Raw genomic sequence first — 576,716 nt, 5'->3', positions numbered from 1 at the left:
TTTTAAAACTGTACAGTGTCTTTTTTCCTTTTTCTTTTTTTGTATAGTTCAAAGCTACCAAATATGTCTTTTGGTAGACTTGTCCTTTAGTGGTATCTCAGTGGCCACTAATGTTGCCTAGTACAGAATGGGGGTTGTAAATTGGCATGGAAGTTTAAAGCAGGTTCTTGTTGGTGCACAGCACAAATTAGTTATACATGCAGATGTAGTTTATTATTCATCTTGAGTTGTCTGCCTCATAAAATAATAGTTGTTCTGTTAACTAAATACCACTCTGTAATTGCAAAAAAAAGAAAAAAGTTGTAGCTGTTGACATTCTGATTGCTTCTAAGTAAATACATTTTTAAAAAAATTAGTATTGTTGTCCTTTTAATAGGTGCCCTTGTAAAGTCAACATTTCCCTTTTTCCCCCACTTCTGGAAACCTTTTTATGTTTCGCCCTTTTGGGATCACGTCAGAATTTTGTCTCTTCATGTAATAAGTTGATAGAATGATACAAGAGTTTTGAGCAACATGCCCTATATAATTATGATAGGGTAGGAAATAAATATTTACCGGAATATGCAAAACATGTTTTCCCCCATGTAACTGGTCACAATAAAAAAATGTTCTTAACCAATTTGTATTTGCTCAGCTTTTGCTATGTACAATATTCTACTGAGTTGTATAAATTTGCCAGTTATAGAAGGATGAGAATTAAAATACAATTTCTGTGGCATGAAGTACTTCTAGGAGAAAAATAATTTAGGGTGCTTCTGAGGCCACTAAGTATATTCTCACTTTGATGTGCAAAGAATTTACATGTATGATTTCATCGGCTAGTAGTAAGTTGAATTTGCAAATACTTTAATACAGAAGAGAGTAGTCTAAGCAGGTAAAGTTAAATGCTAAATTACTGTAATCCTTTTAGGATACCATGTCAAGTGATTGTGGGCTTTATGCCATGGATACTCCTGGTAGTAAACATCCCACAACAAAATACTTTACTTTGCTAATGTTTTTTATAAGTGATACCATTGATTGATTTGTATAAATTCATGTTTTCAATCCACTACTAGTTTTAGCCCATTTTCAAAATTTTGTATTGTCTCAAATTAAAATGAGATGTATCTTTTTCTGTTACCTTTTATAACATTTTTGATGTCTGCCCATTTTGTAAGTTAAAATAGTAGTGGGAAGTGCATTTTTTTCCATTTAGCTGTGAAATATAACATGGTATTCCAACAACCTCTGATTTGATAAAATATAGATTGCTTTGAAAACCAAAGTTAAATTTTTTGCATTTTCAATAAAAATGCTGGCAGTTATGAACTCGGCAGAATAATCTGGGGATTGATTGAGAATTCTGTAGTTATGAAATAATGGTGCCAGTGTTTAAAAAAAATAGCATTCTTGTAATTTTACACACTTTTTTGATGGAGTATTGTTTTGTTATACAATTTTGACTTTTAAGATTCTTACTTCAATTTTGCATTTTATGTATAACCTCAGGAGAATATTGAACATCTGATTTCCTGGTTGATACTAATAAAATAATAATTACAGAGGTTTTATATATTTAGTTAAGTTATTTTACTTAGAATAATTTCCACTGATTTAATCCATTACAGTATATACCACACCATTGAAATCCATAAGCACCAATGTTTGTCACTAACATGCAATAGCTTTATTAACCTTCAAAAATACAAAAAAAATGTTCAAGGAAGGAGTTTCATGACCCCAGAAATTGCCTCAGTGGGTCTAGTTTACTCTAATCAGGATTCTGGTGCGGAAAGACAAATATATTTTTATGTAGTTCCTGGACAATATAATCCTATGGATATGAGGTGAGAAAGAAGACTCAAGTCAACATTTTTCCAGATAGCTAAAAATTTCATTCAGGGTTAACTTAAAACCAAGCTTGATTTTATGTAATTTCCCTTTGCCCTAGCAGCTTGTTTATCTCACATTTAGGAAAGTCACCAGCTCTTATAAATACTGACATAAGTAATAGTGGTACTTGCTAATCAAGTCATAAATAACCCACTTAAGAATATTGCAAAAAACCTAACATAGTTGAAATCAAGTAACATTTTGATTTCCTAGGTTTTGTAAATGTAATCCTGATTATGCAGATAGTAAAGTATAAAAAAGAAATTAAAAGACGCTCCTCAGGAGGAAAGCCATGGCAAATCTAGACAGCACACTAAAAAGCAGAGACATCACCCTGTCAATAAAAGTGCGTATAGTCAAGGCTATGGTCTTCCCAGTTGCAATGTATGGCAGTGAAAGCTGGACTATAAGAAAGGCTGAGCGCCAAAGAATTGAGGCCTTTGAACTATGGTGCTGGAGAAGACTCCTGCGAGTTCCTTGGACTGCAAGGTGATCAAACCGGTCAGTCCTAGAGGAGATCAACCCTGACTACTCTTTAGAAGGCCAGATCCTGAAGCTAAAACTCAAATACTTTGGCCACCTAATGAGAAGGAAGGACTCACTGGAGAAGAGCCTAATGCTGGGAAAGATTGAGGGCAAGAGAAGAAGGGGACGACAGAGAATGAGGTGGCTGGATGGAGTCACTGAAGCAGTAGGCGTGAGCTTAAATGGACTCCAGAAGATGGTAGAGGAGAGGAAGGGCTGGAGGAACGTTGTCCATAGGGTCACGATGAGTTGGACATGACTTTGCAACTACAACAACAACAAAGTATAAAAAATTATGAGAGGATAAATTGTTTAAAAGATTAAGAGGCCTACAGCACATTTTTAGTTATAAAATGTTAAGACCAGCTGCATTTGCATAATAACACATTTTAGTCTAAGGTGAGAACCCAACCTGGGTTTCAGTGTTCCCCTAAAATGGTGCTGAATAAACCATGATTAACCTAAGTGTATCTTGTAAATACCTGTAGGATAAGAATGCTTGCATGTGCTATTTTTTGACACTAAAAATATAGCACTAGGCATTTTTAAAACATCTGGTCAGATTAAGTTTTTGGAAATGTATGCTCTTAAACTTCAGGTCTTCAATATGTATAGTCAGGCAATTTCAAAATCTGAAACTGATTTCCAAATTAAAGTACAGTACTATTTTAGCCATTTTTAAAAATCATGTAAGGTAAAAACTAAAGGCTTTCTGTCTCAAGTCACTTTTGTCTCAGTCTGGCTCAAGCCACAGGTTTCTGAATACAGTACTTGTGACAACAGCACATTCTGCCCATATATCCTTGGAAAGAATTTTTGAAAGATGTCTCAACACGAAAACTTGCCATTATATTTGTAGCTGATACCATTATCTTATATAATTATGTTTGATCAGTTATGAGGCTGTAATTCGTTCAGACTTAAGTACACAATTATTTTTCCATCTCAAATTTATAAATTCATTACATGATCATAAATTGTAGTATTCAATGGGAAAAATGTTTTCTCTTTTTTTGTCTGAAAAAAAAATCTCATGTCTGAATAGTTCTAAATATTAATTGTCCATATAGGGGAGTTTTATTGTCTTATCTCTTAGGTTGCCATTTTCTGCATTTTTCTCAGCTCTACAAAAGGTGACCTGATACTTAAAAATTTCCATTTCTTGAAACGCACGCATACACCTGCGCATACAAAATAACCAGGTGGAACTTTGATACCATATACTGGAAACCTTGGCCGGGCTTGAGTTTGTATTCTAGTGTGTCCCTTTGCACTGATGCTGAACTGCACTTGACTTTTTCCTATTTATTTTCCCAATGATACTTTTGGAGCTCTTTGTGATTTTTATAGCCTGAATAGTTAGGCTAAAATTAAAATATACTTTTTAGTGATGAAAGCTTTAAACTGAGGAAACCAGGAATGGGTTTCAGCAGTTCCAAAAGAGAATTTTACAAATGGTGATAAGGGAATCCAGTGGATTTTTAAATATTTTCTGTATATTTTGAACAAGAAATAGTTTCTTGTGTTATAGTATTTCCGCTCCCTAGAGTCCTTAACCTTTACCTATAGGAACTAGTTAGCTTACAAGAGAGGTGTAAAGTTAAAAAGTTTAATAGTTTAATAGAAAGAAAAAAGTTTAATAGAAAGAAAAAAAGTATTTGGCTGCATATGCAGAAGTATACTTGAAAAACAGCATGCTAATAGAATAAGATTGCTACATAATATATAAATGGCAAATGCCAGTTTTCTATAGAGATACCATGCGAATAGAATAGAATAGAATAGAATAGAATAGAATAGAATAGAATAGAATAGAATAGAATAGAATAGAATAGAATAGAATAGAATAACAGAGTTGGAAGGGACCTTGGAGGTCATCTAGTCCAACCCCCTGCTCAGGCAGGAAACCCTATACCATTTCAGACAAATGGCTGTCCAGTCTCTTCTTAAAAACTTCCAGTGTTGGAGCAGTCACAACTCCTGGAGGCAGGTTGTTCCACTGATTAATTGTTCTAACTGCCAGGAAATTTCTTCTTAGTTCTAGGTAGCTTCTCTCCTTCATTAGTTTCCATCCATTGCTTCTTGTCCTGCCTTCAGGCGCTTTGGAGAATAGCTTGAGTCCCTCTTCTTTACGGCAGCCCCTGAGATATTGGAACACTGCTATCATGTCACTCCTCCTCCTCCTTCTCTTCATTAAACTAGACATACCCAATTCCAGCAACCGTTCTTTATATGTTTTAGCCCCCAGTCCCCTAGTCATCTTTGTTGCTCTTCTCTGCACTATTTCTAGAGTCTCAACATGTTTTTTACATTGTGGTGATGTAAATGCAACAAAATCTCAGTAAAAATTCTGTCCGCTTCTTTGTTGCTGCACTGATTGTTCGCTTGCAGCATTCAAAAATGAAATTCCATATCTATATCTGAATTTACACTGTCAATTGGTACCATCTCATCTTGGTCACATATACTTAGGAGTTCACTCTCTATTGATGTTTATGTCTAGGCATCAAGAGAAATCTGAAGTGGCTGAGAACCAAAGGGAAAGATTCTAACCTTGGCTATCTTTTCTATTTGAATAAAGTTTTTCTTTTTTTTTGGCACAAAAACCTGACGCATGCGTGCGCTTTTCTTTTATTAGTTTTCCAATATTACAATAGTATCTTTAAAAAGCAATAGTTACAATAGTTCCATTTCAGACAAATACATATTATTACAAATCTCCAAACTGTTGTAACCAATACTTCCTCTCTCTTGTTTCCTTTAATACATATTATCTCTTATCTAAATTAACATACTTCTCATTGCTATCCATCAGTCATTTAATAGTTTTCTTATATTTGTCAATACTTTGGTATATTTTATATTTTAACATCCATCTTTAAAACATCAAACACCTTATATATTTTTCCAGCTTTAATTTTACATTGATATTAAAATTAAACGTTTAAAATTTCTCATTTTCATATTGCTAAATAACCTCCTTTCCCTTTTCACAATTTTCTCCAATACCTAGTAATGTAATACACTTCTTATTTATCTCATTTCCATATCAATATTAGCAGTACAATATTAGAATAGTAGTCATTAGAATACCAATTGCAAGGAGGAGAAAGAGGAGGAGGGCAATATAATATTCTTTTTTTTTATTGAAAAGTTTTAAAATACAATTTTCCTTTAAAAAAACCCCCCTTCCCCCTCCCTCCTCCCCCCCTCCCTCCCCCCTCCCTCCCTCCTCCCCCCTGCCTCCCCCCCTCCCCCCCTCCCCCCCGACTTCCCAGAGCTGAATACAAGGTATATATATAAAAAGAAAAAAAGAAAGGCAAACATAAGCAACCATGTACTAACAACTATAAATTCTAAAATCCATCACTCTCTAGCTTATTTAAGATAAAACAAACCTTAGCAATATTAAATATATATTAAAAACTAAAATAAAAAAGAAACACTTTCTAGCTTATATAGGATAAAACAAACCTTAGTAATATTAAATATACATTAAAAACAAGAAAAAAAACCCCAAAATAGAAAGAGAAAAAAAAACAGAAAAAAGGAAAAAAGAATTATTCAAATACTATATAATACTTCTCAACCCTATACTTGTCCTAAATAGACTCCATCCATTTTGTCCATTCCATAATATAACGTTCTTACAAATAATCTTTCAAATTAACCAAAATCTTCGCCACCTCAACCAAATCAGAAAACTTTAAAGTCCATTCTTCTGTAATCGGCCGTTCCTCTTCCAGTACCACATCTATAATTATTCCAAACAATAAAAAAGATTGCGAACAAAACTTTAACCTCCATTTGGAAATCTTCTATATATTCCACCAAACTTTAATCCAAAAAAACCTCACCCTTTCCACAAAACCACCAGATATAAAAAATATATTGCGTCTACACCCAAATCTTTTCCCACCTCCCATACTTGACTATGAATACGTCTTAGAAATTCCATAGACTTCTGCAAATCCTGCTATTTTCTCTTCTTAGATCGTTTTGCAGCAGCACGCCTCACCCTCTGTTCTATAGAATCATCCGACGAAGTTATATCTTGATCTCCTCCAACACCGTTGTCTTCTATCTGACCACCTTCGACCTCTTGATGCACTCCTTCTCCAGATCCCTTTTCAGCTTCCAGAAGTGTTAATGGCGTTGCATTTAGAACATTATTATAGAAATTACGCGCTTGCATCACAGTAACCAGACGGTACCTTTTACCTTCGTGCGTCACCATCAACCCAACTGGGATCTCCCATCTAAACCTTATATCTCGTTGCTTGAGCTCTTGCACAAGAAATGTAAAATCCTTCCTTCTCCTTAAAATCTTTGGAGGAATTTCTTTTAAGACCAAAACTTCTTGATTAGCAATCACAACTTTAGTATCATAAACAGCTCGTATAACTTCATCTCTAGTTTCCCTTTTTGCAAAATATACCACCACATCTCTAGGCAACTTTCTCTGTCTAGCAATCCATGAATTCACACGAAACACTTTATCCATGCCTCCTTTTATTTCAGATGCTGGCTGTTTCAACACTACTTCAAAAGCCTCAGAAACCAGCTGCTTTAGATCTTCCTTGGTATTCTCCTTTAAGCCTCTAACTCTAATGGCAAACTGCATCTGGTAATATTGAGCAAGACTCAGTTCCTTTTCCACTTTATCTTCATTCTCCAATACTTTTGCTTCTAATATAGCATTCTTTTGAGTCAAATCTTCTAGCTTTTCCTCCAATTCTTCCACACAGCGAGCCACTTTACACACTGAAGACAAGATGTCTGCCTTCATCACTCTGAACTTCTGTTCCATCCTCTCCTCCATTGTCTCCTCCAATTTCTCCAATTTCTCCTCCATCTGTACAAATCTATCATTAATTGATTCCAAAATTACCTGGGTGTGTTTTTCAAGAGCATCTTGTAAGTCCTTTGATGTCAATACATCAGGAGGATGCAGCGCCTGCAGTAATGATTGTTCCACAGGAGAAGTTCCAGCACTCCGAAGAGTTTTAGGGGGTGGTTTAGTCGCCATCTTTTACCAAATGTGACGCACTTTCACTTCAGATTTATAATCCAAAAAAGTCCATCAAGCTGGAGAGTAAAATATAATAATCCTCTTCACCTTTTCCTCTTGTATCGCTCTGCCTGCTCCTTTAATCCATAGTCATTCCTTCAGGCAGGGGTGGTCGCAGACGGCTGGCTCTGCTCCAAAAATCAGGAGCAGAGGCGCCGGCCAGCTGGGAGCAGCCCAGGCTACGGGGGAGTTCAATCCTTCAGCCGCCCAAGCCATAAGCTCAGGCGGCCCTGGAGAACTCTACCCCTACCTGGGAGCTCGCCCCCTCCTCTTCTCCCGAGGAGGGGGCTTCAAATTCGCCCAAACAGCTGATTGGCGCTGTTTCGGGCGAAAAAACAACAGCTGAGCCGCGGGCAGCCCGGGAAGGCTGTCTCCGTCGCCGCGGAGCCACCGGAAGTCGGCAATATAATATTCTTGTTTCTCCTTTATAGTTTCCACATATTAAAAATTAACCAAAATTTCTTCCGTTTCAACATTTAATACATCCTCTCATGTCACTACATCCAAGTATATTAATTACATTCTATCATTTTAACATATATACATCTTAATCCATATCATTTGAGGAATTCAATATTTCAATGTTAGTATTCATACATCTGTGTTTTATTTTTATTTTTTTTAATTAGTATTTTTATCTACTCATCAAAACAATCTCTCGTAATCCAAATACAATCCTGTCTATTTTGGTATTATCTATTTCAGGCCTCTTAAGAATGTCCATATTTCTTCAATCTTATTCTTGCTTTCTTCCTTTGCCATATCATTTTTCACTTCTTTGCCTCAGGATCATCAAAGCATTCTTGTGTTGTTATATCATATTGAAGTGGCCCTCCAGTCTCCACTTTGGAAGGATTGAGGAGTCTGTTAACAGCACCAAATCTTCTCATTATTTTTGCCTCTTGATATAATTGTCCTGGTCTGAATAGATTTTTTTTCCACCTTTTTTCCATTATAATCTTCAAAAGTCTGTATTTGTTGAATATTTAATTCTTCTGCCAATGTATTTGATTGTTCAATTTCTTCTGTTAAGTTCTGTCCCAATGAAATATTAGTTGTAGTCACAGTTTGAGTTTGTTTCTTCGAGATGCTTTCTAGTTCTTTTCCAAAAGCTCTTATTTCATCACCAGCTGAAGAAAGGAACTGATAAGTTTGGTAAGATATTTCCCACATAGCATAGATTTGTTTTTGAAACTCTTCCATAGTGAAGTTTCACATCTGGTGTTCAAGGTTAATCTTATCTTGTTTTTCTTAAATATTTTCTTTTTAAAGAGAAAGTCAGACTGCAATTTCAGGTTTAGCCATTGGGTGTCCCCCAAGTATTTTGAAATTTTTTTTCTTTTAGTCCGTTTCTTTTTTCAACTTTTTTTTTAAAAAAAAACACCCCTGGGCTTGCTCGCCGCTTATTTGAAGGGAGGGTTGGATTCCCCCCTCCCTCTCCATAGGGGGGAAGGTACTTAGCAGCTTATTTAGGTGGAAAGAAGAAGATTAAGGTATAAGAGAGGAATCTTACCCCCGTCTCTTCCACGCTGCTTTAATGTTGCCTGATGGTAAGTATGACTTCAGCTGTCTGCAGCCTAGTAACTGGCCATATTACTATGGCCAGTCTTTCATCTGCCGGTATGAAGGGAATGCAGGCACTAATGGGGGGGTTGTGGCTCCCCCGCATTTCTGCAAATGCCCCTTCTATCTGGTCGCCCCTCCAAGGCGGCTCTTCAGCCCTTTTAGGACCCCCCAGCGATGCGAAACTGGACGTGGAAGACGAGAGCCATCCTCCAGATGCCTAAGTCTGGACTTGGCAAACTGGAAGTTTGTATAAAGTTTTTCATGTATGCAAGTATTTAGAAATGGCTATCTGAAATGGTCTTGTCTTGTCTAGCTCATCTCAAGCTATTTCTTTCTGTTTTGTGAATAAAGCAGGTAAAGTACCAAGAAATTTGCAGAAAGGTAGCTGTTTAATGTTTTTGAATAAAAACTTTGGGAGGGGCAAAATACAGCACCCTAAGGAAACTTCTCTGTAGACTTCGGTCATCAAAAGCGAACAAATTCATTTATGATTGAAGTAACAAATTAGCTTGAGTAATATACCGTGTATAAAAAATAAGAGCTTATGGCATAAGGAATCAGTAGTATATATTGCAACCCATAGTTTGATAATTGGAACCAGAGTCATTGGCATATAACAATAATATGAGTTTTTTCTAGGTGTCAAAGTTTTCTCTGTTCTGTTTACTGCTCTGATAAACATTAAAGACTTTCAGAACAAAAGCCAATACGTCATGCACTGTGAACTAACTTCTAAGTGGAAATGTTCATCCACAGCTTTCAAATAATATTATTTCAGATTTAATATCCAAATTTATGACAAGTTCAGCAGTCTTTTTATGTGGGAGGCATCATATGCAATTTCATGCATTGCTGCAGGCAACCATATACTGTATAAATTACATTTTAAAGAATGTTGTTGTTGTTGTTGTTGTTGTTGTTATTATTATTATTATTATTATTATTATTATTATTATTATTATTATTATTATTTGAAGGTAAGGGTGTCATGAGTGCTAAATGACTTTGGACAACATATTGCTAATCCCTACTATATGGTCTCAGTCTGTTATAACATTTTTTCCTGACTATCAGAAGCTGCCTATTAAATGGATTGAGTCATAGAATATAGAATAGCTTGAGCCAACTTAGAGCAAATATAACATTTGTGCTGAATTTGCTTACATATAATGCTGGATTTGGAGTTCTATGGCAAATTTCTATAAAAGAATATCAGTGGAAGAAACAGTTTGGATTCTCCAGGGTACCGCAATATATTTTATCTACATTATAGTTTGTTATTTATCTATATCTATGTCTTTCTATTCACTTGCATACCTACCAACCTTCTGGCCACAGGGCATGCTTTGGTAAATGTATTTTGCATTTAAAATGTGACCAGTATATTATAATAAACAGAATTTTGTAATGGCAAGTTCCAGAAATTTTAACAGCTGGAAATCCATTGGTAATGTATACAACACATTTATTTTACAGAGATTATAGAACAAAGATTACTATTTGTTGTCTAGTTTACTGTATCCACATATGAAAAAAAGTTTTCAAATACACAGAAGAACTGCAGGAAGTTTTCAGGAAATGCAGAAGGAAATAGCAAGAGAGCAGAATGACCTTGCACTGTTTTAATGCAACTAAAGTACTTAAAAAAAACCTTAGTCATGATTGAATTTCCTGCCACATCTTTTACAAAAAAGGAAAGCTGCTAATTGAGCAGACAAAATTCACAATGAAAAAAAAAAGAACAGAAAATTAAATTTACAATATTTTTCTAGATCTCTCATACTGCCTAATCTTTAAGAAGTCATAATTATAGTTCTGGTCAATTTATTCCTAAACTTCTATACAGGACAAGCCTAACTAAATTCTATTTAACTCAGTTAAAATCATTCATAATTTTTTTTGGATAATTAAAACCTGGTTCTTGCCAGTTTAGGTTTGAGTAAAAGGCCAAATTCAACAGAATGAATGGGTGACAAGTATAATAATCAACAGGCTTTCATTGGAAAGAAAAATCAAATGCATAAGTAAATATTGATCTGGTTTGTAAAAGTGCATGTGAGATGGAAGTGGGCATTCTAGGGGACTATAGAAGGGTACTGTAGTTGCTTAAAAGTCCAGTGCAAATTTGGGATAAATTAGCAGAAGAACCATGCCCAGATTGCAGGATAGAACAGTCATATACGGTATTCTTAACTAATTAGACTGTTACAGGCAGTCCCTGGGTTAATTACTTAAGGCCAACTTGTACTTACTGACTGCCTATTGCTATTACTAAAAATGATGGACAGGGTACCCCTTTTTTGAGAAGACAAACTGCTGAAGCCACCCAATGTTTTCATGCACTTCTGAAGTTGCACATTTTAAATATACAATCCGTTTTCAGCAGTTTTCAGTGGTTTACGAAAGGAAGGAGGATGGTGACTACCATTTTTAGTAATAGGCAGTTAATTTGTAAGTACAAGTTCTAACTTATGTAAAAATTCACTTTAAAGACATTTAGGAATGGATCTTGTTCTTAACCTGGAATAACATATCTATTTCTGGGCATTATACATTAACAGATATGGTGAAACGTGAGAAGCTTCAGGGGAGAGTGATACAGTGTTTGGAAACTAAGGCTTATGATGAATGGTTAAAGGAACTGGATGTGATTAACCTGCAGAAGAGATATCCAAAGGAGAGAGATGAAAGTGGTCTTCAATATCTAATAGAATCCGCATGGATTGTGAATTATCACTTCGTAAAAATTAAGAGCAAGTCAAAGGCATTGAATTAAAGAAAAAAGGTAAATAGTAGGAGTAGTTTCCTGATGATAAGAGCTGTTGAAGGGTGGAATAATCTGCATGAGACTGTTATGGATTCTTCTTTGTTGTTGTTAGCTGCAAAGTCATGTCCGACCCATCGCGACCCTAAGGACAATGTTCCTCCAGGCCTTTCTGTCCTCTACCATCTTCTGGAGTCCATTTAAACTCACGCCTACTGCTTCAGTGACTCCATCCAGCCACCTCATTCTCTATCATCCCCTTCTTCTATTGCCCTCAATCTTTCCCAGCATTAGGCTCTTCTCCAGTGAGTCCTTCCTTCTCATTAGGTGGCCAAAGTATTTAAGTTTCAACTTCAGGATCTGGCCTTCTAAGGAACAGTCAAGGTTGATCTCCTCTAGGACTGACCGGTTTGATTGCCTTGCACTCCAAGGGACTCGCAGGAGTCTTCTCCAGCACCATAGTTCAAAGGCCTCAATTCTTTGGCGCTCAGCCTTTCTTATGGTCCAACTTTCACAGCCATACATTGCAACTGGGAAGACCATAGCCTTGACCAGGGCTTTTTTTCTCATAGAACGCTCAGAATGGAGTTCTGGCACCTTTTTTGGATGGAACCTTGTAGAGTAGGCAAGGTGGGTTGTATGACATGTGTGAGTTCCGGCACCTTTTTCTTTTACAAAAAAAAGCACTGGCCTTGACTATATGCACTTTTGTTGACAGGATGATGTCTCTGCTTTTTAGTGTGCTGTCTAGATTTGCCATGGCTTTCCTCCCAAGGAGCAAGCGTCTTTTAATTTCTTGGCTACAGTCCCCATCTGCAGTGATCTTGGAGCCCAGGAAAATAAAATCTGTCACTAACTCCATTTCTTCCCCATCTATTTGCCAGGAATTGAGAGGGCTGGATGCCATGATCTTGGTTTTCTTAATGTTAAATTTCAACCCAACTTTTGCACTCTCCTTCTTCACCCGCAACAAGAGGCTTTTTAATTCTTCTTCACTTTCTGCCATTAGAGTGGTAACATCTGCATATCTTAGATTGTAAATATTTTTCCTGGCAATCTTAATTCCAACTTTTGTTTCATATAGCCCCGCCTTTCTCATGATGTGCTCTGCATATAAGCTAAATAGGCAGGGTGACAGTATACAGCCTTGCCGGATTCCTTTCCCAATTTTGAACCAATCAGTGGTTCTGTGTCCAGTTCTCACTGTTGCTTCTTGATCCGCATATAGGTTTCTAAAGAGACAAATAAGATGGTCTGGTATGCCCATCTCTTTAAGAACTTGCCACAGTTTGTTGTGATCCACACAATCAAATGCTTTAGCATAGCAAATGAAGCAGAAGTAGATGTTTTTCTGGAACTCCCTAGCTTTCTCCATGATCTAGCATATGTTGGCAATTTGATCTCTAGTTCCTCTGCCTCTTCAAAATCCTGCCTGTACTTCTGGTAGTTCTCGATCCACATACTGCTGGAGTCTAGCTTGTAGGATTTTAAGCATAACTTTACTAGCATATGAAATGAGTGCAATGGTGTAATAGTTTGAACATTCTTTGGCACTGCCTTTCTTTGGAATTGGAATGTAAACCGATCTTTTCCAATCCTGTGGCCACTGTTGAGTTTTCCAAATTTGCTGGCAAATTGAGTGCAGCACTTTTACTGCATCATCTTTTAAGATATTGAATAGCTCAGCTGGAATACTGTCACCTCCACAAGCTTTGTTGTTGCTCAGTTTTTCTAAGGCCCACTTCACTTCACATTCTAGGATGTCTGGCTCGAGGTCAGTGACCACCTCATCGTGGTTATCAGGGATGTTAAGCTCGTTCTTGTATAGTTCTTCTGTGTAATTTTGCCACCTCTTCTTAATCTTTTCTGCCTCTGTTAGGTCCCTGCCATTTTGGTCCTTTATCATGCCCATTTTTGCATGAAACGTTCCCTTCATCTCTCCAATTTTCTTGAAAAGAACTCTGGTCCTCCCTATTCTATTGTTTTCTTCTATTTCTTTGCACTGTTCATTTAAGAAGGCATTCTTATCTCTTCTAGCTATTCTCTGGAATTCTGCATTCAATTGGGCATATCTTTCTTTTTCTCCCTTGCCTTTCGCTTCCCTCCTTTCCTCAGCTATTTGCAAAGCTTCCTCAGACAGCCAGTTTGCTTTCTTGCATTTCTTTTTGTTTGGGATGGTTTTAGTTGCTACCTCTTCTACAATGTTGCGAACCTCTGTTCATAGTTCTTCAGGCACTCTGTCTATCAGATCTAATTCCATAAATCTATTTGTCACCTCTACTGTATATTCAACAGGGATATGATTTAATTCATACCTGAGTGGCCTAGTGCTTTTCCCTACTTTCTTCAGTTTAAGCCTACATTTTGCAACGAGAAGCTCATGGTCTGAGCCACAGTCAGCTCCTGGTCTTGTTTTTACTGACTGTATAGAGCTTCTCCATCTTTGTCTGCAGAGCACATAGTCAAACTGATTTCTGTGTTGACCATCTGGTGATGTCCATGTGTAGAGCCATCTCTTGGGTTGTTGGAAAAGAGTGTTTGCTATGACCATCGTATTCTCTTGACAAAATTCTATCAGCCTGTACCCTGCTTCATTTTGTACTCCAAGGCCAAACTTGCCTGTTATTCTGGTTATCTTTTGGCTTCCTACTTTAGCATTCCAATCCCCCATGATGATAAGGACATCATTTTTTGGTGTTAGTTCTATAAGGTGCTGTAGGGCTTCATAGAACCGGTCAATTTCATCCTCTTCAGCACCGGTGGTTGGGGCATAGACTTGGACTACTGTGATATTTAATGGTTTGCCTTGGATTCGAACTGAGATCATTCTGTCATTTTGGGGATTGTATTCCAGTATTGCTTTTCCTACACTTTTATTGACTATGAAGGCTACTCCATTTCTTCTGAGGGATTCTTACCCACAGTAGTATACCTGATGGTTATCTGAATTAAATTCACCCATTCCTGTCCATTTTAGTTCACTGATTCCTAAGTTGTTGATGTTCAGTCTTGTCATCTCTTGTTTGACCAGCTTTCCTTGATTCATGGATCTTACATTCCAGGTTCCTATGGAGAATAAATCTTTACAGCATCGGACTTTCCTTTCACCACCAGATATATTCACAGCTAAGCGTCCTTTCGGCTTTGACCCAGTCGCTTCATTCTTTCTGGCACTACTAGTACTAGCCCTCTGTTCTTCCCCAGTAGCATATTGGACGCCTTCTGACCTGAGGGGCTCATCTTCCAGCGTCATATCTTTTTGCCTTTTGGTACTGTCCATGGGGTTTTCATGGCAAAGATACTGGAGTGGGTTGCCATTTCCTTCTCCAGTGGATCACGTTTTGTCAGAACTCTCTGCTATGACCTGTCCGTCTTGGGTGGCCCTGCACGGCATAGCTCATAGCTTCATTGAATTATGCAAGCCCCTTCACCAAGACAAGGCAGTAATCCATGAAGGGGGGATTCTTCTTTAGTGGAGGTTTTTGAATGTGAGCTGAATGGCCATATGTTGGGGATGATTTTTCCACCATTTCTAATGATTTAGTCAATTGTCTCAATGAGCAGAAGGTTGGATGAGATGACCTATATTTGTCCTTTTGTTATTTGGAGCAACATATCTGGAGTTCCACAGTTTCCTTACTAAGCAGCAACAAATAAATATACAATAATTTGTATAATTTTAACAATGTAATATTTATATAATTATAACATTGTTATTGTGAGCCCCCCAGAGTTGCTTAAGATGGGCAACCCTATAACTCTTCTAAATAAAAAAATAAATAAATATTTGTCTATCTCTTTCTCCTAGTCCTAAACCAAAAAAACACCACCCAAAAACCCAAACAACCCCCCCCCCAATCCAAATAATGAGACAGCTATTGAAACAGTATTTGTGGGAACAATCTTCTCCAAATTCAATCCAAGATATAGAATATCTAAATAATAAGTGAGAGAGAACTCAAACACATATGTTTTAGAACTCAACACATTTATTTGAGGTGCTTCAAACTACTATTCAGTGAATAGTAGCATACATAATTACAGATAAAGTATAAATAAATCAAGCTGACCTGAATTTATCCTTCTCTTGAAGATTTACCTTACTGTTTATATGAACAAATTTGGAACAGTAATCAGGAATTGACAGAATTAGGAGAGCAAACACACACACCCCTTGAAAACTAAACAAACCATCATTATCTAGAAAAATAAAAAGGGGCGTGAAAAATTGCTTGGCTGCAGATATGGATGTGATGATTATAATGGAAATAAAAATACAACGTATCACACTGTGACCAGGTGGTTTATTCATTCCACTGCCAAGACTCCAAATGCTGATTGATAATTTCAGAATCCCTTCTTAGGGCAGATTTTGAACGTTCCTTAAGACAGAGAGGACACTTTCAAATAAAGGAACATGGAAGGTGATATTTGGCTTGCCTACTTGGAATTCAATATTAGTGGAAAAGCTGGTAGATTGAAAGATTTAATAATGAGGATCCTGGAAGACAAGAGGGAAAGAGGAAATATGTTGAGAAAATCATGGCTAAGATGCTGATAGTGGAACCTTGTTAAGCAGACTTGCCTCTCTGGCTTTCCTATTGCTCGTTTTCTCTTTGGACTCTAACCATGCAGCCATTTAGAGTGACAACATAAGGCAAGGATATGAAATTTCCTTCACCTCAAGAATTGCACATATTGAAGGCTTCACTGCAAAAACAGGTGCAGCCCCAGCCCCTTGTGGTAGACAGATTCAGGGGTGCTAAAAATGAAATGGATGCTTGAAAATTATTTTAAAAGATCATCTAGTTTTGGGCTCTCCTGTTTTGGGAAGGCTTTGGGGGTTTGTGCAGACAAAAGGAGAGTATATATAAAGTATAAGGAAGTTGCTACTTTTACTTTCACTATTGCTGAGAGGGAGCAGGAAGTTATTGCAAGTGGGGAAAAGAATGTAAAAGCATTCCTAGGATATGAAAAGAGCCTCTTTGGGGGCGGTAGATCACAGGAGATGCACAACAGTATCTGCCCGAGACACCCAAACTGTAAGAAGCACACAATAGAAGGTGAAGATGGGAGATGGAGAAATATGAAATGAAATGAACCTTTATTGTCAAAGTACAACTATGTGTACATTGAGATTAGCTGAGCCTCCCTTTGTGCTCCCACCCCCCAACACACAGTGACAACAAACCCTCCATCTTACTACACCATGTGAACCAACTACACCACACACCGGCCTCCCAAGTAAATTCTGCATAAAATTCACAAAAGTTATTTCTCATTCAAAAGCCCAACAGCCCAGATAAAAGCTGTTTTTCAGCCTGTTGGTGTGGCTGGCTATACTCCTAAACAAAGAACAAAGGGAGATGGGCTGATGAAAGTTAAAAGGCACAAGTAAAGAAATTTCATGCTGAGATTAATGACGTATCAGATTTGTTAAAAAAATCCACCCAAAGCAATGTACATTACAGCATCAGCCTCCTTATATATAGACAGCTTTCTGGGAAAAAAAGCAAGCATATTTCCTGTTTATACGAGGGCAGTTCAGAAATAAACCTCCGTTTGAGCACATGTGAGAAATAGGCAGGGATAGTGATGCCCGTCCTATGACGCCATGCGCAGTAGTTCAGTAGGCAGTGAGGAGTGGAAGGAGAAGGTTGCGTTGCAGTTGACTCGTCCGCTAGATCAATTGAAAATGAACCCTGCCATAGAAAATCCCACTGAATGAGAAGTGCATGCAGTAATACGATTCCTGTGGGGGAAAAACATTCGGCAGCTGCAATTCATTGCAAACTGTGTAATGTTTACAGATCAACCGTGATGAGTGAAGGTGTACATCAATGGTGTCACATGTTTAAAGATGGATGAACTGATGTGCATGATGAGGCAAGAAATGATTGCCCATCTATAGCCAGTGATGAACTCGTTCAGTAAATTGACAAAAAGGTCCGTGAAGTCCGTTGGTTCATGATATCTGCACTTTCTTTACACTTTCCTCAAATTTTTAACCAGTTCTGTTGGGATGTTTTTGATCACCCCTCCCCCATAGTCCAGATTTGGTGCCGAGCGACTACCACCTCTTCAGGCACATGAAACAGGGGCTTGCATCACACCGCTTCGACAATGACAATGTGCTTCATGATGCTGTTACAGGGTGTCTTCATTCCCAGGAGGGAGATTTTTTTTGCAGAAGGAATTTCAAATCTTCTAAGATAGTATAACAATTGCCTCAATTTGAATGTCAAAAAGTAATGTAATATTGTAGTTTTCTAACGTGTATAAGGTAAGGTTCAGTGGGTTAGGACACTGAGCTTGTCGATCAGATGGTCGGTAGTTTGGCGGGTCGAATCCTGAGTGCCGCATAACAGAGTGAGTGCCTGTTACTTGTCCCAGCTTCTGCCAACCTAGCAGTTCGAAAGCATGTAAAAATGCAAGTAGAAAAATAGGGACCACTACGGTGGGAAGGTAACAGTGTTCTGTGCGCCTTTGGCGTCTAGTCATGCCGGCCACATGACCACAGAGACGTCCTCGGACAAGCACTGGCTCTTCGGCTTTGAAACGGAGATGAGCACCGGACCCTAGAGTTGGAAACGACTAGCACGCATGTGCGGGGGAACCTTTACCTTTTTAACATGTATAAAAAAAGTTCTGTATCTGCGAGTGTCTGTCATTGATAACCAAACAGAGGTTTATTTCTGAATTGCGCTCTATGTACAGTAGCTGACATTGGCTGCTGCAAATGATTTGGAATTAGCAAAAGTTGCATTTAGGAACATCTCAGAAAAGAAATTCATACATCAAAGAAATATGCAAATGTTTGTGGGCTGTATGAGGAATATTTTTTAATTATTTGAAAGAATAAAAATAATCATACAACATTGCAAAGTCAGAACTATTCCAAAATTTAAAATCTTGTATTATAGATACATGTTCACTTTCCAGATACAAATTGGCACTTCATTATTGCAGCTGAAACACTGATGAAAAATGCTTCATTTATACGTATTTGTAAAAATCATTAATGATTTTTTTAAAAATTGACTAAGCAATCTCACTATACGATACTATTTATCAGTCTGACTATCTGAATATGCATTTTGATGTGTCATTTTTCTTTTTTCTTCTTTTGTATAATAATGAAAAATAGAAGACATGTACAGTATTCTATAAATGTACCTTTTAATTTTTTTGATTGAATATTTTAGTCATTAAAAAAGAGAGTAAAGAATAAAAATAGTCCAATTTGTTTTTAACCTTCCAATGAATAGGCTTAAAGTCAATGTGACAAAGGGATATTATTAAACTGGTTTTCCTGCATACTCTGTTAAAAGGAAATTGTTAATACTTTTAGCATATGCTTCAGTTGTTTACTTTAATTACATGTGAAAAAAACAGCTGCAATCTTAAACAGGCTGTTAGGAAGGGTGAAAATCAGATTGTATTTATTTTTACCACATTATTCTTGTAATGCAAAAGTAAGATGGCAAACTCAAGAGCAGTCATGTTAATTACTCATGTTGCTCTGAATTAGAACTGGGAACATATTAATAATTATGTCAGTTCATTTCTAACCACAATAATAGTTTTAATTAATAAAGAAGCAAGTGCAACCAAATGTTGCGTTATAGTTTTTCATTTCATTTTCTTTTTTTTAATAGGAGAACTTCTGTTCAGTTTTATGGTCAGTTCAGCTTTCCCTGAGTTTATAAGATTCTTTGGATAGTGAGCTGGCCATAAACATTTAAAATAACTACTCCATTAAGCTCTTCTCTATTTGTTTGCATTCTATTGTTATTTTGCATTCCTCATTATCATTATATCACTTCTTAAGTTTTTGCTTTATTTATGGCACTTCAAGCATGATGTTTTAGTGGTTATATACTGGCTCCATATCCTTTGTCACTCATGATTTGAGCTTATTATTAAAAGAATGTACATGTTTGTATGCAATTAAAACATCAATATTGTAAAATTGATCAAAAATAATTGAATGATCAAACTCAATAATTATTTTGGAAAGCAATGGTCATTTTTCAAATATTTTCAGTTTTGGTCTCTATTACAATACCTCAAAGCCAAAGTGGGTTTAAGTGATTAAAACTATGGTATTTATGTGACAACCAAAACTTTAGTTAATCATTTTTACCATGATTACCATGTGAACTAAAGTAATAATGAAGATAAATATACCCAATATCTAAATATTTCCTTAGGTAAGTAAATATGATTTCCTTGGATAAGAAAATAAATCTATATCTTTTTTTAAAATGTCCTTGGGTTGGAGGGGGCGGGGGAGGGGAGGTGGTCCAGAAACAAAGTAGCCATTATTGTCATGGAAAAGAAGAGAAAAGAGACAATAGGTCTGTCATTAAATATGTCTGTATGTGTAAAAATTCAAATTTAAAAATCATTATTTTTATTGAACTAGAAATACTATACAGTACATCTCTCCAGTGCTTTTTTTTCTTAAAAAAAGGGTGCCGGAACTCTCATCTTGGTGGGCGCAGGAGGCGGGGGTGACGGTGCTGCTGTGGTCACAGATATGAGGTGTGTAGGTGGTGGGCTGCCCCCCGGGGCCGGAGCCGGCATGGCTGGTGCTGTGGGAGCAGCGGGGCCTGCTCTGCATGGCAGGGCTGCGCGGGGCGGGCAGTGGAGGCAGTGTAGGCCAGGCGCCGCAGGGTGGCCACGTAGGCATGCAGGGCAAGGCGATGGTGGCACAGGTCCAGCACCGGGTAGGCCACCAGCCTGGGTGATACAGGTGAGCACAAGGAAGGAGTGCACATGGACTCCACAGAACCCACTTCCCACTCCTTGTCCTCTCTTACTTACCTAGTTGAGATGGTGTAGTTGGGCAGCAGGGAGGGGTGCAAAGTTCCTGCCAACTCCCCTTCACTGCAGACAACTTGCCTGTGCAATGTTTGCCAGCTGGGTCTTTTGGTGCGCTCAGCAGCAATTCCTATTGGCTTTCGAAAGCCAATAGGCTTTCGAAAGCCAATAGAGGGAGTAGCACAGCTTGTGCAAAAGCTTTTTGTGTGTGTGTGTGCAAAAAAAGGTGCCAAAACGCCGTTCTGAACATTCTATGAGAAAATAAGCCCTGCATCTCTCTGGATTGAGAACAAAAAAAGTTGTGATCTTGGGAGCTTGCCTGACCTGCTGTCCAGATGCTAACTATTGATGATAAATTTCAAGCCTGATTTGAAAATCTGAACAGATTCCAGCATGTTTTGCTTCAAATTATTTTGTTCTATATTCCAAAATGAATGAAATACTGCACTTAAAAACAAATCAAAGCATCTGTAAATCTAGGGAAATATCTGTGTGATTTTAATATTCTCACATCTGATTGAAAGAAGCAGCTGCTCTCCAAAAGTTATTTCCTAGAGAGCTGTAGGAGGAACAGCCTGTAAGAAACTGCTCAACTTTTGAAAGATGACTTCACTTTTTTCATGCTTCTTTCCTCCATTTTCTTTACTGTTACCTAATGAGAGAGAAAATAATTATCAAGCTTCAAAGGTCCCCTCAAAAATCCTGATAGGTCCTGCAATTGTTGTGAGGGGCCTTCACAAATCCTGATAAATCCCACACACCCTATAGGAATATGTCTCACTGACTGAGAATTACTCCTATGCACTGGTCAGTGTAATATTTAGTATCCAGCATTGTAGGATGAGCTTATCAAACATATTTGGTGCTCTTATGTGATATAGACCAGAAGAGAATGTACTGTTTTTATTAAAAATTACAGTATACAGATAAAACTAATACAAACTACAAGGGAGAAAAAAGTAAAAGTAAAAGAAGAAAAAAAAAACAAGTACTTGCTCCTGCTTCCCAGAAACTACACAGAAATTTAACAAATTATTGTTTTGTGACTGACGTTATGACACTGAAAAAGTGACGTGATCATTTTTCATACTTATGATTATTGCAGTATCCCCACGGGCACGTGGTCAAAATTTGGATGCTTGGCAACTGGTATATATTTATGATGGTTGCAGTGTCCTTGGGTCACATGATCATCTTTTACGAACTTCTGACAAGCAAAGTCAATGAGGAAGCTAGATTCACTTAACAGCCATCTTACTAACAATTCCAGTGGCAAGAAAGGTCGTAAAATGGAGCAAAATTCACTTAACTGTCTTGCTTAGCAGCAGAAATTTTGGGCTTAGTTGTGAATGTAAGTCAAGGACTACCTGTAGTTCAATGGCTTAAAGCAGTGTTTCTTGACCTCAGCAACCCATCTCACTCTCACTTTAGCCAATGTATATTATTTTGGACAGTTTCATTAAAAACGAAAAGCACTATGGGGAAGACTTCAACTCCCAGAATTTTGGGAATTGAAGTCCACCCATGTTAAAGTTGCCAAGGCTGACAAACACTGATATAGATTCAGCATATAATATTTCTGGTTAACTGCAGGAGGGTCATATTCTACCATGAGTTTTCTCCTAACTCAGAAGTCATTTCATCCTTCTGCTTCTTGTTTAAGTGTATTTATTCATTCATTTGCCTCGTCCAAGGAAAAAGATTATGCAAATATTCCCAAACCAATCTGCTGCTGACCATGCAAAAGTATTCCTGTGATTTTCTAGGGAAGCACTCAGATATGTCTTGCCATTGTTTTCTACAGCAGTGACTCTCAACTTTGGCAACCTAAAAATTGTGAACTTGAATTCCCCAGCCAGTGTAGGCTGGGAAATTCTGGGAGTTGAAGTCCACATATTTTAAAAGTTGCGGAGGTTGAGAAACATTAATTTAGAGGGAACAAGAAGACAGGCTGATTGGAAGATTCATACTATTTTGCCACCAAAGCCACAGTGGCCTCAAGCACATTATCCAATAACCAGAAGGAGCACATAGAAGCTGGGCTAATCTCAACCGTTATTATGCCCCAGAGATGGCATGAGGCAAAGCATGTTTGATTATGTTCACACAGTAAATAAACTAACAGGAACAATTCTTGCACATAAGAACAACTTAGTCTTAGGCTGACAAGGATGTCACAGAAATGGAATGGGGATCACATGAAGGCAATGTCTTGAGGCCACAGGACGGCAGGAAAAATGGGTTGGTGGGACATATTTGTATCATGGTTAAATGCAAGTGTGGAAAGGCTCATGCTGACTGTGGAGGCTTGGTTTTTCCCTGTAAAGCTCCAGCCCCAGCCAAAGAACAAAACAAAAGCAGTAGCAGTGCTGTAAAAACAAGAGTAGTGGTAACACCCACTTGTATGCCAATAAGGATATTGCAAAATATGTCATTAGAGGGGATGTTTCTTCCGCAGCAACATACAATGAAGCTGCCTCAAAGAAAAAATGTTTATCCTCAGGGCAGGCCTGAACCATGTTTTTCTGATGTTTCACAGATTCAAAATTGATCTGCCAATGTCAGGTAGGGCAAGTTTGTGTCACCCTGATTTAGCAGCTTGAATAAGAAAGGTAACATAGGTTAATAACAAGCATTGGGGGTGGGGGTGAGGTTACGGAGGAAAAGTATTTTAAAAATCATGCTTCTTTATCAGTGACGGTGTTGAGTTTTTTTTTTGCTTTCGTTTTGTTGTAAAAGTTATCCAGCTGTAAGCAGGGCATGGACAAGCAGTGTATACACAAGATGCTGTTGCTTTGAGTTACTAAGTTTTGTTTTGTTCTTGTGGCTTTTAAAAGACATTTCCAAGTAATTTAATTTGTTTTGAATGAAGGGAATTCATTTTGCCTTACGTCAGAGGAAAAAGAATGGTTCTTTGAATGATCTGTTTTTATTGTGCAAGCAGCTATAAGATTGTTAAAGAATTTTCTTCACACTTTTGAAAATGGTTTAAGAAACAGAACGTCTTGCAACTTCTGTCTCTCTCCTTCACCCCAGATAAACACCTTTAACAGTGTCTTTCTTCCTTCTTTTAACTTTTGCCTGCCTTTTGATTTTTACCTTAAGTTTCTCAAAGAATATGAAGATCTTGTTTTCAAGCAAGTACTTATACAAGTCTCCTGTTAAATTATAACATTTTTGCTTAATTATACCTGTAAGGGAAGAGAATAAGATAACAATGGTTTTGTAAAATGTGCTTTTAAAAGACTATACAATATTAATTTGCATTTTGTTGGGAATTTTACTGTACCTTTTATAACCCATCTTTGACTCAAAATGCCAGAAAGATGGGATCCAAATTACATAATTAGATTGTCAGTTCAAAAGTATATAATCCATGAACAGTAACATTGATTGAAAGAAGGATAATATATATTAGATTCCCAAATAATAACCTTAAACATATTGTCTATGAGCATAATTGTCTTTGAGCATAATTCAGCCAGGAAATGTTTTGTTCATGTCAATGGGAGAAATATAAGCATATGTTTACTTAGCACTGGTCCTTATTCTTATTGTTATTTAACTTGTATTACTATAGTCTTCTCTGTCTAAACACAGTTTAGTGTAATAGTTAAGGCACAAGCTTGAATTGAGGAGACTATTCGAGCCCCACCTTTGGCACAAAGCCAGCTCAGCGACTGTAACCCTAAGGAGGCAATGGCAAACCACTTCTGAAAACCTTGCCAAGAAAACTGCAGCGACTTATCTGGCAACCTCCAAGAGTTGGACACAATTGAATGGAAGAAAAAAAGAATCTAATTTGTCAAGCTAATTGAATTTTAATGACTCCAGTGAAACAGTGCATAAGAATTATACTATAATATTGTCTGTGATCACTTTCTCCAACTTTCAGAGATCAAGATTACAACTTCCAGAATTTCTATCAGGCATGGTGTGATGTCTGGCTACTTTTAGAGGATTCCAGATTGGGGAAAGGTAGGTATATGGCATTCCAAAGGTAAAGTAAGAGACAACCAGATCGTATGGTGTACAGTAGCTCTAGGAGTTGGTGAGGTCTTGATAAAAACTTAATATTAGAAGACTCCTACTAGATCACCACAAGCAGATAAACCAGAAAAAAAGCTTTCAGGAAATCTCTAATCTGAAGACCAGCCTTCTCTAACACAATAGCTAAGTAAGCATTCAAAAATATATATAGTTTCTGAAGGTACAGGATCTCTTTTGACATCACAATTAATTGTTGCTAACAAATTCTATGAATTTGAGTTTTTAAATTTTCCTCCAAGTTGCAATCTATTATATTTTATGGAAACAATAGCCTTTATCAAATATTTATTATTTGAATGACTAAATACATCTCTGGTCTGGTGTATTTAGAAGGAAGAAACCTTAAATTTTAACAATGCCAGGAGAACATTGTTGGGAGCAAAGCATATTCCTTTCTACCAATTATTTTAAGGAGGAGAGAATCTGCAGTGGGAGACCATACCATACCTGTGTTTACTTGTGAGTCAGATGTTCTTAATATGCTCTTACTGTAGGAAGATGAACATATTTTTTAGTTCCTCCTTATATCTGTGCTGGTATGTAGTCTTTGTGTCAACCAATAAAATTATGACAGCATAATTTGTGCTGCCATTAAGGCCAAACTCCAAAGTGTCCCGTAATGAGGCTTGCAAGAGGCTTACAACTTTACTATGAGAGAACTTCAGAGTGAGTGGCAGATTCCCATCTAGTGATGCCAGCTATTGTCTTACAGTTGGATAAGGCATAAGTATAGGTTGGGAAGACAGTACAATAGTACAAGAAAAAAACACACCATCTAGGTGTACTGGTGGATCCTAGGATTTAAGCCATTACTGCAGGTGTATCTAATGGGCAGCTATGTAGAAATTAGGGTACAGGTGTTATTCCCCCCCCCACACAAGACAAGAAACAATGTAGTAATGGAATCCAATATTGGGCAGGAAATTGAATTAGTTGATCTCCATCTATCATTTCCCAACTCTTACATTCCATGAGTCTATGTCCAGATACTTCTAAATACTTGCTGCATCTATTTCTGTTATTTGAATAGATGTAGCAATTTTTCAGAGTTCAAATTTTAATTACAGGATAATTTGTGGAAAGTATGTCTTGGCCAGAACCAATATTTGAAAATATTATAATCATACCAATTGTATATTAAATAATGCAATTCTAATTAAATGAACTATCCCCATCTGGGGATTAAAAGACAAAGCAGGAAGCCAGCATTTACCTTAAGACTTCTATTAATCATTTAAAAATGAAATCACTTTAAAAATATTTTTGGTCATTTTATTTTAGAAACCAAAATCTATGCAGCCTTTAAAACCATCTGTTTTCACAGTACGTCTTGGCTTTATTCTTCTCTTATGGATAAGGAGCCAATACTTTAACACAAACACTGCATTCATGTATAATATTATAGCTTGGTTTCTTTAGCAAGGAATTATTTAATAAGCCACAATTGGCTAAGTTCACCATACGTGCTAAAACAATGTCTGATTACATTTTGTCTTACTTTGATGTGTAAGCCCAGCCCTAAAATGCTAACTATTAAAAGTCAACTTGGCCAAGATATAGTTTAAGATAGTAATTTCTATGGAAGGATTTTCTTACTACCTCTATTACTACCTTACTACCTCTATTATTGCATTGAGTTTACAATGGCCACAGTTACTTCAAGGCTGGTGAAAAAAAATAATCTCTGCCTTTGAAATATTTGATTGGGAGCACTGGAGCTGAAGCAAACAGTGGCTGGACTACAATCAAAAGTGTGGTGAACATCAGTCTTTTTCTGACATCTCTTTTTGATAATCTCCTCATTCTAATTCAAGCTGTAGACAGGAATAGATCCCTTTAACCAGACATCTTACTGATATGTTGAAATTCCTCATGAAATTAGCTTAAAAGATACATGTGGCTTGCAAGTTTTCCACCACCTAAAAACAAATATACCACAAGGATCCCCAAAAAATTGGTACTTCCTGCCTACATATAGTTCATTGAAACTTAAAGACTTCATGATTTAGCCAGGTGTACATATTTGCTTAAGTTTTGAGGGCTTTAGGGCAGATTATATGGCAAATTATGTGCCTCAAAACTTTCAGAGATTTCAGATATACTTTTCACTCCTAAAAACAACATGTTCCCCTTCCTGGGTGTGGCATCTGCACTACTGGAGAAGAAAATCATAAAATAAAAAAATTCCTGTAGGTCACATCATTTATTTAATTAAAAGACTTATAGGGCCACTGTCTTATGTAACAGTTCTAGGTGGCTCACAACAATAATAAAAACCAATCAATCAACCGCCCACCAACTATGACTACCTTGAGATGTTTTGCTCCAGGTAGCCTAAAATCTAAATTTATTTCTCCTTCTCCACTTTTAGTTTTAATTCAAAATGCACAAAGGGATCCATATTTTTCTTTCAGAGCAGACCTATCATTATTCAAAGTGAATGGTGACCTAAAGTAGCAGTTATTGAAAGAAGCCAGCACACTACAAGAATAAAATTGGTTTGAGTTTGCAGCCTGTCTTGCATTTCATAAGCTAGCTAGCCTGTTCTCCTTCGATGTTTCTTTAGGGCCACTGTGCTTCTTGAGATATGATAATCCAGGACCACTGATGAAGCAAAAGGTAACAGTGTCTTTAATCAACTTCTGCAGTTATAGATCTATTCTACCCTGCTCTTCCTGTGCAGTAGGGCAGCCAGATGTCTTAGCTGAAGTCATTTATCCAGTGGTGGGATTCAAATATGTGAACAACTGGTTCTCTGTGTGGATGCTGCTTCCAGAAGTCTATTCTGGGCCTGGGCAACAAAAAAATTTAGCTACCAGTTCTGCTGAAATGGTGCGAACCAGCTGAATCCCACCACTGCATTTATCCGATACTGCTACATGATGTTTATGAGTTCAGGCACTTAGGACTGAGGACAGGGTGTCATTCCTCTCCCACAAGGGGAAGACTGATCTTTTCTTCTTTTCTGGCTTAGCTGTAAAAATGGCCATTGGCCCGTGGCTGGGAGGAGATTCATTTAGTCAGCAGTACAATAGTAAAATATATGAATTGCATGTCAGTACACAGCTCTGCTGCATATCTGTACTTTGGATCACTGCCTAAACAGTCAACCTCTGTACAGTATATTCTCTCTGGGCGGTTTTTACCTAGAATCTACAGAGCAAAATGTTGCCTTAAAGCATATCTGCTTGTACTTATTGCACAACTATTTAGCATGGAACAGTGTATTCTTGCCTGCAGCTTCAAAGCAAAAATGAAGTTGTTGTTTTAAAAAGCCATTAAGCAGTATAGTAAGTTTATAAAACAAAACAAAACAGGGAATTATATTGAAAGCAAAACTTGCTCTCTGTAGTTGCAGTTAAGATCGGAACTTCAATTTAGGCTATTATCATACCACCACAATTTCTGTTTCCCCCTCTGTCAAAAGCAGTTGCAAATATCTTCATGTCTACCACAAAGGAGTCAATCAGCTGATCAGACTGCAAAGAACCAACCATCTTCCCTTAACCATTGCTAGACTAATGAAATCCCTTTGTTTTTACTCCTCAAAAAAGGAAAAACATGGACCACAATGTTGCTTGTTCATGTATTTTTTATTTGTCTGGTCAAACACACCTGTTATTCTCTTTGCTTTTTGCCACTTATTCTACTTCTATTTACAGATATTTATATTTTGAGATTTTCTCCTTTCTCTTCCATTCTGCTGTCTCCTGTTACTGCAGTGTATACTATTCAGACTTTTTAAATCTTTCTTATCAATAATTGTTAAGGCTGGTGGTATTCTATGGTAGATTGTCTGCTTGAATTCTAAAGTCTCAGAACACTTTAGTTTCTTCATGTTGTATTACTTCATTAATAGTGATCCCACCGGTTCTTGTTTGCGGGTAAATAGTATTTCTTGCAATGAAATGAAGTCACGTGACTTCATGTCTGCAAGCTGACTGCAAAAAACCTCAGTTCCTACCACCAGTTCACAAAAAATAGCTGTCCAGAGTATATATGGATGATCTCAAGATCTCTTCTTTTTCCAGAGAGATTTCCAAAGGCAGACTGGATCCAGCATCCTTTTGCCAATTTCAGTTGTACAGGTAGTCTTCAACTTACAACAATTCATTTAGTGACCATTCAGAGTTACAAGAAAATTGAAAAAAGTGACTTATGACTGTTTTTCATTCTTACAACCATTGCAGCATCCCCATGGTCATGTGATCAAAACTCGGATGCTTGGCAACTGGCAGGTATTTATGACAGAGAAGCCAGGTCAATGGGGAAGCTAGATTCTCTTAACAACCGTGTTACTAACCTAACAACTGTAGTGATTCACTTAACAACTGTGGCAATAAAAGTTGTAAAATGGGGCAAAACTCTTGGTTATTCCAGCCAGCTTGGTGTCATCTGCAAATTTGGTGAGTTCCCCATCTATCCCCTCATCCAAATCATTGATGAAGATGTTGAAGAGTACAATGCTTAAAACAGAGCCTTGGGGTACCCCACTGCATACTTCCCTCCATGTAGATGCAGTTCCATTGAGACTACATGTTGAGTGCAGTTGGTCAGCCAGTTACAAATCTATCTGATGGTGATGCTGTCTAACCCACACTTTTCTATCTTATCAATTAATAGGTTGTGGTCTACTTTATCAAATGCCTTACTGAAGTCCAAGTAAATTATATCCACAGCATTTCTCTGGTCCACTAATTTTGTCACCTTGTCAAAATATGCAATAAGATTTGTCTTGCATGATCCGTTTTTGACAAACCCATGTTGGCTTTTGGTAATGACTTTGTTTGCCTTTAGGCATTTGTTGATTCATTGCTTGATTAACTTTTCCAAGATCTTCCCAGGTATCGAGGTCAGACTGATAGGTCTGTAGTTTCCTGGATCCAATTTTTTCCCTCTTTTGAAAACGGGAACTACATCAGCTATTTTCCAGTCCTTTGGTAGTTCCCCAGTGCTCCAGGATCTTTGAAAGATATAGTTTAGTGGTTCTGAGATCACGTCTCCTAGTTTCTTCAGAACCTTGGGATGTAATTCATCTGATCCTGGTGATTTGAACTCATCTAGTGTGGACAGGTAGAGATCACTTACCATTTTCTTGCCTATTTTAACTTGTGTTTCTAATCTGTTTTTTACAGTACTGTTTTTGATAGGTTGGATTGTTTTTTCCCTTTGTGTAAAGACGGATGCAAAAAATGAACTGAGTAGTTCTGCTTTCTCCCCATTGCTTGTCACCTTCTTGCCACTTTCTCCCACTAATGGACCAATCATCTCCTTGACTTTTTTCTTGTTTTTTACATGTTGTCCTGCCTGGGCACGTAGCAGGGCTCACCGATGGCACCCTCGTTCAACAGCCCACGCCCTCCTGGGATCCCCCCATGGCCTGGCACCAATCGCTCCAGCTTTACTCTCAGAAAGCCTGGGAGCCCTGGTGGGCAGCCAAGCTACCCTGCCCGAAACCACTGCCAGCAATCCAGATTGCAGCTGCTGAAGGGCTGATGGGAAAGTGATGGAAAACCAGAGCTTGTTATGGTTTTTCTAGCAGCATTATGGTGACTTGACAGTTGACATTTTATTTCTTTTATTAAACGTGATGTAATGTATTGGGGTTTTTTGCTTGTACAGATTCACATGTCTAGTTAGCAGGCAATGACAAACCACACCTTCCCTTCAGAAGTTGTGGGTGCTTCATCCCTGGAGTTTTTTTAAGAAGGGACTGGACAGCCACTTGTCTCAAACTGTATAGGGTCTCCGGCGTGAGTAGGGGGTTGGACTAGAAGGCCTCCAAGGTCCCTTCCAGCTCTATTCTGATTGAGAGTTGTATTTACTTCTGAACATTTTGCCAAGAAAACTGCAGGGACTTGTCCAGGAGTCAAGACTGGCATGAAGGCATGCAACGATATCAAAAAATAACTCATGATTGAAGATCATTCAGTTATCTCTAATGTGATTCACAATATGGGTTTGAATGCATGGCTAATCCAACTCATAATGCAGTATAAATGAGACTTGCCACCAAGTATTTTCCTTGTGTTTGCTGCTGGGCAAACTGCTTGGAGCTGGCAGTCAATCGGAGGTGTTGGCGCCTTGCCAGCAGCAACTGTGCTTTGTTTTTTTCATTGGAGGACTGCCTGCTTGCCATGCCCCCCCTGCTCGCCCTCCAATCCCAGCTCAGATTTCACATCCATTCATCCCGTGAAGTGAACTGCTGAAAACATCTGTGATCTGATATTGGTGATGACAAAGCAAACAAAAAGCAGAATGCGTTTACAGAGCATTGGGAATGGCTTACGGTATGGCAATGTTCATAGTTTCCATTCATTTTTTTTCGGGCTGCTTTTTTATGCAGACTGGGAACAGAAGATCACAAGCAGAGGTATTGCTTGTCCTACACTCTGGGCACGAACCCAGGAATTTATTTTTCAAGGCCTTATTACATCTATTACCAGTAAGTGCTGTAAGTGTCATCTGTTCTCATTTGAAAGTTTACTTTTTCTGCGAAGTGGAATTGCTGTATAAGGGGGTGGGTTTATCAAGTTAGTGAAGTGAGCATTAATTCTCTCCCTACATGCTATATAATTGCACACCGCTCTCTGCTATAGCTCTCCCCTACAGCAATTAAGTTTAAGAAAAGCATTCCATTGGAAAAAACGGAAGACTTTTCTCTGAGCCTAATTCTGTGGGTTGTGGGTAATTTTCCCTGGGAGGGCAAATAAATTATTGATTACATTGCACAAGTAAAAATTGTCTTGACTTTAGGATAAAAGAGTTATTTGCAAAGTAGAAAATTGTATGTTTTAGCAGTCTATCTTTATACTGCAAATGTGTTTATGATACTACAGAAATAGGAAGTGGCTGAGTGGAGGGGGGGGAGATTACTGTCTCCAGGGATTATACTAGTTTAAATAGCTTTCCTATCCTGAAGTGCAATGAGAAACCTCACTTTCTCTTGGGAGAAAAATGATCTATTTGAGGCAGTATCAGAAAATATATCCAGATGCTTGATCGTTTGGCAAGCAATTGGGATTTCAGTGAAGTTTGTTTAGTTTCCAGAAATCTGAGTTGAATGTAAGCAATGGTTACTCCAATGTTTATCTTTGTGGTTGAATTGGGCCTATGAGTGAGAAATATAGAAAGACAGATAGATAACTAACTGACTCTCTTGGACATCAAAATGCAGCTGCTTCTCTGTGGAATATTCCTTACTTTTTAAAAACATGATTTTGAGCTGTTTTCTATCAGATATGTTAGCTCTCCCACAATTCAGATCTAACATGGCCGAAGGAATTCCAAAAGTCCTAATAAATCTAATGAATCCCAGTACAAAAAGGCTGATTCAGAGACATTTCACCTCTGTTTATGTAATTCCCCTCTTGTTTAATGTTTTGCTTTAACCATGCCCTCTCTTGTCCCCTCCCCCAATTCTTCCCAAACTTGGAATAAAGTTCCAGAAATCCTAGATTGTGTGTTTGAATTGTTCCTGAATATTCTGAGAATCTGGCAAAACATTTGGGGTAATAATTGGAAAAATTATGTTTTAAAACAGTGTTTTCAAATTTGCCAACTTTAAGACATGTGGATTTCAACTCCCAGAATTCCTCAGCCAGCCTGCTGGGGAATTCTGGGAATTGAAGTCCACACATTTTAAAGTTGCCAAATTTGAAAAAGACTTCTGTAAAAGCTCCAAAGTCAGTTCTTCATCTATTATGGACATTTGCATCTATGGTGAATACTTCATAGTCTGCTTCCTTGTATATTTATTACTTTAAATGTGTATGTGATTAAAGTGTATGGAATTCCGTGGAAGTAAATTGTGGACCGTTATCAGAGACTAACATTTCAGGGAGGCCATGTGTGGCAGAGTTCCCTGAGCACTTGGATCATCCTCCCCATGGTCATGCTACTTACTGGTACCACCTCCAACCACTTCGAGTGGCTGTCCACTACCACTAAGAATGTTTGTTGCTGAAATGGTCCCGCATAGTCAATATGGACTCGGGACCAGGGAGTGTGTGTGTCCTCCCACTTGTGGACTGGTGCATGGGGCTGTTCCGGCCGGGACCTCTGGCAGGTATAACAGCCAGCTACCTGTTCCTCTATTGCCTTATCTAACCCTGGCCACCACAGGTAGCTCCTGGCTAAAGCCTTCATTCTCACAACCCCGGGGTGCCCTTCGTGGAGAGATTGTATGAGTCTGTCCCTCATCTTCTCCGGGATGATTACACGGCACCCCCATAACAAGCAAACCTTGTGTGTAGACAATTCGTGTCACCTGATGAAGTATGCCTGGAACTCCGGGCCTGGAGACTTGTCTTGCCACCCTGTGCTCACCCACGTCTGTACCCTACTCAGTGTTTTGTCAGCAGGCGTTGCTGCTGCAATGTCCTTTGCACTGAGAGGGCACTCAGGGAGATCCTGCAATGCTAATATTTGAGATGCGGGAGCTGGATCAGGTTCAGTGCTGGCTAAGAGCAACCTGCTTAACCCGTCAGCGTGGCCCATTTCCTTGCCTGGTTTATGGACCAGCTTGCAAGAGTATGCTGACAGGAAAATGGACCACCTGAGCATTCTGGGTGGCAGAATCTGGGGGGTCTGTTTATCTGTGGTAAAAAGACCTAGTAGAGGCTTATGGTCAGTGAATATGGTGAATTCTCTACCATACAAGTAATCATGGAACTTCTTCACTCCAGCAACTATCGCCAGGGCTTCTTTGTCTATCTGGGCATAATTCTGCTCTGCCACTGACAATGTTCTGGAGTAGTAGGCAATGGGAACTTGTTTCCCATTGTCTTCTAAATGGCTTAGGACAGCGCCCACTCCATAAGGGGATGCATCACAAGCGATGCAGATGGGCTTAGATTCTATGAAATGAGTGATTGTGGCATCACCCGCTAAGAGGTCCTTTAAAGCCTGGAAACTTTTGGCATGAGTGCTTGTCCAGTTCCATGCAGTGTTCTTATCCAGGAGTCTGTGTAAGGGTTCTGCAATGGATGCCTTATGGGGTAAGAATGCGTGGTAGAAATTGAGTAGACCTAAGAAAGCTTGTAGCTCTGCCTTGTTTTTGGGGGTGGAGGCTCCTTTAATTGCCTCCACCTTCGATGCTGCAGGATGGATGCCCTGAGCATCTATCTTGAATCCCAGGAACTCAGTTTCTGTCACCCCAATGCTGCATTTGTCTCTTTTAAGTTTGAGGCCTGCAGCCCTGAATCTTTCCAACACAGCCTGTAAACGCTCAATCAATGCCTCCTCATTGTTCCCTGCAATAAGGATGTCATCGAAGTATTACTCCTGGGATGCCCTTGAGCGTTTGCTCCATGATCTCCTGAAAGATGCCTGGAGCTACACTAACTCCGAACTGCAACCGGTCTACCCGGAATGCCCCTTTGTGGGTGACTATGGTCTGTGCATTGGCTGTTTCCCTGTCGACTGATACACTTGCGCGGGATCGAGGTTGGCAAAGATGGCGCCGTCCTGCAAAGATGCGAGGATGCTGCTGACCGTTGGGACTGGGTAAGCATGCTGATTTAATGCTCTATTTATAGTGCATTTATAGTCCGTGCAGATCCGCACCTCACTGTTTGCCTTGAGTGGGGTGATTATAGGAGTCTCCCACTCGGCTCCCTCAACCAGTTTCAGGACTCCCTGCGCAACCAGTTTGTCCAACTCCCTCTCTATTTTATGTTTAACTGCTGCGATGTGGCTGGTCTTACTGCACGCCCTGCACTTGGCTGTCCGGAACTTACAGGTAGACCGGGGGTGGTTGCCTCTGCACCCTGCACATTTCGGCTTGGTGTTGCAGCATGTGCATCCAGAGCACTTCTTCTCTGGGTTGATCGCTGCCGTCCGTTGTCCCCTCTGGCTGTTGCGTCACGCAGGTGGCTGGCTCGGTTTCGTCTGAATCATGTCCACTCCAGTCTGGTCGTTGGTGTCGCCGCTTCCCCCGAACGTGTTCGCCTGGTGTACAGCTCCCCCCAAACTACTGGTTTGGGGTTCTGACTGTTCTGGTCATTTGGCCATTTCGCGGGCCAGGACCTCATCCTGGAGCTCCTGCAGCGTCAGCCTGGGTCGTGCGAAAAGTTTCTGCCTCAGCTTTCAGTCCCGGAGACCGAAGAGGATTCTGTTCTTTAACTGCTCTTCCAGGTTGTCGAACTGGCACAGCCGGGCCACTTGCCGGACCCCAGCGATGAAGTTAGTGGCTGACTCGCCGGGCCGCTGATCTCGCTTCTCAAACTGGTATCTCCAGGCCAGCGCCGACATGCGCGGGTTAAAATGCTGATCCAACTTGGCCCGGAGATCGCTGTATTCGGCTTCGTCTGGGGCCGTCGGGGCACACAACCCTACTGCTATGTCATAAACGTCTGGGCCACTCATGCAGAGTAGGGCTGCCACCTTTAACTCATCGTCCCTGATACGGTTCATTTTCATGAACAGTTCCACTTGACCCACATGCGACTCCCATTGTTCTGGACGCGTGATATCGAACACAGGTATCTGACCGATTTGTGCCATTGTGGCCGATCCTTCCATTTTTCTGCTCCTGGGTTCCGATCCTGCTTCAAGCATCCGCTGGGTTGACCGGTTGAGTATGGGTGCTTCTGCGGTGGTTGCTGGGTTGACCGGTTGCACGTGGCTGCTTCTGAACATCCGCTGGGTTGACCGGTTGAGTGTGGTTCCCTCTGCGGCGGTCGCTGGGTTGACCGGTTGCACGTGGCTGCTTCAGCGGTTGTCTAGCGGCTACCGAAACAGGATCCCACCTTCGTCGCCACTGTTAAATCACGGAGGAATGAGACGCGTAGGCGATGGCTGCAAACAGAACCTTTATTGGATGGCAGGTTGTAGTAACAAAGACTGGGGAACTGGGGTTACCTGGGTCCTCTTATACCTGTCCAGGTGGGCACTGACCAATAGGTTCAAACCTTGGTTTCCTGCCTGGCGGTCAGCCAATAGTCTTTCGTGGTTTTCCCGCCAGTGCTGCTCCTTACCGGAGCTGTCTAGCAACAGTGCCTCCTGTAGTTCTTGTACTGTAACTAACCCATACATTACAAAAGTGTTGCATTTTTTTATATATATGAAGGGAAAGAAACCTAAGGGCCCTAATCTTCAGTGGTAGGCTCCTGATTTGGATTTGGCCCTGTTCCATTTTAATCTTTACTGTTTCCTTTCCTCTTTAACCCAAAACTATTGCTTTAGGTGTAGCAACTAGTGCCCCTCTCTCACTTAATTATCAGTGATGTAGGAACTGAATAGGAACATCAAATATATTCAACAGGTATTGGATCTTCTGCCTGTCCACACAGCTAACAGCTATTGCTAAAACAAGAGTAAACATTGCTATTTGATTTAGTCATTTCAGTGTGGTAAGTAACCTAGGAGAAAGCATTCCAAACTTTTCAGACCAACTATGTTTCTTAACCAGCAATTATATGGACTTCTTTCAGTAGTACACCTGAACTCAGCTAAAATATCAAACTAGATTTTTAACCCCCTGTGCCTCAGCCCTTTTCTGCCTCTCTTCAAAGCCTATAAAGATTATAAAAACATCTCTTGTGTGACTTTGATTATTGACCAAACATATTTCCTCTGAGCATAATTAACTTGGCACAGATATGATCATAAAGGCTTCTGTTTCTGAGTACACGATAGGTGTTGGGAAGAAATTGAGGTTTATTTTGTAAAGCAAGTGTCTAATATTTGCATCAGTAATTGTATCTATTACTTCCGGGAAAATACAGATTTCTCTATCTTTTAAAGGTACATTCAGGTATTAGAAGAAATTATTATCTCCCTGGCACAAACCAAGGGCATGTAGTAATGACTGCCTTCTGTGTTAATATCTGCAACCTCAAGTGAAAATCATCATTTCTTTGGGAAAATACAGATACCTTTTAGCCTGAGAAAAAGGGAAAATGCTATTTTGAGCAGCAGGAAAATCACCTTTCCATTTGGTACTGCAGGCATTAGACATAGTAAAACAGCCCATCTAATTCCTTAAGGTGCCCTCATTATTTCTTGTCTTCCTCAATCTTTTACACTCTTTGGATCTATACCAGGAATTCAGTACCCAGAATTCTCTAGCAGTAGATTCAATGACTTCTTAAGCACCATAAAAACTATCTATATCTTCAATCCTCATTGATGTTCTTTGTACAATGCCTGTTTATTTCTTATATATATTTCTTGGTTAGGCTATGACATTCCTGAAACAATTCTGCTAAGTGGTTGTACATATAAGTAGTTATGTTTACTTTTTCTTTATTTATCAAATATAGATTGATGCATTTATTTATATTGAAAGACCTTAGCATAACCCAGGGAGTGAAAAGGATAGAAGGTAGAGTTTATTGGATTTCTCAAAACTTTCCTCCTGCAGGTCAAAGCCTTTCTGGATGATTTAGACATTAGGACTCACACTTAATGCTAATACAGGATTTTCAAACTATAGTTCTTGAAGAATCTATAGATTTTTGGTTCACATTTAATGCTAAAATGCATATGCCAAATCAAAACCAAGCTGCAGCATGGTTTAATTCAGGAGCTCAATGCAGGCCCCACATGGCTTCCTGGTTCATTTTCTTAAGGCTACAATAATATTAAGAGGAAGTAAGACCCACTGGGTACAAGTTTCTCAGCTGCTGAGGTTACCCCAAAAGAAGGCAGAATTCCTCCCTGCCCATTTTACTTGATGTAGCAAATGAGGCAAAGCATACTATACCAAGCATAAGTGGGAGAAGAAAACAAGAAGGTCCAGAATAATAGAAAGCACTTTACTCACACCATAGCAGGAGAGTAAATGTGCAAACTGTGGTTTTTGGCTAGAATCTATAATACATCTCTTAGACTGATAGCAAACAATGCCCAGAGTGTGACTGACAAAGGGATAGTTGCACTCCTAAGCCCACACAGAGATACCATTAGAGTCAAGCCAGGCCAGTTCTTCTAGCCAACATCATAACTGCTCCTTGCCATGGCTTTAGATGGAGAAGAAAGGATGAATTTGGAATGGGCAGGGCAGTTGAAAGTATCAGCCCTTCTAGTTCTGCATCAAAATACCCCAGAGGGTCTTGAATTGTTCAGACCTTGTTTTGGGTGAGATGGTTTTGTTCCTTTGCCCTTCTAAGAAAGGACATGCTGAAGTAGAAATGGGAAAATATCTCAGTCTGGAGCTTCAGTGGTACTACATTACTGTGGGGTTTCTAGACTTTCTTATGGCAGAGCCAATGGGTCCAGTGCTTCTAGAATTTTTTTTCAGTACATAAAATGTCTAGTGGCACACATTGATAAATTGAATGTGAGACTTCTGGGGTGGCATGACCTGGAACAAGCCCATTGACTTTTAATGGCCTTCTGATAACTTAGTTAGCCTAGATTATAAGAATTTTATTTTAACTCTTGATTGGAAGAGTCTTTGCATGGACAATGGAGGACTAGAATTTCTAAAATGTTAAGATGGCAAAAAGACAGCTAGCATTGGATTATTATGAAATCCATGTTAAAATCTATTTTGAGATGATAACACTGTATATTATTACATTCGTATACCAATTTTTCCTTTGTGTGATCCATGAAGAACGGGAACTGTCTTCAGTTTTTGCTAGGGCTTGGCAAGCAAAATTACTAATTTCCCATAGTTGGAATAAAATCCAAATGTCTAGCTTCTTGAAACTTTTTTTAGAGAAGCTGTTGCTAATTGTTTGCTTGCAGAAATAAATGCTGTTTTCTGTCTTCCAAGAGACAAGAAGCATTGCAACATATTTGTGTTTCCTATGCTGATTTTGGATTATGCTTTGACAACTGTGCATCATGAAAGAAAAACTTTTGTTTTGATTTAGAGTAAGAGGTTACTTGATTACATTTTTATACCTGCACTGAAGAAAGTCAGAAATCATTCTTTTTGTTTTTCTTTGTTTTTCTTGTCACTTTTTAATTCCCCCCATTGATCCTCCCACTCTTTCAATTTTTTTTCTTTTTGTTAATTTGCATTTTATCTTTCTTTGAAACTATTGTTTGAGGACTTTTGAGGTTGAACTTGATTTAGAAAGTTGTGTTTATAGCTTGCCAACGAGTTATCTTAATTACTGATATAACTAAACACATTGCTAGATTTTAATGCCAGATTGCAGAATTTATATCAGATAAAATCAACCATTCGCAAATATTAGGAGGAAAAAAACACATTTAAGACTTTTCAGTTGGAATGTAGCTGAGTCATAATGCACGAGTCTTTGAAGCTATTGTAATCCAAAGTACACTGTTTTCTTATATAATTTTTTCTATCCAGCACAAAGTGCTAGCACAGAATTGGTTCTAAAGGTATATTTATTACCACATTTAAGTATAAATGTTGGGGACTTAGTTGTACAAATCACCAGCAAAGCCACCTCAGGAATTGAGTATATTTCTCCTAAAAGATAAGGATTTTGATTTTCCATTGTAAATGGTAAATCAAAGAGCATTTTGAGTTTGATTCAACCAGCATGTTTTTCTCAAGTGACTCTGGACTCTTTAAAGCAGGGCTGTCAAACTTGCAGAATCATGTGACGTGTTGCGATGTATTGCAACTTTTTTTCCACTGCTGGCAATGGGATGGGTGCGGTTTTGGTATGAAGCATCTGGCCCTTGGGACGGCAGTTTGACACCCCTACTTTAAAGCATTATTAGAAGGAAAATAATTCATCTAAAAATAGAATTCTGAGATTAAGTAAACAGAATAAGCAAAAAATATTTTTCAAAAGCATATAGAGCACATTACAGAAGCCCAAATGGGAGGTGGCTAGGGTGGGATTGGGTTGGTCTGGGGCCGTGCAACCCTATCCACAACCAACAATGGTAATTCTCCAAGAACCAAGTAGCCCCAAATCCAAAACCACTCTATATTGTTAGGGTTCAGTTTTAGCCTGTTGCACCGTATCCAGATTTCCACACCCTCCAGGCACTACAAAAAGCAACAGCAACATTGCTTAACTCAGCACAGGCAGAGATGTACAACTGAGTGTCATCAACATACTGATAATCTCACCCAATGGCTTCAAGTAAATTTTAAACAGAAGCAAAGAGAACCCCAAACACTGTGAAACTCTCCAACGCAGGGGAAGAGGGTCAGACCCATTCCTTTTTTTTTTTTTTACAAATTTTATTGATTTTCTAATATTACATTCACATATTTGAAAAGCAATGTGGTGGCTGGGTAGTAGTAATTCAATTACATACAGATATCATTAGTACAGATTTCAAATTGCTACCATAAACATTTTCTTTCTTTTTCCCTTCATGTGATGTCCCGTTGCCTGGAGGCGGTACGGGTCTGGATGGGGAGGAACAGGCTTCAGCTCAACCCTGACAAGACTGAGTGGCTGTACGTGCCGGCATCTCGGGAAATGCAGATTATTCCATCTCTTACTATGGGGGGTGAGTTATTACCCCCCGTAGATCGGGCTCGCAACTTGGGGGCCCTCCTAGATTCACAGCTTTCCTTAGAAGACCATATAGGAGCTGTGACTAGGGGGGCCTTCGCCCAGGTTCACCTGGTGCGCCATTTGTGGCCCTATCTAGACCGGGATGCCTTGCGTACAGTCACTCATGCGCTTGTGACCTCTCATTTGGACTACTGCAACGCTCTCTACATGGGGCTGCCCTTGAGGACCACTCGGAGGCTTCAGCTGGTGCAAAATGCAACCGCGCAAGTTGTGTTGGGGGTCTCCCGATACTCCCATGTTACACCTCTGCTCCGTGAGCTGCATTGGCTTCCAGTTGCCCTCCGGGTGAGATTCAAGGTGCTGGTGATGACCTATAAAGCCCTACATGGCATGGGTCCGGATTACCTATGGCAACACCTGCTGCTGGCGTCAACCTCCCTCCGTCCAGTGCGCTCCCACAGAGAGGGCCTCCTCAGGGTGCCACCGGTCAGAGAATGTCGACTGGTGACCCCCAGGGGGAGGGCGTTCTCTGTGGGCACGCCAGACCTATGGAACCGCTTGCTGGTTGAGCTCCAGACAGCCCCCAACCTTCGCTCCTTCCGACGCGATCTAAAAACTTATTTATTTGAACAATCCGGCCTGGTCTGATGGGGTTGGGGTTTGGATTTGGTTTTAACATTGTTTTAATCATTGTTTTATACTGGGCATAATTATTTAATTCTTTTTAACTTTTGTATGTATATTTTGATATTTATTGCCCTGTACACCGCCCTGAGTCCTTTGGGAGAAGGGCGGTATAAAAATTTAATAAATATAAATATATAAATATAATATATACTGTCTATTTGTAAATTTAAAGACAAGATTTATCCTGTCAATCACATAGAAAATAACTTTCTTACATATATCCATAGTTTTTAGTTTACACATATTCTAATTGTTTTAACATACAGTCTTTTAGACAATCAATGACCTAATAGGTTTTTCAATTTTAATTTCCACTAACATTTAGATTTAACGTTTGATATTTATCGTTCTCAAGATTTTTAGTATACTCCCAATTCATCTATCACAATTCCTCATAAAATCTAATATTCAAAATACACATCCCATTTACTTAACTTCTCACCCTCTATGTCAACAAATTAAGGATACAATATGATATCCTTCCTTTTTGCTAATTTTCAGTTGTTTTTTTTAAGTAGTAATCAAAATTTCTTTTTATTTCAATGTTTAATACTTCCTCTCTTCCTCTTTATATCTGCTATCTCTTGCTTAAACTGATCATTTTCGTTTTTAACACACCATATAGACCTATTTATTACTTTCAACAATAGGTTTTTAGCTTGTCTACATCAGGGCTTTTCAACCTTTTCACCCATTGTACCACTTTTAGGATATGGCAACATCCGAGTACCACCAGTCGCCTAGCAAGGTGTCAAAAACCTGATGACCAAAAAAATAAATAAAAGTACAGGTAGTCCTCGACTTACAATAGTTCGCTTAGTGACTGTTTGAAGTTACAATGGCACTGGAAAAAGTGCCCCCCAAGCCACAGCCGAGCAAGACACCTGCCTGCCTGCCCAGCGGCGCTCTTCCTCCTGTCCGAGGTTTTCATTGTTGTGAGTATTTCTGTTGACGATTGGCAGCGGCGGTGGGGTGGGGGTGTTTGGTTTTTTATTCCCCCCCCTCTCTACTGGGTGGTTGCAGCAGGTTTTGGTCACTTCACATGACCCTGGAACACTGTGACTGTCATAAATATGAATCAGTTGCCAAGCATCTGAATGTAAATCACAAGACCCTGGAGATGCTGCAACATTTCAGCTCATCGGCACTTCTTCTGGGCTTAGCAGAAGCACCAGGATCAGTGCTGAGCTCCAGCTGGAGCCTGGCACTGATCTGGCACTTCCACTGAGCCCTGACAGCCCTGAAGAAGTGCTGATTCTGGTGCTTCTGCTGAGTCCTGACAGCCCCGCAGCTCCAGCCATCTCTAGCTCAGGCTTGTGCGGTGCTGCCACCGGTTCAGCTCATTCCCCTCACCCACTACCACTTTTCTAGGGTGGTCGCGTACCACCTGCCACATGCCAATATACCACAGGTGGTACCCGTACCATTGGGTGAAAAGCCCTGGTCTACATTATTCACCTTTACATGACCTTTATGCAAAAATCAATATTGAAATTAACTGTTAAAATTTATACTGCTAAATTTTAATGACCAATTTTTTTTCTTTATCTCAGTTCATAACAATGTCTTGTGTTCAACATATACATCTTATCTATTTAAGTACATTCTGTTTCAGATTTCAATAAGATGGTCGAAACTCCATTCTTCTTGAATCTTATTCTGGCTTTTTTCCTTTGCCAAATGTTCTTCCTTGTCCTTGTTTTTGGTTCATCAAACCAATCTCCTTGTAATATCATGTATATTAATTGATATTGGCACAACCATCAGATCACCATTTTTTCGAGAGGACTTGTAGGTCTAGTGGGTCATCTCTTTATTCTTCCATATCGACATGGTTGTTCTGAATTGTTTGTCTTCTCATTCAACTGTTCTTTTTCTAGATCCTCTAGTTCCTTCTGAGTTGTATAAGAAACCTTTTCCTTTTTCCAAGTTGTCAATGTCTTTTCTGGATTTTCAAATATCAGTATTTGTTTAATAGTAGATTCTTCTGTCATCGTACTTGAATATTTCATTTTTTCTATTGTATTTTGTATGGATGATTCTTTAGTTGTGGTCAAAGTTTGGGCTTTCATATCTGGGCTGTCTTCTTGTTCCTTCACGTAGCCTCTTAGTATTTCATTGGTTGTGGTAAGAATTTGGATTAGTGTTTTCAACATAGAAAGAGTTTGTTGATCTTTCTCCATAAATAAATTTTGTTCCTGGTATTCTTCTATATTGGTATTTTAAGCTAAAGGTTTTACACTTAGAAAATCCAAAAGAGAGATTTCTTTTTTTCTAGGTAGGGAACACAAAGCCTTTTACAGTTGTTGTTTCAAAGTTCTCAAGATTATGTATCTTATCTATTTTCCTGGGCAGTCAGCCAGGCCCCTTTTAAAGTTTCCCTTTGAGTCCCGAAGTTGTCTTAATCTTTTCAGTTTTTCTTTTTTTCTTTTTCATAAGAAAGAACCCAGATTTCCAACAGAAGTAGACAATGAAAAATAGGAAATAAAAAAATATTTCAATCCACATGCTTTGAGAAATAAAATTCCAATTGAGATTCAGTTGCTTTTTCAATGTTTAAAACGCCCCTGGGTATTTAGTCACCGCTCTTTCTGGAGGGAGGGCAAAAGTCCCCCTTCCCTCACCGCAGGGGGGGAAAATGCTTAGCAGCTTAAGGAGGTACAGAAAGTAATTAGGGTGTAAAAGAGGTAGATCTCACCCAGTCTCTTCCACACTGCTTTAAGAGTTGCCTGGTGGAAAATGTGACTTCGGCTGTTCACAGCCTAGGGACGAGCCATAATGGCCAGTCCTTTTGTCTGCCGGTTTGGAGTGATCGCCAGGTCTAATGCAAGAGTTGCGGCTCTCCCGCAATCCAGCAAGTGCCCCTCCTTGCTGGTCGCCTCTTCGGGGTGAATTTCGGCCTCTTTCAGGGCCCCCGAGCGATGCGAAACTGGACAGGGGAGAGAGAGCAAGTCTCCCAGCCAGCCACAGCGGCTGTGAGACAAACTGGAAGCCTGGGTCAGACCTATTCCTGATTAACACTGATACTATCCCCATCTCACTCACTCCAGAGTTCATCTAAAAGTGCAATTAATGCTGTCTCTGACCCATACATAGGTTTGAATTCTGACTGAAAAGGGTCCAAATAATCCATTTCCTCTTGGATTCTCTGGAACTACTGTCTCAACCATCTCAACAATCTTCCCCAGGAAAAAAAAGTTAGAGATAGGACAAAAATTGTCCATTAGGGTGGGGTCTAACAATGGCTTCTTAAGAAATGAGTGAACCACAGCTTCTTTAAATGACTGGAGCACCAATCCCTCCTCCAGAGATGCAATAAGCACCATCAGTATCCACCCTTACATCACCTCCTGGGGCACTTTTATCAGCCAGTGGGACTTGTGTCTAAAACACAGGTGGCTGAGCTCACATTTCCTAGGATCCTATCTACTTATTAAAAAGCATCAAGGTCAAACCATCCCCACAATATTGGGCAAGGACCTATCCCATTCTACTCTCCAGTGACCAGTGTCCATGCTACCACGTTTCCCTGAAAGTATGACCCAGTCTTACTTTCTTTTCGGCTCTGAGGTAAGCACTAGGATTTACTTTCGGGGAGGGCTTACTTTTTGCCGGTACCAGTAGGCCACAAGCATGTGGGGATGGGGAGGGTCCTGTGCATGGGGTGGAGAAATAATGCAGTGGCGAGAGCATGGTTGTGGACCAGGTATGGTACTGGGGTGGACGGACAGGTGGGGTTCATGCCCTTCCTGTGCCAGGCCAGCCCCTGCAGACCCGGGGTGGCCATGCTGGGCAGTGGTGGGGCTGCGCTTGGAACCTCCGGGAGCTGCAGGGATCTGTGTATGCCCTTTTCACGCCACTGTTTTTGGCGTCATGTCTGTGTGCATGTTTGCTTCACTGTTTTTGGTGGTGCTTTGGGGGAATGGTCTATCCCCATTTACAGCATAGCCAACATCCAAACGCCACGCCGCCTCTCAGGAGGGCAGCGTCAGCGTCAATGCAGCAGTGGGGAAGACAGAAGGCAATCCTGCCCACCAGATCAGCCTGGTGGAGGTGGGTGGAAAACCAAGCAGTGCAAAAAGCAGTGCTCGGAGCCTCCAGGAGCTGCAGGGATCCAGGTGCTCCCTTTGAAGTTGTCCTCCTGCGATGCGCAGCCTCTCCCTATAAGCAATCTGGCTTGTCCAGGGTCAGGTTGGCTGTCATGGGAGGCTCATTCCACATGTGCAGCAGAGCTGGAGGATGGGGACGGGTTACGCCTCCTGTGATAGCCAACCTGACCCTGGGTGAGCCGGATTGCTTCAGCTGCAAGGAGCCTGGCCTAAGGTTTCCTGAAGCTGATGGGAACTGGGGTCCACCGCAACTGAACAATTTAGCCAAGACACAAAATTGAACTTGCAGCAGCGGCACCAGCAGCAGGATAGACAGAGGGAGGCACGTGATCTGGCCTGCCAAAAAATCTATGGTGGGACGTAGTGGGCAGGGTAAAGTAGGGCTTACTTTTGGTGTAGGGCTTATATTAGCCCAAATCCCCAAAATATGCTAGGTCTTATTTTATGGCTATGTCATATTTTGGGGGAAAGACGGTAGTATCTAATAGGAACGAATCCTAGTGACTTGTATTTGCTAGAGAATCAGTACATTCCTCAGTGCACCCCTGCAGATAGACCTCCAAGTCCTCCTTACCCAAAAGGATCTGGTCATCTTAAAAAAGGGCCACCAGGCAATTATCTGCAGATGTAATTTTTGTGAAGAAGTATTTCTGCTTCATTGCACCAATCACCACAAGGTAGTCTTTAATAGCAGCTCTTACACCATATTCTGTCAAGTTTGTTCTTCATCTTTTGCCAGTGGCACTCTAGATATCTCTTGATCCATTTCATCACTCTCAGTTCCTCTGTATACCATGAGACTTCATTAGATCCACTTGGCAGGAGAGATCACTTGGGTGCAATCCTATCTAAAATTCTAGTCTGTCTCTTATTTCAGGTGGCAACTAGGGTCTCAGGAGGACTACACAGCACATCTTTAATTATAACCTCAGCTCCTTCTGAAACCCAGCAAGGCCATCAGTTCTCAGGAGTGAACTGATCTAATAGGTTCCACTTCCATGAAAAGAGTTGTAGCCATAGAAAAGCTCATAGCTACCAGGCTGCGACGTGATCATAACAAGGAATAGGTCCACCATTTCCTGATCTTAAAGGCACTACTCTGACAAGAACATGAAACTGAGTTTGTGACACTATCCCTGTCGGGTCATGGATGATTGGGACAGGCCCATGGAAGACATGGTTTCCATAAACTCCCGAAGTACTTCTGAAACACCCCGTTTCCCATTATTATATCTCCTCATACACATTGCCACTGATATGCACTGCCCTACCATATTCACACCCACTCCCCCACCAATCTCTACATTCCTCTCAAGGAATCCCATTCCAACCATATACATCAGGATAGAGGTAATGCCCAACAGGTACTATTGTGCAGGTAGTCCTCAACTTACAACAGTTCACTTAGTGACCACTTGAAATTATAACGGCAAAGAGACTTATGACCATTTTTCACGCTTATGACCATTGCAGCATCACTATGGTAACATGATCAAAATTCAGGCACTTGGCAACATAGTCATATTTATGACAGTTGCAGTGTCCCAGGATTATATGATCACTTTTTTGTGACCTTCTGATAAGCAAAGACAATGGGGAAGCCAGATTTACTTAACAACTGCAGTGATTCGTTTAATAACTGTGGCAACAAAAGTTGTAAAATGGGGCAAACTCACTTAGTAAATGTCTCACGTACCAACAGAAATTTTGGGCTCAGTTATGATTGTAAGTCGAGGACTACTTATAATAGCTCTCAGGGCCATCGAGTAAAGCCCCCCCCCAACTCTAGCCAGCCAGAGTACCCCCTACCTGGTCACTCTCACCTACCCAGTAGGGACTCACCCCCATCAGCCCTCCTACCTGGCTCTCAGCCAGAGGGGGAGATCTGATCCCACCCACCACACTCTCCACAACTCACCTCATAACTTCTAGATCCTGTTAAAAAACCCCTCTTCATAATATAAAATCACATGATCCAACACAGGGTAGTCTGGGAATAGCAAGAGCACATAGACTTACATACTGCTTCACAGTGCTTTACAGCCTTCTCTAAGCAGTTTACAGAACCAGCATATTGCCCCCAGCAATCTGGGTCCTCATTTTACTGACCTTGGAAGGATGGAAGCCTGAGCCAACCTTGATCTGGTCAGGATAGAACTCCTGGCAGTGGGCAGAGTCAGCCTGCAATACTGCATTCTAGCCACTACGCCATCATGATTCCACAGTAGCTGCCCACAAGGTTGGCAAGATGAAATGGCCGTGCATTTTCTTCCTCCTTTTCTGACTCTTATCAAGAGCAGAGACTTCTCAATATCATTCTAATATTTTGGTAGGGTACAATATCCTCTACTGTTTATAATATCACTCCCCCAACAGGTGGCACAAATACCTTGGTAACAATAAATTAATGAAGATAGTCGTGAGATAAACTATCTTCACAGAAATTAACTGTCATGCTATTCAATCCTTAGGCAGCAGAAGTGATCTCAGTTTCTTAATTGATAACCTACCCTTTATACAGGTGAAACTCGAAAAATTAGAATATCGTGCAAAAGTTCATTTATTTCAGTAATGCAACTTAAAAGGGGAAACTAATATATGAGATACACTCATTACATGCAAAGCAAGATAGTTCAAGCTGTGATTTGTCATAATTGTGATGATTATGGCGTACAGCTCATGAAAACCCCAAATCCACAATCTCAGAAAATTAGAATATTACATGCAATCAATAAAACAAGGAGTGTACATAGAACAATAGCGGACCTCTGAAAAGTATAAGCATGCATATGTACTCAGTACTTGGTTTGGGCCCCTTTTGCAGCAATTACTGCCTCAATGCGGCGTGGCATAGAGGTTATCAGCCTGTGGCATTGCTGAGGTGTTATGGAAGACCAAGATGCTTCAATAGCAGCCCTCAGCTCTTCTGCATTGTTCGGTCGCATGTCTCTCACCTTTCTTTTGGCAATGCCCCATAGATTCTCTATGGGGTTCATGTCAGGCGAGTTTGCTGGCCAATCAAGCACACTAATCCCACGGTCATTAAACCAGGTTTTGGTGCTTTTGGCAGTGTGGGCAGGTGCCAAGTCCTGCTGGAAAAATGAAGTCAGCATCCCCATAAAGCTCGTCTGCGGAAGGAAGCATGAAGTGCTCCAAAATCTCCTGGTAGACGGCTGCGTTGACCCTGGACTTAATGAAGCACATTGGACCAACACCAGCAGATGACATGGCTCCCCAAATCAACACAGACTGTGGAAACTTCACACTGGACTTCAAGCATCTTGCAGTGTGTGCCTCTCCATTCTTCCTCCAGATTCTGGGTCCTTGGTTTCCAAATGAGATGCAAAAGTTGCTCTCATCAGAAAAGAGGACATTGGACCACTGAGCAACAGACCAGGTCTGTTTTTCTTTAGCCCAGGTAAGATGCCTCTGACATTGTTTGTTGTTCAGGAGCGGCTTGACGAGAGGAATACGACATTTGAAGCCCATGTCCAGGATCCATCTGTGTGTGGTGGCTCTTGATGCACTGACTCCAGCCTCAGTCCACTCCTTGTGAAAGTCCCCAACACTTTTGAATGGCCTTTTCCTGACAATCCTCTCCAGGCTGTGGTCATCCCTGATGCTTGTGCATCTTTTTCTTCCACACTTTTCCCTTCCACATAACTTTCTATTAATGTGCTTTGATACAGCACTTTGGGAACATCCAACTTCTTTTGCAATTACCTTTCGAGGCTTTCCCTCTTTATGGAGGGTGTCAATGATGGTTTTCTGCACAACTGTCAGGTCAGCAGTCTTCCCCATGATTGTGATTCCTACTGAACCAGACTGAGAGACCATTTAAAGGCTCAGGAACCATTTGCAGGTGTTATGGCTTAATTAGCTGATTAGAGTGGGACACTTTGAGCCTAGAATATTGCAACTTTTCACAAGATTCTAATTTTCTGAGATTGTGGATTTGGGGTTTTCATGAGCTGTATGCCATAATCATCACAATTATGACAAATCACGGCTTGAACTATCTTGCTTTGCATGTAATGAGTCTATCTCATATATTAGTTTCCCCTTTTAAGTTTTATTACTGAAATAAATGAACTTTTGCATGATATTCTAATTTTTCGAGTTTCACCTGTACCTAGCCAATCAGATTTTTAAAAATTTAAATCCATCCCTTTTCAAAATGAGGAATTTTAAACTAGAGAAAACACAAAGAGAGAAGTTAACTTCTTAACAGCTGCAAAAGATTGTTTTCTAAAGCAATCCTTTCTTAGAATGATTTTGTGAAATAAAACACAGTCATGTAAAGCTTCCTGCAGGCAACATCAAGTAGCTTAACATGCCAGAGCAGTGAATTGTGCCTACATGTTACATAGACATGTTCCAGAAGCTATAGATTTCATCATTCTGTCTGAAAGCAAGTAGGAACAGCTTGATCAAGCCACAATGGCACAAGGAGCAATGAAAAATGGTAACAGTGCAATTCAAGCAAACGTTGCTTCCTTTTTTAATAAGTAGTCTGCAGCATGCTATTCACTTGTAATTCACCTGTGGTTTTTTTTTCTTTTTGTGCAGGTGATTTTACTACTGCAGAAAGATTTTTTCTTATATTGGAAGAGAAATACACTCTCTACAAATGTGAAATCCTTGACATCCTTTGCTCATTTCAGAAATGTCTCCTTATTTTGATATTTGCACTGACATCGTTATTATCATCGTTATTATTATTATTGTCCCAGGGACACACTTTTTTTAATTTGAATGATTCTGCACCTGATCATCTCGCAGCTATTCTGGATTGGGTTGCAAACTTCTTTCCTCACAAATAACTGGGAAAGGTAACAGGCACATGTTGAAGTATTTCCTGGAAGAATATGAAAACTTAATTCACTATCATTTTTCATATTAACTCTGCAGTTAATTCACATCACTCTCAATTGATTGAAACATAAAAAGTATTTCCCTAATATGTTTTATTGTGAACTGCAATGATTGTAAACCTATGTCTTTAACAGGTAATTAATGATTCAAAGTTTTTCAAAGTTGGCAATTTTAAGATAAGTGGACTTCAACTTCCAGAATTCTCCAACCATCATGAGTTGGACTCAGCCTAAAAAGCTCTTTCCAGTTATATAACTTTACAATTCTGTGTCTTTTGTTCACATGATGTACATTGTCAGATGGTTTTGAAAAAAAAAGTTGCTATGAAGGGAAGGTTGCAAAAGATGATTTAAAAGGTGACATGATGCTCTGGCAGTTGAACCAATACAGAAGAGGGTAGCAAGAGAATGAAAAAAAGCCTCATCCAGCAACTCAGAGATAAATTAAGTTCTAAAAATGAAAGTAACTAGTCGTCAAGATTTCTGTAATTTAATCCCTTTTCTCTTTTACTAAATCTAATTACAGAGGCCTTTGTAAAAACTGTTTTCTATTACCAAGAGCTTGGAAGGAAAGAGTATGAAACATACTTTTAAAAACACAGATTTGGTGCTCTTTGAATGAGTCCTAGTCCTATGCTGTACAGAAGGTTGACTTAAACCAGGAAAGTGAGTCAGATTCTGCTTGCTATGTATTTGTTATAGCTCTGTCATCATTGGATTTTCCACTGCTTCTGCCAAGAAGGGTTGTTTTTTAGTGTTTTAATTACTTCTGTTATTTCTGAGGTCTCTCACCCAGGTGCTGTAACTGTCTCTCAGATTGATCAATGGTGCTTGGACTAGCAGTGTGTAGTCATAGTTCCTAGGTGTGCATCGCACCATGGCAAAGCAGCACCAATTTGTATACTCCACTTTGATTTCAGCTGCACAAGGTTCCATGGTGATGACTATTGTTGCGACACAAAATGCAATCACAATTTCAGTTTATGTGGCCAGAACTAGACTTCTTGATAACCCACTAACAGAATTGGCATTCTTGTGCATTTTTTCTTGGTGGAATTTAATCATCAATCATATTCTTGGTTTCTCCTATGCAGGACAAAGGTTGCACCAAGCAGGAACATCAGGTGAGCTCTTTCCCATCTTAGCCATGCTATTCTTCTGTGCCTACAACCTAGAATAGAATAAAATAAAAACTTTACTGTTACTTTAAATGTACACTAATCAGCATACATTAAAATGAAATTTCATTTCATTCAGGTCTAAAAAAACCCATTATGCATACACACACACACACAAACACACACACACACACACACACACACACACACACAAACACACGACACAGAGAAACATCACAGTCTAGTTTGAATGTATACATATACATGGCGGGGAAAAAAGAATCCTGAGAATGTACAGATGGCATAAGGAACTAAGCTGTTGCAGAATCTAGTAGTTCTCCTATAAATACTTCGAAACCTCCTCCCAAATGGGAGCAATAGAAACAGACCGTGAAGTGGATATGTGGGGTCTCTAACAATGCTTTGAGCTCTAAGCACATAGTGCTTATAAGCAGCATCCTGAATGACGGGAAGCCAGCTTCCTATAATCTTCTCAGTTGTCCTTACCATTCTCTGTATCTTCTATCTGAGGCTCTGCTACCACCAAACCAAACAGTAAGGCAGTTTGTTAAAACACTCTCAATTGTGCATCTGTAAAAAGTGGCCAGGGTGGAAGGAGAAAGATGTGCTCTCTTCATCCGACGCGGAAATGCAAATGCTGGTCTACACGCTTCACTAAAGATAATGTATGAAGAAATCAAGTCTGATTGTCAGTTATCTGCAACCCCAGGTACTTAATACTATTGGTACAGGTTTCTTTATAACAAGGATTTGGTGCTTTTTTAGAAGAGTGCTAACAAAAAATAGCCCAATAGACAGATAACAGGAACAGAGAAGAATTGTGCTGAGCAAGAATACTGGGACAGCTCTCTCCCACTTTACCCCTCTGTTCCTCCTTGTACTGGCTAGTTGTTAACCAGGCAGTTTGACAGGTAATTGAACCTGTCATCCACAGTTGTCCAGCCCTACCCACTACAGCAGGGGTGTCAAACTCAATTTCATTGAGGGCCGCATCAGCATTGCAGTTGCCCTCAGGGGGCCGGGTGGGTATGGCCTGGGTGGGCATGGCCTACTGGGTGGGCGTGGCTAGACTGTGTATGGCCTACTGGGTGGGCGTGGCCAGCTCTACATCGTTCGCATCAAGGGTGCCTATGGGGGCCTGGGCAGGAGTGGGAGAGATCTGAGGGTCTCTGGCAGAAGGAGGGTCTCTGGGCCAGGGCCAAGGCAGTGGGGGCCGTTCCCTCACTGTTTCCAGGATGGCTTCACGGGCCGCATGAAACCACTTCGCGGGCCGGATCTGGCCCCCGGCCCTTGTGTTTGACATGTCTGCACTACAGAATGGACAGAGCAATTGGTACAGTACTGATTTACTCGTATCCCTCTCTGGCAGATGATGTTTGATGGGTAGGAAAACAAAACCAATGCAATCCATTATAGATAGTCCTCAACTTAATGACCATAACTAAGCCCAAAATTTCTGCTGCTAAGTGACACATTTGTTAAGCAAATTTTGCCCCCTTTTATGACGTTATTTGCCACATCTTCATAGACATCTCTCTTGCCACAGTTGTCAAGTGAATCACTGCAGTTGTTGGGTTTGTAATCCAGTTGTTAAGTGAATCTGGCTTCCCCATTGACTTTGCTTGTTATAAAGTCACAAAAGGGGATTGTGTGATCCTGGGACACTGCAACTGTCATAAATATGAACCAGTTGCTCAGCATCCCAATTCTCATCACGTGACCATGGGGATGCTGCAATGGTTGTAAGTTTGAAAAATGGTCATAAGTCATTTTTTTCAGTGAACTTATAACTTTGAACAATCATACATGAACTGTTGTAAATGGAGGACTACATGTAATTGCTCTCCTGAAATTGGCCTGCATTAAATCTGTAGTGATAGGCCCAATTTCTATGAGAAAATAGGGGTAGCACCATTTAAGTTATCCTACTTTTCTGGTATTTCAAAGGATGAGAACACTGATCTGGCTGGTTGGAAGAGCCCATTGTAACAATACTTTTCATTCCAATTGGTACTTCTTGTAATGTTTTCTTCTGTAGGGCTACCTTTCTGGACTGCAAATGTCTGGATGACCCACCAGATTGCAGCAAAGACATATTGTTATTAGGTTATTAGGTCATACATGTCTGCAGTCCATATCTGGGAGCCCTACTCTTCCAAGCAAAAGATCTTTTGCTAGGGTCAGATAATTTTGAAAGATATTGGGTTTGTTGGAGGTGAAAATGCAAGTTTCAGGACTCCTGGAGAATTTGTAAAAACGTCTCAGTTTGGCTTAAATAGAATCCCGTCTTTCTACTATTCTAATTGTGTTGTCCAGCTGCTAATTAACACATGTTTAAAGTTAGGGCATTCCCTGTCTGAAATTGAATTAGATTTAGCTAATGCCCTGGTGTATATGATAAACTATTTATTATCTAAACTATTTATTATCTAAGGGACGCGGTGGCTCAGTGGGTTAAGATGCTGAGCTTGTCAATCAGAAGGTTGGCAGTTTGGCGGGTCGAATCCCAAGTGCCGCGTAACAGAGTGAGCGCCTGTTACTCGTCCCAGCTTCTGCCAACCTAGCAGTTCGAAAGCACGTAAAAATGCAAGTAGAAAAATAGGGACCACTACGGTGGGAAGGTAACGGCGTTCCGTGCGCCTCTGGCGTCTAGTCATGCTGGCCACATGACCACGGAGACGTCCTCAGACAAGCGCTGGCTCTTTGGCTTTGAAATGGAGATGAGCACCGGCCCCTAGAGTTGGAAACGACTAGCACGCATGTGCGAGGGAACCTTTACCTTTACCTTTATTTATTATCTGGAACACAGACTTCCTTACTGAATTCAAGATCTTGAACAAATAAATGTTCTGATCCGGTAACAAGGATCCACATCACCCCTCTGGAAAAGAAAGAAGAAGAGGAAAACCCTGTATTTGGACTGTAGAATTGGTTATATACTCACTGGCAGACACTTTTCTCTTTTCCTAAATTCTTTTCTGTTATGAAATAAAAGCCTCTGAGCAAAATCCTGCTGCTCTGCAGTTCTCGTCTGCCTCAGAAAACCTAATGGTCTGATTTCTTGCTCCGAAGAGATTGGATTGTGTGTCTTAAGGGAAATAAAACAACTACCACAAAGCACTCTGCCGTTGCTCAAAACTTCCGCTTCTCATTTGAGACTTTAAAAGGGAGGGAAAGAAAAGACAAAGGAGGAAGCTCCAGGCTGGTGGTTTGGCAGGTGCAAAGCTTTTTCAAGCAAACATCTGGTTTGGTAGTAGTTCTGAAGCAGGGCATGAAATCGGAAAGTCAGTCTTTCCCCTCTGCTGTTTTTTTTAAATGTTATTTTACGACATCGAGCTCTTTGTGGTAGGGAAGCACCCAGGCTCCTGCTCATTGAAGCTCGGCTGCTCAGACTTTGCACTGTTATATTTGTACAGTGAGGTTACCAAGGGTGAAGTTTCTTTCCTGTTGGGCTGGTAACTGTTTCATGCAGCTTTTCCACACTCCATAATACACTCTGGCTATTGTTTGTATACTCAGGAAACTGTTGTTTTTTAAAAAAAAACTGAAGAAGGTTTGTAAAACCTGTTTGTGAAACTTATTTGTAAAACTCTGTGGTGCAGGACAGTAAATTTACTGTTTAAATAATTAATTTTTAATCCATTAATAATACTCAAATTAATTAATTATCTATTAATCTTGGCAGCCTTTTGTATAGCCTCTGAAAAGATGTATGATTTTTGAAGACTAATTTTCATAAGCTATTATAGATCAGCTTAGTAGTTGTAAGCCACCCAGAGTCTCCTCTTTCCGAGATTGGTGGCAAATAAATTTAATAAATAAATAAATATTCACTACATACCAGACAATTATTCTTAGCAGAAGGAACCACACTTTATCATATATAAATTTAGAAAAAAATGCAATATCAAAAGTATGAGCAGGATTTCCCTACCATTATCAAAAAATTTTTTCACAGAATGGCCAATATTTCTTTAGTGCAATTACTGCATATCAGAGGTAGTATTCTTCTTGGCTATATCCTCAATAATTTGAAATTATATAAGGAATTAAGAATTAATGGGTTTTTCATGATTTATGATTTGATAAAATAGTATTTGATTAAATATTATTATATAGCTCTGAAAGGAGAAAATTCTCTCTGAAGTGCATGTGGACCACTGGTATTTGTGTCAATTGTCCACATGCATTTTTTTTCTGACAAAAAACAAAGGAGAAAACTTTTGAGCAATCTGATTGCATTTTTGTGAATTGTTTTATGTGTGGTGCACCTATCCTACTTATCCAGCTATTTTATTCTTCTCCCAGTTCTTTTTAAATGTAACTTTATATTATGAATCATAATTTACAGTACAGGTAATCCCCAAGTTACGAACATTCTTAGTGAACCTTCGAAGTTACTTTATAAGCGCCCCCTAGTGTTTATGAACAAGTCCCGAAATTATGAATGTTGCAGCACCATGGCAGTTGTTCACCCTTACGAATGACTGCAGAGGCACTGCAACATTCACCCTGGCTATTCCCTCCTGCCCCTCTGCCTCCGGGACTCCATAGGCACTAGGCCTGTGGATACTCACCTTGCGAAGATCTTAAAGAGCCTTCGCTTTCTTGGCTTGTTTCAGTGCTTCAGGCAGGCCCTTGGTGCATTCTCAGAGAATGGAGGCCTAAAGTACCGCAAGATCATGTGGAAATCAGTAGTGCGAGATCTCAGACTACTGATCTTGCATGATCTCATGCTACTTTAGGCCTCTGTTCTCTGAAAATGGAGACCTGGACGAGTTCTTTGGCAAAAGGGTTTGCAAATGGAGGGAAGGCCTGAAACATCAAAGCCTTCCCTTCACTTACAAAGCCTTTTGCCATCTTTGCTGCCAAAAAAATGGAGCCCTGGATTGACACACACATCGCTTCTATCCTCCGTTTTTGGTGGCAAAGGCCTTTCCTCAAGCACATTTTATACAGAGGGTGGAAACCTGAAGTCCCACGAGATCACAGCACCCAGAAGCTTCCACAGAGCCCAAAGTATTTGCAAGCTGGCCGGACACTTTGAGGCAGCGATCTTGCTGACCTAAAGCCTCTCGTCAGCTTGCAAACATTTTGTGCAGACACTGGAAGCTTCTGGGTGCGGTGAACTTGTGTGATAAAGAGGCTGGAGAAAAGACAGCTGGAGAGGAGGCAGCTTGCTAGATCTTCGCAAAGTAAGTGACCCGGGGGAAAGCAATTGTGGGGAGCATGAGGTATCTCAGTGCATTGGGGGAGGTCTTGGGTAGTCTGAAGCAAGTGGCCTGTTCCATCACTAGGCCCCCTTAATGAGCCATGCATTCAATTAGCGAATGTGTGGGGGAAAGCAGGGAATGATCACATTCAAGGTACGCCATTCACTCCTACAAATCCTTGAGTTACGAATGGAATGGGCAGGCTCCATTACATTCGTAACTCGAAGACTACCTGTGTGGAATACAAAGTTATCCTAGGCAGTTCTCATGATCACTCAGAAAATATCCCTGCCTGCAAAATCTGAGCATTACAGGCATATATCTGAGTTGAGGGCTATGAAGGAAGTAGAATGCTAGCTAGAACACAAGAGGAGAAAAATCTATGCTGAATGCAATCAAGCTCAGCTTAGAGCCCATTATCAGGTGTACGTGATAGTGATAGCAACAGCTGTGAAAATTTTTTTTTTCTTATCCACTTCCATTTCATCTTCTCAAGGTTGTCTAGTGGAACTTTGTCAAATGGTAGAGGGTCTGTTGCAATCTGGGCCAAAGAAAGAGACTGTTGTACCTTTGGCAGCCCATTAGGAGATATGTGTGCTACCCCTTGGGGATAAAAGTTGCTCACATTTTCATAACTTTCTCTGCAGTTAATAAAACTGTAGAAGTGGAACTGTCCAGAGTACTGTCTTGTCCTATTTTATTGGACGAATTTCAGTTGTTGATGCCTGAAAAGGTGGACAAGGGACTTGAACGTGCTTGATTTACCACTTGTGTACTCAACCATTGCTTGTTTTGGCTTATTAAATCCAGTTGGGAGAGATTGTCCAACAAGTGATAAATGTCTCATTGAGAGAGGGGCTGTTTCCGTCTTTTTTAAAAATAGTTTATTTTATTTTATTAATTTTATCAAAGTATAAAATACAAGGAAAAAAGTGTAGAAAACTAAGAGGGAGGGGGAAAGGGGGGGATAGTGTAAAGGAGTAAAGATAAAAGAAAAAGGCACTGACATCTGACTCTTTTCAGCACAGTAAAAGGTAGAAACATTACAACCACAACTTTTTGCTTTTACACATTAGATATACAAGCCATTTCTATAACAATAAGCCTATCTGGTTCACAAAAACAGAATCAAAGTTTCTTTTTTTTTCCTCATTGCAAGCCCAAAATCAGGAAGCAATTTCAAAATAGAGACAAGATTAAATATATTCTCTTCTTTGGGTAAAGGAATCAGTTTAACCATCTCTGCGTCTCTTTGCTGTGGGGAATAATATATCTTTTTTTTTTAACCCTAAAGGAAGAAGACACTTTTTTTTGTTTTAGTAATTTACTACTTCTAGGGCAGGGGTGTCAAACTCAATTTCATTGAGGGCCGCATCAGCATTGCGGTTGCCCGCAGGGGGCCGGGTGGGTGTGGCCAGGGTGGGTGTGGCCTACTGGGTGGGCGTGGCTAAAGTGCATATGGCCTACTGTGTGGGCATGGCCAGCTATACATCATTCGCATCAAGGGTGCCTATGGGGGGGCCTGGGCAGGAGTGGGACAGATCTGAGGGTCTCTGGCAGGAGGAGGGTCTCTGGGCCAGGGCCACGGCAGTGGGGGCCGTTCCCTCACTGTTTCCAGGATGGTTTCGCGGGCCACATGAAACCACTTCGCGGGCCGGATCTGGCCCCCGGGCCTTGTGTTTGACATGTCTGTTCTAGGGAGTACTCAGGTATTATATATAAAGAAGAGAGAAAACCCTTCATTTTATAACCCAAACCCAAAGTTAGCTCATTAAGTTCGACTCTCTCCCTTGAGTTTAATCCCCATAAAATAGATATTTTTCTTCTCATATTTTCAAAACCAGTCAATAGTATTTTACAAACTTTGGAAATGGTTCAACATTATTTTTTAAAAAATCAGAAAACATGCATTTACACACTTAATCATTTTATATATACAAAACTAACTTAAAGCTTTCTTTCAGTACATATATCAAGCATTTTTAGTCTTTTTAAAAGAGTCAGTGATCAGGCTTCTTCTGAAGCAAGTTAACCTGGATACCGAGGATGGAAACAGCTCTAGGCTGGTGACTGATATTCCCTTTCTTGGCAAGAAGCTTGAGCAGATGGAGGCTGATCAGTTCCAGGCCTTCTTGGTTGAAGCTGATTGTCTAGATTTACATGAATGAAGTGAAATGAATATTATCTGAATGTGGGACATAGTTCTGTGTTCACTGGAGCTAAATCGGGGGCCAAGGGTGTAGCTTATCAGAGGTCTGGTCATACTATGGCTGGTGTTTCTCCACTAGTGGTAGCTTTCTGTGGCCAAAACCTGGTGTTGTGCCCAGCAAGGGGTGCCATGTGTTTACAGGCTTTCTTGCCCAAGTAAGTCCCTAAGCACAGTTCGTTTGATCACTTCTCTCCATTGTGATCATTGGCTTGGGCGGAGATTCATTTGAAGAAACAGAAAATAGTAAAAGTCTTGTTTTTGTGTCGTCCTGGCTACAGTAAGCTGGCAAGGATATGTATGAGGTAATTATTTAACAAAGTTTTCCCCACTCAAATATGCACACCATACCTCTGTTACATGTGAGAAGATGCTGTATGATGTCATCCACTGCAGTGCAGACCGTTGCTTGCTTTTTATCATTCCTTTATGTGTATTTGTTTACTGCAAAGAGGTGAAGACAGGGTAAAAAAAGGAGAAGGAATAGTCAACATGAAACAAATCTTAGATATTGCTGACTTTCATTTAAGAAAATAAAGCAAAGGAAAATATTGAAAAAGAAAAAAAAGCAAGGAGCAGGGGTCTCAATATTTACATAGCAGTTCTAACAAAGGATGAGCATATTTCATTGTAATTATCCATACATAATCTAAATCTATCAACAATTAAATTATTTGCTGCATGCTATATCAGATCTTTAATCCACTAAGTAACTGGGCCATAAATTTATGTTTCCAATGTTGAAAGACAAGTTTCTTAGCAATACGAGTGGGGCAGATGTTGTCCAGTATCATTTTTCATGTAAATATTATGGATATCTGAAAATATTGAATCCTGTCTTAACATCAGATTAATATATCTACGGTAATTACTTTTTTCATAGAACAGAACAACTATTGCACATTGCAAAAGCATGGATTTTAATGAAACATTTAAGTGGCAATGAAAAATCTTTCATACATCACATATATGAAAGAAAAAAATGAACAGATTAAACAACAGCAAAGTTAAAATTCAAGACTTTCTGTTAATAGTTTGTCATTGTAATTTACTTGTAAAAAGTCTACATTGTTTCTTATTTAACACAAATCATCCCAATCATTATCTCTGATTTGTCCAGGATCAAATACCCTCCTTTGGCTCTTAATAACAGATCAGTTGGGTTACAAATACATGTAGAAGCTAATAAATTTTAGACTTGCTTTGTGAGTGGGGGGAAGCTATTATTATTGCAATAAATTTTTCAGCGTTCAACTAGGTGGGGGGAATAATATGTGTTTTTTGTTTTGTTCTTTTTAATTCACATGTTTAATGTTCTTGTCTATTTTTGTTTGTTAATACAAAATTAATACAAAAGGATTTTTATTTTACTCTTCTGAATAAAATAAAAAATGAAAAAAAAATCATCATTCAGACTGGTTGTCCTGCATTGTGAAACGGATTGGGATATAAATTTAATAACTTGATGAATGAACGAATGAACGAACAAACAAACAAGCAAACAAAGCAATTTGTAGCATAGTGTATGAGCCAGTTTGGTGTAGTGGTTAAGGCATCAGACAGGACACCATAAATTCTAATTCTGCCTTAGCACAAGGCTAGCTGGGTACCTTTGGGCCTCTCAGCCTAGGAAGATGGCAATAGCAATCCATTTTTGCAACATTGCAAATAAAACTGCAAAGACCTGTCCAAGCTGTTGCCAGAAGTCAAGACTGCCAGAAAGCCACTTTTTAAAAATATATTGTTAAGATAAGCATTCTTCTCAGACTACATTTCTTGTTCACACCACTAGGTGGTACATAACTATGATATGCAGTTGAAAGATGACAGGAATACCCAATGGAAGTCAGAGCCAAATAAGACGTGAGTTTGATTGAATGCCATCAAGTGCATTATCAAAACTGCAAATAGCAAATAGCAGCTGCAATCAGTACCATTAGGGGGAAGGGGAGAAGTGCCGGAAACCAGTGAGAACTTCCTGCAAAATGCAAATAGGAGCTTCTGACTCTGGTTGGAAGATAATTTGTCAAAGAGTTAACATTACCTTTTCCCAAGCCTCTTCCCTGTTACTGAGGCTGCTCACTTTTTCTGTAAAAAATGTACAAATATAGGTCTTGAATAGGCATTCCGCCCTTCTTCTTTTGGGGATCTTAAGCTTCCTTCAATCCTAGTCAACGTAGTCAAAAGTAGAAAATGTACTCTAAGTCAGGGCTTTTCAACCTTTTCACAGATTGTATCACTTAGGACATGGCAATATTTGAGTACCACCAGTGCTTAGCAAGGTGTCAAAAACTTGATGACTGAAAAAAAAAGGGATTTTGGGTTTTACTGGTTAGATTCATTTGTTGTTATAGAAATGGCTAGTTTATACTATTATGGGAAAGTAAAAAAGCTAAGGTTCAATGTCAATGCTTCATTCTACTGCAACGGAGGAAGTTGGAAGTCAGTGTCTTTTCTTTTCCCCTTCTCCCCCTCACTTTCCACCCCACTTCTTCCTCCCCACTGTGTCCTACTATTTGCTTTTGTATTTTATTCCATAATCTAATAATTTAATTTAATTTTTATACCACCCTTCTCCCGAAGGACTCAGGGCGGTGTACAGGGCAATACAATAAAATACAGTATATAAAAATTAAAAAAATATTAAATACAACGGCCCAATTCAATAAATTAATACAAAGCGTTAAAATACCCCTAAACCCATCAGACCAGGCCGGCTAATTCAAATAAATATGTTTTTAGGTCACGTCGGAAGGAGCGAAGGTCGGGAGCCGTCCGGAGCTCCACCAGTAAACAGTTCCAAAGGTCTGGCGCGCCCACAGAGAACACCCTTCCCCTGGGGGCCACCAGTCGACACTCTTTGACCGACGGCACCCTAGGGAGGCCCTCTCTGTGGGAGCGCACTGGACGAGGGGAAGTTGATGCCGGCAGCAGGTGCTCCCGTAATAAAATGTTACAAACTGTAAAAAAAAAAGGGAAAAAAGTACCAATTTTAATTTCTTTAGTGGCGATTCCTTTGCTCTCAGGCCATGCGGAGAACCTCCGGCGGTGCAGGCTTCCCAGAGTCCTGGACAATGGACGGCAAGCACCCAGCTTAGCCCAGCCTTCCCCAAGGGGGTGCCCGGCTGCGCTTAGCTTCTCCTCGAGGCTGCTGCTTGGCTTGCTCTCCTTGGCCAGGTTGCTCATGGTGTGTGCAGGAGGGCAATATGTGTGGGTCAGAGGGAGGCCCATTCCCTCTCCATGCGAGGAGACCCAGCTTTGTAACCAAAGCATCCTTGGCGATAGGATGGGAGACCACCAGGAGAGTCAGGAGGGGGGGAAAGGGCAGCATGGCTGGTCGTGGCCAAGTGCTAAGGCAGGACTTCCCTCAGACCCTCTCATTGTAATTTCCTTCCTTCCTTCCTTCCTTCCTTCCTTCCTTCCTTCCTTCCTTCCTTCCTTCCTTCCCCCTTTTCTTCTTTTTCCTTCCCTCTTCATTCTCCTTTCCTTTTTCTTCCTCCCCCTCTTTCCTCCTTTTTCCTTCCTTGCTCTCTTCCCCTCTTTCCTTCTTTTTGTTTGTCTTTCCTCTTTCCCTTTCTCCTTTCCTGTCCCTTCTTGGATGCTCAAATGCAAAAGGGGAAACATTTCTCAATTCCTCCTTGCCTTCTGATCAAATGCCACTTTTGCTAGTATTTTGTGGTCACTTAAAAGGTTAAGAACAAATAAAGTTCAGTTTATCCCATGTTTGCATTTAGTGGGGGCATCCACAGACAACAGTAAAGCAAAACTGTCAAAATGGTGGCTGTCACAGTTGATCAGAGCTCGTCCATTTTTTATGTGCAACAGCTTTAGCATTTAGGAACAGAGGTAGCTTAGTTGCTTTTTTATTAATACATAATCCTTAAAAGGGCTCTCTTGTAGGGACCCTGCCTCGTCTAACTGAGACTGGAAATATAGCAAGGAAAAATATTTTCCCCCACTCTTCTTTGTTCTGTTTTCCCCACTGGAAATGGCTGTTAGCAACACACAAAGAGGGGATACTTTCCTAAGAGCTCACAATTGAAGAATACCAGTGTTAACTTGGATTGCCAACAAAGTTCTGTCTGTGACAAAACAGAACACAAAACTGCTTTCTCCTTTGAACTGAGGCATTTTCAACCAAGTTGGCTCTTCTCCCTCTCTCCCTCCCCCTCTCCCTCCCTCCCTCCCTCCCTCCCTCCCTCCCTTCCTTCCTTCCTTCCTTTTTTTTTTAGACTGCCAGAGGCTCTGGGCAGAGGTGGCAGCAGGCAGGCAGCGGTGGGCAGAGGCTTTACATTTTGACCCCTCCCTCCTGTCTTTGCCTCTGCGTGGATCTCAGGTCACCTCTCCCACACCTGCACACGTGTTTGTGTGTGTGTGTTTGTGTGTGTGCGCACACGGGTGGGAGGGTGGGTGGGGGAGGGTCTCACACCCCTTGCAGCCCCGCACCCTCAACAGAGACCTTCTGCAATGGCAGGCTGCAAACTAATTAAAGCTGGGTTTTTTTATTGAAAAGTTTTACAGTACATTTTTGAATACAAAACCCCTCCCATCCCCCTCCCCTCTCCCCAAACCTCCCCAACTCTCCCCTCCCCTCCCCCCCTCCCCGACTTCCCAGAGCTAAATACAGGGTATAAAAATACAAACAAACATAATCTAAAATATGCAAACAACAATAAAATATTAAATTCTATCGCACTTTAACTCTTAATAAAATAACTACAAGCTAGTTATACATCATATAAATCCACTACTTATTCAAATGCTAAGTGAAACTTTTTAGTCCCATATTTATTCTGGATATACTCAATCCATCTTCTCCACTCCACAATATATCTCTGTTGCGACTGGTCTTTCAAATACGCTGAAATCTTTGCCATTTCCGCCAAATTGGAAACTTTTAAAGTCCATTCTTCTATAGTCGGCAGTTCTTCCTTCTTCCAATATTGCGCTACTAAAAGTCTCGCTGCCGTAATTAAATTCAACATCAGCTTATGAAATGGTAATTATTTTTTAAAAATCCATAATAAAAATTCGATTAAATATGCAGATATGTAAATGACTCTAAACATTAAACAAAAGACAAACTGTACATTCAACCTGGTTGGTCACCAGTCAGTTGAAAAATGCTCTATGGAAGAGCACAGCCCAAACAACTTTCTGAATGAAATTAATGTGAGGCATGCCTGATCTCACCAAGAAGACTATTTCAAAGGATAGGTAGTGCTAACATAGCCAGTTTGATTTCCATCTGCTCTGTCTGGTCCATGTCTTTAGGTATCATTTTGATTGTCTGAAGGAGATGTAAGGCATGAATAAACCATTGGAATCAATGGATTGCCATTCTCCTGTATCATTTCTGTTTTAAGGCCATGCAGTCCAACTAAAGTTTCTTCTTTCTGTTTCAAACTTTGGCATTCCTGTCTTCAGTGAGAATCAGCAATTCTTGCTAGCATGTTCTGTCAATTTCAGAATGAACTCAATGTCTTCTTCTTCTGCATTAGTGGTTGGAGAATTGAGTTGTATAACTATCATATTAAAGAATTGTTCACAAAATCTAATTAATATTAATTTTACTGCAGTGTTTTTTCCGACTATCCTTTTTGTTTTTCATATCCTGTGTAGCAAGCAGTAGGATGTTCTGGCTGAAAGTGTCTGTAGAAAGTTATATGGCAGCTGTTACAAAAGTGTCAACTTAATCAGGAAAGACAAGGGCGGGCAAAGAAGAAACTCAAGACTACTCCAGCTTGAATCTCTGTGGTATAATTCTCTATTATACTCTGTCACAATATCTATCTATCTATCTATCTATCTATCTATCTATCTATCTATCTATCTATCTATCCATCCATCTATCTATCTATCTTCCTTCCATCCAGGAGCTTTAATAAAGGTGAAACTCGAAAAATTAGAATATCGTGCAAAAGTTCATTTATTTCAGTAACGCAACTTAAAAGGGGAAACTAATATATGAGATAGACTCATTACATGCAAAGCAAGATAGTTCAAGCCGTGATTTGTCATAATTGTGATGATTATGGCGTACAGCTCATGAAAACCCCAAATCCACAATCTCAGAAAATTAGAATATTGTGAAAAGTTGCAATATTCTAGGCTCAAAGTGTCCCACTTTAATCAGCTAATTAAGCCATAACACCTGCAAAGGGTTCCTGAGCCTTTAAATGGTCTCTCAGTCTGGTTCAGTAGGAATCACAATCATGGGGAAGACTGCTGACCTGACAGTTGTGCAGAAAACCATCATTGACACCCTCCAGAAGGAGGGAAAGCCTCAAAAGGTAATTGCAAAAGAAGTTGGATGTTCCCAAAGTGCTGTATGAAAGCACATTAATAGAAAGTTATGTGGAAGGGAAAAGTGTGGAAGAAAAAGGTGAAAAAGCAGCAGGGATGACCGCAGCCTGGAGAGGATTGTCAGGAAAAGGCCATTCAAAGGTGTTGGGGACTTTCACAAGAAGTGGACTGAGGCTGGAGTCAGTGCATCAAGAGCCACCACACAGATATGGATCCTGGACATGGGCTTCAAATGTCGTATTCCTCTTGTCAAGCCACTCCTGAACAACAAACAACATCAGAAGCGTCTTACCTGGGCTAAAGAAAAACAGACCTGGTCTGTTGCTCAGTGGTCCAAAGTCCTCTTTTCTGATGAGAGCAACTTTTGCATCTCATTTGGAAACCAAGGACCCAGAGTCTGGAGGAAGAATGGAGAGGCACACACTGCAAGATGCTTGAAGTCCAGTGTGAAGTTTCCACATTCTGTGTTGATTTGGGGAGCCATGTCATCTGCTGGTGTTGGTCCACTGTGCTTCATTAAGTCCAGGGTCAACGCAGCCGTCTACCAGGACATTTTGGAGCACTTCATGCTTCCTTCCACAGACGAGCTTTATGGGGATGCTGACTTCATTTTCCAGCAGGACTTGGCACCTGCCCACACTGCCAAAAGCACCAAAACCTGGTTTAATGACTGTGGGATTACTGTGCTTGATTGGCCAGCAAACTCGCCTGACCTGAACCCCATAGAGAATCTATGGGGCATTGCCAAGAGAAAGGTGAGAGACATGCGACCGAACAATGCAGAAGAGCTGAAGGCCACTATTGAAGCATCCTGGTCTTCCATAATACCTCAGCAGTGCCACAGGCTGATAGCTTCCATGCCACGCCGCATTGAGGCAGTAAGTGCTGCAAAAGGGGCCCAAACCAAGTACTGAGTACATATGCATGCTTATACTTTTCAGAGGTCCGCTATTGTTCTATGTAAACTCCTTGTTTTATTGATTGCATGTAATATTCTAATTTTCTGAGATTGTGGATTTGGGGTTTTCATGAGCTGTACGCCATAATCATCACAATTATGACAAATCACGGCTTGAACTATCTTGCTTTGCATGTATTGAGTCTATCTCATATATTAGTTTCCCCTTTTAAGTTGCATTACTGAAATAAATGAACTTTTGCACGATATTCTAATTTTTCGAGTTTCACCTGTATAGCTGTGCCATAAACATCACTAGTATTGAGAAAAATTGTTCCTCAGTTGTTCCTTAACAGGATGTTCAGTGCCATGTGACCTGAGATGCCCACAATTTAGCATTATATCAGCAACTGATTTATCTTGTCTCTACTCATGCGGTTTTCTTGGTAAAATACAGGCATGGTTTTCCAGTGTATTTTCTTGCACAATATGAAATGATACTTTGCAGTTGACATTGATGTGATAATCTGCCTCTAGCATCTTCCTCTGTTGCTGCTGCCTTATATAAATGCCAGCTTGCTGGGCATATGGAATGACCTTCACACCTTGTCTGACTCTGCTGGGAGAACTCTACTCTCAGCATTCTTTTTGGGTCATTTATCTTTTCCTTCAGGGAACCTTTAGCTCTTAAATATTTGCTGGTTGCTAGATTTTCTGTTTTGCCCCTCTAGGAAACCAGTTTTGTGTCTAAACTCTTGAATTTAGTCTGATAATGTTTTCCATGTATTTTCTGTAGCCTGATAAAACGTTAATGAATAACTGCCTTTGCAGAGAGATAGTCCTGATAGTATTTGTCTCACTGTGTCCAATAAAGACTACAACACAATATGCAACGTAATATGGATAATAACACCAATTAATGTTTAAAGTTTTAGTCAAAGATGTGTGTCTTTGGCATGTTTTAACTAAACTGTCTTTACAAATATCTGAATGAAAATGGGAGTCAATTGCTAATTTAGATTCCTTCACCTGTGCCAGAAGAACAAGTCGTTGAGTATCTTTAGAATGGTTTCTCCTGTAGATCAAGACAGCCAGATGGATGGATTGGTAACAGGAGAGACTCAATTTTAGATATTCAGGGTATAAACTGCTAAGAGTTGAAAAATTTAGCACATTTAAGTTGTGCCTGGTAACAACTGGCAACCAATACAGACCTTTAAGCAGAGGCATCGTGTGACTACTGTTATTTACACCCTACTCTTGCATTTTATATGAGGTGCTGCTTTCAGATACTTTTTATATAGAACATGTTATAGCAGCGGTTTCCAACCTTTGTGGCTTGGTGGCGTGGCTGGGGAAGGGGAGAGGGGAACCAAGCCGTGTGAGTGGCGTGCCGGCGTGCACATGTATGCGCACAGCTCCACTCACACAAGCAGTGGGTCAGCACGCAAGCATGTATGCGCCAGCCCACCACTCATGTGAGTGGAGCTGTGCATGCATGTGTGCATGCTGGCCCTCCATTCATGCGAGTGGAGCTGTGCGTGCGCACTGCCCCAGTTCTCATGCTGCCCAGTTCCGAATAGGCCATGGCCCGATATTGGGCTATGGCCTGGGGGTTGGGGACCCCTATGTTACAGTACTTAATTCAGGAGCAATGTGTGAATAATTATTGCAAATGATTAGCTGGCACAACATATATAATTATAGAAAAAGATGCCTTGCCACATCTGCCATGTATCAGGGAGATTTTCACTGTGCTTTGTTCCTTGGGACAAATGGAGCTTTATCCAAAACATGAACTCCAGTCTCTGGGCCCAGTTTCTTGTTTATTAACATAATCTCCATCTTATCTGGATTTAATATCAGTTTTATTCTCCCTCATCTAGATCAAACATCACTAATCGTCGAGGTACCAACTACATCCTTGGAGATAAGAAGCAATAGAGCTGACATTGAAGAGAGTCCATTTCAAAACTCTGAATCACCTTCTAGATGTTGACGGAGCCCTCTCAAACACATAAGAGGTTACAAAGCCAACAGCGCTGACTTTTCAGCACTTCCTGATCTATTGACCACCAGGATACGTAAAGACATGGTTAGAGATTAAGGATTTACTCTGGGCCCCTCTTTGTCTATTCTCTACTTGCTCTTTGTCTAAAAGATGGGTAATTTGAGGTCACTTCCTTCTGTCTTTTTATTCAAGCATGCATGCACAGAGCACATAGAAACCTTTCTCTTGTAGGATGTTGTTAGCTAGAGTTTCCCTATCTCTACAATATATTTTCTGTCAATACATCTCCTTTCTCTTAAAACCTACTTCACTGATCCTTGTTCAGATTAGACTCATGCTCTAAAGAACATTTGCATACGATATGCATATAAAAAACTTCAGCTTCCAACAAAACTGAAACAGCATCACTTTCTGAAGAAATCTAAACAGGAAGGACTGGATCACTGCAGAATTGTACCCTTAAGGCACACTTTTGACATAAGTGCAGATGTGGATGGTACTAAAAACTGTCAAGAGAGCAGAACTAGCAGGGCTGAACTCTTCCCATCCATTTTCTGGAACAGGTTATGTACTAAAAGGCAGTCAAATCAGTTTCATTGTCCAGATAATTAGTATAATTCAGATATCCCAGAAACTGTAAGGCCATTATCTTTCCAATTATATTTTCTCAAAATACAATATTTGAGATATGTCTATAATTGTATAGCTCTCCCAAGCTAGAGAAAACTTTTTAAAATAAACAGTCTTGTAACTTAACTATCTCCTTGAGCAATGCTTAACATGTCACATCTCTTCACATGGAGCTAATCCTATCCCAGCTAATTTAAATAAGCAGGAAGGACAAGGCAATAAGCAAGAATATACATAATTCACTCACTCATTCATTCATTTAAATTTATACACCACCCATCTCACTAGTTAAGTGACTCTGGGTAGTTTACATGTAAAAAAACTCCATTAATATCCACACAAAAATCCATACAAAAATAAACAATGTTAAAAAGATGGAGAGAGAATCCTCAAGCCATAGCCAATCCCAGGGTTGCATCCTACTGTTGGATCCCCATTCTGGTTGACAGCATATAGGGTTCCCTCCACTTCTTTTGCCCACATCCTTGGATATACAAATTGAAAATAGTCCTAAAAAGTAGAACCAAAACAAAACTTTGAACATGTATTTAATTTAAAATTTAAATTTGAATTTGAATTCCTTTTTGAGAAGTATGAGAGATACATTGATGTTATTTTTAAAAACTATTTTCCTTGCTGTCTGTCTCAGAAAGACTGCTATCAGTTTTCTAGTATAAGTGATATCATTTTGAACTGCAGTTCCTGGCAGATCAATCACTTTTCTTGACTCATTGTAAATTTCAGACAACTTTTTATTAGCTTTAGTTTTGAAAAACCTTCACTTGTCAAAGCAACTGAAATAGACATACACAAGAAAATCCTGATTACAGTGGTTACATTTTGAAAATTTAAAATCAGCAATTTTATTCAGAGTATAATAAGACAGTTATTTACCTCTTTGGGCATCATGCATGACAATGCTATAATTTCTTCCTCTAATTAATTTACATCTACTTCTGATATTTTTGTCTTCAGTCTTTTGCAGTCATTCTTCAACTTCTCCTTGTCTATATGTTTTGTTCATTTATATATAACCAAAAACTAGATTGCTTCTATCTGTACATCTACGGGTTGTCCTTGTTTACTGACTGCATGGTAGAGCAACCATTTGAATTTACCCCAGTGCTGAAAAATAACTTTGTGACCAATCCTTGCATTTACAACTATTGAAGCATCCCACCGTCACGTGATCATCATTTGCTTGCTTTGCAACTAGCTTGTAACAAGCAGAGTTAATAAAACAGGTGGAAGTAACATAGGTTGCAGTCAAATGAATTTTTGCTCAGTAAGTGTTAAGCAAATTTAAGCTCACTTTGCTTAACTACGGGGGGGGGGGGGATAAAGTCATAAGCCTGTTGCAGTCATGTGATTTTCCACTTAGCAACCGTGGTGTTTGGTGACTTGAGTTGCTGGTCCTAACTGTGGTCACTAAGTGAGGGCTATCAGGTATTTTTATCCCCTAATTCTCCTCTCCCTCTTCAGTCAGACAGCAAAGGAGAAACTACAAGGATCCTGCCTAGCCTGTGATGGCATTTTCTGGCAATGCAGAATGGCATGATAGCATGTTCCACACTTCTTTTTTGCGTTGTTTCTTCAGTCATAACAGGTGTCAAGGAAGGGTTTTGTCTGCAGTAATGTATGATGGTAGTAGAATGAATGGCAGGAGTGGAATGGCTAGGTCAGGGGTAGGCTGTTCTGTACCAGCCTGCTACCGGCCCTGCAGAAAAGGCAGGGACAACCCCTTTACAAACGGCAAGAGGCTGGAATTACGCCTGCCAAATTTATTCACATAAAACAGAGCAAGACAAGACACCAACCATAAAACACGAGCTAAGAAGCAGGAACAATCCAAGCGGTTGCCTTCAGCAAACCAGCCCTCCCACACATTCCCCTTAAATACAGTTCAGGGCGTGGCCTCTCTGTGCCTCCTTCCGAGGTGCCCCATTGCCTTCCTCTGTTTACTCCTGACTGACTGCCTCCTGCGTCGGGCGTCCTTGAACAGGGCCAGCTGTGGGTCATCTTCATCCACGCTGTCAGGCTCACACAGCTGGGTCTGCATCGTGACCAGATGAGAGGGGCCTTGCTGGGGGCTCTCATCAAGCTGTCCAATCCCCTCAGCAAGCTCTTCAACACCCCCCTCCTCCTCCTCTGAGTCGTCCGACCCAACTGCCGAACCCACAGGCTGACCCTGAATCACAACATAGGCAACCTTGGCTCTTTTATGACTCGTGGACTTCAACTCCCAGAATTCCTGAGCCAGCTATGCTGGCTCAGGAATTCTGGGTGTTGAAATCCATGAGTCATAAAAGAGCCAAGGTTGCCTACCCCTGGGCTAGGTTCTGGTTTGGCACTGGGTTGGCTGGGCCAGCTAGACAGCTCTGAGTTTCAGTGGGCCTTGAGAAGGAGGGTCAGCTCTGCTCACGTACTTCAACAGGCAGGCAAGATAATATGTTCCCACAGATTCTCAATAATTGCTTCCAGAGTGGAGTCTGTTTCTCTAGATGCCCTATCTTTATAGTAGCAGGTGCCATCATAGCTCCCAGTGTCCTGCTAGCCAGACCTTACACATCTAGACTATGCAGGGAAAGAGGCAGGAATGGGCATGATTGTCAGCTTATCTAGGAAAGGCACGCAAATTCAGATCCAGAGATAGCAGGGATAGCAGGCAGAGAACTATTATGGTCCAGAGACTGCATGGAGGGAAAGATGTGAAGAGGGAGAAAAATCTTTGCATCAGACTCCCCTTTTTTTCTGGGGTTGATGAATGAGCACCAGGAGGAAATAGGAAAGAGGAAATCCAAGTATCTCATTCTATGGGATGCTGCTGCAGCAGGATGAGGAGAATTTGAGACCTGTCCAACTTCTGAACTACCATTCTGTTTATACAGAAAGTATTGACCTTATTTTTTGTTTCTTGGAATATGATAAAGAAATTGTTTTTAGCTGTGATCATCCTTGTTTTAGTAAGAGCCCAATACATTATGAAAACTGCTCAGATGTCTCTGTATTTTGTAGTTCAGTCAGGGTGCTGACAGCATCGCCGATAGGCAGTGTAAGAAATTCCTCAAGTGCAATAAGGAAACTCAGAGAGCCAGTATGATGTAGTGGTTAATGAGCCAGGCTAGAAACCAGGAAATCATGAGTTCTAATCCTGCCTGAGGCACAGAGCCAGCTAGGTGATCTTGGTCCAGTCAATTTCTCACAACCTAGGAAATAGGCAATAACAAACCACTTCCAAAAGCTTGCCAAGAAAACTGCAGGAATTTGTCCAATCTCCAGGGGTTAGCACTGACTTAAAGGTATATAAACACACACTAAGGATTTAGGCCACATACAGATGTTTTGTCCTATTTCTTTTTCATCCTAGACCGCAAAAGAAAATGTAACCCTAAATTTTGCTGCCCCTCAGTATGCCTTTACACATAGCAGAACATACGTCCCTATAATTTTAACATGCAGCATTCCAGGATCTGTGATTTGGGGTTCTCTTTGTGGAAAATTCCAATTCCACTTATCAATACTCAGCATAAAAATCCCTCTTCAAATGGTGTAATCAATGCTTTGATTACTGTACCTTTTCCTCTTTTCTTCTTTCCCATTGTATTATCAAGTGATGGATTTTTTTTAAAAAAAAATCTGGACCTGGATGCCTTGCGTACAGTCACCCATGCACGTGTGACCTCTCGTCTAGACTACTGCAATGCTCTTTACATGGGGCTGCCCTTGAGAACCATTCGGAAGCTTCAGCTGGTACAGAGTGCAGCTGCACGAGTTCTTTTGGGGGTCTCCCGATACTCCCATATTACACCTCTGCTCCGTGAGCTGCACTGGCTTCCAGTTGCCTTCCAAGTGAAATTCAAGGTGCTGGTGATGACATACAAAGCCCTACATGGCATGGGTCCGGATTACCTGCGGGAGCACCTACTGCCGGCGTCAACGTCCCTCTGTCCGGTACGTTCCCACAGAGAGGGCCTCCTCAGGGTACCACCGGTCAGAGAATGTCGGCTGGTGACCCCCAGGGGGAGAGCATTCTCTGTGGGTGCACCAATCCTTTGGAACCGCTTACCCTCTGAACTCCGGATGGCCCCCGACCTTCGCTCCTTCCGGCGTGATCTAAAAACTTATCTATTCGAACAAGCCGGCCTGGCCTGATGGATTTGGGTTTTAAAATTATTTAACTAATGTATTCTTATTTTATTGCCCTGTACACCGCCCTGAGTCCTTCAGGAGAAGGGCGGTATATAAATAAAATAAATAAATAAATAAATAAATTACAGGTAGTCCTTGATTTTATGACTGTTGCTTAGCAATTATTAAGTTATGATGGTTCCCCAAAAAGTACTTACAATCTGATTTTGAAGAGACAACAGCTGCATCCCCCGTCACATGATTGCAATTTGGTCACTTTTACAGGTGATTGCAAGGACCTGCATCACATAACCATGATTTTCAATGTTTGTTGCCAGTTTCTCATATTTACTTCTGATTTCTGGCACAAAAACCCCACCCATTGATATAACTGATTAATTTAAGGAGCACTACATTCACTTAACAACCATGGTATTCGCTCAAGGACCACTGTAAAAAATATTATAAAGTTGGGTCTGGTCACATGACCCACTTAGCAAATGTAAGAATTTATGACTATAATTCTGGGCTTAATTACAGTATAAGTCAAGGACTACCTATTCACATCATCTGATCCATTATTCACTCTGTTTATCTCTATGAGACTGCAAAGAGTTATGACTTTTTGGCTGTCATCTAGAGATTGTCTGAATTTATATATCTAAGCTGTAATTGAATGCATAACTGCTTCTGATGAGAAATCTCTGTGGGGATTGGTGTGACAGCTATAGGTTCCTCTAAGAACACAATGTGAAGAGAGAAAATGAGGATCCAGGGCTTTTCTAGGAGCAGTAGCCACTGAAAATAGAATTGCCTATAGGCAAACAAGCTACAGAAATAAAAAAACTGATTTTTTTCCCAATTACATGCATTAAGTCAGGCAGGGATCGCTCAATTTCAAAGTTTCACAAATCATCATCATTTTCATTGTGGTCATCATCGTCGTTGTCCTGGTTGTTGTTGTTAAAAGTGGCTGTGGAAGCGGGTTCCACAGTGGTAAGTGAATTTATAGGAGACCAGACTGAAGTAAATTAGCAGAACTACTTAGAATCTCAACATTTCAAGCACAAAACATACTATTAAAGGCCTGACTGCTTCCCTGATACATTCATCTATTGCTAGCACAGTGTTTAAAGGTGAGTTATTAGGGAAAATACCACTTCAGAGTATGGTATTTTAAGCTGTCTCAGATGTGGGGTGTCACTGAGATTCCAGTAGAGCCAGATGGACATGTGTCAGGAAGCAATTAATGGGTTGAGATCACTTTAATGAGACATCTTCTTTTGCAGAGGTATCTAACAGTTGTCAGGCTAAAACTAAGGACTAACTTGTTCACTGCAGGTACATGGCTCCGCAGGGTTACAGATTCACCCAAACAGAATATCAAACCCAGCCTGGGCCCTGCTTCAGGATGGTGGAGAGGGGGTCAGCAACTGATTAGGATAGGTTTGTGGTCTTCACAGAGTACAAAAAGTCCTCAGCCCTTCTTCTCTGGATAAGCTCAGCATAGACATTGAAATCCCCCAGACAAGAATTGTCTGGTAATTCCAAAGCTTAGGCAGTTCAAGAACAGCGACTGCCCATTAGGCAACAGAGCAGATAGCACTGTAACAACATAAATTGTCTTGACAACCTAAACATAGTTCTATTTACTCAAAATTGGCTGACTCTCAAATGACACACCTCTCTCTCCTCCAGTCCTAACCTGCTGAACCAGGTAGAAACCTAAAGGACAGATCTGCAAAAAACAATTCTTTGTCTTCTGCCAGCCAGATCTACAATATGCACTACAACACAAGTATCCAGGATTAAGTCCCAGATAACAGATGTTTTATGAATTACTTTGCCCTAATTTGGAATGATTTTCTACTTTGGAGGAATTTTAAAGAGCAAAAGGGGAAGCAATTTCACTCTTTTAATTTCTCCCAGTCTGGAAAACATTTAATATTTCTGTCCAGTTTGATAATATGATCACGTTACCAGTCATATTCCCTGAGGTTCCTAGACAAGAAAGAGGAAGCATAGCCCAAAGCTAAAAAAAATGCCTGCTTCCGATCTTTATTTTATTGAAAACCTTAGGTTAAATACAAACCATGGCTTACGTGATAGGTAAACGTGTACACGTTTCTGAAATCAGTGGGACTTAGTTCTGAGTAAACATGTCTAGAATTTTATTATTTTATTTCCAATTAGTGGGTATATTTGTAATTATTAAGTGTATTATTATACCTTTATTATTTAAAAAGCAATTAAAATTATATTAAAAAGTCTCTGATTATAATTTGCAAAGACATTTAAAATTATTAAATGCAGGATTCCATTCTGCTTCGGGGGAAATTTAAGTAATAATGGTTAATGAATTAATTATTCATGTACTGTACAGAATTTATATAGTTCCATAAAGAAACAATATTTTTACTGTTTTTACAGTAAATCACATGGAAAGTTCACCACAATCCTTATGATCCTATTAGGAGGCAGACTGGATGTTGAAATTAAATGTAGGATGGGTATACACATTGTACAATCATCCTGTGGTTTGTTTGAATTTGTTTGGGTTTTGCTTTGTGTCCTGTGTGATCCCAGTCTTGTGGGTTTATTAAAACCTGATGCAAAATCTGAAACTTCCATTACATACTTGGCATTTTGTGACCATCTGTTCAAAGGTTGGTGTGGATACTACCTGTTAAGTCATGGGCTCTTATGAGCAGGAATGATGACACGAAGCTGAGTACAGGAAAACTCATTCTTTTATTCTTGCTGGAACCGTAATGGAGCTTGGGCCACAACCAGCCACAATATATAGCCTAGCCCAGGGGTCAGCAACCTGAAACAGTGAAAGAGCCACTTGGAACTGGTTCCATCACAAAAGAAAAAACTGGGAGCTGCAAAAATTGTGTGCGCATGCACATACATGTGCGCATGTGCAGAACAGGGTTTGACTGAAGAGTGGAGACCAGGCAAGATATGCACCTACCCTGCATATTTGAATTGATTGGTTGAACTTTTTTAGTCCCACTTTTTTTTTGGGGGGGGGGCTGCACATGGCAGAGGACTGAGAGCCGCAGGAGATGGTTGAAAGAGCAACATGCAACTCCAGAGCCACGGGTTGCAGACCTGTTGCCTAGCCCCTAGGTGGCAGCCAATAGGTTTGAACCTACGCCTGCCGCCTGGGGCTGACCAATTGCAGGACCGGAGACGGCCTGCCTGGGTTGCTGGAGAGCCGTTAGTTCCTTCAGCAACGCACTGGTGTAACACCACAAGCCCAATACATAACACTACCCAAAAGAGGAAACCTCACTTTTGGTTTAACATAATTACTGTTTTTTATTAGTGTCAACTCTGTGGCGGTAGAAGCAATAAACAGGTAAAGAACATTAAGGAGATTGGGCCGTGTTGTATTTCAGGGTTAAGTGACCTTGATTTAAGAATAGATTTCTTGATGTTTCACCAGCAACTGTGGCTGGCATCATCCTCTGAAGATGCTGGCCACGGTTATCAGCAAAACATCAAGAAATCTGTTCACTAAACCCTGAAGCCCAATACTGCAGAACAGAACCAGCAGTAAATGCCTGTTTCAGTGCATTAAGGGGATTTTTGTGTATGGTCATCTTCAAATGCTGAAAGAATGGGTTTATTTGTTAGGTGTCAAGACGAGTTTAACTGTTGCAGGGTTTATGCATTTGCTCATTCTGGTTTGCTGCAGATGCCACCCCATGGATGGACTGAGAAGACTTTTATGCTATCCAAGCCTGGTTTGAATGGGGCTCCAGATACAACATTTATTTTACACTCCTAGTTTAAGGTACCATGAGCCCAGCCAACTATGAATTATTCAACAAACCCTGAGGCAAAACGCGACCTCACTGATTTCATTCCCATATTGTGCTTAGTTATAGTTTATTTTAATATGAAGAAGTTCCAAATGAGTACGGTAGGTGCACAAACCCCCCCCCCCAATGCTTTAAAGCAGTGTGTATTTACACACCAATAAAAAGGAGCAATTTTCCACATACATGCGAAAGTTTTTTATTGTGGCTTGAAAAAGTTGACACGAGTAGTTTACTTCAGGCAGAAGGAAAGAAGCATTTAGCGAGGAAAAAAAACAACCCCCGGGAACGACCAATCTCGGACGATGCCGGGAAGCGCCTCCACTTCAAGGATTCGGCTGTCCCTCCCACCAATAGGAGGAGGAGCGCCAGGAGCTTTCATCCCGCCTTCCCTCTGCCTCCATGGTAACCAATCGCCACCGCTACTGTCTCGCACGCGCGCCAACGGGCTGAGGGACCCAGAAGGCGGTGCCCCCCCCCGCTCTTTTCCGCGCCCCGCGCGCACGAGCACGCGAAGGCGGGAGCCCCTCCCTGCGGTAGGCCCAGCAGCTCCATCCTTTTTTCGCTTTAGAGTTTAGACCCAAGCATTAGCTTCCAAGACGGAGGATGCGGTACCCGCCCTACGCGCTGGGAATCGCGAGCCCCCGGAGTTCGTAACGGACGCTCTTCCCCAGGTGAGCAAGTCGGGGGTGGGGGCTTGGAAAGAAAAAAAATATTTTTTCTTTTCGAGAAGCATGATGGGAGTTGAAGTCTCGCCGGCGGTGGATGTGCATGGCTGCTCGAAGAGAGCGGGCTTCAAAGGACTACAGATGCCGGCGATTCCCATGTGCCTGTGGGGGAGGGGAGATCAGGTTTGGGATGCTCAGTTGCTTATTCTAAGGAAGGGTGAGGAAAGGCATGTTTTACCGGTGCAATGGATAGAGTTGGGCGCGGAGCAATTGTAACTAGGATTGGGTCCCGATTATAACGGCGCAGAAAAGTCCCTCTTTAGTGATAGGGGGAGGGTCAGTCTTAAGGCCTGATCATTTGAGATTTCCTCCTCCAATCTGACGTCCTATAAATCTATGGAACTCAGCTCCCTCCATTCTCAGCTAACGGTACAGTATACTGAGGGTGATGGGGCTGCCAGTGCAGCACCTTTGAGGGAGGCTCCTGTGCTGCAGGATCAGAGATATCGGGATAAATGTAATGCAGTGATAGTGAGGAGACAGAAAGTTAATGAGCAGTATTGCAGTGGCTGCAAAATCAAAAGAAATAGTGGGGACAATAGGATGTGGGGGAGGATAGTGGGGACAAAACAATCACGATGCTCACTCTCATGATAAACAAGGTTATATGAAGCAATAAATACATAAGAAGAGTGAGCAAAAGAAATTAAAGGCATGATATAAGAAAGGAAATTCTGTTTTTCACTTTTATTAATTTATGTATCATATTTATATCATGACCCGTCTCATAAAAACATTCATCTGCTCCATATTTTTCTCTCTTTGCAACTATCTTTTATTTCACCCCTTGGGTCGCTAGGTGTCTGAAATGATTTTCTAGCATGTAATCTGTCAATTGATTTCACCATATCTGTACAACTTTATACATCGCCTTTTGTTCTGTAAAAGTTTCATCTCTTTGAGGATATGAACTCGCATCTATTATTTTCTGTCTTCTCCTTTCCCTTGACGTATTCACTCCTTCCTAAGCCAAGTTTACAATTTGGCCTTTTCTTCAGTACATTTTTTTCATGCTTGCTTGCTCACTATTGTGTCCATTCATCACCCTTTCATTATTGAGCCTATGTTTTTTACTTCATCTTAAATACTCTATTCTCACTGCATTCAATTTTTTTAATGTTTCTCCTGACATACCCAACTGTCACTTCCATGTAACAGAGTGGGCAGATGTTCTATGTAGTACAGTGGACAGAAGCACTTTCTTGCATACAAGAACTTTCAGCTATACACAACGGATCACCAGCATTTTACTTGTTCTAGTTTTTTGCCTCATTTCTATAACATGCATTCATTGACTCCTTTTTCCATCAATCACAATTAAATTGGTCTTTAGTACATTTAGTACATTTAGTACTTTGGCCATCTAATGAGAAGGAAGGACTCACTGGAGAAGAGCCTAATGCTGGGAAAGATTGAGGGCAATAGAAGAAGGGGACGACAGAGAATGAGGTGGCTGGATGGAGTCACTGAAGCAGTAGGCGTGAGCTTAAATGGTCTCCAGAAGATGGTAGAGGACAGGAAGGCCTGGAGGAACATTGTCCATAGGGTCGCGATGGGTCGGACACGACTTCGCAACTAACAACAACACATTAATTTTCAGATCCATATTTAATGCATTTAACATCTGTTGCCGATTATTTGGGTTCCCAGCCAACAACATGATACTGTTTGCACACACAAATACATCTACATTTATCTTCCCAACCAAAACATCTTTAAACATCACCACAAATGATCCTTTTGTATTTGAAGGAAATACACTTATATGTATATATAAATACCCTGATTAACCCAGGACACCAACACACTTTAGTATTTTGCTCCCACTTTTATAGTGAAACCATTTGCTAAGCATTCTATTTATTAACAGATTTGTTTGACGTCTATCACATACTGTTTATTTTGTATTCAGCATTCAAATTTCAATTTCCCATTTTAATAAAACTTCATAATTCAAACCTATTTACTTTTTTATATCTAAATCAACAAACATATAATACTTTTCACATAATGCATTTTAGGAAGATAGAGAAAGTGTAAACTAACAGTTTTGACTTGTACATCTGACTATTCAGCAGCAATCCCTGCTAAAACTAAAGAAAGTATTGGTCAGTTTTGGTGCATTCTGGCTAGTATGCCACAAGTGCAGCCCATCCTAGTTTTACGCCAAGTAGCTCATGCGTTCTAGGAAAGGAAAGAAAATTGTGCTTAGAAGAAATTTATGAGTTCACAAAGAGAGTCAAGAAAGGCAATGCATAAAACAGATGTGGTGTAGTGAATGCAAAGATGGTTTGCAGTGGTAGAAAAATAAGGAGAGTATGGCAGTTTTATAAGCTATATTTAGCTAGAATCCTTTCATCCTTCTTATTTCATGTCTTTATGTGATAGTGCTCTGGTCATGGAGCTTGTGATCAGTCTACCCACCCCTCACTCTCCCGTAATTGATCCTGATTTCCCGTACAAGCCAGAATCTGCCGCGATCTTAACGCTTTCCCTCCCCTCATCTGCCCTGCCTACTGGTCATGTTCATCCCGTGGTGCGCAGCTATTTGGCGGTGTTGCCGGATCGTTCTCCATACCATCCCTTTTGGCAATGCCATCAATTTGCCACGCAGTCGTGTCTGCTGGCAATGCTGTTGCCGCATGTCTCAACCCGATCGTACTGGTCTGCTGTCTTTCTTTTGATTCTGTAGTGGGTGCTGCCCGTGCTTCCATCTCCCCACTTGTCGCACAATGGGTAAGCGACTTGACTCTTTCATGTTTCTGTTCATCTGATACAAAGGTGGTAAAAGGCTTGCCCACTCTGATTCCTTATGCAGTTGTTCGTGTCTTCTCAATATTTGGTATGGAGGTAGTAATTCCACATGTCGGTTGATCGAATAGCGATTGGATAGCCAAGCTTCTTTTAATGTGGCCACCTTTCGTAGAGTCCTGGGCAATGACCTCAGCCCCCGCAAAATCAAATGTGTGGTTGTTCTCAGCTACATGTGACCATACCTGGGAGCGCTGCTTATGTCGTGTAACCACTAATTTGTGCTCATGGATTCTAGTCCGGAGCCGTTTAGCGGTTTTGCCAACATAATTGCAACAACAATTAATGCAATAAATCCTATAGACTATAGATGACATATTGCCTAGGGGCAGTGGTTCTTTTGGGCGCATCATTTTTGCGCGCAAGGTCTGGCTGAGCTTATGTGCCACATTAATATTGTAGTGTGCAAGTATCCATGCAGTCACTTCGGATACGTCGTTAATATACGGAAGCGTCACCCAAGTCATTGTGGTAGGCCTATTGTGGATTAGTTGTGGTTCCTGATGTTTACAACAGCGCTGGATGAAGCTCGCCGAGTATCCATTTTGCCTACATAGGCAATGGAGAATATGCTCGCTCTTTGGTTTGTGCTGCAATGAGTGTTAATTCTTTTAGACAACGTTCGAATGCAGCTGGCCTTATGCGCAATGGGGTGATTGCTGTCATTGTGCAAGATCCGATCCGTGTGTATTGCCTTGTGGTAGACAGCCGTGTGTGTGTGTGTATACTGCTCAAAAAAATAAAGGGAACACTTAAACAACACAATGTACTGTATTTAATAGTAGGATGTCTTATCTTGTGTTCCCTTTATTTTTTTGAGATATATATATACATACATATACATATATACATATACATACACACACGCACACACACACATGCGCGCACACACACACACACACATATATATACATATATACATATATACATATATACATATATACATATATACATATATACATATATACATATATACATATATACATATATACATATATACATATATACATATATACATCATATATACATATATACATATATACATATATACATATATACATATATACATATATACATATATACATATATACATATATATATATATATATATATATATATATATATATATATATATATATATATATGGATCCTTGGTTTTTCGGGTTTTTCCCCGCGTAGAACTAAAGGTGTGGGCGCAACGTTTCGACGGAGTCCCATCCGTCATCATCAGGCTTTAGCTTCCTTTTTCTGGGAGAAGCATGTGGCTGTTACTTCCTCTTTTTTAAACTGCCAGAGGGGGTGTGTTCTGTGGAGGTGTGCTCTGATTGGGTAGGGGACCAAGTGTGTTCTGATTGGGTGGGAGTGTGTTTTGAATGGTGGGTGTGTTCTGATTGGGTGGGGGGGTGTTCTGAGTGGATGGGCTGGTCTCAGCTGCCAGCCTTAGACCTGAGCTGGTGAGTTGTGCTGCTTTTGTTCGGCTTCGTGTTTGTGGTGGTGCCATGTTTTTATAGTGGGTGTCAGTTTGCTTATTGTGTGGTTTGGAGGGATTTAAAGTGGCTGATGTTGCAGCTGTAGTTAGGTTTCTGTTTTGTGGTTGTGCCTCGTTATCATTGTGGGTTCGGATTTGCTTTTTGAATGGTTGTGTGGTGGTGATGTCATGTGGTGTTATCATGACTTTGGGTTTATCATTCTTGGTGGTTGGGACTCGTCTGTCAATCAAGGCGGGTTTCCAAATGGTTGGTAGGCGAGAGGTATCATCTCGTTTGTTTATGCTGTGGGGGCGTTTTTCTATCTCAATGGCTTCTCTGATTATTCTGTTGTTAAAATGTTCAATTTTGGCGATAGTTTTGGTTTTTTTAAAATCAATTTCATGTCCCGTGGCTTCAAAGTGTTGGACCAGGGATGAAGTTTGTTCTCCTTTTCTGAGTGAGTTTTTGTGCTCTTCAATGCGTGCACTTCTGTTGGTCTGTCCGATGTATGTGGTGGGGCAGGTGGTGCATGTTTTCGTACATACATACATACCCACACACAATTTAGGTATGTTATTAGAGATCATTGTTCATGTCTCAATTTCCCACCCTGTTATAAATAAAACTGTATTTTGAAATTATTATTTCTCAGATGACATCTTAAAGAACTTGACAATTAATATAATTGTGTATGTGCTAATTCATTTTGTGTTGTTTTTTCTCTAACATCTAATGTAAATATTTTAAAGATCTCTAGATCAGGGTTTTTCAACTTTTTCACCCATTGTACCACTTTTAGGATATGGCAACATCCAAGTACCACCAATTGTCTAGCAAGGTGTCAAAAACTTGATGACACCCCCCCAAAAAGGAAAAAAGTGATGAAGTACAGGTAGTTCTCGACTTACAACAGTTCACTTAGTGGCTGTTTGAAGTTACAATGGCACTGATAAAAGTGCCCTGCAAGCCACAGCCGAGCAACATACCTGCCTGCCTGCCCGGCGGCGCTTTTCCTTCTGTCCAAAGTTTTCATTGTTGTGAGCATTTCTGTTGAGGATTGGCAGCGGGAGTGGGGTGGGGGGTGTTTGGTTTTTATCCCCCCCTCTCTGCTGGGTGGTTGCAGCAGGCTTTGGTCACTTCACATGACCCTGGGACACTGTGACCATCATAAATATGAATCAGTTGCCAAGCATCTGAGTGTAAATCACAAGACCCTGGAGATGCTGCAACATTCCAGCTGATCGGCGCTTCTTCTGGGTTCAGCAGAAGCGCCAGGATCAGTGCTGAGCTCCAGCTGGAGCCTGGCACTGATCTGGCACTTCCACTGAGCCCTGACAGCCCTGCAGCTCCAGCCATCTCTTGCTCAGGCTTGTGCGGTGCTACCACTGGTTCAGCTCATTCCCTTCCCCTGCTACCACTTTTCTAGGATGGTTGTGTATCGCCTGCTAGGTGCCAATGTCCCACAGGTGGTACCCGTACCACTGGTTGAAAAGCCCTGTCTTATCATATGCTCTTGCGGTTTCAACTAAAATTATCACAGGAATTTTAGATTTATATCTGAATCTTAATTGGATGTTTTTGTGAATTTTTTCTTTTGCAGTGCCCAGGGCTATGATGCCCTAAAGCAGGAGTAGGCAACCTTGGCTCTTTTATGACTCTTTTATGACTCGTGGACTTCAACTGGCTCAGGAATTCTGGGAGTTGAAGTCCACGAGTCATAAAAGAGCCAAGGTTGCCTACCCTTGCCCTAAAGCAAAATTTGCTAGTATTCCTTTTCTCATCCTGGGTCCTGACAGGATTCCAAATCATATTTACATAGTCTTTTGATGTTGCAATCTGATTTGGTACAGGTATTCTCAACTTATAGCCATTCATTTAATGACCATTCAAACTTACAACAGCGATGAAAAAAGTGACTTATGACCAGTTCTCATACTTATGACTATTGCAGCGTTCCCATAGTCACATGATCAGACTTTGGGTGTTTGGCAACTGACATGTATTTACGATGGTTGCAGCATCTGGGGTTCCAAGGATTGTCATTTGCAACCTTCCTAGGAACCTCTGACAAGCAGAGTCAATGGGGTGAAGCCAGATTCACTTAACAACCACATGATTCACTTAATAACTGCAGTGACTTGCTTAATAACCATGGCTAAAAAGGTTGAAAAATGAGGCAAGACTCACTTAACATCTGCCTTGCTTAGCAATAGAAATTTTGGGCTCATTTGTGGTCGTAAGTCAGGGACTCCCTGTGCCTAATATTTACAGAAAACAGTGTAACTATTGTACCAGTTTAGAAGCTTCACAGTAGGGAAGAGATAAGAGAGCGTGTAGCCCACAGCTGCATAATGGGCAGAGAAAGAAACTCAGGAACCTCCCTAACTGCTCAGGCTGAAAAAGAGATGGTGGGAAATTTGGACTATCAGACTTGCTAGAGTTTGTTAATATAGCCTTATAATAAAGTAGAATTGGCTTGTCTGGTCACGTCTCCTGTCTGATGTAAGTAATCCTCGATTCGTGACTGGTCACTTAGTGACCGTTTGAAGTTACGATGAACCTCCCCAGGTTCCGAAATCTCCCCGGTTGCTCCCCATAAGTCCTGCCAGTTGTTCCCAAAGCCGGCTGTTCCTCATCATCCAAGCTGGCATCCGAGGGAGCCATCATTTTTTCAAATCACACTGTCAGAATTCTGTGGAGTATCCTAAAAATGGGTGGCATAATTTTCTGCAGTTTAGATCCATGAAGTATAGTATACAGGAACCTAAAACTTAAAAGTTTCATTTTTGAAAAAAGGATTTTGATGTTTTGATTTGCATCATTTGATCATTAAAAAAGGTCCTAATGGAGGCTTAATTGCATGTAAGGTAAGAAATAGAATCAGATGGGAACCAGTGAGAGGGAATGCAATTAACTGGGGCAACTCTTTTAACGCTGATTGAGAGGTTTTTGACATGGATCTTATTGCAATGTATGATTTGTCAAGTCTTTGGTCTAAGTTAGGGGTAGGCAACCTCGGCTCTTTTATGACTCATGGACTTCAACTCCCAGAATTCCTGAGTCAGCTATGCTATGCTGACTCAGGAATTCTGGGAGTTGAAGTCCATGAGTCATAAAAGAGCTGAGGTTGCCTACCCCTGGTCTAAGTTGATTGATTTAGTTCCAACATGTAATATGCATGTAATTTATCCACTAACAAACTGAGAACTACCTAAATTGTGTTATGCCAGTTTGAAAAGATACAGTTACTACTAGAAATGAACCTAACGGGGAGAAAGTATTAGCAAACAGGGATCAAAGTAGTCATTGTGTAAGGAGATAGAAAATGATTAGTTTGCTTCCCATTGCTCGAGATTTCAGGGAAGTACATTTTTAGGTTCCAAACATGCATGTGCTCCCCCCCCCAAGCTCTGGAGGGGCTCTAGGGAATAAACCCCATATCAAACAAATTGCAACATTTATTGTCACAGGAAAGAGGTCTAGAAAATACAGAGAGAAGAATCATACAACTGTAACTGCCTGCACTCTGTTGGGTCTGATTCCTAGGATGTAACTATGGTTTTATGATGTTACAATTTTATAAATGTATTTATTTATTTGCTGTAGTTGCTTTATTTTTTATGTTTATTACTGTAAACCCCAGAGAATCTTGGCAATAAATAATGTAATCCAGTAAATAAATAAATAATCCACCCAATTTAATTTTGTTTTAGCACTGTTTGTTGAAGGGCAGCCCTGACACATTCCTCAAAGGTTACCTGGGTCCTCAGCCTGACTTAGAACATTTCTTAATATGGATAATATTCTTTCTGAGACAAGAGAATCTTTTTTTTGCTGGAATGTGTTGGTTGATGGTTCTTGAACTATACGAATCTTTGAGGACATGTTTCCTGTTGTATCACGTAAGTTGTAAAATGTTGAATTGCGTTGCCTTATACCAAATATAAGTGGGTGACAACAGCTTTTCTTCAGCCATACACTGAGAAATTATCTATATGGATTTGCTGTATTTCAAGTGAATTAATTTGTTTGGATCATGTTCTGAACAGATGCCAGCTACCAGCAATTAATAGTTCAGTATATTCAAATGAAACAGCTTTGTTTGCAATAACATGTTGCTCATGTTTTGAGACTTTTTTTTTAAGACTAAAGCATATATACAAACAAAATAGGGCAAACTTATTGGCTTTTGAAATTGTGAGGGGTTTTTTTTACCATCTAGGATTAGAGGAGATTGAAGATTATTTTTATTGAACAGTTAAGTTTTAGAAAGAAGCTGTTAGTGTTTGTCATTCAACTCTATTTATGTATGAATCCTACAGCTGCTTATCCTCATGGTGTAATACGTTGTTTATACATTAAGGTCATTCACATATTTATGAACATTACCTGTCCCCAATCATAAATTGTGTTGCTAGTATTTAGCATTTTCATGAAAAAATTCAAAGTGATTAAATAGAAATGTCAACATTATACAATTAGTGCAAAAATATAAAAAAGCAAAACTAATAATGAATGAAAAGAGATAGGGGAATCAGAGAGCTAGAACTCACTATAACTATTATCACATTTCTTCTTAGTTATAAATCCATGATTTTTCTGTACTGAGCTGAAAAATCCATTTCTTAAGGATGTATTATTGTGTGCATTGCAATTTGGAAGAGGGAAAGTGAAGAAAAAGTGCAACATACAGTTTTAAGAACTTAGCTGTCGTTTTTATTTCAGAAAATCAGATTTCTAGTTCTGAATATATAGTAGTGGTAGCAAATATGTGGCCAGTTCTTGCTGAAATTTTAAAAGTAAAAAAATGATTGTACAGCTTCTCCAGAATGATTTACAGGTTTCATAGCTATAACAAAACGATAAAATAAAAACAATAAAATGGACTTTAATAAAAATTACAATTATGGTTCTAAGTGAAGGAAAGTTTCTTGTGCCAAAGGGTAATTTAATTTTTACTGTGTTGTTTCACATTGTATTGTAGATTTCTCAAAGAAGATGAATTTGGCTGAGATTTGTGATAATGCTAAAAAAGGAAGAGAATATGCACTTCTTGGAAATTATGACTCTTCCATGGTTTATTACCAGGGTGTCATCCAGCAAATTCAACGGCATTGTCAGTCGATCAGAGACCCAACATTAAAGGGCAAATGGCAGCAGGTATAATAACAAAAGGTTTGAGTGCAAATGTTTAAAGAAATTAATTGCTGTTAAGGTTTCTTATGTAGTAGAATAACAATATGATAATGGAACTCTTCGAGAGACGATATGACTCTGTATAATGTTAACAAGTTAAGAGCAGAACATGTCAATTCTGTTACTAAATGTCCTTGACCATCAGTCAAATTAAAAATTTTCTTAACAGAAAAAATAGATTATATTTTCTTATCTGAACTCACTTGATTTGCCTTGCCTAATAAGGAACCTCTCTGAACAGGAAGTGCTACTTGGAATATACAGTTCCCTATATATATTACATAATACATAAACTGAGGAGGACATTTGTAGAAGGTGCCCTTTCAGCTGTTCTGCATCCAAAATTAGAAAGCAGGATTTCATTTAGCAATGATGTAGAGCTGGACTTTTTTCCTAGTGATGCCTGCTCTGTGCAGAGTGACATCTATGATATGCCAGAATCCAATACCAGTTTGTTCTAATCGCTTTTATCTGTTTATGCTGGTTGTTCTCCAGCTTCTTTTTCTGATAAATAATGTTAATCCTTTTATGAATTGTTTTATTTTATAGCATTATTTGATGGTATTGCTGTTGATCGCTTCAAGAATTATGCAAATTATGGAAATGTGGGGTTGGAAGGACTCATTTATTTATCCCATTTGTGTGTTGCCAAATCTGCCATAGATATTCAGCAGTTAATAATCATAAATAAGTAATTTAAGTTTTCATTATAAATATCATCAGTAAAAGCTGTTAAGACATCCATAATAATCAGTTACCGGTAAAAATCAGCACCATAATGAAATAATTATACTGCTTATTATTTTGTATAATCATTATAAAAAATAACACATAATAAAGATACTGAATATGGCAACAAGAGGGTAATACTGAATGCCATCCATGTGGAATAACTTCTCGAATCTGTAACAGGAGGGCCATACTTCACTTTCAAGGGGACTCTTACATAAGAGAGACAATTGCAACAGAAGCATAGTACCTATGAGGTGCAAGCAACCAAGTGCTTCTCCCGAGCTAAATATACAATACAGACTGATTCTGGTTGGAGAAGGCAACCTGCAGGTGGGCACCAAGCCATATAGGTCGTTGCCAGTACTTTGAAATATCTGTTGGCAGTTGGTGATTGATATCTGCCAGTAAATGGACTGCCACATTTTGAACCAATTTCCAAGTGATTTGGAAAGACAGCCCCATGTAGAGTGCGTTATGGTAGTCCAACTGGTTTGTAATGAGGGCCTGACTCATAGTTGTGAGATCCTTGAGGTCCTTGGGGTTGCAAACAGTGTATCAGCCAAAGCTGGATAAAGGTCCTTCTGACAACATTTTTTACCTTTCCTCCAGTTGTAGACATGAGTCCAGGAGAAACTCCCCAAGTGGCAGATCAGAGCCTTTGGTTTAGGGCTTCTTCTCAAGAGGCAGTACTGGAGCCGACCAAGAATGTTGTTGAATGAAATGTAACTCCATCTTATTTGGGTTAGATTCAGCCTCTTTTGCCGGTGGCTCAGTGGGTTAGGGCGCTGAGCTTGTCGATCAGATGGTCAGCAGTTTGGCAGGTCAAATCCCGAGTGCCGCGTAACAGAGTGAGTGCCTGTTACTTGTCCCAGCTTTTGCCAACCTAGCAATTCGAAAGCATGTAAAAATGCAAGTAGAAAAATAGGGACCACTACGGTGGGAAGGTAACAGCGTTCCGTGCGCCTTTGGCGTCTAGTCATGCCAGCCACATGACCACGGAGACGTCCTCGGACAAGCGCTGGCTCTTCGGCTTTGAAACGGAGATGAGCACCGGCCCCTAGAGTTGGAAACGACTAGCACGCATGTGCGGGGGAACCTTTACCTTTACCTTTACCTTACCCTCTTGATACTAGGACAAGACTTCCATGGCATCATCACTGCAGCCTGGGATAGCAGCATGACTATCATCAGCACACTGATGATACCTCACCCTGAACTGACAAGTGACTTCTAATAGCTTCATGCAGATGTTTGAAAAGATTTGGGGGTGGTGGTAAAAGAACCTAACCCTGCAGTACCTCCCTAGGGTTCACTAAGCCAACTGAAACTGCATACTAAGGAAAGAGTGATACTTCAGAATAGAACCCCTAGCTCCCACTCCATTACAGTTCAGAAGATACTACAGGGATTGATGGAATTGAAGGCTACTGAGAAATCCAGTAGGGCCCAAAGCTTTACAGTACAAGTCCTCCTAGGGTTCATTCCCCCAATATTATCAGTTCTGTTCCTGTTCCTTGCATGAAAGATATTGAGTGACTTTGGGGAACCAGTTACTCCCTGTGGAACAATAAATCAGTGACAGGGTTTCTGATGAGCTGGCTGATAAACTAAACCTTTCATTACAACATGAATGATAAAATTTGCTGTAAGAAGTAGGCAAGCAGAGTACAAAAACAAGTGGTAAACTGATAAAACTCCTATTTAAATTGTTTACTAGAACATTAATAATTTGAAATAATATAACAGTGTAAAGATGTTTCCAGTTGATCAAACTTATAAACTTCCTGAAATATTTTATGTGTAATCCTTTGATGTTTTTAAAAACAAGTGTTGAACATTTTAATGGTGGTTCTATATAATATGAATTCACTTAATAATAAATAACACATTACAACACTATTTTGAACAAGTGTATTTATTTTTATCTCATGTTTATTATTTTTTAAAAATAACTGAAGGCCGCAAGCATACCTAATATACCTTCCTCCTATTTTTACAATAATGTCAACCCTGTGAGGTGAATTGGTCTAAGAGAGAATGGCTGGCCCAAATTCACCCTGCTATCTTTCATGCCTGAGGCAGGACTAGAACTCATAGTCTCCTGGTTTCTAGCCTGCTGCCCTAAAGAGTAGACCAATCAGGCTTCTTAATAAATATCTGTTCTAAAATTGTGATAACTTTATTTATTTATTTGTTACTTTTGTTTGCTGCCCATCTTTTCAAGGCAGCTTACAAGATAAAAATAACAGTATAAAACTTCAAAATATTAAAACAAAAAGGTAAAGGTTCCCCCGCACATGCGTGCTAGTCGTTTCCAACTCTAGGGGCCGGTGCTCATCTCCGTTTCAAAGCCAAAGAGCCAGCGCTTGTCTGAGGACGTCTCCGTGGTCATGTGGCTGGCATGACTAGACGCCAAAGGGGCACGGAACGCTGTTACCTTCCCACCATAGTGGTCCCTATTTTTCTACTTGCATTTTTTACGTGCTTTCGAACTGCTAGGTTGGCAGAAGCTGGGACGAGTAACAGGCGCTCACTCTGCTACGCGGCACTCGGGATTTGACCCACCAAACTGCCGACCTTCTGATCGACAAGCTCAGCGTCCTAACCCACTGAGCCACCGCGTCCCTTATATTAAAACTATAAACGTTAAAATTAAAATTAATAAAATTGGCTAAGGAAGCAAGTGATATACAATACGGTAGAAGTAGAATTGTCTCTTAATCCACTAGCCACCTCAAGCATGGAATGTCCCCATCGAGACTCCAGGCCATTTGGCTCTTCCTGAGGGCCAAGAGGTAGAGGTGGATCACTCCTTGAGGTGAAATAGGCTATTATGAAAATAAATATATAGGCTGTTATGGAATAATATTCTTACAGTAAAGAGTTTCACAGTCCCTGAGTCCAAGCCCTTGCTTGTTGCAAAAATCCAATTAAGGCATATACAGTAAAATAGAAAACTGTTTAAATTCTGTTTAAATACATCACGGGAAGGAGATCCAGCATCTCTGGATAATTAAGTCCTCCTACTGTTACAAACAGTAAAAGCGTTCCATGCGCCTTTGGCGTCTAGTCATGCCAGCCACATGACCATGGAGACGTCCTCGGACAAGCGCTGGCTATTCGGCTTTGAAACGGAGATGAGCACCGCCCTCTAGAGTCGGAAACGACTAGCACGCATGTGCGGGGGAACCTTTACCTTTACCTTTTTACTGTTACAAAGTTTTTCCTAGCAAATCCACTAGAGTCTTTTACTTGTAAGTTAACATTACAGCATTTTGTGTGTTCTGCTTTCAGCTACTTTAGCTATTATAATATCTCCCCTCACTTTTCAGGTACTTTAGCTATTGTAATATCCCCCCTCACTTTTCTCAAAGCTAAACAATCACAATTCATTCAATTTCTCCTCATAGGAATTATGTCTAATCCTCTCTTCATCCTCATTGTCCTTGTCTGAATCCTTCTTAAACTGAAGTGCTGGAAGGATACAGTATTTGAAGTGGGGGTCTGATCAAAGCAGAATAAAATAAAATAATTTCTCTTCTTGACTGGCAAGAATGGCTGCAGAAGAGACTTGTTTCCTTCTTGTGTACAGAGAGAAGAAAAAAATGACAAAGGAAGTCGTCCTAATGTACACATAGATATTGGTTCTAAATTGAAGATAATCCACGTCTTGGAATTCACGTATCACTGCTGCTTTCATCTGAATAAAGCTTGGAAAAACACAATAATTCGTGTTGGGTGAAGAAAATCCCTCAATTCAGGGAGCTAGCAAAGGTCTGACCACTGTGCTCTGACATCAGTGGTTGCAGTGGAGGGGAGAAAAGAGAAAGCATTTGGGATTTGGGGAGCCATATTAGCTCAGACATTGGCAGTGGCTGATGGGAGGGAAAGGAAGGCATTGGGATTGACAGACTGGTGGGATTTGCGGCTCTGGAAGCTGTTCAAAAAAGAAGAGAGAAGTGGAGACGCACATCAGCCTACTGCTATAAAAATGGTTCTCAGGTTATGAGCTGTTTCCAAAAAGCCAATAAGTGCAGGCTGCCTCCTTCACAAATAAGTTTCTGATTTGAAAGTTCGCTATTCCCCAGAATTCTTTTCATTTCAGCCTCCTTAATAATTGTATTAATTTGAAGTCAAACTTGTTGGAATTACAATAATCAGTTTCAGTCCAGGTTGCTGCCAGAAGCCTGACATCTGCCTCATGAAATCACACAAGGCTTCCCCTGGATATTGGTTATCCAAAACCTGGAACAACAAATAAACTTTGGGATTTATGTCTACTGACCTGTATTTATTTATATAATTACTTGAATTTATTAGCCTCCCAACTCCAGTGAACAAAACTGTAATGGTTGCTCCAAAATGGTTTGGCAAAACAAGATTGCAATGATTTCTTCTAGATTTGAAAGAAAATATATTCTCCTTTTTGTGCATAGCTATAAATGTAAATCTAATAAAGTTAAGATTTAAATGCCAGAAAGAAATAGAGATGAAGAGATGAACATAAGTTAAGAGAAAATGTAATTGATTGCTTTGATTAAAATTGCTTTGATTAGGAGTGAGAATTAAAGGTTTAAGGCAGGGATAGGCAGTCTTTTCAAGCAATTGACATCAAATCATGGTTATGAACCTGGGGGATACAGAGAATAGGAACATCTGCCACTGAGCTCCACAAACGAAAGCATATGCTTGTACATTTACAATGTGTAACCTAAAATGTGTAACCTCCCTACATATTAATATACATGGAAATACAAAAATGTATATGCCACAAATATATAGTCATATATTTATACACCAGGGTTTTGCATAAACAGCCCCTGTCTTACAGACTTCTGGGAGCCTGAGAAAGCAAGTAACGCTTCTCAATATTCACTTAAAAGATCTGAATATTCAGGAAAATGCTCAGCTACCTCTCTACCTCTCAAATAGTTACAAGGAAGAGGACTAAGCTCTACTGCACTTAGCAATACATTGGGCTACATGAAAGAAACCTATTGAGGTCTTTGTAACTGAATCTCTTTTTCCTTGCAAAAAAATTATAAGGAAATTTATGTGATAACTTCATAAGAATCTTTTCTGCTGCACTGGACCATTGGCAATAAAGCGAGACATTTTTAGAACCTCATAACTTTATTTTAGAATAAAGTTATGGGCTCATTTTTTTCCTTCTGGGGAAGGGGGAGAAACTTGCTATTCTACTGTAATTGGCAGCAGTGCTGTGGCAATTTTGATCTGCTGGCAAAAAGGAGGGCGGTGGGGTTTCTGGGGTACCTAGCAGGGGCCTGGTGATTTGAGTTTCTAATTGAAAATTAAGGGTAAGGTTTTATCTAGCAGAATTGTAAAATTCATTTTATAGTCTAAACCTCTCAGCTCTGCTGCTTAAAACAAACAATAAGCAAACAGGCAGTCCTGTCTGAATGCTCATATGAGGTGTATAAAACACAAGTATGATGCAGATCTTAGACTGGCACAGCCCTTGTATTGGGAGTGACTTGAGTTTTATCCAGATTAGTTTGCCTTGTGCAAAGAATACCAGAAATCAACAGTTTCCCTCCAGATTGCTTTTGTTTATACCAACAGCAGTTTTATCTGCTCTGCTTTAAACTGCCTGCTATAATACCTTGCAATTTAATTTTTGAACAGCTTCACATTTATTTGTTTTTCAGATTCGGCAAGAATTATTAGACGAATTTGAACAAGTAAAGAGCATTGTCAACACGTTAGAGAGTTTTAAAATAGACAAGCCTACAGATATTCCTGTTTCTTATCAAGATGAACATTTTAGAGATCCAATTGTGTGGCCACCTCCGGTTCCAGCTGAACACAGGTAATTGGGTTTAAATAGGATGGATGTTTACTTGCAGGCAGTAGCAACCACATTTTTGAGAGAGAAAGTAGTACAACGATTGAGAAAAGAGCCGTTTTACCTTATTCCTCGTTTTCACTTTTTAAAATGTGAGCATTGACTATAAAATCACATTTGAACTATTATTCATACCTTAGTATGCTAGTTTGCATTACAAATATAACATTAATGTCTGTTCTTTTTCTGCTGACTATTGATGTTAGTATGATGGTCACTAAAAACAACTTCAATTATAATTACAGATTTTCATGGAAGACTACCCAACTACAATTATTTTCAAAACCACTTCTAACCATAACTCCTAGATTCCAGTATGCTGGACTGTTAAAAACCTTAATTTGTTTTGGACTTCACACAGAATTGTAACTAAGTTTCCTTAATTGCGATTTTAGTGCAATGCCTGAATTGAGCTTCTCCAATTCTTTCTTGCAACTGTTGTTACCAGACTGTATTGCTAACTCCTCAGCCTTATTTTTTTAATCTTTTTACTTTTTCCCCCTAGCATCTGTCTCTGTCTCTACAATTTCCCCAATTTCCTAGTTCCTGCTCTATTTTGCAAGATGCATATGTAGTTTTTAAATGTCTTCACTTAATTTCTATCATCATCATCTGCACAGCGATGAAAAGGGAGGAAAGGGATATTATGTGGGTACAAAGGATTGTGTAGCTGTGAGGTAGCATAGCCCAAAGCGTAGGCATATACTGGCTCCTTAGAGATCAAGATATGCAGTTTGAACATTAGCTTTTCCCCCAGAGCTGAGCAGCTTTCCTCAGTTTTGGCACCTTTCAAAACCAAGTTCATAAAAACTTTCAGTAGTCGCTATGCTGTTTTGAAATTCTGAATATATTATATACAGTATGTACCTGGAGGACACTGTGTTGGGAAGACTGAAATTGAATAACAGTACAAGATGGAAATAATTTTACTCATCTTAGCATTTTCTTGTGTGCTTCCTTCATGTGACACAGAGTCCCACCTCAGATAAAACGACCCAATCGAGAAGTGAAACCTCTGCGGAGAGAATTGCCAGGATTGCAACGGGGACCTGTGGGCAGAGCTCAACCAATATCAAAAAATGAAAAATCTGCTAGTAGTCGAGAGAGGGAATCTAGAGGAAAAGGGAAAGATGAAAAGGTAAGGGTCTAGAGCAGAGGTTTCCAACTTATATCCTATGGCACCCCCAAGATATTTTTTCTGTAACTCACAAGAATACTTTCTAAAGGAAAGAATAAGCCTTACAGGCTTATCTTACTGGTGAGATCAAGGTCAACAGAAGGAGGCATTGCTCTCTGCCCATTTTTTTTTATGATAATGACATGCGGTAAAGCAGACTAAACAGAGGAGCAGTAGACAAGAAAGGAAAGAGACGAAGGGTGCCACCTTGAGTGTAGTCCAGAACAATAAAAAACAGCACACTCATTGCACACACCGAGAGAGCAACTGTTTGAATTAGGGCAGCAGTTTGTCAGATTCAGCCAGGTATAGGCACAAATTGTAAAGTTGTGATGTTCACTGGTTCATCACAGATACTAAGGCCATTGGCTCTAGATTGAGAAGAAATTGGGACTGCTCTCAGCGTGGGTAAGCCAGAAAGTATCTGCACTCTTAATCCTGCACTTAGATGGTGTCACAGACAGGGTGGGGGTGGGGGTAGGGCCAGTGCTTTATCATTTAGCTACTTTACCAAACTTTATCCATCCCTCCCTCCCTCCCTCCCTCCCTCCCTCCCTCCCTCCCTCCCTCCCTTCCTTCCTTCCTTCCTTCCTTCCTTCCGTATTTGCCAATGTTGGGTGGATCCAATCTTCCATATAGCAGACATTTATGTTTTTAAACTAACTCAAAGAAAATGAAGTCCCCAGACAAAAAAGAAAAATAATTCTGTTCTGTTCTGATTAAGCTGGGTATATCTAAACAACTCCTGAGTGCTACTTATTCTCTCTCTCCCACAATGGTCATCTGGCCTTCAGATCTCCTTTCAAATTTCCATTTTTCATGAAAGATAATATTGGAAATCCCTGGTATTTATGATGGCTAGTTACTGGTTTTGGTTCCTTCATCCCACAACTACAATTCATCAAATTTATCTGAATAGAACCCAGATAATTGTTTAAGAGAAGAAAAAGAAATATAGATGTATACTTACATGCTTCTAACTCCTTTATCCAGGGAAAGAAGGTCCCCCAGGATGGTGGTGGTGACAGTGAAATCCAGAAATTTGATGGAACAGGATATGATAAAGATTTGGTTGAAGCTCTTGAGAGAGACATTGTGTCAAGAAATCTAAGTATTCATTGGTATAGTTATTCTTTTGTAAAATGAGATATATTAATATTTATTGTGGATATATATCCAGAAAATGTTGACATGTGGGTAATTATTGTGGTTATTTTGTAGTATGCTGATATTAAGAAAAACTCAGAGATATTTTGCACATTATAAATTAATGGTTTTGTAAGGCTTGATGGATTAGATGGATGCAGAACAATAAACTGAGAGTATAATAATAACTTAATAATAACTATTTCATATCTGGAGTTATTTTGGATAACACTTTAGATATCTTTGCAGTACTTTTTCTGTTTTAAAGGATAGAATAATATCTCATAGATGCATGACGTTTAAAATAATTTAAGAGTGCTAATTCATAGCAAATTATTGTCAGGAGATCAAAGAGGAATAGTCTATTATCAGGTAAAATCCTTTGGGCAGTTTGTATATTGAGAATATGTTATCCTGAAAATCTTGCTTTTTTAATAAGAGAAGTATGTATAATAGAATTTTTAGATTTGGAAAACTGATAATTACCAAAAATTTTCTATATCATTACATAAAATATGATTATGTTAAATTTTAAATGTGTTATTGCACATTGTTTTATGAAAGATTGTGCTGTTATAAGCTGTTTATATAGCTATAAATACCTACTTGGAGAAATCTGAAAGTTACAGACACCATATGGAGATACATTAGCTTTAAAGCATTATAGCTCCTCACAAGGCACCCATAATAGTACAATAATTACTGTTAAGTCTAGATGGGATCATAAACATTTGAAACTGGAAAAGTGTTGAAAATAGCTTAAATAGGATTTCCAGAAATAGCTTTAATTCTCAAGTTATTTTAGCAGCTATTACGATTCTAAGTTAGCAGATAAGTTATGTGAGCTCCTAAAATCTTTGTCTTTCATTATCATTTCCCATATTGTGGATCACAGAGAACTGGACTTTATAGTGTTTTAAGGAGCTCACTGAAAAGTAGCAATTCTGTCATTTGAAATTCTGAATGTGATCCAGGGTTTCCTCCTATTCATTCTGCCTGTCCTTAAAATAACAATATGTTCTTAATTGTCTCTAATCTGCAAAACCATTGCCAGTTTACTGTACTCATTTATTGGGGTACTGGGCTGCAGATGTATGCAGATTTCCTGTCCTTGACTAAAATAACTATTATGACTAAAACAGAGAATTACTGAAAGACTAAGGAGATACTTGAGATAGGTGTTTCAAGTGCTCAGTAGATGGGTCAGCTTTGAGTGTCGCCCTAGACTAGAGTTTGGAGACTGTAGCCAAATCTAGATGGTTGAAAACAGACAGGAAGCAAGTCCGTATGGCGGACCCATATCAGACTAGAGTTGTTCATTCCAGTTCTGTTACAGCAGAAAAGCTTCTTGAGCTAATTGTGAGTGCTATTTTGCTTATGAAGCACACTTCTTGTCTAAATAGTACCACGAACAAAAGGCTCATTACAGACACTCATTAAAATGTGCAACAATGCTGAAAAGCTTTTTAGGTGTTGCCTTGATAATCATGTTTTCAAGAAAACCTATTTTTAAACTGAACATTCTGTTCTGCGATTAGCTGCAAGTCATTTTCCGCATGTCTTTTAAATGGAAGGTCATTTTGCAGAACAATGAATTGTACTAGCATCCTGTGCAAGAACTTGTCATCATATATTTTATCAATAAAGTGCAAGCACTTAACATTTATTTATATATTTGTTGTTGGAAAAAAAGAGAGATATTCTTCTAAATCTGAATTTTATTTTCTATAGGGATGATATCGCAGATTTAGAAGAAGCCAAAAAATTATTAAGAGAAGCAGTTGTTCTTCCACTATGGATGCCAGATTTTTTCAAAGGAATCAGAAGACCTTGGAAAGTAAGAACCCTCCAGCTACTATATCTCTGTGTTGTCCTTATCAAGATATACTCATGTATAACATTGTAGTACGGTATATATTCAAACATTTTTTCTCGCAATAAATCTACCAGTTTTTGGGGGGGTATATATTAAATGTGATATTTTCTATTACTTTAAAAAAAGGAAATGAAATGTTCCATATAGAGAGGCCTTGACTTCTTAGTGAATGTTCAAAGTTACCAGGGATCCAAAAAAAGGGACTTACAATTTGGAGCTGAAGTTCTAATTCTTTCCTCCCCACAGACATATATTCTTATTTTGAACATTCGGCAGCTGTCTCACATTTATGGCTTGTTTGCTGTGTCCTGTCATCAAATGACCTTGAATTATGGGGGTTTTTTGCTGGAAAATGGTGTTTGCTTCTGGTTTCCAGCAAAACAAAAAACAAAAAATCTGCCCATTGCAGACGTGTTTGCTTAACAGACATATATTCACTTAACGACCATGATGATTCACTTAAGGACCACTGGAAAAATTGTTTGTAAAATGGAGTTGGTCACTTGATGGCCCATATGACTTACAACTGTAATTCTGAGCTCAATTATGGTTGTAAGTCGAGGAATACCTCTTTTGATATAAAGAATTTACTTATTGGGTGTTATCAGATGATACAAAACCATCGTAGAAGATCTGTTTGAGGCTCTTGTTCCTCCTTTACAGGACATAAGGTTAGCATTTTGTTCATTTATTTATTTGCTGTGCTTATTTCATTCTACAGTAGTTACTGATGCCTGTGAACATCGTGTATGGCCTCTGTAAATCAAGTTAAAACTAACAAAATTACAATACAAAAATCAGAATATGTATGTAGATATAAACTCTGGAAATATCAATTGTACTGAACAAATACTCCAAAACCAAAGGGAATAACATTAGGATAACCCAGCTCTCTGCTGGAAAATCCACTTTTTAATAGCCTTCTTAAAACTCCAAAACTATTTTTTTTTGCTTTTTTCCTTTTCTTTTCTTTTTGAATTTCAGGGGGAATGGTGTTGTATAGAATGGGCAGCAATTGACTTCATGATGTCTTTTGATGACATTCCCAGAATGCACACATAGAAATATTATTGGATGAGTAGATATTTAGGTGGTCCCAAAGATACCTGGTCCTGAGTCATACAAGGCTTTAAAGGTGTCAACCAGAACCTGAAATTGCATCTAAAATCGAATCCCAAAGTAGTGGGATTATATGACTGAATTAAGGTATGCCCATGACTACTCAAGTTGCTGCATTCTGAATCATCTGTAACTTCCAAATATTCTTTAAGAATAGCCCATGTAAAGTGCTTGCACAGGTCCAAGCAAGAGATGACTAAACCATGAGTGAAGATGTCTTGATTACTACACATAATGGAGCTGTGTGATGGCCCGGGTAGAAGTTATATGATAAGGTCACCAGAATGGCTGTTTCTAAGATAACATCAGATTATCTTGTTGCTGTAATAGTATTAACAGCTTCTCCATTGCTATTTACCTAGCAAATCTCATTCAGTGGATTTATTCCAAGTAAAATGTCCTAATACCCTTCCCCCAAACCATTTCTAAAATATATCTTTACTGCAGATGAATTTGCAAACCTTTTACATTGCTCACGTTTGATTTTATTTGGGGAGTGCAAGTTTGCAGAGGTGGCTGAAATTATGAGACATATCATGGCTCAAATGTTTTTATTTGGAACAATTTCAGTATCTTGTCTTCTGTTGAAATGAAGAATATGTTTGGGAATATGGTTATTATTAATTAGTAATTTTCTTAAGAAAACTGGATATTTTTTTGAAAGCTTTAATTCTGTGGCTGCATATTCCTCTCCCCCAATATTTTGATTTTAGATTGAATTATTGCTTCACTGAATATCTTTCATTTTAGACAATGTTAGCCAAACAACCCTGTTTTAGATGTAGCTACCATTCATTTCCCAGACACCTGCCAGTCTAATTTTCAGGCTTTTAAAATTACTGCTTTATTATCTGATTCTGTAATGGGCATCTCCAGCAGGCCAAGCTTCTAGAGATCTCTATTGTATCCGAGATGTATCAGAGTGAACATACAGTGTGACCTGTAAAGTAATTAATTCTACCTCTGGTTAATAAGCCTATGAAGGTCATTTCACTAAATCAAAGCAAATGCAACTTACCTCCACTTAAGCTTAAGTAGTTAGGTAGGCATTTGCTGGGGCTTTTTCCTGTTTGGATTTAAAACAAATGTGGTTGTAAGGATATAATTATAGATGATATATTTGATGTATTCTGAATGGAAACTGAAGCATACAGTATGCATGGAAATCTATAGACTTCCTGTATAACCTGGTGTTTATGTGCCCAATTTCTAGTTTTGCCATGATATCATGGAAGTGGGCTTGTTCTGTAGATAGATTGAGGATGAAAACTATTGTGGTGTGGAAGCTGTTGAAACAATGAAGGAATTTAACAAGATACTCATTTTCATAGATCCAGAAAATTAAATGTCATCAAGGAATCTCACGTAAAGGATTTATTTGAAGAATAAGAATTGAGAAAGTGTTGTTCTAGGTAGCTATGAAGATGTTTGAATATCTGGGAGCTAGGCATGCATCTAATAGTTTTTTCACTAATCTGCAGTTACATGTTATGCCAAAGGTGAAGTTATTATGAGTGAATACAAGGGCACACAGTCCAGTAGCAAAGCATGTTGTGTTTTGTATTGTGTTGACGTGAATTATGATTTAAACATCTGTGTGTTTTTTAAAAATGTATTTGGCATTTGAAGTGATCTGCAGTTGTCTGCTTTCCCAGGATATGAGGAATATGATAAAATGTCTTGTCTTGTTTCTTGCTTTGAAAGTATTTCTTATGTCTGAAGTGGAGAAAAATCTTCAGCTTGGCTGAGCATATGACTGGACAGATGTTCTGGTAGATCAGTGGAACCTTCTCATTATGGTGAATGGTTTGAATAGATCAGACACGTCAAACTCGTGACGTCATGTGATGTCATGTGACGTATCAGAACTTTTCCCCCATTGCTGACAATGGGGTGGGCGCGGTTTCCTTTTGATGTGTCTGGCCCATCGGCTGGCAGTTTGATACCCCTGGAATAAATGCTTGGAAATTTTTCCCCTTATTTTTCTTCCAGAAGGCAAGCACTGTGGTATAGCTTTGTTGCCTTGATTTGGCAAAGTCCTGATGTAGATTGGGTTCCAGGGTAGACATAGCATCGGTGGTTAATTTTTGCTTGTTGTGAAGAATAATGGCTTAGGAGTTTCTTGTGGAGAATCCAACATATTATGGACATGGTTTTTGAATAGTTGTATTTTGTCAGATTTATTTTTATAATTCAAAGGAAGTACACATTTTGCAAAATGTGTTCATTTTAGTTTTAATTAACTGTTTTATTGTGAAAATATGTAAGCCAATAATGGTATAAACTTCATTTTGATGTCTGGTGTTAATCTGATTATCCTAAAAGTACATTTTTTCTTTAGAAATCTTTTGATAGTAATTTTCAGGTAGATAAAAGATACTCAGTAACAGTAGCAAAACTGATAAGTGTGTATTGTCTTTATTCATTGCTTTCTTCTTATGAAATAATGTAATGTCTGTAATTAAGAACCTGGTTTTGCACAGAAGCAGTTAACCTTTGCTTCATGAATTATATGTAACTTTTCAACAGCTCTGACTATGCATTGATGAACAATATGAATGAAAAAAGATAAAAGATCATGAAACTCTCATTCACAACAGACCAAGATGGAAAATTTACCTTGCACAGTCAGAACAGCAAAACTTTAAGGATTATGGTTAGAGCAGTAGACAGAAGGATGTAATTTGCTCTTTGGGTTGACCAGATCAAGAAATAGATACCTCAGGGATTTAAGGAATTTATCCAAATTTTTCTCTGTCCCATTTTATGTAAACAAAATTGGGAGTCTGAGTAGGGATCTTGCCTGACAGGAGGGTAGCCAGTGCAGAAATAGGATTTTAGTTGACATTTCTTTTAAAATTATAAAGTGCATATAGTTCGACGTCTGAAGAAAGAGGTCTGTAAAATTTAGAAACTGCCAGGTCAAATGAGGCAGCTTTCTCTCCCATTTCAAGGCTTCAGATTCTCATTGTTGTTTAGCACATCTATTTCTTGTATTAACAAGTAGATAAAAAGTATTATGTTTTGTCTAATGCTTAGTCCAATTGGTCTGGTGGCTAAGACACCAGGCTAGAAACCAGGAGAATGAATTCTAGCCCCATCTTAGACATGAAAGCCAGCTGGATGATTTTGGACCAATCACACCTCTCTCAGCTCAACCCACCTCACAGGGCTCTTGTGGGGAAAATAGGAAAAGGAAGGAATATCGATTTGTTTGCCGCCTTGAATTATTTATAAAATAAAGGTGGGATAAAAAATAAATAAATATAAATTAAACATAATATGGTTGCAATGCTGGAGAAACATGTTTGAAACATTCAGTTTTTATAGAAAGATGTGTTGTAAATGAGTTAAATTGTTGAAAATATGCAAGCAGTTCTTTCTGTGAGCAGTAAGAATCAGAGAAATTCCATTTGGTCCAATGTATAATTATCTTTAACTGCTCACAAGGCAAATGGAAACACCAGGATCCAGGAGTGAATGAGTGATTTTTATATAGTTGCCCATTTTGCGAGACACAACTCTTGAGTTGCTAACAAAGTAATAAAAATACAATAAAAATAATACAACATAAAGAAGAAAAATCATAACACCTGGTCCAATAATTACATTCATCTCGCAATGTAATCTCCTGGGCTCTACCCTTGCTATCTCAATGCTTGGAGTTAAAGCCACCTCTTAATGGCTTTCTGGAAGGTTAAGTGGGGAGGGGAATCCTGCCGGATCTCAAAGGGATGGGTGTTCACTGGCAGGGGCTGCTATGACATGCTTCCTAGGTTCACTAAAGCTGGAGTCCCCAACCCCTGGCCACGGGGTTGCAGCCTGTTTGGAACTGGGCCGCACAAGCAGCGTGCGAGCGCAGCTCTACTTGAGCAAGCAACTGGCACACATGCCCGCTGCTTACGCAAATGGAGTTGCGCACGTGCATGCCTGCTGCTCAGACAGAACCATACTCTTTCCCCCCTGCTGGTCTTCCAAGCCGGAAAGGTTGGGGACTGCTGCAGTAAAAGGCAACATTTAAGGGAAAGGACCTGGAGTATGCCCACTTTATCCAATCTAGTGAGACAGGCATATATCCTCAAAAAGAGGCAGTTCCTCAAATAACCTGGCCCTGGGTCATAAAGGGCTTTAAAAATACCTTGTATTGCACCCAAAAAGAAGCACAGTCTCCAGACCCTCACAGCCTCTAGGCACTGGGTAAGGACTGTGATGACATCAGCTGGGTATCGTTACTGGATATAATTTGCTGTTGAATGTTGACCTCCATGCCATTGGATGGCTCCACCGATCAGTTTTGGTAGATGTGTTCAACATTAAAGGGGCTTAGGACTGGACCTCTCCCTTCCCACCAATACCAACTGGCGACATAGGAAGGAGGAGAACCACTGCAAAACTGCCTCTTACTTCCAGTCCCTGCAGGCAGTCCAGAAGGGTACCTACCACGGCTGCCAAGAGATCCAGGATATACAGAATTTGTATATAGTCAAGCCTCATCACATCATTTTTGAGAAAGCCTAAGTCTGAGGATCCACAATCTAAGTTATGTTTAGATTGATTTAATTGTATTATGTTGTTATATGCCTGCATCGGGCTTGTGGTTTCTTCAATTGTTTGGATTTTAATTTCAGGGAGTGCTTATGGTTGGCCCACCTGGGACTGGTAAAACCATGCTAGCAAAAGCTGTCGCTACAGAATGTGGAACTACATTTTTCAATGTGTCTTCCTCTACTCTCACATCAAAATATCGAGGCGAGTCTGAAAAATTAGTTCGTTTGCTGTTTGAAATGGTAGGTATTGTTGATTCCCTCAGATATATTACTCTTATTTGCATAATTTGTTCTTGGCTCCTTTTCTTCGTAAAATGATTTCAGGTCAGTCAGTGTACCTTACAATGAGTGTATTATACTATAAATGTCCACATTGAATTGGTTTGGGGTTGGTGGTTTAAATGGACAACATCAACTATTTCCTGCATATCTATGTCTTAGCTTGGTATACTATTTGTTTTTGTGCATCTGTAGGACATTCCTTAAATTCACAACTGTCTCAATTTAGCTAGAAACATATAGGGTCTTTAAGAAAATTTATTGTTATCTATCTTTGTTAAACATGACTGTAACGCTGAGGGTATTGTATATGATTTTTTTAAAAACAACTTACGAATCTCTATGTCACATAAGAAATATTTGTCTTTGTTTTAAGGCCAAGTTTTATGCGCCTACGACCATTTTCATTGATGAAATAGACTCTATTTGTAGTCGCAGAGGCACTGCGGATGAACACGAGGCAAGCCGCCGAGTCAAGTCAGAGCTGCTGGTTCAGATGGATGGTAAATAGGGTTTGTTCTGCCTGCATTGTGTGGGGGGGTGCCTTTTTCTTGCTTTATACATTGTTGTAGAATAGACCTAGTGAAGGAGGGAAGGACTTTAAAGGGAAAGTTCCATAGGGTCATCCTTTAAACTTGGTTCAGGCGACTTGTGCATCCAGAGACCATTTTTTAAAAACTGACCTTTGGAGATTCTGAGAACTGTAGGAATTTGGAGTCCCCTGAAGAAATGGGGCTGCAAATGTTGTCATTCATCGAAGCCTGGCTTTCTACAAGCAATTCCATCAACAGACATATTGATCCACAACCAGCATATGAACCCCTCAGAATCCAGTTTAACCGAACAGCCATCCGGAGACAGTACCAACCCTCAAGCCCCTCTTCCCCCCCCCTCCAGCAGTTCACCTTCCAATGTCCCTGACCTGATATAATCTGGTATAATCTGATATAAGCTCCTGCTGGCTCCCCCATTGTTTTTGTTGTGGGAAGGTTGAAAAAGGAGATCATGAGACTGTGGGATGCTGCAGTCGTAATTGCAAGCTGGTTGTCAAGCATCCAAAGCACAGTCATGTGACCACAGGGCTACTGCGATGGCCAGAACTTCAGGGTCCTGTCAAAAGTCTCCCTCTTTCAGCACCTTTGTAACTTGGAATATTTGCTAAATGAGTGTTTGTAACCCGAGGACTACTTATATTTTAGCTCTTACACTATTGTTATTTCAGTTTTGAATTATATGTCAATGTTTTGCTATTAGGAGCACAAGCAGGTATCAGGATTTTATGTCCATCCCAACTAATACAGATTTGCGGACATAATGTGGAGGGCCCTCAGGAGCTCCAAAAAACTCACATATTCCCCCCCTCCCCCAGGTTGCCCATTGTTTTTTTAAGTATACTGGACAGTGGTCAAAAGGCATGGTGGCTGAGATTGGGTTAGTGCTTGACACCTGGAATTCCAGTCTTGAATGATATAAATAAATCAATGCAGACAGAAGTTAGAAAAATAAAGACCCATATACAGTTTTAGAGAAATTTGAAAAATGATATATAAAGTATGCATGAAAATCATAAAGACTGCAGTGAACATGATGCAGAAAGTGTGCAGTTAATTTTTCTTATGCCTCAAGAGCTTGCTCTGAAGATCAGATTGGAGATGGAAGAGAAAGGGATGGATAATGGCCATGTTTCCTTTCTGAGCTGCTCTGATGCTCGTATGATTTATTTTTTTTAGAAATCACAAATGATTTAATCACACATTTCCAATCATTACTTGCATTTTGCTGAAAGTTAATATTACAGTTCTTAAGGTGGTTTTGAGACAAATTCTGATATTTGTCACATACTAGTTTTTTTAAGGTTTTAACATCATATAATAATTCATGATGACTTTTTTGTTCCAAAAATAGATAATGACAGTTACAGTGGCTTTTTTAACATAAGTTAGACTGCAAAAGGATACCGATGGGTTGATTGTGCAAAACAACACCATCCTGGCCATTAGGGAATAAGGACAACAAAAAATTCTTCAGTGGAAAATCTGCTGCCAGTTCCATCTGCTTGCAGTTGGTAGGGTTGGTTTCAAATGAGGGTGGGTTTTGCTCCCATCTTTCTCAGATCCAGGGCATTTCAAGTACATCACCTCAGGCTGTTGCACATATTTTCCCTGTTATTTTCTTTATTTAGATTTTTATCCCACCTTTATTATTTATAAGTAACTTGGGGCATAATTTATAAGTAACTTGGGGCAGAATAACAGAATAACGGAGTTGGAAGGCACATTGGAGGTCTTTTAATTCAATCCCCTGCTTACAAAGGAGACCTTAACAACATTTCAGACAAATGGTTGTCCAATCTCTTTATTAAAAATCTCCAGTGATGGAGTAGCCACAACTTCTGAAGGCAGACTGTTCCACTGATCATACTACTTCCTCCTTCCATTTTCCCCACAACAACCCTATATAGTAGGTTGGACTGAGAGAGAGAGTCTACCTCAAAGTCACCCAGTGAGCTATGTCTACAACCAGAAAGCATTAAAAACAGCTTGAAAAGGCAGGAAAAATGTACACGGTGTATGAGATAATAAAGCTTTGACAGAAATATATATTACAGGATGTCTCTTCTTTCCTACTGTATTTAGGATTGGCCTCTGAGTTTTCTTTGCCCTTTCTAAATATATGGGGTCTATCATTCATTTCCCCCCCCTACATTATGTGATGTTTCTGAAACTAAGATGTGACATCTTTTGCTTCCAAGATTCAGAGCACAGTATAGTGCATGTAAAACCTCAAATTAATGTGAACAACAATAGAAATGCACCATGTGCTCTAGCTGTATTATTGCTCCTTTAGGTGTAGGTGGAGCTCTGGAGAATGATGATCCTTCAAGAATGGTGATGGTGCTTGCTGCTACAAATTTTCCGTGGGATATTGATGAAGCTTTGAGAAGGAGGCTTGAAAAAAGAGTTTATATACCTTTGCCAACAGGTGGGTTTCCTTTTTAAATGTGCTTGTCTGGCACTTGTTATTTGACACTTCCTCGGGGAGCTGTTAAAGAACCCATTGAAATTTATGCAACAACACTGGATTTTCAGGCTTTAATAATTATCTTGATCATTGGAGGGGAAAAAAAGTAAAAAGTTGCTGGCGATTGCAGAATGAAAGAGCTGTAGCAGTCTTTCAGCGTAGACTCAATGAGGGGGATCAAGCTTTTTAATGAACTTGTAAACTTTTTGAATGTTTAACAGGCATTCCTTAAATGAGCATAGATTGAGCCTTGTAGACTTCTTTAAAGAATTACTGCCAATGAATTTTCCTATGTGTCTATTGCTGAATAGAAAAAAGTAAGGCCATTAATTTTAACTTTCAAGCTTGCCATGTTGTAAATCTTCTGCCTGAACTTTATGACTAGATTTTGAGCTCTTCATTGTTCCCTGCTTGAGGAATCTCATTGTAGAATGACTCTCCAGGTTGTCAGTCAGAACTGCTATTAACTTCAAGATTCTGTATCATCTTAGGTTTGCTTTTAAACTGTCTTTTCTCTTGATTTAGGGTAGTATACTACCTGCTTTTTACCACTTGACTCTAAATAAGAACACAGTGTGACAGTGGTTTTAATGAAATTTGGTGGAAAGGAGGACTGTCTTAATCTTGATGTATTATTTTTCCTGCTTGCTAGGGTGTGCATTTAATGAAAAAAAGCAGTTTGTTTCAAGGTTTGGACAAAAAGCTTTACATTCCATTGAAATGTTCTCCTTAGGTTCTAATGAAAAAAATGCCCCTAAGAGTGTTTCAAGTAGGGAACAGTGAGAAGCTAAAACAAGTGCATCGTTCCCTTATTTTTTTACCTTAAGAATATAGAATTGGGCAACCTGGAAAAATATGTCAAAGTCCTGGTCATATACAGAGAGGCTGATAGCCCTTGTGCTATTTATCAGGGTATTCTTTAAAATAGGATATAAAAAATGTAATCTGCAAACTCTAACTTCTCCATAGCTGTTAGAAATAAACACAGCAAACGGCAGGCAGAAAGTGGATAATGAGTCTGACAGTTTGGGATTGGTCATCCTGAATTGCTTCTGAATGTCAATAAAACCCAGTCTGACCTAGATGAGTCCATGACAAGGCCAGCACAAGTATCTCTGAACACAACTGCTTAAATAATTGTTGCCTTTTTTCCACCTACCATTTCTTCTCTTGTCACCTGGTCTTGGCTCTAATTTCACTAGCTATAAAGCAACAAAAGAACAAAAATCCATAATTTTCCACATAAGGACTCTGAAGTGAATTTCCCTACCCCATTTCACATTTGTTATTGTTGATGACATGAGGAATTCTGTATCCCTCTTGATAGATGATAAATTATTCTTATATATTCATATAGTCATTCATCTGTATGTTTGCTTGGTTAAATAGGAGCAGTAAAAATGACATTGCTTCTTAAATTCTTACTTCTTTCTTAAACACCTTCCTCCCTGATGCATACATATATATCGCTGGAAAAAATGGCAGAAAATGGTTAATAAACATATGTGCTGGGCAAAAAAACAAATATTCAAATATTCTCTATAAATATGTCAATGAAAGTAGCAATGGAATTCCAATATTAAATAACAACAACAATAACAACAACAATAATAATAGAGTTGGAAGGGATCTTGGAGATCTTCTAGTCCAACCCCCTGCTCAGGCAAGAAACCATATACCATTTCAGACAAATGGTTGTCCAATTTCTTAAAAATTTCCAGTGCTGGAGCATTCACGACTTCTGGAGGCAGGTTGTTCCACTGATTAATTGTTCTAACTCAGGAAATTTCTCTTACTTCTAGGTTGCTTCTCTCTTTGATTAATTTCCATCCATTGCTTCTTGTTCTGCCTTCAGGTGCTTTGGAGACTAGCTTGAGACCCTCTTCTTTGTGGCAACCCCTGAAATATTGGAACACTGCTATCATGTCACCCATCATCCTTTTCTTCATTAAACTAGATATACCCAATTCCAGCAACCGTTCTTTTTATGTTTTAGCCTCCAGTCCCCTAATCATCTTTGTTGCTCTTCTCTGTACTCTTTCTAGAGTCTCAACATCTTTTTTACATCGTGGTGACCAAAACTGGATGCAGTATTCCAAGTGTGGCTTTACTAAGGCATTGTAAAATGGTATTAACACTTCACGTGATCTTGATTCTATCCCTCTGTTAATGCAGCCTAGCACTGTGTTGCCTTTTTTGACAGCTGCAGCACACTGCTGGCTAATATTTAAGTGATTGTCCACTAGGACTCTGAGATTCCTCTCACAGTTACTACTATTGAGCAAGGTACCACCTGTACTGTACCTGTGCATTTGGTTTTTCTTGCCTAAATGTAGAACCTTCCTTTTTTCACCATTAAATTTCATTTTGTTAGATAGCACCCAATGTTCAAGTCTGTCAGGATCCTTCTGTATCTTAAGCCTATCTTCTGGAGCATTGGCAATTCCTGCCAGCTTGGTGTCGTCTGCAAATTTGATGAGTTCCCCATTTTAGGATGCTAATTACAAAACATTTCTAGGCTGATAAATTCACAAGAATTTTAACATCATGACTAAAAATGGAATGTATAAATATCAGTGAAAATTAGGTCATTTCTTTTTCCCAGAAATATTTATTAAGAACTGGAACTTACTCAGAAATAATTTGTTAAGATTATTTTCAAAACTTGAAATCTTTTACTGATTCAACTTTTTATATTTCAACATGATTTTATGATGAAGATAGAGTGTTGATAAAAAGAAGGAACTTTATTATTTAGAATATGTATATGATGGGAAAAACTCAAAAATAGGGAGCAGTTATAAATGTTTTTGGAATGTTTGGCTCATTCAGTGTTAAATACAGTTCACTCCAGTTCCAGAAACTAATACAACAACAATTGCTGAAGCTGAAGTTAAGGTAAATTCATCACCTAACAAGAAGAAAGGGTGAATTTCAAAAAGTTACAGTATATTAGAAAAAAATAAAATATTTTCAATAAGTTAAAAACCATATGAGAGTAAAATATAAAAGCCCAATTTATCTTTGACTTTATGATGAACCAAATAATATAGAAAACTATTGAAATTGCTTTCAGCCAAAATTGAGGAAACCATAATGAAAGAATTTTATAGAATTTTAATATAATAAATTCTGGTAAAAGTCCCATGTTTGGAGAAAATTTAAAGCAATATTATCATATGTAGGGATCTTTTAAACTTGTCCAAAACCTTAGTCAAATAAGATAGATCACCACACAAGCCATTATATCAAATCCAAAATTGGCCTTATTAAGTTTTTTTTAAAAAATAATTCAAATGTCACCTTGAAACATACACTAAAAGTTGTTAGTTTTCTTAATGGTTGCAGCCAGAAAAGTAGTAGCAACATTCTGGAAAATTTGAATTATTCCATTTGGTGGCAAATATGCTGGAAAACAGTTTTGATGAAAGAGCTGATCCCACCAAATTATTACCACATAGTAACACAGAAGATGATTTTTACTTCAACTTGTTTAAACTTATTAATTATTTGCAGCACATAACTATTTTCCAGCTTCCTAGATAATCTAATGAAAGAAGGTTATCTATCTTTTGTTTCTGCATATACTCCACTGTAATGTTAATTGTTAATAAGTTTTAAGGGGGGGAAAAGAATGTACCTGTTTTTAGACAACTCTAGGTAAATCCACAAAGCTGCCAGTTATTTCTTTCTGAAAAAAATGGTTAAGCGTGCCTCACAGTTTTAAGAGAGTTAGAACCTCCCCTCCAATTTTGGATTTGGGACTGACTCTTAGAGCATGCAACCATTGTGGCCTCTGTAGCAACCCTGTATCTCAAGAGCACCAATTAAGGGAAGAGAATTCTAGAGCCATTAACCAAATTGCTTTCAAAATTCCTTTAATCAAGAGGCTCTTTTCTCTCCAGAGAAAACCAAATTATAACTTTAGATGTGGTAGAAATATTGACTTGTCAGTTTCCTCTAATCAGATTACATTTATTTTTACAGCAAAAGGCAGAGCGGACCTGCTTAAGATTAATCTCCGGGAAGTTGAACTGGATCCTGACATTAGTCTGGAAGAAATTGCTGAGAAGATTGAAGGCTACTCTGGTGCTGATATCACTAATGTCTGCAGGTATCCTTTTTTTCCTGTCTAGACCAATCAGAATACACAACAGCCTTTTCCAAGAACATTGCTAAACTTCGTATCTTTCAAAATTTACATTTTTCATACTTTTCTAGTAATTCCTGCCCTCTCAGTTTTTGCACAGGAACAAGTATTTTTTTTAATATAATATAAAAGTGGTACAGAAAATCTGGGATTCTCTTAGGGTATTCATTTTCTACACAAAGGAAATTGAACAAGCTTACCAAGTGTTATTCTTGCTTATTATGAACAGTTAGTGAAGTATATTCATATTTCTCTGTATTTCTCTTCTAACTGAGGGCTCTCTAAAATATTTTTGAGGAAACACAAACCTCACCAACATATTGGTTGGATTCAATTAAAAATAATATATCTTTAATATATCTGCAGATTCTGCTTTATTTAGTGAAATGTTGAATTCTGTAAAATTCAGAATTCTGTAAAATTCAATATTTGCAAAAACTGTGTAAGAGTAATAGGTTAACTCAGTTTTTACTAGTCATACTACTTTGCAAGGTTGAAAATAAAGAATAATCAGATTAACAATGTTTTATGACTAAAGCCAAATGGTTTGATCTTGGTAACAGGAATTTGTTTTTATATTATTAATTATAAAATGGCTCCTGAAAGTCATTGAAATTGTTGAGATTGACATTTTGTCAAGTGGTATGTTTTAGAACTAGGAAATGAAGATTTGGCATATTTTTGTCAAAGTTCATACATGAGTGATAAGTAAAATACTTAGCAAGATTAGAAAAAAGATCATTCCCTTTGAAATCATTAGTTTTAGTCTACTTCCACCATTTGTTCCAAGAGAAAATTTCTAGTGGAAAATGTTATTTTCTGCTACAGATATTCAGTCATCTATATTGTTAGATACTGGGTTCGTTGCGTGATCGACGAGATGAGGCGAGTGAGTTCAGCAAAGATCATTGTTTATTGGTTGCAGGGACTGAACTGAGAAACAGGGCTGCGAATGCAGCAATTTATACCCTGGCCTCTAGGTGGTGGCCAATAGGTTTAAAGTAACATATTGCCGCCCTAGAGGAAGCCAATGGCAGTGCTGGAGACGGGTTGTCTGAGGAGCTGGGAGCCGTCAGCCAGCTTCCCTGCTTGAGCAACCTTCCAGCAATTAACCTTACGTGATATACTTAAGTCAAACAAAGCCCAATACATTACATCCCTCCCCCCTAGAATGTACACACATTATAACAACAAGGGAATGATTACAGCAATTACAAGTTGCAAAGATACAACAATAGTATGCACGTACATATTATCATACTTGCTAATATAGAGGCTCTCCTGGCTAGCAGCATTTCAAAACACATACAACATTATGGCTCAGTTATTTTGGAACAAAATCTTGTAGATACGCAGGAGGCTTGCGAATCCTTGTAGAACGCCTGGAAGAGCCAGGTACTCCCCGGTCTACCAGCTTGCCCGCCGGGTTGGTTAGACCAAGGTCCATAAGATCAAGCGAGTCTGGTTGACTCCGAATTCTCTGGCTGGCCATCTCTGGTCAGCCCACCCCAGAGTCCGATTGTTCTGTGGAGTTAGCACAGCAGCTGTAGTGTTCTGGTTGGCTTTCTCTGTCAGGAGCCCCATGTTGCACTCCTGGGCTTTGCCTCCTTATGGCCAGCTCCCTATTGCTCTGACTGCTTGGGACCTCAGAGCCTATAGATTGGTTGGCCTGGCTGCCGGTTTGTGGTCCGTGGATGGGACCTGGAATGAAGTCCTCGCTTTGTGGCCATTCTGGAAAACGCTTCCTAAGTTGCTCAATATGGCGATGAATGACTTGCCCGCCCTCTAGGCCCACTTCGTATGAGAGAGGGCCTGATGTTTTGGTGATTTTCCCTGGCACCCACAAGTTCCCATGCCCATAGTTCTGGGCCCACACCCCATTGCCCACTTGCAGCACCCTCAGGGGTTTTGGGCAAGGGGCCTCAATTGCTACCCAGTCTGGGTGCAGCCTGTCCAGTTTCATGATTAGTCGCCTCCCCCAGCGCAGCTCTGCTGGGCTTTTGCCCATTGCTCTGCACGGTGTGGAATGTTGGCAGAGCAAAAAGTCGGCCAGTCTGTGGTGCCAGTCCCCAGTCACTATGCATTTCAATGATTCTTTCGTGGTGCGCACCATTCATTCGGCTTGACCATTACTAGATGGGTGAAATGGAGCCGATGTCGCATGCCTAATGAGGTTTGCCTTCAGGAAAGCCTGAAATTCTGCCGCAGTAAATTGGGCCCCGTTGTCAGACACTATGATGTCCGGTAGCTTGTGCGTTGCAAGGAGTTTCCTAAGCACCTGGATGGTCCTAGCAGGGACTGAACTGAGAAACAGGGCTGCGAATGCAGCAATTTATACCCTGGCCTCTAGGCGGCGGTCAATAGGTTTAAAGCAACCTATTGCCACCCTAGCGGCAGCCAATTGTGGCACTGGAGACATGTTGTCTGAGGAGCTGGGAGCCATTAGCCAGCTTCCCTACTTGAGCAACCTTACAGCAATTAACCCCACGTGATATACTTAAGTCAAACAAAGCCCAATACATTACATATATATTTCTTACATTTATGTTAATTGTACTTCTACTATGCTTAAGTACTAGCTGAGTAATAGGATGTCTGCTTGTTCACAATGCAGTAAAAATATTTTCCCTCAAGTAGCTTCATTTAAACTGGGGACCAGGATGCACTGCATTCGAACACAAATTGGATTATTGACAGTATGGAAGAGAAAAAAAACCCAGCCTAAACAGAGGTGGCATTATAGTCCCACTTTAATTTAATTTAAGCAAAAGAATAAAGAAACAGTTTTCCATGAACATGGTTTCTTTTTAGAGAATTTCTCAGAGCTCTGTTCCTTTCCAGAATTTTTTCCCCAAACTTAGCACTGATTGGCCCTCTGAATGTCCTATAGCTAAGCTGACTATAGTTTTCTTGGGAAAGTGTTTTATAATGGAGCAGTGACCCAGTTTGACACCATATAGCTAAGCTAGTGCTTTTTTTCATGGGAAGACGTCTTTGGGTTAGGAGCTTTCAACTTGGTCCTTAGAATTCCACTTTATTGTAATGATATTTCTAGGTACTGTGTCACGACGTCCTCTGCCAGGAAACACAAGCACTCCAAAAGGAACGGGTGACCAGGTTTATTTCTTGCACAAATCAAACCGCGGTAAAGTCAGCGTTGAGGCACCTAGCCTCAACGCTCTTTTATCATGTTACCACACCCTAACCCCACCCCTTCAAAGCAAACCGGCATCCGCCCGCCTCCCCATAAACGCCGCACCCATCACCTTGCATAGCCACCACCCATCGTGTGCACTGCTGCGGCCCGCCAAGCCCCCTCTCAGGTAAGCCCTGTCCTTCCCCTCCCTCACGCGCCCCAGTCCGTGCCGGCGTTGCGGCTGTTAGCTCCCCCCCGAGTCCATCCAAGCGCCCAGTGAGAGAGGGTGGCAAAACGGGCACAGCCACACACCCCTCTACGGTTTGCTGGGGCGGGTCTGACTGTCCGTTCGGCCCTTCGTCGCCTCCAGTCCGTTCCTGCCCGGGCGCCGCCCGCAGCTCAGAGTCCTGCCGCCGAGGAGCTGAAGGGTCCTGGGCAGACGCCAGCGCTAGTCCGGTGGGCGCCCGGCACCGTCCTCGCTGACGAGGCGAGCGCGCGTCCGCCGGCCGTCTGGAAGCGGGCGCGCCGATCAGCTGGGCGCCGGCCAGCTGCGCGGCGGGGCTGCGGTGCGTTCCGCGGAGTCCGGGCGAAGCCACGCCCACCAAACGAGTGTCCGGAGGCCGACGGAGGCGATGTCTGGGAGCGGGCGCGCCGATCAGCTGGGCGCCGGCCAGCTGCACGGCGGGGCTGCGGCGTGCTCCGCGGAGTCCGGGCGAAGCCACGCCCACCATCCGAGCGTCCTGGGCTCGACGGAGGCGATGTCGAGGCCCGAGCGGGCGGCAGGCCGGCGGGGCTTGACATACTGTTCTTGGAGGCCATGTAGACTTATTTATTTATGAGATTTGCATGGCTGCCCATTTCAACAACTGTGATTTTGGGCAATGTACAAAGAATAAGAAATAGAATTGGGCAGTAGATATCAAACAAGTACAAATTACAGTTAAAATCAAAACAGTTGGGAATCCCCAATATACATTATACTCCTCCAGGTAGAAAGTCCAGTCAGCCTGGCCTCAACACTGGAGGAAAGAGGCATGTTTTTAATGTTTTAGAGGCCAGCAGGGTCAGGAGAGATCATTCCAGATACTTCAGGGAAGAGTTATGCTTTCTAGGTCCCATTGGACAGCAGCACCTGAAACACACCCATCCATTTAGAATATACGGGACGAGAAGCTATCCCGGGAGAAATTTTACTGCTCCATCTACTTTTCCTTCAGATTCTTTTAATGAAAAAAATAAATAAAATAACCATATTGTCAAGTGCCAAATTCTAGCTGTCATTTTTATTTCCAAGAATATATTTAGACTACCTAACATTTTGTTGAGAGCTACTTTAGTGTAATGGTTAAGGCATCAGGCTAGCCCAGGGATCAGCAACCTGAAACAGTGAAAGAGCCACTCGGAACCGGTTCCCTCACAAAAGGAAAAACTGGGAGCCGCAAAAAAATGTGTGCACATGCGCATACATGCGCACGTGCACAGAACAGGGTTTGACTGAAGAGTGGAGCCAAGGCGGGATATGCACCTACCCTGCATATTTGAATTGATTGGTTGAACTTTTTTAGTCCCACTTTTTTTATTTTGGACTGCACATGTCAGAGGACTGGGAGTTGCAGGAGAGCCGCATGCGGCTCCGGAGCTGCGGGTTGCAGACCTAGCTGGCTCAGGAATTCTGGGAGTTGAAGTCCATGAGTCATAAAAGAGCCGAGGTTGCCTACCCCTGCACTAGGAGATCAGGGGTTCTAGCCCCGCCTTTGACATGAAGCCAGCTGGGTGACCTTGGACCAGTCACTTTCTATCAGTCCTAAGGAAGGTAGCAGTGAAAAACCTAGCTCTATTACATTCGTAAGGAGAACTACCTGTACTTGTTTGGAAATGTTCCCACATGGACAGAAAAAAAAGTTAAAATGGAGCTATATTGAACATCTAGGTGAAAGTGCCAGAGGAGAAGATGGAGAACAAATCTCATCCATTATGACTTATGATTTGTCATCCCCATCGTCCTCAGTCATTTTGTGAGTAGGCAGAGGTCACAGCAGTCACAGTATCTGATGTGCCAACATTGCAATTTGGCTTGCATATATTTGAGGAACAGGTCAAGTATCTGCTAAGTCTCTAGTACTGGCAAGATTGCCTGGCTGAACTTTAATTCTGTCTATAGAAGTGTTTCTCAACTTTAGCAATGTCAAAATGTGTGGATTTCAATTCCCAGAATTCTTCATCCAGCTTACATTCAGCTGAAGTCCACACATCTCAAAGTTGCTAAAGTTGAGAAATACTGTTTTGTAGTACAGCTTAATTTTATATAGAAGAAAAATTGCCATAGGCAAGTGGCAGTGTTTGTGGCAGTAGAAAGAAGTTTTTTAGAGTGGCATAATAGGCCTAAAACTGTTTGAAGGAGTGTAATCTGATGGATCAGCTTATATATAAAGCTGGTCTTTAGGCTGTTTTGTTCTTTTGGTAAGTTACCTTCTACATTTTGCATCATCTTTGGCCTTTTTTCTTTTTTGACATACAGTATTAGCAACAGCTTTGTGATGTAAAGCAATTGCTGAGAAAGATACGATGCCCAGAAGGAGGTGCAAAAGGTTTCTTTTAATATTTAAATATTTAATATTTAAATCATATTTCATCTATCTGTATCTAGCTATATATATATAGCTTGAGAAATACTTAACACACATTTGCCTTGCCTTCTAGCTAATAAAAGAGAGAAAGAACCTGTGGCTCAGGAAGTTAAAACAACTGCCTAATATATAATCAACCCAGGTTCGAATCTCAGATAAAGGGTATGACTGACTGATGAGAACATAAAGTTTAAGTATTTGTCAAGGCTTTTTGAATGGACCTTGCTAATTAACTCTTTCATTCCTGTTTTGGCCCGGCTCAGGGCTTATCCACAGGAACTAGTCAACTTATGACAGCTCATTATTTGTGCAAATTATTCAAATTGCTAATAAAGAATTTGGGAGGCTAAGATGATCATTTCGAACTGTTTATGTTCTCATCAGTTAGTCATACCCTTTATCTGAGATTCGAACCCGGGCTGATTATATATCAGGCAGTGTTTTAACCTCCTGAGCCACGGGTTCCTTCTCTCTTATATTAGCTGGAAGGCAAGGCAAATGTATGTTTAAGTATTTGTCAAGGCTTTTTGAATGGACCTTGCTAATTAACTCTTTCATTCCTGTTTTGGCCCGGCTCAGGGCTTATCCACAGGAACTAGTCAACTTATGACAGCTCATTATTTGTGCAAATTATTCAAATTGCTAATAAAGAATTTGGGAGGCTAAGATGATCATTTCGAACTGTTTATGTTCTCATCAGTTAGTTATACCCTTTATCTGAGATTCGAACCCGGGCTGATTATATATCAGGCAGTGTTTTAACCTCCTGAGCCACGGGTTCCTTCTCTCTTATATTAGCTGGAAGGCAAGGCAAATGTATGTTTAAGTATTTGTCAAGGCTTTTTGAATGGACCTTGCTAATTAACTCTTTCATTCCTGTTTTGGCCCGGCTCAGGGCTTATCCACAGGAACTAGTCAACTTATGACAGCTCATTATTTGTGCAAATTATTCAAATTGCTAATAAAGAATTTGGGAGGCTAAGATGATCATTTCGAACTGTTTATGTTCTCATCAGTTAGTCATACCCTTTATCTGAGATTCGAACCCGGGCTGATTATATATCAGGCAGTGTTTTAACCTCCTGAGCCACGGGTTCCTTCTCTCTTATATTAGCTGGAAGGCAAGGCGGATCTTGTTGCTGAGTTTGAGGTGAAGTGTGAGGAGGTCTCTGTTGATTCGGTCCAGGAGGAATCTTTTTGTGTGGAGTTCATTTCTGATCCACCCCACACTTTGGGACAAATTCAAACAAATCGCTGTCTGGAGAGCTGAAACAGAGACTGCCTACAAAACAGACACACACACCAATAAACTCCGAAGACTAAAGGAACGCCAGAAACAAACCCCTCCTCTCTCACAGCAACACATGAAACAAACTGTGCACAACATCTCAGATAGGATTCTCACCAAAGCCGAAACCAACGTCCTGTCTAAAGGATTTAATTTTGCAGTCGCTCCCAAACACATTCCCACGGAAACCATTATATGCGGAGTCGAATCCAGCCTGACCAAAATTAACCCTGATGACGCCAACAAAATCAGACTCGAAGTGACCAACATCCTCTGCACCAGCAAACCACCCAAAAGCAACTTACCCAAAGAGGAACAGACAGCACTACTTAACCTAAAAAATGACACCAGCATAATCATTCTGCCAGCAGACAAAGGCAACGCCACAGTGGTAATGAACTCATCTGACTACCATACCAAATTATCCAACCTACTCCAAGACTCCACATACAAACTCCTCAAGACAGATCCCACCACCTACCTGGAAAAAACCACAAAATCCAAAATAAAAGCCACCCCCATCAGTGAAGAGATCCAGAAAACAATCATTCCCAGAGAAAAATCATCCAGATGTCCTAAGCTCTATGGTCTGCCCAAGATACACAAAGAAGGAACCCCACTCAGACCCATAGTCAGCTCCATAGGCTCACCTCTACAAAATCTAGCCAAATTTCTTGCCAAACAACTACAGCCTTACGCAAATTCCATCACCTCACACGTACAAGATTCATTCCAATTCATAGAGATCATAAGTAAACTAAACTTACAGCCCTGCGACCTACTTGTGAGCTTCGATGTCGTATCCCTCTTCACCCAAGTGCCAATCAAAGAAGCCTTGACAGCTATCCTAAATAAATACAACCCCCCAAAACACATCCTAGATCTGACCAACCACTGCCTATCTAACACATACTTCATCTACAATGGACAAAGATACAAACAAATGGAAGGAGCACCCATGGGATCACCCCTTTCACCTGTCATCGCAAACCTCTACATGGAACACTTTGAAACCCTCGCTCTAGAAAAATCCAACCACAAACCCAAACTCTGGCTCAGATACGTAGATGACACCTTCGTAATCTGGCCACACGGCAAAGAAAAACTGGATGACTTCCTCACACACCTCAATAGCCTACATCCCAAAATACAATTCACTATGGAAACAGAAGCTAACAATCAACTTCCCTTCCTTGATGTCTTAGTCTACAAGAAATCCAACGGCTCCCTAGGACACACTATCTACCATAAAAAAACACACACAAACCGCTATCTGAACGCACTCTCACACCACCACCCAGCACAGATCAACTCCGTAGCCAAGACACTCATCTCCAGAACAAAACATCTAGCTGACGAACAACACCAAAAAACCGAACTACACACTCTCACTAATGTACTAACAGCCAATGGATTCCAAAGAAACACGATTACCAACTTAATCCGAAGAGAGACACCCACAAAAACCCAAGACAGAGAACAAAAAAATGGCAAAGCCCTCCTCCCATACTTAAAAGGGACCACAGACAGAATCAGTAAGGTCCTCCAAAAACACAACATCAAAACAGCATTCTACACAGACAGAAAAATATCCACCATCCTAAGAAACCCCAAGGACATAATTGGCTTAGAAAACCAAGGAGTATACGAAATCCCATGCACCACCTGCCCCACCACATACATCGGACAGACCAACAGAAGAATAAGTGCACGCATTGAAGAGCACAAAAACTCACTCAGAAAAGGAGAACAAACTTCATCCCTGGTCCAACACTTTGAAGCCACGGGACGTGAAATTGATTTAAAAAAAAAACCAAAACTATCGCCAAAATTGAACATTTTAACAACAGAATAATCAGAGAAGCCACTGAGATAGAAAAACGCCCCCACAGCATAAACAAACGAGATGATACCTCTCGCCTACCAACCATTTGGAAACCCGCCTTGATTGACAGACGAGTCCCAACCACCAAGAATGATAGACCCAAACTCATGATAACACCACATGACATCACCACCACACAACCATTCAAAAAGCAAATCCAAACCCACAATGATAACGAGGCACAACCACAAAACAGAAACCTAACTACAGCTGCAACATCAGCCACTTTAAACCCCTCCAAACCACACAATAAGCAAACTGACACCCACTACAAAAACATGGCACCACCACAAACACGAAGCCGAACAAAAGCAGCACAACTCACCAGCTCAGGTCTAAGGCTGGCAGCTGAGACCAGCCCATCCACTCAAAACACACCCCCACCCAATCAGAACACACCCACCATTCAAAACACACTCCCACCCAATCAGAACACACTTACTCCCCCACCCAATCAGAGCACACCACCCACAGAACACACCCCCTCTGGCAGTTTAAAAAAGAGGAACAAACAGCCACATGCTTCTCCCAGAAGAAGGAAGCAGAAGCCACCAGCCTGATGATGACGGATGGGATTCCGTCGAAACGTCGCCCCTACACCTTTAGTTCTACGCGGGGAAAAACCCGAATAACCAAAGATGCACTAGGAAATGAAATGTAATAGAATTATTGTTGGCAATGCAATAAACCCCTGTTACAAATAAGTCAGATAGTATTTCAGCCTTACTGTTATACATCATTGCTAATATGTAGTGTTTATGTGTTTTATTTTTAGGGATGCCTCATTGATGGCAATGAGGCGACGCATTAATGGCTTGTCAGCAGAAGAGATCCGAGCCCTCTCTAAAGAAGAGCTTCAGATGCCTGTCACGAAGGGGGACTTTGACTTGGCTCTGAAGAAAATCTCCAAATCAGTTTCAGCCGCAGATCTGGAGAAGTACGAGAAGTGGATGTCAGAGTTTGGATCTGCTTAATCCTGGAGACATCTCTTTGTGAAGGATTTTAGATTTTTAATTATAAAATATTAGAAGGATTTTGAAACCTTTTAGGCTTGTGGTTTTCTTATGGACAATATTCCCCCTTTTTTTCCTTTTTGCACTTTTAGGGGAGCAAATGAGAATGTAATGTAATGAGGTTATAATTTTCCATAGAAACTGAGAAATCCTTGTCTAGTTTTGGTGTTCTGCACTTTAACAGTGAATGCTCGTGTCCTATTTTTGTTGACATAGTTTCATTTGCTAGTCAGACATGAGATTGGATGGGGAGAAATTCAAATAAGTCATACTGCATCCTTAATATTAGGCTATATTTGCCAGATTAACATCAGACCCTGACTTTCTTGAATGTGGGTAGAAGGTTTTTATCTTGCCTTTCCCCCTTTTTGCAGAGATTTATCAGTAAGATCTAGACCAAAAATATTGGGGATCTTTTTCTGCTGCATTCAGTTGCTATGGCTACAATGATATTTGCTAGAATTCAGTAATAAGGCAAAACTGTTTTAGTTTTCTCTATCTGCTGCACTCTTGATATATCAGGACTACAGCTCCCAGAATTTCCAGAAACCTTTGGGAAGGCTAGGAATTCTGGTGATTGCATTCCAACTGCATCTGGGGGGATGTGATTCAGGAAGAATTAACGTAAAAGGAAAAGGAGATATATGTCTCCAAAGACAGCTCTTGGCATTATACCTATCACTTGTGGAAATATGAAAAACAATTTTGATCTGTGCATGTTTGCTGTAGCCAGCAGTAGATTAAATGCAATTAGCTCAATTGCTGCATCAAAATCAGAAGCATTGGTATTTGTCTACTTGCTCTATACATTTTCTTATTTGAAATTTCAGAACCATTGTTGTTCTTGTTTGTGCTTTACACCAATATAAATCTATAGCAATTTCTTTGTACCACTGTGAGTAAAATATTAATTCTTCAACTGTCTTAGTCATTCTAATACCGTATGTTTGCGTATTTCAATGGCTAGTGATTTAACTTACTTTAATTTATATTTTATAAACACTAGTTGTGTGTTTGCAATATAGGATATTGAAGTGGAACACAGTGGCACTCCAAACTTGAAGCTATAGAATTATCATTCTTGAAATCCAGAACTACTATGTTCCTTTTTTAGAAAAAAAATTCTTTTAATATTTGTCTTTGGTTTTTGTATAACATGCTATTTGCAGATATAGCACTGTATATTCATGCCTGAAGTTTTTTTTTAATAGTGCTCATGAGAAGTGTCACAAAACTGTCATCATCTGTGAGGTCTATGTTGACAAGTAGTACAGCTGAGGTCTTGAAGTGATCTGTATGGGTGGATCTGATTTATTTATTTATTTATTGTTGAAGAAAGATGTGTGATAATTCATGGCAAGTTCTGATTTTGAATGTGGCTTTAGAAAAGTTAACATGGATTGGGAATTCCAACTGTCTACATGTCAAGGGATCACATCTTCTGAGTTTCAGATGTTATGAAAATCCAAGGTTTCGTTGTCAAAAAATTAGTTATATACTGTGTTCTGATTCTCTAGGTATTTTTGCACTTGGAGGTAAAACACCGCAAATCTGTCCTTTTTTTGACATCAGCAACAAAATGGAAATAGATCCCTGGCAGCCTTTCTGCCCTCCCTAGCATATATTAAGAATTAGCTGACATCTCTTCTTTGTTGATATACTTTAGGTTCATTTTAGTTTAATTTAATTTTAATTTTTTTTAAAAAATTTTTTTTTACCTGAACTGCCAGTTAACCCTTAGCCTTTACTTTTGCTTTACAATGATGTCATGTGTCATTGTTCATACACTGTGATAATCACCTTTTCAGCAGGATCTTTGGCCATATCTACAGTTATAGAACAGTATTAATAATATTATTTATACAGTGTATTCCTCTCAGGAAAGAGAGAAAATAGCTGAGATAAATTTGGTTTGGCTCAGTAGGGAAGGGAAAGACCGGCGCACAAATGATAGAGACCTGTCACGCTACATATGACAAATTATGCAGGTTGTGTTTACAAGATATTGCACCAATTTCCACTTAATATTAAATGTAAGTAATCTGGAAAGTTTGTTGGTATTTGGTTCCTGCTGCCAGTAGGAGCTGGTAAACAAATCAGAATGTCCTATCTGTACATGAGTATGAGAGCAGAGAATTGTCGTCTTCTCTCTTAAAATCCATAAGCATAACCCAGGCTTTTTCCAACTAATTTCTTTCACTTGCTAGAAGAAAGGACCATAATGCTAAATCATCCTAGTTCAGGGGTAGGCAACCTCGGCTCTTTTATGACTTATGGACTTCAACTCCCAGAATTCCTGAGTCAGCTATGCTGTCTCAGGAATTCTGGGAGTTGAAGTCCATGAGTCATAAAAGAGCCAAGGTTGCCTACCCCTGTCCTAGTTGGAGTTCCTGATTTGTTTAGCCACACCCATTTGAGGAGGAGCCAAGTAGGAATGATGAAGCAGCGTAAGTATTCACAGGAGGAATCAGTTCAAGCCAGAATTTTTCCAGTTTTAAATGCAGTTGAAGTCATCTTGTGTCAAGACTGTGAATGATGCATTGTGTTCATTTCCAACAAAAGACAATGTTTACCTTGAACAGAAGAAGTCGTAATAAATGTCCTAATGATGACTCACTTTTCTTTCATGTGGCAGCTTTTTGTTCCGTGGACAGATTTTGCACTCCTTCTGTAGCTGAGTTGGCAGCGATGCTCTGAAAGCATATGAGGAAATCAGTACAGTAGCTCATATATTTTCCAGTTTTAAACAACTTTACCTCTTTTAGATACATTCATTGTTTTCCTTTGTGAACAAACAGGCCTGGCATTATGATTTGCAAGGAAAATAAGGACTCTCATAGGAAACATACAATTCTTTTAGAACCCACTGCTGTTTTCTTACCAGAAGTTGCATGCTTTTTTGCTATCACATTTTCTGTGCTTCAGAAATAGAAGTACAGAACAGATAGAGGAAATCTTTGAAATCTTTCTAAAATACCAGTGATAGTTTCAGCATGATAATTTATTCAGAATACATGCACATAAATATTTTTGGAAAGCTAGATGCTACAATAAATAAGTTGAACATAAAGTACTGATATGTTAAAAGTAAAAAACAATTCTGAAAATTTTACCTGCCTAATTATTTACTGTATTTGGCAGTTTTTGCTAGTTTCTCCCAGTTGATTTGGATTACTCTGTTGTGTTTCATCTTCTGAAAAATCAATTGTGTACTCCAGATGTTCTGGATTACCACTTTAGTCCCTTCCTAAAGGAATAATAGGAAGAGTTAGCTATCCATATTTCTTTGATGTAGTTGGGAACACTATTAAATACTGATTCAACACAGGTGGAATAGTTTCTTTGCTGGGGTCTCTGCAATTATTCTACTTCTGATGATAAGATACTTTAATCTGAAAACTCGAGACAACTGTTTTCCTGATTCTATAATGAAGAACATTTAATGAAACCTCATATTATTTATTTTATTTATTCATTTAAAACATTTATATATGGTGTCTAATCAAGATTTAAAATCATATTGGCAATAAAATAATAAACATAAAAAAACAAAAACCTGGCACCAAGTTATGTTTTCAACATGCAGTTCACCTCATCCTCTCCCAGCGCTTGGGGAAAAGCCAGGTTTCCAGTGCTTTTCGGAAGGCTAAGAGGGTGGAAGGCCTGCTGAACTTTAGGAGGAATGTTCCCTAGTGCAGGGGCTGCGATGCAAAAGGCGTGCTTCCTGCGGTAGCTCCCATAAGGTGGCAATGTTTAAAGGAAGGCATTTGGACCATGCCCACCCTATGTAGCCTGGTAAGACAAGTAGATGTCCTTAGGGAAAGCTGGTTCCACAGATAACCTGGTCCTTTAAAGCTCATCTTGAACCAGCATCTTCAAATGCACCTGGAAGGAAACTGGCAGCCAGTGCGGCTCATGCAATGGCAGTGTTACATGTATAAATCTAAGAACGCACATCACTCTATACACCACCATATTCTGGACCAATTATAGTTTTCAGGTGGTCTTCCAAGGGCAGCCCCATGTAGAGTACATTGCAGTTATGTAGATGGCAGGTGACCAAGGCATGAGTGACTGAGCAAGGCTTCCCAGTCAAGGAAAGGGGCCCAATTGGCACACCAGATAGATCTATGGAAAGAGCCTTCCTAGCTGTGGCTACCACCTTTCAGGATAGGACAGGGATAGACAACCTTGGCTCTTTTATGACTCGTGGACTTCAACTCCCAGAGCTCAGGAATTCTGGGAGTTGAAGTCCACAAGTCATAAAAGAGCCAAGGTTGCCTACCCCTGGTGTAGAAGGATCCATTAAATTGCATACCAACTCATCTGGAGGAGTGCTGAACCATCTAGAGTCTGGGCCTGATCATTACGATTGCTTGCACAATCAGCCAGATATTTAGACTGGATTTGGCATTTTTTATCCATGAAGTCTTTCCCAAGGTTCTGGGATAGGCAGATGTTGATGTTTGATGAAACATCAAACTCTTTCACATATTTCACATATTCACAAACATCAACATATTTCACAGGGTGAAAGCTGCTCCAACATTAAGCTGTCTTTTGCAATTATGGTGCTTTCGTCAATAATGATGGTGTTCAAATGGTGCTCCAGTTTTGGAATTGCATCCAAGTCACTTATTAGTACCAATAGTAGTAATCTTTTCTTTTTTAATTTTTTAACTTCTTTATTGTTTTTATTTGCATTTTAGTGCAGTTTTGAGAACAATTTCAAAGTGTATCAGTGTGGAATGGAAAGAATAAATATCAGTACTAGTTTTTTTTTAATTGTGAAACATTATAGAACAATGTTTAATATTATTAACTGCCAAGAACAATATTTCCTTATTTGCATGGGGTTGCACTTTCAAGGTTTTCATAAAACATACCCAATTTTTTAAACACATGGTATCATTTAGAATTATTAAACATTTATTCCATGTGTCTAGAATTTTTCACTCCTGTTCTCTCCTTTGTTCTTGCTTTGCAGTTAATTCTACTTTATAGAGATAATGAAGTTCAGCTGAGAAACAATATGCCTAATATTACTAACGAGTAAATTGTTGAGCCAAGAATTAATGTTCTTATAGCTGTTGATAATGTCACAGTATGTCTGTTAAAAGTAGGTTTGGGCTGAAGTAGATATTGGGCAGGAAACCAATAATTAAATGTGTGATTTTTAAAATTAAAATTACTTTCTTAAATTTGATAGCAACTGTTAAAGACTGCAGTTTAGATTACAGCAGAAAAACAATATGTTTTTTCTCTGCGTTATTCTCTTTAACAAATGTTGGTAGTTTTGATTATTTTATTTGAAAAAAATATCTTTAAAAAGAAGCAGATCTTCCCCTTAGCTTCTCAACTACTTAACAAAGGAGGTGCAGTTGCAGTATATTATGCTGCAGCTTATAATGATACATAAATCTCAAGTGACATTGTTTTAATTAGAAGAAATTCGTCCCTTTAACTTTACTAGGTTTGGTCAATGAATGGGTAAGAGTGTTGCCCTTTCTCATTATGGCTGCCTGAAATTACTGTTTTAATGGTTTTTCTGTTTTACTGTTCTAATGCTTTTTCTGCTGTCATTGGCTTAATGGGGATTTTTAGTCCATACTGGTCTGGAATGACACAAATTATAACTAAAAAGAAATCAAATTAAGATTGTAGTGATGGAGATAAAGGAAAATTAGCAGGGGGTGAATGTAATGGAAACCATGGCAACTCTTAAAAAAGAGTTATGAATATAAGTAATTTGAACTAAATAAATTACACAAAGGACTTCTGGGCAACACTGCAGTATCCAAGCTAAGAAACCACACAACAGTATGTACATGAATACTAGTCATATTTTTTCTTTTTTTAAAAAAAAATATATGGCTTTTGTTTGAACCAGTCTTGTTCTAAAACTGATGCTCCCTAGAATTTTGGACTTTCATCAACTCCCATATTTCCCATAGGAATATTGATTGGAAATTATGGGAGCTAAACCCTAATACATTCCCAAGTTGCTTTCCAGAGAAAGACAGAAACTCTCTTGTATATTACTTTGCCAACATTAGATACAGAAGAGTCAGAGACAGATTTTCTGCTCAGAGGAAATTGCCGAAAATCAGGCAATTTCTTCCTCTAGGCTGGCATATTTTCTCCTGACAGAGGTTCTCAAATCTACAGATGAGCTCTCAGGAAATTGCTGAATGAAAATTTCTGGAAGGATCACTAAGGTAAGCATGCTGCAATCTCGGGGGGGGGGGAAATGTTTCCTGACCCCCCCAGTTCAGAATCTCAGGTAGGGAACCCCTCTTCTTCCCTTTATTCTTTCTAACCCAATGAAATGATGGAAAGAAATTAAGAGGATGGAGACCCGGTTAATCTATTCGTCTATAAGAAGAGTAACAATGAATTTGGTTTTGGGGGGGGGGCAGAGAAAATGAACAAAAGAATCATCACATTTTTTAATGGACCATATCTGATGGGAGTTTTAGAGAAAAATATTTCAGAAAAAAATCTTCAAAATATTCTGGGAGAGATAGCAGCTTGGATGTTGGGATCTGTGCCATTCTAAGCCCCCCACCCACCCAATCTTGATCCTGTGATCCAGAGCAGAAAATGTAACCTATACTGTGTTTCCTAGCAGATCCCTGTTTTCAAATAAAAAGATTTTTTTTAACAAAAACTAATAATTAAGATAGAAAAGAGAAGAAAATAAAGACTAAAAAAGAAAGCCAAAAGTGCAGAGAGAAAAAGAAATTCAAAGAAATGACTTCTTTTTTTCTTTTACCACAGATATAAGTATAAATTGGCATTAAGCTATTACATTATACTTTTTTCTATTATATACTATTTTTTCTTAATCATCAAATCAATATAATTATATTTTTCCCCCATTTCAAGCAAAAAGTCCAGAATGATCTACTAATTTTATTTTATTTTTTATTTGAAAAAAATCTAATACAATGGTTTAAAAAACCCAGAGCATTCTTGTTCCTGTTGAGATCAGGGCCAGGTTTGTGTTAGAGCCCAGCGTTTTCTGCTTTCTCCCATTATTCACCACTCCCATTGTGGAACTCCTCACTTCTGGAGATCCAAATGATGCCCTCCTCTACTATGGGATGGCAGTCAAAACCAAAGTCCTGAGGAATTTTTGCTGTGGAAAACTTGCATTCAGATTTTAGTATGATTTTTTCCCCTTTAATGCTTTATGGATCTCATAGGTTGTAAATATCTGTAAACTTGTTGGAGTCTAAAGATAACCATCGTCTCAGTATTTATGCTGGGAACTGAATGCTGAAAGACTGCAGCAAAATTCATGCATTGTGGAAAAGTTTGAAAAGGTTGCAGTGACAGTGACATTTAAATCATCTAGGGATTTTCCAGAATAGACGCAACAGCACAGAAAAAGCTCTTTATTGTTGAGGCATACATTATGACTACACAGGCACAGATACACACATTGTATTATGTTTTGAAATATGTATTTTCAGAGCAATATCTAAAATTAATATTACGTGAGTTAGATATGTTTGCCACCAAATGCTGTTCATAATGAGTATGTCTGTGAAGGCAGAAGCCACATGCTGACTTCTAACTGTGCTCATTCATGTTTTCCCCGTCATATCCCAGGGGCTTTTTTTAAATAGTTGTTTTCTTATTAATATTATTCAGAAATAACATGGTAGTATATACTTTAGCAGAATTGGGTTGAATAACCTGAAGCATTTCTGCTGAGCAATAGCTTAGAATTCCTATTGTTTGCATGTTTAATAAAATGATATTAAATGCATCGATACACATAACTCATTTCTCTATTGTCTAGTAATATAATCACAGCTTAACCTAATGGACCAGATTAGCCCTACAGACCTTAGGTCCTCAATTCACGCCACTTGTAAACCAGTTATATGTAAGATGTTTCCATGGACACGTGGAAGGGACGCTAATGTTCAAAGCTTATGTCTATCATTTGATTATTGTTTTTTTTTTAAATCTCACAAAATTTCTTACCCTCTCCAATTAATTAACTCTGATTTGTTCAATTCCACTGAGCACATGCAAGTCTTAAGTGTTGAGGAATCTTCATATTGTGAAGATTAAATGCTATGACAATTAAGATGTAAAGCATCAGGATTTTGTATTTTCCAATAATACTCTTCTACTGCAAATGATACAACAGATGTGTGAATGTCTGTTGGCTCTAAATAAATCGGTTGCTTCTTTTCAGAAGCAGCCTGGGTCTTGTAATGTCTCATATTGTTATGTTTCATATTTTCCAAAGCAATCTCCTCTGAAAATGTTCAGTTGCAAATGTCAACAATTGCTTCTCAATGTAACTGGAAGAGGACAGCCAAGGCAGTGGGGGTAACCTGTGGGGGATGGAAGACATGCTGTATGGAACATACAGTCCCTTGCCAGTGCTCCTTCCCTCCCTCCATTGAAATCTAGGCAAGTAATTCACTCTGCCTCATGGTAAGGCGGGACTGATATGAATATTTTGCTGTGCGTAATTTCATGAATGCAGCAGAATAGAATTAACTCAATTGACTCTTTCAGGATTGAAAGCATTGATTCTTTGTTGAATCAAAGTGACTGGAGCCTTTAATCCAGTTCTACTGATTCTTGTTTTTTAGGGAGCAATAATTAAAATCTATTACTTGGGACTCCTCCGCAGCTCTCAATTTATATTAGGTAAAGGTAAAGGTTCCCCCGCACATGCGTGCTAGTCGTTTCCGACTCTAGGGGCTGGGGCTCATCTCCGTTTCAAAGCAGAAGAGCCAGCACTTGTCCGAGAACGTCTCCGTGGTCATGTGGCCGGCATGACTAGACACCAAAGGCGCACGGAACACTGTTACCTTCCCACCGTAGTGGTCCCTATTTTTCTACTTGCATTTTTACGTGCTTTTGAACTGCTAGGTTGGCAGAAGCTGGGACGAGTAACAGGCACTCACTCTGTTACGCGGCACTCGGGATTCGACCTGCCAAACTGCCGACCTTCTGATCGACAAGCTCAGCATCTTAACCTACTGAGCCACCGCGTCCCGATCAATTTATATTACACACTCCCAATTATGCTTTGCCATCACTTTTTCTGATTTTAAGAAAGCACTCAAAAGAGTTTGTATAGATATTGGATGCATTTCTTTACATTGTTATTTATCTTGAGTGCTTATGAGGTAAAGGTAGAATATGAATCAGTAGGATTTGTTTCATCATTTTGGTCATTGATAGCATGATGTGCATTGATCAGGCTTCCATGGCTTATTTATGTACACAAGCTATCTTCAAGGGACACTATCAGTACTGTTATGCATTTTCTTTCCACTATGCCATGAATGTGGTGGCCACCTAATTGGAACAGGTTTTCTTCCTTTATATCCAAAAATATACTGCTCAAAAAAATAAAGGGATCACTTAAACAACACAATGTACTGTATTTAATAGTAGGATGTCTTATTTTCTGTTCCCTTTATTTTTTTGAGCAGTATAGAATGGTTTTTGAAAACAACCCTTTCTTGAAACAATTGCTTCCAACCTCAAATTCTAGAAGGGGGATCAGGTAATATCCAAGAGACCAGGACTAGACTAGCCACACAATACTTCTTTTGGCTGGTTAATTTGACGGCAGTTGCAGGCTTTAAGGTAGACCTGGACATTTTATGTCTCACAAACCACCTCTGTCTCTTTGACTGCCCCTGTTCAACCTATGGTGATCGTGGCGGGGGGCAGTGGCGGCAGTCCTTCATGACAGTCCTAGTTGCTTATGTGGCTCTTTGGGGAAATTAATTGCCAGTTCCTACTTTTAAGGGATTGTATTTGGTGGACTTGCCATTGCTGACATTTTGTAGCCATTTTGAATGGCATGGAAGTGACCTTTGACACATTGGCTGATCACCATCATTTCTGAATCGAGAACAGGCAAATGGAAGTTATCAAAACTGGGAGGTAGGTGAAGAGCTTTTCTAAAATGTCTGTTGCTATTGGGACATTGAAGGGGCAGAAGTTAAAAATGTGACTGTTTGCTGGCATGGCAGATAATTGGAACCAATCTGGTTCAGTGCAAAATGTGGCTGCAGTCGAAGCTAGTTGCTAAGGGGTGCATGTGTTCTCTTCAGAAGTCTCTTTAATGTGAAATGGCTTGTTAATTTTGTGTAGAAATATTTAAAAGTGCTTCACTGAGCACCCATATAATGCACTATGGACACCTCTCTGATTAATCAGCAAGAGAACAAACTTCCTGTATCAGTCAGAAGAATGTAACAATGGCATAATGGCAAAGTATCGCTTCATTCATATTTTTATTCACGATAGTTAGAAAACTGATCCAGTTGAAATGTAATTTGGGCTTCAAATCCACAAAGATGAAATCTAAAGATACTAAAATGTCTTACTTCCTCTGTACAGTTTTTCCTATCCCAGCTACTCTACCAGTGTGTGCTATTAACTTTCTCTCTTGTAGGTTGTCATGACAATTGAAGATGTTTTTCTGTGAAAAGGTGATAGCATCAGAAAACTCAAGAGACCACAAGTGGTTTGTATTACATTCAGCTGTGTGAAGGTGCTGACAGCAAGTGATAAGGTGCTCTCTGGAGGAGGTGGGTGCACTGCTGGCACCTCTTTGAAATACATGTTTTTCTAGGATTGTAGGGCTACCATTTGAGCCCAGGGAGAAAGATGCTGTTTCTTTAAGCAGGTACTGACACGTGTGGCACAGGCCATTCCAAAACACCTTTTTGTCTTTGGATCTGAATCTAAAGTACAACATTTCAAACTAATATCATCATCATCAACAACAACAACAACAACAAGAACAACATCTACCCATCTCAGGTCTTTGGGGAGGAATCAGTAAGTGGACAAAATGCCAAATCCAGTCTAAAGATTGACTGTGACTAAACTCAATGATATAATTATCTTAGGAAAAGAAAGAAAATAAATTATCACACATTAATAGTTCTGACTCAATATTTGTTTCCTCAGGCAAAACAAAGAGATAGTATTTTGGCCTATCCCTGATTCCATGTACATAAGTCCAACTTAATCTTATTTTGTTACATGCAAGTAAACTTAGGGGGACCACATGCACTGTTCAATACGAACCTTCTCATCTAATGCTGGACCAGAGGAGAACAAAAGGAAGTTTCTATCAGGATAGATTTTCTTTTCACATTAGTCTAAGTGCTCTGCTTTACCATATTCATTTGTTTAAATTAATTTGAGAAAGTTCTTCACACAATGTAATTATTTCTAAATTCCATGTAAAAACCCAGGGACATTTCACAATCCTACAGAAATCTATTCAGAAGTCCTTTCACTTATGTTTTATTCTCAGTAGGTTTACAAAAGGATTTATACTTTTACAAATCATACTGGGACAAACAAATATATAAGGTAAAGGTAAAGGTTCCCCCGCACACGCGTGCTAGTCGTTTCCAACTCTAGGGGCTGGTGCTCATCTCCGTTTCAAAGCCGAAGAGCCAGTGTTTGTCCGAGGACGTCTCCGTGGTCATGTGGCCGGCATGACTAGACGCCAAAGGCGCACGGAACGCTGTTACCTTCCCACCGTAGTGGTCCCTATTTTTCTACTTGCATTTTTACGTGCTTTCGAACTGCTAGGTTGGCAGAAGCTGGGACGAATAACAGGCGCTCACTCTGTTACGCGGCACTCAGGATTTGACCCGCCAAACTGCCAACCATCTGATCGACAAGCTCAGCATCCTAACCCACTGAGCCTCCGCATCCCTCTAACAAATATATAGACATTGTTTATTTTGGTACTGGTAGTAGGTTTTATATAATGTGTAGAAAGCCAAAAAATCAGGAATGGACTTGCTCCGTACACCAAGCGGGTCACATATGTAAAATAAATAGGTGTCCTCAATCTTTCTGTGCATTCCAGTCTGGTCTACTATTGTGAATAATGAAACCATAGACAATGAGACCTAGAGTCTATGAGGAATGGGGGTTAGATTCCAGAGCTCTGGAAAGTGTTCAAAAAGGCACTGTGAGGAAGAGTGGACTTATAGTGTGAAGACTGAGGCTAGATGAGCTAAAGGAGGAAGAAGTGCTTAAGGATTGCAGGGTAAACAGGAGAAAGAGCAAGGGTGAGTGGGTTGATGGACAGATTGGCAGCAGATCGTTGAGAAAATGGGATGGGTGTTTGATTTACACTTTTATGTAGAGACAAATGGCAGATATAACAAAACATGTGTTCCTAACTGCAAATATGCAAAATCCTTTAGCACAGAAATTGAGGTCTCAACCACATTAGCTACAGACATTCACAACTATGAATAACAAAATCATGGATAAGGAGGGCTACTTGTCCTTCCTTCCTTCCTTCCTTCCTTCCTTCCTTCCTTCCTTCCTTCCTTCCTTCCTTCCTTCCTTCCTGTTTAGAGGATGATTGGCTCTCAATGACACTGGATAGCTTACATTAAAAAATTAAGAACAATTTAATAAAAGAAAACATCCAGATCATAAGTGTTTTAAAAAAAACCTATTATATTTATTCTAATTCTCAAACCATATAGAACATGTTTTTATTTGTTTGTTTGTTTCCTGTACAAAGTCAGTAAGGAGTTTCCAATCATCATTACATTTAGACAAATGAGCAGCATGGTGACCTAGTTGTGAAGACACTCACCTCCCACTTGGAAGATTAAGAGTTCAATCCTAGGTAGTGGCAGATATTTCTCTCCTAGGGCGCAAATAAAAAAAATATCTGCTGAGAACTCTGTGTAGCGTTAGGAAGGGCATCTGGCTAGTAAATGCTCAACTTCATCCAGTCACCCAACTCTGCTATGAATTAGGGGATTACAGGGTCATAAAAAGGGAGTATTAAATTTAGACAATGTGGTATCTCTAATTAAGGAAGTAAATTTGGCCCTCTCAGCAAGTTCCAACATCTCTAGTATCCATTCCTCTATTAAAGGTAAAGTCAAATCTTTCCATCTTTGTACATATATATTAGTCTTGCTGCAGTTGTCCTGTATAAAAACAAAGTTATATTTTTTTCCATCTGCTTACAAATCAATTCCAAAAAAGGTTTGTGGTTTCAGTTCTGCATGAGTCTTTTAAATCTTCTGTATTATTATATGTAATCCATACAAAGTTTTGCATATCCAAAATTTTCTGGTTTCTTTACATGTCTGCCAAGCATGTTAAGATGTCCCTTCTTGATTTCATTTCCACCATAAGTTTGAAGAGCCTTTATATATTGGCTTGGGTCCGGGATATCTGAGGGAACACCTGCTGCCGGCATCAAGTTCCCTTCGTCCAGTGCGCTCCCACAGGGAGGGTCTTCTCAGGGTGCAACCGGTAAGAGATTGCCGGCGGGTAACACCCAGGGATAGGGCCTTCTCAGTGGGGGCGCCTGCCCATTTGAACCAGCTGCCAGTGGAGCTGAGGACTGCCCCCGACCTCCGTTCATTCCGCTGGGGCCTGAAGACCTGGTTCTTCGAGCTATCTGGCCCAGGCTGAGGATTAATCTTATTTTAACTGGGGTTTTATTTATGCAGGGACAAATATAATTTTTTAAATTTGTTTTTAACTTTTGTATCTTGGTTTTTTTTAATCACCCTGTAAACCGCCCTGAGTCCTTCGGGAAAGGGCGGTATATAAATGTAATAAAATAAAATAAATAAATAAAATATATTCTAAATATAAATTATCATTTTTCCAATGATATTACCAATTGTACATCTTTTCGTAAACATTTTATTTAAGATTATAACATAGTGTAAATTTCAATACATTCGACCACCTATTTTCCCACTGATCCATATGTATATTATAACCCAAGTTTACAAAATAACATCTGCTGCTATAACTGGACTTCCAGGGTTCATTCAGGGCTTTGGAGAAAGATGTCCCACTTGTGAATTCCCTGGCAAATGAACTAGAAAACTGTTTGGAATCCAATACCAAACTAATATTCATCAATAATAAAGAGCAGTTCAGGAGGCTTCAGATTTGTCTTAAAATTGGCTAAGGAGGATCATATTTGGACCCTAAGGGGGATGTTCCATAGCACAAGGGCACAACCAAAAAAGTCTTGACCCTAATTATTTCTAGCTGGCACCGTTACCAAAGTAAATAGAGCTTCTGATTGGTAAGATACTAGGAAGGTATTCTTTGAGGAATACTGACTCAAGCAATAAAAGGATTTATATGTTACAACAAACACTGACGTTAACCTGAAAAACTGTGGGAAATCAGGCAGTGTATTTCCGATGAGAAACATCACATTGATCAGAAGCCAGACTAGATCACATTCTAGATCCAGTGGAGTTTCGGAGTTTCCTTCAAGGGCACCTGCATGTAAAACTTATTATAGTCAGTGCTTTTTTTCTTAAAAAAAAAAGTGCTGGAACTCTCATCTTGGCGGGCGCAGGAGGTGGGGGGTGGGGGGGGTGCTGCTGCAGTCACGAGTGTGAGGGGTGTTGGTGGCAGGCTGCCCCCCGGGGCCGGAGCTGGCGTGGCTGGTGTGGGGGCGGCGGAGGCGGTGTGGGCCAGGCGATGCAGGGCGGCCACTTAGGCACACAGGGAGAGGCGACGGTGGTGCAGGTCCAGCACCAGGTAGGCCACAAGCCTGGCTGACATGGGTGAGCACAAGGAAGGAGTGCACATGGACTCTGCAGAATCCACCTCCCATTCCTTGTCCTCTCTTACTTACCTAGTTGAGATGGTGTAGTTGGGCAGCAGGGAGGGATGCAAAGTTCCTGCCAACTTGCCTTTGCTGCAGACAACTTGCCGGTGCAACGTTTGCCGGCCAGGTATTTTGGCACGCTCAGCAGCAATTCCTATTGGCTTTCGAAAGTCAATAGGCTTTTGAAAGCCAATAGAGGGAGTAGCATAGCTTGTGCAAAAGCTTTTTTTGTGTGTGCAAAAAAGGGTGCCGGAATGCCATTCTGAGCCTTCTATGAGAAAAAAAGCCCTGCTTTTATGTTTTAATCTTATGATTTTAAAAATATTGTAAGTTGCCCCAAACCTCGCATGCCAAAAGACCTGGCCTTCCTTGTGCCTGTGCCACCATCGCCTCGCCCTGTGTGCCTAAGTGGATGCCCTGCATTGCCTGGCCCGCACCGCCTCCGCCACCCCCACAGCACCAGCCACGCCGGCTCCAGCCCTGGGGGGCAGCCCGCCATCAACACCCCTTGAACCTGTGACTGCAGCAGCGCTGCCCCCCCCTGCCTCCCCACCTCCTGTGCCCACCAAGATGAGAGCTGCGGCACTTTTTTTTTTTTTTTTAGAAAAAAAGCACTGCTCATACCCAAGATGATGAAATTCTTTCCAACTGACTTCTATCAAACCACTCCTTCCACTTCTAACAACAATCCTATGCTTCCTTCTTTTCATCTTTTCTTTTGCAAGTATCTCTCTTTTCAGTTTTTTAGCAATATTCACTTTTGTCTTCTCACATTTTCATTTTATCTCTTTGCTCCCTTACCCCCTCCCCAGAAGACTTCAGCTACATTCCAAAACATTCTCTCATCTTACCATTCCAATGCTTCTTTCTGTTCCTTTTTTTCCCCAACACAGTCATGTATTTTTCTGCTCTTCCATTTTTTTTCTTTGACATTCTGATTCCAGCCTAACTCCTAAGTTTTTCCCCAGTTCTCCAAGTCTTATGGACCTTATTAACTCAGTTCAGTACTTATTCTCCAACCAATAGTGAAGGAAGATAATTCTGTTGCAATCTCAAAACTTCCACGCCAAATCACAATGTATGTTACCTGTGGTAGGAGCTATTTAACACAGCACAGAGAAATGGAAGCACTACAGATTCTTTTATAACATGCCAATTTGTAATATTTAGGTAATTTTGCAGAGGAAAGCATTCAGAAACAGGAAAAAATCAGAAATCTATACCCTGAAAACCATGACTGTGACCATCATGTTTTTCTAACTTGCAGAAGCCTCCTTGGAAAATTGGGATGAAGAAAGTGCTGACCTCAGGAACAAGCTCTGTAGTACTCTAATGGAAACAACATTCATATAATACTGTTTAATAGCCATCAGTGAAGAATAAGCTTTGGCATATGGAAGTACAACTTTTTGAACATATAAAATGTACTTTTGCATGAACCAATTGCACCAGAGCATGAAGGGGGATGTACATACAAATGTCCAATTTGCCAAGAAGAGTACTAAGAAAACATATCTGCTTTTGGATTCATTAGGGAACCTTCTTGACCTCTGGTGCTAACAGCTAACAACAACAGCAGCAGCATAATCAGCCAGATGTTCAGACTGGGTTTGGCATTTTTGTCTACCTATTGAGTCCTTACCAAGGACCTGGGATAGGCAGATGTGGCTGTTTGAATTGATGGTATTATAGATATCGTCGCAGGATGGAAACTGTTCCTAATAAGGCCACCTTTTACAATTGACTGATGGCGAATTTGTCAATGCCAATTGTGTTCAAGTGGTGCTCCAATTGTTTTGGGATTACACCCAAGGCACCTATTACTATTGGTACTACCCTTGCTTGCTTTTGCCACAGTCATTCTATTTCTATTTATAGGTCTTTGTATTTTGTTATCTTCTCCAGCTCTTTCTCATCTATTCTGCTGTCTCCAGGCACTGTCACGTCCACTGTCCAGACTTTTTTGTCTTTCCTATCAACAATTGTTAAGTCTGAAAGAAATTATTATTTTATTCACACACACACACACACACACGACTTCTCAGCAAATTATCCTTTTTTATTGAACTTTACCAAGATAAAATTAAACTGGCTCTAAAGTGAAGCCCGCTGGGTCAGTCAGTTTAGAGAGGCAGAAAAAAAAGTATGAGTTCATGATAAATTATTCCTTTAACCTTTTCAAAATATTGTTTTAGTCTTGGAAAATGAGGGGGTTGGCTTTCATGGATCAATCTCTGCAACAGGCAGCAGAACATTCCGAGTTTGCATTAAGCATAATAAGAAAATGTTTTGAGCTTTAAAAGTGATTTTCATCCCGTGGCCAAGCTGCATTTAGCTTTTTATATGCAAAAGAGGAGTTATAGCTGCTGAAGCTAACAAATCTGGAGTTATTTCTAAGTGAAGCTTTTAAGATGTAATGTCCTGCCTCATTCACAGAAGGGCATGGGAAGCCCAGACAGTGTTGACATCCAGATGTGACACTCCCAAGTTTTTCTACAGCTGTATCTGTATTTCCTCCCCACCCCCTTACATAATAAACCCTTTTAGGATGAGGAGAATAGAACAGCTGTCAACCTTCTGACTGGCAACACAGTCCTGTCTGTATGAAAGCCTCCTGCATCTACTTCACTGGAATAACTACTTCCTAATCCTATTAAAAGAGATTTAACCTGATTTGTAACCTGCTGTAAATAGCTGTTGCTCCATAAACAATTATTCTTTATGTTTTTAAAATATGGTGGAGCTGCCCTCTACTGGTTTGGCTATGTAAGATGGTGCAATTGTTTTTTGTTTTGTTTTTTAAGGACATAGCCTCTATCATTTAACAAACTACTACTGTCAGCATGTACCGTCAGTAAGTTGCTTTCCTAGAACAAGAGATATTTTTCTTTTAAATTTTAATTTTCAGCCTCTGCAAGAAATGTGATAATGACAAAATGTGGCAATGGCCCCAACATTTTCAGTCCTTTGAGAGTCAGGACAAGGACAATAAACTTGAAAAGGTTTCATGATTAATTCATCAGTGAATATCAATACCAGTTCTTGAGGAGTTGTGGGGCCACAAAAATGAGATTGTGTTTATCTGTGGCCCTTGGATAATTTTGCCCACTTATATCTTACTTAAAGGCCAGTTAGTGGTGTGCAGTCTTAAAATTGTAGCAATGTCAGATATCCAATATTGTTAAATTGAATTATGGCATTTTAAAGCATATGTAATTTCTGGTGAAGGGAAGAACAAAGACCCCTCATTCTAAAATTTTGTGAAGTCATCAGTGATTTGTGTCTTGTAAGGAAAAAAATGATGTATTATGCCTATCATAAGTTCCTTGGGTTTACCTCTAAAGGTAAAAGTAAATGGCTAAGAGGGAGAAGGAGAATTTAATATAGAACTGCAAGTTTTATTTATCTTCTTAATTTCTCCCCCCAAAGTTTCATTATTTTCATAATAATGAAAATAGGTATAAAATGAGAAAAAAGGTATAAAAATCTCTCCAGAGAGAAACAGTGCTAGAAACAGATTCACAGGAAATGAAATGAGAAAATAAAAGATTTTTGTTAAGACAATTTATAAAGAAGCCTGCAGCTATTATAGGGCTGAAAGATAAAAGTAAAAATAAAAGGACATAGAAATTATTTTCCAAGGTAAATCTTTAAAATGTAGGCTTTAATGGGAAGTGGGAAGATAGTTTGGTGCCAATATCATATCTTTTAGCTATGTATATATCTTTGTTCAAAAACCTCATTTAATAAAGATAAGCGAGAAACTGTTATCAAAAATGTTCACATTTTCTCCAAGAAACTGTAGAATTACAACTAAGACAACATCAGCTGGAATCAGATCCTGTAAAATTGTATGAATAAAACAAGACAATAACATACCTCATCTTGAAACAACCTTAACCCAGAATTCTTATGACTAAGTAGCTTTACAATATCTTTTACTTTGAGATAACATTTGTTCGTTCGTTTGATTTTAATTCAATGAAACTAAGCATACCAGACCATCTTATTTGTCTCTTGAGAAACCTATATGCGGGCCAAGAAGCAACAGTGAGAACTGGACACGGAACCACTGACTGGTTCAAAATTGGGAAAGGAGTCCGGCAAGGCTGTATACTGTCGCCTTGCCTATTTAACTTATATGCAGAGCACATCATGAGAAATGCAGGGCTAGATGAATCAAAAGTTGGAATTAAGATTGCCGGAAGAAACATCAACAACCTAAGATATGCAGATGATACCACTCTAATGGCAGAAAGTGAAGAAGAACTAAAGAGCCTCGTGTTGCGGGTGAAGAAGGAGAGTGCAAAAGTTGGGTTGAAACTTAACATTAAGAAAACCAAGATCATGGCATCCGGCCCTCTCAATTCCTGGCAAATAGATGGGGAGGAAATGGAGGTAGTGACAGATTTTATTTTCCTGGGCTCCAAGATCACTGCAGATGGGGACTGTAGCCAAGAAATTAAAAGACGCTTGCTCCTTGGGAGGAAAGCCATGGCAAATCTAGACAGCACACTAAAAAGCAGAGACATCACCCTGTCAACAAAAGTGTGTATAGTCAAGGCTATGGTCTTCCCAGTTGCAATGTATGGCAGTGAAAGCTGGACCATAAGAAAGGCTGAGCGCCAAAGAATTGAAGCCTTTGAACTATGGTGCTGGAGAAGACTCCTGCGAGTCCCTTGGACTGCAAGGCGATCAAACCGGTCAGTCCTAGAGGAGATCAACCCTGACTGCTCTTTAGAAGGCCAGATCCTGAAGCTAAAACTCAAATACTTTGGCCACCTAATGAGAAGGAAGGACTCACTGGAGAAGAGCCTAATGCTGGGAAAGATTGAGGGCAAGAGAAGAAGGGGACGACAGAGAATGAGGTGGCTGGATGGAGTCATTGAAGCAGTAGGCGTGAGCTTAGATGGACTCCAGAAGATGGTAGAGGACAGGAAGGCCTGGAGGAACATTGTCCATAGGGTCGCGATGGGTCGGACATGACTTCGCAACTAACAACAACAACAACAAAGCTTTAAACATGCTAACATAGTAAGGTGTAATTTCTGGTTAAATTGAAAACCACAAAGTTTTTAAACAAGACAATGGTCACTACTAGGAAGAATTGCTACAGTTAAAATGAATATATTGCCTAAGATTTGAGTTTTATTTCAAACAATTCCGATAAAACTTGAGAAAAAATTCTTCCAAGAGCTGAATTCATTAATTTTGAAGTTTGTATGGCAAGGAAAGAAAGCTAGAATAAAGATGAAAACATTGCAAGATGCTAAAGAATATGGAGGCTTTGGTCTACCCGAGTGGGCTTTGTATTATCAAGCATCTGTATTAACATGGGTGAAAGAATGGATAACTCTTAGGAATAAAAGGTTGTTATATTTGGAGGGACATGACATACATTTGGGGTGACACACTTTTTTGTGGTACGGTAAAAACAAAATTCATAAGTATTTCCAAAATCACTGTATTAGAAATGCTTTAATAATAGTATGGGGAAGAATCAAAACTAAAATATATGTAAAAATTCCAGGGTTGTTATCAACGATGGAAGCTTTCTCACACCCAAATTTGGTAGATTTTGAAAAAAATTGGGCATACAGAGATATTTTAAACACTGATGGGACATTAAAATCAAAACAAGAGCTGGAAAATCAGGGCATCAACATGTCATGGTGGGCACTGTTACAAATACAAAATAGATATGAAAAAGATGTGAAACTGTATGGATTTTACAAAGAACAAACTGTATTTGATAAGATATTGTTAACCTCTGATGAGAAATCAATTAAGAAAATGTATAATTTTTTGTTAATTTTGGAGATGGAAAGTGAACAAACTAAAGAGACAATGACAAGGTGGGCGAAAAACTTTGGTTATAATATAGAATTAGAAAAATGGCAAAAATTATGGGAAATTATAAACTGACAATGTCAACTGCGTATAAAGAAAATTTATATAAAATGTTTTATAGGTGGCACCTGCCACTAGCAAGATTAGCAAAAATGTTTAAAAATATGTCAGATAGATGTTGGAAATGTAAACATAATTCAGGCACATACTATCATATCTGGTGGAAATGTGATAAAGCAAAGGCCTATTGGAAAAAAAATACATGCTTGGATAGAAAAAATATTGGGAGAACATGTAGTATTTAATCCTGATTTTTTTCCTATTAGGTATAATACCAGAAAAGATTAATAAGCAAAATTCATATTTGGTTCTACATATTACAACAGCAGCAAGAATAATCTTTGCGCAATACTGGAAAAATGAAGGAATACCATCAGAGGAAGAAGTAATTAAAAAAATACCGGAATGCGCTGAGATGGACAGACTAACTATGAGGCTGAAAGATAAAGAAGAAACAGAATACTACCAAAGCTGGAAATTATTCTACAAATGGCTAGAGGAGAGAACCAAAGAGTAGGACTTGATTAGGTATTAGCATTTTTGAACCCAGACCACACGCTGGTTGAAAAATTAACATATGTATGTAAAGAAAATAATAATAATAATAAAAAGCTTAAGCTTAAAAAAAAGACATTGTTTGCTGTTGCATTTCCATTTACATAGTAAAAAAAAGAAATCACCACCCAAGGCAAATACTGCTTTTCTCTCTAAACAACAAAACAGCAACACTCTGATAAAATTTGATGTAGATGGAACAAATGGCAGTTTAGTTCTTGGAGTAAGTGTAGACATAAATAGGGACACCATCATATGTTTAAAAGAACCAAAATTGGTATTTAAATATTTTGTTTATAAATGTACAATAAAGGTTATGCTTGAATACATCTAAGAACTGTACGCTAAAATAAACAAACAAGAGAATAACCAAAGAACACCCTTGCGTTCCTATTCTTCCATAGTTGGTAGGTATTCTGCCTCTGAGACTGGAGACAAACTTGCTTCAGATATGATTAATAAAAAAATAACTGAATTCACTTACCTAATACCTACCAGGAATCTTCAATATATTTAGTATTAGTGTACGCCAGGGGTGTCAAACTCAATTTCATTGAGGGCCGCATCAGCATTGCGGTTGCCCTCAAGGGGCCGGGTGGGTATGGCCAGGGTGGGCGTGGCCTACTGGGTGGGCGTGGCCAGCTCTACATCGTTCGCATCAAGGGTGCCTATGGGGGCCTGGGCAGGAGTGGGACAGATCTGTGGGTCTCTGGCAGAAGGAGGGTCTCTGGGCCAGGGCCAAGGCAGTGGGGGCCGTTCCCTCACTGTTTCCAGGATGGCTTCGTGGGCTGCATGAAACTACTTCGTGGGCCAGATCTGGCCCCCGGGCCTTGTGTTTGACATGTCTGGTGTACGCCATCCTTTAATTCTGCAATGTATGAAGAGAGAAATTAATGCCCCACCGGGAGAAAAGCAAACCTTATCAAGAGTTATCATTGTCTTTCCTTGGAAGACAGGGAGAAGAAGAGTCTTTGATTAGGATCCTCCTCATAGCTGGAAAAGTTTTTATGGAGATCCTTTTGGGTAGAACTACTGGAGTAATTAACTCTTTAGCCATCTTTTTCTCAGTTTTTGTGGTTGATAGGTGATTACACGTGAGTAACATGCCTCTGTGTCTCTATCTTTTAGGGATGACACGTTGACACTACAAATATTTGAGGGATTTTTTTTATTTCAAATTCACTCTATTCCTTATGTCTCTAGGACTGACTAAACAGACTTAAAGAAAAATGAGATGCTAATGTTTTGTTGGCCTGTTCAAGGGATGTAGGATGGTTTGGGGTGGGAGGTCAGTCATTTAATTGCAATGACTTGGTGATCTGAAAGATAGCTTTGAACCCACACTTTTCCATTATATGACACCTTATCTGGCCACCTAGAAGCAGCTTTTACTTACCAAAGCTGGCACAACTTTGAGCAAAACTGAAGAAAACCAGATTGATTGCTCCTTTGTGTTCCTGCCTGACTTACCTTTATGTCTGTACCAGCAGAACTTTAGTTTTGGATTGTCTTCCTATGCCCTCTACATATCCTTCTAAGTAATCCCACTGAATATCTATGAAAAATACCTGCTCAGAGACAATTACCGGACTGTTCTCAGTTTGCATCATATGATAAATTTGTTCTTACGTGAAGTTCAGTGCCCAGTCTCCCATCTTGAAGATTGTTTATACTGTCCTAAATTTGGCAAAAGGATACACACACTTTGAAGCTTCTGTCACTAATTAGAGGCAGTCTGGTCACAATCTGGGTGAGCCAGAAGGGAAAGATCCTTCTTTATTGCTCAGTTGGAAATAGAAATAATTCAAAGCACGGGTGATCTAATGCCATCAGGGTGGCATTGGAGGTTTGGCTTTACTTGTTTAATTTTTCCTCCGTTGATGATAATTGTACGGGCTGTCAGCTTGCTATAATTTTGGAGAAACACAGGAATTTTCTATTATCCCTGTCTGCCAAATCGCCCAGCGTTGCTCAGAAGAGAAAACAGACATTTAAAACATTTGAGGGCTGATTCCCAACTCATTTCCCAAGGACAGCAGTGATTACTGTTTTGGGAAATGTGTAGAACTAAATTTAACTTATTGGAGAACATTTTATAGAAACCCAGTTAATGGCTACATTAACCTTCATTATCATAAGGCTAATTTTAAAAAATCCTAGCGTGTTACTTTGATTAATAGTTATTCACATGCATTATTAATAAGGTACCAACATTGCATTTTATATGATTCATTAAGGCAGATTCACAGCGGAAGAGTATAAATAAAATAAAAATAAATTGTAAATTTAAAAGAGGGACTGTTGTGTTGATATTATGTTTAGGTATGCTAAGCCATCCAGAGTCTATTCTTTTGGAGAGGCCTAAATAAATGAATAGATAAATAAGTAAAGGTAATCCTCCACTTAAAATCGTAACTGAGCTCAGAATTGCAGTTGTAAGATGTGACAGTTGTTAAGCAGGTGATTATGTGACTATGACCGTGTTTTTTTTTGTGGAGGTCATTAAGCAAATGGGCATTTTTGTAAAACAAAAACCTGGAAATAAAGGCCACAGTATATTTTGCCAGTAGTGCTGTGGAACATCCAGGTGCTCTTTTGCAAACTTCAAATGTGGACAGATGAAACCAAAATTGAGTTGTTTGGGAAAAACACACAACACTATGTGTGGAGAAAAAAATGGCACAGCACACCAACATCAAAACCTCATCCCCACTGTAAAACATGGCGGAGGGAGCATCATGGTTTGGGGCTACTTTGCTGCCTCAGGGCCTGGACGGATTGTTGCTATTGATGGGAAAATGAATTCCAGAGTTTATCAGGACATTTTGCAGGAAAACGTACGACCATCTGTCCGCCAACTGAAGCTCCGCAGAGGATGGGTGATGCAACAGGACAATGACCCAAAGCATACAAGTAATTCAACAAAACAATAGCTTCAACAGAACAGAATACGCCTTCTGGAGTGGCCCAGTCAGAGTCCTGACCCCAACCCAATTGAAATGCTGTGGCATGACCTTAAGAGAGCGATTCACACTAGACATCCCAAGAATATTGCTACACTGAAACAGTTTTGTGCAGAGGAGTGGTCCAAAATTACTCCAGATCGTTGTGCAGGTCTGATCTGCAACTACAGGAAACGTTTGGTTGAGGTTATTGCTGCCAAAGGAGGGTCAACCAGTTATTAAGTCCAAAGGTTCACATACTTTTTCCACCCTGCACTGTGAATGTTTCCATCTTATGTTCAATTAAAACATGACAACAGCTAATGTTTGTGTAGTATTATTTTAAGCAGACTGTGTTTTTCTATTGTTGTGACTTACATGATGTTTAGAGCGCATTTTATGGCCAATTCATGCAAAAAATACTTTTTCTTGCAACTGTACAAAGAATGGGTCAAGCCTGCTCTGTTGCAGCTCTACTTCTTGGGAATAGTGTACTACCTGAGATCAGTGTGGGCCCCGCTGTGTTGTGGTTTAGGAAAGCTGATAAATTTGGAGGACAAGAAAACCTTATGGAGGAATCTAATATATATTAGATGAGTTATGCTTGGATAACTCCTCTCACTGGTCTTGGTTTCTTTTCCATTAATTTTCTGTAGGTTTTTGTTTGTTTATTTTTGTGCCTTTGAATCAGTGCTGATGCTTGAAAACTACCTGGACAAGTCCCTGAATTTTTCTTGACAAGATTTCAGAAATGGTTTGCCATTACTTTCTTCACAGAGCTGAGAAAGAGTGACTGGCCCCAAATCACCCAAGGTATAGTTACTGCCTAATGGTGGGAACTAGTCTTTCAGTTACTAATGCCTTAACCACTATATCAAACTGGCTCTCTACTAAATTACTACACTATACCACATCACAGCATTACCATTACAACACACTAGTGGTTTGATTACTTTATGTTACACATCTTTTTAATTTTAATCCTATTACTGTAAGAAGAGAATGTAAGCCACTCAAAGTCCTGCTGGATTACAGCAGCATTTAAGCTCCAGGAAGGATAGAAGTAATTACTTGAGGACATTGCTAGTTAAATTATTATTCTGAACCAGAATAATATATTATTAGAAGCTTTGCTCATTCCTTTTCTAGTAATGTTTGATGCAATGTCTGTTTCTTATGTAGTCAAATCTGTACTACCAACAAGAGCAATTATTTGCAGACTCAAGGTAACCCCATGATTTGTTGAAGCACATAAAATCTTTTCCCACTAAAGCAGGTGTCACCAATCCCTGGGCCAAGGCCCACTATTGGGCCGTATCCTGTTCAGAACTGGGCCATGCAAGCAGCTGGCCAGCACATGCATGTGTGCATGCAGCTTGACTTGCGAGTGGCGGGCCAGTGTGCACACGCCAGCCTGCCACTTATGTGGGTCAGTTCCCTTCTCCCCACCATGCTGGGCCACCAAGCCGTAAAGTTTGGGGACCACTGCCCTAAAGATAAAAAATAATAATTGTTATGTACTGGGCTTTTGGTACCACACCACGTGCGTTGCTGGAGAGCTAACGGCTCTCTAGCAACCCAGACAGGCCGTCTCTGGGCCTGCAATTGGCCAGCCTCAGGCGGCAAGTGCGGGTTCAATCCTATTGGCTGCTACCATAGGGCTTGGCTATATATTGTGGCTGGGAGCGGCCCAAGCTCAAGTACAGTTCCAGCAAGAATAAAAGAATGAGTTTCTATGTACTCAGACTTGTGTCTTCATTCCTGCTCATCAGAGCCCATGACTTAACAATAATAATGTCCAATACTCCATATTCTACCTCCAATGCCCCATGGACACAGAACATTGATATTATTTTTTTTTTGGAGGAAAAAAACCAAGGTAAAATGAACCAAGAGCATTTGCAGGAGTATCAAAAAGGCAGGCTGGTAGTTTCGAACATGACACTGAAGGAATCTTATTTATCTGTAAATTACTCAGAGTCACTCTCAGCATGAGATGAATGGGATCTAAATTTGATGAATAAATACATGCACTTAAAAATATGTCAGGGCTTTGATCAGACAGGCACCATCTCAATTTTATAAAAACAACCCTTCCCCAGTACTGTTTCAGTGTTAGTACATGTAGGTCCAGATAGATTTACAAAAGGTTTACTTGTGAGTAGGAAGTAGTCATATAAACAGGCAGGCAGATTCACTGTGCTTGAGCATACCTGTGCATGAGCATACATGCTCTGGAAAAGAGCAAAGTCTTGGCTGAGAGTTCAGACTTAGTCAGATGGAGCATAAGTTCCATGAAGCAATTTAGCCTGTGACAATCCTAGAGTCAAATGACAAGCAGATTAATCAGCTGCTCCAAATCAAAGAGCTGAAAATCAAGAAGCAGAGCAGGAAGTAAAGACACAGGAACACAGATCTGATATTGTTGAGTTGTTCCCAGTGCAAAGCCGACTGTTCTTAAATGGCCAGATACAGATGTGATTGTTGTGGGCTTTGGCATTCTTGTTTCTCAAAGAGACAAAGCAGAATATCTCTATAAAATGCAGAGATTTCCCTGACCCTAGAATGTAACTACCTAGGGATTTGGATTCATGTAAGTGTGAACCAAAGCATTGTCCCAAAGATGCTTTTTCAAAAGGCAACTGGACCTCATTTTTTCCTTGAAGATGTTTCCCTTCTCATCCAAGATGCTTGTTCAGTTCTCTGAACTGAAAAAAGTTCTTGGATGAGAAGCGAAACATCTTCAAAGAAAAATCAAAGTCCAGTTGCATTTTGAAAAAGCACTTTTGGGACAACCATGACTTGGATGATTGAGAATCTCTGTAGACATTGAACCAAATAATTGTTCTGATTCTGGAATGTTAGCAATATTAAACAGCTGACAATCTGTGAATGGATAGGAAGACAATACAGAGTTTATAGCTACCCTTCTTCAAATCCTATACATGATTTTCTTGTGTCCTATGCACAGAGACTTTCCTCTTCTGCTGCTCCCAAATTTCATTAGTTGATGATGGTTGCCTGTTTACACTGTCTTCATGCCTGCTGTCCACTCCAGACCCCACCATTCTGCTAGCTATCCTGGAGCCCTGACAGTGTGAGTGGGCACAGCCATGGGGAAATTTGCAGTGAAGTCGAGCATGATATTGGCTGGGTATCCCTGGGCAAAAAAACCCTGTCTACAGAGGGCTCTTGGGTGCTAAGATACTGTTCTGGACTTCTTGGGAAAATACATGTGAAATAAAATGGCAAACAAAATCTAGCTATTTTTAGAAAATCAGACTTAGTTTTATTTTTAGAAAATTAAAAGTAGCTGTTTAGACCAGGTAAGCAAACTAACATTACTTTCTCAGTTATCCAATTTCCTTGCTTCTGGACTTTCTTCTCCTTTTTTTGTGCTACAGAATCAATTTCATCTTGAGCTGAAGAGGTTGCTGAAGCATTTTCCTTGCATTTTATTTTTAGGTTTGTTGTATCAGAGCAATTAGTTCCTCCTGCATAATTCCTTTTTCTTATATTTTTTATCAGTCGCTAGATTTTGGAGGACTATCACAGAATTGTGGACTAATCTTTAACTTTTTAGAAGTTTAAGTTTTATATACATTTTGCAAGTAGACTCACTCAAAGGAAAGAAGGGTCCTGTCAGGACTCACCCCAATCCACGTCTTAGGAAAACAAAACTCTTGGAGTCAGTTCTAGTCCAAAAGGAATGTTTACTAGGACATGTTTGGTTGTGGAAATACAAGACAGGACCTGGTATTGTTTTACAGATTGAAACTTTATAAAGAGTTCCAGGTTCAACCCCCCTTCCCTCAACTCCATTTGGTCAGCCCCCCATCATTTACTTCGTGTCATCCCTTTCGTGGGAAAAAGGGAACTTCGGATCTTTACGGTTATTGCCTTCTTCCTTTACAGATTCAAATGGAGACACAGGCCAGATGCCTTCTTCCCTAACCCTCCCCTTTGTTCCCCCAGTTCAAAAGGTTTCCCTTGGTCTTTGAAATAACCTAAGGCAGGCTGAATCCACATCCGCTCCTCCTTCCTCAGGAGATGGCAGAATCCGGGGGGGGGGAAATAATGTTTTAAACATACATTTATAAATGTGATATAAATGGATTCTGACAGGTCCTTTGGTTTTAGAGCTGCCCCCTTTTATGACTGCAGAGCTTTCTGAGCAGGTTATATGATGACAACTTCTGAAAGTATCATATCATTTTGAGGTGGGAACACATGAAAGCTGAAGCCCCCAAAGAGGCTTAAAAAGAATTAAAAGCTGCCCTTCCCCAAACTGAAAACCCAGTTACCTCTATGTGTGTTACAACCTCACCCACATTACATCACACATTACTCACAGAAGCCCTTCTTCCTGAGGAGGGGGGGGCTGACTTCCCACAAGTGATTATTAAGTCAAAGATGACTTGTACACATATAAACACATGGGACTCATCTTTTCCATCTTACTATAAAATAATGGAATAAATATATGCATATCCAGAAAATTATTACTATAAAGATTGGACCATAGAGAAGAAGTAAAAATACATTGAAATGCATTGTAATATCTCCAATATCACAATTAAATAACAGGGAAATAATATTGACTTTAACAATTACAGGAGGTCTATATTTTCAAAAATGGGGGGAACTATCTTTGCTTTCTTGTTCTCAGCAAGTCTCAGGAGGATCCAGATAATAGAGATGAAATGACTGGAACCAAACCTGTCTCCAAATTAATCCCACAATTCATCTAGAATTGTAAATGGCTGAAGATGTGATCTCATCACTAACTAGTTTGCTCCCATTGCCCCCTTCCCTCATTTATTAGGCTCATGAAATATTTTGCCTGATACAGCATTATGGAAACTCAAAAGCTTGCAACTGTTTTATATATTTTCAGTTGATCTAATAAAGGTCCTCAGCCTGAATTTAATATTTTCTCATTCTGACTTTATGAGAAAAAGCAAAAAATACTATCCAATTTCTTTATATGTTTCATGAATGTATCTACAGAGCTATAATGGCTAAAGTCTCTTTTTGATCTTTTACTTTTAAAAACAGATCTGTTGATACTGCATACTGCGTTTAAATCTGCCATCAAATTCCAAATGTTTGCTATCACCGAAAAGACGGCTTCTGCTTTTCCAACTCATTCTCAAGATGCCTTCGAGATTCTTTCAAATTTCTGTCATTCCTGTTTTGTTACTGATGCTGAGACTCTGATGAGGCAGATTGTATTGGTGCTATATTTTATCATTTGCCCATAATTTCCTAGCCTAGTTAGTATCTGTAATCAAATGCCGCAAAGAGCAACAAGTAATGGTTTCTTTCATATTGTTTCATTTGTGAACTTTCCACTTGGTCTCAAGGTACACAAGGAAAGACTCAAAGTGAGCTGCAAACCAGATATTTTGTATCTGCAATGTCCTCAGCTCAGCCTTGTCATTTACACATTGAAGAATCTCAGATAATTCATGAAAGATCTTACCTGAAACCTTAGACCTTTGTTAGCTATCAGAATAGACATCACTGGATACATTCCATCTTTAGTTCAATTTAGCAATACAGTTGTTACTCCACAAAATAAATATAAAATGCACAGGATGCTGACGCCGCCTATATTTATCTGTTTTCTTTCACCACTATCAGATTGTCTGGGCATCTATTTCCCAAAGAAACATTTACTTCTGAAAATGTCTATGCATTTTTAATCACAGCTCTCTATTATTGAGACCACATAGTTGCCAAAGATAATTTGAGAAGGAGAGGGTGAGTGGTTCTTGTTTTATTATTTTGATAAAGGAGGCCAGGTAGCCCTTGTTCTGGCAGTACGCTACCCCCCCCCCCCAATAAAGAGCTGAACACATACTCCGGCTGGCGTCTCTTCCTTGCGTCGGACCCACTACATTACAAAGCATATTAAATGTAGGATTTATTCTGTGATTATTTAAACAGAAAGAGCCTGTCTGGGTGGACTGACCAAAGTTCTTTAGGCTGAACATTTTTGTTGTTGTTGTATTGTCATTTACTCTTTAATCAGTGGCAGGGAATCCTCTTCTACTGTGTGCACCATTCCTTCTAAGGCAGGGGTCTTCAAATTTGGCAACTTTAAGACTTGTGGACTTCAACTCCCAGAATTCCTCTGCCAGTCCACAAGTCTTAAAATTGCCAAGTTTGAAGACCCCTGTTCTAAGGTAACTAGTCAAAGCCAGGCCCAGTGCTTTTTTTGTAAAAAAAAAAAAAAAACTGCCGGAGCTCACACATGTCATACAACCACCTTGCCTACCCTACAAGGTTCCATCCAAAAAAGGTGCCAGAACTCCGTTCTGGGCGTTCTATGACAAAAAAAGCCCTGGGAAGAACTGAAAGCAAATCTGTAGATCACATTCACGGCTCTGCCTCTTTTCTCTATATCCTCTTTCATATTCACTTCCACAAAGGGAAAAGTGCCATTTGCATTTCAGCCTGAAGGCACTGGAAGATGATCTACCCTTCCCTAATTAAACATTTAATCAGAACATTCTTAGAAATTTCCCCTTTTAGTCCAACTTCAAACATGTCAACAGGTCCTTTTGCAATGAAAGTAGACCTTTGGATGAGAAGAAAAGCTTCCGTTTCAGTAAACAAGCAAATCATTGAGAAAGTTATTTTCAAATCAGCATTATGGCTAATTTGGGGATGGGGGCTGTAATATGGGAAGTAAGTCCCATTGAACCTACTGAACCTTCATTTTCATAGGTATAAATAAGGCTGTATTATTAGAGGGCAGATCAACACTTGGAAATTGGTCTCACCGAGTTCTGTTTCTGAAAAAAAACATTATGATGTGCTGGCAATTACCCCAGTCATAGTGGCACTTTGCCAATAGAAGAGCCTGACTGATTATCCAGCTGAGTCAACCTTGAGCTGCTCAGGATCAAATTCCTGGCAGTGGGCAGAGTCAGCCTGCAATGCTGCATTCCGACCACTGCACCAACACAGCTTATTAAATCATATGTACAGTGAACTTTCTTTCCCATATATGGAACCATTGCAGCAACCTGCAAGTTCTAAAAAAATATAAAACGAATTAGACAGATGTTCCCTGAGGATGGGCTCCAGCACACGTCTGAAAGCTCGGAAAACAAAACTCCTGGTCCCGGTCACCAGGATCCTGCATAAAGAATAATACACATGAGATAGAGCATTGTTGAAATCAAGTATCTTGAGACTGAATAAAAAAAGGAATCAGACAATTTTCATAATCAGTAGAATATCATCAAGGCTGGTATTCACTGAATTTTCCAGCTCAAGGCATTTCAGGGTCAGGGTGCTATGACAAATCCTCCATTTTGTGAGTCCAACAATGGAGCTTCTGATAATGGTAGAACATAGAATTTAAGGACCTGGGAAGTCAAACAGATAAATGTGAAGTTATTTGTGCCAATTATAATTTTTGAGTTCTTTTCAAATACTGCCTCTTATAAAGGGCATTGGAGCAGTTCAGCCCCATGTGACTAAAATAGCCAAATATTCTTTCTTCGGGAAAGGATGTTGGTGGCAATCAGCTACTATGTTGGGGCTTCCTTATCCAGTAGTAACAAAACATTTCTATTAAGTCTTACCTTATTTGACCACATTTAATCCTTCATTGATCTTAATCATGTGACCAGGACTTCCAATGCCTCACTTATTGAATTACAGGTTTTATTAAATAAATAATTTGGTACAAAAGGACAAGAGTACAATTATTAAATGAAATGTACGTAGCTTCCTATCTCTATAAAATGTCCTGTTAAAGGTATGAATCTGAGAGATCTTCAAAATTAATTTTGCAAAGTATTGGCAAGATAAAAAATATATCTAAAACTGCATAAACATTGGAAAAGTTTAGAAACACAAACAAGTCAGGACTCTGAACACATTCTATCTATCTATCCATCCATCCATCCATCCATCCATCCATCCATTCATCCATCCTTTTGCAAAACCAGGTTCACATTATAGGTAAGGAACATTTCTGTCTCCATTCTTGCTCGAAATAATTTTTCTGATGCATGTAAAATGACCTGGAAGATCTAACAAACTTTTTAATATATACATTTATTAGTAATAACTGGGCATCTCTCTCTCCCAAGCAGCAGCACTATCACTATTATCATTCATTTAAATAGCAGCTTGAAACCATCTGCCCCCACCCTCTCAGCAGCTGTCTATATACTGTTACTTCAGCAAAAATACAACCTTGGAAGGAGTTTCAGAAGAACGTTCACAGCAAAGCATAGATCAGCTGATAGGCTTTTTGCTGTGATTAATTTGGCCCTGGAAAACAGATATTCCCTGTTGGCTCAGCTCAGCTTCTCTTTACTTCTCCCTCTTGTCAGCATAGCTGGAAACTCAATACCAGGTCTCTGCTGTTGTACATTATTCTTTGCAAAGGGTGTACCTATTATGAAAAAGAGGAGCAGTGATTTATCTCTGATTAGCCTGGGCAAGAGAGAGACCTGCTCAAGGAGTTATTGCCCATCATTTATAAATAGCCCTTCCTGCTGTGATAAACCACCCGGAATAGCTTGAAAAGCACGGCACCACCCCATCACGGCACCTCTGTTTCCTGCCTCCTACACTACACTTGGTGACAGCTTGGTACTTAAGATTGATTTCCCACTGGCTTTCTGATAGATGCTTCTGTAATAGACACATTGCTTTCAGTACAGACAGCAATCCAGCAAGAGAAACATTAATCACATTGCATAGATTGGACTAGAAGACGTTCATACATTCGTGGGGAACTTTCAGGTATCATGCTGAGCTGAGTGACAAATAGGTAAGGAACTTGGGAACCACACTTGGGGCCACTTCAGCTTTTAAATGTCATAACTGGTAAAAAGGTAACTATAACGTGTCCTTGAAAGATTTTTCCATTACCTTCTTATAGTGTTACATTTCTATTATAATTCAATTCTCCCCTACTTTTGAAGGATTTCAAAGTCTTTCTTCAGTTTGTTTTGCAAAACCACATGGACAAGAATGCAAGAGGCAGTATTCACATAATGGACTGCACCATTATGGGCTGTACCATTAACCAGGTTAGTTAAAACTCTAGCAGTTGCATTTGGACAGCCTGCTAAACTTAGCTAAGTTTAGCCTTGTTAGATTTTTCTGTGGCTCAGCATGTTGTGTGAACCAAGCCCATTCAGTAAATTTTGCCAGCTGGAAAACAAGTTAATTCAGTAATGAGGATATAAACACATTGTGTAAACATGCCCCAAACTTTTTAAAATGTATTTTACTACTTTTTTCTCAGATATTCAAAGGAAATTATTAAATCTAGTTAAGAAAAGTCTTTACAGCTATGTTGATTTACCATGACACTGTGGGGAAGAACTATAGCTCAGTTTTAAGCTACCTAATTGTATGTAGGAGATGCCAAGTACAGTTAATGCACTATTAAACTGTCAAATTTGCTGCCATCAAATTTAATAATGGTTATCAAGTAGATAATACTTCTGAGTCATGCCCAGCTTTCTGCCAGGTGTTGCATGTAGTATATAGTCCTAGATGTAGGACCAGTAGCTCAGTATGATGGACCCCAAAAAAAGCTACTTCTGACTTGGATTTGACATTCTGCCATCCACACCCCATGTTACATGACCACATGCTGGGTGCTCAATAACCAGCCTGAATTTATGGCCAACTGCAGTACTCTGAAGTCCCATGACTGCAATTTAGAACATTTTGCTGGAAACCAGTATTTATTTCCAATTTCCTGCAAAAAACATCCCATAGCAAACAATGGGTTTATTTAATGTTCACTTAACAACCCTGATGTTTGCTTTACACAACAGTGTTTGCTTAATGACTGCCATGAAAAGCTAAGATTGGACACAATCGCATGGTGACCCACTTTATGACCATCACAAATTACTACTGCAGTCATAAGTCAATAACTCTCTGTATTTTTTCTCCAGTTTGTTCCCCAATAATAAACTTGAAAAGGAGGTTGGGCGGAAAGAGAGTAGTAGCAAAATCACTCATTGAGCTTTCAAAGCAGAGAATGGCTTGAACACCGCTCTCTCTCTTCCTAGCCCAGGGGTAGGCAACCTCGGCTCTTTTATGACTCATGGACTTCAGCTCCCAGAATTCCTGAGTCAGTTGACTCAGGAATTCTGGGAGCTGAAGTCCATGAGTCATAAAACAGCCAAGGTTGCCTAGCCCTGTCCTAGCCCATTGCTTTAAACACCAGATTTAAGCATGACTTCAAAAGAGAATTGGACAAACTCATGGAAGATTGAGATAATAGCTATTAGTTCTAACAGCTGTTCATTGCATACTTGTTCACAAATAGTATTATTTAAATATTTGCTCTTAGGAAAAGAAAGGAGTGATCACTCCTCTCCTCCGCCCCTCGGCAATCCTGTGTCCTGAATGTATCCCTTTGCTCAATATTGCTGGCTCTGGGATTGATTTGTCCTTAGGCCTGACTTGATTCAGGCAGGGCTCTCATTTCTCCAATCAGAGGCATCAAATTGTTGCGCTGAGCGGTTGATCAGGGTTCTGGCCTCAACTCTTAGAGCCCCGTAACAGGGGTGAGAATTTAGAGGGACCCTCGCAAGGGTGAACACCTTGAATATGGAAGGATCTTGCCCTTTGCCACCGACCCAGTGTGCCGGACGTTCCAACGGTAGCAAGAGAAAGAGAAGAGATTTGTCTGAGATCTTGGACAGCTGCTGTCAGTAAGAAGAGCTTCCTCAATGGCCAAGGGCCATGCAGTCTATCAAAGATGAGAATTGTGGTTCAGTGCCTCCTGACAGCACCAAATTGGTTGGAGTATGTTGGAGATTGGATAATGCTAGGCTAAATGATGTATAGATAAAGCTATTCTAAAGCATTAAAACTTGATAGAACATAAAAAGGAAATTTGATCATAATGATACAACTAAATTCTTTTAGAATCTGAACTTGGTAATTTTACTGAGCTAGTTACTATATCTAGACAGTGTATTACTTCCCTAAGTTGGAGACACAGTAAATCGGCTTGCATATATTTGAGGCTCCACTCTTACATGGGGCCCTGGAGCTTCCTTCCAAACACCTTCTTTGTTGGCCCCACTGTAAATTAGAGAAACATGTAAAATGGTTTCTCCAGGTCTTCCAGTTTAAAAGGAGGATCTTATGAGAAAATAATGCATTACCAAGGCAATGAAAGCAGAAAAGACTTTATCTATAGCTCTTTTGGAAGACAAGAGCTTTGGTCAGGAAGTCTACCTTGAATTAGATTTTCTTCTAAATGTCTTTTATTTTAATTAATGAACGTTGCAATTCCTAGTAATATTGTGGTGTTTCTGTGAAACATCCATCAAATTTAGTCGAGGTTACATATAAAGGTAAAGGTAAAGGTTCCCCCGCACATGCGTGCTAGTCGTTTCCAACTCTAGGGGCCGGTGCTCATCTCCGTTTCAAAGCCAAAGAGCCAGCGCTTGTCCGAGGACGTCTCCATGGTCATGTGGCCGGCATGACTAGATGCCAAAGGCGCACAGAACGCTGTTACCTTCCCACCAGAGTGGTCCCTATTTTTCTACTTGCATTTTTTACGTGCTTTCGAACTGCTAGGTTGGCAGAAGCTGGGATAAGTAACAGGCGCTCACTCTGTTACGCGGCACTTGGGATTCGACCCGCCAAACTGCCGACCATCTGATCGACAAGCTCAGCGTCCTAACCCACTGAGCCACCGCGTCCCTCATGAGGTTACATATACTTATATACAATTTTTCTTCTCCTGAAATAACCAGAAACAAACTTTTATCAGCAAAGCTCAGTTGCAAATTTTGTTCTTATCAGATGGCGTTACAAAAGAAAACATTGTTTTGTTCATAGCAGCTGCACCCGAGCATTTATGTGGATTTCATTATGCTCAGTTTTTTGTACAGCTGTATCAACGGTTTTCTGATGGACACTATAAAAAGATTCTGATGGATACTAAGTGGAAAATTTGCTTTCAAGAACAGCAAGAATAAAGTAATGTTTATGAGGTAAAATTCATCTGGTATGAAAAAAGCTCTGTATTTCTTTACTTGTGGTTTTAAAGGATGAGACTCATTATCATCTCATGACCTGCTTGTAAGAAAATGCCAAGGGTTGATAGACAAGTCATGAATATTTCCTCAGCTCTTTATAATAGAGATGACTTGGAATTCAACATGAATAGCAGGATCAAAGACTTGCTTAAAAATGGTAGATTGTATGCTACAAAGCTATACCACATGTTGAATGACGTCTGCCTCTTCTATCTAGGACAGAACTGAATGTGAATGGGGGAGGAGAGGAGGAGAGGAGAGGACCTGGAGCTTATGGAGTGAAGGAACTGGATGAGGCTGTCGGCAGGCCCAGAGGAAGAGAGAGAGGCTTTTGGAGGAGTTTGTGACGGCGGCAGCAGCGTGCTCCAGGGGCGAAAAGAAGCAAGGCCTCTTTAAGGAAAAGGTGGAAGAGTCAGGATCAGAAAAAGGAAAGAAGGCGAGGTTGTCAGAATACAAGCGAATTTGAGGGCTAATCCACATGGAGCCCCATTTCCATCTGTCCTGTGTGCCATTGTTCACTCCCTAGAGACTAAAATGGACAATGTGAAATTTGAGCGGGCCACGAACAAGGAGTATATATCGGAGGTGGTGACCCTTTGAGAGCTGTATGCAACGAAATTTCATTTTGATGTATGCCGATTGTTCAGTTTTCAGTTTCAGTTTTATTAAATTTTTATACCGCCCTTCTCCCTAGGGACTCAGGGCGGTGAACAGGGTAAATGATAAAAGTACAAAACTACAAAAGTTAAAATAGAATTAAATTAATGCCCAAGATAAAACAATAAAATATACAAATATTTAAAAACCCAAATTAACTCCCCATCAGGCCAGGCCAGCTTGTTCAAACAGGTGGGTCTTTAACCCGCGCCGGAAGGAGCGGAGATCCGGTGCCATCCGGAGCTCCACCGGCAGTTGATTCCATAAGGCCGGGGCACCCACAGAGAAGGCCCTCCCCCTGGGGGCCACCAGCCGGCATTCTCTGACTGGAGGCACCTGTTCTGAACCAGCCCTCTTCTCGCACCCCTAATCAAAAGAAGAGACTGGAAAGCGTCCAAGACCAAAAGGCTTCTGCCAAGTTTTAATTACACTGTTACAAAAATACAAGAGCTTGACTTCTCAAACGGAAAAGAGTTGCTTTCAGCAACCAGCCCCTCCCCAAACACTCCTTTTATAGAGAGCTCAGGGCGTGGTCTCCCTGTGCCTCCTCCCGAGGAGTCCCATAGCCTTTCTTTGTTTGTCCCTGCTCGTCTGCCTCCTGCGTCGGGCGTCCTTGAACAGGGCCAGCTGTGGGTCATCATCCTCCGCACTCTCGGGCTCACGCAGCTGAGCAGAGGTTCCCGGCTGAGGACTCTGCAAAGTCTCCAAATCATCATCAGCCGGTTCGTTTCCCTCCTCCCCCACATCTGAGTCCTCCGATACATCGGACCCGGCTGTCGGACCCACAGGCTGGCCCTGAGTCACAACACTATCCCGCACCGCAGGGCCCTTCCCCCGGGTCTGCCGATCCGGATGCGGTCGGGATGGGAACTGTTCGTGAAAAGCAGTCACCAACGCAGGGGCATGAACGGCGGTCGCGTCTTCCCATGTGAAGTCCTCCGGCCCGTACCCTTTCCACTCGATCAGGTACTGGAAGCGACCTTTCAGCCAGCGGGAATCCCTGATGCTGGCGACCTCGTACTCGGGGGTGCTGTCGCCATCACGAGGTCCTGATGGGGGAGGTTCCGCTTGGCGAAGTGGACAAGCCGGTTGTTCGGGGACCAACAAGGACCGATGGAAGACGGGGTGCACGCGCAGGGAACGTGGCAGAGTTAAACGATAGGCGACCGGGTTGATGACGGCCTCGACTGGGTACGGTCCAAGGTAACGGTGGTCCAGCTTCCTCGCCGGCCGAGTGGATGGTAGGTTCCTGGTGGACAGCCAGACCCGATCCCCCACCGATAATGGAGGCGTATCCCTTCTCGACCGATCGGCGAACCTCTTGTAGTCGGCCTTGGCCTTCTCCAGCTGCCGTCGCACCAACCGATGGATCGCCTGTAACTCCGCCATGAATTCGTTCGCTGCCGGCTCCGGTGAGTCCACGGGAGAAAGGGGGAAAAACCGAGGGTGATAACCCACATTGGCCAAGAACGGTGTCATCTGCGTGGAGGTGTGCTGCGAGTTGTTAAAGGCAAACTCGGCTATGGCCAAATAGTCCACCCAATTGTCCTGCTGCAGGTTAACGTAGCAGCGCAGATACTGCTCCAAAATGCCGATGACCTTCTCGGTACCCCCATCGGTCTGAGGATGATGCGCGGACGAGAGGCAAACCTTAATGTCCAACGCCCGCATCAACTCCTGCCAGAAGCGGGCTGTAAACTGGGCCCCCCTATCGGAGACGACTCTATCGGGAAGGCCGTGCAGCCGGAACACCTGTTGGATGAACATGCGACTAGTGGCGCGAGCTGACGGTAAGCCGCGACAGGGGATGAAGTGCGCCATCTTGGTCAACATGTCCACCACCACAAACACTGTCGTGAAGCCGGAGGATGGGGGTAGATCCGTCAGAAAGTCCATGGACACAGCCCCCCAGGGTCTCTTGGGCGTTGGCAAAGGCTGCAGTAAACCAGGCGGGGCCCCTGTCGCTGACTTGGCCTGCCTGCATGGGACGCAGGAGGTGACATAAGACTGGACATCGTGTCGGACTCGGGGCCACCAGAATGTACGGGAGACCAGGTTCAGAGTCTTGAACAGGCCAAAATGCCCCGCAGCCGGGTTATCATGACATTGGCTGAGGACGAGTCCCCTGAGTGGCCCTCCTGGAACATAGAGCCGGTCACGATAATACAGGAGTCCATCCGTGACCGACCAAGGCGAATCTGGCCCCACCTCTTCCTTCCGCTGAGCCACCCACGCCTCCTGCTGCTGCGCCTCCCGGATCCGAGCCCGTATATCCACCGGCTCCCGCACCGCAGCAAAAGACTCGACGGGGATCACGGTCCTGGGCGGAAGCTTGTCTTCCACTCGGGTGTACTCGGGCTTCCTGGACAGAGCATCCGCTCTCTGGTTGTGCCCGCTTGGTATGTACCGCACCCGGAAGTCAAACCTCGCAAAGAAGAGGGACCACCGGATCTGGCGTTGGTTCAAATTCCGAGCGGTCTGCAGGCTTTCCAGATTCTTGTGGTCCGTCCGGACCTCGATTTGATGCCGCGCCCCCTCCAGATGATGCCTCCAAGCCTCGAACGCCGCCTTGATGGCCAGCAGCTCCTTCTCCCAGATGGTATAGTTGCGCTCCGAGGGATTCAATTTCCGTGAGTGATACGCGCAAGGGAAAAGGGTACCGTTGGGCGTCGCTGCCTGGAGTAACACGGCCCCAATGGCAATGTCGGAGGCGTCCGCCTCCACGACAAATGGCCGTTGCGGGTCAGGATGCTTCAAGATGGGCTCCTTCATGAAGGCGTCCTTCAAAGCTTGGAACGCCTGTTGTTCGGGGGCGTTCCACTGGAACCGAGTCTTCTTCTGCAGGAGCCGGGTGAGGGGGGCTGTCAAGGCAGCAAAGCCAGGGATGAATGTCCGATAGTAGTTGGCAAATCCAAGAAGTCGCTGAATATCCTTCACGCGACGCGGGGGTTGCCAACTCTGCAACGACTCAACTTTACTCGGTTCCATGGCGATGCCCTCAGGAGAAATGCGGTGACCCAAGAAATCAATGGTCACCTGGTAGAACTGGCACTTCTCCAACTTGGCAAACAGCCGATGTTTCCGGAGGCGCTGCAGGACCTGACGGAGATGCTGATGATGCGCTTCACGCGACGGGGAGTAAATCAGGATGTCGTCCAGGTAAATCACAACAAACTGGTCCAACAGATCCCGAAAGATGTCATTCATAAAATGCTGAAACACAGCGGGGGCGTTGGTCAGGCCAAACGGCATCACCGTGTACTCGAAATGTCCATAGCGAGTACCAAACGCCGTCTTCCACTCATCACCCGGCCGAACCCTGACGAGGTTGTAAGCTCCACGCAGGTCCAGTTTCGTGAAGATCTTAGCCTCCCGGAGTCGGTCCAAGAGCTCGGGGATGAGGGGCAGCGGGTAGCGGTTACGCACCGTGATAGCGTTGAGTTTCCGGTAGTCACAGCAAAGCCGTAACTCGCCCGACTTCTTTTTGACGAAGAGCACGGGCGCAGACACTGGCGAGGACGAGGGCCGGATGAAACCACGAGCCAAGTTCTTTGTCAGGAAGTCCCGCAATGCAGCCAACTCGGGCTCCGACATGGAGTACAAACGCCCCACTGGGAGAGGCGCATCAGGGACTAGGTCAATGGAGCAGTCGTAGGGCCTGTGCGGGGGTAATTGGTCCGCCTCTGACTCGCTGAACACGTCAGCAAAGTCGGACAGTTCGGGAGGCAAGGAAACCCCTGGGGATCCCTCCACCTGGCCGGCACAGATATGGCGGGTGTGGTCCACGCACTGCAAACTTGGGAAGGTGACCAAGTTCTGAGACCAATAGATCTGTGGATCATGCGCCCGGAGCCACGCCAGTCCCAAGACCACGGGGAAGTGCAGATCCGAAGTGACGTAGAACTGAATGGCCTCCACATGGGTACTGATGGCCATACACACGGGTTGCGTGGCGGCCGTGATAGGCCCGGACAGGAGCACTCGACCATCGATGGTCTCCACAAGCATGGGCGGATCCACTGGACACTGGGGAACAGCCCATTTGGCCACAAAGGCCGAATCCATAAAGTTAGTGGTAGCCCCAGAGTCAATTAAGGCATGGACCGGAATCCCCTCTGGCTTGCCAGGGAGGATCAGTCGTGCCTCCAAAATCAAATGCCGCGGAGGTTCACAGGCACCGTCGGAACAACGTCGCTCGGTGTGGATGTTGTGGGTCGCCCGATCTTTCACACCGTCTAGATCGGGCTCGGGCCGTTTCCCGATAGCAAAGCAGGGGACTTTCTCGGGGCAGGCTTGGTCACTGACGCCCGCTGACGCTTCTTCGGGCAAGAAGCAGCCAAATGTCCAGGGTCCCCACAGTAAAAACACAACCCCTCCGATCGTCGTCTGTCCATTTCCGTCACCGATAGACGGGACCTGGCGGCACCCAGCTCCATTGGCTCCTCCCTCTGGACTGGGGGCTCACGCACAACAGGGGCGGCAGGGGTCTGTGGGGTGGCACGGCGACTCTTACGCTGCTGCAGCCGGGCATCGATCCGCAGACAAAGATGGATCAGCCCATTCAGGTCTGAGGGAATGTCCACGCGGGCCAGCTCATCCAACATCTCCTCTGACAAGCCATCCTGAAAGGCATCCACGAGCGCAGCCTCATTCCAGGCGGAATCCTGGCTAAGCAGCCGGAAATCGCTGATATAGGCCTGTAGAGGGCGCTGACCCTGCCTCAAAGCTTTCAGGCGTCGGGTGGCCGTCTGCGCCTTAATCGGGTCCTCGTACATGAGGCGCATATGGTCACAAAACCCCCCAAAGTTATCCAACAAAGGGCTAGGCTGTGCCAACAGAGGCGTGCCCCAACGAGCTGCATCTCCCGACAGAAGGCTCAACACGAATCCCACCTTATCTCGGTCAGTGGGGAAATCAGCTGCTCTCACGCTGATATAAAGCTGGCATTGTCCCAGGAAGGCAGGAAACAGTTCTGGATTACCAGCAAATTTATCCGGCATAGCTATCTGACATTTCCTCCTGGGTGGGGGGGCAGCATGTACCTGAGCCTGCAGTTGTGCCACCTGAGTGGCCAGCAAGGTGAGTTGCTGGTTGAGCTGGGCATTCTCGGCAAGAAGCTGCTCCATCGTAGTATTAAGGGGTGGGTGGCTGAAAGCAAACTGTTCTGAACCAGCCCTCTTCTCGCACCCCTAATCAAAAGAAGAGACTGGAAAGCGTCCAAGACCAAAAGGCTTCTGCCAAGTTTTAATTACACTGTTACAAAAATACAAGAGCTTGACTTCTCAAACGGAAAAGAGTTGCTTTCAGCAACCAGCCCCTCCCCAAACACTCCTTTTATAGAGAGCTCAGGGCGTGGTCTCCCTGTGCCTCCTCCCGAGGAGTCCCATAGCCTTTCTTTGTTTGTCCCTGCTCGTCTGCCTCCTGCGTCGGGCGTCCTTGAACAGGGCCAGCTGTGGGTCATCATCCTCCGCACTCTCGGGCTCACGCAGCTGAGCAGAGGTTCCTGGCTGAGGACTCTGCAAAGTCTCCAAATCATCATCAGCCGGTTCGTTTCCCTCCTCCCCCACATCTGAGTCCTCCGATACATCGGACCCGGCTGTCGGACCCACAGGCTGGCCCTGAGTCACAACAGCACCCTGAGGAGGCCCTCTCTGTGGGAACGCACAGGGCGGAGGGGGGTTGACGCCGGCAGCAGGTGGTCCCCGAGGTATTCCGGACCCATGCCATGTAGGGACTTAAAAACCATCACTAAGACCTTGAACCTCACCCGGAAGACAACTGGTAACCAATGTAGCTCGCGGAGCAAAGGTGTAACATGGGAGTACCGGGAAACTCCCAAGACAACTCTCGCGGCCGCATTCTGTACCAGTTGGAGCCTCCGAGTGGTCTTCAAGGGAAGCCCCATGTAGAGAGCATTACAGTAGTCAAGGCGAGAGGTCACGAGCGCATGAGTGACCGTACACAGGGCATCCCGGTCCAGATAGGGCCGCAACTGGCGCACCAGGCGAACCTGGGCGAAAGCCCCCCTAGTCACAGCTGCTACATGATCTTCCAAGGTAAGTCGTGAATCTAGGAGGACTCCCAAGTTGCGAGCCCTATCCACAGGGGGTAACAGCTCACCCCCCATAGAAAGGGATGGAACAATTTGAATGTCCCGGGATGCCGGAATGTACAGCCACTCAGTCTTGTCCGGGTTGAGTTGAAGTCTGTTCCTCCCCATCCAGACCCGAACCGCCTCCAGGCAACGGGACATCACAGCGTCCTAACCCGATTGGTGTACATTCGAAGTGACAATAAAGTTATCATCATCATTAAGGGACTAAAACACAATCTGGAAGGGTGCTTCAGTCAGAAACTGTAGAGAAGCTAAGCAATGTTTAGTTTTCCTTCTCTTTTATATTAGAAGCGTGAGACATAAAGCAAATCATCTTGACCTTTTAAGGGTTCAATTTAGGTCAGGTGGGCAACCTGACACCTGAAGGGCTCATTTCCTTAAATGGGCTCCTTGTTCTAAATTTCGGAAACTCTACAAATATTTAATTTAGACCTTTATCCTAGAACTAAAAGCACATGTTGTAGTAAACCATATTTATGCAATAAATCACAGTTGGCTGAGTTCATACAGCATGCTAATCTATAAGCCATGTTTCCAACCCCTGATCAAATTCACACAGCAAGGCTAAGTCATATGCAAGCAAGTCACATTTTGGCTTAGTGTTGTATGTAAATGCAGCCACTGATTGAAGAAAACAGAGGGGCTTGTGATCAGTTTGCAATTTTCCATGCAACAAATAGATTATGCATATAATCCACTCCCCCCAATAGTCAAGTGTTGAGAAGATTAGTCCAAAATAATAAAAAAAAGGGTTAACTCTCTCCTCTTCCTTAATTTAGATGAGTTAAGAGGAGTATTTTGTCTTGCGTCGTGTCCTGATATGAAGAAATAAAAGCATGCTAGCTGACTGTGTTGTGGAAATGTTCACTACATATGGATAATTGGAATAATCCTTAAATTATACTAGACTTTTTAAAAAGGAAGTATATGGGGTGAGAAATTAAAACAAAAACAAACAAACTTCTAAAACTAGCCAATAAGAACAAAAGCCTGAGACAGTTATATTGATAAACATAGCATAGCATGCTAGGGGATACATTGAAGAGGGAATTTTGCAGAATTGTTATAGCCTGCTCTGCCTTTTACAGCCCACAGACTCGATATGATAGAATTGCCTGCAAATATGTTAAAGAATTGTATGTTTCAAATGACAAAAAAATATGTTGCCAGATGTCAGTTATTGTTCCAATAAGAGCTATCAAAAATAAATGCTCTTCTATGCCTACTATGATAAATGCTTAGAGTTTTTTTCCTAGAGTTTCTTGTATCCCTCAACCACCTCAACCCATCTTTTCTGCCAGTCTTCTCCTTGTCTAATAACATCTTTAGACAAGGACCGTATGCCCCTTCTGATCATATGATACTGGCTCATTTCCAGAATCAAGGATGACAATGATGATGGCGGTGATGGTGATGATGATAATTTGGTTCTGCACAGCTTTATTTGAAATTTAAAAAAGCCAGACTTTTCTTTGGCAACTGAAGATACTTTGAGTAGTTTGCAAAGTGTGAAAATGACTTGTGATCCTTGGAGTGAGGTTCCTTGTCTAATGAAGTTACATTGCTTCATTCTTATTGATGCAGCGAAGTGTCTATCTCAACAAAAACTCAACAGCACATTGGAGAAGCCATTTTTTCCACCAAAGCGGTGATGCTAGTTCACTGCAATGAAGAAAAATCCTTAATTTTATGCCTCTACTTCAAAGGTGCGCTTGATTGAAGTCTCAGTGGCGTACTTCTTTGAAGATCTGCATGGTACCAGTCCATTTGCTTCTCACATTTCACGAATTCAGAGAAGCTACTATATTCAAGACAGTCTGTGCAACTCCCCACCTCCACACAAAGCAAGGTGCACTATTCTTGTCAATTTCATCCTTGTCCTTATGCCTGGGCTACTGCACATCTGGACATGCTGCAACAATCTGAAAACAGTGAAAATAGCCTGTATCAAGCTGGCTGCATTTTGAATTCTGTCTGGATCATTCATGCTTATCTCTCCCTCTCCTTTCTCCAGATACTACTGAAGAATTCAACTCTGACCGAGTTATCGGAAAACAGAATTGTCAATATAGAACCACCTGATGGTTTTACACTCAGTGTAGTAATGGTGCCCCATTGGATTGGAAATTTCCTGCTCACTGTATAGCTCACCATTAAAGCAAAATGGATGGACATAAGGGGGAGGAGAGGAGAAAGGATGTGTGTTTCTCCAAGACTTGTAGCAATTGATTGATGAGGACTGGCTGCAGTCACCTATGACACTCCTCAGTTGGAGAGAGCAGTGATGGGGGTCTCAGCTGTCAGGCACAAAGACAATTCTAAATCGATTTCACACTGCTTTGATGGAATTGAGGAATTGTCATCAGTAACTGGCGAAAGAACAGAAAAGAGATGCAATAGCCACACCTTTTCCTGTTATTTCAGAAATGTTAGAACGGGGATTTAGAATCTAAGATCCTCCAGATGTTGCTGAACTGTACTGCAGGGAATGGCTGTGTACCCAGAATAGGCAGTGGCAAGGGATTTGGGGCATTGTAGTTCAGCAATACTCAGAAGGCCACACAGGGTTCCATACGTCTGTTTTAAAGACAGTAAGACTTGAGATCAACCAGTTGGTACATTGTTTTGCAGAGTAGAATATTTGTTTGTTTGATTTTCATCCCACCTTTATTACTTCATAAGTATCTCAAGATGACAAATATACATAATATTTTTTCCATCTCCTGTTCCACCCCTCCCCCCAAAATCAACGCTGTGAGGTGGGCTCGGCTGAGAGAGAGAGGGATTGGTCCGTAGTCTGGCTTTCATGCTAATCTATTTTCTAATCTAATTTTATTTTAAATCTAATTTATTTTAATTTCTTAATGACTGGCAAGGGGCCGTGTCATCTGGAAGCAAAGTTGAGAGCAAAGCTACAACAAAGAGGGAGTCAGGCTATTCTCCAGAGTGCCTGAAGGCAGGACAAGAAGCAACAGATGGAAACTAATCAAGGAGAGAAGCAACCTAGAACTAAGTAGAATTTTCCTGATAGTAAGATTAATTAACCAGTGGAACAACCTGCCTCCAGAAGCTGTGAATGCTCCAACACTGGAAGTTTTTAAGAAGAGACTGGACAGCCATTTGTCTGAAATGGTATAGGCCTAGGCATTGGGTTAGGGTAGAGATTTAATTGGGAGGATGTTTGGACTGGTGCCTGGGAAGAAAGTTTTTTGGTTTTTAGCCATGTTTTTCTAGGTTCTTATGAACTGCCTACAGTATATGAGATAGGCAGGCATATAAGTCCTTTAAAAACTAAATTAACTTTGAGTGGCATATATCCTAAACATAGGTAAATCTGGCTAAAACATAAAAGACAGAAAAAAACAAAACAGCATGCAACTACAATGGAAACCATAGGAATATTTAAACACTTGGACAAACCCAAGAAAAAACAGAGGGCAGAATTTCACAGCATCCTAGCCCCCAAAGCCTGCTAGCACAACCCCATTTGAGCAACCTTCCTAAAATCAGCAAAGGATTGCTGATCCACAAAAAGGGAGCTGTAGTTGAGAAGATTTATTTTTGTTTTTGTGGCCCCTGAAGATAGCATTCTCCGTATTAAAGAATATGAAGGAATGCCTCTGCCGCAGATATTATAGGATGGGCATGTACTAGTGAGGACAGATGGTTTTGCAAAAACCAGCTCTTGAACCATGAAGGGCTTTAAAGGTGACAACCAGCACCTTGAATGGCACCCAAGTTTATAGATAGCAAGTTTTCCTAGCATTAAACCTTCAGAAACAAACAAACAAACATTGACAGATGTAGTAACTCTTTATCCTCCTCTTACATCTAAATGACATTTGTGTAGCTCTTGAGACATAGATATTAAAAATACAAGAATGAAAGCAGGCCAGAACTGATGAATGGGAGAGAGTTAAAGGGAGGAATTTGAGGAACAACAAGAAGAGGTTGTAGAAGTATTGCTTGGATGTAGAGTTCTGTTTAGTAAACAGATGGTTCAAGACATAGTTCTTACTCTGGAGGCTTTTAGTGAGTTAACTGCCATCTGGACTCTTTGGTGGTCTATACCCAACTCAAATTTAGCAAGCTGCCACTGACGATGCATTCGCACACAAAATCCCTGGATACATTTTACTTACATGGAGTTGAGGCAATCCCCTATTGTGGCAATGCTGACGCAGAATAGTACTTGCTTTGTTAATTAATGTTCCAAACATCTCTATGGAATATATTTGGTGACTCAAGAGGGACTAGGAATTCTCAGGTTCCTTTCATCATTTCTGCCCAAGATATTTTCCAGAAGACTTTTTACAAATTACATACATCTTGGATCTGTGCATCCTTTTAGCTCTCAGTAAGCATTTAGCTGTTAAACCATTATATAAAGAGTACCAAGGCTGGGGGGCAGGGAGGCAGTCTGTCCATGTGCAAATAATATGATCTAGGTTTGCTTGGTTTTGGGTGGTAAATCCATCTGCATTCCATCTCTGAGCCAGTTTTAAAACAGATACTGAACTTCAAAGCCAGCAAGTTGGTAAAGCACTCTTTCGTCTAGCTATGTAAATAACTTAGGCTGATTAGCTGCAGAGATATTATCTCTCCCAGTTAAGCAAAATATATATTCAGATAGCAAAGAGGATGTGCCATTGGCTGATAAGGAGTGACTCATCCTGCTTTTCCTAACACAGCCTTAACTCCTGAAGTGCCTCAAATACTTACTTGGATTCTTGAGAGAGACTCTCTCATGCCTATGGTAACCCTCAGGCTACTCCTGTTGCCTCATCCTGTAAAAGAAAAAAAACAACCTTCCTTGCCTCTGTTCACTTACCAGTAAACCATTGATTAAGGTTCAATTGGTTTCAAAACTATACTAGGAGAGCAGTGATTTTGTCGCTTTTACACAAAGCCGGGCTTGCCTATGCTTGCAGTTAAAAAGTAAAGACTCCCTCAAGTTCATTTTTCTTTTACCTTGACAACAGTGTGGAAATGATTTGCTACCATCTTCTTCCAAGATATATTTTTGAATTTCAGTCTAGAGCACAGCTCTAAGATATATCCCATCCAAATATTACCTAGATTTCCTCCCTCCCTCCCTCCCTCCCTTCCTTCCGTTAAAAACATAAAGCAGAACATGATAGCCCAGACTAAAAACCATAATAATAAAAACACAACAGAGCCCACCCAGAAATACCCCAAGCCTGGGAGCAAAACCAGACCCCAAGGGTTTTCCAGAACCCCAGGAAAGTGGGCACCATCCATAACTCTGAAGGGATACTGTTCCAAAGGGTGGGGAAGTGAAAGGAAAGACCTGATATCAAGATATCAAAGTATGATTGAGAGGCAGTGTAGTACATCCATTCTTCTTAAGAAGAGTGGACAGAAACAATTGGAGATAGACAGTTCTTCAAATGATGGTGATGTTATCCATTCAGTTGTGTCTGACCTTTGGCAATTCTATGGACCAGGCCTCTCCATATCTTCCGATCTTGCACTACTTCTTCAAGTTTTTCCATGGTCTGGCTGGTGTCAGTTTTGATGGTGGTTCTTCAGGTAACCAGGCCCTATGTCATGGAGGGCTTTATAAATTATCATCAGCAATTTGAATTAGAAGCCAACTGGCAACTCTTGCAGCTGGCACTGCAGTGGTGACACATGACCACACAAGAATGCTTGTTGTTGCCTGCCTGCACCGCTACTTCTTGAACCAATTGTAGCTTCAGGATGTTCAGCAAGGAGTAGATCAGCAAGGTCAGCTAGGTGCTGTTGCTGAGAATAATAAAGGACTTCTCAAACAGATAGCAGCTTTCCCATCTGAGGAACGGTTATCTTTTTGGTTTTGTAGCTTAGTAGTAAATGTTGAGGGACGTGGTGGCTCAGTGGGTTAGGACACTGAGCTTGTCAATCAGAAGGTCGGCAGTTTGGCGGGTCGAATCCCAAGTGCCGTGTAACAGAGTGAGTGCCTGTTACTCGTCCCAGCTTCTGCCAACCTAGCAGTTCGAAAGCATGTAAAAATGCAAGTAGAAAAATAGGGTTCACTACGGTGGGAAGGTAACAGCGTTCCGTGTGCCTTTGGCGTCTAGTCATGCTGGCCACATGACCATGGAGACGTCCTTGGACAAGCGCTGGCTCTTCGGCTTTGAAACGGAGATGAGAACCGGCCCCTAGAGTCGGAAACGACTAGCACGCATGTGCGGGGGAACCTTTACCTTTACCTTTAGTAAATGTAGGGGCATGATTTTTTTTCTCCTTCTGTTATAATATTAGAACTCAGGATCATCCAACGAAGCTAGATAAGACTTCTTTGCACAGTATATAGTTAAACTATATGCTATCCTGAACAACAACTTGGTCATTAAGAAAAGCAATCACTAAGTGAAACTGTGATTGCACTTATGATCTTACTTCAGCTTTTCTTTACAGTCTTGCAAAAATAATAAATATGAGGATTGGTCACCAAGTTACTTTTTTATCACCATCATAACAGTGATTGATATCTAAACAAGGCAGTCACTAGATGAGGACTGTATCTATGCCTTTATAGGGAAGTACTCATACTCTAAATTGGGCCTGGAAACTTATTGGTAACTGCAGTAATCACCACCCAGATGCAGAACTGCTGAAATGGCTTGCTGCTGTGACTTTACTCACTAAACATATCAGAAGGACTATATCTCAAAATATTAGCTGCTGGAAAGGTGGTTTTTGCTCATATACTTCTTGTAGGTTTCCTGAAGTTTTAAGATCCAAACCTGGCATATGATCACGAAGCACTTCCAAGAATGACTAGCTTTCCTACATCCATTTCCAGGCATTCTAGGTTGGTTGCAAAATTCTCTGCCTCTGTCTCTCTTTCTCTCACACACACATATACACATACAAACACACACACACACACCATTCCCCATGTTCTCTTGTAATTTACTCTCTTACCTTTGTCAACAAGCCTTCCTCTACTCTGCTCCTCTCTATATTATCCAGGTTCTCATTTCTGCCTAGAAAACCACAGAAAAATCTTCCAAGATCTTCCAAGATGAGTTAGGCCAACACAGAGTGATTTGTCCCAGATGCGAAGTCTACCATGTTTTGCATCTCCAACATGGAAAAAGTTGTTACGTGAAAGTGTAAGGACAAGTTTAGGACTCTATAAGATATATACAGTACCAGGCTGGTTTAATTTTGCAACTGCCTGTGATATACTGTACCACTGATTTTCTTCCCAAATGTAAAGGATATTAAATAGTTCTCAAATATCAAAACTATTCGAGATAACATTTATTTTATTAGATAGCAAGTTTTGTACTAGTAATAATTTGTTTCAGTAGACTCAGCAGTCATGAGCATATTGTGGAAACTAACAAGGTTAGTAGAAATTAAGTGTAGAACTGTAGAAAATAACTACTTATACTGTATACGGTACATGACCTAGGCCAGGGGTTGGGAACCTTAAACACTCAAAGAGCCATTTGGACCTTTTTCCCACTAAAAAGAAAACACCGGGAGCCACAAAACCCTTTTACTTCCTCCCCCACCAGCATGGAGTGCCCTGCTGCCACTGCTTCCCCCCCCAATGGAGTGCTCCACTGCCACTGCTCCTTCCTCCCACCACATGGAGCACCCCGCCACTGCTTCCCCCAGGGTGAAGGTGGAGTTTGGGAGGCAGTGGCAGGGGGTAGCCCAGGCATAGCCCAGCAGCAGCAGCAAAGCTCGTCCTCCCCACTCAAGAAGCCACCAGTGGCTCCTCAGCCACTTGAGTGGGGAGAACAAGGAAGAGGAGAAGAACGGTGAGGCTTTGTGCCAACCGACCAGCCAGGCAAGGAGTAGGTCGGGCAATGGTGGCTGGCTGGGGAGGGGGGATCATGGGTGCTCAGGGGGGACCTGCAAAGCCTCATGGCAGCAGCATTGGCAGTTCCCCACACCCAGCTTGTTTTCCCAGCTCCGTACAAGATGCTTGGCAGAAACCCCCCTTCCCGCCCCTGATCAGAGCCACGCGGCACCTTCTTTCCAGCTCCGACACACAGTCTTCCGTCACTTCTTCCGCTGCCGTGTGCAGTCCCACGAACAAAAGAAGTTTGTGGGACTAAAAAAAAAATCACTATTTTTATGAACTTTTTTTTTAGTCCTACAAACCTCTTTTGTTTGTAGGACTGCACACAATGGCAGAGGACAGGGAGCTGCAGCAGAGGGATGAAAGCATGCGGCTCTGGAGCCATGGGTTGCTGATCCCCTGACCTAGGCCAGGGCAATCATGACTGGGTTGCAAAATTCCATATGGCCACTAGATGGCAGAAGGGGATAGTGAAGTCTCTTGGATGTCCTCTAGTGGTGAACCATTTTTTTTTTTTGTAGTCAAGTTAGTAATTAGTACCTTAGGGTTAGGGTTCTTAGGTTCCATTGTATTTATTATATAGTCTGCCAGGACTGCCTAACAGATAATTCTCATCTGTATTAGAAGCACAAGGTTGGAATCAGATCTGTCATTTACTTATGTACCCCCTTCTGTGACAAATCCATAGAGTACTAGAACAGAACAGAACAGAATAGAATAATTTTATTGTCATTTTGAATGTACATTAATTGGCATACATTAAAATGAAATTTCATTGCATACAGCTCTCAAAGGGTCACCACCACCTGTCATAAATATGACAAAAATAAATAAATACAAATATTGTGCATATATCCACATATATTCTATGACACAGAGAAACGGCTCAATCTATTTTAGATTATGTATACATGTGCATGGCAAGAAAAATGAATCTTGCGAGTTTACCAGATGGATGGCATAGGGAACAAAGCTATTACAGAATTGGGTATTTATTTATTTATTTATTTATTGATTGATTTATTGATTTATTGATTTATTGATTTGATTTGATTTGTATACCGCCCTTCTCCCGAAGGACTCAGGGCGGTAAACAGGGACATAAATATCAAAATACCCAAAATACAGAAATTAAAACAAATTAAACCCTAGTGCCCAAATGTAGAAAATAAATTACATTAAAACAATAATTAAAACAAAACCCATCAGACCAGGCCGGCTTGTACAAACAAATAGGATTTTAGGTCGTGTCGGAAGGAGCGAAGGTCGGGAGCCATCCGGAGCTCAACCGGTAAATGGTTCCACAGGTCAGGCGCACCCACAGAGAACGCCCTCCCCCTGGGGGTCACCAGACGGCATTCTCCGACCGGTGGCACCCTGAGGATAGAAATACTTTGAAACCTCCTCCCAGAAGGGAGCAACAGAAACAGACAATAGAGTGGCCCTTTAACATGCTTTGAGCTCTAAGCACATAGCGCTTATAAGCAGCATCCTGAATACCAGGAGCGAGCTTCCTATGATCTTCTCAGCTGTCCTTACCATTCTCTGTATGGATTTTCTGTCTGAGGCTCTGCTGCCACTAAACCAGTCAGTGATCCAGTTTGTTAAAATGCTTTCAATCATGCCTCTGTAAAAGGTGGCCAGGACAGAGAAAGTAAGATGTGGTCTCTTCATCCGACACAGGAAATACAGACACTGGTTTGCATGCTTCACTAAGGATGATTTGTGGAGAGACCAATTCAGATTGTTCATTATCTGCGCCCCCAGATACTTAATACTGTTGATCACCTTTACAGCTGCATCCTTGATACTGAGTGGAGTATGACTATGCCATCTCTTTCTAAAATCTACAATGATCTCCTAACTATTTCTATATGCTAACTATTTTAACTATTTCAGCTAAAATAGATTTTCCCAACTTAATGTCCTCTTGGATCTTCAGATGCAGTTAAAAGGCCATTTGAAGGGACTGGCTTTTGCCTGGTGTAAATATCCCCAGGGCAACAATGACTGCTGTGACCTTAATCCTCGCAGATGTTTTGTCTAGATTCTTTCCTGAGTACATGACTGGATGTAGTCCTTGCCACTCTGCAGGCCCAAACTGTCTCAAACTCATTTTCTTTTGTATGTGCCTCATACAACTTTGTTCCTGTTGTCTTCTGCTGCACTTTCATGATTCAAAGGTCTTCTCTGAAGCTTCAGTGGATGAGAAGGAGGAAAAAAAAGAGCTTCCATCTGATCAGCAGGGGAGTGCGAATTTCTCTGCAAATCTGAAACATTTCTTCTGCATCATCTTGAGCTTGCATGGGTCTTCTGAGGATGTGGCTCACAAATACTTCTAGCATTAACACTATTAATTAGGGTTATTTTAAAGAACTCAATAATATTCATTTGAGCCCCTCTGCCTCTCATACACTCTTCCACTGGATCCTGCACCAATGTATCTTTTTTTTCTTTAAAATTTTTTTGACCACTGACATCAGTGACTCCACTTAAAAAGACTTTTAGAGAATACATATTGAAATAATTGCATTGCAATTGATGTGTCTGAATGCCTTGAATAAATTAGAAGTATTGATCCACATATGCATTTCAAATATTGATCCATAACTTTGATGGGGGGGGTCTTCTTCTTCTTCTGGGGACACTATTGCAAATGTATAAGATAAAAAGAAAGCCAAAACAGAATAAAAAATGTATATATATATACAGTATATATATAAAACAAATACAGGAGGAAGAGTTAACGGCTGGGTAAGACCAACATTTAAAAAAAACCCACCTAAAATATATTAGTGTAGGAACTTGACAGATCTCAGGCAAAAGCATTGCAAGGGCAATTTCCGTTATAGATAAAGCTTGCTCTGTGTGATTGCCATATGGTAATCAACAAGCAGTTGTGTAAACATTTTTTAACCATGTGCAAATGTGGTCTTACTTTGAAGTGTCTTCATTTTCCTGAAGTCCTCCTCCCTCATCAATGATTCTCTGAAAAGTGAAAGCAACTTTGTCTATATGGTGAGGGTAGTTTTCTTAAACCAAGTTTAGATTTGACATCCCATCTCAAAAAAAAGGGTGCTTATATTTAACATATTTATAAGCCACCCAGCTCATCATGGCTGTAGATGACATACAAGTTCATATCTGTAAAGGGCTGTGGAGACTCACCTTGAGGAACACAAAGAAATCCTGCAACTAAGGGAATGGTGGTCAGAGAAGAGAAAACTGTGTCTAAAAGCAGGTATGTAATTCAAGAAAGCATCTCGGACCTGCCTCTCCCTAGTTCTCCTGAATGTAAAGGCAGGGCTGGGAGATGTGCCTTTAGATCTGCAAGATTTTGTTACTGAGACCTTAGGATAAAAGTAGCGTTAGCATTCATAACTTTGGAGTTGCTTTGAGTCGGTTCCAAACACAGCTGATCTTCAAAAGATCTTTGTAAAACTTTGTAAAAAAAAAAAAAAGAAAGATCCCAGAATGTCTTACTTGGGAGGTGCATAAGCAATATGGTTGGTATCCTATGTGGTAATAAAAGAGTGCTTAGGTCTTTACTGAAGTACTGTTTTCAGGAGCAGAACTGGAGAGATTAGTCACTTCTGGAGCACTGGGGCAGATTTCCTTGCTAGACGTTCTGCTTGCTAGGACACCCACATTTGGCCCGTTATTTCATAAGTAGGCCATTCCTTCTAATGGGTTGACAGCTTACTGTAGATGATTCCTTAATTGGCCCTTCAGAGGATAAAAATGTGAGGGAAGCTGCTTTCAGGAGATAAGAGTGAGAGCAAGAGAGCATCTGAAGCACATCTTTGTCCTCATCCCCCTCACTCTCCTCCGTTTCTCTCTAGAGATTTTATTTAGTTCCAACTACAGGCAGAGCCGATAGGTATGTTCTGTCACCACCTGAAGTACCGGTACAGAGAGTAGCTTTTTAGAAATTTTACTGTATCTCGTGTTGGGGGTCTTCTCTGTTCACAGAAGCAATATTCATTTTCCTATTCTCAACCTAACCCTGATCATTTTGGAGCAGGGCATCCACAACAGTGTGAAAACTATTTGGGGAGTGTGGGAAGCCAGCTTCCCAGAGAAGGAAATATTAAAAGGGCAGAAAAAATATATTTTCTCAAAGAATCTTGAAGAGGCAGGAAAGCATGCCCAATTTTCTTAATAGTCCCAGGTCTCCCTTCCCCAAGCAAGGACCAGCTCTTTAGAGATGCCGATGTAAATCCAGGGAGCTAGGAGATTAAGAAGACAAAGACCTAAAATCTACATACCCCATCCAAAGAGTCATCAGCCCAGCCCCGAGGAAGCAGGACATGACCTTTGGACATAATAGGATTACCCATCACCATCAGAATACCAGAAAGGCACACTCAGACTCAGGTCAAAAGTTCATAACACAGGAAATAGCCTCAAACAAGAACAGGAAATCATTCCAAAGGGTATAAAAACCAACTCCCTACATGTGTTCATCACTCTTTTCTGCCAGCCATATTCCTGTCTGGTTCTCCTTTTCAATAAACTACAACCTTCTTCCTAAAGCAGTTGCCATGTTTGTTCCCAGCTTGGACTGAACCACGATGAAGACTTTTCTTCCAACAGGAGATAAAGTTCATAGCCAAATGGATGAAGACTGAAATACAAATGGGCTGCAGAGAGTGACCAGCTTCACACACTGCAGTAAGCTATAATTTGCTGAGTTGGCACAAACCCAAACCAAGCCATTTGCATTGGAATTTAGCCTTGCCTTCCACAGGGCCAAGCTGCATCACTAACTAAAATGCTATTTCACCTCCACAAAAACCAATATGTACTTTTTTAAACATCAGTTTATAGCATTTGGTTGCAGGCCTGTTTATTATGCAGCTTTGCAAAAAGCAGCAGCAGGCATTTTTCTCCAAGAAGAGAACTATAGCAATAATAAATTAAATAGGAATCTGCTGATCTTCCACAACACCACAAATAACTGCCTGATGCAGCCATTTCCCTTGACCTAAAGATAAGAGCATGCTGAGGACTACCCACAAGCAGGGGATCTGCATTGCAAAAATAAAAAAATAAAATCACAGAGTAAGTTATAATTTATATCTTTTACTGATAGTACATCTCACCTTTTCCTCTGATAGTTTAACATTGCATATATGGGAGTGTACAGTATCCTAATATATTTCCTGTAACAACATTATTGTGATTCTCATATACCCCCTTTTTGTGAGGTAGGTGGCCATATACATTTGATTAATAAAGATTAATAAATGAATGAACAATCCTATGAGCCAAGTTGGGCTAAAAATGAGAGTGAGAGCGACTGGCTATAAATGATCCAGGGTGGCCCAAGAAGACCATAAATCTGACTCTTTTTGATCTAAGTCTGGCACTTTAGCTACTCTTACCTTACACTGGACATCATTCTGTACTTCTGCCTTATTAGTGGGCACTGCAGTCACAGCCAGACGAGAACAACACTGGCCTTACTGTTGTTGTCGTTTTTAAAAAAATCACAGTTTTGTCAATGGGCTTGGGGATCCTATGAAAGCGTGGAGCCCATTATATGGTTGATAAACGTTTGATTGCATTCTTCCTTATTTTGTTATTAGAGTTTTTAATTATTTTAGCTGTTTTAATGGATAGATTATATTGATTAGTTTTTTAAAACAATTGTGTACACCACCCAGAGACACAGGAAAGTGAGATGGGTGGGTGGCTATATAAATTCAGTCAGACAATCAATCGATCAATTGATCAATCAATCAATCAATCAATCAATCTAAAGCCAATTGTTCCTCCTGACTTCTAAGTACTTAGTGATGGAGAAGATTTTCTGTCTGCATGTCCCAAAAGTGCTTTTTAAAGAGGCAACTGGACTTTCTTGTTTTTCTTTGAACACGTTTCGCTTCTAATCCAAGAAGCTTCTACCACTTCATAAACGCACGGCAGAACATAGGAGAACAAACCCATCAGGACAAGATTCAGCAGTCCATCTGCATTTAAAAGACAAAGGCCATTCTTTTGAAGACAGCAAAGTCCACATTTTGGACAGAGAGGACCAATGGTTTGAAAGAGCAGTCAAAGAGGCCATCTATGTCAAAACTGAACAGCCCTCTCTCAACAATGGGGGAGGGATACAACATCATCTGTCTCCAGTTTACAACATAGTCTTTGCAGCAGTTCCAAAAAGGCTCCACACCCATTTGAACCACTCAGGACACAGATAAACCTCCAAGTGGCTTCAACAACTCAATTCACTGTTAAACTCAGTTCACTGAGGGCCACATCAGGGTTGTAGTTGACCTTGGAGGGCTGGAGGGCATGACAGGGTGGGCGTGGCCAGTGTGAGCATGGCCAGCTCAACGTTGCTTGTGTCAGGAGGCACCTGGGTGGTCTTGGCAGGGCTGGGGGGATCCACTGTCTCCAGCAGAGGAAGGCAAGACCAGGGCAAGTGCCAAACTCTTGTCCACCAGAGGAGCCTTGCTGTCCCTCTAAAGCCATGTGGAGGATCCCTGGATGGCAGCACAGGCTGCCCAGAGTCCTGGGCAGTGGAGGGCAAGTGCCAACTCGGTCCTCTAACTCCCAGGGCACCAGGACCTCACACTCCAGCCCAGCCCAGCTTCCCCAAGGGGGTGCCCGGTTGCGCTTACCTCCTCAAAGCTGCTGCTACTGAGCTCACTCTCCTTGGCCAGGTTGCTCATGGTGCATGTGGGAGGGCAAAGGGTGTAGGTCAAAGGGGACCCCACTCCCACTCCATGAGAGGAGACCTGGCTTTGTAAGAAAAGCATCCTCAGCGATAGGATGGGAGACCACCAGGAGAGGTCAGGTACAGGGGACAAGGGGATGGCAAAATGGCAGCAGGGCTGCTGGTGGCCAAGTGCTAAGGCAGGACTTCCCTCTCATTATAATCCCCTTCCTTCCTTCCTTCCTTCCTTCCTTCCTTCCTTCCTTCCTTCCTTCCTTCCTTCCTTCCTTCCTTCCTTCCTCCCTTTCCTTCTTTTTTCTTCCCTTTTTATTCTTTCTTCTTCCTTCCCCTCTTTCCTTCTTTTTCTTTTTCTTTCCTCTTTCCCTTTCTCCTTTCCTGTCCCTTCCTGGATGCTCAAATGCAAAGGGGCAAATATTTCTCGATGCCTCCTTGCATTGTGATCAAAGGCCACTTTTGCTAGTAGTTTGTGGCCAGTCAAAAGGTTAAGAACAAAACAGGCTCAGTTTATCCTGTGCTTGCCTTTAGTGGGGGCATCCACAGACAACAGTAAAGCAAAACTGCCAAAATGGTGGCTCTGATGGTTGATCAGGGCTCCTCTGCTTTTTATGTGCAACAGTTTAGCATTTATGAGCAGAGATAGGTTAGTTGCTTTTCTATTTACACATAATCCTTAAAAGGGCTGTCCTGTGGGGGCCCTGCCTTTGTCTAATTCAGACTGGAAATATAGCAAAGGAAAATATTTCCCTCCACTCTGCTTTGTTCTGTTTTCCCCACTGGAACTGGCTGTTTGCAACACACAAGGAGGGGATACTTTCCTAAGAGCTCACAAAGAAGAATACCAATGTTAACTTGGATTGCCAACAAAGTTCTATGACAAAACAGAAAAACAAAATTGCTTTCTCCTTTGAACTGGGGCATCTCCTACCAAGTTGCCCCCCCCCCTCTCTCTCTCTCCTTCCTTCCTTCTTTCCTTCCCTGCTTTTTTTAAAAAACTGCCAAAGGCTCTGGCAGAGGTGACAACAGGCAGGCTATGGTGGGCAGAGGCTTCCCATTTTGACACCTCCCTCTTGTGGTTGCCTCTGTGTGGCTCTCAGCTCACCTCTCCCAAACACGTGGGTGTGTTTGTGTGTGTGTGTGTGTGTCTCACCCCTTGCAGCCCCACGCCCTCAACAGAGACCTTCTGCAATGGAATGGCAGGCTGCAAACTAATGAAAGCTGTTTTTGGGGAGTACTTGTTTCTTTTTCTCAATGTACCGACGATCCCCCCCTCGGCTCCCACCCCCAGCCATGTGGAAAGTTGCAAGAAGCTCCCATTGCAGCTTCTCTTATCTCTCCCATTCTTTTCCTCCCTACCTACCCCCTGCGCATGTGCACACACACACACACACACACACACACACACACACACACACACTCTCATACAAACATGTGCCCCGGTCTGGGAGAGGTGAGCTGAGAACCATGCAGAGGCCTTCAGGGGGAGGAATCAAAATGGGAAGCCTCTGCCCGGAGCCTCTGGCAGCTTAAAACAAAACATGCAAAGCAGGGGCTTCCCTTTTTGTCCACCCTCCCCTCCATTGCCTCCACACCTGGATTGATTCTATGCCTGCCGAAAGGGCAGTTATGCTTCTGACCTACCCCACATGCCACCACCATTCACCTGCTGCATCCCCCCTCACAGCCCCTGTGATCACCTATTGGCCATCGCATGCTGGCAGGCAGAGGCCCCATGGCCTAAAGGTCCCATTCTGTCTCCTCCGATCTCAGGAAGGGGCTGGTGGAGGGGGAGATATTGACAGCATTGGCAGTAGCCATGCTGCCACGAGCTGTGGCTTTCCCACTCGGGGGCAGGGCGATCCCAATGAGAGGCTGCAAGGCCAGGCCAGTAAGTAGGGCATGGAGGCACTGGTATGGGCAGGACGCTGATCTATAACTTGGTGCGGAATGTGGTCAGCCGTAGATCCATGGCACTGCCCTGGAGCCAGTGAGGAGCGGCCACACTGCCTCAGACCCACCCCTTGGGCTTGTGCCCAGGAGGCTGCAAGAGCGTGAGGACTGGAGTCCTGGGTGAAAGGGAAGCGCTCAGAACGCACTCCCGAGAGGGTGGGATGGTGGCGGTCCCTCACGGGCTCCAGGGTAGTGCCATGGATCTAAGGCTGACTGCATTGTAGATCAGTGTCCAGGCCGGGCTGAGGTACTGTGGGCCTGTCCTTCGCCATTTCTAGGGTGACTCTGTGGGCCAAATCTAACTATATGGCGGGCCGCATTTGGCCCGCAGACCTTGTGTTTGATATGTCTGCTCTAAAACAATGCAAATGACCAGCTGTCTGCAAGGAATACAAATCCTTCTACTCCCCACCATCCAGTCAGAGCTGAAGAAGCTTCTTGGATGAGAATAGAATAGAATAGAATAGAATAGAATAGAATAGAATAGAATAGAATAGAATAGAATAGAATAGAATAGAATAGAATAGAATAGAATAGAATAGAATAGAATAGAATAGAATAGAATAGAATAACTTTATTGTCACTTTGAATGTACACCAACTGGCATACATTAAAACGAAATTTTGTTGCATTCAGCTCTCAAAAGGTCACCACCTTTGATATACACTACATAAATATGACAAAAATAAATACAGAGTTGTGCATATATCCACATATATTATATGACACAGAGAAACAACAGTCTAGTTCGGGTTATGTATACATGTCCATGGCGAGAAAAATGAATCTTGTGAGTTTACCAAACGGATGGCATGGGGCAGGGGTCCCCAACCCCCAATCCGTGGACCGGTAGCAGGCCGTGGCATGCCAGCAACCAGGCCACACAAACAAGCAAAGCCCCATCCATGGGATGCAGGCAGCACAGAAAACCATGCCCCCTCTGGTCCACAGAAAAACCTCTCTCCACATAACCGATCACTGGTGTCCAAAAGGTTGGGGACCTCTGGCATAGGGAAGAAAGCTATTACAGAATCAGGTAATCCTGCTAGAAGCGAAACTTTTTCAAAGAAAAAGTTCAGTTGCCTCTTGAAAAGGCACCTTTGTGACAACCATGACCTGGATGGCTGAGAATCTCCATAAACCTTCCATCTGCATCTCCCCCCTTAAATAAGGAAATGTATTAGAAGTACCAGACAAGTTTAGTGCCTTTTAATGAGGTTTCCTTCTCTGTGGTGTACTGTGAAATGTAATAAGTTTGCCAGAACTCACACAAAGCAAGTTCCATTATGTATGTGTTGAAGAACACAGCATATCCTTCAGAGCAAGGAGAACAGATAACAGGACGAACTGAAGCAAAACTGATATGATGTAACAGCAGCCAACACAATAGAAACTCAAATTGTGTTCTCTTTCTCTTTCATCATATCTTGAAAAAAGACAGAATGGCTTATAATGTTTTTTGATAATTCATGCCTTAATTATTATTTTTTTTGGCTATACAGGTTCTTTCCAGTCCTTCAATCTGTCGCCCACTCTTTTTTAAAAAATAAAAATGGCGAAATTCTCTAGTGAGATCTCCCCTCAATAAAACATTATATGAGGACTGCATAATTTTATATATATCTGATAGGAAGAGAATAATGTTGATGCCAAGTGAAGCATTCGAGTCACGAAAATAAGAGAGCAGCTTCTCTTTAAATGTATGTACTCAGGCAGTATAATTATGTTGGCAATGCTATAACCATAGCAGGGTGATTTGTTAGCCTGTGGATTGAACTAAGCAAATAAAAAAAAACTATTTTATGGAATTGGGTACTTGTTAATTTCTGGGCTCCTTCCACACTTTCATTTCAAGCTTTCATGGGTATTCATTATAATAATGAGCCACTGAAGCACTGCTGCTAATCAGCAGGTAGCTCTCAATTCAGGAACCAGTTATACCTGTTATAATAAACTTCCTGAATTGATCCTTGAGCAATAACAAACAAGTCAACAGGAAGCAGAGAAGTCGATTAAAAAATTATGACTCCAGACTCAGGAGGATGTGAAATAAGTGCTGAAGAATGAAAGGCAGATTATCCTATGGATATTGGGCCCCCATAAAGGGTTTATTTGCCCATCAATGCTGAATCATAAAAAGATGATTAATTTTCAGGGAAGCTTTTGAAAGCACTGGGTTTTAGGTAGTTGAACAAGAACTTTAGTGGCATTTATTCAATGGATTGGAAAATTGACCTCGGCTTTTATCTTTCTCTCTGTGATGCAGTAAGGAGCACTTGAAATATAAGGCAGCTGAAGATTTTTGTATAGTCTGCTTATTTGCCAATCCTATTCATTTATTCAGTGAAGCTTTGCATCTGCTATATCTACCAAGCTCTTTTTAGGTCTTAAGATGATCTTAAGATACAACATTATAATAAACAAAAGAACACATGACTTTTGTTACTGTTCCCATGGCTATGAACTCAAGATTCCTCATGTCTAAATGTTAATATTTAACTGGTCCAAGTGCATTAAAAATGCACAAAGATAAAAGCATGTGCATAGTTTAAATGGTTTAAATATCTAATTGATTGTATTTAGTTTAGGTTCTCAAAGCTGGAAAAAGCCATTTAGCTCTCTTGCTCCACGTAGCTATTCAAATAAAAGCATCTATGATGGAAGGCTGTCTATCTCAAAGGGCAGGTTCATGGTTTCCACTGCTGAACTGCTTTTACTCTAATTCTTTTTTCCCCTAACACTGAAACAGAATCTGCCTTTTTGTAATTTTCATGTCCATATTTTAGTAAACAAATTAAAATGGCAAGAAACCTAACTATATGCTATGTAGTATGTGTATGTTTGTGGGTATGCAAAACATGCTTGTATTACAGTTAAAAATCCTCCTGGTATTTAGATAGCATTTTTACAGTCCCCAAAATATCATCCCAAAGAATCCTCAAAACTTTCCTATGCTAACTCTCTGATATTTCTTGCATTAATCTTTCTATCTCAGGGGTGTCAAACTCAATTTCATTGAGGCCTGCATCAGCGTTGCAGTTGCCCTCAGGGGGCTGGGTTGGTGTGGCCAGGGTGGGCGTGGCCTACTGGATGGGCGTGGCCAGCTCTACATCGTTCGCATCAAGGGTGCCTATGGGGGCCTGGGCAGGAGTGGGACAGATCTGAGGGTCTTTGGCAGGAGGAGGGTCTCTGGGCCAGGGCCAAAGCAGTGGGGGCCGGTCCCTCACTGTTTCCAGGATGGCTTCGCGGGCCACATGAAACCACTTCGTGGGCCAGATCCGGCCCCCGGGCCTTGTGTTTGACATGTCTGTTCTATCTGCTTCTTTTCTTTCAGAAGGGAGTTCCATTTCTGTTGGCTAATATCTTCTGGCTCTATGTGAGGTCCACTCACCTCTGATTTAGCCAAATCTGGCTAGGTTTTCCCAAAATATAGAGGAACTGAAATTCATATCTGGAAAACTATGCACACACACCATCTGAAATCTAAACATGAGTCAATTAAAGTGTATACTTACGTATGTAAGACAGGAATATAGTGCAGCACCCAGCCTGGCTGTTTTCTCTATCCCTTCCCAATTGTTTCTCTTTAACTCACATTTTTGTTGCCCTATCTCTACAATCCTCCACTGCTGTAGTGTCTGACATAGGTAGAATAACAGGCAGGGATTCTCTCTCCCAAGAAAGGTCCAGAACTGGATGTGGAGAATATCAACGCTGTGGTTTAGATGTGCAAAATCCTGGAAATTCTTCATCTCCTAGACATGCTGCAGCAAGAGCACAATCATATCATTTAATTACTGGACCCAAAATGGAATTTCCTCACTAAGTTAAGGCTGTACTTTTTAAACAAGGGCACATTAAAAAAATATATCAGGAGTTGTACGCTGCGATGATCCTTAAATTTGGCTATGTATAGGATCAGAATTTGGGACCACCCTGCTTGCTGTATATCTCTACCCCAACATCCTCTCCACTTTTCCACACCCCCATTCATGGTTGCTCTGTTTGCTTCCTTTGCTTTTGCTTATTTTTCTTTTTGACTCCCCCGGCTCTTTCATCTTTCTGTGTGTCATCGTTTCTCTTTTCCTTTTGCTGCTCCCTTTGTCCTCCAAGCGCCTGAAAACGGTACCCAAACTGTTGTCTCTATATAATGCAGTTCTCAAACATATTTGGTTTAAAGGTTTCCCCTGTCAAGTATTTACTGAATTAAGGGGGTGGTGCTCATCTCTGATTCTCAGCCGAGGGAACCTGTGTTATCTGAGAGATGTTTCAGACATCATGTGGCCAGCATGAAAATATGGAGTGCACAAATCTTCCCACCAAAGTGGTACCTATTTATCTACTCACATTTGCATGCTTTCAAACTGTTAGTTTGGCAAGAGTTGTGGCAAGTAATGGGAGCTCACCCTGTTGTGTGATGCTCAGATCTTGAACTCAGGTTGTCAGCTTTCCAGCTGACAAACTCAATGTCTTAATTGATGAGCCACTGCACCATATATTTAGTATTTTTGTCAAGGAGTTCAGCCAATCACAGTAGTTGAGTGCAGAGAACACCACCCAATCTCCCTAAGAATATGTAAAAAACAAGAAAAAAGTTAAGGAAATGATTGGTCCACTAGTGGGGGAAAGTGGCAAGAAGGTGACAAGCAACAGGGAGAAAGCAGAACTATTTAACTCATTTTTTGCATCTGTTTTTACAATGTTTACAATGCCATAAAAACAGATTAGAAACACAAGTTAAGATAGGCAAGAAAATGGTAAGTGAGCACCTGTCCAGCCTAGACGAGTTCAAATCACCAAGACCAGATGGATTACACCCCAAGGTTCTCAAGGAACTGGCAGATGTGATCTCAGAACCACTGAACTATATTTTTCAAAGATCCTGGAGCACTGGGGAACTACCAGAGGACTGGAAGAAAGCTAATGTAGTTCCCATCTTCAAAAAAGGGAAAAAAATGGATCCAGGAAATTACAGACCTATCAGCCTGACCTCAATACCTGGGAAGATTCTGGAAAAGATAATCAAACAACGAATCAGCAAACACCTAGAGGCACCATGGGTTTGTCAAAAGCAGATCATACCAGACAAATATTATTGCACTCTTTGACCAACTGATAAAATTAGTGGGCCAGAGGAATGCTGTGGATATAATTTACTCGGACTTCAGTAAGGCATTTGATAAAGTAGATCACAATCTACTACTTGATAAGATAGAAAAATGTGGGTTAGACAGCATCACCACCAGATGAATTCGTAGCTGGCTAACAGGCCGTACTCAGCATGTGGTCCTCAATGGAACTGCATGTACATGGAAGGAAGTGTGTAGTGGGGTGCCCCAGGGCTCTGTTCTGGGCCCAGTGCTCTTCAACATCTTCATCAACGATTTGTACGAGGGGATAGATGGGGAACTCATCAGATTTGCAGACAACACCAAGCTGGCAGGAATAGCCAATGCTCCAGAAGATAGGCTTAAGATACAGGAGGATCTGGACAGACTTGAGCACTGGGCGCTATCTAGCGAAATAAAATTCAATGGTGAAAAAAATAAGGTTCTACATTTAGGCAAGGAAAACCAAATGTACAGGTATAGTATAGTGTGCTGCAGCTGCCAAAAAAGCCAACACAGTGCTAGGCTGCATTAACAGAGGGATAGAATCAAGATCACATGAAGTGTTAATACCATTTTACAATGCCTTGGTAAGGCCACACTTGGAATGCTGCATCCAGTTTTGGTCATCATGATGTAAAAAAGATGTTGAGACTCTAGAAAGAGTACAGAGAAGAGCAACAAAGATGATTAGAGGACTGGAGGCTAAAACATATAAGAAATGGTTGCTGGAATTGGGTATGTCTTGTTTAATGAAGAGAAGGACGAGGGGGGACATGATAGCAGTGTTCCCATATCACAGGGGCTGCCACAAAGAAGAGGGAGTCAAGCTATTCTCCAAAGTGCCTGAAGGCAGGACAAGAAGCAACGGATGGAAACTAATCAAAGAGAGAAGCAACCTAAAACTAAGGAGAAACTTTCTGACAGTTAGAACAATTAACCAGTGGAATATCTTGCCTCCAGGAGTTGTGAATGCTCCAACACTGAAAGTTTTTAAGAAGAGACTGGACAGCCATTTGTCTGAAATGGTATAGGGTTTCCTGCCTGAGCAGGGGGTTAGACTAGATGACCTCCAAGGTCCTTTCCAACTTTATTATTATTAATAATATTGGGCAATCAAGGATCCTTTCCCCAGTCAAGTATGCCATTTCCTAATCCTAGGTTTTATCGTAGTCAGATATCATGCCATTTTTCATGGCTGCCATTTAGTAGACATCCAAGCTTTTTCAATACAGATATGACATCCTTGGAGCCCATTGGTTCCAGTGCTCCATATATTTATAAAGAATAAAAAGAGAAGCAAAAAGTTATAGAGCTAAAAAGATTTCAAGCATCCCTCCCCTCTCCATAATTCATGCACTTGTACCCATGTATTCGTTGCATTTCTTGTGGGTTCACAAAACATAGGGAGAAACTTTTGACATCGTACCTAGAAAGATACTATGGTGGACTGTTCGGAGATTTATCAGAAATACTAAATACCAAACATAATTTCCTTGCTTCATGAAAGCCAGTTTTTTTTTTGCTGGTGAAGTATTTTATGTATTATGCATTTTGTGAATTTTGGATGCTTGCTAGCACAGTTTTGTTCAACAGTTTATATTCAAGCTTGGTTGGTAAAAGCTTGAACTGGGAGGCCAGGAGAAAAGATATGAAGAGCAGCCTGTCCAATTAGGGGAAAAAATGCTAAGGGAACATGGAAGAATTTCTTTGCCTATTACAGAAATGAAGGAATAAAACTTCCAATTTTTAAAAGGTGTCAAAATATAGTATTTACGATTACAATTTCATACTATAATACAGAACATTATGATTCGGTTCTACAACCGGAGTGATGAAATCAAAGGCAGGGAGCCAAGCTACAGAAGGTTGTAAGCTTTAAGAATTCGTTAATGCTGACACAATACTGTACAGTATTATACATCTTGCAGAACAAGTTTGCAAAGCCTGGAGCCTCCGTATGTTATAGAATTTTACTGATGTAGAAATCATTAGAAAATTCCGTCCTTTTGTGTTTCTGAATTAGGGTAAAATTAGAAGAATCTATCCAAGGACCAATCAACCAACCACACCTTTACTCAATACAGTATCTGCATGGGACACATTAATCTGAAAGAAGTCATATCAGGCCTGGGGGCACAAGCAGTGAATTAAGGTCAAGCATCCATCCACTGCGTTCCCAATTTGAATTACCTTGCAACCCTACCAACTACAATATAGTAGGCTTCCCCAATCTGGACACCCTCCAGATGTATGAACCTCTAGTCCCTAGAATCCCACATAGGGTGATAACTATGCATTGTGAGATGACTATTATGAAAGGCAGATTCCCATCCTACCTCATGTGAGAGGTCCTTTTTCTTCCTCGGGTGGCTAGATCTCTTGACCTGCTGTAGACCAACAGGTCACGCTCGTCCCTTATTGCCTGAAGCTTCTCACATCACGCTGATACTACAGGAAGTAGCTGTAGCAGAGTCACTTGTTGAATTCCTGGCTCGCTGTCAGAAGCAGCAGCAGAAGCCAATAAAGGGATCCTCAGGAGAGAAAACATGTATTATTATAGATATGTCTGTCAGAACACTCTGAAGAGAATCGATAATAATTCAATTTCTTTTAAGGGGCAGGCAAGAGTGCATTGAGAATAGCTTCTGGTTCTTTTGCCTTCAGATTTCTTTACTTTTCATCCCAACTGTAAACTAGAAACATTAAGGTCTTATTTCCATGGTGCTGCTTGCTAATCACCTTTGAATGCATTGTGTTCCCTTGCTTAATTAGGGTCTGTGTGACTCAGTGGACTCCATGATTCACAATTGCAAAGCCTGTAGTAATAACAAAATGCTACTGTGTATTTACAGTTTATCAACATGGTGCTTCCAAAAGAAAAGAGGCAAATTGTTCTTTGTGTTCCAGAATATGTATTTCTTGTTTCCTGTGCAGAATAAGCCTGAAATATGAGAACCACCAGGTTAGCCTGCTGACAACAAGGCTTCAGGGAAGTGTCTTTGCAGATGTCCTTCTTTAACGATGTAGAGTTACCATGGAAATCTGTGACACACAGATTTGGTAGCTGTCAGTCTTTTAATGTATGCATTAAGAGAGAACCTTTGTGGCAAAGCCATTTCTTTTGCTCTGGAAGAAGATGAGAGAATATTCTCATGTGTATTATTAGGAACCTACAATTAGTTTCCATATTATGGGGGGGAAAAGATAGATAAGGGAAAGCAAATAACCTACGCCACTCTTTCCCTTCCTTTGGAACCAGACAAGAACTGGAGTGTAACTCCCATCATCCCTGGACGTGGGACATGATGATTGTGAGATAATGAAGGTTGTTGATTCTCAAAATATAAAACCATCAGAGGGTAAATATAAAACACACAGTTAGTAAATACTGTGATTTTTACCTTAAAAGCACATGTTCAGCAAAATAAAATTTAGGATGTTTAACAGCAAAGCTCCAACTTTCAATTTTTTCCTATCTTTTATAAATATGTATTTATAAAAGTTAGACTAGAAATTTAAAACAAAAAATATGAGCATAGAGTGAATATGCTCATTCAGATCCTACTTGCTCTTATTTATTTCTCCTCTAAGAATGTAAAAAAATCTGCCTTATATTAGTTCTTCATGGTTTTAGGTAAACGTTCAGCAATATTTTCAGGTTGCCAGAGAACATAATAGGACGTCACACAGTAATGCGATTTACTCTTCCCATCAAATTAGATCAAATAATGACATTGTCAGCAAAGCTCACAAAGATATGATGATTTCTCAATCTCCTGAAAGACTTCTGGAACCTTTTGAGATCTTATAGAAGTTCAGTGGACATTTCTGGGTTCTCATATAAGATTTCCATAACCTTGACAAAGTTCATCTGTCAGGATCATCATCTCCATTATCACTATTACCTTTCGGAAACTCTAGTTGATGCTCTACCTTGTTGCCATTCTTTGCTTTGGCCCATGGACCTTTATATCCATTTTCAGGTACATTTTTCATCCAGTTCATCCAGGGGGTTGGACTCGATGACCTCCAAGGTCCCTTCCAACATCATCATCATCATCATCATCATTATTATTATTATTATTATTATTATTATTATTATTATTATTATTATTATTATTATTACATAAACTGACTGGATTTCATAGCTGGAGCTTTCTATCCAAAACATTAATCTGCAGACTATGAAATCAGATCAGCTAAGGTTAGATGTATTTCTCTCTCTCTCTCTCTCTCTCTCTCTCTCTCTCTCTCTCTCTCTCTCTCTCTCTCTCTCTCTCTCTCTCTCTGTGTGTGTGTGTGTTTTCCCCAAATCCTCATTGTTTCCCCAGCATAGTTATTCTACTTCTGGGGCCTGCCATTTTGCTGGGGGGAGGGGGAGCATGCTTTCGCTTGGGATAACTTTCGCTTTCTACTTTCCCTCTCCTGCCTCTGTCATCTTGAGAAAGGAATGTGTCTCCCTTATCAGGGAGATGGTTACAGAGAAACGAAAGCTGGAGAAGATCTTGAGATGTGTGCCAACTGTACCAGCCAGCCAGACTTGGTGCCACCTGTGGATTGGCTGGATTTCAAATGGACATTATGACTTTGGTGGGAGGAGGAATATCGCTAGCTTAACTATACCATTTGCACAATCTCGCCTTGACTTCCCTACTGTCACTAACCCCTAATAAAAGTATCCTTTTGAGACAATGCCTGTTTCAAGAGTTCTGCTTTCTTGGGTGGTTAGTTGAAGTGGGTCTTTACAGTGTGTGTGTATGTGGGTACATGTGGGAAGCTAGACGGACCTGTTTTACCCAGAATAAATGACTACTACTTGCTGTGTATTTCCTATTCCACAATGAATGATCTGCTACTGAAAGAAGCATTTATGCCTCTTTCCAACAATGACTTTTCCCATCTGCAAAACTTTACCATATACTCATCCAACCTTTCAACTGTTCTCTCGCGTGGTCTTACAAAATACAATTTCATTACAAAACGTATAAACTTTGTTCACTTTCTAGATTCCAAATGGAGGGAGCATGGAGCTTCATTTACTGTCTGGCTTGATTAATAAAACTAATTTTGCTAATAAGAGATGGCAAGGCTGTTTTTGCCATTCTCAGGTTCTTAAATATGACAACTCTACTTGGCAAACACCCTCCAACCATCCACATGCTAAAACATTGCAGCCAGGAAAGAATTATTGTCCAAATATATACAGAGCCATTGATAACTTACAATCTGATCCTATCCCTATGTTATATTGCTGATGCAGATTGGATCATTCTTAAGTTTATGCCAATCTAGGACATTCTACTCCCCAAGCTACACCAGCAGTTAAATGACTACATTAAATGACTTATTTTCACCCACATAGCTGTCTTCCATCCCACAGGAAACAGAGCATTCTAAATTAAATATTACAGTTGTGCACATTTTGAAAAGAATTTAGAAGTGCTTTGAACCTCACATAGGTACAATACCTCTTTGCTATTGACTAAACAGTCCATGTTTTTTCATATGTCCTCAGAGTTCATTAAATCAATTAATAGCCATCATCTGTGCTTGATTCCCCAAATTTCTTGAAACCAATCAATAACTAACAGAGTTGGAAGGAACCTTGGAGATCTTCTATCTAGTCCAAGCACCCTACTCACGCAGGAAACCCTATATCATTCCAGACAAATCGCTGTCCAATCTCTTCTTAAAAATCTCCAGTGTTGGAGCACCCACAACTTCCGGGGAAAATCATTCCACTGATTAATTGTTCTAACTGTCAGGAAATTTTCCCTTAGTTCTTGGTTGCTTCTCTCCTTGATTAGTTTCCAACCATTGCTTCTTTTCTAATTTTATTGAGTCTATATGTTTATAAAGAAAAAATCCTGCTCACTGTTGGATACTATGTGTTGCCTGTCTCTTCTCAAATGATAAATAGAGGAGCAAATCTAAAAAGTATTTCTAGCTTCCTTGTATCTGGCAGAAAGCACTATGCACATTCATTGGGGGGGGATATATTTCATGAAAAGCTTTATTGTTTGACAGTTTTGCAAGGACAAATTTTTAAAACATGAGTGCCTTGTAGCCTTGAAAATGTCATTCCTGGATTGATGTCTTTGTCATAGATAATTTTTTGCAGATTTAAGTTGCTCACACTGTTTGAAAAACCAACATGTGTTAAAGTTTTTAAGCTGAGTGCAATGAGACTATGATACCTAAGTGTGTATAGTAAAAGAAGAAGAAGAGATAAGGTTAAAATGAATGGGCGCTAAATGAACATAAGTGACTGAAGTGAGTGAACCATACAATGCTGAGTAGAAGAACCATGTTTATTGTAAACATCTGTTGGGTGCCTGCTTTACAAGGAAGACATACCATGAACAATGGAAAGGGAAAGAATTTTATAGAAATTGAATGCTACAAGATACAGAATCCTAGGGATTTGATTGCCTAGACCAGGGGTAGGCAACCTTGGCTCTTTTATGAGTCGTGGACTTCAACTCCCAGAATTCCTGAGCCAGCCAGTTGTTCTATGTTAGGCAAAAAGACCCTTCAGGAGGGCAGGAGAGCCTCAATAATATTTTTGCCTCAATAATAGCAGAGAGACAGAAAAGATTTTTGATTGAATTTATTCATTCAAATCAAAATGGATTTTTACCTAAAAGTCAAATAAAAAATAATTTAAGAATTATTTTGGATACACTGGAGTATTACGGAATGCATCCAGGAAAACAAATGGTGCTAATTTTCTTACATGCACAGAAAGTTTTTGGTAACATAAATTGGCAATTCATAACGCAACAGTTAAATTGTATATTTATATATTTATATTTATTAAATGTTTATACCGTCCTTCTCCCGAAGGACTTTGGAGAAAAATTTATAAATATAATTAAGACAATATACTATAGACAAACAGCAAAAGTAATTGTAAACAGGGACTTTTAATATAAAAAAGGCACAAGACAAAGTGTCCACTATCCCTTTTTTTATTTATATTAACCTTGGAAGTGCCGAATAGAAACATTAGACAGGATCCAGAAATAAAAGGAATGGAGATAAAAGATGAAAAATATAAACTGCAAGCGTTTGCGGACAATTTGGTATTTATACTAGAGAAACCATTGGAGACAAGTCCCAAACTACGGAAAAGGATAGAAGAATTTGGAGAAGTAGCAGGATTGAAGATAAATAGAGAAAAAACTAAAGTTATAGTGAAGAAACTTACTGATAAACAAAAAAAAAATTAACTGTCAGAAAAAATAGGTCTCCAGATAGTTAAGAAAGTTAAATACTTGGGAATATATTGTAATGTATTGGGATTTTACTTGAACTGTTTCACGTGTCTATTTGAATGCTGCTTAAGGTTGCTCAATTGGTATGTCTGTGTAACGGTCACTGACTAGCCAGACTTGCTGTCTCCAAGAAGATCATTGGATGATTTGGGGCGGGAATGGGTTCCTTTAAACCTATTGGCCGCTGCCTAGTGGCCAACAGTATAAGTAGCTGCACAGAAGCCTCTGTTTCAGTTTTGTTCCTGTTTGCCTCAATAAAGCAATGTTCCTGTTTGCAACCTCTCGTCTCGCTTATTGCCAGCAAAGAACTCACTACACAACATATAGAGCCTTGGTGGAGCAGTGGGCTAATGCCTCCTTAAGTAACACCAGCTGCCTGCAATTAGTGCAGGTTCGAGTCCCACCAGGCTCAAGGTTGACTCAGCCTTCCATCCTTCCAAGGTAGGTAAAATGAGGACCCAGATTGTTGGGGGCAATAAGCTGACTTTGTAATAATGCCGCTTGGGGTGTTTGTGAAAGCCCTAACAAGCAGGCATATACATAGAATGAAGGCTACTGCTAAGCTTGTAAGCCGCCCTGAGTCTTCGGAGAAGGGTGGGATATAAATGGAATAAAAATAAAATAAATAAATAAATAAATATATCTAACAGCAAGATGCACAACAATAAAAGAAGCCAACTATACAAAATTATTAAAGCAAATAAAACTAGATTTGGAAAAATGGAAAAACTTACAATTATCAATGCTAGGAAGAATAGCTACTGTGAAAATGAATATTTGACCAAAACTACTTTTCCTATTTCAAACAGTACCTATAAAAATAGAGAGATTTTTTTGAAGAGTTAAATACATTGATTTTGAAATTTACTTGGCAAGGGAAACAAACTAGAATCAGAGTGAAAACGTTACAAGAATCTAAAGAAAATGGAGGATTTGGACTACCGGACTGGGTTTTATATTACAAAGCATGTGCTTTAACATGGCTAAAAGAATGGATAACTCTTAGGCATAAAAGATTATTATACTTAGAAGAGCATGACCTACAACTTGGATGGCATGCTTTTTTATGGTATAAAGGTATTTTGAATACTGAAGGGAAACTAAAAACTAACAAGAGTTGGAAGATCAGGGTATTGACTTATCATGGTGGCCTCTATTGCAAATGCAACTGAGATATGAGAAAGATGCTAAAATACATGGTTTCTATAAAGACCAGACAATGTTTGATCAGGTATTGTTGACATCAGATGAGAAACTGATTGAGAAACTGCTAATTTTCTATTAAACCTAAAAATGGAAGATGAACAAGTGAAAGAAACAATGATAATATGGGCAAACAATTCTGGGCACAATATAGAATTAGAAAAATGGCAAAATCTACGGGAAAGAAACTTTACATTGACAATGACAAATGCTTATAAAGAAAACTTATATAAAATGTTTTATAGATGGCATCTAACACCTGCGAGGTTAGCAAAAATGTTCAAAAGCATGTCTAGTAACTGTTGGAAATGTAAGCAAAAACCAGGCACGTACTATCATATTTGGTGGCTGGTGCAGAATGCAGCCGCGCGAGTGGTGGTGGGGGCTTCCCGATACTCCCATGTAACACCTCTACTCCGTGAGCTGCATTGGCTTCCGATTGCCCTCCGGGTAAGATTCAAGGTGCTGGTTACGACCTATAAAGCCCTAAATGGCATGGGTCCGGGTTACTTACGGGAGCACCTGCTGCCGGCATCAACTTCCCTTCGTCCAGTGCGCTCCCACAGAGAGGGCCTCCTTAGGGTGCCGTCGGTCAAAGAGTGTCAACTGGCGGCCCCCAGGGGGAGGGCGTTCTCTATGGGCACGCCAGACCTTTGGAACCGTTTACCGGTGGAGCTCCGGATGGCTCCTGACCTTCGCTCCCTCCGATGTGACCTAAAAACATATTTATTTGAACAAGCCGGCCTGGTCTGATGGGTTTAGGGGTATTTTAACGTTTTGTATTAATTTATTGAATTGGGCTGTTGTATTTAATATTTTTTAATTTTTATATATTGTATTTTATTGTATTGCCCTGTACATTACCCTGAGTCCTTCGGGAGAAGGGCGGTATAAAAATAAAATTAAATAAATAAATAAATAAATAAACAAATAAATAAATAAATAAATAAATAAATAAATAAATATTTTGGTGGATGTGCTCTAAAGCAAAATAATTTTGGACAAAAATACATGGCTAGAAAAGATGTTAAGAAAACATGTAGATTTTAAACTGGAATTATTTTTATTAGGCATAACATCAGAAAAATATGATAAAGAAAATATATATTTGATGTTGCATGTATTAACAGCAGCAAGAATTGTATTTGCCCAGCACTGGAAAAATGAAAAAATACCATCTGAAGAAGAGATTGTGCAGAAATGGACAGACTGACATTGATTAAAAAAAAAGATTTGGAATATTTTCAAATATGGGATGTATTTTATCAATGGTTGGGAAAACGGGATAGAGACAAGGAACTTAATGTGTATTATTAAGCAAATCAGACCCAGACAAGAAGTTGTTTACTAAGCACTTACAAATTGTAAATGCAGAAAATTAATAAAAAAATATTATAAAAAAAGGAGGGCAGGAGATCTGGGGAAGTCTATTTTTAAAAAAGAGAGAACGCTGAGGTGACCAGCTGATGGCGGAGGATGAGAAGTTGGGGTTTCTCTGGGCTGCAAATCCTTTGTAAGAGCTGCCCTTGGGTTGGACTATATACTGGGGAGGAAGCTTCTATGCTTTGTTCTAGATAGGATGGGGGAGGGCTTTGACTGGAGCAGGAAGGGTCAACTTGGATCTGGCCAGCTTAGGCAATGAGATGAACTGGGCTTGACCCTGATAATCTCCAAAGGACAGGGAGGAAAAAAGGGTGAGATCTCCATTTTCTTTTTTTGGTTTGTTCTCTCTGCTACGCTATTAATGTTTTAAATTTAAAATGGTGCAATATTTAAAATGAGTATAATTTATCTTTAAAAACACTATTAAAGGAATAAATGGTCTTCAAGAAGGAAGGTTGAGCTGGGATAAAAATCTGAAAGGGAGATAGGAAGTACTTGGGGAGATTATCCTGTCTATTTTAAACCAATACATATCGTGACTAACAGATCTGGCCTACAGAAATCCAGATGGCCACTAGCTGGTTGCAAGGTTTCTCTGTATTCTATTGCTTTGCTTCCAATTCTGCGGTTTTGCAGCCCAGAGAGGATATACTTAATAAATACAAATGTATGGTGCCTCATTCATCAAAGAATTTGCTAGATATGGACAGATTTATCTCTATGCAGTCCATGTCAGTTTTCATAAGCTCAGTCAAGCAACAAAACTATGCATTTATATTGCATGCACTTTCCCCTAGACCTGCACTTTTGTATACATTTTCTTCCACTACAGTATTAAATTTTTATGTGCCTTTGCCCTTGAGACAAACATTTTTAAAGCTGACAACAGCAGTGCAAAATTTAGGAAAACTATGTATTCTGAAGGATGATTGTGTCATATTCTGCACATTAGTTTGGGGAGTGTGAATGAAATCCACTTAAAAAATTATAACGATTTTCATTATCTCTAGTAACTTAGGGGTGTTTAGAGACCCTATTTAGATGACCTTGTAAAAGATAACTGAACAAATGACAATAATACTGTATTAGGTGGCAATAGTAAAACCAGAAAATAAAATTCTTGCTATTAATCATTTTAAGATGTTGATGACATATTTTATTTGTGGATCTAAATCACACACAACTGTAGATTATTTAGATTCTGACTCATTATGCACAAGGCATTATCAATCATATCAATCAAGATTTTACTAATTTCTTACTGGTCAGGGCAAACCAATTGTTAATTATTTCACTTGACTGTTAGCCAAAACTCCATCACAAAAATAGCATACGGTAATTGCAACATGGACCACATGTTATATCTGAGCCTCAGAAGCTATCATAATTACATAGAATGTCTTTAATATTTTAGATTGTTACAATCTTAGCCAATAACATCGTCAGGTAGCTAAAAAGCTGGAAAGTAGTTCAGTAATTTTGTTATGATAGATTTTCTGCTATGATTATTTCCTGATTTGCTGCAATCCTAACATTTTCCTGTTTTTGAATTTACCATTTTCATCCTAGCCTAGCCCTTCAAGCTCCTTCAATAAAATTTAACCAATTCTATTTACATCTATATTTTCTCTTCTTGATTAAAATTTTGTTTGGGGGAGGGGGGGAGGGGGGGGAGGTAGGGGGGGAGGAGGGAGGGGGAAGGGGGGATTTTTAAAGGAAAATTGTATGTTAAAACTTTTCAATAAAGAGTGATGCGTTTTCCCCCAAATATATGAAGCGAATGATAAGTTGATGGGAACAGATGCATCTGCTTAGAAAAAAACGTCTTTAAAACCCACAGCCGATGAACTGGATATTTTTTCACAAAACTTGTGAAAAAGTTTTGCCCATAAGTTCCCCTTAAGGACTTGCTGCTGTATTTGGTAGCGTATCAGGTATTCCTTGTCTGTTTATTAAATTTTTATACCATGTATCTCAACTATATTTTATACCATGTATCTCAACTGCAGGGAGTGTATAAAAACCACAATACATTAATACATCAATACACTAATACATTAATTACAATATGCATAATTTTTCAATACAAATTAAATCAGAATAAATTAAAGTAAGGATAAAACTGCAATCAAGTCCAATAAATGATAGACAACATCCCAATTAACTCCTTAAAATGCATCTGTAATAATTTACTTTTAACTTGGTTCTGGAAGGCCAGTAAAAGATGGAGACTGGCAGACTTCCAACAAGAGACTATTCCAGAGGAGCAGAGCTACAACAAATGCCCTTATCTTCCCCAAAACAGGCAATATAATTTTCTCCTGGGATAAGCATCTTGAATAGATCAGCTGCAGTTGAAGAAAGTGGCTTTCATGGTACTTAAAACCTCCAGGGCTCACATATTATATTATAGATCATCTGACATATTATACCATCTATATCAACTTGTGTTTCTATTCTGCCAGCACCCACTTTTAAGAGGACCATAAAGTTAGAGAAAAGACCATCTCCACTCTCTGTGTACTCCTCCAACTTTGCTAAATACTCTCCCCCCACCTTCCATTGGGCCACCCAACCAAAGACTCATTGTAATCAATTCCCCCCATAAGCTTCATATTCTGGCTCAAGTTAACATTGATCAGACATTGCAACTCTGCACCAGCAACTCCACAACAGTCTTCTCTATAGCCTGAGTTTTGCCTTCCAATCAACACTAAGGCTGTCCTCTCACCACTTCTGCTCTCCTAGTATGTTCACTACTAGCCTCTTGGTCCAGGAGCTGTCTGAGCTCTGGCCCAGAAGTCTTTCAGGAATATCTCACACCAGCCAGATCAGAGCTGCTCTTATAGTTGCCAATCTCCACTTTCACTTTCCAGTCATTGGTTCTTATGGTGATTTCCATGGGACTAGATCCAGTATCCTACCTGCCATCAACTCAGCCAACTGGGAGTGAAAGGTCCCTTTTACCACTCTAATCCTGAAGTCTGTATTGCCTTCAGCATCCCAATCATATTCATAGATGTATTGTCTCATAAATTTAGTCTAGATCAGGGGTCAGCAACCTGAAACAGTGAAAGAGCCACTCGGAACCAGTGCCGCAAAAAATGTGTGCACATGTGCGTACATGCGCGCATGCGCAGAACAGGGTTTGAAGAGTGGAGCCAAGGGGAGATATGCACCTACCCTGCATATTTGAATTGATTGGTTGAACTTTTTTAGTCCCACTTTTTTTGGGGGACTGCACATGGCAGAGGACTGGGAGCCGCAGGAGACGGCTGAAAGAGCCGCATGCGGCTCCGGGGCTGCGGGTTGCAGACCTGTGGTCTAGATCAAGTCCATCTATTTCCATTGTTTTTTTCAGCTTCTTCTTCCTCAGTCCTTCCCACTCTTTTCACTCACCATCTCCACATTTTTCATATCATATAGCAGGGGGTTGGACTAGAAGACCTCCAAGGTCCCTTCCAGCCCTATGATTCTAATATCAATATCTTTGACAACTTGCTTTTACCTGGCCATTACTAGATGTACTGATTGTTCAGTCATTGTCATGTCCTTGGCAGAATTGTCTTTCACTGCTCTCTAAAGCATGAATTTAGAGAGTTATCAGTTATCAGAATTGTAACAATACTTTCCAGGCAAGAGCTAGTGAGCAGAAAGACAAAGACATACTGCATTACAAGGAAATGCATATGGGAAGTAATAGTCTACCTAGAATTACGGTAGAATGTTGTTACCAAGTAACTCAGCAACTGCAACTCACTAGTATTGTCTAAATACTAGCTAGCCTTAGGAGGAGACCAGGAACTTTTGCAATAAAAGTTTTTGCCAAGAATTATTCAAATACTGTAACACTGTATCTGACAATTGACCAAGATTGTTCTGTTCCTTTAATCTAATCCTTGCTTTGACTCCTTGGATGACTCAGTTTCTACAGATCTCTGTACTTGCTTTGCCTAGAAGAGGAAAACTTTTTCTTGAATCATGGACTGAATCTTGATCCCATCTCTGTCTACTCTGCTGCTGTTGATCCAGAGAAGTGTGACTACGACTCTTGGATCACAATGTGAAACCTGGAAAGGGACAATTACTGTACAGCCCATCCTTATTCTGACTTTCCACTCTCTTCTCTTCTCTTGCTGTACAATCAGTGCACACAACCCTCCTTTTCTTTCTCCTATCTTTGTCACTATTTTCCTTGCCAGCCTATATGTGCCTCATATAATATCTGCTCTAAATGGGCAGAATGGCAAAGAATCTGATTTTCTGAATTATGGGAATAGAAGTTTAACACATCTGGAAGGGTGGGAAAGGTTGCAGTAGGTGGGTCTTTAGGTTACTCTAACTCAGGGGTGTCAAACTGCTGCCCCGCGGTCATGATACGTTGCAACATGTCACCTGACGTTGCAAGTTGGACACCCCTGCTCTAATGGCATTCTTCATATGACCCTTGTTCTAACTTACCCAAGATGTGTTCAATAAAGGAAACCATTAGTATTTTGCTTAATCTAGGAACTCAGTCTTTCTGAGCCTCTTACATTATATCAGCAGTTAATACCATCCAGCTTCTTCACTCAAGAAAGTTGGACCATTTCCATTATTTTAGCATTCTTTTGGCTCTGTTTCTGTACACAATAACAAAGAAAGATCAGGGTAACCTTCAAAAATAGCTTCTTGTGAGGAAGTTGCTTTCAGATGGATGGAACCTAGCCAGTTGGTATGATGTATGCAAACCAGCAGGTGCTAAAAGAACAAAAACATGTGAGCCATCAGCCTAATCACACAGCCACTAGCTAATTACATTTCAGCAAACATCCTCTTTGGAAAACACTTGAACTACAATTAGGTGTCGCAGGTTTATCTTGCTTATGCTGTTGGTATGTTTGAAGGAGGGAATCTTAACATGATACTCAAAACACCCAAGGCATATGTCATTCCACACACTTGAGCATCTGAACTTGTATGTCTTAATCCACTGTGGTTAAGAATAGCATGATATTTGAACAGCAGTGCAGCTACACTCCTGACTAAATTAATCATACACACAAAAAAATCTTCCTTTCATGCTGGGGAAGGAAGTGTATTGTATTCATCCTTTTCTGCATTGCATTTATCCTTTTAGATCACGCTGATTTTCTTAATCTTTCTTAAGCAGGATTCCAGCCTAGATTTGGCACTGAATGACACTGTTTACCATAATGGATGAATTTAGGAGGAAGATAGGGTGAATAAAACCCTGATAATTCTTCTATATCCCTCAGCAGCTTCGGAGATTACAGAATAGTGGCATCTGGCTGGACTGGCTGCCTAAAAGCTAAACTCTTAAGTTCTTGTTTCTCAAATTTGGCAACTTTCAGATGAGCAGACTCCATCTTCCACAATTCCCCAGAGCTGGAGCTTACACTTCTGAAAGCTGAGAAACACTACTCTAGGTAAATGTTATTTATGTATCTTGAAATATAAAACAAAAGTAGTTGCATAAGACACAGATCCGGAACATGCTCTGAATTCCAGTCAGGACCAGTTCATGGACTGGTGAAAATGATTTCACTTGATGGTTCTTTCTTCCTGCAAGTTGCAACATTGAGAACAGTGATCAAACAGCATAGCATCCTGATCCTACTGCTGTTCTGAATACTGTATTGTATTTTGCTTGCTTTCTTGCTGATTCAACCTGATAAGGGATTTTTTTCCCCACTCAAAGGAAGATTTAAGTAAAATTCTGATAGGAAGGGTATAGGGTAGGATTTCCACAGGCTGCCCATTCATGTCATATCATTCACTATGCAAACATTTCTGCACTGCTCTGCAGTTTCTTCGATTTGTTATGATTGAGTTTCATCTCAGGGAGAAATTCTGCGTGGGAGCTCCATGATGCCAGACTGGAAAGCAGGGCAGCCTAGAAGCTGACGAATAATGGAGATTATATTAATACACAATGTCACACTCTGTCAGTTTGCAGCAATAAAGTAAGCTCAGAAACACAGTGAAATAAATTCTAAACATCCTGAGACTGAAATAGAACCCCAGTCTGGAGTAGAAAACTTGGGGAAAACTACAGGTGCAAGTTCCCATCAAGCTATCTTAAGAGTTTTTTTCAGCAGATGTGAATATAGGTAGTCCTTGGTTAGTGACTACCATTGGGTCTGGCAACATGGTTGTTAAGTGAAATGGTTGGTAAGTGAAATTCCGACTGTATTCATGATCTTACTTCAATTTTCCTTTGTTTTACAGACCTGTAAAGGTTGCAAAAGCAGGGATTTGTCAGTTTAATATAATAATAATAATAATAATAATAATAATAATAATAATAATAATAATAATAATAATAAGAAGAAGAAGAAGAAGAAGAATTAGAAGAATTAGAAGAAGAAGAAGAAGAAGAAGAAGAAGAAGAAGAAGAAGAAGAAGAAGAAGAAGAAGAAGAAGAAGAAGAAGAAGAAGAAGAAGAAGAAGAAGAAGAAGAAGTTGGAAGGGACCTTGGAGGTCATCTAGTTCAATCCCCTGCTCAGGCAGGAAACCCTATACCATTTCAGGCAAATGGCTGTCCAGTCTCTTCTTAAAAACCTCCAGTGTTGGAGCATTCACTGTCCTAACTATGAATGGTCACTAAACAAGGATTATCTGTAATAGGATGTTTTGTAATCATTTGGATACAGATTAGAAGCCCCGTGTGAGTATCATTTCCTAAAAAGAGGCTGCCTGCTTACTGAGAGTGATGATTGCTGTGCCTCACAACCCTTACCCGTTTATTTCTTCCCAGCTCTAAAAATCTGCCAAATTGCAATTTTTATGTTGTGTCATTAAAAAGCAGTTAGGAACTTGGTGGTTAATCTGGAAGTTGCTTCTCTATAATTTTCTGATGTTTACAATAGTGTCTCTCTTGTATGTTTCATATGGCAGTCCATCACAACTAATTCACTGGAAGGTTTTTGGATCGTGTGAAGTTCAAGCTTTGCTTTCCTGACTTCCAGCTTCACCTTGGCCCATCAAATGCCAAATATTGATTAGGGTTCTTCTTGTACACAGCAAGTAGTATGATTTAAGAGAGAATATTGGATGTTACCTATTCTGTATTACAGTTCTAGGATGAAGTGAATAACTTTCTGCATTGTGCCTCAACTCTCACCTATATTGCAAAACAGAAATGGTAGGAATCAGGTGCTATTATTTTTTTAAAGATAAAAATCTGGCAGGCATTTTTACAGATTGGCATAAAGCCCTGAATAACTTTATACGCTGTAAAATGTGACGTCAATATGTGACGCCTTTAAAAATGCTACATCTCTGAATTCCACAGGGCAAAAATGCCAGGGTGGGCAAAACCAAGATAAATGCCTACTCAGGGAGGGAGCCAGAAACTTAACCTAGGTTAAGAATGTTAGGAAAAGCTCTGGCATAATCCAGAATAGTCAGTTAATGGGCTATTGTTGAAATGGAGCCTGTCAGAGGATTTTCAGACTATTTACAAAAGTGTTTTTCAAACTTGGCTACCTTAAGAAGTGTGGACTTCAGTTCCCAGGATTCTTCAACACTTATTCTATTGCCAGTGCCAAGTTCAGTTTTCGTAGCCAAGAGGCCAGGTTTTCCTAAAAATAAAAGACTTCTAAGGCTATAAAGGGCATGTCAAAGGGGTTAAATTTCCATTTTTTCTCTGCGTTGGAGGGCTGCCTGTTTGGACACATGGTGCAAATGCACATACACACAAAGGGCAGTTTTTCCATTGGATTAAAGCAAAGGGAAGGCTGTGGGGGGGGGAGGGCAAACAAAAATTGGGGGATGACTGAATTCTGCCTTTGGGTTAACATTGTCCATCTCTTCTATGTAGAACCTATGAATTGATTTATGATTCTTGTTTTTCCAAAAACAGAAGTTCCAAAACTCTGTTCCATCTAAACTGTCTTCTCTTAACAGAGATCCTAAGATGTTTTATATAATATTTATATTATATTATTTTCATTTTCAATTACTTAATTATTTGAAATCCACTTTTGGAAAATGATTATTCTGAAAAGTAGGATATAAATAATTGCAAATAAGGAAGCAAAAACTGTTTTTTTTAAAAAAAAAAATCTTCTTTTTATACCTTTAACTCTGTATTTATTTATTTACAGATTTTAACTTGCCTTTATTACTTTATAAATAAGATGGTGAAATAACCTAATATTCCTTCTCCTCCTATTTTCCCCATAACAACAACCCTGTGAGGTGTGTTGGGCTGAGAGAGAGTGACTGTCCCAAATCTAGCTTTCATGTCTATGGTGGGACTAGAACTTATGATTTCTAGGTCAGCATTTTAACCATTACTGCACATGAAGCAGTATACTTTACAGCTAAAATTTTACATATACAATTTTACATATTAAAATGATAGATATAAAAATAATAGTTTTATAATAAATAAAAATTGAGATACAGTATAAGATTTTACATATAAAAGCATACCTTACTTTTATGCCTTTTTATATTGTTTTAATAGCAAGCAGACTTGAGAGGTTTTTTTTACACAGGAGATCACAAGAGTAACAGGGGGAAAACAAGAGCCTTGGAGGATCCCATATCTTTGCAAACAAGGTATACCGTAATTTCAGGCGGGGCTGATGCTACAGGAAATTGCCGGACCAGCTTGCTTGATCCCTTTTCTAAATAACGATGGATGTGAAAAGTTGCTTCTGAGCTTCTTAGTGCATCTGGAAGAAGAGGACAAAACAATGATGTGTCATCCAATCCTAGAAAAACACATTCATACATAGCAGGAATCTTTATGAAAAGGCCACTTTAAGCAATTGCTTAAAAACAGTGAACCACCATATGATCTCGGCTCTTTGCTTTTGACCACTGACAATTTCTTGCTTGACTCATTTCCTTCTCCTGTTATTCTCCAAGTCTAATGAAGCCAGTTCAGCAAGCTGCAATTTAACTGTATTTACTTTCTGCTGTTGGCCTTTAATTTTGACCTGTGTCTGGTTGATGGTTAATGCATGTGCCAGGGGAAAAATATGTAGCACCAAAGGCTCCCCTAGAAGATTAGAATTAAATTTAGTGTAGAGAGAAATGCCGAGGCATTCATTATGCTGCACTGTGTTCACAAAAGGGCATTAACAAAACTGAAGTTTTTTCCAGTTTTTTTCTTCTTAATAGAAGTAAGCAGAAATGTCTTATCTATTGTGCGTCTGCCAGGACTCAGTGTATCTACAGTACATGACCGAATACTGTACATTTTGTGTTATGTCTAATATCCCAGCTAGCCCTATTTGCAATGTAGAAAGGACATCACATGCAATGTCTTTATAACCATTCGTGCTATTCTTTGGTACAAAGTGCTAGTTTTCAGTACTGATAGGAGACTATTTTCAGTCCATTCTGTTTTAGGACCATTTATGATCCCCAAACCCTTTTTTGTAGACTGCTGAGACTGGAGTGCAGAAATTTGTTGTCATTTCACCAAACATCAGCAGGAAAGTCAACAGACATATAAAGCAAAACAAAACAAAAACCCTCTATAAATCACAGAAAATTAGAACAAAAATGTTTTTAAATACTGAAAAATTGGGTTCTACACATGGTTCCTAAATACTTTCTGCCTGTCAAAAGACTGTCAAGTTCTGTAGCTGCTTAAAGGATTACGCACCTAAGGAAAGGAAGTAACTTGGATTACTGAACCTTCAGCTTTCTTCATATCAGGTTCAGTCTCATTGTATAATTTATTTATTTATTTATTTTATTACATTTATATACCGCCCTTTCCCGGAGGACTCAGGGCGGTTTACAGGGTAATTAAAAACCAAAATACAAAAGTTAAAAAACCAAGTTTAAAAAAAAATTAAATTTATCCCTGTATAAGTAAAACCCCAGTTAAAATAAAATTAATCCTCAGCCTGGGCCAGAGAGCTCGAAGAGCCAGGTCTTCAGGCCCCGGCGGAATGAACGGAGGTCGGGGGCAGTCCTCAGCTCCACTGGCAGCTGGTTCCAAAGGGCAGGCGCCCCCACTGAGAAGGCCCTATCCCTGGGTGTCGTCCGCCGGCAATCTCTTACCGGTGGCACCCTGAGAAGACCCTCCCTGTGGGAGCGCACTGACAAAGGGAACTTGATGCTGGCAGCAGGTGTTCCCTCAGATATCCCGGACCCAAGCCATGTAGGGCTTCAAGCATAATGCTTGAAGCAGTGATACAGTTGGTGATAACAAGCAATGGATCCTTTTTGGTGTTTGTATCAAAGTTCTGCCAGTGGTGGGATTCAAATATGTGAACAACTGGTTTTCTGTGTGGATGCCACTTCCAGAAGTCCATTCTGGGCCTGGGCAACAAAAAATTAGCTGCCGGTTCTGCCAAAGTGGTGCCAACCGGCTGAATCCCACCACTGGTTGCAGTGTCCCAGGCTCATGTGATTGACATTTGCAACCTTCCAGCTGGGAAGAAGCCAGCTTCTCTTAATGATTCCATGATTCACTTAACAACTGCAGTGATTTGGTTAAGAGCTATGGCAAAAATGTCATAAAATTGGGCATGACTCACTTAGCAACTACCTTGCTTAGCAACAGAAATTCTGGACCCAGTTGTGGTTGTAAGTTGAGAACTGCACATCTGTATATTATATGTATAATTATTGCTCTGTTTTGCTCCCTTGGAATAGGACATGATTGCATCACTATGGCTTTTTGGCCAAGAGCATTCATATGCATGGGGCATCCTTCCTTTTCTTCCTAAGAACTCAATTTGGCAGATACTTGTCTCATTGGGTATTTTGAGAGGACACAGTATTAGGCAAGTCACACTATCTCAGGCTTCTGACAGCTTCTCTTAAGCATCAAACAGCAGCTTCGGAATGAACTTTTTTTAAAATTACATTTTCTCTAAGAGAATAATATTGAACTCCTCCATGGAATTGTTGCTTTATTTTATATTTTATGGCTTACAAAAAAAGCATAATAACGGTGATCCTCTGTGCATTTTGATAAGATGTGTAAGTCTGGCTTTAGCCAGCATTTAGGTTGAGATAATAAATATTCAAACCTCTCAACACTTTTGTGTAATTAAAAATGTAGAAATAGTGAACAAAGAAGAGATATTTCTTTCTAGTTTTTGACTCTTTCTTTGTGTCCTAGCCAGTTCTAACCACACTGATGAATGTAGCTTTCCAGCTAAATTGAATTTTTGAAGAACTATTGGAGTGGCACAGTAGAAAACTTCATTTGATATACTTTATGTGAGTTTAAAATACAGCATTCCCATCTATAACAGCTAAATATATTGAATAAAAACTTTTGACTCCATGAATACGCTGGCTGGAGTGATGGGAATGATAGTCTTTTAAACATCAAACATTTCTTTTATCTGCTTTTTACAATTTTTCAAAAATAATGGCCTGCTAATTTACAGTAAGTTTGAATTGAAGAGAGAGAGATTATACAATCTCATTCATCACACAAGAATTGGTAGCAAAATCATACAAAGTCTTCAATGTCTTTTGTAACTGGTCACCTTTCATTCCTGTTTAGCACCTCAGTTATGATTTTGTGCTGTACTTAAAAAGACTCGGGGGCGGGGATAGCACTCTAGGTTCCCATACATAGGAAAAATAGATAGTTAGAGGGTAAGACTGACCACAAAGCTGAAAGCCTCTTCTTGTTAATAATCCAGGTTAAATTTCAATAAGTAAAGAAATGCTTTAAGAACATTTATTTATTATTTATTAAATGTATTTGACGCCCTTCTTGTATCCAATGACCCTATACTTTGCATCATTAATGGCCTGTCCATTTCTGCTGTATTTAAAACTAAACCAGCTTTTTCACAGCTTTGTGCACCCCTTAGCTTTGCTCATTCGTCTTTCAGTAAATACAGTTGTTTAATTGAGTGAGTTTAGATATAGTATATGCAAGAGTTTTATGCTAAGAGAAATAATAACCCCCAAGCCTACCATTGTAGGATTGAGGCAAGTGTGAAATTATGCACTGGGGCAGCATACAGGCTAATTGATATTTAAATCTAACCTTCAAAAGTTTTGGTTGATTTGTTTTTTTAAAATGTAAATATTATTTTAATCAAAATCATACAACATTTGAAGAGACGTTTTTGCTGCATGATGTAATATTCTCATTAACACTGAGCCTCCTGCTTCACTGGACAGCTCCAATAGTTGTGGGATGATGGAGGATACCAGTGGTGGGATTCAAATATGTGAACAACCGGTTCTCTGTGTGGATGCCGCTTACAGAAGTCCATTCTGGGCCTGGGCAACAAAAAATTAGCTACTGGTTCTGCCGAAGTGCTGCGAACTGGCTGAATCCCAGCACTGGAGGATACCCTATTTCTGTCACCACTCATCACATCAATAATCTGGCTATTAATGAAACATTTCCTGTGCCTTAGACGATGGTAAATAAAAAAAATCTTAAGCCACAGTAAGTTAGCATTTGTTTTAGCTTGCCTAGGAAAAGCCGCTTTGATCATCTTGCTATTTTTCATTTTGATGAGGAAGTATCAAAAGAAACTGGCACATAATTTGGGATTATACTGTAGGATGGACTCTTAAAACTGGATAACACACGTTATTTTAAGAAGCAGCATTACATTTCAAAATAACAGGGTTGGAAGGGACCTTGGAGGTCTTCTAGTCTAACATCCTACTCAAACAGGAGAGCCTATGCCATTCCAGACAAGTGGCTGTCCAGTCTCTTCGTAAAAGCCTCCAGTGATGGAGCACCCACAGCTTCATTGTTCTCATTGTTAGGAGGTTTCTCCTTAATTCCAGGTTGCTTCTCTCCTTGATGATTTTCCATTCATTGTTTCTTGTCTTGTATTCTGGTGCTTTGGAAAATAGGTTGATCCCTTCTTCTTTGTGGCAGTCCCTCAAATATTGGAATACTGCTATCATGTCACCCCTAGTTCTTCTTTCTCTACACTGGCCATATCCAATTCCTGCAACCATTCTTCATATGTAGAACTTAACTTTGGATTGGCTGGAGGAGACTGGCACAAAGGAGAAGGACATAGTTCAGTCTGAATCACATCTCCTAGAAATGTAGCCATTAAATTAGTATGATCAGACTTTTAAAGCATGAATGTTACTGTACTAACTAGTATGGAATCTCACCCTATGAAAAAAGAAATATATACCCAACTTATTGCATTTGCATAATTATTTGTCCCCTTCTATGTTAATCATAAAGGGAAGGGAGCATTTGGATCCTACTTTAATCCAATAAAGGAATCAGAATTAAAGCATTTCCAACAGACAAATATCTAATGTTCACTTTAACTCAGCCAGTAAATGAAAGCCCACCATGTCCTCGGATTACTGATTCCATCAGTAGTATCAAACTATTAGGATATCTTGCTAATTTTTAAACAGCATTTAATCAGATATTCTAATTAAAATTTAGCTACTGTAATGTAATTTTACATTAATTTTTGTTCTACTCTTTGAGATTACAGAAGAGATCTTAACCTTTGTGTAGTCTCTTTTCAGGTACCAGCAAAGGGCTAGATAGAACATGCAAATCTTATTTTCTCCAGACTAAACTTTCCCAGTTGCAACACAGGACTTCATTTCCAGCCCCTGATCATCCTTGTCCCTGAATATAGAACCAGGCTTCAACTCTAAATTTCCCTCACTGAAACCCTCAGTCGGTGAAACTATTGAAAACTAGTCATTCAATGTGACTTTGAGCTAGCTATGTATCCCCTTAATTATCATTCCCTCCAGCCTTCAGTTGGCTTGTTGGCTAATCAGAGTATCTTAAGTACAGGTACTTTGTCAAAAAGCTTGGCTGAAATCAAGATATTTTGTAACTGCAGTATTTCCACAATTCATTAAGGAAGCTTACCAATTAAAAAATTGAGGCAAGATTATTATGGCAAGAATTGTTCTTAGTTCCCTAGTTGCTCTTTTCTTCCCTTTTTGAAGGGACAATATTTACCTTTCTCCAGTGCTTTTTTTCTTAAAAAAAAAGGTGCCAGAACTCAGAGGTGCTGTCACTGGGAGCTATGCTGGTGTCTTGCTATGGCGTCGCTGCTCGTCCTTTGCACCCCCACCCCTGTGTCTCGGAGCCACATGCTGCGGGGATTCCCCTCCCCACAGCCGCCATGGGGATTCCCCTCCCTGCAGTTACCATGCTGTGGCCCATGCTGAGCCCCCACCTGGAGCTGCTCCAAACCCCGACCCAGAGATGTGTTCCTCATGGCAGTGGTCTCCGGTGCCAAACAGCTGATGGCCTCCGGCACTGGCACTCATTCACTTACTGCCCCATCGCTTCCAAATGCAGTAAGTGAGTGAGCGAGCAAGTGGTGTTTGGAAGCATTTGGAAGCGATGGGGCAGTAAGTGAGTGTGTGTGAATGAGCAAATGGCATTTGGAAGCAATGGGGTAGTAAGTGAGCGAGCGAGCAAGAGGCCTGTGAAAGAGACGGAGTGAGTGGGGGAGAGACTGAACGAGGTGCCTTTTAAAGAAACGGAGGAGTGAGTGAGAGCAACTGGAGGCTTTTGTGAGCAAAGTGTGAGTGAGTGGGGGGGCTTTTGTGAGCGAAGGGTGAGAGGAAAAGGGAAAAGTGAGGGGGAGAAGGGAAAAAGAAAAGGCACTTACCTCTGACTTCCTCTGTACAGAAGTAGAAGGAAGTATTAACAATGAACCTCAACTTTTTGCTTTTCTATAATATTATAAACTAGCCATTTCTATAACAATAAATGATTCTAACCAATGAAACCCAAAATCCCCCCTTTTTTAGTCATTAAGTTTTTGACACCTTGTTAAGCACTGGTGGTGCTTGAATATTGTCATGTCCTAAAAGTGATACAATTTCTGAAAAGGTTGAAAAGCCCTGATGTAAATGCAGCCTAAATTGTTTATTGCCATCCTATTTGCAAATAATATCTTACTTACCTAGTTGAGATGGTGTAGTTGGGCAGCAGGGAGGGGTGCAAAGTTCCTGCCTTCACTGCAGACAACTTGCCTGTGCAACATTTGCCAGCCGGGTCTTTTGGCATGTTCAGCAGCAATTCCAGGCGTAGGCAAGCTTGGCTCTTTTATGACTCTTGGACTTCAACTCCCAGAAGATGTTATATCAACTGGAAAATGTTAAACTGTCCTTCTGTTTTTTTCCTTCCCAAAAATTGTGTTAATGAGTCCTCTCTAAGCTCTGCTAATCAGCTTGTCCTGGATTGTTTTGCCGCAAAATGGAACGGTTTGCAAGTTGCAGTTGAGCCAGCCCATCTCATTTTAGATATATCACATATAATTGAAGATTGTAATTAGTTGCGTGTGCACGTTCAGCAAGTGTGATGTATTTGTGCTGGCATTTCTAGGCCTCTTTCCAACCACATCCAGAAAGATTTGTAACAAACATTGGAATTCTCAAGGCCATGTTTGGTATTTCCTCAGCAATCTGTTACTGGAAGGAAAAAGCAATCTCTGCTGCATTACTGATCCCAGAGAACCATTTGTATATATGCAGGTATCCTTAGGGTGCCATAGTTATGGATGAGAAATATTAGTTGCAAAGTTAGCATTTCTGGATGTAATACAGATATTTTGGACTTATTTTTTTGTTTCTTTGCATGTTTGATATTTTTAAAAAGGCATATGCTACTGACTACGCTTATGCACATATGTAACATCTTTTGCTAGGATACATGACCACTGCTTGTTCAGAATGTGAAAAGTGAAAGATTGTGACTAAACAAAATTTTAATGTACAGATAATACCACCAGAAATTATTTTAGCCTTTTTAATAAATGTTATTGATGTTAAGCTCACTGTGGAAAACATATATTGTTGTGTATATACTAGGTTAATTTTTTAAAGACTGAAGTGCAAGATAACTAGACTAAATAATCTATTTTTCAAAACACACAACAGTCCAAACAGTAAAAGTAAAGTCCAAATGAAGAATATTTCATTCTTAAGAATTGTTTAATTTAAAGTGGTTTAGTTGTAATAGATGGTTATAGATTCAAAACAGTTTTCAAGAGTATACAAAAGATACTATTTTTTTTCTAGCATCAGCTAAATTGAAATGTTTCTCATTTCTTTCCTGTTACCTTTATTGATTTCATTGCAGAGATGTTAACATAGGAAATAGATTATTTTGTTATCTAATTTTACCTTCCAAAAGACAGAAGCAGATGAAAAATGTGAGGTTCTTTCCTGTTGGCTTGTTTGAATTAGCTGTTTTAGATTCTAAAAGTTTAGTTCCTAAAGAAGTAACCTTGTAAATAATTTTAATGTCCTCCTCTAGTGCAGGGTAGGCAACCTTGGCTCTTTTATGACTCAAGGACTTCAACTCCCAGAATTCCTAAGCCAGCATGGCTCAGCTTGGAAATCTCACTCTTTCCCCTCAGCATGGCTGGCTCAGGATTTCTGGGAGTTGAAGTCCACAAGTCATAAAAAAGAGTCAAGATTGCCTACTCCTGCAATAGGCTTTTGAAAGCCAATAGAAGGAGCTTTTTTTTAAAAAAAAAAAAAAAAGGTGCCAGAACGCCGTTCTGAGCATTCTATGAGGAAAAAATGCCTTGCCTTTCTTCAATAATATGAAACTTCATTCTTTCTGTAGGTTTTCTTAAACATTATAGATAAAAAATTATTCTGGCCATCAGCAACTTCTTTGAGTACCAAGTATTGAGAATTGCAGCATTACTTTCCCCCAACATTCCTCCTATTTTGTTGACTAAGTCTTCTCTAATGATTAGCAGCAAGTTGAGAAGCTTATTTTTTCTTTTATCCTTTAAAGAAGAACATTGTCAGCAAAGACAAGTTTGGAATTTCCTGAAAGGATCATACATGGAAGAGTTTGTCTCTCAAAGAATATAAAAGTAATTCAACTCTCCATCACTACTATTATATGCTTCTTTGCAAAGGTCTGCTAAAACAGTCCAAATACACTTAGTCTACAATCTGTGTTAGTCAGTAGCTAACCAATGTGTTCAGCAACCTGAATTTATGTCTCTTCATTGTATCTTCCAGATGCAATCTAAAAGAACTCTGTGAGCTGAACTGAAATCTTTTGCTTTTCCATCTATCTTTAATTGACATAAAACTGATGAGGAAATGCATTCCACAATATGAAGTACAGACAGATAAAAGGAAAATCATGACCTGGAAGGATTTTGCTATTTTAGTCCAGTAAAATGTAGCAAGCCACTTACTGTACTTCTGAATCAACAACATGCCTATAAGAGAGAAGTTGTTTGAGACAAATTAAGGAATGCATACAGACAACATTTTCTTCACTCAAAAAAAAAAGCTTCTGTGAACTTGCTGCTTTAGGTAATGCAGATGTGGAAAGACTGTGAAGTGATAACATCTATGGCTGGATCACTAGGTGTAGGCTCATAGTTCACATTGCCTTGTGTTCCCCCCATATTCAACTTTACACCCAGCCATTTTATCCCATTGTGATCCCATTGCCACCAGGTCCACTATTAACCATAGAAAGATGGCTGAAAAAGAGAGGAACTCGGCACTAATGGGCAGAATGTGTATGATGCCTTCAAAGGACATTTTGCCACTTCTCCCCATAACTACTAGATGTGGCTTTGATTGTCTTCCATTCTTCTTGCTCTCACTATTTCAATATGTATGGTTGCTGTACAGTCTGCCTTAAAAACCGGCAAGAGTTTCACTGAGTTTGGAAGAATATGAACAAATTTCTCCAAATTTTTCAAGGAAAAGAAGAAAAGATTGGGTAATACCTTAATTTAACATGCATATGCACAGGCAATATTATTATTATTTTATTTCACAAATAGCTATATGCTGTAGAAAGCCATAATGCTTGCATTTCTAGGAAGGACAGAATATTATTCAGAATTATGGTTTCTGGAGCATTTTGAGTATAAAGCTCGGCTAACTAAAGAGTTGCCATTTTTCTGGGAATTTATCTGTCTCTAAACAAGCTAAATCTTTTTTTATATAATTTTTTATTGATTTTCTAATATTACATTTAAATGTTTAACAAGCAACATGGCGGCCGAGTACAATAATTCTATTACACATAGATATCATTAGTACAGATCACAAATTATTACTATCATCATTCCCTCTCTTTCTCGCTTAATAAGCTAAATCTTACTCTTTCATCAAACTGAGAGGCCTCTGGAAATAGAATAGGGATTTGCAGTTCAGGTTTTCATTGTGAAGTTGGATGATCTTCATTGGTCCTCACATATTAATAGCCTTTTCTAATTTCCCATGCATAAATCGATGTAATCTATGAAAGCACATAGTATTTTATACACATGTACATCTTCCTCTACGCAAACATGCATATAAATTTCAAATTAACATTATCTTTTAACCTCAAGGTTAAATTAAATGGAATAAACTTTTTTAAAAGTAACTTGTGTGATATTTCTAACAACAAATGCATATTTATCTGATGGTCTGAAATACAGTACATCCCTAGGAATTTTAGACATGAGCAGTTTTTCTGGAAGTCAGGATTCGCCCAACCACGCATCTTATAGTATCCGCTAAAGCTGTGTTGTGCTTTGTTCATTATCCATTCTATAAGCATCATAATTCTTCCCCTCTCTCCTCCAGAAGATCACACCATCAATACATCATTACTTATTATTATATATATATGTATTTTAATACATTTGAGTTTTCATACAGTATAATACAATAGATTTGAATATACATCTGAGAAAACTTTTTAGCTAGCAAGAGAGCTATTTTTTTTGACACCTGCATAAAGGTCTTAGAATCTGTTTGCACTATTCATGCATATATGAAAGTTTTGCTGATGTGAAGTAGGATGCTATGTTAAAATTGAATAGACGTAGGCAGAGATATTCTGCTCTTTTCTATTCCCATTTTCTATTCTCATTTATTTTAATGACATAGAATTTAGTTCCCTTACATTTCTGACTAAGGAAGAGGTGTGAATGTCCCATCTTTTTTTCTACATTCATTCTTTCAAAAGTCTACGGCCTCTTGGGTTTCAGGCATATAATTATTAAATTGCAAAGGAAGGCATCCTGAGAAAACTTTTTTTCCTATTTTTACAGCTACAGGGGAGTTTTCCTTCAGAAATTGGAGAAGTATTCCTTCTGTTCTGGGTGACATTGTTCATTCATAGGAATTATGGGCCCATTTTCTCTGTTTATAAATTTATTTATTTTATTTATTTAGTTACATTTATATACCGCCCTATTCCCTGAGGACTCAGGGCGGTTTACAGGGAATTAAAAAATCCACCATACAAAAGTTAAAAAACCAAATTAAAAAATATTAAATTGACCCTGTATACTTAAAACCCCAGTTAAAAATTTCTCCTCAGCCTGGGCCTGAGAGCTCAAAGAGCCAGGTCTTCAGGCCCCGGCGGAATGATCGGAGGTCGGGGGCAGTCCTCAGCTCCACCGGCAGCTGGTTCCAGAGGGCAGGCGCTCCCACTGAGAAGGCCCTATCCCTGGGTGTCACCCTCCGCCAATCTCTCACCGGCGGCACCCTGAGCAGACCCTCCCTGTGGGAGCGCACTGGGCGAAGGGCGTTTGATGCCGGCAGCAGGTGTTCCCTCAAATAGCCCGGACCCAGGCCATGTAGGGCTTTATAGGTAATAACCAGCACCTTGAATTGGACGGAGAATTTTGAAAGACCATCAACTTTAAAATAAAGCTTGTATATAGGGCAAAATAAAGATTGTATACGTAGTACACAATGGTTAGCATCAATGAACCAGCTTCCCCAGTGTCTTTGCTTGTAAGAAGCTGTTGGAAATTAGGATCATGTGGGGGTACACTTCTCTAGTCAGAGTTGGTGCAGGATTTGGGAGACCTTTGGACTAACCACTCCTCAAAAAGCCACAGGCAGTTGTGGCTAATGTGACCCTTGCAGAGGTTCATCCTATGCAACAAGCAACATGCAACAATCTGGGCCAGGAGGTTTCATACATGTTGATTCATTTCATCTAATTAGACTATAGGTAGTCCTTGACTAACAACCACAAAATATGACCAGCAACTTCATGTCCTGCTGCAGCTGTGTCTCAACTGACCCATGCTCAGCCAGTTGCTTGTCTGATCACTCCCCTCCCTGCCCAACGTGCCTGGGACCAGTTCATCCTTCTCCAAGCTGGTGTCCAAAGAAGCATCTGGAAAAGCATTACTTTAAAACAGATGCTGAACAGGAAAGTCATTAAGGGAGGACTATCTGTATTTTAACACACTCTACATGGAGATGGCCTTGAAGAACATATAGAAGCTGCAACAGATCCAGAATGCAGGATTTCAGGCATTTTTTTTTACATTTCTTGTTATATCACTACAACTTGCACTAGGTTCTCAATAAGTGCAATTTAAAGTGCTGGTTGTCATTTATATTGTGAATGGCATAGCTAGGCTACAGGATTGCTCCTCTCCTACTGTTTCTATTTGCCTTATTAGATGAAGCGGGGAGGGCATGCGCTTGGTCCCCCATATTAAACAATTTTACCTTATTGGAGCCAGGAGTCATAGCCCTGCCTTGTGGAATAGATGCTTCCCACCTTGTCAACCTTTTGCAAGTCTCTGAAAACCTGGCTATTTCTTAAAGCATTTGGACCAGGAAGCTAGACAAGCTCTATGGTTGATATAGTTTTATGATTGCTTACCTTGGGCATCTGGGGTTCTGGTTGGTAACTATTGATTTTTGTTCTTTGTGCTCCTCCCAGTGTTATTGTTCTGAGATGATCAGCTATATAAATTATTAAATTCCTAACTATAATCCTAAAGAACAGAAATAACATTTCCAATTGAATCTTTAAAAAAACATTCTAGTCATAAGGGCACTTTGACAGTGGAACCAATTACCTTAGGACATTTCCTCACTGGATGTTGAAGTATAGGCTGGACAGCTACCTGACAAAAATGTATTAATTTGGATTTTCATAGCGAGAAACGGGAAGCACTCAATGGCCTTTTAATTGCATGATTCTATAGAATTATGCACAAACAATTGCTTTCAACCATTTCCTTCCAATTATTTTCTAAATAATCCTGGGAAGAACTGATCTAGCTGACATTAGCAAATCAACAAATAATAATGAGGTTCCTCTCAAGATTAGAGCAAGATGCAAAGTTTGATTTATGTTTTCTGAGGAGAAACTTTGTGCTTAGTGATCTGAAATCATTATCTGCAATGGTTGGCTATTTTTCAAAATACAGTCTGAGCTTTCAGGCTATAATGGATTTAAGTAACAGCTCATGGTAAATAATCCAAGATAAAGAAAGTTTTTATTTGACAAACATATCAAAGGAAAAAATACCGCCAATTAAATGGAAGAACTATGTGATTTCTGCATCCGTTCCAGGACTACAGTATTTCCTCAGCTTTTCCGTTTTCTTTGACAATAGCAACAATACTCTAAAGCCATATTTAAAATTCAGAAAACCAAAGTCATTGTTACTTTGGGTAATACAAAGTTGTTTACACAAAAAACAACAACAGCTCACATGTGGCAATAAAAGGCTAATTGTGGGATTGGTTGTAGAAGAAAGTTAAGATTATTTGGATCAGGTCACTTGTAGCAGTGGCTAATCTAATTGTCAATTTTAAGTATCTTCACTATCAAATATTAGTCCTGAAATTTCACCATTGTTTAATAAAAAAGTACTATTCACAAGGCACTCCTAGCTCATTTCCTATGCATTGGAAGTATTCAGATTGGTTAGAATAAAGTTTAGGCTATTTATTAGTAAATTCTCTGTGATCTTCAAAGAGTGGGTTAGGACGCTGAGCTTGTCAATCAGAAGGTTGGCAGTTTGGCGGGTCGAATTCCGAGTGCTGCGTAACAGAGTGAGCGCCTGTTACTTGTCCCAGCTTCTGCCAACCTAGCAGTTCGAAAGCACATAATAAAAATGCAAGTAGAAAAATAGGGACCACTCCAGTGGGAAGGTAACAGCGTTCCGTGCGCCTTTGGTGTCTAGTCATGCCGGCCACATGACCACGGAGACGTCCTCGGACAAACGCTGGCTCTTCGGCTTTGAAATGGAGATGAGCACTGGCCCCTAGAGTCAGAAACAACTAGCACGCATGTGCGGGGGAACCTTTACCTTTACCTTTTTTAAGCTGTAAATGCAGTTTATTTGATATCCTGAATCAAACAAACTGTACTATAAACAGCTGATGTCAGCTACAGAGGATATGTCAAGTTAATGTTCCACTTTATAGTAGTCTTCTTTACCCGATCGTGGGTCCTGTTAATTATTCCCTAGATATGCTAAAATCAAAATGTAGTACATTGGCTGGGTTAATTAATATATTGGACTAAAATGGAATGTGTGGTATTTAGTTTTGATTTAATGCATCCTATGAATCCAGCTAATTTGGATTTCTAAATCATAACTTTTCATGCACATCTTGTCCCCAAAGTTTTGGATGCATTTTTCCAGGATTTTATAAAAGCTTCCACTAAATTGTCATTTTTAATAGGACATAGATGCAAAGATTAATTACACAGGCAGTAACATCAACAGTATTTAATTAACATAATTAAAGTTGAATTTTTGGAATGAATCAACTCATTTCTTTCTCTAGGCCCTACCCTACCATTCCCTATTTAGAATAATGATCCTGTCTGCCATTCAAAGATTAAGTATTTATCTGTCCCTAAAGCTCTGTTGCTGGCTAGGATAATATGTGAACCTAGCCAATGATTAGCATAGGACAAGACATGAATTTAGTTACTTCACTAAGGTTCTTAGAAATTTGCTTATCAATATCATTTTTATTAATTCTCTTTCTTCCTGACTAAAGCAGTGCAATCTGCTTTCACCAAATTTACTTTGACAAAAATGTTTTATTCAGAATATATGCATATGTCTGTCAACTATTTACAGATTCAGTTGGTATGTTCAAGCTTTGAAGTAAAGACTTGCCTCAATCTATAGCATCTGATTTTCAGCACATGGCTCTAAGTTTCAGCAGCCCATCACAATTGTTTAAAACGAGACTTCACAATCAAATTTCAAAATTTAATTGATGCTGATTTTACCCATGTTCATGGATTCCATAAGACTGGGCTGCCATCACTGACAGCCTTGGAAACTAGGTTTTTGGGTACAGGCTTTCTGTGTACTATAACTGTGACAGCTTAATGTGACATAGATAGTGTTATGTCGCAGGTTCTTCGCGCAGGAAAGAAGACGAGGCAAGTGAGTTCAGCAAAGCTCATGGTTTATTGCTTGCAGGATCTGAACTGAGAATTGGGCTGCAGCTTGCAGCAATTTGGCCCCTAGGCGGCAGCCAATGGGTTTAAAGCAACCATTGCTGTCTAGGGGCAGCCAATAGCAGCACTGGAGACCTGGAGTCTGGGTTGCTGGAGAGCCGTTAGCTGCTCCAGCTTACCACGTGATGCTACAATTGAGCCCAATACATAACACCCCTCCCCTTTTAGATCAGACAAACATCATAGCAATAATTGGCAAACAATACAAGTACAAGACTTAACATCATAGCAACCTTAGAAAAACACAATACAAGTTACAAGGGTTAACATCATAGTATCTGAATGAATAGGCTTTCATTGACAGCACACTAGACAGCTAACATCATAGCTCCAGTATTGTTCAGTACAGTGACAAGTTACAGTACAGACAACATTATAGTTCTTTTATTTTACAACGTAATCAGCGAGATAAGAAGGAGGCTTACGTGCCCTTGTGGAACGCCTCGGGGTTCCAGTCACTTTGTGGTCTACCAGCTTACCCAGCGGGCTAGGTAGACCATTGTCCTTTGATGCACCTGAGTCAAAGGAATTAGATGCCCTCTGGCTGGCCTCTTCAGGTTGGTCCACCCCAGAGTCAGACTGATCAGCAGAGTAGGCACAGTGGTTGTTGAAGTCTGGTTGGCTTGCTCCTTCAGGGGATCCATGTTGCACTTCGGGACTCCCCTCCTCTACGCCCAGTTCCTCATTGCTTACGAAAGAAGCATCTTGAGAATCCATGTAAGGGCTGGCTTGGCTGCAAGTTTGGGGACTTTGGGAGGGACTTATGACGTAGTCCTCACTTAGTGGCCATTTTGGAAACCATTTTCTGAGTTGATCAATGTGGCATCTGACAACTCTCCCTCCCTCAGCCCCACTTTGTAAGAAAGGGGACCAGATGATTTGGTAATTTTACCAGGAACCCACAGATTCCCATGTCCATAGTTTCTGGCCCATACTCAATCACCCATTTGCAGCCCCCTAGGTGGTTTTGGTCCAGAGCCTTCTGCTGCCACTCTATCTGGATGCAACCTGTCCATTGTAGTGATCAGTCGCCTCCCCCCACGCAGTTCTGCAGGACTTTTGCCTGTAGCAGTGCAGGGCATAGAATGCTGGCAGAGTAGAAAATCTGCCAATCTGTGATGCCAGTCACCTGTTACAATGTGCTTGAGTGATTCCTTCATTGTCCTCACCATACGTTCAGCTTGACCATTAGTGGACGGGTGAAAGGGGGCAGACATTGCATGTCTGATAAGATTTGCTCTTAGGTAGGCCTGAAATTCAGCAGCAGTGAATTGGGCCCCATTGTCTGAAACTAAGACATCTGGCAGCCCATGTGTGGCAAAGAGTTTTCTCAGCACCTGGATGGTCCTAGCAGTAGTCATATTTGCAACTGGAATTACTTCCAGCCACTTGGAGTGGCTATCCACCACTATGAGGAAGAGCTGACCCTAAAAGGGCCCAGAGTAGTCTATGTGAATTCTAGACCAGGGAGTGTGCGTCTCCTCCCACGTGTGAACTGGAGCCTGTGGCATTTCAGGTCTAGATTGTTGGCATGTATAACAACCATGGACTTGTGCCTCAATGTCCTTGTCAAGGCCAGGCCACCAAAGGTAGCTTCTTGCTAAAGCTTTCATTCTGACAATGCCTGGATGGCCTTCATGTAATGACTGTAAAACCCTGTCTCTCAGGGAAGAGGGAATTATGACTCTGTTTCCCCATAATATGTACCACTTGTGGGCTGATAGCTCATGCCTTCTGACAAAGTAACTCTGAAACTCAGAGCCTGGGCTTTTATCCAACTACCCCGTGTATACCCATGAAAGCACTCTACTAAGTGTTCTATCTGTAGCTGTTTCTGCAGCTATGTCCCCAGCATGGAGGGGAAATTCAGGCAGGTCCTGTATGGACAGAATTCTGGCCGCAGGGGCCAGGTCTGGTTCCGTGAGTGGCAGTGGGAGTCTGCTGAGGCCATCAGCATGGCCCATTTCTTTACCAGGTTTGTGAACCAATTTAAAAGTGTATGCAGATAAGAAAATAGACCATCTCAACATTCTTGGAGAAAGTATGTGGGGGGTTTGTTTGTCTGTTGTGAAGAGTCCCAACAGTGGTTTGTGGTCTGTAAAGACTGTGAAGTCCCTGCCATATAAATAGTCATGGAATTTTTTTATTCCAGCAACAATGGCTAGGGCCTCTTTGTCAATTTGAGTGTAGTTACGCTCAGCAGAGGACAGTGTCTTTGAATAAAATATCATGGGGACCTGTATTCCATTCTTTTCTAAATGACTCAAGACTGCCCCACCCTGTAGGGAGATGTGTCACATGCTAAACAGACTGGTTTAGACTCTCTAAAATGGGTTACAGTGGATTTAACTGACAACAGTGCTTTTAAGTCCTGGAAGCTTCTTTAATGACTGCTGGTCCATTTCCAGGGAGCTTTCTTATCTAAGAGCCTGTGAAGAGGCTCTGCCAATGAGGCCTTGTTAGGCAGAAAGGCATGGTAGAAGTTGAGGAGACCCAAGAATGCTTGTAGCTCTCCTTTGGATTTAGGACTGGGAGCTATTTTAATGGCCTTCACTTTGGATTCAGCAGGGTGAATACTGTTAGCATCAATTCGAAATCCCAGAAATTCTGTTGAAGGGACCCCAGTACTACATTTGCTCTTTTTTAATTTGAGGCCTGCTTCGCGAAGCCTCTGTAGGACAGCCCTGACCCTGCTGGCTAACACTTCTGTAGATTCCCCAGCAATTAGAACATCATCAAAATAGGGGCAGACACCCTGAATGCCTTTAAGTGTGCGTTCCATGATTCCCTGGAAAATGCCTGAGGCCACGCTGACTCCGAATTGTAAACGCTTAACTTTGAAAGCCCCCCTGTGAGTCACGATCGTCTGAGCCACGGCTGTGGCCTCATCAACTAGCAATTGCTGATAGGCCTGTGCTAAATATAATTTAGCTTAAATAGTGCCCCCTTGCAAGGAAGCTAAAATGTGGTTGACCACATGGACAGGGTAAGTGTGTTGCTTAAGGGCTTTATTAATTGTACATTTATAGTCTGCACATAACCTAATTTTCCCATTAGCCTTAAGCGGGGTGACTATAGGAGTTTCCCACTCCCCACCATCAACAGGTTGTAAGATGCCCTGTTCTACAAGCTTGTCTATTTCTGAGTCAATTTTATGTTTGAGGGCAAAAGGGACTCTTCGTGGCTTAACCCTAATGGGGACTATGTTGGGGTCTAGCTTGAATGAGATAGGCGGGCCTGTGTATGTTCCAAGGGCAGAATCAAAAACATCTGCAAAGTCCTCGCAAACTGATGAAAGGTTTGCAGCTTGTGTCCGATTGATGCCAGTTATCTGAATGCCTAAGGCATCAAACCAATCGAGTCCCACGAGACTTGTTCTCTGCCCCCCTACTACTATGACATCCAGGTGCCCATAAAACCCCCTAAATTTTACAGCCAAGATGGCTTCTCCCTTAACTTTAACTTGAGCATTTTGACAGTCAGTTAAGATTATGTCTGAGGGCCTCAGCTTGGCCCATTTGTTACTGTGCCTGCACATGAAATTGAAGGTGTCCTGGGAAATAATGGACACAGCAGAGCCAGAGTCCAATTCCATTTTACAAGGGACTCCTTGTAGCTCTACCTGCAGTTTGAGTTTAGGTTTGAGGGGGCGTCGAGCCCCTGTGCGGCATACACTTCTATGGCTTCTACAAAACCCCACACTTAATGGACCCTGGGCCCCAGTACCTCTCCTGGTTGGATCTTCTGACTGGTGTATGGGCGGCCAGTCCCTCTGGCGAGCTCTGCAAACCGTTGCAATGTGGCCTGTTTTGCCGCAGGCCCTTTACATGGCTCACCAGAATCTGCAATCAGCGCAAAAATGGTTGCCGCCGCACCCTTTACATCTAGGTAAGAGAACTGACTTGTAAGTGTTCTCTTGCTGTTTGCTGCTGTGATGCTGCACGTCGGTTTGCTTGTGGAGCTTGTTGACTTTGGGATCTTCCTCCTCTGAAGATTCCTCTGAGCGTTTGGCGTCCTCATGGTGGACTGTTTCTTTATGTTTCGTCGTTTTGGTGGGCTGGACTATTTGGACTGCACCCCCGGTGGCCTCATCTGCCATAACTTCGTCTTGAGCTTCTGAGAATGTTAAGTTTGATCTGGCAAAAAGTCTTTGTTGGAGCATTTGGTTTCACAGGCCATGGACAAGCCGGTCTCACAGTCGCTCCTCAAGGTTCGAAAATTTACAGAGGTGTTTTCTACCTGGGACAAGTAGGAAGGCCATCCCTCTGGGTGCTTGACGTCGAATTCACGAAGTCTTCTGACCTTCGGCATTCTGTCTTCGGCTGGTTCCTGCGGTTTTCAATCCTGCTTCCCAAGGCCCAGGGAATGAATCCACTGAGCACGTGGTCGCTAGCGTGGCTTGCTAGCCGACCGTTAGTGGGGGGAATGGTTTTTCCCTCCAGGCATGGGCTGCCTCTCTCCTAGTGGACTTCAGCTCTTTTTGGGAAGCAGGATCCCACCTTCGTCACCAGTGTTATGTCGCGGGTTCTTCGCGCAGGAAAGAAGACGAGGCAAGTGAGTTCAGCAAAGCTCATGGTTTATTGCTTGCAGGATCTGAACTGAGAATTGGGCTGCAGCTTGCAACAATTTATAGCCAGGCCCCTAGGCGGCAGCCAATGGGTTTAAAGGAACCATTGCCGCCTAGGGGCAGCCAATAGCAGCACTGGAGACCTGGAGTCTGGGTTGCTAGAGAGCTGTTAGCTGCTCCAGCTTACTACGTGATGCTACAATTGAGCCCAATACATAACAGATAGATAGATAGATAGATAGATAGATAGATAGATAGATAGATAGATAGATAGATAGCCTGCACTAGAAAATAAAGATGATCAAAGACTAGAAATTACATGTTATGAACAGAAATGGAAAAAATTACATAGGTTTAACAGTATACTGAAGAACAAATACAAAAGCAGTTTTTAAATACCTAGAAAAAATTAAATAAAGTTTATGTATTGGTCTTAAATTCCACACAAAGGAATAAAAGTTTTTTAAAAATTTAAAAGCAACGACGATATAGCAAACCATTTAAAAAATCAACAAACAACATCTACCACAATGAAACTTTTTAAAGGGTGAAAACAATCAAATATGTATCTGGTATTGGACTGAGGAACAATAATTGTATTCAGCTGCTTTAGGATTTCTGCATTTATCTTGATACTATCTGTGTGGCAAGGTTGCTGCTGGTGGTGATATTGTTATTTTCTTTATTTTACATGGAGAACTTCCTCATTACTCATATTTACCAATGGAAAAAAGCTTGATGTTTCCCCTGGGATTTCACTGAAATGTAGGATCCAAGGAGGCTGCAAATTGTTGGAATGATGATTGCATGATAAAAGAAAAGATATTTACCTGCTTTTTGCCCCTTGTTCACTAAATAAGTATAGGGATACTATTTACTTCAAGAATTTTACCAATTTTTTTTCTCAAAAGCAAATTGCCTATCCCAAAATTGAGTACTATTGTCTGACATCACATGAAACAAGTTAAGGGGCAAACAATGTTTAAAAGAATCCTGTAGTTGCCAGTTAATTTTGATGTAAATTTCAAGTAAAATACATACATATATATTATATTTTAAAAATTAAGTTTTGCTTCTAGCTATATATTGTTATTTTCAGTAAATAAAGATCAGCTTGTCTTTGAATCAATACAAATCTTTTAGATTTTAGTGGTACAATGTTAGATAGGTATTTAACTCTGCCATTAAGGGCAATAATATTTACTCACTGATCCTATCAATGAATAAACACACATCAGAACAAGATGTTAGGTTGACTTTTAAGTACAAGTATTCTGGCTATCAATCATGCCTTGCAAAACTATTATTTTTTTACTTCTTATTACAAGGGAATCCAGATTCTGCTAGACTAATAATATTCTATAAGCAATCTCTTACAAGGCCATTTTTCTTAAAAGTATAATTTGTACCTCAATCCTAATTCTAAATGACTGAAATGAGAAGGACTTCTAATGATACTCAGAAGTTAAAATTATAGTGTAATGACAATTTGTAGAACTGTAGAGAATAATAACCAGGTTAGGCATATTGCTTCTGAGTACAAGAATTTGCTTTCATCTTTTTTTGACTTTGGAGATTTTATGTTAATTAAAGGGAATAAAAAGGTATACATAAAACAAACAATATTTAAATTTTGGATGCAAACAGTTAAAATGTTCCAGAATTGTAGTACCATTTTCCCTCAATAATTAAGCTGTTTTTAAAAGTGAACTGTATACAATATTGTTAAACCAAAGCTGGGTATATGAGAATTTCTATTTTTTTTCTTTTTAAATTAGATCTTTGATTCCTATGAATCAAATATTTGCATAGCTCCTAAAGATGCTTCCCTCATTTGATATCTCTAGATTTATAGCTTTACAATTCCTAAATACCCTAATCAGCTTTGATTAATAGAAAATGATGTCATTATGATCTAACGTTGAAGGTTGGACAAAACGGAGGGAGAATTTCAGCTTACGGTAGTTTAAAAAACATAACTTACTGAATGAACAGTTAATGACTGGGCTTGCTCAGCATGTTCAGCTATGTTGTTAGGTTCACACATGATATGTTTGTTTATTTTTTGACCTAGGACCGTGGTGGTGAACCTATGGCACGTGTGCCACAGGCGGCACGCAGAGCCCTCTCTGTGGGCACGTGCGTCGTCGCCCCAGTCCTAGGCCTTCAGCTGGGTTTTATAAAACCTTTTCGCTTTAGGCCTCCGCTGCCGTGTGCAAAAAAAAAAAAAGTTCAATCAATCAATCAATCAAATCAATTTCAACCTCTCGCGGGAGAAAAAAAGATCTCGCAAAGTTGGAATTGATTGATTGAACTTTTTAGTCCCACCCAATCTGCCGTTATCACTGCAGCCACGCCCACCCAATGAGCCATGCCCACCCGGCACCTGACAATACATACCGTAAGTGGGTTTTGGATTGCAGTTTGGGCACTCAGTCTCTAAAAGGTTCGCCATCACTGACCTAGGATATTTGTGAACTCAACCTCAGAGGGGCAGATTTAATATATTAAAATAAGGTAATTAACTCAAGTTAATTATTCATTCACCAAGCAGAACTGACAACCCAGAATGTCTGCATAATATACACATCCCATATTTGATCTCACCCCAATTCATCTTAATTTATGTAGTAAGATAGGAATAGAGTTTTCTTAATTCTATAATTTAGGATTTTTTGAATGCTAAAATTGCATTTTTCTCAAAGAGGAGTTTAATTTACATACATTAAGAAATGCAGATTGTAAAGAAGTCTTTTAAGAAGGAAAACTTGCTAGCAAATTTTACATTATAGATTAATAGATATTGTCCTATAAGCTTCTGAGTCAGTAGTCAGATAGCTGAGTTAAATTTAACACACACATCTATGCAAATATTCTAACAGCATACCATGGTATACATGGAAAGGCACAATAATAATCATTAAAGTAATTGATAATTACATAGTTTATTAGATTTGTACTGCTGATTTGATACCAATGAAAAATATCAGTTCTTAGAATTTACCCATAAACAAATGTTATCAAACTGCCTGAAAATTTTGTAATGTGTCACATTACATTACAACATTAGTTGTATCACAGCTAATATAAAAATGCCAATAAAATAATAATCTAGATAAGGCTTAGTTTTCTGTCAGCATTTTGTATTGCATTTCACTTAATACTTCTTAGTAGACATAAAATAGTAAGATTTATTGTAATTTTTTTAAATAATTTGCATTACACAATTTTCATTTGTTTTAAAATTACAGCAATGAAAATGTTTCCTTCTGAATTTAATTTTATATTTAAAATGTTTTTGGGAAAACTAGATTTTTTTGTGGAAGATATTTTGAGCTTGATTCTGGTTTAACTGGCTCAAGCTAGTTTATTTTCATGCTCTAACATAAGCCAAAATGAAACCCAGCAATGTGAAGTCTACCCCATCTTACAATACACAATGTTGGCATGACAGCTTAGCAACTTGTTGAATCTCAAAATCTATTTGAGATCCCAAATAACTACTTTGTTTCTCATTTCTACACCTATATTTCAGGTAAAAACTAATTCTACATTTTCTTCTTTGAAAAAAAAGGTAAGTTTATCCATAAATACTCAAAAGAATATTTCATAGTTGTATTTTCAAGTTTATAGATATTGTGCATACTGTACATTAAAAAGGGAAGACAGTGATTTAGATCATAATGCGATGTCATTTAAGTCTAAAATAGGTGAAAACTTGTTCTACAATTATTTTAGTACATTTGTTGGAATATATGTACATGTAGTCAGTGATGGGATTAAAATATGTGAACAACCAGTTCTCTGTGTGGATGCCACTTTTGGACGTCCATTCTGGGTCTGGGCAACAAAAAATTAGCTACCGGCTCTGCTGAAGTGGCGTGAACTGGCTGGATCCCACCACTGTGTGTAGTGTATTGATTTATAATGTTTGCTTTCATATTAGAATGCTGTATATATTTATAAATCTTTTTATAAAAAATAAAATGGAGATGACAATTTTCTATGTAATTTAAATATGTTATATAGGTACATTTCAATTTATTTTACTATTGAAAACCCAGTTAATGATGGTTTAGTAAAGAAACAGATTTCCCCCCTCCTTATTTACAAAACACACATTGTTAATAGGAAAGAAAAATATCTGTTAATATGTTTACATACATTTTTAGCTTCACCAAAGATGCTTAAACCATATGTTATAGACAGGATAAAACTTGGAAGAGTTTCAGATCAATTGGTAATTTTTTATGAAAAATATGCAAATCAGCATTAAACACAATCCAATTCTCTGGAACTATCTGGGCAAAATTTAATGGAAAAGGGTGGAACAATCCTGGAGGCTGAATTTTTGCTATATATTTGACCAACTATATTCCTGATATTCCTGTTGGCAAAAAATGCTATCTTTGGACTGTTTGTCTCAGTGAGTGGGTTCTAATGTTGCTGAAGAACCCTAATGGTAACTTAATGAAGTTATGAGCTAATATATCTACCTCGGAAATGCTTCTGAGCTATTAAATATAACCTCCGTCTCTCCAGTGAAACATGTGGGATAATTAAAACATTCAAATAACTGGGAGTGATGTTGATGGATGAAAACGAAATAATATGCAGCTATATTCGTTAATCAGTATTGGGATAAGTCTGGGGTGGGGGGTAGATGATATTGATGTACCACATTTATTTTTTCCTTTTAGACTGACACCACCATGCAGTCAAGTAAACAATGTCTAGCATTCATTAATCAGGCACTCTTTTGTTCATTTAAGAGGCTTACAAAGATGAGCTATGTAGTACATGCAATTTCCAAGTACAGATGGCCTACATTTTATTCACCAAAAGTTTATTTTCCGTCCACAACAGCTGAAAAACAGTTATTTCTTGGTGAGAATGGATTGTACAGCTCATATCTTCATCAGTTTTTCAGACAATGAGAAGCTTTGCAGGCCAGCTTTTCCCATTCCAATTAGATTGGACTACAATTCTGGCTATACTTGTGAGTTATACTAATATATTTTCATGGCCTATTGCAGTTCTGTCACAGTGGCACATTCAGATGTTTGGAATGATAATTCCCAGAATGAAAAAGATTGAAATTGGTCAAACGTGCTTCCTGCAGATTTGCAAAATATTAAGTGTAAGTGCATTTTCACTCCAGGTGCATCATGAAATAATATATACTGTTCGTCTAGAAACTTGAGTGCAATTCATTTTCCTGAGTGTAATAACTGAAAAGTTTCAATCAACCTTTTTTTTTTGCATCCTTGAGAGGACTGGAGAATTCATGGGAATCATCATCTCAACAAATTCAAAGAATGGCAGCTTGGGGAAGGCTGCTCTATTATCAACTCTTTTTTCCAAGCTCCTTTCTTCTGATCTTTCTCTGACTGCATTCATTGAACTAACTCAACCTGCAGTGAATTGTTCTATTCATATTGTTTCCCTTTATAAAACTTCAGCCATCAGAATGTATAGCTGCTTTTATAAGGGACTTGAAATGAAGCCTATCAACTATTTTTCAAGCGGCAGGACACTTGAAAGGTCAAGGCTCAGTGTATAAGGCTGCACATCTCTCTGTGCTTATTTGGAAGCCAGACAGGAAATATGTATAGAATTATGTGGCAGTGGGAGGGAGAGGGAAATGTGGCATTTTCTTCAGTAAGCATCCCACCACTGGTATTCTTTCCTTCTGTAGATTCATAATTATCTTTCAGGATGAATTTTGAGGCAAGTAGGTAGAAGTTACTTACGTAATGGTGGTCTCTGTGAAATATGACAGCTTACTCCCTAATTAATCTTAGAAATGTCAGTGCCAGCTGGAAATAATCAGACCTGACAGTTGAAGGGCTAATTAACTTCAACCTGCCATCACCTACATGGCTTCATCCACACCTCTAAGTTGCTTGTTATGCTAAGTATAATGGTTAGGCTTCAAGATGCACACACAAGTTTGCACAGAAAGAGTGACCCTGAGATTTGTTTATCAAAAACACTGTCAGACTGGATCATGGCATATTGCTAGTGGAAGTCACAAGAATTCCCTGGGTAGAACCTGACTTGAAGGCAAAACAAAATCTATGGTAAGCTTAGAGCTACTCCTGAGGGAACAGCTCTGTGCAGGCAGCTGTTGCTGAGTAGCTTATGAAGACACTTTGTTCTATGCATCAATAGATAGGGGAAAAAAGAGCATAAAACAGATTAACTCCTCATTATCTGCCTTAACAGGAACATTTTGTCTGAGGCAACTTTCCCCAACATGGTGCTTCCAGATTTTTTGGGACTATAACTTCTGAAGTAATTTTGTTGGGAAAGGCTGGTCTGTGGTTCAAATGTAGACCAGTGTTAGAAGAAAAGTCTTCATCATGGTTCTATCCAAGCCGGGGATAAACAACATGGTGACTGCTTTAGGAAGAAGGTTACAGTTTATTGCAGAGGAAAGCCAGACAGAAAGATGGATCCAGCAGAAAAGGACTGAGCACATGTGGGGAGTGGGTTTTTATACCCCCTGGACTCTATTGTTTGGTTATTTCCTGTTTCAGGCTTTCTATTTCCTGTGTCACATATTCTGAGTCTGCCTTTCTGGTATTCTTGATGGTTGTGGGTATGTCCCAGCCCCTGCTTCCCTGGGGCTGGAGTATGTAGATGTTAGGGCTTTGTCTTCTTAAGCTTCTAGCTCCAACCTTCTTGATAGCTTACATTTGCATGTCTATAGAACTTGGGGGAGGGAGAGCTAGGGTTATTAAGCAAACTGGGCATGCTTTCCTGGTTCTTCAATATCTTCTTTTAGGAAATATATTTTTCTGCCCTTTTAATATTTCCTTTTCTGGGAGCTGACTTCCCTCACCAGATTTGCCAAATTTGGGGGAAGGGGTATTTCAGATATGTTGGAATCACAACTCCCAGAATTCCTGACTAGCATGAATTAGGGAACCGGGTCTCAACTACTTTGGGAAGATCTCAGGTTGGAGGACACTGATGTAATATTTTTTCTATCTATAAGGTTCAGCAACGTGGTTTAATGAGAGTCTTCTAACCTTAAAGAAGCCCTGTGGTTTATTGCAGGGCTTTGTATGTAGTAATAAGTGGGTTTTTTTAAAAAAAATCTGTAGGTTACCATATTTATTGCAAAGTTTTGGACCACAGCAGCAAAATTTAGAGATTTTTCTTATCTCTTTGCTGCCCTTCAGTAAAGATATGGATTTTTACAGCCCAGATCTTTTAGCCTAGCAAACATTTAAATTGAAAAACTTCAAGTTTAAGATTATATTTCCCAACCAGGTGTTCTTCCAAAGATTCCCCAAATTTATACTGCCTAGGAATTTTGGGAGTTGTGAACATGTGGTGTCATAACTACGGGCTTGCAATTGTGAAGGATTTTGATAGCCTGGGGTAAGGGGCATTTTATCCCTGGACTGAGAAATGCTGTTTTATGACTGACATGCTGTTTCAGAAATGGCAACATATGGTTATCTTGTGCTTGAAGGCATACTCTGTGCTTTCACAGGAAGGAATTTTTAGCTTGCTAACATCCTACCTCCTGGGATTCCATTATAGTAGCATACTGCATGATTAGCAAAGGAAGTATTGACCTAAAGGGGTAGGATGAGACACTGTCACTATCAAAAAGCAAAGTCTGATTGGCTGACAGTTTTATGCAATCAGATGCTGGCCAGAAAGTGCAAACACTGATCAGTTGCTGATTTTCTTTTATCCTAGATGCCCAAACATGAATATGTCCATGTTCACAGAATCCTATATGCCCAAATTATTTACACAGGTTTATTTTGATTATTTTCAATAAACTTTCTCCCACTCTACCTGTTTCTAAACTGGATTCTGAAATGTCCAAGGAAACTGGAAAACTGATTGCTTGAAAGGATGATTGCCTGAAAAAGCCCTAAAGCTACAGTGACAATCATCACTGCTCTTTTGATGTTAAACTCATTTATCAGAAAGAAGCATAATTGTGCAGTAGGAAAGAAAAGCCAGAGATCTGGATCTGAAAGGAAACATGATTCAGAGGATTTATGGGTATGCATATAGCATCTCTTAACACCTCTTTCAAAAAGACGTTCTATCTCTACTGGCCTTGTGAAGCCATTGATTGTAACTCTCAGGGGGAAAACTGCATTTGATTTAAGGATGTGCCAACTGGTGTTATGTATTTGCCTACCTTAACATCACCTCTTCCCCTATGAGTCTGAATCTCTGCACATCCCATTTTTCATGTGCGAATATCTATAGTAACCTCTCTGACTAGAGTATGTTTTAAAAATTAAGAAAAGATGCTGTGGCAACTGAGATACTCCTTGCAGTCTTCGGCATGTTCATACAGCCTAACTCATGACCTCAGAGTGATTGGCTCAGACCCATCTATTATTACTTTCTGGGGGCTATTAGAGTTGTATAGCTGTAAGGATCACCACATAAGCTCAAGGTTTGATTTTAAATATTTCACTACAATGTCTGCATGTCCCATTAATACTGGAAAGAACTACCTGTGGCTTTGTCAGTCCCTTAAGCACAATGACCAAAAGCACATTCATAGGTATCAACTCTATTGTAAGGTTAAATTAACAGACTCTTGAAAGATTGAAAGTATATCTTTCCTTCTCTCTTTTTACTTCCTGGAAGACATAGGAGGACCCCTTCTGAAATGCTTCCCATGCCTCACCCTGTACCGCTGTGGACTGAGATACCTTTTACATGACAGTTGTCCAGTCTGCTTGTTCTTCCTCCTGTCTCCCAAGGTCATTCCCACATACCATTACAGGAACTGCAGATCACAAATGATTCTGAGGCAGCTTTGGCTTGCTCTTCTTGAGGTCTCCATCGTTCTTCTGCCAAACTTTTGCAGATAGGCCTGTATTTGTAGTTCCATTTTCAGTACTTTCTCTGTCTTTTCAGACAAAATTTGCTCCACATTTGTCATCCCCTCATTAACATATTTTGGATATAATCTATTTATAGAGTCAGACATTATTTTTGACACCACTGATATTTTAGCCACAACTTTCTGGCTCCATTCTTCAAAGATCTCCTTTAATAATTTTCTAAATACCAGTTCTAACTGACACCAAAAGCAATCTTGCATTTTTCCCCGTTCTACTTAGAATCTTTAGTACCTTCTAATATTCAGTTTATAAATCATAAAGTCATTTATCTTTGTTATGACTTAGAATAACCTAAGAGAGCCAAAATAAAGAATCTATTTTTATAGTTAATTCCAATATCTTATAGTAAAAATCAATATTCCAAATTTAACTGGACCCTTAATCTGTTTATAATTTTCTTAGATCAAAACCTTACTGTATTTAGCTTTTTGCTGTTTATTTCAAATTCTTTAAGTTCTTATGTTTATAATTAAATTTTCTTTTGTTCAGAGATGAAGCTAAACTCATTTGGTGACTTTTGAAACGCGTTGTTCCAAAGTCGCTAGTAGTTTTCACTGTGATTAATAGGCAATTTCTGAATGGGATTAAAATATGAGGCTTGCAAACTTGGTGTCCTTTAAAAGATTCTGCTGCAGTTATGAGCAAGGTGGCTAATCCCTTTTGTGCTCAAACCTGTGGAATCTTGCAGAGTGTCCTTGTGAGGTGCAGCTGAGCAAACCACTTGTGAGTGATCTTCTTCTCTGGAGAGGTTCCAAAGGTCTACTGACTGGTTCTTGGGTCTTTGTTGTGTTCATCAGCTCCACTTTTGCTTCAGCTGGCCCTGCCTCCCCCCCAGAATTCCAAGTTTTCAGATTCTTGGTGTTGTTCTTTTCCATAGCAAACAACATCTTGAATCTCTTTAACAGGATGGCATTCCTGAAATGTGTTATTTGTTGCAACATTCAGTTAAAGGAATCTAAGACGGTGTTTACGTTGAGTGCAAATGAGTGGGTAAGCCTGAAACAAGGAAGGTTAAAAATGATGCTGCACATATTTCTGCCATCAGAACTTTGACCAATTGCTGGTACAACTTAATAAAAAAAAACATTTTAGACAATCAACTCAAAAAAGAAAAATATTCAGTGGGTTTTCTCTCTTTACCTTTAAAACCACGTTAGCCTACTGCTGAAAAACAGAAAAGGAGATCAAGTAATTATTCTAAGAAGAGTGAATTTCAAAAACAGCAATCGCCTGTCTCCCCTGCCCATCTCAAAAATAGCCCTAGGACAGGGATAGGCAACCTTGGCTGACTCAGGAATTCTGGGAGTTGAAGTCCACGAGTCATAAAAGAGCCAAGGTTGCCTACCCCTACATCTAGGATATATATACTGTATGATAGGTAAAGGTAAAGGTTCCCCCGCACATGCGTGCTAGTTGTTTCCGACTCTAGGGCCGGTGCTCATCTCTGTTTCAAAGCCGAAGAGCCAGCGCTTGTCCGAGGACGTCTCCGTGGTCATGTGGCGGGCATGACTAGACGCCAAAGGCGCACGGAACACTGTTACCTTCCCACCGTAGTGGTCCCTATTTTTCTACTTGCATTTTTACGTGCTTTCGAACTGCTAGGTGGGCAGAAGCTGGGACGAGTAACAGGCACTCACTCTGCTATGCGGCACTCGGGATTTGATCCACCAAACTGCCGACCTTCTGATCGACAAGCTCAGTGTCCTAACCCACTGAGCCACCGCGTCCCCATACTTAGATGCAATTCTTAAAAATAAAAGACTGTGTTTGAAGAAGATACTTTGTTTTGAATGGTACTACTTTCCTACTTAAAATAAAATAAAATCAGATGAGGCATGAAGCCAGCTAGGTTATAACTTTCCTCTTTTTGCTGGCAGAATCAGAAGAGAGGGCACTATTCTGATGAAAGTCATGCGTTGCTTAAACCCATAGGCAGAAGGAAGTGACATTAGGCTGAAGTGTGCGGCCTTTGCAGATTAGTTGCTTCTTGGTTTTCTTATTTGTGCCTTTCTAAAAAAAGTGCTTTTTAAATACAATATTATTAAAAGTGTCACCTGCTCATGGGTTTAAAAAAGCTACTGATTTGTCAACCTTGTTATAAGCAATTCTAATTTAAGATACCCATTTGATTTGTTTGTTTAACTACCGAAAAGGGACTTAACTGGTTCCAATGCCTGGGAAGAAAACTAGGTCTTACTTGATTTTCTAATGGCAAGAAGAGTTAGGCCTATCGAATATGGCATGGGGAAAGGTCATTCAGAGGATAAGGGCAGGTGAGTGGGTTAATATCAGGCTGAGAGATCAGGTCCACGTATGATTGTCCAATAAACTGATTTATCGCTAGTTATGCCTAAGCACAGGAATATTCCCAACTAATGGTTAGTACCTGCTAAGGCAGGGGTAGGCAACCATGGCTCTTTTATGACACATGGACTTCAACTCCCAGAATTCCTGTGCCAGCATAGCTGGCTCAGGAATTCTGGGAGTTGAAGTCCATGAGTCATAAAAGAGCCAAGGTTGCCTACCCCTGTGCTAGGGGCTAGATAAGGCTCAACAAAATTAAGGAAGGGGGTCTGGACTTAGTCTGCTTGTGGCTATGTAGAGATTCTAGGATGATCCCTCTTTTAACTCTGCTCCCAGGTTCTGCCACTCCTTTCCCTACAGTTAAATATAAATGCATTTATAACCACTGTCAAAATCATTGGAAGCTGCTTCTTTATAATCTTTTATTTTTTTCTTTTCTTCTTCTATTTTATTTCATAAATATTTACATTTCTTCTTTACTTTCCTTTTTTCTTTTCTAATATTTGTATTGCTTTTATCTTGCTAAAATGTCTTTAATAATAATATTTGTGTGTGTGTGTGTATAATTGAGGGCAGGGACAACCTTTGATACAATAATAATTTTGTCTGACTTTTGTTAGTACTTGTAAGGGGGTGGGGTGAGCTGCTCAGAACCTGGAGGAATTGAGCATCACAGAAACCATAGTAAATAAAGAAATTAATAATGGAAGACAGAGAATTAATGTTTTTCTGTACATTTCAAATCAGGCGACAAGGTTGCAGAGAGCATGAGTGAATCTCCAGTGAACCTCACATTCCATTATTCTTTGTGCTGACTAGGCACATTACTCTCTGAGTAAGTAAAGACTTAGGTAAATCATATATGCAGCCAGTCTCCTTCCTTGTAGCTATATGCTGTTCGGTTTCAGGGTTGAACGATTTTAGCATACACGTATAGCAGGAAAGAGACACATAATGAGAAAAACAGTTTACTTTTAAGATTTATTGCCTAATTATTTAGGTGGAGTAACTTGCAGGTTGTCTGATTGTATAATGGAAACCTTATCAAAGTTAATCTAGGAACAGCACATTGATCTATAATTGGGAAGGAACAGACCCAACTTTAGGAATGGGAAGGAATAAGCAAACTGCTAAGGGGGGACTTTCAGAAAAAATTGTTCTTGTAAGAAAGTCAAAATGTAAGAAAGTCAAAATACCCCCCTCTTGATTTTTGTTTGATATAAGATGGGATAGAGAGGTAGGCTTTCAAGATTCCACCATTCTACCCTACAAGGATAAAGAACCTTCCTGGAATTCCTGTCATGTTTATTTCTTTAACTAGCCTAATTTGAAGGGCTGGCAACAATTCATTTGAACGCTTTAAAAACAGTTGATTGATGTTCTTTGCTCCATCTCTGCTTGAATTTGAGAGGCCAGAGGAAAGTTGGCAGACCAATTAACATCTGAAATTATGAGTGACATAAACAGTGTAGGTTTAATGGTGAGTAGCAGGTAAAATAACAGTACGGGCAATTAGCAATTAATTGCATACATGATTGGTTCCCGAGAAACCGCTATTGTAGAAAACATGTGGAAAACAATAGCATAAGTTATTATGTGGGAGTGGGTGGGGCAACATTGTCAAAAAGCAGAATGAAATAAATAAACTATATCCAAACTCCTTTTCTACAAAGGAATTGAAATCCATTATGGATATTCTAACACTTCAAGTGATCTGCAACAAAATGCTCTTCTCACTGAATTCTATGGCAAAGTCAGTTTTTATTAACTATTTTTTGTTTATTAAATTTAATACCTCCCAAACAGAAGTGGATGAAATAACAGTTAATCATGTAACATAACTGGTGATTCATTTTATTGATCTAACTTATAATTGTTGACACTGCCAGTCACAACAAAACAGTCTTTGCATGGGCCTTGCTGCATGTCTGGAGCCTAGGCTTGGGCATTTTGTCCAAAAAAAGGTCTTTAAAAAGGTCATGAGGATTGTTCTCTTGGATCAAGCCATAAGTCCATCTCAGCCAGCACTGGCTCTCACTCACTGTTGGTTGGCTACATTTGGGAAACTCGTAATAATAGACTCGAGGACAGTAGCCCCATCTCTATGTCACCTTGCAGCAACCAGTAGTCAAAGCAAGCAGCCTACAGTTCAATTGTCAGAACATATCCATAAATAATAGTAACCCCTGACCACTTGATCTTCCATGATCTTGTCTTTTTTTTTAATACTATCTATATTGATGCCAGTAAATTCCATGTATGGGATGGGGAAAAGAATTCTTTGGTTAAATCTTGTCCTTCAGTGCAGTTTAATGTTGACCAAACACTATCAGAGAGGAAGAAGATTCTTCTCTTTGCATGTTATCTCTATCATGCATGATTATATGCATGATGACTCTCCTTTGCTCTCTTTTGTTCCAAATTAAAGAGTTCAGCTGCTACAGCTTTCAACATGAGGAACTGCTCCACTGCATTAATAAATTAGTTTCCCCCCCAATTTTGCATCTTTTCTACCTTTGTAATATCTTTCTTAAGGATATTGTACTTGTGTACTTTCTTCAAGGCTATCCAATATTGTAAACATTGTCCCATTATATATTTGTTTAAGGGCATTTTCACATCAGCAGTTCTTTCTCAGTTCCTAATGATTCAAAAGAGGGAATGAACCTTTTTTTTTCCTGACAGCAGCTGCATATCGAGCTGACACTTTTATTTTGCGATTCATTGAGAGTCCAAGATCCTTTTCTTTATCAGTTGCTGCTGGTTCAGATTTCATAGAGTGAAGTTTAGATTTTGGGGAAATAAAACTTGTTTCCAGTGAAGTCTATTTCTCACTTTGAAGCCATTTTATCTGGTTTGGAACTTTTCACCATGTCTTTTTAGTTTTACCAATCTCAGCAGTTTGCAAACATGACAACCTATTGCTCTGTCGTAACTCTAAATCATTTATATAAAGGTTACAATAAAAGAATATATATAGCTCAGGTTGAGCTATACAGTAGATAGATAATAGACAGAGAAACAAACCATATTTACACACCAGATAAGATAAGATAATCTTTATTGTCATTTTTTACACACTGTTCAAAAGAGAAAAGAAAAAGCCAAGAAGGAAACAAAAGACCAGACATCCCCTGCAATAGCCGGCACCCAGATAAGCAAGGATTAGCACCATACAAATAATCAAGTAGAAAACCATATCCTAATTAAGGAGTTGCCAAGTAGAAAGCCAATATTACACTGGCAGAACCAAACAGGAAGCAAACCCAACACTCGCTAGCACTGATGATGTTACCTCAGGGGTGTCAAACTCAATTTCATTGAGGGCCGCATCAGCATTGTGGTTGCCCTCAAGGGGCCGGGTGGGTATGGCCAGGGTGGGCATGGCCTACTGGATGGGCGTGGCTAGAGTGGGTGTGGCCTACTGGGTGGGCGTGGCCAGCTCTACATCGTTCGCATCAAGGGTGCCTATGGGGGCCTGGGCAGGAGTGGGACAGATCTGAGGGTCTCTGACAGAAGGAGGGTCTCTGGGCCAGGGCCAAGGCAGTGGGGGCCGTTCCCTCACTGTTTCCAGGATGGGTTCGCGGGCCACATGAAACCACTTTGCGGGCCGGATCCGGCCCCCGGGCCTTGTGTTTGACACGTCTGTGTTACCTAGTTGGGTAAGGAAGCATCAATCCCAAAACTGATTCTTGTTCAAGAGGATCTGACTTTCTCTTATTTGTCAGTATGAATTTCCTGCTATTAATTGGTTGACTTATCCATGGTAATTTAGCTTACTTAGAAGCCTTTAGGAGGGACTTTATCATTTTTGGGGTCACCATAGTCTACATGCTTAATAACCCCTAAAAGTCTAGACATTGTGAGGCAGGATTTTGCTTCTTTTCAGAGAGGCCCTTTCTTCTAGGTATTTTCTTATTTGCATGTTCATATTATTTTTAACCATTTTCCACAGAGCAGATGTCAAGCAAATTTGCCTATCGTTTCCTTTCTTACTCCATAAAACCCTTTTCAAAAATTGGCTCTTATTATCCTTCTTGTCTATATATTAGCATTGACCCATAAAGTATCATCTGAGACAAAGCACTGCTTGTTGGGAACCTTGGAAGTAACTTTCAAAATATGTGCATGAATTATGAAGCTAGCTGCAGTTTAGATGCTTAATCTGAACTGTGAGAGCATTAATCTTCTTGATAAGAGGTGGAAGTTCAAGCTATAATTTGGATTCTGCTTAAATGGTTGTCTAAAACCCCAAGCAATGAAATAAACATCTGCTAATGGGTTTTCAGAAAAAGGTGTCATCAATAATGCTTGAATACAGTGACTAATAAAATCTAAGCAAAAGAGAAGGAGGGAGAAAAATGTGTGTGTGTGTGTGTGTGTGTGTGTCTGTCTGTCTGTCTGTCTGTCTGTCTCTGTGTGAGTGTATTTCTTATAATCCCTCATTATAAATATTACAATAAAATTAAGATGACTATGAGGGGAAGAGGAAAGTTTTAAATCCAAACAACCTTTAAAGTTTTTATTTTTATAGGGATTAAGTCAATTTTGTGTTATAAAGTTTTTCACGATCAGCTTAATTCTATCTATTTATTGTCAGGGTTTTCTTGGATTGGCTTGTGTAAGGCACTTCTTATCTGGGCCCCTTCTTTTAAACATATGTTGATTGGCAATACCATGACGAGACTTTAATAAATTGTACTGTAGTTGAGAAACGGAAAGAGCTTGTTTGCCAGACGAAGAAATTAGGTTATTGATCATGGGGAGGAATCTGGGGCAATTGAAGTGTAGAATTTGGGGTAGTACAGGAGAATCTCAGAAGGCAAAAGGAGGAACAAACAAAAGAATGAAGAAGGTGGCTGCAATGTCGCGTGGTCGCACAGAGAGACGGACACTTGAGCTGGGTAATACTTCTTTATTTGGATCGTGAATGAAGCTGGGGCAAAGGGGTTTACCTGGCATCTCTTATACCTGCCCAGGTGAATGGTGACCAATAGATTTGAACCTGAGCTTCCTGCAAGTGCAGGTGGCCAATGGATTTAAACCCTGGCTTCCCGCCAGAGCTGACCATGCCCTGGGGCTGTCAACGACTCGCTCTATTCAGGCTTTCCCGCCAAAGCGGTTATAGCCTGGAGCTGTCCAGCCCCCTGCTGTGCTGGCATTTCCGTGTGTGCTTAACAGCATACACTACAGTGGCTGTTGCAGATAAAAGGAGGCAGACACTGGAGGGGGAAGAAATGTGGGTGGGAAGAAAGATGAGTTTGTTGATGAGAGAACAAAGGCGGAGGGAGTGTAGAACAAAGCATTATTTATATTATGTTGTGTTGAAGTTACAAAATGAAAAGATGAAGCATGTCATGGTCATTTCTTAAAATGAATCAAATCAGAACTAACTCCTCTGTACAGATAGAAAAATAGTCTTGATGGAGATTTCAGATTCAGAAGATTTACCTGCTACAATAAACAGCTTACTCAAAATTCCGGTTTGTTGTTCTCAAATCCAAGCACAACATTTGAAGAGAGAGAATAAGAACAGTTAGGTGTTAAAAACAAATATTTAGTCTGTAATGTATTTAAACATTCACAGTTTAGTCTACAAAAAGAGAACATACCCATATGTCTAGTTAATTTTATAGACTGCTTGGTGATCGCAAATAGAAAATTTAAAGTAAGCAGGTATCTGTTATGGAAAAAAGAAATCTCTATACTATGCCCTTGTTTAAAAGCAATTTCTGGAAGAATCAAACAATAGTTCATGATCTTTATCAACAGAAAAGACATGGGGCCATTACAATTCACAGTCTGAATGCAGTTTTCAGAATGGCAAAGCAAAATTGACCCACATCTGATCCAAATACTGCTTTCTCTTTCAGAAGATGAAGAATTAAAAACATGTGGATTTTAATTAATGCAGAGGAACATTAATTAAGATCCCATGTCAGGAAACCTAATGAGGTAATGAGTTCAAAATGGATCAGAATTCCCAAAGAAGCTATTAAAATCATAGTTGCAAACAATTTCTATGAGGAGAAGAAAATGGGAGCGACAGAAGAAGCTGATATGGCTACTCAAAAACTTACTGTAGTTCTGAAAGCAAAAGATATACAGGTTGTCCTCGACTTACGACCACAATTCAGCCCAAAATCTATGTTGCTAAGTGAGACATTCGTTATGTGAGGTTTGCCCCCATTTTATGACTTGTCACATTTGTTAAGTGAATTACTGCAGTTAAGTTAGTCACACGGCTGTTAAGTGAATCTAGCTTACGCATTGACTTTGCTTGTCAGAATGTTGCAAAAGGGGATCACATGACCCTAGGACACGGCAACTATCATAAACATGAACCAGTATATCTGAATGTAAATCACAAGACCATGGGGATCCTGCAATGGTCATAAGTGTGAAAAACAGTCATAAGTCACTTTTTTCAGTGCCATTGTAACTTTGAATGATCATTAAATGAACTGTTGTAAGTTGAGGACTATCTATACAGGAAATGGAATGAGGACCAGGTCACAAGGATAAGCTCAGTAGTCCAGAAATATAAGCATGACAATAAATGAAATCTCAGAATAAGCTATGGTTAGTGAAGGATGCTAAGAAAATAAAAAGGGCTTCTTTCAATGTGTTCAAAAGGGAAGGAAAAAAATTGGTAGATTAGTTGCTCAGTAAAGATGGTGACATGCTAACAGGTAACAAAGGGAATACAGAGCTATTCAGCTCCTCTTTGGTTTTCTCTAACAAGAAAAATATGTGTCTCAGCAGGTAATTATGAAAAGGGGCAAGGTTGAACACTGTAATAGAAACATGGACAGAGTATACTTCTTTACTTTGAATTAAGTGAAATCTCAAGCAAGCCAAAGGAACTGCATCCTATGGTACTGAAATAACTACTTGATGGTCTGTCCAAACCATTATTTCTGAAGGGTTTTTGGAGTGCCAGATGATTGGAGGATAATAACTGTTGAGAAAGACTAGTTGAACCAGAACAGTATTCTTTTCAATACCCAAAAAGATAGCCTCACAAAAAAAGGTCTATGCTAATACTAATCTATCCTGCATGGTTGCGTATCAATCAGTTTGACTACTCTAAATATATTACAGATATGAATATTCAGAGCATTGCAATGTCTCACTGCCCTTCTGGATTTCTAGAATTGCTATCCCCATAACTGACATTCTCCAGCTATGTGGAGACTGTGTCTCTCTACTACCTGGGATTTCTGGGGGTGTCAGTACTATATATCAGTGGTCCCCAACCTTTTTGGCTCCACGGACCAGCAGTGCCAGCGATGCCAGTGGGGGAGGGGATGATTTCACACACAACCAAATGCACCCATGTGCAAATAAAGCTTCACATACATGCCTGCCACTTGCGCACATGGATAGGTACCAGTCCACAACCTGGGAGTTTGGGGAGGCCCTGCTGTATATACAGTATATAAGAAAGGCACCAAACAGAAGAATATCAAATTAGGTCTATGTATTTATTAATTCATTCAATTTATGACCCAAATTCTGCTCACACTCAAAGTGTTTAAAGAAATATATAAATTATATTAATATTTTATATAGAGCGGCATGGTGGCCTACTGGTGAAGACACTCACCTCTCACTCAGAAGGTTGAGAGCTCAATGTTAGGTAGTGGCAGTTGTTTCCCTCCTAGGGTGCAAAGAAAAAATATTTGCTGTTAACTCCATGTGGCATCAGGAAGGGCATCTGGCCAGTAAACACCCAGCTCCATCCAGTCACCCCAACTCTACCCTGAGTTAAGGGATTAAAGGGCCGTAAAACGGAGTTGTTTTTGTATTTATATATAAAATATAGGGATATAGAGATATAAAGATATAGATATGTATAGAACATCTAGAACTCTCATGTCTGTTCGGGTTGTTTGTAGCCTTCAATTGGGCAAAATTGGAAAGCAGAGTGCAACAATTATTGAGCCAAGATAATTCAAATGGCTAATTTACAAAATATCAGGATCCATGACTTCAGTACCACCAGGCCTTTTGACTATACTTTCAAAAAGCCCATAGGTTGTGTGGTACAAGGGAAAGTTGTTTCCCCACCCTCTTCCTCACCTGTGCAATGTCACAAAGTATGTACAAAAGGAGCAGAACTTTCATTTTTAAGGTGTGGCACTCATTTCATCATATGTCCCTTTGAGCCCTATATGGAGATCTCACAGAAGCTATCAAAGTGTGTCTTGGCTCACACTTAGTTGTATCAGTTTAGTGGGGGTTTGTGAACATTGTAACACCTTTTACTTAGTTTGTCACATATGGCAGTTTTCATTTAGAAGATTTTTCTCACATTGTGTGCATTTTGTGGCAGGGCTGTACTGTTGGCACATAGCAGTAAACAATATTGATTGAATAAATCATATTTATACAGTTGTCCATCTCATAAAATGTGTCATTGAAGAGAACATATGCAGGCTGATAATATGTCTGCTGTGGCAGTGTTTTTCAAACTTGGCAACTTTGTGTGGACTTCAACTCCCAGAATTCAGCAGCCAGCATGCTGTGTTTATGCAGACAATATTTTTCTTTCAATTTTGAATCAACACAGCCCCTAATTAAACTTTAAAAATAAATTAAATTGGCTGCTATTATTAAATGCTCTACTAGATTTCATAGGAAGTTAATAGTGTAATTACAAAACCAAAACAAACCAAGAAAGATAATTCTCTAGGAACTGCCTGCTGATTTTAAAAGCAAACAGATAATGTTTCCCTTTTATTTTTTATATACAGTACATATGTGAGATACAATTAAAGCTATATGTGCATAATTACAAAAGACATAATTTGTGATTTATATCTTAAACAGTAATCTACTACTATACAATATAACATTAATACTTTCCACAAAGTAATGTATATTGATGTGGCTTTTATCATTATAGAATTTCTCTATTCTTCATTTTTGACCCTTCTTTTAAAAAAAAGAGTATTCAAAAAGCAAAAAAGGGCATATTCATTATTTCATATAGTAACATCATTCATCTTTGGGAAGTCTTTGTTATTTGTGCCTGGTATCTATCGTAATAAATGTAAAAGAATGAAAACTCTAGTGTTTCCATTTCCCGGAGAACACTAAACAATTGTTCTGCTACATTTAGGCTAAACAGTTGGAAAGAATCTTTCTCCAACAACAGAAAATGGAAATCATGTATCATATGATCCCTTGGGCCAATTAAACAACGCTATTGTCTTCATTTAGGAAGTGCTTATGGGAAATACGTGAAATCAGCTCTTGTTATAGATAGAAAGTTAGACATCTACAGGCATATCTTCTTTTATTGTGCTTCATTTAATTGTGCTTCACAGATATTATGCTATTTTACAAGACTCTCCACCAGTAAAAAAGAGTATGACTCACTGGAGGTTCAGATGATTATTAGCATTTTTAGTAATGAAGTATTTTCAATTAAGGTCTGTACAGGTTTTTTTTGTTGTTTTTTAGAATCTCTTGAGGATTACTGTTTCTTCAGCCAGGTCACGTTGACTGTATTTCACAACCAGGCAGAAGCTGCACCCCACAGAGGCTGTCAACATTCTTGTCAAAAACTAGAATCAGACTGAATGCTTGGATCTGGTCAATCGGCAGACTTAGCACTTACAACATTTTAAAATGCCCTCAAAGGTCCTTTCCCAAAAGCAAACAAATGAAGATAAGCTATCTGTGGTTGCATGGCTGTTTACTCTCAACACATACTTTAGGCAACTAATTGGGATTCGTCGACCCACTCAACCTTCTCTTAGGGCGGACTGGGTTGAGTAATTACGAATCTCTCACTTTCATGACCTTCTGCCCACAAAGATTGGGAGTCCTCTCCTTTGAACTGACACTGAATATTTCGGTTTTTCCGGTTGCCTGAAACGGCTATTGCCTCGGTTTGCAGCTCCTTGACCCAGTGAAACGTTTCTCTTTTTTTGCACGTATGTGTCAGATTTCGGATGGGAGAGAAAAGAAATGCGTTTAGTCCTATGACTGAAACCAGACAAATCGAATCTCACTCCGATCACAAAAAATGCACTTTTGACTTTAGCAGCAGGGTATTTCCAAGCCTTTAGCGACGGCTGTCGAAGGCGGAGCTGCCACAGCAGCAAGCAGCGGTCAACGCCAAAGTTGCATCACAATGAAACGGCGGCCGAGGTTTCTACACTTCCGAAGCTTGGAAACTACACTTCCTAGGATGCCGCGCGAGCGGCCTGCGCCGCTCACGTCTATAATGAGTGGGCGGTGCCGCACTTGACGCGGTGGCCGAATAGCGATCTGGAGGCGGAGCCAAAGCGGAGCGGGGGATGGGGGTGTCGGGACCGTCTTTCCCCTGCTGTGTCCCCTTTTCTCCGCTCGGCGCAGACGCCATGTTGGCTAGAAGGGAAGATGACAAGAGGCGGCTGCGGGAGTAGCGGCGGCGGCGGCAGGCGGTGAAAGGCTACCGAGGAGCCGAAACTGCGCTGAAGAAAGCCGTACCCAGCCCTTCTTCTTTCAACCGGCACTCTTGGCTGGCGAGAAGAAAAGGAGGAGCGGCTCCTCCGCCTCAGCTGCGGGGGGCTTCCGTTAACCGTCTGCTGCTGAGGGAGACCCCGGAGAAGGAGGAAGAGGAGGAGGAAGAAGCGGAGAAAGGGACTGGGGAGAAACGGACCGGCGGAGGCGATGAAAGCCGAGACCTGAAGGCGGAGGGGGCGGCGAGGACTGCTGCTGCGAGAGGCAGCTGCAGTTTAAATCCCCCCTTGAGCTGCTGCTGCTGCAGTTTGAGGGGGGAGGGTAACCTTTCTTTGTCCCTTCCTTTCCCTCTTTCCCGGCTTATTTTAATACATATATCTTAACGCAGCGTGGTAAATGCTGTAGGAAGCACAGCTTTGCGAGGGAGAGGGGAGACCACCCCCCCACCCCACTTTGACTTCACTGAGAATCCGACCAGAGCACCCACCCACCCACCCCAAGAACTTTGGCCTCAGGGAAAGAGGACGGTCGTTGCTTTACTTCGTTGAGTGCCTGTCGCTTTTTTTTTTCCTTTTTCTTCCCCCCCCCCTTCTTTTTAATGAGAAGGTGACTCGGATACAGAACTATCCTCTGAATCATCTTCGTCATTCATTATTGGTCTAGGCTGGAGAGGAAGAGCAAGAGAGGAAGAAAAGCGCTCCTACACAATTCATGTTGTTGTTGTTGTACGTTTTGGCCTGGTCTATCTGTGGCACAACTGGTGTTCGTGCTGCTGTTGACAAGAATCCGTTGCTGTCTCTAGTTTCCCTGTGGTTTTCTGATCCAGCCTTTTCAGACCAGTTGGATTCTTTGTCAGTTTTCTTGCTGCGGGTCAGGTGCTTTTTTACTGAAGGAAAGCAAAACGCACAGAACTTAACCAGGAACAAACCAAAGATTGGTTAGCTGGAAGATCTTTTACTGTACCTGTGTTGTCTTGGCTGGCTTTTACCATTTTTCCCCCCTTCTTTGTTTCTTGAAACTGACAACATAGTATCAAGATGTCTAGCAGCGTTCCCTCTGATATGGTAAGTTTGCATTTGACTTTATTTCCAGAAATACAAAGAACTGATTTCCAGAAAAAAGAAAGAAAAGGGTGTGTGTGTGTGTGTATTGGTTTGTGTTGCGGCAAGAAGTGTTTTTGTATATGGAAGGCCAGATTATTGTAAGTTTTTGTGGGTAGAATCTACTTAGTATTTATTAAGTTTACAGTTCACAGCCCTTTCTCCAGGAGTTCAAGATTGCTTACACAGGGTTTCCTCTTCGTTTTATTTTCATTTATTTTTACAACAAATAAATGATCTTGTGATATAGCTTGAGTTGTGAATGAGTAATTGGCCCAAACTTATCCAATTTCCTTTGGTGAGGGTGAACTTGATTTTGGATCTCCCCAGTTCTGTGCTACTCTGGTTCTTCCTATCATAACAGATCTGAAAGGAAGAAGCATGCTATTTTCAGTGTAGTAGTAGAAATAATCATCTGCTTTGGTTTATTATTTAACTTTTTATAAACATTTGAGATTTAACTTGAGCACAAGTATAAATGAAACAAAATTATGTTTCCATTAGGTTTATTTTATTTGAATTAATCAACATTTTGGTACTTTTTTCCTGTTACAGTTTTATTATTTGAATCCAATTACAGTATTAATAATTTCAAATGATCTAGAAGGCTACAATTTAATATAGTGTATTGGTTGCAACAAAACATTCTAGAAACTTTTCTTGAGCCATGTCTTTCAGAGTTAATATTAGAGGTTATGCTAATAAAGTGCTGAATTAATGATCAGAGTATATTTTAAAGTCTGGACAAAAGGAAGCAAAATCATATACTTTAGAGAGTACCACCTACAGGTATTCTTATGAATAAACATGTCTGTCTGAATTATTTCTAAACTTTGGTATATAATTAACTTGATTCATTTTTGGCACTAAATATTTTTGGTTTTCATATTTAAAGCATACGGTATTTTTTTTACTACTTGTGATTATGTTAAAAAATAAATGGCAATTGCTTTGGGATATTAGTATTCTGTATCTGCTATGTATACGCATACAGATCTCAGGTTTCAAAACTGCAGTTCATGCTTTGTAGGAGATTGTTTTGGGCTTCCCATAGCAGGAAAACAGTAATTTGTGACCACCACTATAATGAAGGTTGAACCATAGCTTCAAACTTCTGCTTAAAGTGGCTGAGCAAAGTATTAGAGAAAAAAGACAGAAAACAACGTTGATTTCACTTCAAATTGTTTTTATTTGATTTTCATTGTAACACTATGGCATCTTCTCTTTCATTATATTATACATTTTTTCTAAATGCTTCTTGAAAGTATGTGATGGTTTTGAAAAATACGCCCTATAATAAGATAATAAAATATATAGCAGTAAACTCTCAATGTTACCCATTTGGAATTTTTGACATTGCATTTTGCTGGAATTTAATTCTGAATGGACATCAATTATTTTATGAGAAGCACTATTTAGTAGGATAATTAAATCATATATAATGTCTTTCTATATAATGTCTTAATGTGTATAGAATGTAAAATGTGTTTTGTTTCAAACCTAAAGCACAGCCCGCATATTCTGGATATTTTGATGAACCATTATGGATTGGTTTCTGTTGGCAGAAACAAAACCTGGAATGTTTTTGTTCTGTTCTTCAGCTGAAACCAGTCCTACAGCAAACCCAGAGTGATTTTTGTAGGGTGGATAGGGCAGAGCTGGTGTTCACTTGCTTCTTTTTCCCCTCCTTCTGAAACAAGGATTACCTTGTGCCTCTCTTATTTTTTCCAGATGGCCTATGCACCCACTCCTGATTGGTCTTAGTTCCCATAGGCCCGCCTGCTCACCCTTATCCTTTCTGGTATCTTTTCCTCTCCTGCCCTCTCTCAGCTGCCATCACTAAGTAAAACCCTCAGCTTTGGCATTTCCCCCCACATTTCTTCCACTGAAACTCTTCAGCCTGGAACAAACAGCGCTTTACTTTGTATCTGGAACAAAACGGTCCTGCTTCATTCCATATCCAGACCAAAAACACATGTTTTATATTGGGTATAAGCCAGTCAAAATCAACTGTTCTGTACATGAAATTGTACATGTTTTTTTTCCATATTCCTAAGTGTTATAATTGAAATATGGAACTTAAAATGCTTCACTGTTAATGAACCTTTATTAAAATATATTAAATTATTCTGCTTCATTACCTTTTGCTCTGTTATATCTGAGTATGCAGGATGGGCTTTATATAAAGTAAATCATTGGCCATATATATATTTGCAACTATGTAGCAGTTTGCACATAACTGGTTCTTAAAATTACCAGTATAAAGCTATGGAATGCTTAGAAATTGTCCAGACATGATTTGGAATTAATATTCATTGCCTATTGTAATTTAAATTATTAAAAAAATAGGAAAAGTTCTTACTGAAACAATTGGTTCTTAAGTCGATTGCTTCAAGAATTGTATTTATTTGGGTCTAGTTTCTGTATTTCATTCTGTGGGACTTATACTCAAAAACGTATATTCAAAAATATTCTTATATTCTAAAACTATTTCTATAAAATGATATTGTTTTTCTTATATTAACTATGTTTGCTTAAAGAATACATTTTACAAATTAGCAATTGTACCTCTTTTTTAGTTTTCCAGGTCTGTATATGAGACGAACATTAATCTTGTTAGGAGCATTGGGTTAAAGTGTGGTATGTTAATGCCAACATACTAATAACCATGATATCATGGAACTGGAAGCTGTTGAAGATCTTGTAACCAGGGCAGTTAAGACTAGTAGCCCAACCCATCTTATAGGGCTGTTGTGTGTGTGTTTTGTAAAAAACTAGCAGCTGATTCTACCTACTCTAAAGTTACTACTCTACTACTACTACTCTAATTGGAGTAACATTTTGTCTTAACAAAATAGTGAGATGAGGGGGGTACCACTACTCACAAATGTCAATTAAATCTGAAAGCATTTCCAATTATTTAGTCTTTAACAATGCCATTATGTAAATGGTAACATAAATTGACACATGACACATAAATATAACAAAATGATGTACTTTTAAATGCTTTATCTAAATTTCTTCAGATGCAGTGGATTATTTTTATTTTGTATATTGTAATAATGTCTGGATGAAAATTGTGTCCATCTCATTCAAAGTTCAGTAAATAGGGATGAGGGATTATAGGTAGTTCTCAGTTTATGACAACAATTGGGACCCGAGCTATGTGGTAGTAAAATGTGGCATCATGTGCATTGCTTTGTGATGACACTTCTGGCAGTCCTGATTGCTGTCAATAAGGAAGGTTGTCACTACAACAACTTCTCTATTTCTGATTTCCTGCCAGCTTTACTGTTAGCTGTAGAAAGCAAGCAGGGAATGTCTGGAATTATGATCGTGTGACCATGGCTCACTGTGATGTTGTAATCATGAACCAAATATCCAGATTGTGACCATGGGGACACTATAATGGCCAGAATTCCAAGGACCACTTGTAACCATCATGTAATGGTTGCTGAACAAGTGGTCATTAAACGTGGATCACCTATAAATATTTTTTTCTTTATTATGAAACTACAGTAATTGATTTTGCACTAATACGTTTAAAATACCTTCATTATGTTGAAAACTTGATGTTTTCATGTGTCTGACTACTTCAACTACATAATCTAGCTGCTAAATATTTTAGTTAAAGGTATTAACACAATTGTTCTTCATCATTTCCTGATTAATATAATCAGGTTTTCTACACATTCCAGACAGGCCAAGCTTGTGTATAGTTGATGAAGGAAAATTGTTAAAGACTAAGGCCTAATATGTCTAATGGTTTGTTTCAGTTTTGTGTTAAAGGACCTTCATTATGGTACTTATGTACCAAGATAGCTACATTTTCTTTGCCTAAGTATATTTCCAGACACTAAAATAATATTGTCAACATTCCATGAAAAATAATAGTTTTCTTAAAATGTAAAAATATGTGGAACTAAAGAAATGTATTCTGTGAATAGAAATGCTGGCATCTTCATAACTGACTGAGAACATGATCAATTGCTATAGGGATATATGGTATATATACTGCTAAAAAAAATAAAGGGAGCACTTAAACAACACAATGTACTGTATTTAATAGTAGGATGTCTTATCTTGTGTTCCCTTTATTTTTTGAGCAGTATATTTTTTCTCATATTATCTAATGAATGAAACCCACGAGCATGGAATTTACAGTCTCTACATTATATTTGAAAATAAACAGAAATTGTATGTCAGACAACTTCAGCTAAAATATACATTAGTAAAGATATATCTAGATTTACTTCATAACACACACCTTAACTTTATAGAATCATTACTGGAGAAGAAGCAATGAAGGAAGTTTCTTTTAGTTAAGAGACAGTCATATGAAATATTTGTAATAGTGGCTCCTACACTTATGGATGAGCTTGAAATGTATTTTAGCAATCCAAACTACTTATGCTACTTTTTCATGAATTAATCTTCTGAGTTTATCTAAGGAGATAGAAATGTAATAAAAACTTTAGTAAAATGAAGTCTCTCTTGATTTGAATTTCATTTCTGGTGACCAAATAGATATGTCCCATGTTATTTTCTTGGCAAATACTGTTGTGGCATGGGATTTGTCTATTTGAGGGACCTCATCTCTGATTATATCTACCTGTCCCATTAGGTCTTGCAAAAGAGGCATACTTTTGTCAGGAAATATTATCTGGTGGAGCCGTGGATTACTCTTTTCTGTCATGGCACTCTCTCTTTGAAACAAGATCTCCCCAGAGATTAGATTGGATCCGATGCTACAGGTTTTTCATAAGACATGATTCTGTAGATATGTGGTAGAATTTGTAGAGTGTTAATTGATTGCTGTTGATTTCTTATATCTCGGTGTTGATTCTGCTGTATGTATTTAATGTGTTTTTTTACAGTATTGCTTTTTCTTTTATATAATTTTTAATTGTTATAAAATATGTATTTGAGATGGGTGGCCATATAAATTGAAATAATTGGATTAGTTGAAGTGATAGTAAAGTAATTCAGTGCAGTTAAATAATAGTTAAAGTTTTGATATATTTCACTGTTTACTAATTCTAGGTTTGAAATATTTTTGTAACTCATATTATGAATATAGCTAAAGTGTAAGGAAATGTATTCGAAAGTTAAGAAATTCTGTGAATTCAAACCAAGAATCCATTTAATTTCACAACATGTTTTGTGATGACCAAAGATATGCTTGTTACAGATTAGAAGTATCAGTTACATAGTGATATAACCCAGAACATTAATATTTCAACTCCTTTTAAGACTATAGTTGAAGCATCTAAGTCAGAGGTCCCTAACCTTTCAGACACCAGGGACTGATTCCCTGGAGAAAGGTTTTTCTACGGACCGGAGAGTGCATGGTTTTGTGTGCTGCCTGCATCCTGCAAATGGCCTTTGCTTGTTTGTGCGGACCAGTTGCTGGCATGCTGCGGACTGGTACTGGTCCACGGACTGGCGGTTGGGGACTCCTGATCTAAGTTACTCTGGATAATCTTGAGAAAAACAGCATGGCTGAATTTGATTAATTCCTGGATAAGAGATTCTCTAGACTTCATCCCACAGCTATAGGCTAGGTGAGAAGTTGCAAAAACAACCTGGAAGAAGCGAAAGCAAACAATTTTTGTAATAATCATTACAATATAGTAGTAGAAATAGTAATTTATTAAATGTATATGCTGCCCAACTCCCAGAAATCCTGGGCTATTTACAATTGTTAAAGCGTTTAATAAACAGAACAGCACCGAAAGCATAAGACAAAGGAACAAAATGGCAGAGGGGAACAAAAAGGAAGAAAGGGACATCAATCATCCTCTCCAGAGGACTAGAAAAGCCAGGTCTTTAAGGCCCCATAGTATCTGCCCTACTGGTTCAATCAGGCAGGATTGGTACACTCCAGGTTCCATTGATGAAGTAGGGTGGAAGCTGTTCAAATTTCAGGAGGAGCATCAACCCATGAGGCAGGTACTCCTACAGATAAGGCGCACTTCTAGGGTCTCAGTAAGTGGAATTGCTTCATCAACTGATATGTGAATTTCTTGTTTATCAATTTGAATAGTTACCCCAATTAAGAAAATATCCTTGTGACTCTTTGTGCCACACTCATTCAAGACCTGAGTCTTACCGTATTTTCCGGCATATAAGACGACCCGGCGTATAAGACGACCCCCCAACTTTTGAGAAGATTTTCAGGGGTTCAAAAGTCGTCTTATACGCTGGAAAATACGGTAATTTTCCATCTCTGTCATAATTGCTGTTGCTGTAAATTGTCGGAAACAAGTTTCTGTTCCTGTTTTTGTTGGCCAGACCCTAAATATGCTACTGTCAAAAATGTGATTAAGCCTCTGTAGTTACAGAACTGCTTCTGTTCCCTAAAATGAAATACCATGATTAAGAAAATAATTGGCAATGCAAGTAAATTAGAAGATTGATTTTTAAAAATAGACAGTAATGCTTATGATACTGTACTTATTGTATGCAGATGTTAGTTTGAACAGTGCCAATTGGTATTGGAAGAAGAAAATATCAACAGTGACATAATCAGATATTGCCTTGGACTCTTTGAGAATTTGCTTCAGCTATAGGGAGTTTCTGTTAACAGTGTGCTATTGAGAGATGTTCTACTAATGATTTAGCAAATTATGTCAAATATACTGAGGCATGAACATAGTCTTTCAATAGACATGTTTGTTTTTAGGGGTTCACCAATGGGAAAAATGTAACTATATCTGTTCCATCTTTGCTAGTTCTTGCCTGATATGTTAATAAGGAAGAAGCTTCTAAGTACCATTGTGACTTCTAAACACTAATGAATTTACATGGCAAATGTTATTTCGGCAAATAATTTCACTGAGACATACCCGCATAAAACAATTATCAACAAGCAGTTCAGGCTATCTTGTCTTTCAAACATATTTGAGCCTTCTGGAATCTTGCTGCTTTTGCATTTAAATTCTTCTAGGTTTTTGGTAGTAGCTATAGGGAAGTCTCTAACTTTGCAAAGGCATAGTCATGCCTGATTTTTTAATTTTGGGGTTAGTAGAAAACAAGCTGAACATAGATTAAATCTAAGGAAAACAAAGTTGCTGTTCATATTGATTTCCCAGAAACATCAGTTCTGGTATTAGCTCTAGGTGGTGTCATGCTCCCCAAAAGAGCAGGCCTGTGACATTGGAGCCTCCTGGAATTGTGATTTCTTTATGACTAGCAAGTAGAGGCCATAAATGGGGGTGGTGTGTGCAAGAAATGCTTAACTTTGGTTGGTATGTAGATATAGTTCTATCTGAATCTGGAGGTCTTGGCAACAATGGTTATGTCTATATTACAACTTGGTTGATGTGGAGTGTGCTTTACAAACTACAGTCGGTACAGAGTAGCTAGCAGACAAACACCCATCACTGTAGAATAATGCATGTTTTAGGGTTGCTGTTATTAATAGGTTTCTGGGTACAAATTGCTGGTTTTCACACATAAAGCTTTACTTGAAAAATGAAATGAAAAAGCAACTTTGGGACTTGGCATGGTGTGAGGCTACATTAGGGCTGACTTGTCCAGGATGAATATATTCATCTTATCTGGTCACCTGCAGAGGACTTCCTCAAAATTCCAACCCAGCAAACAAGTACTAAGGCATGCTTTAGCCAGAGGACGTTATTGCCTCAACATTCTGCTGTCCCCAAAAATTTGTTTGGTCCCTTTACTCTTGGCGTTCAGGGAAACACTTTTAAACATTCCTTTGTAAGTAGGTTTTTGATGCATGATACCTGATGGTGTTGAATGACAATCTTTTTCATATGTTAGTTGACCATTTATTGGTGGGATAGGACATTTGTCGTGACAGAATTTTTTTTGATTTTGTTTATACCATCCAATCCCTGTGATGTTGGCACTGTAAAAATTGTTATATAATATGGCACTTGTCATTGAATACAACATAATGTCTGCTGTGTTAGAACAGAGTGAAGTGCTACAGCTTAGTACATTGTAGAACACTTAACAAGAAATGATGTTCTATGTATTTTTAATGTAAACTGTGAGTATTGCTGTTACAGAAGTGAAGTATTGCTGCTGTTCCGAGTTATATTTTTTAAAGAAGTCTGGTGACTGCATATGTAACTTTGCAGCTGACCAGGAATGCAAGTAAAAAATAAGGTCAAGGAGACTGGGTAGGAAAAAATGTTGTAAAACAAGTTCTACTCTGTCTGAGAAGAGTTACATTGTTGTGAGACTGGTATACATAGCTTAGTAGTTGACAGAAATCACAGTCTTACTTCTTGTGTCACCACTCTTCCTCCCTGCTTCCCAGTATTAAGAGTAATTTGGGAGGAAAATAGAAAATATAAGAAATAGTTTTAGCAGAATGAGATAGGTGAATATATACATATTTTTGAGGAAACATTATAGTACTGTGTTAAAATACTAGCATAAAAGAACCATTATTTATTGATTTGATTTGTATACCCATCTCACCTGAGTGAATCTAGGAGGTTCACAGTTAAAAACAACTAAACTAAATATACAGACATAAAATCCATTAATAAACCATATTATAACAAAAACTAACCACAATCAGCAACAAAGCCCATCATTACATCACATTCAACATTTTCACAATAAAATGTTCGTAATAAAAAGTCTACTTCTGGAGGAGAGCACAGTGGTCTTCAGGGCCTTCCTAAAGCCCATCGGGGTCAAAATTTGGGGGTAATGATACTTTAAAAGGTACACACCTGAAAAAGTTCTCTTCCTGGATCCCTCCAGATGACATTCTTTGGAGGGTAGGATCTTTAATACGGCTTTCCTGCTACACCTGATGTGATGGGAAGATGTAACTGGGAAAAAGGCAGTCCCTCAGATTACCTGGTCCCATGCCATGTAACATATAGGTCATTTCTGGGATCTTGAATTGAACCTGGAAGCACACTAGCTGTCAGTGCAGCTCCCGGAGGGGTCCAGGGGTCACATTCCTGGACCAGGAATGAGTGCAACCATTCAAGACATTTTGCAAAGGCCCTCCTGGCCACAGCTGCCACTGCTCTTTAAATAGGAGTCGTGAGTCCAGGAAAACCTCAGTTTGTACACTGGGTCTGCTTGGGACAATGCCGCTCCACAAGGAGACATGGCTTTAAAACAACTTTCTAAGCCTAGTGCTTTCACAGAGATCCATTAGTAATTTGATTTTGTTATCTCATAAAGTTTTTTTAAAGGACAATAACATGCAAATGCAAAAATATTTTATCAACAAAATCTTTGCTGCTGCTGCTGCTGCTGCTGGGCTGTCCTGGGCCATGCCCCACAGCTGCCTCCCAAGCCAGCCGAGGTGCTTGTGCTGGCCACGCCCACCCCCAGCAGCAACAGCAGAATCCTCCCCCGAGGATGGAGCGCTCTGCCACCGCGGCTTCCCAAGCCAGCTGACACGCATGAAAAATCCTGGGTAGCAGGCGGAGGTGGAGCTTGGGAGACAGCGTCAGGGCACAGCCCAGGCTGGCCCAGCAGCAGCAACAACAGCAGAATCACCCCAGGACAGCCCCACCAGCGCCGGCTGCACGCTATTTAAACCTAAGCACCTAAACGGAGCCTCAGGCTGGTGAGGAGGTGGAGGCTCCAGGCGGGGATGGCGGCCGCCACGGGGCAGGCTAGGCGACGAGCTGAGCACTCCACTCCCACTGCTTCCCCCTCAGAGCTGCAAGCGCGAAGCAGTCTTCTTTAAACCTGCTGAGGCTCCAGTCTAGACACTTAAGAGTTAAATAGTGTGCAGCTGGCAAGGGCAAGGCCGTCCTGCGGGGATTCTGGTGTTGCTCGTGGCAGCAATGGCACCAGCGTGATGCGCCACATGGCATCCTGCCGCAAGCAGCCACAGAAGAAGTGAGACAGTGGCGTGACAGGTGTTAGAGGGCATGTGAGGCCTGGCTGCGGCAGTCCTGTGGTAAGTGGGTGCAAGGCGCGTGGGGCAGCTTTGCCCCACCTGCCTCACTTCATGGCAGCGGCAGCGGGCTCCTAGTGGATGGGGCTGTTGGTGCTGCCACCGCGAGGTGAGACAGGTGTCAGGAAAACAATAAGACACCCCCTGAAAATAAGACTTAGTGCGTCTTTTGGAAGAAAAAAAATATAAGACTGGGTCTTATTTTCGGGAAAACATATGTGCAAATTACACTAATCCATAAAACTTAATTAGTAAAAATGCTGCAGCTTGTCACCTGGGAGGTACAGCTAGTAAAACATCCATTCAGTTTGTTTAGAGATAAGCATTTTTGTTCCAGAGATGGCCAGAACAAATCCTAAAATAAGCCATTGTTACACACGGTGGTTACATCTCAATGCTTGTAGCTTGCTTACTGCTGGTATGTTTCAACAACGTATTTACTGTAAATAAATAATCAAGGACTGTTTGCTTATGGTTTAGCATGATTGTAAGCTGTTTTTATGTATCTGATGTGTCTGTAAAAGATACTAAAAATATTACATTTCTCCAAGTTTCCTTTTACTTAAAACATTTCCCCCCCCCGAAAACTAACAAAAATGTAACATTTCTGATTGAAGACAACATAAAATCTGAACTAAAAGAATTCAAAGAAAAATAATATATAAATAATATATAGAAATAAGATTGATATTTCTTCCTTTTGGTAAGATTTAAGTTTGTGCATGGCCTTATGACCTGTCTCTTTTTTTCTATAAACCTGTTGCCATACTATCTTCCTGACATTCTCTTACCCAATCTATTTGAACATGTTCCTGATAATTCATGAATCCACCCCAATATGTGCAAGAATTTGCTAAGTTTTTGTTGATAAATATTTTTGCATTTTATTGTCCTTTAAAAAATGGTATGAGATAACAAAATAAAATTACTAATGGATCTCTGTGAAAACACTAGGTTTAGAAAGTTCTTTTAAAGCAATGTTTCCTTTCTAAACTCATATTTGATTCCTAAGGTATTATTGTCCAAAGTAAGTAAGTGCACATTATACTGTTGAAAGGAAAGTATTTCTTTTCTGCTGTACCCTATTTATTTTTTAAAAAATATTTGTTTTTCAGAAAGTTTTCAGTTTTGAGAATGAATTTGAAAAGATAAGTAAAGAGCTGTTAATAATTAAACAGTCAGAAAAATAAATTCTGTTCACAGAATAGTTGTTGGAATCTATGCCTTATATATCTTAAATAGAAATCTATTTAAATTTTCCAGAACCATTATTTTTGATGGAGCGAGTGGACCTCCTTTTGGAGATTTATCTGTCTCTGAAGTTGCTTGCTTTCTGGAAAAAGCTGAGATTTTCTACAGGGCTTTTGGGGTTCTGTGCACTATGTTTGGGGGTTTTATTAATTTGAAGTTTATGTTTTATATATTATTATATATTTTGTATAATGAAATATCTCCTCTTCCTTTTAGTCCTTTAGTCTCATCTGCAGATCTGGACAGTTTAGATATTCCTCTTGTTTCTTTTCCATCTTGTCTTCAGGTCTGGTTTTCATGCATTTGTCTGGGATGGTATAAGGACTCCTGCCTTGGGCAGCAGGGTGTTGGACTAAAAGACTTTCAAGGTCCCTATGATTCTATAAACTATAAAATCATAAACCATAAAATACAAAACTCAGAACCTGGCACCGCAAACATCCCTTTTGGAGCCTCACAACCAGATCATTCTAATCCAGTGCCTGGGTAAAAAGCCAGATCTTGATGGCCTTCCCAAAGGCTAAAAGGATGGGGTCTGCCAAATCCTGGGAGAGTTCCATAAGACAGAGGCAGATACAGGAAAAGCATGCTTATGAGGTCCGATTAGATGGAAGAGATTTCAGGGAAGTGACCCTGCCTTAGCCAAACTGGTAGTCTGGACAGATACTCTCAAGAAGAGTAACCTAGTCACATCCTATATAGGGCTTGGCTTTAAAGATGAAAACCAGCACCTTGAATTGCACCAAAGGAAACTGGGAGCCAGTATAGCTCACAAGTATAACAAAAATGAACCTTGGAACACTCAAAACTGCTATGTTCTGGCCCAGTTTCTCTGTGGCCTTTAGTGGTGCACTGCGCTAATTTAAACAAGGGTCAGAGGCATGACTGGCTGTGAGCAAGACCAATATTAAGAATAGCATGTTTCCCAAATTTTGTCATATTTTGCTACAATTCAAGCCCTACTGGATGAGTATTACACTAGATAGAATCTTACATATTTTGAGGCTAGCATGTTGAGGAGAATACACTACAGGAAAATACAAGATTTGTCATTTCTGATTATCACTATTAATCCCATAACTTGTGGAACCATCTCACCCTGATGGGACTGGCCCGCCCCACCCACGCCGGCAGCGGGGGCATACTGTGGATCCCATCAGCCAAGAAATTTTAGCTGCCGGATTCCAGGAGAAGAGCCTTCTCTGCTGTGGTTCCTGCTCTCTGGAACATCTTACCTTCTCAGGTGAGATTGGCTCCCACCCTCCTGACATTTTGTAAGAGCCTTAAGACCTGGCTCTGCCAGATGACTTCGGAACCCAATGGGGGAGCTTCCTACTGGAGATGGATGATTAATTAAATTCAACCCCATCTCCCCCCTGTGTGGCTAGCTCCCTTCTTTGCCATCTTGTATCCATGATTTTATCTGTTAATGTTTTTATCCTTTGTGGATTTTTATGATGGAAGATTTTAATATTTTTCAATGTTATAGTAAGCCGCCCACAGTCATTAGATATGTGATGAGTGGCAGATAAATTTTATAACTAAATAAAACTCTGTAGTAACCAACAATTGTGCTCTGTTTGTATTATTAGTTGTTTTTCATGTGGTATAGGTAGTCCTTGACTTACAGCCATAATGGAGGCTGCCCATTATGCTTGCAAATCATGATGGTTGTTAAGCAAGATGCCCATGTGTTTACTGCACTTAATGACCGTGATCCTTGTTCTCTCTGTTGTGGAGCACAGGGTGCCTCAGATGGCAGAGAGTCTGAGAGGCCTAACAGCCCCTCCCCGGTCCACACTGTAGCATCACTCCAGTCCAGCTCAGCGTAGCCTGCCCTCAGCCTCCAGTTTCTCCCAAACTCCCCCACCCCTTGAGGTACCCCATACTCCTCTTCTGTCCCACTTGGGTTCCCACAGGCTTTTGATCTGCTTTTCCATCCCACTCGATTCCTGCAGACCTTGGACCTATTTCCAAGCCCGCTGGATCCCATCCCCTCCTCACGGTTTGGTCATTTTCAATTGATCTTCAGGAAGCAGTTGTTCCACCTCTCAGCCTCCCTATAGAGTGGACGATAAGTGGTACTGCCCTGGAAGTGTGTGCAATTTTTGGGAGTGGCTGCAATGAAAAGTGGCAGCCCCACCACAGTGCCTGCTTTCAGAACAGTGCCACATGGCCTCCACTGGTATAGGGAGGCAGTGCATCAGAATAGTTTGCTCTCCTTCCCAAACATGAGGTCTGGTGCTCTGGAGATCCCATTCAGGAAGTAGCATTAGTTGCTCAGGCCCTCAGTCTCTATATAGTGGGGACTGTGTGGCACCGCTCTGGAAATGTTCCATTCTCATGCTTGTACACATCAAAAATAGTGCGCTCATGCCAGCAGTTTAGGACTGGGAGTTGCAGGAGCACTACACAGATAATTTACATTGGTCTTTTGAAATCTCTTTCTCTCCAATCTCCCTTATTCTGCCCTGACTTTTTCCTGCTGCAAGTGTGGTTACATTGCCCTTGATGTGTAAAAAAGCAAACACTCTCTTGAAATATCTTTCTCTGCAATTTCTCTCTGCTTTGTGAGGACAGGGGAAGAAAAAATGTAAGCAATTTCTGTAGGGAATCTCTCCTATGCCTGACCCTTCCTTGCTGGCAGTGGGAAAGAAGCAGGCAAAGGAAAGATTACATATAGAACAGCTCTGCACCCCCAAACAGAATGGAGAGATTGGAGATAAAGGGATTTCAAGAGAATAAGCTGTTTGGCTTGTTCATGACTCCCAGTCGAGGGTTGCAGCACGATTATATTGCTTTCAATGTATACAGAACAGTAAGCAGGCACTTGAGCATTCCAAAGGATGGGGAGTGATTAATAGGCAATCAAAAGCAAAAGGTATGAAATTAAGTTGCCTCTTTCTGACTGGAAAGCTCTGTCACAGTCAAAGATTTCCCACTTAATTACTATTTTGCTTAGTGACAAAGTTTCTGGTCTCAATTAGGATTGTTAAGTGAGGACTGTCTATATTTATTATATCTGAGCTTTAGCCTGGATTATGTATCCGATTATTGGATCTTATCCAATTAGATTATTATTGGAGAGCATATAAATTTGATTGTATACCACTTCTTAGTGTAAATGGAAGAACATTTAACTAAATTTGTTAATCTAATGACTACTGAGTTGTGATATACTGTCTTGCTATTTATGCATTTATATAGCATTGCATTGGGTTTTACCTCTATTCCCAGAATATTAAATTAACATGATAGTGACTGCTTTCATTTCAACATATTTTGATGCAATGGCAATGAGAATATAAGCCCTATGTTCCCTTCCTTAACTGTTGAAAGTATATCCTCAAATACTTATTTTATATACCGTATATACTTGAGTATAAGCCGACTCGAGTATAAGCCGAGACCCCTAATTTTACCCCCCAAAACTGAAAAAAGTTCTTGACTCAAGTATAAGCCGAGGCTGGGATCCGCCGAGTGGCTTTCAGCACTGGAGAAAATGCAAAATCGCTCGAGACCAAACTCAAAGGAATCAGCTGCCGGTGGGAGCGAGGCGATCCGTGCGGTCCCGTGACAGCCAGTCGGGCAAGCAACGCGAAGAGCGGCAGGGCTTTATTTTTGCACTGTGGAGCTCCCCCTCCCCCTCCTCCCAAACTCCCCCTCTCTCCCCCTTCCCCCCACTTCCCAGAGCTGAATACAGGGTATTAACCGGCGGCGGAGGCTTGCAGAACGGCGGATCGAGCCTCTGTTGCCGGCGGCTGGATCCGCGCTCCGCAAGCCTCTGCCGCCGGCGGAGGCTGGATCCGTGCTCCACAAGCATCTGCTGCCGGCTGGATCCGCGCTCCGCAAGCCTCTGCCGCTGGCAGAGGCTGGATCCGTGCTCCACAAGCCTCTGCCGCCAGCTGGATCCGCGCCCCGCAAGCCTCTACCGCCGGCTGGATCCGCGCCCTGCCGCCGGCAGAGGCTTGCGGAGCGCGGATCCAGTGGGGGGGAAAAGCCCTTTACCAGGATTTGCCTGCATGCCGGCGGAGGCTGGATCCGTGCTCCACAAGCCTCTGCCGCCGGCTGGATCCGTGCCCTGCCGCCGGCAGAGGCTTGCGGAGCGCGGATCCAGTGGGGGGGAAAAGCCCTTTAGCAGGATTTGCCTGCATGCCGGCGGAGGCTGGATCCGTGCTCCACAAGCCTCTGCCGCCGGCTGGATCCGCGCCCTGCCGCCGGCAGAGGCTTGCGGAGCGCGGATCCAGTGGGGGGAAAAAGCCATTTAGCAGGATTTGCCTGCATGTCTCAAGTGCGCGCCTCCCCAAACCTCCCCAAATGTCGGCAGGTCTCCGGACCTCCGCGCCCTGCCTGCCTGCTTCTTTCCGCAGCGGAAGGAAGCAGGCAGGCAGGGCGCGGAGGTCCGGAGACCTGCCAACGTTTGGGGAGGTTTGGGGAGGTGCGCGCGCACCTCCCCAAACCTCCCCAAACTTCGGCAGGTCTCCGGACGGCGGTGGCTTGGGAGAGGTGCGCACGATCCCGGAAGCACCAAAGCCTCGGCCGCGCACAAGTCCTCGGTAAGTTTTTTTTGTTGACTGGAGTATAAGCCGAAGTCCAAACACAAAAATGAATATAAATGAACAATGAAAACAATACAATGAAACTTTGAGAAAGATGAATTTATTATAAAGTGCAACTAACAGGTTCTACACAGATTCCCTGGGCTCTGTCTGCATCTCCCCAAAGTAGGGACATTTCACAGTTTGGAAATCCTGGTGCAGAGACTGATTCCTATGAGGAGAAGAAAAAATGAGTTTTTGTATAAAATAGACTTGGCCAGTAGAGAAGAGAGTGATGGTGGTATGAAGTATTACCAGTAAGGTTTGAGGAATCATGTATCAATATTTCTTATCCTTATCAAGATAAAGTAGCTAGGTATTCAGTTTTTCAAAAATACTGATTTTTGATCCACTTAGTTTGGATGCAGCTAGAACTACAAATCATTAGGTTTGATTGGGTTAGTGTATGGCTAAGCTGAGTAAAGGTAACCCTGTCAGTTGTGTCTGATCTTAGGGCACAGTGCTCATTTCTGTTTCTTGGCTGAGGGAGCCAGCGTTATCCGAAGACAATTTCCATGGCCATATGGCCAGCATGGCTATACGCCAAAGGCACAAAGAATGCTGTTACCTATTAATCAACTTGCATTTGCATGCTTTTGAACTGTTAGGTGGGCAGGAGCTGGGGCAGGTAACAAGAGCTCACCCCGTTGCATGGAGCTCTGGTCTCGAACCCAGTCTGCCAACTCTCCAGCTGACAAGCTCAGTGTCTTTAACCGCTGAGCCACCATGCCCCCTCGGACTAAGCTAAGTATCCTTGCAAATAATTGTATGGGAAGGGAGAGGGCAATGTTTTATTTGATTGAATGCCTCAGTTTGATAATACTTTTAGTTCTCTCTCTCTCTTTCATAAGGGGACATCAGTAACTAATTCCACAGAGTAAAAAAAGTGTTAATTTTTCTTAGAAAAACCTTGTTCTTAACTTTCCTCCTTTTTATTTTTGGATAGTTATTTCAGACAGCATTTTAGAAAGCATAACTTTAGCAGTGCTTGTAGTTCTATCATAACAATTGCATTCCTCTGATCTTAGTTTTACCCTTTATAAGGTGTAATTGCATTCCTAGTACATGTTTATTATCATAGTTTAATTGGCTTTGCTCAGTTATATAGTTATGTTTAAATGCTAATTTCAAAATTAGCATCCCTCAAGGATTAATTTTGTTTTTTCTGTCCAGAAGTGGTTGTTCAGTAACTGTTTTATGATGATTGGTTCCAAATACATAGCTCGCTATTCTGTCTGAGAAAGTTCGGTTTGGTGTAGACGATGGAACACTCGGTCTCAATATGGATGCCCAGGATTAAGGGTCCTGAATGACATTATTGGCCTTGTAACTACCTGACTAAATTATATTGTGTTCATTTAAAGCTTTGATATTTGCTAATTAGCAATAAAACAATTCTGCATGTTTGTTGCAAAACAGAGATTGATTGTCCCAGTGAATTAACTATGTTTAAAGGTGTTTGTTTTTGTGATGCAGTAGTTAATGAATCATGCATGGAAGGGAAGAAGGTTACAGTGCTTTATGCACAGCTGTGAAAAAGCTGTGTCAAAGATCATTATTACAGTATTATTCCAGGGAATTGATCAACTCAGTCTTTTATCTTAAACATACATATGTTTGAATGTTTACAAAACTATTGAGAGAACTTCTTTGTTTTTTGTTTCATTCATGTCTAAGCTACTATTTCTGTTGAAGTAGAATCAGCTCCTTCAGACATGCACAGTAATGAGGGAAACCGTACTTTCACTCAGCAGACTCTTTTCTTGTGATAACACTATTTGAAAGTAATAAAATTTTATTAACAGGTTACTGCTTGTTATAAATGCTACTCACCAATGCCTTGCACTGTGCATAAATGTTCATGTGAATTCAAGCAATATCTAAAAATGGGTCTTTAGAGATTGATAGGGGTCTGAGGAGTGGTAAAAAATAGTCTGATAGTGACAAGCAGAGAGAGAGAATGATAACAGTAGAAGTCCAGTTGCTTTTGGGGAAAGATGGTTTGGTATCTTACAGCAAGTTCCTTTATGCTCATTCTGGTACTAGGTCACCAGAGTCTCAGTGGACCAGGTTTCCGGTTGTTGTTTGTTGGTGTAATGGAACGTGTGGATGAAGTTGGGGAATGACGGAAAGAGATGCTGTCTAGGAAACAATCTGCAAGAGAAGCAGGAACCCCCAATGGCCTAACAGTCAGAGAAAGAACTTAGGAAGGATTTGCCCTATCTAGCAGTTAAAAATGGTGGCGGCACATTTATACTTTCAGACTTGTAAAATTTGGTTAATGTTTATTGTACTTACAATAATATACAATTACTTCATCTAGTCATCTTTCCTGTATAGTTTACCTGGGAGGGTTGACAGTTGCCTATAAGAAGTCCTCCTTCATGCACAACTCATGGATGAGAGGCAAACCTCATGTGTACCACTGAGATCTGGGCGGGTCCTGCTCTCAAAGTAACGCCCATTGGGATATAGGTGTGATTGCTTTATATTGCTATTGGATTGCTCTGGAGTTTTGTAGTCTGATCATTCTGGGAAATTTCAGTCCACCTTCTCTTGGAAATAGGGCTGAAGCAGCTTAGGAGTTTATCTCATAACCACCAAAGATCTGGCTGAGTCGTTGAAGGCCCAATAGACACAGGTGGTCAAATATTCTGGATTTTTTTTAGAGGCAGATGAGACATGATCTGAAGGTGAGGGATATCAACCCTTATCCTTGTAACACCCATATCATTTTGGATATAGAAGTGTGCCTCTGGTCCCAGAGTAGATACTGTAATGCCAGGAATGAATAACAAAATATTGGCAGTATGAGAGAAACAGAATGAACTGAATGGCAAAATATCTTTTCAACCACCTGAAGTCTACATGTGGTTCTCTTAAGTCCTGTGTTTTGTACTTCTTAGAGCAGGCATGTCAAACTGCCGGCCTGCAGGCTGGATGCATCACACCAAAACTGCGCCCACCCCATTGCCGGCAATGGGGGAAAAGTCCCAATACGTTGCGTGATGTCACGAGTTTAACATGCCTGCCTTACAGCCTCCTGAAATTGTTCTGTCCTGGCAGGTAATCTATAAATAAGGTAAGATTTCTCACTGATTTTCAATGACCAAAAAACTCAAAAAGTCTATGCAGATGATTGGTTTAACATATTGAAAAAGGAACTTTCAAAATGAAAAAAATAAACCATTTTTTCCGAATACCACATCTTCGCACATGTACAGTATGATGACGTTGTATCACTTCCTTAAACACCATGATCCTTGACTGCTCAATATTTTTTAAAAGAAATTGTATCACCTATCTCCTGTTTATAACACAGTCCTTTCAGCGGTTTCAAGAAAGTTCCACAACCATTTGTATTCTGATTCAGGTGACCCTGATGGAACAGATAAACCTCCAAGGGGCCTCATAACTCTCAGAGAGAGAATGCCTACCTTAAAAATGCTAACAACCAGATGACTGCAAGGAATGTAAATCCTTCCATTCCCCAGCATTCTGTCAGAAATGAGGATGCTTCTTGGATGAGAGGTCTTCAAGAAAAAACAATGAAAGTCAGTTGCCCTTTGAAAAAGGACCTTCGGGGCAACCATGATCTGGATGACTGAGAATCTCCATAGACATTGTGCCCCTGTATCTTACTAAATACCGGTAACTGAATTCAAGGTTAGGTATAGAATATAGAAGACACACAAAATTATTTTGCTGACTTTGGTTGGAATTAATTATGCAACAGCATGCTTGTGTAATTAACAGAAAACTTTCGATTTTATGTTTAAGAATAAACATATATTCTTAACCACAGATAATAACACTGCAGCCAAAAACTAGAGCTAAGAATTTTTTTTAAAACCAGGACTTCGAATTGGCAATTTGAATTTGAATTGAATTATCATGTTTATGCTTTAGTAGAAAAGATGTCAGCATATATTGTAAATTGCCATACTTTATACTTGCATGGCAACGACTATTGATTAAATACAGTAAAGTACACATAGGATTATGAATTTAAGTAAACAAGATGCTAGTTAACAAGCAGCCAACTGCCTGGAAGATTTTGCTCCTAGCTTGAGTAGTGCTCAGATTGCTTCCCAGAACAACATAAATAATTAGCTAATATTTTGACTTCACTAAAATCTAATTCTCATTTCAACATGAAAATGTTTGCATTTTTTTTAGTATAATACTGTGTCTATATCTTCTTGGAATATAGCCAGTATAATTTAGGTTACTTAGATTCAGATTTAGATTATGAGATTTGGGCATTCCAAATATTTCAAAAGAAAATTAGAAATGTGTCTGCTATGCAAAAGCACATTCTGTAGGACTGTAGACTGCCTCTATCTTTCCCTCACTCCTTCCCAATATCTTGCATTTGAACGTTTAACACGATATCTGAAGCTAGGAATGTCTTCTACTTTATTGTAAAATTTATCTTTTTAAACTTATGATTACTTTTCGCTACTTTCTTACAAAATCTATTACTGTCTTTATGTTGGAGGGATTATATGTTAGTCAGTAAAAGCCAGAATGATTTCATGAACAGAGGGGAAAACTAATTTCCCACACAAATGCATTTCCAGTAGTGGCAACCAACCACCTTTTTTGTGGTTGGCAGCATAGGTTCCTGTCACTTAAAGGTGTTAAGTCATAACATGATGCTGCTATACTTATTTATATCATACATGCATACCTGTTTTTTATTCTGAAGTATTCAAAATGGCACATTTTATAGTTATAAGAACAGTTCCATTTGATTGGTTGGGCTGAGAAATAGTAACTGGCTCAAAATCAGTGAGCTTTGTAAATGAGGTGGGACTTAAACGTGGTCTCATTCAAGCCTAGCACTTTACTATATCCCAATTTATAGTACGTGCCTTCTGTTTAGTGCAGTAGTCTCCCCAATTAATTCTTGGGCTTTTCTTCAAAATTATTTTGATAGATAAAGTGAGCAAACCAGAAACCTGGGGGAGGATGTCATTTGAAATGAGGTTATAAGGTAAAAGTCTAGATAATGCAACCATAAAAATCCAAATAGATCTTTCTACTACATGATATTTGTACAATATAAGTTTATGTTATTAAAAATAATTCTTATAAGTAGTAATTGGTATAAATGGCAAGACTGAAGTGTATGAAAAAAAATCTTTGGTTTTAGTGTAATGCATTGTTTGACCCTGTCATTGTAGTTGTTAAGCCATATTATATAGTTTAGTACAGTGATGGTGGATCTTTTATAGACTGAGTGCCCCAAAACTGCCTTGCCCCTCCCAGTAGCGCCATGGTGGCCATGCTGTCTGCCTGCGCCCAGCAGCAGCATCTGCGCACGATGCGGGGCGAGGCTGGAATCTTGTCCCCGCTGTCTGGCTGCCATGTCCTTGGCTGCGCTGCTCCGTGTGGAGCGCACCCGGGGGTGACTGTCCTCCGGGGAGGCTGCTGGTGAGGAGGGGATCGGGGGGGAGGCGGGGCTGGGGTGACGGCACGGGTGCCCACAGAGAGGGCTCTGAGTGCCGCCTCTGGCACGTGTTCCATAGGTTCACCACCATTGGTTTAGTATGTTGCACAGACTCAGCTAATTTTCATTTAGACAGTAACTGTCATTAAACCTAACCTGTGATCTTGTCTTCCCTGTATTTTTTCTTAATTTCATTGTTCCTCTGTGAATACACTGTGCCTATGACAGTAACTGTCTGCTTACAAAGGCTCGGGAAGTATATTTTCCCAGGGTGTATAGATTAAAATGAACTGGCTAAACAAAATAATGATGCAATACAGTACATTTGTAAAAAGATATATCCTAGTATTGCGAGTTTTTTTTATAAAAGAAATGTGGCAGTAGCAAAAGAATGGGTTAACTAGAATAATATTTGACCTTTTGGATGATGTGCTAGGTTGGGGATTATGGTGGTTTTGCTCCTTCTTCAGGAATAATTTCACTTGGCCATCATGAGGGGAAAAAGTTCAGCTTGGTGGCCAGTCCTCTCAGTGTTTTTTTTTTAAACATCTGTATGATTAAAGTACTAGAAGAGGTAATCTGTTATTTCAAGGTAGGGTATTGTCTCTCTGCAAATGATACACAATTGTACAGCAGCATTCCAGGCCCATTTCTTAGCTTAATAAAAATTCCATAGAAGAAAATATTCTGTATGTTTAAAGACACAGAATTATTTTATGAAAATAATTGATTAATGTAAAAATACATTTTACTGTGACAAATTCCTATTAATCCTAATAATCAAAGGTGTTCGTTTGGATAAGGAAGAGGAATCCCTTGATTTTGAAAAATGACAGATTGGCTTTATTTTTTCCTGATCTAGAAGAATTGTTTAGTTTATTTGTTTAGCACCATTTTATATAGCTTGCAGTCTATTGACAATTCTAATTGCATGGAATATTATATCAGGGGCTCTCATCATTTTTTAAGATTTACAACCTTATATATTTAAACAAACATATTGTGCTTCTAATAACAATTTATAACTTTTAAGTTTTCCACTTAGACAAAACCTGTGAAATGAGATTTAGCTATAAAGATAAGGGAAGTTACTGAATAATTTGGATATAAAAATCTGTAAATATTTCAGCTACACATTTAGAGCTTTAGTTTTAATCCTCAGTGCCTTCAGAACCAAGTAGCAGGTTGATGGAAGGCTTTCTCAGGATCTTGGAGGAAATAGTTGTAGTTAACCAGACCAGGTCGGGTGTCCTGGAACCCAGTGATTTAAAATATTTTTATTCACCTCAACCTGCCTGTATTTAAGAATGAAATATTTTTTTCCATTTGTTCTTTTTTGAGGGCTGTTAAATTGATTAATAAAAAAATCAGTCTTCTACAATAGCTCTATGTCAGCTCTTTTGTTACAAATTTTGGAAATTTAAACTAATTCAAAGTAGAGAGTTGTTCCCTGATCATATTTCTCAGGCTTAAACCTTGCCCCTTCATCTTGCTTTCTCTAATTTTTCAATGAGACGCATTGTTTGTTGTTGCTGAAACTTAGTTGGGGTTGAGTATCTTTCTTCTTCCTTTGTTATCTGCCATATTAGAATGTTATCCTCTTTATTAAACAGCCAGTATACTACTACTTTCCCTTTTATTTTGAATCTTAAAGATGATTTTATTCTTAAGATTCTTCACTAACCTTGGCGGATTCTGAGATTTTGCTTTCCTAATATTATCTCAGTTTTGTGAACTACCTGTCTGTACTTCTTTCGTGACCTGGCCCTGTATATTTTTTCTTTTCAGATACTCCCTAAGATTTGGGTAGAATTAATAGCCACTTCCGCTGTCCTTCATTTTTTTTCCTTCTGACTGAAATTTTTGCAATCTTTGATAGTTCATTTTGAGCTCATTTTCCCATAAGTTTTTTTTTTCTGTCACGGGACTTACTTAGCATGGCTCTGATTTTATTAAAATCTACAGTTTATTCTAAAATAGAATTCAGTTTTAATTTTCCATTATATCAAGAACTCCATCATTAAAGTGTTATCCTATTGTTCCTCCTGCTTCCTCAACTAAGTGTTCTTTATTGATTAGCATTAAGTCAAGCATAAAATAACTGATCTCTGGTGCCTGTGAAGGAGAAAACTGTCAGCAAGATAAGTCTGGAATTTCCTGGAAAGACTTTGCTTCACAGTGGTTGTTCTCCACTAGATGTCAGGGTAATTAAAGTTTTCCATCACTGCAGCTTCATGCATCTTTTAAAGATGTGCAATTTGCTTTTGCAAGGACTGATCCACTTCCTCTACTTGGCTAGGCAAATAATAGTAGACATCAACAACAATATTGAACTTCTTTTTCCTCTTTCTCTTAGTTTAATCTGAATACTGTGTATAGTGTTGTCAGATTTATTCATTTGGATTTCTGAGTATGAATGGATAATTTTTAACCATCAGTGTTAACTTTTCTCTTTCTTTTGTTTATGTTTCCTTTGAACAAAGGTATTCTTTAATATTATAACTATCACCACATTTCTACTATTAAGTCATATTTGGCCTCATTTTATTTATTTCCTATGCTTCAGCCATTAGAATAAAGACAACAGACATGAATTTTATGACCCAATTTTCATTTTTCCTGATACTTGTTGAGTGGCTTCTTTCTTTTTCACCCACATTTCAGTTTCTTACAGAGCACATGTCTTTGTGGTCTTTTCAAGTTTTACCTTTCCCTCTTCTATAGAATTTGATTCAAACCACAGTAATCAAGATCATGATGCTTTGATCAAACACGTGTTTATCAGTCCATGGGAACTATAACCTCAGCCAGCAGTCCTTTGATATGTATCTTTTTCTACATGACTAACCATGGGAGTAAATTGGATTTTCTTTGCCTATAAACATCAATGTTGTATGATAAATTTCAATCAAATTGATATTTGTTTTTGAGCATAAAGGATGCATTTGACATGTTAAATAACTAGTCATTTAAACCCATTTTTAAAATAATTGGTGTTAATGTTAAATAATGGGTTTTCTGTATTGCAAAATTATATTTGATGTTTTGATATTATCTGTTCTGTGTCCTAAAATCAGTAAATCTCAGCATTTTAGACTATTCTTAGTTTTTTCTGATTTTGTTTTCTTAAAAAAATAGTCAATACTTTCTAATCACCCTGGATAGTTTTTGTTACAGTTGTCTCCTTCTTTTAGTCAATATGTAAACATATTATTGCATTATGTAGCATAAACTGAAGGAAAAAATAGGGATATCACTTTTTATGCAATCCTGTTTCATTATCATAAACACAAGCCTGTTTTTTCTTTTTTTCTGAATATAGTACATGTATTCATATGTAATTCATCTTCAGTGAATCCTTTAGAAACTTATAGCAAAAATATTTCTATACTTTAGTACAGATCTTCCTGATATTTTACTTTTTTCTGCAGATAAATTTGCGCCTCATTTTGGTAAGTGGAAAAACGAAAGAGTTCTTGTTCTCACCAAATGATTCAGCAGCAGATATTGCAAAACATGTGTATGACAACTGGCCAATGGGTAAGTACCAAAATATTAATGTTTATTATTTGATCAGTATTCCAGTCGACTGCATGGAATGGGGAGAAAGAATATACTCATCAAAAATAAAACTTTGAAATGCTAATATACACATTTCAAAATATATGTGCTTTATCCAGTGTGGTTTTGTTTCCCCCCTGTTTAAATCAGTGTTTAAATAATATTGAACGCAAATACCAGTAGAGCCAAAACTGTATACTAGAACTATATTTTTCATAAACTGACATTTTGAATTCTTACTAGCAGAAAAAAATGTCAAGAAGGGAAGGGCTATGGAATGCAAAATGTTTCAAATTCAAACCACCTCATTTTAAATTGTTTCACAATACAAAGACAATTTAATTGTTTTAAAAGAGTGTTTTTTAAAAAAAGGTTTTAAATGTGATATGGCTCACATTCATAACATTTTTCATATTAATAATTATACATCCATAAAATCATTGCAAATCTTATGAAATTATATTCTCCATGTGCTACTTGGAAATAGAAAAGTAGGAAAACCAGATCAAAAGATAAGTTGTCTGCTAGGCATTATAATTGTGACTGTAGGATTGATCCTGTGCCTCTATAAATGTATATTTGTGTGCATATTTATCAACAGGTAATGTTTATAATGTTAAAACTTTTAATCCTGAGTGCTTTTGTTGCATGGATAAGCCTTTAAAAATGATGGAACCTAAATGCATGTAAGTAACTGACCGTGTGATTGGAATTAGATTAGCATTGCTCTCTGCTGCACTTAAGAATAATTAGGAATGTAGTGACACTACCATTAAATCATATTTAGCAATATATATCCTGCTAATGTTATAATTAAACATTTACATAGAGGCTTGGGAAAAACCCCTCAATAATGACATTTTAAATAATTTGTAAAGTTAAAATGTCTGAGGTTGTAGAAATAGTAAAAAGAAAAATGCAATAGCTGTAGCAGCAGCAATAACAAAAAAAGTAATGAGCATTTTAGTGTGGTACCCAAGTTCATCAAATTTTGGAGGAGAGTTCTATTGGCAAAGTAATTTCAATAAAGATACTTTGCTTAATTGCTCTTATCTTTGTAATTTAATGATTGAGCAATTCTAAGCTTATGCAGTCCTTAATATATCTAGGCACCAAGTCATGTATGACTTAAAGCTATCATTATAACTCCTGTTTGTCACTTTGAAAACTAATAGAATTGCCTTTTAAGAAGATAAAATTTCAAGCAACTAATTATGGTCAGTTATTTAATTGCTATATGTTTAATGTTTTTCAAAAACTGCCCATGTATAATAGGTTGTAATGGATTTATGTTAATGTTACCAGTGGGTGCTTAATATTATTGAGAAGGTGTGCACTTGGGGAATTAACTTCTGTTACTGAAAGATGTTCTTATTATACATGTCTTTGGGGTGTTGTAATCCAATATAATGCTTCAAACCTAATCTCAGAGGTGGGCATGCAAGACTCTCCAAATGTTGGGCTGTAGTTCTTGCCATTCTTCACCATCATCCATGCTGATTAACACCTGGTGAGAATTGATTGACATCTAATCTGGACAATCTGTATTTGTTTATTGAATTTATACTCTGACCTGTTTTTTCAACTTTAAAGGGAACATGACCTACAAGCAGAGTCTTATAGTTAAAAAGAGACTGGTTGACTCATCAAGACAAAAGTCCAAAATATACTTCCAAATCAGTTTTGTGATACTTTAAAAAAGCAAGGCTCACTAGGCTATTTGGTAACAGAGTAGAACTGGGAAATGGAAAGGTGATATGGTGTAGTCTATACAAGCTCCAATGGAGAGTGTGCCAGTTCTGAGAGTTTCTTATTGTATATGGATGGTCAGAACTTTTCCTTGAACTAATTTTTCAATTAAATATCCTACCACAGGTACACAGTGTGTCTACTAGCCAGTCTAATAAATATCACACAGTGCAGAGAGGTTAGGAATATAACAAAGTTGCAGTTTGTCTATTGTCACATTAACTTAAATGCTCCAACTAAATGATTAGCATTGTTAATGTGCTAAACTTGAATCTTAGAGCTTTTGTATCCTGCAGTTTTAAGCTGCTAGGTTCTTATGAGTAAACTGGCTGGATATGAAGCTGGCTAAAGAAATAACCTTTCCAAACTTCCAGTTTGCCATCGCGGCCATCCCAGATGCTGGAAACCGAGCTCCGTCTTCTGTGTTTGGTTTTGCTCCGTTGAGGGACCCTGGAAAGAGTCGAAAGTCACCCTGTAGGGGTGACGAGCAAGAAAGGGATCCCCGCTTGATTGCGGGAGGTCAGCAGTCCTTCCGCTCGATCTGGGGCAGCCCTCCAAACCAGCAGAGGAAAGACCAACCATAATAATATGGCCCGCCACTAGGCTGCAGACAGCCAAAGTCAAACTTGCCACCAAGCAATTCGAAAGCAACACAGGTGAAACAGGGTGAGATCCGATATTCTCTTTACCCTAAGTACTTTCTTTTCCTGTAAAAGCTGCCTGAAGTATCTTTCTGTGAGAAGAGAGGGAAGGGAATTTCTATCCCCACCCCCTAAGAATAGCGGCAACTGACTACCCAGGGGAATTAAAGCACTAAAAGAACAACTTTAATTTAATTGGATTTATATGTTCCTGAAACTTGGGGACCAGAATTTTTCCTATTTTTATTGGAGACTTTTGCTTTTATCTACAAAAAAGAAATAAAATTGGAAAAAGGATTATAAAAATTTTGGACTTAAAAAACCTTAAATGGCATCGGTGACATCTTATGGCAAAGTTTGGTATTACAATGTTATTTCCTAAAAGAGACTTGGCTCTAAGCCCAGACCTTAGATAACCTTCTTACCTTGGCACCACCTGTGAGAAACTCAGCTGTAAGAGAACAGCTGGGCGGCATAACTGGCCTACTTGAATTGTGAATGTAAACCTTTACTGACTTTCAGAGTTGTATGTGGGGAATTGCTTTCCTATCTCTCTATTTGAGGAATATTGGTTACTATACAAGATGATGACATACCTTGGACTATAAAATCTTCCTTGACAAACAATTTCTATTATAAAGACTATTTATAAACATGTGAAAGAGATGGATGAAGACCAGGAAAAGATCCTTTCCATGTTGAAAGCAATACATGAAATCATTCTTTCAGCTTGTGATAAAATAAGACCTAATATAAAAGATCAAGACAGCAGCTTAGATATATAAAGCCAAACTTTGACTACAACCAAAGAACTAACAATGCAGAAGATAACAGAAGAAGTGGAAAAATCAAATATTAAGACAGAGGACTCAATTGACCAACAAATACAGTTAATGGAAAATCCAGAAAAGGGAGTGACAACACTGAAAATGGAAAAGACTTTCTATATAAATCAGAAGAAATTTGAAAAAGAACAGATTGAATGGAAGATAAACATATCAAGGCAATCATGGGGAATTGGAATAATAGAGAGACAACTTAATGAATACAAATGGGCTATTCCTTCCAAAAAAATGGCAATTAAATGGTCTCCTTTATTTCAAATAACATATATAATAATAGAGGGAGATCTATTTGATGATCTAAAAGCATTGATATGGAAGCCTAGTTGGCAAAGGAAGAAAGCCAGAATAAGGCTGAAGAAAATTGGGGTTTTGATTTATTAGAGGGGATTTCATATTACTAATTAGAGGGTTAAAGGGAGAAGTTGAGATAAGGGGAATTCTGGTCATTAGATTTAAAATATTTGGAAATTAGTTGAAACTAAGGATTTTATCTGTTTAATATTTAAAAATTAGACCTAAAAGAAAAAAAATAATTATTATAAATATGTTTGAGTTATTGATTAACCCTGGTAGTATATATAATGCTAGTATATATAATGGGGATATTTTATTATTAAGTAGATGATTTAATATGGTGGGAAATATATAACTTTTAGGAAATGGAACATGATTATATTCAAATAGATAAAATGTGTATTTTGGATATTAGATTCTGTTATGAATTGAGATAAGGGAAATCTTGGTTACCTAAAGCCTGAAAATTATAAATATTAAAGGTTGAATTGGAATATTGATGGGAAACTAAAAATTGGAGAAAAATTAATAACAGGATATGGATTGTTTATGAAGATTGAATGTAAAAAATAATTAAGATACGTATAAGCTAAAATTTATTGATAAATGTAATAATGTTTTCACTGAGTTGATATAATAAGAACTGTATTAGCTTAAATACGAGACAGTAAATGTTAAGGGAAAAAGAGAGGAAATATTTGATGTAACGAGATTTGTACTAAAGATTTTGTTATCGAACTATTGATTAACCCAGCCACCATATTGCCTTTTAAATACTTAAATGTAAAATTGGAAAATTAATAAAATATTTTATATATAAAATATTATATATAAAAAAAGAAATAACCTTTCCAGATATCAGTGCTTTGGCCGTGGTGATGGCTTGCCTAAACTGCATTTATCACAGTCTGTGATTAATGTATTCCCTGCTTCTTTACTCCTGAACTACCAAAAACACAAAAAAGACAAAAAAATAATTAATTATATAGATCACTTCTCAAGCAAACTCAGATTTGCTATTCAAACTATGGTAACCCTATTCACTTTAATAGCTGTATGTCAATGTCCAGAGTATGATCTTATACACAATCTCATGATGGAACCTTGATATTAAAGCATGAACCTTATTATCCCCTCTACTAAGCTGTATTTCTAATGTGTTTGTTATTAAAATAGAATGTAGGGATATACTCTAGTGTGTTTCTGATATTAATGTGAGATCATAACATTTCCCCCATATTGAAAACAAATTTTCATGCATTTATTTTTCCACTAACAGTAGAGCAGTAAGCAGAGTGTTTCCATATTATATGGAAAAATACAATAATTACAAGCCACACCTCTACTTCATGACTAAATTTGATAAGGACATTTTCATTTTTATAGCTGGCATGGAAAATATTATCCATGCATTCAGGTACTTCACTTCCTAAAGCTTGGGATTTGATCCTATTTTAATTAAAAAAAACTAATGGCTAAAATCATAAGCATTCCACATTTCACCACATACTTATTCTCCTACATTAGTTGACTACTCTTCATTTTCTTTTTGTTGTTATTTGTCTCTGTGTGTATATGTGCATGCACACACACTCATACCTGTGTATATGTTACTGAAATGTGTGTGTGTGTGTGTGTGTGTGTGTGTGTGTGTAAGTAAGGCCTACCCTGAAAATAAGCCCTAGCTTGATTTATGGGGATGGGCCTGATATAAGCCCCTATCCCAAAAATAAGCCCTAGTTTGGGGGTGAGGCACACACTTAAAAATCAAGCTGGGGTAAGGGTGTGGATGTGCCCTACGCGCCCCGCACCCACTTACCTTGCAGCCAGGCTTGTCCTCACCTGCTCACTTCCTCTGTGGCATCTTCTGTAACTAGGCCTGAATTTCTCAGTCACAGACCTTTCCGGAAGGCCATTGCAGCCAAGAACCAAGCTATGGATCCTTAGCTCGGTACTCGGCTGTAGAGAGGCCTTTCGAAAAGGCCTGACTGCAAAATGCAGGCCGGAGTGCAGCTGCTCCTTTGGCCCCAGAAGAAGTGGACCGAATAAGACATCCCCGGAAATAAGACCTGGTGCCTCTTTTGGAGGCAAAAAAAGAAAAAAAGAAAAAAAGACCCGCTTGGGTCTCAAACCTTGGCTGCTGGCTTTCCAGCAGACAAGCCCAGCATCTTAATCACTGAGTCACCAAGTCACCCCCCCTTTTTTTAATGGGAGATGAATCTGTTTTCTAAAAAAAATTTTGTACATACAGGACTTGTATTTTATCTACAGTCATTATACTTTTATTCTAGTGTTATTAGTTTCTTTTATTTTCTTTCCAGTCCATTCCCATTTTTGCTTTTGACTCAGGCAAATAATGATTTGGTCCTTAAAAGGTAAAGGTTCCCCCGCACATGCGTGCTAGTCGTTTCCGACTCTAGGGGCCGGTGCTCATCTCCGTTTCATAGCCGAAGAGCCAGCGCTTGTCCGAGGACGTCTCCGTGGTCATGTGGCCGCTTACTGAAACCTTTTTCACTTTTGTGTCGTTAGTAAATTATTTCAATGCTTCATCACAAACAATCAAATCAAGTGTGTGCTTTTAGAATCATTCCATTGTGGTGTGTGTGTGTGTGTGTGTGTGTGTGTGTGTAATGTATGTATGTAAATAGACTGATACTTAACCCATACAGTTGAAACAGATCTTTTTCTAAGCAGATATTTCTAAACAGTTACTATTCTGATTCTTACTCCCCAGATGACCTGCTTTTTCTATATTCTCATCTCATTTGCATCCAGATGTTAATATCAGTTACAAAGTAACTTGTTCAATATAAACAAGTTGTAATATTTACCTTGAGTATTTTTGGAAGGAATTGCTGGAGTTACTTTCTAGTTCAGTTCCCTTTGACTTGTCTCTTTAAGGTGAAATTAAAGACCTATCCATCTTCCTTATAACAAGAAGAAGAAAAACATATTCAAAAGGATATTTTTAAGCTGGTGTGTTTTAGCCTTGCTGGAAGTAATATATAATTTCAAAAGTAGGTAATTGAATTTTATTATTTTTCTTGTTACTTTTCCAGATTGGGAAGAAGAACAAGTGAGTAGTCCAAATATTCTGAGACTTATTTATCAAGGAAGATTTCTTCATGGCAATGTGACACTAGGAGGTAATGAATTGGCTTAGAGATCTTCTGAGTAAACTAAAATGAAAAAAAGATAGAATTTCATTGGTTTGGGAACAATGCAAAGTTAAAATACATTTTTTTGGAAAGTTTAGCAAATGGTATAGTTGAAACTGAAGCAGAATATTTTTTAATATGGCCTGTTTTTCAATTGAGGTTTATAACAGTATTATAGTTTTAGTTTTTATATTGCATGGGAATATTAGAAAATGTAATCCGAATGAAAGTAAGATTAAGGAAGTGTCCTAGGTCTTATAATTATGAGTAAAAAATGTTGATGGCTGATTCAAAACAAATTTTCTGATATCTAGCATTGCTTTTCAGGTAGACACTACTAGTTAGTTAGTTAGTTAGAATGGTATTATCTCACTTGGAGTAGAAAAGCTGTTCGGTTGTGCCCCCTTGTGGTGTTCCTCACTTATTCTTTTTAACTGAATGACATCTATCTAGTACCTGCCATGTTATTCTTAGATTGCTAATAACATCTCAAATGGAGTATAAATGTATTTGGATACAAACAATATACCTGATAAGCTTATTTCTTTTTTCTCTACTACTTTTTCTGCCACAGTGTAATGTGCAGGATTAAGACATTTTGAAACATGAAGAAAAATTATTTCTTGGAATGTTGGAAGTATTGGGATTCTTGATCATGATAGGTTTTTATCACTTATTAGTTTTCTATGAATAATTTGTATTCTTTCAGGACATTTTCTGCATTACATTGAATGCTTTTACTTGTAACATAGTTGATGTATTCTTGCCTCAGTATTTAAATCTGGGATTTTTTCCCCTTTTAATGGCTTCTTTATAATGATGCCCCACACAAGGCATTGTGATTCAGGTTTGAGAGGGACTAACAGATTAAATGTTTTTCAAGCAAGTCATCAGAGATGTCCATTGAAAAGCTAGAATTAAAAGAGCTCATGAGGAAATTGTCTCTGGCTCTTTCCTCTCCATTTATCTCACAGCAGGAAATAGAAAACCTGCTATGTAGCAATATAAATCAGTCTAGCTACAGGAAGTATAACAGATCCCTGTGTTTTTCATTTCTTTTCAGTTTTTCTAGTTGCTTCATCCTTCTTTTTTCTCCCAGCCAGTGCAACCTTTGAGCAGGAATCATGAAATCCCAATGTCTCAGTTTATAACAATAATCTGAAAAATAAACATCATGGAATTTTGAAATTACCAAACTTGTTTCCAGTGACATCTCTGACTGGCAGATACTGAAGAAGTTAAGATAGAGTAAAATAAATCTGCTGTATTTACAGTACATTTGGGTTGTGCAGGTATTTGGATCCAAAGTTTGAAAGGTCCTTCAGATCCTGTGTGCTATGAATGTTTTTCACACCAGATGAAAACATCTTTTCTTATTTGGATCCATAAACCTGCACGATAGCAGCCAGTGGTCAAACCTATTTCAATTTTAAAAGTTAAATAGGGTTAGCCATGATTAGGACTTCGTTGAGAAAACCTTCAGGAAAGAGCAAAGGTATAGGTTATGCTTGGAAATTGAAAAGTGTCTGAAGGCCATAGCAAGTCACTTTCATATTACTGACAAGAATACTAAATAGACAGGTCCATAAAATCAACAGGAATCAAGCTCAATTATAAAAGAGTTTACACGAACACACACACACGCATACACACACAGAGAGACACACAATCATCAGTGTATTATTGAATCTATAGGTGTATAAATTGTATTATGTATTGTATTACAATTTCTTCCATTCATAGTTGACGCAATCATTGACATAATGAAGGATAATACAGAGCAACTAAGGTGCAGTGAGTATGAAGTGAATATGAAGTGATATAAAACAACTATTCAATTCCACAGCAACCTCATGGACATAGAAATGTTTCATCATCTGTTATTTTAATTGAATCAGTTATGGCTACGTTGATTTTAATTTATCCTTCCACATGAATAGATTTACAAAAGTTAATAAAATATTTTACTCTCTGCTTTTGCAATTTATATTCTGTAAGTAGCTTGAGAGATTCAGTTAAACAAATGCTAACATTTTTTTAAAAAAAATGTGTACTGTGAATACTAGCAAAGTCAGGAAACCATTGTAATGCAGTTGAAATTATGGAACAATAATATGCATTATAGAGGAGCATTACAAACATTTTTTTTCTTTTTTGCAGCATTAAAATTGCCCTTTGGCAAAACAACAGTGATGCATTTGGTGGCTAGAGAGACATTGCCAGAGCCAAACTCTCAAGGTACGCTTTGCAAATTGCAACAGATTTTTAAATTGGATATTGTAGATGAAAATTAGGAAGAAAACAATTTTCGTTGGTTGTAAATATGTTACATTTATGATCAGTCTAGTGTTTTCTTGGGTTCCTTTGAACTATTTCATTTAAATTCAGAATTGGACATTTAATTTGCTGGATTAATCTGAGACCAAAACTCATGGAATTTGGCTGCCATGGAGACTTGAACAATACTAGCTGTACATATTGCTTCTGTTCCTACAGAATTTTGTTGGAATAGTGTGATGAGAAAGGGGCTGAGGTGACGTAAGGGTAGTCTGTTAAGGATTTATTGCTGTCTATCTGATATACTATTTTTAATTATTTTATTATTGGAAAACTAGTGCTCATAAACCTGCATTTTCTTGCTGAGTTTTATGTACATTAGGAAGCCTAACTGTTAGATTAAAGTGAAGAGAGAGACAGATTTTTTTTCTTCATACAGGCTACAAAAGCGCTTAACTATTGTTTATGTTTATAGAAACACACACACACACACACACACACACACACCTCAATATAATCTGTTGGCCAATTTTTAGTACATTGGATAATAGATAATAATCAGTGTGATCTACCATCTAATCTACTTTTGTATTCCAAGAATAAAAAAAACAAGACAACAGGGAACTTGTGGCATTTCCCATTGATTATTTTGATGGCCCTTATTCCATCAGAACATAGCCGATTCAAAATATTCCAGTGAATCTTTTGAGAAAACAGGAAAGCATTGTTTTCATCCCTTGCAAAACCCTATTATTCAACTCTATAATAATACTATAAAGCTTTTATAATGCATGTATGGAGGGTAGTGTTTTGCATTAATTATCTTGAAAACATTTTCTTTATTTTTCTGTAGGGCAGAGAAATCGTGAAAAAACTGGAGAGAGCAATTGCTGCGTGATCCTGTAGAAGTGCCCCTGTATCTGCTACTTGTGATGTAGAATAGTTTTTGTCTCTCATGCTGCAGGATTAGAGGAGACCAACATTGTTTCAAAAACCCTTTCTGCCTATCTGTGAATCCACTGAACTGAAATATTACATGAACCTGGTCATACTTTTTTCCTAGAACAAGGAATACTTTTTTATTTCTACTGTCTTATGTTGTTGAACAAGCTTATTAATGCATCATTTCGCCAATGAATTTTTCCACCAAGAAAAAATTAACTACTCTTCAGCAGAAATCATTTTGCTGTCATAAAATCATTCTTAACCGGAACTTTAACCAATCACAAATACTAGAGGCAATTTGCACTAAAATGGTTGACAATATATAGACCTCATCAACAAATGTTCTTAAGTATTTCCGACACCGAGAAATGAATCAGCACTGAAATATAATTCATAGTCTTTTTCTTAAATTCAGTCATGGCCAATAGAAAGCAGGGGGATGGACGGGCGGGAAAGAATAACTACTAAGTAAATTCTACCTAAGTCACCCTTGATGACCAAGTGGCACAAAACACTAATTATTAAAATTGTCTATAAATATAAAAAAATCTTACTGCAACAAACTATGTGCCTGTAATTTTAAAGCACTCTGTAGAGGGCTCTTGCAACTTTTTTTTAATTGATGTGCACTCTTCTTTCTTACATTTGTTGAGTGCTTGTTTAGACAGCACAAATAAGTGCAGAGAGTGCATTTCCTAGCCTTAATATGGGAGGGGTAATTTCCTGTAGTTCATAGGCTTTTATTATTGTGCATAAATATTAAAGACCTCATTTACTAATCAATTTATGTATTTGAATATCTACAATTGATGTTTTTCAGTCATCCTTATTCATCTGATCTTAGTGTTCAGTGTCATGCTTACTCAACAGTGACTTTAAAGAGATAATTAAACGAAAAGGAGGATAAAATAGAAAAAATTGCTAAATGAATTCATTTGTTTGTTATTTGCAGTTGATATTAGTGCTTGCAATTGTATTGGAAATCAAAAGCTGTTTTTAAAAGCATACATAGTTACAAAGGATGCCATTATTTTATTTCATGTAATTTTAAAAAAAGATATGCTAAAAAATTTGCACAGCACTAAAGCATGAGGTAGTTTCATCTAAACTTGTAAAAATTATATAAAGATTTTATATTTTTTCTACTAGGGAGAAATCTTCCTAGTTGAAAGTAAAACTATGTAGAATATATTTAATTAAAAAAACTATAAAAACATGGCTATAGAACTTAAGTATAGATTGGCGGGTAAAATAATACAACAATAAACTATATAAATAGATCTAGGCTTTTAAAGATGCAGACCAACATTGTGTTCTGTATTTGAGTCCATAGCCATTACAAATGTTCCGTGTTTTGAATGATCTTCATTTAAATGTAATCAGGTTACTTTATTCAATGTTACTGCTTTGAGAAAATGCTTTATATGCAGTAGGCCTACAAAGATATTGTTCATAATGTTCAAAATTAAATTTGTATAGAGCAGAGTTTTAAACAAATTGTAAATAGCACTAAACATTTTCCTTCTGCAACCTGTACTCATAGATTCTTCTGTAAACTAAATAAAAGAAGAATATTGTAGTGTACCTGGTTGTGATTTGGGGAGCTTGATCTAGCCTGCACCATTTTCAAATTAGTTCTATTGTATCAGAATTCTCCTAATTCTCTCTTTTAAATCATTAAATCTCTCTCTCTCTCTCTCTCTCTCTCTCTCTCAAATCAACTGTAACAATTCTAACCAGTTCTATGTGGGGACAATTAAAAACCAGGATCCACAAACACCAGCTGGCAGACAAATACCATAATCCTTAATCTCTACCCACACTGACACAAAACAGCACCAGTTTGATTGTTGTTGTTGTTAGTTGTGAAGTCATGTCCGACCCATCGTGACCCTATGGACAATGTTCCTCCAGGCCTTCCTGTCCTCTACCATCTTCTGGAGTTCATTTAAGCTCACGCCTACTGTTTCAGTGACTCCATCCAGCCACCTCATTCTCTGTCGTACCCTTCTTCTATTGCCCTCAATCTTTCCCAGCATTAGGCTCTTCTCCAGTGAGTCCTTCCTTCTCATTAGGTGGCCAAAGTATTTGAGTTTTAGCTTCAGGATCTGGCCTTCTAAAGAGCAGTCAGGGTTGATCTCCTCTAGGACTGACCGGTTTGATCGCCTTGTAGTCCAAGGGACTTGCAGGAGTCTTCTCCAGCACCATAGTTCAAAGGCTTCGATTCTTTGGCGCTCAGCCTTTCTTATGGTCCAGCTTTCACTGCCATACATTGCAACTGGGAAGACCATAGCCTTGACTATACACACTTTTGTTGACAGGGTGATGTCTCTGCTTTTTAGTGTGCTGTCTAGATTTGCCATGGCTTTCCTCCCAAGGAGCAAGTGTCTTTTAATTTCTTGGCTACAGTCCCCATCTGCAGTGATCTTGGAGACCAGGAAAATAAAATCTGTCACTACCTCATTTCTTCCTCATCTATTTGTCAGGAATTGAGAGGGCCAGATGCCATCATCTTGGTTTTCAACCCAAGTTTTGCACTCTCCTTCTTCACTCGCAACAAGAGGCTCTTTAGTTTCTCTTCACTTTCTGCCATTAGAGTGGTATCATATGCATATCTTAGGTTGTTGATGTTTCTTCCGGCAATCTTAATTCCAACTTTTGATTCATCTAGCCCTGCCTTTCTCATGATGTGCTCTGCATATAAGTTAAATAGGCAAGGCGACAGTATACAACCTTGCCGGACTCCTTTCCCAATTTTGACCCAATCAGTGGTTCCGTGTCCAGTTCTCACTGTTGCTTCTTGGTCCACATATAGGTTTCTCAAGAGACAAATAAGATGGTCTGGTACGCCCATCTCTTTAAGGACTTGCCACAGTTTGTTGTGATCCACACAATCAAAGGCTTTAGCATAGTCAATGAAGCAGAAGTAGATGTTTTTCTGGAACTCTCTAGCTTTCTCCATGATCCAGCGTATGTTAGCAATTTGATCTCTAGTTCCTCTGCCTCTTCGAAATCCTGCCTGTACTTCTGGTAGTTCTCAATCCAAATACTGCTGGAGTCTAGCTTGTAGAATTTTAAGAATAACTTTACTAGCATGTGAAATGAGTGCAATCGTGCGATAGTTTGAACATTCTTTGGCACTGCCTTTCTTTGGAATTGGAATGTAAACTGATCTTTTCCAATCCTGTGGCCACTGTTGAGTTTTCCAAATTTGCTGGCAAATTGAGTGTAGCACTTTTACTGCATTGTCTTTTAAGATTTTGAATAGCTCACCTGGAATACTGTCACCTCCACTAGCTTTGTTGTTGCTCAGCTTTTTCTAAGGCCCACTTCACTTCACATTCTAGGATGTCTGGCTCGAGGTCAGTGACCACCTCATTGTGATTGTCAGGGACGTTAAGCTCATTCTTGTATAGTTGTTCTGTGTAATTTTTCCACCTCTTCTTAATCTCTTCTGCCTCTGTTAGGTCCCTGCCATTTTGGTCCTTTATCATGCCCATTTTTGCATGAAACGTTCCTTTCATCTCTCCAATTTTCTTGAAAAGATCTCTGGTCCTCCCTATTCTGTTGTTTTCTTCTATTTCTTTGCACTGTTCATTTAAGAAGGCATTCTTATCTCTTCTAGCTATTCTTTGGAATTCTGCATTTAATTGGGCATATCTTTCTTTTTCTCCCTTGCCTTTTGCTTCCTTCCTTTCCTCAGCTATTTGCAAAGCTTCCTCAGAAAGCCATTTTGCTTTCTTGCATTTCTTTTTCTTTGGGATGATTTTGGTTGCTACCTGTTGTACAATGTTGCGAACCTCTGTCCATAGTTCTTCAGGCACTCTGTCTATCAGATCTAATTCCTTAAATCTATTTGTCACCTCTACTGTATATTGAACAGGGATATGATTTAATTCATACCTGACTGGCCTAGTGCTTTTCCCTACTTTCTTTAATTTAAGCCTAAACTTTGCAACAAGAAGCTCATGGTCTGAGCCACAGTCAGCTCCTGTTCTTGTTTTTACTGACTGTATAGAGCTTCTCCATCTTTGGCTGCAGAGCATATAGTCAATCTGATTTCTGTGTTGACCGTCTGGTGATGTCCATGTGTAGAGCCGTCTCTTGGGTTGTTGGAAAAGAGTGTTTGCTATGACCATCGTATTCTCTTGACAAAATTCTATCACCCTGTGCCCTGCTTCATTTTGTACTCCAAGGCCAAACTTGCCTGTTATTCCGGTTATCTTTTGGCTTCCTACTTATAGCATTCCAATCCCCCATGATGATAAGGACATCATTTTTGGTGTTAGTTCTATAAGGTGCTGTAGAGCTTCATAGAACTGGTCAATTTCATCCTCTTCGGCACTGGTGGTTGGGGCATGGACTTGGACCACTGTGATATTGAATGGTTTGCCTTGGATTCGAACTGAGATCATTCTGTCATTTTGAGGATTGTATCCCAGTATTGCTTTTCCTACTCTTTTATTGACTAGGAAGGCTACTCCATTTCTTCTGAGGGATTCTTGCCCGCAGTAGTATACCTGATGGTCATCTGAATTAAATTCACCCATTCCTGTCCATTTTAGTTCGCTGATACCTAAGATGTCGATGTTTAGTCTTGTCATCTCTTGTTTGACCACGTCCAGCTTTCCTTGATTCATGGATCTTACATTCCAGGTTCCTATGGAGAAAAAATCTTTACAGCATCGGACTTTCCTTTCACCACCAGTCACATCCACAGCTGAGTGTCCTTTCGGCTTTGGCCCAGTTGCTTCATTCTTTCTGGCGCTACTAGTACTAGCCCTCTGCTCTTCCCCAGTAACATATTGGACGCCTTCCGACCTGAGGGGCTCATCTTCCAGCGTCATATCGTTTTGCCTTTTGGTACTGCCCATAGGGTTTTCATGGCAAAGATACTGGAGTGGTTTGCCATTTCCTTCTCCAGTGGATCACGTTTTGTCAGAACTCTCTGCTATGACCTTTCCGTCTTGGGTGGCCCTGCACGGCATAGCTCATAGCTTCATTGAATTACGCAAGCCCCTTCACCACGACAAGGCAGTAATCCATGAAGGAGCCAGTTTGATTGGAGCCTCACAAAAATAATTGGCCACACTACCACTCACCATGCTAATGAGTTCATCAAAGCCTGGCATTCCACAAGCAATTCCATCAACAGACACACTGACTTACAACCACCCTACAAACCTCTCAAAATCCAAATCAACCACACAGCCAACCAGAGACAGCACTGACCCACAACCAAACCCCACAAGACCCCACCAGCAGTTCACCTCCCAGTGACCCTGACCTGATTTAACCTACCCATCACAAGATCCATCACAGACTCACTTGACACATCTGAAGCCCTTATAAAGAGAAGAACATTGACACCCCCTAAACTCTGCTGAAAATATTACCTAGCCTGGTAACAAAACATTCAGAAACCAACCTGCAAGCTTGGAGAACAAATCTTCACTCTCATCCTACATCCAAACTACAGATATTTACCATTATTGAAAACATTGAAAGTCCAAAGTAAATTTTGACTTTATTACTTATTTGGTAATAAAGGTATGTCTTCTAGATCCTATAAGGCAGGCATGTCAAACTCGCGACGTCACACGACATATCATGTGCGGGTGCGGTTTCGGCATGATGCATCTGGCCTGCGGGCCGGCAGTTTGACATGTCTGCCATAAGGTGACTATGCTTTACAGCTGGCCCTGGAATGGGCCAACTCTACTAGATCTTTTGATCAAATGGAAATGATAGGAGAAAGATGGTTTTGCAGATAACTAGATCCTAAGCCTCTGTAGAGATTTTTAGGTGATAGCCAGCTCCATAAATTGAAGTCAGACTGGCATCCCACAGAGCAGAAATGTTACATGAGTTAATCAAGGAACACCTGTAATTGCTCATATGGCCATATTCTGGACTGGTTGTAGTTTCCAGGAGACATAGAGTAAGTCAAACAGGATGAGACCAAGATAAAAGTGACTGGGAAACAGGCCTCCCAGCCCAGGAAAAGATGAAATTAACATGCAAGTGGATTTGTGCAAAGGTCCTCTTACCCATGCAGTGGTGGGATTCAGCCGGTTCACACCACTTCTGCAGAACCGGTAGCTAATTTGTTGTTGCTACCGGTTGTTCACATATTTGAATCCCACCACTGTACCCATGGCTATCACCACCTCATTAGGAAACCCAAATTATATACAAGTTCTATCCAGAAAGTATGATCCATTCCAGAACTAAAGATGATAAATCCAGTGCTTTTTTTGTAAAAGAAAAAGGTGCTGGAACTCACACGTCATACAACCCGCCTTGCCTACCCTACAAGGTTCCATTCAAAAAAAGGTGCCGGAACTCCGTTCTGAGCATTCTATGAGAAAAAAAGCCCTGCATAAATCCATGTGACTGGAAGGTCCTTGAAATCTGTCATGTCTTGCCAGAGTTGACCATCAGCCTGCTCCTCTAATCCCGATCCTTAAATTTGCCAGGCACTGGGATATGATCCTCACAGCATCTTATATCTGATTTGGGGTCTAGATATAGAACTAGTTATTATTTATGTGCTGATGATACCTGACTTTTTGTAATGGTTGATCTCAGTGGCTCCATGTAAATAGAAATGGGGAGAGTGTCAAGCTATGTAGGATCTTGCATAGCAAGTACCTCAGGCTAAATTTTCCCCGCCTTCTTACATCAACTGAAATTGACTCCTGAGAAAGGAAGAGAATCATTACAGTGATGTATCATTACATACATCTCAAAGCTTGTTCAAAATGATACCATAGTTGATGGTATCAAATGCTGATGAAAGAACAATTAGGACCAGGAGGATCATACCATCCCTATCCCAACCCCAGCAGAAGTCAGCCTCATTGTTGTATCCAGACCTAAATCTGGCTGAATAGGTTCAGATAATCTGCTTCCTCCAGTATCCATGCCAACATCTGATCAAATCCAAATCTGACTTTTGTCAGAAAATCAGCAAATTCCTCAGCACACCCCTGCACATAAATCTCTTGAGTCATCCTTTGCCAGGAAGACCTGGGTCACTCTGAAAAAGGCCATTGGCCAAATATTTGCAGATGCAATTTATGCAGAGAACTATTTCCACTTTGCCGCATGAATCTCCACAAGGTAGAATTAATCATGATTCACACAAGCATTTGATTGGACTCATCATTCATCTCTCCCTAGTAGCATTCTAGGCATTTCTTCTGATGCTACATTTCCAGAAGTTTTGTCAGAAAACCAAATAGCCCACTAAGATCAATGTGTAGAGATAGGGTACTCAGGAGTAATCTTATCCAAGACCAACAACACTCCCTTGTTTCAGGAAGTGACCAAGACTTCTAAAGAATAGCTTAGTAAAGCAAGAAAGTCCCTAAGTGGACTTTCTTGATCCTAGGGTAGGATCAATCTAATAGGGCCCACTTCCTTGGGGGCAGGGGAGGTACAGCATCAGTGGAAAGCTACAAATTAATCAATAAATGATATGACCATGATAAGGGTTACATCTTCATCTTCCTCAGATCTAAAGCCTGTGTCTGGGAAACTGCAGAAAATATGGAAGAGTCCTCAGAGGTAAGGGGACGCCATTGAAGATGTGATGAAGTTTTCCTCCTAATTGTAGTAATCTGTGCTTCATACTGAGTCTGCATAGATACATGCTGTGGGTAAACTGTGAACTATACAAGAGATGAATAAATTTTTGTATATTGCATATTGATGGCTATCAGTTAGTTTTCCTGTCCTGGGGAAGAACTTCCGGTGAAGTGTTATCACAAGAGGGAAGAACAAGCATATATTATCCACTTTTGCTTTATTTAGTTGTGTAGAGTTTGCTTGATTTGGTAATTGTAAGAATGGTAGTGGAAACTTTTAGCTTCATAACAGTCTAGTGTTCTCACCCTTAAACTTTTGAAACTCCACTGTCCCCCCCACACAAGGGAGATGTTTTTGCCATTAATCCATTCCCTATGCGCCACCAAAGCCACCTTTGGAGTCTACAGAGTCATTACACTTCCATTGCATCTCCTAAGTATCTAATATGAAGCAAACATTGTGCTGCACAAACTTTGCTATTTGCTATGACATTCTGGGGGTAAGGTCCTGAAGACACTTTGAGGCTGGAAGTGTGTATTGGGGAGAGAGGTGGGATTTCTTCCCTCAGCTATACGGTCTGGAATCAAAGATGCACATCACAAAAGTAAGAACAAATAATCCCCAAAAGTGTGAATTCACTGCCCTGAATGGATGGACTTTTCTGCTTCCCTCCTGAGATCCAGAATTTCAGTACTGTTGGGAATGATGTTTAAAACAGCCCCACCTTCTTTAATGGGACAATGTGGCCCATTAAACAGAAAAGAAACCCAGTGCTTCTGGGATTGGTATGATGAGAAAGAAGTTGAACAGGGAAACAAGAAAACTTCAATTCAAAAGTGGGCAAACTCAGTGGATCACAGAAGGAACAACAAGTTTTGGAGCAGCCTCCAAACATCAAGACATCCTGAGGCACAGCCCAAAGATGGTCGGGGTATGGAAAAGACCTCGACTAGCATTTGTAAAGAAGCAAGCAGAGCAAGCCCCAAACATTCAACAGCTCAAGTGCAGAGTTTGATAAACCACTTCCAGGGAGAGAAGACTGGCTAAGGGTGGTAGGGTAAGAGGAAGAGAGGAAAGAGCCCTGACACCACAAGTCCTTAGGGAAGGATTGAAAGGGATGTTCATATGTATAAGGACAATTTGGCAACAAGAGCTAACAATGTAGGAAATGAGAAAGACTCAAAAATCTAGGAAACAGTCAAGATGCAAAAAATATAGTTAAGTAATGTGAAATAGAAACATACAGATATAGAAGTAAAAGACAGAACCATAGAGATCAAATAAGAAAGAAGTTTTATGAAGCTACTGGCAATAGAAAAATCATATATAGTAAGAAAATGATATAAACATAAGCACATGGAGTATTAAAGAACAGGGAATTAAGATTATACAGACAAAGTCATTTCATCAGTTTTACTTTTTGTATAACAAATAACCCCAAAATTGTATTTTATGTAATAAAACAATTATATTTGTATAATAAAACAACAAGTGTGTGTCTGTAATCTGCACCAGCTCAACAAATGCCTACCATTATTGCACGGTCATTAGTGAAACAAGTTACACTGGCCACCAGGAGACACACTGGCCAAGGGAATTCTGGGTTTGAAGTCCACCCATCTTAAACTTGCTAAGGTTGAAAAACACTGGCTTGCACTATGGGTTCAAACCCACTACCGGGAAATAAATTCATGTGCCACTGTGCTTGGTGAAAAAAGTATTTCTTCAAATGTTCTGAAATCAGTGGAGAAAAAAGGAATTCTGGAATCTTCAATAAAAACAAAGCTCTTCATGATCTTCTCAGTCACTCGGCACACAAAATGCCAGTCCAGATGGTCCAAAATCAGCCAACTTGGGTCTTTGCAAATTATCATGTTCATTAATGTCAAAACATTATTTTTCTAAAATGGAAAATTGTGACTCATATCATTTCCTGGGAACAAGGACACAACTGCCATTAATACAGCTTAGTAACTTTAAAGCCAGATTGGTGTATCTATCACCTTTGTTGGCTCAGGCTTTGAAATTCCTTCCTCGACAAGGAAGCTAAATGTCTGAAATAAATTTGAGGCAACAGCTTTCTTTGTACTTGAAAATTACCTGCGGGCTTGAAAATTCCAGTTTCTTATTTTGTGGCCAGCAACCACACTTAATCCTCCAAACCCACCTAAATGGAACTTTACGTTCCATGCAAAATTAAATCTTCTTAATCTAACTACTCTCATAGCTCTGGATATACAGTACTTGTTGAGACAAATATCATTCTTTTTACAGCTTGGAAAAGATAGTGATGGAATTTGTATAGCTCAGACAAAAAGAAGTTCCTATCTTGATTGCCTATAGAACAATCTTTGGCCTCTTTACTCAGAAGTAAGTTCCATTGTACTCATTTGGTGTTTTCAGCTTAGCACTTCAACCCAAACCTAGTTGGCAATATTGTGTTTTATCAAACTAATTTTCCAGGCAATTAATAAATGGGACTGTGGATTTAATTGTTTCAAAGCTTCTAACTTTTGTCTCAGGTGTGATTCCAAGCTTTTCACTTAGCTTTTGACCTCAGCGTTAGCACGCTGGCAGAGAACAGAGCATTAAAAAAATAGCAACACATCAGTCATGGTAGAGCAATCCAAGGCTTTATACATACATCTAACATTGAAGCAAGTACAAAGAGGCAGGACTTCAGTCTCATTGCTGTGATCACCACCTTGTTTTTAGATGCTGGTGGACTTCTGTAAATAATTTGTTAGAGCTGATACAAATGCAAATATGAGTAAGCTAGTTAAGGGCAGGCAACCATTTTGGCAAGCTACAGAGTGACAATCCAGATAACAAGCCATTTTTGAAATATCAAATTTGAAGTGGATTTGCAAGGGATGTTTTCATCAAGGAGCATCCAAGGTAAATTACAGAAAAGCAGTTGTTTTTATATATCATAAAATATTTGCAATCGATTTTCCCACCACCCAGAGCTATTAAAAATATGCGAGGGTAACCCTGCTTTATACTAATGATAATTCTGTAATGTAGGTCAACAACAGGCAGATCTGAACATAGCTGAGGAGTAGTTTATCAGATTAGCAGCACAATTTTGAAAAGGTTTGCTTGGATGTAAGACCCTATAGTTTAAATAAGAGACTGTAAATGCATATGGGATTGAAATAAAGGTTTTGATGTTTTCTCAGAAAAACAGGGCAAAACGTTATCAGTTCTCAATCCAAAGTAGCAGTGAAGGACACTGCATATAAAATTGGGTTACATTGGGGATCTATTCCAACACAATCTATTCCAATACATGGGTGGGATCACCAGCATCAATCAGTCTTGATGGAAGAAATAGACCACTGGAGTTTCAGTCTACTTCCAAATCAGCATATGTCATGCAACTGCACCCTCCCCAATTTTCTTTGCCTCCCTAGAGATAGTGAAGCTCTTGTGGGTGAGGTAAACTTTGGGTCACAACTGGGATTGTCAGGGAAAGATCCCTAAAAGGCAGTGGTGCACACTGGAGACTGGCCTTTCTTTGCTTTACCACAGAGTTCCCCAAACTTTCCAGCTTTGCGGACTGGTGGAGGGGTGAGAGGGGGGGTTCTGTGTGAGTGGCAGCAAGTATGCAAACATGTGAAGCTCCATTTGCTTGAGCAGTGGACACACATGCCTGCTGCTCATGCAAATGGAGTGGGTGCACACGCTCATCTACTGCTCATGCAAGTGGGAATGCACGTGCATGTGTGCTCGCCCACCACTTTCATGGCCCAGTTGTGAATGGCTCAAGGACTGGTAGTGGGCCATGGCCCAGGGGTTGGAGACCCCTGCTTTACCAAATGCCTCAGCTTTTCCTCATGCACGATGATGTATGAATTTCCATCTTATATAACTGTCCAAGAAAGCAGACTAGAATTTGTTCTGGTTTGCATTTGAGCTCCCAGCTGGATCAATGGCAGAATTCTTTTAATGATCATTCTGATACTTATAGGTAAAGGTAAAGGTTCCCCCGCACATGCGTGCTAGTCGTTTCCAACTCTACGGGCCGGTGCTTATCTCCGTTTCAAAGCCGAAGAGCCAGCGCTTGTCTGAGGACGTCTCCGTGGTCACGTGGCCAGCATGACTAGATGCCAAAGGGACACGGAATGCTGTTACCTTCCCACCGGAGTAGTCCCTATTTTTCTACTTGCATTTTTAGGTGCTTTCGAACTGCTAGGTTGGCAGAAGCTGGGACGAGTAACAGGCGCTCAATCTGTTATGCGGCACTCGGGATTCGACCTGCCAAACTGCCGACCATCTGATTGACAAGCTCAGCATCCAACCCACTAAGCCACCGCGTCCCTCTCTGATACTTATACCACAGTAAATAACAGAATGAAAAAAGGTGTCATCTGATTTAGGCAAGGGATGTATAAAATGGGTTATGTTTCATTTTGTTATTCCTCAAATACCTGTGTTCCATATGCATAATTTGTTAGGGCTAAATTAATTTAATCTTACTTTTAACTTTTGTATGTAGTACTTTTATTGCCCTGTACACCACCCTGAGTCCTTCGGGAGAAGGGTGGTATAGAAATTCAATTAAATAAATAAATAATTGTTTTAAGTTTGTCCCAGGAAATGCCACATTCATTTATTTCTCGTCTGTTCAAAATGGTGAAGCCACATCACACATGTAGGTGGGACTGGCTTTGGGAAAAGAGTTGGAGGGAAGGGGATCTCTTTTTTTAATGTGATATACCTATTTGCAACTGTTTTTTTTATCCTCAAACTGATAGGAATCTGTGTATTCAGCTGCCAACATTCATAATTAGATGCACAAAGGAATGCTAAACATTGTGAGCCATACTCCATGGAATTACTCTCTGCTGGAAATCCATCTGTTTACAGTTATAACAATTTGGAATGCACTGTGAAATTAAATTAGTCTGATGCCACTGAAAAAATCCAGTCAGATTTCTTCCAAAAGCATGTTGCATATTTTTTTTTAAATTATATGCTATTTGCAGACTATGCTACACCTTAGTAATGATTTTTAGATTAAGGAGTGGAAGGTTGCTATGTCTTCTCAGGGTATCACATCTAGAAAGCTTTCACCAGCAACGTGGAGGCAATTAAAGAAATAAATAACTTCTGTTATCTCTTGCATCATCCTTGCCTTTGGTTACAATTATCTGTGATGCATTTATTTATTTATTTAGATATATATACCGCCCTTTCCCGAAGGACTCAGGGCGGTTTACAGGGTATTTAAAAGAAAATCCAAACAAAAGTTAAAAAAAATTAAATGAAACCCTGAGAGAAAATAAAAACCCCAGTTAAAATTAAAAATTAAAATTAAAAATTCTCAGCCTGGGCCAGAGAGCTCGAAGAGTGATCAAAGAGAAAAATGGCATTTAACTATGCTTATGGCATCAAAAACATTGCTTTGCCAGTTCATTTCCCAACTTGCCAAATCTGAAAAAAGACTGTGTTTTGGAAACATGTTCCTATGCTTCATCACAGGGCATTTTTTTCAGGTACAAGAATTCCTTTGAGCTACAGTTTTAAAGTCTGGAGATAGATGTTACACATGCTATTTGGGCCCCAAAAATGGACAACTACAAGATGGCAGCAAAATGTTAGGTTTTTCTGTAACTCTTTGCTAATAGATACTCAGTTTAAAAATTGGGAATTATGGAACCCAGCCATTGATTATCAGACTTCTCATTAGACTTCCCTTCTGGATGTCTTGGGTGTTATTTCTATCCAGTAGGTTTACCTCAATATTCCTAACTTGTGACCTTTCAAATATGTAATGCTTAGAATTATTGTTGGACAGGCTACCTGGAAATTATGGAATTTTTAGTTACATATCTAGTGTTAAACTAGCATTATGCAAATATATGAATGCTAAATGCTCTCCCATGACTGTGGACAACTAGATACAATTAGTAGTCAACAATTATAAACTTCATAGTGTTGACTCCCCTTCGACTATACCCCACCCCCACCCCACCATGATATTACAGATAGAACTAAGACTGCTAACAATTCTGGACAGAAAAATGGGGAATTCCCATTTTTGAACTGTCACTCAACACCCTTGAATTTGGCTACCCTAGCTCAGACATGTAGAAGTTGTGGTTCAACAACGTCTTATTTGGGGACCATCCCTTCCACATAGAACCTTCCCACTCTTCACAATCTAGCAGATAGAATGCATTCTCTGTTTTAGCATTCAGAGAACTATCTCAGTCGCATCTTCCTCTCTCTGCAACCAAAAACCCCAAGTTCATTATCTCCATCCTTACAACTTTTAGAACAGTGGAAAAGGTATTCTGAAGGGCACCAAGGCATGAAGATCTTAACGTTTATTTATTTGTCTTGTTTTATTGTGATTTTGTGGATTTCTAAATTTTGCACATATAAGCTATCTAGAGATGTATGCATACAGTAGGTAGCATACAAACAGAGAAACAAATAATCTGAAATTTCCTGCTTCTGCTCAGGATCCACTATTTTCCTTCATTTTTAAAATGATACAATGAAGCCTGATTTTTATTCCATGAAACCTCTCATTCATTTCCAACTTTGTATCTGAAAGAGCCAAGACTCAAACGATTGCTGAAAAGCTATGGACACAAAGAACCTGTTGCAGAAATTACACTGATTCCTGCTGGAAAAAGAATTCATCTAATTGAGACTTTGTCATTGTATGACAGCCATTGCAGATGCACTCGTTAATTTTGTTTCCTTACTATTTCTGGTTAAATTTTGCCATTTTTGAAATTCTTCCAAAACTTCAGAAATATAAGAAAACTGGGATAAAAGTATTTATATTGCAGTTAATTACTCACTATTGTAAGCAACAGAAGGCAAACAATGGCAACAATCATTTGTTCCTGGGAGTCAGGCAGCATATACATTTATTTAGATGTTTGCTGACCAAAGTTGCCTTGCAGTCAGATGGGCAGTAAACAAATTTAATAAATATAAATTTGTTAAAGTATTATTATTGCTTGGATTTTGTCTCAGGTTTGAAGCAAGACTGAAGTTGGGTAAGTATATGTGTGCACGTCAGGTGTGTCCATTCCCTCTTTTTCCAGAAATGTAACATTGATTTAAAAAGAGAATTTTACTTTCTTATTTTTACCTCTTGAAAACAGACCTTATACAAATATGCACCATTTCAAAAATCTTCAAAATCTATTTGATTGAAGACAAGAGTAGTATGAAAGAAATGTGTGGACATCAGAAGAAGCAGTATATTAGGAATATAAAGAAGAGTGGGGAGAAAAATGAGGTAGTTGCATAAATCCCCTTGGGATGTGGAGAAAAGGACTGCATACAGAAAAGAATAAGGCTTGACTTCTAGTTTTATCTCCCTTGGTTTATAGGACTCTTGTGAGCTGATTCACAAGAACATTTCCAATTATAGAACAGATATTATTCAAAATGGTGGCATTCTATAAACTTCAGAGTGAATGAAGCATTTGATATACTGTGGGAACTTATTACATATTTATCATTTCTTCTCCTAAGCATATTGCAAAAGAAAAGAAATAAAAAGAAAAGGAAAGTGGATATCGAGGAATTAAGATGGAATAAGCATAACTTGTGCCAATTAATCCTTTCTAATGTGGTGCTAAATTGCATTATGCCATTGTTTCCATTTGCCGTATTATGTAGAAAGTCAGCCACTATGTTTTATCTCTTAGTATGGAGCATTAAAGAGACAATTTGGTGTAGTGGTTAAGGCACCAGGTTAGAAACCAGTTCTGCCTACGTACAAAGCCACTGGGTGACAAGTGATTCTCCCTTAGCCTTAGGAAGGTGGAAATGGCAACCACTTCTGAAATCTTGCCAATAAACAGTCCAGGCAGTCTCCAGCAGTCATCACTGACTTGTTGGCGTCAAAGCAGACAAAATGCTGCATGAACCTATTTTTAAAATAAATTTAAATTTTTAATCTGATATTAAAACTAACTTACACAAATTAGCCTTTTGATTAGCATTGTTTGGGAATACAGGTACAGCTAAACTTACCTGTAACTGAGCCCAGGTTTTTTCGATGCTGTTGTAACTTCAAATGTTCACTAAATGAGTGTTTTTTGAGGTCAAGGACTATCAGTTGCCCCAATACTAAACTGAAGAATCTGCCAAACTGTATATGTGAAGTGCCCTAAACAATAGGTCTTTTGCCATTCTCCCTGCATTATAGAACATACTGTAATTCATGAACTTTGGGAAATGTTCACTATATTTGGAGGACACCATTTTTTGTCTTGACTGCATGCATATGGCTGGAATATAGACCATAGGCTGTGCTTCCCCCTCCATATTTAACCACCAATTAGTTTTAATTATAGTTCAATAGGTTAAATAAATTGCACCACTATTGGCAGAATCCTTCACTCTTTAAATGAGCTACCAGAACACCAAACATATGGCTACATGATGAAACTTTTAGGATTATCAAAAAACTGTTCGCCAAAACCTCTAGTACTGAGCTCAAATGGTTGATCATCATGTGTGTGCAGTATACCTTCCACATTTAATTATTTTTTTCTGGGAAAGATTTATAGTTTTAAGAGATTACAAGTAGAGATTAGTAGAGATTAATTCCTGGACAAAAAGACGCCAGTGGGAGTTTGCCTCCCCTAATCAGACAACCCTGAGTAAAAGAGCCATTGCAGTGACCATTATCAGTATGACTTTATGACTGTAGACCAGGGGTGTCCAACCTTGGCAATTTTAAAACTTGTGGATTTCAACTCCCAGAATATCCCAGTGAGGGAGATAGTAGTTTTTGTTTTAGGACAATATATGGCCCTAACCCTGTAAGACAAAGATAAACATTTAACTATGAACAAACGTTTTAGAACATTCTTTAAACATTTGTACTGAGAAACCAGTAACTGTATAGATATATAGTGTTACATAGGCAGAAGAATAATTTTAAGCAATCATAACTCATTGTGAATGAATCCTTCTGCGTTTCCTAAAGGCTTACTCAGAAATAACAGTCTCCTTAAATGTGCAGTACATTTTAAGAATCAGCGTACTTATTCCCACAAATCAGCTCTCTCTCCTCTCTTGCCAAATGCCCAGGTCTCTGCATTGTCTCAAGCAGCTTCCCCCCCCCCCCTCATCTCTTCCTGGCATCTTGATCCTTCTCAGATCTCCTCCTTCATAATCCCTCTGAATCCCATCTGCTCCTCCTCCCTTTGGCTCAACCAAATCCACAGGGTAATTCTCTCATTGGTAAAATTTCCAGATTCTTTATCCATGTTGGCAAGTATGCCAACTGATTTGAATCAGTGGATGGACACAGTGCTGACAAAAGAAGTCTCCTACATACTCTTTTTACCTCTCACATATGAGAAGTCTTTATTTCTTCTTTGCTCTCCAGGCTGGATTTACTTAGGTACTTACTTATTTTCCCCCAAGTTTTCTAATTCTACTTGCCCTTATTTACTTTAGAATTTCTGAGGATCCTGTTTTAGCATTTCTGATTCCTTCCAGTTACAGTTCATGCCTGCATGTCTCTAAGACCCTTACCACCCTAATTAACTTTACTATGGCAGCTAGTTCCAGCTAGTTCCAGAGAAATGGCTGTCTTCACATAGGAACTGTCAGAAACAGATCCAAGACCAAGACCAAACTCCAAGATTTTGTTAGTGTTATCCAAGAATAATATAAAACAACCACAACCACCAACACGAGGCTCGTTAAGAACAGCACCTCTGATTTCTAGAAGCACAATAATTGGAAAGCCTGCAGATAAGAGAAGTTTACTGGGGTGGGGCAAAGTTGAACAGGGTAGAATAAACCTTAAGGTTAAAATGATAGTGGTGCTTATTGGGTATTGTGAATTACAAATACTTGATGATTCCAAGAATGGGAAATGCCGTGCCACGGCTTCTAAACAGTGAAAACAGAACGTTTAATACTTAGATAATAAAGAAAGCTTAGAAAAAAGAAAAGCAGGAATTATCTAAGTAATTAGGGTTCTACCAGAGAAAGGAGATCGAAGGACTGGAAGCAGTTTTATTTACCGTTATTGTGAATAAATTAAGTTATTAATAAGTAAAAATCTCTTATTAGTTTATTAAGAACAAAGAAGAAATGGCTCTGTAAAAGAAGGAATGTTGGCTCTGTAAAGAAGGTTACTTATAACCTGAACAGTGAAGAAAGAAGGGATAAATGTCACTAGTCAGGGTTCCCAGGTGACTTGCTGGTCTGAACTAGGAAGTCATCTGGAACCAGATTCCACACTACCTGTCCTCACACATTTCAACCCAAGCATGTCATTTACAACGTTGGTATAGTCATTACTTCCTGTGCTGACATCACGGCGTAGATGCAGGTAAGAACAGAGGCTGGAATGCTACGAGTAAGAAGCCCTGGAGGCAGGTATGTGAAGGGTGACATGCTGGTTGTTGTCAGGTTAGAATTTCTGTGCCAGTATATGATACCTTTGTCAGTAAAATACTCCAGACAAGGAGGCATCATAGTTTTCAGCAAAAACTAAATCACATTGCAGGTCTTCTTATTATGTCTTTTCATTTTCCTAAGAAGGGTGGAGATCCAGCGAAACAATTGAAGGTATTTCACAGTAAATGGGGAAAAAACACCAAAAATGTTTTAAATTATGTGAAACTGAGTGTAGACGGAAGCATTTTGGGTCCTCCTGCATCAAGAATGGCCATAGAAACTGTGATGATGCAAAAATGATGAAAGATGCAATAGGGCACGGGTGTCAAACTTGATTGTGTCATGTCATTGCTTTGCCAGTTCATTTCCCAACTTGCCAAATCTGAAAAAAGGCTGTGTTTTGGAAACATGTTCCTATGCTTCATCACAGGGCATTTTTTTCAGGTACAAGAATTCCTTTGAGCTACAGTTATAAAGTCTGGAGATAGATGTTACACATGCTATTTGGGCCCAAAAAATGGACAACTACAAGATGGCAGCAAAATGTTAGGTTTTTCTGTAACTCTTTGCTAATAGATACTCAGTTTAAAAATTGGGAATTATGGAACCCAGCCATTGATTATCAGACTTCTCATTAGACTTCCCTTCTGGATGTCTTGGGTGTTATTTCTATCCAGTAGGTTTACCTCAATATTCCTAACTTGTGACCTTTCAAATATGTAATGCTTAGAATTATTGTTGGACAGGCTACCTGGAAATTATGGAATTTTTAGTTACATATCTAGTGTTAAACTAGCATTATGCAAATATATGAATGCTAAATGCTCTCCCATGACTGTGGACAACTAGATACAATTAGTAGTCAACAATTATAAACTTCATAGTGTTGACTCCCCTTCCACTATACCCCACCCCCACCCCACCATGATATTACAGATAGAACTAAGACTGCTAACAATTCTGGACAGAAAAATGGGGAATTCCCATTTTTGAACTGTCACTCAACACCCTTGAATTTGGCTACCCTGGGTCAGACATGTAGAAGTTGTGGTTCAACAATGTCTTATTTGGGGACAATCCCTTCCACATAGAACCTTCCCACTCTTCACAATCTAGCAGATAGAATGCATTCTCTGTTTTAGCATTCAGAGAACTATCTCAGTCGCATCTTCCTCTCTCTGCAACCACAAACCCCAAGTTCATTATCTCCATCCTTACAACTTTTAGAACAGTGGAAAAGGTATTCTGAAGGGCACCAAGGCATGAAGATCTTAACGTTTATTTATTTGTCTTGTTTTATTGTGATTTTGTGGATTTCTAAATTTTGCACATATAAGCTATCTAGAGATGTATGCATACAGTAGGTAGCATAGAAACAGAGAAACAAATAATCTGAAATTTCCTGCTTCTGCTCAGGATCCACTATTTTCCTTCATTTTTAAAATGATACAATGAAGCCTGATTTTTATTCCATGAAACCTCTCATTCATTTCCAACTTTGTATCTGAAAGAGCCAAGACTCAAACGATTGCTGAAAAGCTATGGACACAAAGAACCTGTTGCAGAAATTACACTGATTCCTGCTGGAAAAAGAATTCATCTAATTGAGACTTTGTCATTGTATGACAGCCATTGCAGATGCACTCGTTAATTTTGTTCCCTTACTATTTCTGGTTAAATTTTGCCATTTTTGAAATTCTTCCAAAACTTCAGAAATATAAGAAAACTGGGATAAAAGTATTTATATTGCAGTTAATTACTCACTATTGTAAGCAACAGAAGGCAAACAATGGCAACAATCATTTGTTCCTGGGAGTCAGGCAGCATATACATTTATTTAGATGTTTGCTGACCAAAGTTGCCTTGCAGTCAGATGGGCAGTAAACAAATTTAATAAATATAAATTTGTTAAAGTATTATTATTGCTTGGTTTTTGTCTCAGGTTTGAAGCAAGACTGAAGTTGGGTAAGTATATGTGTGCACGTCAGGTGTGTCCATTCCCTCTTTTTCCAGAAATGTAACATTGATTTAAAAAGAGAATTTTACTTTCTTATTTTTACCTCTTGAAAACAGACCTTATACAAATATGCACCATTTCAAAAATCTTCAAAATCTATTTGATTGAAGACAAGAGTAGTATGAAAGAAATGTGTGGACATCAGAAGAAGCAGTATATTAGGAATATAAAGAAGAGTGGGGAGAAAAATGAGGTAGTTGCATAAATCCCCTTGGGATGTGGAGAAAAGGACTGCATACAGAAAAGAATAAGGCTTGACTTCTAGTTTTATCTCCCTTGGTTTATAGGACTCTTGTGAGCTGATTCACAAGAACATTTCCAATTATAGAACAGATATTATTCAAAATGGTGGCATTCTATAAACTTCAGAGTGAATGAAGCATTTGATATACTGTGGGAACTTATTACATATTTATCATTCCTTCTCCTAAGCATATTGCAAAAGAAAAGAAATAAAAAGAAAAGGAAAGTGGATATCGAGGAATTAAGATGGAATAAGCATAACTTGTGCCAATTAATCCTTTCTAATGTGGTGCTAAATTGCATTATGCCATTGTTTCCATTTGCCGTATTATGTAGAAAGTCAGCCACTATGTTTTATCTCTTAGTATGGAGCATTAAAGAGACAATTTGGTGTAGTGGTTAAGGCACCAGGTTAGAAACCAGTTCTGCCTACGTACAAAGCCACTGGGTGACAAGTGATTCTCCCTTAGCCTTAGGAAGGTGGAAATGGCAACCACTTTTGAAATCTTGCCAATAAACAGTCCAGGCAGTCTCCAGCAGTCATCACTGACTTGTTGGCGTCAAAGCAGACAAAATGCTGCATGAACCTATTTTTAAAATAAATTTAAATTTTTAATCTGATATTAAAACTAACTTACACAAATTAGCCTTTTGATTAGCATTGTTTGGGAATACAGGTACAGCTAAACTTACCTGTAACTGAGCCCAGGTTTTTTCGATGCTGTTGTAACTTCAAATGTTCACTAAATGAGTGTTTTTTGAGGTCAAGGACTATCAGTTGCCCCAATACTAAACTGAAGAATCTGCCAAACTGTATATGTGAAGTGCCCTAAACAATAGGTCTTTTGCCATTCTCCCTGCATTATAGAACATACTGTAATTCATGAACTTTGGGAAATGTTCACTATATTTGGAGGACACCATTTTTTGTCTTGACTGCATGCATATGGCTGGAATATAGACCATAGGCTGTGCTTCCCCCTCCATATTTAACCACCAATTAGTTTTAATTATAGTTCAATAGGTTAAATAAATTGCACCACTATTGGCAGAATCCTTCACTCTTTAAATGAGCTACCAGAACACCAAACATATGGCTACATGATGAAACTTTTAGGATTATCAAAAAACTGTTCGCCAAAACCTCTAGTACTGAGCTCAAATGGTTGATCATCATGTGTGTGCCTTCCACATTTAATTATTTTTTTCTGGGAAAGATTTATAGTTTTAAGAGATTACAAGTAGAGATTAGTAGAGATTAATTCCTGGACAAAAAGACGCCAGTGGGAGTTTGCCTCCCCTAATCAGACAACCCTGAGTAAAAGAGCCATTGCAGTGACCATTATCAGTATGACTTTATGACTGTAGACCAGGGGTGTCCAACCTTGGCAATTTTAAAACTTGTGGATTTCAACTCCCAGAATATCCCAGTGAGGGAGATAGTAGTTTTTGTTTTAGGACAATATATGGCCCTAACCCTGTAAGACAAAGATAAACATTTAACTATGAACAAACGTTTTAGAACATTCTTTAAACATTTGTACTGAGAAACCAGTAACTGTATAGATATATAGTGTTACATAGGCAGAAGAATAATTTTAAGCAATCATAACTCATTGTGAATGAATCCTTCTGCGTTTCCTAAAGGCTTACTCAGAAATAACAGTCTCCTTAAATGTGCAGTACATTTTAAGAATCAGCGTACTTATTCCCACAAATCAGCTCTCTCTCCTCTCTTGCCAAATGCCCAGGTCTCTGCATTGTCTCAAGCAGCTTTCCCCCCCCCCCCTCATCTCTTCCTGGCATCTTGATCCTTCTCAGATCTCCTCCTTCATAATCCCTCTGAATCCCATCTGCTCCTCCTCCCTTTGGCTCAACCAAATCCACAGGATAATTCTCTCATTGGTAAAATTTCCAGATTCTTTATCCATGTTGGCAAGTATGCCAACTGATTTGAATCAGTGGATGGACACAGTGCTGACAAAAGAAGTCTCCTACATACTCTTTTTACCTCTCACATATGAGAAGTCTTTATTTCTTCTTTGCTCTCCAGGCTGGATTTACTTAGGTACTTACTTATTTTCCCCCAAGTTTTCTAATTCTACTTGCCCTTATTTACTTTAGAATTTCTGAGGATCCTGTTTTAGCATTTCTGATTCCTTCCAGTTACAGTTCATGCCTGCATGTCTCTAAGACCCTTACCACCCTAATTAACTTTACTATGGCAGCTAGTTCCAGCTAGTTCCAGAGAAATGGCTGTCTTCACATAGGAACTGTCAGAAACAGATCCAAGACCAAGACCAAACTCCAAGATTTAGTTAGTGTTATCCAAGAATAATATAAAACAACCACAACCACCAACACGAGGCTCGTTAAGAACAGCACCTCTGATTTCTAGAGGCACAATAATTGGAAAGCCTGCAGATAAGAGAAGTTTACTGGGGTGGGGCAAAGTTGAACAGGGTAGAATAAACCTTAAGGTTAAAATGACAGTGGTGCTTATTGGGTATTGTGAATTACAAATACTTGATGATTCCAAGAATGGGAAATGCCGTGCCACGGCTTCTAAACAGTGAAAGCAGAACGGTTAATACTTAGATAATAAAGAAACCTTAGAAAAAAAGAAAAGCAGGAATTATCTAAGTAATTAGGGTTCTACCAGAGAAAGGAGATTGAAGGACTGGAAGCAGCTTTATTTACCGTTATTGTGAATAAATTAAGTTATTAATAAGTAAAAATCTCTTATTAGTTTATTAAGAACAAAGAAGAAATGGCTCTGTAAAAGAAGGAATGTTGGCTCTGTAAAGAAGGTTACTTATAACCTGAACAGTGAAGAAGGAAGGGATAAATGTCACTAGTCAGGGTTCCCAGGTGACTTGCTGGTCTGAACTAGGAAGTCATCTGGAACCAGATTCCACACTACCTGTCCTCACACATTTCAACCCAAGCATGTCATTTACAACGTTGGTATAGTCATTACTTCCTGTGCTGACATCACGGCGTAGATGCAGGTAAGAACAGAGGCTGGAATGCTATGAGTAAGAAGCCCTGGAGGCAGGTATGTGAAGGGTGACATGCTGGTTGTTGTCAGGTTAGAATTTCTGTGCCAGTATATGATACCTTTGTCAGTAAAATACTCCAGACAAGGAGGCATCATAGTTTTCAGCAAAAACTAAATCACATTGCAGGTCTTCTTATTATGTCTTTTCATTTTCCTAAGAAGGGTGGAGATCCAGCGAAACAATTGAAGGTATTTCACAGTAAATGGGGGAAAAAAACCAAAAATGTTTTAAATTATGTGAAACTGAGTGTAGACGGAAGCATTTTGGGTCCTCCTGCATCAAGAATGGCCATAGAAACTGTGATGATGCAAAAATGATGAAAGATGCAATAGGGCACGGGTGTCAAACTTGATTGTGTCATGTGACATATCGTGACATATCGGAATGTGTCTTGCCTTTGCGGAGCCGGGGTGGGTGTGGCCTGTCCAGCCCACAGGCTGCCAGCTTGACACCCCTGCAATAGGGCTTCCCAATGCATCTCCTACCTGTTTGTACTTGCATTGCATTGATGCACACGAGGACATGATTTGTAGTGCACATTCACAACTTGCACCCCTCCCTGCAGACACCCATGAGAATGGCCATGTTTGCTGAGGGCCTGAAGAGCAGCAAGTAGGAAAAGAAGGGTGAAAGTCCCATGGGCACAAAGGGAAGCCTCTGTGTAATCTCAAGATGTCAAGAGGGTGACTACAACCAAAGTTCTGTTCCTTTTGTATTTGTGGATAACAATGAAATGTGTACAAAAGGGTTGGGCTTTGATAAGATAGTGCAGCTGGCATCTTGGCTTATCTAATTATCCCCAGAGACCCTACTGTCACTACCTATAATTTAATTTGTGTATTACAAACACTCCAAATATTCCACAGGCAACCCACTTTATAGAAATATAGTTTTGATTTGTAAAGTCCAATCCATCGTGGCAGTCTTGACAGCCACAATTCCAGAATACTGCGTTTAAAAACTCTCTCGTAAAATAGAGCATTTGTTTTACTATTTCCATTAATCTCTGATTTCACAGTAGAGAAAACAAGGCAAGAGAAATGGAAGACAGTGGAAAACCACGCCATCAAATTCCATGCATGAAGCAACATAAATACTTCAAGATAGCCTGCAATTTTCCAGTTCTGATAAACTGACTATATTAGCCTGATAGACCGTACCTTTAGGATCTTTGAAACAAAACTATAGGCTTTAGAGAGGAGGAAAAAAACCAAAGGCATATCAGCTTTGCAGATCATAATGTTATGTATGCATCTGTGCTACAGGTCAAAAAGGTTGCTAGGATGTATTAACTAATTAAATGCTTACAGTTCCTATTGGAGAAAAATGAATATATTAGGGGATTTTGATTATTATTTTTGAGACTTGTTCTAAATAGCTATGCAAAACTACCGTACTTTTCTCTGAGAGTGTTAAATGATGCATATATGAAAATGATAAAATAGGGTTGGGTGGCACATAGAGTTGATTTACAATCACAGCAAATTGTTGAATGAAAAAGACAAGAAAGCATAAATTATGTCAGAATACAAAGAATAACTCAGAAGAAGGATTCCCATATACAAACTAATTATTCTTTGTTGCTGTACAATATATGTTATGCATACTGCCTCTCAGCAAGTTGTTTCTCTTAAATAGTGGGATCTTTCTGCTGGTACCAGGCACTCAGTCTGATTTCCAGTCTGTCTTAAATAACTGCAAATGGAGCCAAGATATTAGGGTGTTTCTGCCAGAACATTTCAGCTTCATTTAGAATTTATTTCACCATGGGTTTAATTCTGAAGTGTAGAGGTTTGTTTATTTATTCATTTGATTTATATAGCTGCCCTTCTCACTTTTACATGATTCTAGGCAGTTTACAATAAAATTAATACATATACAGAAACTATAGAATATAAAAAGACATGGCTGTTGGGCATTATCCAAACAACTGCCAACACAACAAGGAAAATGGATTTATTTCATACCCAGCGCCCCAAGCTCGGGCACAATTTCAAGACCTTGCAAAAGGCCAGCAGGGACAGGGCCAATCTAATCTCATGGAGGAGGACGCTCCAAAATTTGGGTGCCATGGCAAAAAAGGCTCTTCTTCTGGGGTCCACCAGGTGACACTCTTTGATTACCCAGGTCTTCAATTTGTATCTTGCCCAAGGATAAACTGTAGCTGCCTTAACTGTGGGTGAAAATATTCTTGCCAGTGAGAGAGCTTTCAGAACTTCCTAAGCTAAGTATAAATACCCAGTGGCAGCCCAGATGTTGGCAATGCTGTTGGGGCCTCAGAATGTGCTCTTCTGCCTTGTGCCTTCTCTTGCTCTCTCTGGCTTCTGTGCCCAGTGCAATCAGGATTGGAAATCACTGATGGTCCCAAGTTGATAGCTAAATGGACAGGAAACTTTTTTTATTTTTGGTAGCCCTAAACTATACCTCCCTGTAATTTGCTTAATTCTGCAATAACTGCTTGATATGTCAGCTTCTTTCTGGATGTTGGATAGCTTGCATAGCAACCGTGGCACACTGAGTGGATTTGAGAAGATCTCCTGATTTTCTTTACCATTTGCATGTTATATGAATCCTGTCCTATGCAACAAATCATGGATAAGCAAACCATAGTTTAGCATGTGTCAATCCATACATCTAGAAGTATAGTTTGGAAAAGCTTAGGAATTTCTTCTAAGTAGTAAGAGTTATTTCGTATGCTACCTAAGAATAGATTGAGGCCATTGTCAGAACAAAGTTAGGGGCTTACAGTCACAGTAGGAGTTCAAACACAAGGGCAGATAACTCAACTATAATTTTTCCAGGTTGGTCTTATTTGTTCATAATGAGGGCCAAAAGATCACACAGCAGATTCTAGCTAGGATTTCCGTGGAAGAAAAAAGAATTGTATGCAAAATATGGGTTAGTAGGACTTATTCTCAAACAACAGTACAAGTATGTGCAGGTGTATATGTTCACTCAGTTAATCATGTGAAGAATGCAGGGTTTAGCTGGGATCAACAAAAATGTGTTTGCATAATATACTAATCTAAAATATGGTTGGCTAATTTTGTAGGTCAGTATGTCAAGTATTCTCATTTAGCATATGGTTCACAGTGCTGTGGAAGCCCAATTTGGGAATCCATGTCTGTGTATTACCGGTATATAAGATTACAATAAAAGAGTTTCCAGAACTTGAGTGGATGGTTGCACTTTTTTTTAATGCTAAGTGGAAGTTCATCCAGGAGTCCCTCTCAACAGCTAGCTACCGTAAGTAACAGAAGGAAACTATCTTTACAGTATTAGGAAATACTAGATCTGGCTGAGCACTTTTAAGAGTTGATTTAAACCCTGTGTATAAAAAACAGCCTGCTTCAACATGATTCCTTCCAAATATGCTGTATAATAACTTCTGTCATCTCCAGCTACTATGATCAACATCGTGATGACAATATGATATTCTTGTGGCAGAAATAGAGATGCTGGGACCTCAGGTCAACATATGTATTGTAGACTGGGGTGGAGCACACAACGGATTTTCTCCCCAGAGAATTTTCTTTGTTTCTTTGTTCTGATTTTATAGCTAAGGCAAATAATTGTTCGTTATTTTTTGTAACTAAGTCTGAACTTGCTTTCCCTAATTCTTTTAATTAGATATACTGAATTAATAGGCGCTCTGTCAAGGCCCTATCCATTTGACTTCTGCCCTTGAACTTGCTGTATGCCTGACTAAGAGAAGAAATTGACAGATTAAACTGTTTTCTTTCAACTTATAGAACTTGGATGATGCCACTTGTTGCTACTGGCCCTGCTAAATTTTGGTATTGCCTTTAGAACATGCTCATCCTGTTCAGGACTACTCTGCTTGCTTCTGAGCCATTGGCCCCACTGAAATGACTACTAGATGCTGAAGCTCTGACCACTGGAAGACTAAATCTAACCTCCTGGAGACATTTCCATAATGGACAGTATGTAGGAGATTATGTAGAGTTGAGGACTTGAATATTCTGGTGCCATGGCATCTATTTCAGACTTGTGAACAGTTGAAGCAATAATTCTAAACATTGAACACACTTTTCACCCAACATAAATTGCTTATTTCAGCACTAGTTTATTCTGTTAGCCTTGTGATATTTCACTTTTATCTGCACAGCTTACATTTTTATATCCCTTGGAGTTGCAGGATAATATACGTAATTCAGAAGTGGTAATCTGTTCATATCAATTACTTTTTTGTAATGTTACATTTGAATAGATATATGAATGAACTCTAATCACAGCAAACTAGTTTCATGAAACTTTATTACGTTTTGATATTTATTATTTTTTATAAATAACTCAGTGCAGTGAACATACATAATAGTTTTTCCTCCTACTTTCACCACAACAACAACCTGGTGAGGTGGGTTGCATTGTGAAAGAGAATCACTGGCACAATGGCATCAGCTGGCTTTCATGCCTATGGTGGGACTAGAACTTAGAATCTCCTGGTTTTAGGCCAGCATCTTAACTACTATATCAAACCGGGTAATTTATGATTCTCCAGCTTACTGGCCAGAGAATTCTGGGAGTTTAATCCCACACATCTTAAAATTTCCAAGGTGGAGAAACATTGGCTTAGACTACTAGAGTATGGTATTAAGGAAGAAATATTTCATGTAAAGGTAATAATCAGAGGTATTTTAAATGTTTACAAATAATTTGATGTAATCACCACCTGGGTATGGTGGGAGGGATTTTTACAATTTAATATTACTTTCACTGATTGTTTTTAATATTTTTTGTGTTTCCTTTTCAAAAGATTATTTTAGATAATGATAAATGGTGTGAAATTATAAATGGTTATAAATATTACAGCTTAGAGTTCTGTCATTACTGTTTTTCAAGTCGATACAAGGGTTTTAATTTTATATATTCCATTAATTTATCAGTGAAATAATAAATGGTAAATTTTACAACAATTTAAAATTTTCTGTGTATTTACTGATGTTTTATTTTCTATCCACAATTTCCCTTTTTTTAGTCATTTATATCATTCCTTAAATGTTTAAAACATTTGGTGTTTGGTAAAGCCAGGATCAAGGTTATTACTGACGCATGAAAGAGCACTGTTGAGAAGGGAAAACAAATTGAATTTTAGCTGCACTGTGGGATAGCTGTATCAGTTAGAAATAGGTATTTTGTATGTGAAAGAGGCTGCATCTGCAGAAGAGAAGATAAACAGTATCTTATAAAATATTTGTTACTGCTTCTTTTTAATGCAGATGTTTAGGCAGTTGCTATTGTCCTTGTTCTGCCCGTCCCAAACATACCAAACTACATCCTCTTTATCATCTCCATCTGACATAGGTATAAGCAACAATGAAAACAATACTCAAATTGCAGCCATTATGTTTGAAGTTACAATTGAAGAGAATAGATAGCTCAGGATTGAACTGTGGAGTCCTTGGTGCATCAAGGACTGCAAAGTTTGAACTTAGCTTGAAGTTATTGTTTAATGAAATGTGGAAGTTCTATACTGTTTGGAAAAAACACATTCAAATTTTCCAATGAGTAACAGCCACCAATCTCTTATTTTTCATTACTTCTCAAAGAAAAATGACTGTAATAACCTGGTTCTAATTTTATTGGTTAGGAATTCTTTTTTGATATGTTGTTTTTGTTCTACTTTATTTTTGCTGCATAATTTGATGTCTATCTGCCTGTTAGCTGCTTAGAGTTGTTGAGAGTTGGGCATCATATAAGTTTAATTATAGTGGAGAAAATAAATCTAATAAACAGAATGGAGACTGCACCCTTTCCTCTTCTCCCCCCATGCTTACAACATGACCATGGTCAAATTTTTGACCTCAAGCTCAAATCTTCATATTTTTGCCTAATCCTATTAGACCCAAATTAACCCTTCTGCTGCCCCCCCCACAACAAATCCCCTCTAAATCTCATCTAAGGCAAAAAATAGAAGCCTCCTCACCAGTAAATAGTAAAGTCCAAGGGCAGCTTACAAGGGAATGGCAACTTAGAAAAACCCTAACCCCAATCTCAATCAGCCTGATGACCTCAGCATTCCATCTCCTTTAATAAGGAACTTCCCCAACTTTGATGTTCTCTGAAAAGTCCCATTTTGCCTAACAATAGGTATGCCTATTATTTATACACACACACACACACACAAACACACACACCAAGGAACTGCTAAGTTTTCCCCAAAGTGCCAGCCAATCAGATACCTAGAAATGCACACCTTGTAGCCCACAATGTCTTGCCTGTTATAGCTTTCTATAGATTAAAGTGTCAGGTGTACAGTTTCTAATACAAGTTATGGGGCACGTGCACTTTTTGTTTTTGTGAACAAAAAGTTGGCTACCTCTGGGTACGACAGAGTGATTGGAAATACAGTTCTTCTCTGGAAGCGCTCAGCCCTTTGACTATGATTCTACAAACACGAAAACACAAATCTAGAATTAAATTCAACACTTACACACATCAAACTACATGTTTTGTAGTTTTAGCATCTAATGAAATTAACATGAAATTTAAAAATCCAGTAGAAATGAAATATACAAACCACAGGAAGATAGCATCTTTTAAAATTTCAGGAGAATAGAGCAATTTTATTCTGATATCAAAAATACTCTAATATAGATATCACATAGAATTCTCCGAGAAGAACTTTCCATGCTGGAGGATCTGGATATTAATAAGCAAGCCATCTTTCCCTCTCGTTGCTACTGTCCACATTTCTGATAAGACTTTTGCAGATAAAGATAACCAAAAGTATTCTTAGTAGCCCAGCATCCAGGATTCTTTTGAAGGATAAATTATATGTAAATTTACAAATGATAATTATGAAATTGGTATATAAGTGAGACTGAAGCTCTGTAAGGTTCATCTTCTTTTTCAAAGCTCTTCCAGCCAAGCTAAGGCTGAATAGCAAATTCATACAGAAACTGCTTTATAAGAACAAAATACCAACCTCAAAATATAAATAAAACGGGGTGAATCACCTGAGGTCTACAAACCTGCAAATTTATTGTATTCATTTAGCACGTTTATATAGCTACTTGTCTCACCAAGAAATTGTTCCTCTCTGATCAGTTGTTAATAATTGGTGACATGATTTTCTACCAGTGAATAAGAAACAGCCCAAAATGGGTCACATGTCATAAAATAGGTTTGATGTGGTTAAAAATAAATTTCTGCCAGCAAAACCCAGAAAAATTTGGCCCATCCATGTGTCACAACCTTATCCATTTTGCATTATTATTCCACCTTATCCATTTTGCATTATTATTCCATCAACTGCAATTCTTATTTTTCGAAAATATATGGAAGATTGCCTTTGCTAAAATATTCTGCTGAATTAACATTTAATATTTTATCACAAAATTTTTATTATCTTCCAAACATCCTGATAGTTATTTCAACTGATGTTTTTTTAAAAAAAAATCTTCCACATCTCTCTCCCCCCTCCCAAAGTCCATTGGAGTTGGGTGGCTAATACACTTATGATAATCATAATTATAGAATGCCTATGATTCCAAGTTAAATAATATTCTTTGTAGATAGTGGCACATATGTTTTTTTATGGGACTATTCTGCATGGGCAGTTGTAATGAATGCATCTACATTAACACAGTTGCTGCTAAATGACCATATAGTTCTTAGCTGTGAAAGCCCTCACTGCATTCTTCACTGCTCAGTAAGTGATGCAAGCCAGACAGAGGATTACCAAGCATTTCCTTGCCAGCCCGACTGCAGCAGGATTCAAGCAACATGGCAGGTTTGTTTTTTTTTAAAAATAGCACTTAAAAGAGGCTAAGAAAGTTATTCTAACTTTTGCCATCTGTAAGTGGCAAAAAATCCATACAGTTTAACCATGTTTACATTCAGAATGCACCACAGCTCTAGTTGGAAATAGCTCTTTGGACTGAAGCACTACCAGGAAAAACACAACAGCTGTATACAGTACAGGGGAAAACCCAATAACAGACTCTTGTAGCACTCAAAATATTTTTTTCATCTTTCAAGTGTCACCTGAATCTTTATGTCAGATTCAGACATTAATAGAAATGTTTTGTGCTCTACACAGCCCACTCCACTGAAACTCAACTTTTACATTAAAGAGTTTTGTTCCTGTTTTACACGTTCTTGTTTCTGCATTACACGTGCATCTGGAAATATGTCCCATTGACCCTAAAAGGTTTTCCCTCGCGAAAAGTGTTCATTATAGATTATTGCATTAATTTGTTGCCTTTATTAATTTGCCATTTTTCCCCCGGATTTTTATTTTATTACGACTTGCCTTATCCGTTGTCGGAATTCTTAAAAAGGCCTCTAACAGAAGATGGGGGCGGACCCTACGCAATCTGCGGGGTTTGTTTCCGTGATCCCAGGTAACTAAGTCATTCAATAAACCCTAACTTAGGTAGACGTAGGTTGGTGAAATGCGCAATCGTAGTTACTGAAGAGTCGTATAAAAGATTTTTTTTAAAAAAAAAAATTTAGGAGTGTCCTCCAGTTTGGAGACATCAAATACAGCATATCAGAATATATTTGAAATAAATTTCCCTCGCCCAAACGAATGGATAAGCCATTCAAGGTTTAGGGGACAAGTGTAGATATCGGCGTCACCGAATCCTGCCTTTTCCTCGGCGGGGATCATGGGAGTTGAAGTCCAAAACAAATGAAGAAGGCTACGCTGTTTTCCATCCCTCCAGCTATTCTTTCTCATCAGGGACTCTCCGGCCTCATCGGAAGCTCTCCAAATTACGACGCCAGAGAATAAGAAAAGGCGCTCGGCTTTGAAGCGGCTTCCACCGCGCTTACAAGAGACAAGAACTGGCGGGTGTGAGGAAGGAGGCCCCAACGCCGCTGGGCGGTCTCCTCGCCTTGCCCACAGCCGCACCTTTAAGCGGGAACGCTGGCGGCGGAAAGCCCGTCGCGCGTGTCGGTTCCCACCCGGGGTTTGTAGCCGCCGAGGCGCCTTCAGGGCCACGAGTCGGCCGTTGGGGGTACTCCGGCACGCGCCTCCTTTTTTTTTCTTTTTTCTTTCTCAAATATCGCTCGGCGCTTTTGTCTTTCCCCGCGATGAACCAGCCGGAGGTGGAGAAAGAGGGAGGACGCAACCGAGCGGTTGTTACGAGCAACCGTTCCTTCTCTTGCCTTTTTTTTTTCTTCTTCTTCTTCTCTCCGCCCTCCTCAACCCCCAGGCTGCTTTTTGTTGCTATTATAATTTCCCTCCCCTTCCTTCATTCACTACAGTCCGGAGTGAGAGGAGGAGTCACACTACGAGTACCCGCGGGGGAGCGGTTGTAAGAGCGCAACGCCGAGGGCGCCTGCTGCGAGAGCTTTTCGGCGCTGCCACAACTGAGCTCAGCGCGCGGCAGGTCCCGCTTCGTTTCCCAGCTCCGGGTCATCTTCAGTGTCCCTTTTTTCCCCTCTCTTCTTTTCTACACCGGCTGTAGTAGAAACATCCCTGGATACGAGCTAGGTAAGTAGCCGATGACGCCCCGGCCAGGTTTCCTTGCTCTGTCCTTCCTTTCTCCTCTACCTTCTCCTGAGCCGGATGGCTTTCAAGCCTTGCTGAGATGCCCTGAATGAGAGAGAGAGATCGCCGGGAGTGGGGTGGGGTGGGGTGGGGGGGTCAGGCAGACCAGGCTACAGAGAAAGCCGCGACAACGTTCCGACCGCTCCGCTTTCTCCCGTCAGCCGGGGTCTTTAGACGGATACTCTTCAGCCGTGGCTCCGGACGAATTTCCCCGAGCGGTTGGACCGATCGACGTGTGCTTCGGCGCCCAGCCACATTGCCAGGCTCGGGAGTCCATTTTGCAAGCAGCGTGGTGCATGATGCAATGTTTATAGCGATAGGCGATGTGGAGGAGGGCGGAAGCATGCGCCCTGCCTAGGTAGATCGGAGGACGCGCGGGCTGGCGAGCGGATTGGATCGCCTTTCCGTTTTTCTCTCCTGCCGACCTTCCTGGGGCGCTTTCCAGGCGACCCTTTCCAGGCTCAGATCGTGGATGACACAAGTCCTTCCTTAAATGGTCCTTTTTTCGGATCGTGCAATGGCGGTGGGGCGGTGGGGCGACGATTCTTTAAAGTGACTCATCACTTAAAATCCAACGGTTACACACTTAATTTGACTTGGGTGGGTTTCGGTTCGGGATATTCCCCCTGATGCAGTTGTAAACTACGAAGGAGATAAGATGGTTCTGCGTTTATTTATGGCCACGAAACATGTGTTTGCTTTAGTAATCTATGGAAAGAATATTGGGTGGTTGCTCAGTATATCGTTAATGGTTGTTTTATGAATCGGTTTTTTTTTCTCTTCCTTCTTCTTGTGATCTATGAACAGGACACAAAAACAATCGCTCTAAAACTGTATATATTTTCTAGGCAAATTACACGTAAAGTTCCAAAACTGGTTTCAGTGTCTCCTGCAGTGAAAATTTTGACTTTGAAAGGAGTGAGGATGACTCCTTTGCTTAAGTTTGCCCTGGAAGTTATATTGTTATAGTATAAAGAGATTGTCTCCCTGCTCCCCATCACTCTTTAAATAGCTGCCAACATAAACACCTACAGTAACTATCATGAAAAATGCTACCCTGTCTTTTTCTTAAGATGAGGGTGAACAGCTTATGCTCCCATCTTTTCTGACCATACTGCTGAGTTGAATTTAATTTTTATTAAATGAGTTTGTATGATAAAAAAACCTATGCAGATTTAAAGAAAAAGAATAAATAAAAATACAGAACAAATGAATAAACAGAAAAAGTAAACAAAAGAGAAGAAAGAATAGATAAAGATAAAGATTCTGTTAATGATCTTTATACAGTTATAAATGATTGTCATCTATCTTCCCTCTTTTAAGGTTACATGATAATTCCCCTCCAGTATTATCCTTTTTACTCATGAAATGTCTGTCACCAGTTCATTTTTTTCCATTTTCAGTAAAAAGTCCATAAAGGATATCCAGTCACTAATAAATTTACTTGTTGTCTTCTCTACATTCAAGAAGTTAATTTTACATTTTGCAAATACTATGATGTTTATTAACGGTTCCTCCATTGTGGGTATTTCAGAATCTTTCCATCTTTGTGCCTATAGCAGTCTTGCTACAGCTACCATGTACAAAAGTCCATGAGACTTTTCATGCTGCTGTATTTTAATATAGTGGTTACCTACCATTTTGTGGCATGCAATGGATTGAAACCCTCAGGTAAGCCCTAAAGCTTCACCCAGCTTTTTAAAAAATCAGAAGAGAATTGTCATTCGACATGAGATACCAAGGACTGATGTTAGGTGTCCTGCAACTACGAATTTCAACAGTGATCATTGTCCTGGTGACCCTCCACTGATTTTGCCTATGTGAACCACATTTGGACATGAAAACATGTTTCCACCCTTGTGGGGACTGATCTTTAAAGAACCATGTGTGAGTACTTAGCTGGTTGTAGACTGTCCAGTCTTTCTCAGTTTTGTCCAGGATGGATGATTGGGTAATAATTCATTATTTTTTGTGTAATGGGGAGAGGAAATTAAAATTCTCTGAAGGTTGACGCTATTAAAGTTATAGGACAGGAAAGGTTTTGTTTCACTCACTCCCTGTTCCCCTTGGGTGGAGGGTGTGGTGGAAGAAAAAAAAGGTAGAAGAGAGGGTATGCCAGAGGAGTGTCATGTTGAAACAGCTGCACCACCCTGACTCTTATCTTTGAAGATTGGCAGAGTGTATTTCTAAGTAATCCTCTTCTCTGGGTGTAGAAGAATCAGGGAACTAGAAGTAACCTGAGTTATGGTGAGGGAACTATATACCACTTATGATTGGAGCAGTCTGTAAGCTATATAAAATCAAATCAAGTGGGTAATTCAACTGCAAACTGTTAGTAAGCTTTTCTGGTTAACCACAAACAATTTATTTTGCACAAATCCAAACATTGCACACATTGTTAGTTGAAAGTAGTTTGGTTTGCTGTTTTGGCTCCCTTAGAAGTCATGATTTGTCTGATTTGCGCACAACAGCCTGCAATCTATTTTTAGGACTTTAAAATCTTTTTTTAATGTATGATAGGAAGATAGAAATGTGCAACGCAAACAGTTAACAACAGGTTATATATACTACCATGTCTGAACCCTGCCAGTGAAATGAACTGACATTAAAGTTTTGCTATTCCTTGATTGACTTTATTTGATTCTGAAACTGAAGGAAATAAAAATATAAGTAAGGTTAAATAAATAAAGAATGAAAGTAACACGTGTGAACTAGTACAAATGAATGCAGACTTTGATGCTTTTACTTCTGCAATTATGGTTTTATAATTATGGTGTAATTATCTGAAAATAAGCGCTCAGCTTTGTTTAAGCTTGCCTTTTGAAGTATTTTGTCCATTGTTAGGACTAATGCATGCTTTTTCTCATTTATGGAATTAATGTACATTGTGGTTTTCACTGCAATCTCATTGATCTCCAAGATTCATATAAAGCATAGATTATGATGCAAAATTGCTGCAATGGTCTTCCGTTTTGCCACTCCCCGCCGTGGGGTTGTTGAACCAACGAGATGGTTCCGCCCTAGGTGCTTAATGGACCCTGAGCGGTTCCAGGCAGTGCTTGGATCCCCACCTGCCTCCTTCGCTCACAGCTCGGCCGATGCTCTAGTGGAAGCCTGGGAAAAGGCAGCCATGGAGGCACTCGACCGAGTTGTACCCATGTGGCCTCTGACCCGGTGCAGATCCCAGTGGGCTCCATGGTTTTCTATGGAGCTCCAGGAGATGAAGCATCGGAGACGGGGCCTAGAGAGCTGTTGGAGATCCAGCCGGTCTGAATCCGACCGATTGCGACTAAGGTCTTTTACGAGATCTTATCTTGCGGCGATGAGGACGGCAAGGTCTAACTACTTTGCTACCCTCATCGCGTCTGCAGATAATCGCCCGGCCGCCCTGTTTAGGGTGACCTGCTCCCTCCTTAATCAGGAGGTGAGGGAGGAGCCCTTGCAGGGTCGTGCCGAGGAGTTTAGTCAACATCTGTTGGAGAAAATTGCTCGGATCCGGACCGGTTTGGACTCCGACTGGGCAGAGTATGACGATGAGGACATGGGCAGTCTTGTTGATGTTATCTGGGAGGAGTTCGATCCTGTGACTCCTGAAGACGTGGACAGGATCATGGGGAAGCTGAGCTCCACCACGTGTTTGTTGGACCCGTGCCCCTCCTGGCTGGTTTATGCGGCTCGGGATGGGACATGAGGCTGGCTCCAGGCAGTGATAACTGTTTCCTTGAGTGAGGGTAGTTTTCCCGCCGCCTTGAAGGAGGCGGTGGTGAGACCCCTCCTTAAGAAGCCTGCCCTGGACCCAGCTGTATTAAACAACTTTCGTCCGGTCTCCAACCTTCGCTTTCTCGCGAAGGTTGTTGAGAGCGTGGTGGCGCATCAGCTCCCTTTGTTCCTGGAGGAAGCTGATTATCTGGACCCGTACCAATCGGGTTTCAGGCCCAGGTACAGCATGGAGACGGCATTGGTCGCGCTGGTGAATGATCTCTGGCGGGCTCGGGACAGGGGTTGTTCCTTTGTCCTAGTCCTGTTAGACCTCTCAGCGGCTTTTGATACCATCGACCATGGTATCTTGCTGCGGCGTCTCAGGGGGTTGGGAGTGGGAGGCACTGTTTTTCAGTGGTTCTCCTCCTACCTTCTGGGACATTCGCAGTCGGTGTTGGCAGGGGGGAAGAGGTCGACCTTGAGGCCTCTCATTTGTGGAGATCCTCAGGGGTCGGTCCTCTCACCTCTCCTGTTCAACATCTATATGAAGCCTCTGGGTGAGATCATTCGTGGTTTTGGAGTTGGGCATCATCAGTATGCTGATGATACCCAGCTTTTCATTTCAACCCCAAACCACCCCAGTGATGCCCTTGACGTGATGTCCCGTTGCCTGGAGGCGGTTCAGGTCTGGATGGGGAGGAACAGGCTTCGGCTCAACCCTGACAAGACTGAGTGGCTGTGCGTGCCGGCATCTCGGGAAATTCAGATTATTCCACCTCTTACTATGGGGGGTGAGTTATTACCCCCCGTAGATAGGGCTCGCAACTTGGGGGTCCTCCTAGATTCACAGCTCTCCTTAGAAGATCAAATAGGAGCTGTGACTAGGGGGGGCCTTCGCCCAGGTTCGCCTAGTGCGCCAGTTGTGGCCCTATCTGGACCGGGATGCCTTGCATACAGTCACTCATGCGCTCGTGACCTCTCATTTAGACTACTGCAATGCTACATGGGGCTGCCCTTGAGGACCACTCGGAGGCTTCAGCTGGTGCAGAATACAGCCGCGCGAGTTGTGTTGGGGGGTCTCCCGATACTCCCATGTTACACCTCTGCTCCGTGAGCTGCATTGGCTTCCAGTTGCCCTCCAGGTGAGATTCAAGGTGCTGGTGATGACCTATAAAGCCCTACATGGCATGGGCCCGGATTACCTACGGCAACACCTGCTGCCGGCGTCAACCTCCCTCCGTCCAGTGCGCTCCCACAGAGAGGGCCTCCTCAGGTTGCCACCGATCAGAGAATGTCGACTGGTGACCCCCAGGGGGAGAGCATTCTCTGTGGGCGCGCCAGACCTGTGGAACCGCTTACCGGCTGAGCTCCGGATGGCCCCCGACCTTCGCTCCTTCCGACGTGATCTAAAAACTTATTTATTTGAACAAGCCGGCCTGGTCTGATGGGTTTGGGGTTTGGGGTTTTAACATGGATTTTAACCAATGTACTACATCAGGCATAATTATTTAATGTTTTTAACTTTTGTTATTTCGTATTTTGATATTTATTGCCCTGTACACCGCCCTGAGTCCTTTGGGAGAAGGGCGGTATAAAATTCTAATAATAAATAAATAAATACTGAGTTTTAGTGATCATATCTAAAGGTGAACTTCCTGTTGTTACTGTTGAAAAATATATGCACTCTACAGAGGAATAATCAGACTTTCATTTATTTGGATTTAATATGGATCTGTTCTCAGGTAGAAGGTGTCAGAAGAAAAGTAAAAAAAAATAAAACAGAAAAATAGGGTGATACTATGGCAATATGCAGACACAAGCATGCACCTACATTAGAATTTTTAGAATGATTTGGTAGGAGAAACAGCATTGCTGCTTCCTACGCTTTGATGCCCTAGGCCAGGGCCTTTGCCTAAAGCTGGTCCTGAAGAGCTGTTATGACATACAGTCACACTTTCAATATTCCAGTATAAAAAATTCCCTTTCTGTTTGGACAGAATGAACTGTGACAAGATAAATTGAAGTTTTAGTTTTCATTTTCTTTGTAATTAGCTTCTTAGCACTTTATGGAAGTGACTTTTTCAATACATAATTAATTAATTTAATAATTTAATTTAATATTTGCATTTGTATACCGCCCTTTCCCTGAGGACTCAGGGCGGTTTACAGGGAATTAAAATCGAAACATACAAAAGTTAAAACCAATTTAAAAAGCATTAAATTCACCCTGTAGATTAAAACCCCAGTTAAAATTTTCTCCTCAGCCTGGGCCCGAGAGCTCAAAGAGCCAGGTCTTCAGGCCCCGGCGGAATGATCGGAGGTCGGGAGCAGTCCTCAGCTCTACCGGCAGCTGGTTCCAGAGGGCAGGCGCTCCCACTGAGAAGGCCCTATCCCTGGGTGTCACCCGCCGGCAATCTCTCACCGGCGGAACCCTGAGCAGACCCTCCCTGTGGGAGCGCACTGGGCGAAGGGCGTTTGATGCCGGCAGCAGGTGTTCCCTCAAATAACCCGGACCCAGGCCATGTAGGGCTTTATAGGTGATAACCAGCACCTTGAATTTCACCCGGAGGGCAACCGGAAGCCAATGCAGCTCGCGGAGTAGAGGTGTTACATGGGAGTATCGGGAAACCCCCATTACAACTCGCGCGGCCGCATTCTGCACCAGTTGAAGCCTCCGAGTGGTCTTCAAGGGCAGCCCCATGTAGAGAGCGTTGCAGTAGTCCAAACGGGAGGTCACAAGCGCATGAGTGACTGTGCGTAGGGCGTCTCGGTCCAGATAGGGACGCAACTGGCGCACCAGGCGAACCTGTGCAAAAGCCCCCCTGGTCACGGCTCCTATGTGATCTTCAAAATTGAGCCGTGAATCCAGGAGGACGCCCAAGTTGCGAGCCCTATCAACGGGGGGTAACACCTCAGCCCCCATCGTTAGAGGTGGAATAACTTGGTTAACCCGAGACGCCGATATGCACAGCCACTCAGTCTTGGCGGGATTGAGACGAAGCCTGTTTCTCCCCATCCAGACCTGAACCGCCTCCAGGCACCGGGACATCACGGAGAGGGCATCACTGGGTTGGTTTGGGGTGGAAAGAAAAAGTTGGGTATCATCAGCGTACTGGTGATACCCCACCCCAAAACCACGAATGATCTCGCCCAGCGGCTTCATGTAGATGTTGAACAGGAGGGGCGAGAGAACCGACCCCTGAGGGACTCCACAAATGAGAGACCTCGGGGCGGATCTCTGCCCTCCTGTCAACACCGACTGCGAGCGGCCCTGGAGGTAGGAGGAGAACCACCGTAAAACGGTGCCTCCCACTCCCAGCCCCCTGAGACGCCGCAGCAGGATACCATGGTCGATGGTATCGAAAGCCGCTGAGAGATCTAATAGGACCAGGACAGAGGAGCAACCCCTGTCCCTAGCCCTCCAGAGATCATTCACCAGCGCGACCAATGCCGTCTCCGTGCTGTGTCCAGGCCTGAAGCCCGATTGGTACGGGTCCAGATAATCAGTTTCCTCCAGGAACAGAGGGAGCTGATGCGCCACCACACTCTCAACAACCTTCGCCAGGAAGCGAAGGTTGGAGACTGGACGATAGTTGTTTAAAACAGCCGGGTCCAAAGCAGGCTTCTTGAGGAGGGGTCTCACCACCGCCTCCTTCAAGGCGGCAGGGAAGACACCCTCCTTCAAAGAAGCAGTTATTACTGCATGGAACCAGCCTCGTGTTCCCTCCCGAGCCGCATAAGCTAGCCAGGAGGGGCACGGATCCAACAAACAGGTGGTGGAGCTCAGTCTCCCCATGATCCTGTCCACATCATCAGGGGAAACAGGGTCGAACTCAGTCCAGATAACGTGCTCAAGACCGCCTGATTCCTCCACATCAGACTCTGCCCAGTCAGAGTCCAAGCCGGTCCGGATCCGAGCGATTTTGTCCGTCAGATGATGACTAAACTCCTCGGCTCGTCCCTGCAAGGGATCCTCCCTCACCTCCTGGTTAAGGAGGGAGCGAGTCACCCTAAACAGGGCGGCCGGGCGATTATCTGCGGACGCGATAAGGGCGGCAAAGTAGTTAGACTTCGCTGTCCTTATCGCCGCAAGATAAGACCTTATGAAGGTTCTTAACTGCAATCGGTCGGATTCGGATCGGCTGAATCTCCAACCGCTCTCTAGACCTCGTCTCCGACGCTTCATCTCCCGGAGCTCCACAGAAAACCATGGAGCCCAACGGGATCTGCGCCGAGTCAGAGGTCGCATGGGTACAACACAGTCGAGTGCCCTGGTGGCAGCCGTTTCCCAGGCCTCCACCAGAGCATCGACTGGGCTGTGGGTAAGGGTGATAGGTATCGGCCCAAGCGCCCTCTGGAACCGGTCCGGGTCCATTAGGCGCCTGGGGCGGAACCACCTGGTCGGTTCCGCCGCCCAGCGGCGGGGGATGGCATGACGGAAAACCAGCCTCAGGAGGTGATGATCTGACCATGACAGAGGGGTGATGGACGGAGAACCCCCTCCCAGATCATCCAACCATTGTCCAGACAGGAACACCAGGTCGAGAGTATGATCCCCCTCGTGAGTAGGGCCCTCAATAACCTGGGTCAGGCCCATGGCTGTCATGGAAGCCATGAACTCCCGAGCTAACTCCGACGACCCCCCCAGTGATGGCAGGTTGAAGTCACCCAGGACTATAAGCCTGGGGAACTCCACCGCCAACCCTGAGAGGGTGTCGAGCAGCTCAGGCAGGGCTGTTGCCACACAGCTGGGCGCCAGGTATGTGAGCAACAAGCCCAGCTGAACCCGAGGACCACATCTCAAGAGGAGGGATTCACTCCCGGCCATCTGGACAATGGTGGCCTCCCGAGGACACAAAGTCTCCCGAATAACCACTGCCACCCCACCACCCCTGCCCTGAGCCCGTGGCTGGTGCAGCACCCGGAAACCTGGCGGGCATAACTCGGTGAGAGGCACCCCTCCCTCCGAACCCAACCAAGTTTCCGTGATGCACGCTAGATCCGCACATTCCTCCTCGATCAAGTCACGGATGAGGGGAGCTTTGTTAACTACGGATCTAGCGTTAAAATAGACCAACCTGAGCTCAGGGGCCTGATCACCCTCATCCCCGGGTAGGAGGGTGCTAACCGGAGGGTCGGAGCGCGCCACCGCTCGGAGATAGCGGGGGCGCGATCCCAGATGTTGATATGGCCCTCCGCGCAAACACCTGCTGCCATACCCTATCGCCGTGGGGATTCGATGCCCCACCCCCACATTCCCAGCGCCAGCAGCCACCTCCCCCGACCCCGTCCCGTCGGGACCTCTAACAGGTCCAGACTGAGTGCCGGTTACGGATTCCTTCCCCACCCTCCCCATCCTCCCCCTCCCTAACCTCTTAAAATAACCGGCTAAGAATCTTATCAGGGGCCTCTTAGCGCGTCTTAACTCGAGGCCCCTGTCCAAGCCCAACCACCTCTCGGAGTCCCAAAGCTTGGACCCGTCATTAAGGGGAGTATGGAAACAGGCGACAGGTCGCGCCCATGAGGCAGGAACCGCCCTAAGGGCATACAAGTCCGCTTCGGAATAACGATAAATCATATTGCGCTCGAATAGTCTCTCAGGGCCGATGTTGCAAATATATCCAGAGGATTGCTCGTTGATGGTACATAGATGGAAAAAGAAAAAGTCCAGTGGGCGTATCTCTCAACCTGCAGAGCCATCTCAGCTCTCACCTGAGATGGAAATCCAAAAGACAACCTCAGCCGTCCTCTCACTCCGGCTGAGGCATCTGACTGGAGCAGAGAGAGAAAAAGGGGATCCTGAGCCAGGCCCACCCCAACTGGTCTCTCACACCAGTGAGGTGGACGCTGACAAGTCCAAAACCGTCCTCCCACCACAATAGTTCTTGCTGTATAAAACTGCATGAATGGAACCTATTGCAATTTGCTATCCTATTCTACTTATCTAATTTTCATTATGCCTTCATTCCCTTGAGAACTGCTTTCTTTCTTTATGGAAATCACTTGTATGCCTTCTTAATAAGTAAAAAATAGAAAACAGGATATATCTTCTTATCGTGTATTATAATTTGTAGCATTAATGCTCCTATATATAGTGAACTTGCTTTACTGCATATGGAGTTGTAGTTATAAATTTGTATCCTTATGCTCATATGTGGAAATGATCCCAGCCATGTGCTGTCCTGGCCATATAGTGACTTCATGCCCTTTATTAGCTTTAGCACAGATATCAGTTGTGATGTTCTTTGGTAGGATCCTGTTTAGACTATGTAGTATATTGCAAGACATATGGTCCAAAATAGGTTATTTAGATTACCAACTGAGCGGTTTCTACTATAACAGGTCCATACTTCATCAACTTTAGTAGCCTCCAGTCCATTTCCACACCCATTTTAAGTACTAGTTTTAACCTGTACTGGTATGCAAAATGTAGCATATTAAATAAAAATGGGTGCCAAGGTGGTGTTTGGCCTGTCTTTGTGAGAGGCTTTAAGATTCACCAATATCTTTTATCTAAGGATTTATATATGCCGATTTGAAGATATCCTTTTATGTTAACTAATGATGTGACGGTAGGTATTTGTAGTTATCAAGTGTTCCATAGAAATGTTTAATTTAACGAACAAATATCAGTTGCACTGGAAGAAATTCATAATTCCCTTTTATTAAATTCTGTGGGTTTTTTTGATTGTAGAGCAGATTTGAAAGGTTAACAGCTTGTTTAACAGATTTGGAAGTTTAACAGAATTCTCACAAAATGGCTAGTATGGATAATGTGATCACGGATAAATATTAAAGCAGATCCTACACCTTGTTTCCTTAACTAAAGCTGTCTACCAGTTTGGTTTGCTTTTATCTTTTTACTAGACAGACGGGCATACTTACAAACAAAGCTGGGGGACTCAGCCATTGACTTTAAGAAAATGATTTCCCAATACGAACTCCCAGTAGCATCTAAAACATGCTACCTTTCCATTAAAAAAAATATAGAAAAAGTACTAGATCAGGCCTGAAGCCTGGTGGGTATCAAGGGAGGTGTCATATTGAAATCATACTAGTAAGTGAATAGATTTCATCTAAAGCTTATGCAGGGTAGACCAAGCAAAATACGCTGTTTAGACATTTTTGTCTAGTTTAATGTGACCCCAGTCAAGCTTGTACTCTGATACTATGTACCTGGACAATCATCTTTGCTCTGAACTTTCAGTGTTTGTAGCTGCAGACAGTAGTCGGCAGTCTTCCCTAATCTCCTGTCCTCCAGATAAACGCTTGGAGTTTCCAGAACTTCTGAGAATTCTGTACTGTATTTCAGGGAGCAATTATAGTGGAGATAGTGACATGTTTAATGCTTTAAAATCTGCAGAGGGATGGTAACTTAACGTTTATACGCTTACTAGTTTCTCAAAGCACCGTATGGAAAATTATTCAAGTACGATAGTTATTAATTTGTAACTGGAATAGATATCAAGACTAAAGATATAGAAGATGAACTGTAGCAGTTCTGATAGTATTCCATGGCTTTCAACATCAACAGCTGATGTGCCAACATCAACAGTTGTGTTCAGGCTATACTGTTTTCAGGATAGGGAGTAAGCTAGCCTAGGCTGTTTTTGTTTAGTTGTGCCAAAGAACAGTTTTATCTCAGGAAGAGTGGAGTAAAAGAAATAATAACTAGTGGGTAAATTCCGAGAATATAATAATGACAAGTTATTGAGCCTTGCAGAGTTTATAGATGGGCACAGGTTATACAGTTAAAGAACACTGAGGGAAGATACGGTATCAGTTCTGAGATACATAAAAAGATGATTAGGAACTAAAGGCATTAAATCTAGGACCAGAATATGTCAAATACAGGGGAAAACATTATCATAAGATCTGTACGGCTGTTGAACTATCTATAGATTACTCATTACAGTTGTTTTCCATCTCTGAAGGCTTTTATGAAAATATTGGGCAACTACATCTCAAGGATAGTTTAACTGGTTTCCCTTTTCATTATAGATGGTTGTACTATAAATATTAAATTTGTTCTTGGATTCCACACCTCATTATAATTGTCATTTGCATGGAAAATGGTTTCAGACTTAATCCTAGTCATTTTCCGGAATGACTAAAATCACAGAGAGCTGCTGTCAATTTGGGTAAACGCTCTTGAGCTGGGTGAATGACTGCGCAGCTTCCTGTGTTCTCCTAAGCCAGTCTTTTCCAACTTGGATGCTTGCCTGATATTTGGACATTAGTTCCAAATGTTCGGTAGCTAGCAAACTTTTCTGTTAATTCTGGGTGTTAGTCTACATATTTGGACACCAACATTGGGAAGGTAGTCATAAGTAATAAAAAACTTAGTCCTTCAGGTTTACACTGTACACTTTTCTTTTTTAATTCAAATTTCAGCAGTAGCTTTGCTTATCACTGTGCAATCAATAAGTTGTTAATTAACCATAGCTTTAAAAGAGAACTTTTTTTATGTCTGAGGTCTAACACAGTCCATTGATTTAAAGTTATTGCTAATTAAAGTTAGTGTGCAAAGAAACATGGATTGATTTTATGATTAATGCTAGAGCAGAATAGTGAGGAATTAGCCAAGTAATTAAATACTTTTTCTTTTATCATAGCAGTATAGATCAGGGCTTTTCAACCTTTTCACCCATTGTACCACTTTTAGTATATTGCATTATCCAAGTACCACCAGTCACCTAGCAAGGTGTCAAAAACTTGATGACCAAAAAAAAAAAAGGAAAAAAGTGATGGAAGTACAGTATTCCTCGACTTACAACAGTTCGCTTAGTGACTGTTCGAATGGCACTGAAAAAAGTGCCCCCCAAGCCATGGCCGAGCCATGGCCGAGCAAGACACCTGCCTGCCCGCCCGGCGGCACTTTTCCTCCTGTCCGAGGTTTTCATTGTTGTGAGCATTTCTGTTGAGGATTGGCGTTGGGGTGGGGGGGTGTTTGGTTTTTATTCCCCCTGTCTGCTGGGTGGTTGCAGTAGGTTTTGGTCACTTCACATGAAATCACAAGTCCCTGGAGATGCTGCAACATTCCAGCTGATCAGTGCTTCTTCTGGGCTCAGCAGAAGCGCCAGGATCAGTGTTGAGCTCCAGCTGGAAAGTGGCGCTGATCCTGGCGCTTCCTCTGAGCCCTGACAGCCCTGCAGCTCCTGCCATCTCTCGCTCAGGCTTGTGTGGTGCTGCCATTCCCCTCCCCCACTTCCACTTTTCTAGGATGGTCACGTACCACCTGCCAGGTGCCGATGTACCACAGGTGGTACCCATACCACTGGTTGAAAAGCCTTGATATAATGAATTTACTCGTTGCAATAGAATTCCCTGTCTCTCTAGTTTAGGAACATAAACCCACATGTATTAGAAAGATACATTCAACTTGCAAAATGATGCCAATTTTTTCTTATAGTTTAATTTTGTTAAGATATCATGCTGTAAGGCATTTTACAGTGTCTGTACATTTAAAAAGTGGGTCTTTTTTAGAACAAAGAAATAGTTTTTCTTAGTATATTGCTTTATATAATTTTTCTAGAGTATTTGTTCATGCTGGCCAGTGTGTATCGGTTTGTAAAGTATTTCTAGCTTTATAGCCTTCAGTTCTGGCTTGCTACTAATCACAGTTTCTCTCAGTAGAGAGTTTGGGTGTGTTGACAATGCTTCCTTCCTGAACCTTGTAAAGATATAGTCAGTCTGTAGTTATAGCATGATACCATGTGGTTTGAAGAAACTGAAAAGTTGTAGGATTAGTTTTTTCCTGAAAATTCATTAGTATATAATCTTCAAGGCTGGCAGATAAGAATCCCTCATAGTTACTACTTTTGGATATTTGGGGCATAAAAAAAGCTTGTCAAATGCTAGAACAGTGTTTGCCAACTTTTTTGTATCTTACCTTCCATAAATCTTCCTGCTGAAGAACTGGGTCCCATCCTAATAAAAACAAGAAGCCCTTTTTTCCCAAGAAGGATGGTTATGTTTTCATTGTTTTTATCTATATTTATATATCTATATATATTTATATAAGGGACGCGGTGGCTCAGTGGGTTAGGACGCTGAGCTTGTCGATCAGATGGTTGGTATTTTGGCGGGTCGAATCCCGAGTGCCGCGTAACAGAGTGAGCACCTGTTACTCGTCCCAGCTTCTGCCAAACTAGCAGTTCGAAAGCAAGTAAAAATGCAAGTAGAAAAATAGGGACCACCACGGTGGGAAGGTAACAGCGTTCCGAGTGCCTTTGGCATCTAGTCATGCCGGCCACATGACCACGGAGACATCCTCGGACAATTGCTGGCTCTTCGGCTTTGAAACGGAGATGAGCACCAGCCCCTAGAGTTGGAAACGACTAGCACACATGTGCGGGGGAACCTTTACCTTTACCTATATATTTATATACCTATATATCCGTATCTATGTATCTATCTATGTATCTATCTGGGCAATTTGGAAATAAACCTCCATTTGGTTATCAATGACAGGCACAGATACAGAACTTTTAGTATACACATTAGAAAACTACAACATTACATTACTTTTTGACGTAATCGCCATTCAATTTGAGGCACTTGTCATAACATCTTACAAGGTTTGAAATTCCTTAGTAGTAGTCGCTTGGTGCCAAATCTGGGCTATTTGGGGTGGGTGATCAAAAACATTCCAACGGAACTGCTTTAAAAGTTCTTGGGTGCATCTAGCAGTGTGTGGGTGAGCATTATCGTGAACCAACACCACACCAGAACTCAATGCCCCGACGCTTGTTATGGATGGCTGTCTTTGAGTTTTCATAATGTTTCACAATAGACTTTTGAACTGATGGTCGAACCAGGTTCCATGAACTTCACTAGCAGTACTCTTTTGGCATCTTCACATTTGGTGGGATTTTCTATGGCACCACTTGGAGCCTAGGAAGTCCATCCACTAGATGTATCTTTTCATGCCTGGGCAATTGGTAATTAAGAGATTTCAGTTGGTGGAAAAGCATCTTGCCAAATGTCTGACAACTTTTTCTCTGTTCACTCTGCTCTATGCCTTCTGATTTGGGTACAAATGTAATTGAGCCAGCCATTCGTTCTCCTAAGTATATATTATTTAGATCATGTGCCCATAAAGTTCTGAGTCACTGTTAGTAATAAATATAAATATATTTTAACTTTAGATTATTCAAATAATGTGGATGTGTAATAAGCCATGTAGATAAATTGGATTGTCTTGGAAGATTGGTTTAAGTTTCTTCAGGACTTGTAAACTTTAGCCACAAGGTACAAGAAACAAGTGAAAAGATATCATTGCAATATCTTACCAGATACAATAATTGTCTTGGAGATGTCTATTTTTGCAGGGTGGTTCTTAAGGACTTTCATAGGACTTTTTAACATAGTTAAAGGACTTTTTAACATTGATGCCATCAGGTTTATCACCTGCTCCTTTCCCATAAGGGCATGTATCTTGTTGCATATGTGGGCATGAGGGAAATTCTCCATTCACCTCTCCAGATATAAGCTTGAAATTGTTAGGGTAACCCAAGAGCTCAGAGTGGAGGGAGGGGAGCACGGAAATAAAGTTTGTTTTGCCTCTAAGTACATTTTTCCCCTCAGTGTCCCTCAAACTAATATTATGTGTTGAAATTACAGCATTTCTGTGTCATCCCACTCTGAAGCAGACTCTCTTGTTCTGCGCCCTGTATTTCTTCACAAGTAGGTAGTTAAAAAGCAGAGGTAGAGAATTATCTGCTTAATGTGACTAATTAATTAATGAGAAAATCCATCACAGTCTAGGAAGGAAAATTGAGGCCACCTGGATTACTTTCAAGCTATGGATCCACATCTCCAAATCTCAACTATACTCTTGTTGAAGGAAAAGTCTTCATCATGGTTCAGTCCAAGCTGGGAATAAACAACATGGTGACTGCTTTAGAAAGAAGGTTGCAGTTTATTGAAGAGGAGAGCCAGACAGGAAGATGGCTCTGGAAGAAAAAAAAAGAGCACATGTAAGGAGTGGGTTTTTATACCCTCTGGAGCCTTTTGTTTGGAGTTGTTTCCTGTTCCTGTTTGAGGCTTTGTATGTCCTGTGTCATGTATTCTGACCTGAGTCTGGGTGTGCCCTTTGGCATCTGTGGGTTAATCGTATTATATCCTGTCTTAGAGTTTGGGTGGGGGATGTAGATTTTAGGTGTCTTTGTCTTCCTAAACTTCTAGCTGGGGGCCTTCAACCTTCCTGGATTTACTTCTGCATTTCTATAGAGCTGGTTTCTGCTTGGGGGAGGGAGACTTGGGGCTATTAAAAAAACTGGGCATGGTTTTCTGCCTCTTTAAAATCCTTAGGAAAATATATTCTGCCTTTTAAATATTTTCTTCTCTGTGGGGCTGACTTCCAACACTCTAAAATCAGAAATGACATTTAACAAAAACAACAACAACAAAACAAATTATTATTATTGTTATTGTTATTAGGAAGGGACTTTGGAGGTCTGTCTAGTCCAGGGGTCAGCAACCTGAAACAGTGAAAGAGCCACTCGTAACCGGTTCCCTCACAAAAGGAAAAACTGGGAGCCGCAAAAAATGTGTGCGCATGCGTGTTTGACTGAAGAGTGGAGCCAAGGCGAGATACGCACCTACCCTGCATATTTGAATTGATTGGTTGAACTTTTTAGTCTCACTTTTTTTTTTGGAGTACACATAGCAGAGAACTGGCAGCCGCAGGAGACGGCTGAAAGAGCCGCATGCAGCTCCCGAGCCGTGGGTTGCAGACCTGTGGTCTAGTCCAACCACCTGCTCAGGCAGGAAACCCTATACATTTTTTACAAATGGTTGTCCAGTCTCTTCTTAAAAACTTCCAGTGTTGGAGCATGCACAACTGCTAGAGGCAAGTTGTTTCGCTGCTTAATTGTCAGGAAATTTCTCCTTGGTTGCTCCTAGATTGCTTCTCTCTGATTAGTTTCCATCCATTGCTTCTTTTCCCGCTTTCGGGTGCTTTGGACTTTTGAACTTGATAGTCCCAGGTTGCTTCATTTTGGAGCTGCTGGAAAGGCTGGACTTACTTCAGCAATTATGTATATTTTCTAAGAACATCTGTGCAGATGTTAGTCAGAATAGAAACAGGTCCCCACTGCTCTTCCCCCATGCTCTTACTTTACAGCTGAACAGAGAGCTGGAATTTCCCTACATACTGAAGATTTAAATACTGCTGCAGATTTAAGTACCGTATATACTTGAGTATAAGCCGAATTTTTCAGCCCACTTTTTGGGCTGAAAAATTCCACTTCGGCTTATACTCCAGTCAACAAAAAAACTTACCAAGGACTTGTGCGCGGCCGAGGCTTTGGAGCTTCCGGGATCGCGCTCACCTCTCCCAAGCCACCGCCGTCCGGAGACCTGACGAAGTTTGGGGAGGTTTGGGGAGGTGCGCGCGCACCTCCCCAAACCTCCCCAAACGAAGCCGGGTCTCCGTTCCTCTGCGCCCTGCCTGCCTGCTTCTTTCCACAGCGGAAAGAAGCAGGCAGGCAGGGCTCGGAGGAACGGAGACCCGGCGACGTTTGGGGAGGTTTGGGCGCCTCTCCAAATATCCCCAAACGTCGCCGGGTCTCCGTTCCTCTGCGCCCTGCCTGCCTGCTTCTTTCCACAGCGGAAAGAAACAGGCAGGCAGGGGGCGGAGGAACGGAGACCCGGCGACGTTTGGGGAGGTTTGGGCGCCTCTCCAAATATCCCCAAACGTCGCCGGGTCTCCGTTCCTCTGCGCCCTGCCTGCCTGCTTCTTTCCACAGCGGAAAGAAGCAGGCAGGCAGGGGGCGGAGGAACGGAGACCCGGCGACGTTTGGGGAGGTTTGGGCGCCTCTCCAAATATCCCCAAACGTCGCCGGGTCTCCGTTCCTCTGTGCCCTGCCTGCCTGCTTCTTTCCACAGCGGAAAGAAGCAGGCAGGCAGGGGGCGGAGGAACGGAGACCCGGCGACGTTTGGGGAGGTTTGGGCGCCTCTCCAAATATCCCCAAACGTCGCCGGGTCTCCGTTCCTCCGCCTCCTGCCTGCCTGCTTCTTTCCGCTGTGGAAAGAAGCAGGCAGGCAGGGCACAGAGGAACGGAGACCCGGCGACGTTTGGGGATATTTGGAGAGGCGCCCAAACCTCCCCAAACATCGCCGGGTCTCCGTTCCTCCGCCCCCTGCCTGCCTGCTTCTTTCCGCTGTGGAAAGAAGCAGGCAGGCAGGGCACAGAGGAACGGAGACCCGGCGACGTTTGGGGATATTTGGAGAGGCGCCCAAACCTCCCCAAACGTCGCCGGGTCTCCGTTCCTCCGCCCCCTGCCTGCCTGCTTCTTTCCGCTGTGGAAAGAAGCAGGCAGGCAGGGCACAGAGGAACGGAGACCCGGCGACGTTTGGGGATATTTGGAGAGGCGCCCAAACCTCCCCAAACGTCGCCGGGTCTCCGTTCCTCCGCCCCCTGCCTGCCTGCTTCTTTCCACTGTGGAAAGAAGCAGGCAGGCAGGGCACAGAGGAACGGAGACCCGGCGACGTTTGGGGATATTTGGAGAGGTGCCCAAACCTCCCCAAACGTCGCCGGGTCTCCGTTCCTCCGCCCCCTGCCTGCCTGCTTCTTTCCGCTGTGGAAAGAAGCAGGCAGGCAGGGCACAGAGGCGCCCAAACCTCCCCAAACGTCGCCGGGTCTCCGTTCCTCCGCCCCCTGCCTGCCTGCTTCTTTCCGCTGTGGAAAGAAGCAGGCAGGCAGGGCACAGAGGAACGGAGACCCGGCGACGTTTGGGGATATTTGGAGAGGCGCCCAAACCTCCCCAAACGTCGCCGGGTCTCCGTTCCTCCGCCCCCTGCCTGCCTGCTTCTTTCCACTGTGGAAAGAAGCAGGCAGGCAGGGCACAGAGGAACGGAGACCCGGCGACGTTTGGGGATATTTGGAGAGGCGCCCAAACCTCCCGAAACGTCGCCGGGTCTCCGTTCCTCCGCCCCCTGCCTGCCTGCTTCTTTCCGCTGTGGAAAGAAGCAGGCAGGCAGGGCACAGAGGAACGGAGACCCGGCGACGTTTGGGGATATTTGGAGAGGCGCCCAAACCTCCCCAAACGTCGCCGGGTCTCTGTTCCTCCGCCCCCTGCCTGCCTGCTTCTTTCCGCTGTGGAAAGAAGCAGGCAGGCAGGGCACAGAGGAACGGAGACCCGGCGACGTTTGGGGATATTTGGAGAGGCGCCCAAACCTCCCCAAACGTCGCCGGGTCTCCGTTCCTCCGCCCCCTGCCTGCCTGCTTCTTTCCGCTGTGGAAAGAAGCAGGCAGGCAGGGCACAGAGGAACGGAGACCCGGCGACGTTTGGGGATATTTGGAGAGGCGCCCAAACCTCCCCAAACGTCGCCGGGTCTCCATTCCTCCGCCACCTGCCTGCCTGCTTCTTTCCGCTGTGGAAAGAAGCAGGCAGGCAGGGCACAGAGGAACGGAGACCCGGCGACGTTTGGGGATATTTGGAGAGGCGCCCAAACCTCCCCAAACGTCGCCGGGTCTCCGTTCCTCCGCCCCCTGCCTGCCTGCTTCTTTCCGCTGTGGAAAGAAGCAGGCAGGCAGGGCACAGAGGAACGGAGACCCGGCGACGTTTGGGGATATTTGGAGAGGCGCCCAAACCTCCCCAAACGTCGCCGGGTCTCCGTTCCTCCGCCCCCTGCCTGCCTGCTTCTTTCCGCTGTGGAAAGAAGCAGGCAGGCAGGGCACAGAGGAACGGAGACCCGGCGACTGTGTATTCAGGCTTGCAAAATGGCGGATCGAGCCTCTGCTGGCGGCAGAGGCTTGCAGAACGGCGGATCGGCTTATACTCGAGTCAACAACTTTTTCCAGTTTTTGGGGGTGAAATTTGGGGTCTCGGCTTATACTCGAGTCGGCTTATACTCAAGTATATACGGTACTAAGGTTGTGCTTTTGTTTATTTTCTTCCTGTGAGAGAAAGAGGAATGGGGTCCTGGAAGCTTTTTTCTCTATTTTATTTTGACCAACCAAAAAAAGTTTCCTTCTTTTGAGTAATTTCCTCTAACTTACATAATTGAAGGATTTTACTCTGCAGCTAATATTTCTATCCCACTTTCCAAGTTACCTTTTAGTAATTTATGTTGCATAGGAACTGCAACAAGAGGTCCTCAACTTACAATCAGAGTAGAAAATTTGTTAAGCAAAGCAATTGTTAAGTGAGGCATCATGTGACCGAGCCCAATTTCTCAACCCTTTTTTTGTTGAACAAATCACCTACAATCTTTAAAGGAGGAATCACATGTCTTCAACTTGTGATTTCTGCCAGCTTCCCCATTGACTTTGCTCCTTGAAAGCTGCTGGGAAAGTTGCAAATGGGACATGACTACAGGATGCTACAAGTGTTGTAAGTGCAAGCGAGTTGCCAAATACTGCAGTCACATGACCGTTGGATACTCTGACAGTCATAAGTATGAAGACCAGTCATAAATCACTTTTTTCAGCACTTAACGGTTGTTAAATACATAGTTGTTAAGGGAGGACTACCTGTATTTACATATAATTCACGCTATAACTATCTCGCATTTGTTGTTTCTGCATTGGTGAATTTACAGTATGAAGCTTCTTATGGACTTTCTTGGCATAAGTGTCTTTTACAAAGAAAGATTATGAAAATTGTTAGGTATAGAAGACTCATGGATTTAGCTCATTATTCTCTAGCATGTTAGTATACTCAGAAACATATATACTTACTATACCAATATTGTAGAGGAAGCTTTTCTGATAAAAAGAAATCTAAAAAAATCCATTCCATTCTTTCTGCTACTACAGAGTTTTTAAATCCAACTCCACAATTAAGCCTTACTACCCTTCTTTTATAAGGCATTCCACACAGATAGTGAAACCATCTCTGCTTTAGAAACAGCAACCTTATTCAGCCTCCCAATTTTGGCTTATTTATGTAGTACACTGCTCTGGACACAGAATGTGGTAGAGATGTTATTAAAAGTATAGTTTGTTCAGAAGGTGTCAGCGAAAAAACCAGGGACTATGAAAGGGGCACACATAAGTTATTCAGTTTGCTCTCTGAGCTCTGGGTTCTTGTTTGGGGTTTCTACCATATTTTTTCTTCTTTTAAGTCAAGTAGAGTTTTAGTGATTTTAGACTATATTCCTTTATACTCATGCTCTGCCTCAGAATATAGAGTAGGAAAAAAACCAAAATTTATATTAAGGTGTAGAATTACGTAAGCTAAAGGCAATAGTCCCATTAATATAAGGAACACGATACTGAAAATGGAAAGATCTAACTGGGTTAGTGAAATAACTCATCCCATCCAATTCAAGCCAAAATAGATTGAACTAAGAACATTCACCCCAAAGTAAGCTTACCTTCTAGCATATATTCCCATTTCCAGGAAATCAAATTTATGAAAGGGGATAGAATTGTGTCTAGTCAGTGCTGGTGGTGCTAGCCAAATTTATTTTCTGGGAAGCGTGCATTCTTCTGTTCTTTATGAATTCCTACACATAATTGTTGTTTTTGGCACACAGATCCTGTGCTTGATTGTTTTGGTCAGCATGCTGGGTAGGATACCTCATTCATCTAAAGCACGGGTGTCAAACTTGCTGCGTCACATGATGTGTCGTGATGTATTGTGACTTTTTGCATTGCCGGAGCTTGGGTGGGTGCAGCCTCCGTATGATGCAACTGGCCCATTGGCCTGCAGTTTGCCATCCCTCATCTAAGTATCTGATACAGTGCTTGAGTAATAGAGTAGCATAGGCAGCTGAGAGGGTTAGTTTTTGAATTGCAGCATTTATAGCAATTCCACTTCATTTGAATTAACTAACTCGAAAGATGAATAGATATTAATTTTGCACTAATGGGAGTTTTCAATAAACAATTTTATTTGTTACTTGTATGCAAATTACTTTTACATTTTATTTTTGTTCATTTTTTTGGCTAAAAACAGTGATCCTTTCAAAGATCAGCTTTTAAAATTTTTTGATCGTCATTGGAAAAACATATTTTTATTTAAAGGATATAGATAATAGTGTACAACCTTTCAATCTTTTCAAAGCTATACTTATCTAAATTTGTAAATATTACAGTATGCATACAACATTTACAGAATGCAAATGTGCTTGTTAATGTACATGTAAGCGTTATTTAACATTTTGTGAAAAAAATCTTGCCCCTTTTATTTTTTTTAATTAAAGTTTTGATCAGGTGCAAGTTGCATTTCATTTTTCTTAGACATGAAGCATACTGTTGAACTTTTGTTAAAATGGGTGGAACCAGAGGTGTGCTTAACAACTACAAAAAAATGCCTTTCTTGCATTTATTAAGTAACTGCAGATTAAAGATAAATCTGTGTAGGTGATGTTACCATAGTAAATGTGTTTGATCAACAAACTTGAATTCTGATATTGTTGCTTGCAGTAGTTGTATTAAAATACAGTGACTTTGGAAACACACCGTACTGCATTGTGTCTGATAGTATTACAGAAGGAAGCCACTATGTTTAAGCAATGATGCAATATGAGTCTTTGTTGCACTTCTGCAGTAATAAAAGAGCTTTGGAAGAAAATATGATTAGAGTTATCTCAAAATGGAAAGCTTGCTGCAAGGTAGGTGGGGGAAAAACTTGGTTAGAGAAAAGAAAACAAAAGTTGCCATTGGTTTCTTGAGAGTGTTATGTTCTGGAAAGGCTTAGATGGTTTTAGATGTATTTCAAAAGATCTGAGAATAAGAACAGTGGAAGAATGGTGTCTGTCAGTGGTCTACAGAGATTTCATATTCAGGTGATTTTAACCAAACAACATAAGGAAGAGAGAGACCTAATTCCTGTTATAGCATTCGTGCATCATGCAGATAATAAATGGTTGAAACCATCTATGTAAAAACAGCAATAACAGCAAGGAAGATAAAAAAATAACCCTAAACTGCAAAATAATGTATCACTTTGATTATTCTTTCTTTGTAAATGTTACTGATAAAATTCTATTCGGATTTGCCTGCTGTAATTTCCTTGTTAGAGAGTAGTTCTGGCTATCCCCTAATCATTTTGATTGTTCTTTTCTGGTTTCTGTAATAATAAGTATGCAAATCATTCCATGTACATTTACATCACAATTTTACTTTTGCCAATTTTACTTCTATTTTCTTCCAAATAATTCCCAACACAGACTTTCCTTTTTTTTATAGCCACTGCACATTAGACTGATATTTTCACTGATATGTTTTCATTAGGTCTCTCAAGATTGCTTTCCTGACCAGTGATTCCAACTCTGCTAAAGAATACATGAGCTTGCACTTCAAGCCAAAGCTTACCCTGGATTGCTTTTGCTATTTTAAGGTCCATTCACCCATTTCATTTTGGATCTCTCCACAATCCCTTTTTTGATCTGATCCAACTGGAGCAATTTGAAATAATCAGCAAACTTCCCACCTCATTGCTCATCTCTTATTCCGGGGTGTTTATAAATGAACTTAAAAGACTGATCCATGTGATACCCCTTTTATACAACCCTTCTTTGTGAAAACTGTATTCCTAATCTCTGCTTCCTGTTCTTTGATAGTCACAAATCCATGAGATGGCTTGTCCTCTTATGACATTGCTTTATATTTGCCCTGAAAACTTGAATAAGAAGCTTTGTTGGAGACATTCACATACCAAATCATTCTTGTTTACAAACATACTGTACATACAGTTTTCTATTTTTCCTCCCTCCATTTTACTTAGATTGAATGTGAAACCAACTCTTCTCTTTTTAAAATTTAGAATTATATACTGATTATATAATAATATATTTTGCTAAGGGCCTACTTTTAATAATTATTTGCTGCCTCCAATGCTATAAGAGCCATGGTGAATGATAATTATGATTCAATGAGTGGAACAGTTGTTTTACTTAGGTTTATCTCACCGATTCTGGCTATAAAATTAATGTTGCCCAGTTCTAATGGTATCCTGTTAAGCAGATATAGGACTTTTAGAAATGTGGTGGTGGGAAACCATGCTACATGGTAAGTCTAGGGCTGAGTCCTATTATTGGGAGGAAGTGAAGGAGCCTACAGGAAGTCCTTTGGGGCTTTAATAAATTGGCATGTAATGTATGCTTTGAATAATGAAAAAAAACTGTTCTACTATGTTTCCTAACATAGGAACAGCTTATTTAAATAAGAAGTATTTCAAAAGAATCCATTTCTTAGAGAAACTTCAAAGGGTTTTGCTTTTCCTCATCTACTTCCTTCTTAAAATTCTGAGAATTTGGGGAACTCAGAAGAAGAAGGGAAGTAGTTTTCTTTTTTTATGAGTTGTGGAATTCTGATCACACAAACATTGGACTTTGCGGAAGGACAAATTTCCCCCTTCTCCTTTGTCTCCTGTTGCTAGGATAAAAGTTGGAAAATTATTGTTTATTTTTATTGCTCCAGATGTAGCAATATTGAGCTCATAATCCATAAATTGACATTCAAAATTGAAAGTCTAGCCTCATCCTTCCCTATATTACAATTTATGTCTATTTATAAGGCTACGGGAAGAAGGACTCAATTATTTTTAGTTAAACACACATATGCTTCCATATTAAGCATCTTTTTGTTCAGCTTGAGGATCAAAAGGCTAGGCCAGGGATAGGCAACCTTGGCTCTTTTATGACTCGTGGACTTCTATTCCCAGAATTCCTGAAGTCCATGAGTCATAAAAGAGCCAAGGTTGCCTACCCCTGGGCTAGGCAGATAATTGAATCACCATATTAATAGTGTCATTGCTATCTGAAAGCAAGGAAAAATTAGAATGTGAATATTGTGAATTATTCAGCACAGTTGGATGTAATATGTACATGACAGGTAATATTAGGGTAGTTCCTACCATGTGACAAAGCAATTTGCAGAAGTAGCTTACCTTTGCCTGCCCAAGGATGCTGATTCAGATATATTTTCTTATTTTACAGGTTCAGTTGAGAAGATGTCTTGCCAGAAAGTTATCCATTTTGGGCAGCAGTTGTTTCGTCGGAAAGTGGTAGACTGTACAAGCAACGACAGCCGGCTCTCACGGTGCCTGAACACATTTGACTTGGTTGCCCTTGGAGTAGGCAGCACTCTTGGGGCAGGGGTTTATGTTCTTGCTGGAGCAGTGGCACAAGAAAATGCAGGACCTGCCATTGTCATTTCCTTTCTGATTGCAGCTCTGGCTTCTGTGCTGGCTGGACTTTGCTATGGAGAATTTGGTGCTAGAGTTCCAAAGACTGGATCAGCGTATCTCTATAGTTATGTGACTGTCGGTGAGCTGTTGGCATTCATTACTGGCTGGAACCTAATTCTTTCTTATGTCATTGGTGGGTATTCCTTTGTTATCATTGGTCCATTTAATCAAGAACAGGTTTAGATCTGTGAAATATTGCATGGTGCTCTGTCATAATAAAGCTACCTTTTAAACTTCAGAACATCTTAATATGATCATCACAAAAGTATATTATTTGAGTTGAGAATACTGGCTAACGAACAGTACTTTGAAGGGAATGGTCTCAAGGTGGGAATAGAGTGATGTAACTAAAAGAAATAGAGGCAAAATATGTGGGCCTTCTGAAGGGGTGAGTTGTGGAGATTAAAAAAAGGATATGTTCATTATTAACAGTATTATTTTAGAAGTACCTAAAAATGGTAGAGGACAGGACATTGTCTATAGGGTCGCGATGGGTCGGACACGACTTTGCAGCTAACAACAACAACAAAAATGTGTCGATTTGCCATATTTCAATGGAGCAATTTTAGGTTAGGGAGAGGACTGCGCAACAGGGTGAGCTCTCATTACTTGCCCCAGCTCCTGCCCACTTAGCAGTTCAGCAGCATGCAAATAGATTAATAAGTACCACTTCGATGGGAAGGTAACCACGTTCCATATGCTTTTGGGTGTAGCTATGTTGGCCACATGACCATGGAAATTGTCTATGGACAATGCTGACTCCCTCGGCTAAAAAATGGAGAGGAGCACGGTGCTCTAGAGTTGGACACGACTGACAGGGAAACCGATACCATTTTGCCAGCGCTCACAAAAGTGGGGCTGAAAATAATTTGATTTCTGGAACTGTTAACCAGAAGTAGAACTAGGTGTCAAGGCTATTTCTTATACTGAAACAGTTGAGAGATGTAGTGGAGAGATGTAGACCTTTTCAAAAGAGACAGACTTCATTTCTTTTGCATCAAAAAAGAGAGAGCAAATGAACAAACATTTTGCCATCTTCGACTATATATATAAGTATCTAATTTGAAAGTGGAATTCTTGCTGGAATTTTTCTGCATAGTGACCTTGATTTTCCTTCCAGTAAGTACTAGCAATCAGAGCTCTTACGTTCTCTTTCTTTTGAATAATGGTTTTGATTGTATGATAAACATGAAAAAGGGAATACCTGTTTAAATCTGTCCTGATGTGTATGATAGAATGCTGTGCATTAGTATTATTGCATAAGTCTGACAAATGCTGATGAATGTTAAGATCCCCTTTTGTCCATTAACAAATGTTTGAAGGGAAAATTACATCTAGACCACTTCCTCTTTAGTGCTTAAATTGGTAATCATTGCTATCCAACCAGATCTAACAGCTACAGTATTTGGTAGATTGCATATATGCAAACAAATGGACACAGTTCATATATATATGTATAGCTGTCTCAATCATTTCAAATGCTTTAATATTTCCTTAGCTGTAACTTACCATCAAAACAATGAAAAAGAAAATAGTGGAATGAGGCATTAGTGTACTAAAAATGAGGTAAAGCCAGAAATAAATAGCAGCCCTTTCTAAATCAAAGCTTTTTTTTTAACACAGATTTCAAGGGAAAGATGGATTTCTAATTTGGGATTAATATTATAAAAGATTTAATTGCAGTGAGGATCTTGCTGGAAAGCAAAACTGGACCTTCTTACAAGACTGATTATAGGAGAACATTGCAAATTTATTTTGTCTTTTACTCTTTTTGTCAATTACAAAAGTAGTATATCAAAAAAAGAGAAGAAACATGATTTAGGTATAGATTCAGAAATCAGACCATGTGCTGTGTGTAGCCCTAACACATGGTTAAACACAGAATCTCAGATTATGTGTAATAACCTTCAATGTTAGCAAAAGATACTGTATCTACCAGGTTGGTAATAATGAATACATTTAATAAATAAAAATAAACAACTAAATCATTGTGTGGCTTCTAGTAGCTCCAGTTTCTGATAACTCTGGTTTCTTTATGTGTATGAAATAGCAAATTCCAATTAATTAAATTACAGATGGATAGTGCCTATCTGGCCCCAAGACAGCTCCTATTTTTCTAATTACTGAAATTCCATGAGATTGTTAGCAGTCTTGTGTGAACTCTTATAAGATTTAAAAAAATGTTAACCTTTTTTTTCAGATCTGTGCCCGACCTCTGATTAAAATTTGGGGCAAATATAAATTTTGTGGGCTCTGAATTGGAAGATGATTTAATCATCATTTGAGCAAAAGTGATATAGCACATACTGAAGCAAAATGCACATGCATATTTTGAATAATGAGATAGGAGGTTATTGTTTCAGTCAGATCATAGAGTTATACCGTGATATTTTAAGTGCAAGAGTTGGTGAAGGGATAATAAAATGTAGAATTAATTAAATTAATAGGACATTAAGAGCTCTTACATGTAAGAAGCATGAAAGATAAATATATTCAGAAACATTTTGGTGAAGGTTGATAAATCATTTTTTTAAAAAAATAAAAATAAAGTAAAAATTACTGCCCTTAAGGAAATGTTCTGTATGTTTTCTTTTCCTTAATTTAGAACTGTTTTTAAAAAAATGAAACACATTAATAATACATTCATCAGTTTAGCAACTAACTGCGGATTAAAATCTGCTTAAATTTTTTTTATTGGCTGTGAGTGAACTAATAGCTGGACAATATTTATCTTTGGTGGAATCCACATTTTGTAGAATAATTTTTCAACAGGCTGTTCCTGTGGCAAATATTTAATTATTATTTTTTTTTTGTAGAAGAGTAAAAAATAGTGGTTCATGTTTTTCTGTGATAAAAGAAAATACTTGGGAGAAGCACAGCATGAATTTGTTTAAAGTTGGAATTTGTTCCAAAATAAGTAGGAGTGGTTGAATAGGAAGGGTTTGGAAGGGAAAGTAGGTTGAACTTCAAAAGTTCTGTATTTATTTACAACTACTTGGTGTTTGCATAAAGAATTTCCTTGCTTTGTATGCATTTATAGAATTAGCATTCCCTGATCTTGTTGATCAGAACATGGCCCCTGCGAATCATTTTATATTGCTTTCCAGAAAAAAAAAATCATTGTTAGGCTGCTGTTCCAGGTACAAAATCAGTTATGGAGAATTCCTCTTGAGGTTTAATGCCTTCAAGGGGTGGCTTACAGAAGATGACTTTTACACTGTATAAGTACACAAGGAGATCCCTCTCCAGTCTTGTGCCCTTCAGATATAGATTGAACCTTAGTTCCAATTATCTCCAGTTACCATTGTTTCTCTAGACTTGGCTTGTAAATGACCTCCCTTGTTCTTTATTCAAAGTGCAATTGAAGTTATTGGACCACATCCTTTTCTTCCTTGAACCAGGAAATAACTTATTTTCATTTTGATTAAAATGCTGAATTTATTGATAACACAATAAATAATTTTACTCCTCACAAAATGAATGAGTGAGATTTGAATGATTTTCTAAGGATTTGATGGTGAGATGGGCACAAAAAAAGTATTAAATAATAATAATTAACAGTAATATATCAAAGATCAAGGTTGTTCAATTGGACAAAGGAAATGGAATGAATGCATTACATGTTATACATAAATGGTGAAAACTAGAGGTAGTAGGTGAATTTGTATTGGTAGATATTTAGTAAAAATGGAAAAACTAAGAAAAAATAGATACCCAAATGTTTGTAAAAAAGAAATGGGTAGTATAGGGCAATACAGAATTGATTACCTTGTTTTGGAAAGAGCATTATGACTTGCCAAGTTTTATACTCTGAGGCAGATAAATGGATTTTGGTAATACCTCTCTGATTTAAATGTTTAGCTGCAAAAATTTGCAGAATCACTGGCCTATAAAATATCCAATAGAGAACAACCCCCTCATGGTCACTTCTGAACTCTGGGATACAAAAGTCTTGTGAATTTGTATGAGTAACTCCTGTTCTTACGACACAGGCTAGGGACCAGGGGAGTAGTAGGAAAGAAGTAACACACATTTTAGAAAAAGATGGTCAAATTGTCTTCCATTCCTGTTCAGCCTGATTTTAAAATCTCAAGAAGATTCAGTGAACTTGTTGTTAACAAAACTCTTCAAAAGCAGTTGCACAATTCTGTTTGGTGCTATTAAGGGTATGTCACAAGCCAACACATCTCTTGCTTATTGGGTTGTAGAACAAAAACACAGCACCTTTTAAATATTTTTTTTAAAAAAATGAGATGGGGCAAAAAATGTTTTGGTCTGTTTGGGACATGTATCCCTTTGTGATTAGATATATCAAGGCATCTGAGATGCCAATTTCAAACTGGTCACCTTTTATATATGTATTTTTACATGTTTTATAAATTACTTGGCTTTTTTTGTTTTGTTTTGCATAACCTTGTCCAGATGAAATAGTGCCCTGTGTATGTTAATGGATATAATGTTATCAAGAGGTAGCTTTCATTTTTATTCCCATACAGGGACATCAAGTGTAGCCAGAGCTTGGAGTGCAACATTTGATGAGCTTATAGGCGAGCATATTGAGAAGTTCTTTAGTCGCTACATGTCTATGCATGTTCCTGGTCTAGCAAGATACCCAGATGTTTTTTCTGTTTTCATTATACTAATCCTAACAGGTGAGAGAAATAAATAAATATTATTTGGGATGAGCATTTTGTGGTGCTTTTGAAATCTTATTTTGCAGGGAAAATGAATAGCCTTATTTATTTTGCCATTTTTAAAAAGCTTTCTTATTTGCTGGATCAAGTTGTCCTTCAGTTGCAGAGATAGGTTTCTTTTTTTGCTACCGTTTAAAATTATTTATGTGTGCATGTAGGTACAAGCTGGAAATTATCAAAATTCTACCTGTACTTTTTTCTTGTAATAAAAACTGTGATTAAAGATTACCTTTAGAATGGGCTTTGAAACTTCTCATTTTTTCACTTGTGACCTAAGAAGCAATGTATATGTTAAATCCAGATTTACTTTTGATGTTTACCTCAAAGGCCTCAATGTAAATACTCAGTACAGAATTTTCTGATTACGTGCTTTTCAGATGTCATGCAAGATGCTTTCCAGTTGCTTAGCAACTCTGACCATCTAGCATAAAGGCTCTGTTTTCTGAAAACCAATGAGAAAGTTATTCAATCTTATTTCTACACTTGCCAAATCATCTTTCAGATCTGAAAGGTTTTTTTCCTAATTCTTACTCCCCATATCTGTTACATTCCTTTGTAAAACAACTTGAAAGCTTGTTGAGTCTCATTCCTGTGTGAGACATCACTCAACAGCTAGCAATGGAGATTTCCATGACTGACCCAGAACATGTCTAGGCACCTTCTTAAAAATTATGTATGCTTAAAAATATTCTTGAATACAATTTCATAGTTTGGATCAAAACCATACATTGGTATTCTGATCGTGTAAGAGGTGCACTTTATAAATACTGAATCATGTTACTGAAATAATTGGCAACTGGAAATGTTTAAGTCATTACAAAGTTCGTCCATGGCTAAATTCACAACACAGCCAAACAATAGCTTTGTTGTTATGAAAATATTTTGGATATGCATAATCTGAAACATAAAATTAGTAGGAAAGGGACCATATTTTGTCACTTAAAGTATTACTACGGAATCTGAATGAAAGTTTTGGATAATTTCCTTTCCTCACCTCTGTTTCAAAAAATTGTTTAAGGAGCTAGCAGCTAAGAAATATGTTGGTAAAAGTCTTTCCAAAACTAAATTGGGAAATGTTGATGCAATTCTTTCCAAGAATATCTTTTTTTCTTGTTGATGTTGATTAAACAGTTATAGTACAATTATCCACTGTATTTTTTTTTAGGACTTCTGACTTTTGGTGTGAAAGAATCTGCAATGGTTAACAAAGTGTTCACTTGTATCAATGTCCTGGTCTTGGGCTTTGTGATGGTGTCAGGTTTTGTGAAAGGCTCAATAAAAAACTGGCAGATCCCAGAAAATCTCTCACTTTCGGAGAAGTATGTTGGCTCTTAATTTTTATATATACATTCCTGAAATAATATATGCATTCATGGCTTTTGTTTAGCACACATTGACTGTGTATCAGATATCAGATAAGAGAAGGGGGCAGTTTGTAACACATCAGGTGGTTGATGGAAACAAATTCAATATTATACAATTGCTTATTAATTGATCAATTAATAAAAATCAGTCTCATGGCTGGTGCCAGGCTGCCTATGGTTTGTACATAGGCTCCTCTTTGAATCATAAGTGGTTCAAAGCTCAGCTAGTTGCAATATGCTTTCACTATATTCTGTTGCTGTGGATAGAAATTAATTGTATACCTGAATATATTTTCATGAGAAGTGCTTCTGTTGCAAATAACATAAGAGCCGCTGCTTCAGAGTGGACGGCCTTACCCAACATAACTGTAGTCAGATGTTTGGGATTATAGCTTTTTCACCATTCCATCTAGAATTAATGCCACTGTAGATGCAGCCTCATATGTGAATTAGTAAAATTGCGGTTATTCACAGGCTTCATGTGTATGTTCAAATTACATTTAAAATCAAAGAAGAGTACAGTGTGGGCTGCCCATTTTTGTCACTTAATGTTATGTAGATCTTGCAGAGTTTGTGACTAGCAGATGGAAAATCATGCTCTGTTCATGCTTGCAAAAACTTCCCCCACAGAAAGAAGTTTCTGTACTAAGAAGAATAAAATATTTGAGATGTCACTGCTGCTTTGCAACATTGAGTTCCTTCGTTATTACCTCCTAAGCAACACAGTGAGAGTTTTTCACCACACAGAGCAGCTTTTGTTAGTCCTGGTTAAATATACTGAAGTTTGACAGCTAGGAAGGTTGCCTCCTTTTGTGGTTGATCTAAGAGAAAAGCTATAATTCTCTGTGCCATGGGTACATTGCCTCTGCCCCAAGTCCCTGTCCTTTTTAGACACTCAGTCCATAGGCTGTTGCCAATATTTAGTAAGTAAATTATAATTGACAGATTTAAGACCTGTTAAGGAAAGAGGCAATGGAAGGAATCAAGTTAGGAGAAAAAAGTACACATAACTTGAGAAATGCATTCTAGTTGTGCCTACTTTCTTCTTTGACAGTACCCATTTTTCTCCTTGCCTTGTCCTCTTGTTCCTAAGAATTGGCATGTTTGTTGTCTCCCCAAAGGGAATCTAGAAGGCAGCAAGTCTTTTTGCCTTTTTAATCAACCTAATCTTGAAAGTTCTCCAAGACCTTGTTGTTTTTTTGCAGAATAGAACAATTTGCATGGATGTAAGATACTTTATATAATACAAGACATTTTATATAATAAAACCTTGACTACTTGGAAAGAATAAAAATAAATTTAAAAAGAGAAGTAATAAAACCTTGGAACCAAACGGACCAGCCAGTTTGTACTGTTCTTTGGGTATAGTCGTGGAAGAGTTGCCTGGCTAAACTTTGGAGTACATTTTATACAGCTTAACCGCACAAGCTAAGACAATTAAGATTTTAGTGAATCTGAATTTTAAATTGAACTAAATAACCCTGCCTCTAAACAGAGGTCTGTATCTCTGAAATGCAGGTAGTAATTACAGGATTAGAATATTCTTTGATTTACAAAGCTGAACCTCTCCTTTCCTCCCCTCCCTGTCCACCCAGAATTTAATGACAGCATACACAGGGCTTCTTATTGTTACTTAATTCAAATGGTTAATTTTTGAAAAACATAATCATTCAGCTTGTTCCAAACTCTGAAAATAGGTTTAAAACCAAACTATAAAAATTAAAAAAATAAGTCATGCTGCCCAGTCCTGTTCATATTTACAGTACACAAAAATAGATCCTATTGATTTTGATGAGGGTTTTATATGTACTTGGATTATTACAGATTTATATTAACATAAAGCCAACACAGTGCTAGGCTGTATTAACAGGGATAGAATCAAGATCACGTGAAATAATAATAATAATAATAATAATAATAATAATAATAATAATAATAATAATAATAATAAACAACCTTTATTGTCAAAGTACAACATGTGTACATTGAGATTAGCTGAGCCTCCCCCCGTGCTCCCTCCCCCCAACACACAGTGACAACAAACCCTCCATCCTACCACACCATGTGAACCAACTACACCACACACCGGCCTCCCAAGTCAATTTCTGCATAAGATTATGTCCCATTTAAAAGCCTAACAGCCCACGGATAAAAGCTATTTTTCAGCCTGTTGGTACGGCTGGCTATACGCCTATATCTCCTACCGGATGGTAGGAGAGTAAAGAGATACCGTCCAGGGTGTGAGTCATCCCTGAGAATCTTCCTCACTCTTCCAAGGCAACGAGCCCTGGCTATGTCATCCAGTGGTGTCAGGGAACAGCCCACAATGTCTTGTGCTGTGCTCACTACCCTCTGTAATACTTTCCTGTCCGCGGCTGTCAGACCAGCATACCAAACCACAATACCATAAGAGAGGACGCTCTCTATAGTAGACCGGTAAATACCACTTTACAATGCCTTGGTAAGGCCACACTTGGAATACTGCATCCAGTTTTGGTCACCACGATGTAAAAAAGATGTTGAGACTCTAGAAAGAGTACAGAGAAGAGCAGCAAAGATGATTAGGGGGCTGGAGGCTAAAACATAAAGAACGGTTGCTGGAATTGGGTATGTCTAGTTTTATGAAGAGAAGGACAAGGGGGGACATGATAGCAGTGTTCCAATATCTCAGGGGCTGCCACAAAGAGGAGGGACTCAAGCTATTTTCCAAAGCGCCCGAAGGCGGGAGAAGAAGCAATGGATAGAAACTAATCAAGGGGACAAGCAACCTAGAACTAAGAAGAAACTACCTGACAAGTTAGAACAATTAATCAGTGGAACAACCTGCCTCCAGAAGCTGTGAATGCTCCAACACTGGAAGTTTTAAAGAAGAGATTGGACAGCCATTTGTCCGAAATGGTATAGGGCTTCCTGCCTGAGTAGGGGGATTGGACTAGATGACCTCCAAGGTCTTTTGCAACATCATCATCATCATTAATAATAATAATAATAATAATAATAATAATAATAATAATAATAATAATAATAATAATTTCTAGAGATCCATTTATTTGTGCAGTTGTTTAATGGAGGTGCAAATGAGTCCTGGGAGGCTGTTACACATAAATTAATAAATGTATAATATAGTAGCCATTTAGTATTGGTAAATCTTGATGAATCAGCTCTGTTCTGAAATTGTCCTGTTGAATTTTCATAGTTGCAAGAGATATTCTTGGAATTGGGTAATCAGAATCACTTCTGATTTCTTACTGCTTCTTCTAGTTCCACACAGAATCTGCTGCATGGCGTTGGTGGGTTTATGCCATATGGTTTTTCTGGAGTTCTTTCAGGGGCAGCGACATGCTTTTATGCTTTTGTGGGATTCGACTGCATTGCCACCACAGGTAAGGTAACAAAAAAAGAAATTTTTTTTTTAAAAATAATAACTTCTACTCTTAGTTGGGCCTTCTTTGTGTACTACTCATTAGGAGACTCTGAGCCATTTTTTCCATTCTTCTGCAGATTCATCTCTGAAAATAGTTCCTGCAGCTCTGAATGATGTTTCTTCTTTTCAGCATGAAATATATTATATTTACATACAGATCAGAATCTAATTAGATTCTTGGAGAAGGGATTCTGTGTTTTAAGACATAAACAGTAGAATGTACTGGTGGAACCTGAACTTGCATCAGAATATTAATTTCAGCCATATTTGATTAAGTGATTAATTATACCATGCAGCGTGACGCTATTCATTTCTGCTCAGAAATAAATCAACATTGCAAAATTTAATCAGTAGATCGCTTTATGCCAGTTTTTGATGTGATTTTGGATATCACTACCTCTTACTCTTAGTTTTCATTATCTTATAAATAAGCTTGAAAATGAAGTTCTACTAATATATTCTTAGCATTTGGATAACAGCAGTAGAAGGAGGCCTGAAGTTTTATGTTGCATTGCATAATTTTAAAGTACAAATTAAGGTGTTGAATCAAATTGTATAGCTTGATTCTCAAAGATGTAAGTTATTTATCTAGGCAATACCTCTTAACATGATATGCAAATGTAATTAGATGTTATATGTTTCATAAACAACTGTAGATTTTCCTTATTGGAAACAATTAGGTAATTCAGGGAAATAATGTGTAATAATTTAAAAAGGGGTTGTAAAATGTGCTTTTACAGTAATTTAATATGCTACTGACAACTTTTAATTTGGTGCTTTCACTAGAGGAAAAATGTCAAATGCAGTTTTTTCACCAAAAGGAAATAATTAAATCTGTCTTGTAATCTTTGGATTATATCTCCCTTTTTTAGGTGAAGAAGTAAAAAATCCCCAGAAAGCTATTCCAATAGGCATAGTGGCCTCACTTCTGATCTGCTTTGTTGCATATTTTGGGGTGTCGGCTGCTCTTACTCTCATGATGCCTTACTATCTGCTTGATAAAAATAGTCCACTGCCAGTTGCTTTTAAGTATGTGGGATGGGAAGGAGCAAACTATGCAGTAGCTGTTGGATCGCTGTGTGCTCTTTCTACAAGGTAACGGCTATAACATTTTGCTTACATGGGGTAACAGTGTCTTCACGTACTCACTGAAGAGTGTGTTCATCTTTAAATAAAAATGTTCATGGCTAATTTAGGAGCTGGCTTTTTTAAACTATTTTAAGAGCCATTGGTGGCACAGTGGTTAGAATGCAGTACTGCAGGCTAACTCTTTGCTCACTCCAACAGTTCGATCCTGACCTATTCAAGGTTGGCTTGGCCTTCCATCCTTCTGAGGACCCAGATTGCTGGGGGCAACATGCTGACTCTGTAAAGCCACTTAGAGAGGGCTGTAAAGCACTATGAAGCGGTATATAAGTCTAAGGGTTATTGCTTTTGCTATGTTTCCATAGTTCAGATTTGATATATTTGGTGTGATGACCCAGGGCACAGCATAGAGGTAATGCAGTCAGCTGGCAATTCAAACCGCCCTTTAATTGCTCCAAATTTTCCCCAAATGCTCCCACATTTCTGGCAAGCCCCAGAACAAAGTAAGACACACACTCCTTCAGCAGCCTCTGGCTGCAAGTAGTTTCAAACAGTTAGATTAGAAGAGTAATTTACTCAAGGCCACATAGATAACAAGGAACGAAACATACATCCAAAATCTAACAGGTCTGGAAATACAAGCTTGCCTGAGCAGTTTCAGAAGAGAAGCCAAAATACAATCTGAGGTCTTTGAACACAAATCAAGGAAACTTTTGTTACATTCCAGCAGTTATCCCTAATTTGTCATTTTTATTGTGAAAAAAGAAGACATAAATATAGTCATTTATTTAAAGGAAATAGAATCAGATTCAGTTTTTATGCAGCCTCATTCATTTCTTTATCCTGTCCTACCTACTTTTAGTAGTTTGTATCCTAGCTCTCATAGTCCAGAAAAGATTCTCAACATAAAAAAAGAGAACCATACATATTTCCTTCAGATAAAGTTTGCAATGCAATGCCAATGTTTAGTATTTATCATTAAAATGAGTACAGAATTTTTTAAAATCCCACTTTAATATACAGGTAGTCCTCAACTGGTGGCCATTTGTTAGTGATTGTTCAAATTTACAACTGTGCTGACAAAAGTGACCTACCACTGGTCCTCCCACTTATATCCGTCGCAGTGTCCCCATGGTCACATGATTAAAATTTGGGCTCTTGGCAACCGGCATGTATTTATGACGATGGCAGTATCTCAGTGTCATGTGATCATCATTTGCAACTTTCCTAGCTGGCTTCCAACAAGTAAAGTTAATGGGGGAAGCCAGATTCACTTAATAACAGTGATTCACTTAATGACCATAGTGATCCGCTTAACAACTACAGTAAAATTGGGCATAACTCACTTAATAGCTACTATGCTTAGTGATGGCAGTTCTGGTCCTAATTTTGGTTGTAAGTTGAGGATTACCTGTCTCTAATTATTTTTGGAATACATTTTATTAAAAGGTTTTTTAAAAAAACATTAAAACTAACACACACTAATACAACATGGGAGAACCAAGGAGAAAAAGTGTAATGAGAAAATATAAAAAGGAATGGAAATTTTCACTTTCTTCTGCAGCAAATATAAGTATCTGACTGATTTTTTAAATTCCATTTTCATTATGGTGAAGGTCTACGAATCACTGCTGCAAAAGAGCAAAACTTTCCCATTATCCGTTACAATTACTCTCCCAATTTAGGGAAAGGACACTTATTCCTTAAAAATTGAATTCCCTGCAACAGAGACTGCGTTGCTGGATTATGTTAAACAATTTTATTTCATGCCCCACTTTTTGTACACAAGAAATAAGTCAACATTAATGTCTCTTGTCTTTTTCTAGCTTGCTTGGATCCATGTTTCCAATGCCTCGGGTTATTTACGCGATGGCAGAAGATGGATTACTATTCAAATTTTTGTCTCGAATCAATGAAAGGACAAAAACCCCAATGTTAGCTACTATAACCTCAGGAGCTGTTGCAGGTAAGAAAGATTCCTTAAGAACGAATTAAGTAATTACTAGGTTCCCCCACAACTGTATGTGTATGGGTGTGCATATTGTAAACACATGCCTCATAACTATAAGGAGAACACCCAGGATCCATAAAACAGATCAAAACTAATCTTACATATTTTACTACACTTTTAAGATGCAAATATTTTTAAGGTTGCAAGACTCACTCATTCAAGTCTCCCGATACTCCCATGTTACACCTCTGCTCCGTGAGCTGCATTGGCTCCCAGTTGTCTTCCGAGTGAGATTCAAGGTTCTGGTAATGGTTTTCAAGGCCCTACATGGCATGGGTCCGGAGTACCTTAGGGATCACCTGCTGCCAGCATCAACTTCCCTCCGCCCTGTGCGTTCCCACAGAGAGGGCCTCCTCAGGGTGCCACCAGTCAGAGAATGTCGTCTGGTGGCCCCCAGGGGGAGGTCCTTCTCAGTGGGCGCCCCGGATTTATGGAATCGGTTGCCGGTTGAGCTCCGGATGGCGCCCGACCTTCGCTCCTTCCGGCGCGATCTGAAGACTTATTTGTGCGAACAAGCCGGCCTGGCCTGATGGGGGATGGGTTGGGATTTTATTGTTGTTGTAAATATATTTACCTACTGTTTTAGCTTGGGCATTTTGTTTAATTCTTTTAAACTTTTGTAATTTTGTACTTTTATATGTTTGCCCTGTTCACCGCCCTGAGTCCTTCAGGAGAAGGGCGGTATACAAATAAAATTATTATTATTATTATTATTATTATTATTATTATTATTATTATTATTATTATTATTATTATTATTATTATTATTATTCAGAAATAATATTACTGCTCTTACTAACCGTGTTGTGTAAGTCACGCACAACTTGATGTACGGTTTACCTTTTTTTGAACTCTGATTTTCTTACTTTTTCTCACGAATTTTACATCACCTCCTGGGAAACAGAAGAACTTGTTGGCCCAGAAGTATGGATAAGGATTAAATTGTCATGATTCATCAAGGTTGTACATGAAATGAAAACTATCCTTCTACTTAATTGGTGTCTTCTCTCTCTCTCTTTCTCTCTCACTCTCCATCTCCCTTTCTTTTTCTCTTCCTCTCTCTCTGCCATTAGCTGTCATGGCCTTTCTCTTAGACCTCAAGGATCTTGTAGACCTGATGTCTATCGGGACTCTTCTAGCTTACTCCTTGGTGGCTGCCTGTGTCTTGGTACTAAGGTAAGAAACAACAGCATTGCTGACAAAGCCACCCCAAACATAGCCCAAATTTGCTTTCCCGAAGGGTATTTAATTTTAGACTTTATTACCTATTAAGTTCAAAATGTGAACTGAACCTCTTGCTCAACGACAGCAGATCCTGGGAGACATTGGGAACAATTTGGTATGCTAGTCAGGGCAAATGATTATCTACAATTAAAATAGGCTGCTTCATTATTGGTGCAGATGTCTTTGTGTCCCATCTGCTCTGCTGCCCTTGGGACAGGTCATTTTACCCTTTTCACACAAATGCAAAACAGATGTTTGGACTTTTATCTTTGTTTATTTTGGCAAACTGCTTCACATACGATTTTTCTTGCGATACCTCTGCCCCAAATCTGGATAAGCCTATTCTGCATGCTTCAGCTTTCATTTTCAAGGGTTAGGAATTTGTGCAGCTTCATTTACTAAGTTAGAGAAGCAGTTGGATAGTATGAAAAAGGACGCCATATCAATATGACAATGAAAAGCGCTATATTAAGTGTAGAAAGCTTGCTCTACTAGTACATAAAAACAACTGCAGAATTAAGCAGATGAACAGCAGTTGATTCTGTTCACATGCTGTTCACCTGTTTAAAACAGCAGTTGATTCAGCTGGTGTGGTGCAGTGGTTAGCACTTCGGCAATTCAAGCCCTATAGCAATGCGGGCCAGGGTGAGTTCCCATCACTTGCCTCAAACTTCTGCCCTGGCTACCTAGCAGTTCGAAAGCACTATCGCGAGTAAATAAATGGGAACCGTTCTGGTGGGCAAGGCTAGCTTAGGGGTAGGCAACCTTGGGTCTTCTACGACTCATGGACTTCAACTCCCAGAATTCTTGAGCCAGCCATGCTGGCTCAGGTATTCTGGGAGTTGAAGTCCACGAGTCATAAAAGAGCCAAGGTTGCCTACCCCTTGGCTAGCTGCACAAAAAGGAAGGGAGTCAGCATTGGACCTGCCCAGACATAAGGAACCATAAGGTGGAGGAACCCCAAAATTTGTCATCAATCCAAATGCCACTAGCCAGATGGTACAAGCTAGTTTGTCCCCTGTGGTGCTCCGTGAATATATGTGCAAGCGCAAAACTGAACAAACTAGCAACTAGACTGTCAGAACTACTCTGTAAAGTGTAGATCTTCCTGACAAATGTACGTCAGATGAAATAAATAAGCAATTGATTCCCATTTTTTAAAAACAGAAGTTACTTGAGTCTGTACTTTTTCTCTGCGATTTTTGCTGTTCCTTTGATAGTTGAACATTAAGCACAAACTGCAGATTGCAATAAAATGTAACACATTTTTAAAGAATATTTTCTCTTTGAAGACAAAGGTAGTATGTAATACCTGAGTAACACCATAATCAAGATATCCAACTTATGGTGGGCCATTTATCAGAGCAATAAAGCTCTAAGAAGAACGTAACACATTTAAACTTAACATTTTTGTCTATATGTAGCTTTGGCAGCTCTGCAATTTGCATCTCATTTTATGGATTTCATAGGAATACATGAAATAAAACCTAATACTTGTAGTTACAGTTGACAGTGATAAAGTTTCTGCCTCTTATTCCACTATTCTACTTTTGATACGTTCTTCTAATACTCAAATAAAACCTTCCAATGGCTTGTTTATAATTCCCAGTACTACAATGCTATGTGTCTGTTATGTTTGTTTGTTTCCCCTATAGGTACCAACCTGAGCAGCCTAACTTGGCATATCAGATGGCTAGTACAACAGATGAGGCAGAAACAAATGAGTCTGTGAGCACAAGTGAATCTCAGACTGCATTTCTGCCGGGAGAGGGAGAGAAATTATCTTTAAAAGTTCTCCTTGTCCCCAAAAATACAGTTCCTTCTAAACTTTCGGGATTTATAGTGAATGTCTCTACTTGTGTCATAGGTAAGCAGCTGTTTCCAAAAACTAGTATTATTCTCAATCGTTGTGGCTCATGATTGCTGAGTTTCCTCCCTTAAAAGTCGATTAGTGAGTTTGTTGATGGAACGGAGAATGTCCTTGCAGTTTTGTGTTTTGATTTAGTTATCTTTAGAATAAAACCATTGTGGAAATTAAGAGATAATGGTGAGACAACCCCTAAAAAACAGGCAAAGAACTGGCAATTCAAGGTCAAAGGAAGCCCATCAAAGAAGCACAGAATACACGACAATCCTAATTCAGGTAGTCCCCACTTAACCACCCTAATTGGGACTGGAATTTCTGTTGCTAAGCAAAATTGGGTGACACGTATAACTGTACCACTTAGTCATGGCAATTCCAGTAGTAGTCCCGGCTGTAGTTGTAAAGCCAGGGCCATGCTATCCCTGAGTAAGGATCTCATGCTTCTCCTGCCCTATTGTACTTGTCTCCAGTGCAACTGTCCCCTCCTGTCTGGTCAGCAGTGGGAGAAAGAAGGCAAAATCCGGGGAGGGAGTAGCAGGGGTAGTGGCAGAGTGTTGGTCCGCCAAAGGGGCAGAGATAGGGAGGGAGATAGGGGGGGGTGAGGGGAGCTGAAGCACAGCCTGTGGTTGTAAATGAGAGTGGGCTACCAAGCATCCAGATTTTGATTACATGACCGGTGTGTGTGTGTTGCAATAGCTGTAATTTTGAGAACCAGCTATAATTATCATTTCTTCTGTGCAATCATAACGTCTAAGGGTTGCTGTACAGATAGTTGTCAAGCAAGAATTACCTGTAGATGAACTTTTTGCTCTATAGCATGGGTCCCTTGCACGGTCCAGGTCCCCTCCCCCCTGCCAGCTGCCAAGCCAGAAAGGTGGGGACCGCTGCTCTACAGGATTCAGTAAGCAAAACAGTCGCTTAGGAAAATGGATGTTGGTAGCTATGGATCCTGGGCTGTCTCCCTGCATATGTCACAGATTGTATTATTTTCACTTAGCTACTAATTACAGCTGTTTTTTTGTATTCCTCCCCACCAGGTTTAACAATGCATCCAACATCTTAACGTTTCTTGTTCTTAGGTTTTCTTATTATCAGCTTCTGTAGCTTGGCTGTCCTTGGCAAGGAGGTTCTGACCAGAGGAGCAATATGGGCCATTAGCATGCTTGTTGTCAACTTCCTCATCTGCTTTGTTTTCGTGGTCATCATTTGGAGGCAGCCTGAAAGCAAAACCAAACTCTCATTTAAGGCAAGTGATATGTAAAGCTAGCGTACATGCATAAAAATAAGAAATGGAGCCCTTGCTGGCTTTTTGATTGGAAAGAGAGATTAGTGGAGATCAGTCTGCTTTTGCTAGAAAAGCAGCAGTGTGGGGAGATAGCAAAAAACACTTTCCCACGCAGATTGAACATCTGTGTCCTTCAGACATGACCTTCAGCTTTCTGAATGCTGTTTTTGTGGGAAGGAGGGTTCTCACCTTGTCTGATATTCTATTTGAATGTACTGGGAGATCGATGGCATGCAAGGCTGCTGTTTTTGTTTTGATATTCCTAATATAATCTTCCCAAAAAACGTAACTCATTGCATTATGGGGTGACCTCTAGAAATGAAGTCTTAATTCTTTTCATAGAATAGTGAAAGTGTAAGTGAGTGAGTGAGAAAATGTATACATACATAAAGTAGAGGAAGGAAAGCACATCAGTTGTAAAGTTAGACAAGGGGTTGGTGACTTTTCAGATGTTGCAACTTTCAGCATTCGGTATGAAAATCTGTGCAAACTGGGTTTGATGGGAATTGTAGTTATGCAAAAACTTGTGGTGTACATTCGCCACCTGGCATAACAGAAATTGTGTGCATCCCCAAATATTTACATTGTATGCACAAACTTATGATAAAAAGAGGATTTGAATTCAGCATGCCTATATGATGTGCAAGCCTTAATTATGTAATATAATATCTGTGTTGGAGTATAAGCATTATATAGTTTTGTTTCTGTGTATCAACTCATTCAAATAAATTGGAGTTGTTAATAGAAATTAATGCAGCCCTTATTTAGTGACCACAATTAGATTGACAGCTGTCATTAAGTGAATTGATTGCTACATTGGAAATCTTATGAGCGTGACTGCTTTCCTTTCTCCCATTCCCCCACCCTTTCAAATGCTCACTCCAGTCCTGGGATAATTAGCAAGAAGGGAATTAATGTTTGCACTTACGGTACATTCATTGGAGAGCAAGCTATTACAAGAGAGTAAGTAGGCACACACTGTTGAATACACATTGAAAGGAATATATTAGGACCAGCTTCTGTTGAATTATTGCTACAACATAAATATCAGAAAGCGTATACAGAAAATAACATTCAGAAACAATATTTAAAAGTCAACTTTATCATGGAAACTCTTTATCATATTAATAAATTTTCAATCCTAACAAAACATGCTTTCATGCTAAATCTCCTGAGAAAGCTCCTTACTCATTTCATTGTATGATACAAAAGAAAGTTTCCATACAAGTTGTCTAGTTACCTTCCTGTTTTGCCACATCGAACCACTATCAAGAATATCTCCTAAAACACCATCTCTGAAATGTGGTCATATTGTGTAGAATAGAAAGGATTTAATTTTTTAAAAATATGTGTCTAAAATATTGCAATTGCAAACTTGTATGTATGTATAAATCTGCACTTGGATAATTGAATCTCCAATGTTCATCTGACTCACTTAGATCAGGGGTGTTAAACTGCCGGCCCGTGGGCCGGACGCGTCATCCAGAAGCCGCGCCCACCCCATTGCCAGCAATGGCAAAAATGTTCCGATACATTGCGCCACGTCACGTGATGTCGCGAGTTTGACATGTCTGACCTAGACGAAAGCCAGTAAACATGACATCTTTTAAAATGTATTGTCAATAGTTTCTGATTCCAGAGAATTCTTGCAGCATCTTATTTATCCAGTTAGAGCTGTACTCCGAAGCACCTGCAAGAATTTGCTGCTTTGCATACATTCACTATATTATATGCTTGCTAATACTGAAAACAATTCCTTCAAATGGAATCAGGAGAAGGTAGATATGTGAACTGGGGTATCCATACTCCTAAATGTGATCCAGAAGCACAATTTTGCCTTTGTTTTGTAGGTCCCTTTTTTGCCTGTCCTTCCAATCCTGAGCATCTTTGTGAATGTTTATCTCATGATGCAGCTGGATTGCGGCACCTGGATACGATTTGCCATCTGGATGGTCATAGGTAAATTTCAGCTGTGTTATATGATGACATTTTTGTTCACATAGGCAGATTACTGAACCACAAGTTTTGAAGAAGTGGAGTTCAGATTCTTTACCCTTGTGGTCAGAAGACTTAAAGCTACAACTGAGTAACCTTCCATATAGTATGAGATTCCAAGGATTAAAAAGAAAAAGATTTAAACCAAGCATTTTAATAAGCATGTCAACCCAGGCAGCTAGTACGAAACTGTTTTAGGTTTTGTCTAAAACAAAACAAACACAGATTCACACACATTAAGACCTGGGAGTAGCCTTTAATTGCTCTGATTAAATCTTTTAAATCATCTCCAGGAATAGGCCCACGCAAGGTATGTTATGACAATTAAGGTTGTAAATATTGAAAGCAAGGGAGAAATATGGCAAGATCTGATGTATGCAGAATTAAAATAGAGTTCCCTATTTTTTTGGTAGAAAGCAGTCTGCAAAATACCTCTGATTTGCTTCTCAAATCAGAGATAAACTTGATAGAGATAGAGTCTCTAGAAAAATAATCAGTTCCCCCTCAGTCATACTGCACTACTTCTAAAGAAACCTATAGTCAAGATCTTTGATGTTCCACAAAAGCATCATCTCATTTTGTATTGTATTCCTTACAGGTAAGAGATTCATAAATTGATACATCCTACGTGCTACCACACGTTTCCTAATGCTACTCCATTTTCCTCTTTCCTCCAGGCCTGGTTATATATTTTGGCTATGGCATATGGCACAGCGTAGAGGCATCTTATTCAGCACCAACGGATCAAGAAAGAAGTACAGATAACAATATGGACACTTGTAAATGACATCCTTCTTGTTCAGGAGGGTATTGAGAGCTATTACTGCACAGCAGGGTACTTCTCTCCCAGATTCTGAAAGAACTTTTTTTTTGGTGGAGTATCAGGTGGGCTCTCATGTCCCCTTTAACATGGGGATGCAGCTGGGAGGGATCACAAGGAAAAAAAAAACTAGCCTCTGACACGCTTCCAACAATACTGTTACTTCTTGCTGACAGCTGTTTTTCTTCTTTACTCTTTGAATAGAAGGTGCTAGTATACTTCCAATGTTACTGTGAGAATAAGATTCTCAGACTTGTGAATTAATTCCTGGCTACTGGAATTGAGCACACTCTATACTGTTTCTCCAATATTCACTTGTATTGCAGCACCAGAACTAAACTAAAGCAAACCCAAACCAAACCACACATAAACCCTCTTACATGTTTATAAACTCTATCCACACCCCAAGACTGGAATGAAAAGAGAGGGAGTGGTGCTACTTAAACATTGTGCTTAACATATTTAAAGAGGGGGTGATGCCTGAGTTTTGGCATCCAACGTTAATGGCAATTTCCTTTAGCAAATGTGGACAAACCAGGCTTCCTGCAATCCTCGGAGGCTTCTGTGCAACCTGTAGCTGAATTCCTCTCCTATGCTTCAAACAGCTGTTTAGATAGGAAGCAGAGTCTGTTGCTTATGATAGAGCTGCTGTGTAAAAAGTTATGACTTACAGGTATGCAGATCTGCCAAATGAAAGGCAAAATTGCTTGGTTGGGATGTTTACATTTCAGATCAGACAGTCCTGGTCAAAGGCAGCCTTTCCCATCCTTGTATTTCAACATAATATTGTGATGTAGGTCACTGATATGCCCTGTAGCTGAGAAAAGGCAAGAGTTTCCTGTAATAAAGGTGGAATTACTAAAGGAGAATATTTGTAGCTCAGGGTTGATGTGAGGGGTCCTTGGTGCTCTCTGAGCTTGCTTGTTTTCTTGCAGATGTTTCATTGCCCAAACTAGGTAACATCATCACTGCTAGTCTAGTCTGTGTTACCTAGTTTGGGAAATGAAACATCTGCAAGAAAACAAGCAAGCAGAGCACCATGGACCCCCCCCCCTCAAAGATGGAATTGAACACAGGGTTCTTGGGTCAAACTCCCCCATTGTCTTTACTGTTATGTTTGAAATAATATATTTAAAATTATATTTTATTGAAGGAAGGTTGTGACAAATACAGCTTTTCTAGTGCAGAGTAGGAGCTAGTCTTAGGTTTTGCCTGTAATGTTTGGGACTATAGAATGCAAGTTTCTCACCTTATGCCGTTAGGGCTGACTTTTCCAAATAGGCCATCAGATTTAAAATTAAAACTGTGTTATTTCCTCTGTTAGGCATAGATGGGACAGGGGAAATCATAGAAGTATCTATGCAGAGGGAGAATCATCTTCTAAAAACGTGGTTTTTCCAAAGGGACGGTAAAAGTCTGTACACCCATAAAATAATATTGACGCTTGCGGTTTTGATATTCTAGTAAATAGTGTAGTTGTACTTTTTTCTTTTACACTGTTAACCTCAGAGGCTTGAATTTATTATTACTTGTTCGTGGTATTTATGTCTAGCCCAGGGGTAGGCAACCTTGGCTCTTTTATGACTCGTGGACTTTAACTCCCAGAATTCCTGAGCCAGCATAGCTCAGGAATTCTGGGAGTTGAAGTCCACAAGTCATAAAAGAGCCAAGGCTGCCTACCCCTGGTCTAGCCCCATGATGTGTTGTATTTGAGCAAGCTTATATGGGGGAAAAATAGCACTTAGAAGAAAGGGAAATCATTTTGTAGTAGGATTGTGCTTATTTTGTGTGCAGAAATTTAGAAGGGGGGTTATTTATTTATGGCACTCCCTATGTTTTGTCCAGGTTGCACCCTAGGGATAATGTTATTTGATGTGAATTTTGACTCAAGGTTTTCCTGTCACCGTGGTGATTGCTGAGAATTTTAGGGGTTACATCTACCTGTCTGGAAGGTTAGACAGAGCTTCTGCAGACAATGTTGACCCAGCTGGACCCATAACTTGATACAAGACAGTTTATTGTATTTATTTGGTACTTCCATTTGCCATCACAAAAGTCTGTGAAGGCTACAATTGCAATTAAGAGGGTGTTCTTTTTAAAGAGCCTCAGCATTGAATAATTGAGAAATGCACAACTCGGATAAATTGACCAGGCTGCTCATGGTGATTTGGAAGGCCCTTAGAGCTGGCTAGAAAATGTTCCTTTCAGATAAAATGTATAGGTGACTTGAAAATACCTAGAACTTGTTTTCGAGTTCTTCTGGATGGAATCCCATTACATCATGTGTCCTTGTTTTAGAGTCTGTGAGGAGTGAGATGGAGCTTGTTTTGAGCTCTTCATTTTTAGCTGAATCAGCCTTCCTTTATGGATTGTTTCATACATGGCAAAAGTCCTTTGCAGAAATCTCTTCTGGATGGTCCCATTTCGTATCATCCATGCTGATTTCAACCTTTTACTTAGATATAATTTAGTGTGGTTGGATTGCAGTGTTTAGTCTAATTCAGTTATAAACTTACAGGTAGGCTTGACATAATGACCACGGTTGGGACTGGAATTTCAGCCACCAAGTGATGCAGTCATTAAACAAGTCAGCATGTGACTGGATCCGATTTTATAACCATTTTTACACTGGTTGTTAAATGAATTATGCAGTCATTAAGGAAATTTGGCTTCCCCTAATGACTTTACTTGTAGGAAGCTGGTTGGGAAGGTTGCAAATTGTGATCATGTGACCACAGAATGCTGGAACTGTCATAATTGTGATCCAGTTGCCAAGCGCCCAAATCATGATCACATGACTGTGGGGCGGGTGCAACAATTGTAACTCGGAGGGCAAGTCATAAATTACTTTTTCCAGTGTGGCTGTTAATTTGAGCCATCATTAAACGAACGATTGCAAGTTAAGGACTACCTGTACTAGGGAAAATACTATCAGAAAAAGCCCTAAACGCTGAATATCACGTTTGGTTTCTGTATGATGCATGCAGTAAAAAGCTGTTCCTTTTCAGGTGTGGCATTTATGGAAATGATTTTGGAAGAAAATTCTGTCACACGCGAAGGAACCTTTAAAACAGTTTTTCACACATCCATCACTAGTGGAAAAGATCACATATTAAACGAAAGCAGTCTCCTAGGATAATGGCTCTCAAGTCTCACCTTCAGCTGTCACTTCCCATGGTGCGGGGAATTTGGGGAGCTGAAGTCCACTACTTCCGAATGACATCGGGATGAGAGACATACTGTAATTCTGAGTTAGGTTGATGCATATCCAAGACTTGCATGAGTTTTGCTTTTCCTCTCACTTCAGATTCAGCAACAGGAGATGTTGGGAAAAGTTTTCTGGGAGAAAGATTTTCAGAGAGCTTCTTGTGGGATATTCTCATTATTACTAGTTGCTTTTGTCTCTATGGAGATGTTTATAGCTCCTGATGGTATTCAGAGACTAAGGCAGGGAGCAACCCTAGACCAGTAAATATACCACCCCCCAAAACAGGGAGCCTCCTTGCTTCCAGTAGTAAAACCTGAATGGAGAAACATACAAAAGCTTGAGGTCTAATGGTGAAAACCTAAATGTTGCTGCTGTACGTTTGCTAGAGTAAAGAATAGACTGCCATTTATTTGAGCTCATCTTTGTAAATATATGAGTAACTATTATTATTATTATTTTAATATTAGGATCGTTTTGTATAGCTGCTGGACACTTTATATAAAATCCTATTCTATAGTGTTTCTAAAATCACACGGCTCCCTCAAAGAAAATGTTCAGTTTTTTCTTCATAAGAAGGGATTATCCATAATTGTGCTTTTGAATCTAAGGAAGTCACTACTACTTTCAGGAATTGCTTGCTTTAAAATCTTATTAGGTTTTTATTAGCCTAAAGCCAAATTTGCAAACTCAGTGCATGCAGAAGTAGAGAAAAAAGTGACTTTTGATAACATATTCTTCAAATGTATTTGAATTACAAGTCCCAAAATTATCATAGTATTCTGAGATTTTTAATTCTCCATACCTAGAGGATATCTAATTGGGAATAAGTGTTGCTTCCTTAATGCATGGGATAAACATGCACAACAAAGTTGATAATTTCCATTTGATCAAACCATGGCCATAAAAATCAGTTTTACTAAGTCAAATTTATGCAGATTAATCTCCAAATTAATTCCTGTTACAACTCCAGCTTTTCAAGAGCAACAAATTGCTTGTTCATCAGTTCCTTCCAAAGCCAGTAGCAATTATCACTAATCTGGTAGTACCTTTTTCAACTAAAATATTTTATTAAAAGGTAGTTTTCAAATGTGTTAGAAAAAGTGCTACCAGACCTTTTTTTGTTGCTGCTATAGACTCACATGGCTATTCTCTTACAATGCCATTTATATAAATATATAAATTCATACGCATTTGAAAATCTTGTATTGTGAACTCTTGTATTGCAGTCTTATTTTGTTAATATTTTCAATTGTTAAAATTTTACAATTGTCTTCGAAATATTTAACTTTGTATATATTTTGTACATTTTTTCTGCCTTTTATGTTTGGTTGTCATCTTTCCTTCTCTATATCTACTTTTACCCAGTGCGTTGACAAGTGGGAGTTGTCTCATCAGTGTTCAGCAAGCAGTAAACATTTTAACCTAGTCAGTAAAAACAACAATTTTCAGGTTTCTATTTTTATTTTCATCAATTCTGTTAATCCTCTTGTACTTAATGGAATCATGCTGCAAACACTGGATCATAGAATAGTCTGATAAAGTGAGGATTTTTAATTCCTTTTCTTTAGGCCATTTTTTAAAAAGAAATACTTTATTAAATATGTTTTTATCAGTTAGTGAATAGATAATTATCAATAGGAGGAAGCAGACTATAAGTGGAATCAATATGTTTTCAAGGGCTTAAGCAGAAGCCAGTTCAGATATAAATATTAACAGAATTTGTAGGACCAGTTTCCATATTACCTTCATTGTTTTAACACTACTGCAGACTGGTTGAATAGCCTTTATATGCCACAGCTTGAATGTGTATATGAAACTTTGTAAGTCCATTATCTTATTGGGAGGTAGAGGAGAGAAAAGATTATGTATGTGTCTGACTTTCCTGTTAAATAGCTCCTCGTCACTTTTTGTCACTCTCATACAGAGCCTGCACAGCATAAGCAAATGGTTGTGGAAGGAACTGTTTGTTCTCTCTCATCCACATGTACTAGATTTCTCTTCTAATAAGGGAATTTGTACATTAAAGCCTGCTTCCCTAGATGAGTGGCATATTAGGCAAGGTCAAAGTGCTTTGTGTATATGATGCTGTCTCATTTAATTGCTGATTGCATTCGGTTGCCTTTCAGTATGTATCTCTGATTTTATTATGTGATGTATTTACAGGGTAACAAAACGAAACAATCTTATTTAAGTTGTACAAAAGGAGTTTCCAAGCTATGTGACGGACCTCTTCTGCATTTACCAAAATTCAGACATACGTTGTACAGATGCTATGTTTGGGTATGAATTCTAAATTCATACATGCAGCTTTGACTGTTGTAGAGTTAAATATGCATGTTGTAGAGGGGTTTTTTTCAGAGAGGAAGGGAATACAGTGAAGTTCTATTGATATTTATCTTAAGTGTAAGAATTTTTTAGTTGGTTGAGGCTACAGCCCTAAAACACCCTCTTAAGAAAGAATGTTGAATGCACTATTGAAAACAGTAAACTTTGCTTTTGAGAAAGTGTACATAGGATGTGTTACACATTTAAATTTTGTATACTACTGAAATTATATCATTGGTGCCTTCTTGTGATACTGAAGGAAGTGTGAGAGCTTTAGAAAAACTTAACACGGAAACATAATGAGTAGGTTTCCCCCCTCCCCCCCAACCTCTTGTTGCAGTGTTCCACAGTCTGCTACCCTTTATATGTATTGGACTAAAATAATATGGCCAGTGGGCACCAGGTTGGGGAAGCATGTTTTAACTGTCTGATAATAAATTCATAGTAGATAGTTCCTCATTGTAAAAATGTTTAATATTTGGTAAAACATTTGTGCAAGGCATTTGAGGGAGGTGATTTGCAGACAATCTTTCTTTCAAGTATTAACACAGCCATAGCCTTCCAAAGGCTTGTGTGACTGTTTTGAAGGCTGTCTCTGCTCATCTGCATTTCTGTATAGAGATGACACAGAAGGACCATCAGAAAGCTATGACTATCCATGTAAAGTTAACCAGGATCACTTTTGAGGCAGCTGAGTAGCCTTGAAAAGATTTTTTTTCTCTCTCTTTGCAATAGTAATGTACTTTGTGAATTACCTCTTTCAAATGTTTCGCACAATTCTGATTGTTACAGAGACTCATGATAAGGAATAATTACATCCTGTAACGCTCCTTATTTCTGAAGCAGAGGCCAAACCTACAAAAACCGTGCCTGGTTTTGTTTTTTTAAATCAAACCTAGAATTCCTCAGGGTATATTTTCTCATTCTTCTTAGCACATATCCTAAGAAAAATCCTATCAAGTTTATTAATTTTCTAGATGGCGAAGGATCTTCACACTCATGCTTCGTTTTGCAAATGCTGGAAGGGTGGTGAGTGATAAAATGACTGTCGTGCCTTTCAGCGTACTTCTGCTCCCACAGGTACAAAGAATCAGTGTGGCACTCTTTGGAATTGTATGTTACAATCTGTTGGATAATATGGTGGTTTCTTCGGGAATACCCACCTTTTGATAAGCAAGAAGCCATGAAATAATTAGTCCGTATTTTTACTGAGTAAAATGTATATAAGTTTTTCTTCTATTTTTCTAATGATTTTCTCAAAATATATAATGGGTTCAGGATATAGTTACTTAAACCTTGATCCTGTCAGAAGCTTTTGCCTCTTCAGTGGAGCTTCTGGGTTTGTTCAGATTTTGGCTTCTCCCTTCCTTCAAATAAAAAACTTTGTTTTTTACTTTATATGTGAAGGTTCATTTAGAACAAGGCCTCTGCTTCAATAGCAAACCTCTGTTGAGGGATGCTGTAAATGTCTCCCTTTGGAGAGAGAGGATTCTTTTTTTTTTCTTTTTTACTTTAGTGATCAGTTTGTAAATAGGTGAACAGCATTAATTTGTTCCTTGAAATTCAAATAAATTATGTTAGTTTTGTCTTGCCAGTTCTAATAAATGTTTCTGTTTAAAACAAATAAGTTGCACGTGATTGCTGTTATGTGTAAGAATCCAACTTCTGAATTTTGCCTTTTTGTTTTCAATTTCTTTATAACACTAGCTCTTCTGCTTAAGACTGCTGTGGTCTTAATATATTTTTTAAACCATTTAATTACATAGGTTTCTTAGCATGGGATGTGCCCTCTACCTCCTTTTTCTATTGCTACACCTCTCGGTGGCTTTTGTGGAGAACGACAGATTATAGTTGTCTCGATTTCAAATGCTATCTGCAACAGATTTATCTGGAAAAAGTAAGTGGTCCTCCTGCAGGAACTCGGAGAAGATAGGAAGATGGGGAGAGAGTGGCAGAGAGTAGCCCTTCTTACTATTTACTTCTGCCCCAAATAAAGAAAAAAGTACACACCGACCCTGGGAAAATAGCACAATAGGAAAGAGGGACTTCCTCTCTCTTGAGTTTAATGCAATGTCATGTCCTTTGGAACACGACGTCAAAAATCCCAAAATAGCAGCGGTCAATGGTAAGAGCACTGTAAAATGTAGAATACCATTGAAATAATACAGCAAATGTAAAATGTGTGATGGGAAAGAAGAAAGGAAATAGACAAAATCGCCTTATTGGCAACTGCTGCATAACACGTTGCAAAATTATTTTCAGTTGTATTTGCAATCTTTCACTGGTAATCTGCATTATATTCAAACTACAAAGCAAAAATACAGCATTTCTGATCAGTGAGGATTACTGGGAAGGGCATTACAGACTAAATACTTCTTAGCCCAGTTTATGATATATATATATTGATTTTATACATGGGGTTCTCATGCTAATGTCTTTGAAAAGACAGCAAGCATGTGAATTTTCAAGCATTAGTTAAAAAATAAAAGTTGTAATGAAATCACTTTGGGGTTTCTTTTATTCACCAATATTAGATGATTGATGTGGTCTTTATAAAGCAAATGCACAAGTTTGGTAGATGTAAAGCTACTGAAAGAAATACAGAAGCACGCCATAATGTAATGCTGGAGCATGTGTTTATTACCAGGAATATATTACACACACCTTTACACAGTAACTGAAATAATACAAACTTTTTCTTCTAATTCAAACAGTCATGTATTATCAGACCACGAACCCCTACAACAATGGTGGGGTGGTGGGTGGGCAGAAGACACTTTACATGAAAGTCTACCATATGTCCATGGGACATAAATGCAATTAGCGCAGACCCTAAAATACCTGATTTGGGTTCTTTAATCCAAAATATATCTTTGGGTTCATTTCTGGCTGATTTGTTGATGATAAATATGACTTACAGCAATCTCTCCAAAGTTCTTTCTAAGGTAGCCAAACCATCATTTCACTATTTTTCTACCTGCTTGTTTCCTTCATGAATTACTTCGAAGAACCTTTAGGCAACCTATGGAAGATTTTTTCTGGGATAATTTGGTGGCCAGAATGAATTTTGATGACTTCCAGGAAAGACAAAAGAGGGGATATAGGGAAACACAACTCATAATTTTTTGTAACTGCCATATATTGTTTGAGGCTCAGAGATACGTACTATAATACTGCTACACTTGTCCCAAAAAAGGATTACAGTGAGATTGATGAGATTGCATTCTTGGTTTTGAGGTAAGACAGAACAGTTTAGTGAAAAGAATGGCAAGTGTGTTATGCTTCCAGCATTGCATTGCTCCCTAAACAATCAGCCAGCAAATTGTGTCAAAGGCCATCTGTTAAGAACTTCTCAGGGCAACTGTTTTACTTTAATGTGTTAAATGTAGTAGGAGAGTATGAGCACACATCTTGTTCCTGACCTATTTCCACTTGGATCTTCAAATAGTATATTTACCAAAACTACACATTTCTAATTGTAAAACCATCTCCAATATTTTTCACAAGCTTACATTAAAATATTCTTAATCTAAGACAAGGCTTCTAGTTTAAAGATTAATTATTGCTAGTGTGTGTGTGTGTGTGTGTGTGTGTGTGTGTGTGTGTTTCTTGGGGGTGAGGGGGAGACTTACCTAATGTATCAGCATAATATAGCATAATATAGCCAATCTTTGGGAGAGTTCTGTCAAGACTGATTTCTTACTTCCTAAATCTTTCCAGCAGTACCACTTTGGGCAGAGTTCTCTCATTTTTCTTTCCAGTAGTGCAATTATTAGAATATAAGATTCAAAAGAATACTTCACAACTCCCTTTGCCCCATACACTTGGAGCAATTCTGTCCAACATTGAGTTTGAAATGATAGAAGCAGGACTCAAAGGAATTACTTTTCCAAGCTAGTTCCTGTACTTCCTTTCATACAAGCTGATTGTGGTTAAACCTAATTAGGAAAAGGGATGCACACCTGGCACTGAGATTTAAGTGCCCAACTATGAAGAACATAGTTCAGCCTGCTCCATGCTTTAAATGTTGTGAGATGGAAGCTGCACAAAACAAGCTTCTTTTAACTTTGTACAGAACTCTTGTAACTACTGTTTTTGGGCTGTTGGACTATCCCCATTGTAGACTATCCCCAAATATTATCATTTATTAGTTCTATCCCCATTGTCTATCTTCAATAGTTTTATAAGTTGCAGAGAAGCTGGTCACATCGAAAGTCATCAAGAATGTTACATTAGGTGAGCCAAAGCAATCTGGCAGTTCCATTGAAATGGTTGCCTTCTGTATCAATTCTTCGTGCCATCTCAAAAATGACTTTAACATGTTTCACAAGTACTTTGCGATGGTGGCACAATAGCAGTGGTGAATTGGGCCTTCTATGTTTTGGTATTGCTTAGCAATGTAACATCATGCAAATTATAATTTTCTGCTTGAAATTAAAAATAACAAATTATGATGCAGAAGGAGAAAGTTGGCTTTGCTGTTAAGGATGCAGAAAATAATCAGTATAGCATACATGGGTAATGATTATCTTCTAGTTGGCCATATGCATAGTAATAACAGTTGGGATTGAGCTTTTGTAGGCTGGCTCTAACCACCATCAGCTGAAATCCCCATCATAGCTGGAAGCATTATTGTGTGAGGGGAAATGAAACAACCTCAACAGACATGCCAATGGACAAATCACTCACCTGTCAATGACTAGCTCCATAGCCTGTCAGCAAAGAGTGATACATAACTTATAAGCAATAGAAGAACAAATATATCAACATGGTAACATGGATTAGATGAGCCAACACTGTTCACAATGATAACATAATAAGTGGACAAGCATACTGTGGTAATTTTCTGTCTTTAACATTTATGTATAAAAAGTTGATAAAATTGCATTGGTAAGTCATCGTCACTATTTTCCTGTTCTCAATTCATTTTGCCCTTATGTAAAATCTAATTCTGCAGTTTGTGTTACAAACATGACGTGAGCTAACCTAAGAAGATGTTCTTAATATAATATCATGCAACGCAGCTACAAAAATAAATTCCTAAGGGGGAAAATCAATTTTGCTACTTTATACACAATGGAATTAGGCCACAAATCTGTGGTGGTCAGTTTAGGCTTTGCCAGCAATTCCCAAACACTAAGCAGACTTTCTGGACTAAGTGTTTGTGCAAATTTCAGCAAAGTATTTGTCACAGAATGTTTTTCACTATATGTATTCCTGCTTTCTCACATAATGTGACCCTTTCAACAGTTCTTAATTTGATGGACTTAGTCATGGCTGTGCAAAATATATACTAAGCCACAGCCACTAATCGAGAATCAAAGTGCCCCATGGAATTGAATAATAAGACTTACCATTTGCTTAAGTCAGCCTTGCTCAACACAGCATTAGTAAGATTTCTGGGCTACAAATCCCTTAATTCCCAAAAAGTAGGTTAAGAGCCATGTAAGCTTGCAGTCCAATATATCTGGAGGCTTTTAAGTGGGGAAGGCTAACTTAGACAATTTATGCTCCACAAGCATCCAGTGCTATGATCAATGCTTCCACAGTCTAGTCTAACATATCTGACAACATGCTAGAACACCTTCTAACACACCAAAGACAATAAGGGGTATTGGCTGCATACTTTTTATACTTTCAATGAGATCAAGAATATCTCCAAATATATTACTATCCTGTCTCCCACAATACACTTTAAGAAGTCAGTCTACGTTTGAACAACCGGAATACCCCATTCAATGCTACTACTAAATACATATTTGGGTACCAGTCTTCAGATGGCAATTAAGAAAAGCAGAAATACTGAACCCAGTGAGTTGGCCATCAACTGAGATAAAATCCCGTGAACATGGAGTAAGTGAAGTGCACAATGTTAATGGTCAAGTTTAGGCCCCTGCTTTTAGAACTGTACCTGGTATCCTTAACAAAGTTGCTCAATATGCCAATACTGCATACAACCACAAGATAATTGAATAATCAATGATCAAAGGCAATCTTCTCAGCTGGCAAATTGCTTCACTGGCACTTCTTTAAATAATGTGCTACAAAGCAGCTGCCTGGGATGACCATGCCTTCAGGTCATCTCTGTGAATGAGAAGCAGCCTCTGTCAGCAGAGCAGGGTTTTTTATATTCAAAAGAGAGCAAAATACAGTCAAAGAACATCCAAACTACTTCATGTTTTCAACCGAGCTTATCAGTATTTTGACTGTAAGTTAGGATTTTAGCAAAAATTTGATGGTCACTGTACAAAGAAAGGTTTTATGGTGTTTGGGAGGTGGAGGGGAGAAAGGAATATTTGTGTTCATGTTTTTATATATATTAACTTGTTAACAATTTAGAAACCTTAAAAAAAAGCAAGTCAGTCTTATGAGCTAAATAAATAAAGTAACTGACTGACTACAATTGCAAGATCTAATACTGAGCCTGGAAGGTGAGTGACCGTGGTAGGCATTGAGTTTAGAAAATCAATTTTCATTTTTGAAGTCAGTAACTACTTAAGAATTCAAAAGTCGCTGGTGTCCTGCTTTAGAGAATGTACCACTCGGTGGTCATTTAGAAGATGCTTCTCCTTTTTTCCTAACTTTTTTTCTAGTCTGGATAGAAATGTTCCTGGGAAGCTTTGACCCCAGCCACCCCTCCCACCCCAAAGCAATTCCTTTCAGAATAATTTTTAGGCACGTTTTACAAAATTGCTGTCTTGAAAATATCAGCACTTTTTGCAGAATTAGTTCATGAAAAATTGCAATTCAGAACAGCTTCGGTTGCACGTGCAGAGCTGTATACAGTATGTAGGCTGTCTGGGTGTTTACATTTTGTGCCTGCATTTTAATACAATCCATACTTCACCAAAGCCACAGATGTAAGCAGAGCTATTTGCAAGTAACCCGAAATATTATTGTGGAAAAAGAAATCATTCAGAGTGAATGAATGATAAGTAACAGTAGGAGTTTTCCAGTGCTTTTGCCTCTAATCCCAGAAGATGTTTCCATGCATCAGACTACATTGCTATTTTTTGACCTCATATGCCAGTTCTGAGTTGCTGATGCTGACATGACAAATGTACATTGCCTAATCATAAGGAAGTAGAGAATAGGTGGGACAACAAATCTTTCACTGCCGTTCATAACAACTTGCTTGGACTGCATTTTTCCATATTCTGGGCCAAGTCTTTTTAAGTAGCTGCATTGGTCTTTCATCTTGGTACTGTGCTGACTTTAGCTGGAGTTGGGGGTCCTGATGAAGAGCGGTAAATGCGTGTTGGAGAAGTTGGAGATAGTTTAACAGGACTCATGGGTTCTGAGGTCTGCAGTTTCCACATCAGCTCTTCATTTGTCCTGCTCAGCCTCTTTTTTTCCTTGCTTTCCTTCTCAACATATTCTTGGAGATTAGCATTTTCTTCAGATAACTGTCTGGAGAAGGTGACAAGATAACACCAAACATGACATCACAAATAGGAAGAACACTCTGATCATCGACCAGGACTTCAACAAATACAATATTTTTTCCTAAAGAGCTTTTTTTACTCCACTGATAAAAAGAAAAATCATTATAATCATTTTCAAGCATAGGGAAGTCCAGCAACAGGCCTACATGTAAATTATACCTGAACAATTTTATACTATACATTTAGAAACAACAGTGGAAAAAGTATCTGGATAAGTCCCCTAGTTCTACTAATAAAGACCTTAGATAGTAGGTTAGTCTGAGACAATCATTGCCAACTGAATATACATTGCTATGGTAGATGACTAAGTTATTTGACTCAGCAGAACATAGCATCATAATTTCATACCACTTAACAGCCAGAAAAGTTAATGCCACTAATAATATGTACATCAACTTATAGATGTTGACTTATGCTGGCAGATCTGGCAATGCAGATACAGAAAATTGGGAACAGCTTTTAAAAGCTTTTAAAGCAGCTGTGTGACTGACCCTTGCAAAAATGCATCTGCGTTAAGCAGATGAAGAGAAGAGCTTAGATGTACTCCAGTAAATAGGTTTTGAAACACCTCTTTCAAATACCACAGCTACAGTTGTCTAGCTGATAAATAAGGAAGTTTGTGCCCCAATAAAGGTATACATGATTCTTGAAGCTGTTTGTTTCTTATAACAAACTGCTCACCTGCATTTTGCTTCATAACTAGGACTATTCATTATTTTTTTTAAACTCTTGCTTATTTTGCAACTTTTTTTGCTTCTATTCCTTCAAAGGAAAAAGTTGATGAAATGTTCTGCCAAAGACTCAAGGAAGCAAGAACATGGTTAGAAAAGCACCCTTAACATTGGTGCAACAATGGACAATGATGTTTTACCTCATGTGGGTACATAAAGATAAGCAAAAGGCCAACAACCCCACTTCAGCAACGTATATCTGACTCATGTACTATCAATGGGAAGTGAATTTATGAAATTTTACTATGGTCAAATAAGCACTCAAAGAATTCATGGATGTTGTAATTTGAATTAAGCAATCTTTGATTCACAGTTCAGTCTTGTAGAGCACAATCATGCAAATGTTACTTGGGATGCTGGACAATTTTATTTTTTCTTTATTTTTTAAAATAATGTTTTGCATTCACATTTCTTGCACCCTTCATGGATCAGAATACAGTATACTTTAGGCAATACACATAGATAGAAAATGTACGCAAAATGCACATTTTACAGAAAATATGCAAGCTAAGAGCACATTTTCAGTTCATTTACCAATGGGCAAAAGACTATGACTAAACACATGTGTGACTGATACCTTCATACCTATTTGTAAATAATTCCTGCTGAATGCATATATACAGTAGCAACCCTAATCAGCATGGCATATGAACTCTCAATGTATAGAATAATGTTCATATTCTTCCAGGATTCTAATTCTCTTGAGCAATAGCAGCAAAGGAAACATAAAAAAGACACAATTAAATCAGCTGATAGTTGCCCCTATCCTCTTGCTCTGTAGAAAATATTTAAACTGACCTTGTCACCACAGTGTTCTGATCAATCCTGACTTTGAAGTCTTCATTTTGTTGTTGTAGTACTTGAATTTTTTCTTCTAGAATTAAATTCTTTTCTGCCTAAAGAGATAGGCAGGTGGTTATATTTACAAGCATGGGTGTCTGTGACGGGTGGGACTGGGAGAATGATGAAAGTATTTTGACAATATGATTCAACCCTGAGCATTTTTGCAAAAACATTGTAATGAAGCATGCATGTCCCTAGGAGGGAAATCCTGCACAGAGTTGTTATTCTGAGAAATTGCTGGATTCTACGGATGCCTCTGAATCTAAGCAATTTGTACTGGAGACTTTCTCCAAAAGATTATGATATAGAAGTTTTCCACAAGACATTTCTACCCAGATCTGAACTAAACCACACATACATTCACCTCTGGAGTCTAATAATTAAAAAATTACTGCAACCACATGTAAGATGCAGCCAAGGCAGACAAAAGTTTCTAAGAATTTGTCACTAGCAATTCTACATAAGTTGCTGATCAAGTGTTGTCACGGGAAACAATTTTTATCTAGGCAAAGAGAATCCCAAATGCACTGGCAAAAGTGAGAGCTATACACCTCTGCATCTGGAAGGTGCAGGGCTTTTTTTCTCATAGAACGCCCAGAACGGAGTTCCGGCACCTTTTTTGGATGGAACCTTGTAGGGTAGGCAAGGCAGGTTGTATGACCTGTGTGAGTTCCGGCACCTTTTTCTTTTACAAAAAAAGCACTGGGAAGGTATCTAATTGGGCAAGATTGTTCTGATAGATAAGCAGCAACATACTAATCTGTGCTTTTTAATCACTCTTCAAGTTTTTCATAAACGATATGAAAACAGCAGCAAATGAGACATCACCAGCTTTTCTAGCTCCATGATCCTCTTTTCTTGTTGATGAATGAGTACATTCTTCATCTCCAGGACCTGCTTTAGGCTCTTCATATCTTCTTCTAAATGCTGATATGGAGCCAGGGCAACCTAAAAGAATGTAGGATGACATGAGAATGACATAGGGGCTCCTATTCTCAGTAGTGTAAAAACAAAAAAACAAACTGAGCTTGTACAAATCAGTCCTGATTTAATTAAATTGGCAGCCTGAATACAACTTGATTAAAGAAAACAGCAAGATGCCGGTTGATGCAGCTGAACTGACTGAAGCTTCTCCACTCAGAAGCTATGAAGGGAAGACTCAGAATGCTGGCACCTGCTTCATATTTTGACAAGATGGAATGAAACCAGCAGGGATGGTAGACTTATTTGTAGACGTTAATCCAGAAAGTTGCAGGCTTCAATCAGTAGGCCCTTCAGTCTGGATCGGCATTTCTCTTGTAATGTCATAGAAGAAGAAGAACATCTCCTTTTGTATTTTGGAGTTAGAGTGAATAATGTACAAACATATATTGATTACCTCTAGTTGTTCTTCGGTGTTTTTCTTCAATGCCTCTTCAAATCGTTTTGCCTTGTCCTTTAGAGACTGGCTTTGAAAAGTGAGCGTATCTACCTGGTCCTGTAAAATGATATTAAATACAATCACTTGTGAATGATGATCTAATTCACTTCTGGGAAAACATTTTAGATATGTCCTCTGGGGAAAAATAGTAATTGTTTTAAGTAAAACCCAAAGTGGGTAGCATAGAGTTCTCTGAGCCTCAAGGCAAATCTGTCAGACATGAGTTACTAATTAATGTTGAGAAAGCACCCTACTGGCTCCAGCAATTAATGGGAGAGGAGAAAGAGGAGAAAAGGAGGAGGAGGAGGAGGATCTTCTCCCCTGCAGCAATGAGCTTGAGCTTTATGGCCATTTTCCTGGGCAGGAGTGGGACTGATCTGAGGGTCTCTGGCAGAAGGAGGGTCTCTGGGCCAGGGCCAAGGCAGTGGGGGCCGTTCCCTCACTGTTTCCAGGATGGCTTTGCGGGCCGCATGAAACCACTTTGCGGGCCGGATCTGGCCCCCGGGCCTTGTGTTTGACATGTCTGGAGTAGATAAACAGGTACCACTTTGGTGGGAAAGTAACAGCATTCAGTGGACCTCAGTGTATAGTCATGCTGGCCACATGACCATGGAAATTGTCTTTGAGCAACAATGGCTCCCCTGGTTAAGAAATGGAGATGAGCACTGTTCCCTATAGTCGGACATGACTGGACAGCATTGTTCCCTAGAGTTGGACATGACTGGACTTTTACCTTTATATGTGCTTGATTTCAATGTTCATCAGAAACTCACCTGAATAGATCAGGCTAGTTCAGCCATAATCTTTGCTTGCAAGGGAACTGCTCCAGCCTTCTGATCATTTTGCCAGCTGTTTTCTAGCTCTCTAATATCCTTTTCAGTCATGATAACAAGAACTGTACACAATACTCCAAGGACATTTCCTCAATAGTAATTTAGTGTCTTGTAGCATCAGCCAGCCAGGGCTGTAGTGATATAAAACCTGTCTTTGTTACAGTTTTATCACCCCAATGATACCTGGAAGTCACTATAAATCATTACTGAGCAAATAGCACAAATGTGGTCTTATCACAGAACTGGGTAAGAGCAAAATTAGCAGTTCCTTTTTCAATTTCATTTTTATTGCCTCCAAGCATGAAATTGGGCCTGTTTCACAAAGGGATTCACATTTTCATCAAGTTGTGCATTATGGCTACAAGCCAGTCATTGTCAGCTTGGATATCATGTATATATAAACAAAGCACTCTTAACAGTTTCTGTCCAAGTCATTGAGCTGGAAATGACTTCAGAGGTCATCTAATCCTACCTCCTCTTTCCCCAAAGCATTCTGGACAGATGGTTACCTAATCTCTACTTTGAAGGCCTACATACCATTTCCTGAGATACCTTTTGGTTGACCTGCATCCTCTTCCCTGTAATTTCAAGCTCTTGATTCTGGTCCTGCCTTACAGGATGACAGAGAACAAGTCCAGTTCTTCCTTTACAATGACAACTCTTTAAAGATCTGAAGACTTTACTTCTGCAGGTTTAACATTCCATGTTCCTTTAATTATACCGCATAGGGTTTGGCTTCCACTTTTTCCGTGATCTTGTTAGCCCTTCTCTGAACTTGCTCCAATGAAGTCTCTTTTAGACTGTAGTGTCCAGATCTGGGCACCTTAGTTCAAATTGGGATTGATGAAGCAGAATAGAGCAGGATAATTAGATCTTGTGATCTGGACTGTATCTTGTGAATTCATCCCAGAACAGCATTGCTTCTTTAACCAGACTTTCCATTTCTCCCTGCTAAAGTTTCTTTCTGTTCAAACAGTTTAGATCTTTTTTGGATCCCCACTTTCTCTTCTAAAAACATTAGCCAGACCTGGTTTTGTGCAAGTGTGATTTCCTCAACTTCTTAAACCAGGTTATTAATAAAAATGAATCAGGATTCAAGATAGAGAAACAATGAAATTTTTCCACCATATTCCTCATTTGCTGCCTTTAAACATTATGTGGCTTGATATTCAAAAATATTTTGAAGCAGAGAACAAACAAATAACAAAAATCTTACCCCAGAAATCTTAACCTTGGGGGGGGGGTCTTGAGTACCATCTGTGTGCAAACTCACAGCACTAATCAGAAAAATAGTAGACAAGTACAACTGATGAAAAGGGAAGCCAGGAGGTATTTTAATAAACACAAACCGCTCCGTATCAAGGTACTTTAGTGTCTGTTTCATGCTGCTGCTTTTGAACTGCTGGAAGAATTTTGCTCTTCCAGGAGACTCACATAATGTAACAAGCAACAATTTCAACCAGCATATGAATAAAATACTAACCTGGAGTGACAAACGCAACTTTTCAAAATTTTCTTCAAGTTCTCTTTTTTCTTGCTCATGAGCAGACTTCATTTCTAGAGGGCAATTTTTGTAAAGAAATCACACATATTTCATGAGCATGCCCATGTTTGCATTTTAATATGATTTTAATGAAAACTGCAATAGTTAAAAAATAAATAAATTTGGAACTGCTGAATGAATATTTGTTGATTCAGTTACTGTGATCTAGTGAATTTAGAAGTTTCCTGTTGTAAACTCAGCTGACAGCCTACACATTGTGGAAATAAATAAATAAATAAATAAATAAATAAATAAATAAATAAACAAAGAAAGAAAGACACCACTCCTCTTAAATATTGATGACATTTTGTTGACCCCCAGTAATTTGTGGTTTAATAACCCATGTGTTAAAAACTAATAGCCCAATTAATTGTTATAAGCTCATGACTTCATAAATAATAAAAACCTGTTACAATGCTAAATTCACTCACAAGAGGGCAATCTTACTGCATAAACCTGCATAAACCTCAGATGATTGGAGAGAAGCAACATCTGTGCTAATTCTTACAATTACTCTTCAAACAGCATATTAGTTTAGACAAGAAGTGGAATTTTGTTTATTAAAGAATGATGAGAAATACATTCATGACAGAGATGTAAAATACACTTAATATATATCAAAATAGCTTTGAAAAATATCAATAATGATGGTTAGAGTATGTATAATTGAGAAACAGTACTGATATTTAATGATTGGGATTCCATACTTAGGAAAGTCAATAGTGCTTTCAATAATAGTCTACCTTAGAGTCGTTGCTAAATATTTATTTCTATAGCAGTGCTTTAGACAAAGCTTCTCCAATTTTAGTGGGCCATTTGTATTGCCTTTAACTTTATCCTGCCCAAATTTGATAGATTATAAGTTCCTAGGTAGAAGCTGTTGCTAGGGAAACTATGTCATAATAAAACTGCTAGTCAAAAAGATACTAGAGCAATTTTTACAATTTTCCTAGCAAGCTCTTTTGTGACCATAGCTCAGTACTAATATGTGCAGAAAAGGAATTGTTAGCATTGTTTAATATATAAATATCTTAGAAGGATTAAGCCAAAATAATCCCAATGGAGGCCCCCAAAACATTCTCTGTCATTGTAGATAATATTGAGTGAAATGGACCAGCATAAGATAGGGACTATCTTATCTATATATTTCGTCTATCAAGTGAAATGTTAAATGAATAAGCAAAAAATTGATTGTGAGTTGTTTAATATGGATTTCTGATGGTAGGAAGAGTCAGTTTAGTACTCTTCATACATTTTGAATGAATAAAACCTGATCAGCATGATCAAGAGTTTTGGGAATTATAGACAAAATATTTAGAGGGACAAGGTGAGAAATTAGTGTAATATAACTTGATGTGTCTAGTCAAAATATTTCTTTTTAAAATAATATTTCTTTGAATGAATGCCCTGTAAAAATAAAAATAGAGAACTCACAACCTATTGTAGAGACCTATCTGGAAGTTTTTCTTTATATTTAAATAAAATCTTGATAGTTGCAATGTACATGCATTATAGACTTTTAGAATTATACACGCATAGAACAATTCAACTGGGGACAGTCTCAGAGTTGGGCTTTTTGCAATTATTATTATTATTATTAAGTATTTAATTATTGGTTATCCTATTCATGGACCCAGAAGAGCAGTTTTACAACAAGCAACCTCACACTTGGGCCACCCAACTTTCAAATGTCACCTCTCAGTATGGATTCCCCATCCAATTTCCAGTCTAATCAGATCTAAAGGCCAACGAAGTCTTCAAAAAAAGCATTATTGATGTGGCTGCCCAAGATAATATTGCAGCACTTAAATGTGTCAAGTCTCTAAAGTGACTGGCTCAATACAAGCCACCTTCTGTTATAAAAATATCTGACATCGTATATACCTGAACATCTCAGAAGAGCTTTTTCTAGAAATCAGTTTGAACAAATGGGCTCAAATGGTAAGACGTGGGAGGTTTTATGGAGTCCCAATTGAAAAAAGACAGTGTATTTGTGGAACACCAGCCACTGAAGACACTGAACACATTCTTGTTGACTGCAGATTGTACTCTCCATAAGCTTATTATACCCTTATTTGAAAATTTAAAAATATTGGGGCAGCCAGGAGAAACAGTCTTATTTATTGCAGGGAACGAACCTACACGTCACCTGCACTCTTCTTTTCCAAGTCCATCTCAAAAAGGACAGAATACATAGATCAGATTGGGGTTAACTATAGCAGTGACAATTGATTTATAGTCATTTATTTATGCTACAATCAACTGACTAAATTATAAAGTTTTCTTCGTTCCTTTAATTGATAACTTTCTGTAGAAGTGAGATTTTCTGTATTTATTTATATCTTGCCTTTATTAATTTTACAAGTACCTCAAGGGAACAAACATGCACAATACTCCTTCCTCCTCCTATTTTCACCACAACAACTACTGTACGTGAGGTGGGTTGGGCTAAGAGAGAATGACTGGCCCCAAATCACTCAGCTGGCTTTCATAGCTAAGTGGGATTTGAACTCACAGTCTCCAGCTTTCTAGCCTGGTACCTTAACCCTTAGATCAGGGGTGTCAAACTGCCAGCCCGTGGGCCAGACACGTCATGTGTCTGCCACCCCATTGCCGGCAATGGCAAAACAGTCCTAATACGTCGCATGATGTCACGTGACGTCACGAGTTTGACATGTCTTCCTTAGACCAACATCGTCCAGTTTTAGTCTGATACTTGAAATTAAAATAAAATAACCAAATTTCAGCCTGACACTTGAGAATTTGTATAATATAGTATAATTTCCTGGACTTTTCTGAGGAAGGCATCCCACAAACTCAAATTGGTTCCTCCCATGTCACCATCTAAAATGATAGAACAATCCAGTGCTTGCTAGGATTACAGAATTACCGTGAATTTTGTGCTCAAATTCATCCTGAAGTTCTTCAATAGCAATTGCGTGGCTATTTTCCATCTCTAATACTGCCACTTCCTGAGTTGCTGCAATGTCATCCACCTGTTGAAATAACAAAACACAAATAGAAGAAGTAAACTAGCTATGGTGGCTTTAAACAAGAACAGTTGGATCTTATGAAAACAAGAGATTACATTTGACAGAGGAGAGAAAACCAAGAGAGAACTGAGGACCCAAAAAGAGGGGCTGTACGCTGGATCTCTGCCTGCCCCCATCAACATTGACTGGAACCAACCCTGGACGAAAAGAGGAGAACTAGCACAGTATAGTGCTGCCCACCCCCAACTCCCAAAGCTGGTTTAGAAGAATACCATTGTAGGAAGTCATCACCTCCCCCCCAGAGAGTGAAATATTTTGGGGAATATTTAAAAAAAGGCAGGATATAATATTTGCCCTAAAAGAGAAATAGAGAAAAATCTTAACAAAGGCAGAAAGCAGTCTCCCTGCCATAGGAAAAACAGCTTCAAGCTAAGAAACCTGAGGAGGCCAATCTTTAGAAATGGAGATTTGGTAATCCATTCAAAAAGACAGACGCACTATTCATAAACAAAATTCCTTCAGCCCTCACATCAGATGGGATTAAGAATTTACATTCTCCCACCCAGCTCCAAGGATAGGACAGGACCTCCCAGCCACAATGGGAGTCAGACAACAATAATTAGAATACCAAAAGGGCACACTCAAACACAAGCCAAAGTACATTGCACAGGAACAGGCATCTCAAATACAAAGTCCAAAGAAGATATAAAAACGCACCCACTCTTAACTCCATTTTGTAACCTGTCCCAGAACTGCATGCTATTTCTGGTTCTGCTCATCAATAAACAAGAACCTTCTTTCCTAAGTAGCCTCCATTTTATTTCTAGCATCTTAGCCTCCATTTTATTTCCAGCGTCTTACTTCCAGCTTGAAACTGGACCTGATTTTTCTTTCAACACCATAATACTGTAGATGGTAATGAAGTCCACTAAAAGATCAAGGAAAGCAACGGTGGATGCATTACCCTCATCCCAATCCTGCTAGAAGTCATCCAAGATTATAATAAATAAATCTCAGAACCATAACCTGGCCTGAACCTTGACTGAAAGAGGTCCAGATAATGTACTTCTTCCAGAGTCCTTTGAAGGTGACACATGTTCACTCTCCACAACCTTTCTTAAAAAGTGAAGGTTGGAGACTGGATGAAAACTGTAAAAGTGTCATTGCAAAGCACACAGAACACCTCCAGCGTGAGGCAATCAATTCATGCACCCATTAATTCAACAATCCAGCTGCCCCTGCTGCTGGCTCCAATCTACCAGGGCTTGTTCTCCAAGCCATAACCCAGGTAAAGGAATGGGCTTTGGGCACCACACATGATTCCTTCCCAAACGGTCAAACAGCCTGGCAAAAAATATAAATCACTTGGGCAAGATAGAAGACCATGGCAGCTTGGTCCAATCAGGAAACAACCCCCAAAAGCTCTGCTACCATCCAGTTCAAACCAGTAACCTCCCATCATCCACAGCATAATAAAATCCTCCAAGCAACCATACCTATTTGAAACACACATGTGGACTTGGCACTATGATTTTAAAAAATGTGTTTTAGCTGCAATTTACAGAAATAAAGTCTGCCTGTCAAATCATGAAGCATAGTCACTCTCAAGTGAGCTTACACTGAATGAACATGACCAACCTGTTCCTGATGCTGACTCTTGATCCTGTCAAGCTTGACTTGGTGGTTCTCACGCAAACGTTCTAGTTCAGCACTGTACTGTAACTGCAAACGTTCTTCAAGTGCCTGGAGCTCCTCCCGATGCTGCCAAGTGAGTTTCTGCAGAGTTCCCTCGAACTCCTTTTCCATCTCCTCCTTCTCTTTTTGTAGTGTCTCGTATTTCCCTGTATTGAGGGCTGAAATCAGAAGAACCACACGTTAAGGACAGTGGTGGGATTCCTATATGTGAACAACGGGTTCTCTGTGTGGATGCCACTTCTGGAAGTCCATTCTGGGCCTGGGCAACCAAAAATCAGCTACCGGTTCTGCCGAAGTGGTGCGAACCAGCTGAATCCCACCACGGGTTAAAGATCTGCAAAGAAGTCAAGGCTGATTCCTTTTAACAATAAAGATGCAGGTGACTCGATTCAGCAAAATAGCAAAATGTGCTGAAATGGATCTGCTCAGTATAAATTGGTCCTGTCTCAGTGAAAAGCATCCAGTGACATATTTAACTGATGGGCAGGATTTGCTATCTAAATGGCTGTGAAGCTCATTTGTTAATATATTTATAGAGATCAGATTAAGACTGAATTGTAAATCACATCAATCCCTTCAGGTAAAGTTGCTCTTCAGACACTTCTATGTACTGAGCATTGCCAAAACCACCCACCCCCTACCTCTTCCTATGGACAGAATATCTTTAAAATCTTACTTTCACTTTACATACTAAATATCAAACATTTTTTTTCTAATATTGAGTGTCTTTACCAGCAGCAATTCTAGATATTGCTATGATGACAAATTCATTAATGTTGCACTTATTCCTTTTAGTGAGTAGCATAATTTAGAACTATCTAAATTATGTACAAAAATACAAAACTAGAAACAGCAAATGGAAAGTGAGGAAATATCCTAGCCCAAAACATATTTGCTTTAGTTCTATAGATATTCAGCATTCTTTACAATCCCTTTCATATATTCTTGATATTATAGTTTCCAAGAATTGCTGACAGAGTAGTCATTTGTGACAATACAGCCATGGAGCTTAAGGCATCAAGCTAGAACCTGGGAGACTGTTAGTTCTAGTCCTGCCATAGGCACAAAGCCAGCAGGGTGACCTTGGGCCAGTCACTTTCTCTCAGCCCTAGGAAGGACGCAGTGGCAAACACTTCTGAAAAACCTTGCCAAGAAAAGTGCAGGGACGTATCCAGATAGTCTCTGAGAATTGAACATAACTGAATACTGTAGAAGGGGGAAAAAATAGAATTTTGTACCCAACATATGGAAAACATTGGGCTAATACTGACTCATGACTTAGATTCAAGAAAGTTTTTAAGAAGAAACTAAACAGTTGCTTGTCTGAAATGGTATAGGTTCTCTGCTTGAGCAAGGGCTGGACTAGAAGACCTCCAAGGTCCCTTCCAGCTTCTATTCTATTCTATTCTATTCTATTCTATTCTATTCTATTCTATTCTATTCTATTCTATTCTATTCTATTCTATTCTATTCTATTCTATTCTATTCTATTCTATTCTATTCTATTCTATTCTATTCTATTCTATTCTATTCTATTCTATTCTATTCTATTCTAAAATGCTGGCTATACATCACATCAATAAATACATTATAGGCATTCCAAATGCTATAGTTTCGGCATTTATAAGAACCTACAGTTTTCTGGTTAATCTTGATTCAAAGCTCTAAATCCTATAAAAGAAGAAAGGCAAAGGAAATATGCTGGGAAAGCTCAGGTCAGACAAATTAAATTAATATCAAACCAAGATGCAATGGCTATGCCCCACAAAGACATGGCATACATTGGGATTATTGTAAGGATAGAAAATTAAAGACTAAAATCAGAATTGATAAATTAAACGCTTTAGTAAGCAGTGAAAATGTGGGAAATTTACCTTTTCACTTGTTCTGTATTTTTTATTCTTTTTCTTTTCTTTAAATCTGAATGTTTACTTTTCTTGCTCTATAAAATCCTTTACTAATTTTTTTTTAAAAAAAGTGGGGATACAGTAGTAGGAAATTGTTGAGCTATGAAAACAGGCACCCAGCAAGTTAATACAGGTTTTACCTAATGATCATTTTACTTAATGACCAATTTGTTGATCCCAGTTGTGGTTGCTAAATGAGGACCACTTATAGATGCAAACTATGTTTTGGTGCAGAAGAAGTCGGATTGCAATAGTGAAGACCTTTCAAACAGTAGATCGCTTCAGGAAATAATTATTATCATGAAAATTCAATATTGATTGCAGGTCAGTGGAAAGAGTGGATTGGATAGTTTGGATTAAAAAAATGGCAAAAGCAGATAGGCAGATAGAGAAGACATCATCAAGAATCCTGCCCTACGTCTTTTGTGTAAAGCAAGAGAAAAAACTTTCAGAAGTTCTTAGATAAAGCATTTCCTAATCAATATGAGCATTGATTAGGAAAGTACCGTAAACTGAAAAAGCTTCTGGGATGAGAAGCGAAACGTTTTCAAAGAGGAAAAACACCCAAGAAAGTCCAATTGCCTTTTTGAAAAAGCACCTTTGGGACAACCATGATCTGGATAATTGAGAATCTCCATAGACATTGATTAGGAAAAGATAACTCTGGGAAAAACTCATCAGTGGGCTTTTGGCAGCAAGGAGTGGGGAAAAAAATCAAATAAGGCCATTGTGCACCCCATAGTATACATGCAATAGTATTCAATTTCTGACTGCTGTCATCAGCCTTCTTATTAGATCTCACATTATATACTCCATGTAAAAAGTAAAGCTGATTTATTTCTGCCTCTTCTAGCGGTATGGGTTAACTAAAAATGAACGGAGGCTAGCACTTTCCCCTCACAATGTTCTGAAATGCTGCTACTCTCTGGAGCTTGTAAGGGCATGTTTCATAATTAGACAGTTCTCCTGGTTCACCCTGCATCAAAGCTTCTGGATTTGATTGTTCTAAGAAATCCTTTGGGGGTGGGGGGAGGAAATAATGGCTTGATGATTTTTATGTTCAACCATCCAGATGATTTTTCATAAAACTAAGTAATCACTCAAAACATGAAACAAGGAGATAGATGAATAATTTCCATCTTCTATAGAGTGCAAACGAAGACCTTTTTGTTCTGGAACTGATTTTCTTCTTTCAGCAAATCTTTGCTTCTTGTTTCCAAAGTTTCAAGATCAATTCCAGTGCAAATGACTGTGGATGCATTTAAAGTTCTTTCTGATAGATTTGGAAGTGAAATTGGTGGCATGTATTTATGGTATATGTGGCTTCTTTATATGTTGAAATAACCATGCCTTCCCATTAAATCCAGAGTTAGGAAGTTCTGAGTTGTTTTAGGAGGATTAGGTTCAAATCATGGTTTATGATCCTGACTTGTTCATTGCTAACAATGCTAGGGAAGAAAAAGGAGAGCATTTGAGTCTCAAGCTTGCTGCATCTCATTCACAAAATGCTGAACTATAGTTTAATGATATATTTTAATCAGTCCAAGAAATAGTCCAAGATCTCCCAATATACTTTATGATTGAGTTGGAATTTTAACGTAAGACTTTCTAAACTTGATACAACACTATAACCACGGGATCACACAATCTTTCATCTGACAAATTCTGTTTGTTTGCTTGTTTATTTCTTTGCTAGTTTTCTTAATTGCTTTAAATAATTCTGTAATATTATTCAGTGACCTTTTAGTGTTTTTTTAAGCTTGCCATTGTGGCATAAAAGCTGTCAACAATCAAACAAAAACACATTCAAAGTCAGAACTGGGAATCCAGTATAATTGAAACCCATTCAAGCTTTAAATTGAAACTCGCCATTCAAACATCTGTTTAATGAGACTGGCATAGTATAGGTTGCACCAATAGAAGAATACCTGCCAAATCATGCAATGTGTACAGAAATCTAAAACCCAATAAAAATCAGGCTGAAAAATGTAGATTTTGAGGCACTTTTCTATAAAATACAATATTTAAGATTGGAATGAAGCTATATAGAGAGATTATATACACACTAGAAACTTTGTGTTAGTTATCTGCAGAAGCATTTGCAATAGCAAACTCTGTCAGTTTATAAACCATTGCACATAGGCACTTTATTTTCAAGCTGAGACAAAATGTTAAGAGAGCCAGGATGCAATTTTTTCATGACATTTCGGTAATAAAAAGGTTTGATAAAATAGATGCAAGCAGAGCATAAAATGTGGGTTCACAGTATTAGCAATATAACAAAGTTGTGCTCTATATCAAATTTCCAAAGAAAATTTTAATGTGGTAAAGAAAGACATTTCCCTCTTTCCTTCCTTCCTTCCTTCCTTCCTTCCTTCCTTCCTTCCTTCCTTCCTTCCTTCCTTCCTTCCTTCCTTCTGTATACTTCATTTCCTTCCTCTTGATAAGCTATCATGGTCAGTAGCTACTCCTCTGTCAAATCTTAGCATATTTCAAGGCACTCCAATGGATAGCTTCACTTACAGAAAATTTATATTTGAGAATTGGATTCAATAGTAACTGTTGAGATATGTTAGCTAGTCCTTGTAAAACTATTAATAGCTAATTCTTCCAACAACTCCTTAACCAGATCAAAATTTCCATCCATCCACAGGAAGGAGAGGCTGTAGGCTTCAGGAATTCAGTGTATAAAAAGAAAATAATTTGGAAAAATAGCGAGTTGCTAACTGTGCCAGTAAATTTGTTTAGAAGCATTTGGCATTACAAAATTCTGATTCCAGTTAAAAATATATATGGAGAAATGTCTGCAAATAGCTTTTACAGACTTCTGCTACATTATATATCTGATATGCAGATGGTGGCCTTTTAGGGATGGCAGCAAAAGGATTTGAAATACTTGCAGCTTCTGAAACACACGTGTACAAATCACACCTTTTTATGCAACACACGTGTACAAATCACATCTTTTTATGCAACACACGTGTACAAATCACACCTTTTTATGCAATATCCCTTTGCAAAGAAAAAGTAAGCTTTTAAACTTGTTTGAACTTTATGTATATGATCAATATATGTACATGTACATATGTTGGTCAAATGCCACAATAACGCTTTAGCTAACTATTACTCAAAGGATTATGTAACAGGGTGAGTTAAAATTCTCAGCCAAGAACAAGTCTACAACTTCTAAATCACATATCTACACTCATACCAAAACTGCTGCAGGAAACCCCACCTATGACTAGGTACAGCTATTACCATAAGAAAACACAGACTGCATCCTACTAAGAGAGTGCCAAGATATAATTTTGTTTCCTTGGACAATTCATCTGTGACCTAAACTCAACATGTAAGTTCCATGGAAAATAACATTTACTGGTCTGACAGATGGTTGGAAATTAAATCACAGCACTTGACCTCAAATGTTTTCTTAGCATTGAGCTGATGTGATTTCCTCAAGCATCTGACTTACTGGCAAAGATCAATCCAAATGCAGTATTGTTTAATGGGAAGAAAAGTGAAAAGTCGCAAGAGTTAATTATATCACTCATTTCTGTACTAGGTAGAATGGTGCAGTAGTTAAGACTAATATTTTTATGCATTTCTGGGTTACTTGTAACATTGTAAGTTGAATAGTTAGCTAAATGGCAATGGTGCAACCATTTCTTTCATGGATTTTGGCCAGAACAAAGCCTTAGGCTTAACTGATTTATGTATTTTACATTCTGCATCCAAAAGGAGACAAGAACACATGTGCATGCATGATAATATTTTGTTTTAGCATTCAGATCTCCAGATCCTCAGATCTCAATACAGTTAATGAGTTTTCTCATTGACAAATCCTACGGTCATTGAAAAATGTTTTTTTTTTCAGTTTGGGAAATCAATACTTGTTTACTCATGTTTACTTCTTTTACTCAAAATACGTTTGTCAGATATTTATTTCAGTCCTCAGACTGAATGTACAGTATACAACATAGGGTTTCACAGAATTCATATATGTTGGTTCATATCGATTCTCCTCTTTTAATTGTAGAATGGTGATCATGTTGATTGGGTACTTACTGACTATGCAACATAAGGAGTTGATTTTTGTACCAAAAAGGGGCAAAGATACATGAGATAGAATAAAAGAACTAGACAGAGCCTTTAGGCCACTCTCTGTCAAGTGTAGAAACTCCAACTAAAGCATCCCTTTGACTGAACAAAACCAGTGGAGATAAATTCACCAGCAATCTTGATAACTGATCTCATTGCCAAATTGCCCTTACCATATAAGCTTTTTTACAGTCGCTTTTCCCAACATTCTACCAGAAGCTGCCTCCGTGTATCTTATTATTTCATGCCTGTAGTCTGGGATAATATTTTGTTATATTCAGGAGCTGAAAATGGCATACACAGTGCTTCCTCCTCGCAATTTTGTCTTCAATAACTCTGTGAGATAGGTTGGGCTAAGAGAAGGAGACTGGCCCGAAGTCACTCAGGAAGCTTCTTTGACTGAGAATAAATTCAAACCTGTTACCAGACCAGCACCATAACCAATATATTCTGTATCTGATAGTTCTGGTAACTCCCCTTGATTAGGTGTCATCAAGCCATTTTAAATTACAAATGACTCCACAGATAAATTTTCTCCACGATGATTGTATCCATAACCTGGTCCTTCAGGTCTTTCAACGATGCCTTCATTACCATTCCTTCATTACTTGGTCCATCCACTTTACTGCTTTTCTGGTCATTCTCTTCTTCTCTTTTCTTCCAACTTTCCTAGCATTAGAGCCTTTTCCAGAGAACTGGATCTTTTGTAATTGTCCAAAGAGGGATAAATTTGAGCCTGGTCATTTAGTGCTCTCTATGGCCATTTCTCTTGGCAAACATACCCTGCTTCCTTAGTCTCTTTTCACAAGAATAGGTTTCCAGTCTCTTAATGACTGACCTTTTTGGACCTTCTTTGCATTTGTTCCCAATTGTATGAACCCTTTTTAGTTGGTGCACAGGACTTCTATTTGTGCACCATAATTGCAAATCAGGAATATGGGCCACTACAAGAATGAATAGTAATTTCAGCAAATCCTTTACATGTGGATATTTTTGTCCTACGTTTCATATCTCAGTGAAAATTATTAAATACTGGAGCTTGATTTAAAATTATTTTCTGCTTCTAGCCTCACTGTGATGGTTCTCTTTCTCAGAAAATTAAAATAGTGGTGCTATTTCTTTGCTAACACGGGTACTGTTGCTCATAATACTTTGGCTGCTTTCTTATATATAAGCTTGTGAAGCAAACTAAGCAATGCAGATCTATCATCAACCATTTTTACCTCAGAATTCCCTTGAGTCCTAAATATGTTAAATTGAATGATGCTAAAGATGGCAACAGCTCTTCAGATCAGAGTATCTATTGTTGTTGCTGTTTTTTTTAAAAAAAAAAGTGAGGGTGGGGGTGATCATATTAGCCACAGTTCCCACTCCATATTGATTAGTAGTGCAGTTATTGATTGTTGAACTAATTGTGCCTATATGTTACAAAACTGGTGAATATTCTAGTCTGGGATTTTATATTTGTTTATATATTATATTTAAGGGACGCAGTGGGTTAGGACACTGAGCTTGTTGATCAGAAGGTCAGCAGTTTGGTGGGTCAAAGCCTGAGTGCTGCGTAACAGAGTGAGCGCCTGTTACTCATCCCAGCTTCTGCCAACCAAGCAGTTCGAAAGCACATAAAAATGCAAGTAGAAAAATACTGACCACTACGGTGGGAAGGTAACAGCACTCTGTGCGCCTTTGGCATCTAGTCATGCCGGCCACATGACCACGGAGACGTCCTTGGACAAGCGCTGGCTCTTTGGCTTTGAAATGGAGATGAGCACCAGCCCCTAGAGTGGAAACGACTAGCATGCATGTGCGGGGGAACCTTTACCTTTACCTATAGTTGAAAAGCAGGCAATATAGCTTTACAGGTAATCATCTGAAAACATTAGAGATAATGCAAGATAGGTTCTGCTGTTCATGGTTATGAACCTGTCTTTGCAACCACTAAGAATAAATTATTGTTCCCCGACAACCATGAAAATTTGCCTCATGGTTTAAGATGATACCTTAGTTGATATATTCATTTCATTTCATCTCACTTCATCTCATCTCACAGCACAAGAAATAAGAATTCACTTCTTGTTGTTTTTTTTAAAAATGGTAACCAGCAAAGAACATATTTAACACTGCTTGTTTAGCATCTACTTACCAACTTCATCCTTGACATTTGCAAGCTCAGCTGAGATCTCCTTTTCTTTTACAAAGGCACTTTCATTCTGTTTAAAACATTAGAAAATAGGTAATCAGTTTCTTTATTCCCACAAAAATTACTTCCATTAATTTGTCGGCTACATTCAATTGAATAAACTGATTAAGACTCAGAAGTTATATTATATTCCCAAAGTTGCGTCTGCATTTATAGTTTATTACATTTAAGAGCTGAAGATGGCATACCAAGTGCTTCCTCCTCCCTTACCTACAATAGCTCTGTGAGTTGGTTGGGGAATTGTTGAAAACCCTCTACCAGCTTAGCAGTCACAGCCTTGAGTGCTCCTACTACCCTTGGAACCATTTTGACCTTGATTTTCCATGTCCTTTCTAGTTCATCTTTCAGGCCCTGGTATCTCAAGCTTCTCATACTCCTTCCTGATGTTGCATCACCTGGCGTTGCTACATCTATCACCACATCTATTTTCTGATCCTTGTCTACCACCATGATTGACTGGCCATGCTGCCTGTTCTTCTGCATCTGGACGTCCCACAGGATCTTAGTTCTGCTATTCTCCATGATGTTCCATCTGGACATGGGAGATTCTAGTTCATACACTGTACATATATTACTCTACACAATGCCAACTACTTGGTTTGCACCTTTTTATTTTTATTTTTATTTATTTTTTTAATTCCATTTATATCCCGCCCTTCTCCGAAGACTCAGGGCGGCTTACAAGCTTAGCAGTAGCCTTCATTCTATGTATATGCCTGCTTATTAGGGCTTTCACACACACCCCCAAGCGGCATTATTACAAAGTCACCTTATTGCCCCCAACAATCTGGGTCCTCATTTTACCTACCTCGGAAGGATGGAAGGCTGAGTCAACCTTGAGCCTGGTGGGATGCGAACCTGCACTAATTGCAGGCAGCTGGTGTTACTTAAGGAGGCATTAGCCCACTGCTCCACCAAGGCTTTAATGTATGCAGTTCCTGTCTGCATTTTACATTCTACCAGAGACAGTGTTGGACTCTCTCTGAAGCCTCTCTGCATAATCTGCACCTTAAGTCCTGTCCAGTGTGGTAGACCCCTGCTTTTATAGAGTTGGTGCTTAGTGGTTGTTCATGTGCTGTTATGATCAATGCCTCAGGCCAGTGATAATTAATTCAACTCTTTCCAGCCACTGTCAGGATTTTTCAATATCAGCCACCTCAGCTATCTGTTGATAGTATATCCAATACAGGGGGTCTTGTTTTGCCATGGCATTTCTGTTTGATCTTCTTCCCACATCTGTTGCTACCTGAGGCATTCTCGTGGTAGCTTATTCTTGGATGTCGTCTTATTGATGTACCCCTGGATGCTCTAGATTTTGTCCAGAACAGTGGCTCTGATGCACACCAGACCCTAGCTGCTCTCTTTTTGATTGGTGTACAGTTTCTGATGTTGGACTTGGGCTGGAAATGTCTGTACATTGTGAAGAGCTTCTGGATCTTCACACTGGCAGCTTCCATGTCCTTCTTTGGCCAGCTCACTGTATCAGCAGGGTTTCTGATGATTGTCAGGAATATATGTTGATGGTGTGGATCCTTTCCCTTGAGGTGGCTCTTCAAGGCCACCTTTGGTGGTACTTGGATGTTGGTGCCTACTTGCCTCCTCATGTGACTGTGTAATACCAAAGTACTTGTAACTGGTCAATATGTCTGCTCCCACTGGTGGTTCCACCCCTTCAATTTTAATTACTTTCCCTCTCTTGGTTGCCATCCACTCCAAATATCATCACAATGCCCTTACTATAGATCTGTGTCAGATGTATCAGCAATTTGAAGTTTTGTTCACTCTTAGCATACAACTTAATGTCTTCCGTGTAGAGAAGGTGACTGATGGCAGATCCAGTCATTGTGATTGTGGTTCAAGTCTATGCAGGAGAGCAATGGAGATAATGAAACACTTGATATATGTCACATTTTATATGCCACTTGTGTGAGCTGTCTTGAGTTGATTTCCAATATTGTCTTCTACAGTCCTATTGATTTCTTGAAGAAGGTCCTTAATATCCTATTAATTCTATATAGTGCCAGGCATTCACAGATTCATGTGCATGGCATTGAATCATTGGCTTTCCTATAGTCAATCTTGGCTGGACTGAGATTGATCTGCCTAGACCTTTAGTCTTAAGTGACTGCTCTAGTGTTTTGAGTCTCTAGTGTTTTTGTGTGTGTGTGTGTGTGTGTGTGTGTGTGTGTGTGTGTGTGTGTGTGTGTAATGTAATTGCTTTAGGAAAAAAGAAAACATTTAGAGGTGGGCGAAGTTTGAGGCTTATTAAATTAGCTGTATCCATTTTAGATGTTCCAAAGTTCACATAATAAGATTTGTTTTCTAAACAAACACTACAAAGATCCAAATGGCACAAATACTCCATCCCTCCCCAATTGGATACCCTATAGTTGTCCTTGACTGCAACTTCATCTTCCTTGGCAGCATTACTAAGCAGTAAAAACAACAGTACTATGAAAATATTAAACTAACCAAGTTATTTTCATAATTTTGTGGATCAAAATTTAGCAAAATCAATGTATTAAGCTTTTGTTGTTTTTGCTGCGGAAGGTGAATACAACTCTGATACAAATAAAAGAAAACAAAGGGTACTTTAGTTCTGTCTCCTCCACCCTGTTGCATTCCAGATCTTTTGGACTACATCTACCATAATTCTCAATCACTACTCATGACCACTTTTTTAAATAGAATTTTAGCCTAACACAGAGACAAAGGTTGAAGTGTATTAGCTCAGCCAAAAGATTATCTTAGTTCATCCTATGAGTCACATGGTCAAGCTACATATTGCTTACCTAGGATTTCTGGTTCAATGATATTATCCTGTATTAGAGCCAAAGACTCTTAGACTATTTTAGCATTCCTTATAATATTAGCTTCTTTCACACAAAGCAAATTATGAATTATGCTTAACTGTGCAAGTCAGGAGCTACTATAGCTACTATTGTTGAATAGAGTTCTGAAAAAAATTGTTTGAACTCAAACTCTCTAATTATATCAGGACTGCATCAACATCTCTGATTTTCCTTTTTTTAAAAATATATTCCTCCTTTCCAACTTACAACAATGTGGTGATTCTGCCAAATTTTAGGCCACATTCAAATTGGTTGCAAGTGCCCTAGATATTTTAGCAATAACATTTTAAAGGGGAGGAGAGCTATGTCTGTGAAAAAGAGAGAAGCAGAGAGAAACAATGTCTTTATTTCCATTTGGATTTCACAGAAATGAATAGCTCAAGTAGACTGACTGCTAAATTAAAACACTGGTCCATTATGAAGGCAAATAAAAGTATGCATAATGTAACAAAATACTAGGGAAACATTTTCCTCCCTAGATCCATTCAATTATGTTAAATGGTGGAAAATTCCAAACTATATAAAATGTTGAATTAAATGTTGGAAAACATTATCAAAATATTTGACACTTTAATTCTGTATGGGTATTTTAAATACCCTTCACAGTCATCGGTAGGCCTGTTTTTATTTTTTATTTGCCACAACTCATGTTCTCCCATTTTCATAATGCGTTTTGTCAAATCACATTTGATGATGAATGAGATGAGAAATCTGACCTTGACCCTTTTTTCCCCTGACAAAGTAGATAGGTATGTATTCCAAGCATGCTTAGGATATGTTGGAATAAAAATCTTCACAAATGGCATATTTCATTATCTTGTAAGCATGGACTGCAAAGGTAGCGGGTGACATAATAAAATATTATGCTGATATGAAATAAAACAAACTGTATCTCAGCTTCATTCACAAAAGCATCCCAGTAAACGACATCAGCTCCTTGGATATTTATTTGATTGCTAATTGAAAATAGAGAAAGGATGTTTACTCCTGTTAATCTAATCCTGACAGATGATACAAAATTTGCAAAGGTCTGAAATAGTTAAAGCAATTATGTTAAAGTCCCATCCCCCCCCATAAAACCTAACCTCCATTTACATTTTATTAATACTATGGGAAATATTTTTGTTCTAAGACTTGGAACTCCAAGTCTCTTGCATCTATGGATTTATTATGATTGTCTGCTCTCAGACGTTTGATGCAAATGAATTAGTTTTAAAATATTCATTTTTAACACTCAAGGTCAGGCTGATAAAAGCATGACAAAATGAAGCTTATCTTGCAACTTTCATGTATCAATCTGTCAAAACAAAAGAGGGTTATATTTTTCAGCAAAACACCCATTGTCTGTGTCCCTTCCTATAGCGCTACCTCTAAAGAACATCAGCATCTTGTAACTACTGAGTTACAAGAACCCAGTAGTTAGGTACCAGCAATAAGTGAAATGCATAGCTGCTCAGCTTTGGGGGAGATTTGATAACTGGCTTTGACATGATACTAATGTTAGCCCTGTATTCAATCAGATTTCTGGTTTTGCTGATGGACTTTGTTTGAAATTTCAAGTCGTAGTGCCTAATTTAAAGCCTTCATAAAAAGATCAGACAAATCATGGAAGAGATGCCCATTGATATCACCAAGAATAGTGGTACTATGTCTGAGACAAGCTACTGAAGCTGAAAGTCTTTGTTATGATTCATTTGTCCACTTGGTTGCATCTGATTGGACACATCCAAAACAGACAGCTATCTGGAACAAACATATTTCCTATTCATAAAAATCTTAATAACAATGAATTCAGTTTACTAATGCAAAAGGCCCCTCAATGTATCTCTGGAATCTTCCAAAAAAATTCAAACCACATTAGAAGCCCTTAAGATGGTAGATACTAAGGTAAAGCTTTCTTAGAAGTGGCTTCCAATTTTGGCCCTCATTCTGCAAATAGGTACCTAGCACTTCATAATTATCATTTAAATAATATCAGTGACAACAACTCTGAAGTTATATTTGTTCTATAAAGTTCTTTGTTATCGAGTTCTATTTTTGTACCTGTAGCTGTTTCTGTTTGTTGTAGTATCTTGTAAGATGCCTTGTGAGATTGTGTGCTCTATATAGTGAATGGGATTGTTTTATGTAAATGAATTTATTTAAATTAGACTTTTATTCATCTCAATACAGCTGGACACACCCTAAACTCTGGTGTCCCGTGTTTAAATGAGAAGTGTACCTCCTGCAATTTTAAATTCTCTACATTTATCAATATTAATTTGGAGGCATTTAGCTGTACTTCACAACAATTATTCCTCCTCTCACCACAACATCCCTATTGTCATTAACATAGAGATGTAAGAGCTGATGGGTTCTCCCACGGAGTACATGGCTGAACTCAGTTCTTCCTAACGCAAATGCAACCTTCTTTGTTATGGCACCAAGATTGTTTTTCTATCTTTCTCACTATCTTGGAGAAAGCCTAGTCACATTTGGTGGGTGTGGACATGGTGCTTAGTCACTGTTGCTTTTACTCCAAATGTAAGAGTTTAGCTTGGGAGTGGAAGACATATCTGTTCTTAATCTTCTTTCAATAGATTTTTCATCTGTCTTTTCTGGGAAACAACAGTTTTTAATGTTATTGATTTTTAAAATTATTTGCCATTTACCTTTCCAATAAAGTATTTGAAATACTGTCACTTCCACAGAAGGAAGACAGGCACCTCCCTTCTCATAATACCTTCATTTAACTTTACAAGCCCAGATTATCACCAGACTTTTTCTTAAAGTCCACAGTTTGATGCATTCTGCATTAAATCACACATTTTCTTAACATAAATAGCAATATATCTCAAGCTATACTTTAATATCAAGATCACCAAGAAGATGCTCCAGTTTGTACTCTAATAAGTATTAAGATTATTTCAATTGGTAATATAATTTATAGAATGTTTCTGCCAAGATATTTTACGGTAAGCAAATTAAAAGTTGTTGCCTAAGTTCCAGAGGCAAATAATCACACATTGTGCATTAGGAACAAACTATTTTTTTTGTCAATACCTTATTTTACAGCTACCAGCGAATACTGTTACAAACTCTGAACTGACATTTAAAATACATTTCGCTATGACATGCAAAATGCCATCCCACCCATATTCCTTTCATCCAATAATAATGCAGCTCCAGAATCTTTGTTAAAAATTAGGTGACGAACAAATACAATGGGAAAACAGCGATGACCAAGGAGAAAGGATAAATTTCTCATGCAAGTCAAATAAAGAGAGACAGACAGAGAAGTAAAGGACACAGACACCTACATGTGGAGCAACACGGCAGCATCATCTTTAAATCTGCATTCCACAGGTAGCCTCCACTGATGCAAATTAAAACAACAAATCAAGTCAGTTCTCTGTTCATTGTGTCACCAGTTTGCTATGACTCTACCCCCCCCCCAAAAAAAATCCACAACCAGAAAATTTCAGACTGCAGAGTACAACTGATGCAGGCAAGACACTGCAGTGTGAGGGTGAAGCGGACGGTTTTGTGTGCTTCGTAGCAAATGAGAAGTCAGCACATGAAGGCAGGGATTAACACCCCCCCCACTCCCGATCCTTCCCACTGCCTCCACCTCCCTTCTAGACAATCAGAGCTCACAACGCAACCTTACCTACCGTAGCTAGAGGAAGAATCAGAGATAACAGGCTAGCAGTCTGTTGTTTGAATTAAGTCAGGAAAAGAAGATGGAAAAGATGGAAAGTACCGTTTTGTCCAGGCATTGGAGGCAGTAATAAAGCTTGCAGCAGCACTGGCCCATTCTGGCAGGCTGGCTGAAAAAACAACCAGCTTCATTCAGACTGTTTAATTCCTAAACCCCAGGAATGTGTTTGTTTGTTTGTTTAAAAAAAACCCGGAAAGGAAAAGATGGACTGCTGGTCACTGACACCAAGTGGTTTCTGTGATTCCTCTGTAGCTACCGGGTTCTCTGCTCATTTAACTTCAGGCACGCTGGAGGATGAAAAGGAGGTGGGGCAAAGCAAAGCTGTTCTAGATTCTGTCAGAGGAGAGGCAGAGCGGAGGAGGGACAATGTGCTACTGGATGCCTTCCCACAGAACAAGGCGGATCAATAGAAAGAAACCAACATAATATATGAGCAGTCATTCTCTGAAAGCACCCAGAGGCTCCTCCCTGAAAAGCCAAATAGTCAACACAGTATGCCCAACCCAGCATCTTTGCCATCACTGTGCAACTCATCGTATCCCCAGTTGCCTGCAAAGGTAGAATATAGATAGCTGTGTAAATGGATGTGGATGCAACACAAAATATTAAAAGAGGATATATAAGCAGCGGAGAAAGCATGCACAGACAGCAGATTGTGTAAGTTGTAAGAGTGCATGTATTTCAAGCAACAGAATTCACAAGCTGAACTTGCCATTAACCGAACAGAATAACAAGAGTTGGAAGGGACCTTGGAGGTCTTGTAGTCCAACCCTCTGCTCAAGCAGGAAACCCTATATCATTTCAGACAAACTTCTGGGGGAGATCCCTGATAGAGCCCCTTGAAATCTAATGCCAAAAGGGACACTACAGAGTAAAACAAAATAGTAATCACTTGTATAAAGTGGCTTCAGATAGATTAATTTTCTGAACCATTCAAGAATTTCAAACATGTTAATTATCTTTCTACCATGACCAAACAAATGCATGTTTCTTCATTAGAAACATCTTGCATTATTCTCAAGTGAAACTAGTTACATATTCTATGGCAGGGGTGTCAAACTGCCGGCCAACGGGCCGGTTACATCATACGGAGGCCTCGCCCACCCCCAGCTCTGGCAATGCAAAGAAAGTCGTGATACATCGCAACACGTCATGTGATGCTGCGAGTTTGACACCCGTGTTCTATGGTTACTACAGTTGATAGGCAAGAAGAGATTTCTCATTAGCAAGTGACATAGGGCAATGACAGTGGTGCTGAGAGAGTGAGCATGCATTCTCATGTCTACATAAATCCATTTTTTGTGTTTTAACTGTACGTTCTCCAAGTCATGTCTCACTGGCATAACTATTCTCTTTAATTTGATTTTAATTTTAATCTGCATATTCAACACAATAATTGTCAGTTCCAGTGTTTTTTGGAAATGCTTTAAATGAGTCAACTGTAATTCCCCATCTTTTGTTTTCTATTTTATAATCTATTTCAGACATGTCAAACACAAGGCCTGGGGGCCGGATCTGGCCCGCGAAGTGGTTTCATGCGGCCCGCGAAGCCATCCTGGAAACAGTGAGGGAACGGCCCCCACTGCCTTGGCCCTGGCCCAGAGACCCTCCTTCTGCCAGAGACCCTCAGATCTGTCCGACTCCTGCCCAGGCCCCCATAGGCACCCTTGATGCCAACGATGTAGAGCTGGCCATGCCCACCCAGTAGGCCATACGCACTCTAGCCATGCCCACCCAGTAGGCCACGCCCACCCAGGCCATACCCACCCGGCCCCCTGAGGGCAACCGCAATGCTGATTCGGCCCTCAATGAAATTGAGTTTGACAACCCTGAGATTCAAATAGTAATCATTGGTCAATGGCCAATCATTTCAATAGGACTGCTATTTCTGGAAAATTGTTTTTAGTTACCTTACTCCCTCATTATCTATATCAGTTTTCTCAGCCTTATCAACTTTAAGATGCATGGACTTCAACTCCCAGAATTCTCTAACCAGTGGGTTGGCTGAGCAATTCCAGAAGCTAAAGTCCACAGTTGCCAAAGTTGGGATATGCTTCAGTTTTGGTGGCAAAAAGGATTACCACTTTGACAAAATAGAAGGACTCAGTGGCTCCATAGGGTATGGCATTGTTATAAGCATGTCTTCTTGGCAGATTTTACCTTACTGGTAAAATCAAAAGTGTGAAACTAAAAGCAATCTACAATGGAGATGGCAGCAAGTGAAGCTCTGCAAGCATGAGGAAAGCCAACCTTAGGAGAAGGAACTCTAAAATATAAAGAGAAGAAGGCAGTGATCATACAAAAGCTATGTATGCAAATCAGTAATAATTAATTAATTAAGAAGTCCAATCAAAGTCCAAACAAAGGAATGGAGTGGCAGCTGTTGCATGAATAAATAATGAATGTATCTATTGACATTCGTAGTTATCCAGGGAAAATCAGTGTTATACAAATGTTTGTAACATGCATATAACATGGAGGAAGAATTCAACGACACATTGTAAGATATCCTAGAAGCAAAATCAAAAAAGGATGTAATAGTACTAACAGCTGACTGAAATGTTAGAAAAATTAGAGAATCTCATTCATAAAATTGGACTCAGTAAATACAATAATATAAAAGAGAAAATAATTCAATTTTGTAAAGAGAAATATTTATTGCCGAGCAAGATATAGATTCTACAGTATACAAGGGCATCAGTGGGTGGATACTATTTGAATCAAATAGATTGTAAAATAGGAAACAGAAGATGTGGAATTACAGGCAAGTCATTTAAGGCATTTCCAAATAAAGACTTTGAAATTGACAATGAATTATTGTGTCAAATATGTGAATTAAAATTAAAATCAAATTAAAGAGAAAGTTATGCCAGTGAGATATGACTTGGAGAACCTACAGTCAAAACATAAGAGTCACATAAAGGATTAGGAAGTAAAATATAGTGAAAGATCTTGAGGAAGTAGGAAGAATTGAGAGAAATCCTAAAAACTGAAGCAGGAAAAAAAATCTCAAATTTTCTAAAGGAATAGTTTAAGTGGCCTACAGCACAAACTATTATGATACCCAAGGATAGTTAAAAAGAAAGATGCATGGTGGCTTTCAATATTAAGCAAGAAAGAATAAAAATAAAAAAGATATCTCAATCAGAATGTTATGAAATAGAGAAAATTAACAAAGCAAAGAAAAGGAGATGTCTTTTTAAGATAATCAGAGACATCACAGGGAAATTTGCAGGCAGTATTTGTAGATCAAGAAATATGGAACAAGACAATTTTACCTAACAATTGATTGTGTGTATACTTATACTAATGAAAGGAAATGCATAAAAATATCCAGGAGAATGAATTATTCTATAAATTTCTCATGCAAGCAAAATGTCTACAGAGATTCTCAAGCAGATCTTTGACTATGTAAATCATTCCAAAATATGGACTTTATTAAGGATACAGATTATCCTTTTGAATACAAAGCTACCATAAAAGCTATATTAGAAGAAATAGAGTAGTTCAGTATATGGAAAGGAATGACATAAAGAATCACAAAGTCCCATATTTATTTAGCTTATATAGTACTTATTTTATTATAATGGCAAGATTCAATGACAGCTGCAATCAAAATTGGAGGCTGAAAGATTAATGATTGAGAGGCAAAGAAGTCTGACAGATGAAAATCAGGAAGATATAGAAGAGATGATCATTATGAAAGTAAAAATTTGAAATCCAGATCAATATTAAATTTAGTGAACTTCCAGTAGAAGACAAAGAAAGATGGCAGATAGTTCTGCTTTCTTGGCCTTAAGAATATGTTCTCAAACTCTGACTTTATTATAATTTTACTGACACCTCTGTGCTTCTCTTAAAATAGAAGTAGTACAATAGATCAATAATTAGAATTACAATGCTATTTATGATATATCATCATTCCCAAGGGATGTTCCATCCCAAATTATTAAGGATGTTGGTAGGCTATGAAGTGATGGCAAAGCATACTTATTACCTGTCAATTATTCCTTACTTATGTAAGAACAAGGAAGTCCTTTGGGTCTTATCCAAAGAAAAGATAGCTGAATGTTGATCTCTCAGCTTTGGTAATTTCCCCTCTCCATCCCTTTGAATACATACTTTCACTATGAGAAGGGTGGATTAATGATATCATCATCATCTTCCTCATCATCACCATCACCATTATCTTCCTCATCACCATCATGGTGTCTGAAAATGAACTATAAAAATAATACTATAACAGATTCACCCATGCCCAATCTGAACTTCAATTAGAGTGGGTAAAAAAAGTAAAGAAATGAGCAAATAATTGCAGAAACAACTCTCTTGCTTTCTATTCCCAGATTTACACTGCCATAACAAGGTTATTGAATGCAATAGGGACAGTTTAAGAGCACAAATCCAGTCAGTAAACTATGTGGTAAAGAGGAGTATTACCAAAATGGTGAAGTACCCAAATAATTGAAAAAAAATAGAACTTAAGCATTCCGGGTTGAGGAAAATGGCAGACTGATGCATAAAGAGCAGACACAATGCTGAAGCAGAGAAATGTGACAAGAAGTCTTGCCCAGACCATTAGAGTTTCTCCAGACAAGGAGAAGTTGAAGAGTTTTCCCATGCTTGCTTTGGAAGGCAGTTCCTCATGAGCAAACCTGTAGGCATGAGTAAAAGCACTAGTATCTATTTAATCTTTCTAGAAGAAAGAATAAGCTCACAGCTTCAGGGCCTGTAAAGTATACTGAGTCTGTCCAAACTCTGCACATTTGGATTATAACTATTTAAAAGCTATAGAGATCTTCAGAGCAGCAGAGTAACTAGACCTCCTGGTGAGTGTCCCTATGACCCAGGATATGAATAAAGAGAAATGGAAAGAAATAGATACAAGGGTTCAATAATAATAATCTACAGCAAAAAAATCTTGCTAAAAGTTTGGACTATGAAAGTTTAAAATGGATGAAAGGTTTAGCCAAATTTGGATTTTATTTATTTTAATGCACTTTCAAATTAAATGAAATAAATGAATAGCATGTATTTCTGTGGGGAAAAAAGACACTTTGGGTTTTCCAAGAGAAATGATTTGTGGATTTTTCTACACAAAAAGAAAGGGATTTTCATTAAAGTGCATAGATTGAATGGGACTAAAAAGTTCAGAAAAAAGTAAAAAAGAAAGGAAAGACTCAATTTTGGCTATTTTCCTTTTTGGACAAGAGAATGGGGGAAAGGTAGAGGGGGAGGGAGAGGGAGGGGGGGAAGGGAGAGAAGAGGCTATTATCATGAAAGCAGCAAAAGAAAGGAGGAAAGATTACTAACACAGCAAATATCAGGAAAAGTGATTATACGAAAGATGTTACAAATGATGCTTGAGTATTTTATATTATTAAGTCAGAGATAATTTCACTGACTGAATTTGTTAAGGAAGCCCTGGCTGAAAGATTTGCAAATATGGAGGAGAAAAATGAATAAATATTGGAAGAATCTGCAATACGAGTGATTAGAAAATTTAAACAAATCAAGGAGAAATGGAGATACCAGAAAATAAGAGGGAAATAACAACTAGAGAAATAAATGAAGACCTGGATGTGGCATTATGGGAACCAAGTGAGGAAGAAATTAGTTTTTTGAGACCGAGATTAATTTTGGAGCCACGTGAGGGAGGCATTAAGGAGAAGCTCTAGCAGAAACTAGGAAATGGGAGAGGAAAACATGGGCTCAGAAGCAGGCAGGATGCACAGGACCAATGCAAAATATGAAAAGGTAAACAAAAATGTTTCAAGAGATATACCTGTGCGCTTCGTCAGGAAAATGACAAAAGAGCAAGTTAGTTAACAATTCTTCCACACCCAGGTAATTCTGCCCAAAGAAAGTTTTCCTATAAGGGAAAAAATATAAAATGGAATTCTTTAACCAGGTAAAAAGTAATAAGGACTTTCACAAAAGACTAAAAAACTTGTATGGACTTTTGGATAAAAATGGTTTAAAATGTCGGGTGATTTTTTATTTAGTTAATTAAAAAGGGTTGAATGTGGGGAGAAGGGGAACATGTATCAAATTTTAAAGGGGGGAAGAGAAAAAAAATAAGCTTGTTTGTAACTGCTGTAAAGAAAGATTAGAATTTGCTTCTTTTTTCTAATATCTTTTTCTTTTTTCTTTTCTGAACTTTTTTCATCTTTTTTCTTCACTTCTTTTACTGTTACTTTTTTTTAAAATCCCTTTTACAGTATATCCCGCCCTTCTCCGAAGACTCAGGGCGGCTTACAATCTAAGCACAAATCAAATGTGCTTAGCAATAGCCTTCATTCGATGTATATGCCTGCTTATTAGGGCTTTCAGCCCCCCCGCCCCAAGCGGCATTATTACAAAGTCAGCTTATTGCCCCCAACAATCTGGGTCCTCATTTTACCTACCTCGGAAGGATGGAAGGCTGAGTCAACCTTGAGCCTGGTGGGATGCGAACCTGCACTAATTGCAGGCAGCTGGTGTTACTTAAGAGGGCATTTTATCCATATAAAAGAATCAATAAGAAATATTAAAAAAGAAAAGAAAAATGCAGTTTCTTATGTGGTAGAGGAGATCTGTGCAATTTATTATTTTCATCCTAGAAAAGAACCAAGTTTCATAGGAGGAGGGCAGCAAGAAAAAAAATCTTCATAGGAACGAGCGAACTACCTCGTATTATTCACTCCCATGAATCCCTTCTCAATTATCCTCCCCACTGTAATTTTTTAAAATTTTCATTTTCTTTTTAAGTTATAAAATTTGACATGTTTTATTTTTTATAACTATGTTAACTACATAACTGAGACCATTATAGCTTACAACAAGGTTGCGAAACCCATTGTTATGTCACCATAATTAAAGCTGCAGTTTAAAATATTGACTTTGCCGTCATATCATCTGCCATTACCATGCAAATGTTCAGGACTGTATTTTAATGGTATCATTTTTTTTCATAGACTCCCTGTAGTTTTTCACAAGTATGATGAACCCAAGTCCTTTTATAGCCCCGCTTATTACTCTTCATAATATCGAATTGGCTATACCTCTTTTTCACTGTATTCCCTCATGCTATTAATGAACATATTGACTTGGTCCTTCTCCTATACTGCTTTTCCATTAGCTTCAACTTATCTTTCTTACTTAAGATTGCTTTCTGCATAATTCTGATTTCCACAGCTCATATTTTGTTTTAATATTGTTCGTCACCCGGTCACCTGTTGAGATGGGCAGCCATAGAAGTTGATTAAATAAACGAACAAATAAATAAAACAAATACAGTAAAGCAGAACCAACCTCTGGAAGCCATTCTCTCTGTTCTTTCTTCTTTTGATCAGACTTCATAATAACTGAATATTATTACTGGAGGTATGTAACATAAATCATCAATACCCTTGAAACTTAAAATATCACAATTTGTCTAATCATATTCCATTGCAGCATGGATGGTGTAATGAATTCCTGAGGCAACAGGATAGAAAGTTGGCATTCTTAAATGTACCAACCAAGAAACCTACTCCATTTCCTGCTGGATAGCTTCTGTTGCTGTTTTTATCTTTAGCCGATGTGTTTCCCTTAATCTTGATATGTATGACAGACAGAACTCTGCAAACCTTTACTGCCATTCCGAAAATTAAAGAGTCAAAATATAAATGATGCGAATAAGCTCTATAGTACCATTCTCTGAGGTATAGTGTACAAGCACATGGTTACATGAGTCAGTTCTCCTTGCCCTTAGGGAATTAATTTTTATATTCATGCTTCCTGTTGCATCATACAATCTATCTAACATTTGTTGCAAATCATTGGATTCTCAGTCTTCAGCATGGCATGAAACATAGTTCACATGAACTTTAACATCACGATTATATCTTTTAATATCACCTCTAGAATCACCACAAGTATCCCTTATACATTTAGCCATGAATAAGTTGATCAACCAAAAGGGGTATGTGGTTTGTGTTTTTCTAAATTATTTGTTGCAGACTCCATTGATTCTCATAACTTAACCCACCACATGCAAATTATTCCATAATTCAGACCTGCTTTACTTATTATATTCTTTCTTTAAATAGCAAATATGCAGGAAGCCTTGTTTCTCATAGTGATTGTTTTCTTAAAGAATCTATTGAAAAATCAAAATCTGGTCTGCATCCTCCATGTCTGGCTTATCAGCATATTGAACTTCCCAGATTTTGTTTACTGTCATCTCTTGTGACAATCAAGGATTGTTGATATGGCCAATTGTAATTAAGAAAGAATGTGTTATCTTTACTCATAGTTGGCTTAGTGTAGACATGACCCTTAACCCACAAGGAGAATTTTATATCAAAGAGTGAAGAAGAATGAGTGTCTATTCTCAAAGCTGGATACTGATAAGAAAGTTGTAGTTTACAGAGCCTTATTTGTACCAATAATCATTTTCTCTTCAGTCTTTTGAGTAACTTTCCTCAGTCTGGTGTGCTTCTGTGGTTCTTGACCCCAACTACAGTGATTGCCAGCCTTGTAACTTTCCTCAGTCTGGTGTGCTTCTGTGGTTCTTGACCCCAACTACAGTGATTGCCAGCCATTGTGGCCAAAGGCTATGCTGGTTTAGGAGGACAAGATTTGTTTAAAACACCTCAGTCATGGAATGGGTCATCTCACCATGGCCAAACTCGCCAAGGCCAACTTGCCATGAGACAACGCACCATGTGACAGTTTTAACAAATATAAAAGTTAAATTAATTTTGATAGAACTGTGGTCAATAATAATAAAAAAAACATTCAATGCATAAATATAAAAATTACAATAATTTTGACAAAAACATGATCATCAATGATAAAAGTAACTGAATGAAATGATCAATACGGCATTGAATTGTCCCATGACAAGTTGTCCTGTGGCGAGCTGTCTTGCAACGAGTTGTCCTGAGTGTGTTGGCCGTGGCGGGTTGTCCTACACCCAATCAATCACATCAGTTGAAGACCAGTATGCCAAAAAAGCTATTCAAAAACAAACAATTCTGATTTCCTATGACAGATCAATAGTATGATCTGGTAAAGAGTTTGAATTTAATACAGAGGTGATGAAAAATAGGCTGTAGCCCTGAAGGTTTGTGAGAGAGAAAAAACCAGACACAAGTGAAACACCCTTTCTTTCTTTCTTTCTTCTTTCTTCTTTCTTTCTTTCTTTCTTTCTTTCTTTCTTTCTTTCTTTCTTTCTTTCTTTCTTTCTTTCTCTCTCTCTCTCTCACTCTCTTTCTTTCTTTCTTTCTTTCTTTCTTTCTTTCTTTCTTTCTTTCTTTCTTTCTTTCTCTCTCTCTCTCTCACTCTCTTTCTTTCTTTCTTTCTTTCTTTCTTTCTTTCTTTCTTTCTTTCTTCTCTCCTCTCTCTTTCTTTCTCTCTCTCTCTTCACCTTCCTCTTTCCCTTCCCCCATTCCTCAGGCTGCAGGGAAAGGAGAAAAAGCTGTCACTTGAAATTTGAACTGATCTCTTGCAGAATAGTTTTGAACGGGAAGCATGAAATTAGCTAGAGAGCCTCAGGCAACTCTAGAGCAATAGTTTTCCCACTCCTGGTTTAAGGTATATTAGCAATGAACTGAGAAATCTTTTTTTTTTGATCTGACCTGAAACACTTGATAGTTTAGGTCAGTGTTTCTGAACCTTAGCCACTTTAAACTCTGTGGACTTCAACTCCGAAAATTTTCTTCCCGGCATACTAGAAATATGCTGTGAGTTAGTCCACACATTTTAGAATAAAAGGCTTTAGAAAAACTGATTTGGGTATGTTGGGTAAATTGTAGCCTCCTCCTTAAGGAGATAACATTACATAATTTAAAAAAAATAATGACTTCTGTATGAATATTCTAAAATGCCCAATAGAACTGACTCATTCAGATTATGGAAGTGAAGTGTGTGCTATTGAACGCAGTGGAATTTATTTCCAAAGAAGTGGGTAAAGGCTTATACTATTATTTATTGAATTCCATGTGCATTTACAGTATAGCAGTATGTAAACCAGAAAACCCCTTTTTGCTCAGGATAATTCTCAGGCACTTGAATGACTCAGCTGTAGCTGGGTCAATCCTTCCTTAAGCAGCAGAAATATGCATAATCAGCTTTGGTTTTCCGATCACACATATGCATAAAAGCAACTATTGAACTCAATAATCTGCGAGTATTTTGTACACACAAATACATTACTTGGATGCCACTTGTTCCATTGGCTTATTCAAAAACACAAACACCTTTTCTCCTATACAGTCCACATCGTTCAAGGACATTTGAAAATGAAATAATCATAGGATTGTTGTCAATCACAAGAGTTGTAGTCTGTAGTCCAATGTAATTGCTTTTTCCTTTCCTTTCCTTTCCTTTCCTTTCCTTTCCTTTCCTTTCCTTTCCTTTCCTTTCCTTTCCTTTCCTTTCCTTTCCTTTCCTTTCCTTTCCTTTCCTTTCCTTTCCTTTCCTTTCCTTATTTCCTTTTTTCCTGTGGCCCTCAGAGATACTTTCCGTCCCAGTTACTAGGAAATTACACCACAACCAGAGGTGGGAAATTCACTCACTCACTCACTCACACGCACACACACACAAACAAACAAACAAATTAAGGCAACATCAAGTCTTCTAACAAAGAAAAATGAAGTCTTCCCGACATAACCCACCTATGGTCCCATGCATCCCACATGCTTGACCTATCCTTTCTATTATTTTGCCATCATCTTTTGTGCACCAACCTTTACTCTACTAAAAAAGTGTTACCTACAACACTCACAAGATTTAAAGGCTTTCTAGGGGTTGGAAATAGAGGCAACATGCCTTCACTTCATTATCAGAAGGTTGTTGGCAAGAATTGACCAGCTCCTATGTCTCAGATTTCTGTTTGATGGTGCATGGTCTACCATCTTGAAGATGAAGACCATATTTGGTTTCAGCTGGTCGCTGTTTATGAAGGATGGAAAGGAGTTGTATTTTGTTTTGTTTTTATGATTCCTTTTCCTGCTAAGTTTTTATATCTCCTTTTGGGTTGAGAATTTGATTGACTTCTTTGCTAATTGTTCATATTTTATAATGAATTTTGCAAAACAACCATAGCGGGTGAGGACAGTGGCGTAGCGTGGGTTGTCAGCACCCGGGGCAAGGCAAGTAATTTGCGCCCCCTAACCGCACTGCATGCCTGGCACCCCCCCCTCCACAGTGGGCGGCGACCTGGCAGCTCGGATCGGATTCACACAGCCAGCACTGCAGTGAGAGAGAGTGAGTGAGCCAGGCAGGGGCAGAGAGCTGCGAGTGCGAGCATGCCCCCCCCAGATGTTGCACCCGGTGCGGCCGGCCCCCCCTGCATCCCCCACGCTACGCCACTGGGTGAGGAAAATGTGCTGAAAATCCAAAAACAAGATGTTTGATGTTTTGGGGAGATCAGATGTTTGAAAATTTGCAGAAGTGTTATTGATTTCGAGGATTATCAATGCAAAGTATAAAAATGTAATTTTACGAGACTAATTTAGGAAGCCTCCACACTTTCATCTCTGCTGGACAGATATAGTTGAGGCTAGAGTGTTTTCTTACTAAGAGGGGACTATTCAAACTTCTCTTTCATATAGATTAAAAGTAACCTCTTCAGAGTGATCTTAGTTGAAAAGGTATAAAATGCGCTGTAGTCTGTTTATTGTAATGAAATCCATTTCTCTCCCGTTTTTCTCACCTCAGTTTGTTACAAGACAGTGTTAGGTTTCTTTAATTTTTGAAACTAAATGACTAACAATTCTGAAGTTTTTATTGTTACTATTGCCAAGAAATCCTATGTTGCTTTTAAATTGCAATTGTTACCTCTACTTTTTTCCTTGTTCTTTTTTTTTTTAATTCTAGACTGAAAAGCTATTATATTAAAATATGATATCGAAATATGGACCATGTGAACAATCTTTAGAAATTAAATGTCATAACTGACACTACTACAAGGGCCATTCTTTCAGTTGGATAATATGACCTCAGATTCTAATTTAGAGTTATGAAAGATTTATGATCATAATGCTGGCAATAAAATGAACTTTTAAAAAAATGACGTTTTCTTCACATCTTGAGATATCCCTCCAATCTTTCTGAAGTAAACTTTTCACCTTGAGCAAGAGCAAAACAAAATGTCGAGGCAGTTAAGTACTTCAACATAGGAAGAGGCAGACAGCTAACAGATCAGCAGAATTTAGCTCACAAAATACAAAGTGAGTTGCAGCTTTTCATAGTTTTATGTGAAAATAAGTGAAACAGGTCCAGTGGCTCTGATGTCTCTTTATAGACAACTATTTGCTTTTAGTTGGCTTTCTTTCAGTATGTGTACAAGATATTAATATTACATAGACATTCTGTGGCTCCAGAATCCTCTGTCTCTCTAATGCTGATATCACTTTAGGAATTAGAGAAGGAGCCTATAACAATAATAGTAAGCAAATATCCTCTTCTCTTCTCTTCTCTTCTCTTCTCTTCTCTTCTCTTCTCTTCTCTTCTCTTCTCTTCTCTTCTCCTCTCCTCTCCTCTCCTCTCCTCTCCTCTCCTCTCCTCTCCTCTCCTCTCCTCCCTTCCCTTCCCTTTCCCTTCTTTCATTAGCTGGACAGCTCTGTCAGGCAGCATCATTTGATGGATGCTTATCTTGTACGAAAACAATGTGACAATGTACTAATCATTTTCATTTTCACACTGTTGACTTGTCACATCTTGGATTAGAAAAACTCTGGAAAATTATATTGTTTGTGTATTATTCTGCAATACGTATAGTAAATATTGGATGCTAATATTCATGGTTATTCAGGGTTAATACCCAGATTCTTTCAGTTAAGTGTCTGTGTTTCTTAGTTACATGCTGCTTGATTAGCCACTAGTATAATGACATAATATAAAATAGACTGTGTTTCCTGCTGTTTCCTCTTTCCAATCCATTACTATGTTTCCCTTGGGTTCTGGAATCATAATAAAATGCTGATATGCACAAAACAAATGGCATTATCTAATATTAACAATCTAAAATAATGTCATTCTTTGCACTCTGCAACTGTGGAATTTTGTTATTGGCAGAAATGTTTTTAAAAGTCACTAAAAGCTTTGCAATAGCTGAAAGTACATCAGACAAATATTTCTGTCCATGGGCAACCATAGACTCCAGGTGAAAGTGAGGCACTGAAGTTGTTAGAAATTTTGGTCATGGAACAGAGTTAGAATTCAGGTAGCCTCAAGTTATTGCTACTTTCATAACAGAAAGTGGAAATATATGAGGAATGAAATGTAGTCTCTAAATCTCATAAATACTCATTTTTCTAAAACTCGTATGAAAGTTCAATAGAATTTACTTCCAAGAAAAAAACTAGGCTGTTAATGAATTACACAATAGAAATCTTTTATGCAAACTTTAATTAATGCATTCAAAATAATGCCTACTGGACTTCATCTCTCAAAACTTTATTCAAGTGACCACATTAGAAATAAAAAAAAACTTCCAAATGAGGTAGGTATTTAATTAATATTAAAAAGTTTCTTTTAATGAAATAATGAAATTTCACCCTCATAATAAACTTTCACCCTCATAATGAAATTTGCTGTTAAGAAGTTTTAAAGCTAAGGCCATATTACGTGAACCAAAATCATGAAACCATAGCAGCTTTGCTATCAAACATACAATGGTGCTGTGTGGAGACCATATCAGCCATACTGCTGCCGGTGTCAACTTCCCTCCGCCCTGTGCGCTCCCACAGAGAGGGCCTCCTCAGGGTGCCTCCGGTCAGAGAATGTCGGCTGGTGGCCCCCAGAGGGAGGGCCTTCTCTGTGGGCGCTCCGGCTTTATGGAACCAGCTGCCGGTCGAGCTCCGGACGGCACCGGACCTTCGCTCCTTCCGACGCGGTCTGAAGACCCATTTATTTGAACAAGCTGGCCTGGCCTGATGGGGGATGTTAGGGTTTTTAATGGGGTTTTATACTGTTATTGTTTTTATCCTGGTGACTATTTAATTCCTTTTAATTTTTGTATTCTCTATTTATATGTGCCCTGTTCACTGCCCTGAGTCCTTCGGGAGAAGGGCGGTATACAAATTTAATAAATAATAATAATAATAATAATAATAATAATAATAATAATAATAATAATAATAATACTTCAAGGTGCTGCGCTATATGTATCTGTTCAACTATCTTTCATCCAGTTGTCTATAGAGAAGCACTTTCTGCCATTTTTTCTTTGTTGATCTGCAGCAATAACTTACAATTTTAAAAAGATGGGTAGACAGAAAACCCAACGCACTAGCCTGAAATTGGTTTCTTTGTGGAAGTTTCCTCCTGGTTACCCATCATCAGATCCAGAGAGAAAAATATATAGCTGATCTAAAGACAAAACTGTCTCAGTCTGACTGATATTCCCCATCCTCCATCAGAAAAAATTGGTTAAGACTGTGAAATGTGAAACATTCAGAAGAGAAAATTGAATGGTGACTGGTATTGAAGATAACTGAACCAAAAGACAAATGAAGCAGGGACTGGATGAATGGGAGCTACTATAATCACTGGTGCTGAAGGAATCAAAACCATAGGTAAAAATAACTCTACAGCAGGGGTGTCAAACACAAGGCCCGGGGGCCGGATCCGGCCCGCAACGTGGTTTCATGCGGCCCGTGAAGCCATCCTGGAAACAGTGAGGGAACAGCCCCCACTGCCTTGGCCCTGGCCCAGAGACCCTCCTTCTGCCAGAGACCCTCAGATCTTGTTGTGACTCAGGGCCAGCCTGTGGGTCCGACAGCCGGGTCCGATGTATCGGAGGACTCAGATGTGGGGGAGGAGGGAAACGAACCGGCTGATGATGATTTGGAGACTTTGCAGAGTCCTCAGCCGGGAACCTCTTCTCAGCTGTGTGAGCCCGAGAGTGCGGAGGATGATGACCCACAGCTGGCCCTGTTCAAGGACGCCCGACGCAGGAGGCAGACGAGCAGGGACAAACAAAGAAAGGCTATGGGACTCCTCGGGAGGAGGCACAGGGAGACCACGCCCTGAGCTCTCTATAAAAGAAGTGTTTGGGGAGGGGCTGGTTGCTGAAAGCAACTTTTCCGTTTGAGAAGTCAAGCTCTTGTATTCTTGTAACAGTGTAATTAAAACTTGGCAGAAGCCTTTTGGTCTTGGACGCTTTCCAGACTCTTCTTTTGATTAGTGGTGCGAGAAGAGGGCTGGTTCAGAACAGATCTGTCCCACTCCTGCCCAGGCCCTCATAGGCACCCTTGATGCGAACGATGTAGAGCTGGCCACGCCCACCCAGTAGGCCATACGCACTCTAGCCACACCCACCCAGTAGGCCACACCCACCCAGGCCACACCCACCCGGCCCCCTGAGGGCAACCGCAATGCTGATGCGGCCCTCAATGAAATTGAGTTTGACACCCCTGCTCTACAGCATACAAAGTTACCTCCCCCCAAAGGCCACTCGTTTAATTCAACATACAGTATTGTAGACCATGCTGGAGCTAGTGGATCTAGAAATCTCAAGGCATTTGAGATTTGGTGTACTGAATCCCCAAAAATCCAGGGTCCCTCTGAAGTATATAAAGTTAAAAGTACGAAGGAAGAGGTGGATTTAGTGGAAGGCCCAAGATGCATTTAAACAAAGACTCTGAGTGTATAATAAAATATGTATTCCTTTTATTGTAAAGCAAACAGGATCTGTTGATTTGATTTCTGAGGTTCAGGACCAGTTTTACCTGTATGCCAATTCTTTTCCTGTCTTAAGTCAGGCGTGCATATTTTGGCTGCTTGCATCATTTCAACTTCCCCTTCCTTGCATTTCAACTTTACATTTGTTGCATTCATTCTATTGGCTTGTTGGCTGTAATCAGCCATTTGTATCCCTGACTGCAGGCTTTTCTTGAACTCCCTTGGCTGGTATCTGCTGTTTTAGAATGTCCCCACTGAATAGCACAATTCTATTTGTTTTGCGGCAAGACCTTTTTAGACTTGGGGCTATACAGGTTCACATTTTGAGTGGGAGATGTCTCTTCTACTCTGGGGACGTCATCCAGCAGGATTCTTCCTGATGCGCATTGTCTCTTGGCTCTAAGAACATAGCTCAAATTTTAACGTTTCATCAATAAATAATAAACTTGATGTATGTTACATGTATGTATTTATATCACCCAGAGTCACCTTATCAGGGAGATGGGCAGCATGTAAATTTAAACAAATAAATAAATATTTCATATATTTATATTAATATTTATTTGATATATTTATATTTGCCTTTTATGCCAAAGCATCTCATAGCGGTTTACAATAAAACAACATTAAAATCCTAATTAAAATGTACTTTAAAATAGCGTAAGACAACCTACAGTAAGAAGCTAAAACATACACACTGAAAAGGTTAGAGGTGTTGGAAATATTCCTCCAGTATTTATTCTGGGGTGAGAACTGGTTGAAAAAGGTGAGCTGGCTAAAAAGGTGGGAAAGGAAATTTATTTTTTACAAACAGCCGCTAGAGGGCACTCATCCCCTCTCAGCATACATAATAAGATTGCTTTAATGACCAGCTATGTCTCTAAAAGTGAAGGGGACAGATATTTGTAGCTGTATACATTATTGGGAGCAATTAAGGACAAATGTATATAATATAAACACCTACATTTTGAAACTGAGATCTGTGGCTAAAGAACATAGGCAGTAGGAAGAGCTGAATTACCATTTTACTGCAATGTGGAATGAGTTGAAATGAAATAACCGGAGAGAATTCCAATCATCAGGTGCCATCTCACTGGAACATCTTGACTGACTAGCTTTGGAAGACAGGCATCTTAAGCTGACAGTGAAACCGAATCCACAGGAGCAAAGTGAGTTTTCTACCAGGGCTTTGCATATTTGTACGATACATCCTTCAGACAGCTGCTCTGCCATGTATAACATGACTAGATATAATATAATATCAGACTGGAATAGAATTCTGAAGCAGGCAACCTCCAATTCCCGTCTCCCATAATTAAATTAAGCAATTCTGTCTGTTACTCTGTAGAATAAATTGAATTTGAAAATAAGCTAGTAAGTAATTATGCTTCTCATAATATCACGTGGATTTATCTGTGGTGCAAGAAACAAACTCAGTCAAATAACTTGGGTGTTTATGCATGTTTATTTGGGCCTTATAGCCGAAGTGAGAACCTTGGAATATCTTGAAAATGAATTGCAGCCCAGTGGACTTAAGTCAAGATGAATATGTTCTTTGTAGCATATTTCAAACAAGCATATAACATTATATTTTGTACCAGTTGAAATCTCTAAATATTTTTGGAAAATGCTACTGCAGTAGCAACAAGCACTAATTAGGCTATGAATTACTTCCAACTTCCCCAGGAAAGAGCAGGATTGGTCCTTCAGCCAAAACTGGGCTAGAACATTCCTTGCCTAGCAATCTAACATCCTACAGTGAATCACCTCTTTCTGAGCAAACATTTTATTGCATCCTGTGCAGAATTACACTTGTGAGATGGGTGGTTACATAACTTTGATAAATAAGGGCAACTTAAGCCAGAACATGTTGTACTTTCAGTACCAGGTCCAGTCAATCATTTAAAACAGTCACAATGTCAAGTAAGGAAGGCATAATGGAATTAATTATTGTCAGTACGTCACCAAGACATTTGTCAAGACAGCCAAAGCACAGAATGTTATTAATATCAAAATATGCTTTTTAGGCATGTTCAAAACAAAAGAAACAGGCAATGCTAAGTATATCAGATGCTCAGTAAGATGGGAAAATGATAACAAGTAATGAAGAAAATACACAGCAATTCCGCTCCTATTTTGGATGCACCTTTCCCCACAAGAAGATACGAGTTCCATTAACTAAGCGTGATGAGCAAACTTAAGGGCCTCAACCGAAGCTTGAGACTGATAGAGGCACAGTACTTATTTTTAGAGCCTGGGATAGATCAATTCCATCCCAGGGAACTGAAGGAACTTGCCGATTGCTGTTCTGAATATTTTTTATATTATTTATTTATTTAAAATCAACATGGACCCTGTCAGACTCTCAGTTGATTGTGAGCAGCTTGCAAATAGACATAGGAAAAGAATAACAGAATAAAGAGAATTGGAAGGTCTTCTCCAACCCACCGATGAAGCAGGAGACCATTTCAGGGCAGTGGACAGTAACTGTCCAATCTCTTTTTTAAAAAAAAAACGGCAGTGAGGGAGCATCCACAACTTCTGAAGGCAAGCTGTTCCACCAGTTAATTGGTCTGTCAGGAAATTTCTTCTTATTTCTAGGTTGGTTCTCTCCTTGGTTAGTTTCCATCCGCCCTTTCTTGTTCTGTCTTCTGGTATTAAAACTAACCTAAAGCTAAATTTTAAAAATGGATCCAGAGGAGTGAAACAACCAAATGTACCCTACAAACAAACACTAGCAAAGTCATTGAGAAATTCTGGAGAACTGGTGAAATGGTAACGGCAGGAAGAATGCAAATGTTAACCCAGGTGGTTTCTGACTAATCAGTCTGACATCCATAGTTGGAAAGATTCTAGAAGAGAGCGTGAAGCAATCTCGAAAATACTGCAGTAAATATGAGAACTCATCATAGGTTTGTTAAAATCATCTCTGGATCCAAGGATTTTGAGTAGCCACGGTTCTATTCTCCAATCTTCCTTTTCTAGGAAGAAACTATTGTCGAGAAAAGAGGCAGAGCAGTGTTCCGGAGACCCTTATCACAAATTGGTGATCCAGTAGAACCAGATTAAGCTCACATATGTTGCCTCACAAAGTTCCTACCATTACTGCATATATATATATACAGTATATGGGGCCTAGCAAGGTATTCTAAATACTTAACAAACACTTAACACATATCTCCCTTGCTTCTCAGCTAACAAAGCGAGAAAGAGCCTGTGGCCTAAGGGTTAGAACAATTGCCTAATGTGCAATCAGCCCAGGTTAGAATCTCAGAAGGGTGTGGCTGACTGATGAGAAGAAATAAGTTTGAAATAGCTATATCAGTCTCCCTTTAATTCTTTGTTAGCAATCAAAAAAATTACACAAATATGAGCTGTCACTGTGTGACTACAGCCTGTTGATGGTCGAAGGTCAGCAGTTTGGCGGGTCGAATCCCGACTGCCGCGTAACAGAGTGAGTGCCTGTTACTCGTCCCAGCTTCTGCCAACCTAGCAGTTCGAAAGCACGTAAAAATAGAAGTAGAAAAATAGGGACCACTACGGTGGGAAGGTAACAGCTTTCCGTGCGCCTTTGGTATCTAGTCATGCCGGCCACATGACCACGGAGACATCTTCGGACAAGCGCTGGCTCTTCGGCTTTGAAACGGAGATGAGCATCGGCCCCTAGAGTTGGAAACAACTAGCACGCATGTGCGGGGGAGCCTTTACCTTTACATGTATGTGTGTGTGTGTGTGTGTGTGTGTATCCATCCAACATTTAAATGTGATTTAAATAGTGTGATTATTCACAGCATACTGCATCATGACACAAGGAACAGAGTATCTGACATTAAAAATATAAGTTGTATATAAAAAATATACTGGGGCCCTTATAATTTTAGAAAGCAAGTGCTGGATAATTATGTGAATTAAAAAATACCTCGTGGTACACATGTACAGAAAATTATAAATTATAATTATGAGACTTTAAAAAAAACACAAACAACACAAAATATCTTACTCCAACCAGGTAAATTCTGCCTGACCCATCATCCTTAATAACTACTTTCCTCACAGGTGGTGGCACTGATATCTGCAGGATCCTTCTTCATGTTAATATATCAATAACCATAAAAACAATCATAACTGCAACAAAACATTGTAAAGCTTAAATATTATTGCCCAATTTACCCCAGTCAAAAGGACAAGTTAAAAACTCATTGAGTACCAGAAAGGCATCCTTTGCTTACCTTCCATGTAATTTAAGTCCACTACCAATAGATGTCAGTATTATCACATCTAACATATAGATTTCACAATGAGTTTAAGTGTGCTGTTTGACAACCAGCCACAATATTTCTTCACTGATTCTCAAAATAATATTTTTATTAAAATATTTCCTGCCACTCGAAATGAGTATATTGTAATGTTTAGAAATTCTTGCAATTCTGCTTACTGTTATGTCTAGCATGTGCAGCACCAAGGCCAGAGCACTCAGAAAGTTCTGCATTTCCATTCTCTCCCAATAGAGGGGTGTGTGTGTGTGTGTGTGTCTCTCTGTGTGTATGTGTGTGTGTGTTGCGTGTGTGTGTGTGTATGTGCCTCTATGTGTGCATGTGTGTGTTTGTGTGTGTGTATGTGTGTGTGTGTGTGAGAGAGAGAGAGAGAGAGAAAGAGAGAAAGAGAAAGATAGAAAGAAAGAAAAAGGAAGGAAGGAAGGAAGGAAGGAAGGAGGAAGGAAGGAAGGAAGGAAGGAAAGAAAGAAAGAAAGAAAGAAAGAAAGAAAGAAAGAAAGAAAGAAAGAAAGAAAGAAAGAAAGAAAGAAAGAAAATACACACATACACACCACAGTAATTCATTTAAAAAACTTCTTCTGGGATAATATTAAACAGTATTTTCAGTACCATTTTAAACATTGACTCTCTTTTTTGTTAGAAGGTTGAAACACACTGTTAGATTAATGGAGAATATGCACAACAGTGCACATTCATATAATACTGAGAAGAAAGTGCCTATCATCCAAATAAGCACAGTTTTGTATGTATCCAGAGAAATGAAGTTCAGGATTATTTAGAATGTCCATGTACGAATAGAATATTCTGCAACTAACATTATTTTCACATGGACAAGGAAGGTTTGGCAGCTAGTAGATGCCTATCTTCAATGATACTCAATTCTGATATCCTAATATTGTTATATCAGCTAATGGAAATACAAATTAAAGACACAGCTATTAAGACATTGCTGAGGACTTCGGTCGTGGTCTTTTTAGTTTCCAGAGAAATTCTGTTGAGATCTGTACTTTTTGGGTATGCATCCAATATACCCTGGATTATGTACACATTCTGGTCTAAACACTAATGACAGAGGGCTTGTTGTCACATTCAAAATTGTTTCTTCTAAACTGATTCTCCGTACCTTTTCACCTCTCCTAATAACCACTGATGTAGACCAAACCACATTAATATTACATTCTTCTGCCTTTGCCATAGCAAAATACCTGTGATTTCTCAAAAAAGTGGCTGATAATGTAGGGAAGCCATTTGTTGCTACTTACCTTCTGAAAGAAAAACTGTGTCGTTACAACAAAGACATCAAAGCCACATCTGGTTCTCTTAAGTTCTTCTTGGACACAGTTGAGTTTTCTGACTAGTTCATCACATCTGTCCTTCATTTGCTGGATGAACTGCCGTTCAGGCTCTCGTGTCTGCAAATCTGGCTTTGCAGAAAATCCATTTCTTGGAACAGAAGACTTTTGTTTAGGATGTCCTGCAAGAAGCAATAAATATCCAACACTGTAATATGTTGTTCTACATGTAAGAATGTAGCTATTCACAGTCACTAGGTGGCTGAGCTGAAAATAAATCTATCTTTTACGGCAGCCACAAATTAAGAAGGGACTGGTAGCATCTTTTCACATAATGAATTTTATTGAAGGACATAAACATCCGCAAACCTGCAATTGTTCAATGTGCAATAGTTAAGCTGTTCTGTCTGATATTTTTCTTTCTTAAACAAGAAAAATATCACTGTGAAGAAGAGTTTTGTGTTGACATGCTTCGCACTTTTTTTTTTATTATAAAGGAATAGTTATTACCCATGCATTGGTAGCAGTCTCTGATGCTGCTGTTGCAAAACTTGCCAAGAAAGAGAAAGAGATACTGTAGCAACAGCCTTGGACAAAGGACTTGTAATCCTCGACTTACAACTGTCCGTTAAGTGACTGTTCAAACTGACAATAGAACTGAAAAAAACCTGACTTGTGACCGGTTTTCACACTTATGACCATTGCAGAATCCCCACGGTCACATGAACAAAATTGAAATGCTTGGCCACTGACTCGTATTTAAGACGGTTGCAATGTCCTGGGGTCATGTGATGAACTTTTGCGACCTTCTGACAAGCAAAGTCAATGGGGAAACCAGATTCACTTAACAACTGTGTTACTAACTTAATCACCTGCAGTGATTCACTTAACAACTGTGGCAAGAAAGGTAGTAAAATAGGACAAAACTGACTTAGCAACCATCTTGCTTAGCAACATAAATTTTGGGGTCAATTGTGGTCGTATGTTGAGATTTGGATAACTCTCATCATCATAGTCTTGCAAATTTCTACGATTCAAGTGCAGTTTTCCATCTTTTTCATAACTCGTGTATTAAGCTTCTATAAGAACAGTCACACAAAACTCTACAGTAGAAGTCCCAAGAGTGCTTTTTGCGCCCCCCCTTTTAAAGGCAACTGGACTTTCTTTTCTTTTCTTTCTTTCTTTCTTTGAAGATGTTTTGCTTCTCATCCAAGAAGCTTCTTCAGTTCTGACTGAATGGTGGTGGAGGGGGAGAATGGAAGGATTTCATGGTAATAGGTGTATGGGGGAAATACGATGGAATTTGGTGGGAATGAAGGAATGGTGGTGGGGAACGGAAGAAATCCTTCCGTTCCCCACCATTCAGTCAGAACTGAAGAAGCTTCTTGGATGAGAAGCGAAATGTCTTCAAGGGAAAAACAAAATCCAGTTATCTTTTGAAAAGAAAAAATAAAGCACCTTTGGGACCACCGTGACCTGGTTGACTGAGAATCTCCATAGACATCCACGCTAGAAGCTTCTTTACAATCTCTTGAGCCACGCTGCTCACTTTGAGCCTCTCTTCTTACTCACATTTTAGATACACAGTTTGCATTGCAAAAAAAAAAAAGCTTCTTTTTCTCCTCCATGAATATCAGGAGACAGAGATAAATGAGAACAAACTAGGCAAAGGGGTAGATACAAAGATCACATTGAAATCTGTTTTATTAAAGTGCAGTGCAGCTATTGAAGTTAAAATGCTAATGGAGCAGCTATCTTTAGTTTTGTTTATACTGATTTATTTCACACATCCCGCTAATCAGGGAACCTTCTAGGTTCCTTCACCACAGGTGCCCTGTTTTTTAAGCTGGTTGTGTCACTGGGAATTTAGCATTCCTGAAAAAAAAGTTCAACCAGAATTCAATGTTGTTGCAGTGTGGATGTCTCTATTCCTTCCCGCTATTTCCCCTCCCTCCTGCTGTCGTTCAAGTGTTCCATTTACCACTGAGCATGCTCAGTCCTAATTTATCTGCTTCACAGTTTCAGCTCTAGGCTTTTGCTTTAAATATCTTTCTATCTTTACTTTGCTAAACCGTGATGTTTCCCCCAATCTGTTGATGCTTTCTTCTTGTGTGCAGACGGTGCTAGCACGATTACCTAAGTCAGGGAACTCATTTCTGAACACCAGAAATAAAGAGATTAGGGGTAAACACAGAAAGGAATCAATAGAAGACTTGAATACAGGCATTTTGAAAATGTGTTTATCTGTCATATCAAGAATATAAATATTGGTGCTAGAGCTGATGTAGGGGTTTAGAATTGGTCTTTCTTCCAGAAAAATCAAAGGCTGTTTCAAAGACTTTCCATAGGCTGGAGAAATCACACCATCAAGCTTATCTCTCTACAATTAGCTATTTGCATGAAACCCTGCAGAGGCGATTCAGATAAATGCTACTGTACATAACTCTGCAGCATCTTCCTGAAAGGCTTTGTGTGAAACTGTATTACAAAAATCACTTTACTGCCCAGATAATCAGTTTGATGATTTGTGATACCTAGTTATAAAAGGAAAGTGAAGTTGATTTGTATTAGTGTATCTAAAAATTACCATTACCAATATATCTGGCAAGCGTCTAAGCCCCCTGATGTTAATTGCTAAATTTTAGACTTTGAAAATGTAATACTTCGGCTTACAACAGTTGATTAAGTGGCCGCTCAAAGTTAAAATGGCACTGAAAAAAGTGATTTATGACCATTTTTCACACACATGACCGTTGCAGCATTTCCATGACCATGATCGTTGGAGTGTCCCAAGGTCGTGTTCACCTTTTGTGACCATCTGATGAGCAAAGTCAATGGGGAAGCTGGATTCACTTAAGAACTGGATTACTAACTTATTGACTGCAGTGATTCACTTAACAACTATGGCAAGAAAGGCTGTAAAATAGGGCAAAACTCACTTAACAAAGTCTCACTCAACAACAGAAATTTTGGGCTTAATTGTGATCGTAAGTCAAGGACTACCTGTAAAAGAAATGAAATAGCAACCAATATGCTAGAAGGCAAAGCCGCATTATTTCTGCTTTAAAAAGGCTTCTGGACCCTGTATGGGTATCCTTAGAAGATAAAATCTTTGAATATCCATCTACCCAGGCTGAAAAAAGACAAGGGAATGTCTATGGAGATTCTCAGTCATCCAGGTCATAGTTCTCCCAAAGATGCTTTTTCAACTGGACTTGTGAAGGTCCAGGGAAAGTCCAGTTGCCTCATGAAAAGCCATTTTGTGGGAAGGTCCACACCAGGTTCTCAAAATTTCCCAGGTGCTCACTGGCTCAAAAATGTTCTCTAGCTGTGTTCTAAATTACATAGGGACCTTTCATAATTAAAAAGCTCCTTAGGAAAGAAATTAATTTTCAGTGTATGAGGGGCATGAGCCACAAGCCATTGGGAATGGGGTGGAGGTGGAGGTGGTGCTGAGACTAACAAACACATTCCATATTTTCCTCTCACAGAGAGAACAACTGTCTTTGAAAAAAACCTAGCAGAAGAGTAATTGCATAGGCAGGCAGTTACACTTACCTGAAGAGAAAAGGGGGAGGGGGAAGAAAGAGATGAGGAGGGAAAATGTATCTGTTCCTGAAAGAATCTGTGTTGTCATTTTTCCAAACATTACAGTGATGCAGAAGACCACTGAGGTTGCAAATAAATGAGTTTATGTTGCACACCACTGTCAATAATAAAATTATATCACAAGATTTTCACATTTCAAGGAATACACTGTCCTTGTTTCTACTAACACAGCAAGATACTTTAGTTTTATTTTTTTTAAGTCATATGTACAAGTCATAATATGCAGCCTGAGTCCTAACAGGCCTAAAATATAATTATTGCGGAACTGAATGCTGGTGGCCACATCAAAGGTTCTGTAGCTATTTTCTCCTCCTCACAATAATCTGAAGTGCTCACAGACGTTTTCTAGAGCTGATGTCAGTGTTCAAAGACAGTGTCATGGGACTCAATGACTTTCCACAGGCTTTTTTTTTTAATCCCACTTATATCCTGCCCTTCTCCGAAGACTCAGGGCGGGTTACAATCTAAAGCACAAATCAATGTGCTTAGCAATAGCCTTCATTCTATGTATATGCCTGCTTATTAGGGCTTCCGCCCCCCCAAGCAGCATTATTACAAAGTCAGCTTATTGCCCCCAACAATCTGGGTCCTCATTTTGATGAACTGCAGGTGCCAAATAGCACTTCAGGTGAATTTATCTAGAAATGGGAAGGTGAGAAAACACTCTGAAGGCCTGGAAATTCTGTCCAAAGACATTTTCTGAAATTGATATTTACATTAGACTAAGATTACATAGTTGTGGGTCCCACAGGAAAACTTCAGAGAGTTGTTGTTAGTTGCGAAGTCGTGTCCGACCCATTGCGACCCTATGGACAATGTTCTTCCAGGCCTTCCTGTCCTCTACCATCTTCTGGAGTCCATCTAAGCTCACGCCTACTGCTTCAATGACTCCATCCAGCCACCTCATTCTCTGTCGTCCCCTTCTTCTCTTGCCCTCAATCTTTCCCAGCATTAGGCTCTTCTCCAGTGAGTCCTTCCTTCTCATTAGGTGGCCAAAGTATTTGAGTTTTAGCTTCAGGATCTGGCCTTCTAAAGAGCAGTCAGGATTGATCTCCTCTAGGATTGACCGGTTTGATCGCCTTGCAGTCCAAGGGACTTGCAGGAGTCTTCTCCAGCACCATAGTTCAAAGGCTTCGATTCTTTGGCGCTCAGCCTTTCTTATGGTCCAGCTTTCACTGCCATACATTGCAACTGGCAAGACCATAGCCTTGATTATACACACTTTTGTTGACAGGGTGATGTCTCTGCTTTTTAGTGTGCTGTCTAGATTTGCCATGGCTTTCCTCCCAAGGAGCAAGCGTCTTTTAATTTCTTGGCTACAGTCCCCATCTGCAGTGATCTTGGAGCCCAGGAAAATAAAATCTGTCACTACCTCCATTTCTTCCCTATCTATTTGCCAGGAATTGAGAGGGCCGGATGCCATGATCTTGGTTTTCTTAATGTTTAGTTTCAACCCAAGTTTTGCACTCTCCTTCTTCACTCACAACAAGAGACTCTTCAGTTCCTCCTCACTTTCTGCCATTAAAGTGGTATCATGTGCATATCTTAGGTTGTTGATATTTCTTCCGGCAATCTTAATTCCAACTTTTGATTCATCTAGCCCTGCCTTTCTCATGATGTGCTCTGCATATAAGTTAAATAGGCAAGGCGACAGTATGCAGTCTTGCCGGACTCCTTTCCCAATTTTGAACCAATCAGTGGTTCCGTATCCAGTTCTCACTGTTGCTTCTTGGCCCGCATATAGGTTTCTCAAGAGACAAATAAGATGGTCTGGTATGCCCATCAATTTAAGGACTTGCCACAGTTTGTTATGATCCACACAATCAAAGGCTTTAGCATAGTCAATGAAGCAGAAGTAGATGTTTTTCTGGAACTCTCTAGCTTTCTCCATGATCCAGCGTATGTTAGCAATTTGATCTCTAGTTCCTCTGCCTCTTCGAAATCCTGCCTGTACTTCTGGTAGTTCTCGATCCACATACTGCTGGAGTCTAGCTTGTAGAATTTTAAGCATAACTTTACTAGCATGAGAAATGAGTGCAATGGTGCGATAGTTTGAACATTCTTTGGCACTGCCTTTCTTTGGAATTGGAATGTAAACTGATCTTTTCCAATCCTGTGGCCACTGTTGAGTTTTCCAAATTTGCTGGCAAATTGAGTGTAGCACTTTTACTGCATCGTCTTTTAAGATTTTGAATAGCTCAGCTGGAATACTGTCACCTCCACTAGCTTTGTTGTTGCTCAGCTTTTCTAAGGCCCACTTCACTTCACATTCTAGGATGTCTGGCTCAAGGTCAGTGACCACCTCATTGTGATTATCAGGGACGTTAAGCTCATTCTTGTATAGTTCTTCTGTGTAATTTTGCCACCTCTTCTTAATCTCTTCTGCCTCTGTTAGGTCCCTGCCATTTTGGTCCTTTATCATGCCCATTTTTGCATGAAACTTTCCTTTCATCTCTCCAATTTTCTTGAAAAGATCTCTGGTCCTCCCTATTCTATTGTTTTCTTCTATTTCTTTGCATTGTTCATTTAAGAAGGCATTCTTATCTTTTCTAGCTATTGTTTGCAATTCTGCATTTAATTGGGCATATCTTTCTTTTTCTCCCTTGCCTTTCGCTTCCCTCCTTTCCTCAGCTATTTGCAAAGCTTCCTCAGACAGCCATTTTGATTTCTTGCATTTCTTTTTCTTTGGGATGGTTTTGGTTGCTACCTGTTGTACAATGTTGCGAACCTCTGTCCATAGTTCTTCAGGCATTCTGTCTATCAGATCTAATTCCTTAAATCTATTTGTCACCTCTACTGTATATTGAACAGGGATATGATTTAATTCATACCTGACTGGCCTAGCACTTTTCCCTACTTTCTTTAATTTAAGCCTAAACTTTGCAACAAGAAGCTCATGGTCTGAGCCACAGTCAGCTCCTGGTCTTGTTTTTACTGAGAGTAGATAAGAGAGTAGATAAGAACAATTCAAACATAAAAATGTTGCCTAATGGATGCTTTTAGTAAGTTTTAGTAGGACTAATCTGGCTAAAAGTAGTATGAAGTGTTTTAATAGGAAGTTAGTGGTTTTAGAACCAAGATTTATTAAAATTGGATTTTGTGTAGGACCACACCTTGAAAGGTATGGTTGTTTTGAAAAATTTGGGACAAATGATGAATATGCTGCTCTAGCTATGTACTGTTCAATAAGTGCATAACATATAAATTGATTCTTAATAAAAGAAAAATTCAGATATTGCTAGACCTGTAGGAGCCTGGAATGAGGAAGTACACTCTAGTTTTACTTTTAGTATTTGCAATGCACCAACTCTATTTGCAATTTTTGTGCATTGCTTTTGATTGCCTATAGTCTTTCTGTGATGAAGAATTTTGGATGCCACTTATACAGGGCTTTGGGTTTATCCAATGAAGGAAGAGTAGGAATGCCTGATGTGCACATCTCCACTTCTCTCTCTACTCATCCAGACAACAAGGTCTGAATACTAATTTTCCTTCCATTTGAAACCCAATGCAAAATGGTATTTTATTCTTGTCTGATACACCCAACTTTTGTCAACAGTGCGTGCCTTCAAGGCAATGCTGACTCATAACAACTGAATTTTCTTTGCAAGATTTTTGGAAGTGAATTGCTATTGTCTTCTTCCTACTGCAGAGACAGAGACACACACACACAGAGAGAGACAGAGAGAGACGGAGATGGAGACAGAGACTGGCCCAAATTCACCCTTGATGCCTAAAGTTGCAAACAGTTTTCTAGTTTGCTGCTTTAACCACTCCACAAACTGGCTTTCTTGTCAATAGAAATGACTTTTAATAAAAATAATTATATCTGTCCTGATATCAAGTGGCCCAGAAATATGTGAGAGGTTGATTCAGAATCACTAGCAACTTGATAACTAAGTTAAAAAAAATAAACCATCGCGACATGTCATATGACGTTGTGAGCTTGACACCCCTGCTCTAGCCTGCGTTTTCTAGGCACTAATAAGCATTTGTTAAAGAAGAGCCGCAGCCACAGCAATGATTGGATAAGAGGCAGCCTTAGCCTGCAGTAGGAATTCAGTTCAGATGGCACCTTTCCTAGCTTTTTGAGCTGCAAAGGTGACAGGGGAGAAATGTACTTCTGGACTTGCAAGAATTTGTTAATGTAAAGTAGAATTAGTTCATTTGCGCCTGGTTATTGTCTGAACTGCCTTGCAAGGTTGACAATATGTTATGGCAATAGAGGAAGACAAATAACCTTGATGTTAGTTCTGTTGCCTTTGCTATACTTTGGATTCAATTAGAACTGTTTGAGCTTTTTTGCAGTATCTTCTATTGTTAATGTTAGGATGATATGGATAGAAAGAAATAATAAAGTAGAACATCCTTTTTTTAAAAAATAATAATAATGAAATATGCTTTGTATCTAAAACACTAGGAATCCAAGAAACATCAAAGCTATTCAATAATGAGGTCAGTGAGTATATTTCAAAGTGACTTCCTTAGGGACTCAGCAGCTAAATTGTTTCAGATTTAATTAAAGAAAATTCCCTGAAACTTTGTCCAGGTCTTCCAAATCCCTACAGCCTCACAATATTTGAACTGAATGCCTTTAAATTGTCTTTCTAAATGCTCTGAAATGTCCTTGTAATTTAAGTTTTGTGACTTTGTCCTTGTGGATAATCTTGAGCTTCTCTATTCATCTAGCGCTAACAGAACAACTCAGCATGCATATTGTCTTACCATTTTTCTGCTTCATATGGAGAATCTATAAAATAGAATACACATAGAAAGATTCTGAATCTTTTTATGCAGTGGTGAAGTTATGAGGAAGGATATTATTTAGGGCATGGGCATGATAATTGCTATAGAAATGCTTTAAATTATACCCCACATAGATGTTAGAAGATAAGACCATTCAAGCATAGACAGACTTTGCTGGAAGCAGGTTAGAAGCTCCAAATACACCAGGCAGTCAGAACAATGATTTCCTGGATATTTTATGGTGAGCAGATAGGAAAAATGATAAGGTGTTTGTATTTTAATCGGATTTTTCTATGTGTTTGGAACAGTCTCCTTTTGCATTGTCCTTTCCAAACCTTTCTCCATCTCATTCCAATAGTCAGTCTAATCCTTATCCAATTATTAATTATATTGAATTATTTTAAAAAGTAAAAAATAAAAAATATTAACTATCTGTAGAAATAATATCCTCCTCCTCCTTATGAGGGAGGTCTTGAGATGACACCTGTATTGTTAATAGCCAAATGTCTTTCATATTTGATTTCTAAACTTCAGTGGTAGCACCTCAAACATTTCTTCTGTCCAGATGTTATTTCATTCATTCATTCATTCATTCATAATTGAACTTCTATGCCAGGGCTTTTCAACCAGTGGTACTGGTACCATCTGTGGTACACTGGCACCTGGCAGGTGGTACACGACCATCCTAAAAAAGTGGTAGTGGGGGATGGGAATGAGCTGAACCGGTGCAGCACCGCACAAGCCTGAGTGAGAGATGGCTGGAGCTGCAGGGCTGTCAGGGCTCAGCGGAAGCGCCAGGATCAGCGCTTCTTTGGGGCTGTCAGGGCTCAGTGGAAGTGGCAGGATCAGCACCAGGCTCCAGCTAGAGCTCAGCACTGATCCTGGCACTTCTGAGTTCAGAAGAAGTGTCAATCAGCTGGAATGTTGCAGCATCTCCAGGGTCTTGTGATTTACATTCAGATGCTTGGCAACATATTTATGATGGTCACAGTGTTCCAGAGTCATGTGAAGTGACCAAAACCTGCTGCAACCACCCAGCAGACAGGGGGAATAAAAACCAAACACCGCCCCACCCTACCCCTGCTGCCAATCCTCAACAGAAATGCTCACAACAATGAAAACCTCAGACAGGAGGAAGAGCACCACTGGGCAGGCAGGTAGGTGTCTTGCTTGGCCGTGGCTTGGGGGGCACTTTTTTCAGTGTCATTGTAACTTCAAACAGTCACTAAGCAAACTGTTGTAAGTTGAGGACTACCTGTACTTCATCACTTTTTTCGGGGGTTTTTTTGTCAAGTTTTTGACACTTTGCTAGGTGACTGGTCGTACTCGGATGTTGCCATATCCTAAAAGTGGTACAATGGGTGAAGAGGTTGAAAAGCCCTGTTCTTTGCTGTCCATCTCACCATGGTGACTCTAGGCAGCTTACAGTCATATAACTAAAATACAGTATAAAATGTATTTAAAATAAATAGGTTATAAAATAAATAAAAAATGCACCTTTAAAATTCAGTTGAAATCAAATTAATCAAGATGGGAGGAAGGGAGCAATGTGTGCAAGGGGATGAGGTGGTGTCTGTCTAATCCATTAACCACCTCCAAGATGCCACTTTACTATTGGGAGTGCATTTGGAATAATCAAAGACAGAAATTAAATAGGCATTTTGTGGAAATCTCTCTCTTTTTTCACTGTCATGAAAGATTGCAGAAATGCACTTTCTTGTGCTTTTAGTACACAGAAATTTCTCGAACGTATTGAAGAATCTAGTGATATTGTGATATTTGGAAACACAGGTAGGGCTGAATGTACCGTACAATGAACAATAGAGGGATCTAGTATTTCTAGTCTAAAAAAAAATAGAGGGACTAAGGGTGATACGACAGCAGTCTTCTAGTACTTGAGGATCTGTCACAGTGAAGAGGGGGTTCACTTATTCTCCAAAGCACCTGAGGGCAGGATAAGAAATATCAGGTGGAAGATCTTTAAAGAGAGATCCAGCTACAGCTAAGGAGAAATTCCTGGGAATGAAAACAATTAATCTGTGGAACGGCTTATCTCTGGAAGTTGTTGTTTCTCCATCACTGGAGAAACATCTCAAGAAGAGACTGGACAGCCATTGGTCCAGAATGGTATAGGGTCTCCTCCTTGAGAAGGCGATTAGATTAGAAGACCTCCAAGGTCCCTTCCAATCCTATTATTCTATGTTCTACTTAGCGCATTAGGCCCAATAACATAATCATTCAGCAGATATTAAAATTCCATTAAAGTTGTCAAGCAAATAAGTGCCTCCATTTAAAGTTCCTTAACCAGTGCTTTTTTTGTAAAAGAAAAAGGTGCCGGAACTCACACATGTCATACAACCTGCCTTGCCTATCCTACAAGGTTCCATCCAAAAAAGGTGCCGGAACTCCGTTCTGAGCGTTCTATGAGAAAAAAAGCCCTGTCCTTAACTATAAAAACAGAAGGAAAGTATAACAATTTTTCCTATATAGTAGTTGGCTGGAAACATCTTCTTAATATTTTCTTCAACTGTCCTCCCATTTTATTGATCCCATAGCACAATTTCCACTAACAGCTGGACCACCTCTCTTAGATTAGCCAGCATACAGAAAATACTTTGGTAAAGGAGACATCGCAGTGCTATCATATTTTGATTTCCATCCTAATGTGCATACTGTTTGATGGATACTGACTCACTTCAGCCACTTCAGGTAGTGCATAGCAGCATGGTCCGTAGCTTGCCAATTGAGAAATGGGTATAACAAAATGTAATGTGCTCTTAGTTGATTAAATAAACTTGATAAACTGAAAACCATCTGTTTCTCAATTGTCTATAGGATATCATCTATCAGGCCCAGACTTCTCTTGATAGTCTGTGTGTAGTAATAAATTTGCAATACATTGAATGTCCAAATCAGTACATCAGTTTTGAGTTGCAAATTTTCGTTGAAATAGAAAATTGTCCAATCCAACCTGAGGTTGTTTTTTTTAATCTTAAAATAAAATGCTAGGATTATTTTTAAAGTGCGCATTCTACCAACATTTTCTAAACAGCTCTACAGAAAATGAGCATCTGCTTTAAAATGCTGGCATGTATTGTCCTGCTGTTATGCAATACAGCTGTCTCTCCTTTTTTGCTGTCATAATTTTAAAAAACAGAGCAGCAATATAAAGTGTTTCGTCTCTGGCACTTTGAAATGAAACAACACTCCACTCAAATAATAAACTTTTGCTGCAATTATATATTTAGCGACAGGGATCCTCGTCCATAGTTGGGTATAGAAAATATTCAGATTGGTTTGTTTCTTTTGGCTCCCTGACAGTTTACCCATAAGTAGCCCAGGTCATGCTGAGAAGCAACGTTAAACCTTCAAAATGTCTCTCAAGATCATTTGGGAGATCAGCTGCACTCAATCCAACCTGTCATTTAGAACTATTGTAATAAAGATACACGCTTTTAACAGGGCGGTGGTAGTATGAATGAAAAATAATATCATGGAAAGCCTAGGGAGATGACCAAGATGATTAGATCTAGTTTTCAGAAGAGAGAAAGGTTGAGATTTCCTTGTAGTTAAATTTAAGTACCTTAGTGTGCAAGTGAAGACCTCATCTGAAACAGTGGATGTGCTTCCTGGCAGACATATGCTACTAATATTGTCTCCACTTACATTCTATGTGTATATTTGCACATAAACCACTTAGCTTACTTAACTTGCATGCTAGTAAGGTAATGCTCAAAATTCTGCAACCTAGAGTTCAACAGTACATGGAACTAAAATTGCCAAATATAAAAGTGGGATTCAGAAAAGGCTGGGTACCTATAGACAGTATCCCATGGATAATTGAAAGGCAAGGAGGTTTTAAAAATATATCTATTTCTTCTTTATATATTATAGAACAGTAGTGACTGGATATGCCACATCAAACACGAATATCCTGTGAAAACCTGGATATATCAAATCACAAGAAAAGGTTATAAAATAACCAGAAAACAATAATTAGAATGAAATTTGAACACCTAAATGGTTCATAACTGGGAAAGGAATACACCAAGATTATAAATTGTCACCTGATTTATTTATATGCAGAATATATGATAAATGTGGGAATAGAAGAAACAGAAATTGGAATTAAAATTGTTGTAAGAAACATAAATATACTTAGATATGTCAATGACTTATTTTGATGGCTGGAAGCAAGAAAGACTTAAGGAATCTCTTGTTGAAAATAAAAGAACAGAATGCAAAAGCTGTATATATGCTATTGACTCTTCATGATATTCTGCATTATGTAGTTTCACAATTCAAATAATATAGGCTTTTAAAATATAAGCTAATCCATTAATTGTACATTTTTTCATTATATAGGGAAGGAAGAGATAAAATTTGTAAATGCCTTTCCATGCTATTTTTATTTGCAAGTTTTTTTGTGGAAACATTTAAGCATTAAACATTTAAACTTCCAATTATCTCACTAACTGGAGAATAATTTTAGTTCATTAAAGTGTTTTTATTGAGAACTATTACTAATAAGCTAAATCAATACTGCAGTTTTAAGTACACATGCATATATTCAATGACCTTTTCATTTATTGCTCACAGTTAACAACCTCGTGTCTCCACCTGTGGCATTTTAATTATGTAGAGATATAGAAAACAATATTGCAGTTAAATGCAGGGACTGCTGACAGAGTACTAAAGGAAAAGCAGAACACAGGCTTGGACATGAGCCAAAACTCAGGATTTATTTTTCTTCTTATATTATCCATAGAAAATACGATGCCTTCTATTTGAAAACATAGTAGTATATTAAAAAAATAACCACAGGTAGAAATGTTTCTACACTATGCGCAACATGATAGCATTTCTTAATAAATTAAACTCATCTATTTCTGAAATAAGTTCCATATTTTAGACTTTTAACAACGTCCTCATTTTTAGAAAAAAAATACATTGTTTGTTCCATCCAGAGATAATCTGATACAATTTGCTTTGTCTGCTCATATAATAAACTTGCTTACTGATGCTTGACTGTCTGAGATTTAATGTTTATAGAGTTTGTGTTCATACAGGGCAACCTAAAAATAAATAACACTTTTGCTTTCTTCTCCCTCATTTCCCCTAATCAATCAGAATAAATGTACAACTTTAATATAAGAAGCTTTGTAACCAATGCTATAGGTAGCTTTTGAAATGGTCACACAATGGAAAAAACACAGCTGCTTTAACCATTTAAATACTAGCCCACACCTCTTGTTCAGCCTTGTACAGATTTGCATTGACTTAGACATTATTCCAGAATATTTTAATAATTTGCCACCTACAAATTGAAAATCTTTTTTTAAAGTAAGTGTTCCCAGATTACAAATACCTGGTGAATGGAGCTTGGTAGCCGCTACTACCAGTCTCTTGGGGGATGAGATGGTAGGCCTGCTGCTTTCCTGATCTTTCTGTCCTTCCTTTTTTGGCCCTGTAAAAGAAAGATATATGTACTGTATATGACTGAACATGAAACACATAATAATAGAAAAACAGAGTTGGAGGTCTTCTAGTCCAACCCTCTGCCCTGCAGGAAACCCTATACTATTTCAGACAAATGGTTTTCCAATCTCTTCTTAAAAACTTCCAATGCTGGAGCACCCAAAAGTTCTGAAGGCAAGTTGTTCCACTGATTACTTGTTTTAATTGTTAGGAAATTTCTCCTAAATTCTAGGTTGGTTCTGTCCTTGCTTCTTGTCCTCCCTTCAGGTGCTTTGGAGACTAGGTTGATCTCCTCTTCTTTGTGGCAGCCCCTTACATATTGGAGTACTGATAACATGTCACCCCTAGTCCTTCTTTTCATTAAACTAGACATACCCAATTCCTGCAACCATTCTTCATGGGTTTTAGCCTCCAGTTCCCTAATCATCTTTGTTGCTCTTCTCTGTACTCTTTCTAGAGTCTCAACATCTCTTTTATATCATGGCAACCAAAATTGGATGCAGCATTCCAAATGTGATCAAGTGGTATAAATACTTCATGTGAATAACTTCACAGTTACAGGCATGCACTCTAGGAATTTGACTTCATACAGGGAGTGCAGAATTATTAGGCAAATGAGTATTTTGACCACATCATCCTCTTTATGCATGTTGTCTTTACTCCAAGCTGTATAGGCTCGAAAGCCTACTACCAATTAAGCATATTAGGTGATGTGCATCTCTGTAATGAGAAGGGGTGTGGTCTAATGACATCAACACCCTGTATCAGGTGTGCATAATTATTAGGCAACTTCCTTTCCTTTGGCAAAATGGGTCAAAAGAAGGACTTGACAGGCTCAGAAAAGTCAAAAATAGTGAGATATCTTGCAGAGGGATGCAGCACTCTTAAAATTGCAAAGCTTCTGAAGCGAGATCATCGAACAATCAAGCGTTTCATTCAAAATAGTCAACAGGGTCGCAAGAAGCGTGTGGAGAAACCAAGGCGCAAAATAACTGCCCATGAACTGAGAAAAGTCAAGCGTGCAGCTGCCAAGATGCCACTTGCCACCAGTTTGGCCATATTTCAGAGCTGCAACATCACTGGAGTGCCCAAAAGCACAAGGTGTGCAATACTCAGAGACATGGCCAAGGTAAGAAAGGCTGAAAGACGACCACCACTGAACAAGACACACAAGCTGAAACGTCAAGACTGGGCCAAGAAATATCTCAAGACTGATTTTTCTAAGGTTTTATGGACTGATGAAATGAGAGTGAGTCTTGATGGGCCAGATGGATGGGCCCGTGGCTGGATTGGTAAAGGGCAGAGAGCTCCAGTCCGACTCAGACGCCAGCAAGGTGGAGGTGGAGTACTGGTTTGGGTTGGTATCATCAAAGATGAGCTTGTGGGGCCTTTTCGGGTTGAGGATGGAGTCAAGCTCAACTCCCAGTCCTACTGCCAGTTTCTGGAAGACACCTTCTTCAAGCAGTGGTACAGGAAGAAGTCTGCATCCTTCAAGAAAAACATGATTTTCATGCAGGACAATGCTCCATCACACGCGTCCAAGTACTCCACAGCGTGGCTGGCAAGAAAGGGTATAAAAGAAGGAAATCTAATGACATGGCCTCCTTGTTCACCTGATCTGAACCCCATTGAGAACCTGTGGTCCATCATCAAATGTGAGATTTACAAGGAGGGAAAACAGTACACCTCTCTAAACAGTGTCTGGGAGGCTGTGGTTGCTGCTGCACGCAATGTTGATGGTGAACAGATCAAAACACTGACAGAATCCATGGATGGCAGGCTTTTGAGTGTCCTTGCAAAGAAAGGTGGCTATATTGGTCACTGATTTGTTTTTGTTATGTTTTTGAATGTCAGAAATGTATATTTGTGAATGTTGAGATGTTATATTGGTTTCACTGGTAAAAATAAATAATTGAAATGGGTATATATTTGTTTTATGTTACGTTGCCTAATAATTATGCACAGTAATAGTCACCTGCACACACAGATATCCCCCTAAAATAGCTATAACTAAAAACAAACTAAAAACTACTTCCAAAAATATTCAGCTTTGATATTAATGAGTTTTTTGGGTTCATTGAGAACATGGTTGTTGTTCAATAATAAAATTAATCCTCAAAAATACAACTTGCCTAATAATTCTGCACTCCCTGTATACCATAGGTAAGTTCATTAAATGGGTGAAGAAGCTTCTGTCTTCAGATATATCATGTTGCACATTTCCAGGCACTGTACAAAACTCAAAATACTTCATAATATGATAAAATTAAATAATAAAACAAATCATAATGTATAATATCCATATTCAATCCACTTACGTATGGAGAACCTATACACCCATTTCAATCACAAAGATACAAATATCCTAGTCTCATTTCCTCAGTTGGACACAGAATGAAGTTTAGCTTACTTTCTTATTATTAGGTCACTGAATAAAGCTTATTTCAAGAACGTCTTTGAACATCAGGAGAAAGAAAGAGTATTGGAACAGGATTGGGAAATGAGTCAAAATACACAGAAGAACCATAATAGATAGATTAATTGGATCACAGGCCAGATTTCCCTTATGGGTTCGAAATCAATTTGCTACTCACAAAAACACAAGTCTATGTCTTTACTATTTAAGAATTGAGAATGGAAGAAAAGTTTTTGATAACATATACTTCCCTATAAAGCACTACTGGCATTATAAATTATTAAATGACAATTTGAATGAAACACAGATGTTTTGAAGAAACCGAGTAAGATTTCTGTTTAGAATCTCACGGGTGTAGTAAATAAGAGGTTAGACTGGCACCAGGGGAGACTCAGGCCTAGTCCATTCTCAGCCATGGCTGAGGGTGACTTTGGGCCAGTTCTTCTCTTTTAAGCCAATCCACCACAGAGTTGTTCTGTGTGAAAACAAGGAACAGGAGATATATGACCCCCTCCATGAACTGCTGTTGAGAAGAACAGATGTAGAATAAATCCAACAAATTCAGTCACTGCGCAGGCCCCCCTGAAGAAAAGGCCCACCACCTCCCCCCCCCAATGTAGCTCTCTGGCCAACAGAACTCATAACATCCCTCCTCTGCTATATATGGTGGAACAGGAAGTTGGCCAACAAAACATCTGGCCAACAGAACCCCTTACATGTCCTTTCTGCTATATCTGTTGGGATGGGTAGGTGGCCGAGAAGCAGCTCCTCAAGTAACTTTTTAGTTAAGAAGTAACCAAGTAGTGGAAATCAGTTCCAGCATTTTGAGGCAGCAAGCCTATGAATTTCAATTTCCCACACTTTTTAATGAGCAAGCCTCCAGATTCTGATATCACCTCTTTGTCTGACATAGTGTCACGCTCCTGCCCTGAAAGATTGTTCCCCTTGGATTAGATGTACGTACATGCTGATCCACCATAAACCAACTTCCCATGTTCTTATAATTCTTGGAATTTTCAGCTTAAAAAATTATTAAAAATATATTTGGGCAGACCAAACTATTCCCTATATGAAGATAAGCTCTTTATATCTTCCTTTTTTTCACAGAACTATATTCAGAGAATTACCGTACTCTATTCCAAAGTAGCAGTAACATAATAATTATATATTTTTAAAAAAAACAAGTGTGGATAAATTACTTTTAACTACATAGAAGCAAGCTGCAGCATCTCCCAACGCAAGATTTTTATTAAGTCTGATTGATTCAGTCTTGGGAAAAGAATATCTTCAAAAGTATGTGGGCCTCAGGTTCCATTAAGAAAGGAAGGCTCTGAAAAACATGCCTTCAAATTATTCAGGGTATTTGTGCAGAAGTAAACCCCAAGGAATTAAATAGTAGGTTTTTATAGGAGGACAACCTTAGGAATGGGGGGAAAGATCACTGTGTGGTCAAACAAGAAAACGTTTTATTTTTGCTGCTTAGCGTTGAATTATTTTAAAAATAGTACATTTAGAAGAGCTCTGCTGGCACAGTGATTAGAATGCAGTATTGCAAGCTAATTCTGCCGAGTACCAGCAGTTTGATTCTGACCAGCTCCAGGTTGACTCAGCCTTCTATCTTTCTGAGGTTAGTAAAATGAGGACCCAGATTGTTGGGGGCAATATGCTGACCCTGTAAACCACTTAGAGAGGGCTAAGTCTAAGTGATATTGCTATTTTATTTGTAGTCTACAACAACTGAGATAAAAATCAAGTTCAAATTAAGCAATCCTATCTGGTGAAGGAACAAAATGTTGTTCAAATTATGCATTTTTTACATTCTTTTGCATTTACTAAAATGTCTCATGGGGATCTAACTCAAAGATCAGTCATACTTATCTGCGTATTAGTTTGAACTGTGATAATATCATTATAAGTTTAAAATTGCTATCTTTACGACATGTAGCTTCAATGATGTCAAGTAATATACTAAACATAATATTCTAAAACTTTATTTCTAATACTTTGCAGTTCAGGCACTAAGAACATGTTCTTATAAAAAATTAAGAATATTAATTAATTTAAAAAATAAGAATTAATGTTTCTGTTCTATTTTTCTGTATTAGAAGGATTAAAACCCCTTTATTAACATTTCTTTGCAAAAACTTCATAACATCTGGAAAACTATTTAAAGAAGTTAAGGGGATAGCTTGGGATAATGGCAATGAAAGAGAGAAGGATCCACCAGGTTAAATTCTTATAGCCCCATTAGATTCAGTAGGATTTTAGCAGTCTGATGTTAACAGAGTAACTGTAAAGAACTTGCAGAGTAAGGAAGCACAAAGAGATAGTTCAGTCTGAAATGCATAGAAAACCTGCAGAATTATTTATAATCCATTTAAATGTAAAAGAAAATGTTCAGCCAAGTGGCACATTGTTAGCTGACTAAACTGGTTGAAAGTGCACTTAAAGTAGTTTGTAGGTTAGCTGCTTTACTTTAATTCTACTGCACTGTAGAATTTAAAAAGTGAGAAACACCATACCAGCAAATCTCTGTACTGTATTAATTTGGAACTAAAAAAAAAAATCTCATGCATGGATTCCATTGCAACCTTTTCACTTTCCAGTCTTTTTAGATTTTATGATGCATTTGAACAAATTTGTTTTTTTGTGCTTTACAGTATATGTTGAAACCATCAGTTGACCCATTCCAAATTTCACTTACTTTCTTTCAGAACAGAATTTGAAAATCTGCCAATCCACCTTAAGAGGGCCAAAACCTGGTGGGATCAGAACCAGACATCCCAGGTTCTAGTTCTCCTTCAGCCCTAGCTATTTATTCGGTGACCTTGGGTGAATCATTATCCCAAGCTCAACCCTATTCACAGGATTACTACTATGAGGAGAAAATGAGAGTATAATTAGAATACAATTACAAATAAGAGAATACAATTAAAATACATTTACAAATAAGAGGAGGAAGAAATATTGTGTTGTGTTGCTGCCTTGAGTTATTTGAATGAATGAATGAATGAATGAATGAAACTTGACTCTGTAATTCCCAGAATTCAACAATGTTGATGGGAAGTCCACAGACTGTAATCATAACAGAACTAGAGTCGTAACAGAGCCTCTGCTAAACCCTACAAGAAATTTGCACTACTTTGTTATTTATTTATTATTCACAATAATAGTCCTTATTATACTGGAACTACAGCAATAGCAATAGCACTTAGACTGTTATACTGCTCCATTGTGTTTTACAGCACTCTCTGAGCAGTTTACAAAGTCAGCATATCCCCCTCCAAAATCTGGGCCCTCATTTTACCAACCCTGAAAGGATAGAAGGCTGAGTGAACCTTGAGCCTATAGCCAGTGGTGGGATTTAGCCAGTTCGCACCACTTCGGGAGAACCGGTAGCTAATTTTTTGTTGCCCAGGCCCAGAATGGACTTCCGGAAGCAGCATCTACACAGAGAACCGGTTGTTCCTATATTTGAATCCCACCACTGCCTATAGCACAAATTAGAACATTTTGAAAACCATATTATTATTATTATTAATAATAATAATAATAATAATAATAATAATAATAATAATAATAATAATGATGATGATGATGATGATGATGATGATGATGATGATGATGATAAGTTGGAAGGGACCTTGGAGGTCATCTAGTTCAACCCCCTGCTAAGGCAGGAAACCCCATACCATTTCAGACAAATGGCTGTCCAGTCTCTTCTTAAAAACTTCCAGTGTTGGAGCATTCACCACTTCTGGAGGCAGGTTGTTCCACTGGTCAGTTTATCTAACTGTCAGGAAGTTTCTCCTTAGTTCTAGGTTGCTTCTCTCCTTGACTAGTTTCCATCTGTTGCTTCTTGTCCTGCCTTCAGGTGCTTTGGAGAATAGCTTGGCTCCCTCTTCTTTGTGGCAGCCCCTAAGATATTGGAACATTGCTATCATGTCACCCCTCACCCTTCTCTTCATTAAACTACACATACCCAATTCCAGCAACCGTTCTCTATATGTTTTAGCCCCCAGTCCCCCAATCATCTTTGTTGCTCTTCTCTGTTTACTTTCTAGAGTTTAAGTTTAAGTTTAAGTTTTATTTAATTTATATACCGCCCTTCTCCTTGGTAGGGACTCAGGGCGGTTCACAGGGCATATATAAAAAAGACAATATAAAAATTAATAAAGATTAAACCCATGCCCAGTTAAAAACAGTAATACAAATCTAAAACAACAAATTAAAACCCATAATCCCCCGTCAGGCCAGACCAGCCATTTCAAATAGGTGGGTCTTCAGGCCTCGACGGAAAGTTCGGAGGTCTGATGCCGTCCGGAGCTCCACCGGCAGTTGGTTCCATAATGCCGGAGCGCCCACAGAGAAGGCCCTCCCCCTGGGGGCCACCAGTCGGCATTCCTTGACTGGCGGCACCCTGAGGAGGCCCTCTCTGTGGGAACGCACAGGGCGGAGGGGAGTTGATGCCGGCAGCAGGTGGTCCCTGAGGTATCCCGGCCCCATGCCATGTAAGGACTTAAAGATCGTAACCAAAACCTTGAACCTCACCCGAAAGACAACTGGTAACCAATGCAGCTCGCGGAGCAAAGGTGTAACATGGGAGTACCGGGAAACTCCCAAGACAACTCTCGCGGCCGCATTCTGTACCAGTTGGAGCCTCCGAGTGGTCTTCAAGGGAAGCCCCATGTAGAGAGCATTACAGTAGTCAAGGCGAGAGGTCACGAGCGCATGAGTGACCGTACACAGGGCATCCCGGTTCAGATAGGGTCGCAACTGGCGCACCAGGCGAACCTGGGCGAAAGCCCCCCTAGTCACGGCCACTATATGGTCTTCCAGGGTGAGCCGTGAATCTAGGAGGACTCCCAAGTTGCGAGCCCTATCCATGGGGGGTAAGAGCTCACCCCCCATAGAAAGAGATGGAACATTTTGAATGTCCGGGGATGCCGGAATGTACAGCCACTCAGTCTTGTCAGGGTTGAGTTGAAGTCTGTTCCTCCCCATCCAGACCCGAACCGCCTCCAGGCAACGGGACATCACAGCGAGGGCATCACTGGGGTGGTTTGGGGTTGAAATAAAAAGTTGGGTATCATCGGCATATTGATGATACCCAACTCCAAAACCACGAATGATCTCACCCAGCGGTTTCATATAGATGTTGAACAGGAGGGGCGAGAGGACCGACCCCTGAGGAACTCCACAAGCGAGAGTCCTAGGGGTCGACCTCTGCCCCCCTGCCAACACCAACTGCGAGCGTCCCAGGAGATAGGAGGAGAACCACTGAAAAACTGTGCCTCCCACTCCCAATCCCCTGAGACGCCGCAGCAAGATACCATGGTCGATGGTATCGAAAGCCGCCGAGAGGTCTAATAGGACTAGGACAGAGGAATATCCCCTATCCCGAGCCCTCCAGAGATCATTCACCAGAGCGACCAATGCCGTCTCCGTGCTGTGCCCGGGCCTGAAACCCGATTGGTAAGGGTCCAGATAATCCGCTTCATCCAGGACCAAAGGGAGCTGATGCGCCACCACACTCTCAACAACCTTCGCAAGAAAGCGAAGGTTGGAGACTGGATGAAAGTTGTTCAATACAGCTGGGTCCAGGGCAGGCTTCTTGAGGAGAGGTCTCACCACCGCCTCCTTCAAGACGGTGGGGAAATAACCCTCACTCAAAGAAGCAGATATAACCGCCTGGAGCCAGCCTCGTGTCCTCTCCCTAGCTGCATAAACCAGCCAAGAAGGGCACGGATCCAATAAACATGTGGTGGAACTCAGCTTCCCCATAATCCTGTCCACTTCATCAGGGGTCACAGAATCAAACTCCTCCCAGGTAACATTGACAAGACCGCCCGTGTCCTGATCGCCAGACTCTGCCCAGCTGGAGTCCAAACCGGTCCGAATCCGAGCGATTTTATCCGTCAGATGTTGACTAAATTCCTCGGCACGACCCTGCAAGGGATCCTCCCTCACCTCCTGATTAAGAAGCGAGCGAGTCACCCTAAACAAGGCGGCCGGGCGGTTATCTGCGGACGCGATGAGGGTGGAGAAGTAATTGCACCTCGCCACCCTCATCGCTGCGAGATAAGACCTAATATAGGTTCTTAACCGCAACCGGTCGGGTTCGGATCGGCTAGACCTCCAGCAGCTCTCTAGGCCCCGTTTCCGACGCTTCATCTCCCGGAGCTCCGCGGAAAACCATGGAGCTCGCTGGGATCTGCGCCGGGTCAGGGGCCGCAAGGGTACAACCCGGTCAAGAGCCTCAGTGGCTGCCCTTTCCCAGGCTTCCACTAAGGCATCCACCGAGCTGTGAGCAATGGGGGCAGGTGGGGACCCCAGCGCCGCTTGGAATCTATCAGGATCCATTAAGCGTCTGGGGCAGTACCATCTAATTGGCTCCGTGTCCCCACGGCGGGGGGTGGCAAAACGGAAGACCAGCCGCAGGAGATGATGATCGGTCCATGACAGGGGCATAATAAATGGAGAGCCCCCACCAAGATCATCCAACCATCTTTTTTACATCATGGTGACCAAAACTGGATGCAGTATTCCAGGTGTGGCCTTACCAAGGCATTGTAAAGTGGTATTAGTACTTCACGTGATCTTGATTCTATACCTCTGTTAATGCAGCCTAGCACTGTGTTGGCTTTTTTGGCAGCTGCAGCACACTGCTGGCTCATATTTAAGTGATTGTCCATTAGGACTCTGAGATCTCTCTCACAGTTACTACTATCGAGCAAGGTACCACCTATACTATACCTGTGCATTTGATTTTTCCTGCCTAAATGCAGAACCTTACTTTTTTCACAATTGAATTTCATTTTGTTAGATAGTGCCCAGTGTTCGAGTCTGTCCAGATCCTCCTGTATCTTAAGCCTATCTTCTGGAGCGTTGGCTATTCCTGCCAGCTTGGTGTCATCTGCAAATTTGATGAGTTCCCCATCTATCCCCTCATCCAAATCGTTGATGAAGATGTTGAAGAGCACTGGGCCCAGAACAGAGCCTACCAGACTACCTAACCAGACTACCTCTCCTAGCTAATTTATCTTTTTTTTTACACACTCAAAATCACCCTAAATCAGTTTGTATGTATCTAGCTGGAAATATCAATGTGAAGTATTATCTGTAAGAATCTAAAAGTATATAATAAAGGAATTAGATCCTACAATAGATTTATTATATTATTATTAATATGCCATTATTATATGAATGTAATGTATTAATGAACACCAGGACCTAGGTAGTTCCTAAACCTAATGTTCAATATGCAGGTATCAATAGTATCTAAATTCTCTACAGAAGATTGAACTCCATAAATAAGATCTGGCTATGTATGCCTAATAAGTACAAGATGAAGATTATCATGTCTCCTGGAGGTCAAAATATGTTTCTCCTCATTCACCAATTTTGATTACCTCATTCATCCCAAGACTGATAACTGATTCTGAGACATAGAGTCAAGATCTTCCAAGCATGTAAACAATGGTGGGAACAGGCTAGCAGACAAGGGAGACAAATCCAGCCATAGCCATCTGAGGGAAAAGGGAATAATCTTGTCCTTTCCTTCTTTTGAGGAAAAAAGACGCTTGTCTTAAAAATGCAGACTTCAAAGAGGGAAGAAAGAGAACTCAGGGGAAAAACAGGAAAAAATGTGATGGAGGAGAGGCTGAAAGAAGTGGAGTTTACCAGCTCCTCCCGACAAGCCAAATAAGCAAGCCAAAATCTTTGACTATCCAATAAGCAGTTTATGTTTGGAGCAACCTATCCACAGAAATGTTTTTAAATGTTAACAATTAACTAGTGGAATTTCCAAACTGAATACCAAACCACTTGTGGTGGGGAGGAGGGATGGTTGGGCTTTCTGAAAAGAGCGTGTCATTTTATCTCTTCTTCCCTCTAGTCTGATAACCACAAGTAATCCTATCCTTCATGAATAATGAAGCACTGAAGCATGCATTGTTTGAAACAAAATGAGAAAAGGAAGACATGAGAAATATTATTTGGGTAAAAAAAAAATTCAGTTCTGTTCTCACTAGAAAATTAACCAGGCGGGAGGGGCACAAGACAGAAGAAATGAGAATAAATAAGCAAAAGATGGTGATTGTTAGCCTGGAAATCAGTTCTTATCCTTTCCCTTTTGTTTCTTGACCTTCATGAGTCCCACCATCCTGTGAAAGTGATGGGCTTTTTTCCCTTTTCTTGACAAAAATAATGTTCTTTTTTATTCCTTGGAACTATATGTCAATTTTAAAACACATTTTTCAATCACTGCATAGAAACACGAACTCCTAATCTAGATAGAACCAGTCTGCATGCAATAAAACTAACCCTTTTCCTGCTGAAAATCCATGTTCCCACCTGCACTATTACTTACCATGACTAAAATAATAATAATAAAAAAACCTAAGGAAAAAGAAATAGATTAATTCAAGTAGGAAAAGCTGAAGGAAAAGAGTTGTCTCTTCTGATTCTCTCACTACATCTCACTAGTCCTGATCAGGATAGGGAAGTCACAGAACAGAAGCATTTTTCCCCTTCTTTAATTTTGAATGGCAATAATAATAAAACAAAAGTTGACTCCTTCTCCCCCAGGTCAAACTCCAATCACAAGTGTGTGTGTCTGTGTCTGTGTGTCTGTGTGTCTGTGTGTGTGTAAAGACATTTTTCCAATTGTGTTATGCAGACATAACTTTTTAAGGATGGATATAAAACAAGATATTTAGTAACAACAGAGTATACTTATTTAGGTAAAATAGTGCTATGCCATGAATTGCTTTTATTATTCTATTACACTAATGCTAGGTCAATTAAAGTGACCGACTTTTGGCTCCAGTTCAAAGGGTCAGATCTGAAGTTTAATGGATGTTATGGCACCGCATCTGAAAACCTGGAGGGCTTGTTGTAATTTGGAGAAGGCCTCCTGAAGGAAAGTCCACCATTTCAGCTGAGGCAGAACTACTTGCGAGAGATGAGGATCCTTAGTGTCTATGACATAGCTGTGGAGAGTCACTGAAGAGAAGATTTCCAAGATCAATTTTAATGTCTTTTTAGATTCAGGATATGTCCCTCATATGTACCTTTTAGATTTTCACACTTCTACAAGTTATTATTAATGACAGACAATGACGTGTATACCATGCCACCTATCTGCATAGATATTTTAACGGATGGTACTCTTAATTCACATTGACAGCTCCAGTGAACTCCAAAGTCCTTATGCCCCACCTCCAAACTTTACCACTAAAGGTCCTTCTGCCTGCTATGGGAAAGGAACCATCAGAGACAGTTTTTCATCTCCTAATTGACTGGCAAGCCAAGATCTTTTTAAAAGCTTGTGCTTTCTTTAAAATTATTGGTTGTATAAACAAAACACCACATTGTCTCTAGTGGCTCTGCAAGTATAGTTTATTTCAATGGAATTAAAGGACAAGTTCCAAATCATCTGGCACTTCTATTCTCCTCTCCTCCTCCCCTTCCTAATCTATTTCCTTGACATGCTAGTGATGCCCTAAATTTGCACAGAAGGATGATTTAATGCAGTGAATCCAATTAAAGCTGCTCATTTCAGAGAATGGAAGAAAACCAATCAGCTCATGTCATCAAAACAATTTGCATAGCAATTATTTTCTAATACCGTTTCATACCATGTAAGGCACTTCTTTTCTGTTGCTTTGGTTTCCGATGGCTCAAATTGGTGGAATGATGCAAAACGGTAAGATTTATGCGGGGTTAATTAAAGATGTCTCATTTGGATGACAAGCAGATTCTATAAAAATACTATTGTTTGCCCCACTATGTTTGTTTTAAACAAGAACGCACAGGTAAAATTGTTTTATTAACTTATCAGTATACTTGATGTTCCTTTACCAAATGACTCCTGGTTTATTCCTTATAACAATGATTAATTTACTCAGATCTTCATAAATTGAGGTTGTTCCAACCTGAATGTAGTTAGTGGACTGGGAAGAAGATCCCATCCCCACCCCATTGTATTTCTAGTTTCTAACTTAACTAATCTCTACTAATTCTGGTATTTAATATTTAATATTCTACTTTTGCTTTTAGGATGTCGTAAAGCTGCACAGCCCCTTCATGGATTACTGCCTTGTCGTGGCGAAGGGGCTTGCGTAATTCAATGAAGCTATGAGCTATGCCGTGCAGGGCCACCCAAGACGGATAGGTCATAGCAGAGAGTTCTGACAAAATGTGATCCACTGGAGAAGGAAATGGCAACCCACTCCAGTATCTTTGCCATGAAACCCTATGGACAGTACCAAAAGGCAAAACGATATGACGCTGGAAGATGAGCCCCTCAGGTTGGAAGGCATCCAATATGCTACTGGGGAAGAGCAGAGGGCTAGTACTAGTAGCGCCAGAAAGAATGAAGCAACTGGGCCAAAGCCGAAAGGATGCTCAGCTGTGGATATGTCTCGTGGTGAAAGGAAAGTCCAATGTTGTAAAGATTTTTTCTCCATAGGAACATGGATGTAAGATCCATGAATCAAGGAAAGCTGGACATGGTCAAACAAGAGATGACAAGACTGAACATCGACATCTTAGGTATCAGCGAACTAAAATGGACAGGAATGGGTGAATTTAATTCAGATGACCATCAGGTATACTACTGCGGGCAAGAATCCCTCAGAAGAAATGGAGTAGCCTTCATAGTCAATAAAAGAGTAGGAAAAGCAATACTGGGATACAATCCTCAAAATGACAGAATGATCTCAGTTCGAATCCAAGGCAAACCATTCAATATCACAGTAGTCCAAGTCTATGCCCCAACCACCAGTGCTGAAGAGGATGAAATTGACCGGTTCTATGAAGCCCTACAGCACCTTATAGAACTAACACCAAAAAATGATGTCCTTATCATCATGGGGGATTGGAATGCTAAAGTAGGAAGCTAAAAGATAACCGGAATAACAGGCAAGTTTGGCCTTGGAGTACAAAATGAAGCAGGGCACAGGCTGATAGAATTTTTGTCAAGAGAATACGATGGTCATAGCAAACACTCTTTTTCAAAAACCCAAGAGATGGCCCTACACATGGACATCACCAGACGGTCAACACAGAAATCAAATTGACTATGTGCTCTGCAGCCAAAGATGGAGAAGCTCTATACAGTCAGTAAAAACAATACCAGGAGCTGACTGTGGCTCAGATCATGAGCTTCTCGTTTCAAAGTTTAGGCTTAAACTGAAGAAAGTAGGGAAAAGCGCTAGGCCAGTCAGGTATGAATTAAATCATATCCCTGTTCAATATACAGTAGAGGTGACAAATAGATTTAAGGAATTAGATCTGATAGACAGAGTGCCTGAAGAACTATGGACAGAGGTTCACAACATTGTACAACAGGTAGCAACCAAAACCATCCCAAAGAAAAAGAAATGCAAGAAAGCAAAATGGCTGTCTGAGGAAGCTTTGCAAATAGCTGAGGAAAGGAGGGAAGTGAAAGGCAAGAGAGAAAAAGAAAGATATGCCCAATTGAATGAAAAATTCCAGAGAATAGCTAGAAGAGATCAGAATGCCTTCTTAAATGAACAATGCAAAGAAATAGAAGAAAACAATAGAATAGGGAGGACCAGAGATCTTTTCAAGAAAATTGGAGAGATGAAGGGAACGTTCAATGCAAAAATGGGCATGATAAAGGACCAAAATGGCAGGGACCTAACAGAGGCAGAAGAGATTAAGAAGAGATGGCAAAATTACACAGAAGAACTATACATGAATGAGCTTAACGTCCCTGATAATCACAATGAGGTGGTCACTGACCTCGAGCCAGACATCCTAGAATGTGAAGTGAAGTGGGCCTTAGAAAAGCTGAGCAACAACAAAGCTAGTGGAGGTGACAGTATTCCAGCTGAGCTATTCAAAATCTTAAAAGACGATGCAGTAAAAGTGCTACACTCAATTTGCCAGCAAATTTGGAAAACTCAACAGTGGCCACAGGATTGGAAAAGATCAGTTTACATTCCAATTCCAAAGAAAGGCAGTGCCAAAGAATGTTCAAACTATCGCACCATTGCACTCATTTCTCATGCTAGTAAAGTTATGCTTAAAATCCTACAAGCTAGACTTCAGCAGTATGTGGATCGAGAACTACCAGAAGTACAGGCAGGATTTCGAAGAGGCAGAGGAACTAGAGATCAAATTGCCAACATACGCTGGATCATGGAGAAAGCTAGAGAGTTCCAGAAAAACATCTGCTTCATTGACTATGCTAAAGCCTTTGATTGTGTGGATCATAACAAACTGTGGCAAGTCCTTAAACAGATGGGTGTACCAGACCATCTTATTTGTCTCTTGAGAAACTTATATGCGGGCCAAGAAGCAACAGTGAGAACTGGACACGGAACCACTCATTGGTTCAAAATTGGGAAAGGAGTCCAGCAAAGCTGTATACTGTCGCCTTGCCTATTTAACTTATATGCAGAGCACATCATGAGAAAGGCAGAGCTAGATGAAACAAAAGTTGGAATTAAGATTTCCGGAAGAAATATCAACAACCTAAGATATGCACATGATACCACTCTAATGGCAGAAAGTGAAGAGGAACTGAAGAGTCTCTTGTTGCGAGTGAAGAAGGAGAGTGCAAAAGTTGGGTTGAAACTAAACATTAAGAAAACCAAGATCATGGCATCCGGCCCTCTCAATTCCTGGCAAATAGATGGGGAAGAAATGGAGGTAGTGACAGATTTTATTTTCCTGGGCTCCAAGATCACTGCAGATGGGGACTGTAGCCAAGAAATTAAAAGACGCTTGCTCCTTGGGAGGAAAGCCATGGCAAATCTAGACAGCACACTAAAAAGCAGAGACATCACCCTGTCAACAAAAGTGCGTATAGTCAAGGCTATGGTCTTCCCAGTTGCAATGTATGGCAGTGAAAGTTGGACCATAAGAAAGGCTGAGCGCCAAAGAATTGAGGCCTTTAAACTCTGGTGCTGGAGAAGACTCCTGCGAGTCCCTTGGACTGCAAGGCGATCAAACCGGTCAGTCCTAGAGGAGATCAACCCTGACTGCTCTTTAGAAGGCCAGATCCTGAAGCTAAAACTCAAATACTTTGGCCACCTAATGAGAAGGAAGGACTCACTGGAGAAGAGCCTAATGCTGGGAAAGATTGAGGGCAATAGAAGAAGGGGACGACAGAGAATGAGGTGGCTGGATGGAGTTACTGAAGCAGTAGGCGTGAGCTTAAATGGACTCCAGAAGATGGTAGAGGACAGGAAAGCCTGGAGGAACGTTGTCCATAGGGTCGCGATGGGTCGGACACGACTTCGCAACTAACAACAACAACAACAAAAGCTGCACAGAGTCTCCTAACAATGAGATGGATGGCTTATTAATTTAATCAATCAATAAAAATAAATACATTCATACATCCAAAGTTCCTTTCTTTCAGAAGTTTACCATTTGAAGCTAAAATATACACCCATCCATTATCTGATTAGAATGCCTTCCATACACTATTTTGAATAGATGGGAAAATAGATTCTTTTTGCTTAAAAAAAAAACTGATCCAGATTTTGAAAATTGTTTGCTGTACCTCGTGAAACATAGATTCCTGTGTTAGCCTATTGGAATTTATAGAAAAATCAAAATTTATTAATATGATCAGCGTTCAGCAACAGAATCTGTAGATAGTGCACTATTGATCTTAATTTTTTCTCCATTATTTTTGACAGTAAGTTGTGCAAAAATATCTTGGACGTTGGAGTGCTACTATTCAGAATTCAAGTTCTTTAATAGAAGATAATATATGTGGCTCAGGCTGAACTGTGGAATCCTTGGTGTTCCTTGTGCTTGATTGTTTGCTTGCCAGTGTTTCATTACCAGATTAGATAACATCTTCAGACCAGTTAGTCTGGTAACAAAATTTTGGCAAGCAAACCAGAGAACACCAAGAAGTCAAAGTTTTTCAAAGTTCTTCTCCTTTTTGGATTCCCTGTTCATTTCCTCTCCTTCTTGCCTTCCCCATCACTGTCCATGCTAATTTGTTATTCCCCTCTTAAGGAAGAATCTTCCTTTGTTTTTTTAAAGGAAGGAAAGAAGATAGGGTTTGCCTTAGATGATCTATTTTTGATCTACCTTTCAAAGGTAGGAAGGAAGGAATGCAAAATGCCCACCTCAACCTTTTGGAAGAGGAAATTATCGTCTTCATGAATCAAGAATTTATTTGACATTTTGCATTTGGCAGTTAGTCTGCTAACAGATGTACTGTAGTTAAAATCTATCATAACAGCAACTTCAAACTCTTCCTAGATGCTTATGATACATCCTGGATGTATAAGAAAATAATAAAACTTACAATGAAAGGAAGCACAATGCTATCTATTTCCTTTGCATAAGAGCCATCTGTATGCCAATCTTTCATATATATATATATATATATATATATATATATATATATATATATATATATATATATATGTGTGTGTGTGTGTGTGTGTATACACATACATATATACATATATACATATACATATATATACGCACACATATACACACATACAGTATATACATATGCACATATACACATATATACACACATATAAATATACGTGTGTGTGTGTGTGTTGAAATAATTAAAAGCAGCTCTGAAGCAACCACATGAGCCTAGAAAAAGACACACTTGCTATAATGTTCTAAAGAAATACTTTGCTTGCACAATCTTTGTTATCAAACACAACCTTTGAAGGATTTCCACAGCCTTCACAGAAAGGATCTACAGACACAAGGTGCCATGTTGTATTGAGTTATCCATTACAAAGTGTGCCTTTGAAATGTGCATTCCATGAAACATTATGCAGTGTAACAAGCTTAAAAATAACCTCATAATTAGCAAGCTCTAGCGACAACATCTAAAAACTCTACGTTCTGCATATCCTCTCTTCTGACCTAATACAGGTATTATATTTGCAATGCAGTAGCTAACCACAATCTCAGTATCCCCAAAGAATCCTAAACTCCTGGTAAAATGCCAAATATATTGCTTGTGTGTGCGTGCATGCATAAGCATATTGTAAAGGACTACTAAAATCTCTTCCCATGGCAATGTAGAAGAACATTGTTATTTCAAGAAGTTTAATGAAATATTTTGATTTCTCCTTCATATTAAGAAAAATCCAGTGCTCATTCTGAGCTAGTCTGCTTGTTTTTTCCTCTTGCTTGCTATACAAAAGAGAGGGCGGGTGGGGGAGAGTCTTCATTTAACTTCAAAGCTTTTTTCACTGTGAAAGTCTCAGACATCTGATTCCCATTCCAGAATCATACACTAACCAGTGAATGTCAGGCCTTGTAGTCTCTTGACCTCAGCAGGGCCAGAGAAGTCACGGTGCCAGGTTTTGATAACAACTGTAGGGTGGTAGTTATCATTTGGGAACTTCTACATGGAATTTAGCATTAAATGCTGTGGAAACTGGTTGTCCTTGGGGCATCTCTGCTGTCATTATTAAGGAGCTCCCAGCAGTCTGTAAGAGATTTGGATATTATCTTGCTTGGTATGTAAACTTTAGATGTTTGCTTAAGCTAATAATAAAGCTTAAAATCTGTTTGTAGACTGCTGTGCTTATTGTCTCTAGAACCAAAAGAATTGCCTAGCACCTGATCACTGTCCTGACACTTGGCAAAACACTATCATGCACTGATGCCCAAATTGCCACAGTTCAGCATTGCAAAGAAACAAACATCTTGCCGTCAGATTGGAACATTTGGCCTATGGATTTCAGCATCAACCTTATTCTTGGTAGAAACAAGAACAGCACGGATGCCAAAGACAGCACGGAAGCTGAAGCCACAAAATATTGGATATCACTGCATTTGATTGTGAGACGCAGGAGGGCATCAAGGAAATGAATATCTATACAAAGTGCTTACCCACAGCAGAGACAGCGGGAGCTATCTTGCAACAAAGGACTTCACAATCTACTCTTCCTATATGGCACTGCAGAATAGTTTCTATAACTGAAGATACTGGCAATTTATGGCTTGCATTTGGATAAAAATGTCCTAAATTTGTGCTTTCTGAACCAAATAGAGAATGGAAGCACAATTATCTTTTGGCAGTTGCATTTTTTGTGAATTCAGCTATATGTTTTTGGAATGAAAGAGGGTGGATATTAGGGAAGGTATTCACAAAGATACACACATTTGTGAAAAAGCAGATAACAATAAGTACTATTTGAAAAGGCGTGAACTAGTCAGATATTTGTTCTGAGTTTGAGAGTAGGCATTGCACATACAAATAGCTACCTAGTAAGAATTATATGCTGTGAAAATATTTATTTGTTTAATTTCTGTGGCCGCCCATCTCAGTCAGTGACTCTGGGCTGCTTAAAAAAGGCATTACAACTGAAAATATTAAAAACATTTTAAAACAATAAAAGTAGTAAAACCAATAAAAACACTAAAAATATCCAAATTAAATATACTGTACATAGGAGCCAGTTAGCAATACCGCCAGGAAATGAAATCCATGGCACATTCAGAGCCCCAGGCTTGGGAACATAGCCACGTTTTCAGGGCCTTCCTTATGAAAGGCTAACTGGGTTGGGGCCATCCTGATTTCTGAAGAAAGGATGTTTCATAGAGCAGGGGCTACCGCAGAATAAGCTTGTTTTCTGGTCCCTGCCAGCCCACATTCTTTGGCTGACAGGATCTGCAGCATGCCCACTCTGCTCGGCCTGGTTGGATGCATACAGACTCTTTGAAAAAGGCGATCTCTCAGGTACCTCATTCACAAGCCAGGCAGGGCTTTAAAGGTAACCACCAGCATTGTGAATTGCAATCAAAACATATAATACCCATAATCAGTGCAGCTCAGGGAGGAGTGGTGTTATGTGTGCTGCTTATCTGGTACCTGAACATCGGCAGGACGAAAGAGATGGTGCTAGACTTCCAGAGAAAAAAGGAGGAACCTGCCCCACTTTACATCGGGGAGGACTGTGTGGAGAGTTTCCTCCTTTAAATTTCTGGGAGTCTACCTCTGCGAAGATCTGACCTGGAAAGTTAATACAACCCAGGTGGCTAGAAAGGCCCAACAGAGGCTTCACTTTCTCAGGGTCTTACGGAAGAACAGGGTAGAACAACGGCTAATGACCCTCTTTTACCGGTCTACTATAGAGAGCATCCTCTCGTATGGTATTGTGGTTTAGTATGCTGGTCTGACAGCCGCGGATAGGAAAGTATTACAGAGGGTGGTGAGTACAGCACAAGACATTGTGGGCTGTCCCCTGACACCACTGGATGACATTGCCAGGGCTCGTTGCCTTGGAAGAGTGAGGAAAATTCTCAGGGATGACTCACACCCTGGACGTTATCTCTTTACTCTCCTACCATCCGGTAGGAGATATAGGAATATAGCCAGCCGTACCAACAGGCTGAAAAATAGCTTTTATCCGTGGGCTGTTAGGCTTTTAAATGGGACATAATCTCTGTGAACTTATGCAGAATTGACTTGGGAGGCCGGTGTGTGGTATAGTTGGTTCACATGGTGTGGTAGGATGGCGGGTTTGTTGTCACTGTGAGTTGGGGGGTGGGAGCACAAAGGGAGGCTCAGCTAATCTCAATACATGGTTGCACTTTGACAATAAAGGTTCATTCTTATTCATTACTATTTACTACCCATACAGCCACATTCTGCACCACTTGGAGTTTCCAAATGGTCTTCAGGGGCGGCCCCATGTAAAGTGTAACAGTCTAACTTTTAAACTATGTAAAGTGTAAAGATATGTAAAGTGTAATAGTCTAACTTTTATAGAAAAAAAATCAGAATGTTTTCTTATAGAACCCACAAAGATGCATTCAGTATTAGCAGTTAATCAGTCCACAATTTTAGAATTACCAACTGTGGCCATATCTGGAATAGCAGAATTTTTGATTGTAAATTATGCCCTTGACTGGACTACTGTAATGAGCTTTATATGGATCTGCCTCTGAAAACCATTCAGAAACTGGAATTGATGCAGAAAGTGGCAACCAGTTTGTTAGCATGCATGCATTGCTGTCAGCTTATTACACCAATATTATAGACCCTGCATTGACTTCCAATGAATTTCACAGCATAATCTGAATCCATAAATATGATGGAATACCTAATATAAAGGAGGCAGGAAACAGGAATATTACAAAAAGGGTTTTGAGTACATGGGAGAGGAGGAGAAGGGGTAGGTATGAGAAAAAGCATCAGAAAAAATTGACTTAATAATTTTAGGTGTAAGTTGTGTGAAATAATTACTTTGGCAGATTTTCAAGGTTATGTTACGTTATCCTACTGGCAATGAAGATCATTTTAGAAATCCAGGTGATACTTTCCCTGCATGCTAGCCTTATAGACCTTAACAATATGGGTAGTCAGTCCTCATTTAGCAACTACAAATGGGACTCGCAACTTGGTCATTAATTGAAGCAACTGCTAAGAGAAACCACAACTATGCTTAGGATCTTGCTTCAACTTACCTTTGCCTTACAGATCAGAAAAAGTTGTAAATGCAAGTATTGGTCACAAAGTTACTTTTTCATCACCATTAAAACTTGCAAACCATTGCTGTATGAGGCAATCTGTAAAGGAGAATTATCTATCCTTACATGCAGGACCACCCATTCCAAGTAGAAGTGATCTTTCATTTTCATGGCTCCTCAGCATGGTTTCCCACTTTTTTTCATAAACAAATTGAATGAAACTAATATTAAATGAATGAATATCAATTTCTATTTTAAAGATGTGGGAAAGAAATACAACGAAGACAAAGTTTCAGATATCCATTTGAAAAAAGGAATACAGATGCTACGTTCCAATTTAAAACTTCAGTGAAGTCATTTCCTTGCCAATAGTTATGTAAATCAAGTAGAAATAGTCAAAGTATTCATATATGTTAGAGGACTAATCTCTCTCTATATGTTTATACCTGAATTTTTCCCTTGTGGATTACAACTCATAAGGTAAAGGTTCCCCCGCACATACGTGCTAGTCGTTTCCGACTCTAGGGGCCGGTGCTCATCTCCGTTTCAAAGCCGAAGAGCCAGCGCTTGTCCGAGGACGTCTCCGTGGTCATGTGGCTGGCAAGACCAGACGCCAAAGGCGCACGGAACGCTGTTACCTTCCCACCAGAGTGGTCCCTATTTTTCTACTTGCATTTTTTACATGCTTTCGAACTGCTAGGTTGGCAGAAGCTGGGACGAGTAACAGGCGCTCACTCTGCTACGCGGCACTCGGGATTCAACCCGCCAAACTGCCGACCTTCTGATCGACAAGCTCAGCATCTTAACCCACTGAGCCATCACGTCCCTACAACTCATAAGGTAAAGGTAAAGGTTCCCCCGCACATGTGTGCTAGTCGTTTCCGACTCTAGGGGCCGGTGCTCATCTCCGTTTCAAAGCCGAAGAGCCAGCGTTTGTCCGAGGACATCTCCGTGGTCATGTGATTTTCACATCCTATTTATATATTATTTATAAATAACTAAAGAGATATCCTTTCCTTTGAGCAGTCATGACTCTTCACTGAGAGCTTCTTATAAACAAGATTTACCAGTTTTAATTTTTTAAAATCAGCTTACCGAATGTCTAATCCTTATGGCCTTTTGTAGATAAAGCTGTCTTATACACTCTTCTTTTTCTTGAAGCCCACATATCATCAACAAAATCATCGGGAAGTAGAGCCCCAGTAACCAACCTGATAACAGGAATCCCTAAGTACTAATTTATTGACAACCTATCTTTCTTCTGGGAGCACAAATGATCCAAGTGGGCTCTCCATTCAATCTAACCCCACAACCTTAAACTGGTTGGATTCATGTTTGTAGCAATTATGAAAAATCCATCCATCCTTTGGGTACTCTCCAGGGACCAATTTGTGAGGCCACTGAAACCTTGAGTCACTATTAGAGAGGGCAATTTTGGTATATTTCTATAATCCCAGTTCTGATGCCTTTATCTGCGCTTCCTGATTACTATGATTTATTTGAGGTTTATATGTTATAGCAGGAGGATGAATCAGGTACAGGAAGACCAGATGATGAATGGATGGAAATATTTATGACTGTCTCTTCTTCTGAAGCATCAGATAATTTAAACATCTGGGCAGATTTCTGCCTTTCTACTTTGTAATCTTATTTGAAAAGAAGGCACAATACTAACATATCCATATAATTACCCAAATGAATGGATCTCTAATTATATGACAATAGTCAGATTGCACATGAGAAACGGATGTTGGACAAAAATGATGGTGGATGAACAGCATATATGCAAGCCTTTCCTCACTGTGTCCCTGTCATGAAGGGATACCTTTGCATTTAGAAACAAATATCTGAAGGTTTATAATATTGTAGCAGACAACTGAGCTCATAGATCCTGTACCTGATTCTGGAAAGCTGATAGGTTAGAACAGGGGTCTTCAAACCTGGCCCTTTTATGACTTGTGGACTTCTACTCCCAGAATTCCTCAGCCAGCATGCCTGGCTGAGGAATTCTGGGAGTTGAAGTCCACAAGACATAAAAGGGCCAAATTTGAAGACCCCTGGGTTACAAGGTCTCTGGGTATTCAAACACAGAGTCTATTCCTGATTTAGGGTAATGGCTTGGTAGTTTCTACTGCTACCACTTATCCTCACTTGGTGTCCATCTTCCATCCTCAGCAGAGATAAATAAAATACAATTTTATGTAAAAGGAATGACAAAATAACATAATCTTAACATCAATTGCTAAAAGCGCATTCAATGCTGGAGAAAAACAACAACAGCAACCCCAGACAGCTGCTGGCAACTTGTGTACAATGATCTGAATGAAAACCCAATGCTCCAAACACACCACAAGATGGTGCTGATCTGTTCTGTAACATCAGGAAATAGTTTCCCATTAATATTATTGATTACAGGAAGATCCTACAGAGCAGGGGTGTCAAACTGGCGGCTTGCGGGCTGATGCATCATGCTCAGGCCACGCCCACCCCGGCTCTGCAAAAGCAAAAAAGTCACAATACGCTACGTGACGCGGTCGAGTTTGACACCCATGCTACAGAGAAAAACATAGCTTCTGGAACCCGGTCTGAAATACCAATAAAAATACTTCCCTGCCTGCAGAGAGAAATACGGAAAATTTGAATTAGCATCACATACATAGCCCAACTAAACATAATATTCTTTGTCAGCTAGTTTACTTGTTTCTATTCAAATAGAAGACTTCTTGAAGCAAACTGAACTATCCTCGGCTTCAAAGTTTTTTGGATTTCTCCAGGTTCTCAAGGGGTTCCAAGCTTTCTTCAGAAGATGTTGGGAAAATGGAAGCCAACTCCCACGTGGCCCCTGCTTCCTCGTCTAGCCTCTTTTCCAGGTTTTTTCCAGAGTTCTGCTCTTGGTTTTTCAATTAGCAGGGTTTTTATATCTCTGGCAGAGGGATGGGCATCTTCGTGTAAATGCTGAGAATATCTACCCTCGTAAGACATGTACTGGGAATGCCTCCTCTACAGTCTGTTTGATGGGCTGCCAATTGGTGAGGAACTCCATTCACAGCAGATACGCTTGGCTCAGCGCTTCCAATAGAACTTGTGGACAGGGATTTATCGACATTCTTGATTTTGGGGAAGCTTGTAAAAGTTACAAGTGAAAATGCTTACAAAACCGCCGTAAAGTTCTGCGCTCAGTGCACAGACCTACTGAGGATCCCTGTTTTTTATATACCTTGCAAGCTCAGGTTGAATGTCCATTGTTCAATTCTCCAGGATAAGAATGTTTTTTTAAAAAGACTGAATCAATTAAAGAGCAATAACCAGTGAATTAATTTTAATGTGTAAAACAGATTTGAGCACAATTTACACCGAATTAAGGGCAAACTATACTACAAAATTCTAAAATGCACACTCATTGCACATGCACACATGCCAAACATATATGGACATGTCATATGAACTCTGACACATGGGAAAACTTACCAGCTGGTGCTGTTCCTGTCTTTGGTGCCGGAAGTAAACTCCTGCGGACAACTGGTGCGCTATTTGAAGCCTGCAGTGAAGTTCTACTGGCCCCCTTAAGTGCTTCTTTAGATGGTTCAGTGGCCTTGAGAATGATTTGCTCTTCATTTCCAAGGCTCGAGCCTGCAGGAAACCAAAAGCATCCCAATTAGAACTGCATTAAAAATAGATGTATGCCTTGTGCAGAGAAATGATAACATTATTAATGTCCTAGACAAATCAAAAAGTCTTCTGTTATTTTAAAGTGATGCTTGCATATGTGATGAGAGGATTGACTCAGTTGGTCTCTGTAAAATTTAAATTTTGTTTTAAAAAAGGTACCATCTTAAAAGGAAAAATGCTGCTTGCATAAAAGGAAGCAAATATGATCTGGCGGCAACTACAAGTCAGCCTTTCCTAATCTGTTCCTCCTCTATCAGTGTTTCATCATCACACAGCATTGCAAGGAAAGAATGAAAACTCAGAACATCCAGATCAGAGTAAATTGGGAAATCCATTTCCCCAAGGGGTGTTTTTTTTGCAGGTTCAAGGATACTGCAAAATGCTATAAAAGTGAATTGGTTGCCAAGTGCCCTAGAGGGAGTCATGTGACTGTGGCTGTGTGTGCAGTTATCCTAACTCTGAAGCAGGCTGCAAGTGTGCTGCAGTTGCCAACGCAGTGCTAGGCTGCATTAACAGAGGGATAGAATCAAGATCACGTGAAGTGTTAATACCATTTTACAATGCCTTGGTAAGGCCACACTTGGAATAGTGCATCCAGTTTTGGTCACCATGATGTAAAAAAGATGTTGAGACTCTAGAAAGAGTGCAGAGAAGAGCAACAAAGATGATCGGGGGACTGGAGGCTAAAACATATAAAGAACGGTTGATGGAACTGGGTATGTCTTGTTTAATGAAGAGAAGGACAAGGGGGTGACACGATTGCAGTTTTCCAATATCTTAGGGATTGCCACAAAGAAGAGGGAGTCAAGCTATTCTCCAAAGCACCTGAAAGCAGGGCAAGAAGCAATGGATGAAAACTAATCAAGGAGAGAAGCAACTTAGAACTAAGGAGAAATTTCCTGACAGTTAGAACAATTAATCAGTGGAACAACCTGCCTCCAGAAGTTGTGGGTGCTCCAACACTGGAAGTTTTTAAGAAGAGACTGGACAGCCATTTGTCTGAAATGGTATAGGGTTTCCTGCCAGACCAGGGGGTTGGACTAGAAGACCTCCAAAGTCTCTTCCAACTCTGTTATTAGCTCTGGGGGGAGGGTCCATTGTAACTTTAAATGATTGTTAAAATGACCAGTCATGAGTTGAGGATTACCAGTAATGCAATAATAAAAATAAAGAAGAAAAGATGGCACAAACTGGACAACAGTCAAAGCAAACCTACATTACCCTGAAAGGGACTTCAATCACAGAGGGAAAGTGACAATTCAGTGCTCTCCAAAGGGTTGGACTAGTCCTCCTATGATCGATGGTCATGTTGCCTGGGAGCATGGGAACTGCAGTAGGGAGGGTACAAAATTGCTGGCCTGTATATTTCACAAAGTCTACAGCTTCCTTTAAAAAGAAACCATGCGAATCTTAATTGAAAATAGAGCGTCTAAAGTCTATGTACATTGACCTTTACCAATAACATTAAAAATTGAAAACAAAAGGAATCCAACTATGTTCAAAGGGGAAGCAAAATCACAAGCTAATGAGTAGTCAGGAACAGGAGTAAATCTTCTTAATGTTTAACAACGATATTTTATTGCAGGATGATAATCGTGCACCATGAATTAACAGCCAATAATTAAACCTGGCCCTCTCAAGTTACAATTGAGATTTTATAACCGTCTTGTTATTTACCTACCTCCACTTAGATTTAAACAGCACAACAGTAATTTATCCCAGGAAACTGGGTATTTCTCTTTCTGTCTTTGTGTTTTGCAGCTCAGGCCTCAAACAGACAGGTTCTGTGGTATTTTAGGGCTCCAAATAGGTTTCTTGGAACAAATTATATACAGTTCCCTGACAGCTCTTCAAATAATTTGACCCCAGGTTTCTTATGTAGTCCTAGATAATAGTAGGGGGTTTAATTTACTGTGCATGAATATAACAATATTGGCTTCTGAAGGATTTAAAAACAAAAACAAAAAACTGAATCTAGGCTATGGATTATCTTCACAAGGCCGAACTGTCCTGGTGGTCAGATGAGCAGCTTACCATCTATACCTCAATTTCTACAACCAAAATGTTTCCATGGTTAGTTTTGGTGATGATTTTTGCCACCCATCTAAACATTACATCACTTGAGGTTCCTCAGTGAGGCATTCACTGAAAATTTGGTTGGTTGTTTTCCTTCTGTGTCTGACAGTTAGGACTCCCCAGAGCAGATGGCACATTAAAGGCTTTTCTCTGAGGCCCTTCAAAGGTATAGTCCATACCCCTCACTAATGCCTTTCTTGCTGTAGTGAACCCAATAGTGTGCCTCTCTGAAGTGGATAGCAGCCACAATGTGTGCCTAGAACCAAGTATTGTGTATGAAATAGAGGGGGACACCACCAGTGATGGATATTGCTCTTGTGTAATTGTGCAGGAAGACCTTATTTATAACGGTTCTCTCTCTGAAGACTTTTCAGATTGTGGTTTGGATACATGGTACTCCTTGTATAAAGGCAAGAGACAAAAACAACAGGCAGAAAACAGTGGGAAAAAATGATACAAAGAAGATAGAGTTTTGTCCTTCTGCCAACTGAAGGACAACACTCAGCAATGTCTGTCTCTACATGACAATTTCTGTACATCATCACTAAGATGTCAGCCTATCATCTTAGATACCCACAGGAATCTTAAACTATTCTAAGGCAGAGATCCCCAACCTTGGTCACTTTATGACTTGTGGACTTCAACTTCTAGAATTCCTCAGGCATAAGTCATAAAGTGGCCAAGGTTGGAGACCCCTGTTCTAAGGCATTGCTTTAACATTAAGTTTGTTTGGACAGGTGGTTTTTTTTGTTTGTTTGTTTTTCTCTGTCCAATATTTTTAAATATTCGGTTACAGTAGAAGTTGCCTTTAAGAATAAAATGTTTTGGGATTATTTGCCAAGTAGAATGTGTCAGATACTTTTACTGAAATCTTCTACTCTTGACTCCCATTCTCTTAGTGTAAATTTATTATACAGAGAACATTTCAATTTACAAATCTGGCTTCCTTCCAAATCAGAAGTCATTCTATTTGAAGTATGGGGTGTCAGGGGAAGTTACGTCATCTCCTCTGAGTCTTCTGACAAGACTCTTTAGTTACTTAAAAGAAGAGAATCTTTTCAAACTATTTCATAATTTTTTTTTAAAAAAGGGAACCTTTGATAAACAACACAAGTTTGAGTAATTAATGTTTATTGTGAGAAGAAAAAGAAGGCTCGCTGAAATATGACCTACATATTTACCAAGAAAGAATATATTAGAAACTGACCATTTAACGTAACCTGATGAGACTATTAATATATGCACTTCAGGTCTTTTTATATATCAAAAACAAAGTGAGACCAAATGTTCTCTGGGAAGAAAAAAAACAAAGAATTTAAAAATATTTTATTCTTTAACTGAAGAAGGCAATATTGAACTGTTGAGGGAAATGTCGAATTGAATACAGTATAGGACTGCAATGACGCTTGTAAGAAGTAAAGGAAAGAAGGAGATTATAAAGGGAAAAAAACCTTTGGATGCTGAACCTAGTCCTAAAGTAGAAACAGACTCAGTGTATACTATAGCAAATTATTTTACCTCATGTCAGGCTACAGTACTGGCTGATACTGTTTATTCTGCCCAATAGGAACTTCCCAATGCTTTGGGCACAGAATATTCAAAATTTGTGCTATATGATTTTTTTTTAGAGCATATTCAGGGCTAAACCTGGAACCCCTCCTTACAAAGCATGAGTAGTACCACTGAGCAAGTCTGGCTCTGGGTGAGGCAGCTTTTTATCTTTTCCAGAATAATTAATAATTTATATTGACTCCAATCCTAGAGATTTCATTTATTTAGATCTTTTCCCTGTGGACCCTGAGCAAAACAACATACTGTTAAATAAAAAAAGAGTGCTTTCAGTGATCATTGAGCAGAGAAAACAAATCCTTTTATCCTAAAAGAAACTGCCCATGTGGTTCAACTTCCAAGACACATGTGTGGTAGCTGTGTCTTTGTGGCATCAATTTGCACAAAGAGGCAACAAATAGATGCAAGGCAAGGGACTGTCCAAGCTTGGAAAGACAAATCCAGCTTTTCCCCAACTTAAACAACATCCAGATATGCAGACTTCAACTCCACCCATATGGAGGGTGGCCAGGTGATAAAATCTGTTCTAAGCTTGCCTGCTGACATCAGATTCAGTGGCGGAGGCTGTTTTCAAGTCAAACCCAGCCACCAGTTTTCTGTATCTGTGACAGGGGATCCACTTTGTCCCTCTTGACATCTAAACCTTACCGATCAGACCATTAGGCTTTTTGGTTCAGCACTCAAAGTCACTCAATATTCAGGATGCTTAGACATCAGTAGCCCTCTGATGACTGACATCATCAGTCAGATGGTGGTGGTGGTGATGATGAGCATGATAATGATGAACTGACATCAGCTCAATCAGGGAACACCATTTCTGTTCCAGAACTGAACTTCTTCCAAGGAACAAGAATTAAAAGAGCCAGCAAACAGTGAGTTGGATATTGGTGAGATGTTCCAATAATACAGAATAAACTTACAACAATTTGACCCAATCAATGAATACTAAAGGAGAATATATTGGATACAAAAGAATCCTTTTTCCCCTGAGAAGAATTTTAATGAACACCCCTTAACCCAAATTTTCTGTTTACCCCTTTCAAAATTTTAACATATCACATGTGCTAATATAGATGCAACAGATTTAAGAGCAGCTCTCCCCAAATACAGATACCCAGAGTTGCACGTAAAAGTGTAGGCAGTTCTGGTTAAATTGTATGTTTGATAAATCCCTACGTTTTTGCATGGTACAAAGTTAAACACACCATCCCGATTTTATACTTATCATTTGTGTGTAGTCATCTACAGATTCAAAGCAAGACATCAGGCAGATCTTAAACTTCCACAAATATATTATTCTTGTCCAAATATACATTACTCAGTATTTATAACTGCTACATTACTTTGTAGCAGTTACAAAGATCAGACTGAAAGATGTCCAACTTCTACCCTTCCTTGCCTTGTTCCCTGTCTTCTTATTTTGAATGCATGGAAATACAGAATTTGAGCATTACTGTAGTGTCTAATATTAGTCTGCAACTATTTTCACATCTCATCAACGTTTTAGCAAAAGTTCTAATCTGAATTATATGTGAATGGGAGAAGAATATTGACTGGATAAATGATGTGTTGATTGGAGAAAAGTTTTCTACTGCTACCTATTTGTTTTATTGCTGAAAAGTCCACTTTCCAGTTAATATTGTTACTGCTGAATGGGGTAATTATGTCACAATATCATGCACAAACAGTGGCAGGTTATGAATTTTCTTTGGGTGGGGTTGTTAATACCCAATATTTCCTTCCCCCATCTTCCTGAGTAATGTATATTTGGGCAAGAATAATAAATTTGTGGAAGTTTAAGGTCTGCTAGAGGTGCAATAATTTTTATTAGCAAATTTGTGATGGAACAGGCAATAATTCAATAGGATATTTTTAATATTGCTGATTAAAACTTTAATGAATGCTGTGTTATGATCCTACCAAGAATTCCTCAGTTATATTACCTAGAGGTTTTTTACACTTTTCACTTTGTTTATAGATCATTTAATTATGGCTTGAGACTTTAATATTTAATGTTTCTGTTTCTTATTAGATTGCAATTCTATCTCACTTAAGCAATAGTTGGAAAGTATGAGAATTTGTTTTGGTGATGATAAGATAACCTTCCCTTAAGGCAATTTTTAAGTTCTTTGCTGAAATAATATACTTCTTTTTCACTATTTCCATATATCATAACTTTTTTCTCTAGATTATTTTCTTGTATTTCAACGGAATGGATTAATAAATGTAATGTAACATCACTTCTTACAAAACTGAGTAATTCAGTTTTATCCAGATGTCCTTTAAATAAAGCATTATCAAAAGTTCCACTTTTTATAAAACATATTTCTATTATAGATAATTTATGAATTTATTGATAGATTGTTATGCATTTAAGAGAAGCATAGTATTGTTTGTAAGTTATGGAAAAATCAAAACTAATAAGCTAAACAAGAAACTAGAGACTTTTCAAAATATATTTTAGATTATTTATCCCAAAATTATATAAAGCATTTATAACTGCTAACCAGGAACTTAATTCCAGATTGTTGGGGACAATATGCTGACTCTTTAAACTGCTTAGAGAGGGCTTAAAGCAGACATGTCAAACACAAGGCCCGGGGGCCAGATCCGGCCCGTGAAGTGGTTTCATGCGGCCCACGAAGCCATCCTGGAAACAGTGAGGGAAGGGCCCCCGCTGCCTTGGCCCTGGCCCAGAGACCCTCCTCCTACCAGAGACCCCCAGATCTGTCCCCCTCATGCCCAGGCCCCCATAGGCACCCTTGATGCCAACGATGTAGAGCTGGCCACGCCCACCCAATAGGCCATATGCACTCTAGCCACGCCCACCCAGTAGGCCACACCCACCCTGGCCACACCCACCCGGCCCCTTGAGGGCAACCGCAATGCTGATGCGGCCCTCAATGAAATTGAGTTTGACACCCCTGGCTTAAAGCATTGTGAAGCGATATATAAGTCTAAGTGCTATTGCTATTGCTATACACTTGTAATACTCATTAAATTTGAGAAAGCTGAAATATTGGGAACAAAATGAAAACCTGGTTAATTGCTAGTTTCTTGGCAGAATCAGTTGCTACAATCTAATCTTACTAATACCACTGGGGTGGGCGTGGCTTCTGGAAGATAAGTCCGGCCCATGGGTTGGCAGTTTGACACCCCCGTTCTTGTGTTACCTCAGATCATAGGAACAAACTAATCATTTACAATTAGAAGAAAAATGTTTTTTTTAAAATGTAAAATAGTCAGCAAGGAATAAAGTCTCAAGAAAAAAACTCCCTTTCTAGCAACATCTATTCCACTATACTGAGGAATTTTATTCATTTGTATTTATTTATTTTTCACATTTCTGAACTGCCCATCTCCCTCAAAGTTTAGGGAGTAGACATAAGAATAGCCCTGCTGGATTGGTCCATTTAATACAAAATTTGATTTTACAGAGTTAGCCAAGTTCTATTCAAGAAGCTTACTAGTATTAAGGCTATTTGACAACTTCTTTCACTATTGCTCCCTAGCAACTAATAGCCAAGCATGCTGTCATTGCCACCATTTACATCAAGATACCATTAACAATCCCTTCTTCAGCACTTATATGCAAATCAGTGATGATCACCAAATCTGTTAACAGGTTTTTCCTTTCATACAGTAGTTTTGAGCTTTGGAGAAGCAAAGAAGCTAAAGAATAATTCTGTCTTGCTTTATTTCTTAGCCTGGAAAAATCTGACTTAAGTTTTAACAGACAGACAAATGAAATTATTCTTCATTCCAACAGGATCAAAATACATTTTCAGTCCCATCTGTTAACTATTCATGTAGATAATTTCATCATCTAATAAGCAATTGAACATTGCTAAAGATTCACAAACTCTATATCTTTACAAGCAAACAGAAAAGTGGCAATGCCAAATATATAAATAAAACATTCTACCATGCTAGTTTTACAAACGAATGAAACTTGGAGTTTCTGAAAATCTGATGTGTTTACTGACACAGGTTCCATGTGGGTACTGAGTACACTTCAACCAGAAGAGCAGTGGTTGTGGTTGACTATCCAGATGTTCAAATGTACAGTCAAATATGTGTGAGCCACTTTGGCATTGTGGTTAAAGGTACTGGGATAAAAACCAGGAGATGGTGGGTTCTAGTGATGGTTAGCTTGGGCCAGTTGCTCTTTCTCAGAGCTAGGAAGGAGGAAAGGCAAATCACTTCTGAAAAATATTGCTAAGAAAATTACTGGGAGTTGTTGGCAGCACTCAAAACTGTTCCTCAAAGGAACAGCATTTATTTATTAATTTATCAGATTTATTTATTAAATTTGTACTTACAAGCACAGCAAAATGTTCCTCCAAAATCAGAAGGGGCCCTAGTTAACATTCAAAATTTCATATTGTTATTTTGAATGTAGAATGAAGAATGGAAGTCCTAGACTTTCCCTCTGCCCAAAGAATAGTCAGAGTTTCTTTTGGCAGCCGTGGACAAAGGGGGTGGGGTGGAGAAAGAACACAGATCATTTCATACTGTGCACAGTTAATATAAATGACTGATTTCTCTGAGTCAGAGGTCAGATTGTGTGATTATTGCAAAGAGATATCCATTTACAAGGAAACACCTGCGCAATATCCAGGAGTTCTGCTAAGCATACAGATGAAGCCTCTGTAAGTGATATTTGCTGTTTACAAAAATAAGAATACTTTCCACTTTTATGTTTTGAAACCTATTCAATCCAATATAAATGGAATATAGGAATTAAATATATAAACTACCTACATTAAAACTATTACCCTAATAGAGAACTCTGCAATATTTTCTATTATGAACAATGTGTACTTCCTTTTCTAGGTTAATACTATAACCATTGATTTAATCCATCACTAAAGTGTGCTCAATCTGATGCTGTGATGAATAAATACATTCTGTTTCAATAATAAGACTACACCTGCTCATTGAGTTCATGTCCCAGCATAGGTGAATGCATTTGTGCATGTACAGTATGTATATATGCCGATGAATGTATGTGTATATATATGTATGTGTGTTTATGTATATATGTATGCATATGTATGTTTGTGTCTGTGGGTGTGGGTGTGGGTGTGGGTGTAAAAAGCACATTTAACATTGTATGCCTGTAAGCTCTATATCTATGCCATCCTTTAGATATGTGTAACTTCTCTCTTAGCAAAACTTATCAGAGGTTTGTATTTAGGGTTAAAATGAAATACAGGGATAAATTAAGACTGCCCTAAGCAATTCTAGGAAAGGTGGGATCTAAATCTAAGAAGCAAAACATAAAATTATATGTTTCTATCCTTATATTCATGGTTGTCAGGGTAAAACATAAAATTAATGAAAAGGTTGTTGTTGTTTTTTAAAAAGAGAACACAAAGAAATATAACCATAGTTTAATATGGAATTGGAATGTGTTTTCTGCATAATTACAATGTTCTGTATTTTTCTATAATTTTTTTTAAATAGCATTCTGATAACATCTGGCAGAATAGGAAGGTTTTTGTCCAGTTTTCTATAGCTTCCTACATAAACTGGTGCCTCAAGATGAAAAACAACTTTTTAAGAAACCTTACAAAGAGAATTTGGGGAAGAACCTATATACCTTTAATTTTTCATCAACATTCCATTTCAAAAAACATGGAAGACGTAGAAAAGCGAACGAGAATAATCACATTGGGAAGCAAAGTTTATGAGGAGGGAATTAAGGATGTAGGTATGCTTAGCATTAAAAAAGGAGAGTGGAGTAAGATAACAGAACTCTTGAAATATCTGAAGCCATCATTGCACAGAATGATGCAAACCTATTCTTTGTTGTCCCAAAGTGATGAAAGAATATCTCTCCCAGCTTCAGTCTCCAATCGTCTTCTGCCACAATGACCTTTTGAGCAAAAACATCATCTACAACAAAGCCGAAGGTCATGTCTGGTTCACAGATTATGAATATACTGGCTACAATTATCAAGCATATGACATTGGGAATCATTTTTAATGAATTTGCAGGCCTCAACAAAGTCGACTACAGCTTATATCCATGCAAAGAAGTCCAGTTGCAATGGCAGAGGTACTACCTGCAGTCTTACAAGAAACTCAGCCCAGAGGACCAGGGAGAAGGAAACAAAAGCAGAGGAGGGAGTGGAGCAGTGTCTGAAGAAGAACTGGAGAGTCTCTATGTGCAAGTGAACCAGTTTGCTTTGGCTTCCCATTTTCTGTGGGCTTGCTGGGGCCTGATCCAAGCCCAATTCTCTATGATAGACTTTAATTTTGCCAGGTACGCAGGCATAAGATTTAAGCAGCAAAAATATTTTAAATTAAAAGAAGGTAGATGCCAATTGAATGTTAAGCAAAACTTTGCAGAGAGAAATACTTTCAGATAGAGGAATCTTTGGTTTCCTGAACTGAGCAGGGATTTGAACCCAATAGTCTACCAGTTCCTTTTCAGGTTATGATTCAAGGTAGGCAAAGGACAGGTAGTCCTTAACTTATGACCACATTTGAGCCTAAAATTTCTGTTGCTAAGTGAAACATTTGTTAAGTGAGTTTTGCCCCATTTTTCTTGCCACAGTTGTTAAGTGAATCACTGCAGTTGTTAAATTAGTAACATGGCTGTTAAGTGAATCCGGTTTCCCCATTGACTCTGCTCTCAGAAGGTTACAAAAGGGGATCACATGTCCCCAGGACACTGCAACCATCATAAATATGAACCAGTTGCCAGGTGTCTGAATTTTGATCACCATGGGGATGCTGCAATGGCTGTGTGAAAAATGGTCATAGCTCACTTTTTTCAATAAAGTTGTAATTGAAATGGTCATTAAATGAACTGTTGTAAGTTGAGGACTATCTGTACTACATTTCATCTCCCACAGTCAATAACCTCCATGGCCTTGTCCAGGCTGTGTAGAAAGAAGGGTATTGAAACCCAGAACTTTAGTGAAAACAAGATTTGGAAGATTGTACTATACCAATTTAATGACAGAGTTAGGAAAGCTGTTCCAGAAAGTATATTTCATTTTTTGAAGAGGAAATATACAATTTGAATTATAGCAACTGGAGCAATCCCTGGAATTCTAGCCCATGTGTAAACTTTATATGTTTCACATTTATTTCCGGATCCATCACAATCACCTTCTTTTGGATTTACCTCCCCAGAAATCTGTCAGAGCTGTATAATCTGATCAGGAAAAAGAAGATACTTCTGTTTCCAGCAAAATAATGTCCTAAAAGGTTTAAACTAGTAAAAGCAGAAGTGGATGTTTCAAATAAGTAATAATTCAAAACTTTTTCCATATTAAAACAGAGTTCCATTAAAATGTTTAGATTATATGTGTACATGTTTTAAATGAAGACATATGTAATATTTTACCATTTAACAATGCTGAGAGAAGAAGCTGGTGTCTCCTAAACCCCAGAGATTTTTCCCCCTATACCTGAGGCACAGAAACAGATCATATGATAAAGATTTATGAAATCTGTTTGTTGGCACTATGTGTACATTTTTGTTCCAGTTCTCTAAGAAATGGAGGCTTTCATTCAGGTTTGCTGGCAAAAGAACAAAAGTTTGTGAGTAGTCACAAACAGCCCAGGTATTTGGTAAAGAGCAGTTGCATAAATATCATATCCAATCCCCTCAACTCAGACTTTTTATATTCTTGGACAAACCAAATTTTGAATTAAAAATCAAATGTACAAAGGGCAGAAATAACTTTGTTTGGCATTTGACAGTCCTGGGTAAATTCCAAATTTCTGCATATGTCGATTCTCTAATACACTATAAATCAACCACCATCTGCCAGCATGGCAAGATGCCTACTCCTAAGCTATCATTTCAATTTTATTAGGACAAACACACCAGTGCAAAGATTAGAAGTCGTATCTATATCTTGAAGATACCCATCGCTGTAGAAACCTTAAATCCCTTCCAGTTATCTGCTTGTTTGCAGAATTAACAATGGTGCCTCAGCACTAATACATTCAATCTGATTTCCAAATTTGAAAGATACCTATATTTCTAAGGAATGTTTCTTGTCTCCCTTCTTAAAAACCTCTACAGTTCTAACAATATTCTTACACCTGTCCTGCATAACAAAATCCCTCCAAGGGAGGATTCTGTTGCATGGGAACCTCTTTGACTTTGATGCACCTTAAGGCCATGTTCCATAATTATTTGATACATCTTAATGAATTTATGAAACACCCTGGCTCTTAAGCAGCTACAATGCTTAATTATTTAGGTTCTTGGTGCTTGTTGTTCAGTCACTTACCTTGTCTATCCATATGCCATGTCTTTAGTCTAGCTTTCCTAAGGGTTGCAGTCAAGAGAAGCAAAAAAAACAAAACTTTGCTGCTTGTTATCTAGCAACTGTAAAGCAATTGTAATTCTTGTGGGATGACTTATTAGATAAACAGATGGTAAGCTAACTATCACCGAAGCTTTAGCTGAATGAAGGCCAGACTGAGATGTTTCATCTGCTCGATTAAGCTGATTTTACATTCTCCTGAAGCCAATGTACCAAAGAAGTAACCAATGGATTAAGATGAGGGAGAGATCTCTTCACAATGTGAACTAGTTTCTCAAAATCCAAATACAAGAATTAGGATTATTTTAATCTACTATTTAGGGAGTTTTAGAAAATGAGCTGTGATGCATTATTTGAATTAATAAAAACTACCTAGTCCCCCAACTCAGCTCTGAGCTGGGTTTTTTTTGTTACTTTTTTATCAAACAAATGATTGGATAAAAATGTAATAAAAAAGATGAATTTAATAAATTTTCTCTTAGTGTAACCAAATCTAGTCCAAGCAGTTTCTGGCAACAATTAGTGAGCGGTGGTGTCATGATTTTCATCCAATTGTGGTTGATGCAGGAATAAAAAATGAGCTACAGCTTCGAAGACCTAAACTGCAACCTTCAGAAATCATTTGTCTTGAAAAAAAAATGACTTAACTAAGGGCCTCATCATATTAACCCTTGGTGTTCCTTTTTTTTAAATTACTTTTGTGACCATAGTAAAGGTAACTTTAAATATCCATTTTTTTGTTGACAAGAATTGATTTGTTGATTTTGCCTTTTCATGTTAACACTGCATAATAGAAAGAACACAAAATGATACATTAATATATTCATTAACAGTATTAACATTACTCTCTTGAAACATAAATCTGCTGGGTTTTGAGGGCTGAAATTCAGCGATAATTTTTTGTTCTGCATTTATTAGTTTAGCAGAAATTAAAAATAATACTAAGTAATTTAGTTTCTTAATATACAGCCTTTGAAAACAAGGTACTAAGATTATGAAAAACCATCTGTATAATTACATGGTTCCATATCCAAATTATTCTTATTTAAGACATTGGTTGACAAAGGCACATACCCATATACTGCTTGTTAAAATTGTAATAGAACGATCCTATTAATTTCAACTCGACATGAATTTGAATAGCTAAAAAGTTGAGAAGACTATTGAATATTCAGCATTTAAGCACAATGAAAAAGATATGAATTAAAAGCACAAGTCTATTCAAGCAGAAAAGGCTCTCATTTCATACAGTTTCAACAAGGTCTTTCACTACAATATAGGAAATAGTGGAAGCTATCAAGGAATAGATAGCTTTAATAAAACATTAAAGAACTATTAAGAAAGTATGATTTAGTCCATTTTTAATCTTTAACAATGGTTTTTTCCAATATCAGAATTGTGCTTAATCAGCTATGCAGAGAGGAGAAATCCAGAAAGGTTACAGTAACATTTTGCTGGCTTAAAAAAAAAAGTTGAAATATCATAAGCAACGAAATCTGCAATCCCTGAAGCTGATTTTTCTGGTACACAGAAGGTGTGGTTGTAAATGGATAAGTCAGGTGCAGGGTCAAACATTTGGGAGCAAGAAAAGAAGCAAAGACAAATGGTACATCAGCTATAGAACAGGACCACAGTGTCACCTTTGCCCTTGGAGTACAGTGTAATTGACAAATTGAATATGCTGGACCTATTATGGGTTTTTTTTTGCATCTTGCCTTTATTATTATTATAAATAAGGGGGTGAATATACCTAATACTTTCCCCTCCTCCTATTTTCTCCAAAACAACCTTGATAGGTGGGTTGAGTCACTGGTCCAAAGTCATCCAGCTGGATTCATGCCTAAGGCAGGACTAGAACTCATGGTAATAATAATAATAATAATAATAATAATAATAATAATAATAATAATAATAATAATAATAATAATGATAATAAGTTGGAAGGGACCTTGGAGGTCCAACCCCCTGCTAAGGCAGGAAACCCTATACCATTTCAGACAAATGGCTGTCCAGTCTCTTCTTAAAAACTTCCAGTGTTGGAGCATTCACCACTTCTGGAAGCAGGTTGTTCCACTGATTAATTGTTCTAACTGTCAGGAAATTTCTCCTTAGTTCTAGGTTGCTTCTCTCCTTGACTAGTTTCCATCCATTGCTTCTTGTCCTGCTCTCAGGTGCTCTGGAGAATAGCTTCTTTGTGGCAGCCCCTGAGATATTGGAACATTGCTATCATGTCCCCCCTCTTCCTTCTCTTCATTAAACTACACATACCCAATTCCAGCAACCGTTCCCTATATGTTTTAGCCTCCAGTCCCCCAATCATCTTTGTTGCTCTTCTCTGTACTCTTTCTAGAGTCTCGACAACTTTTTTACATCGTGGTGACCAAAACTGGATGCAGTATTCCAGGTGTGGCCTTACCAAGGCATTGTAAAGTGGTATTAGTACTTCACGTGATCTTGATTCTATCCCTCTGTTAATGCAGCCTAGCACTGTGTTGGTTTTTTTGGCAGCTGCAGCACACTGCTGGCTCATATTTAAGTGATTGTCCACTAGGACTCCAAGATCCCTCTCACAGCTACTACTATCGAGCAAGGTACCACCTATACTATACCTGTGCATTTGATTTTTCCTGCCTAAATGCAGAACCTTACTTTTTTCACAATTGAATTTCATTTTGTTAGATAGCGCCCAGTGTTCGAGTCTGTCCAGATCCTCCTGTATCTTAAGCCTATCTTCTGGAGTATTGGCTATTCCTGCCAGCTTGGTGTCATCTGCAAATTTGATGAGTTCCCCATCTATCCCCTCATCCAAATCGTTGATGAAGATGTTGAAGAACACTGGGCCCAGAACAGAGCCCTGGGGCACCCCACGACACACTTCCTTCCATGTAGATGCAGTTCCATTGAGGACCACATGCTGAGTACGGCCTGTCAGCCAGCTACGAATCCATCTGGTGGTGATGCTATCTAACCCACATTTTTCTATCTTATCAAGTAGTAGGTTGTGATCTATCAAATGCCTTACTGAAATCCAAGTAAATTATATCTACAGCATTCCTCTGGTCTCTTAGTTTCTACTCTTGCGCCTTAATCATTGCACCAAACTGGCTCTCCAGAGTGAAAGCAAACTGTTGAAAAATAGTCAAGATCTTTCCCTCCGCTCCATGCCTTATAATAATAAATTACAACTGTGCAGAAACAGAGTCTGGCAAACTGGCAAGAGAGATGCATGCAATTTTTTTTTAGTGGAATTCTATACTGTTTTCATGGTGATAATCTTGAATAACGAAGACAGAATAGTGAAAACACAATATGAAAAATGAAATATTAACATTTTAATTGTAATATTTACATTAATGAAAAATAATAAACTCAGAATATAAAATAGTTAAAAGATGGACAGAAAGAGTTCCAGGAACCCAATATTTATACATAGCATTCACCCAGAATACGGCTCTCTGCTTCCAATGATATGGCCAGGGGAGCATAGAAAATTAGGATGTTTGCAAACAGAAATAAGAAAATTGCTAAATTTGTGATTTCCAGTTTTGTAGAAGCCCTACAAATAGTAGCAGCAGAGAGATCCTTGCCAGTATTAGAGAAATACTTTGGTTTCTGCTCTTTTTGTGGACCTGAAGGACTCCTAGCCATGGCTTGCCCTGTTCAGGTTAATTCCTCTGAGTCTGCTGGAAAGTACTGCATTGGTGGAACTATGGGCCATGATTATATGCCTGAAGTCTCATATTCACTAAACCTCACATGTTACCTTCTCCCAAACCTGGCCCCAAGACAAATAAGAAGAATTTAAACAGCTGAAAATAGGCACATATATGTTGTTATCTTTGTTACTCAAGATAAGACATCCTACTATTAAATACAGTACATTGTGTTGTTTAAGTGTTCCCTTTATTTTTTTGAGCAGTATATATGTGTGTGTGTGTGTGTGTGTGTGTGTGTTTGTGTGTGTGTGTATGTGTATGTGTATGTGTATGTATATGTATATGTATATGTATACTGTATGTATATGTATATGTAAAGACAATATTTTGAGGGCTGATTATCATTATAGGCATCTGAAGTGACCAGTAAGTATCGCTTTTACCTCTTATTTCAGAAGACACACATTTTCATTAACTTGGACTTGAGAAACATTTACAAATTGATCAAAATGAAAGATAATGGATTCTTAATAGTTTTTGACAAGAGGTATGACAAATTTGAGTATCACTTTGATTTATTCTTTTGTGGTCTTCTCCAGACTCATGAATAAAATATTTTTTGATATCTTGCAGTGGTGGTGAACTTAGATGAGATCCTGATTTTTTTTTTTCCAGAAGGCCAATCTTTGCGTAAGATTCATATTAGGTATGTTCTGGAGTAACTACATTCTAACACCAGTTACTGTAATTCCTCTTTATTCGGGGTAGAAATTACAAATGAAAAAAGACTCTTTGAGGGAAGCTGAAAAATGAATGCAACAGCAGACATACATAAACAATTGAGAACTAGCAGATGAGTCAATTGACAACATATTCAATAAATGGCAATTTAGTCCAGGTGGTTATAAATTTGGCAAAAAGCAATTCAAATCACCCAAAGAGACTTTGTCTCAATTAACTCATGATAAACCTACAAACAAAACCAGGAAATTCCTCTTACATTTCCAGATTCTGTATTTGCCCTCAGACTAGCAATAAAGATAACATATGAAATTAAAATTGCTTCCTTGATCTTGCCTAGCTGTTTGGGACTTAACAGATCCCAAGTTCATTTCTTACAATTCTTTAAAAAAATGAGTTAAATAAATATAGTGCTTGTCATCTAAACATATCTGTCTAGTTTAGAAGCTTTCATATTTCTTATGTTTTACTCCAGGCCTTCCTTCAAAGCACTGGGCAGATATTGATCTCCTTTTGCAGCTACAACAAGCTTGTAGAGTTGTCCTACTTAACAATTTTATAACCAAATATCAAACTGAATCCAGGTCTACCAGTTCCAAAGCCCACTACATTTCACTGTTTTTAGTTCTATTTATTACACAGATTATTCCACAAACACTCAGAATAGCAGACTATAATGGAAAGCCACTACAGTTTTGGCCTCTGGTTTTTTAATGTGAAAATTGAGAAAATCAATCCTGTTTGCAATATATTGGGAAGTCACTGAGGAGTGATTTGACAACCAAATGGATTTTTAAATAAATCATCATCTGAAGAATTGAGATAAGAGACGCCTACCCCATTCTAGTCAATCCTATTTCCATCTATGTTACTTTTGCATGGGTCCTGCATTACTGCAGAAATTAATTACAGAGAGCTTGAATGTTTCCATTTCAAAACATTGTAACAATGATTGCTATTTGGCTTGAGGAAACAAAATGTGCCATGCAATGAGTAACTCCTGAATTTATAGAATCTTAGAATGATAGGGTAGTAAAAGGCCATTTAATCCATCAAATCTACCTTTCTGCTCAGTGCAAGAATCCAATTTAGAGCAGCCAGAAGAGATGGGTGTTTAGCCTCTGCTTAAACAAATCTATCGAAGGATATTTGCTGTGCCAATTTTGTTTTACTTGCAAATCTGATCTGCATTTCCTCTATCTGTAAATCCAAGACATTAATAAAAATGCTGAACACCAGAGGGCTCAACAAGGAAGGAGGAAAGTTTAGGTTGATGGCAATCGAGAAACAGAGTTGAACAGTTAGTGGGTGAAGGGGCTTTTCTCCATCTTAAGAGTTTGATGATCAGCATTAAATTGAGGTAAAAAGAAAGCCAGCTAAGAGCTGAAGCCACTGCCTAGAAAAGTGTGATTGATGGCAGCAGTGCAGAATATCAGGGTTTGAACTGTCCTCCCCACCATCAGAAAGAAGAAAGTTCCCAATGAGAACAGCTGATTAGTAGGAGCCCGCAAGTGCAGGTAAACAAACAGCCACCATAGGAGTTAACCAGACAGGAACCGTGTAGCAAAAAAAATAAAAGTGGGCTGGTGAAAAGGATCAGATAAACTCCACAAGCCAAGTGATGGCAGGGGTTGAGAGGAGAGAAACGGACAGGAGAAAGCCTTGAGGAAGTGACAAGCACCCATAGTCAAGAAAATCCGTGACAGCAGCTCAAGAAGCAAGGAAGAAGCAGACAATGACACCAGCCTCCACTTAGTACTTCTTCTACTGAGGCTGGACAAGTGACTCTGGGACAGGGTCAATGGGAAAACAAGGGGTGGGGGTGGGGAGGAGGAAGGGGGCATGCAGTGTTAAAGGGTTCGAGAAAATAGCCTCCAATATATTGTACTTAGAAGTGAATATACTCTAGAATAGTAACTACTTGGGTTGAGGATAGCCATACAAGGTAAAAATTAAAAATAATTTCTGGAGATAAATTTTTCAATGCAAAACAAAAGAAAAAAGATAGAAGTACTTTTTTGTAGAAAAAATCATACTGAAGTGACTGGGTCACAACCATTTTCCTGCAAAGAACATAACAGCCAGGGCTGAACCTAGCAACACACCAATCAATGCTTCCCTTCAGCTAATGAGGCACCATTGATGAACATTTTTAACTATTTTTTCAACCACTTAATGTAGCCACCTAATTATGTAGTCACCTAATTATCATTACATGAAGCTCACAGTTAACCAGTGTGATAATCAGAGTAGTTTATATACAGAAGCTATACATTAATTTCCAAAATATTTATCAAGTGCTACTAAATAATTATGAGGTATCTTTTAAAAGAAGTACATTCCTTTGCTATTTAAGCACATGGTGAATTTGATTGAGCTTATAGAACATCCATTCCATCCTGATTATATATATTCTAGTCACAGTATCTTAGATGTTGTTTCTATAATGCTCGTAATAGCCTTGTATGGGAAATTCATGTTAATATCACCACATGACTAAGGGAAGGACAGCTTCTTTGAGACCTATTGTTTTGCCTTCCCATAGAACTGATTTTCTGGTCTGGTCTACTGAGCAAAGTTGACAACTGTGGGGATTCCTGTCTCAATTTTCAAACATATTTCTAGCACAGTTTACAACAATATCAGAAATAAAATCAATTACCAACTTAATAAAGCAGTTTTGAAAAAGTCTGAAGAGCTTAGTTTGCAGATGAACACAAGCAAAGATGGAGTCTCTTGGATACATGAACTCGAGCCACGAGGTCCAAAGTGGCCATTTTGAATGCCCCCTCCCCTCCCTTCGCCAATCCTAACTTCTTGATCAGGTAAATTTCTTTCCATGAGCAGAGATAAAACAATAACCTTGCTTCAAAGACCATAACAATTGGGGGACATTCCACTTGTCAAATACTTTACATTTTCAACAATTTAATTGTAATATATAGCTAGCTTGAGGAACATAAAAATAGTAGAATAAAGGTTTGGTTGCCACAGTACCTTCGGGAGCATCTGGGAAGATCTAAAATTTTAGCAAAAAGCAGTTGAAGTTCATGAAAAATAGTTCACATACATTCTTTCTTGAGTCATGGAAGGCCTCAAAGAAATGTTTGTTTCTCCATCTGTTTTTTTCAGTTAAACACAAGCAATTTATCGACTTCTTAACTATTGTGGGCAATTAAGCAAAAAAGCTACTGTGTGTTTTTGAAAGAAAATGGAGACCTTTGTCACTGATATCCAGACATTTTGATTCAAGAATGAAAATATATGAGTTCCACATTCATTTAACTTCCTTAGAACATTTCCAATCTGTATACCAGAGCTTCCTCAGTATTGAAGTTCATCAGATTTTGACATGAAATCAGCCCAAACTTGCTGGGTTCTGCCCCTCAGCCTTGTTTTGGACTCTTTCCAAGCTTATGTCCCTCAAGAGAAGACTACTCTCAAGCTGTGGCCTGAAATAATTAAATTTGATTTAAGAATTGAAAACATTAATTGCTAAGTCTGTTTTATTAGCACAGAATTACCAGAGCTGCCATATTATTGATTTTCATTTTGTGAGGCATTAATTAGTATGCTTAATCGATTTTCAGAGAACTAGAAAACATATTGAAATGCATTTAATTAAATCTACTAAATTATTTGTTTATTAAAACTCATGTATAATGCTGCATACCTGCTAGCTCGGTTAAACATTTTTGACAGATTATGTGCCATTAAGTCATTGTCAACTTTTGGAGATCACATATATAGAACATTTCTTTATGATTTATCCCCAACCTGCCCCTTCATGCCTTCCAGTGGTGCATCTACCCTGCAGTCATCATTTTCCTTTCCTTTTTCTTTTTTTTTTTTTAGCTTTTCCAGCATTATAAATCTTTCAAGAAAGCTAGTTTTTTTATATAACATGTCCAGAATATGAGCTGGATCATTTGTGCCTTGAATAAGAACTCTGGATTGACTTGTTTTATGACCTCCCCTTTTTTTGTTTTGACTATCTAAAGCAGGGGTGTCAAACTCAATTTCATTGAGGGCCGCATCAGCACTGCGGTTGTCCTCAGGGGGCCGGGTGGGTGTGGCCTGGGTGGGTGTGGCCTAATGGGTGGGCATGGCTAAAGTGCATATGGCCTACTGGGTGGCATGGCCAGCTCTACATCGTTCGCATCAAGGATGCCTATGGGGGCCTGGGCAGGAGTGGGACAGATCTGAGGGTCTCTGGCAGGAGGAGGGTCTCTGGGCCAGGGCCAAGGCAGTGGGGGCCGTTCCCTCACTGTTTCCAGGGTGGCTTCACGGGCTGCATGAAACCACTTCGCGGGCCGGATCTGGCCCCCGGGCCTTGTGTTTGACATGTCTGATCTATAGTATTTAAGAATATTCTCCAACATCATAGTTCAAAAGTGTCAACACTTCTATTCTGCTTCTTCAAAGTCTTTCACATTCATAAAGTATCATGGGCAAAACCATTCTGTGTGATTCTGATCTATTGGTAGGTACTGAAATACCACAAAATCTAAATAGCCTTTTCCAGGACTCCTGTGCTAGCCTATCAAATGGTAGTATGCAGCTACTTTCTCAATTGCTGCTTGTGAGTTCAGATCATCTTTTGGTAAGCTTTGTTAGTCCATGTTTTTCCCCCCTCATCTTTGATGTCTTTACAGATAAATTCCCTCTTGTCTCTTCTAACAGCCCTCTGAAATTCTTTATGCTTGTTCTGAGATTTTGTATTTCTTGGCTATGGCTTTTTTCTCTTCTACCATTTGTTCTGCAATTCATTTCCCCCCCCCCCTTTTCTTTCTTGATCTTCGGTAGTCTTATCTCACATTCATCCTTAACTTCTTTGATTTCATTTCATTTCATGGTTCCTGATCAATGAGGTTCTTGACCTCAAAATGATCTCTGACGTTCTCAAAAATTGTGAACAAATGCTCTAGATAATAATATGGCAACTGATTGGTTTGCTGTTCTGTTTTAGCTTGACTTGGAATCTGCATATAAGCAGTTTATGAAATGTTACTAGATATCCCAAAGGCTTTAATCTAGCTGTATCTTAAACATACTTAGTATTCCAAAATACCTTCAATTCTTGCTCAATATCATGTTGAACACCACTCGACTTGAGGTGCCAGTCATGTGTATATCTGGTCTATCCAAGTGATTTTCTTGGAAAAATGTAAAATTTACCACCTTCTTCTTCTTTGCAGTATGAAATACATTTACTGTTATTATTAAAATGTACTGCTACCCGATATAAGTGTCTGTTTGCTTTGTCAGGACAGGTAAGATGATTTTTCACAACTTGAGTAACCTTGCTGGGAGAATATACTCTTGATGTAAACTCTCAGTATCTTTCATTCATCCTGCCCAGGAACACACACTCACCAAGAGGAGGCAACATAAACAGAACTTGAGGGGATGGATATAAATTCCCATTGGATGTTGTCAATTAAGGTATTCATTTTCTTCTCTTACCACTAGAGGTCAGACATTGTTCTGGGAACTTTTCCAAATCTAGCTAATGTATAAGAGCTGTGTCATTTAATCCACAAACATATCAAATCAATATAGAAGAAGAAAAAGACCAGAGATACTAGTTTTCACCAAGCAGGGCTTTTATATATAATATAATCCTTAGTTTTCTATTGTATTATTAAGTGAAAATGCTATGGATTTAGAAAATTTGTGGATGCGGCATATTAGATGTTAATATACAGGGAGGGAATAGATTTGGAGAAGTCCAAGAAAGGAAAATACACAGAAAACATCAGAGGCTACTCTTTAATATGTCCAGATTTTAATACGATACCCTCACATTATCAGTACTTCATACCTATTGTTTAAAATAGAAAACACTTGGCTAATTGATTAAACTGTGTTACAATGCAAACTAACCTCTGAATCAACATACATTGTGCTTAGCACTGGAAACCAGAACAAAACAAGTTTTAAAACCATTTATTACAGTACTTTTTCAATAATTGACATAAATCAGAAATGCAATTGCTCTTGTGGATTTAATTGGTATGTTTTTGTATATGTATTTTGAAACAAATATTGCTCCGTTGACATTCCAGACCATGTCTTTTGGCAGCTTGCTTAAAGGGGAAGGAGAGAAGAGATGAAGATCATAAGCATTCAGCATTATAGGTCAAAAGTCAGAATTGTTCTTAAGATTAAGTGCATTTGACCTGGTAAGCGAACATGTGGTTTTAAGCGCATGAAAAGATATATTAAAGCCAACAGTTCACTTCTTTGCTTATTGCAAGGAGGGATTAGAGACCAAAGCATCTGCATTCAAATGGAAAAATATAAGGTTGCCATATGGGACCAAATCAATGGGACTTCAAAGCATGTGACGTGACTCTAATAATAAGCAGCCTTTGATGTTTCAGGAAAGGAAGAAATCCCTAATGACCATGGCCATGTGTGTACTAGCATGACAGAAAGATATTTATTTTGAGATAATTGCTTAGAACTGCAGACCTATAGATACTTAAGCTGTATTTCTAATCTAGTAATTGAACAATAGATGAATTTATTGCTGTAAATTACTATAAATTACTGTACTAATTTGTAATACATTTTACTGTTCCTTTCAATTTCCACTTTAATGTATTAGTGTAATTTCTTTTCCTTTTGTTGCTTGTATTACTTGAATTTAGGAAATAAACAGCACAGAAAATTACAAAGAAATAATAAATTAAAGAAGGAAATGAAAACATATGGGGCATATTTTCACAGTTACATGCAAGCATGCATGTATACATACATACATACATACATAGTTCCAAGTGTTTCATTGAATAGAAAACATCATCCAGACCTAACTATCAGTTCCTAGTTGATGGTTGAAGATTCTTCTAGATTATCTGATGCTTTACCTATCCCTCACTCTCCTTTTGAGAATAGTAAGAAGGGGATGAAGCTGGTTCTTTCTGGAAGTCTCTCCAACATCTAGAATTTTGGAAGGAACCACTTCAGAATGCTCCTGATATCTTGAAGCAAATCTTCTTGAGAATCAGATGATGGCTGTGTGAGAGACCTGGTCACTGAGTATATTAGAATTTTAGTCCCATCCTATGATATCATCCTGGAGGGGATCAACCCTGACTGGTCTTTAGAAGGCCAGATTCTGAAATTGAAACTCAAATACTTTGGCCACCTAATGAGAAGGAAGGACTCACTGGAGAAGAGCCTAATGCTAGGATAGGTTGAGGGTAAGAGAAGAAGGGGACGACAGAGAATGAGGTGGCTGGATGGAGTCACTGAAGCAGTAGATGTGAGCTTAAATGGACTCCAGAAGATGGTAGAGGACAGGAAGGCCTGGAGGAATGTTGTCCATGGGGTCGCGATGGGTCGGAAATGACTTCACAGCTAACAACAAAATGATATTATCCCGTCATGGGCTACCTATTGGTTTTAAGTAGGATTAAGTTTCTACCCTTATTTTAAAGAATAAGTATAAATGTTTCTTTGTCAGATATGATTTTCAAGCATTGAGAAATATCCTTTAATATATCTTTGTAATTTTTCAAAAAATTACTATCTAAAAAGAGATTTATTTTTTAATCAGAAAGAGAGTACTGTATTATCATAGGACTAATTCTTTCATAGCATGTTGATTTTCTGATCAAAATGGCAACAAATAGTTTTAATCCAAATAGCTGTTTTCAACACTAGAAAAAACATTATACACTCTGAAGATCACATCATTAAAATCAGTGAATGTGACTGCAGCGAGAGGCACAAAGAATAGGATATTCCGCAAGTTAATGGTTTGACTGAGATTGCCTGTGTTTGTTGATGCACAGCGCCAAAGATTAGTGGTGGGGCACTGGAAGTGATGTGTAATTTCCCAGTCAATTAGAAAAATGAAGTCTACATACTGTCAAGCCCCTTATAGCAGCCCCCTATCAAGAAAGCAGATTCCAAATCTTGGAAACAAGATATCTGTATCTTTGGCCTCATTTATCAGTCAATATGTTAAGGAAAGCCTCCTTGTTATTTTTGATCTTCTCTCTAATTGACTTTTAATTTAGAGGGAAAGATGTTAAGTTACTTATTTGGTACTACAAATATATCAATCTATTCTTTCTTTGCAATGTTTTAGAAATGTCAATTTTCATTCCCAGGATCAGACAACTCTATTGTACATAATTAAATGCAGGAGTTCATTAGAATTTAGCAGGAAAATATTGGCCATCAGAGTTGTCGTTCCCATAATTTTCAGACTTTTCCTAGTAAACTCCATTCATTTTTCCTTTCTTTATCATCTTTTCCTATTCCCTCTCCCTCCAAACAGTCTAAGGATATATTTGAAAAAAACTATTGTACTTAGAACAAGTATAAAAAAAATACATCAGTGGGTACGAGTTGAGGAGAAATAGCAAAGCATGAGTCAGAGCTTATTCTAAACTTGTATTCATGTATTTTTGAGTTGGAAACATTGACTATTTAGCAGGATAGCAGAAGATTAAACAGGTAGTCCTTGACTTAGGACCGCAATTGAGCCCAAAATTTATGTTGCTAAATGAGATAGACTTAAGACCTTTCTTGCCCCAGTTGTTAAGTGAATCTCTGTACTTATTAAATGAATAACACAGTTGTTAGAAGACTCTGGCTTTCCCATTGTCTTGATCACAAAAGGTGATCACATGACCCCAGGACACTGCAACCATCATAAATACATGCCAGTTCCCAAGTATCTAAACTTTGATAAAGTGACCATGGTGTTCCTGCAACAGTCATAAGTGTGAAAAACAGTCATAAATCACTTTTTCCCCAGTGCCATTACAACTTTGAAAAGTCACTAAATGAACTATTGTAAGTTGAGGACTATATAGCTTGCCTATTGTTCAGTGCAAGGAGCCAGAAAAACAATTCCATGAGAAGGTCAAAGTAGTTTCTGATTGTTGATCACCTATTTATATAAATCTCACCAGACTGAATGCAATTCCCTTGGGTACAGGTGGATAAAGGCTTTGTTACTCTGACTTCGTGAGCTTAAATGGACTCCAGAAGATGGTAGAGGACAGGAAGGCCTGGAGGAACATTGTCCATAGGGTCGCGATGGGTCGGACACGACTTCGCAACTAACAACAACAGCAACAACTCTGACTTCTGCCGCTTCCTTCCACAAAGTGACTCCAAGCTACAAAACCTCTTTATTCTCCCCTCTACTATAGCAAGTGATTCTATCACATCTATTCAGCTTATGAATAAAATTTCATATTATTGAACCACTGGTTTGAAATGGGCGGCTAAAAAATAATAATGAATTAATAAAAAAAATTGCAACAACAAGAGCAAGCCTAAACTAGTGGAGACGCTAGAGAAGCGTTTGAATGATTGTTATTTTGTGATTACCCACTCAAATACCTACATGGTATTTGAGTTTGCTTCATGATTTTGTGGTTGCCTTGAGCTACAATATTACAGTATTCAAAAGTATATTACTTTAGTTCTATATATTTACAGATCGTAGAAATATATTTTGTGGTTTTGTGATTGCTTTAAGCTATGATCTTATTCAAAAGTACATTACTTTTGTTCTCTACATTTACAGAACATAGAAATACATTTTGTGGTTTTGTGATTGCCTTGGGGTATGATATTAGCCAAAAGTATGATATTACTTTTGTTCTATACATTTTCAGAACATAGAAAAATATGTTTTAGAAGTGGGATAAATGTTAACATATAATTTTCTTAGGCAGGAATAGCATGAACTACTTTATCTACTGTATGCTTACAACCTGATCAGCAATTTCTGCAGCACCATAAACTGAGGCTCCTTCATGCTAATTATTTCCATAGTTCTTGAAGGTACCAATGAAAAGTGTTATTATTCCTTTGTCCAGTTTTACGGTAGTGTAGTATATCTCAAAGGTGCTTTTTCAAGAGGCAACTGGACTTTCTTCGTTTTTCCTTGAAGACATTTCACTTCTTATCTAAGAAGCTTCATCAGTTCTCTTCAGCTTCTTGGATGAGAAGTGAAATGTCTTCTTCCTCAAGGAAAAAAACATAGTCCAGTTGCCTTTTGAAAAAGCACCTTTGGGACAACCATGACCTGGATTGATATGCAGGTTCTGAGGTTTTGCTGGTAAAAAAATACAGGAAACCAGAAGTTGCCTTCAAGCTTTACGTTTTTATTCAGCTGAACAAAAAGATGGGCTCCTCTAAATGAGAGCAGCCCCGAAAGACAAGAAATCCTTGTATTTATTCTTTCTGGTTACATACGCAGGCCATCCAGCAAAGCTGACACACATACGATAAAGATTTCACCCAGTAAGTTTGGCATACTGTAGATAAGAGAGCAGAAGTAGCAAACATGTTCCCTTTTGGGTGTTTCCCTAAAGATATCGTATGCTCTTGGGTGGGTTAGGACATTGAGTATTTTCCTTGCTGGCCTTTCGTGACCCTGCATCCAGGACTTTGCAAGAGCCCAAAGACAGTAGGGCCATCTGCACATTCACAATTGATATTTCCTACACTGTCCCCTAATCTGGTCTGATGGGATGGGGTTGGGTTTTTATAAATAGTTTTAATTTTAATATGTATTAATTTTTATGGGCATAATGTTTAATGGCTTTTTAATTTTTGTATTCTATTTTTATTGTGTATTGCCCTGTTCACCGCCCTGAGTCCTTCGGGATAAGGGTGGTATACAAATTAAATTATTAAATTAAATTAAATTAAATTAATTCCGGGTCAACATAATGATTGAGAATCTCCATAGACATCTGTATATACAGTATCTGTAATATAAGAAACATTCTTTTTAATGCCCACACCTTGCCAAATAGATTGGTGAAGGGAAGTTTAATGTGTATGATAGAGATATATATAACCAAGAAAATAATTATGAAAGAGGCAGGATTTCAATGATTTTAAATGATTGCATTAAGCTTTGTCTATATCTTTTTAGGGACGCGCTGTCTCAGTGGGTTAGGACGCTGAGCTTGTCGATCAGAAGGTTGGCAGTTTGGCGGGTCGAATCCTGAGTGCTGCGTAACAGAGTGAGCGCCTGTTACTTGTCCCAGCTTCTGCCAACCTAGCAGTTCGAAAGCATGTAAAAATGCAAGTAGAAAAATAGGGGCCACTACGGTGGGAAGGTAACAGCGTTCCGTGTGCCTTTGGTGTCTAGTCATGCCGGCCACATGACCACGGAGACATCCTCGGACAAGCGCTGGCTCTTCGGCTTTGAAACGGAGATGAGCACCGGCCCCTAGAGTCAGAAACGACTAGCACTCATGTGTGGGGGAACCTTTACCTTTACCTATATCTTTTTGAAGATCTCAAAAGTCCCATCTCGGGATGATAACATGAATGTTTTGTCTGATCTTCCCTCATCCCCATTCAAAAAGCTTTGTGGGAAAGAATAGAGATAAATGTTATCTTGTTACTTTGAAAAAAGAGGCTGCCTTTTCCTTAACATGCAAACTCAGAAATAAATTGTTTTGAAGACAAATTAAGTAGCAGCCTAGAAATGGAGGCCCTCCAACTTATGACATCTCAGGTGTCGGTTCCCTCTGCTCCTGTGCGCTGTGAAATTGTCACCTTTATTATATAAGCATCAGTAGTTCTTGTGCCAGATACCCTCTAGGCCGATGTTCAGTTGTACTCTATTTTTATCCTTGGTAGACAGACAAGCAAAATGTACAAAGTGCTTTTAGGAGCTGGTACAGAGAAATTAAATCCCTGATTCAATCTTGCAGAGTCTGGAATTCATTAGAAAGCCTTTCCTATCTACAACAGGGAGACAAAAAGGTGGAGCTAATTAATATAATGAAGACTAAAATATAGAGCCTTTGAGCATTCTTATGATCGTGTCCAAATAATATGAAAAAGTGCATGTGACCTAACACAGAATATGAACTATATTTTGTATTTGGCATTTGACATGGCCATTTGCAGAGGAGGGACAAAGTACAAAATGTGCAATTTTCTACTCCCAATTCCCAACTATCTTCAGATCCTCCCTTTTCCACTTAAAAGCTCCTAACTAGCTGGAGTTCCCCTTTCTTTCTTAGTCAAGTTATCAAGAGTGTAGCTTTGAAGGATGAGCTGAGGCACACAGTAGTGAAAATCAATAAACTGGGCATTTTTGTAATTAGTCAAAAAAGAATTTGGAGGACCAAGACTGAGCAGAGATCTATAAGATATACAGTATAAAGTAGATGACTGTATAGGAGTCATCTGCCAAAGCCTACCTCTGTCATCAAATATCCTTCCATTCATCTTGCTTTGAAAAATACCCCAGTATAATACAAGGCATGTTTGCCTTGAAATAAAAAAAATGTTGTTATGAATTATGGCATTTAATAGTATAAATAAACCATGAGCAATAATTTCAACTGGGAATGACTGTTGTCATATAATCGTGGCAAAGATAATGCCTAATTCCTTTGTTACTGATGAAAACTAGACTGATTTCTAAAGAACACATTTAGATTTTTATTCTCCCTGTTTCTCTCATGTTGTTGATATCTTGATATTCAGGTTTAAAAACTTTTGTTGGGATATATTTACATGATGATGATGGTATCCTGTCAGGCATGAATAACCAGGCCCAAATGTGTAGTGTTCAACTAGCTACTTCATCATTCCATGCCTATTCCACATAGACTTCCCCAGACTTGCAGTTTTCATCTGGGAACGACTAAATAAGGTTCAAAGGCATTTGAGGGAAGGGAGGTCAGACCTTGTCCTCTTGTGTTAACATAATGAGTCCAAACTAATTCTCCACTTAACCCCTTCTCCCAACTGGGATGGTTATTCTCCAACATATCCATTTGTTCATGCCCTATTCTCATTGATTCTATGGATCAGCTCTCTCTACATTTTCTGAGATTTTTCTTATCCCACCTTTATTATTTTTTATAAATAACATAGTAAATAATTCAAGCCAGTAAACGTACCTAATACTCTTTCTTCCTCCTATTTTCCCACAAAAACTACCCTTGAGGAGAGTTGTCCTGACCAATGGACCAATGTCCCCAAGCCAGCTTTTATGCTTAAGGCCGGAATAGAATTCACATTCTCCTGGTTTCTCGCCTGGTGCCTTAACCACTGGCTCAAACTGATCCTCAAGCTGGCTTTTGATTTTGCCTTCCAGCAATATGACTAGTTTTACATGCTACAATACTTGCTTGTCACCTTTGCTGTCCAAGGAATGTGCAGAAGTTTTCTCCAACACCACAGCTTGAACAAGTCAATTTTCCTTCTGTCTAGTTTTTTTAATGGCCCAACTTTCACAGCTGTAGGTGGCTGTGGGAAACACAACAGTGAGGATTAATCTGAATTTAGTTTGCCAGGCTGATGTCCTTGCTTTTCCATACTCGATTCAGGGTCATCATTGCCCTGTGACCCAGCTGCAATCCAAGGAAAGTGAATTCTTGCACACATTTGATCTCTTCACTGTCAATTGTTACTTTGACATTTCCATTCCTAGTAGTGGTCAGGAGCATTTTGGTATTCAGAAAGAGGCTAAACTTTTTGCTTTCTATTCTTACAAGCATGCCTATAAAAATTTTCTAACAAGAATATGTTTTGGGCTTCCACACCCAGAATTATTTTTTGTTATCTACTTATTATCCTTTTAACATAGCATTTTAATCTGATTTATATCAGAATATAAGGAACTCTGCTATTTCTAGTAGATAAACTTTTGTAATAAAGCTCAAAGAAAGCTTGAGAAATTCCAATCTCTCACTAGTCTATTTTTCCATATAGTCTATTAATAGACTGAACAGGTATGGAGTGCAATATCTCCGAATGACTTTTTCTTGCCTAAATTCGATAAGAATCCCTGTGCTATAGCTGCTACAAGACTGACACTCACTCTGGTCCACATTAAATTAAAGCATGAAAGAGGCTTCTTTATATGAGAATGAGACTGGCCTCAAGGGCCATCTAAGATCTAGAGAGATTTGAGTCCAATTTTTAGGACTTTTTCATTATTTTCATTTTCATTTTTAGCAATGAAAATCACTTTGTGATTTGTCCCTTCTGAAGGATTCTTTATTTTGACTGCAACTATTCAATCCTGCAAAATTGGACAATTTCTAGCAAAGCAGCTGACCAGCAAAGATTGGGATGCTTGAATAAACGGGAGCTGTCCAGCATAAATCAGCAAACTGTTATTACAGAATTTGGTACTCTCTAAAAGTGCTGAATTATACTTCTCAAATTTCCAGGCAACAAGGCCTAATGCATCCAAAGGATGCCAGGTTGGGAAAAGTTGTTCTGGAAACAACCAGACCAAAACCAGATTTTTTTGCCTTAGAACTACGTAGTTTTGCACTTTATTCCAATTTCTGCCTGCTCTTTCCTTTTATTCTCATCTTTCTCTTGCTGTTGTATTAATATATAAGGAAATAAAATGAGTGAATTGGAGACCATATTGCCTTATTATCCTAATTTGTACTACAGAGTCATGCTGGAGAGATTCTTGAATACAGTTGTTTCAGCCTCCTGGGTGCTTCTAAATACTAGCTGAGAGGATTCATCATAAAAGGAAAAGGAGATGATATCAAAACAACGGATTCTGCAACCAGCTCCAGATAAATCAGAATGTACAGAATTTAGAGGGAGATCTTATGAAATGTTTTCACTGATAAAATTGCTTCTGTCAGTAGAAAAAAGAATGTTGGTTTGGGGCAGCAATTATGTTTCATGCCTATAATGTCCCATAGGAGTCTGAAGAGAAAGCTGGAGGGAATGCAGGAAATTGTACATGATGAAGAAAAGAGGAAATTTATGCTATTAATATGCTAGATACTACCAATGGGGGGGAGGGGTTTTATAATCCAGCTAGAAATTTCCTTCCAGTCTCCTCTTGTGAAGGACAGCAAAAGATGGAGAGGCATCTCCTCAACTTTTATATAGTGTTGGCCTGTTACTACTAGGGTCATCATCCAATATTTGAACCCTAACATAGTTTTTAGGATGCAGACCTATAAGACAAAAAATGTGAGATAACAATCTGTGAATGAAAATTGCAAATGTATAGGGTACTGATGGCAAATCAAACCGCCCTGCCCCTCTGGTCTTCCCCTACTCTGTCCCCACCCCTGTCTACCCACAGAGCCACCCACCTCCATGGCCTGCCACAGCTGATTGTCCAGGTGGCCCTGCAGTGCCCTGACAGCCACACCCATCACCCACACCCCACAGCATCATCTGCACGCAATGGGGCATGAGGGTGGAGTCTTGTCCCTGCTGCTCGGCTGTCATGTGCTTGGCTGTGGTGCTCCATGCAGGCCGTGCCTGGTGAGGAGGGGACTGCGGGGGGAAGGCGGGGCTGGGGTGACGGCACACATGCCCACAGAGAGGGCTCTGAGTGCCGCCTCTGGCATGCATGCCATAGGTTCGCCACCACTGGTTGCTTTTGAAATGAACAACAGTATTTACAATGAAATAAAATTTGTAATTTTTAAAACTGAGATAGTAAAGGTAGGAAATTCACAAAACTACACCCTTTCTTTCTAATATGTTGGTTTCTATCCTTCAGATCACAAATCATTCAAATATTTCTGCAGAGGTTGATAATAATGCAGTTGGAATAAGCAATAGAAATCAAAGGAGTCTGGTCTTTTTATTTTATACCACTAGAATTTGTGGGGTCTGTTTTTAAGTTATAATACATGAAAACATTTAAGATAGATAAGAACTCTGACCTTTGTAGAAAGTTTGTATAACACATGCAAACGTTGGAACATTATTGATCAGTTAGATTAGTTTTGCTTTAAAAAACTGCACTGAGATTGTTAGGTCAAGACTTATATCTAGAACTAGCAGAATTGCAAACTTTATAAAAGTGATACAATGAATCACTTTTTTAAATAACACTCTCCACATATGTAATATTTAGATCAAAATTTCTAATTTATGTAGGCTATAAAATAAAATTTACTTATCTAGTTTAAAATTCAATCCTATGTATATGTTTTCAAAGCTAACTCTATTTGAATACAGCAGGATTCTTTGTATGGATCTATTAAATCACAGTTTTAGGCTGTTATTTTTTAAGGCATTATGTTGGAAAGATATTCTGAGAATTCTATGCCAGGATCCAATCAGCGTTGATCACCAGGACCAGACATTTTGTCTTCTGAGCTTGCGGACTAATGCTGAAGCCCATCCTCAGGGAACTTCTCTGTGACACAGAGAAGTTGCAACATTATCCTGGTACACCTATATTCACCTTAATTCTATGCCGACACATCTGTAATACAGATGTGAAAAGGGTGGATTGAAAAGACAGACATTAAATCCAGTACAAATAACAACATTAAAAGTCACAAAAGTAACAAGGATTCTGGTGTCTTTGCCTAATTAAATTCTAGATTAAATATTTATATTTATATTTATTTATTTGATTTATATACCGCCCTTCTCCCGAAGGACTCAGAGCGGTGTACAGGGCAATAAATACCAAAAATACACGATAAAAATTAAAAACAAATTAAATAATTGTGCCCAATACAATAAATTAGTTAAAATTAATAATTAAAACCCCAAACCCATCAGACCAGGCCGGCTTGTTCGAATAAATAAGGTTTTAGATCACGTCGGAAGGAGCGGAGGTCGGGAGCCATCCGGAGCTCAACCGGTAAACGGTTCCACAGGTCTGGCGTGCCCACAGAGAACGCCCTCCCCCTGGGGGTCACCAGTCGACATTCTCTGACCGGTGGCACCCTGAGGAGGCCCTCTCTGTGGGAGCGCACTGGACAAAGGAAAGTTGATGCCGCCGCAGGTGCTCCCATAGGTAATCCGGACCCATGCCATGTAGGGCATTATAGGTCATCACCAGCACCTTGAATCTCACCTGGAGGGCAACTGGAAGCCAATGCAGCTCACAGAGCAAAGGTGTAACATGGGAGTATCGGGAGACCCCCAACACAACTTGCGCGGCTTCATTCTGCACCAGTTGAAGCCTCCGAGTGGTCCTCAAGGGCAGACCCACGTAGAGGGCATTGCAGTAGTCTAACTGAGAGGTCACGAGCGCATGAGTGACTGTACGCAAGGCATCCTGGTCCAGACAGGGCCGCAACTGGCGCACCAGGCGAACCTGGGCGAAGGCCCCCCTGGTCACAGTTACTATATGATCTTCTAAGGAAAGCTGTGAATCTAGGAGGACACCCAAGTTGCGAGCCCTATCTACGGGGGGTAATAACTCACCATAGGTGGAATAATCTGAATTTCCTGAGATGCCGGCATGCACAGCCACTCAGTCTTGTCAGGGTTGAGCTGAAGCCTGTTCCTCCCCATCCAGACCTGGACCGCCTCCAGGCAACGGGTCTGGATGTAACATATTTTATACCATGGGTATATGTTTTTTTCCTGGGTATAACTGTGAAAGTGTCAGCTATGAGCTACAAAGGCTTGAATGGTGGCCTGGAACTCTAAGCTTCAGATACATTTTTCAACTCCAAGGGAAATTGGTTAGGGATCATATAAATTCTAGCAGACACAGAAACTCACTCATTAGATCGGAGGTATTAAGTTAGTAACATGGTGGTTAAGTGAATCTGGCTTCCCCAGTGACTTCGCTTGTCAGAAGGTTGCAAAGATTGATCACTGGGATACCGCAACCGTCATATATGTGAATCAGTTGCCAAGCATTTAAATTTTGATCACATGACCACAGTGATGCTAAAGGTAAAGGTAAAGTTTCCCCCGCACATGCGTGCTAGTCGTTTCCGACTCTAGGGGCCGGTGCTCATCTCCGTTTCAAAGCCGAAGAGCCAGCGCTTGTCCGAGGACGTCTCCGTGGTCACATGGCTGGCATGACTAGATGCCAAAGGCGCACGGAACGCTGTTACCTTCCCACCGTAGTGGTCCCTATTTTTCTACTTGCATTTTTACGTGCTTTCGAACTGCTAGGTGGGCAGAAGCTGGGACGAGTAACAGGCGCTCACTCTGTTACGCGGCACTCAGGATTCGACCCGCCAAACTGCCGACCTTCTGATCGACAAGCTCAGCGTCCTAACCCACTGAGCCACCGCATCATAAATGTGAAAACACTCATAAGTCACTTTTTTCAGTGCCACTGCAACTTCAAACAGTCACTAAATGAACTGTTGTAAGGACTACCAGTATTTCCCCTGACATGCACTCTCTTTGTTACAGAACCCTCCCCATATCATACCCAAAGAGTTAAGAAAAGATCTTCATGTCAAAATGGCGATAGAACCGGAAGTATAAAATGTATTAATTCATATATTCATTGTGTCTCATTTCTGCCTTAACCTTTTTCCTTCATGTAAGCCTTCAAATATGTAAATCACCATTTATGTATTTTCTAGAAATAAAAGTAAGCATTTTGTCTCCAGTGCACAATTCCAATTAAATCCTTTCCTTAAACTATGCGTTTTTGCATATATTTGTGTGTGTGTGTGTGGGGGGGGGGGTTTCAGCCCAAAACTACGGCACAAAATTCAAGAAAGTGTGAACTGTGAAAAACAGCTACTCTAATTACAATAATTCAGGTAGTATGAAATGGAAAAGGCTCATTCACATCAGAATTCATAAAACATTGCAAGGGCTAAATGTACCACTGGAAAATTTATCCCCATTTTTAAAAAATTCAATGGCTTATTTATCACTTTGGTACTTATTACTACAGTATAATAAATAAGAACAAGGATACGTCATTAATATACATAGGCTTTGTAAAGTGTTGTGAGCAAGCACCATTCCTTCTAAGCTAGCTATCTGAATGTCAATAGTAGGAAAAAGAACAAAGGAGGAGGAATAGAGTGAAAACAGCAGGAAATGCTTGTGAGTAAACTCCGGACGTGTTTCTATGCAGCATAGTGCTAGCATTATTACTTAGAATGAGCACGTAACTTTGAAACAAATATTTTAAAAATTGCAGCCTTAGGCTTCAGTACAGTTGGAGATGAATATTTAGATATTAAACTATGTATGTAGTCCTTGATTTATGACCACACTTGAGTCCAAAATCTCTGTTGCTAAGCGAATCATTTTTGCTCCATTTTACAACTTTTCTCACCACAGCTCTTAAGTGAAACACAAGTAACACGGCTGTTAAATGAATCTGACTTCCCTTTGCTTGTCAGAAAGACGCAAAAAGGGAACACATAATCCTGGGACACTGCAATGGTCATAAATATGAGGCAGTTGCCAAGCATCCCAAGCATCCCAACGGTTGTAAGTGTGAAAAATTTATTTATTTGTTTATTTATTTTATTACATTTATATACCGCCCTTTCCCGAAGGACTCAGGGCGGTTTACAGGGTGATTAAAAAAACCAAGATACAAAAGTTAAAAACAAATTTAAAAAAAATTATATTTGTCCCTGCATAAATAAAACCCCAGTTAAAATAAGATTAATCCTCAGCCTGGGCCAGAGAGCTCGAAGAGCCAGGTCTTCAGGCCCCGGCAGAATGAACGGAGGTCGGGGGCAGTCCTCAGCTCCACTGGCAGCTGGTTCCAGAGGGCAGGCGCCCCCACTGAGAAGGCCCTATCCCTGGGTGTTACCCGCCGGCAATCTCTTACCGGTGGCACCCTGAGAAGACCCTCCCTGTGGGAGCGCACTGGACGAAGGGAGCTTGATGCCGGCAGCAGGTGTTCCCTCAGATATCCCGGACCCAAGCCATGTAGGGCTTTATAGGTCATCACCAGCACCTTGAATTTTACCCGGAGGGCAACCGGAAGCCAATGCAGCTCGTGGAGTAGAGGTGTTACATGGGAGTATCAGGAAACCCCCATCACAACTCGCGTGGCCGCATTCTGCACCAGCTGAAGCCTCCAAGTGGTCCTCAAGGGCAGCCCCATGTAGAGGGCGTTGCAGTAGTCTAAACGGGAGGTCACGAGCGCATGAGTGACTGTGCGTAGGGCATCTCGGTCCAGATAGGGTCGCAACTGGTCATAAATTACTTTTTCCAGTGCCACTGCAACTTTGAATGGTCACCAAATAAACTGTTGTAATACTCACTTATGAATATATTATTGAGATTAAAATTGAAAACAAACATGCTTATATTATGTCCACATTCTACTTTTTGAATTCACCAAGTAAAATATTAGGGTTACAATATGCATGTAACAGCCAGAATAAGATTCTTTGTTAGATAAATTCCTCTTTGAAAGTATTCCAAAAAATAAATATTATTATTGCATGCTCTAGTCTAGAAAAAGACCCTCCACATTTATAGATTAAACTATACAGGTATTTAGCAGGATCTCTAGGGCAGGTCTTTTATTAACATACAATAAAAATCTGGGGCTTGTGATAAATCTTTCTCGAATTCCATATTGGCTATTTTTGATTTAACTACATACATTCACAGTATCCTCATAGCTCATACGATTTGAGAATTAAGTAAGAATCCATGAGTATTATTTTTTTTTCCTCATGAATAAATTCCTAACAGCATTTGTATTTGTCAAAAAAATAGTATCCATAGCAAACCACTGGGATTTAATAGGACTTTAATCCAGATTAACAGATTTCTAGATCAACCTTGAGAACTGATGCTTGACAAGCCAGTTTCTAGCCTCAAGGTTGTATTGGCATACTCTTAATCTTATTTCACTAAGGAATAAAATAATTCCTTAGTGAGAATCTGAATGCCAAGGGCTGTCTATTTATTTGAAGGGGCTCACTTTCTTTAGCTAAACCCATTCCCACAGAAAGATAATTGCATCCATCTCCATCACCATCCTCACCCATCTCTTGTTAAATATTTATTGCTGTATTCTCACAGTTCTACGTACTACTAGTACACCAAAATGCTTAAAATAAATCTGTACATTATTTCTGCTTTCCAGCACATCTGAAAAGGAACATCAAAGGAAGCTTTCAGCATCCCTCTTTGAACATTGTCCCTTAAGGCTTTTATGATTTTCCAATACCAAAGCATTTCTAACATTTCCCAGAATTCACCAATAAATATCACAATCCTCTGCCAGGTATTGCTGCTCCAAGAGTTTATTCAATATTTTCCATCAGAGGCTGACAAAAATGATTTGAGGGAAGTAAAATGCAAGTTATTAACAAGTAACTGCAAGAAGTCTGCATTTTATCCCAGTCTTTTCTTCTGCTAATTTAAAATATTTCACACTGTCAGGATTCCAGCTTGAAGGCAAATAACCGATTCAGCAGAGGTTCAGACAGCCCCCAGTAGTCAAGGAATTGATAACAAAAATAGCTGTTTTATATGAAGGGCAAACAGATATAGGGGATAAGATGGGATCTCAATAGCTCCAACACCAAAGTACTTAATTTTGTTACCTAGTTGACTTATTTTCTAAATTCACTTTATTCAGGTGATAAAGGTAAAGGTTCCCCCGCACATGAGTGCTAGTCGTTTCCAACTCTAGGGGCAGGTGCTCATCTCCGTTTCAAAGCCAAAGAGCCAGCGCTTGTCCGAGGACATCTCATGGCTCTATGTCTTCCTAACAGGACAGGTTTCAATGTATTTATCCCAGAGGAATAGCAGGCTCAGAAAAGCTTTGCATTTGAGCTGCAAAGTTTTAGACCTTTAGAAAGATCTGACATATATATCATAGAAATGTGGCTGGCTTCCCAGTGCACCTCAAAAAACCCAAAAGCTATTGTTCCAGATTAGTCCATCCAATATTTTTATATACATAAAACATAGAGCTATTTTGTACTTCCTATTATAATTTCCAAATCAGATTTGACCCAAATCAATCTGGTTAGCCTCCAGCTTAGTCCAAATAAAATTAGATTGTTTTCTAATTCATTAAATTGGATTTTGAACCAAATCTCATGATTCAGGAACAGCTCTACTAGGTAGCTGCCACACTATTTTAAAATGTTTTAAATACTGGATGAGTTGCGTGCTTCATAGACGTCCCTTGGTGTATAAGACAAATCAACTACGGCGTGAAAAAGATGCTATGAAATGCAAGACTTTAAGGAATAGTTTGCCACTTCAATATTCAAGAAGTATAAATTATTTAGCTTTCATTTGCAGAGTTTTATTTTCAGCTGAAGTGGAATTATGCCAAGCTCTTAGTATTAAATATAATAGATAGATACCAAATAAACATACATGTGCATACTTGGAATAAGTCTGTCATACTATGATTAATTGGGAGACAGTCAGAATCTTCAATTTTTCCATAAGCAATACATTGTTTATATGCATTAATAAAGCAAAGGAAATCCTATTGAATCTTCCCAAAAGGCCACCTAATCCAGCATTTTGTTTCAGAAAATCCTGGAGAGGCCTTAAACTGCACATATAGGAACCAGCCATCTCCTACTGATAGCAGTTATGAGTAGAATGTCTGTATATATTAGATTTCTGAAACCACATAGGCTAAGCCTTTTTAAGCTAAAATGTAGCTTAGCTAAATAAATATGTGACAGTATATTACCATGAAGTATGCTTTAAATCTCAAAAACTAAACTACTAAACGAGAATAAGAGGTAGGAGCCTATATCTCCATAAATTGGTCCAATTCCCTATAAAGCTTTCAAAGTTGGTAGATGCCATTGCAACTTGTAGTGTGAATGCTTTAGTTGAAAGATGCTGTGTAAATATTTACTTCCTTTCTTCCATCCCAAATCTCTTCCTGTTTGACTTTATCAGATGACCCTAGGTAAATGAAATAAACTAGGGCAGTCTGTCCACTTTCATGGCATCCTGTAATGTTATGATATTTCATTTTCCTCCTCTTATTTTTTTTTCTACAAAAATAATTCCAATCACTGAAATATTTCTTTGTAAAACAGCTTAGTCTCTGATTCTTCTAATACCCTTTGGCATTTGTTCTCTAATACTATTTTTCTGACACATAAGCATCAGCACTTGACATAGTGTTCATGTATGCTACCACCATGGGCACTGAAAGACTGTCAAGTTCTCATCAGAATTGTATAGAAGTAAGGTAATTGTGATTCTGAATATGTGCTAACTATTAGTTACAACATATGTGGTGAAGAGTAACTGGATGACCACAAGAACAGGACACTAGCTCAATGTATGTTATGTTGCTAATTTCGGAGAAAGATTCATTGTCTCAGTACCTGCTAGGCTGTGCCTGAATTCAGAAGCTAAGCAAGTCTGGCCTTGGCTAGTTCTTGTATGGAAAGTCTCTAAGGAATATCAGCAATAATCCAGAAAATTTAGGAAAAAGGTATACAGTTGCTAAAGAAATTACATAAATACATTCATAAACTTATCAGGGGTCCAACCTGACTTGAAGATGACTTCAGGTTAAGGCTGATGGTTAAGAGTTATAAGTATCATTAATCAGATGGCTTCTTTAGGTCATATAATCTCACAAATTATGTGGAACCATTTAGTACAGTAAAGCATTATTTTCTGTACTTTGACCCACTAATTCTTATTTGTGTGCATCTCTATGTCTGTGCACACATTACTAACCCAGCTCTTTTGATATGGTGGTTCTCCAGAAAATATTTGTAAGATTAAATATCAGACTTTAAAAAAAATAACATTCTAATGTGTTCTCTTTTTTGGGTATTACTGTGGAGATGTATACATTATCCTTTTCAATTTCTTTGTATAAGATATAAATGTGTTAAATTCCCTTTAATCCTTCATCTTAAATGGATTTCCCTAAATCTTATTAACTCTATATTTGTGTCATTAAACTCATACACTTACATTTTTCTTAAAAATAATGAGCCTGGAGTTAAGATGTCATTTTAAGAATGATCCACTAAAGGGAAATAATTGCTTCTTCCATTTTTAAAAGAAGTATTCGATATTCCCTCTGTTTTCATTTGCTTCCTGGTTTGACATTCATCTTTTTTACTTAAGTATCAAACTTTGAATTACAGGACATTGTTAACAAGTTACTATTATAGCATTTAATTATCTGCAAGAAGCAGCTCTTTTCTCACATTAAAATTATTTACGATGCCATACAAATTTTACTCAATTTATACATAAATTCACTCAGTCCATTGTTTACAACATATAGTACTATTTGGTGCTCTTGTTTTGGCAAATATATAAAGAGGTTGATGGCTGAAATATAGTCTAACTAGAGAATATACATAGGAAAGCAGATTTTTAAAAATTCATGTGATGCTACCTTCAAGTCATTCAGAATCCCTTAAAAATGTATTAAAAACGTGGTGTATTTTCTGTATATAGAAAACCTAAATTAACAACTAGGTTTAGGAACTAGTTTAATTACTTACAATAGTGCTGAAGAAAGAGACTTAAAACCAGTCCTTGAAATTCTGGCTTTTTCAGTGCCCTTGCAGTCCCGTGAATAAAATTTGGACTCACTCAGGCCCATCCACATTTATGACAACCTTTTGGTCACCCACTTGCCAGCTGTTGTTAGGTACCCCCAGCATCTATCTCTGCCTACACAGCATAGTACCTGACCACAACCTTCTTTTGTGCTGCTTTCTTTCATGTCAGGGAGCTTCTTCTAGCTGAGTCCTTCTTTCATGCCAGAACAGTTGGAGGCGTCTTCCATATTCCGGGGTCCTTTCACAAAAAAAGCTCCTGGGCAAATGGAGGCACTGGACTGGGCACAAATGGAAGGCATGAGAGAAGTCAGAGCAAAAGGTACCAGCACAGTAGTGGCACACAGTACAACAGGTGTGGCAGCGGTGGGCAAGATAGGCAGGCACCCAAAAGGCAAAAATGGGAGGAGCTGGAACTGGAAGGGACCAAGTTGGGAATGTCTTGGATCAACAGTTAGTCCTCCCTTAATGACCGGTGGAATTCATTATCAGTGGCAATGGGATTGAGGGGTCCTTTGTGTTCTCTGAGCGTGGCTGCTTTCTTGCAGGCATTTCATTACCCAAAGTAGGTAACACCATGTCCCTGTGATACAGCAATCATCAAAAATATATGCTGGTGGCCAAGTGCCCAAATTTGGATAATCTGACTGTGGGGAATGCTGTGAGGATCTTAAGTATGTCATTTTTTTCAGTAACTTTGTAACTTCAAACAGTTTGCTAAATGAATGGTTGTAAGTCCAGGACTATTTACAGTGTAGTTGTAATACTATATATAGCATTGCATCTTCTGTAGCTATTATTACTGAGTACATTATTAATTATTGCTATTGTTAATTTTTTAAAAGAAAAGAAAAAAGAGGGAAAGGATTTTCTTAAAACATGTCCTCAAAATATATGGACAAAAGTAAAGAAGGAAAAATAATTAAAGAAGCATTAAGAGATAGTCATTTTGATTCAGAACTAATCATATATAATACTAATGACAGTAATCAACAGGCAGGAAGTTATATCTGCATTAAGATTGTCTTCTCCATTCCTTCACAAGGCTGTTTCTCCCAGTCCTTGAGACTTGATTTTATTATATTCCCCATGGCTTCTTCACTGTCCAAATACCCCTTTAAAAGACACTTTTTCACTTATAGCATTCATTATCAGCTACTCCTTGTTCTATACTCTCTATCTTTACTCACTGTTTCAAATGTGCCTACCCAATCTTTCTTCTAGATTAGGGGTTCCCAACCAGGGGTGCTCGCTGGGGGTGCGAGATGATATTCCAGGGTGTGTGAAAACTTGGGTTTTCCAAATTATAGTGTATATGCATAATTCATTGCCATTATTTCAAACTTTTGTAAGGGGTGCAAGAATATATCAGAAGCGTTCTAGGGGTGCGGGGTATAGAAAAGGTTGGGAACAATTGTTCTAGATTATAATCCCAAGTAGGCAGGGCATATAAATTCAGCGTTTTAAAAATCTAAATGCTCCAACTGCATGTGTATGCATATTTGTATATGTACTGTATGCTGTATAACATGCAACAAATTCATGGAATAAAGAAAAAAAAGTCTTTCTGATGAGAACTCTAAGGATTGAATACAACTAAAAGCAAAGGAGTATGGGAACAGTTTTTTTCTTTAACCAATCAGATTTAATAAAAGTTCTGTTATAACTGAATATTTGATGGCTGAGCTGTTTTCTTTTTCCCACCCACTTCTTAGGAAATAAAAAGTTCACTTGGCAAATTATTGCCCAAATCTTACCTGTAACATTTCTAGGAACTGCAGGTTTTCTCCACACAAACAGGTTTCAGAAATATTTGCAACTATCCAAACATGTGGGGTTTCTTTACACAGCTTTACCTAATATATGTAATTTTTGTTTGCTCACTTTGCTGATGTTGTAAAAAGAAAGGCAGGGGAGGGAAAACACAGGAATAACAAATGCTGACTGTGTGGGAAAAGATCAAGGAGTTAAAAAAAGGTGGAATGACCAATCATGGGGCGAGAAGGCTCAATCATGGCTGTGATTTTAAGCATACCCTGCGATTTAGCTTTGCAAAAAGTGTGGAACAACACATATTTTTGCACAGAAAGATCCTTTAAATTTCACATTTAAAAAGCTTGACTTGGAGGACCCATATTGTTGGGGGCAATTAAGCTGACTTTGTAATAATGCTGCTTGGGGGTGTGTGAAAGCCCTAATAAGCAGGCATATACATAGAATGAAGGCTACTGCTAAGCTTGTAAGCCGCCCTGAGTCTTCGGAGAAGGGCGGGATATACCGGTAAATGGAATTAAAAAACAAAACTACACAAAGGAAATGCATGCTAAGGATTCTCTTTTGCCCAAGGAATTTGCAACTTTTTCTGTGTTTGTGTGTTTTTGTTTTCCCTCTGTGTGAATATATGGGTTTTTGTGAGTGTGTATGTGTAGGTTAAAGATGTATGGCAATATTCTTTGTTACAAAGATGCTTTTTTCACAAGTCAACTGGACTTTCTTGTTTTTATTTGAAGACGTTTTGCTTCTTATCCAAGAAGCTTCTGCAGACAGTTCTTCATTTGCATTCTTTTAGCACGTTGCCTCTGGAGGCTTAGATGTATCATCAGGGTTACCTGAGTAGTGCAAATGGGTGTGGAGCCTTCTTGGAACTGTTGAAAGGACTGTGTTGTAGACTGGAGATAGATGATGTCGTATCCCTCCCCTTTGTTGAAAGAGGACTGTTCAATTTTAACATAGATGGCCTCTTTGACCCTTCTTTCAAACCAGCAGTCCTCTCTGTCCAGAATATGGACTTTGCTGTCTGCAAGGAGTATAAATCCTGCCATTCCCCACCATCCAGTCAGAGCTGAAGAAGCTTCTTTGATGAGAAGTGAAACGTCTCCAAAGAAAAACAAGAAAGTCCAGTTGCCTCATGAAAAAAGCACCTTTGGGACAACCGTGACTTGCATGACTGAGAATCTCCATAGACAATATTCTTTGTTCAACCTGGCATCTGCTCTGGTGAATCTTGCAAACCCACCTTTATTCTGCTTTTTAAAAAATTCTAATTGCGATGGAGCTGATTAAAAGAGTTGGATGGACTTTTCAAAGCAGTTTTCCTTACAAACTATTAACTTGGGGGAAAATAAAACACAAAAGAGGATATAGAGAGGCTACCTGGCACACAGATAATATTTTCAAACACTAAAATATGGATAGAAATAAATGTATTATTGTAGAGAAAAAGTTATACTTGTGGAGTGGGTGTGCATGCATGTGTACACATAAGGCCACTAAGAACAAAACTAATGGTTGTTTCATGCTGGAGCTGGATGGAGTTACTATGGGCTTGATGGCCCAATTTGACATAGCTTAGGTGGGAGATGTTAACGTTAAGGTCATCCACAGTAATTTGAAAGGGGAACCATCAGAAGGGATTCCGAAGAAAGGATAATACCATTACAAAAGAATTCTGGATGAAAGTCTTAAAGGCAGAAATTGTTCATGGATTTAACACAGACAATAAGAGCTAAACCAGCTGCCACTATGAAATCTTTACACACAGTTCAGAGTCTTGGCATTAAAATAAAGAGCTGGATTTTAAAAGACTCATCAAAATTAGAACAGCACAGATTGCTACCTTTCTATAAAGCTTCTGAAAACCTTACTAGGTGTATTCTTTATTGCAATTGAAGGGGTCTCAGAGATCTGTCATAATCTAAATGAACAAAGAACCCAAAGAATGAATCAAAGTTCCTCTTCTACTGATAACCTGCGCCCTCTTTATGGGAAGCAAGATAATACACAACGAAGAGACCAAACACCAATCACGGTTGAACAACAACAACAACAAATGCATATCCACTGTTCCTCTTCATATGCATCCTGCAATGAGCTTTCATCTTGGCTTTAACTTAATAATTCAGTTCATGTGAATTTTAAAGAAGCTAGGGATTATTGCAGAGCCAAAACCTATTGCACTTAGTGGGATTTATTTCTGAATAAACATATTTAGGATTGACCTGGACAATGGTTTTCAAAATATAATGAACTTATTTTTAAATAACAGGTTAATTATACCAATAGGGCAATTCTAGGCATATTTATTCATGGATACTTTTGGATAATGTTTGGATTGTGAAATCACTTTTCTTTATTCAAAGAACATTATAAAACCTCCAGTTTCATTCCTCATTTGTAACCCTTCCATTTTCCCTACTATGTCTGTGATCTGACCCACAGAAAAAGGAACAAGGAAATATCCATTAAAAAGAAAAAGTAGAACAATTATTTGATGCATTTTGATTCATAATCTTCCACCTGGAAAACACAACGATTCCATCTATATTCTATGAGACCAAAGTGCTTTCTTTTAGTGGCTTGTGCATAACCATGTGAACATTGCATAACCATTCAATTGGCCTTAAATGGCTTTTAAAGTCATTGGTAAGAATTTTGATATGTATATTAATTATCAAGATGACAAGACCAAGAAAGGAAATAGCAAAAATGTCTATCTCCTGAGCACTTCTACCACTGATTCCTGTTCTTCTTTTCAAGTGTGTCTGTTAGATTTAATCTTCTGCTAGGTGGATAGCTTCTGTCTCTTAGGATCAAGCATCAACAATAAAGGAAAAGCAGTCAGGAGACATGCCAAGACTAGCACTTGGTAGAGTGCCATGAAAACCTTGGGAAATATATTCAAATGCTATGATGTGTGTATATCTACAAAGGATCAGAATCATGCAAGCTCTATTGTACTCTAGGGAAATGAAAGTTGGACTTTAAAGAAGCAGAATAGAAAGAGTATTGATGCCTTTTGAACTTTGGCGTTGGAGATGACTCTTGGGAATACTATGGACAACCAAGAAGACAAACCAATGGGTCCTGAAACAAATCAATCCAGAGTCCTCATTCAAAGCACAAATAAGTGGGGTCAAATCATCCTATTTCAGACACATTATGTGAAGAACTAATTCTGTAGAAAAGATTTTCCTGGAGAGAAAGGTGGAAGGAAAGGACAACCAGGAGCAAAGTGGATGGACTCAGTTACAATTGGAATAGGTGCCCTGTTGGGACCTGACTTAGATAAAGGAGTTCTTTTATTATAAACACAAGAAATCCAATAATGAAAAATATAGCTATCTCATAATAAAACAGTCAAACTTTTGGTTTACAACAGCTGCCAGGTTGAATCTTTCTTACTGCTGTCTTTCTATTGGAAATGACTTCTTGTCACTCATCTCTTGACCTTCAATGTGGAGGGAATGTACACCACATTTTGAAAGTGGTGTTGTCTAATTTTAGGCTCTTTGCTTCTGGTCTCAGCAACTTCAGTCTTCCCAGAGCAGAACTATAATGGATGGTCTAGTCCATGTGAGAACAGCAAACAGCAGATGAGTATCCAGTATGGGTTTAGCAAGTCAGCTGGTGCTGGTGGATCCTACCAGATGCCTGAGCCTGAAATTTGTCTTACGATGCATGCAAGGTATTTATAGCTATATGCGCTATGGCTTGCAGATAAATAGAAAAGAACATTTTTTTCAACATTGAAAGCTGATACATTTTAAAAATAAGTATCTATATTTATATATCCCAAAATAGTTTTACTTTATAGTATCAAAACATAAAATATTGTTTAAGTTTCCTATTCACTACAGAAAATATTTAAAGTCTTTTTACGCTTCATAGAAAACTATGACTCACACTAATCAACAGTGTACAAATCTGATGTTGCCCTATTTTTCTGAGAGAGCTGAACTTTTTTTTTTAACACTGTCGTTTAAAACATGTGAATGATTTCTCCAGGGTAACTGGGTAAACAGAAATGTGCAAAGCAAAAATGAGTCCCTTTTCTCTTTACTGTCAGGAAATTGATTTCCCTGACTTCCATGAGTGAAGAGAATATATGCACCAAATACTTATCCATGCCATGCCAATGCAAATTAAATGATACATGACTATTGTTATGTGATTCACAGAATGCATATAACATGTGGAATCACTGAGGCACAACTAACAAAAATTCAAAGGCGATGCTGATTTAAGAAAACAAGAGAGACAAGATTGAGATAGATGCTTGCTGTTCAGGTGATATTAATATAAATGCAAATAAAATTCAAGAAAGAATTCATTAGTACATGTCAGTCTACTGCTTGAAGGGAAACAGTTAAAAAAAAGATATGCAACAACAAAAAAGAGAATCTATTTTGATGAGGCATGAATAAAGAAACTAAAAACAAAAATGTACCATAAAACCATAAAAATGAAGATGTTGACAAGCATTTATAAAGATTAAAATACAAGTCTTCCAAGAGTTTTCTTTTACAGCAGAGTAGTGTCAAGTATCCATTTTGGGGTTTCGTTATTAAAAATGCTTGATATATTTTGCAAAACTAATCTGTATACAGTCATCAGAAGGAATGTGGTAGCACATTTTCTGATTAACACATTTTATTCACAGGCATGAGCATAATTTTGGTAAAAGGCATAAGAGTTGTTGCTAGACCCCTTTTGATTTTTGGTTACCACAGACTCACAGCTCTGTTATGTACAATAAGAACTGCTTGCAGTGTTGAAATATACATACATACATACATACATACATACATGTATGTATGTATGTATGTAGATGTAGATGTAGATGTAGATGTAGATGTAGATGTAGATGTAGATATATGTATATATGTATTTGGTAACTGGGGAAGAGCAGAGGGCTAGTACTAGTAGCGCCAGAAAGAATGAAGCGACTGGGCCAAAGCCGAAAGGACGCTCAGCTGTGGATGTGTCTGGTGGTGAAAGGAAAGTCCGATGCTGTAAAGATTTTTTCTCCATAGGAACCTGGAATGTAAGATCCATGAATCAAGGAAAACTGGACGTGGTCAAACAAGAGATGACAAGACTGAACATTGACATCTTAGGTATCAGCGAACTAAAATGGACAGGAATGGGTGAATTTAATTCAGATGACCATCAGGTATACTACTGTGGGCAAGAATCCTTCAGAAGAAATGGAGTAGCCTTCATAGTCAATAAAAGAGTAGGAAAAGCAATACTGGGATACAATCCTCAAAATGACAGAATGATCTCAGTTCGAATCCAAGGCAAACCATTCAATATCACAGTAGTCCAAGTCTATGCCCCAACCACCAGTGCTGAAGAGGATGAAATTGACCAGTTCTATGAAGCACTACAGCACCTTATAGAACTAACACCAAAAAATGATGTTCTTATCATCATGGGGGATTGGAATGCTAAAGTAGGAAGCCAAAAGATAACTGGAATAACAGGCAAGTTTGGCCTTGGAGTGCAAAATGAAGCAGGGCACAGGCTGATAGAATTCTGTCAAGAGAATACGATGGTCATAGCAAACACTCTTTTCCAACAACCCAAGAGACGGCTCTACACATGGACATCACCAGATGGTCAACACAGAAATCAGATTGACTATATGCTCTGCAGCCAAAGATGGAGAAGCTCTATACAGTCAGTAAAAACAAGACCAGGAGCTGACTGTGGCTCAGACCATGAGCTTCTCCTTGCAAAGTTTAGGCTTAAACTGAAGAAAGTAGGGAAAAGCACTAGGCCAGTCAGGTATGAATTAAATCATATCCCTGTTGAATATACAGTAGAGGTGACAAATAGATTTAAGGAATTAGATCTGATAGACAGAGTGCCTGAAGAACTATGGACAGAGGTTCGCGACATTGTACAACAGGTAGCAACCAAAACCATCCCAAAGAAAAAGAAATGCAAGAAAGCAAAATGGCTGTCTGAGGAAGCTTTGCAAATAGCTGAGGAAAGGAGGGAAGCGAAAGGCAAGGGAGAAAAAGAAAGATACACCCAATTGAATGCAGAATTCCAGAGAATAGCTAGAAGAGATAAGAATGCCTTCTTAAATGAACAGTGCAAAGAAATAGAAGAAAACAATAGAATAGGGAGGACCAGAGATCTTTTCAAGAAAATTGGAGAAATGAAGGGAACGTTTAATGCAAAAATGGGCATGATAAAGGACCAAAATGGCAGGGACCTAACAGAGGCAGAAGAGATTAAGAAGAGGTGGCAAAATTACACAGAAGAACTATACAAGAATGAGCTTAACGTCCCTGATAATCACAATGAGGTGGTCACTGACCTCGAGCCAGACATCCTAGAATGTGAAGTGAAGTGGGCCTTAGAAAAGCTGAGCAACAACAAAGCTAGTGGAGGTGACAGTATTCCAGCTGAGCTATTCAAAATCTTAAAAGACAATGCAGTAAAAGTGCTACACTCAATTTGCCAGCAAATTTGGAAAACTCAACAGTGGCCACAGGATTGGAAAAGATCAGTTTACATTCCAATTCCTAAGAAAGGCAGTGCCAAAGAATGTTCAAACTATCGCACCATTGCACTCATTTCTCATGCTAGTAAAGTCATGCTTAAAATCCTACAAGCTAGACTTCAGCAGTATGTGGATCGAGAACTACCAGAAGTGCAGGCAGGATTTCGAAGAGGCAGAGGAACTAGAGATCAAATTGCCAACATACGCTGGATCATGGAGAAAGCTAGGGAGTTCCAGAAAAACATCTACTTCTGCTTCATTGACTATGCTAAAGCCTTTGATTGTGTGGATCATAACAAACTGTGGCAAGTTCTTAAAGAGATGGGAGTACCAGACCATCTTATTGGGCTCTTGAGAAACCTATATGCGGGTCAAGAAGCAACAGTGAGAACTGGACACGGAACCACTGATTGGTTCAAAATTGGGAAAGGAGTCCGGCAAGGCTGTATACTGTCGCCCTGCCTATTTAACTTATATGCAGAGCACATCATGAGAAAGGCAGGGCTAGATGAATCAAAAGTTGGAATTAAGATTGCCGGAAGAAATATCAACAACCTAAGATACGCAGATGATACCACTCTAATGGCAGAAAGTGAAGAAGAACTAAAGAGCCTCTTGTTGCAGGTGAAGAAGGAGAGTGCAAAACTTGGGTTGAAACTTAACATTAAGAAAACCAAGATCATGGCATCTGGCCCTCTCAATTCCTGGCAAATAGATGGGGAAGAAATGGAGGTAGTGACAGATTTTATTTTCCTGGGCTCCAAGATCACTGCAGATGGGGACTGTAGCCAAGAAATTAAAAGACGCTTGCTCCTGGGGAGGAAAGCCATGGCAAATCTAGACAGCACACTAAAAAGCAGAGACATCACCCTGTCAACAAAAGTGCGTATAGTCAAGGCTATGGTCTTTCCAGTTGCAATGTATGGTAGTGAAAGTTGGACCATAAGAAAGGCTGAGCGCCAAAGAATTGAGGCCTTTGAACTGTGGTGCTGGAGAAGACTCCTGCGAGTCCCTTGGACTGCAAGGCGATCAAACCGGTCAGTCCTAGAGGAGATCAATCCTGACTGCTCTTTAGAAGGCCAGATCCTGAAGCTAAAACTCAAGTACTTTGGCCACCTAATGAGAAGGAAGGACTCCCTGGAGAAGAGCCTAATGCTGGGGAAGATCGAGGGCAATAGAAGAAGGGGACGACAGAGAATGAGGTGGCTGGATGGAGTCACTGAAGCAGTAGGCGTGAGCTTAAATGGACTCCAGAAGATGGTAGAGGACAGGAAGGCCTGGAGGAATGTTGTCCATAGGGTCGCGATGGGTCGGACACGACTTCGCAGCTAACAACAACAATTTGGTAAAAATTTATTGTATTGAGAAAATCGGGCTTTCTTCACACAATATTTTCAACTGAATTAAGGGAAGAGATCAGGGTCCTATGAAATATACACCTAACAGCACACAAGAGTTATTTTTAAACTCCAAATAATCTCCCACATCTTGGCCATGCTGTTCAAATATGAAAGCATTGCAGCGAATGAGAAAAGGCAGAGGAAAATATGAGCCTGAAAGTCATTGATGGTCAGCCTCTTAAGGCCAAGCCATGGTGCAGACAGCTAATGAGAAATTATATATACTATTGTGTAGTGGGTCCGACGCAAGAGAGACGCCAGCCGGTGTGTGAGTTCAGCTCTTTATTGGAAGGGGAAGTGAACTGGGGAATGAGGGCTACCTGGCCTCCTTATATACCTGGCCAGGTAAGCTAACAGCCAATGGGGTTGGCCCTAGGTTTCCCGCCGAAACTGTCCAGGCCAACGCCCCCTGGTGGCTGTTGCTATGCAGGTGCCTGCATACATAACACCCCTCCCCCCTTAGAGAAGACCCACATAACAACAACAACATGCAACTACTATAACTATGAGTATATATATATAAAAAAAACAGTGGTGTCCTTGTGTGAGGGTCACTTGCACACATAGTCCGACAGGTAGGCTGGTGTCCTGTGTGGATGGGTGGATCGTCTGGGTGTGCTTGGCCCCTGGGCTTGGACCGTGGGTTCCTGAGGCCTTTGTGCAGGGCTGCAAGGAGCCGGCATCAGGAAGTCCTCCTCCTCTGGTCCCTGCCCTGTGACGTCCTCAGCTGGGTTGACCCCTCCAGGAGTGTGGTCCTCCTGTTGATCGTGTGCGTTGAGTTCAGGGACATGTGTGACGTGCTCAGGGGCGTGTGTGACGTGCTCAGGGACTCTTCCTCTGAGCTGATCGATGTGTCGCCTTATGCGTCTGTCCCCCTCCACCCCTACAATGTACGAAAGGGGTCCTGTTTTCCCGACCACTGTCCCCAGAACCCAAGGATGTCCAGCCCCATAGTTCCTTGCCCAGACCAGGTCCCCCAGGTTGAGGACCCTGTGTGTGGGTGATGATGGCAATGGTGATGGTAGTGATGATGGTGATGATGGTGATGTTGCCCTTCCGGTTTCAGCTGCTACCCGGTCTCGGTGTAGGCGGTCCAGCTTGGTGATGAGGCGCCGTCCCCATCACAGTTCTGCTGGGCTCTTGCCGGTAGCCACGCATGGTGTTGTGTGTTGGGCTAGTAAAAATTTGGCCAGTCTGTGGTGCCAGTCCCCGCTGATGATGCGCCGGAGTGCGTCTTTGGTCGTCCTTACCATCCGTTCAGCCTGCCCATTGGTAGATGGATGGAAAGGCGCGGAGGTGGCGTGCCTAATCCAGTTCGCCTTCAAGAACGCCTGGAAATCAGCAGCAGTAAACTGAGGCCCATTATCAGACACAATTACGTCGGGGAGGCCATGTGTGGCAAAGAGAGCTCTGAGCACCTGGATTGTCCTCCCCGAGGTCATGTTGGGGACAGGGATTACCTCTAACCACTTGGAGTGACTGTCCACCACTACTAAAAATAGTTGACCCTGGAATGGCCCCGCATAGTCAATGTGAATGCGGGACCATGGCGTGTGTGTGGCCTCCCACCGGTGTACTGGTGCATGTGGCACTTCTGGCCTGGATCTCTGGCACGTATAACAGGACTTGACCCGATCCTCAACCTCCTTGTCCAACCCGGGCCACCAGAGGTAGCTCCTAGCCAGTGCCTTCATCCTGACCACCCCGGGTACCCTTCGTGTAAGGAGTCCAATACCCTGGCACGTAGTGCGGGTGGAATGATGACCCTGCTACCCCAAAGGAGGCACCCCTTGTGTGTGGAGATTTCATCGTGTCTAATGAAATAGGCCTGAAACTCTGGTCCTGGGGATTTGTCCTGCCACCCTGTGCAAACCCATGAGTGCACCCTGCCCATGATGTTGTCTGTGGCTGTGTGGCTGGCAATGTCCTTGGCAAGAACTGGACACTCGGGTAGTTCCTGCAGGGCTAGGATCTGTGTGGCTGGTGCTGGGTCTGGGTCGTGTGTGTCTAAGGGGAGCCTACTTAGATCGTCTACATGGCCCATCTCCTTCCCTGGCTTGTGCACCAGCTTGCAATTGTATGCTGCAAGGAAGATGGACCACCGGAGCATCCTGGGGGACAGAATCTGGGGGGTTTGCCTGTCTGTGGTGAACAGGCCCAGGAGTAGTTTGTGGTCCGTGAAGACAGTGAACTCCCTGCCATATAAGTAATCGTGGAATTTCTTGATTCCTGCCACGATTGCCAGGACTTCTTTGTCTATTTGGGCGTAGTTTCTTTCTGCTCCAGACAGTGTCCTAGAATAGTATGCTATGGGGACTTGTGCCCCGTTGGGCTCAAGGTGGCTTAGGACAGCGCCCACACCATAAGGGGATGCATCGCAGGTGATACAAATGGGCTTGGACTCGATGAAATGGGTTACTGTGGACTTGTCTGACAGCAATGCCTTCAGGGCCTTGAAGCTCTGATCATGGGTGGCCGTCCAGGCCCATGTTGCCTGTTTGTCTAGCAGCCTGTGGAGCGGTTCAGCAATGGCTGCCTTGTGTGGGACGAATGTATGGTAGAAATTCAGCAGACCCAGGAATGCCTGAAGCTCTGCTTTGTTCTTGGGTGTGGGTGCTAGTTTGATGGCCCTCACCTTGGATTCTGTGGGGTGGATTCCCCTGGCGTCTACTCTGAACCCCAAAAATTCTGTGGAAGGAACGCCTATGCTGCATTTTTCCTTTTTGAGTTTGAGGCCACCTGTGCGCAGCCTTGCCAGCACTTCCCTAAGCCTCCCTGCCAGTTCCTCTGCTGATGCTCCTGCGATCAGGATGTCATCAAAATAGGGGCAGACTCCTGGAATGCCCTTGAGTGTCTTTTCCATAACCTCCTGGAAAATGCCCGGAGCAACACTGACTCCAAACTGCAGCCTGTTCACCTGGAACGCCCCCCTATGGGTTACTATGGTTTGGATGTCAGCTGTTTCCCTAGTGACCGTGAGTTGCTGGTACGCCTGTGCAAGATCGAGCCTTGCAAAGATGGCGCCGCCTTGGAGGGAAGCGAGAACGTGGCTGACCGCGGGAACCGGGTAAGCGTGCGGGTTTAGGGCGCGGTTCACTGAGCACTTATAGTCGGTGCAGATCCTTATTTCCCCATTGGATTTGAGGGGGGTCACGATGGGGGTTTCCCACTCCCCGCCATCTACGGGCTCTAAGATTCCCTGGGCCACCAACTTGTCTAGTTCGCGCTTGATTTTATGTTTGAGCGCAAACGGGACTCGCCACGGCCGGACCCTAACGGGGGAGATGTTCGAGTTAAGCTTGAACGATATGGGGGCCCCGGTGTACTTGCCTAATGACCCGTCGAAGACGTCGGCGAACTCCCGGCAAACGGCTTCAACGGAGTCCCCCTGGATCCGATGGATCCCGGATACTGAGATTCCCAGGGCCTCAAACCAGTCCAGCCCGACCAGGCTGGCTCTGCGGCCCTGTACCACTACAACGTCCAGGTGCCCTTCACAACCCTTAAACCCCACTGAAATGGTGGCCTCCCCCTTCACCTTGACCGGCGAATTCTGAAAATCGGTCAGGGTTAATTTAGTAGGCCGTAATTTAATCCGTTGCTTGCTCCGGCTAATTATGTGGTTAAGGGTCTTGTCCGAAATAATCGAGACTGCTGATCCGGAGTCAAGCTCCATGCTGCAAGGGACGCCTTGCAAATGGATTGCTAATCTAATTTTGGGTTTGAGCAGCCGGCAGCTACCTGTGTGGTTAATGGCCAGCCGGCTCTCGACATAGCCAATTTTTGTTTTGGTGGGGGCCCCAGTACCTTCGAACGGCGGTTCCTCCGGCTGCAGCTCATGGATCTCCTCCCGGGGGCGGCGGCTATGGCAGAAGGCGGCTATGTGGCCTGTTTTCTTGCAGGCCCGGAACGTGGCGGACCGGAACTTGCAGAGGCTGCGCATGTGGTTCCCACCACACCCTGCGCACCTCTGGGGAACGGCAGTGTTGCTGGGAGGCCTGGGCCTGTCTGGGCGTCTGGCTCGCTGGTCGGAGGTCGACTTCTGCTGGAGGAGGTAGATGCTCAGGTCGTCCTCCTCTGTGGCCCCTTGCCGGTGGACGCCGGTTGCCTGGTTGCCGGGCCGGGTTCCCTGGCAGGCTTGGACGGCCCCGCAGGCCGCTTTGTGGGCTAGGATGGCGTCCTCGGCTTCCTGGAGAGATACCTCCTTTCTTTCGAACAGGCACTCCTGCAGCTGCCTGTCGTGTAGGCCGCAAATCAGCCGGTCCCGTAGTCGCTCCTCCAAATTTGTGAACCTGCAAGCGACGGCAGCTTCCCGCAGGGCGGCGAGGAAGTCGGCGCCGGTCTCGTCGGGGCGCTGGTCCCTTTTCTCGAATTGTGACCGTGCGGCCACCTTGGAGCACCGGGGCCTGAAATGTGCGTTGAGCCTGGCCACGAGGTCTCGGTACGCGACGGTATTGATGGCCTCCTGGGGGAACAGGTTCGCGGCGACTTCCAGCAGCGCTGGTCCCCCAAGGCAGAGCAGGGCGGCCGCCTTTGCACTGTCCTCCGATATCTGATTGAACCGCATGTAAAGTTCAATGTGAGCCAGGTAATGGGTCCAGGTTTCGGGGCAGTGGGTCTCGAATTCGCAGAGTTGTCCGGCTCTAGCCATGGCGGCAGTTGGTCGTGGATGTGGCGCTTGGCGTTGCCGGTTCGGCTGGCGGTTGTGGGGGGAAGAAGGAAAAATGCCTTTCCCTTCAGCTCGCGGAGTGTTTCCCCAGTGACTTCAGCTCTTGGTCAGCAGCAATCCCATCCTCGTCGCCACTATTGTGTAGTGGGTCCAACGCAAGAGAGGCGCCAGCCGGTGTGTGAGTTCAGCTCTTTATTGGAAGGGGAAGTGAACTGGGGAATGAGGGCTACCTGGCCTCCTTATATACCTGGCCAGGTAAGCTAACAGCCAATGGGGTTGGCCCTAGGTTTCCCGCCGAAACTGTCCAGGCCAACGCCCCCTGGTGGCTGTTGCTATGCAGGTGCCTGCATACATAACATATACCATTAGTGCTGCATGATCTGTTGGATTATAACTAATTCATAGACAATGTGGCCCTTGCCCATTATGTGAGAAGGGCATATGATTGGGCAGGGTTCCCCTAGCTTTATCAGAAACAAAGCATCCATACAGGGTAGATGAACTCCGCATTGTTCTCTGTAATACAAAAACTTCTTTTCCTCTCAACTGACTCTTTAAGGATGGGGCTAAAGAATATGGATTCTCAGGGGCTAGGGCCACACAGGTGTTCCCAAATCATTCATTGGGCAACACAGAATGAACTTCTTCCTCTACATCCTAAGATTCAGAGGCGTAGAAAAGGGGAGTCCGTTCACATTTGGGTCCTTACTAAAATCAAACAATGCTTTAATCTGCCATCCATATATAGAAAATAAGTCCTGTTATGCTCAGTAATATATCTGAGCAGCTGCATATAGGATTTCAAGAGTACCAAATGAATAAAAAAAGCTGTCAAATAAAGTTCACTGAACAACCTAAAATACTGTGGAAATAAATGAAGCGGTACTGGAAGAGGAACAATAAATCAGAACACAGTCAAGAAGCAAGCTCAGAATCTTCCAGCCAATCATCCAGGAGACCCAGAGGTGGGACAGAAAGGTGAGAGCTTTGTTTTAAGAGGCTTCAGGTAAAGAAAGGACTATGAAACTGCATGATAAAACTTGAGTCCCCACCTATCCTAACAATCTCAGCCTTTTCTATATTTGACAGATTCCCATGATTGCCTCAAGAAATCTTTCAGGGAATGGGAGATGGATTTGTAGGAAGGAAAAGGGCCAAGATTCATTACTGCCTCCACCTATTCAAGTTCACAAAACACAGAAGGCTCTCCTTTTCGAGTTTAATATACAGAGAAATATTGCTTTAAAAAGAATGATTTTCTGTCCTTGACAGCCAATTTCTACTGCTTTTACATGTCGGTTTTAAAACTAGAAAAGATATCTATCTTTCTGTGATATTTATAGCCTTCAAGCACAAATAAGCAGTCATTGTGTTTTCCTTCCCACCTCCTCACCTTTTTCTTATTCAAGCCAACCATATTTAGCTCTTTTATCTTTCAGTATACTAGAAATTCGTATATGAGAAGTCCTTCCCATTTCCTAATCAATTCTGAAGTTCTTCTTTGAATTATTTCCAAGATGCTGGCATTTTACTAGTAATGAGGAGCCTAGGGAATGGAATAAGAGTGACAGATCTATTACACTACTTTCTTTGAGCCAGTTAGAAAACAGATACAAGGTGAGAAGTCCTTAGGCAGGATGCAGCATCAGTGTGACTGTCCTCAGAATACACAGGGAAAAATAACATTAATCAAAGTCATCTACTAAAAAATTCATAAGCTTGGAGGTAAACCATAACTGAGCCTAAATCCAGTTATGGCTACTGAAGAAGGACACTAGTCAAGGTTATGGTCTGTTACCAGCGAATCAGGAAAAAAATACAATTTAAATAATATTTCTAACTAAGTTGGGTTGAAGTTTGAAAGTTCTTTTAGTTGGAAATTGGTTATGCTGCTCCGTGGAAACGTAAGGCAGGAAAATGCAACATTACTTTTAGGTGACTATTGTCCCTTCATTTTTAAAGCTGGACTAAAAAGCTTCCCTTTACTGTTCCAATTCACCGCAAGTATTCTCTCTCAGCAAAGTTAATATTCTGTTGATTTAATGGAATAGAGGGATTTCACTAGCATTTTCAATATATATCTCAACTTTATGGGACAGCTTGGAAGGTTTCTCTTTTTCCTCTTGCTTTTAAACATATTTTAAAGCAAAAAGGTCTGCAGTTTGAAATTACATTGCTTTCACAACCTTCCAAGAATTGTACGTATATGTTGAAACTCTGGAGAAATCTTAAGCCAGTCCTTGCAATGCATGTTTCTTGAAAAGTCAGGAGAGAAATAAAGTGTCATCCAATGTGTCATGACAAAGGGTCGCTTTACTCATAGCTATTCCTGAAAGTGCATATTCAGAGAAAGCCTTATTGCCTCACGGAAAGGGTCAAATAAGAAAGTTTCAAAAGCAAGAAAAAACAAAATACAGATGAAAATGACATCTTCCTGCAAAATGTTGTGGGTTTTTTTCTCTCCCCCCCCCAAGAAACAAGCAGGAGAGGAAACAGGAGTTTGGCAAGGAGTTGTCAGGGTAAGCTTTTAGCCTGGCCTTTTCTTATCCTTTCCATCTTATCCTTTCAATTCTAGGGTAGACAAGAGAAGTCACAACCAGAACAAGGAAAGTGGGAAGATTTGCCTGAATGCTAGGCTGGGGAGTTGAGAGGAAAGGGCCCAAGAGACAGCAAGGAGAGAATTATATGATCTCAAAGTTTGTGCGCTGTTGATGCAATGTTTATGTTACGATCTGAAGACAATTCTAACTGCACCTGCTTGAGATACAAGCTTGTTTCCTTGCTGGAAGAGAAAGTGAAGCAAAAGGAGGAAGAGTTACTATACATCAAGAAACGTGAGGAGTTTTTGGACAGGGTGGCTGAAGGTCCTTGGTTTGGTCAGAGAAGTGAAGAGAATGCCATAGAAAAGAGGATAAACACATTGGCAAATACATGGAAGCACATGAGACCAAAAAGTAAGAATATAAAGATATACTCAGTGCCGATGGAACTCAGAAACAAGTACCAGGCTCCAGTATTAGGACAGCCCAGTCTAGTACCATCATAGTAACAATCAATTGGCATTCCAGAGAACATGGCAGAAATCACTTGGGCTCCCCTGGATTGAAGAAAACCAAGAACCATCCAGGGGAAAAACAGGCATTTCATGGCAGTGAGTGATCTTAAAGGTGAATGAGTTGGTGTAGCTGTGTACAGACATATATGATGTTGCAGGAGTTGTGCTGGCTTCCAGGTGACCATATACAGGAGCAACTGAAAAGGTTACATAGACTATTCAAATCCACCAATGTTTATCCTTTCCTCTTGATCTATGTGGGGATAAATTATCTTAGATGAATCTTTGGAGATGACAAGCTCTTGGGTAGAAAAAGAAGGCAGTGGGACCACAATTAATTTTTACATCAGTCCTTTCACTTGAGACACATGGCTCAAAAACAGAAACAGGATCTTGATAATTCCCTACCTGATACACAAATTGTGTATCTGAGAAGGCTTTGAAGAGGAGATTCAAAAAGATTTAGACTGGCTTGAACAATGGCTAAAATGAACAGGATACAAATAAAGTTCTATATCTGTCTACAAAAAATTAAGATACCATATAGGAAATCTTGCTTGGCATTATACTTTTGGAAAGGATTTGGATGTCCTTACTGATCTCAGTTTAAACATGACTGAGCAGTATGATGCAGCTATTGAAAAGGTGAAGGCTATATTAAAGGTAAAGGTAAAGGTTCCCCCGCACATGCGTGCTAGTCGTTTCCGACTCTAGGGGCCGGTGCTCATCTCTGTTTCAAAGCCGAAGAGCCAGCGCTTGTCCGAGGACGTCTCCGTGGTCATGTGGCCGGCATGACTAGATGCCAAAGGCACACGGAACGCTGAACGCTGGTCCCTATTTTTCTACTTGCATTTTTACGTGCTTTCAAACTTCTAGGTTGGCAGAAGCTGGGATGAGTAACAGGCACTCACTGTTACGCGGCACTTGGGATTTGACCCGCCAAGCTGCTGACCTTCTGATCGACAAGGCTGTATTAGGGTAAAATAAAAGGATAGAGACCAAATCACAAGAAGTAACTGTTCTGCCCTGGGCTGGCTCATTTGGAATACTGTGTTCAACAGTTCTAACAGGACAGTACCAATTTGAAGCAAGTTTACAGAAGGGCTATCAAGATGGTGAAGAGGTATTAGTCTTATTCTCATTTATTCCAGATGGCAGAACCAATGAGTTAAAAAATAAAAAAAATAATGCCAGTGAGTAAAAGAGGTGTTGCGTGATAAGGCAAGTTTCCCTTCATTAGAATCTTAAAAGAGAGTCTGGATTATTATTCATCAGAGAAAATATAATGGGATGAATATTCAACTCGAGGACCGCTGTGGTACTTTCCAACATTATGATTCTATGATTTGGACTGGTTTCATCTTGCCTTCCTCAATGGAAGATCAAAATGTAAAAGTACAGCTAAGATTCATATTTATTTAGGAAATGTCTATACTGCAGTTCAGTATACTATTTCAAGCCAGGAACCAGTAAGATGAAGGAGGGAAAAAATAAAAATAAATACTAGCCAAAATGTGAACTATTTTCTTTAAATAATAGTTGTTTCATATCCATTGTAAAAATGTTGTATGAAACATCTGAGAACATTAATTATTTGTGGTGCATGAAACCTGGGGTTTAGTCCATTTCACCGAGTTTTCACAGCATCACAATGTCAGAAGGGTTGTTTAGTACAATCCCACTGCAGGAAACAGTGCCATCACTTACACAGCCTTGGCTGGCCAGAAAAGCTAAGAAGAGTCAGATCTGGTTAGTCCTTGGATAAAAGATTATCAGGGAATTTCAGAACTAAGATGGGAAGACAAAGAAACATACCAGAATAAGCCTGTAACACATCATTTTGGTACTGTTCTCAAGAAAAGTACATGGATTTGTCTATGATGTCATCAGGATCTGAGTTCAGCTCAATTGTGACTTTAACAGACGACTGGTCACAAAACTCTGCTCCAACATATCCAATCAGTTAATAATTAGTTACCCTGTTGAATGACTCCAAGCATTAAGAACTCTTCTCTAACATTTAATCAAAATCTGACTTTCTTTATTTAACCATTCTATGTGCTGCACCAATTTTCCTGAAAACAATTGATAACTGCTTTCAATGTAACAATCTTGACAACTGAAGAATGCCATCACATTTTCTTCTATTTTCCCAGGATAAAAGTATCCAGTTCTTTTAATCTTTCTCCAGAGGACTTGATTTCCGATCCCTTGGTCATCTTTGTTAGCTTTCCTTGAACTTATCCCAATTAATCTGAAATCTTCTGTCAGAATAGGACACATACTTGAGCTGAGATCTAACTAGTGTAGCATTGTCGTAGCAGTAATGTGATGCTCTGTGAAGGAGCATAAATCAGAAGGTGTAATGCTTAGTGAGTTTGTCTGAACTGAAAGTTATTACCTGAAGGAACAAGTGGTGCCATTTTTCATCTAACAGCAGAGAATTTTCAAAATTACCTTTCTGAAGATATTAAAGAAATTTGTATGTAGAATCAGAAAGGGCTTGTTACAGAAAGCAGTTTCTGACTTTAATCAAGAATTTTTCTGTGGGTTTGGTGAATAAACAAAAGTACGTAATGTCATTTTGACTGTTAGTCCTAACATAAGTGTAATTGTTCCATTTCATCTGCAAATAAGGTGATAGCAAAGTAAGTGCTAAATTCACATGCTGTCAAAACTGGTATAAGAAGCCTCACTATTTTCATGCAACTGTTATTTAGTACATTTATATTTATTAGAATTTTGATGTTTTCACTTTTACCATTCAGATACAAGCTCTCTCTCCTATTTATTTATTTAAATATATTATCCTTTGAACGCCAATGGACTCTGTGTGGCATACAATACTGGAAAATCCATAAAACATGAAACTCCCCCCCCCATATTTTAGCATCAATCTATAGTGATTTCCTCAAAGGTCATTATACTCCACAATGGCATTACAGAATCAGTATAATGCCTCTGGAATATTATCCTGGTTAGTACCAGCAGAACCAGTTTGGATTAATTATTTCTTATTTCTATAATATCCTAACTATCTAGGATATCCTAGGATATTAACCCAGAACATTTCAGTCCAAAGCTTAACATGAATCTACATTAGGAAACATCCAATCATAAGACTCAAGCAAGAAAAAAGTTGGTTAGTTTATTTATTTTATTTTATTTATTTGGTTAGTTACCACCATTGTTCTTTTATCTTCTCTACGCTAAGCACTGGACTTCAATACACGGTTTTTTTCAGTTACACTTTAGAGTGTCACTCTTATTGCTAGCTCAACTTTACCTACTAGAGTATAATTTCAACCCAAAATTTATAGTTGGAATGCGATATTGTAGCATCCATCATCTTATGAAAAAAGTTCATATGAATTTCTATATGTGATTTTCCATAAATTAAATACATAAGTAAAACAAAGGTGATTTTTTCTTCAATTAGAAAGTGTTCATTTAAATTACTAAGACAAACAATATAATCCACAATAGTGAAGGAAGATAGTTATGAAAATTGAATAAAGAACTTCATTTAATAAACTCATATGGAGAATCTAAACAGCAGAAATTTTACAATTTAGATATAGCACACAGCAGAAATCAAGAAATGGATTACAAAGCATATAATTTACTTGGATTTGCATAAAGCTATGGAGAAGTCACACATAAGAAAGTATTAATAAAAACAGTAATTTTAAAATTTAATGGAAAAGACTCTTGTGGATTAAAAACCAAGAGAAGACACTCTGGGGGACTACTAGTCTTTTGCTGTGATAAAAAGAAGTAAAGATGTGGATAATCTGAATATTAGGGTTAGTTTATGGTTTCCTCAATAACATATAATAGAAAAGAATGGACTAAAACATACTGATGACAGAGAAATAATTAACCCTAATACTGAGGAATTGCAAAAGGATCTAATCAAACAGTGCAACATGAAAGCAATAAAAATGTTAATTTGAAGGTATCTTACTAGGAGGAATAATTTCAGGTTCATCTGCTTAGTGGTTGATGATGCAACACAAATTCAAGAAGAACTAACATTTCTTACTGTACAAAATTCAGAAATAACTAAAGGGCTTTTTTAAATCATATTTTTTCTTTGTTGAAGATTTGCATTGTTCACTTTAATTATAATTGCATTTTAATCATGACATGCTGTTTTTGCAGACATTGCATGAGAACTGACCACCTATTCTGTTGAACATGGAAAAAGACAAAGTACAACACTGAAGCATATCATTTTTTAGCTTGGAAAAAAGTGAACAAAGTGATAGATGATGGAAGATTTCCATGTCCATTGAAAGCAAAGGGCCAGGGATAGTGAAACAGACAATTTTTCCCCACCAATACCACAGTGTAATAATATGCCTGCTGCTCCTGGATTCATCAGGAATATCTGAGATAGAAAAAAAAGCTTTCATAAAGTGACTTCATGTACATTGGCTTCCTTTTAGGCCAGGACCCCAGCTTATCTGGAAGTCAGTGAAATTACATGACACAGACGTCACTGGAGTGACTTTGGTGGGAAATGGGGTGGATGCTCAAATTGAGCTCAAATTCCATCCTAGTTAAGATGGCTTAAATCTAAGAGCATTGGCATCACTCTTCTATACAAATGTCAGATTATTATTATGTGTGATGCCCTTAGTGCCGCTCCTTAGGGCCAGAGGTAATGAAGAAGAGGAAGGAATGCTATCCAGCTGCCAATAGGGAACAATCAGCATCCAGCCCTTCTCCATCTTCCTTGTTTCCTTGCTTTTATAAAAAGAAGAGAAACATGACTGTCTAGAGAAGGAGTAACTCTATCTATTTTATCATTCCTAGAGAATGGAGAGACAGTGGCAAAACAATAAGGCACCTTGGCTCCAGGAAGGTAAGAGAACATCCTAAAAGTTGAAATAAGACAAGACAGGTGTTACTGCCACCAGGAAACAGCAGCTCCAGAGAAACTTCTGTAAGAATTGAGCCTCAGTGAATAGGCACAGCTTGCAAAGACTTCTAAAAGGTACATAATGTAAGGCAGAAATATAGCCCATATACGTAAAACAGGACTGAGTAAATATGAATATACTGCACTGATTATTAAGTTTTACCATGTTAACTTAAAATAATTTCTCATTCATTCCGCCAACTCATTTTATTTACTATTTAAGCCAACACATTGCATAATATGCTTGCTCTCTCTCTCTCTCTCTCACACACACACACACACACACACTCAGAGAGAGAGAGAGAGAGAGAGAGAGGAGAGAGAGAGAGAGAGAGAGAGAGAGAGAGAGAGAGAGAGAGAGAGAGATGATTTAAAATACAAGTTTTCCCAATCTCAAGTAAGACTAGATTATGTTGAATCTTTAGTGTTAATTATAATATACTGGATGAGAAAGATTAGAGTGGTCTGAAACCATTTACTGTTTAATTAATTTATATGTATGCATGAACTTACATTTCTTTGGATGATTTTTTTTCCTGTTGTCTGCAGAAGGATGTTCAAATATTAATGAAAACAAAGGCACAACATAAAATAGAGTGTATATTAGCACCCCAAGTATTTTATGCATAAAAAAGTCTTCAAAAATATTTTCCAGCATCATTATTTTAAACTGTTAATACTAGCTCATAAGCGTTGTACAGTACTGCTACACAGAAGTCACCATTCTTAACAAGTGTTTTCTTAATAGTTAAATATGTAACTAGGAAGTACTTTTCCTAACAACCTTCTTATAAACATACAACACAAGACAAAAGAAAAATATTGCTAGGCAAGCAAATTTGGTTGTCAGCCAGTTTTTTTTAAAAAAAATAATAATCTACAAACACAAGTTTAGGAAGAAAACAGCATAAGTACGGTCAAAAATTGCCTTGTAAGATTCATAGAATTTGGTGGTAGATAATCTGATTTAAATTGCATTTTGCCATGATCTCTGTATTTCTTGATATTCATATATCAATTGAGTTTTGCATTACGCCAAGTCATATTTCTTTAGTTTAGGTTTAACATATAATATGAACCCTAGAGGTCATGGCTCAATGGACTATATGAAAAATGGACATCTGGGGAAAGGTAAGGTAAGTGTAGGCTAAGAAGAAGATCCCATCTTCACCTCGTTTATGTTCTCATTCCTTTTTATCTAGTTTTTGGTTAACTTTTAACATTTAATGTTCTAGTTGTTTTATATTGCTTTTTTATGATATTTAAAGCCACCCAGAGTCATTGTTCAACAATGAGATGGGTGGCATATAAATTTAATAAATAAAATAATAAATTAATAACTATCCACATACCAATCAGGAGCAAATGAAGTAAAAATGCCTTCAAGCCAAGCCTGACTTCTGCTGACTGCACTGCTGGAGTTTTCTTGACAGATGCTGTTCTGTTCTTCCAGGTTATTCTTCTACTTCTCCATCTAGCCTATGGCCCTGGAATTCCCAGGCATCCAGGTACTAACAAGGACCAATGCTGGAATCAGATAAAGTCTGGACACTATCACTTGCTAAAGTAAATGAATCGGGGGGTGCAACTCTCAAAAATTAGTCGCATACATATGGACTATTCCTAATGGATTTCCACTTCTCGTAAAATGGGTAGAACTTGTTCAAGTGATTTAATGCAGGGATAGGTCTTATTTACACTGCAACTGTTGATAAACTTCCGGTAGCTTCAAACATATCCAAAAAATTTCTTTCAAAAGAGTGTGTCTTTTCATTTGGCAATACAGGAAAGCCTTAAATTTCTGCTTTTTAATTCTGACAGGATTTCCGCTCCAATCTGTGAGTGATTGTATTGAAATTGCCACTGTAGCCCAGGGTGCCAAAATAAATTACAAAACTCACTCCCTAAAACTGGTTTCATACTGTCAGGTTGCTTTGAATGCTCTGAAAAGATCAGAAGCATCAATCTTCTCTTATTCTCTAGGGGAACCCAGTATATACCAGCTGCTTCAAAGGTTTTTGAAGCCAAGAAGCTGGCACATCTCCTCTATGGAGTGCAGTTAAATCCAGGTGTCAGGAGAAACTGGAGAGACTTCAAACTGGATTCCTGAAAAAGATATTTCAAATATAGCTAAATGTACGTCTGACGCTGGTCTACATTTGGAGGCAGGGTTTAAATCTCGCTCTCAGTCCCAAGGCTTGTAAAATAATAATTCTTCTTCTTGGAAATGCCAAATAAATGACACGTTATATAAATTGTGTTTTTTCCCATCAGATGTTGATGCACCTGACAGAAGATGAGGCAATGGTAACTTTTAAAAAAAGAATTCTGGACCAGTGTTACCAACAGAAGATATCAAGAAACCACTCAATCAGGACACAGCAGATTTTAAGCTAGCATTATATCTGGCCCAAACAATAAGTTCTTAAGGTCTTTTATGCTGTTGAAATTTAATATCTTACTATCACTGATATTAGAGCAGTGGTTCCCAACCTTTTCAATACCCCACACCCCTAGAACGCTTCTGTACCCCTTACAAAAGTTCAAATAACGGCAACAAATTATGCATATACACTATAATTTTGAAAACCCAAGTTTTTGCACCCCTGGGAATATCATCTCGCACCCCTGGTTGGGAATCCCTGTATTAGAGGGTAAACACTGCAAAATTCCCTATGCTGAAAGATTTTCTCCCTGCAAAGATGAGAGCTGTACTGAAATTTTTACTGAGACACAATATATTACAAACACCTCTTAGCACATTTCCAGACTGAATAGAAGGATTCTAAGTGCAGCTTCTTTTGGCAGATAAGGATCCCAAGACAGTTGCTATTGCAAAGTTTATGTTTGCAGCCTGTATAGTGCACATGCTGTTGTCAACATAGTAGGCTAGGCATGACCACAGTCCTTTTTATTATGCATGATACACTGTAATTTGTAAAGTACATATTGTATTTTCTTTCCCTTTTGCCACAATAAAGTTTGACTGACTTGGCCATAAGAAGCTTTCAAGTAATTTAAACTCATTCAGTGGATTCTCTCTTTGCTTATTCCAAGCCTGAGATAATTAAACACATTGCTATAAAATGATCAATATCAGTGAACTGGAGCTAACTAGTACATATATGTTACAGAAGAAAACTAAACTCCTGCCTGAAAATTAAGCTCATTTGCAATAAAATGTTGAAATAAGTCTTTCAATTAATTCAGTCTTTAAGAATGCCAGACCACTGGTGGCGCATGATAGTGGAATGCAGTGCTTTCTCTTGAAGAGAAGAGATTATTGTCTATGTATCTATATATCTTCTATAATATCTATATCTATATATCTATTGATGTATCTATGGATAGATAGATAGATAGATAGATAGATAGATAGATAGATAGATAGATAGATAGATAGATAGACAGACAGACAGACAGACAGACAGACACACATATACACACAGAGATATACAGTATATCATCACTATCCTCATTTTAGCCATTGCAAGTTGAAGGCTCTTCTGTATGTTTCCAACTAATATGGTCCTGAGATTTCTTTTGCCAATTGGACCCAGTATACTTACTGATGTTGTCAATCTATCTTGCTTTAGGTCTCTTTCGTGGACGCTTTTTATCAAGTGGGATCCATTCTGTGACTGCCTTGGTCCACCTGCCATCAGTTCTTGCTATGTGACTGGACCCATTTTATATATATGATTGCATTATAATCCCAGAATATAAAGAGTTACTTATTGAATGAACAAGCTTGTTGAACTTTGTTATTGCTAATAATGCTAAGCTTCCATTAGACAGTGTAATCTAGAGCACATGTCCAATTCAAATTATAACAACAAAAGGGATGAAGTCTTTTATAATATAACATCTTTCACAGTCATTTCTTGACTGCACTCAGGTTCACAGATCACAAGAATAGCAATAAAAAATTAGAAATAGTACAAATCTCAGTTGGAGAGGAGTCATAAAAATAATACAATAAAACCTATTCAGATTTTACTAAGGAACTTGCACAAATGAAAAGTAGCTTTCCCAGGGCATGAAACTGTAATACTACTGAAGATCTGGAAACATGCAAATATCTCTTCAATATGTAATTTATTTTGTTTTATCGCTTGAACTAAAGCAATAAATATTTGAATACAGTGAGATGATCTGATTTCTTTGACAAATCGCTGAGGAAAGCAGCAAAGATGTAGGAAATAATCCAAATCACTGAATTGCTATTTAATATAGTCATTGTGATCAATTTAAGAGTATCATATATATATATATATATATATATATATATATATATATATATATATATATATATATATATATATATATGTGGCTATAAAGCATGAAAGTATATCATTAGTCAGTCTCTCTCCCATTCATTTGTTCATATTATATATATGAATGAAGGGGAGAGAAAGAGACAGAGAAACTGACTAATGATTTACTTTCATGCTTTATAGCCACACAGTATTTATATGAAATGCCAACAAAAGTCTCCATTAGTCAATAAAAATAAAAATTAATTAAATATCTACCCTTAACACTGGAGAATTTATCAGTATTGCTATTCTGTGAGCATTAGAAAAAAGAGGACAATTTCACATCAAAGACAAGCACAGAGGGCAAGCCATTTGAAGCAACCAGCTTTTCTTAATCTCCATTTCCAGTAATTGTCAGTAACTCAAAAATAAAAATCTAACTGGGTCAATAAAATGGGGTCATCCCCCCGTAGTAAGCTTTTCCAAATAAACAATAAAGAAATTACCTCTATTTTGAAAATGAGGTTTTAGTTTAAGATTAAGATAATAATTTAAGAATCTTCTCTTTGTCTCCTTTGGTGCTATCTGAAAGCAAAATGTGTAAGGAAAATACATTTTCTAAAAGGAAGATCACGGTATAATAAGAATGCTTCTTTGCAATGATACGTTAACAATTTCTTTTGTATTCTTCTGCATGAAAACATCTAAGATCTGTTATGTGCAACCAAATAGTGTCAGGGTCAGGGCAACTCCTGAATAGCCTGAAGCTCTGGAAACACACAAATTGTGTAACAGGCAAAGTGCAGTAACAACAGCTTTGCTATATATTGAGTATAGTTACCCTAATTTTGGCACATATTCACCATGGTGGCTAAGCCAAAGAATAGCAATAGCACTTAGACTTATATACTGCTTCATGGTGCTTTATAGCCCCCCTAAGCGGTTTTACAGAGTCATCATATTGTCTGTAACAATCTGGGTCCTTATTTTACTAACGTTGGAAGGATGGAAGGCCAAGTAAACCTTGAGCCGATCAGGATCAAACTCCTGTCAGTGGGCAGAGTCAGCTTGCAATACTGCATTCTAACCACTGCACCGTCATGGCGCTTCTTCTCATCGTTATGTTATTCATTAAGGGTATGTTAAATCAGAAAACATGGCAACTGTTCATTTGAGCCAGTAGAGTCAAAAGTTGGTGGTCTCATTCTCATAGAAACCATCTCAGTATACCCCTGTCTTGGTCTCATGGCTTAGTAGTCATTGTTGTCATTACCATATTTACCCGGTGTTTTCTCTCTTCCAGTGGTGAGTAACAAAAAATAAGGCTTCCACAGCTTGTGTCCTTTCCTGTCTAGTTAAAAGAAAAAAAATGAAAAAAATAAATGATGTAATCCCTTAGCACTGCAGATTGAGGTTAGGGAAGGGAGCATCCTTTGTAGGGAGACTAACATCAAGGCAGATAAATAGAATTAGGCTTCATTACAAAAAAAGGAAAAGAGGGGATGTAATTTTTTTTTTTAACTTTAAGCAGTTTCATGAAAAACTGTGATAAAGAGTACAAAAGCACCGGATTGCTCAAATTAGAGACGGCATCTTGGAAGAACTTACAATAAAATAACAACAACAACAACAATAATAATAAGGTTTAAGATAAGATGATGCTGATTTGCTGGTAATTATGATTGCTCTGATGCAAATAGTGCCAGTTCGCAAAAAAAATACACAAGGGCTGAACTTGTATAGAGATAAGAAGCAATAGACACATTTAAATAACACATCTAGAAGAAGCATTAAACTCAGCATAATTCTTAGTTTTTCCAATTTTGCTACACCATGGCTTTTAACCCCATGAAACCTGCTAATTAAAAGAAAATACCCAGAACCACTTATCTACAAAACAGCAGCTGTGATGTTTACTTGTGAGAACAAGTCCTCTGTCAGCCCTTCAAGGTAGGTCAGACAAAAAGCACCAGTCATGACTACAAACGCTACTTTAATCATAAAATTACATTACAAAAAAACTTGCAAGTCTGAAAGTACATCTCTCTCCACCTTTGTCTTCACAGTCCAAGAAACTAGAGAGGGCTCCTTCTAAGATATTTGCCACATACCCATTGCTCCTGTGGGGTAAGCTGTTCATTTTTACTGACCATTGCCTAGACTGCTTCTGCTGTTTATCAAGGACATTCTCAAAAGCCATTACATCTCCTGCCTTTTCACTGTTATCTTAGAAAATACTTAGGGGCTCATGATTTTATTTATTTATTATTTTTATTTATTTATTTATTTATTTTCCTTTAGCCTCCAGATTCAACTAATATCACCCTTGATTAAATAAAGAGGCAATTGGAGGCAATTGGAAATGCAAATGATGCCTCAAGGAAAGTTATCTGCCACTATAATAGAATTTCCTGGAAAGTATCCCAAGAATCTGTGTCTGTAAACACAGTTGAAAAGTTAGAGATTAACTTTTCCTAGGACTCATCTGTAAGGTTGTATTCATGTCTGTATCTTCTGTCTAGCTTAGGCTTGGGTATTCTATGGCCTGCAGGCCACTTCCATACCTTTGGCTGTGCCTGTCCCGCCCATGGCTATGGCCCTCTACTTTGGCCCTCCACAACAGTCCTAGTTTTGCATGTGGCCCCTTGGGAAAATCAGTTGCCCACCCCTGATCTAGCCAGTAAACAATTTCATTGTTTTAAATGTCCTATAATTTTAGAATTGCAAGCCATCCAAAGTCAAATGAATGAATGAAAACACTTTCATTGGTTAGTGTCATAGTAGGAGTTTCCTAGAGAGCCCTCAAACATGGTTTCATTGGCTAATCTTTAGTCAGCAGAGTCACAAAGCAAAAGCATTGTCATGGTGGTGAAATTCTTACTACCTCAATGTTCATATACAGAGAGGGGGAAAATTTCAGGAAAAAAGCCACAAAGCAAATGCAAAACTTTGTTCTTCCTGCACTGAAGTATAAATCCAGATTTGGATTTCTGGTGCTGATAATTCCAAGAAAAACAACATGCTTTAAACATTTCTCCTACATTTGTCTTTATCTAATTAAAGTCTTAAACTTACACACTTTAAAAAAATAACAACCACAATTTCCAATTCAAGACATGTATGTCTTTTGAGAACTGACCTTTACAACCAATTCTTTGCATTTTCATCTGCAAGTAACAGTGTGAAATCAAGATGTATAAAAATAAAACATTGACAGCTTCCAGCTTGTGCCTTGATTGCTGAGTTTCCTTCACAAAACCACTTGCAATGCAACATTTGGGGACATCTGACAGGGCAGCCACCAGTTTTTCAGATCTTAGATGAACTCAAAAATTGTGTCTACCCACTCTTTTTTATTACATTTTATTAAATTTCCTCCCTTTGCATAACACTGAATACTCTTAAAGAGAATAATATGTATGTTAGGCATGTATTGAGATGGATATTGTGACATTGGGAAAACAGACCAGGTAGGACAGAACAGTAAAATTAAAACAGCTCTTCGGTTTTATCTCTTATGTGCTTTCATCATGTACAGGAAGTAGGAGAAAGAAAAGATGTCATTCTTGAAATGTAAGGATTGGGCCTTGGTAATTTTGAATAATCCTTATCAGAAGAGTACATCAATAGGAAAAATATGTTATAAAATATATCCTCCAACTCACTGTGCTGCTTTTCTTGAAATAATCAGAAAAACTTGGAATATGATTATAAAATGTAATATTTAGGATATTTATTTATTTGTAATATTTGTAGACAGCCCCAGTTGTGAGATTCTAGGTAATACACACTAAGATACCAAATTCAAACATGCCCTGGAGTGTGGGAGTCACTAGACAAAAACCCTGTTGCCTAATCTAAATTTCATGTACTTCCTGTGGAAGTGAGACTCTTAACAGATATTCTCAATATGTTTGGACGAGACAAGGACCAACAATTTTGGCAATGTAATACCTGCTTCAATCTGAAGTTATACCACTGCACTGTGTAGGTGATCATCAGTATTGAGCCTGTAATCTATGGGCAACTAGTGCAATGACTTCAAAAGCAGTTTTATCCTGCAGTGTTGCGATTGCCCCATCACCAGTCTGGTTGCTGCATTGAAGACTACTTTAACTAACATGTGTATTTTGTTTTAATCCTTATGACAGCTTTGTAATATAAGCATTATTATCCTTATTCTGCCAATCAAAAGATCAAGTATACACAAAAAAAGGCTGAAGGCAAAGTTAATGGCAGAGCTGAATCTAGTAAGGTCCCTGCTCTGTTGCTCAGCCACTGATCCAGCACGCTCTCTCATTGGAACACACCACACTGCTGAATTCAGGTGTAACTTTTCCAAATCTACGTGGTAGTAGCAGATTGGAATTATACTTTCCACATGCATACACTTGTGCCTAATAAATTTTCAGTGTGAATATTTGACAATCTGACAATATTTGACAATTTGGAAAGTCACCATCTGTATGCACTGGATTAATTAGAAATAATGAACAACCTTGCAATGTATGGCAGTGAAAGTTGGACCATAAGAAAGGCTGAGCGCCAAAGAATCAAGGCCTTTGAACTATGGTGCTGGAGAAGACTCCTGCAAGTCCCTTGGACTGCAAGGCGATCAAACTGGTCAGTCCTAGAGGAGATCAACCCTGACTGCTCTTTAGAAGGCCAGATCCTGAAGCTAAAGCTCAAATACTTTGGCCACCTAATGAGAAGGAAGGACTCACTGGAGAAGAGCCGAATGCTGGGAAAGGTTGAGGGCAAGAGAAGAAGGGGATGACAGAGAATGAGGTGGCTGGATGGAGTCACTGAAGCAGTAGGCGTGAGCTTAAATGGACTCCAGAAGATGGTAGAGGACAGGAAGGCCTGGAGGAACGTTGTCCATAGGGTCGCGATGGGTCGGACACGACTTTGCAGCTAACAACAACAACAACAGTGAACAACCACTATGACTGCTATTATAGCCTATATCCCTTTTTCTAGCATTCCACTGAATGCCAAAAAGTTGCCAAGTTGCTCCTGTAATTGACTCCAGTACCTTGAGCAATGCAATCTCGATTCTGTGCATTGGTTATTATTTCAGAAGTAGTTATCTGGGTGACTACTGCTATAACTGCCACTGTCCTCAACCTCTTCTGTTCTGATTGACAGCTTCCCTATCTGCTCTTCAAATCCAACAGTCATAAATACCCAAAATAAATAAGAAAAGAGGTAACTCTACAGCAAACTCTATTCTGAAATTCTTTTTGAATCTGGAGTCAGTTATATGTCAGAAGGAGATCACATTGAAAGAAAAGCTAGTGTTTATCTAAATTTTCTATTAAAAAAATATGGTATCTATATGTAAGTGGCAGATCTACCCAACAGTAATCCATTTCATCTTGTGTTTTCCATAAAATGTCCAGTGGGGATTACTGTAATCAGAGTTTTCAGTGACTTTCTCAGCCTGAGTTAGTATCGCTATTATATTATTAAAAAAGTAAAAATCTTTTTTTAAAAAAAACCAGCAATGTCATTTTTAATAATATAATGTAATATAATAATTCTGTTTTTTTCTTTAATAAGGCATTTTCCCACTGTCAGTCAAATTCAACACTCAACACAAAGAGAAGAGTTGGCATTAATTCTGAATGGAATTTATTAATTCTGGGGGAAAAAAGCTGGGCTGCAATGAAGGAACATTCAAGGGAATGTAAAACAGCAGCAGTCCTATTTTCCTTCTTATTGGTGTTATGTACAGGATGTATAGGAGGCTACATAAATCTGTTTTTTACTGTGTACAAATGAAGATCCAAGAAAGATCACAAACCTGGAACTAAGGTATCATGCTTGATGGCCCTTAAAATTCCATATTTTTTGTCCTTTATTAAAATTCCATATTTTTTGTCCTTTATTTCTAGAGTGCATTCAATCAACTTTGGAAGCAGCAATGGAAAAAAAAACACCAAATACTTCACGCACTGAAAAATAATTTTCAGAATTCTGTACAAGGAAGAGTTTCAGTCAAAACATCAAAAGTATTGTCCACTTTTCCACTAATGTTGTTTGAATTGTGTTGACACAATACAAGACTTTCAGTGAGAGAAAAACTGCTTATACAAATACCACTTGTAAAAAGAGCAACAGCTAATATCTACAATTTCCACAGAAAAATAGAAAGAAGGAAAGTAATTACATTGGCTAAGAAAGAAGGCATTGTCCTTGGTGTTAAGAAAACTGAGCTATTCTATGTCCGCTGTTGGATATATACTTTTAAATGAATGCTTAGGGGGCTTGTTATTAGTCCGCACTGAAGGTTACAACTTGTAAGTCAATATGAGGCTGATTTGTCAGCACTAGAAAAAACACATCATAAACATTTTTAGTATCAGTCAATATTCTAAAAGTCCACAAAGTCTACCTTTCTTCTCCAATACATTCTAAAAGGAAGACACTTAATATCTCCAAGAATTTCCTTACATTCTTTAAAATTCTACGGCAAGTACTTAAATCTATGCCTGATATAATGTTGACTGTTTCCTAACATTTTTCAGGGTTATTTTTAAAATTGTTTAGAGTTACATGAAAAAGGGACACGGTGGCTCAGTGGGTTAGGATGCTGAGCTTATCGATCAGAAGGTCAGCAGTTTGGTGGGTCGAATCCCGAGTGCCGCGTAGCACCGTGAGCACCTGTTACTCGTCCCAGCTTCTGCCAACCTAGCAGTTCGAAAGCACGTAAAAATGCAAGTAGAAAATAGGGTCCACTCCGGTGGGAAGGTAACAGCGTTCCGTGTGCCTTTGAAATCTAGTCATGCCAGCCACATGACCACAGAGACATCCTTGGACAAGCGCTGGCTCTTCAGCTTTGAAACGGAGATGAGCACCGGCCCCTAGAGTCGGAAACGACTAGCACGCATGTGCGGGGGAACCTTTACCTTTACCTTACATGAAAAAAAATATAGTGTGTAAATGAGGGACATATTTGTAATCACATAAAGGGCCTTTGCCAATAATTAAACACATACTGTATATATACTGTATACTGTATTTGAAATCTTAGTAATAGACTCTATCATCAACATACATTCATCACAACAATATTTCTAGTTTATCGCCTTCCATCTGTATTGGACTACTGATCATCATCAGTCACCATGGCTATTAGGAATAGAATTTCTAATTTCTCCCAAGCACCTATTGTAATAAATATTTCTAGATGAAATGCGAAATCAGTGATTCTATTAGTTGTTGTTTTTAAAAAAAATATATTCATTTCTAATGTAATTTGCAGAGTTTTTTAAGGAGACATGAAGCAGTAGCGATTAGACAGCCAGGTCTCTGGGTATTTTAATATAGATTCTGAGTGGCAGGTTGAACTCAGTAATTGGCCTCTTCCAACTTTATAGTTCTATGATTCTTCAATTCTATGAGTCAACTAATGATCCCAACGTGGATTTATATAATTCCTGTATAAATCATCTGCAGACATGCAGTATAGATTAGAAGATTAGTCCATGGACTATATAAGTCAGGTCAGACTTCTCTTAACCATCATCTCCTTGTGAACAACAGGAAATCTCTCTCTCTGGAATTTATATTTTTAATTTATTTGTTGTTCTACCAAAGTACTCAGGATGATTAAGTATAGTACAAAATCAGTCACATCAAACCTAGATATTAGAACACCATCAGTATGTGGAAGTCAAAGGCAAAATAAACAGTGAAAAATTAGATACTGTAAATATCAGAATAACACAAGGAAAATAAAAATTTAAGAGATTTCAGGTATGGTGCATTATTTTTTAAACAGAAAAAGTATTTGGATATTCTCATGCTGTTTGCTTGTCTCTCAGCCTCAGTCCTCATCTTGTGGAAAATATGGCTATTGATTGATTGTCTTTGTGTGGTTCAGCTGGCCAATTTTAGAGGTTTGAGTTTCATAGATTTATTCTATGGAAACCAGATTGCTCAATATTTCTGAACACGCATAGACATTAGCCTGCAGAAATTTTAACTTACTGCCGTTCAACTATCTGGCTACATCTTTCCATCACCTCTATCAGCAGGACAAAATGTACAATAATGATGCTGACTGGAGTGCCCAATAATCTACCAGCATCAGGGTGGAAAGGTTTGCTGTAGCTACCCAAACTGTCTCTTTTCACTGTTACAATTTATTTAAATTCTTCAACATGAGGCAAACAGCACATATTTTAAACCCTCCTGTAAGTTAATAAATTGGGCACATGAGAGCTGCAGCACTTTCTGCAGAGCCAAACTTGCTCTCTCTCACACACTGGGGAGCTGATAATAAGATGGGAAAATTTGCATACTGCTACACTCTTGTCTCTATTTTTGTTCCAACTGAAAGTTAAGAAGCTATCTTTTTTAAAAAAAGTCACGTGGCAAGAATCAAACGGAGCGAACTGAAAAGCTTTAAGATGATTCACACTAGGCAGTCCAGGTTAATAATCTCACTCTTGCATTTAAACAAAACGGGCTCGTTGTTTTGATTGTGATTTGCAAACAAGCCTAACCACAACATTTTCCTCTAATGATATTGTCACCACAGGTATACTTTACGGCAATCTAGGCAATCTATATGGAAGGCAATTTTGCCTTCCTCCCCCCCCCCCCCGCCTCCAAGGGAGCAGAATAAATGATTGTGAGCAAGCAGTGTTAGTACTACCATGGGTTCTTCATGTGTCAGTTCCCAATGTTTTCTGATAATTGCTCCCCCAGGAGGAAACTTATATGAAAATTCCCCACCCCCCAACCCCAGTAGCTTGTGTATTTGACAGTAGGCCTCGAAATGTTATTTTCCTACCATTGTGAGATTAAGACCCAAATTAAATGGAAAAACAAAATGTTTCTTTGCTTTGTGTGCTCTGCAGAGCAAAAGCCTATCAAATAGCTAGTTTTCATGACAACTTATAGCCTGGGGTGAGTCTCCAGAGACTATCAATCAGCAAGCCTGAAAAAGTAATTGTTTAAGCAGTTATCACTTAGTTTTAAATTCACAGTTTATTGTTTTGTGACAGTCTATTTCCATTTCTATGCCAGTCACCTCCAGACCACCTAAAGAGCTCACCCAGCTGGCCTAAATTTTATCTCTCTCAGAGCAGAAGGCACAACTGTCACGGGTGAGACTCCAGCTTCACCCCATAATCTAGGAAACGTGTTATTGTTTGATTACAGCATTCATTTCCTTACTTTTCTGAACATAAAACCAGTATGTAGTCAAAAAACAGTGCCGCTTTTCAATTTCCCTTTTCTAGCCTAGTTTTTAGTTAAGAATTTACCCTTCTCCTTCTGACCGAATGTCTTTTCTTCTTTTTCAACATCCAACACATGCTATCATACTGAATGTTCTTCAAATCATCATTTCTTTTGGTTCCTTTTTTTATGCTTCTTTATATGCTCTCAGAATGTGAGATCTTACAGTATAAAGCATGCCTAGAGGACTCCAACATTAATACAATATATGTATATCTCTGATACAGCCTTTTTATTTTGGTCATTTCTGGAAAATCAAAAAGCCATGTGATTTCTTTAGAAAGCTCATTCAGATGAACTAGTGGAAAAATAAAAGAGTTTCCTCCCTCAAAGTCATTGCCTCCCTCAATTTTCCTCAAAGTAGGAAAAATTCAGTTCAGTTTCTGAATCTCAGAGAAATGGTAATTCAAATCCTTAGCAGAAATGTGCAACAAGATAAAAACAGAAGGGACTTTTATCACTTCTCTTCCTTTTCTTTCTTACTTTTAGATACTGGGTTCTAGTTCATTGCAACTCAAGACTTGTTGTTGTTGGTTGTGAAGTCATGTCCGACCCATCGCAACCCCATGGACAACGTTCCTCCAGGCCTTCCTGTCCTCTACCATCTTCTGGAGTCCATTTAAGCTCATGCCTCCTGCTTCAGTGACTCCATCCAGCCACCTCATTCTCTGTCGTCCCCTTCTTCTATTGCCATCAATCTTTCCCAGCATTAGGCTCTTCTCCAGTGAGTTCTTCCTTCTCATTAGGTGGCCAAAGTATTTGAGCTTTAGCTTCAGGATCTGGCCTTCTAAAGAGCAGTCAGGGTTGATCTCCTCTAGGACTGACCGGTTTGATCGCCTTGCAGTCCAAGGGACTCGCAGGAGTCTTCTCCAGCACCATAGTTCAAAGGCCTCAATTCTTTGGCGCTCAGCCTTTCTTATGGTCCAGCTTTCACAGCCGTACATTGCAACTGGGAAGACCATAGCCTTGACTATATGCACTTTTGTTGGCAGGGTGATGTCTCTGCTTTTTAGTGTGCTGTCTAGATTTTCCATGGCTTTCCTCCCCAGGAGCAAGCATCTTTTAATTTCTTGGCTACAGTCCCCATCTGCGGTGATCTTGGAGCCCAGGAAAATAAAATCTGTCACTATCTCCATTTCTTCCCCATCTATTTGCCAGGAATTGAGAGGGCTGGATGCCATGATCTTGGTTTTCTTAATGTTTAGTTTCAACCCAAGTTTTGCACTCTCCTTCTTCACTCACAACAAGTGGCTCTTTAGTTCCTCTTCACTTCCTGCCATTAGAGTGGTATCATCTGCATATCTTAGGTTGTTGATATTTCTTCCGGCAATCTTAATTCCAACTTTTGATTCATCTAGCCCTGCCTTTCTCATGATGTGCTCTGCATATAAGTTAAACAGGCAGGGCGACAGTATACAGCCTTTCTGGTCTCCTTTCCCAATTTTGAACCAATCAGTGGTTCCGTGTCCAGTTCTCACTGTTGCTTCTTCACCCGCATATAGGTTTCTCAAAGAGACAAATCAGATGGTCTGGTATGCCCATCTCTTTAAGAACTTGCCACAGTTTGTTATGATCCACACAATCAAAGGCTTTAGCATAGTCAATGAAGCAGAAGTACCGTATTTTCTAGCGTATAAGATGACTGGGCGTATAAGACGACCCCCTACATTTCCTGTTAAATTATAGGGTTTGGGCTATACTCGCCGTATAAGACTACCCCTCTTCCAATGCACACCAAATAAAAATTAAAAAACATCAGATTTGATTTTAATATGGTAATTTTAATTCAAATGCAGGTACTTAGTAGGAAAACTGTCACTTATAAACATAAGGCTGTTTGTCATCAAACATGTAAACATAAAACAGTGCAAGTGGATTAAACTTTTCCTAATTCACTCTAAAACTTTCCCTGCGCAGACCAAATGGGAGATCCACTCCAGGTTTTCCAGCCAGCCCGCCCAGTTCCTGAGTCAAATGTGTCCTTAGAGCTAAACAGCTGCTCTGGCTGCTGCATTCCCCACCTGCCTTTCAAGTTGGGATAGACTGCAGCTGCTCTTCAACTTTAGAAGGAAAGACGCCCAGCCTGTAAAAAATCACAGACTGCAGCTTCTTCTCCAATTTGTCCCGCTTTCCTGCGCAGACCAAATGGGAGATCCGCTCCAGGTTTTCCAGCCAGCCCTGTCCCTAAAGTTGCAGCACCCGACGTATAAGACGACCCCTGACTTTTGAGAAGATTTTCATGGATTAAAAAGTTGTCTTATACGCCAGAAAATACGGTACATGTTTTTCTGGAACTCCCTAGCTTTCTCCATAATCCAGTGTATGTTGGCAATTTGATCTCTAGTTCTTCTGCCTCTTTGAAACCCTGCCTGTACTTCTGGAAGTTCTCGATCCACATACTGCTGGAGTCTAGCTTGTAGGATTTTAAGCATAACTTTACTAGCATGTGAAATGAGTGCAATGGTGTGATAGTTTGAACATTCTTTGGCACTGCCTTTCTTTGGAATTGGAATGTAAACTGATCTTTTCCAATCATGTGGCCACTGTTGAGTTTGCCAAATTTGCTAGCAAATTGAGTGTAGCACTTTTACTGCATCGTAGTTTAAGATTTTGAATAGCTCAGCTGGAATACTGTCACCTCCACTAACCTTGTTGTTGCTCAGCTTTCCTAAGGCCCACTTCACTTCACATTCTAGGATGTCTGGCTCGAGGTCAGTAACCACCTCATCGTGGCTATCAGGAAGGTTAAACTTGTTCTTGTATAGTTCTTCTGTGTAATTTTGCCACCTCTTCTTAATCTCTTCTGCCTCTGTTAGGTCCCTGCCATTTTGGTCCTTTATCATGCCCATTTTTGCATGAAACGTTCCCTTCGTCTCTCCAATTTTCTTGAAGAGATCTCTGGTCCTCCCTATTCTATTGTTTTCTTCTATTTCTTTGCACTGTTCATTTAAGAAGACATTCTTATCTCTTCTAGCTATTCTCTGAAATACTGCATTCAATTCGGTGTATCTTTCTTTTTCTCCCTTGCCTTTCGCTTCCCTCCTTTCCTCAGCTATTTGCAAAGCTTCTTCAGACAGCCATTTTGCTTTCTTGCATTTCTTTTTCTTTGGGATAGTTTTAGTTGCTACCTGTTGTACAATGTTGCAAACCTCCGTCCATAGTTCTTCAGGCACTCTGTCTATCAGATCTAATTCCTTAAATCTATTTGTCACCTCTACTGTATATTCATCAGGGATATGATTTAGTTCATAGCTGAGTGGCCTAGTGCTTTTCCCTACTTTCTTCAGTTTAAGCCTAAACTTTGCAATGAGAAGCTCATGGTCTGAGCCAAAGTCAGCTCCTGGTCTTGTTTTTACTGACTGTATAGAGCTTCTCCATCTTTGGTTGCAGAGCACATAATCAATTTGATTTCTGTGTTGACCGTCTGGTGATGTCCATGTGTAGAGCCGTCTCTTGGGTTGTTGGAAAAGAGTGTTTGCTATGACCATCGTATTCTCTTGACAAAATTCTGTCAGCCTGTGCCCTGCTTCATTTTGTACTCCAAGGCCAAACTTGCCTGTTATTCCGGTTATCTTTTAGCTTCCTACTTTAGCATTCCAATCCCCCATGATGATAAGGACATCATTTTTTGGTGTTAGTTCTATAAGGTGCTGTAGGGCTTCATAGAACCGGTCAATTTCATCCTCTTCAGCACCGGTGGTTGGGGCATAGACTTGGACTACTGTGATATTTAATGGTTTGCCTTGAATTCGAACTGAGATCATTCTGTCATTTTGGGGATTGTATTCCAGTATTGCTTTTCCTACACTTTTATTGACTATGAAGGCTACTCCATTTCTTCTGAGGGATTCTTACCCACAGTAGTATACCTGATGGTCATCTGAATTAAATTCACCCATTCCTGTCCATTTTAGTTCACTGATTCCTAAGTTGTTGATGTTCAGTCTTGTCATCTCTTGTTTGACCAGCTTTCCTTGATTCATGGATCTTACATTCCAGGTTCCTATGGAGAAAAAATCTTTACAGCATCGGACTTTCCTTTCACCACCAGATACATCCACAGCTGACTGTCCTTTCGGCTTTGGCCCAGTCGCTTCATTCTTTGTGGCGCTACTAATACTAGCCCTCTGCTCTTCCCCGGTAGCATATTGGACGCCTTCTGACCTGAGGGGCTCATCTTCCAGCATCATGTCTTTTTTCCTTTGGGTAATGTCCATGGGGTTTTCATGGCAAAGATACTGGAATGGGTTGCCATTTCCTTCTCCAGTGGATCACGTTTTGTCAGAACTCTCTGCTATGACCTTTCCATCTTGGGTGGCCCTGCATGGCATAGCTCATAGCTTCATTGAATTACGCAAGCCCCTTCACCACGACAAGGCAGTAATCCATGAAGGGGAACTCAAGACTAAAGTCCCCTAAATGTATTCCTTTCAGAAGTTACAGAAGTTTACAATTAAAATGCAAATTTGGAGTTATGAACTATACAGAGGGGAAGAGGACACATTTTTTTCCACCTTTATCTTCTTTTTATTGCTTTGTGAAGCGGAAACTTTAAATCAGGCCAAATGTTGGGTCTTCAACAACAATGCAATGATTACTCTGAAGAATATCAAAAACTCTGTATTATTTCTTCAAGATGGAGGGAAAAAATGTTGAAGACTCACATTGTTTATTGTCAGAGATAATGGCAAACAGAGCACCTAGATTCTATACAACTTTTACCACCCTAAAACTGGAGATTCCCAGATTCTGGCTCCCAGTGACAAAAGGTAAGTTAACACCTACATTTTTCTTCACTCTGCAGGGATTGCAGGGGCATTATGGCCAAAAGGCAGCTGGATGAAATCTTCTTAGGAAAAAAGAGAGATGGACACATTGCCCATATGCACTTCTCAACAGCTGATTTTTGTGAATAGATAGCAGAAATTAACATTTTTGCAGCTGCCTGTGATCATGTGGGTTCTATCATGGTATGAACCTTAAATGCAGCCTTTCGTGGATTCATAGTTTGAGCAAACCTCATCCTTTTAATCACTTTGGAGTTTTTATTTTTTTTGTACTGCCTCTTTAAAATTGAAAATCTTCAGAACTGCAAGCCTGCAAGTTGCTGGATGAGTTTTCCTTCAATCCATTTAAAAAGAAAGGAAACTATGTCTTTTCAGCTTCATAAGATCTTTATTTTGAAATTTTTGGCAATATACAGCAAACAAGTGATTTTAGAGTTGTTTTAAAGAGTTTAAATGCAAAGCTTAAATGAATTTAGCATCATGTGAGAAAAATCTGTTTTGTTTTTACTTCAATGCAAAACAAGACTCTGAAGGTCAATTGTTAAAGCACAAAAAGACTGCTTTAATTAAAACATTTGAACTGTGTGGGAGGTGTGCTGTCCTGCTCTCTCTCTCTCTCTCTCTCTCTCTCTCTCTCACACACACACACACACACACACACACAGAGAGAGAGAGAGAGAGAGAGAGTTTAAGGGCTCAGTGGGTTAGGATGCTGAACTTGTCGATCGGAAGGTCGGCAGTTTGGTGGGTCGAATCCCGAGTGCCGTGTAGCAGAGTGAGCGCCTGTTACTCGTCCCAGCTTCTGCCCACCTAGCAATTCGAAAGCACGTAAAAATGCAAGTAGAAAAATAGGGACCACTACGGTGGGAAGGTAACAGCGTTCCGTGTGCCTTTGGCGTCTAGTCATGCCGGCCACATGACCACGGAGACGTCCTCGGACAAGCGCTGGCTCTTCGGCTATGAAACGGAGATGAGCACCGGCCCCTAGAGTCGGAAACGACTAGCACGCATGTGCGGGGGAACCTTTACCTTTACCTTTATTAAGGCTTCTGAGTCTGAATTGGTATTCCCCAGAGATTCCCTGTGCTAGCATTGGCTCAACCCTAATAAGTTCCACAGGCTACTCAAATGAAGTCAACTCTAGTCCTTAATGCAAAGGCAAGTCCGGTCTACTTGTCAAAGTCAAGTTCCAAGACAAAGGCGAGTCCACAGGCAAAGGCAAGATGAGGCAAAGGCAAATCTGAAAGACAAGGGAAGTCCACGGGCAAAGGCAAAGGCAAAACAAGACTACAGCTGAAGAGAAACATACAAAATTCAAGGCAAGAACACACAGCAAGGAAACAAACATGTTATTCCCAGCATCATCTCCATCTGACTGCTGTGCTAAATAGCCAGCTTCTGGTAACACCCATTAAGAGGGGCGAGGAAGCCTCCTCATGAGTAGCCAGGCTGACCTTTGCTGCTTTTGCCTTTTCTCTGTCCTGCATGTTCTTGGATCAGGTACAGAAGTCAGTTCTTCTTCCTCATTGCTGACTGGTTGCAGCTGCATGCTTTCCCTACCTGAAGCCTCAGGTCTATCTTGCTGCATCTGTGTTTCAGCCAGTCACCCTCAGATGGCTACTTGCAGCCACTAACTAACTCCCCTCCTGGCATGCCCAGAACTGATTCATCCTCCTCCAAACAGACATTGGGAGAGGTATCTGGGGAAGTGTCTGGGTGAGTCATCACAGGGGGATATGTTCTTACTTTCCCCCCCTCAGTTGTTCTTTCCCTTTCCCTCCCTCACCCTGCTCTCTCTATAAATACATGTATTAGATTTATTTGTTAGTTTTACCTGCTTAGCACAATTCTTAATAAAATTATTGAAAACAAAAATAAAAACTGGAGATTCCCACCAGCTGGAACCAATGCACTCAATATTCAGTTATATTGATTCTGCCATAAGAGGTATCTTCAATAGGCCAAACAGCACAGATTGTGTTCATCAGAAGAGATCCAATATCTGCTTAAGCCTGGTGAGTGATTAATATATCACAACTGTTGCTACAGTTCATTGTTATATGAAGACAACATATCCACAAGCAAGCAATATGTTATTCTCAAATGAGAGAGTAGCTGCTCTGTTTCCTAATTCTTTGGCCAGGGGTTCTTCCCAGGATTCATTAATTTCATGTAAAGCCAGATAAGCTACAGGTAGTCTTCAAGTTACAACTGAGCCCAATTTTTTGTTGCTTTACATGCAATCTTAAAGTAATGTGGTTGCATAGCCTCTTGCTTTATGACTGCACCACTTAGTGATGGAAAATCTGGTCCCAATTGTGGTTGCAAGTCAAGGATTACCTGTATGTGCATTCATTTTACAGGTAGATGGACTGAATAAATATGAAGACTGACAGCATTAACATTCCAAACTGCATTCCCCCACCTCCAATTAGGTTTCTAGGAGTACTCTAAATATGATGATTTGGTGGAGTAAAGAAGCTGGCTCAAACTGTTCCTCTGCACTTCAGAATGTTTAGAATGGTATCAGGATTCCTGCACTAGACAGGAGGTTGGACTAAAAGATCTTCAAAGTCCCTTCCAAGCCCATGATCCTGTGATGCTAGGTTTTGCAGTCACGGGAAGACTAGAAGGACCAAGATAAGGTACAAACTTGAGACCAAACAAATCTGTTACAATAATCATGCACAGTTGTTAGTGATCCTTCCCACTGATAAACAACCTGCTCTCACGCCATAACAATGCAAAGGTGGGAAGAAGATGCATAAGAATTGGATTTCAAGAGTTCAGCTTCCAGAATTCATCCCATCCCTTCCATCCATCCATCCATCCATCCATCCATCCATCCATCCATCCATCCGCTTATAGTTGGCTGTTGCTATCTCTACATCGTAATAGTTTTTCTAATATCTTTAAGAAAGCACCTTATCCAAGAGCTGTGTTCTTGAATCTCTGCCTGTTACCCTTCTGTTTGAATAATGGTTTGGGGGAAAACCTGACCACCCTAGCAGTGGGGAAATCTTTAGAGTCTGAGAAATAAAAGCCTATGGTTGAGAAAAAGAAGTAGGGGAGCTTCTTCCTTTCTGTCTTCAGTTGCTACTCAGTGGGATATGTTTATTTTTAATCTATATATACTCAGGTCCTCATGTAGCATTTGCTTGTTTTAAGTTAAGAAATGTTGTCCTGTCATAAAAATAAAAAGGCATTGCTGAGAATTTTCTTTTCCTTTGTTTTATATTTTTTTAAGCAAGAAAACTTTGCTACAGCTTCTGATACTCTAGAATGAGGCAGGAAATTATGCCATCCATGCCATACTTTCAAGATTTATTTTTCTCTGAAGAAGGAGGAAAAAAGAAAAAGTGCATCTGACATTTAAAGGAAGCAAAAACATTTTTCCATCTCCCCACTCCCCAAAGTCATCATTTTCATAGGTGATTAATGGTCCTGTAAAAGAAGCAGCAGGATACTTAGCCAACAAAAGGTTTTTTTATTGCATTGGAGAACAGCACATCAAGCAGAAAAATGCACTGATTTAATTTTACTTCTTATATCCTCCTTTTAGACTGGGGCAAATATATTTATCTGACCATATCCAGTTGTGAAGAATCTGATATTTAATAAAATATATTTAAATGTGGTATTCCATACCTATTTAAATATTTTGGTTAGATCTTTGCCAGCATTACACTACAAATCTAACACTAGCCATTTCTCTGACTAATTGGTACAAGTTACATTCATAGTTGATTTTTATGTGAGCAAGAAGAACAGCAATCAAATTGAATGATAACCTCCCTGAAAACTCAATTTACTAAAATGCAATAAATACACTTTGTGCTGCATTCAGAGTTATTTTATTTCCTATCATTCTTAGTAAATAGAAAATATTCTTTAAAAAGTGTTTGTTTGTCACAGTATTATCATATTTATTGCATCTGTGAATATAAAACTGCATACTAATCACAACATATAACAACAGCAAACTCTAGCCCCACTTTAAAACAGCCACACATATATTTGTGTTTTTCTGTCATAATGAAGTTTGGGAAATTAGCATATCTGGATGGTTAGATAAAATTACACCTAACACACCAAGATATGGCAAGTGAGCCATAAAACTCCTCGAATTATATATTAATCCGATAGTGCTACTCTGACAAATTGAAGGAAAAGTCCTCTGAGGACCTAGTGTCCAGGGTCATCTGCAAAGGAGTAAAAAAAAGCAAGATGGTGGCCAAGATCTTGATGAGTAGAGCATTTGGGGCATTTCAGTTAAACAGATGAGCTGTTGAGAGGAGAAAAAGTTAAAATAATGTGAAGAAAGCAATTTTTTATTTCTCAAGGGCTGCATTACTTGTGAAGACCACACACCAATTACTATAGCTACCGAAAAAGCAATGGGCAGGAGCCAGAGTTAAAACTGAGTAAGCCCATATCTCTTCTCTTCAAACAGGGAAAGCTCTTACAGGATGTGTAAACTGATTACTTCCAAAAGACCATACAACAGGCCATATAACATTAATCAAAGGACTGCATGTACCAGTTTTCTTTTTGGAGGGAGGAGTGCAATTTTGCTAGCTTGCGTAGCTAGACAAAAGTATAGGTAGACCTTGGCCTTGTCTACCTGCAATTGAGTCCACAATTTTTGTTGTAAATAATTGGGGTCATAAGTCGAGTCACCATGTTACCGGCCTTGATTTTTTTGCAACAGTCATCAACTAGTCACCACGCTCAGTAAATGAGTCACCATAGTCATTGAATCACATGGTTTAGGTCCAAAGTCAGCTTATCCAGTGGGAATTTTTTGCAGAAAACAGCAAAATATGTCATAAAACACAGTCAGGTTATTGTGGGAAGTTGCAACTGGTCTTAAATATCAGCTGCTTCCCAAGTGACCAAAATGCAATCATGTGACGGGGGGGGGGGTAGTTCAACAGGTCATAAGTAACTTTTTCCAAGGCTGTCATAACATTTGAATAGTCATTAAACAATCAGTAGTAAGTTGAGGACTACCTGTAATGTTTTGATTCATGCAAATATTCTAAGCCCATTCTGTGTGTAGTTTACCAACTTCTCTAATTATCTTCTGCATTCTAACTCTCCCTTGTCCCACAGCAATTAAATGTAAGACAAATAAATAATGTAAAGATAATCTAATTTCTTGAACTAGTTCAAAAATAGTTTTCTAATAATGGCTATCTCATGCACAGACTATTCGGACTTTTTCAAAATGTACTTGAACCGAACATCTTTATTCTGGGAAAAAAAAGAAAAGAGAAACAAGAACAATGCTACAGGACATGTTTCTGATTCTCATGCCACATATAATTTCCTATCTGTGATATGGATTACAGTAGGAACACATTCTGGATTAGGATCTCTGATGCTTTTTTAAAAAAGTCCATCTGGAAGCTTTTCCATTTTCCTTTCCTGAATAATGTAGTTTTGACTCTTTCCCTAAGACAATTAATTAATAGTGGCAGGAACAGGTTAGAAAACAAAAAACCTGAGAAAATTGACACCTAGCAGCCACTCTTCTAATTAAGAGCAATACAAGCTAAATTAGAAAAAGCAATTAATATTTCAGAATGAGCTAACCATACATAGTATTTGACAACTTCTCAAAACTCCAGCAAGAACTATGGTAGGTTTCCCACCCTGACAAATTTAAATCTCGTTTAATTTGTGTAAGCTCTCTTCACTCCTTGAACTTTCTCTACACATTCTGCTGTGTGCATCAGAGAAGCGTGATGGTACCAAAAGGCATTTGCATGTATTTGTACTTTGGCTATTTGTATTTTAGTAAGATGCTAAGCTCAAAGGATCTGGATGATTCCACCAATTATTAAATCTATTATGCAAGTGTAAGAAAGCCCTTGGGATTGATTGTGGCCTACTTTGTGTTTTATTTCTTGCAATTCATTTGAAATTAACATAAACACTGAAAGATTTAGGGCTCTACATCACTCAAAAGCCTCTGGCTTTTATACAAGCTGGCATCCTGAATTTGAACCACTTGAAGAGTGATAACAGTTGCTTTGAAATTGAGATGGTTCCAATATCTGGTCTTCAAAGAGAGAAGCTGACACTTTAAAACCCTCACAATCCTTCCTTGTGCTCTGAGTTCATGGAACATATAGATCCCATAATGAGAATACTCAGTGTCATGTGGTTATTCTTTACTTAAATAAACTTCTACTACAGAAAATAGTATTTGAGGTGAGGTTCAGCTAAGGGTTCTTTGTATTAAATGTAGAGAGACAACAGCCTTTTTTCCCTTAACCATAGTGTGCTGAAGCAAGAAATCTACTGTTTATTTCTGTTTGAAAGTAGTTCATTTATTTGTATGTGTACATGCATAATATACGTAGAATGTTTACATACAAAAATGTTTATGAGATGTAACCGTTCAGCTGTAACCTTTCAGCAACTTTTAGAAGAAAAGCCTATACAGGTAATTTATTATTAGAAAATACGTATCCAACATTATATATGTCATAAAATTCAACAGCAAACAGAAATGTGCTGCTAACACACAACAAGGAAGTAAGTATTCTTTATTTCTCTTTGTTTCTCTGCAACAGATATATCTGGAGTGAAAATCAAGTTGTTTGACTTACGGTTGGCTGTCTTGTTTTGATCAGTCTGGACTCTGTCATTTGATTTGCTTGAGATTGAGGAGATGCTGGAGCTCCTGACAAAACCAAAGGTGGTGAGTTTAGTTGATGGCAACCGTGAATAACCAGGAGGACGAAGTCCAGACTGACATGGTTTTGGAAGATTCGATTTTGTAGCATTTGGACTTGAGCCTTTTTTAAGATCAACTGGAAGAAAAAAAAATATTGCATGCATTTTTTTTAAAAAAAATGGAGATGTATTGTTAAATCTTTTCAGAACAGACAAGAATGGCATTGAAAAGAAATACATCCCTTGGAACTTTTTGACGATCCCACATTTATTTATTTATGAATGTTATATGGCCATCCATCCCACAAGAAGCGACTCTGGGCAGCATATAGCAAAAAAGAAAGTATAAAAACAATACACATGTCAAACACAATCACATTTTTAAAAAGTACACAAAAGAGATTCGATCAGCAATGGTTCTCACCCATCCCCAGAGATCACCAGCCTGATAACAAAGCCAGGTCTGAGGAACTCCCAGAAAATATGGAGGGATTTTTGTTATTGTTATTATTGTTATTCCTTGAGTTGGGTTGAGTGACGCTTCCATTTTGATTCCAATGGCCCCATCTGCTCCTCTTTAATGCACTTACATTTATTCTCTTAGGTTTCTGCAGCTGCTTCAAAGAATTGCAGTCAGGTCCATGTTCATGACAAAATATTTGGAATCAAATCTAAAGTGATGCACAACCAATTAGGTTTTTTAATGCAATAAATTAAAATGGATGAAAGGAAAACAACATGTAAGAAGCTATAAGCCAGCAACATAAAATTTGATTCATCATTATTTTTATTTTTTTTTCTTATGCCATTTCAGACTTTATTTTAAAATGACATTATTTTTAATTTATATGATTCTAGAGATGGAAATATCAAATATGCCTGATAAGTACAAATGCAAATCCATATAGAATTGTATAGTTTAGTATATCAATACAATTCTTATTATTTTTCATGCTTTCATGAGTTAAGGTGGGACTAGAATTCCATCTCCTAGTTTCTAGCCTGGTTCAAAAATTTTTAAGAACTTCAAAACATCTAGTTCAACAATCTGGCTCTCACAGTTCAACACACATCAGAACCACCTAACCAGGACAGGATTCATGAGGCTACTCCAATACTGTCAACACACCATCTTCACATTCAAAAGGGAAATGTATGAGCAAATAAAAAGGACACCCATTGTATCCCCAATATCAGGAGTCACTGCAGAAACAGTCTTTCATGAACTAGAACACCGCGCATTTCAGAACTACACACCTAATTTTTGGTGCAGCTACATGGATGACATGTTTGTCATCATCAAAAGAAATGTACTGAAAGACTTTCATACCATACTGAACTCCATCTTCCTGACATACAGTTTACAATAGAAGAAGAAACAGCTATACAATTACCATTTTCAGATAGACAAGAGGATTGAAGCCTAAAAACCACAATTTATTGCAAGGCCACCAACACGCCGTGCATTCTGAATTTCAACAACAACCACCCGCTGTCACACAAAAAGACTTACATCAGAACACTATATGGCAGAGTGAGAACCCACTGTAGTACCCAGCAAGCCAAACAGCTGGAGGCAGGTACCCACATGAACAATTCAGGCAGAATGAGTACCCACAATCATTTGTTACAAGATATCTGTGCAAGGGAAGAGAAAGGAAGAAACAAGGTACAAGACTAACTACATGGCACACTCTGCCATACTTCAAAAGTATTTCGGAAGCAGTAGAGCACAGTTTCCAACGCTGCCATATGAGGACGAATTATGCATTGTAAAGATCGCTTGAAGGTGGGAGATACTTCCAATGTAATCTACCAGATCCCCTGTATGGATTGCCACTGTCACTATGTAGAACAGATGGGGAGATGCTAACCACCAGATTGCAAGAACACAAGCAAGAGATCAAATGAGGAGACCCAAACTCACTGGTAGTCTCACATTGCAATGAACAAAGACATACATTCAATTTTGCATCTACTAAGATTGTTGGATGAGCAGGCACAAAAACAGTAGGGAAGTGATTGAAGCCTGGGAAATGGACCCCTCATCCATCAACAGAAGTGCTGATTTACCACAAGCCTATCAAGTATTTAGAGGGCAAGGGCTTGGCAGCACACGAAAAGCCATCAACACCCCAATCAGCATCTAAAAAGCCACAACCAACAGGTACCATATAAATACTACACAGAGAAAGCCCAAAGCACACAGTCTGCTAGAGAGAAGCTCCCTGAGGATGGGTTTCAGCATGAGTCTGAAAGCTTGTAAGACTAAACTTCTGGCCCCAGTGACCCACCCAGATTGGATCCTGTAGCATTATATTTGCCTGGGTTTCTTATTTTAAAGAGAGACTATGGTGTATAGTTCAATCTAAACATTAAAATATAATATGCAAGTGGCAAAAAAGGAGTGAAAAAAAGTATTTCCATGTTAGTAATCATCAGGAAGCTGAAAATAAGCGAGCCTATGTCATAATGTCTTTAAACAAATCTGTTCTATTGAAAAGAAACGAGATAACAGTAATTCTTTTCTACCTCTTCCATGATATAAGAATCCAGGTACATTAAACATTTGAAATCCTGTGAAATTCAGGCCAGACAAAAAAAATTGACAGCTACCACAAAGTTGAAACTCTCTTCCACAAAATCTAGCAAAAGTCACCACATTAGAAAGGTTGAAACAGATTTGAAAAAATCTGTGGGTGTCATTTTTTTCAATTTTAAATTCATTTCATCTTACTTCGACATCCTTTTATGTTTGTATATTTAAGAAATATATAAAGAATAGAATAGAATAGAATAGAATAGAATAGAATAGAATAGAATAGAATAGAATAGAATAGAATAGAATAGAATAGAATAGAATAGAATAGAATCTGGAAGGGACCTTAGAGGTCTTCTAATCCAGCCCCCTGCTCAAGCAGGAGAACCTACACCATCTCAGATAAGTGACTGTCCAGTCTCTTCTTAAAAACCTCCAGTGATGGATAGCCCATGATTTCTGAAGCCAAGCTGTTCCACTGATTAATTGTCCTCACTGTTAGGAACTTTCTTCTTAATTCCAGGTTGCTTCTCTTTTGATCAGTTTCCAACCATTGTTTCTCGTCCTTTCTTCTGGTGCTCTGGTGAACAACCTGAACCCCTCTTCTTTGTGGCAGCCCCTCAGATATTGGAATACTGCTATCATGTCACTCCTATTTCTTCTTTTCTAGCCAAACCCAAGTCTTGCAGCCATTCTTCATATGTTTTAGTCTTTAGGCCTTGGATCGTCTTAGTTGCTCTTCTCTGAACTTTTCCCAAAGTCTAAACATCTTTTTTGTAGTATAGTGACCAAAATTGGTTGCAGTATTCCAGATGTGGTCTCACTAGGGCTTTATAGAGCAGTAGCATTACTTTGCGTGATCTTGATTCTATGCCTCTGTTTATACAACCCAGAACTGTACTAGCTTTCTTGGCTGCTGCTGCATATTGCTGGCTCATAGTCAAGTCATTGTCCACTAGGACTCCAAGGTCCCTCTCACAGTTACTGTTTTTGAGCCAGGTCTAGCCTAATCTGTACTTGTACCTTTGATTTTTCCTGCCTAAATGTAAAACTTTGCTTTTCTCCACATTAAAACTCATTTTGTTGGATAGGGCCCATTTTTCCAGTTTGTCTAGATCTTTCTGAATCCTGAGCTTGTCTTCTGGGGTGTTGGCTATTCCTGCCAGTTTAGTGTCACAGTAATAGTCTTTACATTATTATTTCTTCCTCTTCCTCTTCCTCTTCTTCTTCTTCTTCTTCTTCTTCTTCTTCTTCTTCTTCTTCTTCTTCTTCTTCTTCTTCTTCTTTCTTCTTTCTTCTTTCTTCTTCTTCTTCTTCTTCTCATTTGATTTTCTTTTTTTCTTCCCAGTTCATTACTTTTGCTAGTTTACTATTTCTTCCAATCTGAGTTAATGAACTTTGGTCTAGTTGACTAATGCTTCAGTCTCTCGAGTACCAGTTTTAATGTTTTAGTGTTTGTTGCTAATAAGATACCAAAATCTGTTAATTTAGCCAGATTTTTTAATTAATTCCAAGATATAATATCAATGTGGACAGGGAAATTGCAAAAGTTGTGGAGCTGGTGCTCAGTAGATAGGTGATGAAGGATTAACTATAAACTGCAAAATATATTGAGTTATTTTTAACAAAAGGAAAAAGGATTTTAAAGGTCTTTTTAAATCTCTGAGCTAAATAATTTAACATGGGGGAAAAAGAATATTGACTTAGTAACAGTGTGGAAAAAAAGGTGAATTCCAGTGTATGAAAGGTTTTGACATTAAATCTGTCAATTCTGGAGTATCCTTATGCATACTATGTCCGGAATGCAGAGGTTGGTTATAGGCCATACACACTCTAGCCACGCCCACCCAGTAGGCCATGCCCACCCAGGCCACACCCACCCGGCCCCTTGAGGGCAACCGCAATGCTGATGCGGCCCTCAATGAAATTGAGTTTGACACCCGTTATAGGGGAATCTGGTTGAGAGGAAGAAGAGGCTGGTCTAAGATGGGTCGTGGTTTGATCCAACAAGGCAAAATACACTAGGGTACATTAAATGAATGATTATGACTAGGCTGTTGTACCTATTATGAAAGAAAATTAATGGCAGGCAAGGAATTTTGAAGCATCTCTACACGAAACTACATTTTTCAGTGACAGTTCAGTAAAATTTAATATAATCTTCTAACAAAGAGTTACAACAAAGGCACTTACTATTTAATAACTTTATTCATTAGAATTCCCCAACCATCTTTTTAGCAGTACTGAGTGCTCACATATTTATTAGGTGCACACAAATAATTGATCTATACACTGATAAAATTTGCATATAACATTCAACATTTTTTGTATACCCCTCCTTCAGAACTCAAGGTGGCCCTGACTCTGTTAGCCTTTTGTAAGGCTCTAAAGGTGTGGCTATGTGCTTGAGCCTGGAGTCTGGAGCCTGGGGGCCCATTACCTGGTTGCACTGTTATTTTTCACATAATTATTACAGTAATCTTTTATTGTGTATATGTATAATTTGTGAATATTTTTGTGGTTTTATGTGTTTTTATGATATTAATTATTGTGATTTTGTTCACCACCCAATTGGATTGTGAAGGGCAGCTACAGAAATGGAATAAATACATCAAATTATATAAGACTCAATATTTTGTACAATTAGGGATCAACAATGCACATCAGGGATCAACAACGCAGCATCTATGAGCCCAGTGTAAATGATGCTTGTATTGGCGCTAACCAAGATCCTGCTTTCTCGGATTTTAATTGTTCGAATTATTTGGATAAGACTTAGTGTATGACTCACCCTTGTTAAAGGAACCCTTAATGTGATTCATTTTGTTTCTGACAAGGACTATATGCAAACATTGTGGCTGATTTAGAAGATATTTTCAGACCCTCTGGAATCATATCCACATTTCACAACACCAACCAGCTTTCTTTAACATTCATTAGAGTAAATTATTATTATTATTATTATTATTATTATTATTATTATTATTATTATTATTAAAAAACACACCACTTTTGTTATGAGCATTCACTGGGCTCCACCGTACAGTTCAAAAGCCCATGTGTGGACTTCCTCTCTGAAAATATGACCATTTTGTGTTTGAAAAGGAATAGAAAATTATATTTAAAACATGTTTACTTTTTTTGCTTTAATGGGTGTTTTAATTAAATACACTTTAATCATAAGCATCACTTTTTCAGATCTGCCAACACAAGTAGAATAACACTTCAAAATGAACGTTGTCAGAATACTCTAGCTCCTGGCTGCTTGAAGACCCTCATAGATTTAATTATTATAGCATGTATTCTACAAAAATCAGTCTCTGTGAATCTTTTGCTATTTCTTGTCTGAAAATATGAAAATATTTCCAGGGAAATATTCTCTGGCATGAGACAAATATAATTCTGGTGCTCTAATGACACCTGCAAATAATAATAGAAGAGAAATGGCAACACAAACAAGATCCAGTGATGCACTTTCCATTATACATTCACTTTATTCAGAAACCAAAATAGAATCAGAACAAGCAGTGAATGCTGTGGAAAAAGCTGCAACTACATTTTGCAACTTCAGTTTTATGAAGAATCTCTGTGTGGTTCCATGAATTCAGAAATTAAGCATAACATACCTGGATTGCAAAATTCCAGATGACCCCAGATAACAGCAGTGAATTAAGGTTTTCTGAATCAAATCAAAAAATATCTTTATTGTGGTCTTTGATCATCCTTTACAATAAAAAGAACACAGTAGAAAAAAAATATAGTGTAACGTAACAATTTGTTATTGGTAAAAAGAGAAAAATAATACAATAAAACAAATCTAATTAAAAGTTTGGTGAAGATATTTAGTCATCTGATTAGTGGGTGAGAGATTAGCATCCCTGAAAAATAATAAAATATAAAATTTATCTGTGTGACCCTTGTTTTTGGAAATGATTGGAGTGTTCAGAGCACATCTTGGTGTATCATAGAAAAGATACCATATGAGATGAACAAGAATTTCTGTCTCCTTGGATCCAAAAGGGCAAAGTCTCTGCAAATAGCTAGTGAAATATTCCCATCAGTAGAGTACATGGGGGCATTGGAGTGGGAAAAGGCCCATCTACGTTTTTGCCTAGGGTTAGATTGTATAGTTACCCCACAGTGGAGGGCTTGTGACGATCTAACGTTTGGTAATAGACTTCAGGGATGCTGGTAATATCATTTTGATGATCAGTGTCCTTGATTATCTCTTTTACTGCTGATTTGGCCTTCTCCAGAGTTAACTGGCCTAAGTGTGTGGGAGATTTGGCTGTCACATCTGCCACCCCATTGATTGTCAGGGTTAATTTGGTTTTCTGAGTCTCTTTTCTGCCATCTAACATAGTGCTGGAATCCAGAAATGGTACGTATGCCTTCCAGTCAGGCACTAGGAAATCAAGATGCTTGAACCATACAGAAGCTTTGCTCTGCAGAAAATATGGATAAATGTCAACATTTTTTTTTAAAAAAAGAATTTTTCCATAACTTCAATTTGAATGGTTGCTTGGCAAATCCATTTAAAAGTTGATTAATAATAAAGATACAATTATCTGTTGAGGCTATGAAATCTAAAGAAAGTATTCCAAATCATTTTTGAAGTGTGCATACCCATCCTATCATCCATTTTTCATCCCTATCTATCATACACACCAGCAGAAGAGGTGTGTTATGGGCAGTGGTGGGATTCAAATATGTGAACAACCAGTTCTCTGTGTGGATGCCGCTTCCAGAAATCCATTCTGGGCCTGGGCAACAAAAAAATTAGCTACTGATTCTGCTGAAGTGGTGCGAACTGGCTGAATCCCACCACTGGTAATGGGGTCCCGCTGGTCAAGGAATTCTGGCTGATGGGATTCAGGAAAAGGACCTTCTATGTCATGGCTCCCCTTCATGGATTACTGCCTTGTCGTGGCGAAGGGGCTTGCGTAATTCAATGAAGCTATGAGCTATGCCGTGCAGGGCCACCCAAGACGGACAGGTCATAGCAGAGAGTTCTGACAAAACGTGATCCACTGGAGAAGGAAATGGCAAACCACTCCAGTATCTTTGCCATGAAAACCCTATGGACAGTACCAAAAGGCAAAACGATATGACGCTGGAAGATGAGCCCCTCAGGTCGGAAGGTGTCCAATATGCTACTGGGGAAGAGCAGAGGGCTAGTACTAGTAGCGCCAGAAAGAATGAAGCGACTGGGCCAAAGCCGAAAGGACGCTCAGCTGTGGATATGTCTGGTGGTGAAAGGAAAGTCCGATGCTGTAAAGATTTTTTCTCCATAGGAACCTGGAATGTAAGATCCATGAATCAAGGAAAACTGGACGTGGTCAAACAAGAGATGACAAGACTGAACATTGACATCTTAGGTATCAGCGAACTAAAATGGACAGGAATGGGTGAATTTAATTCAGATGACCATCAGGTATACTACTGTGGGCAAGAATCCTTCAGAAGAAATGGAGTAGCCTTCATAGTCAATAAAAGAGTAGGAAAAGCAATACTGGGATACAATCCTCAAAATGACAGAATGATCTCAGTTCGAATCCAAGGCAAACCATTCAATATCACAGTAGTCCAGGTCTATGCCCCAACCACCAGTGCTGAAGAGGATGAAATTGACCAGTTCTATGAAGCACTACAGCACCTTATAGAACTAACACCAAAAAATGATGTTCTTATCATCATGGGGGATTGGAATGCTAAAGTAGGAAGCCAAAAGATAACTGGAATAACAGGCAAGTTTGGCCTTGGAGTGCAAAATGAAGCAGGGCACAGGCTGATAGAATTCTGTCAAGAGAATACAATGGTCATAGCAAACACTCTTTTCCAACAACCCAAGAGACGGCTCTACACATGGACATCACCAGATGGTCAACACAGAAATCAGATTGACTATATGCTCTGCAGCCAAAGATGGAGAAGCTCTATACAGTCAGTAAAAACAAGACCAGGAGCTGACTGTGGCTCAGACCATGAGCTTCTCCTTGCAAAGTTTAGGCTTAAACTGAAGAAAGTAGGGAAAAGCACTAGGCCACTCAGGTATGAATTAAATCATATCCCTGTTGAATATACAGTAGAGGTGACAAATAGATTTAAGGAATTAGATCTGATAGACAGAGTGCCTGAAGAACTATGGACAGAGGTTCGCGACATTGTACAACAGGTAGCAACCAAAACCATCCCAAAGAAAAAGAAATGCAAGAAAGCAAAATGGCTGTCTGAGGAAGCTTTGCAAATAGCTGAGGAAAGGAGGGAAGCGAAAGGCAAGGGAGAAAAAGAAAGATACACCCAATTGAATGCAGAATTCCAGAGAATAGCTAGAAGAGATAAGAATGCCTTCTTCAATGAACAGTGCAAAGAAATAGAAGAAAATAATAGAATAGGGAGGACCAGAGATCTTTTCAAGAAAATTGGAGAAATGAAGGGAACGTTTAATGCAAAAATGGGCATGATAAAGGACCAAAATGGCAGGGACCTAACAGAGGCAGAAGAGATTAAGAAGAGGTGGCAAAATTACACAGAAGAACTATACAAGAATGAGCTTAACGTCCCTGATAATCACAATGAGGTGGTCACTGACCTCGAGCCAGACATCCTAGAATGTGAAGTGAAGTGGGCCTTAGAAAAGCTGAGCAACAACAAAGCTAGTGGAAGTGACAGTATTCCAGCTGAGCTATTCAAAATCTTAAAAGACAATGCAGTAAAAGTGCTACACTCAATTTGCCAGCAAATTTGGAAAACTCAACAATGGCCACAGGATTGGAAAAGATCAGTTTACATTCCAATTCCAAAGAAAGGCAGTGCCAAAGAATGTTCAAACTATCGCACCATTGCACTCATTTCTCATGCTAGTAAAGTCATGCTTAAAATCCTACAAGCTAGACTTCAGCAGTATGTGGATCGAGAACTACCAGAAGTGCAGGCAGGATTTCGAAGAGGCAGAGGAACTAGAGATCAAATTGCCAACATACGCTGGATCATGGAGAAAGCTAGGGAGTTCCAGAAAAACATCTACTTCTGCTTCATTGACTATGCTAAAGCCTTTGATTGTGTGGATCATAACAAACTGTGGCAAGTTCTTAAAGAGATGGGAGTACCAGACCATCTTATTTGTCTCTTGAGAAACCTATATGCGGGTCAAGAAGCAACAGTGAGAACTGGACACGGAACCACTGATTGGTTCAAAATTGGGAAAGGAGTCCGGCAAGGCTGTATACTGTCGCCCTGCCTATTTAACTTATATGCAGAGCACATCATGAGAAAGGCAGGGCTAGATGAATCAAAAGTTGGAATTAAGATTGCCGGAAGAAATATCAACAACCTAAGATATGCAGATGATACCACTCTAATGGCAGAAAGTGAAGAAGAACTAAAGAGCCTCTTGTTACAGGTGAAGAAGGAGAGTGCAAAACTTGGGTTGAAACTTAACATTAAGAAAACCAAGATCATGGCATCTGGCCCTCTCAATTCCTGGCAAATAGATGGGGAAGAAATGGAGGTAGTGACAGATTTTATTTTCCTGGGCTCCAAGATCACTGCAGATGGGGACTGTAGCCAAGAAATTAAAAGACACTTGCTCCTGGGGAGGAAAGCCATGGCAAATCTAGACAGCACACTAAAAAGCAGAGACATCACCCTGTCAACAAAAGTGCGTATAGTCAAGGCTATGGTCTTCCCAGTTGCAATGTATGGCTGTGAAAGTTGGACCATAAGAAAGGCTGAGCGCCAAAGAATTGAGGCCTTTGAACTGTGGTGCTGGAGAAGACTCCTGCGAGTCCCTTGGACCGCAAGGCGATCAAACCGGTCAGTCCTAGAGGAGATCAATCCTGACTGCTCTTTAGAAGGCCAGATCCTGAAGCTAAAACTCAAGTACTTTGGCCACCTAATGAGAAGGAAGGACTCACTGGAGAAGAGCCTAATGCTGGGAAAGATCGAGGGCAAGAGAAGAAGGGGACGACAGAGAATGAGGTGGCTGGATGGAGTCACTGAAGCAGTAGGCGTGAGCTTAAATGGACTCCAGAAGATGGTAGAGGACAGGAAGGCCTGGAGGAATGTTGTCCATAGGGTCGCGATGGGTCGGACACGACTTCGCAGCTAACAACAACAACAACAAAATGTCATGGCTCCCACCCTTTGGAACATCTTGCCCCCTGAGATTGGCTCCCACCCTCCTGATTTCAGAAAGGGCCAGAAGTCTCTACCAGATGTCTTGGGACTCTAATGGGGGGCCATCACATTGGGGGTGGTTGATGAATTAAGAGGCAATCCCACATCCCCCTCCCCCTGCTATGCATCTTGTTCCCTCCCTCCCCATCTTTTAAATATAATTTTATTTCGAGTGTGATTTCTATTTTATCATTTTAGAAATATTTATCTGTTAGGATTTTACTGTTTTAATGCTGTAAGCCACCCAGAGCCATTTTGGTAGGAGATGTGTGGCAAATAAATTTAATTAATTAATTAATAATAAATAAATACTATCAAAAAATTCAGATAAGCGACAAAGGCTAACACAGGGCAAAATTAAATAACATAGTAATGTCCACATTGAATGATTCTCTGAAGTATAAAGGTACTTCAGTTCCAGCTATTTTATGGATAAACACCATTAGTTTTGCTTAAGAGCCATTACATTCCACACTATGCAAGACTTCGGTGCTCCCTGTATGAAGATAAAAATCTTTATTACTGCACTTGAATCTGTGGCAAAACACATTAATTATTTAAAGAAATATTTAGTGGTTCTAGCATATACTGTAAATACTTAGATCACTCTTGCTGAAGCTGCCTTCCTTCAGAAGTCTAGATTCTGGCTCTACATTACTAACGTCAGGTTAAGAATAAAGATTATTAGCAATTTTACTTATCTTATCCATGCAGCACTTTAATTCTCCATTCCTCTTAATTTAGAATAGTCATAGGAATACTGCTAGCTTTAGTAAGCTAAAGGGCAACCAAGCATTTCTCTCTCCCCCCCCGCCCCCAACCTTTAAGGAAGAGTTCAGTTCTGCTGACTTTTATTGATTTTTGTTAAAGCTCATATGAGAGGTTTCCAGTTGAGCTAAAAAATCAGAGCTCATAAAAAGCTGTTTATCTTTTGTCTTTTATATTTAATATAACTCTGTGCTTGGAAATGTTCTAATACAAATTCCAGAAGCATTCTCTTATCTGCAAAAATAGTGCAGAAAAGAACAATTCCTATCTTTGGGCTACTTACTAAAGTTCTGGATGTAACTCTATAATTTGTTGTGCCTTAGGGTAGGGGTTACATGGAAAATAATTAAATTAGCTGTGTTTTATTAACATAATAGTAACATTATTACATTGAGGACCACCCGAAGGCTTCAACTGGTGCAGAATTCAGCCACGCGAGTTTTGATGGGAGCTTCCTGATACTCCTGTGTAACACCTCTTCTCCGTGAGCTACATTGGCTTCCGGTTTCCCTCCGGGTGAGATTCAAGGTGCTGGTAATGACCTATAAAGCCCTAAATGGCTTGTGTCCGGACTATCTAAGGGAACACCTGCTTCCCATCGTCCTGTGCGCCCCCACAGAGAGGGCCTTCTCAGGGTACTGCCGGTTAATGAATGCCGGTGGGTTATTCCCAGGGGAAGGGCGTTCTCTGTGGGTGCACCTGCCCTATGGAACCAACTACCCACGGAAATTAGGACTGCCCCCGACCTTTGCTCATTTCGCCAGGACCTGAAAACTTGGCTCTTTGATCTGTTTGGTCCAGACTGTGGGGTTGTTAATTTAACTGGGTTTTAGATTTACTCTTGGGGCTTGAATTTAATTTAATTGTTTTAATTGTTTTTAAATTTTGTATTTCATGGTTTTAACTGCCCTGTAAACTGCCCTGAGTCCTACAGGAATAGGGCGGTATACAAATTCAAATTTCAAAATTAGACTAAACATTTTAGACTGTTTCCAAACTGAAGAATTTTGCACTTGCCTCTATCAAATTTCACCTGTTGTTTTCTGCTAATTTGTCTAATATTTTAAGACTTGTCTGACGTTTATTTCCATCTTCTAGCTCTCTCATCCAATTTGATATCCTCTGCAAATGTCATAAGCATTTCTTCCATCACTTCATCCATGTTATTAATACACATAAAAAAGAGTGCAGCGCCCAGGGCACAATTCAATACTTCTCTACTTTGATGATACTTTGACTACAATTTTGGAGCCAGCTACATATTCACTTAATTGTCATGCTCCACAGTTCACACTTAACTAGCACACTGATGCTTTGGCTGTCACTCAAGGTCAGGGTAATAACATATGGCACACCCCTACCAAGCATCTCTAATACTCTGCAGTAGCTGACTCTTTGCTTAAGTGAGTAATACTCATCAATTCTCTCTTACTCCCTTCTTGATGCCATGCAAAATGGCCTTCCTTTCAAATTCCTGAGAGATAATGAATGTAGAAGCTCTGCCTAAGGTTGGCATCTCGTCATCTGTCTTCTCTGTAGGACAATTAACTTGCTTTCATTGCTCCTAACATAAAACATAAAAACACTATGATAGATAAAAAGAGATAAGAAGCTGAGTAGCAGCATGTCAAAATAAAGGAAAATGTGTTTGCAGAGATTTTAAAAAATCTCTTTTTAATATAGTAGTTGGGTTTCATGAGGACTCCTCTGATAATCATAAACAGAGAGGGTGAGTCAGAAGAAACTGAGTTTGATGTAGTAGAGCACCGATGTCAGTATCATAGGGGATGTATGACACTATAAATGTCTGACAAAGATTGAAGAGGCCTAGTTCACACCTGTAGCCAGGTATCAGGTTCATTTGGGAGTCCTTGGACCATCTTCAGTACGAAGACCAACGTTTCTTTGTTCCTCCTGACTCCCAGGCTTAAGGCAATTTGTGGCATGAACCAAAGCTAGGGACAAACTAGGGCAGGGGTAGGCAACCTTGGCTCTTTTATGACTCATGGACTTCAACTCCCAGAATTCCTGAGCCAGAGCCTTGGTGGAGCAGTGGGCTAATGCCTCCTTAAGTAACACCAGCTGCCTGCAATTAGTGCAGGTTCGCATCCCACCAGGCTCAAGGTTGACTCAGCCTTCCATCCTTTCGAGGTAGGTAAAATGAGGACCCAGATTGTTGGGGGCAATTAAGCTGACTTTGTAATAATGCCGCTTGGGGTGTGTGTGAAAGCCCTAATAAGCAGGCATATACATAGAATGAAGGCTACTGCTAAGCTTGTAAGCCGCCCTGAGTCTTTGGAGAAGGGCGGGATATAAATGGAATTAAAATAAAATAAAAATAAATAAAAGAGCCAAGGTTGCCTACCCCTGAACTAGGGAAAGGCAATGATTTTGTTCTTTCACAATTGAAGGAATCAATCATTTCTTTCGTCCAAATGTTAAGTGTAATTTGAAACTCTGCCTTCAGTCAGCTATTCCATTTGAAGACTAATTTCCTTGCACAACTTACAGTCTAAAAATGTTTAGTCTAATTTTGAAACTTTCTTCTTTCTATTGTGTCTGTCATTCTGTTTCGTTTTGTAACTTTTTGCTTGATGAAAAGTTCTGGAGAACTCCAAAGCATGAACATCTGCTTGTGTTATTGCTAATTGATCTTAATAAAGATATTATACAGCTACAGATTTAGGATAAGGTTTTTTTTCTCATTTCGTAGGGCTCTTATTAAATATGGATGCTGGAAATGAAAAGAACAAAAGTCAAGTGGAAATGCAATATATAATGCAGTTGATTGTTGGAACAGACTGTTCATTTTCTAGCAGAATAATTCTATAAATGTTCACTTAGAAGCTTTGTTTACCGATACAAAGAGAAGTTTGCATTAGATTGCAATCCAAAACTATTTTATCTTATTAAATTTGTACACCATCCAACTCCCAAAGACTCTGGGAGATTCACAAAGTAAAAGAATAGAAAAAAACAACAATAAAACAACAGCAAAGCAGGAAAAATTATAGCAAAAACTAAACAACAATTAAAAAAACATAGCCAGACTACTTTGATGGTTTCTTGTCTATCTTTAGTAATAAGCATATATATCAGACATGGATTATAGATTATACCAGAAGGAACCACACTTCGAAAAATATTAAATTATTGGTAGCAAGCCATTGCTGCCATAGAGTTAAGAAGACTACAGAAAAAAAAATCAGATGTTACGGGTGTCCTGCAGGTTGTTGATTGCCCAACTCTGCTACGAATAAAATCCAGTGAAACAAAATATCATATGTTATTATTAGTTGTGTATATTTTTACACATTTAAAGTATAAGATTGTTTTAATTTAACAAGTCTGATCATCTGATGTTCCATATAATCTAATCACATGTCATGAATACAATAGTGCAATAAAATTGGATAAGCCAGATATTTGTTAGATGAATAATTAAAATATTTTCTCTTGCATTCTTTGCAGTTTAGTGTTATGAAAAAAAAATCCATTGAAAAGAGAAAAATCCATGAAGATTATCCAAGCTCAGGGTTTGTCTTTTCCTGGAGGGTCTACCTTCTAGGCAGATGGCTGGTTCACAGCACACTTAACCTCATGCTAACCAAGCACAATTGCTGTGTTCACATAACATGCTATGCCCAGATGAATAAATTATTCCATGGCTTAACGTGATGACCTAGCTCACAGAACATGCTAACTCTTGGGAGTTATGAGAACAGCTGGGTTTCCCACAAAATGCTGAACCATAAGCTAATCAATCTCACTTTAGTCTACTCTAGCAAGTTTACATTCACGCTTCTCTTGAAAAAGATAAGTTAATCAAGTCCTATTTTTCATTAGTCTAAATCAGCAGGGATCTAATTGCCAACTGGTTGCTTATATGCCTGGAGTCAGAAAACACTGTCATTGCATTGCAGCTGCAGTTCTGTATTCACTACCTTGAGAGTAAGCTCCATTAAACTCAAACAGGTTTATTTCTGAGTAGACGTAGTAAACTAAACATTGCATATCAATTGCAATTTAATATTCTGTTTTTATATTTGTGTTAAAAGGTTTGAAAAGCAAAGTGAGAAGATTTTCAGAAAAGCAGGAAAGCCAAAATATAACACATTTTAAGAAATATTTTTGCCCCATATTCACATGTGATAATAGATGTGAGACATAAAAAATGGAAGTAACATTTCTCTTTTAAAACACTGGAAAAATCAAAGCAGAAGCCATTGTGTGAACTCAAAAGCAACAGAACTGAGGCTGATGTTTCTCCCTTGGGATTCTGAAACAAGTAGGAACAACATGTATAGCTTTATCATTATAATATGTACAATGTTCTTTTTTTATTGTGTGCAATAACAATGCAATAATCATTTTGTAGTAGAGGGAATTTTTTTTCTCTTAAACAAAGTGATGACTAGAAATGGGCTTAAAGTCCTATTGGAGAATTGAAGCATGTATTTAATCTTTAAATATATTTATTTTAGTATCACAAACATTTTATATCCTACAGACCATTTTCCAGGGAATTATGAATTATGGAGTCTGAGGATGTCATCATGTCCGCAACATAATCCCTAATTTAGTAGTTTACCCCAGGGGAAAATAAAGCTCAGGCACTAGCAGATTACAGCTCTTATTTTTCTAAACATGTGCAAAAAGGAGATAATTTTCTCAGGGATAGAAAAAAAATGGTGTAAAATGGATGAGCAGAGGCCTACATTTGCATTAAAATTCATATGATTTGTGGTAGGGATCAAAGTGATGCCAGCAATTGATGAGAGAAAGCAATCTCCATTTAACTTGCCTTCAGTTAATATTCAGACAGACAAATCCTACTAGATCATATCTGATTACAAGCATTGTTCATTTTTATGCAGGTGCTTTAAAATCCACTCCAACACAAAACCCTGTGAATTCTCCAGAAACATTTTAACTGTTCTGTTGCATTTTCTACTGCAAATAGATCCAATAATTCACATACAAAAACAAATATTTTCCTAACATATAAACTGATATGTTGCAGTGGTTAAAATATCAGGCCAGACACCAGGAAACTATGAGTTCTAGTCCCACCTTAGGTACAAAGCCAGCTTGGTGACCTCAACCCTGGAAAGCAGGCAACGGCAAACCACGTCTGAAATTTTGCCAAGAAAACTGCAGGGACTTGCCCAGGCAGTCATCAGGAGTCAATACTGACTTGAAGGCACCAAAATAAAGATATCAACAAACTAACAATCCACTGTTATTATATGGGCCAGCCAATCCTACAGATTTTAACTTAGTATACCAGGAACCCTATAGCTGTGTTCACACAACATACACAACGAGGTCACATGGTTAGCTTATGTTACGAATCAGTATGCTTGGCTACTTTATGTTACTGTGCATATCCAGAAAGCAGATTAATTTGGTAATGTGGCCAAGAGTGTTGTGTAAACATTCTTAATATTCAGTGGGGCTGTCAGATCAGTTGATTAAGCAGATTTCCCCAAACCATCTTCCAAAACACAAAATATACTGGTTAAGATTATGGGAGGTGATGAGAATTTTAACTGGGGTTTTATTTCCAGGGATAATTTAATCTTTTAATTCTCTTTTAACTTTGTATTTTATATTGATATGATTTTAAAATACCCTGTAAACCGCCCTGAGTCCTTCGGGAAAGGGTGGTATATAAATCTAATAAAATCTAAAATTTAAATCTAATTGTGGCTCAACACTTCTAGACAGTATCAGGCAGACAAAACTGTAGTATAAGACTGCAACACTAACTAGTATGGTTAAACTGATGCAGTAAGAAGGCAAACTTCTGATCGTGTTTAGTCCTGCTGAAATCGGATCAAACCAGACCAAACGAAACCAAACTACAAACAAATCCAAAGACCTATATTGGTGATTTGCTGTTCTAATTAAAACATAAGCTGAGTTTACTTAAGACAGACAATCAGACCTCTTAGTGATCTAGTGCCCCTTTGGTACAATATTCTAAATTGCCTTTATATTTTGATTAAGTTCAGCTTATCATTACGATTTATGACTTAACAGCTCAGCCAAATAGATTAATTGATCACCTGAAGTTTCAGGATGGAACAGTGTTGAACTGGGTATTGGTGCTTGAGGATGAAGGCAGCTTGCTGAAGACCTTTGACTGGAAATCAAAATCCTGCTTTTTGCAGATGGCAACCTGGAAACAGCACCAAGTCCTAACTGGGGTTTAAGAATCATTGTTGAGCGATAAAAGCTTGGAGGCACCTCATAGTGAGCATATGGCGCAGGACAAAAATTGTCTTTCACAGGCCTTTCTCCAACCTACAGAAATATAAATGCATTTTTAGAATTGTATCAATTATAGACTTTTAAATTATTATCCTTAAAAGGGGAAATTCAAGAAAAATACAGCAGAAATCAAAATATGTGTTCACTCAATCTTTACAAAGATTGCAGTTAATATTTCTCAGCATGGTTTCTGCTGTGGTATCTGAGCAGAAATGAAAAAAATGACACACTAATATATTATACATTGAATAAATAATACAGTACATTCATAATAGAACATCAAAATACTTAAATATATTTGCTTAGGAAGAAAACAAAAATTTAATTCACATAAACCCTGGGTTTACATCAGAGAGATTCTATGGTCAGTTCAGGAGCCATAGAAGTTTCTGACAATTAATCCCCGCAGATTCATTGCTATGAAGGTGAAAATGATGAGAAGAGCTAATTTATTTACATTTTCCCTCACCATCCTACTATCTCCTCCATTGTGGGAAAATTAACTATGCCAGCTCCTCTTTGGGCTGACTGAAGTACAAGGGAGATTTGAATCCAAAATCTTCCCTAATGTATCCTTGAAGTGTCTTTAATAATAGGTCTTTTAGAAAATAAGAGCTTCCATTAGTAAATCAATATTGAGAATAAATCTAAAGCGCACATGAAAGCTTACATCTGAATAAAGAAGCATAGGATTGTGCCATGCCATTGAGATATGTATTAGAGCAGGGGTCTTCAAACTCAGCCCTTTTATGACTCATGGATGTCAACTCCCAGAATCCCTCAGCCATGCGTCATAAAAGGACCGAATTTGAAGACCCCTGTATTAGAGGGTCCTATTAAGCCTGGCCTTTTTAACTATGTTCATGAATAAGGCCTCTCTATTTTATAGATAGGTAAAAGAGCATTTCATGTAAAATATCTGGATAATAAAATACTACTGTAGATATTTACTAAAAAGACAAGAATTAAATGATGGTATCTAATAGAATGTGTTAAAAGCTACATGTAGTATTGTTCAACGGCTATTTGGAGGCAGAATTCCTCATGGTGGATCCTGGAGACTAAATGGTCTCCCCTCCTTAAACTTGTGAGGCAATGTCAGGTTCAGATCTGCAGGAACTTCAAGTCACACATCAGGTACTTAAAGATCAATTCCAAAAGGCCAAAGAAACATATACATACTTTAGTAACTCACATGAACAACTTTCTCATCTTCTCATCTTTGCTAATATCGCCTCCTATTGGTATCTATGATTTATCACATGTTATATCTTATGATTAATGATTGTAACTACGATCTATGTTATATGACCTATCACTTTGTTGTTTGTATGTACACTGAGACCTTATGTACTGGAGACAAATTCCTTGTGGGTATCCAATCACATTTGGCCAATAAAGAATTCTGTTCTATGCTATTTCTTTCTCTACAGTTCCTGCTCTTGCAATTGATGGCCTGTTCTAGATATCATCACATTAACTGCAGTCAAAAAGCTGGACAATTGATGCTTGGATCTTTCCCCACTGGGCTAATGGCTCATTCAGGAAACTCCCTTATCTTTGAAAGTCCCACCGATATTCCACAGATTGTCATTGATTCCTGCTGTGTTCCCCAAACATACCACTCATCTATTTTTCTTCTACTCCTGACATAGTTCAGAGTAGCCTGCACTCTAGTGCAGGGCTTTTCAACCTTTTCACCCATTGTACCACTTTTAGAATATGGCAACATCCAAGTACCACCAGTCGCCTAGCAAGGTGTCAAAAACTTGATGAGCAAAAAAAAAGGAAAAAAGTGATGAAGTACAGGTAGTCCTCGACTTACAACAGTTCGCTTAGTGACTGTTTGAAGTTACAATGGCACTGAAAAAAGTGCCCCCCAAGACATAGCCGAGCAAGACACCTGCCCGCCTGCCCGGTGGTGCTCTTCCTCCTGTCCAAGGTTTTCATTGTTGTGAGCATTTCTGTTGAGGATTGGCAGTGGGGGGAGGGTGGGTGGGTGGTGTTTGGTTTTTATTCCCCCATCTTCTCTGCTGGGTGGTTGCAGCAGGTTTTGGTCACTTCACATGACCCTGGGACACTGTGACTGTCATAAATATGAATCAGTTGCCAAGCATCTGAATGTAAATCACAAGACCCTGGAAATGCTGCAACATTCCAGCTGATCAGCGCTTCTTCTGGGCTCAGCAGAAGCGCCAGGATCAGCGCCGAGCTCCAGCTGGAGCCTGGAGCTGATCCTTGTGCTTCCGCTGAGCCCTGACAGCCCTGCAGCTCCAGCCATCTCTTGCTCAGGCTTGTGCGGTGCTACCACCGGTTCAGCTCATTCCCCCTCCCCCGCTACTTTTCTAGGATGGTCACGTACCACCTGACAGGTGCCAATGTACCACAGGTGGTACCCGCATCACTGGTTGAAAAGCCCTGCTCTAGAGTCTTGGAGACATTGGCAGAAACTGCAATAACTCCTTGACCAGAAGGAATATAGACCTGAAGAAGAGAAAATACAGACCAGGTTTCTGTGCTGAGATTAGTATAGCAGTTTTACCTATTGTTCCTCGTAAAGGCTAAACCTGTAGTACAATAGGAGGAGACTTAAGAAGGAGGACAGTGTTAGGGAGGCATATGATCCAGAAGCTGAAGAACTTCTGAAGGAATCGATTAGTCTGAGCCTTGGCTCACATCCCAGGAACTAACTAAACAGAGACTCAGCCACAGCAACCTGAGGAGGATGATCCAGTTGATCCAGCTCTTGAGCCCAGCAACCTATTATCACTTAAGAGCAAAGGAAGTCAAGCCATGTACTTGAAAGGAAGAAGTGGGACACAGCCAGTTAGTCAAGAAAATAGGGTTATATAAAAGAGATGATTTTTAGAATGGGCTCTTTATGGCGAATAATGTTTTAATTTCCTATCTGTGTCTGGTCTGTGCTTGGATTACCTGGGACATGGGACTGGATGTGGACTATTCTTAGATTGTCCTAATCTTGAATTTGTAAGATCTCATGCCTGTTTTCTATGCAGAGTGCTTTTAGTTTGTTCTGCATTTTGTATTACCATGGTGAAAGATTTATAACTACAATAAATGCTTGAGTTTGTTATCAGAAGTTGGCAGCGTTATGTGCAACTGGCAGCAAAGAACAGTTATATGCACTTTTTCTTATGCATTAGATCCAGACTTCTCACTCTTCCTCCCTAGGTGCTTGTGGGGGCAAGTGCAAATGAAGAAGTGGGCTACTGAAGGTCTCATCACTTCCCATTATTCTGGCCACATATAAAGGGCTGGATGTGGTTCAGATGATAGATGACATGAGCACATCACAGTGAAACTACACCTATCTGTGATTAGTAGGTAGTCACACAAAGAATATCAAGATATTTTACTATATGACCCCAGAGGCAGTGGAAATTTTCAGCTGAGGTAGCTTCTACACTTGTATAATCCTTAGGAGCAGCAAACCTCCTAAGTACAAATATTGTCATTTTGTGCGAGAAAAATGTTGGAATAGAAGCCCATGTTCACATATAAGTTACACTCTGGGGTAAACCTAGTATTGCAAATTGCAGGTAAATCTTTGTCTTAAAATTTATTGAATACTAAAGGGATTAATTTTGACAGCTAACTGCCAATCAGTTTTTCAAAAATAATTTAAATTATTGCAAGAAAAATGTCACTTGTCTAAAACTGTGGAATGGCAGTGCACTCAATTAAAGCATATCTTGATATCATAATTTGCTCCAGCGTTATTAACAGTATACACAACTTCTGAATTACTATTAGCACTAAAATATGTTTTGGATTATTCCAAATCAACTCAAACTTTTATAGACAATTAGAGAGTATTGCTAAGTTGAATATTACTTACTTGCATATACTTTGGAATAAACAGTTGGAATACACTAGAGCAGGCATGTCAAACTTGCGATGTCACGTGAAGTCGCACAACATATCGGGACTTTTTCCCCATTGCTGGCAATGGGGTGGGCACAGTTTTGGCCTGACGCATCCGGCCTGTGGGCCGGCAGTTTGACATACCTGCACTAGAGTAACAATTCAATAATTAAGGATTTTAAAGACTGTTAGGAATGTTTCTTAGAATATTGAGATTGAGACAAAATATTTTCTTTCATGATTATTGGCCACTTATGAGAGATAGAATAGAATAGAATAGAATAGAATAGAATAGAATAGAATAGAATAGAATAGAATTAGAATAGAATAGAATAGAATAGAATAGAATAGAATAGAATAGAATAGAATAGAATAGAATAGAATAGAATAGAATAGAATAGAATAGAATAGAATAGAATAGAATAGAATAGAATAGAGCTATAAGGGACCTTGGAGGTCTGCTAGTCCAGCCCCCTGCTCAGGCAGGAGAACCTATACCATCTCAGACAGGTGATTGTCTAGTTTCTTCTTTAAAGTTAACATTCGGAAAGCAGCAGGCCCAGATAACATTCCTGGATGTATCCTTAAGGAATGTGCAGATGAGCTGGCTTGTGTTCTCTCAGACATTTTCAATCTTTCATTGCAGCAGGCAATGGTCCCATCGTGCTTTAAGTTGGCCATCATCTTGCCAGTCCCAAAAAAGTCCACAATTACAGGACTCAAAGATTACCGTCTGGTTGCACTGACATCCACCATTATGAAATGCTTTGAGAAGCTGATAAAGGACATTATTGTATCCAGCCTTCCGCCAGCATTTGACCCACTACAGTTTGCCTACCGATCAAATCGCTCTATGGAAGATGCTATTTCTTCCATTCTCCATCTGAGCTTTAAGCACTTAGAGGAAAGAAATACTCATGTGCATTTGCTGTTTGTTGACTTCAGTTCGGCGTTTAACACAATCATTCTCCAGCATCTAGTAGACAAACTGGGCATTTTAGGCTTAAACACTCCTTTCTGCAACTGGATTCTTGATTTTCTTACCAACAGGCCCCAATATGTGTGAGTTGGAACAAATACCTCTAATACCATTTCCTTGAGCACAGGTTCTCCTCAGGGCTGCGTCCTAGGTCCACTGCTGTTCACCCTGTTGACCCATGACTGTTGTGCTAGGTTTGCCACCAACCATATTGTGAAGTTCGCAGATGATACAACAGTAGTGGGCCTTATTCATGATGACAAGGTGGAAGCTTACCGCAAGGAGGTTGGTTTCTCCTTAATTCCAGGTTGCTTCTCTCTTTGATCAGTTTCCAACCATTGTTTCTTGTCCTTCTGTCTGGTGCTCTGGTGAACAACGTGACCTCCTTCTCTTTGTGGCAGTCCCTCAGATACTGGAATACTGCTATCATGTCTCCCCTATTTCTTCTTTTCTTTAGACTAGCCAAACCCAAGTCCCGCAGCCGTTCTTCATATGTTTTAGTCTCCAGACCTTTAATCATCTTAGTTGCTCTTCTCTCAATTTTTTCCAAACTCTGAACATCTTTTTTGTGATACGGTGACCAAAATTTGCTAGAGTATTCCAGGTGTGGTCTTACTAGTGTTTTGTTTTGTTTTTTTATTGAAAAGTTTTAAGATACAATTTTCCTTTAAAAATCCCCCCTTCCCCCTCCCTCCTCCCCCCCTACCTCCCCCCCCCTCCCCCCCTCCCCCCCGACTTCCCAGAGCTAAATACAAGGTATATATATAAAAAGCAATCATAAACAATCATATACTAACAACTATAAAGTCTAAAATCCATCACTCTCTAGCTTATATAGGATAAACAAGCCTTAGTAATATTGAATATGTATAAAAAGAAACTAAAATAAGAAAAGAAAAAAAAACGAAAGAAGACTTATTCGAATGCTACATGAAACTTCTTAACCCTATACTTGTTCTGGATAAACTCAATCCATTTTCTCCATTCCATAATATAACGTTCTTGCGAATGATCTTTCAAATAGGCCGAAATCTTCGCCATCTCTGCCAGGTCGGAAACCTTTAAAGTCCACTCTTCTATGGTCGGCAGTTCCTCTTTCTTCCAATATTGGCCTATCAAAAGTCTTGCTGCCGTAATTAAATTCAACATCAATTTGGTGTCCACAACTGTAGCGTCTGCAATTATTCCCAACAAAAAAAGTTGCGGGCAAAACTTTATCCTCTGTTTAAAAATCTTCTGCATATTCCACCAGACTTTTATCCAAAAAGCCTTAACCTTCTTACATGTCCACCATATGTGAAAATATGTTGCATCTTCATCACCGCACCTCCAACATTTAGGCTGATAATTCGGATACATACTTGCAAGCTTTTTAGGATCTAAATGCCATCTATAAAACATTTTGTAAAAGTTCTCTCTTAGATTTTGAGCTTGAGTAAATTTTACGTTCCTCACCCAAATCTTTTCCCACGTGTCCATTGTGATAACTTCCTGGATGTTTTGGGCCCATTTTATCATACAATCCTTAACAAGTTCTGTTTCTGAGTCAATCTCTATCAATGCAAGATATATCCGTTTGATATGTGCTGGTCCCTGATTTCTAATTTGCTTTATCAAATTTTCATCAGTCATTGTAAATCCATTTTTCTGGTCTTCTTTCCACCTGGCCCGTAACTGAGTATATTGAAACCAATTTTGAACAACCTTCTCTTCTCGCAAGAGGCTATATGATTTCAAACACCAAACATTTCTTTCCAAGCTGAGGATCTCCTTGTACGTAGTCACATCATGTTTGAAGCCAGCATGTATATTTTCTATTGCGTGTTTTGGAATTGCCCACAATGGTATCTTACAACTCAACTTATGTCTATACTTCTTCCAAACTCTCAGCAATGCCTGTCTTAAAATATGCACCCTAAACACGTTGTCTACCTTCTTATCATACAACAAATATGCATGCCAGCCAAACAACAAATCATGGCCCTCAAGATTTAATAACCTCCCTTGCGTCAAATTAATCCAATCACTTATTCCTACTAATGCAGCAGCTTCATAATATAATTTAAAATTAGGCAATTTAAGGCCACCTCTCTCACGAGTATCCTGCATAATCTTAAGTTTAACTCGTGGCTTTTTCCCTGCCCACACAAATTTATTGATACCTCGCTGCCATTCCTCCAAATTAGAATCTTTCTTAAGAATCGGTATCATTTGAAATAAAAATAAAAATTTAGGCAGGACATTCATTTTTACTGCTGCAATCCGTCCCAACAAAGACAATTGCAATTTTTCCCAACTCTCCAATTCTTTTTGAATTTTCCCCCATAGTTTTTCATAATTATTTTTATATAGCTTTGTATTAGAGGGCGACAAAATCACCCCCAAATATTTAACCCTTTTAACAATCTCAAATCCAGTTAATCCTTCTAAGAGAGCCTTTTGCGAAACTGTCATATTTCTGGCCAAAATTTTGGTTTTCTGTGTATTAACTTTAAATCCAGAAACCTTCCCATATTGTGTTATTATCTCCATCAGGTCCACAACAGAGTTCTCTGGCTGGGTCACTGTAACAACCAGATCGTCTGCGAATGCTCTCAATCTGTAGTCCTGATCTCCAATTTGTATCCCCTTAATTTTTTCCGAATTCCGAATTTTAACCAATAATATCTCTAATGTTAACACAAATAACAAGGGCGATAACGGACACCCTTGCCTTGTGCCCTTCTCAATATTACATGCTTCTGTCAAGCTATTATTAACTATAATTCGGGCAGTTTGGGATGCTAGCAAGGCCTATATGAGAGGGGTGTTGATATATATGAATAATAAACATAGACGTGCAGTGGAAACTAGAAGGAAAGAACTGGAGAATGAAATAAAGGAAAAAGAAAAGGCTTTGATTTTGAACTCAGAGGATGTGAAGACCAAGGAGGCTATTAGACTGTTAAGAGGACAATTTGATAAATTAATGGCTGATCAAGTGGTGACCAATCTGCGGTTTGCTAGGCATAATACTTTTTGCAACGCTAATAAACCAGGCAGATGGTTAGCTTATAGATTGAGGAAAAAACAAAGGGCTTCTAATATAGATAAGATTGAGTATAAAGGAAGGGTTGTGTTTCAACAGAACCTTATTAAGGATGCTTTTGTGGATTTCTATTCGAAATTATATGCTAAAGAGGAAATTAATGAAAAAGATATTGATATATATTTGGAGAATGCTAGCATCCCGGTTCTTACGCAAGTACAAAAAGAGGGGATTAATCAACTGATTACAGAAGAAGAAATTTTCACAGCAATTAAGGAATTGAAGGTGGATAAAGCACCAGGTACGGATGGCTTATAAAGCAATACTAATACTTTACGTGATCTTGATTCTATGCCTATATTTATACAACTCAGGATTTTATTAGCTTTTTTGGTTGCTGCTGCATACTGCTGCCTCCTAGTCAAGTGATCATCCACTAGGACTCCAAGGTCCATCTCACAGTTACTGTTTTTAAGCCAGGTCTTGCCCAATCTGTACTTGCACGTATCTAAATGTAAAACTTTCCTACCTAAATGTAAAACTTTGCTTTTCTCCACATTGAAATTCATTTTGTTGGATAGAGCCCATTGTTCAAGTTTGTCTAGATCTTTTTGGATCCTGAGTTTTTCTTCTGGGGTGTTGGCTACTCAGTTTGGTGTCAGTTGCAAATTTGATGAGTTCCCCTTCTATTCCCTCATCTATGTCATTTATGAAGATGTTGAAGAGTACTGGGCCTAAACCAGAACCTTGTGGTACCCCACTGCTTCGCTCCATGTGGATGTAGTGCCATTGAGGACTACTTGTTAAGTATGGTTTGTCAGCCAGCTACAGATCCATCTGGTGGTGATGTTGTCTATTCCACCTTTTTCTAGCTTACCAAGGAGTAGGTTGTGGTCTACTTTACCAAATGCCTTAATGAAATCTAAGTATACTATGTCCACAGCATTTTGTTGGTCTTTTAGTTTATCAAAGAATGAAATAAGATTGATTTGTTTTTAACATACCCTTGCTGGCTACTGGTTATGACTTTGTTTGCTTCTAGTCATTCGCAGATCTATTTTTTGATTATCTTTTCTAGGATCTTCACAGGTATTTATGTTAAACTGATTGGTCTGTAGTTTCCTGGGTCCGTTTTTCCCCCTTTCTTGAAGATGGGAACCACATCAGCCCTTTTCCAATCCTCAGGTACTTCCCCGGTGCTCTAGGATTTATGAAAGATGTGGTGCAATGGTTCTGAGATAACATCTGCCAGCTCTTTCAGAACTCTGGATGTAATTTGTTGGGTCCTAGTGATTTATATTCATCAAGGTTGGATAGGTGTTCTCTTACCATTTTCATATTTTAATTTTTGTTTCTAGTATGACGTTTGCAGTGGGGTTTTTTTGGTATGTTGGGCTATAGTTTTTTTTGTGTGAAGACTTGATCATGTGCATTTCTGTAGATATGTGGTGTTCTCTTACCTATAGTGCAACTCTCCCTCCTCTTTTGTAGACCTGTTTCTTTTGAACAATTTGTATCCATCCATCAGTCCATTCCATTCATGGGTTTCGTCCCACCAGGTTTCTGTTATGCCAGCTATGTCAAACCCTCCCTCATGTACTATTGCTTCTAGTTCACCCTGTTTGTTCCCCAAACTTTGAGCATTTGTATATAAGCATTTAAGACTTTTACGCCTGTCCATGGGTATGTTTCCCACATCTCCTGATTGTTGTTTGAGTTTTTCTTTTTTATCATCACTTCCTATCTCATTGTTTTCTTGGGATTTGTGATTAGTTTTGAATTCTAGAGATTCTAGAGATTGGTCACCCTTCTCCCTCAGTTTTAGTTTAAAGCCCTCCTGATGAGTTGGGCCAGTCTTTTTCCAACTACATTTTTGCCTGTTTTCTTGAAGTGCAGCCCATCCCTTGCCAAGAGTCCTTTGCATAGGAAATGCAGTCCGTGATCCAGGAAAACAAAGTTTTCTTGGCAATACCAACCCTTTAGCCAATGGTTTATTTCTAAAATTCTCAATGGGTGTTGGCCTTTCATTGGGAGTACTGATGAGAACACTACTTGTGCTCCTAGCTTCTTAACTTTATTACCTAGTAAATTGTTTGTAATCTCTCACTATTGTACTCAGGTTGTTTGTTGTGTTGTTCGTCCCAATGTGGAGGAGGAGAAAGGGGTAGAACATCAGTAACATCCAGAGTTTATATAATTATGACTCTCCTTATACTCTCCTTTGACAGATGCCACTGCAGAATATGTAAATAATTTTGCTGGGATATAAAATGTCTGATAATAAAGCCAGGGGCTACAAGATCTAGGCTGTAAAATATGAAGATCCCCTAGATGGCTGAAAACAGTGAGAATACACTGTGTCCCTCTGCTGTCAGTGGTTATACAGATATTTGCAGTTAAATACACTTGTTCTGAATTCCACTATTTCCTGTCAGAATATCTGAAACTGTTTTGCATTTGATTTTATTCAAATTGTTTGAGTTTTTTCAGTTGGGTTACAGCTGACCCAAAACAGGTTAACCAAACTTTCAGCAATGCAGTAGCGTGTATCAAATGTGAAACAAATGTCTCTTTCTATTTTATGTACATACTGCATTTTTGGGACACTTCAATGTCCTGGGCACTATGTTAGATAAGTTAAATCAACATAAAAAATAGTAGACAGTGGATTTAGCAAACTGTTTTTGATGGCAGCTTGAGACCATTAGTTTTAAAAGCTAATGCCAAAGCTTTGATTTAAATTCAAAAACAGTTGGCAGTTGGAGAAAGAGATACAGATTGAACCAGTCAAGTGAAGCTAGGCCTGCTGGTGAATTGCTGTAAATAATTTTTGAATATGGAATCATTTCACTCTCTTTTTTAAATGTTTTTTTTTACAATTTTAAAACTGCCTTTCAAAGCAAGAGAATTTTCCAGCCATGTTTACATCAGTGCTACAGCAGGTGTTGTTTTTGTATTGTGAAATCAAATATCTCAGCCTTGAATTTTGTGACAATTTTCCTAAAAGGAAACAGATGCATAAAGAAACCTGAATGATAAAAATATTTCTTTCACCATACTTACCCAGTATCTTGAGTTTCTTTCCCATGCCAGTATGATTCTATCTACTTTTTCAAGAAAAAAAATCTACAGATATTAAAACTGAATATTTGAAAGATTATCACACATTTTAACACATTCATATTTATTTCACTTCAATAGCCTGGATATTTTTTTAAAAGAGGAAAAAAGCTTACCTCATGGAAAAACCTTTCACCCATCTGGCCAAACTGATGATCTGAGGATTTAATCCCTGATACTACAAATCCAGAACTATACATCTGAGGCTTCTGAAAGTCAGTTTTAAATTTTTCGTAGAGAACATTGCCTGGTTTAATATCTCCATCATTGAACATTTTCTGTTCAGTTGCCACCGGCAACCCACAAGCAGGGGGCATGCAAGACAATCCAGACTGATCAAGCTGGCTGATTGCCTGAGGGTTCCTTCTAATGTAAGTTATTATTTTAGGCCTCACATGTTTAGGCTTGGGGATGGCTGGAGTTTCAACCTTATCTTCAGGCTTCTCCATATCCTCGTTCTCACCATTATAAGTGGCTGGTTGAGGCCCCTTGGAATTTATAAGGATAGGCTTAGGGATCGCACTGTTACATGTAGCTTTATTAGGCACTTTAGGGGATAGGCTAAATAACTGGGTGCTGTCAGTGGGAGGTAGGGTTGCAGAAGATGGCAGCTTGTCAACATGAAGCACACAAAGTTCCTTCAAACTGCTGTTTGACGCTGTGATGTGGCTACTGGCATTCAGAGTTGTAGAAGGGCGCAAAGGAGTTGGGGGACATAAAAAAGTTTCACTTTGTGCTATTATTTTACAGCTTTCCAGTGCATTATTTGAATGCTCTTTCGTTTCATTAACTGTCTTCTTGCTCTGAACTGAAAAATGTCTGGTTTCTAAATTACTGTCCTCAATGTTAAAATTTACGGAGATATTTTCTGTATTTTGTGGTTTGGGATCTTCCAAATCAGATTGGACAATTATAGCATCTTCACTGGGTCCTTTGACTAGAATCTGTTTATTTTCATAGTTATTCAGATGTTTGCTGTCTGACACATTAACCCTATCCATAAAAGACACATGCCCATTAACTGCTGGAATACAACTTGTGCTAGCAGCGTATAGGTTTTCATTCCCTGTTGATGTCAATCTATCAGTATGTATAGTATCATCACCAGGAGCTGAAACAGAATCTTCCTTTTTTACAGCTCTATATTCCTCATTCGCTTTGCTTGCTGCTTTGCTGTTACTATGATTATTTCCTTTTCTTAAATCTGGAGAGCCATTGTCATTTATCAGACTTTCATTAATAGAGTCAAATCCTTCATTTAAAAACAGATCCTCTTTTGGCAACAGATGTAATTTGGTCTTCTGTATTTGTTTACCCGTGTCCTTTTGATTCTGTACCACAACATTATTTTCTTCTGCTGGACATCCAAGAAATTCAAATAACATAACCTTGTTCATTGTTTGCTCGCCTACATGCTTAGACTGTGAGGACAAAGGGCACTTCACCTCCCCTTTTCCTCTCTTACCACTCTGATGGTCAATTTGTGCTTCTGGTTTCCAAATTTCATTGGATTTACTGGTTAAATGGAGATCAACAACAGCATGGTGTGGAGGGTCTTGTTTGTTGGCATTTGGTACATTATCCACACCTGATTGTATGGCTGGGGCACTTGCTCTTTCCATTTCTGAGGTAGATGAATATTTAGGGTAATGTACAATGTTTCCTTCAGAGACAACATCAGTTGGATGGAAGACCATGCCTAAAAAATGGTCTGCTGATGTTTTCTGAGATTTTTCCATGTCCCCACTCAGATGATGTGAAGTATTGATGGAATCCAAGGATACAGAAAGCAGGCGTTTACCTGATACACGGCCAACAAATTCTTTTTCTGTTTTAGCTATAAGTTTTCTTGATCTCCCTAAAGAAAGGCGTTTTATTCCTTCTGGCTCAATCCTTCTTAGTGCTTTTTCCTTTGAAACATACTGAATGAGATCAGCATCGCTTTTTGAAAGTACTACTGAAAGGTTATCACTTGTGTTGATCCTCAGATTGGACAAACTGTGTCCTCGGCTAATGGTGACTAGCTTTGAAGTGTCCTTAAGCCCTTCAGGCCTACAATCTGCATGCAATTTCTTGCTGATGGTAGAAGACAGTATAAACTCTGATTCACCAGCAGAGCCCTGAAGATTGTTCCTCTCAGAGTCTAACTGTCTGTTGGTTTTTTGCTTACTGGTGTGTAAGCAAGCAGATTCTCCTGAAATATTGCTTGTCCTTATTGCTGTTCCAGGAGTTCTGACATCTGATGTGATTTGATTGGCATTTGTGTCTCCTACAGACACCATGTGTTCATTGTTATTTTTCATCTCATTTCTGTTGGTCTGTAATAGATTGTAACATGACTTGTTGGGAATTAATGGTGCAGTCATTTTCAGATTTGGAGTGGCCATGTCTTCCACAGCCTTACTGAAAGGAAATGGTATCTGTGACAGCTACTAGCTGAGCATGCTTTTCTTAAGGGGACTGAAGTCATAAACTTATCAACCAAACAAATTCTTTTTTAGACCAGTCAAGTCCCTTGTCAATCACATGACTCAGTCATTATCAGATCAGAATGTAAAGCAAAAAATTTCCCACAAATAAAAATTCAATAGGTGCAAAAGAAATCCATTGGAGCCACTCTAAAAGTGCAAGAATCCATGGAATCTGTAACAGAAAAAAAACAACCCAGAATTATTTCTGTTTACACCATCTGAGAACTAGAAGTCTGCACAAAATAAAGTTGCTATTAACTGACAATATTCTCTCATTATTTTTCAACAGACCAAAACACATGGCAAATGTCACTTTCTTTAGCCAATTTTGCAAAGCAAAATTACTAAAAGAGCAATAAACTGTGGTGGCTAAAAGTGTGTATTGTAAGCAAGGGAGACTGAGTGGAGGTCTTAATGTAATATTCAATTCACCAAATATTAGACAAGATTGTTTCAATATTCATTTTATTCCCTGTTTATAACACAGAAATGTTCCTTCCAATAGGAATCTGTAACAACCATGGAGATGAGCAGTTGCCCCACATAGATTTTTTTGTGGATTTCCCGGAGACATAATGTTGATTATTCTATGAATCAATTGTTGATTACTGTACAATTATATATTTGTTTTTATACTGGGGTTTTATCCTTGTAAGCTGCCCAGAGTCACCAAGAGTCAGCTGGGTAGCAATATAAGTTTTCTTCATAAATAATAATAAATAAGATGCTGGACTTTGGTTTGATTCATCATGAGTCTTTCTTGCTTTTTTAAGACGTGAGGAGAGTAACATGACATTTAAATAATCTATGTAAAGCACACTAACCACTTTTTAAAAAGCCCATAAATGCTAAGCATTTTTGTATAGATTTTGATTCCACAATCCACAGATAATCCTAACAGACTGCATTATTAAGGTATGTTCTTAGCAAAGTATATGGGCTGAGATGCATTATATATGTATCTAATACTTATGAAAATTAGTGAAGGTTTCATTCCTTTAATCCTTAATTAATTAAATTAAGGAAACTGAACCCAAAATAGGGATTTAATTTAAAGTTTTTAAAAATATTTTTCCTCCATGGTTCTTTAAGATATTAATTTTAAATAAATGTTGTGACCTGTCTTAAATGTTAATAATAATAATTGAACTTAGTAGTATAAAGCTCCTTGGGGAAACTACATTATTACCCATTCTTTAAAAGGAACAAGAACTCCTTCAGGCTAAATAAAACTGATGAGGATAATAATATTGCCTTTTTTTTGCCAACTTCCTTTTTTAAATAGTTTTTTTTTATTTACAAGTCAAATCGTACTTTTCCAGTGCTAAACCAATATATCCTTTTTCTGTTGTTTAACTGAATTCCTTCATTTGTGACATGAACTGAATCTCTTCGGCTAGAAAGCAGGAGACCATGAGTTCACCACCTTAGCCACGAAAGCCAAGTGAGTGGCTTTGGCCTCTCTTAGCCCAACTCACCTCACATGGTTGTTGTTGATGTGGGGAAAATAGGAGGAGGAAGATATAACAGTAATAGCAGCAAAACTGGATCAATCTACGCTAGGAAATAAATCTCAGGGGCTTTTGTAAGCACACATCAAAACCAAGATAAATTGTATTAGCTCAAAATTTAATACTTTTTTTTATTTTAATGCAAATTTGCCAAATCCTTATTTACATTTCTGCAATTTTTATTGTAATACATCCTTTCAAAATAGTATGTAAGAATGTGTAAATTAGAAGAAAACATCTTACTTTGAGTTGTTTGGTTTTGTATATTTAGGTACAAAAATCCACAATCGTAACGTAATTAGATGTAAGAAATTCTTAAATCAGATTAAATTACATACAATAGAAGAAATGACCACAGAGTTTATGAATTTTCAAACAGACAGAAGCAGAATTAGGATGGTATGTATGGATGTTTGAAAAAGAGGAACAGAAAGTAACCATAGTTGATAAATTTGCCCATCTGTGCCAATACTTGTTGTTGTTATTGTTGTTGTTCAGATTTTAATCTGAAAAAGAGAAGGATTCTGAGCTTCTCTGCGTGGATCACTAACACCATCTGCTTATCTCTTTTTAAAAAGAGATAAAACAAAACAAACAGGCAAATTCCTTACAATTGCAGATCTTCAGCACAATATTAGTAGCAAGGGAAACTATAAGAATCAAAACTATGGAATACACTCCTTTTAAAGAAAAGTGTTGAATTTTTACACTTTTTTCTTTGTAATCAGAGGATTCAACTTTTATTGTTCTGCTCCTTGAAAATAATAAAGGTCTCAATTCTTTTACTGACCTATCAATTGGGTGTCTTTTTCAGAATGTAAGGTATATAAAATCTTTGACACTTTTAGTTAGAGCATTTTATCCTCTGTTGCTCATTCTAATGCCATTAATTAAAGGGATTATATTATTTTTATTGGATTTTTTCTTAGGGGATAGGCGACCAATCCAATATACAAGCAATCACCCAAGATGTAAATAGACCCTTAACTGGATGTCATGAAAGTGCCAAAGGCAACAGCTGGAGAAAGGCTAAATAAAAAGTACTAGACAACAGATGGTTTGATTCAAATCACAACAAGGAATTCCAATTATAGCTTAATTTTTCCTCTTTTCTTCTCTTCCTCTCATTTGGATTTCTAGCAATTGAACATTTAAAATAAGATAATTAATTTCAGGATGACATTCTAAGTATATTTTTTCCTGTAGTAGTAGAGATATTTTTATTTGGTATAAGCAGATTTTTCCACACAAGAAAGAATGCCTTTTCAAATATAGGTATATGTTATTACTTTGTTCTTTCATTCGATTTATATCCTGCCTTTCCCCCCCCCCCAGTTGTTTAAAATGGCTTATATGGGATGCTCTTTATTTACACAATTGCCTTGTAGGGTCATTTGGACCTAAAGAGGATAATTGCCTTCAATCTAACCACTCAGTTTTTTTTGGATTCTCCTAACTATGTTCCATTCACCACAATAACAAATTGGAAGAACTAACCTAATCATTTAGTGCCCA

The 576,716-nt window shown here is 39.4% G+C and overlaps 5 protein-coding genes and 1 long non-coding RNA gene across 6 annotated transcripts in view; 4 read left to right on the top strand and 2 right to left on the bottom strand.

Moving 5' to 3' along the window:
• Positions 1–1,547, top strand: part of HMGB1 (high mobility group box 1) — an 8,421-nt gene extending 6,874 nt beyond the window's left edge. The window contains exon 5 of the mRNA XM_083362841.1: positions 1–1,547. This exon is cut by the window's left edge and continues 288 nt beyond it. The gene's annotated coding sequence lies outside the window, so the exon portion shown is untranslated.
• A 75,032-nt stretch (positions 1,548–76,579) lies between these two features.
• On the top strand, positions 76,580–122,393 carry KATNAL1 (katanin catalytic subunit A1 like 1). The gene is made up of 12 exons (XM_083362435.1): positions 76,580–76,792; positions 84,840–85,028; positions 86,111–86,286; positions 92,724–92,884; positions 93,893–94,058; positions 95,091–95,218; positions 96,975–97,080; positions 102,867–103,025; positions 103,441–103,567; positions 105,912–106,046; positions 110,073–110,199; positions 119,947–122,393. Exons 2-12 carry the CDS (start codon positions 85,010–85,012, stop codon positions 120,143–120,145), a joined length of 1,503 nt encoding a protein of 500 aa, XP_083218561.1. The 5' UTR covers positions 76,580–76,792; positions 84,840–85,009; the 3' UTR covers positions 120,146–122,393.
• A 121,345-nt stretch (positions 122,394–243,738) lies between these two features.
• On the top strand, positions 243,739–281,285 carry UBL3 (ubiquitin like 3). The gene is made up of 5 exons (XM_083362022.1): positions 243,739–244,981; positions 269,663–269,771; positions 276,381–276,467; positions 278,640–278,717; positions 279,610–281,285. The coding sequence occupies exons 1-5, from the start codon at positions 244,955–244,957 to the stop codon at positions 279,660–279,662; spliced, it is 354 nt and encodes a 117-aa protein (XP_083218148.1). The 5' UTR covers positions 243,739–244,954; the 3' UTR covers positions 279,663–281,285.
• Positions 281,286–311,209: 29,924 nt separating this feature from the next.
• On the top strand, positions 311,210–367,350 carry SLC7A1 (solute carrier family 7 member 1). The gene is made up of 12 exons (XM_083362434.1): positions 311,210–312,483; positions 337,138–337,521; positions 341,885–342,040; positions 343,248–343,401; positions 346,708–346,829; positions 347,743–347,965; positions 349,783–349,922; positions 351,041–351,143; positions 352,847–353,058; positions 354,135–354,301; positions 356,191–356,299; positions 357,013–367,350. Exons 2-12 carry the CDS (start codon positions 337,152–337,154, stop codon positions 357,120–357,122), a joined length of 1,866 nt encoding a protein of 621 aa, XP_083218560.1. The 5' UTR covers positions 311,210–312,483; positions 337,138–337,151; the 3' UTR covers positions 357,123–367,350.
• Positions 367,351–369,660: 2,310 nt separating this feature from the next.
• MTUS2 (microtubule associated scaffold protein 2) lies at positions 369,661–573,585 on the bottom strand (the record flags this gene model as incomplete). The annotated part of the gene is made up of 14 exons (XM_083362432.1): positions 369,661–370,098; positions 371,663–371,760; positions 372,536–372,655; positions 373,086–373,184; positions 375,444–375,517; positions 378,394–378,499; positions 380,135–380,349; positions 388,340–388,406; positions 416,142–416,353; positions 429,895–429,993; positions 454,345–454,506; positions 542,380–542,583; positions 560,003–560,240; positions 571,336–573,585. The coding sequence occupies 14 exons, from the start codon at positions 573,583–573,585 to the stop codon at positions 369,882–369,884; spliced, it is 4,161 nt and encodes a 1,386-aa protein (XP_083218558.1). The 3' UTR covers positions 369,661–369,881.
• On the bottom strand, positions 516,865–518,842 carry LOC310640257. Its single transcript, XR_014492504.1, has 3 exons — positions 518,814–518,842; positions 517,975–518,004; positions 516,865–516,927 (listed from the first exon to the last, which is right to left on the bottom strand). It is a non-coding gene; the product is annotated as an uncharacterized lncRNA (long non-coding RNA).
• Positions 573,586–576,716: the final 3,131 nt, after the last annotated feature.

This window comes from Vipera ursinii (genome assembly GCF_947247035.1).
Source record: "Vipera ursinii genome assembly, chromosome: 4".
NCBI lineage: Eukaryota > Metazoa > Chordata > Lepidosauria > Squamata > Viperidae > Vipera > Vipera ursinii.
The sequence above is the reverse complement of the archived record's forward strand: the minus strand, read 5'-3'. Positions and strand labels throughout refer to the sequence as shown.

Excerpts from the sequence above, each read along its gene's own strand:
- KATNAL1 (XM_083362435.1), top strand. Across the intron at positions 86,287-92,723 it reads TAAAGGGCAAATGGCAGCAG|ATTCGGCAAGAATTATTAGA; the intron begins GTATAATAACAA and ends TTTGTTTTTCAG. Across the intron at positions 97,081-102,866 it reads GAATCAGAAGACCTTGGAAA|GGAGTGCTTATGGTTGGCCC; the intron begins GTAAGAACCCTC and ends TTTTAATTTCAG.
- UBL3 (XM_083362022.1), top strand. The coding sequence starts at position 244,955 with ATGTCTAGCAGCGTTCCCTCTGATATG. Across the intron at positions 269,772-276,380 it reads GTATGACAACTGGCCAATGG|ATTGGGAAGAAGAACAAGTG; the intron begins GTAAGTACCAAA and ends TTACTTTTCCAG. Across the intron at positions 276,468-278,639 it reads TGGCAATGTGACACTAGGAG|CATTAAAATTGCCCTTTGGC; the intron begins GTAATGAATTGG and ends TCTTTTTTGCAG.
- SLC7A1 (XM_083362434.1), top strand. The coding sequence starts at position 337,152 with ATGTCTTGCCAGAAAGTTATCCATTTTGGGCAGCAGTTGTTTCGTCGG. Across the intron at positions 343,402-346,707 it reads AATCTCTCACTTTCGGAGAA|TTCCACACAGAATCTGCTGC; the intron begins GTATGTTGGCTC and ends TGCTTCTTCTAG. Across the intron at positions 346,830-347,742 it reads CGACTGCATTGCCACCACAG|GTGAAGAAGTAAAAAATCCC; the intron begins GTAAGGTAACAA and ends TCCCTTTTTTAG.